Here is a 453,909-nt window from a genome sequence, read left to right as displayed (position 1 = left end):
AAGTCAAAATAAATTTTTCAAAATCTATAGAAAAATGTTTTATAATTAATTATTTTTCTCATGAAAATATATTACATGTAACCAAATGAGACCTGCCTTATCTTTTAAAAAGAAGTTTGTTAATATCAAATTGTATTTGAAAGGTTCTGATTTGATCATTTGAAATGTTGGAATTCACAATGTTTGTTGTCACAAAAAACACCGAATTTCCAAGGTCAATCCTTTAAATGGTTTTAGAATCTGGCAGAAAATGTCTTATAAATTGCAGCTTATTTTATACTTTTTTTTTTGAGAGAAGTAGCTGGATTTGGCATCAATATATGTTAGGGTTCCTTATAAATGACTAATATATCTTACCTGATCTCTAAAAAGAAGAAACTGACTAGTTTTTCCAATTTGGATACTGAGTGTCCCCCAAAGACTTGTGTGTTAAAGGCGTGGTCCCAGGGTGGTATCTTGGAAACTGGTGTGCACCTTTGGGAGGAGGAGCTTTGTGTGAAGTCCTTAGGTCATGGGTGGGGAGCATGACCACAAAGAGGGCTGCAGGGACCCAACCCTTTCCCCCTCTCTCATTTGCTTCCTGACCTTGAAGTGAGCTGTTTGTTCTTCCACATGCACCAGAGGCCCAAAGCAATGGCTCTGCCAAACCTTGGACTAGAGCCTCCAAAACTGTGAACTGAAATAAAAATTTTCCCTTTATACATTCATTTTGCAGGTATTTCTTTAACTCTAAAGTTAAAGCTATCACAATGGTGTATCAGAGTAAATGCAAATCTATATCTAATATTTTAATATCATAGCATCTATATCACATTTAATTTTTATGAATCAAGTCCCCCATTTTTAGATGAGTTTAGATATTTTACTTTGTTTTTGCTCAACCAGCATTTTAAGAAAATTTAAAATCATGTCCATAAGCTAGTTTAGTACTCCCTCTAGTGGCGGAACTTACTTTTGAAGTTAAATAATTTGAGAGTAACTGAAAGAGTAATATCCATTATAATTCAAATAAATTGTCAAGTTTTATGTTACTAGAAAATAAAGCTTAAACAGAGAACTGGAAGTATTTTTTTTATTGACAATGGAGAGGGTTTCTGTTACCATTACCTTTTGACTGTATCTGTTAAACAAAAATAGACATCAAAACAAATGTAATGTACGTGCAAACAGCAAATGAAAGTACAAAAAAGAAATTACTAATGACAGGTCTTGCGCTTAATAAGATCAAGCAGCAGAAAATCAGCAATTAGATAAATGGTATTATTAAATAGATTTTACTTTGAAATCTTCCATATAAACAAAGAATAAACAACAATAACACCACCAAATAAAGCCACAGGGAAGAGATTACTCCTCTATACTTTTTATACACTATATATGTAACCATTCTGCCTTTTGTTTATTTCCTCTGATAAAACTGACTTCAGGGAAGTCGCAACAAGGCCATGTTGGCTAAAAGCTTATAACATTAGTCATGAGTCTGGCAAATGCTCTGTTCCATTGACAAAAAGGAAGGGTATCTGGGTTCTGTTTTTCCAGTGGAAATGAGCCTCAGTCTCTGCTGTGGTTGACATTCACTGTCCAGTGTGGGCTGACGGTTCAAGGTATTTGAATGAACATGTGTTGATTAGGAAAGAGTGTTTTATTTTATTTTTTTTGTTGTTTTGTTTTTTCTTGGTCCACAGGTAACAAGAGAAGATTTTTTTAATATAAATTTGTTTAAATAATTGCTTTTGACTCTTGTAAACAGTTTGGCTTTGTTTTGTATTGAAAAGGAGATCAAGCCATCACAGTGCTATTTCTAGAGATAAGGACATCCCTGATTGCCTTTAAAGGTCATTTTTTTGGCTCCAGTTCCAGGTTAAATCATTCTTTTTTACATTCTCAGAGGCAGGTATTCAGCTTTAAGGATTAACAGACTTGAAGGAGAAACATGTTGAAGCATGAAACATGCTTCTAGGAAACATATTGATTTGACTGTTACAATTCAAAAACTGTAAAAATGGTGAAATGGTAAAATACAAACAGTACTTGGAATTGTCAAATGTTTGCACTCAAGACTCCATGAACCATATATTTTATTTTTTAAAAAATCATATTTATATCCATTTACATAAGACTTACACATTTAAAAAGAAATACACAGTAATACATAAATGCCTAGTATATTACAACATGAAAAACAAGTGGCTCCATTTCATAAAAGCATCTGTTGTACAGAATTTATGACGTGGATGATGCTTCTTATTCAAATGACTTAAGCATTTTATTACAATTGTAGTAAACTAATCAAATTTGATATCTGATAACCCCCGGAATCACATTTTATTTTTAATAAATCACTACTTGTCATTATTTCCTTCGAATTCGGTCTTCACAGAGGTTTCACTGCTCATCTTCTTAGATGGTAGTGCACTTTAGGTAGAGTAGACTGAAAACACGACATCTAAAATACGTAATGAACAGGGTTAGTTCACTGAAAGGTTCTGGCCTGCTGAATCCAGTTCCCTACTCTGATGCACATCCATGTATCCTGCCCACACCGGTCCTACCATGTAATGAAAAGAACATCATCTAAGACCTAAACCATAGTGGACATCAGTATCAAGTGATCTTGTCCACTTTGTGCAAGGAATTAAAATAGTAGGATTTGCTCAACTTTGGGGAAACTATGGAAGTAACATAAACAAAGAAAGTCACAGAAAATGTCAGCATGCCTTCTGAAATTTGACAGCATGCTAATTATGCACTGGGTTCTGTTGACCTATTCAATGGAAGAGATTTATATTTTCTAGTTCATATATTTTATTTTTTTAAAATATTTATTTCTTTAGTTTTAGGTAGACACAGTATCTTTATTTCACATTTATGTGGTGCTGAGAATCGAACCCAGTGCCTCACGCACGCTAGGTGAGCGCGCTACCACTTGAGCCACATCTCCAGCCCTAGTTCATATATTTTAGAGCTCTTAAAAAGATTATTTTGTTTAATTGTGATGAAAACATAATGATGATAGGTACAACATGATTTCAAGGCTCTGTGACAGTGGTATGGCATCAAAGTTTCTTTCTAGCCATAATATGCTTAAGAAATGCTCACAATTATTCTTACTGAAAGAAAAGAAACAATAAATAGTATGCTCTGAATTATAACAAAGATGCTGTTTCACCAAAATAAAATCGATTGTTCTGGATTTACTCATTGTAAATAAATACCATTATATCCCACCTAATGGAAGAAAGTAGGAAATATGAACCAGAATGCCATGCACAAAAAAAAGAAAGAACACATTGCAAGTAGTTAAAAAGTAATTCTACCCATCAGTCAAGAGCTGAGAAGCAAGCACTACTGAACATACTAAATAGTCATTTGTGAATTAATGAAATATTCAATTCCCGAGGAAATTATTACATGTAGAATCAATTATAAACAGTATTTTGGAAAGCCTTTTGTTCAGCCAAATTATTATATACTTTAGATCATGCCTAATTATATGCCAAATTATATGCCATAATTAAGATTTCAATGGTATGGTTGTACTTTCTGAAATTAAACTTCTAATCTGGATGCTTTTTGTTTTATTGGTTTCAAAATTGATTCAAATCAGGCAGCATATCAGCTCCATGTTGGGCCCAAGAGCCCAGCTGATTGTGGAGCTTTTGGGTCAGAGCAATGAATTAACACCACAAGGTGAGCTGCTAGTACCTAGTACTGCTTCCTGTCCCACCCCTGGGCACACATTTCATTCTAAATATTGCTTTCAAAAAGTTTTTTTTTCCAAAATATTAATTCATTGAAAATTCTAGAGTATTCCGATAAAGCTGTGTTTTAGGTCAAAATAATTTGTGAACATTTGACACTAGGAAAAATATGGTTTTTCTTATAAAACTATTTTTCAATAAAGTGCCATTTTATATGGATTTGGAAGTAGTTTTAACTGGTATTTATCTAAACACAAATACACTACATATTATGGTTATACAACAAGGTTTGTGGCTGTTTCTATCTTCCATTCTTATAAATCAATTTCATTTTGGTCCTATCTTCTAGGCTCCAAGTATTTAATAAAATTCAAACTTGTCTTCAACAAATATAAATCACACCACTGAAAAGCAACATATTGAGAGTTCAACGTTTTCAGTTTCTACTTTTGTTTTAACACTTCTAAGTCATTTTCCTCTCTCTGCCACTATAGTGACTCTTAAGAACTTGCTTAAATTCCCATCTGCCTACTTTGGCTGCCTTATTATAAAATAGTCACTTAAAATGTTTAAATTTTAAGTGCCAAAATCTTATTAATAAAATGCTATGGGAATCAGTACAAATCCTTCTGAAAAGTAGAAAACGTTACGGTTAACCACCAGTCGAGTGTAATAACTAAATGATAGGCCTCCAACAGACAGACCTTTCAACCATAGCAGACAGGTGGTGATAGGAAATACCAAACAAAGTTAAAAAGAAGATGCCTTTCCCCCCTCTATCAGTTCAAAGGGGTTATCTCCCCTCTGTACTGCTAGGCCATACCAAAAGGCACAGCGCCTATTTACTAGTCTATGTAGGTTCCATTTTTTCTTTTCTTTTTTTTTTTTTCTTTTGCTGGTTTGTCAGCCAAAGGGAAACTACTCACAGCAGGTCAGTGCTGCCTCCTTTGAGTGGCTTGTCAACATGAGTATGTGCGAACAGTGGAGTTGTCTAACCTCTGCAGTCTTGATGAAGCAACTGCAAATGGAGAAAAGGGCTTTAGAGGTTCTTGGATGATTGAGTACGAGATTTCAGATGAGAAAGATTTCTTTTCTCTGCCTAAAGGGATACTGAACATAGTAGCAGACCTTCTTTGTTTCAGATGTAAGCCACTCACGTTCCTCTTCTCTAGACCCAGTTGCTAATGGAAATGTATCCCAGTGTAACTTATGGAACTTTCCAGTGGTCATGTATTCCTCTTTAGAAGAAATCTTAACAAGACAGTTCCCCAGGGAGCTTCTGTTTTGGTTGCGGAAGTGGCTCAGAGAATTCAGCTTGGTGAATTGTGTTTTTCTCCAAGTATTGAGGAACTTCTACGCTAATTTTAATCATGCTAAATTCCTCATGAATTTTGCTAACATGTTCCACAATATTAATAACATATAAGAAAAGTGTAGATGATAATTTATGCTGAAACTAATTTTTAAGAACCATAACAGCTGTGACCTTGAAGAGAAATAATGATTCTCAGTGATTAATAAGGAGATAATATTTTTATAATATTTTTCTTTGATGTTTAACAAACAGAAATCATTTTGCGACTACAATTTCACTGTTGTCTCTCCAGAATGACTGTTTTCCTTTGTTGATTATATAGAAAAAAGTCTAATGTCCACCGAAGGAAATTCTATTGGGACATTACTGTTGGCTTTGTGTTTAATTCTCTTCTCATGACTGTGCTGGTTTATTTAAGGCCTCTGGCTTTGGTCAGAGGTAAAAATTCTGATGATCTGGATTCTAAAATGACAAAACTTGCAGTATTTAAACATGCAAGGTTTCAGTGGGGTTAATTGCCATTTACCATGTCCAAATCCAATCTCTACCTTAAACAAATTATTTGCTTTGGGAATGGAAGAGTAAAGAAACACAAGTCATGCAGATGTCTTTTATGCTTCCTAGAGTGAACATTAGCCAATGTCAATCTTTTTAGGATGCTATAAATTATTTTTAAAATATGAATAAAGTGCCATGAGTTCATGCATTAGCAGTTTACAAAAGTGTCTGGCTTTTGATGAAAGCAAAGTAAATTTCAAGCAGAGCAAACCAACTCAAGAAAAGAATTAATTCCACAAAGCTATGCGAGGTTAGAGAATTACACTTGCTTTTGCTAAACAAGCACTTAACTTTACAAGCCAAAATACAAAGCTACTGTACCATCCGTACCATCCGTGGCCATTTTCCTCGACTGCCCCGATGTTGTGGTCAGCCTAAATCCAGCTGGCAAGGTTTCTGAGGATCCAGGCATCATGCTGATTCCATGTACTTCACGAGGAGGAAACTGCCTTCTCCAGGTTGAGCCACGTCTAAAATTCTTGTCATCAGTCTGCGGGTACAGAGTCAGAAAGTGCTGTTATGAAAGCAAGCAACTAGTCCAGGTACATGAAGCTGTGTGCCTAGAAACATGTAACAAATTATTTGTACTCAGTCCATGGAGTATACAAATGGAACACTTATGCTTCATCTCCAGAGCTCAAAGGATTCCAAAATGAGGAGTTAGGAGATTTAAAGCAGGAATGTGTTTATAGGACTTTCCATGTGATTGGGAATTTAAGATTTGGCATCTTTAAAGTAAACATCTTGGGAAAAAAAATTATCCTGAGACAAGTTCTAAGTTGTTTAGGGCCTTACTAAATTGTTGAAGCTGGCTTTGAACTGTGATCCTCCTGCCTCAGCCTCCTGAGCTGCTGGGATTACAGGTACACCACCACTCCTGGTTTATATGGAATTCTTAATAGACTACCAATTTAACTAACAGACATTTAAAGTCAATGTGGGAGACTGAAAATAAATTAATACATATATTCATTGTTAAAAATACCTCATGTTGATACCCAAATTTTAGTTAAAAGATGTCTGCCATTCTTATTTTCAACTGTTGTGTTTTATATTGTCTTAGGTCTCCAAATGTTTGTAAATGAAGAAAAAAACAATTTCATGGTTGTGGCCTCTCAGACTTTGGAATTCCTAGAGAAGCTAGTGCCTTAAGTATAAATATCCCTCAGTTCTACCAAACCCTTTGTTGCATTGTAGGATTATGCAACTTGTATAATGTTTGTATTCAGGGCTTTAAAATTAGCCAATAAGTTGAGTTTTATTTGACTCCTTATATCTGGTCATTTAGCATACAGTATATATATGTTTACTACAGAATGTTAATGGGGACTATAAGCAACAATGTCATGGGAGAAAAAAACACTTTTCGTGAGATGGGATTAAAAGATGTCTTTATAATTAAAGCCCACAAAAGTATATCAGCACTTCTCAGACTGTTTCAGTTGAATATGAATGTGATCAGCAAAGTCCAAGAAATAAATCCACTATGATTTTAGGCAAGTTGTTTGGCTATCTTTGTTCTTTCAAAAATAAGTTGAACAAAAGAGACTATAGGGCTTAAATAATGAAATAATGTATTGTGCTTTTAAAAATAAATAAAAGAGGTTGACTACTTTTAAAGCAGATAGTCACATCCTATTTAACAGAACTTTCTGCTTATTCATGACCCTCAGGATGCAATATCATATCCCATGTAGGCTGCTGTCTCTACTAAGACAGTGTCCTAAGGCCAACCCACATTTTAGAAAGTAGCAAATAGGCTAGATCTTTAATAATTTGGTTATTCCTTTCTAATTTTAAATAAGAAAATTGTATTCTAAAGTGTAGGAGTTCATCAGACTACCTTTTTGAATCAGCAATTTAGAATAGGTACTAAAAACACTGCTAAAAATCTTTTAACACTAAAATCAATTAAGTATTAAATGAATTTTTAAAAATATTGATAAGGGGCTGGGATTATGGCTCAGTAGAGCACTCACCTAGCATGTGAGGGGCACTAGGTTCAATCCTAGGCACCACATAAAAATAAAATAAAGATATTGCCAACTACAACTAAAAAATCCCCAAATATAAAAATTATTAATAAATATCCTGATTGGACAAAAGAATGAATTTATTAAAAGTTAGATTATGTAATATAGATTATCTACCATAATCTCCTCCATAAAGAAGAGCATGGGTTTTATACTATCAAGATCATTTGCCTTGCCCATTTGAATATAGAACTTTTGCCCTATTTTAGGATTTGCTTAGTTCATTCACAAAAATCATTTTAAACAGCCTACTTTTATAGCCAAGAAACACCTGCAGTTTGCAACATAGAATTATGTATCTCTGTATTTTCTACTTCATAATAAGGTTTCCTTTTCACTTCTAGAAAACTTTTGCAAAAAACTCAGGACTACTAAAATTTTCTGTCAATCACAGGGTTTACTATACCTCCTACATTCATTCACTCAAGAGGTTTCTTATGTGTTTACTGTCTTCCATATAGCTTAAACATATATATATATATATATATATATATATATATATCTCATTTGTATATGAATTCTAGCATTGAACTTAGCTTTTACATCTTTTGATTGTTAAATGTTATTTCATTTATTTTTAAGGAAAATGCAACATTGATCTCTAAAATAAAGAAAAGATTAATTTATTGAACATAGAATGTTTATTGAAAATATTTATTGAATTTTTTCACTTTAATATCCTAATATTTTCTGAGAAGATATAATATTTAAGAAACAAGAATCTTCTTATTAAAAAGCTGAACTTATCAATGTTAATGTTTCAATTGCTTATAATTAAAAAAAATTGCTCAATATTTTAGTCATTCATGTTGAAAAAAAATTGCCATTTGAATCACTTTTCAGTGTTTCTAAGTGCTAAAGTGATATATTTATGAATGCATAATGTTCTTTCCAAAACTAAATCATATCATTTGATCTTTAAGAATAATCATGAGGAAAAATTTAGATTCTATCCACAAAACAAGTATTTTGTTAATTTCCAAGGACCATTCCTTAAAAGTAAGGAGGTTCTGTCATTTTTTCCTATGCTCTTGAAGATCCAGATCAGTTTTCGTTTTTGTTCTGGGGTCCTGGGCATTGAACTCAGGGCTTTGTGCCGCCAGGTAAGGTCCCTTTTGAATATTGGGTAAGAACTTACTTCATCCAGTCGTCGTTCAGTCCCCAGGGCCAAGAGGTTGTTGTATTCCCTTTCGAGAATCTGCCTTGCCTGTGGACAACAAGTTAGAGTTACCATCAATGAAATCACATTTTACTTAAAAAAAATTACACACGTTATATTTATCTGAGAATGAATTACAAACTGCAGTTTTGTTATGGGGGCTTGAGGATTTTATTTCTCCATGTCTTTAAGTCACTGCTAATTTTAGCTATAAATACTAGTGAGGGCCATTTTTTCTTTTGTCCATGGAAGAGTAGATAGATTGCCTCACATCTAATTCTGAGATCAACAATCTTTGATCCCATTTTCTTACTTTATTTCAATTGAGTATTTCAGATAAACTTTCAAATATTCAAAACAAAAGAAAAAGTGAAGTTGGACTATAAATTTTTATCAGAGTTATGCAGGTACTTCTCAAATTTGGCCAACAGTCATTTTGAGACAGTTTAGATATGAAAAAATCCCTAGGCCCTGTTCCTTCATAACTGATTTCTTAGAGAGCTATGATGTAGATTGGAGAGATTACTTTTAATTTGAATGAAACTCCACTGATTCAAATAATTATCTGGATTTGGTAATCACTGGCATACCCAATGTGAAGTGTCTGCATAATTCAGACAATTTAATAGAAAGAACTGCCTGTCAGAGAGGAAGAGACTGATGGTCATCTGTCAGGGATATTGTTTTGGGAATTTGGCATTCAGGGAAGAAATTAGTCTACAAAACCTTTAACACCCTTCTTGTTTAATTTTATGATTTAGTTTTGGCTAGAAATCTAGTAGCTTGAAATTAAAATTTTAGTGACACATTTCAAAGATTGAGCTAACTTTTATTAAGAATTATGAATATGTTAAATGAAATAAGCCAGGCACAGAAAGACAAGTATTGCATGATTTCAGACATATGTAGAATCTAAGAAAGTCCATCTCATAGCAGTTGAGTGTAGTCTGTGGCCACTAGAGGCTGGAGAAAGTATGGGGAGGGAATGGGAAGGTTAATTAATGGATACTAAGTTGCAACTACAAAGATGCAAAATGTTCTGGTGTGCTATTGTTAAGTTCAAAAAGCAAGAAGAAATGATTTAGAAACTTTTACCCTAAGAAATGATAAATGTTTGAGTAAATACATATGTTTAGCCTGATTTAAATATTATACAGTATAATATATATGGAAACATCACATTAGCCCATTAGTATGTATAATTTTTATGTTTTTATGTATCGGTTAAAAATAAGTTTAATTTAAAAAACAAGAATTGTGAACAGAGAGCCACATTTTTCCTCTAAAAGTTAAATTTGTCATTACATTAACCAAGACCAGCACAAAAGGGCTTGCCTGAGTGTTCTGTGTTGGAATCTGTAATAATAAAGCTAAGCTGCTGTAGTCAAAATTCTCATCCAGGGCAATAAGTGAGCCATGCACGCCACTTTCAAGAATATTATTGGCATATTCTCGAAGTCCAATTGCTTGTATCCAGCGAATAACTCGATCATTGCTCCATACTAGCACATCTGGGGAAAGAGATGCATCTTGTTAGCCTGTAGTACTTTCTTCAGTGAAAACAATCTCTGGTTGAAACAAACCACAGGTATCCGACCAAGTCCCATTTATGCTGATTGGCCCACTCCCTAAGGCACCTAGTCCAGAAACAAAGTTGTCATTTTCAAAATGTTTTCTATCACTGAAACAATACTTATTGAAACATGTCACAAAGTTTCTTATTTTCATACTACAGCCCTAGGAGTCCATCTGAAGTTCAACATTTTGACCACCAGAGGGAGACATTTCTTATTTGTGTCTTGATAACACAGAGAGAGTAAACAGCAAAGGATCTGTTCTTCATCAGAAATATTTATTAACTGCTACTTAAATATTGCATATACACTAAATGATTTTTATTCTCATATAGAGTAATTTATTTAAAAAAAAGAACAGTAAAATAATAACAGGGACTAAGTACACTGATACTTGAACCCTACTATTTTTAATTCATTATTTCCAATAACATACTAATTCAAATATCAAGTACTGGTCAAGTTGCAAGTTGTTTTGCTTTTGTGAAAAATTAGTGGCTTATTGAGGTACAAAACACTTATATTTCTATTTCCTAAAAATAAAACCTTCAGAGAAATGTCATATGTTCATTTTTTTAGATGAACACTTGGAAAAGTATATTTTATCATTTCTTTTCTATTTATTCTCATTATGAGTTGGCAGAATGTAACATGAAAACTAATAAAATAGTCAGAAGAACCATAAAGCTCCATAGAAAATAAAAAAAATTTAAGGGATATGGGTCAATGAAAAACATTGAAATATTTTTCCTTCTTGTAGAAAGGAAAAAAAATCCCTGTATTAAAGTAAGTGTTCCTGTTAATTTTTGTTTTCTGATTGAGATTTTTACTTTTTTCAGAAAATGCTTAAAAATATTTTGAGAAACATTTTTCAGCCTTGGCTGTTTACTTTCCCCTATTTCCATTTTCTATAATATCAAGGTAGAATTTGCAGGAAGAGGGAAAAGTATTTTATATTAATTTTTTTTTCAAAAGCATTATTAATTTGTCCTAATGCATTCATTTAGAACCAGCTTGAGTTTGCTTCTGTTTAACATTAAAGAAGTAAAGTAATTATAGTTGTTTTAAAGTTCATTTCTGGGGTCAGGGGAAGCACAGTGTCAAGGTCAACTGGAGAATATATCTTCTTATTTTCTGATTCTATTCTCCTGATCTTCCTCCTTTTCACCATTACCTGAACTGTTTGATTTTTAAAGTCGAATGCCAGACATCAAAAATTTTTTTTCTTCTAATTCTAATCCTCTTAAAAGTTCACCAATTATATTTCTCTTAAAAGTTCACCAATGTTTCAGGAGAAAAGTTGTAACAAATGTCAAACTTATCACCAAAGGTTCTTGGTTCCTCAAAACCTGGCAGTTTGGGCACCTCTGAATTTCAACCCCGTTTCTCCTTGTGATCTATGAGACTGGGAAGAATCAGTCCAGGATGTCAGGTTTACCATTTAGCTATGCATTTTCTCTTTTGTCCAAGATCTCTAGTCCTCGTTGTCTGAGTTGCTTTCCACTACCTTTAAAGCTCTTTATTGATTTATCTATCCTTTCTATTTGTTATTGGTTAAAAATTTGTTTTATTCAATGTACTTCATTATAGTCATAAATAGAAGTTTCTTAAATATGTTCTCTTTTTTTGTTCCTGTTCATCCATGATGCCGATAAAGCATTTGTATATGATCTGAAAACTACAGATGTATCTACCCCCATCTCTTTACTTAACTCCTGATTTGGCTTGGAATAATCTCATTTGAAAAGAAAGGTGTTAAGTCTTTCTTTGGGTTTAATCATGAAGAACAGGTGAGGGATGTCTGCTTCCCAGTCTTTTTACCACTACCTATTTCATCCAGAGCAGAATGAATTTTTGCAGGAAGTAGGATATTTATTGTCCCTTTCAGAGGTTTTTCTCTTTTTTTCCCCATGTCTTTAGCAAAGCAAAGGAGGTCAAATTTCTCATTGACCTTTAGTAAGTAGGGAATTTTATGTTATAAGTTTGCTGGGTCTCCAGTGATGAGTTCTGAAGTGCAGGTTTTCCTCTGAGTTTGCATTAGCTTTTTTGATTGAGGTGTGAAGCCTCAGAAAATGGGATGTGAGTTGGTTAGTATTATATTTTGGTTACATTATCAGCTGCTTTTGACAGCAACTGATTCTTGGAACTACTGGTTATCTTGCACTTGAACATTAAAAGCTGGGCAGGTAGGTATGGGTGGCAGCAACAGTTCTCTGTGTGATTTTACTAAATTCAACATTATTTTTAAAGATTAATGGAAATATTTTCATCAAAAACACACTAAAAATTGTCCAGTTTTCTTTGTCCTAGGTAGAGTTATGAGTTAGAAGTGTTTGTTCTTTTCTAGAATTGGGTTAATGTTTTGGTAGTCTAAGATACGTTAGGCTGCCATAATTTTTCTGCAAATATATGTCAACCAAAATTTCCATTGTAATACCTGTAATCAAGAGTGCTCAAATATATAAAATAATACATTTTGTGGGTAAAGACAAATAAAGCATTAATTCAACTCTTTCAGAAGAGCAACATACTCTTTTTTCATTTTGTAAATCAGAGCCCCTTTCTATAAACCTGTTTTCAGGCATAATTTGTGCCTTGACTTTAATGTTCTGTAGGAATCCTCTTGACCTAAACAATAAGTGTTGACTGTTTCCTAGCAACAAATTAAATGTTAGTACATTCTTGATACTTTTTTTTTTCACTTTAGAAAGCTGTTTATTAAGGTCAGGGTTAATTAACACTTCAGATATTAACCAAGACCTCTAGTTACAGTTGAGTGTTATTCCTGTAAATGCCACCAGATCAATTATAGGAAATAGAGGCTATTTATGATCTCACTCATTGCTAGTTAGCATATGGAGGTTATTTGTATATAATCATAGTGAATCATGGCAGTTTTTCTCAAGGCTACACTCTAACCAGCAATTGCCAAATACTAATATAACATTTGGTATAGAGCCCAATGGGTAATTCTTCTCTTTTAGATCTATCTATATGTGAAGCATTTCATGTGGTGAAACAAGGCATTATATAAAATCTAATTGAAAAAAAAATACTTCAGGAAGAAAACCAGAAAGTGGTCTCCCATTGGCAAAATCTATTTGTGAGCTGAAACACCCTTTGTTAGGTCAAATACACACTGCCTTCTGGGAGTCTGTCTTTGGTCCATTAGTTTCCAAATTTCAATTCAACTGAAGAACAATGTGCTGAAAAAGACCTACAATTTTTTCCTAGGTCTCCAAAATGAAACAAAATCAAACAACTCGATTCTGATAGTGGAAAAACACTTTCTTGCTCCTCAGTCATGAGCCAATGAAGTGTTAGGAGAAATCCACGTGTGTCTAGTTACTCTTCAATGAACCATATACAGAAAAATATTTTTAACCAGTAATTCCAACATACATTCAAGCACGGTCCACAAGAACTAATGTACCATCTAAGAACTATCAGGAAAAAAAGTAATTTCTGACACAAATGAAGATTATGGAGGTCTAAAATAGGTGACCTTAAATAAAGAATAAAACGGTGCTACATTTTAATATTGAGAAAGAGGGAGTAACATGTAAAATATGTTCTTATCGAAAGTAGTCCCCAAATGATGTTAAGATAAAAACAGAGAATCAGGCCTCACTGAATAGGTAATGTGACATAAAAACACCTACTGAATTTAATGAAATGCCTGCATGTATCAATTTTTAGGTAAGAGAAAATGCAAACAGAGATGAAAAATAAGTAATTTAATATTCAAAAATACCCTAAATAATTTTTGGTTGTATTTCTATTAATAAACCTTTTCCCCCTCCTTTAAGAAACTTCAGTGGATTGATAAATTTTACCCAAAAAAGGTCAATATACACTTATTCTTATGTCCAAAAATTAAGTTTTAATTAATTTTTGTCCTTCAACAACAATAAGGAACATTCAGTCGTCATTAACAAGTATAAAATTTAATGTATTCTTCTTTTTAATTTGGTTTTAGTTGTAGATGGACACCATATCTTTATTTTTATTTATTTATTTTTATGTGTTTGCTGAGGATGGGCCTCACACATGGGAGGCAAGTGCTTCTACCACTGAGCCACAACTCCAGCTCTATTCCTCTTTCCCCCTGCACATGAAGATGTTCAACATTTAGATTGTTGCTATATTTGAAATGGCTTTAGTGTGTTCCTTAGTTTCGTGTGTTGGAAGCTTGGATCAGAGGTAGGGCCTAGTTAGAGGCCCTGTGGTCCATTGAGGGCACTGCCCTCCTAAGGGATGAAGGTGATTCTTGGGATCCCTTGGTAGTTCTCTGGAGAGGATGGATTTTTGTAGAAACTTGATCCTGCAAGTACCCCACCCCCCGCCCAACTTTCTGGCTTCATGTCAGTGATGTGATTTCTTGTTACCACTATGCTCCCACCATTGTCATCCACCCTGAGGTGACATAGTCAAGGGGGCCTTGGCAAAGTCCGGAGCCATGGTATTTGGACTCTCAGTCTTCCAAAAAGGGACATATATGAACCTCTTTTTGTTTTAAAATTAATATGCCTCAGGTCAGGCATGCATGCTTGTAATCCCAGTGGCTGGGTAGAATCATGATTTCAAAGCTTACCTCAGCACCAGCACAGCACTAAGCAACTCAGTGAGATCCTGTCTCTTAATAAAATATAAAAAAGGGACAGGGATGTGGTTCAGTGGTTGAGGGCCCCTGAGTTCAATCCCTGGTATCCCCCCCAAAAAAATAAATAAAATTAATATGCCTTAGGTATTTTGTTATAGTAACACAAAACTAATACACTATTTAATTATTAAATATAATACTTCTCAATACATTTGCAATATTCGGTTCTTGGTATTTGAATTAACCAGTTTTGTATACAGAGTAGTTGCAGCAATTAACAATGTTCCTAAAATCATGCTCAGCTAAAATTATTGATGCACTAATTTAGTTTCTAGAGGAAAAACTTCTATATGTGTAATTATAATCCAAAAGAAAATTTTGGGGTTCTGAAAAATTAAATTATGTAAGTCAAAGTAGAATTGCAATAAAGAGTAAATATCCATGTTTCTCTGAATCATAACAACAGTGTTCCATTAAAAGTTTGACAAAAACATCTGCATGGAGATATTTTCAATATAAACAAAATTAACAGGTCCAGAGTGATAAATCTCCATTCAAAAAATCAATAATATGTCCCAAATGAAATATTCATTCTATAATGTGACAATTTCCTTTCCTGTGTTATAATTAGGAAAACAAATGACAATGACACTTCTAACCAAAAAGGTATGCTGTTTAATGACCATTGCAATGTATATACCAAAAAAAAAGAAAGAAAATATAAAACATCAGAGAAAAGGAATTTGATATGAAAGACAGACATATTACCCTTTATTTCATGTTGGCTTGCTTCTCGTCTTCTCTCTAGTTCTTTTCTGTCATAATTCAACCTTTTTAAGCACATAATTCCATACTGTAAACTTGTTCTGTTATTAAAAAAAAAATAACACATTAAATTTACTCAGCAGGTGGAGACTCTCCTTTGCTGAATACTAGGCAACACTATGCACAATTTCTTAGGGCATCTGGTTGATAAATTACATTTCCAATTCAGTACTCTAGTATTGGAAGGAAATAAGTTTATAATTATTCTAGGCACACAATGCTTACAAAGCATTTTCTTTCTAAAGAGGAAAAAAATTATTTGCAAAATAAGAAATACAGCTTCGAAAATAACCTGGGTCATGTTGTTCATCTATACGTCTTTGCCTTCCATTTAGCTCTCTCTACATTATGTGCTAACAAATTCATATTTTACTCATTTACAAAAAAAAATTAAAGTCACCTGAAGGAGATACAAGGAAAATTGTTAGAAATGGATACCCTGTTTTTAAGCTGAGGAGAAAATAAGCATAAGACATGAGTAATTTCAGTAATACAATAGAGAACAAAATAGGAAAAGGAACAGTCAACAACTCTGATAACCGAGTATTACAGGGGAGAAAGATTCAGCAGATATTGAGACTTTATGTGGAAAGGAAGAGCAGAAAATTGATCCTTAAAAGATCAGGTAGCAGGAAAATGGTTATTAAGGAAAATGTTCCAGCATCACTAAAATAGGCTTGCAGATGAATGTCAGAGGTGTTGTGACAGTGAGGCATTCCCTCCAGAATGTAAACCCAGGCCAGGATGTAGGAGGAACACTGTTATATAAGCAGAGTGGGGTGTTTCCAGCTTTGCATTTAGAGAAGAAAGGTCTCTTGGCAAAAAAAGGACATGGGGAAAATAGGTAATCCCAGGGGATAGGAAAACCAATTAACGGGGAACAGCCTTGAGTATGAAAAGAAAATCCTGACTTTAGTGATGTTCAGAGAGAAGAAACTAGAAGATTTTTGTGTTATTAGATATAAGATCCATGGCAGTGTGATAGGGAAAAAAAAAATCTCTAGGTTTATAAGCACAATCATTAGCTATTGATAAAATTTAAGTGTTAAAAATTACACACATTTATATATATATACCAGGTGACATGTAAATGTTAGATGCATTTCTAAGCTCTGCATTTTAAAAAAAAACAATGCTGAGTTAAATATTTCAGAATCAGAGAAAGGAAGGAGGGAAGAAAGGAAGGGAAGAAGGGAGGGAGGGAGGAAGGGAGGGAGGGACACCTGCACCTGGGCTGAAGTATGTTCTCCCCAAATTCATACAATGATGCTCTAATCCCCAATACTTGAGGATGTCAGTGTATTTGGAGATGAGGATATTAAAAAGGTAATTACATTAAATGGAACCACTAGGGTGGTTCCCAATCTAATGACTGGTGTTTTTATAAGAGGAAAAATGCCGACAGAGACAGCATTAGCAGGGACTCAAAGAAGAAAGATCACATGAAGACACAAAGAGAAGGTGCCTATCAAGTCTAGGAGAGAGGTCTCAGAAGAAACCAGACCTGTCAACACCTCCATCTCCAACTTATACCTTCTGGAACACAGAGTAGGAGGATATCAGGCTGCAACATAGCACTTATGGTCTAGTATAGTAAGGCCACTCTGCCAGCTACCTGGTAAACAAGGAGATTGCATTTCAATCATCTGGGTCCTCATAGATATCCAGCAACACAATCAAGTGTTTTGTTTTGTTTTGAAAATTGATGTACAAATATGCAAAAGCACTAAAAAACAAAAGGCATAAATATGCCCTTTATAGAAGAATTCTTTTTCAAGCATTTTCAAGTATGTCCCTAAATTATAACTTATAACTACATATATTTATAGGGTTGAAATAACAAATATTTACTTATTATTAATAAACAATTTTAATATATATATAATATATGTAATATATTATATATATATATATATTACATATATTATTTATATACATATAAATATATATATACACCTAGAAAACCTATAAACATGGAATTTCCTAAAGATTCAGCCCCCCCAAAATCAACTTAGGCTCTATGAAAATTAAATTTTCTGTTGGCATATTTCCACAAATTTTGGGTATATAATACAAACACAGCTCTACATTGCAATCTCTGTCCCCTGCTGCCTGGAAATATTTTTCCAAGTAGATGAACACAGATATTTTGAATAGCACATTTTTTTATGTGTCAAACATCTATTTTTGTTTTACTAACATACACATTATTTATTGTTTCACTTTAATATTCTTTGGCAAACACCTACCGATGGAAACTATCCACCATTTTTAAATGGACGCGAAGATCTTTCTTTGTTAGATGATCTAACATTCTTGCATCAACCAAGCATTCCATAAAATAACTTCTGTACTGAGGTAACCCCAGGCTGGGAAGCCATTCATTTCCAATCCATTCATGGTTCATGTCTCCATAAGCCAGGGTCTGTAGAAAAACCGGACACTAGAATTGTTTTATAGCAGTCAAGTTTCTTAACCAATAAAGTGAGATGGTAATTGGAGGATATTATCCATTATTATAACTGATATTTAATTACTCTGACATGAAAACACTGGAGAAATAATATTACGCCTATAAATATTCAATTTACTTTCATACAAAATGGAACTCCGACTACATTTATCAAATTATTTGCCTATAGAACACAATTGACTGCTCACTTTATATTATCAAAAGGAATTATACTTTGTCTAAATATGTAATTTGTTAATAAATAAATTCGAATTAGAGATATACTATGAGTTTTGAGCTTCAAGATTCCTTCTTTATATTAATGGGTCTATTTAACTTTGTTTATATCTGTCAGCCAGTACTCCAACATTTCCCTCTTTTCAATGCAACCATTGCCAGTGTAATAGTGAACCTGGATATGAAATTAAAGCTTCAACAAATAGAGAAAAAAGCAATGAGGTTAGGCAGACAGAGTGCTGAAGCATTAAATCAAAATTATTATTCCCTAGAAGAGCATGTGGGTAGCATTTCATAAAGACCATAATCGAAGGTCTTTCTAGAAATCAATCAATTTAAACTGTACTTAAAGAAGTAGGGCATGATTCAAAACTATGAAAGATAATCTAATTCTTTAATATAGTAATAAGAACTGAACTTGGTACAACTACTAAAATAAAAATCAAATCAACGATCACCACTAAACTCATTTTTAAAGGATATTTTTATCTCTCTCTTAATACAGAATTTCCTATAAAATTCTATTTATACATGTTTTTTTACTACATAAAAATCAAACCAGAAGTTCATACTTATAACTTATATACCTAGTGAAAATCTAGGAGCTTCCCTTTTTTAAAATTGATAAAACTCTTAATAAGATCAAAATTCAATGTAATTCTAAGTTATGACAATATGCTTAAATATAGGTCCTAATAATATTACTCAAACTTTTCTTATGTTCACGTTTGAATCATGCTGATCATAACATGTTTATTCTTTTAGTTATCCAACATCTAGAAATTCTGTAGAAAATGTGCAGCTTCCTTACAAACATGTTTATCGAAAGCATAGATGCTTGTTGCCTATGGTCACTGTAGTAAAAGGCAGTGTCTTCTTGACATGCAGTCTGCAGTGCTGACACCTGTCCCTCATGCACCTGTATGAGCCCCAGTCCTCATACACTCTACAGGATACCTTAAAGCTTATAGAACTCCAAATTAGCCTTTTAAATTTCCCCCCATAGATCCAACTTGGGTGATTCCTGTTAAAATACATCCAGGGGTGATTTCAGAGATACTGAAGTTACAGATCATTCTTTGGGGAAGAAATAAAATTACCCTGCCATAGAAACCAGTTATGAAATGATTATGATATTATTTGCAAAATATCCTATTTAAAAAGACACATGTAACATAGATTTAAGCATCCATATCAGCTTAATATTGAGATAAGTAAAAATTTCAAATATTTCAGATATGACTTACGGTAGTTTCCTAATTTTTATCCTCATAGCCTACTAAATGATACTTGGCTTAAAGCACATAAATTTCCTACCTGGGCCCAGCTTCCTTCCTCAGATTCTTTCTGTGTTAGCAGCAGGAAATGATTAATAAAGCAGGTAAATATAAGTTAATTTCAAATGAATACAGAAATTCAAATGAATACAGAAATATTTCCTAGCAAAAGCAACGTTTTTATATAAAATATTATCATTACATAAGCATATTTAGAGATTTTTACTACAATGTACAACTATTAATTTCCCAGATCAAGAGGGAATACAGAGCAACAATATAGCTCTGAATTAATTCTAATTTAATTTTAAATATATTGATACATAATGGATTTTCATGATATTGCAAACATTTGACCTGGTCATTCCAAATCTACTTAATTCTTCAGCATATAATTTTCCACATGTAATGTGCTATAATACAAACTTCTGATAATATATAATTACATATATATGATAGAGAAATATTACACAGAATACATTACTGAAGCAAAAAGAGTAACTATATTTTTAATACTTTGTGGTAATCAAATGGATTTCAACAACAGCCAACAAAATAAAACAAAAATCGAGTACAACAAAACTAAACCAAACAATGAAATTAGTATTTGAAATTTTATTTTATCCAACATAAACTTCTAGAAAATCAATGTTCCAAATAGAGATAAAACTGAAAGGACGTTGAATTAAAAAAGAAGTGGCTAAAGTTAAAATATATGATGTGCCCAACTTTGCTACTTCATATGAACAGTGACTATGTATAACATTGTGTTTTAAAAATTGATAAGTAGAGGTCCCAAGAAGTAATTAAAAACTGTGCTTTTGAATAACTGAGATGCTAAAGCGTAAGAAACTACATAATTATTTTTTTAAATGAGGATTCAATCTAAACTTTTCTATAACAAGCTTAATTTGGACTGGTAACATGCTGAGACCTGTTAATGTACCCAATGGCAAGTATTTATTGTTGGCATACTACAAACTTACGATATTTGCTACTTTATGGCAATCCAACACTGTTTCATTTAAATATGTCAAATCAGTGTTGTAAAATAAAATTGCAACAAAAATATTAGTTATCTTTGCATGTCATATAAAGGCAACCTAAAGTAAATTAGTTTTTAAATCCAAATAGCAATAAAATAACTTTTCCTTCAGCTTCAATAAAGCAGTAAAGACTAACCGTTTTTGCTGGAGCTGCAAGATTTTCCATTTCTTCATGGGTCACCCAAACGTTGCCTGAAGGCTAGGGAGGAGCCCAGAGAGAAGCAAGGAATCCAGGAGGCAAGAGAGTAAAGAGAAAGGCAGCACCTCTGTGAGTAACAGCATCTCAGCTGGCCACAGTGCCCCTGCCCTAGTAGCATGCAGGACAGACAGCCTGGGTGTTTGGCTCAGGGCTCCCTTTTTCTTCTACTAATGGGGATTAAATAGACAGAGGCTTGCAGTAAAGCTCATGGGATAGCTTTCAAAGACACTTCTGTGATTATTAATCAGAAAAAGGGAAGTATCAAATTTTGCATTTCAAAGGTATATAATTAAGAGCTCAATTTCTGTAATAATGAAGAACTGATTAGAGAAGAATCCAGTTTTATTGTTTTAAACATGATGGAACATGGTTTGTTGCATTATTATCAAAATTTCATTCACATAATCTTGATTCATCAGTGTCTTTGAATAGAGAAAAAAATGACTGTCAATATAAAGCTGAAAGGGCTTGTCTGGAAATCAGCATCAGCTTTTTCCAGATGATTTTTTTTTTTCTTTTGCAATTCAGGATTCATGTAATTTTTCTGTATGCTTATAAATGAAAAATAAATAAAGTGCTATTTTTATTTAATAAAAGATATTTCAGTCTCACTAAAATTAACTGTCAAATTGCAAAACATATACATTTCCTTATTCTTCAACAGTATCCTATACCATTATAGAAGGAAAAAAAATCCTATTCTACAATGCAAAAAAAAAAAAAAAACAACTATCATATTATGAAGTCCCCTTTGATTTCTAAATAAGTCAACATTTTATATTAGTTCTATTGTGATGGAGAAACCAAACTTGATAATAAAGTGAAATTTTAATAACCTTATGATAAAGAACAAACACCTGGGGAAAGGGTTAATTTCCCCCACTCCCTTGTCAGCTTCTCTACAGGGAGTTCAATTAATCCTTGGTCCTTATCTATTGGATTGTAAAAAGTTGTCTTTAGGAGTCTCATGACTCCCTCATGAAATGTAAACACCCCTGGGTCAGGCTTTAAAGGCCAGAGATTCAACAGGTTTCTGTGAAGAGTCATTTCTTCTTATATTTTGTAATTTTCTGAACCGCTGTTGGAATGTAGCTTCATCACTTAACTGCTAGTATAAATTGTCTTGTCGGTTACATGCTAATTAACTGCAGCCTAAACTATAAACTTGTAGGCTTAATTCTTATAAATAGAATTCTTAGGGAGATAAACTCAAGTCATCTTGAGTGACTGCTGCCTGTGGTAAAGGCTACTTGCAAGTATTTTACTGTCTTTGTTCTACACCTGTGAACTACTTGTTGCAAATTCCTTGTGCATGGTCTTTGGACACATAGGCCAAGAATTCAAACCCACCAATGTTGTAATGGTTAAGAAATGATGTCAAATTTCCTATAAATGTCCCATGTAATTGCAACTCTGGGCCTAGACCTTCAGAGCACTAGCTAGCTCAACTGGGTCCCCTCGAGTAAATATTCTCCAACCTGCCCAGTGGTGCTTGGTCTCTTGCTGACCACAATTTCCATAACATTATATACTGAATAATGAACAATTTCTAATTCAAAGTCCCTATAATAACATATAGAATCAGTACATTATTTATAGTACTGGTTATTGTAAACACTTCGCATCAAATTCTACCATTTATCAGAATCTACCATTTCACTGGGATATCTTTAAGAATACTTCAAGGTTGTCCAAATACTCATGAAATTTACTTTTTATGATTTGACTTGTAACTTGTTTCGGAATGGGTCCAATTTTAAAGAATTGGAAACAGTAAAGTTGATGCCCAACCTCATATAAGTCAGCACTATAGTTCACTGTGTCCTTTTCTACCACTTGCATAATACCATGGCTAACTTTGTTTGTATTATAAATAATTTAATTCAATATAATTTAAAATGTGACCATATATAAACTAAATTGTGAATTTTTTTATATAAATGAAATATCATATAAATGATGTGTGTGTGTGTCTGACAGGCTAAGATATATATAAGATAATATATATTTGGACAACAAAGGGAGTTGGATAATAGAGATTTATAATAAAAAGTAAATCATAATTCTAAATGTTAGATATCACATGTATAAAATTCTCATTCTCTTATTGCTTTAGAATTTGAAGGATAGCCCATTTTTCCCTATAAGCAAAATATGTGCACATTTAGAAAACACATTTTAGAATACAGGAGCCATTTATGTCATTTAAAATCCCTCCCTTCTAAGAGGATTTTGGAATGGTGTTCATTATAAACAGACAGCTGTATAGGCATATATTAAACATCAGATCATTTGGAAGATAATTGTATTTATTGACCTAGGAAGAGTGTACTGTACTAAGAAGACTTCAAACTCATCTGTTACAATCTCTGTACACTTGTTGATCACAGTGCTTTGTCAGAGTGGCTGTAGTTTTGTTCAAAAATGATGAATATTTGAGGGAAAAAAATCATTTAAGCCAGTCCTATTTATACTAGTTTCTGTAACTTCTACTTTACTTCTGTATCCAAACAATAAAAATTTCACTCCTTCCAAAAGAAACTTGTCTAGTATTATCTCATATTGTAATAGAAATTTGTATAGTCTCTCTCAGGTTATTTTAAAGTCTATGTTTGCCAGTTTACCACTGTATTCTGGAACGTGCTGGAAAGTATGTTTTATAATCTGTTATCTTTACTTGAAAAAATGAGTATATATCCAGGGCATTTTACTGAAATGTTGTTGGCAAATGTTGTTGTATGTCAGATGTTCCCATTTGATGTGGGGTTTTACCTGTAAAGAGCATTGTCTGCCTATAATCTAGTAAAGTAACCCACAAGATAGCTAGCTACACAACTCAATAGTTGAGGTTTTAATGAGCTTCTTTTACAAGCAAGTCCACATAAAGTAAGTGAAATATTCAGATTGTGTTCTTTCCACCTTCCTCTGGTTGTATTATGAAAGAGCAGTTTAGAGCCCAGAGTTTCAGAGAAGAATGTCTCTAACAGAATAGCTACAGCAAGGGGCTTTGAGCAACCAAAGACATAAGGTGCCATGGAATCAAAGGTAAAGAAAATACAAACAGTGGGCTGGAAAAGCATAAAGAAGAAACCTCACAGAAACTGCCTGTGGTCCTCTGAGAGCCCTGAGCATCATTTACTCACCGTGGCTGGCAGCCTGTGTTGCAAACCCTCAAATATCTGAACGGGGGAATGCAAAATAGTAGTCATTCTTATGGCTAATATCATCTGAGCCTAACAGATGATTTATAAAAATTCAATTCCTGTTATCAAATTATCATCAGGAGGCTTGAGTTCTAGAATGGGCCCTTTGTATTAACTACCCCGAGACCTTTCTAAACCTCTCTAAATTTCAGATTCTTCATCTCTTAAGTGAAACTAAAAGCACATATTTCATACAAAAAAACATGGAGAACTTTAAATTATAGTATAGTAGGACACAGGACTGGGACTCAGCAAGTGAAATCCCTGGTTGCTCAATTTAAGTAAGCACTCACTTTCAGTGTGATTCAAATGCAAGTTTGGCACAAGACCATTGGAACTTCCTTAAATCTTGTGCTAGCCTAGAGGTGCCTCATCTGCCTCTTTAGTACAGATAGAGTACTTAGAAAGTATTATCAAAGGAGAACTGAGGAGAAAAGTCCTAATTAATATGAAGAATCCAAGTACTTGCCCAATTAAATCATTCTGAAAAAGTTATGACAGAAGAATAAATATTAAAATGAACTTAAGGAACAACTCATGAAAATGAACCACAGGAAAACTCTCTTGCTGTCAGAGATACAGGATCAGTAAATATCAGCTAGATCTCAGAATCATCCTAAATCTTATGGTGTTCCAAGTAACATTTGTTATGACCTAGGTCATTTTTAAGTATTATTTTATACTGTAATTTGTAATTGAATTACAAATTAAAGTAACTTGAAATTTACATTTTATGCTTCAATGTCTAGATTTATATTTCTCCCCCTTTGGATTTTTGCTTCTCATTTTAAGAGCTTTTTTTTCTCATTTATTTAATTTATCTAACTATACCTCATTTTATACTCAGTATTGAGACTTATGAGGCTAGTAAAAATGAAAAGAAGATCAAAGCAGGCTGAAAGAATGCAGTAAGAAAGAAGGAAAACCAGTGCAGAGAAGGAAAGAAGGAGCTCACATTTGGGGTCAAAGGACACATGAGTGTCACCCTAACCGAGTCACTTCTCTATATCTGTTTTCCCCATCTGTAAAAGAGACAAATAAAAGTCCCATTCTCAAAGGGTGAGAACATGAAGCTTGGATGAGTTATTACAAGAAACTCAAAACAGTGGCTGACTTTTAGCCATTGTTATTGATTATTGAAGTTGGTTTTGCTGTAATTCCACTGATTTCTATTGCTGAGACTTTACTAAGCAACTTCCACTGAAGCAAATCCTTGGTTCAATAAATACTTTTTATTTCCCTTATACATTGTGGGACCTAATGCCTGCTTTATCCCTTATGTTTTTGTACAAAACTGTTGAAAAATATGGTTGTCAAAGATCATTCACCTTTGTTTCCAAAACTATTTATTTCCACTGCACTTGCTATTTCCTTTTTGGATTATGTGATTTAAATAAATATTACATTAAAAAAGTATTTTTGCTCACATATAAACAGGAAGTCAAATTATTTGAAAAGACCAGATAAAGGCAAATCTGAAAACACAAAATCAATGAGATACAATTTTATCAAAGTTTGAGGAGGAAAGTATAACTGTCCAGAAGGATTTGCACTCACATATCTCTTTGAGTTATCTAGAAGTTATCACTTAAAAATAAAGAAATAATAACATCATAAAAAGCTGAACTAGGAAAAGGGAAGACTTACTGAATGAGGTCATAGATAGTGTGAAACTCCAGGCATTGGAAACTGCTCTAAGTCCCAGAGGCATCCTCTAAATTTGCAAATGGCTGAGTATCTGAATACTTCTAACTTAAGATGAAAGACTGATTTTTTTTCTTTGTGACATCTCTTTTGATCTGAATTTTAATTAGCTGATTATTTCCATCCCTATTCAATTAGGTAAAAGGTCTTCCTCAGTAATAGTAGTTTAGGAAAAAGAAAAAGAAAGCTGGAAGATTAGGGCTGGCCCAAGGAAATAATAAAGGTGACCTTCAGACTTTCCTTGTGGGGTCCAGTTCATTTCATGTAGACAGGAAAGGAGGCAGAATCAGACTGAAGCTCTAGTCAGCTAATAACAAAACAAAACAGAAAGCCCTAACACACACACACACACACACACACACCTATCCTAGATAGACACTCCTGACTAAAACACGGGAACCTAAAGATACAAACATGTTTCCATGATTCGAACTAATATAAGTGTTCTTAGAGATATGACAACATTTCTTTTAAAACACAAATTGTATTTTCTACATATAAATCCTATCATAATTTTAGGTAATATCTAAGACGTCAATCTTTGTTTTATGAATTAGGTGTGTGTGTGTGTGTGTGTGTGTGTGTGTGTGTGTGTGTGTGTGGTACTAGGGTTTGAACCCAGGGCCTTGCACATGCTAGGTAAGCACTCTACATTGAGCAACATAACCAGCCTCTCTTTATTTTATTTTGAAACAGAGTTGCCCAGGTTGAGGAAGCTGGCCTCAAACTTGCCATCCTCCTACCTCAGCCTCCCAGGTATCTGAGAATTCAGGCATATGTCTTTATGCCTGGTTAAATTAGATATAACTAACTAATTAATTAATTAATTTTAGTTAGGTATATATGACAGCAGAATGCATTTTGATTCATTGTACACAATTGCAGCACAACTTTTCATTTCTGGTTGTACATGATTTAGCATCACACCATATGTGCAGTCATACATGTACCTAGGGGAATAATGTCCATTTCATTTCACCATCTTGATGTCCCCTTCCCATCTCTCCCTCCCCTTTGCCCCATCAAAATTCTTTTATTTTCCCCATGGCCTTCACCCCCATTATGGACCAGCATCCACTTATCAGAGAGAATTTGGCCTTTGGTTTTTTGGGATTGGCTTACTTCACTTAGTATGATATTCTCCAACTCCATTTACCTAAAAATGCCATAATTTTATTCTCTTTTAATGCTGAGTAATATTTCATTATGTATATATATATATATACATAATGAAATATTATATCACAGTTTCTTTATCCATTCATCTATTGAAGGGCTCCACAATTTAGTGCATTGTGCTGCTATAAGCATTGATGTGGATGTGTACCTGTAGTATGCTGTTTTTAAGTCCTTTGAGTATCAACCAAGGAGTGGGATAGCTGGGTCAAATGGTGGTTTCATTCAAAGTTTTCTAAGGAATCTCCTTACTGCTTTCCAGATTGGTTGCATCAATTTGCAGTCCCACCAGAAATGTATGCGTGTGCCTTTCTCCCACATCCTCATCAACAGACTACAATTTTATGTAAACCTTTTGTTTCATGAAGCAAAACTTATTTGTAATATATGGGAAATGAGTAAATTTTTCATGTAAATGGGGTAAAAGAATAATTTAGTATATAATTTTTAAAACTTGAGATACAACTTGTCTCATGTATCTTGCATCAATAGTTGGCAGATGGCACATATCCCCTGTAAATAAAGAACTTTTATAATTAATAAAAAGATAAATATTCCTATAATTCTAAGGAAAAACTGAAAAGGTTGGGAATAGACAATCCGTGTGTGTACTAGATCAAACAAAACATTTTAAAAATTCAACTTTTCTAGTATTTTTTAAAAACTTTATTTGTTTGTTTATTTATTTATTTAATGTGTTGCTGAGGATGGAACCCAGTGCCTTCCATGTGCTGGGCAAGTACACTCTACCATTGAGCAACAACCTCAGCCCTGTTAATAGTAATTTTAACTGAAGCTGACAAAAAGAGGGAAAATGGTAACACAAAGCAATTTGGAAATTAAATTTATAAGTGTTAAGAATATAAATGCTCTATATACAAATATTGCTATGCAAATAAACATAGGTCATGAAATAATATGTTACACGTACAGATTTTACACATAATGAAAATTATTATACAAGAAAAATATCAATAGTGTCTCCATAAAGATATACAGAAATTAAAAATTATATTGCAATTTAATATTTAATGAAATGAGGAATATAATCATATTCTGTTACTAAATGTCAAAAGAGAAGGATTCAATAATGTGCTATGTTAAATAACAAACATTTATACTATTATTGCTGGGGGATGAATCAAGAAGAGAGAACTTTAAAATGGTTTCCATAAATAAACAATGGTAACTCAGGAGAGGAGCCAAATCCAGACTCTGCAAGTTCAGCAGAGACTTTTCAGAGGCATTATATGATACCTCTGGATGGATGAATTGTGGGGTGTCTCGTGATTCTGGTGGGAAGAAAGTTCCAGGCTGAGCAATTGCAGAAAAAGCTATTGCAAAGGCTCATAAGTGGTACAGAAATTTAAGACACTGAAAGTAATTCTGCATTGTTGGAATCTGCATCTGAGGAAAAAAGCCTTTGAGGTGGACTGAGGTGAGATCCAGAAGAGTTTCATAAGCTCTCTCCACTTCTCCCGTTCTGTAAACAATTGAGTGTAGTCTTATCATTAATATTTTGTAGTTAAAACTGTCTCTGTTAAACATTTTTAGAAAAATAGTGCTTATTTGTTCCATTAAGGAATGAATCCTGTTGTTAAATAAAAATAATAAAAGTATATCTAATTTTTTAATCTAGAATTTGGGACTTTGCTGTAATTTATGCAGAATTTGAAGGCTTTTTTTTTAACACGTGATCTTCAGAAGAGAGTGTTGAAATAAACCAGTTGTGATGCTTTTCTCAGCTAAAATTAGTCAGGAAATTCATCAGATCTGAAATTGTTTACAACAATTTAATGGCCTTTTCAGTTTTCATTTTAGGTGTATTATGAATTTATGAGTATTGCTCAAGCAGTACTCTAGCTACAGTAAAGAGCTATTATCTTCATTTAAAAATAATATTATAGTTAAGAGTTTTTATGATGAAGTATATATATTTAGTTTATTTATAGAATATATGTATGTATATATCCATACACATATATGTTTGTGTGTGTATGTGTGTGTGTATATATATATATATATATATATATATATATATATATATATATATCCTACATGGTATTTAGAAAGACATTAAAATGGAATTATGCAAAATAGATGTAAGTCTTTTAAATTTGACCTTGAATTTATGTCATTAGAATCTAAAATATTGGAAAGAAAAATAGTATAAATATGATAGAGATGAAGCAAATTCTTTAAATTTGTTTAAGACTATATATAAAAAAGTTATCTTCAGGTTAATTTTGTGCCTGAGAACTGCAATAAAATATCACTTTTCTGACTTTTACCCTCTTCCAAATTTATCTTATTCTTCTATATGTTATTATGTTGTATAAGACCTGGTAGAATGAAACAGACATTACTTCCCTATGTTCATATATGAATACATGACCAGTGTAACTCCACATCCCGTAGAACCACAAGAAGGGGAACTTATATTTCATGTATGTATGTCAAAATATACTCTACTGTCATGTATACCTAAAACGAACAAATTAAAAAAAGAAAAAAAGGGATTGTAGAATCTTGTTAACATCAGAAACCATATCCTTTATCAACAAAATATGTAATTCAGGAATGAAATAAAGAAAGAAGGAAGTATTATTTTTGAGTTTCTCTTTGTGTTCAAAGTTCTCATCATTGATGCCTGCTTCTTTTGTTAATTTACCTAATGTTTAGGGACAAATTATAAAAAGGATTGGTGATTTATACATTACAAGTAAGCAGATTTTGAAGGGAAGCATTCTACTTGGTATTTACAAATCATCAATCCTCATATAGTTTCATCATAATGAAATTGCTTAAAAGTTAGTAGTTAGTATTGCATTTTCAGAAAGCACTAATGCTGATAGCTCCATCTCCTAAGATTCTGGATTATATTTTTTAAAAATAAAGGAATAATAAAGAAAAGAAAACCCTGTAGAACAGTACACTCAGGATCTTGATGCTCAGTAGCAAAATCTAAACTCTAGTCTAAATGCTAGCTCAGAAGTCTGTTCTGGTTGCAGCCTTCAAGTCTGATATGAATCACAGCTCCTCAATTGAAAACCTATTAAAAGTAGCAGCAAGGTTAATGAAGAGCAAGCTAAATCTCTGTAGAAATAATTCATGCTGACATTGAAATGTGTGCTGTCACATTTTGCTCTGTGGACTTAGACATGCTGCTATTTGCCCAGCACTGGGGAAGGGTAGAGCATAAATTGACTCACAGTTCGCGATGTTGGAGGAGCTGAAGGACTTGTTAGGGAAACCATCTCCTGGATTGCTAATCGGAGCTTTAAGCGATGCAGAGGATTGCTGATTCCAATTTCTCTCTGAATCTCAGTGTCTGATAAAGCAGACATGATGGCACCACTCTTCACGTTGGCTCGGCAAGCTGCCACATACCAGGCAGGCATTCCCAACCAGAGCTGTTGGATAAGATAAAACACAATCAGGTTGTAAAAATAACAATAATTAACCTTTTAGTGTCTTTTATATTCCAGGGATTATTCTAAGTACCTTACAGATATGAACTCATTTATTGCTCATACCCCATGAAATAAAGGCTATTATTCTCCCTGGAGGAGATAGGTGCACAGAGACATTAAGTGATTTGTTCAAAAACACCAGTGAGGTAGTAATGGAACCAGGATTTGAAATTGTGGTGTTTTCATATATAAAAGTGAAATCTGCATCAAATCCCCTCTTATGTATAAGGGCAAGAAGAAGAGCTATAAGTTGAATTTAGCAATGGGTTCAATCCATTTTTGTTTAATGTGACTTCAATTTATAATTTTCCTTTGAAATTCTGAGTTTGGAGAAATTTTGTTACAGAATGAGACAGTTTTACCATCTCGAGCCTTGTGATTCCAAACAAACCATGCAGGGTAGCTAAATCATCTTTCCACCTACCTATGAATACCTGACCCACAGAAGCCCTGAAGTAATGAATGCCATGTTTTGGTATAATTTGTTACTCAGTAGTTGATAACTATAAAATCTATGATATTAAAAAACTATGTAAGGCGGTGGTGGGGGGAGTTCAGAAACTAAAAGCCAAATCTCTGAAGCAGTATAGCTGGGGCTGTGACTGAAATAAGAAAAAGGATAGAGAGAATTTAAGCACAATGACTATATAGTTGATCCTGCAAATTTGTCCTGCAAACTTGACCTTACTGTGACAGATACATTACTGATGATGGGAGATAGGACTGATTTCTTACTTTATAAATTCAAACTAATTTTATAAACTTTGTAAATTTATAATTCTGTATTTTAATACAAAAAATGAACATCTAAATACACTTTCACTAGACCCTAATGATTCTGTACTCCTCTTCTAAGATCTCCACACTGGTTAATGTTGTCCAAATGCTTGTCTATGCATTGATACCAATGTTCTTTGTGATGGCACTTTAAAGAGTTTTTGATGTTAGTAAATGGTTTGCAAAGCTTCAGACTCCCTCCTATACAACATTCTTTAGAGACTCTGAACTCCAGGAAGTGGAAGGTGAACATTAAGAGCTCTCATTCATTGGAGCACCAGCTGATTCATCTTTCTTATTCCACTTTATAATTTGAGTCACATTAGGAATCACATTATGAGCAATTTCTGTATGCTCAGGATAGGTTTAATTAGCACCAACTGCACTGCCTGTCATTTCCTAGCACCTTAATGCCAGTAAATCTGTTTTTTTATTCTGAAGGATTTGCTCATCACTTGCCAAAATAGCAGCGAACTCTGTCAAACTGCAGCTCATTTTATTGAAGTGAAATCTGAACAAAGAACTCTTATCACTTTTCAGGTGTGATGTCTTAAGCATTCTGTCTTGTAATTGATTTTTAAAATACAGTAATTTTAAAGACATGTTTGGAAGAAGCAGTTCTGATGTCTAATATGCTAAAATTTCCCTGACATGGCAGAATAAAATAAAAGAAACAGACTTGTTTCAGTTGAGTCTAAGAAAAAATGCAAAGTATGATTTTATACCTATACTAATCTACTTTTTTAAACCAAAGTGAGTTTTGATTTTTTCATCATTGATTAATTATATATGGATATATGATGATGAGGTATGTGACTTTATAACCCCAAGCCATTTAAAACAATGTGTGTTATTGCCTTTATTAGGCAAGAAAACCATAGATTCTGCTTTCCCCCTCTATTAACATCTTCTAGTGTTGCTAGCAGCAGCCCACACTAGGGAACTAAATGGAAATGACAGTGACCACCACTCATACATAACATAAAGGGGCCCTCTGCGGTCTAATAAATATTCCCCTCCCTGTCAGTGTCTGTGTCTCCTGCTCTCCACCCCAGTCATACATTGTTTTTCCAGAACATTATATTCTGGGAAAATGCTGAATGTGGTTCTTATTTAATTAACTTGAACTAAACTTAATTAATTAACTTTGTTTATTAATAAGTTGAGTGAACATGAATTAAACTGATTTTTTCTTCATTTTCGACACAGTAGGGAACTAAGACATATGTCTTCTCCTTAATGCCAAGCGTCTAAACCTCGCTGATCCTTAGACCTGTAAGAACCACGTTCAAGAATTAAAAAGTGAAGGTTCAGCTCCCTTATGATTGGGTGGACTTCATATCTTAGATAACAGAAGATAGCTCTTCTCTGCTAATGTGGACTAGTAGATTGGAACAGGTACTTTCTTACAACAATTGAAAGATGGATCAATAATTATTTCTTCTGCTCTAGACCTTTCCTTTTACCCCACTGCATGCTTTGTTCTGCTATAATCACAGGAAAGTGTCAGAGTGAAATCCTAGTGCTCCCAGGTCCCCCAGATAAGGCAAATAATTCCTCTATGAGCAATTCTAGTCCATTGTTAAGCTAGGATCCAGAAATGACAAAATCATGGAATTTGCAGGGAAATGGATGGCACTAGAGCAGATTATGCTAAGTGAAGCTAGCCAATCCCTAAAAAAAACAAATGCCAAATATCATCTTTGATATAAGGAGAGCAACTAAGAACAGAATAGGGAGGAAAAGCATGAGAAGAAGATCACCATTAAACAGGGACGAGAGGGGGGAGGGAAAGAGAGAGAGAAAGGAAATTGCATGGTAAAGGAAGGAGACCCTCATTGTTATACAAAAATTACATATAAGAAGAAGTGAGGGGAAAGGGAAAAAAACAAGAGAGAGAAATGAATTACAGTAGATGGGGTAGAGAGAGAAGATGGGAGGGGACGGGAGGGGAGGAGAGGGGGGATAGTAGAGGATAGGAAGGGCAGCAGAATACAACAGACACTAGTATGGCAGTAGGTAAAAAAGTGGATGTGCAACCTATGTGAATCTGCAATATGTATACGGGGTAAAAATGGGAGTTCATAATCTGCTTGAATCAAATGTATGAAATATGATATGTCAAGAGCTTTGTAATGTTTTGAACAACTAATAATAATAAAAAATAATAAAAAAATTAAAAAAATAAAAAACCCAGAAACCTATCTTTACCTATCTCTAAAAACTATTAATGAGTAGTGATTGACTTAGGAACTTCTAGTTTGATTTTCTCACCTCTAGCCAAGCGACCACAGTGGGTCCATCCCACTGGGCAAAAGGCAATCCTTTCCTCCGAGCTTCTTCAAGAAGTTCATGCCTAAAGTACACAGCAAAGATCATTTGTCAGTAATATGGAAAAAAAGATGTTCGTGGTTATTTTTAATGTCACTATTTTGAAATAACCAATGATCCTTTATAACTTTTAATGAGATGGCACGGAATAAACAAAATTCTTCTTCCTTTGAGTAATATAAGCAGACCACACATTGATTTTATTAGGGATGACATGTTGATATCTAAAACTGATCTTCTCTAACATTTATTCACTAAATTTGAATGTTATGTGCTAATGAACTAAGAATCTGAATTATACTATCAGCAATGATCTTATCCCTTTAGTATGAGTCACATAATCATATTCAATCATATATTATGAGATCTAAATCTGTCTTATTTCATCTGCCCTTCTCTCTTCTCATTACCATTTCAATGGCAGAGAACATATTTGGTTACAGAAATAAAAAATGAATTTGGTCATTTTGGCCCCATTTTTCATGGGGTACTTGATTTCAGTCTAACCTCTGGGCTCATGAGTAACTTAGAAGTTAGTTCTTTGGATTGTAAGACTACATTTCAATTGTTTTTGAAGATTTGAACAATATTATTAATGAACTTGTTCTATTGACTATATAACAACAGCTTCCCCAACAGTTAGGCAATGTACATTTTGAATACAACATAGATCATTTAGAAAAATGGAATATGTATTTGGTCACAAGTGAAATATCCATAAAAAGGTAAACCAGGCAAAGAAGACAACCAAGAGCACAGAGGCTATGACACTCAGGAAAGTATGAAGCTTTTTAAGGAAAAAACAAAGGACTATAAAACGAAACCATTCTACTGTCTGTGGCCTCCAGTTTGCAACTTCTAAGGGTCTGCTCTGCTCTGAAGTCATCCAAGCCCAAGCGTGTGCTACTGCCACCTGTCCATCTTGTTGCTCACTCTCTGACCTCTTGGCCACTCATAGATAGCTGAAAACCATATCTCATTTCATAAGAACTCCAACCCAAGTTGATTTCCATTACTAAAAAGCAAAGTATAAAATTCAACAGTATATGTATTTTCATTTATACTCACTGCTGCTTTTAAAGAAAGTAAAATACTTCAATGAATATAAATGGTTGTTTTTGATATCAAGATAATGTAAAGAGCCCCAACAAATGCATCTGCAAGTCCACTGTCCCTACCACTGAGAATTTAGAGCTGATGTACACTTACTAAATCAACTTAAGATCATTCCTTATTGAGACAGCAGGAATGTGTTTCCATTGAAATTAAAAGTGCTGTATATCTGGCCAGGAAAATATTTAGAAATACATTCTCTGTATCTTTATATGCCATAATCCTAGACTCAAATGATGGTATGATACTTACTTTATTTTGAATGTATGTCTTTCATGCTTTGAAATATATCACAGATAGTATACATGAACTCTCAGATACAGTATTTATTTCCTACTATTTATTAATTTTTAGGATAAATTATATTCATATAATATATAGTAAAAATTACTTCCAACACCAGAACTTCATGTGTTTGTAATAGAGGCAGCCAACAAAACTGCATAGAAATGTAGCAAGGGGCAAAGCAAAACTTGCAGCTTTAGTGGCTGAAGAGAGACATAAATTAACTGGTGTTTCATATGAGTAAATGGCATCAGTAAGTTCTGTGTATAAGCTATCCAGCACTCTGGTACCCTGAATCTGAAGTACAGGCATCCCTTTAGTTGGTTTCTCTACCATCACCAGTTCCTTTGGGCATCCCAGTTACATTCCTTCTTTGAAAATCAGTTTTGAATAGTTTAGTTTCACTGTGGTAGATATATTTATAGAATTGGATTGAAGGATCAAAGTATAAACAAGCAGGTGCTCAACTCACTGTTGTGAGCTAAGACTTGAGCTCAGGTTGAAAAATAGAGCAGAAGACCCTGTTTTGGAGCCAGCAGTTAATTGACTCAAGATCTCCTGTTAGATCAACAAACATGAAACTGTTTAAAAACATACAGCATACAAATATTTGCTTAAACTCAGGGATGCACATTCTGATTATGGAATTTTGGTTGTTATTAATCGTTATCTTCTTTAACAATAATGCAAACAATTGGTGAAGGCTAACTTTGAAAGGCAAGTAGGACTGATATGCAGATAGCACTATGAGCAGGATAAGCAGTAATGGTGAAGGTGCAGAGAGAGAACTTAACATGGTCTATGTGCAAGAAAAATTTAGAATAGTCTTTCCACAGAGTCTGAGCATGTTGTTAGAGTTGTAACATTATACTCAATAGGTAACAGAATAGATCTAGTTATAATAGATACATGCTAATAAATGGGAAGAAACAAAGATACAGTTACAATGTTCTTATTAGTTTAGTGAGAAAGTAAGTAAGTAAACACACACTAATAATCAAGGAACATTTTCATACCGGAACTATGTAAGTTGTACAAAAATCATCTTTAAATGTTAAACCCCTTTAATTTTGAAACTTCTGACCAGTTCCCTAAAACAAAAACAAAAACAAACAAAAAACTACCATAAAAGCCAGAGTGAACCTATTAAAACTTAAATCTAATCATATAACGTCACTGCTCATAACTCTCCAATAACTCCTTGTCTCACTGAGTGGGTTCCACTCCACTCTCCATATCTCACCTGAATTAACTCTCTTCTTATAGTTCTCTGGAAACACAGAGGTCTCTTTCTGTCTCAGGAATTTTGCACTTGCTGTCAATTCCATTTGGAAGATTCTTTCTATCTACATGTGACTCACTTCTTCACCTATTTTAACTAGACTCAAGTGTCACTTCCTCTCTGTCTCCTTTCCTATATCCTCTGACCACCTAAAGGTATTTCTTGTTCCCTTCTATGTTTAATTTTTCTCCATGCATTTACTTTCTAACAGTATATCATTTACTCTTCAGTCTATGATCTGCCAATAGGATACAAGCTCAAGAAAGACAAATGCTTTTATATATTTTGTTCAGAGATGAGTTTGAAGTTTGGAACAGTCAGGCATAGAAGAAGAACTCAGAAAATAGTGCTAAATGTTGACCAATATACCAGGCCATATTTATATTTATGTGCATCCTGTTTTAATAAATTGTGTTCCATAATGTTTTATTTTTGCTTATGAATATTTTCATACTTCAGACATCTTTTGCTATTTTATCTTACAACATTCAAATTTTTATGTTTTAAGTAATGAAAGATTTTCTTCTGCCCTACCTCCCTTTGAAATGTTTATTTTTTTTCTTTCTCAGACTAGCCCTGATTATAGTTGATCCCAGGTGTCTGATGATCACTGATGGGGTTCTGGTTAAGAGGCAGCCCAAAAGTGATTACATATTATTTTAATTAATCTATTATTTTAATGAGATGATTGGGAAATTATTGAGCAATCTGGCTCTTGAGAAAGTTGTTTGGTTTAAATCACAACTCTCACAACACAATAGCTATAGTGATATAACTGAAAGAAATATGGTAAGGGAGCCCCAAGTCCAATGGATTCTGCCCTTTTGGCCCCAACTGTTAGATCTGACTCTAAGCAGAAGCCTTAATATGATACACCCCAGATCAGGAAGAAACAGACGAGCCCAAAAGTGGATGGCTGGGCTATATCCAGGACTGGGTATTACAGGAGAGTAACTCCAGACTTACTTGTCCTTAACCCAAGGGAAGTATCACTCATGTAAAGAAAGATGTGGACATGCTGGCTTTGGAGAGAAGTAATTTTAGAAAAATAAAGCAATGTGGGCAATGTTGTAAGAAATCACTGAGTCTAATATTTAATCTTCTACCAGATTATTAAGGATAATATTGACTGTATGGGGCTTAGTTGTTGCTATCAGAAAAATAGTGCTCTAAACTATTTAGGAAATATTAAATAAAAAGCTGATTTGTTGCAGACAAGGATTTTAGATATACTGGTATTCTTGGTTTGATCAGTCCATGTGTGAGAAGGTATTTAGTCTGGAATACATTTTCTTTATAGCTGATATTCAACCTTTTAAAGGCCAAGAGGCATTTTTTAGAGTGAGGCTATGATCAGTTCTCCTATTACATTTTTTAATATTTATTTTTGATTGTAGTTGGACACAATACCTTTATTTTATTTATTTATTTGTATGTGGTGCTGAGGATCAAACCCAGGGCCTCACACATGCTTGGCAAGCTCTCTACCACTGAGCCATAACCCAGCCCTCCTATTCCAAATTTGATTTAGAAAACTATCTTTCTATTTAGAACTGAAGAAACACTTTTTCTTTCCTAAGATAAATGTTCCAACATTTTTTCTCAAAGGATACTTATACATCATTGTAGTTGTGAGCTTGAATTTCAGCTTTAAAATTTAGACTAGATTTTTTTCCTTCTATGTTTTCTTTCTTTTATTAATTGTTTTTTAATTTATATATGACAGTGGAATGCATTATAATTCTTATTACACATATAGAGCACAAAAATTTTTCATATCTCTGGTTGTATACAAAGTATATTAATACCAATGTACTTTGGAAAATAATGTCTATCACATTCCACCATCATTTCTAACCCCATATTCCTTCCCTTCCCCTCCCACCCCTCTGCCCTATCTAGAGTTTGTTTATTCCTCCCATGCTCCCCCTCCCTACTCCACTATGAATCACCCTCCTTATATCAGAGAAAACATTTGGCATTTGTTTTTTGGGGATTGGCTAACTTCACTTAGCATGATCTCATCTAACTCCATCTATTTACCTGAAAATGTGTGAACCCTCACATATCAGATAGAGCACTAAAAAACTCAAAAGCTAAACACTAAAAAAGGAAATAACCCAATGAATGAATGGGCCAAGGACCTGAACAGACACTTCTCAGAAGATAATATATAATCAATCAACAAATATATGAAAAAAGTGTTCATCATCTCTAGCAATTAGAGAAATGCAAATCAAAACTACTCTAAGATTTCATCTCACTCCAGTCAGAATGGCAGCTATTATGCATACAAACAACAATTACTGTTGGCGAGGATGTAGAGGAAAAGTTACACTCATAAAATGCTGGTGGAGCTGCAAATTGGTGCAGCCAATATGGAAAGCAGTATGGAGATTTCTCAGAAAATTGGGAATGGAATCATCATTTGACTCAGCTATCCCTTTCCTTGGTCTATACCCAAAGGACTTAAAAACAGCATACTACAGGGACACAGCCACATCCATGTTTATAGCAGCACAATTCACAATAGCTAAGCTGCAGAACCCACCTAGATGCCCTTCAATAGATGAATGGATAAAAAAGTGGCATATATACACAATAGAATATTACTCAGTAATAAAAGAGAATAAAATCATGGCATTTGCAATAAATAGACTAGATTTTCAAGAACATCAGTAGCATTTCCTTTGAGAGAAAGTGACAGCACAAAATTATTATTACCTGTGTGAAAACTCAAGAGAGATGGACTTATTATAAGGGAGATTATTTTGAATATGTAAAACTTAGTCACTTTGTATTTTCAAGAAACATATTCTCTGTTTTCTCTGATAAGTGGACTAAGCCATAATGGGGGGGGATGTTATGGGATGAGTTGAGGAACTTTGGAGGGGGCAAAGGGTGGGGAGGGGCAAATGGTAGGAAAGATGGTGGAATGTGATGGACATTATTACTCTAGGTACATGTATGATTGCCCAAATGGTGTGACTCTATTTCATGTATTACCAGAGAAGTAAAAAATCCTGATATTGGGATTGAATCCAGGGTCTAGAACATGCTAGAAAGTGCTCACCACTGAGCTATACTCCTGATCTTATTTTATTTCATTTTTGAGACAGGGCCCTACTAAATTGCCCACATCTGCCTGGAACTTGCAATCCTCCTGCCTCAGCCTCCCAATTAACTGGGATTACAATTGTGCATCATCACACTGGGCTCAGATTTTATGTACCTCTTTAATTATTTCAGTTGTGACCTAATTAGTGTAGCAGGGGGAAACATAATTTGCAATTATGTTTCTGCAATACTAAACATTGAACAACATCTTCATACCCCCTTCTCTTGTGTCCCAATCTAACTTTGTCTTGACTTTTAAGATTCAAGAAACCTACTTCCATTTTATTTTTCTTTCCTTTGGTGTTGGGGTCAAACCCAGGGTCTCATGCATGCTAAGCATGCACTTTACCACTGAACTATACCCTCAGCCACAATCTGCTTCCTTTCTGAAGTCATTATAATCTTTCACCAAACCCGATAACAATTTCCTTTCATAGTTTTTCTGGTGCTGAGCAATCCTCTCTACTGTGTCTCAACATTTTATATTAATTTGATTGTTTATACATTGTTCTCCCCTATTCTGTGAATTTGGTAGCAGTGATGTTGTATGCCCTGTGACTAACCATGTTATCTGGACAGTCATTCCTTGATTTTTATAGACCACCTATTGGCCATATTTTGCCAATAAATAAAACTGAGAATCTGGTTTAAAATATGCATTCTGGTAAGGAAGAAAGATTTGTGTAAATACACATATAAATAAATAATAAAAAACAATAATAATCTAGGCCACTGAGATGTACTCTGTAGAACACAGTAAAGCAGTGAGGGACCAGGAGTACCATCTTGTCTGGGAAGGTCCCTTTGAAGAAGCAATATTTAAGTTGACATTTATATATATATGGGAAAGAGGCTAGCAGTGAGGGTCTTGTAGAAAAATGTCTCCAGCAGAAGAAAACCAGGTTTATTTTCAGTGAAAGGAATGGAAACAGATGTGTGAGCAACAGAAATCAGGCAGGCAAGGCCAATGTGGCTGGAGTGTCCTGGAGCATGGGAGAGTTGGGATTGAGCGAAAAGAAATGGAGAGACAAGCAAGAGTAATGCAAGATCGTGTTGGGCCTGGAGGCTGTACCGAGGAGCTTATCCCACTAGAAATTTCAGGCATGGCAACAGAATATGATTTATATATTAGAAAGATCTCTTTGGCTGCTTAATACAGAGAGACTTGAGACAAAGGTGGTAGTTATGGATTCAGTTAGGAGGCTGTTGCCATAGCCAAATAAAAGATGATGGTAATTTGCCCTTGGATTATGTCTGTAGACATGGTGAGAAGTGGTCAGGATAGAGATTCAGACACATGGTGTATATTCAGTAAATTGTAACTGAATGAACACATACTAAATTTGTTTCTCATTGTCTATATTATCCTTATTATTATATTGGTTATTTACTTACTTTTGTAAGGTTGAATTTTCTCATATTTGAAGATGATTATAAATTAATCTCAATGCAAGTATGAAAATTAAATAATTCTGAGAAAAACACCTAGCAGACAATACTTATGCAATGGATGCTAATTTTCTGGGCCCATCTTTTCTTATTTTTCCCAACACAACTCATTTTATGTGCCACCATCAGATTAATCTCTTAGAAAACATCTATTAACTTACCATGCAGCTCAAATTTCTGTAGTAAATTTTTACTGACTAGAGAAAGAATGGTTTCATGATCATTCCTGGTGGGCCTCTAAACTACATTTCCAGATGTGCTATTGGATCTCTTTCTCCAGCCATGCGGATACTCAGTATGCTTTAAACTTCACCTCTGCTGTTCTACTGCCATCTTCTTCATTTGGAATGAATTTTCCTCTGTTCTTCCCTCTAAACATTCCCTGTCCCTCAAGTGCCACTGCTCTTACCATGTGTAACACTGGTAGGCAGATTACTGCATGTTACAAGGCCGGTCTCTACACTATAATCACCTGAACACACAAGCCATCTCACTGGCTTTTATACCCCCGTTGTACAACATACTGATTTAGGAACTTAACCTAAATTGTTTGAAAGGCAAAATCAACAACAACTTATCAACAGACTGAACAAACTCCTAAATAAAATTTAACTGGAATAAGGTGATATGCATTGTGAAGTACTCCTTCCTCCTAAATTATATGAAGAATTTGCAGGGCAGAGTTGCTTGAATATTTTCTCCTGAAAGGGAAGATTATTTTTTATTTATGTGCTTTTTTTCCCCTTATGCTCAAATCCTATTTTTTTTCTTTTTGAGAAAAAGTCATCTGACACCATCATTCTTTACTTAGTTACCCAGTGAATGAAAGAACCAACATTATCATAATTTTTAAGAGAACACTAATTTATATATTAGATAATCCTTTTCAGAAATAGCTATTCTTCTAGCAATTTTATCAGAATGGTAGAACTTGAATTTGTTAGTGTTTATATTTGTACCTATGAGATTTGTAATTCATTAGTTATGCAAAAAAGTTACTGACCATGAGGACAGTAATGTGCTTTCCCCCATATTCTTTCCAGTGTAGCTGATTCCTTGCTGTCAGTGAAAAAAAAAAAAAAAGACTTTATTCTCAGACCACTTAGTCCAGGATGCTATTTTGGGACTGCCAATTTGTGATATGACTGTCTAAATACCATACAGCATTGCTTCCTGTCACTCAAGGTGACCATTTCAGTTGCCTTTCATTCAATGCCTGTCAATTTCCCCTTCATAATTTTTACTGCATTCCTTTACCTCCTATTTTTGCTGCCACCAAAGTTCCTTTTCAGCCTTTAATTGGTCTTTCTCCAGGCTTCTTACATTGGCATAAAAAAGAATCTTTCTGGGAGATAGATTTTGTAGCAGAGTAGACGAGAGAGCAGTTCTCCAAATCACATTGCTAGAGCTAGATTCCTGTGACTCTCCTTAGCTGCACATCCAGAGACATGCCACTTTACCTTGCTGTGCCTTCCCTTTCCTTATGTAAACTGTAGCTGATAATGGTACCTACCACAGGGGACTGAAATTTCCATCAGAAAATATGTGTAATGGCAACAGTGACTTGCATAAAAAAGAAACAGTCAGTAAATGTGACCTTTTACTACCAATAATCATAGTGCCATCCTCTTAGAAGTAATACATGGTTCTACAAATACCTGCAGTATTGTCCTTAACTTACTGTCTTGGCTAAATTGTAATTTTCCTTCCTAATCATCTCATCTTATTTCTAACCAGAATTGAAAACTCACTTTCATAAATAGTTTATACTTTACTAATTCCTTTGCAAACACCACTTCCCAGGGGAAATTCTTTCTCCTCTTTTTTAACTATCAAAATCTTATTGTTTGCTTAAGTTGACTTGCTTTTCATATGAAATAGCTAGTGGTCATCTTTGTTCACAGTATTTTTTTTTTTCTCCTTTGGAGTCTGAAATGAAGTAGTAACAACAGCATTCATAGGGACCTTAGGCTATCACCACGTGCGCAGGCCTCAGCTCCTACCCGAGGCAGCAAAGCCCAGAGATGACAGTTTGCTCTTCCAATGTGCCATGCACTTTCCTTTGTGTGCTCTAGCTAAGAATATCCTTGGAATGATTTCTATGTTATAATCTACAAAACTCAAAATGTTGACCATCACCTAGGATTATTGTTTGTAGGGTGATTTCTAAGTATTTTATCTTTTTGTTAACCTCTAATTGCTTATCGAATCTTTAGAAAAAAACAATGACTTTGCACAACTGTTACCTAGGTTGGCTGCAGATGGAGATAAAAATGCCATTTCTAGCATTCAGAAAGACATTTGGTAAACTGATAAGAGTACTGCCAAAGCTTTTGTTCAAACTCTCATAATTTGTGGATAATGGCAATGGGCTTCCAGGTCCTTAGGGGTCTCTTTTTTGGTACCTCTCCCTACAATGTTGTTTTCTAATCTCTAGTCACAAATCTTTTTTAAGACTTTCCTACTTTCAGGGCTCACCATTGTACTCAAACGAAGCAATCAATATCTTCTAAAAAGACCCTGAGTGATCAGGCTTCTTGTACCCCTAGCTTCCTCTGCTCAATCACTAGTAAAATACTAGCCACTCTCCAAATACCTCACTCTATATGACCCTTCCATGACTTTCTATCAGGCCTTTTTCTTCTTTCAGGAAAATTCTTCTTCACATCACAGTGGTAACAATCCAAACTCATTTTTCAGAGACTTTATCCTTCCTGTTAAGATTCCAGGATCTCTCCCAGGATGCACTAATTCTCCTATACAACATTATACCTTTTATGTACTCTGGTTATTGTACTTATATTTTTTATTTAAAATTTATAATTTTATGTAAGTATATTAAGTAAATTGTATTATAATTTACTGCAGTACGTGTTACAGCAGAGATTTATCTAATTTGTTTTTGTTCATCGAAACCACTTATTACTCTTTAAGATGTAACACAGTGGTTTGAAAGAGCAAAGGTTCTAGATGTCTACAAATTCGGCACTATATCTCACACCTAATTTGCATATTAGCAAATACACACTTGTTATTTACTATGTTCCAAGCACTATCCTAGAATTAGCTCATCCAGTCTTCACAACAATTCATTAAGATACGCACCTACACATGTTTGTTGATGAGGACATTAAAGAATAGCAGCTCCTGGGAGTCAGAGAGCCATTGAATGGCAGAGTCCAAATTTGAACCCAAGCAACCTGGCTATGGAATTGGCTCTCTTATCTCCCATGCTATCCCTTAGCTAATTCACCTCTCTGGAACTTTTAATAACAAAAAAGTAGCACTTTCCTCATTGTAAGCATAAAATCAAAAGATAGGACCCCATCTTCCTTTCCCTAAGGTTCACATTTTTTAGAAGTGGCAGATATTTATGTGACTAACCGGTTCATGGATAAGGTCTGTGCCTCCTTACTGTCATACATTTCAATCCTCAACACTTTTAGAGAACAAAGGAACTGTGGCTTTTCCTTTTACTCTTTTGTAAAAGGAAAAGGTTCTGTATCTTGGACACAGGAAGGTTATCCTAGTTTATATAATTGAAATGAAAAGTTAAACTTGTTGTTATTTGTCTCAGTGAAATTGATTTTCTGTACTGAATTATAAAGTCATTCTCTGGTTGAAAATGTATCTTTAGAAAACCCTATTGATTTACTGTGGTACATAACAAATACTTAAATTATTGAAAAAACTAGAAGAAATAAATATATGGAGTTTTAAAATAAGATATAAGTCAAATGATTTGACAATTTAATCCACTTCTTAATGTTAGACCAGAGAATAAATTTTCCTTGCACAACATCAGCAGGAAATATACACAGAATTTACACTATTATTAATTGTAAATGTACACTATTATTAATATATCTTGTTCCATAAAAATTCAACATTCAAAGGGTAAATAGGATATAATCTCTTCAAATTTTAATCAAAGAATGAGCTTATTGTAACTCCATAATTCAGGAATTTGCACTAATTGACCAATTCTATGAAAATCAAAAGTGATTTAAGAAACTAGTTGAAATTCTGGTCAGCAAATGTGAACAAAATATGGAACCATCTACACTTTTTTGAAACATGCAAGCCAAAAATACATATCTTGTTAACATAATTATTCTAAACAGAAATATGTCACAAATCCCAATCAGCTGCTTCAGAAGATTGATTACCTAAATATACATATTTAGCTCTATAAAATTAACAGTTTCAAGTTCAACACTAACAAGGCTGACTTGATTTTGGAATCATAGCATAGTGTGATTTGTGTGTGTGCAAATGAAATACATGTGTATCCTGTTGCTACATATTACACATTCAGTAAAAATGCATAAAAATCAATGACGCATTTAAGTAGTGTTTTATGTAGACTCCAATAACACACACTAGGCTGTTTAGATATGAAATAAATTGATTACATTAAACCCCAAATTTATTCATATTTAAAACTATTTTTTTTGTCCAGCTGCTCTGAAATATAGGGCATAGTCTCAGGAAAGAAATTTAATTTATTTGTGAATTTGAGTTGGGATTTACATAATTTCCTTCCTCAATTTATTTTGAGTTTAATCATTTTAGAAACCATTAAAAAGGTGTAAACACATACATGAAAATGTGATTAAGCAATGCAATTACTCATGCTGTTACTGAAAACAAGAGGGGCTCATATTACTTTTCACTAAATAATCTCACTTCTGATAGACCCTCTATTCTACTTACTAGCCCCCTCCTGATAGGAATCAGGGACTTGTTGGAGAACATTGTAAATATTTCAAGTTATGTTGGTACCATTTAGATTATATTTTTTAGTGCCTTATCTGATTTTGAGATCCCTTTCATTCAATTTGGAGACTTACAGTTTTCATACTGCTGAGGTTCTACATATTCTATACTCTTCTGGGAGCAGGATGATGATAATGTTAGTATGCAGAATATCAGTCATCAAAGGGTGTATAGCCAATGAGTGGGACAGGGGGACTTACCCTCTGTCCTCTGATTCATAATTTAGTGCTCTCTGCCCCCAAATCTCCCATGTCATTGTCACTTTGTAATATCTTTACTATTATATCATCCCAAGCTCTCTTTTAGTGATTGCACTAGGGAAAAAATTTGGAGTTTTAAAATGTGTAAGTTCCAAGAGCATATTATGCAAGAAAACAAGAAATTCAATTTTAGAAGGAAGACAGTTATGTCAAATTTTTAAAGTCCATTAATGAATTGTTTATATTTTTGTTTGCCAGTATTTCATTCCATAAGAGACAGGGAAGTTAAATTTTATTTCTTGAAGTAATTTTCTTCATAAAACTTTGGTGTCATTAGGAAAAAGAAGACACAATTTATATGATGACATGAAAACAATGCTTTAAAATTCTAATGTCAAAAATATTTCTTATTTTAAAAAGAGCTTACAAACTTCATTTCGCCAGCATGATTGGCTAGCATTCCAACCATGCCTTGTCTTGCAGTTTTAAGAATACCTTTCTTAATAGCATACTTTATGTTAACTTTAGTTAATACTGCATTGTTAAAAATTATATTGGAGAATTAATAGAGTATTAATAGATATTAACAGACATAGATAAGTTCTCTTGGAGTATTAATAATTAATAAAATTAGAGTAGAAAAACAATATAAAATTAATATTTAACAAAGTTATATTACAAAGTACATGACCTGATATTAATATATAAAATATCCTTAAAGACAACTAGTAATACTCTTTGCAGCTTCCTATATACTTGCATCTCACTAGAACCATTTTATTTTGTAAAAAAACAAAACAAAACTTGCTTTAAATTTAAAAGTAATATCTCACCCTCAGTACAATATCTTAATGAATTCAACCCTGTAACCAATGCAGAAGTGTATACCATTGTAAATATGTTGAAAATATTATGCACATTCTTTTTACTTTGAAATACAGCTTGTTTGAAGACTCAATAAAATGCTGTCAATTTATTTCCAAGATCATGATTTAAATGTAAAACCATTATCTGAGTAATGTAGTATGTTAAGCTTTAAAATGTAGTCAGTAGAATAAGAGATAATGGAAAGAACACACATTCAATCAATTAAGGATTATTTTGGATTCTCTAGATACTAAGGTTCTGCTGAGAAGACTCAACATTTGATCCTTTCTGGCTAAATGTAGTGCCATTAGTTGACAAGTAAGTTTGCCTCTTGAAAAGAATGCACGTGGAGAGCTACAGCCCTAAAAAAGGCTCTAGCAGGTTCAGACTTGCAGCACAATTGGTAATAAACGCCATGGCCTGAAGGATTACTTGAGCTTACTGAGTGCCACATTATGACTTGAGAACTACAGAAAATGAGGTCCACAAGGTCTTTTGACAGTGACCTAACAGAACTGAAGAAATAGAAGTACCTGAAAGATCAACATAATTAATTTGAACGTGAACATTTCTCTGAACCAATGATTCCTTTTACTGTGTGGAAATGAATACACTTCACAGTTTTCATTTTAGATCAGAGGCAGTGCAGCTTGTTTTATAACCAAAAAAAAAAAAAAAAGAAAGAAAGAAAAAAAGAAAGAAATACTAAAGAGAAAAGAAAAAAGAAGATGTTGCTGAAAAATAAAACACGTTTAGTAGCCATTGTGATTCAACTTACCCAGATGTGCTTTTCATGAGATGGAGAAGGATGGATGAAAAAGAAAAGCACACAAATGTTAATGGATACATTTCAATCAAAGAAAGCCATGGAATAAAACAAGAGCATCATTTCAGGGGTGAGAAGTGCAGATATGAGATGACATGGTGAATTTTTTAATGTCACCATGACACACACATACTCACTGTGTTCAAAAGCTTGGTCGGGCTGAGGGCAGTTCTAATAGTAGACCAAAAACTCTGTCTTGAGTATGAGCCACTCTGAAACATGCATGACCACATTTTCCAGCCTCTAGTACACCCCAGGAAGAAATCATGGTACCTTAGCATAGAATATGGTTCTCCTCAGGCCACATCTGAATTACTTTAAAAATAGAGGCAGCAACCTACTAAATGGCATTCAGAATTTCAAATAGCCCTATAAGCCCACTGCCAAAGCTTGGGAGAGGGGCGCAGCAGAACTCTGCAGAGGCAGAAATTGGAAGGTCAAAATATCTGGATTCCAATTTGTCTAATTTGACACCTTGGTCAAAATTCTTACCAGGTTCTGATCTTTAATTTCCTCAATATTATCTGGAGCAAGAAGAAAATTGTAAAGTCCACCCTAGGTCCAAAATGTTTTATTCTAATAAGTACTATAATAACGATGGTTATTTTTGTGTAATATACATGTACCAGTAACCAGGACATAAGAAAATGCAAAGAATTTTATTATTCTCCTTTTGCTTCATTACTTCCTTTTTTATTTGAACTGGAAAAATAGAAGTTAGGTTTATGCCATTTGTGTTGCTTTCAATAGAAATACTTGATGGGGTATTTATAAAAGTTTCTTTGAAGAAAAAAATGAACTAGATCAATTCCTCAATATTACTAGAAAATCATCAGAAAATGACACTGCTTCAAATGAAGCTTTTGAAGTACCTATTTACTCCCTGGATGTAGTAGAGGCATTGAAAAAATGTGAAAGTTAACTAGTAGAACAAAAAGCCATGGAAATATTGTTTTTAAATTTCTAAGCAAGCACAATAGACTAAATCTTAGAAAAATAAAACTGTTCTACTATTCATAAAATATATTCAATATAATAAAATATGAAACAAAAATTCCTATTTCAAAAATTAGACAAGTTAGAGCATTTCCTTTTTTATTGCACAATTATTATAAAGAAAAGGTTGATGTGCAATGTTAACACCCTGCACGTGCCTCATCTAAAGGCATTCATTCAGAGAAACCATGTATTTTTTATTAAAGGGGCATTTTGGAAATATGCAAATTTTTTGGCCTTAGCTCCACAACAGCTGTGGCAAGCTCTTTGAATTTTCACATAAACAAAAACATAAATGTTCATAAAAGTGAAACCACAATATATTAAGAAATTGATCATCATACATGCAACAGAAATAAAATTAAGACCAAAAAGAAATTGTTTTTAAATGTTTAAAATGGTTTTCTTGTCACAAAGCTTTGAATTCTATGATATTCTCTAGGAAAAAACAGTAACATCTGAGCTTTCTAGAAAAGTTGCCAAAAATATTTGGAACTAGTTATTATATTACCCTGAGAAAATAATCTTCCTTAACCTACCAGCTATTTAGAAATCACTTTCCAATAAAACAAAGTGATTAAATTTGCATATAGTAAAATAATAATATTATTCAGACCTTCATTCATTTTTTATTAAAATAGAAAACTTATGCCAATTAAAACACCTAATAATATGAAATGTAAGAGAAATGTGAAAATAAACAGAAAACACAAATTTAAAGGTATTGCTTGAAGTTCTAATATTTTTTGTCTCACCAATGAGTATACATTGTTTGATTTCTCATAGTTCTTATAAACTTTCAACAAATTTAAGAGCTACTGTGAACAGTTATGTTCAGTCTAGAATATTAAATATTTCAGCCCATGACTTGCAAAATGTGTTCTGCAAAGGATAAAAATATATAGTCATAAATGACTCATACTTTATGATAATATAAATGTTATATAGTAGATAATATATATTTGCAGAGGTTTATTTGCTCCTCTGGAAAAGTGTTCAATTTTTCTTCTTTTAAAAATTAATATATCCTTTCTTACAAACTTGTATTTACATGAAGATATAACCTCATCATTCTTTTTCTCTTCATTCCAAAGTATTAAGTTGATGATAATAGTAGGAGAGATTTGTTGTGAATAAATATTCTGCAGTTAACTATCACTGTAATAGGTGAGCAAGTTTTAACCGATACAGAAAAGAGCAGGTTATGACACCATCAAATGGATAAGATCACATGCAATTATGGACATAATGTTTTCCTTGAGAACATCAGCATATATGCTGTCTTTTTTATAATAGGGCCTTAATTTTTTCAGTTTGTCTCAATTTAATATGCCAGATTGTCTATCAAATGAATGAACTTTCTGTTTGTAAACTTGTCCGATTTAGGATTTAAAACTTCAGATGAGAAACAATTCACTACATGAGTTTTATATATGGAAGATAATTGTCTCTTGTTTCTTAAAGTTCAAGTTGGTGACTTAGAAACATTTTTAAATCAAATATTAACATCAATTAGTGAAGTGAATGGGTAGTGTCTGGGGAAAAAAGTGAAATGAAAGAATTTCTTTTAATAGGTTGAGGTCACAATGTTTAGAAGGTCTCATTGGGAAAAAGACAAAGATGACAGCAGGATTCAAACATATAAGAGCAAGGAGGAAGTCAACATAAAATGACTTAGAAGATGGCAAGAGATGATCTGAAGTAAGAACAGGGTTGCTCTGCTTTCTGATGATTCCTGTATCTCTTGCTCTTGGATTATAAGCTCATGAGCAGACAGATGTATGTGTGAGGACCATACTCAACTACCATGAGTTGCACAGAGTAAAAAAAGAGAACTATTAGGGTGACTGGGAAGTGTAGAACACCCAAATGAAGCTGGTTCAAGATTTCTGCTATAATTTTCTGCAGCTGCACAGGCATTTCCAAATGTATAAACGGAGAAAGAAAATTTCTTGCTGGTTGGGATATGATATGTAGATGTAACCAATGAAAAAGAAGTAAAGAAAGTTAAGAACTTTTTGAGTAAATGGAAATGGAGGGCCTGGAATCTAAGCTAAAAAAGGAGGAAGGGGAATACAGAGAGGGGACAATGCACTGGGGGGAAAAATGGAAGTTAGAACAAAAAGATGATTGCAATACAGAAAAATGAAGACAGAAAAGAGTGTGATTGGGAAAAAATTACATGTTTGAATTAGTAAATTTAGAGGAACAATTTAGGATGAGGACAAGATTCAGAAGATGACTCTGGGGATTGTATGATTTGGTGCAGAGAATGACACTGGAAGTGATGAAGCTATAAAACTAAAAAGTTAGGCTGGGAATGGTGAGCTATTTGAATATAAAATCATCTGAGGTTGATGGCTGGCATTGCTTCTTGGACAAGGACAGATGATGGGACATAATATGGAAATATGTAGCCAAACAGATTATTAGTGGTCCTTGTAAATGAAAGAAAACAGTTCAGAAGTTTTAAGTATGCCTTATCATCACTATACTTCAAATAATTTTTCCTGAATATTGACTTCAAGTAACTAAAATATTTATACTTCTTAAAAGGGTTAATCATTCTTTATTCCTCCAAAAGTTTTGTTATTCATTTTTCAGCAAACTTAATGAATTCAAGCCCTAAATGAATATTTTGATGAATTGTAGAATTTACAATTGACATTTATATTGTATGTTTGTGCATTTGTGAATAAGATAAATATACATGACACATGTACATTTAAGTGAAAAATTCTTCAATATATAAATGTTTTCCATAAAATCACTGAAAGAGGATATACACAATTTCTGCCCTTCATAGAATTCTAGAGATATGGAAGAGATCTTGCTTCATGAATGGCCAATTTTAAACAACTATTGGAAGAACCCACATCTTCCAAGACCTTATGAACAACACTATATGGAGCCAATATAAGACCTATATTTGTAGGAACAAATGTGGAACATTCTTCCAAATTAAAAAAGTCTGTATTATATTTAAATATATCTTATTTAGTACTTTTAAATAAAGGAAACAACTTATATTTTCCATTAGTTACAACCTTGTAAGTTTTAGTGAAATGAAAGTTTAAATTGATTCAAGCACACAACTTCTAATTCTCACATGGCTTGTTTTCTAGTGAGTGTTACCATTATTATATAAAATTTTGGAATCCTATGTATGGCTAAATACATCAGAAAAAGGCAATTTGATAACACAGCTACATCTCGTGTTTTTAAACTATCCTCCCACTCTTAGGAAAGGTATGTGTTTTGAATACAGTTGCTGCTCAGTTTGAAAGACAGGGTGGAGGTACATAAGAAACTAATTATTACCTAGGAAAAAATATGCTAATCCTTTCAGACTATAAAGAAAAAGAGGGATTCTTTATTCACACCATATATATATATATATATATATATATATATATATATATATATATATATACCATTAAAATATATAGGTGATTCAAGGTCCTGTTAAGATTGGACTACCTGCCCTTTAGATCAAGGCTCTATCTCAGATACTAAACAATCCAGAGGAAGAGTGGCTCTGAAGATGTTTATTCATGTATGCCACAGTGTCTGGAAAGTGGCACTTTCTCATGTGTGAAAGAAAATAGCAGTTTCAGCCTCGAGGCTTGTGGAAAAAAATAATAAAAAGAGGTAATATATGTAAAATTCGTAAAAGAGTGCCTTGCTTTGCTCATTGCAATGTCTTGATGTGACTATTATATAGTTATTACACATAAAACAGATATTATTATCTCAACTTTGATAAAGACAAGGAGGAAAATGAAACAGAATAAATGTACACAAGGAGATAGGTGTATGAAATTTCATAAGCAAGAAAAGATATTACATATATTAAGACCATGAAGTGCAAAGTTGAAAATGGAAAGAGAGAAAGCTGGTGAGATAAGCAGGAACCAGATAATGTAGGGATTTGTGGGCTATATAAAGGCATTTGAAATTTATCCTGGGGCTGCTAGGGAATCATTGAGAGGTTTTAGACAGGTTCAAAAATATGATTTAGATAAATCTCCTTAGCTGAAGTATGAAAAATGGATTACAGGAAGGCAAGTTGGAAGTAGGGAGACTGTTATAGTCGTGGACCTGAATTTGAAAAAAGAAAATCAATATGTTTTAGAGATTTTTAAAGAGATGTAATGGCCTAGGCTTGTGATGCTACAGGGATTGTGTGGAGGGAGAATAAGGACAAGGAAGAACAGTAGTAAAGAAGCAGCCTAGGTTTCAAGTTTGCTCAGGAAGGTAGAAATAACTGCTCTCATTCCTGTTTCATTTTCTGAGTTTTCCTCTTTTTCCTAGAGTTGTCTCTATATCTGGCTTCTATTTATGCATTCAGATATTCAGAAACTGAGTTTTGACTACTCGTAATATGTGGGGGTCAGTATGATAAAAAAATTCAAAATTCTGAATTCTCTTGTGTAAATTGTATGAAGAATCAACAGCATCTTAGGGCAGGGACAATTTTAAGAGAATATAGTTCATTCTCTTACCTGAAAGTTGATTTCCTCATAATAATCCTGCCATCATAAATGTACACAGCAGGTTTTTATTAGATACATCCATGGGGATAAATTTTCTTTCCATGTGACCAATTGTACTAGGAGTCTGTGATCCCTAATAGTTATCATTTGGAGTCAGCTCAAATTTATCTGTCATAACCTCTGACTTTTGACCCATAGTTTTAACAGAAGGCCATGAAAACATATGTGATGGATGGTTCTTTCTCTGAGCAGCATCTGGATCTTTGTTCTCCACACTCTACAGGTTTAATCATTCCTATTAGTCCTTGAGGACATGGTTTTGTGTGATTCACTATTATGGTTGTGTTTTTCTGAATACATGTTGGTTTTATTTATTTATTTTGTACCAGGGATTGGACTCAGGGGCACTTGACCACTAAGCCACATCCCCAGCCCTTTTTTTTTGTATTTTATTTAGAGACAGGGTCTTACTGAGTTGCTTAGCACCTCACGTTTTGCTGAGGCTGGTTTTGAACTCGTGATCCTGCTATCTCAGCCTCCCAAGCCACTGGGATTACAGGTAAGCCCACTGCGCTCGGCTACCTGTTGGTTTTAATACATACACTTCAAATATATTTCCCCAAAGGTAACACAATATCCATCTATGATATGGTCAGGGCACAGAATTTTGATCTTATCATTACTTTTGTGGCTATTGAAAGAATTAAACTTCTTTTTCAAACATTGTTCATTTGTCTGTTTTGCAGATAAATTTTTATTAGGAGCTACACTGAAATCATACATAAATTACAGGTATATAAATTATAGGTATATGTAAAATATATGAATATATATGCACACATGCATATATATGCATATACACATATTCTCCTATGCATAAGTAATAATAACTGTATTGAAGTTGGCAGTAGGATCATCTTTAATAAAGTCACCTTGTTAAATTTGGCTACCCCTATAAAGGTCTTTCAAAAAATGTTTTATCTAAAAACTTAAATATGTGTTCTAGCTCATACTTTGACAAAATCTGATGCTCTTGTTTAAAGCGCTTCTAAAAGTGCATCTTCTGTTCCACTCAGCCATCATCAATTCATTTATTCAACCCTTTGATTACAAAGGTCATTTGCCTTTAAAATGGAGAAGAGCTTTTAAATAAAAACAATGGGTGGCTTTTATGGTATGGGGATTTTCTGATTTTCTTAAAAGACTAGTGATTTTGAGAAATGATCCTGGACCCTGAAATACTTTAATGCAATAATTTGTTTCCATGTCTCTCTCTAAAAAATTTTTGTAAAGGGGGTCTGTACATTTGAAATATCAGTACATTATAATACAGTTCATGGGACATAACAGACATTGAGTGTAGGAATGAAAAATTATTGATGGTCAAATCAATCCTGAATTCTTTTAACCTATGATTTACTGCAGTCAAATAAATGATGTGAATTTATTTAGAAAACTATTTTTCTAGTATTTGTAATCATTGTGAGATTAATTTCCATTTTAAAATTCTTATTTTATTCTTTCTAAGTGAAAAATGTTTTTTTTTTTTTCTGGGAAGAAATTATGCAGAAACAAAGGGCTCTGTAAAGTCTGAGCATTCTTCTCTTAACTGAAAACAGCCCTTTTTCTTCCATTTTTTCCTTCATCTGAATAGATCAAATATAATCAAGAAGATAAAAAAGACAGCACTTTGGTTTTCCTTTTATTTTTTCCTCACAAATTTCAGCACATTGTGGCCATTCGCCTCTGGTCTTATTTTTATGCAGGTTCAGGGAATTCATACAATTGTCCATGGTTGGAGCTCAGCAGGGCTATGTGGGATTAGGTGGCATAGAAGTGACAGCTTGATCTCAATGTGTGCCCAAAAAGCACAGGTCTGGAGTTCCAGGGAGGAAATTCAGACGCATTTTCCCATGGAATAATGAGAACATTAGATTCAGGTTCTAAAATATTCTAAAATATTCTACTTCTTTATTGGATCCTTTGTGTTGGTTGCCCAGAACTGTTCCCCAAATAGCTGTATCTGCACTACATGAATCCTTGGTTATAAAAAAATTGTTTCAACTATAAATATCAGTTCAATACTAAGCAGATCATGTGATTTAACTTGGGAGCTCAGCTTTGGAACGGCGTGAAAGAGGAATATATGTTATCAACCACATTGCAGAAATATTTCATGATTTTTTCCTGTTAAAACTTGGAGTTCTCTTGTTTTTATCATCTCTAATTTGTGAGAGACTTTAATAATCTCCCACTGGATCCTCCTTTGGCTTTATGCAGTTCATTTCTAAAGGGGGCCTACCAAATAGATTTGTGTGAGGGAAATGCAGATATTTACCTTCCACTTCTCACTACTTAAATGGGAAAGTATATTCAGAGCTTTTAATGTATCTTACAAATTAACTTTTGGACTACAACTCATTTATAAGTTAATTTGGCATACAGTTACTTAATAAATATTTATTAAATCAAAGAATGTTGTGGAGTTTTTATAATACCTTGAGAATGAATATTTTCAGTGACATTTATTTTGCTTAGAGATATGCACATTCTGAACCTTCCTAATGCCAAAGATTAAAAGTGCAGAATCTCAAAACACATTAAAGATTATGCACTGAAGGAGACCCTTAGGACTGAGATGGGAATAAATTAACTAAATCTATACAGCTTCACTTTTATGTCTTTGAAGTTCTAACATAAAGATTCATTGGTAGTGATTAGCTGTGACTGCCATGCTCTGAGGATCAAAATATTTCTCTGGAGAGGATACTGCTGATAGCTGAGCTGGGATGTTAATTTCATTTTAATGATGTTGAAAAATTGATTTGAATATGAAATCCATGTTCATTTAGCAGTGTTATCCATGGAGAATGTAGAAAATTCTAGTGCATAATAATATGTTATCAATACTGTAACTGAAGATTAAAAATGATAGATTAATCAGGATGTAAAAATTAATGGTATTTTTTCATTTAAGTATCAATATACAGAAGATTTCAGCATCCATATATTTTACTAAGTAATTATATGTTGTTAAAAGGTAGAAGAAAAACAGCATATAAAAAATTCAGCTAAGAATTTCATAATTTATACTTCTGGAGATAAGTAACTATTCATTGAATATTCTGTCAGTTTTAATTTGTTTACTGCCCATTAGGAATTATCTTGAGAGCTAGAAAGATATATTATTATTGAAACAGACATCCTCATCTTTAATCCTAACTTAATATATAGATAAAAATAAGTTTCTTGGAATCAAAGTTGAATCTCAAAATGTGAGTCCTTTAGGATAATAAATGTTAAATAGTTCGGTCTAACAACTCCCCAGATTGAAAGTATGGAGTAGAAAGTTGAAACATAAAAATTTTAATAGACATATATTTATGACATTTCAGAATCCCAAAAATGAAGTCTCTCATTCCCCCCCCCTGCAAAAAAAATCATAAAAATTCCAGGGAGAAAAAAAGAAGACATATTATATATTAAAGAATGACAACTGACATTAAATATAACTGGAAGAAAGAAAAGAATTAACTTCAAAATTCTGAGGGAAAATTATTTTAGAAAAATTGTTCTACTCTTTTGGCAATTATCAATGAATTTTAGGTATAAAATATATCTTCAGGTTTCTAACAACTCAGGGAATTTGCCACTCGGCCTATCATCACATTTCTAAAGAGAGTAACATGAGAAACTGTCAGCTAGATATATTTTAAGTAAGAGGAGAGTAAGAAATCTGATAAGACATTAATAAAAAATAATTAACACTGATACTTCAAAAACTTCAGGCAAAATGTTTAATTTTCATTTATTCCAATAGCTCTTGCTTCCACAATAACATTTATCAAATCATAACATTGGAAATTTTATCTTTAAGGTGAGGTAGGTTTATATCTGTAGATCTTGGAAGGCTATGACTGCCAGCTTTTTCTGTGTCAGGTAAATTTATTTCAATTCAATATTCTATTTTAGGAAGTTTCACTACCTCCTTTTTATTTTTTTCGATCTAGCATAAATCTAAACCATATTCTGATAGAACTGTTGGTAATCAGGCTGCCATTTTAACCTCTAATTGTCTGGCTTCTTTGTTTATCAACAAATAAATTTTGAAACTGTTTTCCTTTTTTTAAGACCCTAAATTTTGATCTATCTTTTTACCTTAAAGTAATTATAATTTTTTTTCCAATTAATAAGGAATTCATAATTTTGAATTCATAATTTAAAAAATTTATAAATAACAGGTTTGCAGACTGCTGTATTTTTTAAATTGAGGTTTCTTTGGAAATACACTAAAAATTTTCAGAAAGAAAAAATGTTTTGAACTTAGACAAAGAAGAAAGTTTCTAGTTATTGGGCCCTAAACTACTGAAATCTAGACTCTCAACTATGGGGAAGCTAAACCTCATTCAGAAATTGAGATTTTTGTAAGTCTATCACAGGTAGATTTTTGGTCTTGCACTAACTTCTATTATTCTGTGGAGTTGCTTTTCATAGTTTCATGATTGGTTGGCTTTAACTAGCTATCCTGAGCAAGTCATTTAAGATTTTATATTGAAAGATAAGCTGGAGAGCTAAGAAAGAGAAATAAGTTCTTTCAAATCAGGATGGCAAAGAGGTAAAATTCTTAGGTCTAGTTGCTGTTAGTATCATCTTGAAATAGGGAAGATGTTTATTTTTGTTTAGTAGGAAAAGGTGCCTGGAGTCCACTGAAATGAAACCGAAGATGATGGATGGATAAGATCTTATAGTCAAGACATCTCCAGGGGGAGCTCATATTGAGAAAGCTAGGTAGAATCCCAATATTAGCATGCAGACAAAATATTGAGAATAATTGTCTCACCCCTAAAGATTAAGAGCACTAAACCCAGGAGACTACAGAAAAAAAAAAGTCAAATTTGAAAAAGAAAGACTAAGTATATTAATGTGAAATATTCAAAGAATTTCTAGGCATGTCTCTGTTTGACAGTTATTGTAGGTATTAACTGTACTCTATATTACCTTCTTGGAGAAATGTATGGAATTGAAGATTTAAAGTAAAGTAAAGACATAGTAAAGGCACACCGAACAGTGCACTCATTAGGACAGACTTCAGGCTGAGGTCAGACACTCTGGTAGAAGAACAGCACCCACATGACAACATGCAGGAAGGGAAAAGGAGACAAGGTATGTTACAGCATACCCAATATTGTTGATTTGCTATTTCTTATCATGGAACAATATCTGGAAATATAAGCAAAATTAATGCCTGAACCAGGAAGGAAAGTAAGAGTAGAATGAAACTACTAATGTGTGTTTTGTAAGCTGTTCTAACCCAGGTGTGTTAAATTTGCCACATGGTAAATGTAACCTCAAATGAGACCTTTCTTTGAGATTGCCAACATTATAAATTTCTATATTTTGTAGGAATTTAGAATGTCTCAAATGCTGCTCTCAGAAAGTATCTTCCTCATGTTTTTAAAATTTATTTAAAAAAAATATTCCACAAATAACTTCTCTAGAGATTTATTTAAAGACACAGATGGTCAATTCTATATACCTGATATCCTAGTAAACTTGAAAGTAAGTTTCTCTCTAGCTCTGCTTATTGACACAGAGACTAATGAATATGCTATGCCATTTCATATGGTGTACCTAGGTTTAAATTGAGTACTATGGACTGGAAACATCTGCAGGGCCAACGGACAGAATGCAAAAACAACTGATAGGAAACACATAATCACAACTGTCCATGTATAACATATAGTGCTCCATTTATTGTTTTTGTTTATTTTTTCGATAAAATATTCTCAAAACCTTTTTCCATCTTAAGACCTGCATGTATGAAATTTGAACATAGAAAACAATCCAATCCCTTTAAGCTAAATGAAAGAAGATACGTGGTTGCTTAAAAAAAGGAAAATTGGAAAGGTTTAAATGAAACTTGAGACAGGAGAACTTGAGAACAAGCTGCTAATATAATAATAATTAAAAATATAAAAATTTGATAGAAATAAATTTGAAACCAGGTAATTCAAAAGTAATTTTTCTTGTCATTATATGAAGACTCAACACTTTCTGATAACCCAGAAACAAAAACACCGAGTCAGAAAAGTCCTGAGTAAGGTTAGCACTTATTCATTTCTATCTCTGAACACTAGTTGCATATTTATGCCCATAGGGTTTCTTGTTATGGAAAAGCCAATAAAAAGGGAAATACTTTCGCATTTTCTTTAGTTAACTCTACCCTGCCTTGTTGGAACCATTAACTCAAATGCTCTTATTCTATAGGAAAACAATTATACTAAGAAATGTTAGCCATCATTGTCTTATAGAATGTTATTAATATTCTTCTTAATGTTAAAGACAATTGCATTTGGTCAAAACATGGAAAAATAAAACACAAAGTCAAGTGTGCTAAATTCTCCAACTAAGTATAGAACCAAAATCAAGATCTAACTTAGAGTTAAGAAATAATTCTATGAAATTACTATCAAATCAATCCAAGAGTATGTGAAGTTAATAATAACTAACCTTAAATATTTTAAGTAATTATAAATTATGTAAGTTACTTTTAATATATAAATAATATATAACTGGAATGTTTAACTTTAGTATCTGTTGAAAGGGCTATTTAACTTGGTCCCCAAAACAAGTAATAAATTATGCAGTACACATTCTCACTATAAATCTTATATAAAAATGGGAAAGCTAATCAGATTGCTATTGATTGTAAACACTTCTTTGTGGGAGCAATGAGAATTAATTTAAGGGAATACACCATGGCCACTAGCCAGAGTGGGTTTTAATTTTTCACATTCCTTTAGACTTGAAGTAAGCTAACTAAAAATTTTAAAAAATTCTATCAAATAATATTTTATAGAACCATGTCTTCTCCATACATAATCATAAATTAAATACATAATTTCTTGATAGTACTTAATGATATTAAGATAAAATTATGATAATATTTAGTTCTATTTTTGAGTGATCAGTAACTAAAGAAATATTTGCCATTGATTATGACTGAGCATCTACTTGTTATCAAGAAATAATGTTCCCAAGAACATATTTTTCTTGATAGTATTTCTATTGAATCTATCTAATTCTAGGGATTAGCAAACTTATAAACAATTAGTGAACTGTTTTGCAAATTGCAAGCATGTTTCCCATTATTAGTAAACATTTGCAAAGAAGATTAAAAAGTAAAAAAATGTTAATTGATTAGTCTGTGTACTATAATCATAGAAACTTATCTTGAAAAATCATGATTAGAACAATGAGTATTCTTTCATAGGAAAGAAGGAAAACATGAAAATCATACATAATTTAATGAATATTTGAAAGAGAAGTGAAAAGGAGTAACTGGCTAAAAGATTCTGAAATAAAGATAAATTATTTTGCTTTTAAAGAACATGTTCTAAGGGTGCTATTTTGTCACTGAAAATGTTACTACATATCTTAAAATATGTTATTTATGGACTTACTTCTTTCCCACAGCTGCTGAGACTCAAAATTTGCCAATTTTGCAAGTCAATTAAATGTTCCATATTATATGTGAATGAAAAGATTCACTATCAGTTTCCTGACAGATGCAAAACAATCTGCTGTGATTCTAAAATAAGTTTATATTTAATAAGTCAGAGAAATGGTTCTTCTTTCAAATACTGTGTTATAAAGAGTAGATACTTTTAATTGCCATGAGAAGAAACACAGAGTTAGGCAGTATCCCCTCGTTTTTTCATACCAATTCAATACTAAACTTAACATCAAATAGAATATTACTTTATTTTTAAGGCTATATGTATTTTAAATGTCCCTTAATTTTGTTCACTTAAAAGAAACGGTTTATTCTGTTAAAATCTAATACATATTTAAACTGAACCTCATTATAATCAGGAAACATATGCATTGAGTTGTTTTAGGAAATACTAGGAAAATATTGACCTGTTTAGTGATTTTGATTCTAATCATCTTTTCTTAATTCCCTACAAAAAATGATAAAGAATAAGTAAAAGTTAGAAATAAGGGGGGAAAAACAAACTCCAAACCTACTTTTTCTTCAGTCTTCTATCCTTTTCGGCTTGAGTTCCAAGTTTGCCTAAGCCCAAAGATTCCTGAGCAGCAGCTTCAGTTTCCATAAAGCCACCTGTGAAGAAGGAAGTGTTTCGATTAGGTTACAGACATTGTTTCCATTCTGAAATTAAATTTTTAAAACTTAATTTTAGTAACTGTTTACTGTCACTTTTTAAAAAAATCCCTTGTATTTTCAACCCAACAACATCAAATGATATGATTACATACATAAACATATGCCAAAAGAAGAAAAAGAAGTACCTTTTGGTGTTCCATTTAGTTATACAATAATACATAAAGAGTATAAAAAAATGTGGCCTGTAAACTGTCACACATTGAATATATAGGCACCAAACTTCAAGGTCAATTTTTCTGCATTTCTTAAGGAAAATAAGAGTGAATATTTATGTAGCATGTGAAATTATTTTCCACACATTTAAATATTTGTGATATATATATATATATACCATTTATCTTATATTATATATTATATATATATTTTATAGTATATATATAGTAAGATAAATGGTAGCCCACTGAAAAGAAACTTAGGTGTATGTTTTAAATTCTGCATTGAGAGAATGGAAAAACATTTGCTGATTTCTAAAAGTTCTTCATGTACTGCTCCTTGAACTTACTTCCATTTAGTTGGCCAGCTCTTTAGTTTCACTATAATTCTCAGTTCAAGAACTTTATATGTTCTGGGGAGGATTATTTTTTAAACTTTATAATACCTGGAAAAAAATGGAAGTCTTTCTTCAAAAGACTCTAATCAGAATGATGTCTATCAAGCATGTAAGAAATTATTTGAATTAGTGTCAGTATTTGTTGGCTTCAGAATAATATAATATGTAGATACAGCCTAAAAATGAAAAGTTAAAAAGTTTTATGGGTATCAAGACACAGAACTACACATTATTACAGTGCAATTATTTCATTCCAAACCTCTACACATATAATTGATTCATAGATTATATATTGTAATTATAAAATGAGATCTTAATATTGTTCTCTGCTTTCTCTTTGGTATTTAGTATACTGTGAGAAAAAAAATTCAAGCTAAATAAAAAGTGGTATTTTTAAGTGAATTAAAATATTTATATATTTTTAAAGTAGAAAAAATTTAGATTATAGTTAAGCTCAACATTAGAAAGGTTTAAGCTAATACTAATTCTTACAAAAAGTAACCCCAGAATTTTACAAGTATATCAGTAAATAAGAACTATGGAAGGCAACATTCACTTGCCTCTCCTTCTAGTAAACATTTTCTTATTTAACATTAGTAGGATTTGACCAAGGTGTAGTTTCTCTTTATCAAAATAAAAGAGCAAAATTATTTGTTACTATTTTTCATAATTCATTTTAACAATTTAATTATAACATTGAATATTGTTAATTCTGGAATATTGATATAAACAAGTTAATCTTATACCATTACATAACTGCATAATTATAAGAATGTCCCTTTAATTGAAACACATTCATTGCTGTCCATATAAATCAAGAATATGACCATGTGCAGTGGCCCATGTCTGTAATCCCAGAGACTTAGGAGGCTGAGGCAGGAGAATTGCAAGTTTGAAGCCAGCCTTAGCAACTGAGTGAGACCCTCAGCAGCAACTGAGCAAGACCTTGTCTCAAAATAAAATATAAAAAGAACTGTGGATGTTGCTTAGTGTCATAGTGCTCCTGGGTTGAATCCCTAGTACAGGGAGGGAAAAAAGAAAGAGAGAAAATCAGGAGTAAGGAATTTGAGGATCAAAACTTATTCTATTCATTATGCACATGTGTAATTAATATTGAATAAATATTTATTGTAAAAAAATCTTCATTGTTGCTATCATTAGGAAAGCCATCCACTGGCTGACTAAAATATTCTTAGGGGACATTTTTAAGTGTGAGATTTTTCCATTAGGCACAGTGAGTGAATATTCCATTTTATATCATATAAATATTCCATTTTATATAATATATATATATATATGCTTGCCTTACTGCATATCCATAAGTTATCATTCATAATCTGTAAGTGACAATCATAATGTTTTCTGCTAATGGAAATAGAAGTGAATTATTCACTTAAAAGCTATAAAATTCTTGATCAGTCTGTATGGTTTCACTGGAGATTGATGAAACAGATCTATTCAATAAATGATGAAACATTTTCAATGACCAGGTGGTTTGATGAATCAGGCTTTTATTTGAGCAATAAAAGAACATTTAAATTGAGGTTTAAATTTTTTCAAGAAGCCAACATTTTAATGGAAAAAAAAACTATATTTTAAAACAAAGAAAGCTCTGGAAGAAACAAAATGCTTGGGAGTATTTTATGAGTCAAAACCAGATATTAGAATTTATTTATCATAAATAAAACTATAAGAATAAAAAGCATGAAAAGCTTAGAAATTCTGAGGACTCTGAAATGTAAGTCATAATTTTTAAAGGATTTAATAGATGTTTGGCATTATGTTGTTTGAAAATGCAAAGTACAAATGGGCTCAAATTTATGGTAGGTAAAATAATATTAAGTATCACAAGCAAGATAGGACCCTTAAGCAGGATCAAAAGTCCCAGTCAGCTCCAGCCAGTGCACTTTTTCACTCCCAATTAATACATTTCTGGGTGAGAAGAACAGTTTTTCTTAGAACTGACCCAACTTCCCTATGAGTCCCAAGTTCGTCTTTTCACATTTCTGCCCAGCTGACTGTGAGGATAACCTCAGTGAATCAAGCTTTAAACCTCTTTTAGTTGATTATCTCAATCTGTCGAGAATCTGGGTCATTCTCTTCAGGAATCAGTGGGCCCACAAGACAGTGTGGACTTCAAGAAAAAGTATTCATTGAGTGAGGTGCAGTGGCGCACACCTTTAATTCCAGAGGCTCAGGAGACTGAGACCAGGAAGGTAGAGCATTCAAAGTCAGCCTTGGCAACTTAGTGAGGCCTTAAGCAACTTGTAAGACCCTGTCTCAAAATTCTAGAAGTTCTAGCAGACTTCTCTGTCTTTGTATGAAAAAGGTAGCTCTAAAAAGAATGAAATCACAACTATAATCTACCCTTGACCTTTCTTTCATTACCCTCTTTTCAGTATTCATCAGTCACTCAGTTTGCATTTAAACACACTTGAATTTATATATTGCTACTTAATGGTCTATTAGTCTTTGAACTGTCTGAAGGATGCATCTAGGCACAGGATCTGGTTCATAAAGGGTATGTAAAAAGTACAATCACAACTGAAACTAAGTACTGCTTCCTACAAAAGAATTAATGCAGAGCATGAGTTATTTCTAATGAATACTTTATGAAATTTATAATGTATCTGTTGGTTCCACAGCATCAAAGAACAATCTAAAATGTTGGATAAAGGCTATCACAGCTACCCAAATTTATGTGAAGAAAAATACTTGCTTGCTAAATGTTTGTGTAATGTTGGTCCTGTTTTTGACACTATGAAATTATTTTCTTCATTATGCTTTATTATAATAGGTCATTGGATTCAGGCAATCATAATATGATCTGGCAGATGACCACAAAGGAAAGGGAATTGCAATTTAACACGCAAAACAAAACAAAAACTCCTAAACCATATAAAACTCCTAAACTATATTGCTTCTCAAATGCATTTAAAGAAAATTTGCCAAAAACCTGCCTTTTTAAAAACTGAATATATATGCATTTTTATATTTGTAGTTGGGGATTCTGCTTTTTCAAAGTTAATACTTTTTTTCTGTTCTTGTTTTTTTCATAGCTTTACTGTATTTGGTTCTATTTGATCAATCCTTTGCTCTCAAAAATCTCTTATGTTCTGTTTTTCAGTGCCTGCCAGTGGTCTCTTCTTTATCCTGACCATTCACGGCTGACATAAGTTGGTCATGTGTGTTGTGTTTTTCTTCTTCTTCTTTTTTTAATTGTCACTATTATTAGGGTTGAAGACCTGAGAGAACCAGGTGTTTCCCAGGTAGCTGATGAATGTGTCAGGGTTATATGGAACAGATGGATCCCCCAGAAACAGTAAATATTTTAATATCTCAGTATTTTTCCATACCTTATCATAATTTTGCTAAGCTAGCAAGCTTCCTCTGAGCTGTACTTGCTTATTCTAACTCCTAATTCTCACTTCTGCATGGATGCTTGACCCTGGAACTTAGCTGATTTTATCTGTTTGCCTTTCCTGTCTCTCCTCAGCATTTACAGTTGGTGACTTGAACCTTAGTCCCAATCATTTCCTCTGCTTGATAATTTGGCTTCATTCTCAGAGCCCACTTTCTCTTAGAGAAGATTCAAGCTCCTTTCTGTCACATTTCCCTTGTAGTTTGTTCTTCCAGGCAGCTCTAATAGCCCTTTCTCATGGGTACTTTCTATTGAAACTCTGGGTTTTCACATTTATAATTCTGTAGGAAAACTGAACTTCCATGTTTCTACTAGAATAAAACATACCAGAGAGAAAAAAATTAAAATATGAACTCCCTACAAGCATTTTGTCTGTATTTTTTTAACTGGGAAATTTATAATTTATTCTGTGTGATGTCTTTTTTGTTTGTTTGTTTGTTTTATTTTATCTCTTGCCTTGAATTCTTATTTATTTTCCCATGAAAGAGTATATAATACCCTCAGGAAGTTATAAATTTTCTGAAATATTAATCATCTTTAAAAGTTCTCTAAGTTCCACATGTGTTCCACAGTGCTGAGTTTAATGAGCTATTTCTAGATGGTACCAGTGGCAAGAGCATACTGACTAGAGCCCTTAACCAGGAAGCAGAGCTGACATCCACTATTCTACTAATCAGCTTTGCCTTCTAAAATCATTTCAGTGTCCATGAGATATAGGATGTGGTCCATTTCTTGGTCTTTAGATATCTTTGAGTTCTAAAAGTACATATAGACTACAAAAATGAAAAGTTGATGGAGAAATGCTTTAAATGTTAGAGCTTTAGAGATTGTACATTGCAAGGGTTTACCTAGATCTTAAAGATCATCTAGTCCTCCAACTACCTTTCAAATGCTTGAGCATCTTCCCAAACCATTATTCCTGGTATTTTTCTAGCTTTTGCTTGACAATCTCAGATGACAACTCATTACCTCTTAAACTAATAGATTTTGTATATAATTATGACACCCCAACATTCCTTCCTACATTGAAATGAAATTTATCTTTCTATAACTATTTTTTTAGAGAGAGAGAGAGAGAGAGAGAGAGAGAGAGAGAGAGAGAGAGAGAGAGAATTTTAATATTTATTTTTTTAGTTTACAGCGGACACAACATCTTTGTTTGTATTTGGTCCTGAGGATTGAGCCTGGGCCACAGGCATGCCAGGCGAGCGTGCTACCACTTGAGCCACATCCCCAGCCCCATCTTTCTATAACTTTAACACATTCTTTCTAGTTATGTGCCATCACTCAACAACAACAACAACAACAACAGAAACAACAACAACAACCAAAAAAATAGTCAGTAGCTCTTCCACCTAAGAGCTCTTCAAAGTTTTTATATAACAGGTCAGCAAGGATAATAAATACAACTAAATACTCATATAATTCCTCACTTGATTGTAATCCTAATAGTCTCCTACAGCCTTCCTCCAAGGCTACATATGCTTCTAAAAGTTCAGAAATCATAATGGAAAACATTCTTTGGCTATTAACTTACCATAGGAGAGTCAACTGGAAAAAATCATCTTTCATTTCAATACTTAAATCTATCAATATCACCCAAATTTACTGATAATCATATTGATTTTAAAGTCACAAGAAGCTTCTATATTTTCCTTATTTAAAACTGATCCCAAGAACTATATTTTTGAGAGGGATAGTTGGGATCCTCCTTATCTCAAGAAAGTCTTTAGAGATAACACTAATTTTCTCCTTTGGGATTCCTATTTTTATCAGTAATCTATTAATCAGATTCTTGCACTGTGTCCAAGTGATTAGGGAACATGTTGATCCAGGATAAAGTGAGTCTATCTACTGGAAATTTGAAGGCAGTGCCACCCCCTCCATCAGCACTGTGGATAGGATTATTCAACCTGCTATGTATCCCTCTTGACTGTTCCATTAGTCAGGGCCCCTTATGACATCTTGTCTGCAGGGATGTACTGAGTCACAGTGTGCCCGCTGCCTTTCCTTTTCTGTTATTGAATAACTTTGTCAAAGAAACAAGAGAGCTTACTCTGACATGGCTATTTTTAACATAGCTTAATTTATTTGTTTCAAAATAGGTTAAGGCCTTCAGACAAAATTAAAAGTCCATCTAGTTGGTATTTCGATCACTTATGCATCATCACAGATCAGAGGATTCAAATGCACTGTTCCTGGTTGTCCTGACAGGATAATAATGTAGTTGAAAATTTTTGGATCAGAAATATACTGAAATTTTTGTTTTGTTTTAAATATAGAGATTGTGTATGTTTAAACAGTATCCTTCTCACTAACCCGAAACTCCTTGTCAACAGCCATCTTTAGCTTATGCTCCTAAAGTCTGTGATTCGTACTTCACATGTAACCGTAGCTCAACACATGCTCACTCACTCAAAATGAGAAAAAAACAAATGAGTTTGGATTACCTATGGTTATTTTTTTTTTAACCCTCATAATCAGCTCACCTCTCTTGGGCTTTAATACCCTCCTGTTATCACCTCTTTTCCAGGTGAATTCTTTCTTTACAAGTAAGGGGACAGAGATAAAAATTAGGGTTTTTGGATAGTTCTGCTTATTTGTATATTATAATTATATTAAGTGAACCTTTCTTTCATACAATAAACCATAATTTCCATTTTGGTCTGGGAAGTTTTTCCAGTTGTCAGTTAATTTTGGCTGGTGACCTTTCTGATACTGATTTTATGTATTTATACCATTTGCACAAATCTATCATTTGTTGTGTTCCTCTTGACACTTTTGTAACAATATGTTTTAAAATCTGTTTCAGGCAAGGACTTCCATTTTAAACATACTGTTTTGTTCATATTATCATAAAATATGATTGTGTCACTGTCCTTTTGAGTTGCCTTGATGTACCCAGCCTTTGTTGTTCTGAGCTCAACCTTCCGTGTTATTTCAGCCTGAACTTATTTTTAGAGTTTTTGTAGTAATGTGTGTGGAATTCAGCCTGTAGCAGGTTGTAAAGTGATTGACAGATTATGGAGTAAAAATAGTACCTGTGGATGTTAAGGATAGGGGAAAGACACATCAATAGCTGGAGAAAGTGTTAGGATCAAATGACAATTTAAAAATATAGATTAGATACGAGCACATTTGAACATTAATGGAAATATCAAAGGTGCATTGCATCTGGATGCATAAATCAGTGGAAGGTGAAAGCTATAACCATTGGTCATTCTAAGTTTTAACAGCATGTAAGTACAACCTGAATGTATGCTCCAGGAGGTAAGCAGAAGTATGTATCATACCTGCTATCTTTATGCCTTTCAATGAGATTATCAAACCTGTTTATACATCTTCCATCCTATAATTTTTGATATAAAAACATAGTAAATAAAAATAAAGTGGGGCAGGAGGACTAAAACCAAATTCACAAGTAAGCTAGAAGGAACACTTAACTGCCAAATTCAGTTAGAATTAAGATAGACTGGCTCATCTATATCCTTTCTCCCCCTTGTATAACACACACACACAAACACACACACACACACACACACACACAAATGGTTTTGAATGTATAAAAAAAAAGAACAAAGACCCACTGACTCATTTTAGTCTCTAGCATTCCCTGTTATGTTATTCTCGGATAAATACTTTTGATAATGATATAAGCAAGAACACTCTGATAACAATAGAATGAAATTTACAAAAGACACATTACTACAAGACTTTTTCTATGTTGCTTTTGTGATTTGAATGAACCAACCATTGGGACAGGATGCTATCAGAATTTTTTGGAGCAAATTATTTTGTTTGGATTCTGTTAGCTTTATGTAATTGCTTTTCAATGTGTTGCTTCCTTTAGTTTTGGGGATTTCCATATCTGTACTGCCTCTGCTAATAACACATTTGTAAAAATAGACAATGTGCATAATACATTTGATTCTCAATAATTAGATGTTATCCCTATAGTCATTTTGACTGTTACAATACACCAGAAATTGATGTTGTTGCACTTGCTTTTCAAATTATTATATAAGGCAAATAACATCCTCTCTCCAAAATATTTTCCCAGGTTAATTACTAAAAACTTCTTTGTTGTTTGTCATCTCTGATGGAAAAAAGGAAACACTTCTATAGCTTTATTTATGCACCACCATATTTCATTCAAATTAATGTATCATAATTATTCTCAAGTAAATTTATAATTCTCTGCTCTTAGTAAATAAACTTTTAAGAGTCATAGCACTGACAGGCCTGGTGGTATATGACTGCAATCCTGGTGGCTTGGGAAGCTGAGGCAGCAGGATTACAAGTTCAAAACCAGCTTCAGCAATGTATCAACTACCTAAACAACTTAGTGAGACCTTGTCTCAAAATTTAAAAAATAAATAAAAATAAAAAGGGCCGGGATGTGGGTCAGTGGCTGAGCACCCCTGGGTTCAATCCCTAGTTTAAAAAAATATATGGTTCAAAATTCCAAAACTGTTTTTTTGAAATCATCATCTTACTACCATATCAATTCCCATGCTATTCTTTCTTATCTGCTATTGATATATTTACTGGTAGGGGAAGGTATATTGGCAGTGCTCCTGTGTCTTTGAATTTTCTACATCCAGACATTAAAGTCACAATCACTGGAGATGATTCCGTAGTTCCTTCTAATTCATGAATCATCAGCACCAGGTTTTATTCCTTAGACTTGAAAGGTTTTGATGGTCCTTCTATTTCAACCTACATGTACCTTTGAGAACAAAAGTAGAACTAAAATCCATATCCCTTGCCCAAAGTAACAGTGGGGCCTATGAACTGTTTTCTTCTGGTACAGATATGGCTTCCTTGAGCTTGCTTATACCTACTAGGTGTGATGATTCAACCTCTTTTTGGCTTCTATAATACTTCATAGGTATAATTTTGACCCTGACATCCTTGTCAATTTATTTTCTCCTTCTTCTGTTCTATGGAGTAAAACTTTGAAATTCTCAGAACTTAGAATTCTTCCTAAGACTATGATGTGATTCTAAACAGTTACTGCTAGTTCTCAACAATGGGGCAAGGAAGGGTTGTTGATAAGGATGTAATTGGGGTTGATTTCATTCCATCTGTTCTGATCTACAGACACAATAGTGTGGTGCATGCCTTTGTTCCCAGCAATTCAGGACTCTAAGGAAGGAGGATAGCAAGTTCAAAGCTAGCCTCAGCAACTTAGAAGACCCTGTCTCAAAATAAAACATAAAAAGGAGTGTGGATATGCCTCAGTGGTTGAGTGCCACTGAGTTCAATCCCTGGTACAAAACAAACAAACAAACAAAAATGGCACACAGTATCTGAAAATAGAAAATAAAGACTAGATTGATAGACATCCCTGTGTTTCCTAGATTCTAAATTATATCTTGGATATCCTAATTTGTATTTAGTAATTCCTCATCAAATTTAAATATAAAATGACAATAGAAGAATCAAAGCCAGGTCACTTGAACACATTTTAAAGGAAAAAATAAATTATAGAACGTAAGCTAAATATATGTTGAAATATGATTGCTAGATTTGTGAAATAAATATTGCTATATTTGTGAATTATATTGCAATATATTGCAAATGACAAATAATTTGGTAAAGACTATAATCAGTTTTAAATTAGATAAAACAAATATTAATGTCTGGCATAAATATTTTATTTAAAAATAACTAGATTCTCCTTTCTTTAACATTTTTTACAGCCCAGGTTGTAAAAAGAGAAATCCTGAGCTCACACAGCTAGCAGCACATCAGTTTCCAAAGCTTCTGATGTTTTCTGCATCTCCACACTGTAGAAGTCAGGAAAGGCATTTTTTAATTGTATTAGTTTTAAATCTGCAAGCATGAATATCAAACTCAGAAGCTCTTTAGGTACTAGAGAGGACATTAAGCTTAATATTTGTTGCATTGCTTGTAAATAATCATTTAATAAGCTCAAGGTAGTACTTAGAGATTTGTATCACTCTGTTCAACATTTATCATTGGAAGCAGAAGGTCAATCCTTTCTCAATAATTTAACTCTAAAAATAAACAAATAGGAAGAATTCCCTCCAAAAGAGCCAATTATACACAGCATTTTGTCAGAAATATCATACATTAATTTTCAGAGTGTAATTCATGTACAGTATGTATGTTGTATCTGTGTGTCTATCTTTTCATAATTATACCTACGTAACTAGGGTGATTTCAAATGTACTAATCTGTATTTTTATTTAATTAATCACTGAAAATAAATCATTCTAGTGCAGTCACTACTGTGGTATTCCTTTCTTCCTTTCCTCATCCATATGCCATAGAGTATATTATGGGAAGCCATGATACCTTTAGACAAATTTTGTTCTTTACATTTTATAACCTAAATATTAAAATCCTTATTCTGACTTAAAATTATTTAAAAAGAAAACTTTCAAAAACCTTTAAATTCACATAACTAAGTTTTTATGTGCATCTATGTTCTAAGTGGCAGTATACTCAATGGTTTGAAGCTGATTTTGAAACCTTGGCATCAGAATGGACATCTCAGTTTTACAAATTATGAAGAAATTATTTACTCATCAATAAAATAGGGATGACAGTGATAACACTTGCCTCATGGGGATACTGTGCCTGTCACAAGAATTAGCAGTAAGTATAATCTAGCTATGTTTATTAACCATGGTTTAAATGCACTGGAAGCTTTGCAATATTCTTTCACTGTAATTTTTATTAAGTATTCTTCAGTTAAATTGGATTCACAAATCTGATTAAATAAGAAACTTGTCAGTTAAGCAAGAGAAGACATGAAAAGAGAAAAAGAAAAGGAAGGAGATAGACAATTTGTAGTGACAAAACAAGTGGCATTGGAAACTCAAACACATTTATACTTACGGAGCTGCCCAAGTCGTGCTTTTTCTTTTTTACCAAACAAACGTCCTATTGAAGACTTGATTCCTTTCTTCTTGGGAGCTTTGTGAAGAGAATCTTGGCTGCTATTGGCACTGCCAAGCCCAAGGCTTTCTGGCTCAAGAGAGGCAGCTAAACTACTGCAAAACACAAAAGAGGACAAACTGCTTGTTTTGATGCAATATCCATAAAGCACACAAGACTTGTTTCTTTTATAAATGTACAAAAGGAGGAACAAGAAGACTTTGAATGTTATTTTCTCCCTTTCTTCCTACGCTGTTTCTTAAGATATTGAAATGTAGTTTCCTCAGCCTCCAGGCTCTGTATCTTCAAATTTTCAATAGAAAAATTCCCTTTTGTCCCAAATGGCTTTTTCTTCTTTATTCTTAGTACAATATGTAACTAATCAATGAACACAGGCTGGTATAATAACTGCTTGTTGTATGTCTTTTCTATTATTCAGGTTGGTTTAGTGAATTGAGCACCTGTTACCTACTTCTTTTTCAGAATTTGTTTTTCTAATGTTAAACATACTGACCAATGGTAATCACCTAATTATGCAATCAAATATGCTATTCCATCCTGTGATTTTACTGGAATTTCTTCTATCCATCACTTTCTCTCTTTAGTTTGGAACCTAATTTATTTACTTTAAATTCATCTGATTGGGTTCTAGAAGCAACAAATCTTACACCTTAGTGATTCCTGTATATTTTTTCTTAATTATAGTTCTCAAGCCTCAGCATTTTAGGTAAATGACAGGCTGATATGACTATGAAGTAGTTAGTCTTAAGTTCAAGTTCTGTTTCTAGTTTGACATTGTCACAATAGAAAGAGTTCAATAGATATTGCATAGGTTTTTACAGTTGTTAGTTTGAAAATACCATGATGCATTCTTTAACTATTTATTCATCCAATTTAATTTCAGCTCATATTCTCCACACTCCAAAGCAACTCCTTTTCATGTGTTAAAATATAATTATGTCTTTTGTTGGACAGGAAAAGAAATATATATTTTGAAGCTCTCACCCCCCCACATTAACTGAAAATAAGAAAAAACAAATGCCTATAAGATAGAAAGCTCTGATTATAAAAGTATTTGTCATGAAACATATTATTTAGAAGATATTCTTACTTAAATTATTGACCATTAAGTCATTACACTTATGTCCAGAGGTCCTGCAATTGATAAGACAGTAAAAACACATACAATTAAGAAATAAAAGGCATGCTCAGATTTTTATATAGCATTAATTATTATAAAGATCCATTTGCAATGTTTTAGGCATATGGATACAACAGTATGAAGAGTTGGTTTGACAAAGGAGATATTTTCATATCTAGACAACTTTGCCTTTAACACTTGTGGTTTTTATCCCAAGAACTATTTGTCTGAGGAGCATGGTTGACTATAGATGCACAGGGTGCATATACCTGCTTGCTGAAAGTAAGTGAGGCACAGTAATGGACTTTTCAGACCTTATCTTGCAATCCAATTTATCATATTATCCTAGAATCCCTTTGGTATTTTTCCTCAGTCCTTTCACTAGTCTAATCTATTTTAATAGGAAATGGATAGCTAAAAATCAAAGCTATTCTCACATATTGACTATAACCAGATTGCAAAGTTGTTAATTTTAAAGTCAAAAATTGATCTCAGAAAGAGAATTGGTTATTTCACAAGATATATTGTGGAGAAGGAGCACAACAATACCCTGATGCAGAATTATGACTCAAATCTATTTTTTTTTCTGTAAAAATTTTCTAGCAATCTATTTGCCAGTACTGATGGAAAAGGGACATTTTTGGAAGAGCATTTGATGGGCAGTATACTCAGACTGTCTTACCTCCGGGCATCATTGTGGTAGGAAGAAGGGAGGGTGTGAGTCATCCGGATGGCTCTGGGTGTAGGGGGAGGAGAAGTCTCACATTTAATTGTTGCCTTATCCTCCCGACCATCTTCTTCCACAACTGCAATCTAGAAGCAAAAACAGTACATTAATATGAATAATTTCTAAATTTCAACTGAAATGGATACATATGAAGAACCATTCAGGCACAGCTTTGAGAAATTCTAACAGAAATACTTGGAGCATGTTTTACATGTATCAATCTATACTCTTAAAGAGGATAATTTTCATACTTATTTGAAAGTAAAGACACTATAATTAAAAACTCATAGAATTTCCAGAATTTCAAAAAAAAAAAAAAGAAAGAAAAAAATCATGGACCCATTACACCAAAGCATTTTATAAAAAGTAATACATACCATAGATTAATATATGATAACCACAGAAAAGTTATTCTGGAATCTATTTTATCATGTCAGAGTATATGCTCTTTACAAAAAAAAGGTATTGAGCACATATCCGAGCAAATTTACAAAAGTAAAAAAGCATTATGCATAGTCAGATTATCATAACAAAGACACTTTTAAGTGGGGATTTTTGAAAGGAGCAGACAAGTTGGCAAAATATAATTTTATCAGATAAAGTGTTTTACATTAGCCAACTTAATAAAATGCCTTCTTAGAGTTTTTTTAAAAAAATGGTTAGCAATTTAGAAGAAAAACTTTTTCAAGAGATACTAATAAAAGGTAAGAAAATAATTCTTACAAATTGTTTCATTTCACTACTAGTGAAAGGAAAATTGGAAGATATAGAAAGCAAAAGCAGCCAGGATGAGAGGGATTTCTTTAAAGAACAATAAAGTTCAGAATTCAGAACAATTCAGGATGTCATCAGTTTTATCAGAGATATATTGCAATAAAAAAGAAATTTCCAACAATCCAGTCAATTTTAAAGAAATATTATTTTACATGCTTTACTTTTAATGGCACTAATGTAATATACATATCCATATAGAGATCAAGAATATAAAAAATACAGCTAAAATATAGACAGTTCTAAAAGCTCTGATGAAAAATGTTTCTCAGTATGACTCAGTTTTAGGCTAAAACAAAAATTTTAAAGCTGCATTCTGGGAAAATACTTTGTTTCTACATGAAGCTGTTATGCTATTATGCATAAACTTATTTATACATGATAAAGACCCTAGGCACTGGAGGAACATAATGAAGTTGTTCATCAGGTCTGTCATTATCAAGAGGCCAGATTGCTCTTTTTACTTTAGGTGGGCATCTTACTGTGAGTCCCTATCTCGATGCAACTAGCATAAGGCCACCAGAAGAATCTGCTATCAACACAATGCCATTTCTATGGAAGATCCTTTCTAAATCCACATCCCATCTAAACACTTTAAGCATGTTTCATTACTCTTCCTAATATGTATTGGTGTTATCATAGTTATGTGATGTAACGATTCTTGTCTACAATTGTTGTTGTTGTTAAGCACAATTACTTGTGCTTTCAGACTTCTGTTCCTGAAACACTTTTTTATAAAATACCCTCCCTTTTCATTGCCAAACTATACCCTTCCTAAAGTCAGCTCTTAAAAACATCAGGCACAAACTGTTCCACTAAATAACACTTAGAGCTCACACTATACAAAAGGTGGAAGTAAAAGACTTCAGAATCAGTCAATAAGATGGAAGTGATAATACTCACCTTAATGCATTGTTTTGAAGTTTAGATGAAGCCCTTGTGTAACTCCTTGCCCTGATACTCAACCATTTTTAGTTTCTAGTTCTCTCCATGACCTTTCTTTCCAGTCACGACTTTACTCTTTTAATTCCATGAGACTGCATTGCTATTCAAGACCTTCTATCTGATCTTTATTTATTTCTTACACCCACTCAATTCCTTTACATCACCTTTTCAGATTTCTTTCTATAGTCACAAAGTTCATTTGTAAAGTGGTGGAGGAAGTCAAGGAGTAATAAAGACTCTCTCCAGGGTAAATCTGATGATTGAGAACCATCTGGGGGTGTCTTCTTCTGGAGGAAGATAGATAATAACTCAGGAAAAGAACAGTAAATTTCGTTCATCTAAGCTATGTAAGGACAACATGGGTTCCTTTGATTTGATGATGATGACCAAGTTCTCTGGTTTCAGGAGTTTCGGCATATACTGAGTACTCTGTCATGAAGATACTGAGTAATGATTCATGCACTGGAAAGCAAGTTTGGGTATTTGAAACTTCTCCATCTGATATCTAGTGACTAAAAGCTATGCTGACCTAAATTATCTAATAGGAAGCCCTGTTATGAGTTAGAATTGGCATCTATTTTGCTTCCTATATCCTGTACTTATTCTCCTGATTTCATTCTGAGCAGGAAAGCCTTGTTTTTATTCACCTCCTGTTTTTCTGTATCCTTGATGCTCTGCATCTGGAGAGACTGCTCCTTCCAGTGCTTACTAATTCCTAGAGATAGCAAACCACATCCTGGAAGAGAGCCTTTCCTATGCAAGTATGCAAAGGCTCAACTCAGATCCCTCTACTGTCTCCTAAAGCTGGTTCCCAAGCTCCAGGAGCAGTATTCTTCTGCCCTAATTACCCAGCTCCAGGCAGAGACCAGAAGTCCCTAGACCCAGAGCCAGCCTAAGCTACTTAAACATCAGCCCTAAACCTGCTTGCCCTGCCTTTCCTTCCCTTTCCGGAAGATAGCTCAAAAAGGCCCCTTCCCAAGCTTTCTCCTCACTCCTGCCAATCCCAGTGCTTTCTGAGGACATGGAATGCCCACTTCTCTTGGGTAATGTAACAAACTAATATGTTTTCTTTGGCAGTTGCCTCCTCATCTGTTTGCCTCAATTTTCATAATAATGAAATAAACACTTTAAAACAATGAGCATTTATTTAGTATTGATATTAAAATATCTAACTGTATCATCAGCAGTTTAAGCATTCAGTGGAAAATCAGGAGACCAAGTCCTCATAAATCTAATCATTGTTCCTAAAGCATAAACGATCTTATTTTTGATACCTCACTTCCTATGATCATATTTACACAATACAATAATAACTCTTAAATACTTTCAATATTTTTATGTTAACAAAATCTTTGGGGGATATATTATTTTAAAGCTTTTATAAAAAAGTAATATTCAATGAGCAACCACGTAAAAGTTACAGTACCTTTCTCCGGTGTTTCCTTAGATCACTTGGCTGCGATTGGCAGTAATAAAAGCAACATAAAATAGAACTAATTAATGACTACCATTGACCATGTTACAAGTTTACATAATATCTAGTATCTATAATTTATCTATCATTTCTTTTCTTTACTCCATGCTATCCTAAATAGGTGTTTTTTAAATTATTATAGAAATATTCGTCCTCCTTGATGGTTACTTGAGAGAAGAAACCTCTCATGGATAGGGGAAGGTCTCCATGACACAGCCATGTTTACCTGTGTTGTGTGCATTGCATATTAGACACACACAGTGGAGAACATAAAGCACAGAGGAAGACAATCTAGCAGTCAGAAACAAAATATGACACTATACCAATCCAAGAAAATATGGACCAGAATGAAGATCTAATACACATATATAGAATTTATAAACTCCCTATTGCTCTATCCATGAAGAACTTTGGGTGTCTTTTGCACAAGTATTCTGCTCTGAAGGATCTTAAATTTCCTGGAATCCTAACAAACTTCCCCACACCATACATGCTAAAGGCTCTGGCCTCAGCATAACATGCCACAGGGTATACTGCTTTCTTGTCAATGCTCTTGTACAGAATTTAAAAAGAAAAAGTTCCTTTTTTATAATTCCAGGTGAGCTTTACTTACTATTTTTTGTTAATTTTTTATACGTAAGTAAAAACATCTTTATTAAACTATTCCATTTTGCTTTCTATTTTTGTTGCTAGTAGAATACATGTTAACTTTATCGTATTGAGTAGTCTAGATATTGCTAGCATGTTATTCTTGTCTATGGATTTGTGTGAGGTAAGAGGTAAAGGTAAATACAAGTACACTTTATTATCAGGATTAAGAAGCAATGTTGGCAAGGTATCATGCCATGCAGTAATTAACGTGGTGTTTTTTTTCAGTCTCTTGTTTTCCGTCCATAAAATTTCTAGTCTTCCTCTTAATATTCAAACATGAATTATATCCAATGAAATTATTTTTCTATTAATATTTTCTAAAGAAAACCTAACTGTCCTTCATTATAAGAATATAAATTTGGTGACAGGGTTTCATTGGGTATCAAAGACTTCTAAGAATTCCTTTCTTGCTTTCTTGACTAAGAAAAACTCAAGAAAATTTCTTGATTCCTTTAACCTTCAGGAAATGCCATAAATATTTTTTTTAAATTCTAATTGTAGTGTAATAATGGTCACTTACTGGTTTTTATTTATGATTATCTACTCAAGAAAATGCATGAAAGCACTGGCATATTTTTCATATGCCCCAAAATCCAAACAATTTTAATTGCACTATTTATTATTATAAAAATAGAATTATTAAGGGCTACAATGTTTATATTTTAAAAAATACTTAAAGGGCAAAATAAATATGTTGTAAAAATATAGGGAAATATTAGTACAGAAACCATCAAAGTATAACAGCCTCAAATGCTGACTAAATTGGGTTCTGTTGCCCCAAATTCTTATAGTAGCTTTGGTAATAAGTCAGTCATTAATATTATGTAGTACATATTACATTTGCAGAAACCAAGGCAGAGATGATAACATTTTAGTTAATAAGAGAGATGTTTCCTGGTTTTCCAAAATAAGCTGACTATAATGTGGCTTATAGGTGTACCAATTAGGATACATTAGTATATGAACTCCAAGTTTGTACTGTATAGAGGTCAGTTCTGATTAGTTGGTCATTATTGGATTATTGTCAATTCTGATAATGAGCACAAAATGGAAGACTCACCTGTAAAATTGAGGACAAAGATACCTAAAATAATATATATATAACTAATATCTATGTTTGTATATATAATATGTAAAAAACATTTTTAAAAGATGAAGTAAAATTTTCTGAATAGTAAATATTTACTTGTAAGAGTGTTCTCCCTAGGGTGAGAAAAAAGGTATAATAAACACACACCCATATACACACATATATGTAGATTTATATAAATTAATTCTAATAATTAAAAATAATTTTCATAATTTATTAACTAGATCACACACTGCTTCAAAATATTTAAGATGGAATTTAGACAATGAATTAAATTTCTTTATTCAAATATATATGTGCACATATATAGAAATATATAATTGAACACATAGATATGGGCTTTGTGGACTTTTATAGTACTTTGCAGCCTTCTGATCACAAACACTACATATCCTCTATATCTTTCTGTAATATCACTGATTTTTCTCTATTTACTGTATTTATGCTTTTACTTCCATAGATTGTTCAAAATATTTTAATCTTTCATTGCTGTCATTTCAAATATTTCTAGGTAATTACAGAATTTTTAAAAAAGCAAAAAAAAAAAAAAAGAAAAGAAACAAGGATAACTAGGCATGGTGGCACACACCTGTAATCCTAGCGGCTCAGGAGGCTGAGGCAGGAGGATCACAAGTTCAAAGCAAGACTAAGCTACTTAGTGAGGCTGTAAGCAACTTAGCAAGCCTCTGTCTTAAAATAAAACATAAAAATGGGCTGGGGATGTGGTTTGGTGGTTAAGCACCCCTGGGTTCAATCCCTGTATGGAAAAACCAAGACCAACCAACCAAACAACAACAACAACAAAAAAAAACCCCAACAATTATGCTTTTGAGTTAGACATATTTGAGGAAAGCTCCAATTCCACTCATGAGCGGTGCTGAATATGGTCAATTTTACTCATCTTCTCAAGCTTCAGCTACCTCTGCTCTCTGTTGAGACCATGCTCCATGATGGTAGTGCTCTCATGAGAACTGAATGACTAAACATCTTGTTATTCCATAGTCATTCCAACCATAGTTTACAGAGGCCTTACTATAATACTTTTATCATGTGGCACTTTGATTTTTTCCTCAATTTTTTTTTCACGGATTTCCTAGTTTAGGCTTCCACATTTTATCTCTGAATATAAAAATAAATTAAAAAAAACTAAAGAATAACCGACATCATCTGATAAAGATGAGAACTTGGTGCTATTGATTTTTATGGCTCTGAAGCCATTATAATTGTATTGAAGCCATTGTAATATATGTGTTTTGCTATTTTCTATTTTTAAAAGCCCACCCAGTCTAAATTTATTGCATCAATATGACATCAGTAAAAATTCACTTATTGATTTAAATCATTCACTTTTCTCATGTGATATTCAGATCCCTGACTGTCCACGGGCTTACAGATTGACTTTAAGAAAATTGCAGCATCTGTTTGGATACTGTCTCCACCATTTGTAATGGAATTAGTAATTATGCCTACCACATAGGGTTGTTGTGGGAAAAAAGAAATAAACCATAAAATTCATAGAAAGTCCTTAGATGAGAGCAAACACCTAAGGTGTTTTAGCTAATGCATCATTAATCTTAACAGGGACGAAATTTCTGTATATATCATCATACCAGTGTCATGACTCCCATCCTGTCCATTTCTCTGGCTGGGCTTCTAGGGGTGAGCTTTGGCGTTGAGTGTCCACTCGGGGGAGATGAACTGGCCAGTGATGAAGCTGTAACAGAGGCAGTGATAGAGGTACCTGGGTGGACCCTAGCCAAATTCAGGCCCTCCAGGCTCACACTGGCCACTCTATTCTCAATTTCTTCAGCACGTAACTCTGTAGATTCCTTTTCTTCCTGAATCAGCCTAAAAGATACAGTTTAATTTTGATCTATTATATACTGCTAACATGGCAACCAGAATTCACATAAAAATCAATTAAAAAGTACTTCAAATATTTTATATCGAATCTAGTACTTACATCTCATTTTTCTGCTATAGGCAGTACAAACTTAGTAAATGCTAGAAGCATCTTGACCTCAGTTTAGAAAACCATTTCTTTCAAAGGATATCTAATTCGTAGCCACTTTCAGTTTGACCATTTTCTACTACCACTTGTTAAAACTCTTTTGAAACTTTACAACCTGGTAATATCTACCACTTATTCTAATATTATATCTGATCTCAAGTAACAATTAAAAACACATAGAAATCCAGATATCAGCAGCATTTCATTGAGCTTCCACCCAATGAAAAATTTAATTAATAGCATCTTTAATAAATGTTAATTTATAATTATCATATAGCTGAATAAAACCCAGAGTCTTCTTAAGACATTAATACTTATTTAGTTAAGTATCTTTTAAATAAATAACATGCAATTTAATAACAGTTAATCAAATAGCATAGTACAACATCATTAGTACATAAAACATACTCCAAAGGAAAATCTTCCCCTCTCCCCCCAAAAAAGACATTTTGTACTTCTAGTGTACTTGTTATTTAAAAATGACTCCTGCAGAAATTTCTTTTGATAAGGAGCAACATGTTTCTGCTGTAGAAATAAATTTTAATCATTTATTCTGGAAATTCTGTTAATTGTAAAGGTGAGCCAAGCCTAAAGGATGTTGAGTAAGAGGTAGATGAAAACTTAATCCAATAGGAAATCATTTGTAGCTAGGCGGTCAGTTTGTTTAAAAAGTAAATGACAATCTGTTAATATTTGGAGTCCTGATATAAATATGAAAAGTAAAGAAAACAATAACAGCAAATTAGATTCCCCTTAGAGTGTTCCTCAGGAACCATGTAGAAGAATGAAAGGATAAATCCTACAAAAGTAAGACAGGCAGAAGAGTAGCCAAAGGGATGGGAGGGGAAGGAGGGGGCATGCAGGTAGAAATGAGGGTGTAATGAAATGAACATCATTACTCTAAGAACAGGTATGAAGACACGAATGGTGTGAATCTACTTTGTATACAACCAGAGGCATTAAAAATTGTGTTTTATATGTGTAATATGAATTATAATGCATTCTGATGTCATATATAACAAGTTAGAATAAAAAATTTTAAAAAAAGAAAAAGAAAAGGAGTGTAGTGGTAAGTGGTTGTGAACTACCTGGATTCCTTCTTTTAAGGGAATCAATGAGCGGTGAACAAGTCTGAAAAGATGCTTTTTTTTTAATGACTAAATTGGTTTTTGAAAGAAGAAAGACTATAAACAGAGATAAATTCTGGTTGGAGTTAGCAGCTTACCAGTATATATCAAGGAGACTATTTCTGTTGAAAGTTGTTATGTAATAAAATTTCATGTGTTTTTCAATACTCTTTCAAATAAGCAACTATATGAACCTATGCTCTTAGTTAATATAGACTAAGATTGTTGCAGAGATTTACCATCCCAATTTCAGAGAGGTAACAGTCTCTGGAAAATAAATAGATTGTTAGTGAGGGTGTTTATATATATATAGAAAAGGTGGGGCAGAAGGCCTGGCAGTCAGTATAGGTAATGAATGATGGGGGTTGCAAAGATGAGTGCTGGTTATCACAAAAAAAAAAAAAAATACAAGGGTAGCTACCACCTCTGAGGATCTCACTCCCCAACACAAACTATTACCTCTTGTGTTTCTCCTTCTTTCCCTGAGGCACATACATGGAGAAAAAAGAGAAGGTGTGGGGATTCCAGGGTCAATAAAAGAGCAATACACAACTATTCCCCTGGACATCCAGCTTTGGGCTCCACTTCTCTTCAGAAGTCTGTCCTTGTCCTTTTCTTAAATAAGAAATTACTTTCTGCTCTTGCCTTTGCATTTCTACTGTTCAACACCGGGGGAACAAGGATTGATTCCAATTTCCAAGACCGGTATCAATGCCTCTGATTTGAGATCCATTTCTGCAGTATTAAGGTCTTCTATCCTCATGAAACAAATGATCAGTACTAATTGAACTCACCTGATTTCTTTGTTAATTGCATCCAATTGTTCCTGAAGCATCATAGCTAGAGTCTGGGCATCAGAATGACCACTTGGAGAGAGAAGATCCATTGAGCTAAAAATTGTTTCTCTGTCATCATCATCAATATCAGACATTTCAGTGTCACTTTCAAATGGATGGCTGCTTAGTACTCCTATTTGCTGCGTTCTGTTCCATTCATGATCCCCAAGTGATTTAACCTAAATGGTTTACAAACAGTGGAGAATATTTATCATTTGTCTCATTTTTTAAAGTACTAATATGAAAAATACCAACAAAAGCATGCCAGCTTTTAGAGCTGACCTGGGAAAAGCATAACCAACTATTCACCTTCCAATTTATTGGTTCTATAAAATAGTGTTGTGATTACATAATCACAACAATAAAAACTAACTTCTTAAAAAAATACTCTGGGGCCTATCCCTTATGTACTTAATCTTGTCTTCCTTTGTTTATGTATTTATTTTGACATTTGAAATAATGACAGGTATTCATTTTCAGCATAAATATCAATATTTTCATAGGAATAGAGATAGTGAACTTCCATGTTATCGATAATCCAGTCACCTAACCCTTACCTTTCATAGTAACAATTACTGTAAAGTATCTTCATTTCCAACACTTTGCCTATTTCTAAATACAGCGATCACTATTTTCTTGTACTCAAGAGTTAGCATTTCTGATACTCATTGCTCTGAGGCCACTGATATTATATAACAAATTATATAAGAATTGTCTCTTTGGAACTCGCATAGGTGCTAACAAAACATTAATAGAATATTGCATAAGGGCTAATTTCATCTCCACTACTCTGGTCACTTGAACACCTTGATTTTTTAAACCCAAGGCATGCTAATTTATATGGCTTATATTTTTGTAAATTAATATAATGAAGCCTACCCTTGAAAGAGAGTTTTGAGTAACCAGTACGCAGATGGTTTTCAAACTGTGATCTGAAGGTATGAGGGGGTTGCAAATAAGGGATATGCCCTGGAGTATTTTTTTTAAGAAGTTAGTTTTTATTGTTGTGATCATGCAACAGGAGCTTTATGGAGGACCACATGATATTTCCCAGAGTATTAAGAATTGAGGACCTGAATCAGCATTTACTTTACAGATTGTTTTAGTTTCAAAGAGTACGAATTGTCACATACTAGTAAGAAAAGAACTGATATGAACTTAATTTTGTCTTGATTTGTTTATGTATTTATTCATACATTCAATAGATATCGGATACCTACTGTGATGGATTAATTTCTACATGGTATATTGGTGGCAGTTAAAAACCAAAAGGTATTAAGGAACTGTGTACAAATAAGGACAAATGAATAGTATTTTGAATACATGAAAGTAGGGGAATAAACTCAACTTCAGGTACCAAGGAACAGTATTATCTTCTATAAAGCTCAACTCTATTACTTACACAAAAAGCATAGCTTAAAATTTTTGAGTTATTGGGGATGTGGTTATCACTCAATGGTAGAGCATTTGCCTGGCATATGTGAGTCACTGGGTTTGATCCTCAGCACCACATAAAAATAAATAGATAAAATAAAGGTATTGTGTTCACCTACAACTGAAAAAAAATTTAAATTAAGTTATTGACAGAATAAAAGGCCCATAGGACAGTTTTTCATTAACACTTTGGGTGTACATTTCTTTGTACATTTTCCACCAATGATTTTTAATATAGTAATTTTCATTAAAATGTTTGATTAATTTGAATTAAAAATATGAACACTACTGCTTACTTGTTTAAAACTTAAGTTCATTTGTTTGGGAGTATAGTGTAAAGATATATAGTGCATGGTTTTTGAAACTGGGCAAGTATAGGCTCAAGCTTTAACTCTAGTAATATTTGTGTAAAGTTGAACATTTAATCTTTCAGAGCTTCCACATTTTTATGTCTGAAATTGTATAAAGTATTACTCACTTCCTAATGTCCTACAGGTAAGAACATGAGACTTGCTTAGCTCAATTCCTGATACCTAGCAGAGGCTTTATGTTAGTTATAAATTTAAAAATATTTCATACTTTGTGCCTGAAATGAATAAAATTAGGTTCAATTGTTTTAGTGTTAAAATGATATCCAATATGGAATCATGTTTTTAAATTAAAATGATAAAAAATTTGAAGTACGGTGATTAACCTTTGGCTCATCTCTTCTCACACCCACGCGGCCTCTCCTTGCTCTTCTTATTACTTTAGTTGTTCTGTAATCAGACTGGCTGTCCACTAGGGATCCTACTGAATACCGCAACTCAGCTGAGGTGTCTAGATGAGTTCTGGAGAAATGGAAAAAAAAAATATGCCATATATCCAATCTTAAAAATTAAACATACCAGCAAATAACTGCTGCTTAATTGGCAATAAAGCATTAAACCCTGAAGGATATAAACCCCAGAAGAAGCTGATGAACTGTCATGCTTTTAGGCATGTCAGACACCTTTAGAGGTTTATATTAGAAGTTCCAGTCTCAGGACCATCCCTGAAGGTCAAGGCCATTTTTTCTCCTTTAAGAATATACTTTCAACTTGTTGTTTATTATCATTTTCAAATGTGATAGTACAACGAAACATGTTAACATTCATAATCAAGATCCATTGCACTAAAAGGAACAATTCTATGTAGTTTCTGCTCTTTAGTGGATATCTCAGTATTTCTCATTCATTACCACACTTGTTTTAAATGTTTCTCAGCAACATATCTCAAAACTTTTGGGGCCCCAGAACCTTCTCAATTTTAAGAATTTCAGAGACATTCACTCATACATTCTCTATTTTTCAATTTAGAGAAACAATGAAATACTTAAAACAAGATTGATACAAGGTTAATCATTTGTTAAAAATAAAATAGGGAGTACCACTAGGACAGTTTGTTATCATTCATAAAATATTATTACAAAAGAAGTAAGAAAATGCTTTTAGTAAGCACAGTTGATAGTACAATTTGCTTAGAGATGAAACAGTTGGAAGATTCCAATTGGAAAATATCATCACACTGGTTTTCAATAAACATGGTAATAAAGTACACTGTAATCAATATGCTGAACTGGTTCTTACAGCACATTATTCACATAGATTTACAGCAAATTCAGTTTATTGCCATAATAATGATGATGATTATTACAGCATCTTCATTTGTTCTATAAAATGAAATAACAGATCCATCATCAGTAGGAAATAGACTTAACGCTGTGCATTCCGTGGAAATTGGGGCTCCCACTGACTGACTACACATCCTCTTAGTTCTGTTTTTGAATAAAAACAAGCATTTCTGAATATCTGGCAAGATTTGAAAAGGTTTGTTGAAGTCTGGATCTTTACAACAGTGGGAGATGCTAGCCTAGCTTAAGAGAGACCTTGTTTTGCCAAATGGGAAACTATAGCAAATGAACTAAGGAATCATCCCTCAAATAGTTACTATTTCTATAGCAATCAAATTGAAAATTAAGTAAACTTGATTTATAGTGGATATGTCATATCCAAACATTAATCAACCCAGTAATACTAGAAATGCACAACTACAACTTTCAGTGTATTGGAGAGAGGCTCTAAGTTTATGAAAACCGAGAAAGATTTTTCTTTTGTTTGTTTTTGATCTCCATTTTTTTTTTTTTGGCCTGGGAGGGTGTGCCCAGTACTTTATAAACATCTAGTAAGATAGTAATGAATGCAACTATAATAAAGTCCTAAACTTTCTAGCTCAGAACGATGTAGGTCTCTTTCATCTGGGGCTGCTTATGTTAACGGCCCTCTGGGATTCAGAGTGGAGCTTCTAACATTGTAATTCATCATGCTAGCAGGAGTTTTCCCTCTCAATGCCAAATAAACATGGAATGAAACAGAACTAGCACAATAATACCCTACTTAAAAATCATCAAACTCCTTTTAAAAACATTTTATTGGTTCTTCTTAGATACACATGACAGTAGAGTCTATTCTGATGTATTTATATAAACATGGAGTATATCTTATTCTAATTAGGATCCCAGTCTTGTGAATGTACATGATATTGACATTCACTGTGGTGTATCCATATATGTACATAGGAAATTGATGTCAGATTTATTCTACGTCTTTTCTATTTCTATCCCCCCTCCCTTTCCTTCCTTCCCTTTTTAATAATCCATATAATATCTTCATTATCTGGGCCCTTCCTACTTTGCAGCATCACTTTTAGCTACTGTCTGTTTACCTTCCATCCTGTTGAACTGATTTTAATTCAGCTCCTTCCATAACTCACTCTTCATTTCATTGAACATGCTTTTTTTTTTTTTTTTTTCCCCTCCTGGAAACAGTCTCCTAACGCATTTATATGGATAGCATTCTGCAAATCTCAGCATACAAGTACTATTTCCTTACATTGTACAACTCCAGTCCATAAATTAGTATTTCTGGGTTTTCTATCTGGAACATGTGTTCTCCATCACCACTGTATCTCCAACACATCTAAAAAGTACTCTCCTGTAATTCTTGCATATAATCTCATTATATAACTCCATAAATAAACCAGATATGAATTTTCTTAGAGAATGCCTCTTACCTATCCCTCTGCTTTCTAAAGCATCCTCTATTGTCCTTTCTAATTACCCATATCCTACCCTTTATTTAGATTTGAGCCAAACCATGCCTCCTCTTGTCATTCCGAGACAAACATTATTTTCTTAGATGTGATACTAGTAGAAACTACTACCGTTATTCACCAGTAGCTCCTCTCTTCTCAACCTCCCTTCTATAAGATCAAACACTAGTATACTGAGTACTATGTATCTTCTATTTTACATATAAATTTAATTACATTCCTTCAAAAGCAAGGATATTCAATAAAAATACTGGTTAATAAACATTCAGTTATGCTATAACTTCTTTTAGTTTAACTATCTTAATCATTCCTACAATAACTCTATAATTGTGATATGATTTATTATTTATAGCCCCATTTGCTCACTTGTGTCATTTTATTGAACAGCCTGTAAGATAATTATGAAAATATCAATCATGTATATTTATGTAATATATGTGTGTGTATAATATATATATTCAGTTAGAATCTTATTAAGAAAAAAATGGGTTTTCCAAAATCAAACAGCTAATAATTGTCTGTCTGAAATTTAGGAATGTGGGTCATTTTACTCTGATTCTAGTGTTTTTTCCACTACCATCTGCTGCATCAGAGAATATTTGTTCTGCATGGGTCCCTTGACCCTTAATTGTAGGTAAATGTCACCTTGTTAGCCACAAAAACTCACTGCAGTGACAAAGTCCTAGAATTCAACTCTAGATTTCTACAAGTCTGTTTCAGACATAAGTCCAAAAAGACAAGAAAATGCCAATTTGATGCTATTAGAATATAACTAATTTGTTGGTTAGATAATACTTAGTCTTTGATATTTTATCAGCTCTTTTCCTTCTTCATCATCATTATCACCACCCATACCATATGAATACATATAATTTAATTAATAATTCCAGTTTGAATGAAAATCAAAAAGTAAGAAAAATTATCAGAATTTTTAAAAATAAGCATGATTTTCTAAATTAATGACTTACATGTTTGAAAGTTCTTTGAATGTCATTGTGCCTGCAGAACTCTTTTTTTCATACTAAACTGAAGAGATACTCAAATATTACACATATTTTTTGTTTCTACTTTCATTGAGAAGAATATAAAATTCTTTAGGGTTATTTTTCACTTGGATTTTTATCTGATTACTGAAACATGCTTTACTAGATATTCATTCATTTATTCATTAAACAGTATTTATTGAGAGCATGCTACATGCCAGGACATGTTTTAGGTGCTGAGATTACAATAGTTATTGAAAACAGATACACATTTCTGCTTTTGAGGAGTTGACATTCTTTAGATGGACACACTACTAATGAAAATGTTCTCTTAGAAGTCTGTGGTTGTCAAATTTGCAAACAATTGGTATTATTCTGCATTGTCTAGCAAAATAGAGGATTAAATGTGTGGAGCAGAGTTTCTTACCAACTTAAATAAAAGGCCTTAAGCATAAGAGAAATCAGTGTGTAAGTTATTAACATGTACATCTATCAACCTGTGTCACTATTCAGCCAAGGGTTTTGCTTCTTTCTTTACAATGAAGTTGTGATTGAAAATAACCGAGTATGGATAAGTTCATTTTACATATGTAATTTTTTTCTTGCCTTTTAATTTTTAACTACTCTAACAAAATAGAAGCTAAGTGGCCATGGTCACTGATATTTGTTCCCTCACATTAAGCCTTGAACATACTTCTGCATGTTTCCACATTGAACACATGTAGAAAAAGGGACTGGTGCCTTCTCTTAGAATGTAATGTAATCTCTGTATGTAGTAATCCTAGTGGCTCAGGAGGCTGAAGCAGGAGGATCATGAGTTCAAACCAGCCTCAGTAATGGTGAAGTGCTAAGCAACTAAGAGATACTCTGTCTCTAAATAAAATACAAAACAAAGGGCTTGGGATTTGGCTCAGTGCTTGAGTACCCCTGAGTTCAATCCCCAGTACCAAAAAAAAAAAAAAGAAAAGGAAAAAATTGTTTAATATATATTTCTATTTATACAATTGAATTCAGAATACAAAAGGAATTAATGCTCATTCTATTGAATATGCACAGAAAAAAATTCTAAATTAGAAAGCTATTTTTGAATGTAGAAATTAAGTCAGCAAAGAGTCAAAGGACAGCAATGACTATTGAGCAGGAGGAAATATCTATTTTAGTTTAGAGTTATAAAACCATAGATTGATAATGATTTTTAGTGAACTATAGATATGCTTTTAATCTAATATTTACCTTGATATTGTGGGTTCAATTAGAGAGCCAGTTCTCATTTTCAGCTGGTCAAGTTCAGCTCTCAGCTTTTCAATTTCTTCTGCTAGTCTTTCCTAAAAATTAAAAAGTGTTACTCAGATGATAATTATATGCCAATATTACCAACACTCAATTATGATAAGCCAAATTGATATTTTTAAAGGGAAAATGACAAATATATTTTGATTAAAGATTATTAAACATGATAGTAAATTATGCCTGAATTTCCTCTTGGAATGAAAATACAAATAATAGAAATTAATAAAAAGTTACCTACATTACCTGGCATTCAATATTCCTTCATCTCTGCAAATTTACAAAAATATTAAAATCATGACCAGCTATGGAAATATCACTTCAAATACCTAGTAGAAAAAAATTGTTTCAAAATTAAAAAAAATATATCGTTTATGTAGTAAGCAAAGATTTTTGCTATTCTCTGAGGACTGATGGACATGTGGGTAATGGAAAAGACTGAATTAAAAGAACTAGCAAAAACCAATCATCACTTCAATAGAAAAGTTAACACAATTTTTGGTTTATTTTGTACAATTATTTGTACTTCTGATAGTGTTCATTGGTTAAAATTATATATTTCAGTATGAAAATTTATGATAGAAGTTGTCATATTTCTTAGTTAAAGCCTGCAAAAACAACTTTTGTATTAATGATTTTAGCTTTTAAACTATTATAAATGTTGAAATGCATCCTTCAGATTTTCTAAGGCTGTTTTCTCTGTTTCAGTGGCCAGGGTCTGCATTTTATTTGATTCATCCTTTTTTTCTCAACACTCTGAATCAAAATGTGGCCTTTGCCATGTTTCTCTTATCTGCCCTTGTAATTCAAAATCACTATCTTACTTCAAATTCTTCTGATTTTTCTCTTGAATTATCTTGCCGGCTTCAGTATTTTCCCTACATATTTTTCGGCTGGTCATATCATTTTTAAACATATGTACAGTAAAATAATTGCTTGGCTTACAAATAGCCAATAGTTTCTTACTGAATTCATTAACTCATTTGTTCATTGTTTTTCAGAAAAAATTGCATTGAATTCTTAAGATACAGAAGTACAATGACTGACTTCTTGCCCTCCTTTAATTTACCACACTAAATTTTTGTGTTTTTTTTTCCCCCAAAACAAACACTAAACAAATGGGATGTGTATGGGCATAGGATGTTCTTAGGAAGAAAATGGAGTCATAGAATGGCTTTCTTATAAAATATTTGAGCAAAGACCTAAAGAAGGGTATGATAGTACTGAAAATATGGGAAAATCTTAGGAAAGGCATTGCAGATGGAAAGAGAAGCAGGTGCAATTGCCCCTAACTGCAAGAATATTTCATGAATTGGAGGACAAGTGTCCAGAGGGATGGGTTTGAGAGGTTAAGGAGAAAGATAAATATGGGGTGCATATAGGAAACTACCATTGTGGGATTCAGAAAATGTATTTCTGAAAGCATTATAAACAATACGATGGTCTTTGGATTTTACTTTGATTGAGATAGGGAGCTGTTTTTTTATTTACTTTGAGATAAGGAGAATTTTTGAGAGAAGTGACATGATTATTCTTGTAGCTCTGCAAAGGACTGCTGAAAGGGAGTAGGAGATATGAAAAAAGAAAATTATTGGCAATTTTCAGCTGGGCACAGTAGTACATGCCTGTAATCCCAGTGGCTCAAGAGGCTGAGGCAGGAGAATCATAAATTCAAAGCCAGCCTCAGCAAAAGTGAGACACTAAGCAACTCAGTGAGACCCTGTCTCTAAACATAAAATAGGACTGGGGATATGGCTCACTGGTTGAGTGTTCCTGAGTTCAATCCCTGGTATCCCACCCCACCAAAAAAAAAGAAAAAAATATTGGCAGTATTCAAAAAATATTGATTAGAATGTAATGGCTTGTACAAGAATGGGTTTGGGGAGAGAATGGATAGATTTGACTAGATTTTGATGGCAGAACTAAAAATTTGCCTATTATTGAACATGGAGTGAAACATAAAAACAGGGTTTAAGAATTTAACTCCAAGTTTTCTAACTTCATTTACTAAAAGCAGTTGTAGTTGTGATTAACTGAGAAGGCCATGGTGCTAGTGGGTGTGTTAGGTGGTGTTGGTGTTTGGCTTGTGTGTATAGGGGGGGATGTGGTAAGAAGACTCAGATGTTAAGTTGAGAGATGTAGGTGTCCAAGTGTACATATTGAGTTAGCACTATAATATACAAACTTTCTCAGGGGAGATGACCAATAGATAATCTAAATTAGAAAATGTTCAATTTGTAGGTGGTGTTTCAATCCATGAGACCAGGTGTACTTAAGGGGCTGACAGGGATAATCTACAAGGATAGCTCAAGGGACTTCGAATTTTGAAGATAAGGATAACGAAGAAGAAATTAAGAAAAAAAAAGAGGTTGTGCATACAAGGGATATTCCTGATAATGGACTGTAATTATAGTTGGTGGGGTGGAAATCTGAGCAATTATAGATATGGTCAGATTAGTGAATATGCTCAGCTATGGGGTATGATAGTACAGAAATGAGATATGACCTGGGAATACCTTCTCTGAAGACTGGCATAAGCAAAAATGCAAGCTCAAAATCATTAATAATGTCGGTTGCTTGGGCAGATTGTGGAAGCTGTAATGCTTGGGTTGGTGGTGGGGAATGGGTTCTGGGGATCTTGCCAGGAGCACACAGAGCTTTGAATAACATTGCACAGCATAACAAGATCAAGTCCAAAATTTACAATCTGGTCAAACCTAGTTCTCTAAACACATACCACTCACAGCAAAGGTCTGATGATTCATCTAATCAACCATCATTGTTTTTTCTGTGATGTTGCATAAGCTTTATCCTGTACCTTGAATGCCCTACTCTTGCTAGTTGTCAAGATCCCATATGTATTTGAAATCTTACTGTAATATCTCCTCTATATAGCCAATATCAACCATTCAGAAGGAATTAGATGCTATCTTCATGTGCCATATTATATTGCTCTAATATACCTATCAATCAGGAGACAGTCAACATCCTGACTATGGGACCAAATGATTATTTTTAAATTAGCATGTATGGTGTCCTGTAGAACTGGTCTGTATTTTCTTTGTTCTTCCATGTTTTCCAATTCTTCTGCATTGCAATACTGTTTCTAGAACTTTGATCCTTCCCTCCTTTCCTTCCTTCCTTCCTCCCTCCCTCTCTCCTCCTTCTTCTATTTATTTCTCTGCCTCTGTTCTTTCCTTTCTTTCATTTCCTTACTTCCCCTCATGTCTCTATCCATTCCTTTTATCTCTCTTTCAGTACAAAATTATAGATCTCTTCTTCAAGTAGCAACTTTAATTAACTAAGACTAATAAAGTATGAAAAGACTCGTTACCAACTACAGCTTTTAAGATTTCACAATCTGGTCCTTAATTTATGCTCATTATCCTACAACAGAAAGAATTGATTCCAAACTACTGTGCCCATTTTTATTTAAGGTCTCATACTCCTCACTTTTCCTCCCAAGCACCTATAGACCACATTGCATGCATGGTGTTGGAAAGGTTTGCAGCACAGTCCTACCATTGCTTAATTCTTTAGTGGAGTCCCCCCTCCCTGAGAAATCCTCCACAGCAGCCTTGTATGGATGTTTCCTACCCAGAGCTCTCTTCATCCACTTCGTTCATTTGGCACTTGGTATGTGCTACCCTGAATCCTCAATGGTTTATAAAGGGTTGTTCTCTCTTCAATTCAAATTTCACCTACTTTGGAACCAGGATCATGTTGGCAAATACATAACTTAGTACAATTATTATATATAACTGGTATTTATATTTCTGCATAAACAATATCTCAAAAGTAGATACAACTTAGTTCATACATTTTTATTTCATTTGAGGCAGTCATAAACTAGGACACTTTTGTAATGTTAGAAGCAAGATAGTTATTTTCTTTAAGGAAAGCGGAGTGACTATAAGCTAACATGATGGGAGCTTCCAGAGTACTGATTTTTAGTGTATTTGGATAGTAAAACTCATTTGATCTCTATATATACCTGTGCACTTCTCTACAGCTATAATATAAACATTAAAATTGTTTTCAAAAGATTACATCCTAAAATTATTTATTTTCAAATTTATTATACAACAAAACATTCATCAGTGTAAAATAGAAAAATAAGGAAAAAAATGTATCCATAATACCTTATCATGTAAAGATTCTTCAAGATTCTTTCTGAAAGTTTCGGATTCTTGAATTAAAACATTCTATAAAAAAAAGAGAAATTAGCAATAAATTAAGCAGAAAATATTCAAATATGTAGGTTAATGTTCTAACACTCAAAGATCTCCTTATATTCCTTCCTTGGTGAATCTATTCTTGTTTTCTATGGAAGATTAATGGAATCTTTAAATTTGATATCTTAGCATTGTTTAGAAATATATTATTTATGTAGAAAATGTTATTTTGCAACATTTGTATGGATAAATGAAACAAGTATTACCTTTTAAGCTATTTATTTTGCCTTTTGTCATACTACATGTAATCCCAGCTAGAAATTAGATATAATTAGTTAATTCTTCAAATGAGAAATAGTGAGTAACATGCTAAATATTAGCCAGGGATATTTTAAAGAATTCAGATAAACTAATTTTCAGTTTTGAAAGAAAGAAGAAGTCAAATTTTTAAAAGTTTACTTTTTAGACTTCTATCCCAGCACATTTCATATTTCTAATAATAGTTATATTATTAGAGAAATAAAAATAAAGTTATAGCAATTTAATAACTGATGTTACACGTAGTGAAGAAATGAAAATAAATTGCATAGATAATTAAAAGAATCTTTGTCACAAAAATACTATGTTAAAAGCCTTGTACTTTTAGTACAACAAAACATGATTTAAAATAATGCATTGTTGCTGGGTATGGCGGTGCATGCCTGTAATCCCAGCTACTTGGAGGTTGAGGCAGGAGGATTCCAAATTCAAGGCCAGCCTTAGCAACTTGATGAGAACCTGTCTCAAAATAGAAAAATAAAAAATGCTTGAGAATGTAGCTCAGGGGTAAATTACCTCTGGGTTTATTCCTCAGGACTACAAAATAAAAATAAAATAATAATAATAATAATAATGCAGTCTCTTCAAAGTATTGAGTAAAATTCAACAAGAATGTGCTAATTCCATATCAGCCATGTATTTGGAGTTGTTTGGGAAGGAGCACGCCTTACAGTTTTCTAGTGGGTAAATTAATGTTTCATTGAAACATTTTTCCTAACTTTTTTTATGTGTCAAGAAAAATGTCAAGATAAAGTAGTGTTTGCATTCAAACTTAGTTTCCATAATGATTTATGCACCTGGGTTTTAGCCCCTACCTTTGTTTATGCTCTGGAATTGGCAATCATCTCACATAACTCTTGCTGGTCTGGTAACTGCCAGTTATCAATGGGACACATAGTTGTGAATCAAATAGCAGACTACACAGACAGATGAACCTTTTTTGAAACAATACATTTGAAAACATTGAGTTCTTAAACCCTCCAATGATATTGAAAAAAGTTCTGTTTGCAATACAGACTCTTGTACTGCAATTTTTATACTGGTAGTAGGTATCAGTCATTTGAGATACATGAGTTGTTGAAAGTCAGATCTCCATCTCCCAAGTGTTGAGTTTTGTCTTATCATTCTTTTTTTCACATACAAGGAAAAGATAAATAAAATATTTCATCACGAGAGCACAGCACATGTTAATACATTTGCCTCTTACAAACATGCTAATGTGAAAAACTTTTATGGCATGCAGCATTTTTTAATCACTTAAAAATTCATCATCATTGTTTACGGAAATGATTAATTCTCCTCTGAGAATATTTCAGTCATTCTTTAAATTAAGGAAAGCAAATGAATCATTTTGCTAATATGATGATTGCAGCAGCATATCAAGCAAACATAATCACAACATCGTTGCTAAATGTTCGTGAGATTCTACTCGTCTGTGCTTTTACCTTCTCTTCCAGAGCAGCCATTCTTTCTTTTAAGTGTAGCTGTAGGCGTTCATTCGATTCAGTCAGAAGTCTGTCCACTGTATCAGATAATCTTTTGTTATGCTCCTCATTCATTTTCTCTCTTTGCCTAGCCTTACATTCAAGAAAAAGAAAAAAATAAGTTAATTTGATATGAAAATCATTTAAGAACTGCTCAAGCTTGATTTTATAGCTTTGCTAGCTTTAAACTGTATTTAATTTTGTCTATGTTGATTAAATTGGTAGAAACATTTTTTCCTTTAAATTTCACAGAGCACATCTGAAAGATTCTAAATATAACCTGTAATCAAGAAAATTTTTCTTCTTAAATGTGGCCTATAAATCTATAAACAGATAGTGGGGAGTTGCTCATCGATGCACATACTCTTTGAAGTTCTTGATTCTTCTCTTCAAGTTGACCTTCTAGATGTCTCATACGTTCTTCAATATTTCCATGTCTCTCTTCAGCCTATTAAGAAATATGAAGAATGCACGTGAAATGTAAGATGTGGTTAATTCTTTCTTCTATCTAGATAAATTGAAATAAAATGTAAAGCAAGCTACTACCAACTGCAAACAGTTTTCAAAAAATAAACTTTCTTTAAACAGGCAGCTGAACAGCATTGCTTGAAATGTGTCAGCTACAAAGGCCTGTTACATCCAAGCATCAGCAAAACATTGGATTTATTTATGAGCAATGAAATCAGCCAAATGTAACATGCAGACTGTGCATGGTTTGAACACAAACCTGCCATTGTCCAATCTTAAGCTCCTGAAGCACTGAACTGCACAGATGGTCGATTATCAATAAATAAAAGTAACATAATTTTTATAAATGAAAAGAAAAAACTTAGATGGATTCTATTTAGCAATAGAAAGTAAAGTCCAGTAGGACTACCTTCCTACGTATGGAGATCATTTCTTGTAGTTTAGCTTCCATAACATATTGATAATCATCAGATGAGGTAGAAGAGGTTGGATCAGACTAACAAGTCAAGGAAAAGGAGAGGGACAAAATTGAAAAATCAGAACTAAAGACACTGACACTGAACAGAACATAGCACAGAATGCTTAAAATAAAAGTGTGACAGCAAATTTAATACTTTAATAGAATTTTATATGGAAAGAACTATACTGATATCTGGTGAACATAATGCAGTTGATGATTATAAATGAAAAACAATGATATGCTCAAATAAAAAGCTGTGAACCTAAGGTTTGGAAGGTTAGTGATGGCTGCCAACGAGAGACTACTACAAAATGAATTAAAGCAACTCTGAAAAAGTGATGTCATATTTGGAATTATGGGAAACCAAACACTAGAATATGTCTCTGATAGATTGTTAAAGTGCTGTATTTTGGTTTGTTTGCTTATCACATTACTTAAAATAATGATAACAATGTATCTAAATGTTGTGGAGTATGCAAGGCAGTAATTCAGGTGTAATACATTTGGAACAAAATTTACTATAAACACTATTCTCTGGACATCAGGGACAAACCTAAACCATGGGGAAAATTATATTGTGAGTGTTCCCCAATTGAAGCAGGAATTAGTTACCTCAGGAGGCCAACTTACAAGATAACTTCTGGTCTCCCAATGCACATTGTAGTCATCCATCTAAAACCTAACTGCCTATTCTCAGTTAAAGCTCTAAGTTGAAATTTTAAAATTTCAAATTATTAAAAAGTCAAAATTTCAAGAACTCAAAATTATTAAAAGTCCTCAAATTATCAAGGTGTCAATATTGCTGTGAGGACAAGAATATTTATTTGTGAACTTTCCAAAATGACACCAAGGACCACTACAAAATTTTCTACATAGACTTGTTTCTATGGAAACAAAATAGTGCCCTAAAGTGAACAGGCAGCACAGAGTCTTTGTGAGCTAAAGTTTGCCCAGTGCTAAGGTTAGTTACATGCCTTGAGGTGACTTGTCAGGTTACCAGAGTGCAGGGTGTTAACACATGTGACATTGCTGATAGCTGAATTGTATTAGTATGTTAAGCACAAATTACATAGAAAATCACATCAACATTTAAGTCACAATTGCAAGTAAAGTAATAATAACATCAACACAACCCTCTCTTAGGGCTATAAATTTTCACTCCAGATTATATTATCTTACTTTATATAAGTCCATTCTAAAATAACAAAATTTACTCTATGCCAATATAAGACTATATGTATGTCATGCAGCAAATAAAATAGTAACCAATTCATATATCAAGTTCATATACATTTATTTATACTATTTTATGCAAAAAATTCCAATTTAAACTATGTAATAAGTCTTTAATATTTCAAATTTGGTATGTTTATATAAATTATAACTCAGTCTTCATATTTTGTAAGATTTTCCTTCTGATATTTTTATCTCATAAATGTGGAATGTCATGCACAAATAATAAATAAACAATTTCTTTTCTCACATCTTCCACAAATTTCTGAGCAAAAACAACACAGAAAGCTACAATGGTCCCCAAATGGAAAACAATAGTTTTATAAATATCATTTAAGCTTAGAGTTCTATTAAGAATACAGTTAATGAGTTCAGATTTTGTTGAAATTATATAATATAGATTTATTAAGTTGTATGTAATCTTGCAAAAGTATGTTTTAACATGCAGTTAGAGGTATTGAAATTAATCAGATGACATGAATATTTCAACTTTCAAAACTATCTATTCAAAAATACAAGATTCTAAAACGTCCTGAAAGTCCTTAGAACTTCTACCTGTTCCTGTCTTGACTTTGAACATATAACACACACTGTGAAAATTCACTTCAGACATGGATTCCTGCCATGTCTAAATTACAATGTTATAGCTGATACTTTTTATTGTTACTAAAAATGAACTCAAGATGAATTATGTCCTTGCTGAGGAAATATGCATTTGAATTAAGGAAGTAGGTTTAAAATCATAGGGTGTGGAACCTGAAATCTTTAATTTCAGGTTCATTGTGAATAAACTTGCCAAAACTCAAGTTTGGTTTTATGCATAGCAGTTAATCAGGAATTCTGATTGGCAGGTAATAAAAGTAGAAAAAAAAGACACCAGTCAAATAAAATGTCTGACGGATTGCTAAAAGTCTTCAAAATATTAGCAGAGGGGAGCCTGCATCTAAGCTAGGCAAAAATATTTTTATTTTAGTAAGTAGTCAAAAGAGTAAGAAATTTTAAAAGAGACTATGATGAACAATAATACTGAGAGGCTAAAAATAAACTGCAGTTGAAAAAAATTAATAAAGCAGGTTATAGGGATAGTCCCTAAAGCTATTGAGAACAGAGGACAAGAAAATACAAGACTTTGAAGCTACAAACTTTGGGAAAACACATGAAAAAGTGATCTTCCAATGTTATAAAAATGTTATCATGTGAAATGTGTTCAGGAGAAAATTTCAGCACTGAAGGAGTTCACATACCAAAATAAGTCATTAATATAACAATTGAGTATCTGAAATATGTTGTTGATTTAGAACCAGTCAGAAGAGAAGGTAGTAAAAAGGAGAATAGGGAATTGTAGCATTAGAAGATTTTTTAAATTGTTGATGTACCTTTATTTTTTATTATTTATTTATATGTAGTTATCAAACCCAGTGCCTCACACATGCTAGGCAAGTGCTCTGTCACTGAGGTATAACCCCAGTCCTAGCTTTATAAGATTTTTAAGAAGGTTAAAATTTTTCTGAAAGATAAGAAAAGGAAAAGAATGCAGAGAAAGTGGACATTGGGCAATATTTTCGGTAGGAGTAAGCTAAGGAAATTATTTGGAGTGCACAAGATAGTATATCAAAATAAAAGTCTAACAGAATAAAAAGAGAACAAAAAAGGATGAGACATCCAATATATTATATATATATTCATTCTAAAGAATTCTTAGAAACATTTTTGCCCTGTAACTCAAATATTATATTTTAAATTATAGTCTATTATCAGTCTTTAATAATCAGAGGCAATTTAAATTGTTTCCTTGGGGAAGATTATTGACTTTCTAGTATTTTAGTCAGGATAATATCAATGTAGTACTATTATACACTAAATTTTAAAAAGTTATTTTTCTTATGTAATCACTCACTTATCCCCCTCCCCCCTCTAAATAATGATATTTAAGAACTCTTTATGAGGTGGGCACAGAGGTGCACACTTGTAATCCAAGTGGCTTGGGAGGCTGAGGCAAGAAGTTCAAAGCCATCCTCAGCAATTTAGCAAGGCCCTAAGTAACTCAGCAAGTCCCTGTCTCTAAATAAAACTTAAAAAGCGCTTGGGGTGTGGTTCCAAGGTAAAGCACCCTGGGGTTTAATTCTTAGTACCCCCCCCCAAAAAAAACCTCTTTAAGAAAGTTACTTATGTTCCTCAAATAAAAAGCCAACTTTACATATCTTAATCCATGCTACAGAAATTTAAAACAAGCATTTGCAAGAAAAACATAAAAATAGTAATATGTTTGGATAGCTTTATGTGATTTTGGAAAGCTTTATATAATTTAGGAAATATTTTCAAATTAAATGATAAGTTTGCCTTCTAACTACCCAGTGAACTTCCTTATTTTAACAAACAGGAAGATTAGCTGACTGTTCATCTTTAACTATTTACTTTCTCAAGAGAGTAGGTTTTGTGTGCCTTCTTTTCCATTTCTGTACCAATTGCTTCGGAAAACCCATAATGTCAGAATTTAAACTTAAAGTTCACATAACTATATTACCCATTTATTGCTATGGCCTGAAAAAAATAACAAACAGCAATGATTGTGTGAAAATATAAAATGTCTGTACAATTTTGAATGGCTAACAAAAGTCCAACATGCTATTAATAACAATAATCAGGATTTTTTTTTCTAGTGAAATGTATGTACAGTTTGAAGTAATCCCATTTCCATTTGACTCTTAGGGGTCAGATTACTCTTTTTTATTATAAAGTTTTCAAAATTCTAAACTATAAAGATGTTGTAGAATCTATTGGCCAAAATATGGCAGAAAACATTGAAATCTTCAGAGTATTATTAATTTTAATTTTCAGAAGAAATTACAAGTATAAAAATCACTTTTTTTGCTATCTAATGTTTTTTCCCTGCAAAATTCTATAACTATATCTTTTTGCTAACTAATGTTTTTTCCCCTGCAGACTTCTATAACTATAACTTCCAATTTCTAGCAAGTTTTATCATTCTATAGTGTGAAAAAAATCAACATTGTATTTTATTTTGTAAACTTCTAATGACAACTTATGTGAAGCCTATTGTTACGACTCATGTATATATATTTGAAACATTTAACATCACTGAGTGTTTATCTCCATTATACTATGTGTAAATATTACCATGGAAAATTAACTATAACAATAAAGTGAAATATTGTCTGTTTTATTAATGTTTAAGTTGGCAAAAGAGTTATTATTACATTTGTACCCATGGTCACTGATGTCAGCATAAGTAAGATACATGCAATAAGAAAAAAAATCATTAAATAAGAGATTAACACCATAAATATCAATAAAATTGACTCTTCTAGGGCCTAAAGAAAATCTTTATATATTCCATTTTGAGCGACAATTGTTGCTACACTTATATCCAGGTGGACCTACTAATTGTTTTAGTGCGGTACCTTTGTTAGGGCTGCAATTCTCTGAGCCAGTTCAGCCTCTACTTCAGGTAAGGTTTCAGCTTTTCTCATAGTCTGCTGCAACTTTTGCTCAGCCAGCTCGAGACGCTCTTGTAGCTGTCTGTTTTTTTCTTCCATCTGAAATAAGAATGGTAAAAGAGGCACTTAAAGGGTCAGAGTTAATATAGCAAATGTAGTCATTATGGGCTTTACACTTCATCCATTAATCTATACTTAAAATCAGCCACTAACACACTTACATGTGCTAAGTGATGATTATCATCATGCTTTCATGTATTACTTATCCATTTTCCTTAATAAAATTCTGCATATTAAAACAATAGAAAATCTCTTACCCTTGGCAGCAAAAAGAAAAGAAATTGCTAATGAGTATAAGCTGGAACAAATGGCATAAAACTCAGTATTAAGACATCAGATGTATCATGATAACAAATAAGGAAAATCACCCCATTAGTCTGGAGTTGGGACAGGGAATGTAGTTTGAGAACTGAGTCCTGGCTCTAGAGATGAGACTGACAAGCTTTCTATAAAGGGCTTGACAGTAAATATTTTGGCTTTGTGTATCAAATCATCTCTGTTCCAACTCCTCAAGTCTGCTGTTGTAACACAAAAGCAGTCATAAACGTGATTAAATTATTATACAGGGCTGTGTTCCAAAAAAGCTTTATTTACAATTGCAGGCAGCCAAAAAGATTTGGCCCATGGACCATAGTTTGTCTACTCTTGCTCTGGATCCCAATAGACTTCATTATTGTTCTGGCATTACCAGATGTATAACATTGGGAAACTTTAATGTCTTTGCTCCTTCGTGTATTCAGTGTAAAAACCATTCCTACTTCAGAAACGGTTAGAATAAAGTCATACAAACATGTAAATGGTTTAGCACAATTTCTGATTAACATACAGATTAAAAGTCAATAATGTTAATTATTTTTATCATTATAAAGACAATTTTATTTTTCTAACAAGTGAACGATATACTGGAAATCACATTTTGCTTTTCATTAGCTTTATTCTAGATGTAAGAGCATGTTTGGCCAATCATCTGCCAAGATTCACTCTATTTTACTTACTCTGTGTTTTGTGAGAATGATGAGAACACACACATGGACCAGAACAAAACCAAGACAGAGATACTGAACCTGCCGTAGGATGGCTTCTTTATTTGCCAGCTCATTTTCCAGTTTATCATTCATGTCATGTATGGAGGTAGATTCTCTCTGAGCACTGAGGTAACGCTTCTCAAGAGTGGTGATTCTTTCTTCCATGTCTTCCTTCTGTGCCATAGCCTGTAATTAAAATTAAAAAATCAAGTCAGATTCACAGATAGCTTAATGTGTTGTTTTTATGTACATAAAATTATAAGGCATAAAAGGTATGGTTTTATTGAAGTAAAGACATTCTTTTTTATGGAAGTAATACAAGATTTTATGTGAATTTCCCCCATTTATTTATGTGAACTCATCTTATATCCTCTGTTAACCAGAATGACCAAAACATTAATTAGGTAGGTGGAAGTTACAGTGAGGCTGCGTTTTTTACAATAGCTGCCATCACTGAATAAAGTGTTATTTTTTGTTGATTGTGGAAGAAGTTCATAATGGGAAAACACAAGTTTTGAAGCCAGGCTGATCCTATTTCTTGGAGCTAGAGTGGGAGGGTGGTAAGGAAGCTTTGGGCCAGTCACTTTATCTCACTAAGCCTTAGGGTCCTCATCTGGGAAAAGTGAGGGTAATAAGAACTTTTCCACAGGTAGTTCATGGGAAATTAGAGAAATCAAATATAATGCATTAGTAATCGCTTTCAAAGGTGGTTGGTCCTTCTGAAGTCCTTATTAAACCAGGGCTGTGGGACTTGAGAAGTAAATCTTTCAGACATATTTTAGTTACCCTTCACAGTAATCTGAGTGCCCTGTGTGTGTTTGTGTGTATGTGTGTGTGTGTGTGTGTGTGTGTGTGTGTGTGTGTGTGTGTGTGTAAGTGCAGAAAGGCAGCCTGAGGTTGGACTCTGCTCAGCTCAGTGGTCTTCTCAACACTGTCACCTCCTACTGTCTTGCACCTGGCATTTCACACATTTATATGGCCTACTTGGCTTTGAAAACATTTGTGTTTGCAATCTCAACTCAAAGAGGGATGACAAGATTTTTTTTTTTTCATGGAACTCTTTGAGCTGAAAAAGAGTAATTCTGTTTTAGAAGAATTTCCTGTGAAAGGAGACCATTGTATCCATTAGAAGAAATTCCTAATAAAAGAAAACCTGGCATTAGAGGATTGATGTCTCTCCTCTAATTGGGCTCTCTGTCACCTACATTCAGAGACTATTCATTCTAAGGACTTATTTTTAAATGGGTGACAAAAAAGGGGGAGCTAGAGGCATCGGGCTCTTTCTGAGGTGACACTAGATTAGGTAAGGACAAATTGGATATGTAAGTGCTAAAATGAAAGGGAAATACCTAGACCTCTGGAACCAGGAGAATGAAGAAATATCAGAATGAGAAACAGTTCAAGAAATAGACCTGGTGAATTCAAAGAAAGAAATCCTAGTGATTCCTCAAAGGTGGTATAGAAGAGAGGTTAAACTTCATCTACTTTATACATTCCCTGACTTTGGGTTGTGGGAAGGAATTAAAAGGAGACAGGTATCCACAGACTATTGATTTATGTAAAGTTGTATCACCTGAGCTGGAGTGAATCTACCGCTTCACAGATCATCTCTTTCAGAAACAGTAGTTAATGTTTTAGTGTATATTCTAACCCCATCCATGCATTCTGACATTTACTTATTATATAAACCTATAAGTGTCAGTGCTCTTAGCAAAGATGTTTTTGGGTGCCTATTATGCTTACTAGTTGTGTACAAAGTAAGAAGAGAGCAGTGAACAAAGCAAAACAAAACTCCCAGTTCTCAAGCATCTTTATGTATAGTCATGGAAGGAGTCAGATGATGTACAAGCAAATCTGTAAAATGTATATTGTGCCAGGAAGAGGAAGTGTTGTGGGATAAATAAATGAAAAAAGAGGGAGAGTATGTGTGTGTAAATAGCAAGGTAAGAGAATACTTCCTTGAGAAGACAACATTTGAGCAAATGGCAGGGTGATAAGAAGATGCAACTTAATAGGTCCTGCTTGCAGAGGAGGTCACCTTTAATGAGTAGGCTAGAATGACAGAAGGGATGAACTACAAAAGGTCAGGAGAGAGGTAACAGAGACTATACATGTCTTTTAGGCCATTTAAGGGTTTTGATATCACTATAAGTGAAAAAGGTAACCATTGAAGAGTTTTAAGCAGAAAAGTAGCATGAGCTAATGCATCAGCAGGCTACTTTGGTTATGGGGTATAGACTAAGGTGAGCCAAAGTCTGAAGCAGAAAGACCAGAAAAGAGACTATTATAAAAATACATGGGAAAAAGTATTTGTGTGGAACAAAGAAGAGCCATGACAGTTGTGAGAAGAGGTCATATAATGGATATATTGGGATTATAGAGGTATTAGCATTTATCACTAATGCAAACAATACTGTCTGCATCAAATAGGGATACCAGGGACAGCTCCGAGACTTTGGAAAGAGCAACAACAACGATGGGCATGTAAGACTGCAGGTGAGTCAGGTGTGTCGGGGAAATAGCAAGAAAACAGTTTTGAAGATGTCAATTTTGTGACACCACTTAGAATTCTATACAACCACCTGAAAATCGGGAAAGCAAGACCAGCTGGAGATACAAAGTGGGAGTCAGAAGGCCATGGAGGGTTTGGGAGTCATGAGACTAATGTGAATTTACTAGGGTGGATTGAGAAGGGAAGGCATTCTGAGGTTGGGTAGGGAAAGGACCCAGTGAAGGATTCTTGAGATGAGGGCAGGGAGTAAATATGGAGGAAATTCAGGAGAAAGCAGTGTTTTTTTTAGTTCAGTGAAGACATGATCTAGAGAAGGAAGAGTGGTAAGGTGATAAAGTGATTCAAAGTACTGAGAACTGACCTCTTCACTCAGTAACACAGAGATCAATAGAAACTTTTATAAAGACATTTTTTTATGGACCGTGGAGTCATAAGTATGGTGAAATGGGTGCAAGAGAGAATGGGGGAAAGAGAATTAAGTACAGAGAATAGAGTCACTACATTAACAACTGGTTAAGCACCTACAAACAATATAAAAAGATAAAAACACATGGTTTAAAAGAGTATGAAAAAATAGAAGAGGGTAAAAGTCACAAAAGTTTTTCACAGAGAGAGAAATAATTTTCTTTTCAATTGAGAGAAAATAATTGATTCTAAACTTCAACGTTAGCAGGTAAGATGATTTGGCAGTGTTACAAATAAAACATCTCCTTGTATCTTTTGTAGTAACTTTAAAGTTCTTTCTTTTTTGTCAATGATAAAGCAATGTTAATTCCAGCAAGAACTGAATATATAGAAAAAGAAAGGTTATGTTATACATATGTATAACATTCACACATTTACTTCACATTCATAGACACAGAACCAAAATAAGAGGGAATGATTTAAAGTAACGTCTTTGAGTATTCTTAAATGCTAAGATTATAGAAAGTCGTGATTCATTCCCACACACAGTTATTTAAAATTAAAAGCCTGGATTTTTAAAAATTCATTAAAGCTTCAGAAAGTCTTTATTGTATCTGAGACTTGACATCCAAAATTTCCTCCCATACATATTTAAAGTGTTGTTGATGAAGTAAACTATTTTTGCTTTGCTGAACAAGTACATAACTAATATAATGTGACCCAAATTATGGTCTTTTGAGAAGTAAAGATTTCACACCATTAGAGGAAATTGTGGAAATAGCTTCCCAGAGGCAGCGTTCAGGAAGCAAAGACCAAGAGTGTTATGAATCACTTACCTCCCGAATGTCCCTTTGATATTTAGTGTTCATTTCTTCTGTTTTAATGAGATCTTTTCTTGCTGTTTCTGCTTCCTGTTCCACCTCTCCCACTCGGGAAGAAAGGGCTGCTAAACGTTCTTTCATTTGGGCCATTTCATAGTTTTGCTTTTCAAGCAATTCTTGTAGTTCAACTATTTGACTGGTTTCATCTGTTGAGTCTATAGAGCCATTGGACAAACGCTGCAGAAATAGAACAAGATAGGGCACTTAGGATGTTCTTTATCCTCAAATTAAAAAAAAATGCAAATAAATAGTGAAATTGATATAGATTTCATACTGACAAGAAGTTTTGGAGAAAAAGCAAGTTTCTGAGAAAATAGTTAATTGATATTAAAATATGAAGGCAAATCAGTAAATTTCAAAAAGGTGAACAGAAGCATTTGACTACATATGTATACATATATATCTGTGTGTATATACTTGTGTTTGTATACATATATAAAGTAGCACAAATCACATGTAATAAATAACTGGCTTTTATAGTAACAATAATTATATACTTTATTATTAATATATATTTTATTGAGATAATAATATATTATTTTTAATAGGTAGGGACACAGAAACTGTAATATTTTAAATTTTTATTCAAAATCCTTTGTGAATTTCCAAATCTTATTTTGAATGACACACAGAAAAAGAACATAGATGATATTCTTTTTGGAAATGGTGATTCTGACCACAGGGGGAAAAATGTATAGCAGTCTTGATTTATGTATTGTTAGTTACAAACATTATGTGTGCACACGATCCACAAGAGGGAAGTTAAAAGGGTTAAAAGCTTTGAGACTGACATTTCTACTTTTAGAAAGGCTCTCCAGAAACCAGTAGACCCCTGTCTTCACAAGTGTACAGCACAGGCTAGTATCCAAAACATACAGGAAATCAAACTCACGGCAAACAAGCAAATAAGCCTATTACAAAACTGGCAAAGGACCTGAAAAGACATTACTCAAAAGAAGACATACGAATGGCCAGAAGGTAAATGAAAAGAATGTTCAACTTCACAAATTCAATAGATGAGACAAACGGGAATGAAGGGAAGGGAGTAGGGATAGGAAAAGGAAAGAAAGTGGAATGAATCTGATATAACTTCCCTTTGTGCATACATGAATATACTACAGTGAATCCTACTATCCTGCATATCCACAAGAATGGGGTCCTAATTAGAATAAGATAACTTCCACACTTGTATAATTTTTATCAAAATGGATTCTACTGTCATGTGTAACTAAAAAGAACCAATAAAAAATTTTAAAGAAATCAAAGAAATGCAAAATGAGACTTAATGAGATAGCATCTCATTCGTTATCATCAAAAAGTCAAAAGATAATGTTGGCAAGAATGTGAACCAAATGGAACTCTTGTGTGTTGTTGGTAGCAATGTGAATAAGCACAAAAATTTTAGATATCAGTAAGGAAGTGCCTTGAAAAACAACAACGTAAAAATTGAGATAACATGTGATTCAGCAATCTTATACCTTTTATGTAACCAAAGAATCAAAATCAATGTCACGGAGATATCTGCACTAGCATATTCACTGCAACAACAGTGGCCATCCTTGGGAACCAACCTATGGGTTCATTGATGGATGAATAAAGGAAAGTTGGTTTCTACACTAATAGAAACTAGTTAGCCTTATAAAAGAAGAAAATTGTCATTTTTTACAACATGAATCAATCTAGAGGACATTTTGCTAAGTGAACTAAGTCGGGCACAGAGAAAAGTCCTGCATGATCTTACTAAGATGTAGACTCTAATATAGTCATATCTATGGAAGTAGAGAGTAGAATTATGTAACAAGGGCAGGAGATAGGTGTAGGATGAGAAAAGGGGAGGTTGCTCATCAGAGGGTACAAAGTTTCAGTTAGAAGGAGTGGGGTTCAGTGATCTTATTACACAGCATTTTGACTACAGTTAAAAATGTAGCACATATTTCAAAATTGCTAATAGGGTAGATATTAAATATTCTCAACACAACAAAACAGTAAGTACTATGTTGAACCATATGATAATTATCTTGAAAGTAGATACAATGATCACTTGTCAATTAAAAATGTAAAAGATGAACCTTCCATAGAACAGCTGTGTGGGAGCAGGTTTGTGGTGAGAGTAGTACAACAATTGGGAATTAATTACTTCTGTGAAGAAAACAACAACCAAGTGGATATAGGAAACTATGGAGAAAGGGCAAAGAGAGTACAGTCAATCTGCTATAATGTTTGTTTAGCAACATGAATTTGTTCCAATATTATGGAAATTATCAGGAAACAATTTGAATGTAATATAAATATTGAATTCTACTGTTTGCAATTTTGTTCCTGAGAAGCATTGGCTAAACACAGAAAACAGCAACTAGCTGAAATAAGCCAAGTAGGAACATATCAAATGCACACATGCATCTCCCCCAAGTATTTAACACCAATTGACCTCAGTTCCCTGGGGGTGGTGTAATTTACCATCCTCATCTGTGTTACAACTTTCTGCTGACCTTAGATAGTTTGTTCACCACTTCGAAATAAACAAAAGTCTTTAATTATTTTGACACTCACTTTTTCAAAGAAAGTTCAGGTCCTTTTCAAGGTAAAAAGCCATATCTATCTTAATACTTATATGATTCTTAATCACTTAATAGGTGTAAAACTGTCTACCATTTTTATTGGTACACTATACTTATACATAATAGTGGAATCCATTCTGTCATATTCATACATGCACACAACATAATTTGATCAACCCCATTCCCCAATGCCTCCCTTTGACTTATCTCTTCCCTTCCTCAACCCACTTACTCTAATTTACTCATCTCCTTTCCATTTTTTCTCTTTTTATGTGTTAAAAGGTTTATGTTTCGTGCTATAAACCCCATTTCTTCCATTAGCCATGTATGAGAGTTTAAAATTTTTAAATCTATGAATAAAATAGCATAAAATTATCACATACAGTATGATAGTTTGAAATCATATGTGGAATACATGAGTTTATAGAAATAGCAAATAGGATGTTTGTTGCCATAACCATAATGGGGTGGGGGGTAATTTTGCATAGCTCATGAATTTTAGTAATGAAAATTTTTAGGAATTGACTATAGCAGAAAAGAGGAAGAACAGAAAGTATCATAAGAATAGTTGGAAAGATGCAATGCAGAGAAATGGAAAGCAGACAAATAGCTGGAAATGCTAAATCCAATAACTTAATGCAATGAGAAAGCACAGAGGAACAGCTAGGAAAATCTAAATTAAAAGGGCAGAGAAAGATTAAACAGACTTACTTGCATTTTTTTTCAATTACCCAGAAGAATATCTCTACTCCTCTAGAGCTGGAAGTTATATAAAATCTTAAACTTGCCTAGTTACTTGTAGACTGTGTACAGAAGTTGATGATATTTGAAATTATAACAAACCCTGCAAAACCATACCTCAGGTATTATGATTTTGGCAGCTGGGTCTAGCCTTATTCCCAAACCCAGTTTTCAGTTGCTGCATGACCCTTCTCAATGTACAGGAAGTAGTATATTGCAAGGGTACATGGTTCCTCTCTTTTTAGGTCCATACCCAGCTCTGATCCTTTAGCAAGCAACATTCCCAGCAAGGAGGCAGATGAAGCCTGTGGACTGCAGTATGGAAACCCTGTTCCTCCACATTTGCAATATCACCTGCCCCTTTTATTAAAGTTCAGTACCCGTATTAGAACCATTCCAATGAGTAGTATCTTCAAATCTTGGTTTGTAGATCCAACTTATAGCTTAAGAGAAAAATTAGTAATCAACAGGGAGTCCCCTATGAACAACATTTTAATGCTGTACTAAATAAATTGAAAAAAAACAGGAGATCTCTGTTTTATTATTTTTATCATTATTTAATATATAATGGGTCAGTAATTCAAAAAAATAAGAAAGAATAAACTACTTTTATTTGCAATAACATGTACGAACCTGAAAAATAAACTGAGAGAAAATGAAGCAAGACACAGAAGAGCACACACTATGTGACTCCAGTATATGAAATTCTAGAATAAACAATTCTAATCTTTCCTGGCAAGAGCCTGGAACTGGGGTATGGGAGGTGGAAGTGACTGTAAAAGGGCACAAGAACACTTTTAATGGTGATGGAAATGTTCTCTGTCTTGACTGAAGTGGCATTTATGTATATGTGTGTGTGTATGTGTGTGTGTGTGTGTGTGTGTATCAAAATTCATGGGATTGAGTACTTTAATTGTATGTAAATTATACATTAATACATTCTTTTTAAAAAATAAAAAAATCACAAAAAACTGTTATAAAAGTTATTTTTTATAATTAAAAAATTACAGTTAGAATTGTAGAGTCCTTTAGAACTTTGGAAAAACTGAGACTTATGGAATTACATATAAAGTTGATGTGAATTAAACTGCAGAGCTTTGAGTCCCAACTCAGTTCATCTACCCTTTACTATATTGCCTGTAATCAGAATAAATAAACAGGTTAAAACCATACATGCTGTATAGTAGACATAAGTACCAAGAATTCATATACACATACCAAACATTCATATCTATCTACAATGAGTACATATACATATACATGTATATGATGTGTGTTTATATATGACAATATTTATTTCATGAAACGGAATGATTTCAGTTTTCTAATTAGAAAAAAAAATTGTTATTGCAATTTTGTGCACCTGTGGTACATTAAAATCTTGTATAATATTGTATATATATTTAATAGGTTTAAGGTGAGAGGAATTTAACTAAATATAAACAGTAATCAGGCAACTAAAATAAAACACTTCTCAAACCTTAACCTCTTTAATTCCTTCAAAGAGCAGAGGTATGCTGCATGATCTTCATGGTATTTTGAAATTTGGGACAATTCAGGGAAATATTTTTGATTTCTCAATTTGTTTCTTAAGCTGGGAAAGCACTACATTCCCATCCCTAAACAATGTGTGTTTGGGTCAGCTTTTTCGCCACTGTGACTAAAAGACCTGACCAGAATAATATTAGAGGAGGAAAAGTGTATTTGGAGGCTCACTGTTTCAGAGGTCTCAAACCATAGACAGTAGGCTCCATTCCTTGGAGCTCATGGTGAGACTGAACATCATGGTGGAAGAGTGTAGTACACAGAGGCAACTCACATGGGATCAGAGAGCAGAGGGACTCTACTTGCCAGATATCAAAGATATATATCCTAAAGGCAAGCCTCAAAGACCCACCTTCAGCCACACCCTACCAGCCTTTAGCTCCCACCCATCTAATCCTGTCATAGGATTAATACACTGATTGGATTAAGGCTCTCAGAGCCTGGTCATATCTCCTCTAAAGCTTCCTGCATTGTCTCACACAAGAGGTTTTGGGGGACACCATATCCAAACAACAACATTTTACCCTTGCCCCCAAAAGCTCATGACTATCTCACATTGCAAAATACATTTAGTAAATTTCCAAGAGTCTCCATAGTCTCAACAGTTCAAGTATTTCCCAAAAGTTCAAGTCCAAAGTCTTCTCTCAGACTCAGGGCATGCTTGCATCATGAGTTCCTGTAAAATTCAAAAGCGATTTACAAGTATCCAATACATAAAAGTACACAGTAAACATTCCCATTCACAAAAATAGCAGCACTGAAAGAAGGGATAGGACCAAAGCAAGATTGAAATCCAGCTGGGCAAACAAGTCCTACAGCTCCATGTCCAGCATCTGGGGCAGATGGCGGGCATGATGACATTCTGTTCAATAGGCTTGTGTAGCTCCATCCTTGTGGCCTTATTCGTTGCACCCCAACTGGTCTTTCTGTTGGCTAGTCTCTGCTTGATTCCTGCAGCTTTCCTAGGACAATGTCCATGTTACTGGCATTTCTTAAGCTCAGGGGTCTCCACTGCAGCTTGGGTTTCCTCCTGACATCTCCATACTTTGCCCTCTTAGGGGCTGCCCCCAGGGACACCAACCCTGCTGAACTTTGCCTGGCTTTCTTTTGAAATGTTGGTGGAATCTTTCATGATCCCCTAACTCCAGCATCCTGCATTCCTGCAGAAGCAGCATCACATGGTTGACTTTGAGGTCTCCTTCCATTTTGAGTAATACAAAAGCCCCCTGGGACCCTGGCTGCAGCAGCCTCTGAGTGTCTGGGTGACTGAGCATGTTGAAAAAACTTCCTAATCCTCCTTGTGCAAGGATTCCCCACTAGTCTTTTCTCTAGAGGAATTTCACTTTTACTTCCTTGAGGCTGAGATGGGTGTGGTCTTGCCAGCTCCTGAGATGCCCTGAAGCCATATTTCTTATTGTCTCTGAGCAGAATCTTTAGCTTTATCTTTACTGGCAGTAATGTCTTTAACAACTGCAATTTCCTTAGTCCCAGTTTTCTCTCACCTTTCAAGTCCAGGTTTTTCAAATCTTTCTGTTCTGCTTTCTGCTATTGAATATTACAATAAACTTGGCTAAAAGCTCCCAGCAATATCCCTGTCACCACCCGAATGCTATGCTGTCTAGAAATTTCTTCCACCAGATTAAGAAGTCCTTTGCTTTTAAAATCAGCATTACAGAAAGTCCCAGGACAGGGGAAAAAATGCAGACAAATTCTCAGCCAGAACATAATAGAAATAGCCTCTAGTCTAATTACCATTAGTGTCCTCCTTTTCCTCTGAACCTCTTGAGCTCTGTCCTCACTGTCCACAGTCCTATTGGCATTCTGGTCTTCTGAGCTCCCACCAGAATCAGACATTAAGTTCCACTTACAACAATCTATAACATTTCCAGCTTGCACTGTTACACATCTCAGAATTGCTCTTACCCATTCCAAAAAGCTCCAAATGCTTGTGAACCACATGGTGAGTTTAGTCACAGCAATGGCTCTACTCCTGGTACCAATTTCTGTTTTAGTCAGCTTTTTTTTTTTTTTTTTTTTTTTTTTTGGCCCTGTGACTAAAAAATCAGACCAGAACAACAGTAGAGGAGGAAAAGTTTATTTAGGGGTTCATGAGTTCTCAATTCATAGACAGCAGTCTCCATTCCTTGGGGCTTGAGGTGAGGCAAGATTTCATGGTGGATGAGTGTGGTGGAGGGAAGCAGCTCACATGAAGATCAGAAGCAGTGACAGAGTTTTACTGGCCAGATATCCAATATATATATATATATATATATATATATATACCCCAAAGGCATGCTCCCAATGACCCACCTCCAGCCACACCCCACCTGCCTTCAGTTTCTATTCACTCTCATCATAGAATTAATTCACTTCATTAAGACTCTCATAACTCCATCATTTCTCCTCTAATCCTTTTTTTTCATGTATCACACATGAGCTTCTTGGGGACAACTCACATCCAAACCATAAAAATGTGTGATCTTTCATCTATTCAAATAACTTAAAACATATTTTCCAGAGAACTTATTGTATGTTTTCATAATTTCAGGATAGAAATGTCATTAAAATTGTGATTCTTATTTTAGAAAAATATTTTTTTGCTTTTGCTTCAAATTATTGCTATCTTGACACACCTTTGAAATAAATTATTGTTCTTTTACTGATATGATAAATAACTGAATTAAAAAGCTAAGTACTTATTTTAAACAGCTTTATTGAGATACAACTCACCAACAATAAAATCCACCCTTTAGAAGTATAAAAGTCAGAAGAGTTTAGCATACTCTCAGAATTATGCAATAATCAACATAATATTTTCATCACCCCAAGGAGAAACCTCCTACCCATTAGCAATCACTTACAACTGCACCCCAAGCCCTAGGCAACTATGAAACTGCTTTCTTTCTCTATAGATTTACCCATCTGTGGGAAGCAAAGTTGGAGGGGTCATTAAAGGTGACTAATAGTGTCTTTCTAGAGCTGTCTTCCAATGTTACCTTATCAGAAAGGCCTTTCGCCCTACCATATTAAGTATTCATGTGTTCATTGTGACCTATCAATGCATATATTCCTACAATTTGTTCCCAAATATATTTTACCTTTTTCCTCCCAACACAATTGGTGATAATGCCATCTTTCCAATTGCTCAGGCACAAAACCTAGTCATTCACAAATCCTTTCTTTTTATCATCGTCTATTCAATATATTGTTAGTTTTTTTTTCACAGTATATCTGAATCTGATTCTCAGGACCTCTATTCCTGCCACCTTTGTCTGGGCCATCTACTTGGACTTACTGTAAGCCTCCTGACAGGTCCTTTGCTTCTAACCCTGTCTAATGTTAATTCTTAAAGAAGCTCCAGATTGCCCCAAGGTGATTCTATTGTAGTGAAATCAAGTCCTTACTCAGAACTCTGCAATGGTTTTTCATTCTACTCTGTGAAAAAGCAAAATTCTTAAAAGTAACAATGATCACTACCACCATTCCCTTGAGTCACCTATTCATTTTCCTTCCCCAATGCCTTTATCACTAAGATCTCTTTCCTGTTATTCTTTCATTTGCTCTCATTTTGGCCACATTGGTAACCACACTCACTGTTCATCATACAAGTCAATCTCTCTTCTATATAAGGTCTTCACTTTAGTTCTTTCTTCTTACTGGATGTTCTTTAGTAATCCTCATAGTGAATGTCCAAATTGTTTGAATGAGGCCAGTTCTGACCTCCTAGGACCTGTCCCCCACCTTTGATCCTTGTATTTCTTACTGTCTTTTTTTTTTCAAAATGATTTACCATATTCTAACATACAAATTATTTATATATATACAAATATATGTATATGAATGTATACATAAAATATCACATATCAGGAATTTATTTTTATTAGAGCTGAGGATTTTTAGGCCTTAGCTAAAGCTTAAACTTATTATGGTGCATCTCAAACACATTTTATTCTGTGTTTTATTAATTTTGATTAATGTATGACCTATGACCACAGTGGCTGGCATGAAATTTACCAACCCTATATAGTAATAACTTAGTTGAACTTCTGTTTATAATGCCTAATTTTAATCAATGCTGTATCCTGTGAGGGTGTGGTTTAGCAAGGCATGATGAAGTACATGTAATAGTGTACTTGATGCTATCTCCTTTTGATCTGTTTGATATAAAGGGCTTCCTTACTGAGGATACTTGCATGTGTAATTCTACACATTGGGATTATTGTTTTCTCACAGTTAAGTGTTTTGGGATGTATTGTGTTAGAACTGTTTAAGGTATATATATGTAAGTCTGTATTTGTTGGGTTTTAGGTGAGCAGGCTTTTTATAAAGGATGTTAATTTATGTATTATGTTTATATTAGAATAGGCATTAGTGTTTGAGAGGTTTTAGTTTACATCTAAATATTTCAGGAAGTTTTAATGATAGGCAAGTAGAAGGTATATTAATTGAGATATAATATTGTTGGTGTAGTTTATTTTATGGGTCAGATAATAGGCTTAAATAATGTATATATACAATTTAGGTTTATTTAGTTATAATAAATTTATTTTAGGCAGCATTTGATTTGAGTGATTTGTAGATACTGAGATAAGAGTTAATGAAATTTCTATTATGAAATAGAAAGTATCTTTGTTAAATTTGTATATATATATATATATATATATATATATACACATATATATGCATATAAAACAGAAGGTGTTAAATTACTTCTAACCTCCTCCATCTTGCCAAATCAGAAGCTCTAGGAAGGAAAGGACCTCTCTCTATATATTCCTTCCTTGATGTATTACAAGTGCTTAGGAGTCATATGATGGTTTCTCTTGTGACTAGAACAGCAGGTTATATAGGCACTTAAAATGTATTCGTTGAATGAGTGAAAAATGAAAGTTTCTATGAATAAATGAGATGAATTTTAGGAAAAATATAAGCATCCAAAATGAAATTAAATATAGAAACACATACTTAGCTATTCTCACATAAAATTTATGAAAAAGGCAAATATAAAAGAAAAGATAATACCCCCACTTGTTTTAAAAACCCTATGTGGGTAAAATATCTTCATAAAAATATTGGGTAAATTTTAGAAAACTATTATTCCAAATTCACATTAAAATAAATAATATGGTAGAAATAGATAGTCTATATTTAAGATCAAATAGAGGGAGGCTAGGCTTGTGATTCAGTTGGTAGAGTGCTTGCCTAGCATGTGTGAGGCACTAGGTTCAATTCTCAATACCACATATAAGTAAATCAACAACTAAAAAAATTAAAAAAAAAAAGATCAAATAGAGGGAATAAAAGCCCCATAAATAAAACAATGTAACAACATACTGGCTTCTCATGAGATAAGACTGGGAATTTAAATATGTTCTTTTCACATTTTATCAGGTAAACAATAAAAATATGAAATGCCTTTTTTTGTATTTGATAATCCTTTACAAAACAATCTTTTCTTTAAAATGTTTTCATCTCACTTCCAGCTTTAGCGTGTACCATATCTTTGAAAAACAGTGGTATAGTGAAATTAGTTAAGTGACCATTTTCATTTTGAATTTTATGTTGCTTTAGTTTTTATTGCTTGTTTTAAACATACGTTAGTGGCTGCACACTACTCTTTTACTTTGCCAAAGGATAAGAGTGTATTAAGCATTGATGAATAATTTTCAAATTTCAAATGCTGAACATGCAGAACATGAATATGCAGAGAATTTAAATTACCAAATTAATATAACTTAATACTTAATTTCTTCTCTGGAATAGTCTTCTTTTTAAAAAAATATATTTTCTTACTTACTTTCTTTCTTTCTCTTTCTTTCTTTCTTTCTCTTCTCTCTTTCTTTCCCTTCCTTTCTTTCTTTATTCCTTTCTTCCTTTCTCTCTATATATGTGGTGCTGAGAATCAAACTCACTGCCTCACACATGCTAGGCAAGCTTTCTACCACTGAGCTACAACCCCAGCTCTAGAACAAGGACTTCTTGACAAGGTATTCCAGAAGACTTAGGAGTTACATTAATTCTATGTTTTAGAGTTAGATGAATACTACCTATGCAGAAATAATATTTAGTTAACTTTAATTTTGGATAGCTGATTTTATTTGATAGCTGATAATTTACTCTTTTTTATAAACATATTTCTAACTTGATTTGTATGTTTTTAACATCTCCTTTTCCAAGTTTTTCTCATCTAAACCATAAGCCCTTGATTCTGTCTTATTGATCATTATTCTCTTATGTTTTACTTTTCCTGGTTTATTGATCTTTCCAGAGAAAATAGCAATAGATGGGACCAGAATAGAAGTTTAGAATTTATTTTAATATGCATTAAATTAATATATTAAAGGCACATATACCTAAAATATATCAGTGCTTAATGAATAAACACTAAACAGTTCCATTCTATTTTTAAAAAACTACAATATTTTATAGTTCAAGAGAAAAAATGAATTATCTGATCAAAGAAGTTGAATTAAGATTTGCAATGATTAACATAAGCAATCTAGAACTGATAGTTATTTGCTGGACTGGGGAAAAATCTATAGATTTGAGGAAAGACTTTTAAAACTATTTTATTCTGTGGAAAAAGAAAGGATATTCTAAAGAAATGTTGAATTAAAAAATAAATAACAAAAATTCAGATGGGAAACATATTCATAAGTATAAAAATATTAAGAAAAATAATAAAAATTTAGAATCATAAAGTTAGTATAAGTCAGCAATGTATTAGATAAAATAAAAGTATATAATAACTGAATGACTGAATCCATCAGTGATTTCCCAGACTGAGAATAAAGTCTAAGAGGAAACATTATGAATAACAACTTGACTAGGCTTGGAACTAAGGAGAGACTTTAAAAGACTAACCAGTGGGATACCCTAGCAATTTTTTCTGCTTTTTCTTACAGATCATTGTGCTCTTTATAATATTTTACTCTCAAATTCAGATTTTCAGATTTGTCTTCAAGTCCTCAAGGAAGATCATATATTCCATCAGAACAATGCAAATAATACAAATAGCTAACATTTATTGATTATCTACCCAAGAACAGAGAGCTGGCTAATAGTCTGTTTCTAAGGCAGTGTTCATTCATAACAATTACCACACTGTGATAATCCTTATTAAGTTCTGACAATGCCCTAGGCAGTATTACAAGTGCATGATGTATCCTTGGTTGTTAAATCCCATTAATAACCTGTTGGATACAGTAAAGGAAATCAGAGCAAAGAATATAAATGTTTTACTTGAGGTAAGACTAATTGAAAATCATGAGATTAAGATCTGAACCTAAGCATTCTGATTCTAGTATCATGCTCCCAGAAGTCTTTTCTACTCTATTTTCTGCTTTGGTTTTTTTTTTTCTTTTTATATTTCTCTTCTGTTCATTCATTGTGTCATTTATCCATTAATTTAATCATCCATCAAAATTTTACAATCTAAGCCTGTGTTGTGGTCCATGCCTGTAATCCCAGCATTGAGGAAGCTGAAACAGAAGGATGGAGAATTTAAAGCCAGCCTCAGCAATAGCAAGGTGCTAAACAATTCATGGAGACCCTGTCTCTAAATAAAATATAAAATAGGACTGGGGATGTGGCTCAGTGGTGGAGTGTCCCTGAATTCAATTCCTGGTATAAAAAAACAAACAAACAAAAACAAACATAACAATTTTACAATCTGGTTAGCTACTAGAATATGCCAGATATTAAGTTGGGTATTCGAAATGTGAAGACTCCTGTCTGCAAGTAACATAATATGGGAGGAAAAAATAAATCAACAAAGCCAAGCAAACAAGCTATTTCTAGGAATCAGAAAGCATTTAAACACTAGGAAAGTCCAGGGATTCAGGGTCATGACCTTAGGATACTTTAGGTCTGCTGGACTGTTTTTATTTGTCTTCATTATGCTTTTTTTTATACTCAAATATCAGAACTGACTAATCAAATCTGGTCCTGCAAATAACCACATTTTGTCTTTGATTCAAGATTTTCCATCACAGAATTCTCAATTGTTTTAAGTTCTGCATTGATTCCTTCAGTCTCTTATATATCATATAGATCACCTAATCATACTTCCTGCAAACCTAGGGCCTGGGTGATACTAAGAGAGGGGAGGAGGAGATTATTTGGCATAATTATCAGGAAACTTCAAGGCAATGGGAAAAAAAAAGAATGTTCCCATTTCAATTATGAAGTTTATAGTTACTCTCTGATAGACTAAAGCCATTGACTAGATCACAGGTAGATCTGAGAGTTCACAAGGAAAACATACCAAGAAAGAGGTAGAGGTTATAAACTGGGACCTGCGCCTGACATTCCAGTTTGGGGTGGTCCCAGCCTGTTGTGTGGTGGGATCTAGAAGACCTTTTTGGCTAATCATCCAATGGAGTTTGGAAATGTTAAGTTTGAACTTGAACTTTAGAGTGTATAACTTGGAGGATGGGAATATTATTCCTGAAGAATACTGTGGCAGGAGTTGTCCTGACTGCTGCTGGAACTTTAGAACCAGGCCATAGACTGGCATGAGATGGTTTCATTTGGCCTGTATGTCAATGAGTGAGTTATTGCATTGGTGCATGGACAGCATTTAATTTGGAAGGAACACCTGCTTTCAAGAGCAGCACTTTGAGGATGTAAGATTTAAGAAAATGATTGCTCACTTGGCTTCTTAATCAGATTTCCCAGTTCTCTTTTTGTGAATTATTTAGAAGAAGGACTGGATTCTTTGACCTGTTTAAGTTTTCAATATTTTTGGATAAGTGGCCCCATCTCAGGATGAGTGGCCCCAATAGAGTACTACCAGTTTATAGTTCATTCGGATTAGTTGGGCTCTTGTACTTTAGCTAGTCTCAAGAAAGTTCAACCTATCTGTATTCTAATCAGGTCATAAAAATTATATATGTAAAGTATTAGTCATAGATATAATAATAAATATGAATCATGCACTGAAGAGTTTTATCATTTTTCTACTTTAAATTTTTTTTTCTTTTGGAGAAATTTACATACATATGGTGAAAATGTAAAAATTAAATTTCTTATCTTTAGAAAAAGAAAAATAGTTTACTACCAGAATATCTGTCAATGAAATCAGCTACTTTTCAGAGATGTGTGAATCTTATTCTGAAAATAACTTAACAAACTTGCAGTGGAAGAGAAATTCTACATCTCATAAAACTTGTCTACCAGCTACTATGATAAGCAATACAATTCATGATAAAACTCGAGTAACATCATCATTAAAGTCTACATTGTTTAAAGCTTTATTAAGCTTGATTATATGAAGCTGGCTTTGTAAAGTCAACATGCCATTCTGATCCATTCAACTCAACATTGCTTTAAAATATTATCCAATGTAAAAGAAATAAAGAAGTGAAAACAGGCAAAAAAAAATAGAAAGGAGAATAAAACCATTTTTTAATTTTCCTAACTATTAGAAAAGCAAAAAGCCCAGCAACCTCTTAGAACTAATAGGTAAGAATGTTTGGTGAATGCCATGTCAAGTTTTAAAAATCTGTAGCATATTTATATGCCAATATTAATTTATTAGGAAAATAGCAGAAAAAGATAATAGCAACTATAACAACAAACTATAATGCCAAGTAATAAATCTAAAAATCTGAAAGACCCCAAAAGGAAGATCTAATCACTTTTATTGAAAAATATAAAGCATGACATAAATGGAGCCATAAGCTTTATGCCTGAATATTAAAACAGTATGTCACAGAGGTGATTTTTCTCTACGAATTACTCCCCTAATTTAAGGAATTCCAATCAAAATATCAACAGGGTTTAAAAATAAAATTTGAAAAGCTCTAAGAATTACAATTAAGCTCTAAGAATCATGATTTATAAAGTTTTGCTAGTTGAAACAATGCAATATACCATTTATCCATTAAATGCATTTATTAAGTGCTTATCATGTTTCAGGAACTATTCTGAAGACCCGAGCCACATCAGGAATAAAACAAATATATTAACTCTTACTGAGCTTATTGTTAAACTCTGTGGAAGATAGTAAATTACAGATACTATAAATAAATCATAAACTAATTTTTTTTAGAGTGCGTTATGACATTTAACAAAAACTTAAATCAAAGTGAGAACGTTAGCCATGCAGATATCTGGAAGAAGGCACAAGCACATCCAAAGTCAACAGGATGTCAGTGTGGCTGAGTGGAGCTGGTGATGAAGTCAGAAAACACAGAACACCAGAGCATGTACAGCTTTGTGGAAGTGTGAAGCATGTGTTGAGTTTTTGAACAGCTGATTGACATGTTCAGATGTATGTCTTAAAACATCACTCTGATTCACACCATGTTGACAATAGATCTCAGAGGAGCCATGAGAGATGCAGAGGGACCTGATAAGAGGGATTACAATAATGGAGGTGACAGATGATAGAGGTTCAGATTATAGAAGTTAGAGGAAAATGGTCAGATTCTGAATATATTCTGAAAGTAAAGCAAGTAGAATTTCTTTATATTTTGATGTGGGCTGTGAGAGATAGTTAGAATATTTGGAAAGGTAAAGTTTCCAAAACCTGAAATGAAGGAGATGGAGCAGGTTTTGGGGGGATATAAACAAGTTTTTGACACTTTAAATATGCAGTGTCTTTTAGATGTACAAGTAGAGTATGTTCAACATGTGGGGCAGTAGACTTCTGGAGTCTAACTGGTTATTGGGTAAAGATTCATAATCGTTTATCAGATGAATTGTATTTAATTGTGTGAAACTGAATGAAATTTCTGAGACAGTGTAAATAGAGAAGATGAAGAGGATTGAGGCCTGGGACACTCCAACATTAAGAAGTCAGGGAAGAAGAGGAGACAGACAAAGCTACTGGTAGGTAAGATAAAAAAACAGTGTAGTTTCCTAGAATGCAAGTAAATAAGGTGTATCAGGGAGGAAAGAGTGATCAGCCATGTCAAATGCTGTGGAGACATCAGCTACAACATACATCTGAACATGTCAATCAGCTGTTCAAAAACCCAACACATGCTTCACATTTACACGAAGCTGTACACGCTCTGGTGTTCTGTTTTTTCTGACTTCATCACTAGCTCCACCCCAACCACGCTAACATTCTCTTGACTTTGGACATGCTCATGCCTTCTTCCAGATATCTGCATAGCTAACATCATCACTTTCATTAAGTTTTTGTTTAAACGTCATAACATAATCTAAAAAAAATTAATATATAATTTATTTATAATGTCTGTTATTTTAATGTGTTCCATACAGTTAAACAATAAGCTCCATAAGAGTTCATATATTTGTTTTATTCCTGACGAGGCTCAGGTTGACAACTGACTATTTAGTGATGACTATAACTGGCCATTTAGTTTCTATGAAGTGGTAGGGCAAAGACCATGTCAGAATTACTTTACAAAAGAATGGAAAGAAAGCCACTGGAGACAGTGGGTAGACAAGCTTTTTTGACAGAGCATTGCTGCAAAGATAACAGAAAACACAACAAATGCTGGTAGGGGACATGGGACTAAGTAAGACCTTTTTATAAAAATCAAGTCAGAAGAATTTTGTAAATTATATTGGATAGGTAAAGAGGAAAATTTGACGACAAAGGAAAGAAATGTAAGAATTGCTGGAAAAACACATTTGGACAAATGGTAGCACAAGATATCCAAGTAGTATAGCAAATTTTTCTTTGTCCAACATTCACTTTTGAAAATAACTTTAAATCTCATCATCAAATAAGCACTTTTAGCCTCTTAGACACAGGAACAAGTTTAAGACTTTGTTTTAAGCAAATACTCTTCTATTTTGAAATCCATGAAATCAACAAGTTTATATGCTGTCTTTTTAAACCCATAGGTAAATTTTAATAACTATGCACTTATTCATCTCAGATCTCTCTGTTCACAGTTATATAATTTTAAGCCAGTTATGTTTGCTCTATAAGCATTATAAGAATCAAATATAATAACATATATAAAAGTACTTTTAGAAAGCTATAGGAGTCTTTATTAAAGTCATTTATCTTGTTCTTATTTGCTTTTGCTCCTTTGTTAATGAAGTTTCCAGACAGGTTGGAAGAATAATTTGCCAGTCTTCAAAGGGCCGGAGCCAGGCAGGGATACCCTGCAGAATCTTTATTCTGCCATGAGCTGCTATCCTGCAAAGTAAGGCCATCTCTGGCAATTCTGCATACTAAGTTCTCCTCTTGAAGCTTAACAACATTAAAAATTAAATTACATAAGGATGAGTCACAGGATGGCCTAAGCTTGGCTCTTCTTGATGTTTTTGTGAAGCCATCATAAGGCCTCCAGGGCTAATTCAGTCTATGTATCTAGGACTGTACCTTCTCTTTCCAAGATGACAAATTCATAAACCCATTCTCCTGTTGGTTTCATTGTTGAAATTTTAATTGAAGAATCAAAGAGAAATATACGTTTTTGTGTGTTTGTGTGTTATTAGGAATTAAAATTAAATATAAGGGATCTGTGAACAGAAAAGTAGTGCTACCCAGATGTAAAAAAATCCAGATGGTAACTACCTCTATAAGAGAGAAACAATAATGCATAAAATGAGCTACAGCTGACAAGGCTCAGTTTTGGTGGCAGTAACTGACATGAAGTAAGGAATATATATAATAATGGCTAACATACATATAAAATATGAAAAAGTTTCATTATAGAAGTTGAGAGTAGAAAGGTAGTTGATACAGACTGGGATCAGAAGGAGAGAGGGGAGAGGAGAGATTGGTCAATTAGCACAATGTTTATAGTTAGAGGGAATAAGTTCTGGTGTTTCATTGCACAGTAAGGTGATTGTAGTAAGCAAAGTATGATATATCTCAGTATAGGGACACGAGAATTTTGAATGTCGTCACTATTAAAAATGGTAAATGTTTAAGGTGTTAGGTATGCTAATCATCCTGGTTTGAGCATTACACGATGTATATATGTATTGAAACATCACACTGTACCCCTAAACATATGTGATTGATTGTCATTTGACAATCAAACATTTCTTAAAAAGAGAAGATTCAGCTTGGTTCACTCGGAGTATTTAAGTTCAAAGTAGGAATGATAAAGTCAAGTGGCCTGAAAAGTGAGAAGAGGCCAGACAGCTTGGGAAGCCCTCATGCAACATTCCAAGCCTATATTACATGCATAATTTAGTCACTGGAACATCAACAGCCTTCTCCACCATTAGTTTTGTGAAGAACCAAAATAGTCCCTCAGTAACTAATATATAAGAACTACAAAAAAATGCACTACATATACCCAAGTGTAATGATTTTATGAAAGTTCTGTTTCAGTTTTACATATATACATAAACACAAATGTATACATACATATTGACACATTGAATAAATGAGTCATGCATGGTAAAGAACTGAAATTAAATTGTATTTCTTATGGTGGGTAGCAGACAGGTGAGTCCCTAGTGATCTTAAAGCTGAGGGCAAAAGAACAAAGAGGTTCACATGGGTTAATCTAAATATCTAACAATTATAAGTCAAACTAACAATCAATCAAATATAAATATATTCTATTATCTTTCTTGACAACACACATTTGACTGTTAGACCAGATTTTAATAAATACTTCTCAACTATGAAATTCCACACAAAACTTTGTCACCCAAATATGGCTCCTGCACTGTAACCTTCTGCTACTCTCTTCCTAGCCTCAGTTCCTTCCAGAGTACTCATAAATTTTGCCCCTCTATAGGGTCAATGCTTCAGCCAGTGCTTTCAAATCTTCTGTAACTCCAGCAATTGGAACTGCTTGGAACACTTTAGATCTAGCAGGTGATGCACTGGGAAGCATGCAGACCACTGAAGTGGCTCTTTGGAAGAAGCCCACAAGGACCTTGGAGGTAATCTAAGATCTGTTTGATCAGGGATTCTGGGCTTCCAGGTACCTGGCACACAGTGAGGAAGGGGTAGAGGGTAGTTCATAGTTGTGAAGTTTCCCTTGGTCCCATGCACTCCTCATTCTGTACAGAAGGACACAGATGGCCAGAACAAGGCTCACTAAATCATGGCTGTAAGTCATGGGCTCCTCTTGTCCAGGTTTAAGAGCCACACTCACAATGGTCAAGTATTTTAAATGTCACTTCCTTAGAGGGTCTATTCAGAGTAAAAACTACTTAGAAGTTGTGAGGGAAAGTAATAAAATAATTTATTTATTAAGATATATTCTTTAACAGAATAAAACAATCAACTCTAGAAATCAAAAGAATATGTATAATTATGAAAGAATACATTTCCTGAAGTGAAGGAGTGTGAGAGTATGATATCATCTGGAGGTGAGATAATTTGTTCCAGACAAGCCATTTCCTCTCTGTTTCCTTATCTGAAAAATTAAGGGAAAACATTTACCTACAGATATGCAAAAACAAAAGATAAATATACAAAAATGTAGAGCTAATGATTTTTTAAAGAAATAATATATAATTAATATATAATTCCTTGCCTAAAATACTTCCATGTCTTTCCATTGTGCACTGAATAAAATTGGACTCCTTACCAGAAGTGACAAGAATTTAAATGATCTGGTATTTTCTAACTGTTGTTAGAAAATACCAGATGTTCTCTACCTTGACTACTAGATTCCAGTCACCCTGACATTCTTCTTTCCCAGAGAACAACAAAGTACATTTCCAGCCTTAGTTCACCTTCATCAGTGTTTTCTTTGCTTCAAAAACTCTTGAAGCTGGGGCTGAGGCTGTAGCTCAGAGGTAGAGCGCTTGGCTAGCTCATGCTAGGTGCTGGGTTTCATCCTCAGCACCACATAAAAATAAAATAAAAATAAATTTAAAAAAAAAACTCCTGAAGCTTTTTCATATGGCTGATTCCTTATGCTTTTATTTTAACCTCTAATATCTTGTAATATTTCTTCTAAACTCTATTATCGTTTTTGATATCACATTTCTCATATTTTGTAATAACCCTTCAGGCATCTTTATGTGTCAAGGTAGATTCTTACCAAATTTATTACAGGTGCTATGTCTTCTGAATCTCTACCATTGTCTAATATTCTATTAATCCATATCACTTAGCAAATATTTGCAGCTGTGGTATAAAATTGGAAGTACAGAATTGTGAGGGTGAGCATTATTATCTCTTTTACAAGAGCAGTATGTTTATTTTGAAAATTTTCAAATTAACTCCCTCCAGAAAACAACAGAAAAAAGATTATTGAGCCCAGTTCTAAACAAGGTAAAATTCCGTGCTTTGAAAATTTTCATTATTTTATTACTATTTATATTCTTCTAAAACAAAGAAGTTTAAGGTCATGCAAAAATCATTTAAACTTCTGCAGTTTCAGTTAAGCTTATTATTTTTTTGTTTTTGTTTTAAAAGTATTAATAATGATAGGTCTTTTCATGAGTAATAAGAGCTATTTCAGAGGGTGTTTTTATGAGACTATTTTTGTCAACTATTTTGTCAACAGAGTTCTCAAGCCACTGATAAAAAACAATCTCTTGTTGGCTAACAACTTACCCTGACTATGTAATTTAAGTAATTTTATTGCCTCAAAAAAGGGTAATCCTTGTGACTAAGATTGGTCACATTCTGAAAGTTCCATAAATCTAACAATAGTTTTGCATTTCCCTCCTGAACACCAGCTTTGCAATTTGCACATTAACACTAGAGTTATCCTATACTGATAAGCTTTATTATATAGATACTCACCTAAATAATAACCTATTTTCCTCTGTTTAACTGCACCTTTAAAATGTTCTCAATAAAATATTAGGTGATAACCTTTAAATTATAATGTCAGGTTAAGAAATGTGATATAAAATGAATCATCCTGAGAAATTAATCACAGGAATAATATGAATTGAAATGTAGTTATCTTTAAAGTTAAAGTAAATATTTCACAGTATTTTGTGTATAATTTTAGATTAAACTGAGGGATATGAGCATGGTATTAATAAGAGTATACCATTATTTCCAAACACCTGGAAATCATACTGCAATCAGAGAACATAGAAAAATGAGTATCAATCATCACAATGTTTAAAAACCTTAGTTATACCCACACAAAGAATGAGTGTGTGAGCAGTGGTCCAGAACTTCTCTTCTTTGTTGGTTGAAATGCCTTCATCAAGAATTGGAATGCAAAAATATTACAGACAAATGGTTTAGGTCACCAATGACTCAGCATCTTTCATGTGTACAGTTGTATCTTTGAAGTCCAAAAGAGATGAAAACAAAGTATACAGAAATGTTGGTCCTGGTTCTGTAAACAGAACTATAAAACTAATCTGATAGAAATAATCTTGCATTCTGTAATGTTTGGATACATTAGGGGCTGTACCTTGAAAAACAGCATAGCCATGTGTAACTGCAAGATGATGATATGTTCTGAGTCATGCATCATGAGAAAATATTTTCAACACTATAGAGTGTACTCACACCCCAGTAGATGATATAGCTTACTGCACCCATGTATGGCATGTAGCATCCTATATTCTATCTTTTGTAGGCTGCAACACAACAACATCTGAAAAATTTAAATGAGATTTCCTTTCTCCCTATCTGTAGAAGTCTTACAAGAATGCTTAGGGATCAAGTAGTTTATTAGTGGATAGACAAGATCTCAAGTTCTTTACACTTGAGAAAGATTCTTTTTCAATTATGAACTGGAGTTTCACAAAGTGTTTTAGAAAACAATATGTTGTAAATGTCTATGAGAAAAGCTAGAACCTGAAGCCCATATCATATCCAAAACAATGGGATTCTCTAATTATCTGAGGAGAGCAACAACAGTCAATTATTGATGACATAATTTAAGCAAAACAGCAATGGAAATGCTCATGATGGTTTTCCTAAATTTTGTTCTAAGTGCAAATGTTTTGTCTGTCTTGCCAATATGTTGACTGAACTAATATTAGTTTATGTAACTGAAGAAAAGAAAGATACTTTTTTTTTCTAACCTCAGACATAGCTTATAAAATCTGACTCTACAGCTGCAGTTAATATTTAACACTTAGCTTGGACTTCTATAAAACTCATGGATAAAGGCCGAAAGAGTGAAGTCTTCAATGAGAATCTGTTTATATCTCAGCCACCATAATTGAAGCCCATCTGTGGAAATTAGTCTAGTTTACTCAGTTTCCCTTGTACTTGTACTTGAAAGAGGAAACACAAGAAGCTCTTCCATTTGTTTCAAAAGCACAAATGAGGAAATGTACAATTTAGTTTTTGATAAGAAACCAAATGCCACTTGCTTTGTTTTCCAGTCACTTTTTTCTTAATCTCTAGGTTTTAGAATCTCTCGATGGTCACAGTTATACCAATTTAGCTACCTGACTCATGTGGTCTTAATGATTAAGGGAACTTGACAGCCAGAGTAATAGCTTGTCACAGGCAAATACTTTTTGGAGAGTCTTGTGAGTTCCAAACATCTGATATGCAAATTTATGAGGAATTTCATCTAATTCCAGACCTACCAGTGATTTACCTCCTTCTTCTTACATTGGAAACAAATTTAGCACAGAAAAGGTCTTTTGCTAGTAGCCTTGTTTTGTTCTTCCAGAACAAAACAAGAAAAATACCAAGTCAAATAAGAGGTTACCAAAAAGTTTTTGCAGTGATAAACAATAGATTATTCACCAATTATACATAATAGCACTTAAAATACTTGATAATTCAACCACTGCTATTGCATTTTAAATAGTTCTGAATATATATAATATATATATATTATATATATAATTTTCATATATATGTGTGTGTGTGTATAAATACACACACACACACACACACACTTTAGACTGTATACTTTATAGCAGTGTACCACAGTGCATGTCTATAATCCAGGCTATCTGAGAAGCTGAGGCAAGAAGATTGCAAGTTCAAGGCTAGTCTGAGAAACTTAGCAGGACCCTGCCTCAAAATAAAGAAGAAAAAGCACTGGAGATATAGCTCTGTGGTACAGTGCCCCTGATTCAATCCCATTATTGCAAAACATAAAAATAAAATAAAATAATTGTATATTTTATATATTTATTATATATAAATTCAATTGTATACTTGAATTATTTTGAAAAGAATCAAATTAAGAGTAAGTAAAGAAAAATTTAAATATGTATATTCATAAGTACAGACAATACTTACACATATGTATTATTTTTAAAATAATCAAACTAATAATAAGTGAGGTGAGAAATCCCCATAAACCTTTGAACAAAAAAAAATCAAAATTAAAGAATGTTCTTGACATGGTTTTTATACCCCAAATCCCTGTCAAATTATATATAGCGAGTAAAAATTATCATGGAGGAGTATGTCTCATGTGTCAGACCTTTTCATGGACTTTCTGGCCGGGTTCCATCCCCTCAAGATGCTCTGACTCTGTGGATCCCTCACTTGATGCCATTTTTCTTTGTATATGAACATTTTGCTCCCGCAAGGCAACAATCTGCAAAATAAAAACATTATTCCTTTAAAACTTAAACAGACTAAAAAAAATTGAATTGTTTGTGGTTAATAACTAATGGATACTAATAAATGGTCAAAAACTAAACATTAAGTTTTACTCATATTATTTCAAAAATATTTTAAAAATTTAGACCAATGTTTTAAAGAATGAGAATTCATAAAACCTCTCCTAAGAAAAGGTTAAAGCTTTGTGAAATTTATGTAAGAAACACTCTCTAATCAAAAAATTTACCTAGTTGGAAGCGTATCTAAAGGAAGATGTTGATCTGACCCATGTGTAGTTGATTCTGAAATTACTTTTGAAATCAATTTGTGAGGTGTCATAAAAAGTCTTATTGTCTTTACTTTCAAAGTACGTAAGAAACATAAATGAAAAGATTGAAGGTTGAAGTTTAATTATGGTTATAATTGTTTACCCTGCAGTGGTAGCACATTTGCAATTTAAAAACAAGCAAATACAGAAGCTGGATTTAAATAATTTTGTAACACTATCATGAGCTTTTAGAATTAAATTTGTCTCAACTATATTTTAGTGTCCATTAACTTAGCATTTCTCATCTAAGTTTTCTTATTCTGCAAAATATTTCAGAAGCAATTAATTTTTGCAATTTCCAGCTCAATTTTATAGACATGATTATTTCAACTAAGAAATAGGTTCTCAAGTAGTTGTAGTATACAGGAGATTAGCAATATACACAGTGAAGTACAGTATTCTGACCCTTTTAAGACTGTATTTTAAAATAGATTTTTATGTAGACACATAATTTAAAAATATTTTTCTTTATGTTAATGTCATAATTTATTTTACAACAAATGTTATTATTTTATCAACTCAAAAAATAGTATTTGATCTAGGATAGATCAATTTGTGGTATTTAAAATACAATAAATGATATTGATATAATCCACAATAGGTATCAAAACATATAAAATTGATATAATATTTGAAATGATGAGACCAAGGTATCACACACATAAATAATTACTAAATAATGTTAAGGACATCAAGAGGTTGGGTATTTGTGGTGTTGCTGTCAGTCAATACTTTAGTATGTGAATCTGCCAAAATGTGCCTCTGAGGTCAAGTGAACTTATACATGACTCCTGGCATCTGAACACATGGCCTGTCATTTCATCAGGGCAGATCATCACATAATCAAGAATATCTATGTGAATGTTCTCTCTCTTGTATCACTGCAATCACTAAATAATTGGTTCCTTCACTCTCATTCTTGCAAATCTACAACCTGTTATCCACAAAGCCACCAAATGCATCCTTATCTGGAAGTTAAGTTGTACTACCTTTCAGCTTCCTAAAAATTTAAAATGTTTTCCCAACTTATTTAGCTTATATTTAAACTAATTACAAGTTCTATCCTATCCTATATGATCCCTTTGATTTGGGAACACTAGCTTCTTTTTATTCCTGAAACATACCTGGAACTATCTTCCCTGGAACTGAGGAACTCCTTTGTCTTTTTACCTGAGCCATTTTTTCTGTCAGAGCTGACAATATCCAAGTGTTCAAAACTCAGCTGAAATGACTCCCGTCAGAGACAATGCTCCTCGTCAGATAACACTTCTCACAATGCATTCCTATTCATTTTATATGAGTCTGTAGCATTTATTAAAATGAAATATTTTATTCCTTTATTTATTTCACTTTGCTTGTTTATACAGCTTGCAGAAGTCCTAATAATATCACATGGGTAACTCATTTTCAAAGGTATAATTTACTGAAAATAAAATTTTCATATGAAACAGCCACCTTATTATATGCAGGCTATTCAATAAAATATGTTGACTGAATTAATGAATGGCAATAAAAATAATGAATGTAAATCTGATTAATTCATTGAGTAACAACAGAAAAAGATGTTGAGTGCATGAGAAACTTCAGACATTCCTTTTATATTGGGTAACATGGAAATGGGTTACATCAAAGGAAAAACAAGAGAAATGAAAAAGCTTCTGATAAAAGCATTTCATGTGACTTTAACATATTGCCTGTTGTACAAAATATGTTACTGTTGATACAGTGAAATGTTTTGATGAATTTTTTAAAAATGTAACTATTATGTGCCAACATTCTACAAGATAACATCCATGGCTTAATAGATATGTTAAGACAAAAGTATCAGTACATTAAAAAATTCTATGCATTTTCTTCTAGTATTTAATCTACTTAGAAATGAAGCAAGACCATTTTATAAAACATTCATACATGAAATTTAACTTGCAGTTAACTGATGAATTTCCATTTGTCTAATATGGAAATTAGATAAATTCTAACTAATTTGATAAATTCTAACTATGTTCTAGATCCTAAAAGGAAAACAGAAAAGGCAAGCCATCTATAAAATTTTGCTGAATTATTGAAAAGATGAATTAATACCCCTATTTAAAAAACATGAAAACACTAAATTCATTGAGAAAATACCATGCACAAGCATGATTATATCACTGTTAAAAAATTATAAACTTAATTAAATTTTTCCCAAGTGTGTGTGTGTGTGTGTGTGTGTGTATCAGTTAATTCCAAGAAAGACATAGTTTTCAGACACTAACATGCAAACTTTTTAAAATAAGTCAAGTTAAAAAAAAGAATCTTTTCAAACAAGAGAACAAGGTACTCAATTCTATGTTCTCTATCACTCTAATATGATTCTATCCTGCTCCGTTTTCTCCAATAACAAATTATTCTGAGTAGTTATGAAAGCAAAGCTTCAGCATTTAATTGTTACTAGCATTTAATTTTTACTCTGGGGGAAGTGAGGGATTCTCTCCTAGTAATTTAACTTTGGGGGTTGAGCCATATCTTCAACATGTTCTAAGAGTGAGATGGTCACCCGTCACCCCCAAATCACTGGTGTTAGTGGTAGTACAGGCCTCTTGAGAAAATTCTTCCAGGAGAAGTGGACACAGGAGAAGGCTGAAAAGTCAACTGGGAACCGCAAACAGAATAAAAAGTGGATAATGGTCTCAACACAGCTCTCACTGATGGGGAAAGCTATCGGAGGGAGGGCCCATGCAACCTGACTAGAATACTGAAGTAGGTCTGCATCCTTACTGCTAAACAACATGGTCTCCTTCAATAGGATGACATGCAAGTGAGAGGAACCACTTCTACAGAAGCCCCATTACACATTTTTTCCATAATTATCAAAAAGCACTCAAAATCCACTATGTACAAGCACTAAACTACCTTTATCTGAGAAAGAGGTACTATTTATATTTTTAAAGATGATTAAACTAACATAAAGTTAGATAAATGAAGAGAATTGCTACAGTTTGAATGTGTGTATCATCTCAAATATGTTGACACTCAAGATGCAATGTGATAGTATTAAGAAGTGAGGACTTCAGGAGGAGATTAAGTCATGAGAACTCTGACTTCCTAAATAGGATTAATATCCTTTATAAAATGGGTTGAGGGAAATAGCTAGACTCATTTGCCTTTTCTATCCCTTTTTACTATGTGAGGACATAACTTTCAAGGTTCCATCTTGAAAATAGACTGGACCATCACCAGATACTGAACTTGCTATACCTTTACTCTTGGGCTTCCTGAAATCCAGTATTGTGAGAAGCGAGTTTCTACAGTTTATACATTACCCAGTCTCAGACATTTTGTTATATCAGCACAAATGGACTGACAAGAACTAAGTAGGAATGAAATAAAAGTTAACTCCATAGATTTGAACTTTCTGCATTATAACAGTGACTCACAAGGTTCTGCATTTGCATTTATGTTGTATTAAGTCAAGGGAAGCTAATAAGAACTGGAGAAGAACTGGAGAAGAAAACCCATACAACCTGACTAGAATACTGAAGTAGGTCTGCATCCTCACTATCCTTTTCAAAAACAGATATCTTCTCACCCTGGAACTCTTTGTAATCAAAGATTGGACCCTTCCCTAGATAGATTTACATATAAGCAAAGTTTTGTGTGCATTTTTTGGGGTGTGAATACACTCCTGGCTTATGGAACTCTGTTCAAGAGAAAACTTCTAAAATTACTTTAACTGATGAGCCAGCATTAGTCAAGTGTCTTTAATCCAACATCCCTTCACATTTTTGCTTAGTAACAATAGCTTATATATTGGAGAAATTTCCTTTCCTATTTTAATCTCAGCAAGATTTTCAATCAAGGAGTCAATGGCTCATGAAAAATAGGTGGGCACATGATCCAAGCTAGGACAAGTGGAGTTCTTCAAATGCTTCTGGATGAATTAGGATTGGGGAAAGGGGATTCTCCCTATCTAGTACGGAAGATTAGCTGATAGAATATGACTGAGATGCTGTTTACATCAGTTACTATATATGGATAAAATAGGTGTAAAAGAGATGGATCCCTGAATAATTATTTTGGCTCCTATTCTAGCCATTCTTAATTCCCCTCTACCTATGGCATTAATAATATGAAACCAGAATACCTATAGTATACCAATATTAATTTATAATGTCTTTTCTTTCACTTGCAATAAACAGTGTCCTTGCAAATGCATTAGAGAACATTTAAAGCAACAAATAATATGAAATATGTAAATGGAGATGTAAATGCAGAATATCTTAAGAATTCACCTGGAGATAATAGCAGAAAGCAGAAGACATTTTGGGTGGATAGAAGAGCACAGGATTATTGTATTCCTAGTACTTTGTATTCATAGTATTCTAGGTTACCAAGGGAAAACAAATCTATATATGTATATAGATATCTGAGAGATGATGGAGGACTGATGGACTAGCAAAGCTAAAGTGTTCAAACTTAAACTCGGTATCTCTGTGCTTCTTTCTTTCTGGCTTTTTGCTTTGTCCTGATCCTTATTTGTCTTTTTTTGGCTTATCAAGCTTCTGACACCTGACCCATTACTTCTGGGCAGTCCAAAAATCCGTGTATTTGCGAGATAGTTTTCCAAGTTTCCTTCTTGTCATTGTCTCTATCAGGTTGTTTTTGGCTGTTATCAATTTCTAACTCCATATAATAGACTACAGGTGGTCTTGGTGACTAGTCTTTCCATCTGGAAAATTTCTGAACCCTCATTTATTTTTCTCCTAGATTATATTTGTGACACTTCTAGCTCTTATGCCAGAATCTCCTATCTCTTTGCCTTTGAATTATTGTTTTCTTTGACATCTGGATAGATCAGTTCCTTTCTCACACAGCTGTTGAACACTGATGACTTACTAGGCATTAGAGAAACAATGAGAAGAAAAGGGAAGAAATTCTTGTCCTAATGGAAATTTCATTCTTGTTGTAGAAGAAAAAAAATATAAACAAAAATAAGTAGATTACATTTTAAAGGATAATAATTAAAACAAGGGAAAGACACTGGGAAATATAATTTAATTAGGAATGAAGTGATTTCTGAGTATGGATTTGAAAACAGAAGGGAGCAACCAATGAGGATACCAGGAAGAGGAAATTTCCAGGCAGAGGGTTCAAAACATGTAAATTACAGTTGAAAATAAATGTTTAAAATCCATTAAAAAAGTTTCAATGAGTTCCTCAAATGATGTAAAATGATCTCCCTAAAATAGCTGAGGTATTGGTGAAAGTTGATACCTTGGAAACTATATGATCTCTCTCTCTCTCTCTCTCTCTCTCTCTCTCTCTCTCTCTCTCTCTCTCTCTCTCTCTCTCTGTACAGGGGATTGAACCCAGAGGTGTATTACCATTAAGATATATCTCCAATCCTTATTTATTTATTTTTTATTTTGTGATAGGGTCTCACTAAGTTGCTGAGGGTATCACTAATTTTTTGAGGCTGGCCTCAAATTTGTGACCCTCCTGCCTCACGCCTCCTGAATCATTGGGTTACAGGCCCATACCAGCACAACCAACTTTTATATCTCAAATTTTAGAATTTCTCAAAGATTTAAGATGTATGGATTAATTTATCTAATGAATTTGATTACTGTTCTGGGCTCAGACACTGTTGGGGAAAATGTAGAGAAGGTGCTTCTCTCATGAAAATCACATTCTACTAAAAGAAGAAAATAGTAAGACTATAATGAAATAATAATAATTTATCAAGTTCTTAAAATATGCTAGAAGAAGCAGGCATACATTGTATAAATTTGCTTATTTAAATAAACTTTTCATCTATATTATCCTTTTAAATCTAAGTTTAAGATATTTTGAAAACAAACCCTGAGATAAATAATTGAGTACAAGTATTTTATTTGGGAAATCATTCCAGGAAGCATGAAGCATGATGTTTCTTAAATATTCTTGAAAAGCCAAGGATAAGTATTGGCCCTTTTAGTTTTGCTGGTTGTGTGATCCTGTCCAAGTTACTTAACCTACAACTCATTCACTATTTCTATAAGGTAGAGCTGGGTAAAAAGACCTACCTTACAGTGCATTTGTGCTGTGAAGTACTTAGTCAAATACAATGTGCATTAAATATATCTTCATACTCATTCTCCATGCTCTAATGTACTGAAAGGCTTTCATTCAGTCAGTCACACATTTACCACTTTGGCTATGAGTTTTTATGCACACTTGGGTTGCCCTTTCGCCTTGTTGAACACTTATTCATTTTAGGTCTTTAGAATGGATTCTAGGACCACACCCTCTCAGAGAAGTAAGAATTTAATTCTTTATGAATTCTTCATGACATAAAATTATAACTATACCCCAATTGTATGTTAGTATTTTCACTACCCATTTTGATACTGAGTGTTTTGAGATCAGGAATACCTATTATTTGCCCATTCTTAGGCCACAAGCTGACAAATAGAAGGTATTCTAGATATATTTATGAATTGTCAAATGGTTGCAGACTTCATGAGTAAAAAAGATCTATGGGGAGTTGGAAAACTTGGATGGAAACTGTGCAGAATTTGTACATGGAGAAAATTAGTTATCCATATAGGAAGCTAAATGAATATGAAAGCTTTCCAAATGCCCATCAGGTTAATTAGATGTGGATACTGCTTCAACTAGCTATTGAAGAACTCACTGGAGAATTAAAAAGTACTGATAGAGCCTTGTAGGCTATTCATAGCTATACTGTGAGGAGACCGAGTAGAAGACAAACTATGGAGGCAGAAAGCAACTATAGAGAGGAGTGGCAGAATTTAATAGAAGGGAAGTTCAATGAAAGTCATCAAGAGATTATGTAAATGTAAAGTAAGAGGCAATTTCATGTCGTCTCAAAGTATTGTCAAGATACTTTCAAGTGTATTGCAGCTTAACAGGGCTCAGATGCATCAAAATACATTATGTTTATGTGATTTAGACTCAAATGGATTTGCATTAGATAGAAAAATGGAATTCCAAGAGTATCTAAGAAGCAAATTCTTCTAATAGCATTCTTAAAGTGGGACAAGAAAAGCAGTGCAAACTAATTTACTTTTCATTTTTCTTTTTTTATTATTCAGAATCTAATGTATAGGACATTTTCTGTGAAGTTTGATAAAGAAGGAAGATAAGAATTATGAGTTTAGAAGCTAAATTCCTAATTAAGAGCTACTGGCTATAATGATAGCTGTCACATGTTGGAAATCTATCCCCTGTGTGGTGTGAGGTGATTTATATGCAGCATCTTATTTACTATTTCCAATAATGTTGTATTTTGAGTATTTTTATTTTTATTTTACATATGAGGAAATTATCATAGAGTAGATAAATAATGTACTTGAGGTCATATATTAAAAGGTACAACGAAGAAAATTTTCTAATTTAAATAGAATTCTTTTAAATCTTATGCTTTTTAACCATTATGCTATAATGCCTTTTGATAATTAATGAAATGATTCACTGAATACACCACACAAGTATTTATCTAGGTCAGGACTACAGATATGTGGTCTGAGAGCTTGGGAATTTACCTACCCTACCTTGGCAAACAATTTGAAGCTATCTTCAAAAACTGTTAGAAGATGTTCTCAATTATTTCTAGTAATAAAAATATTACTGTCTACATTACTTATTATTATTTTTCTTGTAATTTTTGTGTGGCATAGGTATTTCAACTTATCTGGAAACTTTCCAAACCACTTTTGAAAATAAATCACATCCACAAAAACTCCCAAGTGCTAATTGGACAGGGACCCTCATTCTCATATTTTAAAATTCATATTTGCCTTCACCTATTTTACAACAATTTCCAAGCAGTATCCACATCTAATTAACAAAGATTCTTTTCATCTATTTTTACACCAGATTCAATTAACAATTCCAAGAGTGAGACTTACAGAAATCTCACCACACCAACATATAATTTGCTTCTACATAGATATTCTAATTCTAGCTGAATTCCATGCTTAGTTTACATTCAGATTGCAATACTCAAAAACAAACTAAAAAAAGAAACTAGCAGAATAGTAGAGCTTTACAATTCACACTGAAGCTAACTCTCCAACCACAATGGCCCAGATTTGTGTTGTTATGTGTTATTTAGGAAACAATAAATATTGGGACACTTATTCAGACGAATTAAGGATGCTGAACCAGTAGTTATTTCACTTTCTAGTTCTGCTTTTGTAAATAAGATTTATAGACATCATATTAAAGCCCATGTGCAAAGCAACTTCGTGTATCTGAGCAGTTTGCTCAGACTGCATATAACACTTATTTTAAGTGTTTTTCAGAAAACAAGGACAGACTGAAAAATTCTGAAATGGCATTGTTCTAGTAAATGACTAAATTCCTTTGGGATAAAAATTAGAGGTTTGACTAGTGAAAATTTGTCTTCTGTCAGTTAAAACTAAAAAGACAGAGAATTACAGATAATTAATCAATGATTTAATAAATGGATCCATTGATCCTAATTATTGATCAGATAGTTTGGAGGTGGAGAAAACAAGCCTCATTGTATGGTTGTTTGGTCAAGAATTATTCATTGAATGAATGAGAACATTCTATAGTCCTTTATTTTCAACTTCCTTACCCTCTAGTTTTGGTTGACCAGTCTTCCCAAGTCTTATACACATGAATTGCCTAAGTGGTAAAATTTAAAAGTATGTTATTAAAAGGTTTTGGATGACTCTCTGATGGATATGCAGTACATGGAAAATACATGAATTTTGTTTTTGTCAAATTTTTATTGGAACTGGTTTTGCTTATATAAAACCACAAGGATAATTTGACCATGGAATTCAAGATTTTTTAATAATGAAAAAAAATTAAATATTAAATATCTTAAAAAAAAAAGAACTAAAATGCATATCTGTAAAATTCTGTGGTTTTAATAGTAATAAAATTTCAAACTATGGTTCGGTTAAATTTGTTTATTTAAGTGCATGCCCATGAGATCCACTTTCAACAATAGTAATTTCAATAATAGCTGAATTTTTAACATAATTATTGATAAATGTTTCAAATGAAAATTGTGGCTCTCTACCATACTGTCTCCATTGTGTTCATCTTTCTAATCACTAATTCAGTCATTATTAAATCATATTTTCTGATACTCACTCATTATTTTCACTTATTTCCACCATTGAAATAGTTTCCTAATATTTAAAATGAGAATAAAATCAAACATTGGCATTTTCATTAGAGGCAACCAAAAGGCTACAGATGATACAAAACAATTTGAGTTGGCCAGAAGAATTACTGGACGTCACTAAGGTCCAGGACAGCCACCATAGTGAGTCAGTTGCTAAGAGTGGTTTAAGATAGAAAAATAATAATATAAATTGAGAACACTGTTAATGTAAGAAGTTCAAAAATTAATTTAGAGAAAGAAAAATAAAGTCCTAAATAGTTTTCTAAAAGTGGCATTAGTAGGAAAACACAGGCTTGGCAATTTATATTCATCACTGAAAGAAAGCTAGCCTCCATTCAAAATATAAATAAGTAAGTGAAGAAGTATGGAGGGATGGGCAGTGTTTATTAAGGTGAACAAATTTTACTGAGAAGGAAAACACCAGGGTAAAACAACTGCGTTAATTCAGTGCTGAGTGCTGAGAATGTTGGCACTAACACAGGTGAAAGTTTTAAATTTTATGAAGAAATATGCTACAATCTCTATCACCCTAGAGGATGACATTGTTGGTAGCTCCCCACTGTCCTGGAGAAGGCAGCAGAATCCTACTGAAAAAGTGAACTTGATGTCTCACAACAGAAAGAGCCAACAGAGCTTATTAAAGCGGTGGATTATTATAAAGTACTTCTTTGTACAAAATGGTATCTTCCTTTAGCCACACTCCCCACCATCATTTCTGTTTCTCTTCATACTCTCTAAAAATCAAAATACAAAGTATGCTGATTTGGCTTGGTCTTCAGCTGAAGGCAGAAAGGACAACTGATTACAATAATTAACTCTCCTCCCACCTCAATAAAAAAGAAAAGCAACAATGGGGAGACCAAATGGTGCTGAGAAGAGTCAAAAGCAAATGAAATAATCCAGTGAGTCCATTTGTGATTAATTCACACAGCAGGACGTATGTTCTGTGAATACAAGTCCCTTTTCTCAAAAGTCTCATTAAGTGTTCATTTTTTTTAATGAAATGTCTTAATACATGAGGAAAATTTCCCATTTTATTTATTTTATGTATGCTTGGCAATATTGGAATATTTTGAGCAAATACTGGTTATTAAATTTAAAATGTAAATCTACAGAATTCTAATCATATATTTATCTTTTGTTTATTCAAGTGTGAACCATTGGCTGTCAGGAATTTTTGGATGTTTTAGAATAAGCATTCTGTTTAATAGCCCAAACACTGTATAGTTCCATCAACTCAAAAAATTTGAGTCTTTAAAATGTCACATTAAAGTCAATCTGTCTGACGATGGACTTATTGATTTTCATATTCCCCTTTCAGCATCATGAGATTTGATCTTCTCAGCCAGGCATGCTTAAAACTATAAGTACATACTTGACTCTCTTTTCTTTTTGTTTTGTTTTGTTTTTCCCAGTCAGGGAGGAAGTGACAAAATTATAGGCTGTGTCCTGGAACTATTCTTTTTAGCTCTCTATTGTGGAAAGGGAAAGAGTCTTAAGGGAAAGAAAAGCATTTCAAAATGCTTGAAAAGTACTTAAGAAAATGTAGAAGGCAGAAACAATATCCATTAGTCATCCTTGCATATAAAATAGCCAGCCAGGGAAATAAAAAGGATTTATCCATTTAGTTCCTTCCTTGGAAATAACAAAGGAAGCATACTAAACCCATTATTCTAAACAATTCTCATTAAAGTAATCCATTTTCTTGGGTTCTAATGGTAATTATTATGTGCTGTATTCATCTGTATTCATTGAAATTTCATTTTTATGTCACTTTTAAGTGGGTTCATATTACAAAATGTCAGTAGGGAAAGGGGCACAACTTACATGCTCTTTATACACTTATTTTTATGAATAAAGAAAAGGAAGTTTACGATGAATGATAAACCTCTTCCTTTCCCCAGCATATTGCCACCTATTCAGTCCTACTGTGAGCAGAACACTCTGCCTGTCTAGCTTTCAGTCTAATCATCTTTGAAAGAGGTTAGACAATGTCATGTCTACAAAGATAAAAATGACATTATAAACATCATTAACACCAATCATTTTTACTGAAAGATTCTTTGGGCCAAGCAGAGTTTTAAGTTCTTTACATGTAATTACTCATTTAAACCTCTTATGAGATAATTTCTATTATTATCAGAGAAAAAGGATAAGGAAATTGTCCATAGTGAAGAGTATACAATGGCAGAATCATTTAGAGAGAAACTTAATTGCCCTAGGTGGGGATTAAACCCCCCGCCCCTCCCGTTGGAGTATGTTTGCTTCTTTCTTTATTAATTTTCACTTTTTTATTTTTTGCTCAAGCAAGAATACATTTTATAGCATCAAATTAAATTTATATAGAGAGTGAGTAGTTAGACTTGCCACTTTCTCTGAGCCTGCCCAAATTAATTTCTAACTACTTCTAACTAAATGCTTTAATAGAATATTTGATAATTTTTTGCTCCTTCTCATTTCTATTATTTTAGGTTTGCAAGCTATAAATGGTTTTACATTTTTTTGAATGGTCCAAAAAACTGAAAGGCGGGTTGGGGCTGTAGATTAATGGAAGAGTGTGTGCGAGCCCAGCATGTGTGAGGCCCTGGGTTTGATCCTCAGTACCACACAAAAATAAATTAAATAGAATAAAGGTGTGATGAAAAAAAATTCTTTTAAAAAACTGAAAGGAATATAATATTATCTGATAAATTATAAAGAATTTGACTTTTAGTGTTCACAAATAATTTTTTATTAGGATGTAGCCAAACTCATTTGTTTATATATTGCCTATGATTGCTTTTACTCCACAGTGGAGCTATAGCCTAAAATGTTTACCAGTGAGTTCTTTACAGAAATAAATTTGCCTGGTCTAGTAGCTCTTATCCATTTTTTTTAAAGCAAAAAAACCCCAACAAATTATAAAAGCTTGTCAATCATATGGAAACACACACACACACACACACAAAAAAAAAAAAAAAAACAACTCTGAATGGCTTAAGCAAAATTTAGCAAAAAGAACAAAACAAGAGTAATCATTATACCTGACCTCAAAACATACTATAAAACTATAGTAACCAATAATCATGGTACTGACATAAACCCCAAAAAATATCAATAGAAGAGAATAGGTAATCCAAAAAATGAATTCACACATCTATAGACAACTGATTTGAGACAAATCTAAAAATAAACATTGGAGAAAGCTCAATATTTTCAATAAATGGCACTAGGGAAACTGGTAATCCATATAATGAAGAATGAACTAGACCCCTATCTCTCACCATATGTAGAGTAATTAAGTCAAACTAAATCAAAGACCTAAATTTTAGATCTGAAACTACTAAACCTCTAAAAGAAAACCTAGGGTAAAGACTTCAAGACATTGGTATAGATAGCATTTTTGATTTTTGTTTTTTAAATGATCTCCAAAACATATGCAACAAAAGCAAAAATAGACAAATAGAATTAATATATACTCAGGCACATTGGTGAATGCCTGTAATCCCAGTGGCTTGGGAGGCTGAGAAAGGATAAAGAGTTCAAAGCCAGCCTGAGCAACTTAGCAAGGCACTAAGTAACTCAGTGAGAGCCTGTCTCTAAATAAAATACAAAATAGGGCTGGGGATGTGACTCAGTGGTTGAATGTCCCTGAGTTCAATTCCTGGTACAAAAAAAAAAAAAAGAGAGAGAGAGAGAGAGAGAAAAGAAAAAGAAAAGACAAATAGAATTATAACACTCTAAGAAGCTTTTTTAACACAAAGTGGGGAAAAACTTAAGAGACATTGATAGAATGAGAGAAAATGTCTATGAACTTTACATCGGACAAGGGGTAAATATCAATAACATATTGAGAATTTAAACAACTAGCAAAAAAAAAAAATACCCATACCCAAATAATACAATTAAAAATGGACCAAAGATCTGAATATACATTTATCAAAAGAAGACATACAAATGGTCAATAGATATATGTAAAGTTACTAAATACCACTAATTATTGGGAAATGCACATTAAAATCACAATGAAATAGCACCTCTCTCCATTTAGAATGGCTGTTATCAAAAGACAAAGAATAACTAATGATATGGAGAAAGAGGAACTCTTATGCACTATTGGTGGGAATATAAATTAGTACAACCATTATGGAAAACAGTATGGAATTTTCTCAAAAACAAACAAAAAAAAACTACCATATGATCCAGCAAATTACACTACTGCTTAAATACCCAAGGGAAATAAAGTGAATAGTCAAAAAGACACCTGCCCTGGAGCTGGGGTTGTGGCTCAGTGTAGAGTGCTCACTTAACACATGTGAGGACCTGGGTTTGATCCAAAGCACCACATATAAATAAATAAATTAAAGGTATTGTAAACACACATACACACAAAGACACCTGTCCTTTCAAGTTTATAGCTTCATTACTCATAATTGTCCCATATGGCGCCAACTTAAATTCCATCAATATATTAACACATATAGAAAATATGGTATACATAGATGATAGGATACTATTCAGCCATAAAAAGCATAAAATTTTGTCACCTGCCATAACATGGGTGGGCCTGGAAAGCATTCATTTAGTGATATATGCTGTATATTGAAAGATGAACGAGAAATGTTCTCACTCATAAAAATCTAAAAAACTTGATCTCAAAGAAGTTGAGAATAGAACAGTGCTTACCAGAGACAAGAAAGTCGAATGGGGTGGGAGGAAAAAGAAAAGAACGTAAATAGGTACAGTGCCATAGTTGGATAGGAGAAATACATGCTGGTGTTCTGTGGCATACCAGGGTGGATGTAATTGATAATAATGCATCATATATCTCAAAGTAGTTAGAATAAAGGTTTAGAATGTACTCAGCATAAAGAAATGATGAAAGTGTAACATGCTGGATATGCTATTATCCTCAGTTGATCATTACCCAACGTATGCATGAATCAAAACATCACAATATCTCATAAATATCTATAAATACTATGTATCAATCAATAAAATAAAATATTTTGTTTATCTTTTCAAGAAACCAACTCTCATAGTTCCTTTATGTTATTCTTTTCATCTCTATTTCATTTTATTCTGCTTGGATTTTGATTGCTTCTTTCCTTCTACTGACTTTGAGTTCGGGTTTTACTTTTATAAGAATGTGAGATGCATCATTGGGATGTTTATTAGAGATTTTTCTATATTTTTTATGTAGGCAATCATTGTATAAAACTCCCTCTTAGTACCACTTTTGTTGTCTACCACAGATCTTGGTATGTTGTATTTCCATTTTTATTTGAATCAAGAAGTCTTCTAATATCCCTTCTGGCTTCTTTAATGACTTACTGTTCATTCAAAAGTTTGTTGTTCAGTTTTCATTTGTTTGTATAATTTCTACAATTTATCTTGCTCTTGGTTTCTAGTTTCTTCGTATTGTGATCAGAGAAGACGTAGGATATTTAAATATTTTTTCTGAATTTTTAAATACCTGTTTTGTGGCTGAAAGTGTTACATAAGCTGATAAAAAGAATGTGTATTCTGCTTCTGCTGGATGGAATGTTCTGTATAATACAAATTTAATCTATAGCCAGAGTTAACCCTGATGATTCTTTGTTGATTTTTGTTTGGGTGATCAACTTCTTGGTAAAAGTGGAATATGAAAGTGCCCCACTATCATGGTATTAGGGCCTATCATTCCCTTTTGGTCTGGTATTGTTTGTTTTATAAAATTGTGGCTTTGACATTCAGTGCACATAGATTTATAATTGCAGTACTGTCTTGATGAATTGAATATTTTATAGTGACTTTTGTCTTTACTTACTGTTTTTGTCTTATAGTATATTTTGTCCAATACAAGTATTACTAGTCCTGCTTGCTTTGGGGTTCCATTTGCCTGAAATATTAATTTACATCCTCATACCTTCAGTCTGTGTGTACAATGTAGGCAGCATATTTTGGGGGTATTATCTTTTAATCCATTTAGTAATTAATTCTTTTAATTAGATAGTTAGGACTATTAGCATTCATAGTTATTATTGAAATGTACTGAATTTTTTCTGTCATTTTATTGAAGTTGTCTTGAACATTCTTTGTTCATTTCTTCCTCTCCTATTCATCTTTGTGGTTTGTTGGTTTACTGATAAATGATATTTGTTTTTTTTCCTATTTCTCACTTGTGTATCTAGTTTTCTAGTGGGATTTGGATTTATTCTTTCATGTGTTTGGTGGTAATTAGCTTTCTTTCACTTAAGGGTGTAGGATTCCCATAAGCATCTTTTGTGAGGCGGGTAGTGTTCATGAATTCCCTTAATCTATTATTTTCAAAAAATATCTCTATTTCTCTTCCAAATTTTGAAAGCTAGCCTTGCTGCATATAGGAATCTTAATTGTTAGTTATATTTTCAGGAGCTGAAATATATAATTCCATGTCCTAATAGTCTTTATAGACTTTATAGACTATTTCTTAACAAACTTTATGGACTATTTCTAACATAGAAATCTTATGTTAGTCCAATGGGTTTATCACAAATATGACTTATTATTTCACTATTTTAATTTTAATACTCTTTCATTTGTTCTTTTGATGGCTTGATTTTAATATTTTGTGTAGAGGTTCTTTTCTATTCATGTTTATTTGGTGTTAGAAGAGGCTCCTGTAACTGTATGCCTACGTCACTCCCAAGCTGTGCGAAATTTTCTGCTATTATTTCATTGAATAGGTTTTCTATCTCCTTAAACTTTATTTCTTCTCCATTGGGTATGCCAGTTATGCAGACATTTGATCTTTCAATTGTGCCCCAAAGATCTTGAATGCTGTCTTTATTCTTTCTTATTTTTTTTCTTTATATCTGTCTGGATGTAATATTGCAAAGGACCTGTCAGGTATTCTTTCCTAGTCTGTTGTTAAGGCTTCAACTGAACTCTTAAATCTAACTTTTAGAATTTTTCATTTCTAAGATTTATTTGGTTCTTTTTCAAAGTCTCTTTTTGCTGAATTTCTCATTTGTATTTCTTCAGTGTTTTTTTAAAATTTCATTTAAATATTATCTGAGTTACCTTGGATTTTATTGAGTTTTTAAAAAATAACTCTTTTGGATTATTGTATGGACGTTTCATCTACTCAATATCATTGGAATCTGTCACTAGAGACTTAAGAACTTTTGGAAGTGTCATGTTATTTTTTCATGTTTCTTGAGGTTTTGTGTTGAAATCTGTGCATCTGTTGGAATGGATGTCTTTTCTGCTTTTATGTGATGACCTTAGCAACTGGATTTTTCCTGATGTGTCTTGGGGTATTGGTTTGGTGTGCAAAGTTGAGTTTATTTCTAGATGTAAAAATGTGTTATTATTTCCCTGCATTTTCCTTGTGTTAAGTGGGTTTGAGCACAGTGTTCATATATCTTAATGATTATGCTAAAATTAAATAATTAAAAAACCACATTGTCTAAAAAAATAAAAATATTATCAACTTTTGACTTTCTGGTTTAAGCAATTGATGATAGTTCTTGAATTGATTATTGTACTAAGAGTAGCAAAATGGTGGCTTTCTAATTCCATCTTTCCTGCAATATTGACTATCTTTAATTTTTTTGTAGAGAAGAATTTTCCTACACTTACTCGCATACTGCTTAACTAGACATTGTACAAGGGAAGCTTAATTCTTTCCATCAAGTTGTAATATTTAGAATAGAAAGTTGATGACTTAGCAAATACCAATGTTAAATGTGTTGGAGAGGAAGAGGCTGATAAACACAAGGAGGGAAGTTTTTTTTCTCTCTCTCTTTTTCTCTCATTAGTTCTATTGTGAATTTGTCATTCTATATCAATATATATATATATATATATATATATATATATATATATATATACTTCATTAATTTCAAAAACATAGTGTTTAACCTGTCTTGTTTATCATGAACAGTAAGTGACTATACTAAAATTTCTAGTGCACTATAAATGTACTGCAATTTTTATCTTTAAAAACTCTTTTCTTTTTCTCTGTCTCTATTTTTCTTTCTATCCTGACTTAATAAAACTTCCACAACATGTGTTCTGATTCTACTACGGTTTTTTACTTTCCTCTTTATTTCCCAATGCAGTGCTTTCTGAATGAAAAATTGTATGCTGGCTTTAACAATATGTTATTAACTAACAAAAGAGAGATTATTGACAGTAACTAAGTATTAAAAATATTTAATCAAGAATGAAAGATTAAAAAGATTTGTAACTATGTAGTTAAAGGATTTGACCTTGTCCAAAATGAAGTTAAGTCTTGGTACAGTACTTAAGAAGCAACAAGTATCAAACCTGATAGAAGTATCTTTGTTTAAGTAGAAGGCTGTCCATGATGAGTCTTAAGTAAGGGAAAATGGGATGGTCATACTTGATAGCCTTAAGTTGGGGCAGCTTATGCAATAAAGAACAATAATACAATTTGGGGTCTTTTGTTTCTCAAACTAGAGACTGAGACAAACAACATGGGTAATAAATAAATTAATCATATTATATAATGATACAACAATAAAGTTCTGGACACCAAAGTTTGAATGAGGTTTCCTAGTTTGTAATACTCTGTCAACCATGGATTCTATAATAACACATCCTTAGTATAATGGAAACTATGTTTGGAACACTGCTAGACTCTGACCTTTGTTTTTCTTCCCTTGGCTGATTTTAATCCATATCTTCTACCTAATAAACCATCTCTGTGAGTATAATTTTCAATGAGTACTATATATCTTTCTAGTGAATTATTGAAACTACAATTGGATCTTGGAATGACCTACACTTGCACTGATATCAGAAGTGGGGGGGGGTCTTGTGGAGTACTATGTTTTTGGACTTTATACTTTAAATAAGCTCTGGTCGTGGCATAGGATAAATACAGTCTCTGATATAGTATTATTTGACTTAATAATATATTGTTTTTATGATGGTGGGGAAATGCTACATATTCAATTAAAATCACACTTAAAAATTTGGATTCTGATCTTTTCTCAGGCTAAGAATATGTTGTATGAGATTCTGTCAAAATGATGAATAGGGGCAGGGAGTAGCAACTCTCAGATGGCCACATGATAATAATGGTAAACAACTAATACTCCATAGTATAAAAGTATTTTTGATTTATGAAATTTCTAACTTTTATTGGAAATTGAGGAGCATCTGAAGTAGCTAATCAAATTGTGAGATATTTTTCTACCAAATTTTTAAAAATAAAGTCATTAGTAGTTAAATTATTAACTAAAAATGAAAGCAGTTAATACACCTCTTTTTTTCATCTACTTCCTTTTAAACTCTAACAGTTCAACTATTTATAATTTCTGAATTTTTCAGTATTTCAGAACCACTGTACTTTTCCACCAAATAAAAAAATGGAAACAAGGAATTCTGCATGAATCCTCTAATCGTATTTTGTATAACTTGGGATCTCATGTTTTCTAATATAAAACACAGGGGCCATTACAACAATATTATTTATTTCAGGATCTAGGTCAGAGGTCTAATTACTGTAGTCTGCACAAAGGGAGAAGATTTGGATGAAAATTATACAATCTAGTATTCTAATTTTCCCAAACAAATGCAAATATATGGCTGCTTTAATGAATTTTTCTATGAAGTTAAACATTTAATTTTATTCCAATTCTTGGCACTTTTTAGAAGTAGGCTAATTGAACTAATTGGTTTAATTCATGCCTTATTAATTTAGTTAAGACCAGTTTTATCTCTCTTTCAATATAATGAAGTTATGAGCCTTGAAATAATCCATGGAAACATAATAGGAAGATGTCATAATAATTTCACATAATGGGAGATGAACTGTTGATTTAGAAACATACACAATTTTTTATATTTAAAGAAATTTTGTGATTAAGAGAAAGGCCAGAAAGCACAGTGTCTACTGTTAAACACTCATTTGCAGAGTCAGACCTCTTGAAGTTGATTCCTGTTTTGAAATGATACCACTCAGAACAATTCACTTAGCTTCTGTCTCAGGTTCTTAATTTTCAAAATGCTAATAATAATTTTTCTTTTCTTCTACGTTAAGTATGATGGTTATCCAAAAAATATATGTGTTTAGGGAAGTGTATAGTGCTTAGCATCATCCCAAGTAATCACCCTCCAAAATTGTGATTGACATTCTTTTTAAGAAACACATAAATAGTGAATTGAAAGACCATTGCAATGTAGTGCTATGGTATCATCCTACAAACAAAAAAGTTATTTTAAAATCTAATAATAGGAGATTTAGTCCTAAGTAGAATGTAAAATACTGTTGTTTTGTTCACTGTAAAGTTTAAACTATCAACAGAAATGTGTTTTTAATCTGATCAAATAATAATTAATGCTGGCCTTCTGAGAACAATTGTTTTAAAAATAAATTTAGTATATCAAGTTTCACAAAGTTTTTCCATGTATATTATCTCATTCATTATGTCATAACTCTGAATCATAGGCAGGCCCCGAATTTATTATAATTCCATTTCTCAGATTAAAAAATTGAGGGGTAGATAAGTTATATAAATTGCTAGGTGTTATGGAAATAGTAAATAATTGATCTTGGACTAAAAATTGAACTTTCTGACTTTAGATTTCATTCAAATAGTTTAAAAGATCAGTAATTTACTCAAAAAATTAGCTTTAAAATTAGTAAGAAAACTCTCACACAGAGAGGAGTAAAATGGGTCAATGATGTCTATGATTAAAGTATTAATGTTAAATATGATCTTGCTGCTAATAGAAAAAAAGTTCAAAATCTCATGCAAAGATAAAACAACCACATCCACTACTACAAGGACAACAAATTCTATACTGTCATCAAAGAAAATATTCTAACCAAAACAGGAAAGAGTGTCTGAAAAGATTTGTACATAGACTTTCAATGTCCCATACACAACAGGCAGCAATTTTAACCTATTTTAGACAATTGCTTCATACAAATCTTAGAAATAGCCCAAACAGTGGAAGTGGCAACAGCAATTTTCTTAGCTCTGTTTTCTTTGTTGTGTTTTAACATATGTTGTCATAAGACTCTTTGATTCCATTTTATTTGGAAAAGAGTCTTTGTATTGAAGCATATAATTATCAACAGCAAAGAGACATTTTCTATTGATGCTAATAACTTGGGTAATTTACATTTTCTACAGTTATCTTTATAATAAGAAATCGTATGCCTTTTTGAATAAATACTGGTTTGACAAGGCTGAAACTTTTGGGTTTACCAACAAAAGAAAAAAAGAACATCGTTAAATCATCATTTAAATCTACTGTGAAATATAACCAATCAACAACTCTATACTTTTATAACTCAAAATTCCAACAGGAAGAATCCGTTCCCAATAATTTTTCAGCAGGCTGAAAACCTAGTCTCAGAGTGTTTTACATTGTCTTCAAGGGATGAAAGTTGAGCTGCAAGGATATCATTGCCGAATGCAACACTGCTTGTCATTAAACAAATACTCTTTCCTGGTAAGTTTAGCCATGGTGATTCACTTTGATTGTTAATAAAACAAAACACCTTTATTTTACTTTTTTAGAATATTAATTCAAAGTTGGCAGGAACTTACCAATATGATTATTACTGATGAAAACAAGCTAATCAGATGAATGAGGTTTATGTGCTTTGCATAAACATGTGGGAAGCTGGAAAGCTATTATAAGGTTAATCATTTTTACAAAGCAATGGTAGACATGCAAAATTAAGTCTGTTTTTACCTCACTGAAGTGAGAGAGAGAATTATAAGAACCAAAACTGAATTGTTTGCAAAGGGGTCTACCAAAAGAAATGATTTTCATTTTTAGAATTTTGAAAAAAACTTAATAACTTTTGCAGTGGTCTCTTTTTTGTTCATCTGAAGCTTTTCTGTATGGACATGGCCATTTTAATTGAAAGTGAAAATTAATAGTCATTTCACTAATTCTGCACATCAATGGCCTTAGACTTTCAAATGAATATTGATATTTGCTCCCGTTATGTAAATTCCTTAATAAGTACAATCTCTAATTTTCCAATTGTTTTTCTGATCATTTTCAGCTTTTTAAGTTTCTTGAAAACTAAATATAGCTGAATTGTACATGGATTTCAGAAGTTTCCTAAGTTTTTACCCTTGTAAAGTTTTAGGGAAACATATTATTTCTGAATTTTTTTCTGAGTGATCAAAGTCATAACAGAAAAGGTTACTTTCATGCTTATATCTCCTCCTTTTGAATTGGTATTACTAAAATAACTTTATAGATTTAAATAAGGACATATGACATATACATGTTGTTTCAGTTGGTAAGGTTTGTAATAAATTGACTTTTATCTATTTTGCTGTGGTAACCTTATGAGAACTCCCTGAGTCTACCATGACACACTAAAATTTTTTTGCTTAGTCTTATTGACTCAATGTCATGTTCAACATGATCTTGTTCTTAGTCTCTTTAAGCTCTTAAACAGGTAGTTTCTACCTCCCTTAGTAGCTGTTTCCTTGGGAAAAAAAAAATCTTTCTGATAAAATCCCTCTGTCTTCCTTTCTCTCCAAATCAAAATCTATTCATCACTACACTATCAGTGGTTTCCCTTCATTCATTTTGCAAAGGAAATATTTCTATTACTTGTGATTGATCATGCTTACCCTCCACTGTTTGTCTACCAATAATCCATTCTCCTTTGTTCTTCCTTTCTTTCCATTGACTATAAACATTTTCATTTCTCTACCATTCTAAGAAGGCTATCTCTCAATACTGCTCCAACTCATTCAACTTTCACCCTCCCATCCTTCTCAAAATAATATTACTTATCATCTTGTCTCACTTCCTAAACTTCTAATTGACTCATAAATTCTGTTCATCACAGTTACTATCCTTTCTTTATAGTTTATTGAAATAATCGTTGTAAACATTTCCAGTGACCTTCTTATTGTAAGTCTAATCAATCCATATAGGACAAAATCCTTCATGCTTTCATTAAACACTTGACACAGCTGACCACCTCCGACCTAAACATTTAAATCTCTCTCTCTCTCTCTCTCTCTCTCTCTCTCTCTCTCTTATTCTAACTTTCATGGGGTATCCCTCTCTCTCTCTCTCTCTTATTCTAACTTTCATGGGGTATCCCTCCCTCCCTCTCTCTCTCTCTCTCTCTCTCTCTCTCTCTCTCTCTCTCTCTCTCTCTCCCCCCCCCACCCTGCCCTTCTGTTCAGTGACTTGATTTCTGGATTCTCATATCTCTCTCTCTCTGTGCTTCTTTTCAGCCTCTTATTATTTTTTTTTTTTAGGGTAGCTTCCATCTATGCTTAGATTTGTTCACTTTTTCCACTTTTCCTTCATTCCCATGCATTAAATGTACTGGTTCTTTATCCAATTTAAACATTGTTGCAATGATAACATGAAATAATATATGGATGCGATGGCCATGATCCATATGTCCCTAAAGCCCCAGAAGTAAATCCAGTTCTTCTACCCCTCTCACTGTCCCACATTCTGCTGCATGTTAATTGTATTTCATTTTTATGCAATTTCTTTCGTTTTTCCTTAGAAAACAAACTTCAGGGATAGGCTGATTGTAGATAAGGTAAAATTAAATGTTAATTTCCTTAAGATAATTCTACGTGAAAGTTGCTCAATGCAGTGATTAGACTAAGCATACATAGAGTAAAAGCAATGGAAAAAAAAAAAGGATAGTTCAGGCTACAACTAAACATGCCAGTTCTTTTTATATACAATGCAATCATGTGGAAAAAGCTTTTAAAATAAACACGTCAGTGTATTCACTGCAAATTAGTCTGTCAATTAAATTTTTATAGGAGCTTCTGAATAATCCATTTTGTCTGACTTAATTAAATTATTAAAGAAGTATATGGGCTTCAACTAAAGGAGAACAGATTGTTAGGGTATTATCTATTCCTCTCTTTGCACGGGCATTTTAGCGCACTTTTTGTCGTTTTTCCAATTTTAGGCAATAACAAAGATGCTTTGCAAGAAATAAAGAATTTATAGTATTTATTGTATCTAAATAATTTGGATTCACTTTTTTAGAATGATAAACTAGAAAATGTCTCCATTGATAACCCAATCTATCTATGTGGGGGCATTCACATCATAAATGTACAGCAAATTTTCATTACATATATATTTTTATTTATAATATTTTGACTCCTACTTTTTTATCTGTCATTCTTAAAAGAACATACAAAATGCTGTATAGTTTGTTAATTTCTGTTATTGCGTCTTGATTGTTTTGAGAAATCATAATGATTCTTTTAAATCTAAACTTTAATTACAATATCTTGACCATCATATGCTTTTTTTTCTTTAATCTTTAACTTTTCAAAATACCCCTTTTCTGTTAAAATTGAAAATCAGATGGTCCCTTTTCTCCACAGAAACTTCTGTTGGCTTATTACTAATTGGTCATTATGTAAAATTGTGGATGTGTAACCGACGTGATTCTGCAATCTGCATTTGGGGTAAAATTGGGAGTTCATAACCCACTTCAATCTAATGTATGAAATATGATATGTCAAGAGCTTTGTAATGTTGTGAACAACCAATAAAAAAAATTTTAAAAAAAGTAAAAAAAAAAAAAAAGAAACTTCTGTTGGCTCACTACTATCTACAAGATAAAGTCTAAGCTCCAGTCCGCCCCAGCTCAAATCTTCCTGTCTCTACAACCTCAATCCCATCTCAGCCCACTTCCCTTCTCTTACACTAAGTCCATCCCATAAGTTCTTTTCTGCTACTGCTTAAATTCTGGGTAAAATCCTTGATTTCATTAGGAAGACTTTTGTAACACCATCTATATCTTTCTCATTTCCAGACATACAACAGATCACTTCCTTTTGTAGTTCTACTAAATTTTGTACCTACTTCCATTTTCAGGTTAGTCATATTTTGTTATAGTTGTGTTTATTGCAGTAAAATGTACATATCATAAAATTTACTAGACACCTTTAAGCTTGCCATTCAAAGGCATTAAGTACATGCACATTGATATACAACTATTGCCATCATCCAAATTGGAATATAATACACATTAGACACTAACTCTCCTTTACAATTAAAACACGTCTATTTCCCATACGACACTAGAGAGCAGAACTAATTCTTTGTTTTATTTTTACCCAGTGCTTAATGCAATATCTGACAAACAAAAGATGTCTAATAAATGTGAACTGAAGTGTTGTAATCAAAATAGCACATCAGATCATGGTGCTAGCTAACCATATCAGATCATACCGACTTCCCTGCTCTACTTCACCTCAACCCTTATTTTAACCAAAAAAAAAAAAAAACAGAGAAACAAGAAACAAACAAACAAGAAACAATGACATACTTTCAAGGGATTTCACATTACCAAAAGAAAATAAAGCAAATAAAAACAAAACAAAAAACAAAAAAACAAGAACAACAACCAAAAAAATATAGATAGAAGGTTAGATAAATATTTCTAGCACTTTCTATTTTCACAAAGTATGAAATCCAAAATTTTAGCATGGCATTCAGAGTTCTTTCAACCTTTTAGCCTCCTCTTTCACTGCTTTACACCCCTGACTCTTATCAACACATCATCTTCTATTTTTGAAAAGGGGAGTTTCCGGTTTTCCTAATCATTCTGTCTTCTCAGCTGACAGCTTTCTCAGTTCTGAAGATGTCATAGTCTTCCTTCTAGGGAATGTTTACACAAATTAGTGTTCTTACCCTTTGCCTCATAATAAATGCTCTCCTCCTCTCCTTTGCACTTTGTACCTATATTTTGAATGTGTTTTTATTATATCTTAGTTATGTGGTTTTATGTCTGGTTCTTTTAATACAGGGTAAGTTAAAGAAAATATGTAAAATATATAATAATAAAGATTTATTTTATTTTTCCACTGTCTTTTTAGAAACTCCCCAAATTCTCTGAACATTGTAGGTGCTCAATCACACACGGAAAGAAAAAAATAAAATACCTTGTCCATTTTGTACAAATGATCAACATATTAATTGAGCATGTCTGAGTTTATTCCAACTATCCACTTAGGAGATAGCTATGGAACAAATGAATATATTGGTCAAAATGAACTATACACAGGGCAGTTTGACAAATATACTTTGATTACAAGGCTCAAATCACTGTACTGAATGAAATAAATATAAATGAAAAAGATGTAGTCCATTTTTTAGGAAACCAATGACCTAGGTTTAGTCAAGAATAAAATTAACTGTAATAATTTGTTAAAGACCCATATTATGTGTTTAAGTAATAAAATTTAACAAGTTCAACTATGGAGCAAAACTAGTTGATGAGGAACCATAAAAGACTGCATTAAATGCCAATGTCTAAATGTAAGCTTGTTCCCAACAAAGGAAAAAAACAAGAATGTTAAGAAGAGAGACCCTATAGAATGGTACAAAATCTTTTCCACCTGCATCTTATTTAAAGCATTAATCTCCAGGATGTATAAAGAACTAAAAAATTAAAACCAAGAAAATAAATAACCCAATCAATAAATGGGCAAAGGAACTGAACAGGCATTTCACAGAAGAAATATGACTGGTCAACAAATATATAAAAAAAAGGCTCAACATCTCTTGCAGTTAGAGAAATGCAAATTAAAACTACACTGAGATTTCATCTAATTCTAGTCAGAATGTCAATTATCAAGAATACAAGTAACAATAAATGTTGATGAGGATATTGGGAGAAAGGTACACTCATACATTGTTGGTGGGACTGAAAATTGGTATTACCACTTTGGAAAGCAGTATGGAGATCCCTCAGAAAACTTGGAATGGAACCACCACTTGACCTACTCCTTGGTATTTACCCCAAAATTTAAAATCAGCATACTATAATGACGCAGCCACATCAATGTTTATAGCAACTCACTTCGCAAAGCTAAACTGTAGAATCAGCTTAGGTGTCCTTCAAAAGATGAATGGATAAAGAAAATATGGTATATATACACAATGGAATATTACTTAGCCATAAAGAAGAATGGAATTATAGCATTTACTGGTAAATATATGAAACTGGAGACTACCATGCTAAGAGAAATACGTGAATCCTCAAAAACCAAAGGCCAAATGTTCTCTCTGATGTATGGATGCTAACTCACAACAAGAGGGTGGGGGCAGTAGGGAAGAATAGAAGTACTTTAGATTAGACAAAGGGAAATGAAGGGATGGGAGGTGGGATGGGAATAGGAAGGAGAGTAGCTGCATTAGCCATTACTTTCCTATGTTCATATACAAATACATGACCACTGTAATTCCTCATCATGTACAACCAGAAGAATGAGAAATTGTATTCCATGTATGTATAATATATCAAAATGCATTCTACTGTTATGTATAACTAAAAAGAACAAATACAGAAAAATATTTTAAAAAATAAAAATTAGAAAATGACCTTACAAGAGGAAGTATGATTTTGACTAATGGATTGGTGTTGTGGAGACATTCCAGGGGACAGATTTACATGGGTGACATTTTGAGCCTGGAAAATTGACTGCATTCAAAACCAATGCATGGTCTCATTTAATAAGACCTTAGAAGGACTGTCAAGACAGGAAGAGTAATGAGAGTTAAAACTGCATTTGTAGGTTAGGGTCATTGGAGAGATTTTTGATGGCATATTACAAGTATATGGAATATGTCCTATCATTAACATACATTAATATCACATATATCACTGTTATTAATAGAGAGTATATTGCATGTAACTCTATTTTATAGGTCAGAATTATTATGCTTTGGATGTGAGGTAGCCCCTAAAATCTCATGTGAGACAATGCAAGAAGGTTTAGAGAAGAAATAATTGTGTTATGAGAACTTTAACTATGAGTGAATTAATCTACTGATGGGATTAAGTCAGTAGTAACTGAAGGTGGTTAGGGTGTGGTTGGAGGAGTTGGGCATTGAGGGCATGGCTTTGGGGTATATATTTTGTATCTGGTGAATGGAGTCTCTCTCTCTGTGCTACTGATCATCTTGTGAACTGCTTCCCTCCACCACACTCTTCTGCCATGAGATTCTGCCTTACCTTGAGCCCTGAGAAATAGAGCCGGCTGTCTATGGATTGAGAACTATGAAAGTGCAATCCCCCAAATAAAATTTTCCTCCTCTAAAATTGTTCTTTGTCAGGTCTTTTAGTCACAGCTGTGAAAAAGCTGACTAAAACAAGAATATATTACAAAAAACTAATTGAGGTTCAAGTTTGACCTTTCAGAATTATATAGTAGAAAGGGATAGTAGACAAGGACAAAAACCTACTGCAAGAGCCCAGGTGAGAATTAAAAGAGATCTGAACAATCACAGTCTTAATACATATGGGAAAAGATGAGAGTATATGGATGTGAGGAACAATGGAACAACTCCTTTGTATGTATAGATTAGAAGTGCCTCATATTACCAGATCATGAAATAGAACAGAACAGTAGAACATTAAGAGAAATAACTCCTTTTGTTTCATCTGTTAAGTAATTATACCTCCTAACTGCCAGAATTATTGTGCTAACATATACATATATAGCAGAAAGCCTAGAGATTTAGTCAGTAAACATTATTATTAAATGTTCAATAAAATTACCTAGTAATAATGTTATTAATGAAAATAACTGACTTTAAAATGTCTTTGTTATTTTATTTTTTAAGAATAATGAAAAGTCATAAAGTAAAATCCAAACACTACAGAAATATAATGGTATAAATACTTTCAAACAGCAAAGACAATAGTAAAAGTTTGGTACTTATAGAAAAAACATTTTTCTCTTCCTACAGAATAGAAATATACACTACTATTATTTCTGTTTGTAAAACAAAACTGGGATCATTCTAAACAACTTTATCCTTTTTATGTATAAGAATATTTTGGAGCTCTTCCCAGAACAACACAGAAATATTTCTTGTTCTGTTTAATAAGGCTACTTACTTTATTACATTAGTGTAACCATATAGAATCTACGGAAACATCGGGAAAACTAGGTGGAGGTTCAGGCCCAATTAAAGCAGATGATAACTTTGTGTAAATTAGAAAACATGTTCCCATAGGTGTTTACAATTTCTTTGGTGCATGTACTGATTAGCCAACTCTGAGCTGAATTTTGATCCCTGCCTTTGTTTCCTGTTGGACACTTGTGACAGAGAATAATATATGGAACCTGTCAAGTGGTCTTTGAAATCTCTTCTGGAACTTAGATGGCAGCATGAATCTCAAGCTGTAGAGTTTGGTTTCTTTTCAACAGAAATCATAGTTGAGGCCTTGGATGGGTAAGAATAAATGAGAAAGATAGAAGCTCTTGAAGGAGAAGATTATATATAAAAAAAAATTATTGAAGAGCGATAATTCCAAATCCATCTGTGAGAATGGAACAAGGGATCCAGAGACAGCAAAAAAATAATGCATAAACAATAAAATAATCTCTATTCAAGTCACATGATAAACTCTAGTCTGTCAGCTTTTCAGGCTACATATTCACATGTATGTATGAATATATCAAGGTATCACTCACAATCTGAGCCTCTGCTCTCTGTTTTCTGTTTTCTAAATTTGGGAACTGAATTCATTCAGAAAACTGTTTGGATAAATTCCCTGCTGTCTGAACTGTCACTCACCACCAGAAACTGAAGAAGCAGACAGATTCTGACAACATAAGGTACTCACTCTCCAAACTTACTTACTATATGAGCTCAAGACACAAGTGAATTTTAAGACGCACTTGTATATACATTTAAATTTCATTTTAAAATCTGGAGCATCGAGTAAAATTTCCTCCAGCCCATTGTTTATTCAGCCATATGCAGGAATTTAGTGGTTAATTATTGTATCTACATTACATATTTTTGTTGGGCTCTTAATAATGTGCTCTTGAACAGATTTAATTTTATTGCCATGAAAAATGTTTTCTTAAATATTTTCAATTGCTTCTTTTAACAAGAAAACTTCACCAAGTTTACCCTTTCTAAAGCTGATAATAGTGTGATTTTTCCTAAACTTATTTTGTCAAGTTTCTAAATTTATCTTGTTTTCAGTATATTAAGTTTTACTTATAGAGATTTATTGTACTACTTGCTATTAGTACAAGAATGAAGGACTCAATTTTTAGTGTCACAATGTTTTAGCATTTCATTTTAAAATATTAATTTTACTATAAAGTAAAAGTTGACTTTTTTACTTTCTTAAAAAATACTAATTATTTCTAAGAATGTTTTCATTAGAAAATATTTTTTGCTGGGTCTGTGACTTCTTAACTAGGGTTTCTGTTTAAGACACATGGATATTATAAACAACAATGAAAAGAAAACATAGTTAAATTAATAATAAGTACAACAAATGTTTTTCTCTTACTTTTATAAATTGTTTAAAATAAAAAGTATTCAAAAAGGTTTCAGTAGATATAAAAAGAATGTTAATTAAAATTTGTTTTATCTATGTATAAGCAATCAAACATGGTACTGCCTATAAGAGACTAAGAAAATAATTTAGGGCTAAAACTAAATTACAGAAACAGTTAAAGTCTCTCTTATACCTTTGTTCTCAATTGTTCTCCCATTTTAGGTATAATTGAATTAACTATTCCATTGATATTTTTGGAGCAAAATTTTAAAGCCTCACTTGAACATATGGGATATTTTTATTTCTTTAGCTAAGTGGTCTCACTACACTTTTGTTCATAATAAATACAAATTCCATCATTGCCATATTCAGTGATACTTTAATATTAGTAGTCATCAAAACTTTTGTTTACCATTATCAATCAAATATTTCGAGGGATGCACTCAATATTAGTGTACATATTTATCGTACATGAAGATCAATTAACATTGATAAAATACAAAATGAATATATATGTAACACTGTCTACTTTAAACCCCCAGAGTATGTATACTCTCATTTGTAGATAATTTATCTGTTTCATATCATAAAAGGACTGAGTACCTCATCTTGTTACCCAGTATCTCAGAGGTTGTTCTCTTCTATAATGACTAAGAGGTACCTTATTTCTTCTTCTTCTACTTCTTCTTCTTCGTTTTTTTTTTTTTTTTTTTTTTTGGTCCTATCCCAAACCATTCTGTCTGCTAAGCTGAATCTGTTCACCAAAACTTTTTTTTTCTCTTTTACAAACTATTATATCACAATTTATACTTTTAACATGAAATCCTTTAATTTTCCTGGAGCTTATTCTTCCTAGAATTAAAATTCATAATTTTTCAAAGTTTAAATTATTATTCCTGGGGTAAACGTAAGCATATATAAACTTGTCTAGTTGACCTGGTTTATAGTAAATAATGTGGGATTTTGTACTGGACATGATTTTTTGTGTTGTTTGAAATGTATATTTGTGTACACCATGTGTATGTAAATGTTATCTTGTTAGGAATATCTTTTTATAAGACTTATCATTGCTGATGCTAACTTCTTATACCCTTAATTACTAAAAGCAGAAATATTTGATGAATAATTTTAGTTATGTCTACTACTAGAAAAACCAATATTACCTTACTAGAATTTACTTATGGGGGCAAAAGTAGCCTTATAAGTAAGTGTTAAAGAGATGAGTTTATTTTAGTTGCTGAAAATATTTGTTTCATGGGGTATGTGTTGTATGTGTGTGTTATGCAAGCTCATTTATGCATAACATAAAATTAAAAAAAGCAAAACCTTCTAAAATGAAAGCAATCCTTTAAATCTTGAAGAGATAATTTAAAATGTTTTCTTAACAGTTTGGAATTATAGCAAAATATGTGGATCAATAAAGCCACTAGACATGGGTACATGGTTTTTGAAGATATGAATAGGCAGGAACTGAGGGAGAAATAAGTGTGTGTATGTGGGTGTGTGTATCTAAAGAGTTAACTTCATTTATAATATTTTCTAAATTTAACAGATATTTGACATATTTTCGAATATGGGGGCCATATTTTGCTTCTTGAAAGGACTGGTATTCTGAATGTAGTTTTCCTAAGTCTCTATCTTACTACTCTTGATAATTATCCTTTGGTCTTCTAGTGACAGAGCTAAATAACCAGAAATCAGAAAGCAAAATTTTGGAAACTAGTTTGAAAAGGCCTTGTTCAATGGCATATGCAGAATGTCATTTATTTATTTTTTGTGACAGTTTTAATAAAAGTGACGTGAAACACAAGGGACATAATGTTAGCGATATTGCACCTCAAAAGAGGAGAAAGTGCAGTATGTTACCTCCTGATTAGCAGCAGCTAGTTCTTCTTCCAGTGCAGAGACTCTTTCTAAAGAAACCCTCAGTCGCTCCCTTACCTAGAAGAAAAATCAAAATATGTGCAGTAATGTACATCCCATGCATATTAAACTGTGCTGAACCCATCATTAACATCATCAGAGACAATTTGGCAAATAATAAAGTATTTATAGCCCTAAGTGCCCAGAATAATAAGCTTGGCAGGAATACTATGAATACATTGTCACCTCGTAGAATCCCTGTATCAAGGGAGTTTCTTGTAAGCAAATCCTTTTGATGGTTCACTGATAGAACTTCCGATGGGTTGGAGATTGACTGGTCTTGTTCTCAATTCTGATTCATAGTAAAGTATATTATGAATTCATCTGAAAAATAGTCACTGATTAAGCATAAAAAATAGGCAAATTTTTTCTGTTTCTTTAAGTAAATTTTCATTTGATGTTTATATTGTAACATTAAAAATGATTTGTCTAAAAGCAAAGTGTTCTAAGAACCTGAAACATGTTTATTGCTCCTATGTTTTGTATTAGTTTGAAGTCTATATAATTTTTGAGGGATTACAAAGTGCTTTAAAATTCCCAACTATCTTCCAGATTTCAAAGGCTGAACCATATATTTTGTAGAACCAAAAACTGCATCTTTCAGTTTGAAAGTAATTATGATTAACAAATATTTCACACATAAATGAAACTCCAAGAAGTTTCTTTGACTCTGGCTTTTCTCTAACTTCTAAAATTGTTTTATTGGTTGCATGTTTAAACATATAGATGTTCTCTACATTGTATTTATCACAAGTAAAATATTTAGAGAAAAACTGCTGAATCAAAATGAATGACTACAGTGGTTAGTTTTCCTTCAAAAACATCAAATTTACAATATTAAGATGCAGTTGATCATGAATTTTAATTACTTAGGAATTAAAATTTTTCCATGTGCATTTACAGTCTTTATGTAGTGAATATTTATTTTAATATTATAATCATATTCCTTTATACTTTAATTTTGATAATGTATGAATTAAATGGTATTTTTATTGTTTTAATAATATTTAACTGGAAATATAGCTAAGTATATAAAATATATAAAAACCAGATACAAACAAATTTTAAAGTTGGAGTTGTAATATTATTTTTCAGTTAAAAATCAAAGGCCAGTAATGTCCTATTAACCTAGAATCTATAATTAGGAATAAAAATTCTCAATCAGACATTTTAATACTGAATTATGATTACATGTACTTTCAGGTGATTGGGGGCACTCGACTCCTTAAATACATCTTAATTAAGCAAGAAAAATATCTGAGTGGGGTTTTAACATTAATTATATTTTTTATGCTCCAATTATTTGAAAAGTAATAATACATGCATAAATGAACATTTAATATCAAAAACAGTTTCATGGGATCTTTCTAGCTGTGCCAGCTTAAATGCTAGCTTTCTGTGTTATAGCCAAATATCCAGTTGCTTATGAAAATGCATAGAATTAACACTGATTAATAAGTAAACAATAAATGCTTGGAAATTTTTGATAATTTAATTTGGAGAATTTTTTTTAAATGACAAATTTTGGGAGAGATAAAATAGAAGCAATTATCATAAAGCCATGAAAATGAGAAGGATAACCACTATGTGCAATGCAGATATCATAGAAATATTAATAGACATGCCTGATATTTAATGGAGATGATTATGAAGTTTTATATCTACTTCCTAAAATATCAACTAAATAAGGGTGTTCTAAGATGGTCTAGGAATTCTGGCTGATGAGAACAGCAATGCAAAGTCACTAAATACATGATAATGCTCTCTGTATGCAACACTGATCAGCTCATACATGGAGTGCTGTAAGGGTTAAGGTGCCAACTTTGGAAGACAGAGATGCACTGGAATGTTTCCAACAGAGTCAATCAAGCCACATAAAGAATAACTGAATCCAGGCTGTATTGTAGGTGAAAACAGCTTCCTGACTTTTGCTAAACTGATAATCTTAGAAACTATTCTAATCTGTATTCTATTTACCACAAGTGGAGCATTTTATAGTCTTATTTTATTGAAACTTGAGGGAATAAAAATTATTGAGCTTATCCAACAATATGAAAATGGAATATCATCCCTCAATAAATTTAGAGATGTTTTTATAAACTATATGACCCAGAAAGTAATTAATCTAAACTGTCTTCCTAAGCAAATAAAAAATGATCTATGTATATATATTGAATTAATAATATGAATTTAAAAATTGAAACTGTAAATATCAATAAAGTATGATATAAATACTTTACTCACATTTATATGAGGATGAATTATTCTCTGTACTTTTAATTTCTGGACAAGACTCAGGCAAATGAAACACGTTAGTTTCATCTTGATCTTACCTCTGCTAAACTTGGGAAGGAGAAAGTGGAGGGATCCAAAGAACTAATCTTTCCAGGGCACAAATAATTTTAACATTTTACTTTATCTCCATGGCTTGAACTGAATTGATAGGAAAAAATAGTCTCTCTGACAAGACTTTTAGCTTCTACTCTACTCTGAGCATGGCACTAACAGAACACTGTAGTTTTGTTTGTTTTCAAATAGTTTTTTTTTTCTTGTGAAGCTATCTAGACATGATTGACATAATATAAAATTATAGTTTAAACATTTTTCTAAATGTAAGGACACAGTTGATAAAGCCCTATTTTAACTTTTTCGGACTTTTTAAAATGATTGAACCACTTCAATTAATCTAACGTCTGTATACTCTTTCCCCTAAGATAAAATGATTGGTTATTTGTTGAACTATTGTAGTAGTAACTCTCAACTCCATATTATTTATTTACCTATAGAATTTTTCATTTTTCTTTTCATCTGTTATATTGACTTTCTTCAAAATAGTATGAAAAATACTCAGGAAAGCATTTTTTCCAAAAGCTGTTTCAAGGTCATAGAAATTTTACCCCTGAAGATTAATATAAAACAAGTCCCTGAACATGACAAATGTGTTTCAGGATGAAGAGAGATCTTGATGGAAGAAACACAAATTCCAAATTGAAATTATGGTATGGCATAATGGGTGTCATTTGGGGGATTATCAATCCTATAACACAGCATTTTTGTGAGGAAATCTCCTTATACTACAAGTCAAATTATTTTGACTTGTGATATTAGATCCTGGAAGTATAATAGGAAGGCATGTGTAATTACTATGTTTTGACCATGTATGTCTAATACATCTGGTATTTAATAGTCAATGGTTTCTGAGTAACACAGGGATATTTCTGAAAAACACAGGGATATTTCTCATTTCCTCCAATACTGGTAAACTTAATAGAGGATGATGTCAAGATTACTGCTGATCTCAGTTGATTGTGAAAATTCTACCCTACAACTCAGTGGTTGTATTAATAAGTAAACATCAATAATGAAGACTGCCAATCAGGGTCACTGTCCATAGTTATACTCAATCTTATATAGTTTATTTGGTTATTTGTATTCTAAACTTTCTGTGATAAAGTTGGTAGTTTCTTATCCCCAACACAGGTTAATTATATATTTTATGGCTTTTATCTGTGTTTTAGCATAATAACCACAATGCTTAGATTAGAATATTGAAATTGCTTCTTTATGTCTGTAGCTTTGTCCCTCCCCATCTCCACAAAAATCTGTGAGCTACTCTTAGTTGGGGAAACTGTCTACAAAGGGACTTAAGCACACATTAATTCCTCCATGACTAAATTAAATGCTATTTAAACACAAACATCTGGATCAATAGTGATGGCAATGTCTATTTAGTTTGAAAGTTTTAGCAAACGCTGAAATTTACTCATATTAATACTAATGTTTATTTTTTGAGGACTTTTCATAAGCTATGCACTGGCTAAAAGCTAGATCATATCCAAGCTTTGTGGTAACTCGAAGATAGTTACTGATGTTACTCTCATTCCAAAGAAGAAGAAAAATGATGCTCAAAGAATTGGATCACCTGTCCATGTTAATCCACTCCAGATCTCAGGCTCATAACCTTCTTTTTTTGGGCTATTGAACATTCCATTAATTGATAATCTATTCAGTTGCCCCTAAACTCACCAGTGACCAGTGTGCTTCTGTTTCAGTTTATAATAGTATTATAACTCTTAGAGCCATATTAAAGAATTCTTCATTTAATTATGCTAAACTATTTTCTTCTTTAATGAACTCACATCATCAGGGTATTTGTCTCAAATACTGTTTATTTCTTTCAGTTCTAGCAAATATCTTTCTTTATAAAAGCATCCCTCAAGTGATGTCAGAGTGCTCTTAGGGAACATCCCAAATCACACCTTTTCTAGTACCTTGGTCTGTCCCTTAAAACGTTAAGCCGGGTGTAGTGGTACATGCCTGTAATCCCAGTGGTTTGGGAGGCTAAGGCAGGAAGAACCCAAGTTCAAGATCAGCCTCAGCAACTTAGTGAGGTGTTAAGGACTTAGCAAGACCCTGTCTCAAAATAAACCATAAAAAAGGGCTGAGGATGTAGCTCAGTGGTTAAGCACCCCTGGTTTGAATCCCTGGTACCAGAGAGAGAGAGAAGAATGAAACTGTTAAATTTTCTCAGAATCAATCCATGTTCTTCTTAGAGCTATAAGAAGAGTTATATCGTGTGTTATATATATAATATACATACGATGTGTTATATATATATATATATATATATATATATATATATATAGTGTGTTAATATATAGAGTTATATTGTGTGTTGGCCATGCTGTCTACTGTAACTTTCTCTACTTATAAACAAAGAACAAAACAAAACAATAACAAAAACCTCATTCTTTAGTTCTCAAATAAAAAGTCACTTCCTCTTGAAACATTCTCTACTTTCTTGTCTGTGAAGTACAATTTGTCACTGCCTTTTTGTGATTTTATATTATATTGTGCACATCTATTTTTGGTATTGCTTGTTATTGATATGAATATTGATATGAGTCTCCAGTCCTAGGAACTATTCATTCATGAGAAGAATGCCTTTTTTATCTTTATGTGCCAAATAACTGCTAAGGAGTCTGGCACAAAGTAAATATTAAGTCTTACAAATTTTTAACAATGCCTTTTTGTGATAAAAGAGGGAATATAATAGGAAACTAAACATTAAACATATTAAATGATTATTTGATAGTATGTTTAACATAGATCTTTATATAATATCCATTCATGTTTTATTCAAAGTTATTAAAAAATCAGTTTCTTCTCATGGCTAAAATGAAAGATGAGATACGATTTCTTCTTAATTATCTAGAAGACAGAATTATAGTTATCCTTATGCACATACTCCACATAATTCCCTTCTCCAAGAACATCTGAAAGAGTGATGATAAAAATATATAGGTATATAAATATTAAATAGAACAAAAATGTCTGCATGCTCAAAAATTAGATATAACTGGGCAATAATCCCTAGTTTGAATTTTAATCCTCAGAACTTGTCATATATTTTATAATAAAGTGCCCCAATTCCCACTGTACTAAATCCCAAAGGCTTATTAATTTTTAAAGTTCATTCTTTGAAATTTCACAAAATTGAAATCATAAACCTTACTAATCTCCAAAGGATATTATCATCATATTGGCTTATATATGCCAGTAGAATTTATTTGAGTAACAACTAAGAGAAGCTTAGAGCTACTTTTAAAAAGACCTAAAAGCAAGTTTTTCTTCTAATACCTTATGCTGTTACATGCAGAGACTCTTAAAAATGTATATTTGAAACTAAGATATTAGAGACCTAACAAAATGGAATGCTTCTAATATGAATGTCTAAAAGTTAAAGTATACCCAATTTTCACTACGAAATAGGTGTAATTTTCGGGTAGTGGTCTCTTATTTTGGCATCTATAGACATGCATTTCAGAGAGAGAAAGAGAGTGGGTTTGGAAAAGAGAGAGAAAGAGAGGCTGAATGTCATTACACAGTATTAAATTTCAAATGGCCATCTGGACTAGGGCCATAATGTACCATAATAGAGGTATAATTTGAATAAGCCACAGATTCAGTGGTATAAAGAAAGAACATGGTCATGAATATTACAAAGATATACACAATAACACATTTCCATTTTTAAAAATTTTTTTCCATGTAACTCAGATGAGTTCCTCTGAACTGACTGGCTGGAGGAGTCACATGAGTCATTGGGTAAAGACAAAGACCTTCATGCTAATAACAAAAGCATGGGTCAGCTTGAAATCTTTTGTCCATACTATACCTTTTCATCCAAGGCCTTGTGGTGCTCAAATAAAGATTTCAGTGCCTTGAGAACCTCAACTTCGCTGGACACTCCCGAGGGTGACTGAGCTTGCCGTTTTACCACAGTCATTCTTAATGACCTTTCATGCCGTGACACAAGGCACTCCAAATGCTCCAGTAGCAGCTATGGGATTGAACAGAAAATGAGATCGTCTTTTGGATACAATTAATCTGTACTCATAACTAATTTCTTCTTTCAACTATTACAGGCCTACGTAGTACACAGTGATAACCTCAGATAGTACAAGGGGTAAAAGCCTAGTAACACAATGCTGTCTAAACCAGGGTTTATAAAATATGTGAAAGCCAAGTTACATTTCAATCATTTTACAAGTTGCTGAATCTAAAAATATAATGCAAATGTCTAGCAGATTTAATAATTTCAGTATGGGTTCCATAGAAATAGAACACTTGATAAAATATGCATGAGCTAATGATAATGATTAAAGAACATTTATTCCTTGGATAAATGTAGGATGCATGATAATGTTTTAAAAGAACAGTATCCCAAATCAAAATGTATTTCATTTACATTTGACCATTTAAATTTTTTTGAGTTGAAGAAAATGAGTTCAGTCATTAGGATGATGGTTTAAATTATGGCGATAATTACATAATTTTATTCACAATCAATTTTTATATTACATTATATGAAATATATGCAACCAACTATATTTTAGTAACTGAGGTGCCCAGTAGTCATTTGGTAAAAGGAAGCTATGGACATGACCCTGTCTGTGTTGGAATCCACATCCATAGCAGCCTGCCAGGCCATGACAAATGTGAGGGGAGAATGCGGTAAACCCTTTCCAGATTGTTCCAGGCTCTGTGTTCTGTGTGTGCCAGAAAAGGATTGTTTTTAAATGTGAATGGGTGTTGCACATTTGTTTGCGTTTTAAAAGGGAGTTCTGCTGCTAAAAGCAAAGATGCATGAGGAAAAAAAAAACAGAAGTTATTGGTTCTTATCAGTTATTACAGTTCTATCAGTGAAGAGCCACAAGCACCTGGTAGCATTTGTGGGAGAGATCTCTGAAAGAAGAGTTAAAAGTGTATGCTACAATAGTGTCTCTACAAAATAAGAAAAAAAGTGAAAATTGGACAAACAAAAAGGGAAATGCAGATATAGGATGTAAGGAAGGAAAGAAAGTAATTATCTTTTTCTCAGACATTAACATCAATGAAATATTTTGGTTTTGACAATACCACTTTCTATTCAATGTTACATATTACTAACCCATTTCTTGATGCTTAATAAGTTAAATTATCTGCTTTCATTGTCCCTAATTATGGTTGGAAAGTGTTGGAAATTTTTGCCTGTTACTGACATAAAGAAATACAAATGTCTGAGATCTTAAACATAGATCAGTCATATTTAAGGGTCTAAATAATAGTATAGATTAACCAGCTCTAATTCAAAATTCCTGTAGACTCTCATCTGGTAGTAAATATACATATTCCAAAACTGAAAAACTCTAAAATCTGAAAAACTTCTTGATCTAAGCATAGCAACAAGGGATACTCAACATGTATTAGTTTATCTGTAGGAAGATAGCATAATCTTTAAGATAATACTCTCTAGGAAAATAACCACAAGGAGATATAATAATGAAGCTACACAGAACATCTACTAGTGATCCCAAATCCTTTTGGTAATCCTCTTTACAACATTTGACAAGTTCCTTACATTGCAACATCTACTTTTCCAACAGAGTACCAAAAATTCCCTACAATTTTCAGCCTTTTGTGCCATGCAGTTTTTACTAATAACACATCCTTGCAAAATGTGTCTTATGACGGAATATACTAGGTGAAGACATCTAGTTTGCTCAATGGAAGTGGCAAAGGAATTATGGTTTTTTAACTGAAAAGGAGACCTAAGCCCCTTACCAGTTTGCAGTGAACTTCTGGAATTTGGTACTGAAAGCTCAGACTACAGACTTTTGTTTTATTTGTTTGGTTTGGTTGTGTTTTTGCTAAGTATTCTAACCATCCATTAAATAATAACTGTCTGCTTAGAATAACTAGAGTGAATTCTGTTACCTACAACTAAGAACATGTTGCCTCTCCAGTCATCAGGTTCCACCAGCTGATACTCATTTTTTTTGTAATAATATCTGTCAAGTCCTGAGCCAATTCTCATTATTCCTTAAATGTGTTAGCTCTCTTTACATTGCCGTTGTTCCCAGTGTTATTCTAGGTATAATTCTTGATAATATTTATCATTCATTTAGATGATTCTTCCAACATATTGTCTTCTAAATTTCTAGACTTCATGCACTTTAATGGTCTCAATTTCTACCTTATATCACTCACACCCAGAGTTCCATTATAAATCCTGCTGTTATCAGTAAGTGCAATTCTGTGATTTCTGCTTCCATAATCTAACCCACAGTTCACTACATTTTAGCTCACCCATGTAAGTGCTCAAACTCTAAAAATACTTTCACTCTCAACCCTTTTATCATAGGAATTTGTTATTGCCTCTGACCACACTCACACCCTCACCACCTCTTTACTTAGCCTAAAATGAACAGTTCCATCTTTAATCTAACCACTCACCACTGCCTCCACAGCTCCCATGTTGGCCTAAGACCCATTGTTTTCCAGTGAATTATTGTAATAGTAGCTTCTTAACTGGTTCCCCCGCTTTTATCTAACAGGTTATTCTCAAAACACTGTTTTAAGTTAAAATATAAGTTAGGTCATTTATACCTCTGCTCCAATTCTCAGCATTTTCTCATTAGGCTAAAGTAAAATCCAGAGTCCTCACACATCCCAAGGAATGTAAATTGTCTGCTTTCATCCATTCTTCATGATTCTTCCAGTGTAGTTGCACTGGTTTCCTTGCAGTATTTTCTTTGCTTGTTGAGTTTTGTTTGTGATATCCATGTATCTGCATTAGGCCCCCCTGTATTTGGCTTCTCTTCCTAAAATATTTGCTTTCAGAGACCATTTTACTCCATGATCCCTTCCATATCTTTACTCAAATGTCATTTTGGGGCAAGGCCTTCTCCGATGACTTCTTCTGCAGCTTTCCTTTTCATTTTTGTACCTGTCCCTATGTAATGTACTATTCATCTCATGCTGATCTTGTTTACTGTTTAAATCCCCCAAGTTAATATAAGGCCCCTAATGAAGTTTTTCTGTATTTTGTTCAATTCTCTAAGCACAGTGTATAGAAATGCTTACACGTGCTTACTGAGTAAATCAATATACCCTAGAAAATCAAGTGTTTGCATATTTACAGGACACAAATCTTTAGAGAAATGGGAATCTGGGATATGTGGCTTGGATAGATGCAACAGAATGGTTAGATTAGGTTAATATCAGAAGAAGGAATGATGTTTTCCATAATATATGGAGGAGAAATAGTTAAATGATCACCTGTACCCTCTTGCTGTAGGGTGCTTGTGAAAGTCAGGTTTTTGGTGGACTGAGTCATGGCTGTACTAAACTATCTTAAAGAGCATGGAGAATATGAAGACAATGAGGTAACGAGAATGCTTTGAACTATACTGTAGAATTTGAAGAAAGAAAATGACAAGATAAAGTTTTTAAATTCTAGAGCAAGGCTCAGTCAGAGAATCCAAGAGTTGTTATGCTGCTTGTAGTAGCTTCTTATCGAGGTCCAAGACATAACAGAAAGAAAATACAGAGCTTGATCCAAGAAAGATCACTGAATTACAATATATGATGAATGCATAGATTTATCGGGTGTCTTATTTAAAATCTTATCAGAACTCTAAACCCTCCCATATACACGTATGAAAGGAGAGATATTTGGAAGATTCACATTTGCTTGAGTTACTCATATATTGGATCCCAGTGATTCTCTGCTCTGATGAGGCTGATCCTTTTTGTCTTCTTGACTATACAATGACTTCACTTAAAGCAGGTACCTTACAAAAGAAGTTTTGGGTCCTTCTCTTCCACCTCAAAATCCCTCCTTGCCTGAAAACTTTCAACTAGAATATGTCGGAGTATATAACACAATCTAGCCTAAGAAGAGAAAGCTTTCCAGTCAAAAGAATTGTGTGAATTTGCTAATTTGTATTCTCAGAAGTCTGGCAATGTATGCAGAAATTGATGCTAATAGTGTTGAACAGGAAGAGAAGAGCAGAAATGTATCTGGCTTTTTGCCTCCGTTGCTAGCTCTAGGTGGCAGCCTGGCATATGTACTACTGCATCTTCAGCAGTACCCATGGCTGCCATCCATGCCGCATGGGCTCTTTCTTTGCTCATCTGCACCACTCCCTGGCTACACACACCACTGTCATAGCCACCATCATGGAGAAGCTAGCCAAGGCCAATAAAAATCAAGGTGACCCAAGAAAATGGCTTCTCCTCTGAAGAAGATACAGAAAGAGCAAAGATGAAGAAATGTCAAAAGATGACGACGGCCGTGAAGAGGCTATGAGTCCTCAGAGTAAGGGCAAGGAGGCATAACTCAGACAAAAAGGTGGCAGTTTCTACAACAAAAACTGGTTGCTATTGCCATATTTGCTAAGAAAGCAGTTTTCACCTCAGGAAAAAAAGGCAGCCGCTGCATGAGCCAGAAAGACAGTTATCCCAGCTAAAGCAGTTGGAACACCTGGCAAGAGGCAGCCACATTAGGTCAAGTATTGGCAGCAATTGCTGGAAAGATGGGAGCTGACACCTCAGCCAAGTGGGGAAAGAATGGCAAGAATGTCAAGAAGGAAGACAGTGAGGAGGAGGGTAATGGCAACCGCGAGGAAGAAAATCATCATAGAGCGTGGATGAGGGTAGGTTTGGCCAGCTGTGATGAAAGCAGTAGCTGCTGCCCTTCCTCAGGGGACAAAGGCAATGAGCAGGACATCCAAGAAGATGAAGGAGATGGCCACAATGGGAGGAAGAGGATGCTGAAGAAGGAACTATGGAGACCAGAGCAGCCAAATGAAAGAAGCTCCTACAAAAGCTATTCCTGTGAAAGGTAAAAGCATGGAGGAAGATGAGGAGGGAGAGGAAGGAGAGGAGGAGACGCAAGATGGGTAGGAGGAGGGAAAGAGGAGAAAGAAAAGTATAAAGAGGAGGAAAAAGAACTTGTCAAAGAAGCATCTGTAAAATGAAAAAAGGAAATGATCAAGCAGCAATTGGATCCCAGAGCCAAGAAACAGAATGTAGAAGCCACAGAACCAGCTCCATTTTCCAGTCTCTTTGTGGGAAACTTGAATTCTAACACATCTTCTGAATTGAAAACGTCTATCAGTGATCTTTTGCTAAAATGGCTCTTCCTGTTGTGCGTGTCAGAACTGGTGTGAGTAGGAATGTTGGCTGGGTGAATTTTGAAACTGCTGAAGGTCTGGAAAAAAGCCTTGGAACGCACTGGTTGAAAAAATCTTTGGCAATAAAATTAAACTAAAGAAACAAAAAGGAAAAACAGTAGGAAAGAGATGTGAGAATGCTTTTGACAAAAAATCTCCCTTACAGCCAAGCAGGTTGAATTAAGGGAGGTGTTTGAAGATGCGGTGGAGATCAGATTAGTCAGCAAGAATGGAAAGAGTAAAGGAATTGCTTATGTTGAAGGTTAAGACAGAGGCCGACACAGAGAAAACCTTTGAGGTAAAGCAGGGAGCAGAGATTGACAGTCAATCCATTTCCTTGTACTATACTGGAGAAAAAGTCAAAGTCAAGACTACAGAGGCAGGAAGAATAGCACTTGGAGTGGCAAATCAAAAATGCTGTTTTTAAGCAACCTCTCCAACAGTGGAAGCAGAGGAAACTCTTCAGGAAGTATTTAACATGCCAACTTTTATCAAAATGCCCTAGAACCAAAATGGCAAATCTAAAGGGTATGTATTTACAAAATTTGCTTCATTTGAAGGTACTAAAGAAGATTTAAGTTACTTTCATACAAGATTTAAGTTACTTTCATACAAGGTCACACAACAATCAGGCTGGAGTTGTTGCAAGGATCCTGGGGAACAGCAAATGCGGGAAGCTATCCTCCAAAACTAGTTTGTCAAAGGTCTATCTGAGGATACCACCAAGGAGACATTAAAGGGACCATTTGACAGTTCTGTTCATTCAAGAATAGTCACCAACTAGGAAGTTGGATCCTCTAAAGGATTTTGTTCTGTAGACTTCAATCATGAGAAGATGCCAAAGCTGCTGAGGAGGCCATGGAAGATGGTGAAATTGAGGGAAAGGACGCCATCTTGGACTGGGCCAACCCCAAGAGGGAAGGTGGTTTTCAGGGTTCACATAAGGAGCTCTGGAAGCTGAGCTGGTAGCAGAGGATGATGAGACAGATTTGGTTGCAGAGGCCAGGGAGACTTTGGGGGGCAGGGATACTTCTGAGGAGGCAAGAGAAAGAAGAAGAGGATAAAGAGGAGACCATAAACCACAAGTAAAGAAGAAGCCTCCATAGTTTTCTCCAGTCCCACTTTTTTTCCCTCTTCCATCGGAAGGAAAGGACTCTGGTATTTTCCCTCTGCCTACAGAAGGCAGAACCTTCTGAGGACATTTCAGGACAGTATTCAGATTTAAGGTCTACTTGGAAATCCAAATAAATAGCATTTCTAGGGTGATCTCCCTGTTGGTTTTGACTAGATAGTCATGTGAATTTTTTGAGATGAGTGATAGAGCTATTTCTTATATGTAAATTACGAATTTATGTTGTTTCATTTCACATATAAAACCATGTAGTTTTCCTACAGAAGTTTTTTTTTCCCTTTTTTTTTTTTGCATTGGGTGTTTTAAAGAAAGCAGAATGCTTTGTCATGACTTTTGCTTCAATGATATTAGGACAAATTACAATTTCTAAACTCTGGTATTAGAAAATAAAAGGTTGTTCTGTTAAATAAATCAAATAATCTGGATTTAACCTGAATGGCAGGCATCATGGAGAGGTTGTAACTGTTTGCTCTACTGGTTGTGTAAACTCAGTAATGGCCTAGAATAAGTGAATAAATACTAGAAATTCTTTGGGAATAAGGTAGAGGAAGGAAACTGATGATCTATGGAGCTAATCATTGGTGAGTATAGCTTACCCCCTACGTCGTTCCTTTGAGATGACAAAAGCATCATTTTCTTTTCTCAGCCATTGTGAAATATATTGTAGGAAGAGAATGCAGAACCCATTAAATACCAGTAATACTATTACAGCAGCTACTGAGGTATTAGCACTATCTGTCATGATTTGTAAAAATTATCCTAGAGTTTTTGACTCTTTGCATTAAGAAGTGGGGGCTAGTCCCCCTGATTGAATCTGGGTGGATCTTTGACTGTTTTGACAAATAGTATGGAATGTTACATTTTTGTCATTTTGTGACTTCTGAGCCTAGACCTTAAAAGGCCAGGAAGCTTCCACATGAATTGAAATTCAATGAAAACAGGACTTCACATATCAGTCATGTAGCTGGACACAGTAACTAGGATTATGGATCTTCTTGTTTTTTTCTTAAAGAAAAAGTTGATATCTTATTTTTTTTTTTTTAGTCTAAGAAGATAGTTCTATTATTGGGTAAATAATGACTATTTAAATTTTAAATAAGGAAAAAGGAAATTACAAAAATAGATTATAGTAGATATTTTTCCACTTGTGGCTGATCAAAATGTTTTGAACCTATCCTTTATATTTGATAGTTCCCCATATTCTGATTCCCACCTTCCGCCTCCAGAATCTCAGAAATAATTCTGCCTATGTTTACCACAAGGTGGCAGGCATGAGTCAGTCAACTATGAAACACCTCCATTGGCTAGGTCTGAGATGGGACCAGAGGGGGAAACATGCTGGTCAGTAGGATCCATTTTGCTGATGTGTCTGAAACTAAGGGTATAAGGAAAACTTATAAGGCTAAGAAATATAGAAAATGCTTGGAAGCTTACTTTAGAGATTACTTATATGTCTTAATTAATGTCTTTTTAAAGATTAAAACAGCTGAGCTATATTCTGTTTTGTGCAATTAGGAGCTTTCCACTACAAAACAATGAAAAAAATAAATACATTATTATTAATATAAACATATTTCATAATGGCTGAACAATTTAAATTATTCTGAATAGTCCTCTATACTTAGTAAAATATTCTCCATAAAACATGCCTAATACTTTTGAGTCAAATTAATGGTAAACATAAATTAGCTGGACTGAAAATTGTAGTCTCAAATGGGTATTATCTGTCATACATCTACAGTCTCTAAGGTTACAAATGAAGGTATATATGTTCTTTTGCTTTTTTGAGCAGCACAAGGGTGGTTGGAAAAAATAAGTACTTTATAAAAGGAAGCAAAAAGGGAGATGGGAAGAATGTGGTTGATTCATTTTCTCAGAGAGATTGCTATGTTGTGAAAGCACCTGCTATGTTTAATATAAGAAATTTGGGGAAAACATTAATCTTGACATTAAGAAACCAAAATTTCATCTAATGGCCTCAAAGGTCTGTGTTTGAAGCGAACCTGACTAATGTGTACAATGGTGAAACTGAATTTATAAAATTCAAACTAATTTGCTAAGGATGTTCAGGGCAATGCCTGATTAACTTGTTTGGCATGTATCTTACCCCTGACAAAATATACTCCATGGTTAAAAAAATGGCAGACCACAATTGAAACTCCTGTTGATTTCAGGACTACCAGTGGTTATTTGCTTTATGGGTTCTGCATTTGTCTTATTAAAAAACACAATAATCATAGATAGAGGAATTCAGCACCAACAGGTCCACCCAAATGGGAAGACGATGGTGGAAATCATGACCCAAGAAATGAAGACAAATGACTTGAAAGAAATGGTCAGTAAATTGTTTCTATACAACACTGGCCAAAACATGGAAAAGTCTTGCCAACCCAGTTGTTTTCTTCATAAGGTCCTTTTTAGGGAAGTAAACATGTTTAAGTAGCCCAAGTTTGAACTCATGGAACTTCTGGTATTTCTGGAAAACTACTGGGTATGATCCAAGTGATAAAGTTGAGCAAGTTGATAAAATTTAGATTTTTAATATTGGAAAATAAAAATTAAGTTTTGAAAAATGAAGGTGAATAAACTTAAAACATAAGAGGAGGAACTTGTCTAAGATATCACTAACAATGTAATAAATGTACACCTTCACTGAGAGCTACGGTTTTAGTTTAATTTTTAAAAACTATTGCAGAATGTGCTGATGACACTTTCTTTGGTACTCTGAAGACTGAAAGGACTCTGTAAATGACAATCAATCCTATGTCAGAATTCCTTTTAAACCTGTAGTCTACCTATGTATATACAGCCTCCCCCTATAGAAACACAGCACCATCAGAAATTTTTTGGACTAAGTTCTTCCAGAAAAACAAAATATCCTAGGTAATTTATATCCATTAGTTTAACTATGATCCAACTATGATCCTATAAAAATTTCTAAAACTATAAACTTCATTAGATCTAAATTCAACATAAACTTGTATGTAATTATTTTCAAGTAAAAATAACATTCTAGTAGAAATATACCTGACTAGTTTGGCTACTATGTTATACACAGGTACACTCCTGTAGTAACTATATCCTCTTTCAACTGCTAGGAGCTTTCTTGTTTGATTGGGTTGGAATTTCTTCACTTTAAGGAAATATGTTAGATAACTATTAACTTTTGTAGGCAAAGGTTTGTCAAGAATAGGACACTTTTAGAAAACCTTCCATGATAAACAAAAGTTAAAAGAATTTGCAACTAGAAAGCTTGTACTGCAGAACATTCTCAACAACATATTCCATGAAGATGAAATGAAAAGAAAAGTGAAAACTAGCAAAGGAAGGAACTACACTAAAGGAATAGTCTATCAAAGTCTCCTTTTAATTTAAATTAAAAATTAGAAATAAACCCAAATGACCAGATATACAAATCATATTTCAATAATAACCTTGAATGTTAATGACCTAACCTCATCATTCAAAAGACACAGACTGGCAGATTGGATTAAAAAGCAAGACCCAACAATATGCTTTCTCCAAGAGACTCATCTCATAGGCAAAGACATCCACAGAGTGAAGGTGAGAGGACTGGAAAAAACATATCATCCGCATGCATTGGAAAAACAAGCAGAGGATTCTATCTTCATATCAAATAAAGTGGACTTTAAGCCAAAGTTAATCAGAAGGGGAAAAGAAGGACATTTCATACTGCTTATGGGAATTATTATACATCAAGAAGACATAACAATTGTAAATCTTTATGCCCCCAAAGAATGGAGCATCTACGTACATCAAACAAACCCTTTTCAATTTCAAGGATCAAATATGCCACAGCACAACAATACTGGGTAACTTTAAGATGGCTCTGTAGCTACTGGATAGATCCTTCAAACGAAAACTAAATGAAGAAGCTCTAGAAGTAAAAAGTACAATTGATAATCTAAACTTAACAGGCATATATAGAATATTTCATCCATCAATGACTGAATACACTTTCTTCTCAGCAGCACAGATCCTTCTCTGATACAGACCATGTTATATAAGCTATCACACAGGTTGGCATACAATTATGATATTACTTTAATATATTTTTAGCATCTGTAGGATTATTTTGATAGCTCCCTTTCCAATGATATTAATTTTTGTATTCTTGATTTTCTCTTGATTAGATTTGTTTATTTTTAATCAATTTTTAGCTGTATTATTTCTTCTGTATTTCATATACTTTTGTTCCTACTCTTTTTTTCTTCCAATAAATAATTTGAGAATAATTTGGTTGCTATTCTAGCTTCTTTCTGATACATGTACTTTAAGTTATAAAAGTTCATCTGAGTACTGTTTCATCCCATAGATTCTGATATTTTAAGATTTTATTATGACTTAGTTCAAAGCGCTTTTTATTTACTCTTCTTGTGCTTTCTTTCTTGATCTCTGAGATATTTATAAGTGTGCCATTTAATTTTGAAATAGTTGACATGTGGGGATGGGGTTTTATATATCTTTAGGTAATTGATTTGTAATGTAATAAAACATGCAGGAAACACAGTCTGCATGGATTCAAGTTTTTTAAAAAATTAATGGAAATGCTTTTTATATTGATTGTATTGGTTACATACATGTCAGAACTGATCAAATTGCATATTTTACATATGTGCATTTTATTTTACTGCAATTTTACCTCAATAAAGCTATGGATAAAAGAAGAACAGGACATTTTTCTTTAATAATAGCAAGCGACGGAATCTATCTGAACATTAAGATAAATCCTTCTACTCAAAGCAAAAGTAAGGGCATGATAAGGAACATTTCCAATGCAATTAAGTCTTTCTCTTTTAGTTTATGACCCATGAGATTAAATTACCATCTGTTATTTTTAAATGACATTAAGATTGGCTCTCAAAATCATAGCTTATTTTATTTCCAAAGTCATATAATGGTTACATTCTAAAATGTTATCAATAATAGAAACTTTATTATGAATTCTTGGGAGTGTCTCCTGTAAGCCATGTGGTCCTTGGCATATAAGGACCACTTTAGTTTAGTACTTTAGTTTCCCCATGAGTTAGGTGGGGATAATGAGATTGCTGGAAGGATAGAGTTAGTTAAATGTATAGAGCATTTAGAAAAAAGAATGAGCACTTAATAATACTAGTGACTATATTTCCATTATGGTTACTTTATATATTAAATACATGTCATTCATTCTCCACTGGAATTTCTATTTTGAAAGAAGATACACTTCATTCAACTGTCCTTAAAAGGGAGGGCACTTTCTGATCTATTGATTTGGATGACACTCAAAATCAATACAATTGTCCCTATTTACTCAGGAATCCCCTCTGTGGAATTTCTGTGTTATTCATCTCAATTCATGAGCATACGCTAACTCCTCTATCTGAAGTGAGCCATAAGTTTGTCAGAACTCAGGAAACTAGAACACTGAATCTACTTTTAAACTGCTTATTTACAGTAAGGAAAACACAGCACATAGAGGGAGAAACAACTATATGAATATATTTAAAAAGAAGAAATAAAACTTAGTAATACATGATAGGGATTTTGAGAAAAGGGGAAAGATACACCTGATGTTTTGTCCTGTGTGTTCTTCCTTTTTGTGGAGGTGGAGGAGGGTCAGAGGTGGTTATGCAACCTAAGGAGTTGTTATATAATCAGTGCTTTGCACAGGCAAGGTTTCATAAATCTCTTTCCTTCACATAATTAAAATCAAGAATCCTTCACATCATTGCTATAAGGAAGGTAGAAAACATTTTTTAGACTTATTCATATTTTCAATGTAACTATTATTCATGCCTAAAATCAATTACTTTAATTTCTGTTGTCCTAAAAGAACTATATTTTTCTTCCTCTGACTCCTGACTGGACATTTTAAGGCTAGCTCAGCTTGCTGCATTTGTCACCCAGGGCTCCTTCCATGGGCTACCAACAAAGACACAGGCTTCAGAGGATTTAACATGATGAAAATGGTGTATGCAAAAACCAAAACTCTAAATTCTCTGAAATTAGTCACAATTAAGAAGAAATGTCACCCTTCACACTATAGCAGTGTCTTGGGCAATTTTTCCTGTAAGCTGTAGTAAATCTTTGAGTTCCTCCATGAATTTAGCTTGAGTGATCATGGCTAGAGGTGCAGGTTCTGGATGGAGATTGCCTTACCTTTCAAATCCTTTCTCTGCTCTTTACTAACTATGTGACTCCTGGGAACTTATCTGACCTTTTCTGAGTTCACTTGCTTTATCTGTAAAAGGGAGAAATTATAACATCTCCTTAGGGGTATAGAAAGGAGTAAAGGAAGGGAGAAAGAAAGGATATATCAAGGAGAAATGCAAAGAAAGTTAATAAAATTATCTGTTGCATTTTATATGTGTGGATTTCTTGGAAATTTATCTGAAGGTATACATTTCCATCCATTCTCAATTTCCTGCTCCTACTCTTTAGATTCAGTTGTACTGTATTACATCCAAATAAAAACATAAAATAATGAAATGGAGCAAAATAAACATCATGGCTAAAACAAACTAAATTTGTATGGAAATACAGTGCTAAGATAAAAGTCAAAGGTGGGAAAATATAGAGAGGGAAATAGAAACAAGAAAAAAATCATCTGATACCTGAGAATATCATCTAAACTTCCCTTGTAATGCCCTATTTCAGACAATCCATGTTACTGGCTCATCAAAGTCTCAGTGAAAACTAATTCATATGTACATTGTACATGTGTGAATTCTCTTTACCATATAATAAAGCCCTGGTAAATAAAGACATAAATTGAGTTTGACCATATAACCATTAATCATGCAATTCTATCTCTCATTAGAGGCACAGGCTCACAGTTTGTAGATCTCTATTTTTATATTAGTCTCTCTAAGATCAAGCATAAAATGAATAGGCCATTAACTGTGCTTTATTTTTCTCAGAATTAATCTATTAAAGATATGAAACTTAAAATATTTTCACCTGCTTAAGATTTTAAATTGAAAAATTTATATTCACACAAAAAGTGGTTTCTCCTCTCTTTTAGTAGAGAAACCGCGTACATGTATGAGTAATGCAGCAATTTGTGTATTTCATGAAATTTAGTGACTCTTATGAACTAGAAAATATAGCATCTTTGATCAAATTCTGAACTTTAATGTTATACAACATGTCATAACATTGATGACACATGGGTTTCAAAAGTAGAATGTAGCCACTTCTATGAAATCAGATTTCATGAAATCAAAATGCATATCAGAACTAGAACCCTCCTTCGAGATCTCAGATACAGAGGGTAGACCTCTTTTAATTGCCAGAGGTCTATTCTAATGGCTTTCATTTTTAACACGTTTTCTTTTTAAATAAATAATTTGCTGGAATGAAGTGAGGATCAAATCCAGGCCACTCTGTCATATCAACCCATCATTTAAACTTTGATTCCTCTCCCAAACCTCTCTTCCTTTGCCCATTTCCAGCCTCTGGGCTATTACTCTGCTCTCAATCTTTTGAAAGTTTGAAACCCAGTATTGAAATGCATCCCTTCTTTTAAAAGTTCAATAAAGTAAAGACCAGAAGGAATAAGAATATTTTCTAAGGCAACATAGTGATTTAGTAGCCAAGACTATAATTTAGATTTCCTGTCTTTTTATTTTGAGTTTTGTAGGACAACCTCTTCCTTTTATAAAGTAACTGACTGTAAGTAGGTATCTGCTAAAGTATTCCTGAAGTTTTTAAATGATTTTTATATAAATCCTGCATATATGACATTGAACTATATATGGAATTAATTCCAAGAAGAAGCTGTTTTATTCTTACTCTTGTGTTATTTCTTTCAGCTTTAAGTTCAGAGATCTCTTCCTCTTTTTCTAGAAGTTGCTCTCGACAGGCATTCAATTCTTTTGTCAGTGCAGCAAATTCCTGGAAGGGAAATAAAAAAAAAATATTTGAAAGGGTATTCAAGTTATCAAAAGATAAAGAGAAAAACTTAAGCAGAAAGAGAAAAATGTAAAATAAAAGCTTTGAGTGAAAAGTATGCAGAAAATTGATTCGGTTGATATAGATTGCTATTATGAAAGTATATTGATTTTTTTGTTCAACTGGTACTAATCCATGATACTTATTATGTGCATTTTATTATAATATACTGCTTATATGGATGTATAAAGTGTATTTCAAAAGTATCACATACATCATATTAATATAACTTAGCATTAATATAATATTTATTGCTAGAATGACTTAAGCTTGGCTAATTTTTTGAGTAGCCATCCAAACCTTGCACTTTGGTTCCCAGATAGCAATATTCAGGGTATAGTAGATCATCAAACTAACAACACAGACCCCTGATGAATGTGCTAAAAATTAAGAATTTTGTTTGGTAACAGGGTGAGGAAAGAGGAAATCTACCTGTCTTACAAAATAATAAATGTATCAAAGATTTGATAAGATTGTCTTGTGAATCTTTGTATTACTGTCTTTCTAAATGGCAATCTCTGCATGTTTAGTAAGCTTGACTAGTTCATGTTATACCACCAGCATCTAGGACACAGTGGAAACTCAATTAAGGTCATTTTTCAATAAGTGAAAATGGTTTATATTGTAATAAAAGATTGAAGAAGTCTGGAGTAATCCTATCTTCATGGGCTTACTAAAGAAATCTCTTGTCTTCTTTCCCAAAATGCAAGAACAAAACATATGATTAGGAATTCACTATTTGCTGGTGAATTTAAACATTGAAAAGACTGCTTAGAAATACCAGAAAACCTAATTCAACCATTCTGCCACTCTAAATTATAAAAATATTACATAATTTTTTTAAAAAATGGCAAACACATCCTTATTATGATTAAGCCCTTTAGAGTGATTCTCAGTAGTAAAACTGATGCTTGGCAAATATTTAAATATTTGGGGAAACTTAGGTCCAAGCTGAAATGGCATTTTCAGAAGATAAAAAAGAAAAAAAAATATGGGGGAGACAGTCTTGGTTAACCTCCATAATTTGCCTCCATAAAGGCAATTTTAGTAAAAAGTAAATGAATATGATGATTATGCTAAGCTGGGAAAGGTTTGGGGTTTACATTCTTGTTTTCTTCAAACCACTTATTTTCCTCTGTTTCTTTGAATGGCATCAACCCAGTGGGTACTTCAAAGAACTAAGGGTAGACTCCAGGGCTTAGAATTCAGATGAAAGAGTTTGTTGTTACATTCTGACCAGCCTTACAGATGAATGTTTTCTCCTGTGATTGCTCCCTGCATAAATGTTGTTGATAACCCTGAGCATATTATTTAAGTGGAGAAAGGAAATGAGCAACAAGTAGAAAACAGGAAATCCTTCTCTAAAAAATGAAACTTTCTTTATACATTACATAATCGGGTTGGAGAAAAGAAGTGACATATAAAGTTTCTCTACTGTATGTTGTTAACATATAGGCATTTAAGCATAATCCTATAGTCAAACAACATAATATTCACTAAGGTACAATGTAAATCGAATCTGTATATTTAAGACCATACCAGTAAATAAATAAACAAACATATACCAATATATTTTTCTAGGGGTTAGCTTATTGTCTACAGAACAACAATAACAACAAAGAACAAATAAATATTTCAGAATTTTCTTATGAGATCTCCAGTGAAATTATGAATGATTTCTGTTTTTCACCTTTCCCTTATATGTTCCCATTATCAAAACTTTGAAAAAAGAAGAAATAGGCTTTTTTTTTGCTTACAGAATAAGAGAAAAATAAATTCATAAGTGCATGGAAATGATCATGCAGCTGAAAAAGAGGACAGAAATTAATCAAAAGCAAGTGTTATGATAGTAGAGAATTTGACATTTTTTTCTCATCATGTCAGATTCTAAGAAGGTCTTTTAATGCCTAGATAGATAGGTAGATAGATAGAGCTTTCATTTCTTAATTTCCTAGCAGATTTCAGGGACTACTTTTACATTCATTACCTTATCTTGCTCTACAGATTCCTAGTAAGGGAGTCTCTTTCCCATGAGACTAATGGTGGAGAAAGATGAATTACTAAAATGTGCATCCAAGTTCACAATGATATAAAGCCATACAGAGTGAGTTATCTCTGAGCATAATTTTCCATATTGCAAGTTCACTGTTTCTCTACTGTATCACTTTGAACCTAGTTGTTCATTGGGTTTACATGACTCATATTTGGAGTGCATTTAGCAGTCTCCATTTTATAGTCTGAAGTATTAAATAATCATTACCACAATTATATTTCATGATCTCCCTTGATTACTCCACTGAGAGTGTGGGGAGCTAGGAGACCCAACGCAGGGCAACCAGTGTTAGAAAAGCATGTATTACACATCTGGAGCTATTATAGATGCAGATATCAGATATGCAGACATAGTGGAATTAACCATTGAATATTTTTATAGATTTCTTTTGAAATTTTTCTTTTCCATGCCTGCTTCTCCATTTTTACTATCAGCATGAAGTAGTATCATCTTGTTAAAAAAAATACTAACACCAATATATATATATATATATATATATATATATATATATATAATTAACATTGAGTCATTACAATATACCAGGAATTCTACTAAGAATTTGTATCTTGTTAATTTATTATATTATTAATCCTAATAACATTTTCTTACAAACTCTAAAATCTCACTGCGGTGTAGATAAGGCATTTGCCCAGTAACGTAGTCAATGCTGGAGCTGAGCTTTGAACTCAATTTTTCCTTTATTGGATAATTAAAATCAGGTATGGTCTCCCTCATGATCTCAGGGTTTTCCCTTCTAAATTGTTCTTCCTTCATTCTTTGTAAAAGTTATCTTGCTCAAGTTCACAAAACATTCAGAGTTTCCTACTATTAAACACATCAAGTTAAACAGACTTTAATTTTTAAAATTCAAACTATCCAAAACAAGTTCTTTAAAAATTAACTATTACAGAATAATAACAACCACCTTAATTTTAAACAGGTGGCATTTTGTTGTATTATCCTCTGTGCTAAATATTTAACATGTATTACTTCAGTTTTTATTTTTATTTTTTCAGATGAAGATATCAAAGATTAGTAGGGATGAATAACTTGTTTAAGATCCAAAGCTAAAAATGACCCACCCTGATCCTAAACTTCTTTTACTTCTGCAACACTGCCTCCAACTGGCTGGAAATGGAAAATCTCTTAGAAAATGTATCCTTGCCCTAACCTTCCATTCATACAACAGGTATTGGGATTTGTCACACATCATACCCTAAGCTAGGTGCTGAAGGTATAAAGATAAATTAGAGATAGTTGCTTCACTTGACTTCAATGGGCTTTCAGAACTCAATTTAATACCCTTCATGGGTTACCTTTCTAAACAAGAACTCCACACCCACCACCAAAATGCCACACAAAGGTTAATACTGTTCAACTATTAATACTATTACCAATGCCTCTTTAAAGCCCTTTATTAGAAAGTCCATTTTTTTGCAATGGATTTCACTTCCCTGTGTTCTCTCTTTCTATTTTATCATATATTTTTTTTCTGTTCCTCTCACATACTAGCCTAATTCATTTTTTTAAAGCAAGAACCCGTATTTGTTAATGCTTTATCATATCTCACTGCATTGGGTTTACAATAATGGAGTTACATGTTTATTTAATCTAAGTAAACAATATGACCCTTTAAGGCAAAGTGATTTTATTTATAACTCTTAGCAAATTTCCTAGAACATTGAATACAAATTCAGTAAATTCTTATTGTGACAACAGATGTATGGCTTGCTTTCCCTAAACTCTTCAAATTTAGTGTCAAATAATCTAGAAGGTGATATTAATTAGTCTTCTTACTCTTATGAAGTGAGAAGACTATAATTTGCTTAATATAGAACAGTTATGATGGCTTTTTTACTCTGTAGCTATTGCTATGTCCTCATCTGAAATACATTCTACTATATTCTACACAGCAATGGTATTATTCTTTCCCATGTTTTATTACATTTTTGTAAAGTGATACAATGTCTACCTGAAAAGTGCCAAATTCAACAAGTATTCAGAAAATCCTTTTTGATCCTGATAATTTCTACAAATAGGAATGCAATATGTCACCAATCTAGGAATAGTCCAGCTTTAGTACTGATACTCATTATCATAAAACCATAATGTTTAGATATAAATATTAGTGCTGATTGTAAACATAATAGAATGAATTAGAATATGCATATTTGAAAGATAAATGAGTAGAAAGCAACAATGAAAAAATTCTATTCATAGTGCTTTGGGTCTATTCCTCCCTATAGTTTGTGCATTCAGATTTACCATTTGTTCATTGGATATATAACATTGATCTTCTTGATTTGGAAAGTGAAAATACATCTTTAACCAATATGTTATTTTCTTAGCGTAGTGTTTCTCAAACTATGTTCTTAGAACAGTATTTTAACAAGACTCGCAGCAAGCAGCATTCATAACCAAATAACTTTGAGAAATGATATATGTTTTACATTTGTTCTTACAAATTTACAGACAGGCATGAGAGAACAGAAAAAATAGGCTACATATTTTATACATATTTTGTATAAAAATGGAAATATTTCAACAATACAATTTGAGCAAAAAAAATGCATAAAATAACCCCCATAAAACACAGACTATTATCAATGAGGAATGGATGTTATAAGAAATGTCATTCATATTTCACCATGGCTAAATTTAAAGAAACTCATAGGAAAAGCTGAGTTTGCTTTGAATAACAGAATCAGGAGGAGTCAAATCAAACACCAGCCAAAAACCTTTCCAACAACTTTTCAGACCAGTCATTTTGTTCCCCAACCATAGTTTGCCAAATTCTTACTTGTCCCAAGGAACAAAATTACTTTCTCTACTCTGTACTTTTTTTCCTTGGAATTTTAAAGAGTAGTTAGGATCTAGAACACACAGTGCCATAAAATACCCTCAGACCCAAGGGAGTGGTACTCTGTTTTTTCTTAGCATGCACTTGTGCAGCACACACACATGCCTGGGGGCACTCCCTGTGTTCTAAGTGTTGGGACACTGAAAATAAAAAGTTAAGGTCACTGCTCTCAAAATGCCCATACACATCTGGTATTTGTTACTTGAATTTCTTTTTTCTTGGAATAGATCTTTTTTCAACAGATGAAATTTTTCTCAATACCAATTCAACTCATGATAAAAGAGTATAAAAAGAGGAAAAGAAAATAACCATTTTTCCAGTTAGTATTTTAAAAAAGCTGAAAGTGTCATTTCTTAAACATCAACTCAGTTGTTTAATTTCTGTACACTCTTACTTTTTTTTTTTTTTTTTTTGGTGGCAGGGTTGGAGCAGGTACCAGGGATTGAATTCAGGGGCACTCAACCACTGAGCCATATCCCCAGTCCCACTGAGCCATATCCCCAGTCCTATTTTGTGTTTTATTTAGAGACAAGGTCTCACTGAGTTGCTTAGTGTCTCTTACTGCTGAGGCTGGCTTTGAACTCATGATCCTTCTGTTTATGCCTTCCAAGAGGCTGAGATTACAGGCGTGTGCCTGCACCCAGCTTCCTACTTTTAATTTACAAGTCTCTTACATTGTATAAAATCTAAAGTTCTTCCTGTTCAGCAAGTTCAGTAAATTATCAGTGTTACTTTCTTCAGTAAGTTATCAGCCTTACCTTCTTTTCTCTGTGTTCTCCAGTCTTGCTTTTAGACTACTGTTTTTTGAGCACTTTTTTGAAGTTGGGATCATTGTTTTGAACTTTACATGTCATACCATTTATTCTTCATTTCAGCTTTATTATTCCAAGAATGGAGGTGAGAGAACATGGGTAAAAGAGATCGGATTAAGTAACTCCAGCAAGGCCCTTTCTGCGACATTGGCAGTATCTGTTTTGGCACCAGCATCCCCCAAGGCTTTCAGATCTCAGAGCAAGGAAACCTGTCTTTGTATCTTAACAGTGGCCTCACTGGTGTTGGCTTCTGAGCTAAGGATGACTTTGTGTAATCCATAGTCTGAGTGTCTGAACTGCTAATATCTCAAAGGATAGCCTGTAGGTCAACAGGTTGTCTCAAAGACAAAGAAACTTCTTTTGCTTCGATCCCTGCATATGTTTTTATCCACAAGGAAAATACATTGGCAAAGAAGAGATTCACTCAGTATCTGCCCTTACTTACATTCTATAAGAGTAGGCTGGAGCCAGGCTCCGTGGTGCACACCTGTAATTCTGCAGCTTAGGAGACTGAGGGAGGAGGATCACCAGTTCAAAGCCAGCCTCAGCAAAAGCGAGACACTAAGCAACTCAGTGAGATCCTGTCTCTAAATAAAATACGAATAGGGCTGGGGATGTGGTTCAGTGGTTGAGTGCCCCTGAAGTCAATCACCCATGCCAAAAAGAAAAGAAAAAAAAAAGTAGCCTTGACAGGACAAGAAAGAGTGTTCACAATCAGAGCTTCCCGTGGCCAGCCTTCCTCTGCTTTTGGACTCTTGCCTCTTCGCACCTGGCTAGTCATCATGGCCCGTCAGCTTTGCCAACAGGTGCAGAGCATTCTATTTTCATCCATGCTCATCTTTCAATGCTCATCATTTTCTAATATTTAATATTGAACCTACAAAGACTAAAAGAGAATGCTAACTTCCCTGACTCACTTCATATGGTGTATTTTCTTAAGTCTGATTTGGGAAAAAAAAGGCTATATTTTCTCATTTGTTTCATGTTCGAAAGGCCTTGACTTACTAGATGAGTCCTCACCTCAGGAAAGCAGATCAGCAGAAGCTGCGCAAGAAGGAAACTTAACCTTTCAATGGCAAGTCAGTGACACCAGCAGTCCCCAGAGAAATCTCTGGCAATACAGTCACCGCGATGACAATTTTAACCCTCTTTACCTTTCCATTAAACGTACATTTTCTAATTTTGTGGGTCACTTAATTAATGAACCCAGAGTGGCCTTATTTCTGCAGCCATATATCTGAATAAGTACTGGCTAAAGAATCCTGAGTACAAACTAGTCTGAAAAAAAAAAAAAATAGTGAGTTGGAATTCAGCTTCACGAAACACTGCCAACACCCTCACCAGCCACAAAGCAGTATCTTTTAGGTTTATTCTCCAACCATTTGTGCAAATCAAAAATAGCTCTCAGGAGAGCATATGGCATGGAAGCAGGCTGAGTTGACATCTAGCATTTAAATTAGACAAATTAACTACTTCAAAATGCTTTTTATAATGACTTCCTTGGGCTATGCCCCTCATGTACTATATTTTGGTGTTTCCTCTTTTGAAAATTGAAAGTTTTTCCAGCAATTCTATTTGTAAGAATCAATGAAAAGAATTGGCTTTTAAATCTATATTTCTTTGAATATAGCTGCACATAAATTTACATGTATAAAGGTAGACATTTCACCAGCAGTTTGGGAGGCTGAGATGAGGCAGGAGGATTGTGAGTTCAAAGCCAGCCTCAGCAATGTCAAGGTGCTAATAAACTCAGTGAGACCCTGTCTCTAAATAAAATACAAGGGCTGGGGATGTGGCTCAAGCGGTAGCGCGCTCGCCTGGTATGCGTGCGACCCGGGTTCGATCCTCAGCACCACATACCAACAAAGATGTTGTGTCCGCCGAGAACTGAAAAATAAATATTAAAAAAAATCTCTCTCTCTCTCTCTCTCTCTCTCTCTCTCTCTCTCTCTCTCTCTCTCTCCTCTCTCACTCTCTCTTTAAAAAAAAATAAAATAAATAAATAAAATACAAAATAGGGCTGGGTATGTGGCTCAGTGGTTGAATGCCTCTAAATTCAATCCTCAGTACCAAAAAAAAAAAAAAAAAAAAAGAAAGAAAAAGAAAAAAAAAGTAGGTAGACATTTATTTTTTCAAATCACAGAATATATATTCTGGAACAGATTAATTATATAAGCATTATATTAATGGAATGAAAACAAAGCAATAAAAAAGATTTAATATTCTATTTTCCTTAAATTTTAGACCTATACATATCCATGAATTACCCATTATAAATTCACAAGTCTTTAGAAATTTAGTTCAGAAATTGTTCAGTATGAAAACAAAATTGGTTTTATTTCATAGAAATGAATACTCCATTATTATACTATTTCTTACATATAAAAACGTTTTTTTCATTGTTATGCAACCGAGTATGGTGTTAATGACCTCTGTTTTTATAATTGCCTTCTAGACTCACATAAGCCCAGGGAAAACTGTCATCCAAAATTACTATGTGAAGCAGCCATGTCTCATGGTCAGCCCTGGGCAAGACAGCTTGAAGGTAGACTCACTTGTACAGCTAATACAACTTGACAAGCACAACTGGACTCAGAATTTTCACAGAACTTGTCCAGTAAGGCTGCCCAAGTTGCAATGAAAGTGAGATCTAAACTCCATACAAATTATATTTTATGCCCCCTTGATTTTTAATTTATATATACTCTAATTAGAAAACGTTTTGTCTTTTCCCTAAAACTGCATAACGGATTATATCACTGTAACTCAGTGACCTGGTGAATGCAAGTCTGTTTAAACTCTAACAACGCCACAAACCCCACTTTTTATGGTTGATGTGTACATAGTGTCGATGGCAACTTCTGTTTTCAAAATATTCTGATTAAGGTAAGTAGAATCTTGCAAAAAGTGAATTTTGTTGAAATCAAACACTGGTGCTGTCAGGCAGCCTCCTACTGTCTAACCATCTAACTGTGTTCCTGCCATCCATCGTTTACTGCCCTCCTACTGAAATGTGCTGTCTTCTATTTTACCCACACTCTCTGCTTTGTGAACTCCAATCTGTCAATATGTGTACAGAGTTGCTCTGGGAATCTGTTGCTCCTTAACAGTAGCCCTCTAGACATGATTCCGCTGGGTGATGAATCCTAGAGGGCACGCAGTGTCACTATAGATTGGTTGGAAACATATTTAGAGGCATAGTAAGGATTTTTGATACCCCCACATCAGCTACCCTGCCCGTGCTCTGTCTTTTGGGGGACCAAGGCACTTTTGCCTTCATGAGCTAGTTTTTTTTATGAAAATATTATATATTAGATTTTTTTCTTTTAATTTTAAAAGAAGTTTTAACATTTACTTTGGACTCCCAAAATATTGTGATCCCCTAGGCAGTGCAATGACTGTGACTAATAGGTAAATTGACTTTATACTCTGCTCCCACTCATGGAGGTCATGATGTGGAATGATCGAAACAGTACACATTTCAGGGTGAAACAGAACCAGGTTCATATTTTGGCCAATACTAGTGAACTTTTTAGGCCTCAGTTATATAGCTGGGTAATACAAGTCAAAGTTCTTTCTTATTGGATTAGTGTGAGTGAAAATGAAATTACTACTACAAACATGACTAGTATTGGTTCTGGTGTCCAGGAAATGATATATACTCAGTTATTTAGAATTCATACGTACTTATTACACATACAATTTTGTTTTCTTCTAGGGCCCAGTTTTCCACATTAGGAAAATCTAATATTTCACAAGATGCTTCAGGTTATAGAATATCTCATGTATGGACTGGGATTGTGGCTTAGCGATAGAGTGCTCGCCTAGCATGTGCAAGGACCTGGGTTCGATCCTCAGCACCACATAAAAATAAATAAATAAAACAAAGGTATTCTGTGCAACCACAACTAAAATAAATAAATAAGTATTTAAAAAAAGAATATCTCATGTGCTTGTTTTGTTTGTTTTTAATTTAATGGTTACTGAAATATACTCGAGAGTTACATAACTGAGGTCCATTTACATAAGTCTCATTTTAACTCATTTTCCTTTTTTTTTTTTCTGAAGGCCCTAATATTGATAGAGACAGCCGGATTATATTCAAGAGTAAAAATAAAGAGAGAGAGTTCCTCTGTACTATTACTGGAATAGCCAATAGAAATGATGGATATTAATGTGATACAATAAAAATATTCAGCATATTTTCATAAGAGAGAAAATGTCTGATTTACCCTTTAGTTCCTTTGTACTCAGTAAATTCTTGCTGATAAAAGAATTAGGTTATTACCACGTAAAACAACTCAAACAACACCTATAATATCAATGTATATAGGAATAGTAATGATGAAGAAATTCTCTGGATGTCATAAAACTGTTGTTAAAAGCAAACCCCATTGGTCAAGTGTATCTGACTTCATGCCCTATTGTTCTCTCCACACCTCTCTGCTAGAACCTATTACAACTTTCCCCAGAGTTCACACAATCCTCAAATGTTGTCTCATGTCTGAAATAAAACGACAACGCAAAACATATTTCTGTTTTCAGTGAACCTATATTGGTTGCTCTGAGATGCTGTAGGACCCAGCTGTCTATGAGTCTAGCCAAGGAACATGAGGTTACAGCCTGGATTCTTTTATAAATTCCTTAACCCAGGAAGTAGGATGTGAAATGAAGACCTTCCTTGGGCTCTGGCTATAAATTTGAGTAGCTTCCTTATTCCCATATCCTCTTCCTCTGCAAATTATTATAAGAGCAAGAAAGAGTCCAACATAATGGCTTAGAACTAAGACTGTAAGGAAACTCCAAGTTTCCTTTCCTTTTGACCTGCTCCACCTCCCCCTTCACTTTTCCCCAAATAGATCAAATATATGAGATAAGACAGAGGAAGATTATCAAAGAGAAATTATAGATGAACCAAGCCTTCTAGTTCTGTAGTCAAATTAATGATCTTGTCCTTGTTCTTGACTCATCTTTGTGGAAGGAAAGGAAAAAAATCTTTTATCCCTAGCAAGGTCTAAAAGATTTTTTTTTTGCTCATTAGATGCTTGAATCATTTGGAAATTTATTATAACTCAACATTTTAAGCCCATTAGCAAAATCACCTGGGCCAGTAAGCATTGTAGCTAAAGCATGTCAGGGATGAATCATTGCCAACCAAAAACCCAGTTGGCAGGAAAAGCCAATTTTCAACAGCTCTGACAGTGTAAAGCAGGAGGCATGTTTGACAAGATGCTGCATATTAATTTAAAAGGCTTTAGCATCTGGTTAGGTAATACCTGCTGTGGCAAGCACTCCCAGGCACACAAAAGAGGATTCAAGCTGAATATTTAAATCTCCCCCAAAAAAGCTCTAACTCTAAACAAAACAAAACAATAAAATCATGTCTCTCTAACAATCAATAGAGATATAATTATATAACCCAAAATATTTGGGTTAGGACATTGTTGACTATTCACTGAGCTAAAGTGTTGTAGTGGGTACCATAGAAATTGTAAAGCATATTGTCCTGCCTTGGAGAATTTTATTGTGTGCAGCATTTAGCAGAGGAACATGGCTCAGAGAATAACACTTTGCACCCTAATGTCTTACACTAATATATAGCTAAAATAGAATTTGTCAGAGAGATAGGCGGGGTGATGGCATCAAGTAACACAGGAGAACAAAACACAGGACAGTAGTGTGTCTAAGCACTCTTCCAAAAGGGTGTCCTGGCTCAAGGATTGTCTGGGAATGGAGTGGAGAAAAATGTATGCATATCCCGAGATTGTTATGACCCACTAATGTGTCCTGGTGCCATTCAATATTCAAATAATGTAACATGTTCTGATTCCATGGATGTCAAGCAGTATTGTTAGAACAAATGAATTTTCTGTATCTTTTAAAAGGGACTTATCCTTGTCAGCCCATTTTTGGATACAAGTCTGCCTTGACAATTAATTCTGTTTCTCACACTAAGTTACAAAATTGACATTTTGATCATTCTTTTATTGATTCCACAAAATATTATTGGATGCCTACTATGTGGAAAAACTTGTAATTACTTTCAGAAATTATAATGCATGCAAGGGTGAAATAGTCTTGGTGAGTAAAGGTAACTGAACAGCAATTACAGCACACTGGGATAAGTACTGTGATGAGACTTCCTCTAAGGTGCTCAGCATTCGCAGGCACCAGTCAACTGAGCCTTGTATTGGGCCTGTGTATGGAGGGAACATAAAGATGAAATATGGACCATGACAAAGCATTAGCAGGGTAAAATATCCATTAAATGCAAATTCTTACAGATGAAGGGACCAGAACAAACAGCTTCCTGAGGTCTAAAACAACTCAAGCATAAAACTGCAAAACTATTAGAAAAACGACAACAACCACCAAAAAACAAAACAAGTGATAAAAAACTATAGTAACATGATCTTGGATTCAGCAAGATCATAATATCTTGGTTTTTTTTTTTTTTTTTTTTTTTTTTTTTTTTTAGACATGATGCCAATAGCTGAAGCAACACAAGAAATATAGATAGGCTGCTCATCATCTGCTATGGGTTGAGTTGTGTCCCCTACTCTCCAAATCATATGACAAAGCCCCGACCTTCAACATGATGGTGTATTTGGAGATGGAGATTTTAGAAGATCATTAAGCATCAGGGAAGTCATGAGGTGGGCCCTTGCGATGATATTAGTTTTCTTATAAGAAGAGACACCGTAGTTCTCTGCCATGTGAGGACACAGTGACAACGCAGCCTCGTACAGCACCTGCAAGCCAGGAAAAGTTTCACCAGAACCCTGCAATGGGGGGCATCCTGATCTCAGGCTTCCTGCCTTTAGAACTGTAAGGAAATAAGTCTTTGTTTTCAAGCATCCTGTTATGAAAACTCAAACTAATTCACCACCAAAATTTAAAACTTACACTTCAAATGAAGCCATCAAGAAAATGAAAGACCACTCTTAGGATAAGGAAATTTTTATGATTTATGTATTTCTAAAGATACACAAATAAACAATAAGCACATGAAAAAAATGGTCTATACCATTAAGGATTAGAGAAATACAAAGAAAAATCACAGCGAGATACCACTTCATCCTCACTGGGCTGGTTAAAATGAACGATTAACAGTAAGTGTTGGCAAGGACGTGAAGACTCTTATACCAACAGTGAGAACATGAAATGGTGAGGCTGCTTTGAAAAACAGCCTGGCAGTTTCTCAAACGGTAAAACAGAATTATCATATGATCCAGTAATTCTACTTCTAGGTATATACCCAAGAAAATTGAAAACATATGTCCACATAAAAACTTGTCCATGAATACTCATAGCTACATTATGCATTATAGTTAAAAAAGGAGAATAATCCAAATGTTCAAAATTGAAGAATGAATTTTAAAAATTTAAAAAATGTGGCATGTCATCTTTTTTTTGTAAATTGCTCTTTGTAATAAAAATATTGAAAATGTGATATACCCATTAAATGCACTTTAGGTATACAATATCTAATAATTAACTAAAGGGCACTATGTTATATAACATATTTTTGGGATGTACCATCTTGTATAGTTATAATTTCATACCTATTGGACAAAATTCCCTATGCATATCTTTACCCCATTCTATTGCTTACTTCTATTCCCTTGACTATTTTAGATGCCAGATAGAAGAAAAGCTGTGCAATATTTGCTCTTCTTAACTGACTGATTTCACTTAGCATAATGTCTTTCAGGTCAATCAGTATTGTCTCAATGGTAGGATTTCCTTCTCTTTTTAAGGATAAATAATATTCCCTTGAATGTATACTTCACATTTTTTTTTATCCATTAATCTGTCTATGGACATTAGGTGGTTTCTGTATCTGCATAAAATGAATAAGGCTAAACTGAACATGAGAGTACATATATTTCAAAATCCTGATTTCAATTCTGGATACATAACCAGATGAGGGATTGCTGAATCATATGATAGCTCTATTTTTAATTTTCTTGGAACCTTTCATACTGTTTTCTGTGGTGGCTGTACCATTTTATATTCCCACCAACAGTAGCTACAAGTGTTTCCTTTTCTTGACAACTTTGTCAACATTTGCTCTCTATTACTTTTTGATAAGAGCCATACTAACAAGTGAGAGGTGACATAAGGAAATGTTTGGAGACTTTTGATATGTTTATCACTTAGCTTTTGGTGATGGTAACATGAATGTCTACATACAGTCAAATTCACCAAAATATATATATTAATTATGTGCAGTTCATTATTTGCCAATTATAACTCAGTAAAGCTGAAAATATTTTCAATTAATATGGAATATTAGCAATAAAAAGAAACTACTGATGCATATTATATCATAATGAAACTGAAAATATTATGCTAAGCTAAAGAAATGTCACAGAGAACAATTAATATGTTTTCATTAATATTAAATGTCTGTTATAGATAAATGTACAGAAACAGAAGGTATAATTAGATGTTGCCTAGTGCTATGAGGAAAGAGGATGCTGGATGAGGTGATAATTAATGAATGCCAGATATTTTAATGGAGTAATGAAAATTTATCAATAAAACTGTTTTCTAAAAAAAAAAACAGTTCAGTATGGATGCACTAGAGTATGACCCATGCTAATTAATTATTTTGGTCTCTGGTGTGGAGCTTTGGGATGCATGGAAAGGAATTAAGCAGGTGAGTGACATTGTTAACTTTATCCTGTTTCTTATGAATTTAGAAACCATTCAGACACTGAAATCATAAAATTTCTTGAATTCTCAGGCTAAGGGTCAGACACTGAACCTTGCTAAATTTTTCAGGGTAATATTATCCTGTCATACTCTCTTTCAAAACCAGTCAGTCTGCTTGTGGACATCTAATTTTTTCAACTTCAATTACATTCTTATTTTGACGCCCTCTCCCTCAGTAATCTATGTTACAAACAAATAATGCTTTACATAAGAAATATGCCCTTATCCCTCTGGTCCTTTTCCTTACTCCTGGGAAACTTCCCTGATATGTGTCTTGCTGGTCAGTAGAAGCAGACAGAGTCTCAGAAGGCTTGCTTTTTTTGGGAGGCAGATACAATTTCACAAAGAAAATACATGGAAAATTCTGAATATTTCTAATTTTTCCTAAGAAGTATGCAAAATGACTCAAGCAAAGTTAGGGACAACTCTTGACTTCCCTATTTACTCATTTATGAAACAAGTCCAATAAATACTCAATTGCTACCCATACACATACATAAACTTGAATGTAGAGAGCAAAATATATATTTAGTTATGCAATAATTTTATATTTTTTATACTGTCTTCCTACACATGTGTGTTGACACTACCCTCCCTTGTCTGAGAAAAGAAATAATCATGATGCTTTTTCCATGAGGCAATCTCATGATATCCAGAACTTAAGAACAAACCATTTCAAAAGCCAAACTGGGACCAAAGAAATAGCCTATCAGTCATCTTGCTTAGAAAATTTGTTTTTAGATCTTCTTCAAAAAATAAAGTATAGCTGATAATCCAGAAAAGACTATAACTGAAAATTCTAACTGCCAAATCACGGCTTGTTTATGTGAATAAATTAAATGAAATTGATTGAGTGCTCTCCACAGTATGCAAAGAAATGGACACTGGAAATTCATTTTATTTGACTGATGATCCACCATACTCTTTACTCATTTTTTTATTTACTTAAGCTACAGTTCCTTGGAGAATGAAAAACAGTTATGAGTCAAAGTATATTTTCAGATGTTCTTCCCTCCCACTTTTTATATTTTGGTATTAAAAGACGTTTTTGATGATATGCTTCAAGAGAAAGAACATATTCCATGAGTAAGAAAGTTAATCAGAAAAAATTAAGATGGTTATGATTTCAAGGGAAGAAAATATTTTAACACTTTCTTCTAATTGGGATTTTAAATTTTCTTTTAAATAACTCTAAGTTTTAACATTAATACTAATAGCCAGTGTTATTTTGTTAGGACTGAATTGTTCTAAAATATAATTATTGTCTTTAATTTAATTGTGTTTTTAAAAACCCAGTTATCAACACTTTGCAAATAGACAAAAATCAAATTAGTATTTGAAAATCTTTGCTTTCAATGTATTAGTGGAGGTTTGCCTTTTAATTAAGTAAGTTTGCTAATTTTGCCCTATTGTTTTCCATAGAAAATTCTCAGAATTACTGAGGTGGTAAAGTAAATGGTAGATACATAGAGAATGATGATTGGTTGAATAATCCTGATAGCAGTTGAAATTATGAAATATTTAGAATAGAGTAATACATAAAATATGAAATAGGCTTTTTAAATGAATGAAATTGTTTTAGGTGAGCTATATCTTATTGAAATTATTCATTGCACTCTTGATTTAATTTTTGTTAACAATCATACTGAGTCTTCAGTTCTCACTAAAAGACTAAAAGCTTTTATTTTACTATAATTTAAAAATCTTTGTATCTAGATGGCAAACTCTGTACCAACTGGAACTTACTTGCCTCTGTTCCATTACCAGCTCCTCCCACAAGATCTGCCATGAAGACTATCTTTGTCAAATCCGGATGTTATTCTGTTCATGTTTAGTAATTAAAGTTTAATTCAGATTAGCAAGCATTATTACTTAAGAATGAACAGAATTAAAATCTTATTTCTGATAAAGCCATTTAGGAATGAATTTGAAGCAAGGCATACCTATTTTATTCTTTTAAAGTGTTATTCTATAAATATTTTACACTTAAACTTTATGCTGTGTATTATAATTTTGTTTAACATTTTGAAAATGCAGTTTTCCATTTATTGTTTTTTATGATTCTAGCACAAGACAACTTAATTTTCATGATATAAAACATGGGATTGCAAGTTCATATTTCATTTTCTTAATCTGTGAGAATTCTGTAAAATGCAATTAAAGACTTCCTTTCTATTTTTATTTCATTTTTTTTCCTGTTAGGAACTATGAATCAAGGACTACCCTAAATAGCTAATAACAATTTAAGCCCTAATCTTTCTTAAAGGCAGCATCGTGGTGAGAGTATTTCCTTCTTCATCATACTTAAGCTTATATCATTGTATTTCTTGTTGTGTTTTTGCTCTTGGTAGATTTTTTTCCAAAAATGCCCTGCCTCAGTGTGAAGCATATCAGTGTTTTAAATTTATGCAGATGTTTTAGTTCTATTCCCTTCCCTCCTACATTGAAGGCCTTTCCCTCCCCTGTGTCCAGCATACCCTATGACATGAAATCCCCATGTTTCTAGTTTCTGAGATTAGCAAATATCTTCAGGTTGCTCCAACTTTCAGAATGCACTGTTTTGTTGTTGTTGTTGTTTAACTGTTTTCTTTTTGTGAGAATATTGTTATGCATTTAAAACAATCTATATTGCAATTATCTAGATTTATGTAGTGAGATCTTTTAAACTTTTATATTTTCCAAACTGGCAAAAGTCGAACTTGAAAATGATGAAATATTTATGAATGTTGAATTCCTATAGAGAATTAACATGAAATATTTTTCAAACCATTGGGGAATTATCACTGGGAATTGGGTATTTGTTTTTCCTCTGACAATTTTCCTGTTGGTGAGACATCAAGTTCAAAGTAATATAAAATATTAGTGAGTTTATAAAGAAAAACATAGGAAATCTAAGTTTATATCACAGATACATGAGCGGTATATAAAATAATTCAGTTGACTAAAAAGAATTACATTTCAGCAGTGAAAGCGCTTTCTGTTAAGAAATTTGGTCTGAAGAAAAAAAAAAAAAAACATAGGACTAGGAAATGAGGAGGAAATAAGAGCTACTTTCAATTACCTGAAAGTTTTTCTAGAAACCTGAAAAACTTGATTCATAGTCAGACAGAAAATATGTTTGCAAAACAATAACTTTATTTAATCCATAGCCCTTTTTATTTAGCTATCATTTGCAAGTGGTTATCATGTGTCAAAATATGTGATAAGAAGACAAAGATGAATAAAGTGAGTTCTTGGTTCTGAAGCCCTGATTAGAGTTTAAGGAAGAGATAGGCCTATTTCAGAAATACTGTGATAAATATACTACATCGTGATAAAAATTGAAATGTATTCTGCAACAGTGGAAACAGAATATCCCTGTGTTGTATTTTATCTAGGTTTATATAGTGCTTCACCCTCAGAGGCAGGGCAATCTGGAAGAAATATACCAAGAGCTAAAGGACATCTGTGTATCTTAAAATTTATATAGATGCCTCATACAGCATGGCTGATAGAATTGTAGAACTTTGAAAAACAGTGTGGCATCTCTTCAAAATGTAAAATACAGAGTGACCATGTAGTCCAGCAATTCTCTTCGTTATATACTCAAGAGAAATAAAAATACGTTCATAAAAACAAAACTCCTATAGGGGGAATGTTCATAGCAGCATTATTCATAATAGCCAATAAATGGAAAACAACTCAGATGTCAATCAATTGATGATTCATGGATAAGTAAAACTAGTACATCCATACAATAGAATATGATCTGTTAATAAGAAGAAATGAAATTTTGATATGTATTACTATATGGATGAATCTTTTAAAAAGCTAAGTCAAAGAAGCAAGTCACAAAAGATCACATGTTGTGTGATTCCAAGTACATGAAATGTCTAGAATGGACAAACCCAGACCGAAAGAAACCAAATTAGTGGTTGCAAAGGACTAGAAGATGGAGGTTTGCACATTATTTGGGAGAAAGAAATGATGAAAATATTCTAAAATTAGATAATGAAGGTTGCACAATTCTATGAACATACTAAAAAATGCTGCAGTTTACATTTGAAATAAAGGTAATTTTATGTTGTATAAATTGTCTTCATACAATTTATCAAAATCTATAAAAGAAAAACTACATAAAATATTTAAAATGGAAATGGAAGTCTAATATTTTCAATTTCATAGAATATATATTTAAGTTCAATTAAATTCCTGTTGAACTCTTGGGAACTTATGCCATTATAAATGTAATCATTTCAAATCATTTTATAGAATAACCTCTTCCATCATTCCCCCATTTTTTGGTTTGGTGAACGTACAAAAGTAAAAATTACTTCTTGCCTGTATGCAGAAATTTGATGTCTCCCTGGGGGTGGAAATCACTTATAAAGTGCCCTGCTGTTTCATTCATGGTGCTATATTCTTAAAGGACACTGAAAAAAATGTGGTATTGTCTGGGTGAAGGTCATTTCCTTAGTAATAACCACAATATTCTAGTAATTTTAGAGCTTCATTTTACTGCCCTACAAAAAAAATATGAAAACCCTAAAATGTCACCAAAGTAAAAGACAAAAGCGCTTGAGATAAATATAATAGACAAATTTTTAAAAAATCAGCCCACACTGTTTTAAGCCCAGTACTATGTAGATGTTTTAGACTTAGATGTCCTTTAACAAGAGTGATGCTTATTTTTTCTAATGAGCCCAATTACTTTTAAGTATATAGAGAGTTATATAGCTAAAGGTGTATTTCAAAAAGCAGTGAGGTAAATAATTTCAAAAAATAAAAAGTGCTTGTTTTCAAGTGCCGACTCCAAAGTGAGACTTCCATAAATGAGGATTCAATGTTATCTAGTCAATAAATGTACTTTTACTTTAAAAAGTTACTTGATTATATTTTAAATCATCTCCTATATATCATTCTTTTCTATAATGTATGTTTTTATTTTGGTTATAATTTAGTTTTGTTGATTTTTGTTCCATGACATACATTATATGTAGTTCTTTCTAAATATTACACATTCAATATTTTTTTAAAAAATAAAATTTCTATATTTATCTTTTATAGTGTGAATCTTGATTGTCCCCCCAAACCCCATGTGATGTAGTCTCAGTCCTTAGCCCATGGTGCTGTGGATTATGGCAGAGCTTTTAAAAGGTGGGGCCTAGTGAAAGTTAGGTCTCTGGTGGCTTACCCTTAAAGGGGATGTTGGCACTGAGGCCTTTTCCTTTTACTCACTTTCATTTTCTAGCCTCCATACTTCTCCTATGTCCTGCCTTGCCCCAGGCCCAGAAACCACAAGAACAATCCGAATCTCTGAAACTCTAAGCCAAAATAAAACTTTCCTCCTTATAAGTTGATGATCATAGGTTTTTTTGGTCACAGGGACAGAAAGCTAATATTACCTTAAGCTGATCCTACTAATATTTCTTCCAATATTTTTCCTCCAGTGCTAAGACATGAGAAAGAACCTCTGCTAAATAATTCAGATACTCAGTACTTACCTGAAATTTATCACCTCACTTGTGAAAGAAAAATATTTATTTTTAAAGCCTTGGTCTCTATTAATTTCATGGCTTGGTCTAAATGACTATGTGTGAGAAAAAGAATGAATCATAAGACAGACCAAAAGGGAATTAAAAAAAAAAAAGAGAAAGAAAAACAGATATTTCAAATTTTGTGCCAAAAATGTTTAACACAAATTACAAAATATTAAAGTAACTTAAAACACAAGGTGAAGGATGGGGAAGAGTAGGAAAACAATGGGTTCTGGACTGCTACCATTTTCCAGCAACAAGGGGCTTTGAACTTTCACAACTGTTGCCCCTGACTGCTCAGTTGACATGTTCTGCTATGATTCAAGACTAACTGAATCCTATAAAACTCAGACCCCTATTGTAACCTGTCACCATTTTCTCTCTTGAAAATGTGCCCCTCTGCTGCTCAAGGGATCATCTTAGATCCCTTGAGGACTGTCCCCATTTCATTTACTTTTGCTTTCACAAAGCAATATGAGACCATAAAATGTGAATTTTTATATGTCATTATTAATGTCAAAATATGAAAGCCTGATGCAAAAAAAAAAATTGACACCTTTAAGGAACACTAGATGTATAATAAAGAAGCTACAGTTGAAAAGTTTTTGGACTAAATGACTTGGTAATTTCAGTAAAAATAAACTACCTATCTGCAATCTTACTTACAAAATCATAATATATGATTTCTTGCACATTTCAGGGCTTTCTGAAAGAATATTCCTATTGGGTTAGAAATTAGTTTTTAAATGCAGTACAACTCATAGAATCAATAATAATATATAATTTTCATTGCATTTCAAGCACTATTCTAGGCATTTTATTTGCATTAACTTCTGAATATTCACAGTTAATATATACTATTGCATTCTGATTATCTCATTTTATAAATGGAGTAAAGGATGCACAGAGAATATGTTTATAACTTTCCCAATGGCTAAATATGTATTAATGTTTTTTTATAAGGCAGAGTTAATACTTGAATCTAATCATCTAGTTCTAAAATTTCAGTTAAGCACTAACACTGTACTTCCCATCTCACAATTATATCATGAACATTGTCACATAAGATAATATACAAAGCAAAGAACTTTCAGAATGTAAACTCATAGAAATGATAAGTAATGACAGTGTTCCTAGAAATGATATTACCTATGTATTTTTCAGGTTAAAATTGCCTTATGAAAATACTCTATTTGCTGAAAATGTATGAATATTTTTTTAAACTGCAGATTCCTTTTGGTAGTTCTTTTTCAATAAATTCATACAAATATTTTTAAACTTGAATGCTGAGTTTTTAAATTAACCTTTGATTTCACTCTCTATGGAGTAGGTATGACATTCTTACTCTACATAACTCATGCTAGTGATGGTAGGAAATTAGTGATACAAATTTAACTCAGAAGAGTAGTACTCAATTCACTCTTGGATGAGAGTAATCATTATACTCATGATACATAACATTTACTAAGTCCACATTGGTAAATTACTTTTACAAAATTGTCAATTCTAATTTGTCAAGGAGAAATATCATGCATTAATTAGTCCCTTTGCCTATCAAATGGATATCTTTTATAAAACCTGGTGTGATCTCTGTCTTTAGGGAAGAAAAATATGTGGATCACCTTAGCTTAGTGTATTTAGCTTTGGAGTACCTGGAACCTGAACCACTACTGGGATGATTTAGAATGTCCATGCGGTGAGACTCTCATTGGTCTACTTACATAGGAAGAAAGGTAACCTTTCTGAAGGCGAAGTAGCAAAATGGCTGAAATCTGCAGCATTGGAAGCAATTGCTTACATCTGAATCTTAGTTCCTTCTTTTAATAGTGGGATTGTTATTGGGAAATTTACTTCATGTTTTTGTATCTCACCTTATTCATCTGTAAATTATTCACGTAAATTACTTAGGCAAGTATCAGTACTTGCTAATGTTAACCATTTATTATTATTACTATTATTGTAGGAATAAAGTCAAAGCTCATATTATTAAGAACACAAAGATCTTGTCATAGGTGATTCTAGGGGTCACCTGGATGCCAAACCCCTCCAATCCATAGGTACTAATATTGTTACATTAGCATTAAATCCATGGTTGGTATCTCCCAAGTTGTCAGGTCCATTTTCAAGGTTTTAACAAAATCAATTTCTGTTATGGCAAGAAGAAACAGTGGTTTGGGGGTCCAATGCCATAATAATAACAGTTATCGAATGACCCACTTGGTTATTGAAGAAGCTATATAGATCTGAACTAAAAGAATAATTGATTTGCAGCCATAGGAGGCAAATTGTCAAAAAATATATAATAATCATGTAATTTGAAATGTCTGTGATGGCAACGAGTCCCATAATCTAATTTTATGATTAATATTTGCATTTCCATTTAATTTCATATTCAGTATCACATTTATCACTGATTTTAAAAACATGTAACATAGTAACTTAGTGAATCCATTAGTCATTTCTGAGAATTCCTTTATTTAAGCTAGAGAAAGCAAAGTTCTCTTATAGAATATTAGTATGCAGAACAAATCAGGAAGTTCTGATGGTTCATCTTTCATTGATTTTTTTCCATTATTTTATTATTCCACATTTTTATATTTGCATTTAAAGAACAGAATCAGACAAATGTGAAACATTTATCATATAAGGAGCATGACCATAATGAAGCTGGAATTGATGAAAAGAATAGATATATAGAATTGAGTATAGCACAATGGTTTTATGATGGTAAAGGTCAGCCACATAAATAAGTTCCTGTTCTATTTTGATGAATTAGACAATCTAGGGCACCAACATCTAACTTTTCATGGTCAGATATATTGTTTACCATATTGTCAGTATATTTTTAATTTCATAATACTGAGATTTTTAAAAAGCAATTAATGGAAGTAATAGGCATTATTAATTACTTAGTGCATAAGAAGTCTTTAAAAATTGCTTCTCTAGTTGCATAGTATTTAAAATTTAATGACACACACACGCACACACACACACACACACACCATGTATATGTAGAGAAAGATAAAAATTATCAATGGATGCAATTTCACTATATACCTTTAATTTTAAAAGTATTTGGAAGTAGCAGGAAGGTTCAAGATACTTTCCCCATGATCAATGACATTATTTTTAGCTTTCTGCTTATTTGGATAATTATTAGTTTTGATTTTGGACTGGCAGGAAAAGTATAGTATAGAAGGCAACATTTTTCTTCTTTTCTCTTAAATAGTTACTTTATTTCATTACCACACTATCCTGAAAAAATAGAATATCCTGCTCCAAACTTATCTTTGATAAAAATTTTCATTTAAAATAATTCAAGTACTTTTGAGTACTTCCTAAATATACTTCTGTGTGAAATAAAATTTCTATCAAGTACAATCCAATTTAAAAGTCCTTGCAGTATGTAAACTCAGTATGAACAGAAAAAATACTGTATTTATAAGTTGAAATTGTTTATGAATCATTAACAATTCAAAACATTTATAAGTGGCTGTTGACAAGAATGTCCTCCTAACTCTTGTTATATGGCCATCTTCTGATGTTTTGTTCATATTTCAAGATCCATTTTTATTTTACCATTTATAAATAAGTGTTATATGTTATATCACTTGTTCTCACTTATTATAATCTTTCTTTCTTATGCATATCCAACTTCCCCGATATAACATCATGTCCATTATAAAATTTAGTATTTATCTTATCAAAAATAAACATTTTTGATTTGAGCAGTGTTGGGCACATGGTGGATGTTTAATAAATTCATGTTGAATTAAACTAATTAAGTAAATTATAAATACACAACGGAAACTTACTATGTCTGCTAAACCATAAATAGGTCCCCTCATGGAATTTTAGGGGCTACAAGGTCAACCTTTGGAAGGTTCCAAATTAGTTTTTTATTAAATATTTCCTGGGCAGAATGCTTTGTAGAATATTTCCAGAAATACAATCCACTAAAAAAATTTCCAATCTGAACATTAGAAACGTAGCATAAGCCAAAACCTCCCTGGATCATTGGGCTCACAGGACTGTCAAATAGAGAGAAATGCATCTATGCTATGAGCTCCATTGTGTTCCATTGTCATCTCGATCACTATCATTTTGCCATCACTAACATTTTTAAATGAGGGACATATTTATTTTAAATTGGATACTTATGCTTAAGGAAAATGCAAAAGTTAGAGCACTAAGGCAATCGAGATTTGCTGAGGTTTGTATATTTAGGTCCTCAAGACATTTTGGGTGTCTGATTCACATTCAGCAGGTACAAGTAAATGCTGTTAAACCACTTTGAGAAGCAGCAAAAGTGTAACAGTGGTCCATTTTATGCTCTTCTGCCACTGGGACTTATTTTTTAAAAGGACATGTTTCTTTCTCTTTTGTCTCCCTCCTTCTCCCAATTGTTCCCCTTCCTCAATCTCAAGGGAAACAGAATTACCTGTCTTCCCCATCCTAGGCAGAGTTATCTGTCCTTGAGCACACACCTGCCACAGGAACCAAGTAATTTCAGACTTGGGAATGGCACCAGAAGATCTCAGAAATGACTGTCTCCCAAATTATCAAGTGGATTACAACTCTGAGGACTCCTGGAGTGTAGCCTTTGAATCACCTCATTAAACCCGCCCTGTTCCCTCAATGGGAAGGATCACAGCCTCTGGGACAAGAATCTCCTGTGCCTCTCCTTTGCCAACAAACCAATAAAAGCTCTTTTTCCTTCTTCTCAAAACCTTGTTCTTGTGATTGGATTGGCATCTCACACAAAGACGGAGCTTTTAGTAACAAAAACAACAACTGAAATTTTTTCATGCTTCTAAGATTTCTGAATATTCAGATTCTTCTCTTAAGGAGACCCTCTCTACCTTTTTCTCAGTCTTGTCTTTCTATTTGGTTTTTATTTTATAGTGCTGTTCTCCATACAGATTTTCACTGATGTATGTCCCATAGATTCTCCTCATGCTTAACATTCTCTGTTGACTTCCTTTTCTTTGAAACTCTACTAAGTATCTTTCAATTGAAGCAACTGCTTAATTTGTTAACTGAAGGCATTATCAGCCATTATCTCTTCAAGGCCTCCTACTTGATTTCTGGCCTTATTTCTGCCATTTCCCACTTGAGCCTATGCTGCTTTTCCTTGCTCCTCTAGGAAAACAGACTCTCCCAGAAGTACTTAGCCTTGGTTTTCTTTCAGCCTGGAATGCTCTCTCCTCTTCAATGTCATCTTCTTAGAGGGCTTCTCTTTTCATCTACTCTAAAGTAGTTTCTGCACCCTTTTGCAGTTACTATTTCTCTACATCCTCTCATGCTTTAGGAAAATTTTCTTCTGATGTTTTTTTCTCGATTCAGCATTACTTCTTTGTTTCATCCTAACTATTAAAATAATTGCTGATCTGGGTTTCCTACCTTCAATCTTATACTTGATTCATTTTATATCTAGAATATCACTCATCTCGAAGTCTTATTTGGCCATTTGATTTTCTTATTCCCTCATAAACATTTCATAAATCTCCCAAGCACAGAGGATAAAGTAAAAAAGGTTTTGTTCTTGTGATGCACTGAATGTGTCCCTCCCAGGATTTATGTGTTGAAACTATACCCCCCTCCCAATTTTGTGAGATTTAGAGGTTTGGCCTTTGGGAAGTCCATAGGGTTAGATTGGGCTATGAGGGTGAGGCCCTCATGGTGGAATTAATGCCCTAATAAAAAGGGGAGACAAAGGATCTCCCTCACTCTCTGCCTTGTGAAGAAACAACAGACTGCAAACTGTTACCAGACACAGGGTCTGCCAATGCCTTGATCTTTGACTTCCCAGTCTCTGAACCTAGGAGGTACACTGGAAAGATGGGAGCAAGAGGATGAGACATGTAGAAGAGAAATATTGAAATGAATTCACAAATTGTGAGACATGTTGCTATAAGGGAAATGAGAGAAATTCAGTTGGGGGTAATTCGAGGTAGAGATGGCATCAGAATGGTTCTGTTTTTTAAAATATATACATATTATTAACACCGTGAAAACAATGGCATTGTAAACATGGATGGAAAAGACACAATTGAAATGAGGGATATTAATCAAGAAGAGATGGGGGAGAATTTCTGAAACTCTGTCTTTGAGTAGCTGAGAAGGAAGCAAAGAAAGGAGTTGACCTTGGCCAATAGCTAGGCCAGTTCTTCCATGGTCATAAGTGAAAACATAGACAGAACCTAGAGAAGTAAGATGTAGGTAGGTGGGGAGATGTGACTTGAAGCTTTTGGGTTCTCAAAAAAAAAAAAGCAGAGTCAACAACTGAGAATCAAAATGGAAAAGGTGGGTGTTGGAAATCTGACAAAAAGTGAAACTGAAAAGTGTTGTTTAGCTGTCTGTTCTAAAAAGGTGTTTCCTCAATTATCCCCTAAAAGAAATTGAAGGGATATATCTCCTCATACATCTTTAAATCAATATCTAAAACTTGTTATACAATTTAACTGAACACAAAGTATGCAATTTTTGATCTATTATGAATTTTGCATGCTAAAATGAAACAACACTCTTTTAAATACATCAAGTTGAATTGTAACATCTTTACAATTTTATACTTACCATTATTCACTAAAAGCAAAAATATAAATTCCTTCAGATAGAGAATTTGCATTTTTTCCACCTAAATTTATTTCCATTTTACTTCTTATACCACGGAATACATTTTTAAACTTAAAGTCACTTATTGGTCACTGAACATATTTCTCTGCAATAAATATATATATAAGTAATTTGATTTTAAAGTGGGTAATATCGTGAGTTCCACTTAAAAAATTTATCTGATTTCTCAAAAAATTATTATTGAAATTGATAAAAATAGTATATTTATTAAAAACTTTGATGTTTAATTATAAAACAGTAAATTTTATTGGCAATGCATAATATAATGAAGAAGATAAATAAAAATGTTGCAACTTGCTTAAAGAATACTTCACATATGACCATGCTGTGTTTTGCTTTACAGTTTGGAGATCCGGTAGTCTTTTTAGCAGAGAAATTTACCATGCAATAATTTGGGATGAATGAAAGTTATGCATCTCAACCATACTCCCTCTCTCTCTCTTTTCCTCCCATCCTCCCTCCACCCTTTTCTACCTTTCTTCCCATACTCCCTCATCATTCTTTTTCTTCCCTTCCTTTCCTCCTTTCTTCCTTTCCTTCCTCTCTTTCTTTTTCTTTTTCTATACAGAAAGACATGTACTTTTAAATTAAATAGGAGAAAGGGAACCAGCTTTATTCTCCAGTAAGTAAATCAGTTTTAGAAAAAGGAGTTCATGGGAGTTTTAAATTATTCAAAAGCAATGTATGATCTTTGATTGAATTAGGGACTGAATTTAAAAAAAAAAAAGTTTTACCTTTTCCAAAATTTTGGGAAAGAACTTGTGAAAATTTAATATGGAATAAATGTTATATAACACTTTTATCATGTGAATTTCTTGAGTATGCTAATAATAATATAGAATGCTAGAAGAAATTCTTCACAGATATAAGACACAGGTTATAGTTAGTTTTCAGGGTAGTGCATCAATGTTATCTGCAACTTACTTTCAAATGCTAAAGAAAAATATGTCAAAGGAAGAAATAGATGAAATAAATGTGGCAAAACAATCACAGGATTGTTTTTGTGAGTGAAGGAAATTGATAACATAAAGACTTTATACTTTATCAGCTTTAATACATGCCCATGATCAGAATCCTATGTTTCTAGCCTCCAATCCTCTGGGACAAACTGGGACAATTCAAGAGAAATTCTGAGTACATGAATGCTATGGGAAATTGGTGGTGCTATGTTTGCATGAGTAAGAGCAGAGGATATTTTAATGTGATGAAAAGGGGGCTTGCTTTGAAGAATAAACCTACATAGGGGGAACACAGCAGACTTAGTAGGCTTTATGATGGCTTTAGCCCTACTGAAGCTTCATCTTCCTGGAGAAGGTGGTTACATCTTCATAAAGTCAACTCTCAGTAATAAAAATATTGGTTGTAATTAAAATTTAAAAATCATAAAGGTAAAAATATATGTCTGAACCCTTGCTTCACTCCTCATGCATTTGAGCTATTTGGCAACAGTTTCACTTCCCTAAAGACAACCAAATGCCTTATTCACCCAGGACAGTTGTGGCTACAGAAATAATCCTCTTATGAATTGTTATTTGTGATAAATAAAAATGAGAACAGAAGCGAGTGCACCAAGATCACGTTTTCAGGTCATTGCGTGATTATTTTTGGCTCAACAATATTGAAAATTTTGGATTAAAAAAATGAGATGTGTTTGAATTCCTAAATAAGACTAGTGACTGCATTTCTTTTTTTTTTAAAGCTATGCATACATTAATCTTCTTTGTATTAATTTTCTCTTTATTAGGACCTGGGTTTCCTTATGTACTCTTGGCATATGATTTATGTAAAAGAATAAGCATGAAAGGTAAAAAGAATTTCCTTTAATTTCCTGTGTTATGTCTGCATCTGAAATTTCCATACCACATAGGGCTTTCTTGATGCTCTGTAAAACAAACTAAAGTTCTAGTTCTAAAGAGTTTCCATCACCTTCCATGGGTAGTGTTCAGTTTCCTTTTACATAGATTTTTCCCCCAGTTTCCATTACATTGTTTTGAAAAACAAAAAGATAAAGAAAAGGGCACACTATCCCAACTTAAGATAAAAACAAAAACCCTATGGCTGCTGTTCTGACAAATTTAGAGTTGGAATGGCTCAAGAGAGCTGGCTGTGGTATGTGTCAACAGAGTGTTTTTCTTAAATTTAGTTTGAAATAATTTTAGATTTATGAAAGAGTTGCAAAGATAGTACAGAGAGTTTTATATACATTTCATCCAGTTTCACCCACTGTTAGCATCTTACATAATCGCAGGACATGTATCAAAGAAAATCACAATGGTGAAAAATCTCTTAACTAAAGTACAAACTACCTTCAGATTTCTAAGTTCTAATATTCTTATTCTGTCCCAGGATCCAATCAAAGATACCACATTGTATTTCATCATGTCTTCTTTGATTCATCTAATCTAAGAAAATTTCTCACTCTTTATTTCTATTTATAAAGATCTTGACATCTCCCAAGAGTACTGGTCCCATATTTTGCAGACTGTCTCTCAATTTGCTTTTTTTTTTTTCTGGTATTTTCTTAGGATTACATTTGACATTATAAATTTTGTGGAAGAATACCACAGAGATGTGGCCTTTGTGTTGCCTCCTCTTGGGGAGAACTCTTGTAGAGATTTAAAAATGTATGTTTCCTTTTGGGCAAGCACGGCCAAGCAATGCACTGTGTATCACAGGAGGGATGAAAACCAATTTTGTTATGATAGCCTGTCTCTGTTGGCATTTTTGGCCTGCTGGCTTTAGGCTATTAGTATAAACTAGCATGTAGGGTGCTACAAGAGTGTCAGTATTTCTGTCGTAGTAATCTTTGCGGACTCTGACTCCCCTGCAGGTAACTCTGTGAGTATTTTCTATCAGGACCTGCCTCTGCACTGTGCTCCTGTTAGACCTCTTTCGAAGGGTGCACTATTCCACATCTGCTTCCCATCTTCCATCATCAACTGCTATAAAAACTACAGTGGGTTCCCAACTTTTTTTTTTTCATTTTGTTAAGAAAATTGCTGTTATTTTCAAAAAGGGCTATAAACTCTCATTCTCTTTTTCTCTTTTAATGTATATCATAGCAGAGAAGCATAGTCAAAAGCAATGTCTTAAGGGAGCTGACACTCTTCCCTAAATGAACTCTTACCTTGGATGTTCAGCTAACAATAATTTTGTTGTTGAGGACAAGGAAAAGGAAAAGAAGAGAAGTCACCATTTACGATGGAATAGGATAGCTTTGTACTTTCCACCAGATCCCATTTAAATCTGTGAAGCCTGTAAGGTAAGTATCATTTTCTCTTTTTCATGGATGGAGAAAGTGAAGTTCAATGTGACCGAAAAAAAAAAAAAATCATCTTCCAGTTAGTAAGGGGGAAAACCAAAGGTCATAGTCTTTTTTCCTCTTTTCCTTCCTTGGAACTGTAATTCACATACATTCTTTAAGTCTGAACGTAAAAGATAGACATCTTATTATCACCAAACCTAATCCTGATTGTGATACCATCCCTCTGGAGGATAGATGTTCCAATAATTGTCCTGAGATTATTTGTGATGGTTGATTCTGTACCTTCTGAAAGGCAGAAAACAATGTGAACAATACCATCCATAGCACATGAGAATTCTATAAAGTTCTTGGTCTATGCTATTCAACTGAACAATATTGAATAGATTGGACCTGTTAGGGGCTGAGAAGGTTTTTGTCTCCCTCAAAGAGCTTTGTGCTGCACCTTTAATGCCAGTCCTATTCCAATTTGAATGAGAAGCCATAGATCACAGAATCCTAAAGTATAAGCAAAAAATAGGTTTTCCTCTGCTTTTGATAACTCCCTGAGGTACACTAAACAATGACTAAGTATCCCTTGTAGAAATGTGGCAAAATGAAAAACTGAACACAAAGATTCTTAACTTTAACAATATTTGTCCACAAAGGTTTTGAATTGACAAAACAAATTTTTTATGCATAAGGATTTAGAGTTTCCTATTAAAAATGAAAGTTCAGCTGATGAGGTAACTCTGATAGATGCATGAGCAGCTTCGCTCCTCCTAGAAACTTCTTTTTCTTTTCTTTTTTTTAATGTAATAATTTAATTTTGGGACTCTGATGATTCTCTATGCTTAAGCACCTGTTTGATTTTAAATCTAAAATACTATACTTTTAACTATCTGCATTGCTATTTCCCTTCCTGTCCAGGAACCCTTCAGCCAAAGGACATGATCTTCCTGCATTGACTAATTTAGCCAACTCAATTATGACTAGTCCTTCAAAGTAGGGAACCACGTATTGTGTCATTAGTGCCACACACACATATTCCACATCTTTTTTCCTCTGGGCACATAACCAACATGCATTTCTCTTCCTCTTTTGAGTGCAGCCATATTGAAATCCTGATGCTTCCTTTTGGTAGTTAATGAAACACAGACAAGTAATTCATGTCCCTGAATCTAAGTTTTCTCCACTGTCAAGAAAAACATACTTCAGAGTGTTGTTGTAAGGGTTAAGTAAGTATATAAGGCACTTAGACAAGATACTTTTAGGAATTTTGAATATTATATTCCTTTCCTCATGATTGCAAACAAAATCAACCTTTACCTTCTTTCTACACACATGGCACATTTCTAACAGGCAGCTTTAGTGAACACGTATTTACATTGTGTACACTAAACACAGTCATCTGTATAACAGATGATCCTTGCAAATTGCTTTTTCCTACCACAGTGAGAAAAAGGCTATAAAGGTTTGCATTTCCAGTTTTAGCACAGTTCAAGGACATAGTATAATGCAGTAAATGCATATTAAACGGTAGACAATGAATGAATGATCATGAACTACACGTGGAAATTTGTTCTTTTTGTTCAAAAGACAGATTATTTGCTCCCTCGTCTATGATATCTTTCTTGTTTACCCTAGGTGCCTTCAGTATTTTCTTATTTTTAATTGCATTGAGCCTTCTATGTATATACAAGTCATCCATTTATAATCTCTATCATTTATCTCTATTTTATAAAATAAAGAGATTATTAAAAAGATAATATTGTGAGATTTAGAGTACACTATCCAAAACTCTTAAACTAAGACAGCAAAAACAGTAACAGAGCATCGGTTACAATTAACTGAGGCACTACTTGACTATCTACTAAGCAGAATATATATAATTATTTCATTTAGTCTTCCAAGAGTCCTATGAAATGGATATTGCAATTGCCACTTAAGCACAAGAAAACTGAGGATTACAAAGGTTAAGTGGTTTCCTCAATTTTACAAAGCTAGCACAAATCAGAACTAGAATTCTAGTTTCTCTGGACCACACCCTGATCTCATTTACACTGCAATATGTATGCTGTCTATCCTGTGGGTACCTGACCACAATATCCCCAGTCTCCATGAATAGAAAGGACACCAGGAGCATAAATTTTGTTGAAATAAATAACTTCCATGATTTTTTTTATAAATTTTAGTTTACATGTATCTTTTATCTAAAATACTAGCCCCGTCAGTTTGGAGAACTTCTGGAACAAAGAGCATACATTCCATGCACAATACCTGTGAGTGCATAACATCTATCATTTTAACAAGTTAACACTGTGCTGCATTGGTACATAATAGAAATAGAAGTCATATTTTGAAAAACTATAACAAATTATTTCTAAAAAATACAAATTACTGCCATCAAATTTTGCTTCACTTTGATACCGTAGCATGTTAAAAAGCATTTATCTCAGAGACACAGAGTTTTGATATGAAAAAGGCATTCATTCATTTGTGCTAATTTATGTTTCCCTCTCCATCTGCTATGTGAAACTTGTCTTTGAACCACAAGTCTTCTGAATTTGATCTGTTAATTTGACCCTGATTTCTTAACTGCAGCTTCTGTTTGTATATAGACTTGACTCTTCTGCTTCTGAACTCTACTCCTCATAATCAGATTAATTCAGATAAAGCTGCCTCAGAGAAGAGGTCAAAATCATTGCCAATAATAGCAGTTGCCCTACTTCAAGCTGTTCTCAACATAGCAGCCAGAGATCCCGTCCACACCAAAAGCAGATTAGCCCAGCTGCTGCCCCTTTGGCTCACAATACTCCCTGGCTCTAGTGGCTTATGACCTCACTGACAGTAAAAGCCAAAGAGACGTTACTGTCTGCAATGTTATACCCTGTTTGCACTCCCCTCTTTTGGTTCCATCACTCATTTTTGTCCTAGTCCATTCTCCTGTAGTTGCTTTATTCTCTGCTCATGCCAAGAGTATTTCTGCCTCTGCTTTTGTACCTGCTCTTTCCTTGCTTTTCCCCATAGTGGCTCTCTAGTCTCAGTCAAGTCTTTACTCAAATGCTCCCTCACATAGAGGCATTCTCTGACCTCTTTATTTCAGTGTCCAACCCGCCTCTTGGTTTATTTTTAACTATCAGGACATTTCTCACTAACATATTGTATATTAGCTTAAACTGTTTTGTTTATTTTGTATTTTCCTTAAACACCATACAAACTCCTCAATATAGGCAAATTTCTCTATCTTGAACATTGCTGTATTTCTAGAAGACAGAAATTACCTGTCACTGGCACCTAGTAGGTGCTCAAAACACATTTATCCAATGATTAAATACATAAATGAATACAGATACATTATTATCAACTCTTATAAATATTTGATTCATGAATAATTATTAATAAATAATGCTCATAAGCTTAAAATGCTAAAATTGTTCAGCCATATTTTACTATGTTTTAGTATTTTGGTTAGAAATTTATCTTTAATATTTTGATTTTTTAAATGAAGAAATTTAAAGTATGCTAAATGTCATGTTCTTTTCAAGGTGTCTGCTAGCTTTAGAGTATATGTAGTATCACCAATGCTGCTGTTGCAAATTTGCTACTAAGACAGATTAAAGAACAAAAGATTAAAGACTAAAATCCAAGAACGCATAGAGCTAGACACCCTAGTGTGGTTTTGAAGAGAAATATACCTGAGCCCTGGAATGGAGCCTAGATATATTAGTATGTTAGTCCATTGTTATAAATAAAATACATGACAAGAACAACTCAGAGGAGGAAAGTTTATTTGGGGCTCAAAATGTCAGAGGTTTTAGTCCATGGTTGACCGACCCCATTACTCCAGGCCTAAGTTGAGGTCAAACATCATGGTACAAGTGTTAGGTAGGAGTTCAAGGATGCCACATTAGTGGAGGCTGGGTATAAGAAAGATGCTGCTATAGGCCAAGAGAGGAAGATAAATCATGTCCCTGTTCATGATAAATCCCATTACCATGACAACTACCATGCTGAGGAATTGTCACCATGACAACTACCAGCATAGGTTCTGTATTTAAAATGCCAATGGGGGTAACATGGGCAATACTCTAATTAGGTTTTCTAAAATAACCAGTGGGAGAAAACTGGACAATATTCTAATTAGGTATCCTAAGGTAACCAATGGGAGTAAAAGGGGTAAGATTTTCAATTTGGTCCCTATAGGAAAGAGAACACCTCGTAGCTTAGCGTATAAGATACTAACTTTCAGACAATGGGGCCTTGAGCCTCTCTTTTACACTCCACTCTACCTTACAGAGTGCTACTCTCACCTCCACTTTCAATAAATCTGTACATTCCCTTTTACTTGTGTGTAGCTTGCTCAATATTTTGTTCAGGATAGCAAGGCCTTGAACTCACCTGGACACCCTCATGATAAGGTCTCAGTCCATGGAACAAGGGTGTGGCAAAGGAAAGCTGTTCAGCTTATGGTAGCCAGAAAACAGAGAGAGAAAAAGGGGCCATAGACAGAGTCCTCAGTGACCTTCATCCTCCAGCCATGTCCCACCTGCTTAAAGTTACCATCTAATGGTCCATTTCAAATTACAAATTATTAATCCATTGTTATGGTTTAGCTATTAGGTTTTCCTTAAAAGCTCACGTGTAAGATAATGCAAGACAAGTTTAGAGGTGCAAAGATTGGGTTATTTGAGTTTTAACCTAATCAGTGCATCAATCCCTAATAGGAATTAACTGGGTGATAGGGTAAGGTTGGAGGAACTGGGTCCCTTGGGGCATGACTTTAGGGTTTACATCTTGTCCTTGTTGAGTGAAGTTCACCCCCTCTCTTTCTGCTTCCTGGTGCTATGTTTTGAGCTGCTTTCCTCTGCCATGTTCTTCCTTTCTGATGTCCTGCGTCACTCAGACCCTGAGGAATATACTAGGTCATCTATGGATTGAGACTTATAAAACCATGATTGCCCAAATAAACTTTTCCTTCTCTAAAGTTGTTCTTGTCAGGTCTTTTGGTCACAGCAACAAAAAAGGTGACTAAAACATCCACCAAATTGATTAATTCACTGATATTGATAAATTATCACTGATAAATTCATTAATTCACCTCTGAATATTGCTACATTGCTTAACACATGAACTCTTTGGGGGACATTTTTAGATACAAACCAAAGGGAAATTACATAATAAGAACAAATTCTCTCAGGAAAAAAAAAAGTATATACATTTTTGTAACACTTCCTTATTTTCCAGTGGAATAACATATTTTCGTGGAAATCATGACTTAACCTGATATATAATGTTAAGAAAATAGATTAAATGAACTTCTCTCATTATTTGAAGATTACATTATAGCCAATGCAAGCATTCCTCCATGGCTAATTTCAATATTGACCCAGAAAGAACCAAGTAACTGTAATTATCTGCCCCACAATTACTTTACAAGAAAATTTACCAGCAGTAGCTGCTTACATAAAAAGGATATGGAACTACTAAGTTGCTATTTTAGGGTAAGTAAGCTTTTTCTATAAAATAATGACAATAGCAATTGATAATACATTAGGAAAGAAAATATAATACATTAGGAAAGAAATAAGTTCATGGGGTTTATAGTTTAGTTGAAAAAAAATTATCAGAAAAGTAGAAAATATTAATCAAATGTTAATGTACATCAGTGCTATATTCATGCTAATAAAGCATCAATGACCATTTCTTTCATTTTATCCTCACAAGGAATATGAAATCAAGTTAATCTAAATTTGTTTTGCATTATTTATCTAAATGACATCTAAGACTAGTAAAATTGCCACTATCTAAATAACCTAACACAACTCGCACTGCTCTACTTCTCCCTGTTCTTGTAGTGTCTCATCTAGAGGAGAGTGTAGGCTTCATCAAAAGCTCTTTGTGTGGAAAATTGTGAGAAGATAAAGAGGGAGATTTCACTTCAAGACCAGGCAAGAAGTGTTTTAACCCCTTGAAACCCTGTGTGTAGAGCCTCATCTCTAAACATTCTCACTTCCCATTACCAAGAATTCTGATTAATCCTTTTCTCTTTCTCTCTCTCTCCCACTACTATAGCTCTGGTCCAGACCAATTCTTCTAAGGAAAACTATGCTATTATAGACTTCTAACAATTTTCCTGCATTTTAGAATCTTGACCATCTAAATATTCCTTTATAGTTTTAAGAAACAACTCTGGAACCAATATCTGCTCATCATACTGTGACAAAAAAGGGAAAAAATAATGAGACAAATTCCCATTGTCTACATGAACAAGACCAAGTGGTTGGTTGAGTATGATACACATTCATCTGTAAACCTGACTTTGGCCAAATTCTCCAGTGCCTCAGTTGGCCCTAACTAGATACATGAGATACTCATTTTTCTCTTTTGTTAATAAAAATAATAAATGAATACATATACAAAAAGATGGAAAAGGGTTAGGTATTTATGGAATTTTTAGAGCCTTATAGATAAAATATGAATTGAAATTATCATCTTTACACAGCACTTTCCTGGGTCTCTGATGACTGGGTAGATTGTTGATTTTTCCTTCCTTATTCATGTTACATTTTTAGTTGACCTGAAATCCTAAATACTCATGCAAATGCCTGTTCATAAACAACAACAAAAAAGTGTTTTATGCAGAATCTGCAATGTATGAAAAACTGGGACAGACTACTAAGTAATGCATAGTCCCCAAACTCATTAAAAACAAAATTTTGAGGGTTGTTGAAGCTTGTGAAAAATACACAGAGAAAGCAGTTAGAGCAAAATAACATATTCAAAGTTAAGATGATTAAAGTATTGCAGCTTGGAGGGAGGTTATTATTTGTTGTGAGAAACTTTTATGTGCAGTTCATAAAAGTAATTTAATTATAAACAAATTATTTAAAAGTTAGGTATTTTCCAAGTATTTAAAACTCTTTATCAAGGTAGTAACCCCCCTCTCTCATAAATTCTTGAAATTTCATCAGTGGACTATGGAAATAAAAAGAGAGAAAGATTCAAAACACCTCAAAAGAAGAGGCTGACCTGACCATTAAGAGGGTAATAGTGGAGAAACTGCTATGTAAAAAAGGGAAATTTGGGCAAAAATGGGAATCTACCATTCTGTTTCCTTCAACCACGTGCTTTCTCCACAATGGTTTTTAGTTGGTGTCTACTGAACTTTGGCTCCGTATGCTAGTGGTTCTGATCTATACCCAGCTCTACAGTGTTGTCCTGAGGTTGGTACTCATTTTCTGGCAATTGGCAACAGGTTTGCCCATAACATTTGGAGAGCTCACAACAGGAGTACAAATGGAAGTTCAATGTTGTCTCTCTAATCTCCCCCAACTCCACCACTAACTTTGTTCCATACGATGAGCGGCCTCAGATACATGTGCACAAGTACACAGCTTGGCCCACATGTAGAAGTCCCTCCATAAACAGCCTTCTTTGGATATGTGGTCTCAGGTATGTTTATGTTCAAAGTGAAGTCTGTACACCAAGGAGCTGGCCCATTCAGGCCTCAGAAGCAGTATTAGATCATTGATTGATTTAGGGATGGATTTTTTTTTCTGGTTACTGGTACACACAGATCCTCTAGAGGCAGTATGGGAGGCCTAATAGAACAAATCTGAAATCAAGTTAAACTAAATTTGTTTTTCAACCTATTCTTGACTTCTGGAATATCTGTTCTGGTGGGCAGAAATTAAATCAAAGGAGGACCAGGGCTGAGCTCACTAAGCACAGAGTCCAGGACATGGCGCCTTGGGGTTCTCAGGTTTGCAGTATAGAGTAAGGGCAGAGTACCAAAAGCCACTCTGCATGTATTATCATCATAGAAGTATTTCCAAGCTTGGGGGAAGGAAGAAGGTAGAGGAAGTCAGACATCCTCTGCAGCTTTATATCAGGCTTATAAAATAATCTGTGCACTCACTTTTCAATAAAGACAGTATATACACTGTTACAACTTTTATTCTTTCCTTATGCATAACTTTGTTTTAGGAAACTTTATTTTTCCTTGTCTTCCTGAAAATTTTCTAAATTTTCTTTAAAACCCCAGGTGAAATGCCTACTCTGAATTGAACTTTCTTCAGTCCACTATCAGCCAAACTAACACATTCACACTTGGCATATCATTCTTAGTATTGTCACATAGCATTACATTTAGTGACGTGTAGTTTATTAGAAAATAACTTCACCAAGCACATGATATATACTATAGATGCAACTTTTATCTGATGGATTGAATTAAGCTTCTGTCATTTACATTGGGGTATTCATTCCTTATGTTTATCTCTGTCTTGAAATTAATTTTTATCAAGGTCTTTTGTGAAAAATGTCACAGTATATTGTAGTATATTCTTACTTGAGGTTTTTAAGTTCCTATAAAGTAATTGTTGATATCCAATACTCCATCCAAATTCTGCAGACACTATCGTGACCCCAAAACTTGAAATCACTATTTACTCCTCGCTTTCATTTCATTCCATTTATTAGGAGACTCGGTTGACTCTACTTTTCAAAATATATCAATAGATCCACCTCTCACCTCCTTTCCATCCAGCACCCTATCTTTCATCTGGATTATTGCAGTAAACCTGTAACTGATGTCTGCTTCTACTCTCAGCGTAGTAGCTAGAGAGAATCTCTTAAAACATAAAATCATATGTCACTTTTATGTTCAGATCCCCAAATCTAATCAGCTTTGAATGGAGGACAATCTAGGATACATGTCCAGCCTCACACCAATTATAGAAGGTCTAGGGCCTAGCAAAGAGAACATCTGGCATTGAATTTGAAATGCTAGTATATGACAAGTGTTTCTACGTTCCTGTGTTAGGAACTTTAAAAAACAAAATAATTCCAAAGAGCATCTACAATTTCATCTGATGTAAATAAGTCCTATGCCCTCAAATATGGATTTTAGTAGTCACATCATACTAAACTTGATGGCATAGAATTAGCTTAATATTCATCTGTGATGTTTCTCCATCTCTAAAGTTTCATAATAAAAATCTATGTCTCTTTTGTATTTTCTGCAAGGATCAAATGAGAAAATGGTTTATGGCAGGACTCTTTAAAACTTAAAGAATTACAAGTGATAAAAAAAATATGCATATCTTATAGACCTTTCAAAGAATAGAGACAAGACCACATCACTGGGAACCGAGCCAAAGCAGAGCCTTCTGTCCATTAATTCTTGGTAAAATGTTTAGATCATACAAAGTTGTGTTGTGCTCTCATTACTGATTTCAGGGTAACTATTACAGAAGAATTAGAACATGGTGAGGAAAAAAAAAAGGTTTTGCACTCAAATCTTTCTTGGAACAAGGAAAGCTCTTCATATTCTGTTACTGATCAGTTCTTCTTGCATCCTCCTCTTTTCTACCTTTCTGTCTGAGTCTAAGAATATACATGAGGGTCAAGTATCAAATACAGCCCAAATGAATGAACATCCTTTTTTTTTTTTTTTTCAAGGAGCTTAAGGCCCTGGCCTTTGATGCCCACCCCTTCACCCATATCCTTTTGCTTTAGGAAATACCTTTTGCCTTGCTTTCTGAACCAGCTCACTTCATCTAATCAGCATTTCAATTTAGCTCTTAATTCCTGATGTTCTCTGTGGACTTGACGTTGTGTAAATAAATATCTTGTTCCCAAGACTCAGTTTCATCTCTATCTGTCTCAAGCTCAAACCTATTGATCACCTCTCCTTACTCCTACAATTAAGATTTAGGCTTGAAGACATAGGCTAGATCAGAGTTCTGGGAACTTAGACCATAAAAAAATGAAAATTCAGCACCATATTAAAAATATTATCACTTTTCTCCTAATTACAAAGACTCAACATCATTTCTGTGAGATCTTTATCTAATTTTCTTAATCAAAAGTGAAATCCAAGTTCAGACCACTATATCCTATGTGTTAGATGTTAATGAAGATGGGAATTTAGAAGAGGAGAAATACGTATGCCATGGATAAAAGCAACCCAACCACCCCAGTAACTCAATTGCTTATGACTTATATCTTAGTTTCTTTATTTGGCAGATTCTAAAAGTGATCTTCATTCACATTTCAAATGCCAATTGTAGTATAAAATCTTCAAAAATTTGAATATTTTTTAAATCACTCTTCTATATATTTCCTTAATAATAGATAAAAAGTAAACAATAAGGCAGATGCATAGAAATGTGTTGTGTGTGTATATATATGTTATGATAGCGTGTGTGTATAGGCTTCAATCACACTTCCCCCAAACTACATACTTCTCAAGAGCTCAAGATAATTGTAAACTTATCAAATTTGTCTACATACCAGTTTTTCCAATTATCACATATAAATTTGAACTTACTTTTTACATTTGATTTGAGACCTGTGTAACTTTTAATCTTGCAGCACAACAGCAAAATCATTGACAATTGAATTTTTAAACAAATATATATATAATATTATATGTATGATATTATATCTAACATTTATTATTCACTTATTAAATGTCAGACTGATCAAAATTACTTACGTATTTTACTTATTTAATTCCATAGAAAACACCAAGAGGTAAATTTCATATGATTATACCAATTTTAGCAAAAAAAACCCAAACAAACAAAAAATGAGGTATAGTTTGTCATTAATATATGTGGCAGAACCAGAATTTAAACACAAAAGATAACTCTAGAGTCCCCACTCAACTATATTTTGTTAATCTTATAATATACTAATCCTGTATAGTCATCATAAAAGAAAAAAAACATTAAAAGAAATTGCTATTTTAAACAAAGCATTCATGACTAGAAAGAATAAAAAAGAAGGCCAAGTCTGAAAATGTCCACCCACACAAAACTCAAGTTCAGCCAGGGAAGCTGATGTGCCTATTAAAATACTCTAATTAGCTGTCTTATTTTTCCTTATTATTTATCTTCATGTCTTCCTTAATATTAAAATGACAGTAGAAGAGATGTGCTGTTGTTATATCCATAGCAATAATTTACTAAGTAAAGGAAAAACCATGTTCACTAAGATTTTAATTGCAAGATATATGGAAAGATTTTTTTGAAGTTATTTGATGTACACAATTAAAAATTCTTACAATTTTTTGAGCAGAACAATAAAAGTCAAAAACTCCCTGGAATTCAAAGAGGATTCTGAAAAAGTGCTGAGCAAAACTTGAGATCATTTTTTTGACTCTCTCTGAACACTTTTTAACAATATATAAAGATAAACCGTTTGCATTTGAAAAAACATTTTTTAAAAAGTGAAATTTCATCACTGCTGTTAGGCATTTTGCTGGTGCAAGCTCTAATTGGTAATTCTAGTTAAAGTTATATTTTAACCAAGCAATCCATTCTCTAGGAAAAAATGAAAAGAAAATAATCATAAATGAAAATTAAAAAGAACAAATAAAAAAAGAAATGGACAAAAAGAGCAAGATACAGATATAATACACATAATTGAATTTATTAAAATACAATTTGTAATCATGCAAGTTTGGATAATGTAGAAAAATATTACTGAATAATAGAAAATTGTAGAAAGTATTGTACCAGATTGTATATACCATTTGATTTAAAATACACTCAAAGCTGCATCAAGCTCTTTCGTACTATAGGATCTGTAAAGGCAAACACTGTTGTTCACTTACATATTTCTAGCTCCAAGTTCAAAATTGAGAACATATTCAATGATCAATGTTAAAAGGAAAGTTAACAATTGAATAAATACATGTACTGGGATGACTGATAAAAAAAAAATCCTTTAAGAACTCAACAGTTTCAAGTACTAAACCTATTGTTCGACTGGGTAGAACAAAATTCTGTTGGTAGCAGTCTATGTTCAAAAGTAGAGTCATTTGTTTTTCATCATAATTTGAACTTCATGAGTTGATTATTCCTGGAATTTTACATTCAATATTTTCCAATCACCCACTTTGGACAACTACTGTAAGCATATAGCACTAAATAAATTAGAGGGTTTTTTTACAATAGATAGAATACCTCAGACCTTATTGAGATGCACTTGGTGATTTTTTTTCTCCCTGCTTCTAATTCTTTTTTCTGCAATGTCCATCAATGTCAACATGTTAGGCAACAATGTGTCTACTACTTAGTAGATGCTGCTTTATTATCCCTCATTTAAAATCACTTAATGGCTCCTCAAGGTCTTCATGACAAAATCAAATCACCTCAAACTCTCATAAAAGACACTTGATGGATTGACCCCTCTACCTCTCCCACCCCTTCTCTCACTGCTCTTTCCTATATACCCTCAGCCAAAATAATTTCTTAAATTCTCTGAATGCTTTTTCCTTAGATGCAACTTCTGATCTTCCTTTAAAATTCACCCAAATCATCACCTTCTCTAGGAAACTTTGTCTTTTCCCTTTTGTTTGGGTCTGAGTTCCTTCCTTCAATCATGCTTTGTTGGCTTTTGATGTCAAAGCAGCTTTCCTTGACCAATTCTCTGAAAGATACACCTGCCCAAGGTTAAGTTCTGTGTTATATTCATCTTTTTTCGGGTGCCCTGAGAAGGCTTGGACCAAAGTAGAGGCTCAGTACATAACTATGGAACAAATAACTTGCCTATTATTTGCATCATGTTTTCAGGTAAACTAATGTAGATAAAGAGGTGGAGCTTTTGAACTCATTTTATTGATGTACTCTGTTGGATTAGTTAGAAATTTCAGTACTCAGGTTAGAAACCAAGAAGGCTTAAAGTGTAAAAGAAAATTTTTTAATTATTTAGGGCAGGCTTGCCAAAGAGGCCAATGAAGCATAAAAGCACATTTAACATGGACCTAGCTTTCCCAGGCACCTTGCAAATTAGAAATGCACCACTTTGTGCTCATTGGCAGCTCACAGACACACCTCTCTTTCTAACATAGCACTCTACTGTTATGAACTTGGATCACCTGCTTTTCTCTTCATAATTAGCATATGGTGTGATCTTGTGTCTGAGAAAAGCATTTATCATAGTCTAAATACTGCTAGGACTCCTTTCCAACTTTCTATAATCATTTAGCCACTAATGGGAAGACCTCTAATGCTTTTGTTCCCCTGAAATTAGAAAATGCATTTGATAGCATATGCAACCTTACTTTTAGTTTCTTCAAAGTTGAAACTAGGAATAAAAATAGACTGCAAGAAAGAAAATGTCAATGACCTGGTTTGCTTTTCGTCTGGATGTGCGAATGGTGTTTTGGATACTTGGGTAGAATAAATAGATCCATTGTATAGTTATTGACATGATAGTGTTTACTAGTGAAAAAATAAGGGCCTAAACTCAAAACAATTATAATCTAGAAAGAAAAATTTTAAAACATGACTATACTATATTTTAAAAAATTAAGTGAATTCATTAATTTTATGAAATTAATCAAAGGGCAAAAATAGTTTTCCGAATTTGATAAAAGGCTGATAAGCATGAGAGCAACAAATATTCTGTTATTAAAGATATGTCTCCTTATTTATAAATGGAATCTAGAATTTCTTGAGAGCATCACAAATGTCACATATTAGATCATAGATGTCACAAATATAATTTGAAAGGCAATGTGGGCAGAGAAGGTCTACATTCCTCTCAGAATGCTTTTTGGAAAGCAACTTGATAACATTTATTTAAATTTTAAATAGTTACTCTTTGACTTATTAATTTGCCCCTAAGAATTTATGTTAACTCATACTTCTAAAATTAACTTAAAGTATATAAATACAGATCTATTACATAAATTTTTTGTGTCACAAAAAAACCTCAGCTGTAACCTAATGCCCATTGATCTTTGTATAAAAGTATAATTATAAGACATTCATGCACTAGAATATTATGCTGTCATAAAAATAAATAGGTATATTACATTTGTTAGTTTTCACTGAATTTCTCTTTATAATTTTAGCTTACACACCTACCGTTACTGTCATTTAAAGCACCTTCCTTTTATTCTAGGAGAAAACTAATTTAAGTGATATGCAATATTCAGAATAAAGCCCATAACCTTTATATCTTATAAGAATGCAGTTCCCATTCTTGACTGTAAAACAATGACAAACACCTGTAACTTTACTTTTGGGGTATTTTGAATGACTCCTTTTAGAAGTCATTTCTAAGTGAAGATTTTCATATAAAATTAGGATATTTTAGAGGTATATTTCCCCTTATAATTTATTCACATGTAAGTAAACTTATTAAGACTGCAATTTTAGTACCATGATAAACTGAATATCTATTTAATCTTAAAGTAAATACACAAAAAAATCTTGCATGGTTTATCCTTATTCCTCTATTTGATCCATTCTGTTTTCCTTGATAACATATTGGTAGAAATCAATCATTTCTTATTAGATTACACTTTGCCATTTAAGTTGCTAGTTATTCTTTCATTATACACAGTGACTTGTAAATTCTTAATAATGTTCTTCCTATCCGTGTTTTGGCATTCCCTCTGTTTTTTTTCCTTATATTACTTTTAATCTTTAGGATCATATATATGAAAGCAAAAAAAATATTCAGTGAGAAAGTATAACATGTTTCTGATATTGGCATTGCCATGAATTTATACATTTATTTGCTTTTAATATTTTTACATCAAAAGGAACCTATATAAAAGGAAGCTATATAAAATCCTCCTAATTAAAAATGACCTGCCAATTAAAATAAGCTTTGATTGTAACGGATAGTATGTGGCTCTTGAAAAATAATATATAATACTAACTCAAGAGCAGTGCAATCTATAGTAAGTTTATTTCCCTCTTTCCTACCAGCTAGTTGTACAGAATTGTTGGCAAAGAGTAAATCCAAGGAATTTTAAATGCAGGATGAAAATCATTTTGTTGCTCAGAAATCTTAAATATTAACCAACATGGATATAAACATACTCTGATGAATGCAAATAATACATAAATCCAAATGTATATTATGTGTATTGAAAAATATGCTGTTTACATAATTAAATTAATGAAAATGTAAATGTCAAACACTTCTAAATATTTTGCCATAGTTATTTCAGCATCATCATCCATTCTTCTTATTTCTGACTTATGTTTGGATTTTTCTGTTCTTTACCATCTATCAGTACTCTGAGAATCAGTCCAGGTCATAGAGAATGATCTCTTGTTTCTCTCATCAGCTCAGATGCTTATTCTAACTCCTTAGTGCATGCCACCTGGATATTTTTAACTCATCCAGACTCCTTGTCCTCAAAACTTATACTCCCCATATCTTTTCTCTTTGAATGTTGTTCTATATACACATGCATGTTTTTACAGTTGACTTTTTCCAATTAGAAATCTGGGAGTCATGCTTAACTCCTTTTTCTCATTACTGCATCTGATAGAGAAAACTTACAAATTCTTTTTTTTTTAAGAGAGAGAGAATTTTAATATTTATGTTTTAGTATTTGGCGGACACAACATCTTTGTTGGTATGTGGTGCTGATGATCGAACCCGGGCCGCACGCATGCCAGAGGAGCGCGCTACCGCTGAAGCCACATCCCCAGCCCCAAAACTTACAAATTCTGCTCCAAATATATATATCTGGGAGATCTCATTACTTCTCTTCTTTCCTACAATCCATATAATCTCTTAGCAAGTCTCTTACTCTAGGTACTTAGAAAGACCTTAAATTTCCAACATGCCAAATATTTTGCTCCTAAAAATAAAAATTGTCCCTAGAATATTATATTTGCTATGAGTGTTGTGAAAATTGAGAAAACCATGCTTTCTAGATTTGTAATTATTGTGTACATTTTTTTTAATTTTGGGAAACAAAGGAGTAGAAAAATGTATTGAATTTGTTTTCAGATTAGTTTTAGAATTTCAGAGCACAAATAATTTTTCTGCTTGGCCAACTTATGTAACTATCAAGAGAGACTTTGTATTTATTTGTAAAAGAAGGATAATATTTCCTGAGAGATTTATGATTGAGATTAAATTGTATATAATATATAATTTTCTTTGTTCCATTTGTCAACTTTACTGTTCATGTCCCTTTCAGATACCAGGCATTTATGATATAATTTGATGCATAAAATATAATTTGGTTTTGTTGGTTTTATGGGTTGAACTGTGTACTCCCCAGTTGAATCCTAAACCCCAGTGACTATACATGTGAATTAATTTGAAAACAGGGTCTATGTGGATAATTTAATTGATATTTGGTTGGGTCCTAACCTAATATGATTATGTCTTTATAAGTGGGGAATTTGAACAGAGATACACAAGGAAAGACATACAGAGGAAAGGCAATATGAAGGGAAATTGCTATTGATAAACCAAGAAATCCATGAGGCACCCAGAAGGTAGGGGAGAAGAATGAACCAGGTTCTTCTTCATGGCTCTCAGAAGGAATCAGCTCTGCCAGGATATTGATTTCAAACTTGGTGCATCCAGTACTCCAAGCATCCATCCAGTGAGACAATAAATTTCAGTTCTAGCCATGCATTTTGGGAGTGCTTTGTTACAGCAATCTCAGAAAGCTAGTATAGTTGTTTTGTTGTATTTTATATAAATGTATCCATTCTTATATTAACTGTTCATAGGCTTAATTAAGGAAAGATATGAACCTGAAATATTTTGATAACTTATTAAAGTACCAGAGAAAGCTAAATAATTAATAAAAGATATTAATGATGCCAGAAGTGAAATCCTATCAAACCCAGAGGAAAACATGCTAATGAATTCTTCTCATATTCACAGGGCCAAAGGGAAGGCTTCATGATCAAAAGAGAAGCGACATGAAATAGTTTATGCATCATTTTTTTCTTAACCCCATGTTCAAAAGGTATCATCTGGAATTCTATGTAGCTTTTCTAATTGTTCTGCATTGTTCAGAATCTTAGTTGAGAGACAAGAATCCACTTAACCTAGTGCATGCTCTGTCACAGCATATTAAATGGCATATCGAATCACCAGGAAGACTGAAAAACTGTAGATTAAGCACTTAGGAACCAATTCTAAATCTGCACCACAGGACAAGGAGCCAGGAGAATTGCTGTGTCTTACCTAATTAGGAGTCATCAACCTGCCCCAGTTCTCCATGACCCTGGCCATGATGAGGAAAACCCGAGAGCACTGGCAGCTCCAGAACCACAGCATGCCTGTGACAGCCTGCAGAGTGGAATCTGTGCCACAAGCCCTGTCTCTCAACACCCCAGATGGCTGATGAGATGTTGAGACCTTGGGTTGTGATACCACAGAAGCTCCACACACCCCTGATGCATTGTTTGCCAAGTACAGCAGAAGCTACAGAAAGGGAGCTCTCTAAGAAGGCATGGCATTGACTGAACCTAAGTAGCACTGAGACCCCTGGATGCAAAAAATCCTCCTGACAATGTACTTTCAGCCTTCCACATCCTGCCACTTATGAAGATTGTTAAAAGGAGGGTGGGATGGTGTTGAACACTAACCTACCACGTGCTCCAGATAGCTTAATAATGTTGGTTTGTTATGACAGTATCTTAGGTTCTAGTTTAGGAGTCCTTACTCTTCATTTCCAGATTATCAGTCTTCCTGCTTCTTGAAAACCTTTCATTTGGGATCCTTTACTCTCAGACTACACTGCCGGTTACCTTTCCTTTTATAGATGCCTATAAATTTACTTCTTTGAAGATTTTAACACCTGGATCAATACCACTTTAACTTTTCCAGTTAAAATTCTGGATGATTTTTGACTTCTCTTTTGAAGTGATTTGATCCTCAAACATATCTCAGCCATCTACTTTCAAGGTTGTATCTATATTCTGCAGATAATAACTACATCTTAATTCTCAAAATTTCAATTCTAAACATATCATTCTCTAAAACCTCCATATTTATAACTGCTTCCTCAAATAGACAAATTGCAGCAGTTCCCCAAATTTAGAAGGATTCACATCCACACAAACCATATTTACATTCTCATGTCCTTAAATTCCCTAGCTATCCTTCCTAGATGTCATGGCCCATTCTGATGATCATTCATATGCATATTTCTTCACCTAAGAATCTCCTCTTCTTTAGCGTTTCCTAAACCACTTTTCCTATCTTACAATTTACCATTATCTATCTATCTATCTATCGATGGATCTATCTATTATCTAATTACCTTTTTTCCTAATACAGTGTCTGACTATAGTTTCATGGGATTAGCCTCTTTTGTTCATAGCAATTGCCTCAGAATGTGGAATAATGCCTGTGTACAGTAAGAGCTCAATAAATATTTGTTGAGTAAATTAATAATCTATTATCTTTTAATTTTTTTAGTTTAGCTAAATATCACCTATCATATAAAAGTTGCTAAAATAATTTATTGAATAATCAGTCTCATGGAACAGGTAATCCTAAGATAAAGCCAACCCTTAGCACTTTATTTGGTTAAAGGTCAATGGAAGAGTCAACTTTATAAAATCGAATATATATAAGAAATACAATAATTCTACTTTTTTGTTATATACCATGCATATTCTCTATTAACTTTTCCTCATAAAACTGCCCACATTTTAATGAAAATTGCCTCAATTAAAGTAACAATAAAATTTTAAAGGATTAAAAATATCTGAGATAACTAATTGAATAAAATCTTGAATTGGTCAATTACAATAACTATAGGTTATATTAATGTTGTACTGAGATTCCAATTATCTTCAAATTCATTCTACTCTCTTCAATCTGTCTTTAAGGAAAAAAATTTAATAGCTTGAAAATATTTAAAGATTCATTTAATGATGCCATTATGCAGTCATAATGTAGTCCCCAAATTATTAATTACATCAGCTAAATCAACCATGACAATCTATTAATAGGAAGTGAAGAAGAAAATTAAATTAGTAAAAACTATTTAAGTGATTAGCTAATTATAGAGAGACCCACATTACATGAGCATGCACTAGGAGATTCTCATAAGCCTGAAACCTGGATTGTTTACAGTGACTTTGCTCTCATTGTTACAATAAACGTCTAGACATCTGTGATAGATCAAATGCCATGAAACTGCATACTTAAAAGAAGTATTTCAAGTCCTTATGCAACTAACATACTGCTGAAACATGAACAATCTCTGACTGTAGAAACATTTCACACAAAATGCTATCTAGAGATTATCATAATGAGATTGGTGATGGATTATTTTTACAATGGAATTTTCTGAGTATGTGTTTCTCACTCCACAGGGTATATAATAAACAGAGCAAAATACAATTGCTTTTTCCTGTCCTTTTCTCTCTTTCTTTTTTTTCCCTTTCTTAAATAATTATTGGTCACCTACTACGTGCCAGGTATTTTGACAGATTTGTCAGGATAAGAAATAATGAGACAGATAAGGTGAGTGAGATCCAAAGAATCAGAAGTGGTCAGTCAAGAGTAGCTGAATAGAGGGGTCCAGACATGGCTACTAGCTATTCCAGAACATTAACATGTATCTCCTGTGGTGGGAAAAACATGGTATGTTTAAAAGCCAGTATATAATTGATGATAGTAAGTGTGTCAAGGCAAGATAGACAGTAGGCAGAAAGAGGTCATACCACACTGTGCTTGGTAGCCCAGAGAGGAGGTTGGATATCTTGCAAGTGCAATAGGAAGACCATATTCTGTTTTCTGTGGGGTAGCTGAGACGATGGACAGTCATACAATCTAAGTATTGTAAAATATGTTAGAAATTTCTTTCTTTCTGTTCATACGTTGCCCTTCTTTGTATACAATGCAAGACAATCACATAAATCTAAAAATCATGGTACTGTTTTTAAAAAGGGAGATGCTAAATATTCACAGAAATACTAGACAATCCACAAAGATTAGAGGAATAGAACTTAATGTGCTCCTAAAACTTGAGGAATTTAAGGAGTCAGATGAAATAAAGTGTGGTCTAATGATCACTAACAAAAGATCAAAATTAGTTTGAATCTACTGAATACCCAAGATTAAGCTCCTGGTAAATATGGCTTAATATAGCACCTGCGGTGAGTGGCAATTTGACACAAAATTTTCATCTATTTCAGTGGTTGGGGTTTATGCTGATCTTTAGTAAATTCTAATTATTTTTTCATTTTACATATATTCTTTATATATTCATTTTATATGTAAAATGAATAAAGAATAGGCATTTTAAAATAATAAATGTATATTATTACTATCATGTTAATTGCAGCACAAATTTGAAGACTAAAAATGTATCCAAATGGAAAGATTTTGAAATGTTACTAGGTCATTGTTAAAATTATTGCATATTTTGATGCAAAATCAGTTTTCTTATAAAGAAATTAAATTGCATCCAGACTGCTCAATTCTGAATTATAGAGTTTACACTATGTATGGTTATGTACAGAAAGTACCAAGGATTCATTTTGCAGCTATTCTTTTTCTTTCTTTTCTTTTCTTTTCTTTTTTTTTTTTTTTCAGAGGGAAGAGAATGTTGGTACCTACGAGCAGTTCACTCAGCCATAGCAGGACTGGGAGGGAGTTCAGACCTGATCCATTCCGCATGTGTAGTGAGTAGGCCTAGAAGGGAATTTTCAGTGACACTTCATCCTTCTGGTGATATGCAGGGACCTTCTTCTGAGACCTCAAAACACATCTGCTGGGAGACAACCACTCTCCACAAATGCTCCTGCCTTATTCATTTTGCAGCTATTCTTATTCTAGTCAAATAAAACCAAAGTATATACTTATCTAGGGGAATTAACAAAGTTGAATAAAAATATTTAAAATAGTCTTTTTACATATATTTATTTCATGGTTTTTGAAAATATAAAATCTATAGATTTGAAAAAAGAAAACAATATAAAAATGGAAAATTGGATTGGAAATATTCATTATTTGACATTTTGTTAAAACCAGCTATTTAATTGCTTCAGAGTAATTTTTTCTGGGCTATTTTTCTCTTGATTCTGCAGCCTATATCTTACCAAGGAATGAATAAGCATCCTTATGTATATAGAAATTCCTGCTTTCTTTAGAAATATATTCAGACTATGAATTATATATTGTATGCATATAAGGAAAATTGGATCTAGCTATGTATCTTATATGTTCAGAAAGATATATCAAAAATATTAAATCTCTCTGAAGATTAGCTCTCTGAAACATTGTTTTTCACCATTTGACCCAGCTATCCCACTCCTTGGTTTATACCCAAAGGACTTAAAATCAGCATATTATAGTGATGCAACCATGTCAATGTTTATAGCAGCTCAATTCACAATAACTAAACTGTGGAACCAAGGTAGGTGCTCTTTAATAGAGGAATAGATAAAGAAAATGAGATATTTGTGTGTATGTATATATATATATATATATATATATATATATGGAATATTACCCAGTCTTAAAGAAGAATTAAATTATGATATTTGCTGGTAAATGGATGGAGCTGAGGAATATCATGCTAAGCAAAATAAGCCACTCCCAAAAAACCAAAGGCTGAATGTGTTTTCTCTGATATGTAGATGCTAATTCACAATAAGGGGTGGGCATTAGGGAAGAATATAGTTATTTTAGATTAGGTAGAGGGGAGTAAAAGGAGGGGAGGAGATATGAGGATAGGAGGATAGTAGAATGAAACAGATATTATTACATCCATGCATATATAACTGCATGGATGATGTGATTCTACAACATGTACAATCAAAAAAAAGAGAAGTTACACCCCATTTATGTAATATCAAAGTGCATAAATGCATTCTACTATTATGTATAACTATCTAAAGCAAATAAAAAATTTTAAAAATGAATTAAATATAAAAACTTGAATTAATCATTATTATATCTCTTTAAGTGTATGATAATTATAGGAGTCTTTCCTTCCTTCTTTCCTTCCTTCTATTTCTTTCACTACTGATTGAACCCAAGGACTCACAAATGCCTGCCAAGTGCTCTACTACAAGTCTACATTCCCTGCCCCTGCTCCACTGCTTCTGTTTTAAACAGGGCCTCACTAAATTGCCTAGGCTGGCCTCAAACTTGCAATCTTCCTTTCTCAGTCTCCTGAATAACTTGGAGTTGCAGGTGTGCACCACTGTGCCTGGGAAGCATGTAGTAGTATTTCTGAGTGAGAAATCATATACTCTTTCTGCCTCCAGGCCCCACTAGTTCAATACTAAAATCCATCCTACATATCATTGCAAGATTTATCTTCATAAAAGTTACAATGCTAATAGTAGGGTTCTCAGAGTCATTTCACTCAATTTTAATGTCATTGTTCCCTTCCATCCAGTTATTTTCCTCTGAAGCCTCTTTCCATGATAAATAACTATATTAATTACTTTGATTCATCACAGAATGCTTTTCTACCTGCTTGCTTTGATGAAACTGAGATTATTCGAATGTACCACTTATCAGTGGCCCTCACACATGGAGATAGTATTCTGGATTGCTCAAGGTAACTGTGGCTTCTATACCAGAGGGGTCCTTATGTCTCAATGGGGATTTTTCTTATCAGTGGGCTGGAGCACGCTGCTCCACACCCTTGCTTTAGGACTCAGGTGGTTCTTTCATCTTTATCTCTCTTGCTTCAAATGGCTGAGAGGATCAATACTCATCTGTCAGAGATTACATGAGATTTTTCAGTCCAGACCAGAAATTGGTATGTGTTATGTTTGCCAATATTTCATTGATCACACATCTGTCATATGGTGACTTCTAAAAGAAAGTGAGGGTGGGACATAAACTATGGCCATGTACCCTGCAGAAAAATGAGTTTTGCTACATAACTAACCATTCACTCACAGTGCCCTGTCCTTCATGGACAAGAGGCATAAAAATGCGTTATCATTTTTCTGATTGATGAATAGTTCTATAGTGCATAGGAAACTTACAGGAACCATACATTCTTAGAACCAACTTCTATATCCTTAACCCATGAGGAGTTTTAGTCTGCATTTGTTGACCATTCCAAAAACCTATCTTCCAGCTTATATATTTCAGCATCAATGCTCTTTACCCTCTATCTGTTTTCCTGCCCACATCCATGGAGACATAGGCAATTTACTGTACACATTATTGACAATTGAACATTTGAATTATTTTTAACTCATTAAAACTGCATCTGTTTTTCTATTCTGCATACATTTTGATAATGCTGCTTATTTTCCAAGATTGAGAGTGATGTCTGTAATCTATGTTGCCAAAGAACCTGGATTTTACCTCTATAATGTGAAGGATGCTGAAAAAAATATTTCTCAGTAAATTAAGCATAATCTATCACTGGACTCTTTTATTCTGTACATCATGCTGAGCTCAAGTTAACCCACAAATAGCTGCTAAGTAACCATGGCATCTTTGTTCTGCTATCTGTACACCCAGTCCTATTGAAAAAAAATGTAACTAATTAGTTTTCCTCTAACTTCTAAAAATATGGAAAATGAGTAATTCCCAAAATAATATTAAACTTTGCCAGACTTTTTAGAATTTCAAATTATATCATTACCTAAATGTTCTCTCCCCATTATCTACCTAAAGAAAAAGTACATTTAGTTTTTATTACAACTCATTCTACCCATTGGGTCAAGCCTTCTGCTGCTCTCAGCAAGATGGTGGGGGTGTGGCTACCTTTCTCAAGTTTCAGAGGAAGGACTATAGATCTCAGAGTTCAGGTAGGAAACTGTGATGACTACAGGGTCACCACAGAGAACTTTGGCTGAGTCAGTGCCTAATGGAACCACAGGTATAGTGTCACCCCTGAATGGTGTAGCCATCAAAAATACAATTCCAGTATAGGATATCTATGTAGGGCTGAATTTAACAAAAATATAGAGGTAGAATTGTCAAGGAAAGTTGAGGAAATGAAATTTCCTTCCCATCATTGTCCAAAAAGCAGGATTTCTGTCCCCATGACGCTGGAGAGCAGATAATCTAACAAAAGAGAATTATTTTCATACCTTACAGTTTTCAACTTGCTAGGAACCTGTCATAATTTTTTTTTCTTTCCCATTTTTTCCCTTTTGGATTAGAAGTGTCTGCCTTTGCCTGTTCCGTCATTGTGTTTTGGAAGCACATAACCTGTTTGATTTCACGGGTTCATAGCTGGAAAACATTGAGCCTCAGAATGACTCATATCTTGAGTTTCACTCAGATCCTAGTTGAATGATATTTTGATGAGACTTTAGGCATTTCAGTTGATTCTGGAGTGAGTTAAATATTTTGAACTATTGAAATGAATAATTGTGTTTTGCTTTGAAAAAAGGATATGAATTTTGAAAGACCAAGGGTGGACTACAATGGTTTGAATGTTTGTAACCTTTTCAAATTTATATGTTGAAATCCTAACTCCAAGATGAGTGTATTAGGAAGTAAAGATTTTGGGGGGTGATTAGTTATTCAGAGTATGGCCTTCATGAATGATATTAGTGCCCTTGTAAAAGAGACCTGAGAAGGACTCTTCACTCCCCTGGATAGAGTCTGTGACTTGATTCTACCCATAAATTATGGTACAAAGATATTTTAAAATATATAATTAAATTCCCAAATCAGTTGATTTGAAGTCAATCAAGAGAAATAGGATTCCACCTTCCAGAATAGAATTAGCTAAATCATAAGCTTTCTGCTGAATATATCTATACATACTTCATATATTCTAGAGAGTGCATTTGTTTTAAACTAGGCTGATTCATAAGCAGGAAAAAATAAAAAAAATAACTTCTAGATAAAACATAACTTCTGAAATAAAAAAATTTCTTGACAATGAGAGGGAATCTGTATTTCATTCATATTTCTGAGCATGTACATGTTTTCAGCCGAAAGCAACAGTGCTTTGTAATTGTGACCACAAAATTTAATTTAAGTTCATCAATGTATACATAAGTAAATAAGTAAACAGAAAAATAACAACAGTAACAGAATCCATCTATGAAAAGTGTCAGAAGCATTTCCATAGCAACATCAGAATATTTATCACTATAATCAGCAGTAGGAAAAAATGTGCTAAAGTCAAACCTTGTTTTTCCCAGAATCATAGGACTGCAGTGCTCACCCACACAACAGAAGCAGCAGCATGAACAATGGAAAATTACATTTTATGTATAAAACATTCATTGAGCACTGTACAATTATACATAAATCACTAAGTATAAAAATATATTTCACGAAAACAGATATGAAAAGAGATAATTATAATATTTTCCAGTGTCAGTAAAATGTATCATATTCTAATTTGGGATTATTTTTCTAGGATTAAAACATTGTAGCTAGAGTCCCTATTTTAGAATAAGAAATGCAAGTCCAAACTAAATGTATCTTATTAATGGGACTGCTGTCTTCTCAGCACTAATGAGAATTCATCTGGATCTAAAAAAGATGCAGTCTATCAGAGTCAATGAGGAAGAAGAAAAGCTCAAACTGACAACTCAAATAGGGATTGTCATTAAGTGACCACATGAAACAAACAAGCAAGCAAAAAACTACTAAAATAAACAGTTTCTATTTTAAAGATTTAAGCTACAAAATGTAAAAATGAAATTTTCAAAGACTTATTTAGCCATTCAGAAAGATATCTGAGACTTTGCTAATATTTCATTTACCTTTCCAGTATCAAGTGATGAAATAGTATCTTATTTTCTTGAAAGTACATTTTCCTACTTTAAAACTAATATAATTTATCAATTCTTAAATTTTACATTGAATAATTGTAGCATCATGAGCAGTCTACTCAGAAAACAAAAGTGGATGGAAAGTGAAAGAAAAGTACAATCAGAGAAATATAACCCGATCTAGTATTCCCACAGAAAGATATAACCTTCCAGGGAGAATTTTAGCTTTATATTCATATTCATTCCAAATAGGTGGGAGATTGAGATATATATCAATATGTAAGAGGGAAAGAGGGGAAGGCAATGAATACAATGGCAAGCAAGATGATTTCCTGTCTGTTGGTCAATCTTTCTAAACATCTGTGACTCTAGTAGAGTGTTAGCCTACTATAGCTTCCTCGGTCAAATAAAATTAACTACTTTTTTTTCATGTTCAATATGCTAAAAATGATTTTTATACATTGAAATGGTTAGAAACAATAAAAAGAATAATATTTCATAACTTGTCAATGCACATCAAATTTGAATGTATGCAATTTTGAATCTCAGTGGCTCTAAATCCAGTTTCATTGGAGTACAGTCAGGGCCACCCATTTCTTCATGCAGTTTTGAAGAAAATGTGGTTGTTTTTGAGCCTCAAGAACAGAGCTGAGTGGTTGTTAACCCAGACTCTCTGAGTTCCCAAAGCCCAAATATTAATTATCTGGCTTTTTACAGAAAAATTTGCAAACTACTGTGGAGTTAAGCCAATTTGGGATGAGATATTCAGAATATAAGCAAATGCAACTTTAGTACCCAGAAGATTTTGTGAGTCAAGATACGAAGAAAAGTAAAAGGAAAGCAGAATTCTGTCTCATCAGAAGTTGAAAATAATTTAAATAGCTTATGAGCCTAAAAACCAAGTGATTAACAGCCTGGGTGAGGTTTATAGGCCTCTATGAATAACCCAGGAGTAGAGAACCAGTGGCCTGTGAGAGCTGGAAGCCCAATTTAAAAAATAAAAAAAAATTAGAGTTTGTGATTTTTAAAAAGGGCCCCAGTATGTCAACTGTAAAGGACAGAAAATTCACTCAGAATGTCAGCAGCTCTTCATCTGCTCAGCTGCAATCTCCGATTGATAAGCCAGCTCAGTCAGCTGAAAAGGGTACAATCTCCTTTGTGGTAAACACTAAGACAGTAAGCACTGAAGAAGTCAGGGAGAAGCGAAAACTGATAAAAGGAAAGACGAAAAAAGATTCACACCCCAGTAATATATGTGTTTAAGAAGAAATCTCTGCATATTTGGAGTATTATGTACTTGCAATGTTTTATACATTGTGCTTTTATTAGAGATAGAAGAGAGCACTGTGATTCTAATCTAGCATATATAAAATTGAGCAATTGGCTTAACATTGTGATTTTTAGTAAAAATCTTACCATACTTTTGTGCAGTACTGAAATATTTAATATATCAGATGAATATATGTTTAAGGATAAATTGGAGAATTTAGAATATCTGTTGAGTAGTTAGTTAAAATATGTCTGGGATTCATCTGGCATTATAGTCCAGATGAATATGATCATGTCAATGTCATTAAAAACCATGGGATAGTGGAAGAGGGAGATATAACTGTGAATAAATAAATAAATAAATAAATAAATAAATAAATAAATAAATAAAAGCAATGGAGTAGAAATATGAAGATAGCATAGAGCATACTATGAAATCATAGAAAAATGAAATAAACCCTATATCTGAAGATAAGAGGGGACTTTCTGGGTGAATTAAAGCTTGAGTGACATTTTGAGCACAAAAGAATTCCCTAGGATCTGAATGGATCACTTTTAGGTAAACTGCACATGAACAACAACAAAAAAAGAAACTAATGAGGAAGAGGATGAAAAATAATTAGCAACCAACAAGTGATGTGAATGATTAAGATACTGGCATGAAAGAATACAGTAAGATGCAAGATGGAAAGAAAGATAAGGTGTATATTCCTAAGAAATGTGTAGGAAATGTGATTGAGAAAAGATTTTCTCCTAAGGGAAATGTCAAATATCACTTAAGAATTTTCTATTAAGAGTATGTTTCTCAGGTATCTGGTTTTAGGCCAAATTCAGCTGACATTCCAACTTTGTGTCATAGCATTGGTGTATAATGGCAAGAAGGGGCACTTAACCTTCTGAGAAGAGCGGAGTTCAGTTTCATATCCAGTGTCACCTATACCATGGCAAAAGAAAAGGATGTAAAAAAGTACAATTCTAAATTTGATGAGTCTATGGCTATACCACACTGAACACACCTAGTCTTGTCTAATTTTGATGAGAAGTACATGGATTGAAACTTTACAAATTTTGTGGTTGATATGAATAGTATCACAGGATTTTAATACAATGTGAATTTTATAAAAATACTATTTCTCAAAGGATCTTTTAAGAAATTAGGGTCAATTAAACTTGTACAGTGTATTTTTAAATGACATATATGCTCAATATCCTTATCTATTCTTTAGGCCCAGGTTGATTTACAAAATGCACAACTGATAAAAACCTCAAAATTTAAGGCAAAGAAGTGCTGATAGATTTATGAATTGAAGACTTTCTATATTAATTTCCCACTGCTTAAAAAAACTTTTAAAATTTGTGAAGTTTTGAAGAAGAAATGAAATCGGTACAAAACTCCTCTGAATTAAAAATAGTTCCATAGTGACATATGAATGAATAATAAATTAGAACTTATCTAAGGGACAGCGAATATACTCTAATTACAATGGTTCTTGAATTTGTATTTCCTTAGGTCATTTTCCTGTCCTATTAACTGGACAGTTAATATTGTATTTATCTTTCAATCATCACTTCTTTGCTGGACTTTTCATCAAGTAAAAGAAGGAATACAATGAATGTCAATGTTCTGAAATATTACCAATACATTTTCCCTTCTCAGAAATCAAAATTCTTCCTTTTTATATTATATCCTCTTTTTGAAGATATGAGGGGACCCTGAGGACACATAATTCATTGCTAAACTTTGAGTTTCAGACTTAACTTGAAAGTTCATTACAAAGCAGATTTTCATAACACACAGAAAAAGCTTTTCTAGAAACATCCAAAGCAAACCAAAGCTGAGAAAACAGGCCGTGATGTCTGCAGAAAGAGCAGGTAAAGCAATGGGTACATGGGAACGCTTCCAGGAGCAGAGGAAGAAAACAAGAGGATGATTGAAAGGAAGGTAGAAGATGATATATATACAAGCATGCTCCTTGTTCAGTGTTGAAATCCTTGAGGAAAAGATGGAATAGATTGAAAGATTCAGATGGATTGGAGAAAAATTATACTTTTAAGGAAGTTTCCTGATTCCCCCAGGAGAGTACTGGCAAACCCCAAAGGCATCAGAAAACTTTCCCTTTTATTAGGTACTGTAGCCACCGTCACTCAAGAAAGTAATGGTAGAAGTTGTCTGGATGAGTACACAGGACAAAGCCCCAGGAGGTCTGTCACATTCCAGTGTACTTGAGGTTTTCAGGGCAAGAGCCACAAAAGAATGTACAGAAGTTCTGAGAGTGCTGCTGGGTTTCAAGAGGACTAGGTTCAAAATAAAGTGGTTGTAGAGCGTAGGATGTCCTGATTAATGGCTACAGCCAGGTCTATGTTCAGCAGCACTGCATGCCAGAACAATATTCAAAAGACCAGATGGGACCAGCCATAACTCAGTGGATACCAGGTCATGATACCCAAGGTCCTGAAATGTAAATTTTCCCTGTAGCAGTTGCCATGAGATCAGGTGAAGCACCTGAAATAAAGAATATCTAACTCAATACCATAAAAATATGTTTTCCTCTCCTTTCAGGTACAATCTTGACAAGGAAGGAAAGGAAAAGTTCATGCGTTTAGACAGATTTGCCCCTTTTCCTTCCTCTGAAAAATAAAAATAAAAACCATACTTTAGAACTAGAGAGTTTGTTTTAAAATAAAATACATCAAATATGTTCCATATGAGGAAAATAAGGTTCAGGAGGAAGAAGAGACCCACTGCAAAAAAAAAAAAAAAAAAAAAAAGAGGAAATTTATAGGACTTTTATTTTTTATATATTTAAAAATTATGTGAAAATCCAATTCTTTTATATAAATTGTAATTTGAAAATTTCTTCATTTATAACATCTTTGTTGTAGCTGAGAAAAAAGCTAGATTTTCTAAATTAAATCAAAATAAAATATAAGGTGACATCTCAGGGAAAAGCATTAGCAAAACTGTGCTTTTAGCCACTTCATTAAATCAAGCAGATCATAAGTGACTAGCAAAACCATATTTTCACCTTTGTTCTTCAAATTCATTTTCACACATCATCAAATCTGAGTCTTCAATGAAAATACAAGTATGATAAATATAGTCAGCATCTCAGTATGCAAAGGATACACTATGAAAATTAATTATAACAGCACTGGAAATTCACAATCACAAAATGTCGACAGCTACTATTTACTAACATCAGATTAACAGAATATTAACATGAAAGAAGATACAGGTATCATCTACCCTGCATGATAAACACAGTTATCCTCACTGGTTCAGCATAAATTACAAATGTTACACTACCATGTTCTTTGATACTTAATATTACAGATTGCCTATGCTTTTCAAGAACCTTAGACTTGTATTATTATCCTAAAAATACTTTAATTATATTTTCCAAATCACTCAACTGCCATACTAAAATGTATCAACAACTTTATTTTAGATACCAGCTTAAAAAAAAAAACTCATTTTCTCCGACAATTCCTTATCACAGAAAATTAAAAAATGAAAATGAACCCTCAATCTAAAGTTCTGAAATTTTAAATTTTATATGGAAAAAAATAAAATCATTTAAATTGTAGTAAGGGATTACCAAAAAGTATGAATGATAAATTGGCAACTTCAGATCACCCAATTAATAATAGATACATATATACATTCAATTAATAAGAAATTACCATATACATACATGCATACACACAGAGACTCATGTCCTGCATAACAATGCTTCAGGCAATGTCAGAATGCTTATATAATGGTGGTCCCATAAATATCTGTCACCTAGTGATGTTTTAACTGCCTTGGTGTGTGTGTGATTATACTCTATGATGTACGAATGATGATAGAATCATCTAATATCCATTTTTCATCATATGTTCCATCAATTTATAGACACATGACTACTGTGTGTGTGTATGCACTTGTATGTGTATTGAGTTTGGGGGGAGATATAAAAACTTTATTTTAGAAAATTTCCTCTGAGGAATTGTGAAGAGCGGGTAGATGAAGAAATATTTTTTTAGATCAACAGAGAGAGAAAGTGAGGCTGTCCTCCATATATGTCATGAACATGACTGTTAAACATTTTTAACAGCCAAAAGTTTTCTGCCGTTTTGTAACAAGTTTATGCCTTTACATCAGTAAATAATAATTCATGAAGCACACACTATTGGTAGAGCACAATAAAGCCCTGACTCCTGAATGGGAATCAGGAGAAAGAATTTCAAAAGGAATGAAAAATAAAGCATTTAAATATGCATGTATCTTATAGGAGAAATGAAAAATGTAAACTCAGTTTTAGTCTAACCACACAACAGACAATAAATCCTTGATGTGATAATAGGTTTTTGAAAGTCTCTGTTGAGACAATTCTCTAGTACATGAGTATTTAGATATTTGGCTGACTAATGCCATTATATTGTACCACCTCTTAGTTCCTCTCTCCCTGACTCATAAGAAAAAAGAGAAAGGAAGTGAACGAGGTCAGAGAAGGAGGAGAATAATAGAGTGGTATTACTGAAACTGGAGACATCCATATGTACTGTTCTTTCTCACTCCTGTGCCTCTGCCCCTGTGGAGCCTGGTTTGGTTTCTGTCTTGCCCTCTATGTCACTGTGCTCTGGACTATCTACTCAGCTGACCCAGAACCCTGAGCCACCTCCCTACTACTCCTGGTAAACTATGGTATCTTGAAAGGCTATTTCTTCCTTTGTCAATACACCTCTGCTAGAATGCAGACCACAAAACATTTTAAGAATCTTTTCTTCATGTTACACTGAGACTGAGTTCTTTGGTTTGACAGTCTTTCCAAGATCTGGCACTGTGCCTGGCCAGTGCTTCCATGAGAACAAGAGGTGAGCTTGAAGGAGAGGAGACTTGGCTGGTGGTAAGGAATCTCAAGGTGTGACATGTCTTATGCCATCTTTCCTAGATCTGCTCTTTCCCCACAATCTTGTAGGGTTAACAGTTTTATTTTAGCTGGGTGTGGTGGTGAACACCACCAGGAATCCCAGTGGCTCAGGAGGCTGATGCAGGACGATCAAGAGTTCAAAGTCAGCCTCAGAAAAATGAAAGTACTAAGCAACACAGTGAGACCCTAGCTCTAAATTAAATACAAAATGGGGCTGGGGATGTGGCTCAGTGTTTGAGTGCCCCTGAGTTCAATCCCCTATACATCCCACCCCAAAGTTTTATTTTGCTCAGCAAATTGTAAATGGGGCCATTTCTTAATTGTGGATTCACATCACTCATGCTTCAATCAGAGGATAAGCAGGAGTCTCACCGTCTGCATAGCAAGAAACGCAGTTCAGTGGTTAGGGGTACAAATCTTAGATTTTATTAGAGCAAGGGTTATCATCTCTGCTAACTGCTAGTGTTGTAAAATGATTCTATCCCAATGAGCCTTTTTCTTTACTTGTAAAGTAAGCATAACATTTATGTCAAAAGTTGGTTGTGAATATCAAAAAGATAAGGAATGATAAATGCATAACACAATCACTTGGACATTCACCATAAGCAGTGTTATTATCATGACCATAAGAAGATAGACATAGAGAATGATTTCAACTTTAATTTGAGCAGTCCCAGTAAAACTCTTTGAGATATTATTTAAATAAAACTTGAAAGGAGGTGAGTATGTAGATATGAAGAAACAACAAATGCAAAGGCCCTGTAGTATAAAGTATTGTCATTTCTTTATAACAGGATGAAGGCCATTGTGGGTGAACTAGGGAAAGGATAGTATGAGATGAGGTCAAAAAATGAATTGTATCCATAGGCAATTTAAAAATCTTGGCTTTCTCTTGGAGTGGGACATTGAGCCTTGGAGAAATTGTGTACAAAAATAACAAAAATTGATAGTTTTAGCAATATCTGGCTGTTGTGCTGGCAATGACAGAGAAACCAAGGTAGAAGTGGAGGTTGGGTTGTACAACTTGAAGACAATTATAATAATCCAGATGACAGGAGATTGCTCACACTAGGGTAGAGCAATATAGGTGGTGAGATGTGGCTAGATTTCTGGATTGCTTGTGTTGTGGGAAAGAGAGAAATCAAGGATGATCTCAAGATGTGCATTTTACTTCATCAGAAGAATTGAAAGGTCATCAATGAAGATAGGGAAATCTCTCAGGGGAGCCATTTAGAGGGGAAGGTCGAGAGTTCTATTTTGAGACATATCAAAGATGAGACCAGAAATACAAGGATAAGTGGGCATCTGGGTACATGTGTCTGAGGTCATGGGAGAAATCTTTTGGGGAGGAAATATCAATTGAGAGCCAGGGGGCCTGAAAATTATTGTTAAAGCCATGAGATTGAGTGACATCAAGTGAATAAAGGGTGGCTTTGGCATTAGGAAGTCTGGGGAAGAAAAGCCAGCAAAGGATATTGAGGAGAAGCTACCAGGGAGGTAGGAGAAAAATGTGATGTGGTTTCCACCATGGACATCAACATCTTCTCAAGGGAACTCCTTAGAAATGCAACCCTAGTTCCACTCATGTCCTAATGAATCAGGACCTAGAGGTGGAGCCCAGTAATTGGTGTTTTAATAGCACTTTCAGGTGATTCTTATACAATTCTGACAATTAAGACCTACTGATAGGGCTGGGGATGTGGCTCAAGCAGTAGCGTGCTCGCCTGGCATGCATGTGGCCTGGTTCAATCCTCAGCACCACATACAAACAAAGATGTTGTGTCCTCCAAAAACTAAAAAATAAATATTAAATTTCTCTCTCTCTTTTCTTCTCTCTCTCTCTTAAAAAAAAACTACTGATATATAAGGAAAGTTGGATTGGGGGTAAACAGTAGAACTTGCATCCATAATCTTAAATGTTAGTAAACTATCATTGCATCTCTATGAGTAAGAAGTCTGCTAGATACCTATTAAGTAGTTACTCAGGCTACATACTCCAAGCTGCTACCACACTTTCATCAAAGAATTTACATAATTTCCTGTTCCTTATTTTCCCATTTCCCATCTCTATTAGGCATGTTTGCTTAGAATAAGTTTTATTCCCCAAAGTTGATTTCACTGACTTTCATTCCTTTTCATTAATCTGATTAAAGGTACTCAAATTTAACTCAGGTTTTTAAGCATCCAGGAATGATTGGCATTCCAAACAAGGCGCTTGTTTATCCAAATTGATTCCAGCAATTTAGGGGGAGAAGTGAGAAAGAGAGAAAGGAAAAAAGAGACAGGGGGTGAGGGGGGAAAGAGAGAGAGAGAGAGAGAGAGAGAGAGAGGGAGAGAGAGAGAGAGAGAAACACCAGTAGGCACTTCTCATGTTATTTGACTATTTCAGTAGATTCTGCACTTCTCACCACTCCGGCCCCCGACCTCCTTCCTTCCTTACCAAAAATAAATAGGCCAAATAAAAAGATAGGTAACACAGGAATAAAAATATAAACCAGGAAATGAACACATGACAAACTTTTGAAGTCTTTAACATTTAGGAAAGCTAAAATTATTTATGATAGCATTCAGTAAATAAGAGAAAGTACTTTTCAAAAAAATCAGGTTGACAAATAATTTGAGTAAAGTGATTTATTTAACTTCTCAGAACTTCTGCATGCCTGACGATAGAAATGTGTACAGCTAGAAAGCCTTCCAAGCATGAGGACTGAGACTGATTGGTTTACCTTATGTGAAAATGTCTTTTCAAACTTACAAGTAAGCAAAGATTAAGTAGATAGCAAAATCGAAGAAAACATGTGTTTTTGATTAAAGAAAGGAATTTTAGAGATATGGAGTGTTGATCAATTATTTAAACAAATTTAGCTCCTAAACTAGGACTTTAAGATATTTTAAGGACAGATTTCATATGTGTATATTTTTTATGTGTTATTATTGACCAAAATAGGAAATATGCCAAACAAACATTCACGTACTCAGAATATTATCCATATTCAAATATTTTTACCTTAGAATTCAACGTTATTTGGAATCATGTGAATGAAAGTAAGAGAAAAGTATAGAGATAAAATGATGTGCACCGTGTACCTTTCCTTAAGACTTAAGAAATATGTTTGTATTGCCATATTTACACTTAGATCTGTTAGGACCTCAAACATATCAGAAAACCTTTCAAGCTTATACCCACCCATATCACTTTTCTTTTTCCTCAATGATGCCCCCACTCTCTTGAAGTTGAAGTGTATTATTCATATGCAGATTCAGGAACATTCTATGTTTAAAAATTTGCATGAATAACTTGTGTTTTTCACTTAACATTAAGCTTTTGAAATTTATCAGTGTTGATGCATGTTGCAAAATCGTCTTCTATTATGAGAACAGACCAGCTTATTTATATTCTTGCACAGAATGTTAGGCTGTTTCCACTCTCTTATTCTTCTATTACAAACCGTTCACTGGCAGGCATTTTCTCTTTTTAATGAGCACTATTCAAATGAATTCAGCTGTAGGAAATTGTCCATGGCACATTCAAACCTGACAATTCTGTGCATGAGCTCCTCCTCAACAGCTGTCCACACAAGTGCAAGACAATTTTATGTAAAATTAATATTTCTGTGAGAAGTTCCCATGAGAGGAGTTGTCTTGTAGGGTGGGAAACTGGATGCCAAAGGAAAGTCATAAGCTTCATGTAGGACAAAGAAGTGTAGGACAAAGCATATCAGTTTTGATAGCTTCCCACATGATATCTAGGATACTTACAATAACTTGGGAAAGCTTTATTTTCTTTTGTGGATAAAATTTTCATAAATTGTTCTCCTTTTTACACTTACCAGATAGAGTGTGTTTTTAAAGCAATCAGTAAGTAAAACTGCTAATATTTTATTGAATACTGAGTGTATTGTGATCAGACTGATGGAATTAAGATAACCCCGCTCAAGGAGTTGAGATGTTCCTGGCCATCTTATATGGATAGTTGTGAAACCACTATCTATATAAGATGTATTAAGTAAGTAGACAACTGATGGTGAAAACCAGGTTTCTAACTGTGGGAAGGTAATTAAGGACAAGCAAAGGTTGAAGACTAGAATGATCTATGTGTTACTGGGTTAGGGTTAAAGACATCCATGGCTTAAGACACATACAGATGTGTACTGTGGTGAGTTGATTCATGACCTTCAAAAAGATGTGTCTGTTCTAATGCTTGTAACCTAGAAATATTATCACATATGGTTAAAAAAAAAAAAACATGGTGGGGTAAGAATCCTGAGTGGAGCTTTTTCTGGTTTTCTTGGTGGGCCCTACCTATAATCATATAGATCTCTATTAGACAGAGGCAGAGGGAGTACTAGGACAAGAGGATGAGAAAATGTGACCACAGAAGCAGAGATTAAAATGATGTGGTCAGAAGCCAAAGGACACCTGGAGGTCTGGAGTAAGGATGAGGAAAAGATTGTATTCTTCCCTTGAGCCTAGTAAGGAACATGACTCTGTCAATACCTCAGTTTAGGACTTCGGGTTTCCAGACTGTGAGGGAATATATTTTAGTTGTTTTATACCATGGAGGTAATGGCAATTTGTTAGAGCAGACACAGGAGACTAACACCTAAAGCTCGCTATATAGATATTTATACATATAGGGATTGAAGTTCCAGTTGCCAGTATAACACACTTCATGTACCAAAGTTTCAGAAATCCTGTATATAAGTATCTAATGAATTAATTATGGCTGTGCGTATCTGAGCATATAGAAATATGTGAGATTTATGATGTATTGACTTCCTTTTATACTTTACATTTGGGCTAGAGTATTATGTTGACTTTCGAAAATCATAAATCAAGATGGATTTTGTTTTGTATGAACTAGTATTAGAAAGAAAAAGAGGATTGCATTGGAAAGCACTGGATTTAGTATGTCAGTACCTGTGAGTACCATTGAGTCTGGGAAGTGTGAGGACCACTGGTTTCCGGAGCTTCTACATCTCTGATTGTGTTCTTCTCTAGAGTAAAAAGAGTTAGCAAGCTGTGAAGTCTCAGTTCCTAACCATGTCCTAAGTCTGGCAGTGAGGAGTGTGGCAGATGCTGGGGGTGGGTTTGCTGGAAGAGAAAGGGAAATAATATTTTCCAGCACCTAGATTTTGGTGTTGGCAGGGAAATTATTTGTCCATGACAAACTGCATTTATCTTTTATGAAAAAATGTGCTCACATTATGGAATTATACTCATGTTAAGTAGAAACCTAAGTTATGTAAGTTTCATCTGTATCCCTATTTTATTACCAAAACATCACATTGATCAATTATTACCTCTAAGATTCACTAAAAGAAAATTCTATACTCTCACTTTAGGGTAATTGTTAACTTATTGACTGACTTTTAAATAGATTCGTGCTACATTTAATTGAAGAAGCAACAGAGAATTGGAGAGAAAAACATTAGAACTGGGAATTTGAACTCAATTTCATCTTGATTTGCTGTGAGATTCTTTAATTATCTATGAAAATTTCATGTGACTAATATTTTAATCAATACAAGAGAATAATAACTAACCTTTAAATTTACAACTACTACCTAGAAAAAATGGAAAAAACAAGTAAATGAACAAGAATTCTAACATTTTTCTAGCAAAGGGCTATTGTTACTTTAAAAATGCAAAAGAATATTTGAATATTTATATTTCTTTAAATGATGACAACATTAATTCATGACTCATGTAGCTGCAGTTAGAATTTACAAGGGTAGCATTAAACTGATATTCATTAAATACAGGCCATGTGCCAATCTTCTACCAAGTTTTATGTGTATTTTATCTCACTTGATTTTCCAAACAGTGGTATGATATCATTACTATTATATATTCTAATTTTTAAATCAAAACCTGGAAAAATAAAATACTTTTTCCAAAACCTATATAACTAAAATATAGCATTACAAGAGAGAGAAACTCAAACTGATTCCAAGACTATTTTCTGAACTTCTGAGTACATTCTCCATTCAACAGAAGAGACTAATATCAGCAACATGAATATGTTAGGGAAAGTTAGAGCATCTCAGAACAAAAAGATTTGCTTATTTTTGGGGGGGGGAATACAGCATAAGTAAGCTTTTTCCTATTTTATTTACTACTTCAAAACTGGACATTACGAAGTCTGTCTAAATTTCTGGATTTTCATAGATAAGATTCTGATTCTTTGGTTTGTCTAAAGCTGGAAAATAAATAAATGATGATATATTAATGCAATTCAATTGTTCCTCCTTAACTTAAAATTTTAATAATTTAATTTTAACAAAGTTGGCATGTAAAACTCTATGAACTATTTAAAATTTGACATATTTCCCAAATTCAGTGTAATGCCAGATGATGAAGAAATTCCCTTCCCCCAAAATGAGAGAAACAAAATAAATGTGTTGAATAAATGATAAATAGATTTTATTTATCCCTTTATAAAAAATGTTTGTTTTGTTCAAAATAGATACTATGGTTTTAGTCAAGTAAACTGCAGGTGCTTGTCATGAAGCTAATATAAATTTGAAAATTAAATATTTTTATATTTCAAAGTTTTAGTTGGTAAGTTTTATTAGCAAAAATATAAGGAAGCTTAATTTCCTGCAAGAGAAATAAACAGTAAAAATTGATGTCTTTGAGCTGTAGTTTGCCTCTACATAGTAGAAATCATATCTTCCCATCTTCCCAACCCAAATGTATCGAATTAGAAACACCTTCCTCTCTGGGAAAAGCATTGTGACATATATTTATTCTTTCTTTCATTTATATATAACTTTAGCTTTGCCTCTATCTTCTAGAGCCTCTGTCCTTTTTTGAAATTGAGTAAGAATTATAAGCTTTTTTGGAAAGATATAAGTCACTATCATTCTCCACTGGTAACACAGTGTGAATTGACTAGTGGAGAATTAATGCATACCCTAAGCAAAATTATTCTAAAAACATTTAATGTTGCACATTAGTTTCACTTAAGAAATTGCAGAACTTTTAGTTTTTATGAAAATATGACACAGATATCCACTGGGGCCTTCTTCCTTTTGAGAGAGAGAGAGTTAACTGAATCCTCACATCATGTCCTGTGGGAATCCTAAATGCATTGTCTTTGATTTATTTTTATTGATTTTATTTTTTTAAATACACAACAGCAGGATGTATTATAATTCTTATTACACATATAGAGCACAATTTTTCATATCTTTGTTTAAAGTATGTTCACACCAATTCATGTCTTTATACTTGTTTTTTTTGCATTATAATTCTTATTACACATATATACCACAATTTTTCATATTTGTTTGTATATAAAGTAGGTTGACACCCAATTTGTGTCTTCATACATGTACTTTGGATAATGATGTCCATTACATTCCACCATCCTTGCTAATCCCCTGCCTCCTCCCTTTCCCTCTCTCTCCTCTTCCCAATCTAGAATTCATCTATTCCTCCCATGCTCCCCCTCCCTACCCCATTATGAGTCAGCCTCCTTATATCAGAGAAAATATTCGGCATTTTTTTTTTTGGTTGGGGGGGGATTGGCTAACTTCACTTAGCATTGTCTTTGAATATAAAAGTTTTTATTCTCACAACAACCTGGTTGCTCCTATTTTCTTATCTTGTTGGATTGTCTTGTATTTATATTGCCTTTTTTCTTACATATTCCCAAAACATCAGTCACATGATCTGTGTTTGTGTTTTTAAGGGATAATAAATAATAGCAGAATTAATAATAACAATCTGAATAAGCCTATTCTTATTACTTCTGTCTAGCTAACCATTTTACTATTGGGGCCTCTGTTTTTCTCTTTCCACACACAGGTACTCCAATGAGCTTATTATGTAAAGCTAATTACTCATCTAGATCTCTCACAGCTTGCCTAAGCCGTCTTCAGATTATTTCATCTTATAAAAATCTAAGCTTATTAAGTTATATTCCAGAGTAGAGATGCTTTTCTTCCTGAAAAAAAAAATGTTTCATCCTGGTGCAAAGAAAAATTTAGTCTAAAAAAATGTATTTTTAACTTCAAGTAAACATAGACTAATTAGCAGTAAGTCCTGGAAATACAGAGTAAATGAACAAATCACTGTCCTTTCAAAATTCACAGACTTGCCAGGAAGATAGACAAGTGAAAAAGGAAATAGGGTGTGGAGAAATGCTACTACACAGCTGCCTGGGGTACTTAAGGGGCAGAGTAAATTCAGGGATTAGAGCGTTTGGGACTCCAGGAAGGAGTCACATGGAAAGAAATACCCCATCTAAGTCTGTTAAGAATGGAAAAAAATTTGCTAGGCACTTGGGAGGTCTAGGCATTCTAGGCACAGGGAGAGCATTAGTAAAAGAATGAAGGTAACTGATTTGGGAAAACAGTAAGGAGTTATCTCTGACAGGGTGTATTCAGAGTGATGTGATCCAATTAAACAGAAGGTGGGGGATTAAAGTGATAAATTTTAAATGTCTACATAAAGCAGACAGTTGAAGTAATAGCAGAGGATTTGTAGCAGGTTTTTGGTTAGGAATTTGGATTTGCTGGATTCTGAGGTTTCTGGCTGAGGTATCCTGCACAGCAGTATTTGAATATCAAATGGCGATTTTTAATTTGGCATTTGAGTTGTGCTGATAATGATGTGAATATTGGAGTTAGTTCTTTGGAACTAATACTTAGAAATAAAGTTAATGTCATTAACATATAAGAGAGTAAAAGCAAATGTAACAATAAAAATACCAAGAAAACACATGCAAGGGAGAACAGTTAACTATAAAGATTGAACCTCAGGAAAAATCAGCATTCCATGGTTAAGGAGAGAAAGAATTTGAGACAGGGAAATATTTCAGGAGAAACTTGGACAAATCAGGTGATCCAGCTGTCTTGATACACTAATGGAAGAGCTCAAGTAGGGGGTTATCAATAATGTTAAGTGAGATCAGATAAGAAACAGAATGAAAAATATTCATTGGATTTGGCAAGTCAAAGGAGATAAAATATAGTGAAAGGATTTCAGTGTCATAACTTTGATGAATAGAGATTACAGTGAGTGTGAAATGTTCATAGGATTAGAAATACATAGCCCAAATTTGATGGCTCAAATTATCAATCTCAGTTTTCAAAAATGTGTAAAAAAAAAATGTGATGTCGAATACATAAAGGCCAGACAAGCCTTAGTATATAGTAGATGTCCAATAAAAGTAAAATACCCTTCAACAGATAAATGGATAAAGAAAATGTGGTGTATATATACAAGGAAATATTACTCAGCCATAAAGAAGAATGAAATTATGGAATTTGCTGGTAAATGGATGGAACTGGAGATTATCATGCTAAGCAAAATAAGCCAATCCCAAAATGCCAAAGGCTAAATGTTCTCTCTGATATGTGCACAATAAGGAGGGTGGATAGAAGTTCATTGGATTAGACAAAGATGAATGAAAGGAGAGGGGATGGGAATAGAAAAGACAGTAAAATGAACTATACCCAACTTTCCTTTGTATATGAATACATGATCAGTGAAACTCCACATCATGTACAAACACAAGAATGGGATCCTAATTAGAATCAGTCATGCTCCATGCATGTATAATATGTCAAAATATACTCTACTGTCATGTATATCTAAAAAGAACAAATTAAAAAAAAACAGTAATCTGAACAAAAATAAAAGTTGCAGTGTAAATGGATGAAGGGATGGATAATGAATGAAAATCTGGTGTTATCCATATCCAAAATATAATAGCAACAATGATATGCCTTTTCTTGGATGATAGAGTACTAAATTTACTTAGCTTCATTATTTACAGTACTATGATATTAGAAGGAAGATGTCCTATGATAAGAAAATAATATGGTTTTGAAAGGTTATATTTTTATCCTACTTATTTATGTCCTATTAACTTTACAACTGAGAATAGTTCTGCAATTCTTATTTTACAATAAGCTTTTTAAATGTATAAATGTATATCTTTTCAAATAAGTGTTTTCATGTATCTTTTTGTCACATTCTTAATTACAGTCTTCATTTTATCACTCCCAAAACATTTCTCAAAAAAAGAAATATAAAAAACAAGATAAACTCTTATAACCTTAATTTTATGGATAATAATAACTGAATGATTTTAATTCCTCCCTCATTCAATATATGGTTATGCTTATGCCTATAAGAATATTCTGAACACAAAAATTCTAAGAAATTGTTTCAGTGCTTCAAATATCTATTTGTAATTATTATAATAATGTAAAATATTATATAATAAAATGGTTTTGAACTTTACAAACAACTGAAGTGGTAAAATTATTGAATAAGCTTAACTGGTACTTCAAAATTTTATTATTGAAGAATTAATAGAATTTTATGTATAAGTACAGGACTCCATAGAGAGAAGAGAACAAGTGAAGAAAACCTGATCAAGTAAATACTTCACATAATGCATTGAATCCCTTTTAAATGTAAACAACACTGTGCAAAAAATTAAGTCTTACTTTTTTATTGTTTTTTCCTGATGTGACTACTCATAGTTTTAAGGCTGACAGGCACTTACCTTGTGAACACATAGGTAATTGAGTTAAAAGTATTATAGCAAGAGCGAAGAATGACATGTTTTATTAAAAAACTTCACAAGAAAATGTTTTTACTTCCATTTGAAAAAAATGAAATTCTAATCAGTTTTATAATCTCTAAGGTATATATACTTTGTAAATACTATGCAATGAACAATGTATTTTAGTAAGGGGGCTTGATGTGCCAAACATAGTTCAATAGAAAATTCAAGAGACATAGAACCTTCCAATATCTAAGTTTTCAATCATGATGTTTATGTTATCCAGGCAAAATAAAGGTGAACCAATTGAAGTATTCTGAGCAAGAAAGCAATCCAGGATTTCTCCAATGCTTCCAGGGATATATTAGTAGTTTAAAGTGTAGCTAAAATATTTTCCAAAGATGGGCACAAAAAATAATCTAGTGCCTTCATGCTCTTCAAATTGTTACCTTGTCCTATTTGCATCAATGAATAGACGACATTCCATTTCTCTAATTCTTTCAATCCTGTGAATTCTTTGACCCATAGCAGAATTGATAGTCAGCAGCTGAGCATAGCTCTTAAATAATATAGCAACTTCCACTTCCTGCTTCATATAGCCCTGAGCCTAGACCTCATGTCAGAAGTTCAGGAACTGCTAACTTCAGCTAGAGAGAAAGGCTGCAGGGAGAACTGAGCTGGTAGAAATGGGAGTAGATACCAGCCTATTTGACACATTCCATGACCCATGCTCAAATTGCTTTCCTTCAGCAACTACAATGAGAGACTCCAAGTAAGAAGTGTACAGCCAAATCTCAGATCAGGAAAAAAGTGATAAATTGTTTTAAGCCTCTGTGTTTCAGAGTTTGTTGAGCAACAACAGATAATTGAGGTATAGAATGTGCACTTTCTTGGTGATGATGAGGTAGATGGTAAGAAACAGAATGGTATACCTAACTGGAAACCAAATGAAGAGTGGTTTTCATGGCATTGTAAGAAAATAAAATTTAATTGGTTGAAGTAATATTTGGTTCAAAATTGGTTTGAAACAATTTACCTGTCAGATATCACAACATAAGTCAGAAGAGTCTAACACTAGGGTTAGGAGACCAGGTAGAAGAGTTAATGCTTCAGTAAGTGAAGAACAAATGATGGGCCTGAACAAAAATGGCAGTAATGGGAAACCAGAACTAGTTAAAATAGGACTTAACTGGTTAAGTTAAGGGAGATATAATTTAGGGTATTTCAAATAATCAATAATGACAGAAACTCAAATTTTCTTAACAAAGTGGGATGTACTTTCAAAGGAGTGGGGTTTCTATTAGAACTCAAAAAATTGGGATGTGTCTAGTTCTTAAAGACAACTGAGGCCAGGAACCCAAATGTCACCAAAACTTTTTCCAGTTTCTATTTCTGCTCTTCCCTAAATCTTTAATTTTTTCTCCCTATGTAATGTGATCTTTCAATTTTTGATTATTGATGGAAGGAAACATAGCGTTGAAATTGGCCAAGATGGGCCGGGGTTGTAGCTCAGTGGTTGAGCGCTTGCCTCGCATGTGTGAGGCATTGGATTTGATCTGCAGCACCATATAAAATAAATAAATAAATAAAATAAAGATATTTAAAAAAATAAATTGGCCAAGATGTATATTTATTATTATAAGAGCTAGTACAAAGCCTGTTTTCTCTTTCCCAGCTCCAGAAACAAAATGTGTTCAAGAAATCTTCTGACCAGATATTTGAGAAAAAAAAAAATTGATTCCATAGTGCTCATGGCCTCAGAGTGACACAGGGCAGCTGTAGGTATGATGAATAGTCTCATAGCAATTAGAGAAATGCAAATCAAAACTAAGATTTCATCTCACTCCAGTCAGAATGGCAATTATCAAGAATACAAGCAATAATAAGCATTTTCGAGGATTTGGGGAAAAATGTACACCCATACATTGGGACTGCAAACTGGTGCAACTACTTTTCACGGCAGTATGGAGATTTTTCAGAAAACTTGGAATCATACCACCATTTGACCCAGATATCCATTTCCTCAGTCTATACCCAAAGGACTTAAAATCAGCATACTACAGTGACACAGCCACATCATTGTTTATAGTAGCTCAATACACAATAGCTAAACAATGGAACCAACCTAGATGCCCTTCAACAGATTAATGGATAAAGAAAATGTGGTATATATACATAATAGAATATTACTCAGCCAAAAGAAGAAAGAAATATGGCATTTGCCAGTAAATGGATGGAACTAGAGAATATCATGCTAAATGAATAAGCCAATCCCCAAAAACCAAAGGCTGAATATTTTGTCTGATACGTGGATGCTGATCTATAGTTGGGGAGCAGGGAGGGAAGAATGAAGGAACTTTGGATTGTGCAGAGGGGAGTGAGGAGACAGAAGGAGATATGGAGATGGGAAGGATGGTAGAATGAGACAGACATTATTACCCTATATACATGTATGTTTACACTACTGGTGTGACTCTGCACTAGACACAGAGGAGTGAGAAATTGCGCTCCATTTATGTACACGTGTCAACATGCATTCTATTATCATGTATAACTAATTAGAAGAAAAATTTTTAAAAAAGAATGAGTATGTTCAAAGGAAAGAGACATAATCCATGATCCTGAATCAAAGGAAAGTTTTTAGTTTTGGGATTTGTATAAGTGTTTTCTGAATCAAAAAGCTGTACATTTATTTTAGCACAAGATCTAAAGACTGCTCAGAGGGCTGAGGCTGTGTAGCTCAGTGGTAAAGTGTTTGCTTCGCATGTGTGAGGAACTGGGTTTGATCCTCAGCACCATATAAAAATAAATAGATACTGTGTGTTCATCTACAACTAAATAAATTTTTTAAAAATAAAAGATTGCTCAGAAATGTCAGGGTTTTTCTTGTTCACTACCATGTGAGTTTATTTCAAACTTTCAGTGATAGGGTGGGGTTAATATAATAATTATTGCTCTTCTCTTTCTTTAAAGTTAGCAGTTCATTGGGGAATGGGATATCAGAGTGTGGTTTATGGGAAAAAAATCTAAAAAGTGTATTAAATCTAGAGCAACATGTTCCAAAGTGTGGTCACATGAATTCTGGCAATGCTAAAATCTGCCCATGAGGGATTCACAATATAGATTAGAGGATTAAAGCCCTGAAAAATAGTTGTACATACAGACCTTTAAAACTAGGATTTTCTATGCAGTTGACAATTATTTAACTTTTTTTTTTCTCATTTTCCATTACTACATGTTGTGGGTAATGCATAGAGTATAATATTTAGATATCTATTTCTATGATTTAAATTGAAAAGTATTTGCTACTGTCCTAATTTAAAACATATAGCATGTAATATAGATTATTATAAGGTATACACTGCAAATAAAATCATTACCACACATACTATTACAAGTCAATATGTCTTATTTTAATATGATGAGAAATTAATGGGTAACATTGCCATTCATCATTTTCTGAGTTTCCCCAGTAGGCATTATACTTCATTAATCTGAAACTTTTTCTGTATATTTAAATATGGCTCTAATAAAACAAGTAGCAACCAAATTCAGCCAATCCTGAAGTTTCTTGCCCTTCAGGATAATTCATTGTTTGACAGTTGAGACTCCCTGGGTTCAACCCTAATTAATAAGAATTGGTTGCCATGAAACCAGAAAAAGGTTATATTTAAAAGAGGTCTCTGACTCTCAAACCTCTGGTCTGTGACAACCATAATATGTGGGAATTTCTGGACTGAATATTTCTAGAACACTTGCCAACTATTTCCTAATTGTTGAAATAATTCACCCTTTCTGGTTATCACTACTTATTCATCTTAATGAAAAGTTACTAATTATGCCAACTCTTTGATGTGCTTATAGTCAGATTATATTCATTATCTGAATGTATGGTGGTCATTTCACCAAAATTAACTGAATGAAGAAAGAAGAGTTTAAAACTATTAAATAAATAGTTTGAGCTATTAAACAAATGACACTTCCTATCATAATAATAGCTTGGGTTTATTGAGGTCCTAATATTTTAAACTATCTCCCTGACAAACTTGATTACTTTTGCTTTTCAGTTTCCCAACAGAATATTTCTTATGTTTTTCATGCATATCAAAAGATGTGGAATTCTGAACTGCTTTCCAAAACCTAACCATAAAAGGTATTGTTTGGACTTAAAAGTTCATCCTATATTTTAAGGTTATTTGCTGAGATTATATAGGTGGAAATTGGAGTTTGACATCAAAAGTATCTAGTAGGATGTAAGAAATAAAGTGAAAGCTTATCAATGACAATCGATAGGTTTAAGAGAAATTCCACAAACAGCATAAAACTTGGACTTCGCATTACTAAAATTCCTGATAGATCTAGCAGAAGTTAAAATGTACATCAGGTATGTTGCATACTTTATTTCTTGCATTTATTTGCATTTTACATTTGTTGTCAAGAATGTGGCAGACTATTTTCTGGTTTCAATAAAAGCTCATTTTAAATTTCAATATGTTTGTTTTCAATATAAATTAAGCTTGTAATTTTTGAAACTGATTAAAACATTTTAAAATATTTATATAAGTGACCCAAGTTCTTTTGAATATCCCTGCTCTTCTTTTCCTCAATGAGAATATCAGGAAAAAAAGAGGAATTAAAGAAGAAGTGGTTTATCAGGTCTCTTTGATTACAAAATTTACACAAAATTACACATGTACACATGTGTTCACACCTTAGTAAAATTTTCACAAATAGAGATTATCTAACCAATTCAATTTAAATACAAGCAAACACCCATGAAATCTTAGGTACTGTGATTGATAAACACCCATCCCATTCACATTTAGATTTGAATTGTTGGAAAAACTGACTCAATACAACACTAAGTTGTGACTACAGAGATTTCTACAAACTTATGGGATACTGCAATTTTAGAGAAAAGAAATATGATAATGTTGATCTATAAAATCCTATTCTATCACTTTACCAAGTAAAAGAAGTGATTACAACACAATTGAGTTCTAAACTGAATTAAATTTCTCTCCCTTATCTCTAGTATACATCACTTAAAGTAATTATTGTATTAATATTTCTCTGTCCAATGGATTGAACTCCATGAGTAAAAAGATCAGATCTGCTTTCCTTTTTATTATATCCCCAGATTATCATAGTTTCTACCACAGTACAGACTCTCCATATCTCTAAATCCTCTCCGGTACAGGCATACAACATTAAACTCATTTAGTTAAGTTTCCTGAATTTTTTTTTTATCAGATAGAAGAAGGAACTTTAAAACTGGTCAACCTTAATTGTTAGAGTTAATGGTTTCTTATTCAAAGGTATCACTGCAAAGTCTATCAACTGATCCGAAAAGGAGCATTATTTCAGCAATTTTCACCATTTATCATGAAAGCTTGTCTTTGCACTGGTGAATAGGTATAATAATTTCTTTTCTTTGTGATTTAAGCTAATTCATGAAAATATGCTAAGTATAGGCTATTACTCAGACTTAAATACTTTCAGAAATAACTGAGACTTTTCAAATTAAATGACATTTAGCTCTCTAAATGTTGCTTATTCTAAACGTTCTTACAAACTCTCTGACCATACCCTAGTTCTTTAATATCAACCGAGACTCAGGAAAGATACTTAAAGGAATGCCATGGCCTAGATTGTATGAATGCTTCTATGAAGTATTTATAAAAATAATTGTATTACACCTTGATGAGATTTTACTGATGTGCTATGTTTTGTAAGATTCAAATGAATTATTAGAAAAAAAGATCAACAATCTCTTTGAAGAACTAATGGATTTCTAGTTACAAGTGTTGTGCTTGGGAATTGGTGGCCCAGGGTATAATTTCAAAATTATAATAGTTTCCTGTAAGTTTCACCTATTTATTCCATGTATTATGGTTTGATGTTCAATGTACTTTCTTTTAATTCATCATAGATCAAACATTTCAGTGATACTCTTCAACAATAAAAACTTCAAATATTTTATGTGTATTTGTAAAATCACAATATAATGTATGTCTTATTTAAGTTTCTTATTATCCAACAGATGACATAAAATTTCTCTGCTTTTGTGCTTGAAAATCTGAAAGGTAGAAATATGGAATTGTGCCTTAGTCAAATTTCACAGTAGCCACTGCTAATGGCTTAACTTCCTTAAGGCAAATAATTTTTAAATTAATGTCCATAACTGAATTTTATTAAACTATGAGTATATAGAAGTATAATATCACAATACTTAATTTTTAAAAATAAAAAATGATTTTTTATTTGGGTGAAGAGACATTTACTTAGATATCTGATACACATATATTTATCTAGACTTCAATTTTCAAGAATATAATAAAAATATTGCACATTTTATAGATATTTATTTTAGTCAACTTTTTCACTGCTGTGACCAAAAGACCTGACAAGAGCAAATTTAGATGAGGAAAAATTTTATTTGTGTCTCATGGTTTCAGAGATCTCAGTCAATAGATAGATGGCCAACTCCATTGTTTCATGCCTGAGATGTGTTAGAACATTTGGCAGAAGAGTGTGGTAGAGGAAAGCAGGTCAGGACATGGTCACCAAGAAGCAGAGAGATTTCTTCTCTCACAAAAGACAAAATATATACCCCAAAGGCATGTCCCAATGACCATCTCCTCCACCCACACCCTACCTGCCTATAATTACCATCCTGTTAATTCCTATCAGAGAATTAATGTACTGATTAGGTCGAAACTTTCATAATCTAATCATTTCACCTCTAAACTTCTCGCATTGTCTTATCCTTAAGCTTTTGGGAGACACCTAATATCTAAATTATACCAATATTGTTGACGTATCATGAAAATAAAAAAAAAGATTTAATTCAAAATCCACACTGTATTCTTGAAAACATCAGAAAAGAATGTTATGTTTAAAGTGTGTGTATATATAAACATATATACACCCCTCCCACATATATATATATGCACACACCCACACACTACTCTCTCTATATATATATAGAGAGAGAGAGATAGATAGATAGATAGATAGATAGATTAGATATATAGATATATAGAGAGATATACACTGTAGAATGAAGAAAATGTTTTAGAAGTTGACTTGCTTTTTTAAACAAAAATAACAACAACAAAATGTATATTTTTGGTAAACTAAACACTTTTGAAATCAGGGCCATAGGGTGGTACAACTATGCAAGGTTTATTCTAGAAACAATCTTGAGTTGGAAACATACCATTATATTAGGAAGACTAATGTTTAAAAAGGTTTTGAACAATTATCTTGCTATTCTAAAGATATTCCATTTATAGTCATATCACCCTAAAATATGGAATTATGTCAGTCTTAATCAAATAAAACTTTCTGAGTTATCAGGTTATAGCTAATTTCTCAAAGGAAATATATATATAACTCTCTGTGCTCTGTATTAAATTTTATTTTATAGTGCCTAATTCTTCTGGAGACTAAACCGAAGTACATACTGTAGGCTCTCTCTTTACTTCACTGATTATTTCCTTTGCTGAGAAGAAGATTTTCAGTTTGAATTCATCCCATTTATTGATTCTTGATTTTATTTCTTGTGCTATAGGAGTCTTGTTAAGGAAGTTGGGGCCTAATCCTACATGATGGAGATTTGGGCCTACTTTTTCTTCTATTAGGCACAGGGTCTCTGGTCTAATCCCTAGGTCCTTGATCCAGTTTAAGTTTTGTGCATGGTGAGAGATAGGGGCTTAAATTCATTTTGCTGCATATGGATTTCCAGTTTTCCTAGCACCATTTGTTGAAGAGGCTATCTTTTCTCAAATGTATGTTTTTGGCACCTTTGTCTAGTATAAAATAACTGTATTTATATGGGTTTATCTCTGTGTCCTCTGTCCTGTATCATCGGCCTACAAGTCTATTTTGGTGCCAATGCCAAGCCATTTTTGTTACTATTGCTCTGTAGTATAATTTAAGTACTGGTATTGTGATGCCATCTGCTTCACTCTTCTTGCTAAGGATTGCTTTGTCCATTCTGGGTCTCTAATTTTTCCAGATGAATTTCATGATTGCTTTTTCTATTTCTATGAGGAATGTCATTAGATTTTGATTGGGATGGCATTAAATATATATACTGATTTTTATAGTATGGTAATATTTCGCAATATTAATTCTTCCTATCCAAGAACAAGGGAGATCTTTCCATCTTTTAAGATCTTCCTCAATTTCTTTCTTTAGCATTCTGTAGTTTTCATTGTAGAGGGCTTCTATAATGGGTGTGTGTGTGGGGGGGGGACATGGGAGGAATGGAGAAACTTTGGATAGGGCAAAGGAGAGGGAGCATGGAGGTAGGAAAGGTAGTAGAATGAGATGGACATCATTATCCTAAGTACATGTATAAAGACATGAATGGTGTGACTTCACATTGTGTATAACCAGAGAAATGAAGAATTGTTCTCTATATTGTAGTATGAATTGAAATACATTCTACTTCATGTATAACAAATTAGAATAAATAAATAATTAAAAAAATAGAAAAGAAATTGAAGTACATAGAGAATCATATTCATGGATCTGTAAAATTTCTCTATTATTTTCAAGTTGTGGAGATTGGGCCTTAAACTCTTACTTAGAACAAATGGAGGATTGAAGGGTAGTTACTATGTCTTTATCCTAAGGCAATTACATTTGCATATAAATTATAATCTGATATAGGATTATTAAGAATAGTTTGAAAAATCAGAGGAGTAAAATACAAATAAATTATTGATAATTGCATCACTCAGAGTATCTATAGTTCTACAGAGTCTATAGGCTGAACTTGGTGTATTGGAAAATTGGTGTAATGGAAACAGGGATCCATCCCACTGTGATCATAGGGGCTGCAGAACAATGAACAGCAAAGAAGTCTGGACAGCAGAAGATGATAACAGAAGCTCAAAAGATTTGTTTGGGAGAAATCCTAAGACATCTCTGGGTGCTAGTAAAATACTTGAAGATGTATGTGTTCCTGTGCTAATTGTTTGAGGTCTGCAATGGAAGTGTGGGAAGAGCTAGTACAGAATTGATTGTCACTTATACTCTGATTGGAGTGACCTGGGGAACCACACACTATCATACATTTATGAATGTATGTGTATTTCCATTATGAATCACATAATGGTGATAGTTTCGCTTCCAGAGGACTGTGTCATATATTATGAAGCCCAAAATATAGTACCTCCTGTACTAGAGAAAACATAAAACTTGTTTTCATGTTCTTGAGTTACAATGTAGGACTATTTGGCTAGCTTAATCTCGTTTCTTAAATTCATCTCAAAGTTAATAGTGCTGAAAATTAAGAAATCTTTGAACCTTTTGGAAATGACATACTTTGTGCAATAGTTGAAACAATTTTGCAACACATAGATGCCATCGTTCATTTTTCTGAAGGAGTTAACAATTGCTTCAGGGTATTCTCACTGACAAAAAAATATGGGTAACAATGGCTAACATTCCAAAAATAAGAACATTAAAGAGCCTTGTTTCTCTTTGTTAAACAGTGATGTATGTGTGTGGTAGCAGTGTGCACTCATGTGTGTTTGTGTGTATGTGTGCACGTGTGTACATATTTTAGGTGGTAGGGATACTAGTGACAAGAAAAAGTGATCCAAGATAGTAATTCCAAAGAGTTGTTGTGTGCTATGGTTCTTTCAAAGGAACCATGTTTCATTTTATTTTATTCCATTGGAAGAAAAGTGCCTTTTATTCCAAAACTGTATTGACACTTTCATCCTGCATAATCAAAATTATGACTTCAACCTAAGGGGATTCTCAAAACATAAAAATGTTTGTACAATGAGAGGACTCATTTTCTTAGATATCAGCCATTTTATACTTATGAATGAGCTCAACGGCTAGTATATCAAGAACTTGGTAAAAACATCTTAATATTTCAGTGGAGTGCTGCAAACCTCTTTAAATTTATACAGTAATGATGTTTATTAAATAATTCCACATGACATTCTTTTTTTTTTTTTACTCAATGCTTTTAGGATGACATTTAATTATTTTGCTGTATTCTGGCTCACTTCCCACCCCACTCAACCCCCAGAATGGTGTTGATATATATCTGCTCAAATAAATTAACATTCTATCAAAATAGATTCTTTTAGCTTGAGTAAAAAGTTCAAATGCTAATTCATAAGCTGACCCTGTGACCACCTTCATCAAAAATATAATAGATGTCATTCCACTTTGCACTAAATTGAAGATCTCTAAGCCTTATTTGTTGTTCTTATTTTTAAAATGACATTTATTGACCTATACTTGTGATTCTGAGTAATGCAGGTAACAGACTATATAATGCAAGAGATATAAATATGATACAGAGAGTGGAGGTAGTGGGGTAATAATGTTTAAAATATTATCAAAATTATGGGAGTCTGTTTTTTAAACAGCAATCCATGTATGTACGTGTGTGTGTATGTATGTGTAAGAAAGACAGATCAAAAGAGAAGAAGAGGTGATTGTGACTGAGATTGGATGCAATGTATATTCATACAATATTAGTTCCAAGTATTTACATGACTTTCCCATTTAATTTTTCTTGTAAAAATCTTAGCAAAGAGACATCTTCTTTCTTTCTTTCTTTCTTTCTTTTTTTTTTTTTTTTTTTTTTAGTAACTGGAAGATGCATCAGAGTGACTGACTTAAATAAAAACTGGATTAACTTACATAATAAATACTCAGTAAAAGCCCACTATGTGTCAGGCAGAGAACTGTTCTTTCTCACAGAAGACTTTAAACTTGTAGCTCTAAATACTTTAATTGAGCTAAAATGTGTGCAGAAATGTGCTTTTGCTATTTTTCAACATGACATAACTTTAGATTTATAAGTATGAAGCAGCAAAGAATAGAAGAAAGAGGTCATGTTTGGAATCATAGAGACCTAAGTCCAAACCTCAGCTCTAGTACAGGTGCCTCAAATTCTGGAAGGAGTTCTTGCTGAACACATGCTATTTGAATGCAATGGTTTTCTTAATTCACTAAGTTTAAAAATATAATAACATTAAAAATTGTTACTATTATTTACTTAAAACAACAGCATCTATTTCTATTGTGGCTCACATTCTGAGTCACATAGATACAGAATGGGCACTTGCACAAGATGGCAACGAACTAAGGGCATGAATAGGTTATACTTTATCTTCCACTTCTCCCACATGATAATGTAGCTAATTGAGTCTTATTAGTTGAGGATCCCATGTCAATTAGGATATAACAAATAATTAAAAGAATAGTTCATGGTGCTATGACATGATAGGCAGCTATAACAAAATAAGAATTTGACACAGTACATGCTTCAAAAAACTTGCAGTTTCTCAAGATAAAGCAAATAGAAATAATATACCTATGTAATAATGTAGGGATTGAGATGTGCATATGGTGATATTGGAATATGAAGAAAAATGCTTAACTAAACTTGTTGGTATGTTAGAATACTTCCCTGTCCAAAGGGCTTGTTCAGTCAGCATTCCACTCTCTGCCCTCTCTTTGAATTAACTAATGTTGACCACTAGTTCTTAATGGGATACCACTTGCTCAGAAATTTTCCCTGAACCTCATTTCTTTCTTTTTTTAAATTAATTTATTTGTTTTAATTAGGTAAATATGACAGCAGAAATGCATTTTAATTCATTGTACACAATTGCAGCAAAACTTTTTGTTTCAGTGGTTGTACACGATATAGCTTCACACCATATGAACAATCATGCATGTAACTAGGGTAATGACATTCATCTCATTCTACCATCTTTCCTACCCCCATGCACCTCCTCACCCTCCCTCCCCTTTGCCCAATCACAATTTCTCCATTTTTTCCTATGCCTCCCTACTCCCCATTATGGATCAGCATCCACTTATCAGAGAGAACATTCATCCTTTGTTTTTGGGGGGATTGGCTTATTTCACTTAGCATGATATCCCCCAACTCCATCCACTTACCTGCAAATACCGTAATTTTATTCTCTTTTAAATCTGAGTAATAACCCATCGTGTATATATACCACAGTTTCTCTATCCATTCATATTGAGGGGCATCTAGGTTGCTTTTACAGTTTAGCTATTGTGAATTGAGCTGCTGTGAACATTGATGTTACTATAGTATGATGATTTTGTGTCCTTTGGGTATAGATGGAGGAGTGAGATAACTGGGTCAAATGGTGGTTTCATTCCAAGTTTTCTAAGGAATCTCCATACTGCTTTTCTGATTGGTTGTACAAATTTGCAGACCCACCAGCAATGTATGAGTGTGCCTTTTCCACCACATCCTTGCCAACATTTATTGTTGTCTATTTTCTTGATAACTGCCATTCTTGCTGTGTTGGGGACTAGAAGGAAATTCTCCTTCAAAGATTAGCCTGACAGCCCCCTGGGAGACATCCTACCTGGGAGCCATCCTGCAGCTACCTATCTCCCTGGAACATCCTGCGGTTATCAGGATCATCAGACATCTTGCAGCTGGCAGTTTTACCACCCACATCCAGCAATTGCTGATTGGAGACCTTCCTCATCCCCAGCATATGAATACCCACCCACATCCAGCAATTGCTGATTGGAGGCCTTCCCCATCCCCAGCATATGAATACCCACCCACATCCAGCAATTGCTGATTAGAAAGCTTCCCCATCCCCAGCATATAAATACCCCTGTGTGAACAATAAAAGTTTGCAGCTTGATCAGAACTTTTGTCTTGCTGTCACCTTTTGTGTCTCTTGTCCCTTCATTCCTCCCCATCTAGGTTCGCTGCCCATGTTGATGTGTCCTGCCAGACGGGACATTACTGGCTTGAGATGAAATCACCTCACAAAATCAATGAGGTGAAGAGAGAGCCTACACTTGGGGAGCAATTTTTTGCTGCACACATACTATATAGAGCACAAATATGTAAAGAACTCAAATGTAAAGAACTCAAAAAATTTAACACCAAAAAAATAAACAACCCAGTCAATAAATGGGCTAAGGAGCTGAACAGACATTTCTTGGAAGAAGATATACATTTGATCAATAAATATATGAAAAAATGTTCAACATATCTAGTAATTAGACAAATGCAAATCAAAACTACTTTAAGTTTCATTCCTTTCTTTTATAGCTTTTACTAATTCTTTTATTTATATTTCTTTGATTGATGAATATTTGATTCTGTATTATCAAGAAACTTTAAGACACTATTTCTAGGGTTTCTCACTAAATAGTTAGCAGCTACTCAAGAAATTTTAGATTAATGAATGAAGAGGTAATATCTGAAGAAATGTGAAAGATTAAGCAGAGTTATCCTAGTGAAGATGGAAGAGATTCAGCAAAGACACAGAAATAAGACACAGGCTTTGGTGTATAAGGGAACTAGCTAAACAGTAAGTGCCAGGAAGAGGGTAGCAAGAAGAGATGCCACAAATGTCCTTAGGAGCCAGCCTTTAGGGTCTTTTAAACTACATTAGAAAGGGTGAATAGTCTTCTCTTACCAACATTAGGAGCCATTGGGATTTTAATTTGTGAGGTGTAAAAGCAACAGTTTTTCTTTGCCAATACAACAATCTTAGTGATTTCTAAAAGATGGATTTCAGACACACTAGATTGTATGCAGAAATAAAGGGAAAGGAAATTTGGAAAAGCGACATTAAAAAGCCATTTCAAATGTCAAAATCCAAAGATAAACTACTGGTAGTATTTTGGTGCAGATACTTGATAATTAGGAGATGGGCAATCTGAACATTCTAAGATTAGCAAAATTAACCAATACCCTGTGCCATGTAAATAGCCACAAAAATTGTACATTATATTAGAACATGAAATTCTCAGATGACTAATGATTCTATCAATGTATAATTAAACAAAAACTTTAGTAAAGCTTTGATAGGAGGCTCCTATCAAATGGTTTGAGGATGTTCACAGGAGAGATATGGCTTAGGGTATGTGGAGGCATGGCTGAAGATATTCTAGCAACTCTAATGTACACTAAATGTTGGACTTCACTTGATACATAAATTATATATATATTCTCCAGAGTGTTGCCTGAGGAAGTTTCTTAAATCATTTTTCTTAATTATAACATAGGGTTATGATGAAATTAGTAACAGATGCAATCGACCAACTTCTGTTTCCCACTTAAAAGCCACCAATTTCCCTGTGTTCTTTTTGAAATGCATTATGAAACATTATGAAATATCACTCATTTGGTGCATGGGCTGGTTAATGTCATATCAAAATTTATGTACTGGTTATTTATGTACTTCATCAATGGAGAGTGTGTTTATTGAGCAATGGAGCAATACTAATCATTTTTACAGATGGTATATAGTTTCACCTGGCATTAACTGTTTGAGGTGAATATTAGAAGATTACAAGTGGAAATCAAGGAAAGCACAGTATGGGGAGAACATTATGGGTGTATCACAAAGTTCAGATGCAGGTGAAAAACTGGGTCTCAGAAGTAAAGAAAAAATCTTCAGTGTCACCAGATTCACTTAAAAGTTGCACTCCTTGCTGTTAGGTTTCTTGATTATTTTCCCTTTTGTATCTCTACAGTTAAATGTTCTTTCTTTTTTCATGGTCCCTGGAAAAAAATGGACTTTATACAGGTCCCAGGTGTTATGTGCAATAATATATAGTTCTCTCTTTTATTGTTTCTTCTAAAATTCCCTAGGAAGATCTCACTGACAACCTTCAGTGAGGTGGTCAGCACTTGAATTATTTGATGGGAATTGGGGTAGGTAGTGTAGAGGGATATCTAAATGGATTTTGTTGAAAGGAAAAGATTGTATTTCACCACACCAAAAAAATCCAGATGCTTATTCTATTCTTTAACAACTGGAATATACCAATATTCAGACACTTGGATGCTTCTATTTGAGGTTTATAATCTGTGATAAATGATAAAAAGCATAAGGGAAGGGCCAATTCATTCCACCAAAGTGAAGACAGTAATATTGGGGGCATCCAGTGACAGCTTTTCATGTTTAGAGGATATCCCAGAAAGAATGGTAGGGATAACAATGCAGCATCTTCAAGGACTGTTGTGGAATGCTTTTGGCAGTGGGTTTGCCACTGGGCCAACAGTTGTTTTCTGAATTTGTTTCAAACCTTCCTATCAGTTCTTCTAAAAAAAGTTGTTTCCTGCTCAAATGTTGATGTCTGTTGTTTTTACTGCATAGCTTGTTATCTCTATGTACTTATGTATCTGGTGTGTCCATTTTAGAAAAACATACCAAAGGAATTCTCACTAGACTTTCTTTCAACTTTAACAAATACTCTGTTCACATTTTTTGCTAGTGAAATAAAACAGAGATATGATCAAAGAAAAAATAAGAAGCTAATATTGACAGGACTTTTTATTTTAAGGTTTTGTTATCTTATATAAAAAGGATAAGTCTGCCTGTTTTTCAGATGGATTTTTATGGCAGATTGTTGCTAAGCATTTTGGAAAAATAAATGTAACCTAGAGGACACAAAGAAAAAATTATAAAAATCCAATGAAATATTAAAAAGTTGAATAAATCTGAAACTGCTGTTATTAAAAAATGACATGCTAATTGCAAAGCTTTTTTAATCATAAAACTATAATTTAAGCAAAAATAATTAAGCCAACAAATAAAATGAAAATAATTCAGAGAATGTTAGTTCATTGTTTTTATTGCCAAGCAATAATTCACTTTTATTATGATAATTTCAAGGAAAATTCTATTGGGTAAAACACTAAAAAGTCATGTTTTTAGGAATAAGATTCACCGAGAAATATTTCAGGAGCATGTAGCTCTCTTGTTAGAGAGTTCATGTTGACCCTATAATAACCACTTTTTTCAGATAGTTCCATTAGGAAAATATAAATATATTCCTTTAGGATATTAGGTAAAGGGAGATATTCTCACAAGTCACTACCAATAGCAGTGGGAAATGAACCTTGTCTACACAGAGAAGTCATGACCATTATATTTAATCCTTTTTTTAAAATTTAGGAGTGAACCTCTTCATCTTACCTTTTTCTTCATACCTGCCTGTATGCATTCACTTTCCTTTTAAGTAATCCTTGCCAAAAACTCAGTCATCATTGCCTTTCCTTCTTTCTTTGATGGGAACAAACAAAAATGACTTCTAAAGATTTCTGTATGAATGATAAAAACATTCATTTTTATAGTATCAAAAACAATTATTTTGATTGGTATTATAATCTGATTAACATAGAAAGTAGAAAAAATCATTAATCTCCATTGAATACTCATTAAATTAACCATTCAAATGGCACTTCAAAGGCAGTATATTTAAAATTAGAAAACTTAGAGAGCTATAAACTTAATTTATTTCTTTTATGGCAGTAATACTAGGGATGGAACTCAAGGCTTTGCACATGGTAGGCTGGTACTTTATCATTGAACACCACTGAGTTCGGAATAATGCCTCAGAACTATAGACTTTAAAGTTAAGGGATCTAAGCTCATTTCTTTACTAACAAGGAAGTGATGCCCTTGCTCCAAATCACATTGATTTTCTTAGAAACAAAACTAATTTAGAATCCAGAATCCTCTCTTCTAAGTCATCTTTCCACAAATACGTAAGTGAATAAAGTAGTATTTTTATATAGTGCACATACTCAAAAATGAGCATGTACTCACTTTTGGAAGTATTTATAATAGCTTAAAGAAAAATATTTTAATGAGTAATACATGTGTTCCCTCTCATACATGTACTCCAATTTTAAAATGGTAGCCTAACTCCTCAACACAGTAGTAAACTCCGAGGAATCCTAAATGGATGTTATTTAATATAATTGAGACACTGTTGTCCTTGTATAAGAATGAAGAAATCCAATTCCTAGAAACAACTTTCCTATCATAAAAATTGTAAGTTATGTTCCCCCAAATTTACGGGTGTAGCAACACATGTTTCCTTTACCTGTCAACTATTCATCTCCCTTTGTAAAAACTGCTTGCCAAGGGCAGAGCAGAATTTGACGTCCTTAAACCTGCCACATACATGTTCACAGGGAAATCATATATCTCTAGGAAAGATTAGGATTTAAAGTCAACCCATAAGGCAGAAATCAATTTATTTAAAATCAATCTGAACAATTCCTCCAGGAATCACACTAGGGCCCAAATATTAGGTCCCAGTAATTCTACTTCAGGCAGTATTCCTTCTGAATTAGAACACATAGTCTACTGATTTTTTTTATAAGTAGTTTAAAAGTGGAAGTCAACTCATAATGTTAATACTTGGCAACAGGTAATGAGGGTATTTGAACTTGACTACCTACTATTTAATACCCAGGTTGAATGTTTGAGAGAACAAACCACATTTATCAGCTACATTTTCAATTTTTCAACCCTACATTACTCAGTTATCCCAGATTATTTCAAAATCCAGCAAAGCAAACATTAACTCTTTTCCCATTTCTTTTTTCTCCAATGAATATCCACCCATGTCTATCTTTTATTCTTAAATATGTGACTTTCTATTGGTGACATAATATATTAGTTCCAGAAGCAAAAATAACCTATCAAAGTATAAGATTGTTTTGACTAAGCTCAGTAAAAATAGGATAAAGGACATTACTTTTTAACTTCAGCACCACTTTAAATATTAATATAGAATTTCTCATGTGAGCTACACTGTTATGTTGGTGTGGAAAAAGAATTTGTAGTATATGTGAATATTTTTCTTCTATTACCCTGACTTTATGTATTTATTAAGTTAAATAGAAATTGTTTCCTTCTTTCTTCTCCAGTCTCAATTCCCACTTCAGTGCTCAGAGTATAAGCCTCAAATCCTAATAAAAATTTTCAAAAATGCATAGGCTCCATTTACTCCTCTGAAAAATTCATACTAAAAATTTCCTGTTTCACTTTTTGCTAACTTAAATTTAGAGAACAACTGTTGTGTTACCAAATCATGAAATGTGTTTGGGCGGGGTGATGGAAGTTGGTTTATGAGCAATAAGAACTGCTGCTATTTTTTGACAAGTGTGATATACATGACTTATTAAAAATCATCTATTGTATGCCTTTTATGCTATCTTGCTTTCAAAACCAGAAGCATTCTTTAATATTCATCAATTAAACATTTAAATTTGAGAAAAAATTTCAATTTCATTAAAAAAGGTTTATAACTATTAATGCAACTTATAGGTCTAATTTAATAGCAGTATAGTAACTATAATGTGGATTATAAAAATAATTCCTCATCTATCAAGAGTTATATATATATCCCATTATAAAAAGCTAGTTGGAAACCCACTGAAGACAAATTGCCTTGCTTGTTTATAGTCTTCTAAATTGTGACTGCTTTGCAAACTTAGATTCAAAAAAGTTCTTTTCTATGAATAAGTCTAAATTGCATCTCCTAGTAAATTTTTTCTTTTAGAATATTCCTTCCATTCAACATGGAGAATTAATATTTTTTGATATATTAACTGAGAATCTTTTTTTTTTTTTCTATTTCACTATGCTACGATGACACAGCTAGCTGTGACACTAGCATTTGCAAACCTAATTAGAGCTTGCAATCTGAGATTCTAGGATTGAAAATTCTTTGGGTAAAGAACCGTAGAACGTTTTTTCAAATTACTGTGGATTTGGAGCTTCATGTGATGAGTTACTGCTTTTAACATTTCTGAACTATTCTGAGCACTGAATTGGGAATTGGGACTAGAGAAGGCAAAAGGGAAAATCTCTATTAAAAGTTAGAAAATACATTAAGGCAGAATAGTAGAAGAAAAATCTTCATATATACTACCAATTTTTTTCTCCCCACCACCCTGTTTTACTTTGCTACAAGCAACAAAGCAGCAGCTCACATGAGGGAGTCTATTATATTGTTCATGGACTTGAAGCACAGTGTGGACTGAAATCCCAGCTCTCCACTTAACCAGCTGTGTGACCTTAAGCAAGTTACTCAATTGAAAGTAGGGTAATTACATTACTTACCACACTGGATTGCCATAAAGGTCAACTAACTAATATATGTGACTACACTGCTTAGAACAGAACACACAGTGATCACCACACACACACGTATTTGCAAAATAAAACAATTGCACTGCCTATATTTTGTAATCTTGTAAGATTTTATTCATTTAGAAATTTATTCGTTCTTTCAGTCCAACTGTTTTTCACATCTTTTCTAGGCCTCAAATAATTCTATTAAAGGTTTCAGGAAATGATATTTATTGATAAATTACAGGTGTTAAGAACTTAATAGCAGAAAAATCCATTGTGATCCATCCACATCTTTCACAGATCATAGTAGCATTCCAGATAAAATGTTATTTAATTCGTTATCTGAATAAAAGTAGTAAGTCCAATTATACATTATGCAATCTTGATATCTAGGATAGCTAAAGAAAGGAGCTGTTTTAGGATATCCTTCAGAGTATGTCAGACATGAAGTTCTATCTGATGGCCTCGGAGCACCGTATGACAGTCACACTGGTCTTGCTTTGTTGGGATCCATAAAACAATCTTTCACCCTACAGGTCTATATTTTTTTGTTCCTTCTGTCTAGAGCACTTCCTCCCTACTCCAGATACATAATCTGTTTACCTCTTATTTTAAATAGCAACCTCTCCCCTTTGTGCTTCCTTCTGGGTCCTTTGTTTCCTCCATATCAATCATCATCATATGACCTAATAAATATTTATATCCTTATTTATTATTTTCTTTTTCCAAGAGAGTGTAAGTTCCATTGTAACAGTCATGTTTTCTGTTTCTTCAGTGAAAGAACAGTGTTTACACATAGCACATCTCCAAATGTTTAATAAACAAAAGAATAAATGTAACTATATTAACTATTTATATGTGGGATATTTGCTTTCTTAAATTCAAACTAAATAGATCATGCAACAATCCAGAGTCATGCTTACTGAGAACTAAAAGTTTGGATGTAGTAATGAACCCTTCTGGTACTCAACTCTTGATTTCTAACTACCCTTCCCATCAAAAGAGACCAAGATTCTTTAAAGAACTGGTCAATTTCAGAAAGGAAGGTGATCCTGAGATATCATTTTGTTAAATTTGGTTTGGTGCCTGAAAATAAACACACAATTCAGAGACTAAGAGAGGCATGCCAAAAGACACAAAGGGGATTGGGCCAGTGGCTCAGTGGTGTTTGTCTAGCATGTGCAAGGCCCTGAGTTCGATCCTCAGCACCATATATAAATAAATAAATAAAGGTATATTAAAAAAAAAGACACAAGGGCAAGTTTAAAGGTCTGCTACTACTGACAAAAGTTGGGCTAACTTGAGCATTAAAATAAATGATGACAATTTATTTTAATGCAAAGAAGAGAGGAAAATGCATGTATTCATGGACAGGAGAGTGGGGAAAGGGGGGAGAGAGACTTTTGTTTTGCCACATTAGAAGTTTCTGTCACATAAGTTTTTTAACTGTTGATAGTTCAGAGTATTCTTATTTTAGGTGGAACTGTAGCTTATACACAGCAAAAGAAAGCCTTTTTTTTTTTACAGTAATCTTCAAGATTATAAATGTAAGGCATGATAAAATGCAATTACTCTTTTGCAACCTCCAGGGAAAAATAATTGAGTCAAGGATCATCAATAGATACCAAAAATAATTGAGGCATTGTTCTAACTATTTAGAATAAGAAGCCCAAAAGACAAAAATACAAATGCAATATGTACACATTGATTGGATCCTTGATCAAAAGGCAAAAAAAATAAAGTCATAAAATATATTTTTGGAACAATTGAAAAAGTTTAAATATAAACTATATATTAGATGATACTTGGAAAATAATTTAATTTTCTTAAATATGATGTGATTGTAGTTACAGAAGAGAATGTTTTTACTCTTAGTTTCCACTTAAGTAATATATAATCTGCCTTGAAATAGTCCAGGAAAAGGAAAAGATAACATAAACAAATAGTGCAAATTACTAATGATTGTTGAATCAAGGAGTGTTGATTTTGAGTCTTCATTAAACCATTCTTCTAAGTTTAAAGAATGTTTTCATGGTTTTCAAAACAGAATGCTAAATTAGCTGGGGTAAAACTTGAATAATCTGCTGTTAGCAAAATAATTAGCAATATAATATTTGCATAGGAGTTAGAAAATGGTGACTATAATTAATTAGCAATAATTGTGTTAAGCAATGTCTTATTTGAGGTTTCTAACTTTAGCACTATTGACATTTTAGATAATTCTTTATTGTGAGAGATAGCATCATAGATCATTTAGCAGTACACCTGGCTTCTGTCTACTAGATGTCAGAAGTATTTTCCCCTTAAAACAAAAATGGCTACAAACATCCAATGTTCCTGATTGGAGTAAAATCCTCTCTGATTAAAAAAACATTGCATTCTGTGTTTACATTTTTTTGGTTAATTGTCATTCTAAATTTCTGTTTTTCAGAGGTTTAGGGAATAAAAATTATTTCTATTAAAATCCAATTTTCCTCATATAAGACAAATAGAAATATATGTATCCTGATATTTCTGGATAAAAATGACTCAAAGGATCAATAATAAAATATTTTTTAATTAAAAAAATATCATTCTAATATTTTTTAAAATAAAATCTCATCTTTTTTCAACATTATTGTTGTTAATATGGATTAAATTAATTTTGTATTTTCTTGGTAGCTTAAGGTTTTCAGTGTCTAGTAAGAGGTATCAAATTTGTAATTTGGTATCTCTGTGGACACAGGAAAAAGATATGCTCATTTTGAGCAAGAAAAGTACTGCCCAAACTGCACAAATCTCCACTATTATTAATACATACGACAACTTAGAGGAATCTCAAAAAGTTTTAGGTTGAGCGAAAATAGATTATCTTAAGGGGTTGAATTCTGTATGATTCCCTTTATAAGATATTCTTGAAAAGATAAAATAGAATTGTAGAGTTGGAGAAAAGCTCAAATTTTCAGGGGACAGAGAATGAGATGACAAAGCAACACAAGAGGGATTGTGGGGGCGAGGGCTGAGGAACTGTTGTGTAACTAGATCATTATGGTGATTCCATGAATACACAAAGTGAAATTCACAGGACTATACACACACACACCACCACCCCAACCAACAACAAAAAAACACTTGTATGTTAACTTACAAAACAGAATAAAAGAAAATAAGGGTTATCTAAGAATGAGAATTATAACCATGTAAAAAAGGACAATGCCTAAAATTGTTTTCTAGAAAAGTTTGTTTTATGACAAATAACAAAGGTGATTTTTTGGCAAGTCTTATATGTGTAAGGGAAGATCAATAATAATTCATAATTAAAATCTAAAAATACTTATAAGAGTATAATTTGCACAGTTGCACAGTTAGGTAACTTATATAATTATATGACGTATATTTTTACAATTGTAAATACTTAAATTATGTATATAATTGCATACATAATGGGATCGAATATAGCTTGATTGGTATCATAAGATAATAATAAGTTGATTTAATTAGTTAACTAATTAAACTAACAACATGTTTAGTCAAATGACATGCCCTAAATGTCAAATACAACTATCTTCAGATTTTCAGATTGTATCATGGATTGGCAGGGAGAAGCAGTTCATGAGTTTTTGCTGTAAGTTCCCAATCTATGAGGCAAAGGCCACAAAACTCAGAGGAGAAGAAGCCACAAAAGCTGTAGCATGTCCTGTCCCATCTTTCCTTATCTATAGATTCTCCAAAGAGTGGGAACACAGCTGCCATTCATATTCTCAGCAGTGGTGAGAACACAATTCCTTTCTAATAACAACAGAGAAGTGTTTATTATCATTCTGGAATGATCTGTGCGTGTCTGTTTAAAGCGTGTTGACAGACACCCATTCTTCTGCTCATACTGCATTTAACATTAGCAAGAATCCATCTTTAAAGGGCAAATGGAAGAGCCATTACCTACGCTCCCAGCCTACATGCATTTCTAGGATCTTTCTAGGAAATTTGAATCACCACACCAGTGTCAGGGTTTGATCAGGTGATTGGGACAATGGTCTTAACTAACACAACCGTGAGATCTCCCTCTACCTCCCCAACTAAGAAGGGAAAACCCTTCTCCCTGTTCACAAATACAGAGAAAGAGCAGCAGTGTGTCACTCACTGATGCCAGAAATTTCAAAACTGTTAATTAAAATGTTCCTGTGCAACAGCAATTAATTATAATACTCTATATTAAAGCATTTTTGAAGTATTTATTGATGTCAAAGAAATTTTAAATGACCCTAAGGTCTTAGGCTGGTTAATATTTCTCACATGTAGACAGCTTAATGTCTTCACTGAAAGGAAACAACAAATCCAATCTATTAACTGTTAGAGCCTGGAAATATTCTCAGCAGGAAGTTATTTCAGTGACAATTGTGACACTGGCTTTTGCCCTCTTATTAGTTTTACTTAATATGCCATTTCAGTGATCACCATTTGGCTTGCAACTAGACAGATGGTACTCAATTGCACATTTAATGTTATATTTTCTAATACCTCAATATAAAAACAGTTGTCATTGGTCACATATCTATTTTCTGCAGACCCCCAGGAAAAATAACCTTCACGTTTCCTTTTTTAACATCTACTTTGTGCAGCCAAAAGGTTGCATGCCATGCCCAACCATCTGTTTATGTATTACTTGTTAATATAGTTTTGTTATAATCAGGGAATAAATGGGGGATTCTAGATAACATAAGGTTATACTTCATAGCAAAGATAATCAATTTTTAAAGAACTAGATAATACTTACGACTTAAACTCTATGAACCATTATTGAACCCCTTCTTGATGTTTCTAAAGACCTATCAGCGTTTTCAAATTACTAATATTAAAAAAAACGTTTACAAAAATCTCATTAAATAGAAAACGATCAGAATTAGAAAAGAAAATCCTTATTTCTATGCCATTGCATTTGTCTTCCCAGGAAAAAAGAACTGAATCATTCTGTTAAGTCTTAAAGAATGCACTAGATTGCACAATCCAGCTTCCTCTTTAGTAATAAAGTCCCCAGAATACTCTTTATGAATAAATGTGTTCAAATGTATTTCTACCTAAGTCACCAAGGTATCCGTATAAATGGTTTTTGTTTGTTTGTTTGTCTGTTTTCTTCTTGGAAAAATCTCCACTTCCCTGACTGAGTTTGCATTCAGTGAAACACATCTCCATTTACAGAAATGAAGTCCTAATTTAATAGATCCTATGATGCTTCATGCTGTTCTTACAGACATCAAATCTAATTTTTTGCTATGGTTTACCTTTGTGTTGCCAGAGGTTGTAGCTGAAAGTATTTTGATATTTCCCCCTTTCTTTCTTGTAACTGCATTAAAATTAATTTGAATGCTAAATAAATTGATGTTTCTCTTTGTTGTAAAAACTGGCAGAATACTGTAATGAAGCAAAATGATATATATATTCAAATTATGTAGGATATGGAAGAGCAATAATTTCTAAAAGATGTCCAATAATTTAAATATGCAGTATTCGTGAGGCTACTGATTTTTAAATCACCTAGGACTGTTAATGTAAATTATTAATGTAAACAGTTCATAAACGTGAAGATAAAAGTAATTCAGATATCTGGAAACTACAGAAGTGAATTTCATCATGTAACAAAACACACAGTATTTCTCATGCCCCTCCTCTCACCAAGTAGGTCACTTATAAGTAGACACTTATAAATTCATTACCACTGCTGACAGCCAAGCAGTGCATGAATAGGCCTGAGAAATAACTTTATCCAAAGTGTTTCAAGAGCAATTTATAGTCCCACTTAAGCTTATAAGTATTATAATATTTTCAGGCATATTGACCATGTGATCATCCCCTTATTGACCAGGTATTTATGAAACATTTGTTTTGTGATCAGTAACATGATAGTAAGAAATAAAAGTGAATAAACACATACATGGTCCCTTCTCTCTGGAGGTTTCCATTAATGTGTGTGTGTGTGTGTGTGTGTGTGTGTGTGTGTGTGTGTGATGAACACAGTTCAGTTGCATCTGAAATACATCATAAATTTAAGGGAACAGAAGCAAGAGGGAAATTTACTGCTCTCTCATGTGAAAGACTAGTGGACCGAGGTATTTTGTGTTTATGGGTGAAAGCTACAAATTGACCAATATCCATGCTGTTTTTTGGTTTCTGCAATTTTGAGCATGAGCATATGTTTCTACTTTATATTCAGGATGGCTGCTTGGGTTCCAGCAGTCAGTTTTGCATTCCAGCTAGCAAGAAGGAAAGTGTGTGTGAGTGTGGCAGGGGGTGGAGGGTGTTCCGCACCATTTAAAGTATTTCCTTTTACTTTAATGCAACTTTTCCCCTTAGGTTGGTAGGTGAACACTTAGTGACATAATTGTACCACGTTGTAAGGAAGACTGATTTAGCCTATGAAATATGCATAGTTGAGTGCTGAGAGTTCTTCAAAAAAGAAGGAAAGAATGGATACATCTGGAGGCAAGCAGAAGCATCTGCCATAACTCTTAAGAAAATGACTTTGGATCAGAGGTTGATGGGTGAGGAAGATAACCAGGCAGTGGGAGAAGAGTTAAAGAAGAACTGTCCAGGCAGAAGCACAGGCCTCATGGCTGCACCAGCCTCTTTGAGCTAAATGTGGAAGGCTTGTACCCAGTTGCCTGAAAGAGAAATTAACTTCCCTTTTGGTTAAAGCTTTTGTGGTTTTAATATACAGAATTAAACCTAATCTTACCCAATAGACTACCATTTGCTAACCCCTGGGATAAGGATTATTTCTTCCATTTTACTATTTTTCTTGAGTTTGGTACATGATTAATGTTTATGTTTTGTTTTATTTATTAATAATAAGTTTACTCTTGCCAGGAGTTTATGATAGCTTCAAATAGTACTACAGATACCCAAGTAAACACATTTCTCCTATCAAGACTATGTAAATGTCATTCAAATATATGCATATTTAAAAATCTGCTTTCATTACTTACTATTGCTGAAATAAACCAAAGATTTTGAAAATTCATAGATTGTTATGTCTTGTATTTTAGTAAATTTGCATATGTATCTAAATATAAGTCATTTAACTACTATAATTTCATTTAATAAAAATTCTCTAAAAATATTTGCTGACAATTTTTTTTTGGCATGTGGATTGGTACTTCATTCAAAAGAATTTAAAATATTATTTTTAGACCAGTCATTTGTTTCTCACAAACACAGACTTGGTAGAAATAGCTTCTATCTATCTATCTATCTATCTATCTATCTATCTATCTATCTCTATATATATACCAAGTATGTGTGTATATATATATACATACATACACACATATATATATTAGTTGTAGTTGGACACAATAACTTTATTTTATTTATTTATTTATTTATAGTGATTTTGAAGATTGAACCCAGAACCTCACTCTTGCTAGGCGAGCGCTCTACAGCTGAGCCACAACCCCAATCCCGGAAGAAATAGTTTTATACTAGAGGTGAAGACCCTAGAATATCACAAATACTTCAAATGTTGTTTTAAAAATTGGTTCTCAAGATAATAAAATGCATTACTGACCAGGCTATTCTGATCTGTATATTTACTTATTTATTATTAATTCAAATTCTTTCAATCCAAAATGGTATTTTTCCCCAGGAAGATAAACATTGATTAATTTTGTCTTTCATAAAAAATTAAATATTCCAAATGACCAACTTACTAAAATCAACATTCTTTTGCTGAAAAGAAATGGTTAAGTTATAGTAAAATGTTCCACTTTTTAAATGCTTACTGGATGTTGCTTCTTTTATTTTTCTTCCAAATTTTCTCTTTGGACTGTCTATCCCCTTCTATTCTACACATGGATTAGCAAGTAGACATGACCTTCAATAACATGAGGTTTTTTCCTACTAAGAAGCAGCCAATGGTAAATGCCAGAGAGCAAGCATATATCCACTTAACCACCATAAAATGAGATTAGATCAAATGAATGATCCATCAAAAAAACCCAAATATAAGATACATGCTAACAAGAAATTTATAACTGTATTGTGTAAATTTTTTAAAAAATCACTTTTTGGAAGAAAAGCCCAATAATTGGTTTAATGTGAGAGATATGCGCTAAAATAAGAGTTTTGTGAGAGGAAAGCATTGTGGTCAAGTGGGGGTCAAAAATAAATTGGATGACAAGAGAATAAGGTGATTTCTAGGAAGGCTATATTGTGGGTAATGAAATATATACGGAGAGAATAGGCTACTTAAATCTATTTAGAGATGACAAAGTTGTGTTTCAACCTGGTCAGGACTGTGGGTCAGCTCAGGACTGTGGGAATGGCTCAATTGGGTGATTTAGTGTTGGGGCCTCAGGAGTTGAGCCAGAGATCTGAAGGTTTGCCAGAGGTTGTACTTCTAAGGTGCTTCATTCACAAGTTGTTCCTGGCCATTGTCTGAGAGCCTTAATACCTCTGTATGGGCATTTCCTTAGGGTTGCTTGAGTGTGTCCATACAGCATGAAAGCTGGCTTGTGAGAATTCCAAGAAAGCAAGGTAGAAACTGCAATGTCTTCATGATATCATCTCAGAAGATCTCTTGTGCCCTATAATATTATTCATACAGAGTCAGCTCTAATTTAGTAAAAGAGGGGGCTATGCAAAGGCAGAAAGTTCATGTGGTGAGGATTACTGGGGGTTATCCTAGAATTTAGACATCAAATCAGGTATTGTTTTATGTAATATTTATTTTTTTATTATTATATTATCATTATCACCACAATGATCATGATGATGATGATCAGCATTGTTTATTATAAAAAGGCTAATATGAGGTTGATAGTTTATATCATTTCCTATCTTTATAATATGCTGTGAGATGGGTTTTATTCTTTTCCTTTTATTGTGAGAGTACTGAAGTTCAGAGAAAACAACATGCCCAAAGTCACACAATTAGTAAGTAGCAGGATAGATGTCAATCTGATTCCAAATATCATGCTCCTTCAACCAGACCATGATGCTTTTCAGAAAATATTGTCAGCTCAGGAGTGATCTAGCTAGATTATAAGTGCATATATGGTAGCATCTTAAATGGAGCACAAAGTACAGGAGATAGAGACGTTAATCAACACCATCCATTTAGGCACTTGAAAGAAGTTTTTGGTATAATAGGCAAATACATTTGAAAATAATGTTTACAGCATTAAAATAAGATTGCCAATATACTTGCTATTGAAATTAAATTCAAAATAATCTTGAGATAAGTTGTTTCTATTTAACCAATTATAAACAAATGCTCTCTTTGCGACTGTTTTAATATCACAATTTTCTTGTGCATTTCTTGTGATTTTAAACTTTTATAAACATGAAAGTGTTTATAGGCTTTAGTATTAAAATTTAGGTCTTATTTTTAAACTTAGCTGAAAACATAAAGATAGTGATCAAAAATACTAGGAGGGGTATTCTTGATATTTGAGAAGTATGTACTCCACAAGTAGCAACCACTTGATACATCTCTTCAATCAGCACTAGCTGTGTTCCTCCTAAGGTCCATTTGTTAAAGGGTTGGGTCCCAGCTCCTAGCCCTGTTGGGAGGTGGTGGAGCCTTTAAGAGGTGGGGCCTAGGAAGAGCTCCTAGATCAATGGGGTCATGTCTTTGAAGGGGAAACTGAGATGCAGTCCCCTACCTGTCTCTGCTCCTGGCCACCAAAGAACTCCCACCATGATGTACTTCTTTACCACCAGCCCCAAAGAAGTGGGGGCAATCAACTATAGACTGAAACCTCTAAAATTGTGAGTCAAAATAAAATTTCCCCATTTTAACTTTATTTTCTCAGGAATTTTGTCATAGAGTATTTCTGAGACAATACTTGTCATTTTAATCAACTGCTATATGAATTCAGAATTTAAAAAGGAACTAGTTACATTTATGATGGTATATAATCTAAAAGTTTTGTTTACTTTATAGTTTCTAGGTGATAGATAAATTATTAATTAATAGTAGATGAATATCATTCTTGATATGATAATATTTTAAGTTTGAATTTGGAAATTCCTTGACAAACTGATGCTCTAAATAAAATATAAGCTAAAGATCATCATTAATGAGGGCTTGTTCTCAATGTAGTTAGCTTATTTTGGTTTGAAAAAGTAGTGTGGAACATTCCCAAATCATAAATCATCTAGTTAAAGATTGGCTCATAATTACTGAAGGGCTGCATCACGGCAAATCAAAGCCCATCTTTCTGAGCATAATAATAATAACTGGAGAAAGACTTTGTAGATATTTAGCTTCTATCTACCAGTTATCTTTCATGTAGAAGGAAGCTTAAAGAGCTAAAAAATACTCCATCTCCTGTCCACTGTTTTCCAACCTGTGATTTTTCTGCATGATCATCACCTGTCAGTTTAAAAATGAAAATTCTGTGGTCCTTACATATCTTCTGAATCATGTCTGGAGGTGGCAGTTGGTAGCCAGCATTTCTGGATAATTACGTATTCTAAAGTTTAAAAATTCCTGTAACAACTCTTAAGACTTTTCTACTCTGATCAGGAGAGAAAGGGAAACTGCCACATAGGATATAAAATCTGAAAATTAAATTGTAATTTCCTAAATCTCAATATACTGTTAATAGGAAATATATTCTCAAAACAAAGTATTATATTCAAATATTTAAAACTTCAAAAATAAAATTAATTTAAAAAATAGTGCTGTTATATTTATCTATCTTGAGTTGTGCATGTTGAATCCAGTGGCTTCCTAAACATTCTCTACTTCACCTTCATGGCAATCTCATAGGGTTGGCATTACTGTCTACATTCCCATTTTAGAAGAGAAAAGTGAAATCAGAGAAATTGTCATCTGTCCAGAAGGTGCCCAGAGAATGATTAACAATGAAACATGTCTAACTTCAGATGCTATACTCTATCATTAAAGATTTATGAAGATGTAGTATTCAATTCTGATATCTTTAGGAAAAATGTGAGATATTGAAAGAAAATTAAAGCTAATTCAAATTGTATTGTAGTGTTTATATCAGGTTGAAATGGAATATCCATCCATGTTTTGTATAGAGTTTGAATGAAATGCATAGATAGATCCTGATTATCATTCAGTGAGTATTAAATTTAAATAAATATATTTATTTCAAATAAGAGTATTTAAAATTTTAAAATTCTTTAAAAGTACATTATTTATTTCAGCAGTAACTTCTCATGACCAAGTAAATAATGAAAACATCCACCATCAATACATAAACACACGTGACAATGAGCTCAATCACCTATCTTCTGTTGGATAACTCATATTTTGTAAACATGTGTCAAGTTCAGGCAATACATTCTCAATATAAAGTTCGATAGAAAATATATTTTGTGATCTTTGAGATACTCACATGCATTCATTACATATTTGGACATTTACTGATTAGCCACAATTTGTTTACTTTAACAAATGTGTTTTGGCTCAATCTATAGAAACTCAAAGAAAAATGAGGAAACAGATATGCATACTTCAGTGATATTTGTGGTAATTATTGTGGAAGAAGTCATCACAACATTTTATGATGTCTTAGTAAGAGTGAGAATGAACCTAATCTGGTGGAGTGTGGTGCATTCCTGAAAGACACATTGTAATGAACTTTAAAGAATAAGTATGATTGGGGGAAAAGAAGTAGGAAATGGAGAAAGACGGGTAAAGGAAGAAAGTTCTGGAAGCAATAAGGAATTTAGAGATGAAATGGACAATTTCCTTTGTTTTAAAGAAGTCTAAAATTTAGTTGAACACAATCTATAGTATATACCATTATAGGAAGAAGAAAGTGTTGAGACAGACATGGGGTGAGTCAAACAGAAGGCAACCAGAGGATTTACCTATTTGACTAAATGAGGTCCAGGTTGGGCCAACCAGCCTTCCTCTCCTTTGAATGTAAGTCTTAAGAGGAGGGGCATACATGGGCTTAACCCACCTGGCGATACTTGGTTTAACCCACTGTGAAAACCCAGCCTTTCAGAGTGTTCTAGTAAGAGATCCCAGAAGCTACTGATTCCTTCTAGTCTTCACCCTCTTCTCTCTGAAGACTTCTCTGCCCATTTGTTTTAAATTGCACACTATTCCTTTTCCACTTCCTATGCTCCATGTTTCTCATCAGCACTTCTGCCACCTAACACACTCTATATTAGCTCATATTTTATTTATCTATTTCATTCTATTGTAACACAATTCCCATGTTTTGCGTACTCATTGCATTTTATCCAGCACATAGAACACAACTTGGCACCTAGTAGACTGCAGGAGCCAATAAAATCCTGACTTATTTGGGGTACCTTCTGTGTTTCCTTATCAAATCCACTACAGGGTTCTCTTTCCTAGCCTACTCATGAGTTTCTATTGCTTGAAATTACTAACGTTCACTAAAGAGCATTTAAATACATAAAATCCTTTCAAACATATTTTCTCATCAGTTCCGAGCAATGTCTTTACTATTCTTATTACTCTGAAAATAAAGAAATGAATCTTAATGTAATTTAATAATTTTTACATATTCATATGTTTCATATTACAGATATGAGGATCAAATCTATGTCTCCAGATCCAACTTCATCTTGAAAACCCTCAATATGGAGATTTCATGGAGACTCCTTCTTCAATGATTGCCCACTGTGGTGTTTTATCCTGCCAGTACTCATGGGTTATTCTCTATATCCAGTTGAAAACTTTCCTGGTTTTATTCAGATTCATGTTTACTTCCATGTTTCTTACTAGACATTGTGAACACTTAGAGGGCATTCCGATCAAAAGAATCTTTCTTCTGAGTGAGAAAAAAATGCGTGGGTCTCTCTTACACATTCTTTTCCCTAGACTATCCAATGTACATGATTTTTTTCTATCCTCTCTTCTTAAGACCTATAGTTAATTTAATGAATTATGTTGGCAGCATTCTATATTAAGTGCCTATATTTTTGAGACTGTGTTATAATATCTGGATATAATTAGTAAGATCAGATTAATATAATATGAACAATATGGATGATTTTCTAGGCTATGATTTTATTAGACCTTTCTCCATAAAGGCACAAACTGCCCTACATTTTGATAATTTATAATAAATGACAAGTTCCCTTCTCATCATTAGCTGTGTTTGATATACTCAGATTTCCCTAAATATATCCTTTTTTACTGTCATTTAAACTTTACTACTAGATACAGGAAAAAAAATGAAAATTACCTAAGAGCTCCAAGTATATTTAACTTTAATTCAATTATAATTTTTTATGAGGTTAAATCTCTTCAAGTTTGTATTATCAATGAATACCTTTTAATCTTATATATACTTTTGGATGGATTTTATGTGCCAGGCATGATGGAATGTTCTGGGAAATCCTCGTGAAATAAAAGATACTTTCTTGAAGTTTGTCTATAATAGGGACAGCAGCATTAAGCAAAGTGTAATCTTTCCAGTGAGTTTCTCTGTTTTACTTTCCTTTTTGAAAAGTCAAATAAAATTTCAAACAAAAGTATTGTTTCCTATGTTCATTACCTAAAAACTAACTCGTATTCAGTCTCTTCAATACTAATTGCATTAGTACATTGAAATCCTTGCCTCCATTGATATTTTTGTAGTGTCTGCCAATATTTATTTCCATTCTAACTTCCATTTTGGAATAATAAGTGAAATCTATTAAGACTGCTACAAATCTGTGCTTTCAGTCCTGGATTGATTCTCATTCTGCTTGACCTCTATTTCCCCAATGTGGAGAGTATCCCCACGTTCCCACTCCTCTAAAGTGTGTAATGCATTTATCCCACACATTCTTGGTGAAATGATCAATTTGAGGTCATTTGATGTGGATTACTTTGTCTTCCTTCTTTGCATTTACTTTTTTTTCTTTCCTAAGAGGATGAGGCATTCCTTTTTCAAAGCTATTACTTAAGTTCTTTCTTTAACTTCACCTTTTTGGATATTTCCAGCTTTCTTGCTTTTTATAAGTAAACATGTTCAGGACAAAAAAATCCACATATTATTTTTATAATGCAAATAACCTAGCAAAGTGTTAAAAGAAATGCAGGGGGGTGTAGTTATTAAACAAAACAGTCATTTTTCTTTCTAAAATATCATGCTAGTCTGGGAACCTGCTATTTGCACAACTTCTTAGTTAAAGCAGAATTATTTTTTTCCTCATGATCATGACCAACCAAAGATTATATTGGATGAACATGTACATGACCTGACTTAGGCACAGGAAAGGACCTAACTAAAATATTGGGGTCTAGGGTCCATATAATGTTTGGGAATTGCAAGAAGATAAAGAAAACTAAAAATCTAGGGAAAGTCTGCTATGTAGAAAATTTGCCTAGGATGGTCTATTAGATCCATGTCCCTTGACCAGTCAGAAATTATGGAGTTATATATGTCTAAAAATTAATTTTCTATGTATATTTGTGTGGTGGTTATTTTGAAATTCCTTAATACTTATTTTCTAAAACATAGTGTTCCTCCTCGAAGTCTTTCCAAATTGATGAATTTGAAGTTATTGATTCTTTTAGCAAAATGCTACTACACTTGCATGGTTCTGTATTAAAATATTTATTTTAACCTGTTATGTGTTATAACTGTTCCCTTAAAATATCTAAAGCAAGCTCTTCATAAGTGCATCCTGGATGAAAGAAATGTATGTGTATATAAATATTTGAACTACATTATATTAACACATGTGATTCTTTAAAAATTTAATATTTTAACACTAAACACAATATTATTAAAATAAAACAGTATATGTATATAGTGATAAAGTATTAATCTTCAAAGAGTACATTTATAATATTTCAATGGAAGCTTATACCACTTTGTATTTTTTCCACTTCTTTGAAACACAAATCGAAATACACTTGTGGTTTCCTATAAACCTACTATAACTTCAAAGATACATCATTTTAGAAACAACAAATTAATGATGCGCTCAATATAATAAACAAAAATGCACAATGAAAGGGATCAGTGAATATATTATGTATGTAATGAGACATAATAGTTCAGAACTGTCACTTCTGCATTATATTTTGTAGACAAAAAGAAAAAAATACAAGGTTGTTTTCTATGAGTCTTTTGTTTTCTTTAACAACATAAACTCTAAAATACTTAAGATGCAAGAATTAGGTTATTCTCATTGCTTCCTAAAGTTATTGCCCAACTTTTCTACTTAACTCTAGCAATTTTATTTAGTAATTTAATTATATTACCAAATAAAATGTTATTTTAAAAATGCAAATAATAACATTGACTATGTGGACTCTCAGTAACACAAACTTATTTACTGTTTTTATATTCTATTTTTTAAATTTTGTAGATATTCTAAACTGTATTCTAAAATTAGTTAATTTCACAAACTGATAATTTTAAATTTCTATTTGTATGTGTTTAAAAACTAAGTTATAATGAAAATAAAATGGGAAAGGAATGAATTACAAAAATACAACTAAAATCTTTAAAAAATATAAATTTTTTATATATTTCTCAAAAATACACTTTGTATTAATGTTCTGAAATACAATATTTTATAGGCACAAAGGTATTTTACATAGAATTGCCCTTGAAAAGTTAATGCGATCGTTTTTAATAAGCTCCTTTAACTTATGTATGAAGCATTTAAAGTGGTTTTTATACTCAACATCAAAGTTTTCTAAATACAAGATAGGAAAAAGAAGATTGTTTATGAAATAAATTATGCTAATATTTATAAAGCATATTTATGAACAGGCTAATTTTGACTGAGTGCCATCTTTATTGAAAATAAATATTTTATACAAGATTACATAAATATTCTATTGAATGTTCTACTCATGATAACCTCATATCTTAAGTTCTGTTATTATTTTCCAATAGTTTAGGAAAGTGAAAACAGATAAACAATTTCACTTGTCAATAGCTACATTCTACTATATGGCAGAACCTAGTTTTGAACTACGTGTTTACTTCAAGAGAATACTCTTTATGAAATTTTATGCATTTTTTTCTTGATAATCTTTATTATTCATAAAAAATTTTGAAAACATAAAAGAAAAAAAAAACAATATAATAGGGTCACAGTGGGAAAGTTAACTGTAAACTAAAATAAAAATGGGGTGGAAGATTTAAAGACAAAGCTTTCTTGTATCTGTGTCTAAAGAACAAAATAATGTGCTAATGTGATTTTGTATAATTTTCCTTATGCGACTCTAAGATTTCTTGAGTACAGAAACCAAGTGTTTTACCTAACATTGTTAAATCTGTATAATAGGGACACTTAACAAGGTGTGCCAAATGATTGATGAATTAATAGAAGAGAACTAATTTTAGGCAGTCTCCAATTTACAGGTGAATTCATTAATTCATTCAAACAGCACAGACATCTTCGATGACAGACATTACACATCAATAAACAAACATGAATTGTGAAGTAAAATAAATTATATACCCTCTAGAAGTTCACAGTCTAGTTGTGAAGACACAGACCCAAAAAGTTAAATGTCTTATGATAAACAATGCAATACCATGCAGTAAGTATGCTATAAGAAGAGGAAGATTTAACTTAGTAACATTCAGGGATGATATTCCAGGAGGAAAAAGCTTCCAAAATGTATTTACAAGACAAAGCAAATACAAATTCAAGAGCATCTAACTTTGGTTAGCTTCAAGGGTAGTACTCAAGGATGTTTGAAAAGGAAAATAACTTCTAAAATGTGATGGGAAATTTAATCAAGCATATGTACTCAAAATGATAATAATTCTGGGTAAGTCAATGTGTTCAAGGTTTTCATTCCTTGACCCTACCCCAATCTCCTTATTCTTGCCAAGGTCATTTCTTCTACTACCATAGTTTTCCTACCCTGTAAGCAGATGTCTACCACATTTACACCTACAGATCCCTCTCCTGAGAGCCAAACCTGTTTCCAGCTGTCTACTCAATCTGTCAAAAAAAGAACTCAGCAAATGGTTTTCCAAACCTGCTCCTTTTCCATGTTCTTCTCATCCTTACTCACTAGGAACTTTGGAATTTATAATTTTATTGTGTCCTTTTTTGTCTCCTATATTCAGCAAATTCATAAATTCTTTTAACTTTCCCCTTGTGCTTAACTTCTCTTAGCTCCCATCTTTGCCGCCTCGTCTATGGTATATGGACCACAGCTCTGAGTTCTGCTGCTATTGTGGTGGTTGCTTGTTTACTGAGCTCTTTCTAATCATCTGGCATTGTGCTAAGTGAATTAAATGCTTCATCTCAAGGGCCTGGAGAGTTATTTTCCCAATTCCAATTTCCCTCCTTTCCAGGTATTACCTGAAACATGAAGCTATTTTAGCTAGGTATAAGTAAAATACAACTGTGAACTCTACCCTGGTAATCTTATAACCATTTGCTTCTATGAGGAAGTTATCCTAAGTCGGGATAGAATTAATACTCACATGATGCATAATAAGAAGTTCTTCTCTTCAATTTTTACTTTAATACAACCCCTATGTACTCATTATGTCGGTAGCCAGGCAATCTGCTTTTGTGTTAATGATTTAAAAATGAAAAGAAGGGCACAGTTCCTGTCCTCATGAAATACACAGCCTTGTAGACTTCCATTAAGCAAAAACTTATGCAAATAGAAGAGTTATGATTGATTATCTATATGGAATCCCATGGGATATTTATTGATTTCTGTAGTTGGTCTCACTGATATATAGAACATGCTTAAATTAAAGTTAGCATAGATATTTTTTCTCAATTTCCCTTTATGTCTTTCATAGCAATTCCAGGACATAAGTTTATTAGAAATATACATATTTCCAACTAGGAGAAAATTGTGTCAGTTAAGATTAAATGAGAAGATGCAATGAAATAAAAGTCTTAAATTTAATAATGCAATGTGGCTTTATCATAATGTTTCAAAGTCAGGGGATCAAGTTTTTATAAATTTCTTCCATAATACATGAATGGGATTAGAAATAATTTATCTTAAAAGACTTGTGCTACTACATTTAATCAATACTTTAGGCATCTGCTTATAAGGAAAGATCATAGATTTATGTTTTAAAACACTAGATTCAAACAGAAACTATATTACTTGATGTCTGAATTATTAATAACTCTTTGGGCATCTTTTGTGAACATTTCTTTTGTCTGTACAATGTGGAAATCATAACATTTCATCTGCATTATTTGGAAAGCTACTAAACTATTCTTTCTGCTAGAGCCCCATTGCTACCCATGGGAGGATCCAGCATTCCAAATAAACAGTAAATCAAGCCTGCCATTCTTCACTGAAAATCCTTAGATCTCAAATCCCAAATCCTGAGGATGACAGTCACTCTGTGCTCCTATTTAAAATGATTCTGTACACTTTACTTACAGTCAATTCCAGTCTCCAGGTTATGTTCCAGTTATACAAAACTCTGCTTGTACCACATACTAGTGAGCAGCTTTGTCTCCTTCCTGAAACATTTCTAGCATTCATAATCATCAATGCATACCATTAGGTGACAAGCATATCCTCAATTCTCTCATATAACTTGGACCTCTGCCTATATATTATGTAACCCTGAAGCCAAGGGGCTGTCTTTCTTATGATCTCTATAGGGCTAAGACAACTTTGTCTTTATTCCTAATTTTTTTCCTTGAGTCCACATGTGCCAATATTTGGTAGATATTTTCAAATGCATTTTAAAATTTTCAACAATATAAAGCTATAGTGTGCTCCAAATAATAGTTTTAAAATAATACTGGGAACTAAGGCATAATGAAAATGATCAAATATACAAATTTGGTTCTTTGCTGAAAAGCCATAATTACTATAACTATGTTTGATGACAAAGATAACTTGTGCTGCTCTATACTAATTACCAATAATATCATCTGAGTGAAAATTCTTTATGCATTTGAGAGTTGCTTTCCTGTTACAAATGTGAAAATATATACTAATCAAAGTTTTAAATTTTCTCAATAAAATAAGAAAAAAAAACCCAATGAATGAAGAATGACAAAGAGGTATAAAGAAAAAACAACATTTTCAAAAAGTTTTTGGCTAGATCCTATACAAATGTATTTAAATATGATAAAATTTTTTCTTTGATCACTCATATAACTGATATTTTGAATATGTCAACATTGTGTGGTATACAAAGGCCTAGTATTAAGCAAAATTTCCTTTATATATTCCCTATTAATACATAGTTAAGCCTCACTAACTACCTACGACTTTAGAAAAAAATGATGTTGCATATTGTGATAATTTTCATATTTTAATCATTTATATTTTAAAAAATAGACCCTAGTATATTTGCCATATCCTTGTGGTGGAGACATATTGACAAAATGGTTTTGAGGATTATAATAAAGCATGATAACTGTATCCATAGTGTTCTAAGCAGGAAAGGGGGATGAAAACTACTTAATATAGCACGAAGGAATGAAGCAGAGTTTTGTGGAAGACCTAGCTTTGAGATGAGTCTTTAAGACAATATTTTTCCAATGGGAAGGTTTAATGAAGAAACAGTCAATCACAAGAAACATATAAACAATTTCCTGGGAAAGAAGTAGAACAACATGCTCTGTGTGTTCCAAATCATAAAGGAAATTGTATGCCAACTCAGGGAGATGAACTTTATCCTTTAAGGATTATTATTATTATTTTTTATTTGAACCATGGAAATGACAGATCACTATGTTTTCATACTTTGTGATAAAGTGTCTTTCTCTAATTTTTCAGTGGATATTAGGGGGCAAGGGAGTTAGCCATGTCTACACACAGGCCTGACACATATGTCATCAATGCTAGAGTTTAATGACAAAGAAAGGTACCCTAAAGATAAATATTTCTTCTGTGGGCTACATTAGATCATTGCCCTGGCCAGAAGTTAATTATTTGGATTAGAATAAATGGTTTGAAATTTTTGCTTTGTTTATTGACAGTAATATAGTGCTTGTTATTGTTTTACACAAAAGTTTACACAGAGTTACATTAAATAAAACAAGTAAATTCATAATAGGGAATAACCACTGGATGAATGTATTTAATTTCTAGGAAATGAGGGCTCATCAATACCTCTGGGAGGGCTCACAGTTTAAGTCATGATAAGTGAATCTACAAGTTTAGTAGAGCAGATAAACATATTTATTTGCAAACATAGAACTGTGAAGGAATAATTGTGAAAACACATTGGGATATCATTATTATGGACATAAAATTAAGAAAAAATTCACTGTGTTCTAATTTATTTACATATGTATATACATGCATATATAAATATATAAACATGCATTTAATTTTGCTTTCACATAGGTTTCCTATTTGTACATAATATAGTGTTATTATAAATTGACTGTAATAATACATACAAATATTGTAAGGTATTTCTCCTATAGGCATTGAGTCTTAATTTTTTTTCAATTAAAGCATTTTCTAGGCAACTGTACTCAATAACTTAACTTTGGGTGATAATTAATTCATTAAACAACAAGTACAATCTGGGTTTTGGCACTATTCAGGGTCCATGCACCTCTGAATAAAAAAAATGCAGGCAGTATATTCATAGTAATAGGGAAGTAAGAAATCGTACATAAAAAAATTAAATTTAAATCAAGTGATAGATATTCTGTACAAAAATTATTTGCATGTATATGTGTAAATGTCTAAATGTATCTGGCAAAATTAAAATGCAATGTAAAACAAAATCATGTACTGAAGATATCCTTAGATTCTCATTTTTACCTTTGAACTAGTTAGGTCAAACATTCTAAATCTTGCTCTTAAAATCTAATAGCATACAATTTCAACACAAATGACAGGGATTTTGGATGCTTAATGAGAAAGTGGAGCTAAAATTCAGTATTATTCATGCTGTGCTATCTTAAATGTTTTTGCATATGTTATCTCCTATGCTGGAATAATGTTAAGAAAGTAGGCATTAAAATACCAACTCCTTGAAGAAGGATCATTTCAGAAGCACATTCATGCCATTCCATAATGAGAACCACTTGTGAAAATTTAAACATTTATACAAGACACATTTTTTTTGACAAATGGTCTGTTACTTTTACAGCATCTCATTGCTTTTTGCAGTATTTTAACCAAAGAAAGTATACTTCCTTGAAAAAGGTTAATGTACATAAGAAAAATAATTGTTTAATTTTTTTCCTTTGAACATAAAGGCAATGAATCAACTACGATAAACTCTTATGTTTTAAAAACTGTTTTCAAAGAAAATCAACTGCCAGGAAAGGTGTCAGCAAGATCTTCAAAGAATTGTAAAAAGCCTGTGTCATGACTAAGCATATGGAATTACTGACCCTTAAACTTTAAGACGTTCAAGTAGAATACCTAATGTCAAAAGCTGCTCAAGTGTCAGCTACAGGATATTGTAAGCAATGTTCATATCTCAGTATAAAGAGAAGGAAAAAAGTAATAATTCTGTGAACAGCCCCAGGGCACTTGCATTTTAAATCACTGCCACAATAAGCAGATCACCACTGGGAAGAAAACATATTCTGGAACAAGACAGACTTGCACTATCAGTAGGCATCAGGGTAAAACAGGAGAGGCGACAGGATTAAAAATAGAAGTATAGAAAGTGAAGAGAAAGAGAGAGAGAGAATAAATATATCTACTGCTTACAGTTTACAAAGGCAAGAGACTTTTAAAAATGTGATGTGCATTTATTCAAGGTTTCCTTTAAAAATACGCTGACTACTTTTACTCTATTAATTCTCTTGGTCTTTGTATTTTTTTCCCCAGAACATTATGACTATACAGCCAAGATTGTTAAACAAAAGTCTGTTTGGATTTCCATAATGTAAAATATACAGAGAAGAGGTTCATTTTCTCTTTCATGTAATGATGATATGACTGAATTACAATGTAAACCTTAGCACTGAAAGATGCAATTTAAAGATAAAATGAGGTAGGATCTGATTGAGGTTAGTCTTAACCATTTTCTAGATTGATGGCTGATTTATTCACAGGCAATTGAATTACATTTAGTAGGTAACAGCTTTGTAACTCACATTCACATTTGTATTATAAATCATTTTGACTTTTTGATAACACAGACAATCTTCCATCTTAATGAGCTTCTACTTTACCTTGAATTGATAAGCATACTAAACATGGTACTTAAGACTACTGTATTTTTTATTGTTTGTACACTGCACACATAACAAAATTAAATAACATGAACTATTTGAAGCTATGTATATGAAATATAACACATTTTACTTAGCCCAGGGGACTTGGTTTGCAAAATTCCATAAAGATGTCTTTTAATTCTACTCTCTCTGTGATGAATAAGGAAAGTAACTGTGCAATGCACACATTACAGCCATAAATAATATCAGGAGAAACAAGACATCTCAAAAACTTTTCAAGGATATAAAGATTTAAAATCCCTGTGAAAATTTAAGGGTCTACTATTATTTTCTCTGAATTCACAGAGAAACCAATGACAGCCCATTTCAATACTTTAAAACAGATTAAGCTGACATGCACATTGTCCATTCCATAATCCTCTTCAATACTTTCACACTTTTCAGTTTTCCCTTCTTTATATTTCCCACTATTAAAAGTTTGACTACATATTAACTTCCTAAGTTGTGAAGCCATTTAAAGCACACTTACTTGAAAAGTATAAAACCGGGTCCCATTAGGAGGATGCACTTTAGGGGAGCCAGAAACGGTGTTCATATCCGAGAAAATCATTTCTGATCACAGAGACAATATAATCCACAAGGAGCTACAGATGCAGAGCAGAGAGCTTAGCGTACAGATAAATCCGTGCATGCATTGAGGGAGACTACAGGGTAAAATGAAATCTGCCCCATCCTTCTTAGATACACAGTGATAGCATTTTGAATCTTTCTTCTACGTTTGAAATCTAAGCTGAAAGGGCATCAGCCACCGGCCTTTTGTGCAGCTAGTTCTTTAGAACAGACAATGTTTTAAAAATTTTTAAAACACAGAAGGAAAAATGCAAGAACCAACGATAAATGGAGCTTGTGCAGAATCTGGCAGTGCTGTGGACCTGCCCATCTGTTCTCAGTGATAATCACCTCCCTCCACCACAGTCTAGCGGAGTGATTATGCTAAATATCCTGGTTAACCAATAACATACAGTTTCATTTCAGGGAAGCATGCACAGTGTAATTCAGAGGACCTCTTCTGACTAACCTGAAGCATGTTTCACATACTGCTTAAAGCTGCATTCAGTTACAAGTTACTGTTTTTTCACTCTTATTTCTGTATGTTTTCCAATTTCTTCATAACCCTTAGTATTTTCAATAAGATGATAATATTTTTTACACATTTTTTTAAAAAGAATTATTTTATAATTTGCAAGTATACCAGAGCTGGCTAGGATACTGAGGGGCAATGTATAAAATTCAGTAAGTCTCTATAATATCAGAACTAATAACAAATACAAAGCAAAAACTGAACACCAAAAGAACATAATATATCAGTGTTACCCTTATTTTCTCATTTTCCTATCTTAGCTCAAAAAAATAAGCTTGACAATAATAATGCCTTAAAAAAGTAGCATAAATTTATTTTAAATAATTTATTTCATATACAAACTTACACAGAGAACAATTAATATCTCTGAAGATTTCTAACTGAAGTTCCAAAAATATTGACTGCAAAAAAAGTTATTTGCAAAATATGTTCATGTTTTCTATGCCTTTAACAAATTATTCAGTCTGTATAAAAGATCATATTCAGATGACTTGACAACTTCTAGAGGTAAAAATAAATGTTCCATTTACACATGGTTCAAAGGCGGAGACTTCAGGAAGACATAAAACAGAATGATCCAAAAGTGTTTCTTTGTGACTGTATCTAAGTTGACATAGTTCTATACAACCAAGAACCAGGAATCAAAGGCTTTGAACTGGATTCTACATAAGGAAGGTGAAAGTTCTTAAAACAAATTATCATTAATTTATACTTAGATTCTCTAATTATGCTTTCAATTTATAAAATCAGTGGGTAGAAAGCAAACATTTTTTCTCAGTTTCTTAGATGGGGTTTCTATAATCATATAGGTTATGTATATAGGTAATTATTTAACAAGTAAACTTCTACATAAACCAGAAAATATTTTTAAATTAAATTTTAATAAGAGGAAAAAAGTTTTAATTAGAGGATTACAGATTTATAGAAAAGCTGCTAAGAGAGGATAAAGAGTTCTACTGTACCCTTCAATCAGATTCCCCAATTGTTACAATCTGACATAATCATGATATATTATCAAAGTAGAGAAACTGAAATTTGTACATCATTAACCGACTCTAGACATTTATTTTTGTTGTCACATATCTCTGGTTTCTCTGGCTGTTAAAGGAACTTAGCTCTCCTCATCACCCTGATAAGTCTTGAGAAGTCATGGCCATGTATCCTGTGGTCTTATGTTTTAATCAAACATATTTGTCTGATGTTGTCCTGACTTTTTGATGAGGGAACTGGGTACTGTGGAAGAACACCATGAGAACCATCCTTCTTGTCCCATCACATCAGTGGTACGTAATATTCATAGTATTAATAGTGATCTTAACCTTCATCCTTTGGCTAAGTAGTGTTTGCCAGCTTTGTAACAGTTGTTATTTTTCCTTTTCCATACTTTCTTTTTGGAATTAGTCACTAATCATGTTAACTCTTAACAGTATGGGAAAAGGGATGAAATTAAGCTCTACAATTAAAGGAGAGAAAAAAAATATCTATATCTATATCTATATATCTATATCTATATATATACACACACATACATATATATATATATATAATTCTGTAAAGAAGATTTGTCACTTCTTCAATCATTTTTAATCATTCATTTATATCAGTATAGATGCATATATATTATTTCACCCTTTGGGTGATGCTTTAATATTACGTATTCGGTAATATTGACCCTGCTTTGGCCATTGGCAGCTCCTTTACCTCAGTTTGCTCCCCTCCCATGTCCCTTGGATATACTATAATCCATTTGTTTTTGGAGCACTTGCATGGCTTTTAAAAATGACTGTCTCTTACATAAAGCATGTCTGATTTCCTAAAACTGTTAATCTCCTTAACCATAACTATACCACTGCAGGTAAACCTAAAAAATTGTGTTTTATTTTCACAATTATTTAGGCAATAACAATATTCCATTTTTCAAATTTATGTTTTCCCTCATTTCTTAACCCATAAGAGATTCACACAAATGAATTTACAAATTTTTATATGACTATATATGATTAATAGCAGTGGATATTAGGGATATATGTGAAAATGTGGGTTCACCCCACTGCTAGGCCCATGTTAAAATTGCATTCCCTTTTGTAGGTTAAAAGCATCTAACTCATGCTCTTCAAAGAACTGTGAGTAGAAACAGAGTCTCCAACACAAACTTGCAGCTTTGGGGAGCTTAGGATTTAGGGGGGAAACGTTTGCCAAGTAGATTAATACTATGCATATATAACCTCCATGTAATTTTATGCTTATCTGTAAATTGGTTCTGACATCATTTAGACAATTAAATTCACCATCTTCCTTGTTATTATTGAAAAGCCAATGAATCAAATATTCTGGCATGATCTCACATATTTTTGAATAATCTCATACATTTTGAATTTGCATCAGCAATAATTTTAATTTATCTGGTAATTACACTTGGTTTTGCCTCATATATCTTTTGCAGGATGGGTAGGAAATAGGTATAAGTTACCCAGGAGGCAGTAGGGAGAAATTATGTGCCTTTTCATAATTTTCTCTTATTACATTATACTATTTCCCAATATTACTTGAGTTAAAATTTTTCATTACTAAGATTGTAATTTGTTAATGCAAAAATGTTACATATACATGTAAATGATAAAGTTAAAAATGTTTAATTTTTCATAACTATAAGTTTATAAGTGTTAAAAAATGTCAGTTTTGGAAAGATTTGCATTTATAAATATTATTAACATACAATATAAAATAAAATAAATATAACAAAATGCTGATAAATATTAAACATGAAAAGTACAATATTATTGGAATTGAATGTCTTGTGAAATGATTGAATATTTTTTCAAAATAGCTTATATATAAATTTTAACATACTATTAGAATGAGACAAAATTCTAATTTTTATTTTTATAGATTTATTTGTTGAGAAATGCAGTTCACAGAAATAAGTGCATGGTACAGGAAAAACATATGCTATCATGATATTTTAAATGATAGTGTTACTAAATTCTTTTAATTCTGCATATACACGAAAGTCAAAAGATATTTTACAATCAATCATTATTCTGATACTTCGATTAAATCATCAATTCTTTCTTTTCATTTCCCTTTTGATACCAGGGACTGAAATCGGGGCCACTTTACTACTGAGCCATTTCCCTAGTCTTTTATTTTTTCTTTTGAGACATGATCTTGCTAAGTTATTTAGAGCCTCACTAAGTTTCTGAGGCTTTCTTCAAACTTGCAAACCTCCTATCTCAGCATCCCAAGTTGCTGGGGTTACAAGTATATGCCACTGTATGCAACTAAATCATCAATTTTATTGAAAGCTAACGATAAAAACTTACCTGGCTTGAAAAATGATGTTTAACCTCTCTATTCAAGATATTAACTTTCTCTACATCCAAACCTATATTTTCAGTGGTTCTTCAGTTTGGCCCTTGAAGTTTTGTATCTCTGGGATAATGCAATATAGCAAGATTCATCAAAAATGTGCTATCCTTAAAGGGTAGAATGATTTTAATGCATGCCTCCTTAACCAAAAACTGTTTGCAGAATTATACATTTCAGGACTAATAGAAGAAAATAATTTTCTTAAAATATTTATATTCTTGTATTCTTTAAAGAGTCTTTGCACTTTAATTTAAAATAATTTTCAAACATCTATACTTGTAATCAAACACATATCAGGGATCTGATAAATGTAGACTGAACAAAAGTACTGTTTATACAATATGGTAGAAATAATTGAAATAAACATTATTTCTCTCTCATATGACCAATAACTTCAAGTTAGCTCGACTTTTGATTTTATTAGAGATTCAAAACTTCAACCATATTTTCAGAACACAAACAAGAAAATTAAGTGTGCACAGTGAATTCAGTGTGCCATGCTGAGCCTCAGTCTCCTCCTTTGTGGAAGAGGATAATAATGCGTCATTTAAAATCTTTCCTTACAATTAAAGAAGTGAAAAATGCAGCACTAATCAGCAAAACCACTCCTATTTCTTTTCCTCCCCTTTCTGTAAGTGGAAAATACAGAGAATAAAACCTCGAAGACCTATAAATTGCTAATGCCACTTGAAAGAATAGATTTCAGGAACTTCCAAAGTTCATGAGAATAAAAACACAAATAAATTGAGCATTTTAAAACCATGCTGTCAGATCATTAAAAATATTTTTTTTACTCATAAACTGTATGTTTAGAATTATATCAAATATCAGATATAATTTAGTATTTAAAGAGAAAAGTTTCACTTAAGAATATTTGGATATAGAATCTAGCCATAGCATACACCAGAACAAATCTTTAGAGAAAATGAAGTTATTCACATTGAAATATGCTTTTTATGTATGAACTAAATTTTACTCATTCATAAAGAAAAATTGATGGTTTTGATTTTTAAATTTAGAAACTGATTCCTAGAGTATTTTATTAATTTTAAAAAATGCATATATACTAATGTAAATGGTACATTTATCCCTATAGTACTATGGTTATTGATCTTATCATTTATAATTAAACTGGAACATATTTAAAGGGAGAAAGGAAATCCATGAATCATTATGCCAGAACAACAGACATAAACAACCAGGACTTGGGTCATTACTATTCATGGTAAACAGAAAGGTATGTCTACCCTTGAGGGGCTTTTAATCTACTTTGAAAGAAGAACACATACTTTAAACATTTTGACTCCACGAGGATTATACAGATTAAATCAGAGTTAAAGCAATTAAGTACATGAGGAAATTCACCAGAGCTGATTGATTAGAGCTGACTTCGAGAAAGTAAGTCATCTGAAAACCTAAGAGAGAGAACAAACATAGCACCTATGTGTCAGACATGCATGTGTCATTTAATTTAATCCATATACCATCTTTGTCCCATAAATATATTAATTTTGTATGAGAAAACTGAGATTCCAGGAAGAGAATACCTTTTCAAGGACAGAGTGACTATTCTAACTTTAAACAAAAGGAGGAGGGACCCATTCCATAACACCTATCCCTTCCTTTTCCTTTTCTCCCAACATCCACTATTTATTTATTTATTCAACTGTGCATTAATCAAGTAATAATTAACAAATGCCTTTAATTTACCTGGTACCATTTCCAGGCCCTAGGAACACAATTACAAAATACACACTACTGATCTTTAAAGAGCTTTAAATTTGGTGGGAAAACCTCAAACTAATAGTTAACTAGCAAGACAACTGCAACACAGTTGAGGAAATGTTAAGGATTGACTTAGCTTCAAGGATTCCAAATGAGTTCATCTAGAAAGAACTTTACTGGAATGCTATGTTGAAGAGGGCCTGGTAAAAGAGGGTTGATTTTTTTTTTTCAAACAGAATTATCAATGTTCATAACGTATACAATAGTGTGAAATGACCAGAGAACCTGGCTCAAAGCACCTCAAGACAAAAGAAGTAACTGTGCTCAATTTGCATATATAAACATTTTCTCAGGTGAAATTAGTAAAGACACTTAACCAAATTAGTAAAGACACTTAACCATCCACCAGTATGTTTCCTTAAAACCAAGTAAAATTAGAACATTCTTATGTGGGGAAAAAAAAAAAAAGATATAAAAGGTAGAGGCATATTTTCATACTTTGGACTAGTATATTTTGACACCTTTATTTAGGTTGACAAATAGCTGTCAAAGATTATTTTAGGTTGTCAAGAAACTTCATTCAGAGTTTGATTGCTTTCAATGTATCATAGAATATATTAAGTGTTAACTTGAAAGTAAAAAATGTATAGTAAAATACTTCATACAAAATAATATTTAATTGGCTCACGTTAAAAATAACTGGTTTTCAGATGTCTACTATATGAAGGGAAAATAATGTGTTTAATTGCTGTAGACAGAGTGCAGAGTGCCACCAAAAAAAAAAAAAAAAGCTACCTCAAGATATACCAAGAGTAGTAAATGAAGAATATAAATGCTAGAAAGTTTAATTCCAGCTATCTTATACGCCTGAATTTTTACAGAAAATGATTGAAAGTGAAAACTTGGAAAGAATCACTGAATTATGCTTTTTTAAAAATGGATGACATAAAGAATCTAAAGCCAGACACTTGTTTTTAATAGATTCAGAGACCACTCACAGAAGCCATTCTCTTGCCTTGAGGAATAATTACTCTTAAGCCTCCTGTAAGATATGTTATCAGCTGGGATTTATAGAAAATCAGAAAATACAGCCTGTAATTTTATATTCTGTCAATATAAAGATTTAGCTCAAACATTTTTATATCCCTTTAAAATAATTTTGGATTAAGAAGTGTTATGAGATATATTGTGTTTCAAGACAAACAATTTGATTATAGCCTTTCTTTCATTCATTTACGGGTGTTGGGTAAAAAGTTCAAAAATTTGCTAGTGTGATAAGAGTTAAAGGAATACACTGAAAGGGCTGCTCATTTTCTCTCAGTTTCTGATAAATGCCCAGGGGGAAAAGAACATACTAGAGGAAAAATAAGGAGGAGGAAGGGAAAAGAGAAGGAGAAAAGTGTGAAGGGGGACAGGGGGAGAAGAGATTAGTATAACTTGTACCATCTCACTATAATACAACAAATAATTTTGTCAGCAAGCATTCAGTCATAAGTCATTCCAGATGGGGTGCAATTTGCAGCCCAGATGGACAATACGTCCTAGTGAATCCATATGGATGGCATATGAAAGCTAGCTAAATATATGTTGTTAGCTAAATTCTCATTCTCTTTCTCTTTCTCCTCATATTTATCTCTAGATATATCTGAACCTTTATCTTTGCATCACAAAGTCTAAAAAATGCAGTGAGGATGACGTTGTACAGATAGCTAAAGCCCTGAATTTACTTTTACATCCTACTCCGGGTCTTCTATTGCCTGACAATCTCATTGGCTGTGCATGTGGCTGTAGGTTCATTCATTCACCCTACATTTATCTAGTGAATCATTACAGAAGAGCTGTGACATTCAAGACAACAGCCACAGTTAAATAGAAATAATCGATCAGTGAGGGCATTTTGTACCACAAAAATGAGAAACTGCATCCAACAGATCTCATCCATTTCAGCAGTGAAACCTTGGATTAGAGGATCCCAACTAAAAGCAACTACTAATAACTCACAGACTTCCTTCCTAGAAAAGAAAATTTTTTTTAACCTAACTAACCATTTATTGCAGGTGTTCCACAATGCTAAGTGAAGTCCGCCAATCCCCAAAAAACAAATGCTGAATGTTTTCTCTGATAAAAAGAGGGTGACTCATAGTGGGGTAGGGAGGGAGAGCATGGGAGGATTAGATGAATTCTAGATAGGGAAGAGGGGTGGAGGGAAAGGGAGGGGGCAGAGGATTAGCAAGGATGGTGGAATGTGAGGGGGGCAGAGGATTAGCAAGGATGGTGGAATGTGATGGTCATCATTATACAAAGTACATGTATGAAAACTTGAGTTGGGTGTCAACATACCTTATATACAAACAGAGATATGAAAAATTGTGGTATTCATGTGTATTAAGAATTGTAATGCAAAAAAGTACATATATAATGGCATAGATAGACGTGAACATACTTTATATACAGAGATACGAAAAATTGTGCTCTATAGGCGTATTAAGGATTGTAATGTATTCCACTGTTATCACGTATTTAAAAATGATAATAAAATCAATTTAAAAAATGAAAAAATCAAGATATTCTTTAGAAAGTATTGAGATCATTCAAGATTTCTATCAAAATTTTTAAAAATCAACAGCATATTGAAATCAAAACATATTCTTTGATTTATAGTGGGACAAACATATTCAATATGGCATTTATTCATGTCTTGATGTCGATGTCATTTTTATACATTCTCATAAAGTTAATCTATGTGCACATGCAAGATGTGTAGACGTGCACATATATGAATATGTGCATGTGTGTATTCACACACGTACTGTTATTAGAAATTAAATTAGAAATTTTTAAATGGCATCTTTCCATACCTTATTCATTCTTATTTTTACTTTGTTTTCTCTTTCCTTGAACTACATATTTAAAAATGTTTTCATGTATATCATATTCATAGGCCAGGAAGATCTTAGTATTTAAATTATAAATATTAACTTGTATAAATCTTTAGCATTCAGATTTTTTTTTTTTTGTTTTGGTGTGGTTTTTCCTTTTTCTTTTTTCATTTTTTACTTTTTGGCCTTTTAATGGACCAAATGTTAGTTGATTAGAAGATCTCTTGAAAATTAAAACTTCATAATTTTATTATATTCTAAATTTATATCATGTTTTGAAACACACGATGTCAGACAGGTTTTATACAAATCATATTAAGTCTCCAGCACAAAATTAATCTCATCATGGATACCTGAAGTCCACAAAGTTCAAGTTTTCATAAGAATACCTGAAAGAATTTTTGAATTATGTTTTTTATAAGTATAAAAAGAGCTACTTGAGAAATTTTGGCTTACTTTTTAGTATGAGAACCATGTATAGACAGTTATATATTAAAATTAAATTTGTAAATTCCCTACGTGCTCTGTTATACAGTACAGTTTTAATGTTAAGTTTCAACTAGGCATCTTGTTACTAATTGGTAAAATTATTAGAAATTTGTGAATTAACAAAATACTTCTCTGGATAATCTTGTACTTGTTATTTCATTCACTGTCCAGTTTCTATATATAATCTATCATGCTCTGTGATCAAATTTTTGTAACAGGATACAAAAAAATTCTGTCTCTTATAGAATTTGGAATTTTTAATATCAGAAACAAAAATTACTAGCTCAAGTTGGAATTGCAATATGCTGCTTTAGTGTGCAAAAATTTTGGATTCTGTGACTTCTTCTGTATCACTACCAAGGACCAGTATAGTACATGACATAGAGTAGGTATCTAATAAATATTTGAGAAATATTTGGAACATATTTTATCTGAAAGGCCCTTCTTTTCTTCTGACTCTTTTGCTTTTTCTCTTTTTGTGAGCTGCATTTTAATATTATTTTATTTGATTCACCAAATAATCCTGAGAATGAAAAAGTAGATTCTTATAGTTAGTAAGTGGTATAGCTAACATTTAACCTTTGGGTTGAATGCACTACTTTGTGTATAATTGGCAAGATTGTAGTGAATGAATGGAGAAGAGAATAACCAAACATAGATATTCTAACCAACAATCCATAAAATTTTATTAAATACTGCCTAGTAGTTTAAATGGTTTTTCAGACACTTTAATGGATTATTTTCAGATAAAGGAACATATCCCATTGCACACCTGCATGTATCCAATCATCCAAGGGTACAGGCAGTCATGTTCATCTCCCTGTATACATTCACAGCATTGGGAGAAATATCATTTGAGGTAAAATAAAATTTCAAACAAAATGAGGTAGATGTTCTAATGCTTTTAACTTTATGCTATTTTGTTAATACCATCTCAAAGAAATATTGATGTTAATAAGATTAGAAAAAGTGAAGAATCAGTAACTAATTCTACGCAAGGGCCTTTCAGATACATTATCATGGCTAGGATGAAATCACAAAAAGCAGATTTAAAAAAAAAGAAATTTAGATAGATCGACATTACAGACATTACAATCAGAATCCTATGTCTAAAATTGTAAAAAAGATTAAAAGAGATTGCAACCAGGATAATATTCAGCAAAAACAGGGAGTAAACTAATGCACTCTTCAGGCCACCTTATTCATTACTCTTCAAAACCTTTATGGACACAGTTGCTATGGCAGCAACTATATAATTTCCTCCTTAATTTTACTTTCTTCAAGAATTTTCTTTGGAAGACAAAGCCAACCACTATCTTGTTTTATTTTGTATTAAGAGCAATAACAATGCTTCTGTAGTTATCATTTATTGAATAATATTATATTCCAAACATTGTTTTACCTTGCATACCATTCTCAAATGGAGGAAATTTAAATTCCTCAGTTATATATAAGGAAGCTGTCTTAAAAAGAAATCATGCAATTTGTTTAAGATCACATAGCTAATAAATGGAAAAATCACATCATTTGAAATCCAGTCTAATTACAAAGCCACAGTGTAAATCAAAATTATATCTTTGTACTTCCTTATCTGACATCAGCTTTAACTCAGTGAAGAATATGAAAAAAAGAATAATGAATACCTTATTGATTAACTGATTTCATACATAAAAATATTTTTAGTCGACTATCTGATTAACAACTTATTTTAATCATATGGAATTATTCACATTTTCCTAATGGATCAGATGTGGGTTGTGAAAGATAGAAAAGAAAAAAGGATAAGTGCAAGATCTTTGGCCTGAGCAGATACTCAAAACTTTGGCCCTAAATAGTGAAAGGATAAAATAAATTGCCACCAAATGAGAGGGGGAAGGCTGCAACAGAAGCAAGTTTGAAAAAAAAAATTTAGTGTTAAATTTTGCAAATGTGTTGAGTTTGAGGTTTCTGTTAGTCATCTAAATAGAGATGTCACATAGGTAGGTGGATATAAAAATATGGAGACCATAATTGCATACAGATTGAAAACCAAAAGACTGGAATGAGGTCAGCAAGGAAGTGGTGTAAACAAGGAAGATGTCCAAACCAGAGACCTGGGAGACCAACAAAGAAGTAATGCATAGGAGCAATTGATGACATTGGAGGAATACCAGGACAGTCTTGTGATTAACATGAATCAAGAATGTACGGGGCTGGGGTTGTGGCTCAGTGGTACAACGCTTGTCTAGCATGTGTGAGGCACTGGGTTCAATTCTCAGCACTGAATATAAATAAATAAAAGAAAGTTCATTGACAACTAAAAGAGAAATTTTTTTAAAAAAAAAGAATGTAGGAGTGATTATCTGCATCAAATACTGCTGAAGTCAATTAAGTTGTGGACTGAGAATTGGCCATTAGTTTAAATATGTACAGGTTGGCTTCAATAGAGACTTGATGGGGACAAAAACGAAGAGTATATAAAAAGTCCCTGAAGGAGAGAAATTGGAAGCTGGGTTTATACAACACTTCTTTGGGATACTTTTTCAAAGGAAAGCAAAGAAAAACCAAGGAAATGGAAGAGTGGCTAGTAAGGAAAGAAGGGAGAGGAAAAAAAAAAAGAATATGCTGATGTGCTGAAAGAAAGTCTCCAGAAGAGAACAAAAGATTGATGACGTCGGATGAAAAGGGTACATTTCTACAGTAATGTCCTTAAGTAAATAAGAGAAGATATAATCTAAAAAAAATGAGAGATGGGCTTAGAGAGGAGGCAGCTACCATCTTTGATAAAGGGGGAAGGCAGACCAGATGGGTTCAACCTGCTGGTAATTGTGGCAGTAGGAGTTTATACATGTTTAAGGGAACTAGAGAAAGCAAGAACATCTTCTGAGCAAGTTGGAGAAGGAGTTTTGAATGTTTTGAGAAATGAATAACTCAATCTTTAGCTTGAGAATACTGCCTTGTCGATATAAAAATCTGCTAGCTAATATTTCCTCTTTGAGAAGTATATCTTTCTACCTAAAAAAAAAAACTTTCTTTTTTTTTTTTTATGTTGGTGCTCTCTTCTAAGTTCTGGCAGTCATGAGACCATTTTTGTGTTTTCGGAGAAACTGAATGAGTATATTCTCAAGACCTATAACTAGATAAAGAAGAAAAAGGTTGAACGTCACACAGAAGTGGAATAACCATAGCACAACTTCATATTATACACATTGACACTGAATTAAAAATTATTATTAAAATTATTAAAAATATCCCAGATCAGAACCTCTTAACTGAAATACAGACACCTAAAAGATTATGATCAAGTCATAATTGTGAAGCTTGCTGATTAGAGGGCATAAAGACACAGTTAAGAATTTATTACGTTATGATAAATTATAGGCATAGACTAATTTCTTCAGTTTATCTTCCTTGTGCTTGACATTCACCACATATAAATAAATGAAAGAAACATAAATATTAACATTTCATAACAAATGCAGAAATTCTTATTACAAATGCCTTCCTTTAATATCAAAAGGGCACATAATCAGTGACATGATTACAATGTGTGGAGAGCATTATCTACACTGGCAGTCATACTCACACAGAATAAATATTAATCCTATTGAACTGATTAGGTGCAAAGATTGGACATGTCTTTGAATTCTGATTATACTATTCTTATTATTAAATAACCAATCCAGTATAGCAGTTAAAAGTATGGGCTTTAGTATTAAACTCATTTAAGACCATATTATTACTTTCTAGTGAATAAAACTTGGATCCAGCTTCTCTGAGCCTCAGTTTTCTTTTTGTAAAAGTGGGGATTAATGCACATTTTAGCTAACCAGGACATTGTGAAAATGTGAGATAATGTATATAAAGCACTTAATGTCATTGTCACCCTCTCAGTCATTCAGAATTTAAATACTCACCTTTTAAGTGTCCCTAATGGCACCACCCCTGAGTTGGATACTATTCTAGGCATTTAGGAAACATGGGGACACATGGTAAAGAAGAACTTTCCATGTAGGGTTTCTACTGTAGTAAGAAGTATAGAAACAGACAAACAGTAAATTAAATTATGTTTTAGAAAGTGACTTATGCAGTGAAGAAAAGCAGAACAGCGTGGGGGGGAGGACTGGAAGTAGAGCAAGGGAAAAGAGGCTGGTGAACTGTGATTTTAAATCCTACGTGAAGTCTGTCTCAGTGTTTTAGACATGGCTGTTCCTTGTCCCTAGTTCTCTAACCTGCCCACCCAAGGACACCTCCAATGTATAAATGTCTAACCAATGTCAGCGAAAGTCCCTAACTGAAGTCAGTGTAAAAAGGCATATGGTGACTCCCCATTCCTTAATCTGCTTTTTCTTCATGATACTTTCCCTCTCTGTGTATCTGTGTGTGTGTGTGTGTGTGTGTGTGTGTGTGTGTTTGTGTAATAAATGCGTGTATATATTCATGTATTTATAAATATTTTGTATTACATATTATATATATATATTCATTCTATGAGGGAACAGATATTTTCTGTTTTATCAGCTGTTGTATTTTCATTGCTTAGCCCAATGTCTGAAACAGAGCTGTTAATAAATCATTATTAAATACATGAACACAGGTAATCTTTAGTTTCAGCTAATGATTCTCAAATTTAAAGGGTAAAGCAAAGAACACTGAAATGCAATGATCAACATAGTATTTATAAATCATTGGGAAGAATTTTCATGCATAAATATTCTAATTTTGATACCCATGGCATTTCTTATCTGGGTGACAATGACCTGCTAAAAACAACTTCTTGAAATTGAGATTTTTTAATGAATAAACTTAACGATTATTAATTGAGTGACTGACGATCATGTTCTAGGCTTTATACTAAGCACTGAGGATACAACAACTCAAATGGCAGACATGATTATTTTTAAAAGATATTTTTCATAATTAGAATACTGAATCTATATTGTTATAAAAATGAAGACACAAAGATTGCTTATGAAAGACACCATACTGCTCCTTTTGGATGAAGTCACTGTTCAATGATGGTCTTAGGAACTTTCTTTGGTTGTATATATGCTACATACTATATACTTCTCTGGACTCAGAGTGAGGCAAAATGTCACTCCTCTCTGACAAATGGCCAGGAGCATCTGAATTAGTAAAAGCACCTTTCACTCTTCAGAACTCTGCTGCTATGTACAAAGGCAGTTAAGTGGTTAGTGGAAAAGATATATAAAGAGTGGTTAACCATGCATATTAGACCTGTAGCTTTCCAAACCTAAATTGTCATCGGGGTCAGCAAAAGCAGTCCACTCAAACGCCACAAGATGTAATCATCAATTTTTTCCTCTCACCCTTTAAATTTCTACCTGGAAATGGGTTGCTTTTTAAAATGTACCTACTGAACAGTGAATGGAACTAGTAAATATTTTTACTTGGTTTGAATCTATTGCAAGACATTAAATCTGTTCCTACTTGGGAATGTCAAACAATATATTTTTTTTTTCCAGAACAAGAAATTTGAATAAGATCTTCAGTATTTTTCTAACTAAAATGCTAAATATGTTTTCCTGGAAACATTCAACTGCTTCTAGGGAGATAAAAAATGTGAACACATTAAAAAATACCTGTTTTAGTAATCAGCTATTAAGATTTAATATTCATAACACTAAATGTCATTTTCCCTAAGGCCGCAAGCAAAACAAACCTATTCATTTTAAAATAAAATGGCTTCTAGTAGAGATAAGTTGATTAGCTAAATAGAAAAAAATATACTTCTTTCTTGAAAGAGCATAATACATAAATGTATCAAAATAAATGTATATCAAAATAAATGTATCAAAGGTAAAAATATCTCACAATTCGATCTACAATTTACATTTTTAGGAAAAAAAGTAGATGTGTGGAAGCTTCAAACAATAAAGAAGATTCATATGGTTCAAAAAAAAAATTCCCCCTCTGGATCCAAAAAGGATGACAGAATGGATTAGCTTATAGAGTGTTCACAATCCATAAGTTTTAATTGACCAATTTTTGTACTTTGGTAATTAAACTATAACTAAAATCCAGAACCAAAAATATAAACAAGTATCTAACGTTTAGAGTGATATATGTTCTTAATTAGGAAATGGTTCATAAACTTTGTAAACTGTGATGTCTACTATTGATTTTAAACTGTTTTCTGTCTGTTTCTGCCAGAATTATGTCATGCTATCCCCAAATTAGCAGGGAACATCTGCATTAATGACACCTTGGTGAAGAAAGACAACAGGAATGCATGCATACAAAGCAGATCAGCAGAGAACAGAATCTGGTAGGTGGAGCTAAGACAATATAAGATTGTCAAAAATGGAGCCTGCAATGTGAATCTGAAATAAAGGATTTCAAGGAAACAGCAGGGAAATGCGAAAATCACCCTGATACTTTCTAGAAACTAAGGGCACTGATATACCTATGGCAAAATCAATACACAGTTTAAAAATTAAAGGAATAAAAGGACACTCAGGAAGCCATTTATTCATTTGGCAAATATTTGAATTTGTAAAGCTATTAGAATCGGTGAGGACTAAACTGTGGTCAAAATAGAATTTAAAAAAATCCAGTCTTCATAAAGCTTATCTTCCAGTAAAATAAATATACATGTTGTACAGCATGTTAGAAGGGGTGAGGAAGAATATCAGGGAGAAAGAGTAAGATAATTGAAAAAAAAAATTTTCAAAAGTTAATTAGGAATGTCATTAATGATAAATTACTATTTGGATAAACTTGAGGTGAGAAATGGAGCCAACCAGGTATAAAAGGGACAGTGTAATAGGCAGAAAAAAATAAATGCAAAAGGGCTAAGGTGATAGCATAGTTGAGTGTGACTGAAGAGTGTGATGTGGTTCATCCAAACTGAGTACATGAGCAAATAAGTAGCAGGTGATGAGATCGGAGAGATCAAGAAGCCAAATTACATTGACCCTTACAGAGCATTAATTCTACATTGGGTCTGAGTAGATGAATGAGTAGATTGGGGAAAGCATTGGAAGTTTTTTTGTCATTGTTGTTATTGATGTTGTTTTGCTTTGCTTTGCTCTGATATAAATTTCTATTAAATATATATTTATTTTAACTGATATATAAGAGCATATAAATAATGACACATAAATTATACATATTTATGGGGTACCATATGATGTGTTAATACAGGTATACATTGTATCATGTTCAAATAATGGTAAACATATTAATCTTCTCTAATATTTGTCATATCTTTATTGTGAAAACATTCAAAATTCTTCTTGATTTTTGAAATATGTCGTCCATTATCATTATCTACAGTCACAGAAGCACACTAGAAACCCTTACTACTATCTAACTATAATTTTAAAAACATTGCTTGACCTTTTCTATTTAAATTGTCATGATGGAGGGCTGATCAACATTGTAAAAGGATCATTCTTGCTTTGGGGTTGAGAACATAAGACAAAGAGGAGTGGCTACAGTAGAAAAGGAGAACAAGTGTGGGAACAGACTGCAGATAAAGGTGAATGATGACAGGTAGCAGCAGTAGTGTGAAGAGGGTGAGGCATACCTGGACTCAAAGTAGTCTGAACACAGATTTGGATCTGAGGGAAATAGAAACTGAAAAACAAAATTAATTTTTTTTTTTTGCAAATAAAATAGTTTAGAGTGAAGATCCAGAATTCAATTTTCAACATATTGTTTGAGATATTTATTAAATATTCCTTTGCAAGTGTCAAGCAGGTATTTGGACACTCTCAAATCAATGGAGAGTCCTAGCTAGAGATATATATGGTGGAATCCCCAGTTTATAGACTATGGAAATTAGTGAAAAGGAAAGAAGAAAGAGCCAATGACTGAGCCTTACAACATCCCAATATTAAAAATTCCAGAGAAATGAGAAAACATCCAAAAAAAGAAGAAGAAGAAGAAGGAAGAAGCTAAAAGGAGAGGCTAGTGAGCATAATACTATGATTGGGTGTTTTCACCCATGAGGGAGCTCACTTTAAATTCACTGAAACCCATCTCTCCCCTATCTGGGCAAGGTACGTGGACTGAAAAAAAGGAGGTGATGTTTTCCAGGCCAACCAAATCAGCCAGATCAGTGAAGTGACAAATTGCCACATGGTGATTTTCCTATTCTGAATCTAAGGGAAGGTCAGAGTGGGAACATTATAATAAACAATATGTGCTTGCAGCTTGATATAAGGCTCAAAACCAGTACTCAGAATTATCCAGCAGTGCTCAAGGCCAGTGCTAAAGAGCAGAGGGTAGCTTTTTAGAGAACAAAGCTGATGTACATCCCATGCATATTAGTTTACAATTTTTTTTCTTAATCTGAATACATTTAAATGAAATTATATGTGGAACCCAAGATATAAGACATATAGGTGGAATTTCTTTGTTTGATACCAAAGTATAAGAACCAGAAAACTGCCAATTCAGAGTCCCTGACAAAGCTCTCTCTGAGTCATTTGACATAATCCAGAGCCTGTGCAAACCCTATAAACATGGATTTGAAAACACTTGCATCAATTTAAAAAGAAAACCATTCCGAGATGAAAATAACTGGCATTAAGTACTCAGGGAAGGTCTCTGTAGTTGTCAGGGGAAAAAAGACCTAAAGGAACAGAGTGTCATTTCAAAGTTTTACTTTTTCTTCCCACATAATGATACTCAATCACAAAACCTCTAGTACTATAGATATTAGCATAAGAGAATTAATCGGGGAAAAAATTTTAAATAAATTTTTATATAAAGAGAGGAAAAAAAGGTATGGTCTAGGAAAGAATGGAAGTATACAGTGAGGTTTAGCCATTTCAGGAAGATATTAACTATAAGGTAAGGAGAAAATGCACTTAAAATTTGTTTTGTTGTTGTCGTTGTTAATGAGTGAAAAACAAGATAATAACTGTGCCTTTTCAGATCTCTCATGAGGGAAAAGCTGTTGCAACAAAGAACATACATGATAATGAACCTACAATTGCACCCCAAAATTTATCTATTTTAATCAAAAGAGAGATTAGCCTTCCAACAACACTAAGTGAAAGTGTGAATTGAATACAGTCTTGTGGGGACCCTCAGGAGGAATACTGCAGTGCATTTAAAGATGTGAAAGTTTCAGGAGGCATTCAAAACAGTGAAAATGAAGATGTTCAAAATGTATGGAATAAATTTAAAACAGTGGACAAAAAGGAATAAGTGACATTAAAAATGTTTGTTAAAATGATGAATATCTTAGGCAAATTTAAATGACATCAAATAATGTGTCATTAACTTTACCAACCTATTAAATAGAATTGGGACATTAATTTTTCTCTTTAAAGCTGAATAATGTATCACTAGCTTATAAACATAAGAAGTTAAATGATATCACTAAGATGTCAAAGAGACTTACATCTATAGTTTAAGCTCTAACCACATTCTGATTTCAGATCACATCTATAGTTTATCCATAATTATATCCTACAGGTGTGTGGGTATAGTTCCTAAAACTAGATATTTGAAAGATGAATAAATACTGTAGTGATCTCTATAAATCTGTGGACCTTTTCTTGTACAAATTCAATGCAAAAAAATTACATGGAATGGAATTAACTTTTTTTCCCTCCTAGAATAATTATGGAAATTCTGTACAGGGAAGAGTTTATTTTTGTTTGTTTGTTTGTTTTGCATATTGTCATAACCACAGTGTTTAGACAGTGTCTCACATAAAGTAGCAACTCAGGACTAAAAAGAAAGTAGCAGTTCAGTGAACATTTATTGAATGAATGAAACAGCATACACAGGCCAAAGCATCAGCATTATCCCTGACTGGTCAGGCAAATGTCCACTTTAAACAAGCTATTTTGTGTGGTCGAATTACAGGTTCTCAAAGGAAAGAGGCCTTCAAACATATATTTCCATTTTAGAAAAAAAGTATTAGTTATCTCACAATTATAGATAGCACTCTGTAGTTTTTGGTTAAAATAGAAACAATATGTGGTGATCAAAACAAACTGAAGGAGTTAAATAATTACTTTTTGCAATGTCATCTAGCCAATAATCAGCAAGTATAATGAGGGAAGGAGGTAAATCTTAAAGTACTGTCAGGCAGTGTTAGGTTTTCCTCTCACATTAAAAGTAGGCCACAACAGGTTAAAAGGAAAAAAAAAAAAAGAGTCCAAAAGAAAAGAATCAAGGGTAGGTGTAATTCAGTTTTATAGTGGCCCCAAATGCACATAAATATTTAACTTTTTAATTCCTTTTTAAATATTAACTTTGAATTCTTAAAAGAAACTTCGTGTGTGTGTGTGTGTGTGTGTGTGTGTGTGTGTGTGTGTAAGATGAGAAAGAGAAAGGAAAAAAAATCTCTCATCCTGTTTATCATAGTAACAATCAATTCTTCTGTGATTTTTATATTGTACTTACCATTTAATATGAAATATATATATATTCACACAATAATAATTTTTACTTTTATATTGAAACATTAAGCCATAGTAAAATAATATCTCCCTCTCCTATTATCCCAGATTGTTTTGTTTTTAATTTGAGCAGAAGGCTTATCACTATAGTGCTTACATTAGAATTACTTTTATATTCCTCTCCCTCAATTCACTGTTAGTGATCTTAAATAGAGTGGGTAATGGCTTATTAACCTCTAGCACTAAGATATTGATGACTGAATCCTAAAACATGGCAGTCAAATACATATTTCAGTCTCTACAACTACAAATTGAGATCAGAAGCCTCAGGAGAAGGATCCTTACTCATAACTACACTTTTTTATGCCGAGAAGGAGTTAGAATAATATATGTGGAATAGTTTATTGTAATTTTATATCATTATGAAGAATCACAGACAGAAGCATATGCAGAGTATGATATAGTAATGCACATTAGTAAAAAGAACTTACACAAGCATACCTAACAATCACATTTTGACTTAGCTAAATCAGGACCCTAGGGAAATTTTAAAATGGAAATTATTATGTGTTAACTAAAGATATCAAGTTTTTGAGTTGGAAGTCTATTTTGAGTAGAGTAGTGCTAACCACATCATTTTCCACCTAAGATGTAATGAAAATAAGACTGCGATAGTGGGGTTAAAAAAAAAAAAGAGCAAGTTTTACTTAGTAGACTTTTATCTCCTATAAACAAGATGGCTGCATTTCGGGCACTACTAAATAGCTGCCCCAAAATATCACTATTTTCTTGAACATTATACTAATATTTCTTTATAGTGAAGCACCTGTCATATGTTCTGTATTGATTGGTTGTTGCAATTCACCCGTCATTCCCCTGCCAAGGGAAAATTTTCCATGTGACATGGTGAATAGGAAGACATAGTTGCAATAGAAGAGGCGGTGATTGGAAAGTGAATCTTCATTTCTGCAAGCACTTAATGTCAAATACACTCTTCTTACATTATTTGGCAACCATACATACTTCTAAATATACAGACCAGGTGCTTGCTTTACATTATTCAATGTCAAATTGCAAATCCAGAAAAATATAAGATGGATTCATGCTTGATCTGTACACCCTATTCTTTAATTATAATCTTCTTAGGTTCTGTGGCAGGCCAATCCTACATTCTGTACATTACTTCAGCATTTTATACACATTATTATCATTTCATAATTTTCCCCCTCTATTCTATTTTTGCTCCCCCAGACTATTTAATGTGCTATGCCTTAGGTAACTGTAAAAATAAAAATAAATAAAGAGAAAAATGATAATAGGTCACATGATATTGTTGCTGATAAAATATCTTAAAGATAATCCCTTCTGACCATAGACTGCAAGCAGATTTTAGACACTGACATCAGTTTTGGTCTTTTTAAATAATTTCTACTTTTAAATTACATGCTATATAAATGAAAACATTTCCCACCTGTAATCTCAGCGGCTCGGGAGGCTGAGGCAGGAAAATCATGAGTTCAAAGCCAGCCTCAGCAACAAGAGGCACTAAACAACTCAGTGAGACCCTGTCTCTAAACAAAATACAAAATAGGGCTGAGGATGTGGCTCAGTGGTTGAGTGCCCCTGAGTTCAACCCCTGGTACCCACCCTGAAAAAAAAATGTCCCAATGTTAGATGTGGTATCAATTGAAAAAAGTGAAGGAGGTTACGCCTTATTTTTATAAACTGCAGAATGGCTGTGTCATTACAGACACATATTATAATGTGAATAACTGGGTAAATTTCATGTAGAATGACTTTAACTTAGCTAGTAGTAGCATAATATTAATGATGTTATTATGTTGCCCATATAAATTAACTGGTTTGCTTTACTGACACTAGATTTTACCACACACTTAACCACTATCTTCTAAAGAGCTGTCCTGAGCCATAGGAGAAAAATATGATTGTTTAGATAAAAATTTATGGCAGTATGTGAAACATAACTACAATCACTAGAATAAAGTTGTGATTTATTTTGAATGGACTATATATCACATATACACAATAGATCTACATGAACATACATTAATATATACGTATCTATATGGCTATATGGAAGTATGCTAAGCATAAACAGAAGGTTTCTAGAATATTAGAAATGTATTTCTATAGCTCATAAGAACAGTATCTAACCTATAGAGAGAACTATATTTCAAAGCTCAGTACCAAATCTCTAAAATTGTGCACGTACTTGAACTGGGGTTCTAGTCAGGACATAAATCTATCAATCTCATTAACTGATGTGTCAGGATTGCCCTTCATATGTCCAATTGGCATGAACATGTCCTAAATACTTGCAAAGAGCAGTCAATAAGGAATTCACAGACTATATTTTTTGTCCTGAAATAAGAAAATCAAATCAGAAAAATCATGCTTGATTTCAGATACAGACCTTGTACCCATTAGTAAAACTCTTTGGATGGCAACCCAGGAAAGCAAGAAAACTCAGTGGGATTGGAAAGAAATGAAAGTTAAATGTCAAAACTAAAGACTGGTGTCATGGTATCAACCAATTCTGATACAGTGGTAGCATCATAAATATCCAGTAATTGTATTGATATCTAGTGTTCTGATAGTCTCTGATCTCTTGTAGGCATTTTATAGAAAAAAATACATACATATATATATATATATATATATTCTTGAAACACTTATATTTACACATTTTACTTGAGGATAACCAGCATCAGAGGTAGAGGTAATACTTATTGATTTCATTTTTGTGTTATTTCTACTATTTTCCAGTATTTCCTATACACTATTATCATTTCCTGATTTTTCCCTATGGGCATGCGCTACGTGCTATGCCTCTGATAAGAGAAAAATTATACATAAGCCTCAGAAAGAGGAAGAACAATTATCAATAGCAATCATTGTCAGATTCTTAAAAATAAAATCCAAGCACAGCATCTAAGTACTTGAACAGAACAGAATTTATAAAACTAGTGTCTGTTACTCCTTTTGTAAATTTAATTCATAGGTTTTCTAGTTATCAGCCTTACCTTTTGCACCATTTGCAAATTTATTTCACACATCCTTCTGAATTACCCAAACATTAAACAAGATCAAGAACTCATCCTGGCATTAAAGGAGAGCAGGACATTTAAGTTACCAGAAGATTTTTTTTTCTCTGTGAATTGAAAAGTAAACTGTTTTTAAATTGTTGCATATCAAAGGACTATGTTCCACTAGTGTAGCATATTTGGACTTAGAATATCTCAAATATTAAAGCCATATTATATTATCTGAGGTACCACCCCAAATATAACTCAATGAAATATTTGATCCAATATTATTTTTACACTCCTATTAAATTTAAAAATTGGCATAATAATCGTGAAACCTAAAGCATGCCTATAACCAAATGAACATAATGTTGAGATATAAATAGAATTTCTCTCTTGAGCAGCTTGAGTCACCTGCAGTCTATCTGGTAGGATGGGCGAAGTACTGCAACAATAATGAAATTAATAAAGCTGGAATGGATGGTGTGCCGAACATTATGTTCTTGGCAGGAATTAGATGATGTTATCATAAAGGACACCTGCTTCTGGGAATGCAGTTAGAGCCCACAGCACATAATTTCCCTTGGAAACAAAAGTTACATTTAAGATGATATGTTTTATTTTGGGGATTGTTGAGGTGGGAAGTTGGGAAGGGCAGTATTTTTGAAGAATACAGTATAGTATGCCAAATGATTCTCGTCCTCTAAACATTTCTAAATACAGGAGCTGGGGTTGTGGCTCAGAGGTAGAATGCTCACCTAGCATATGCTAGACCCTGGGTTCGATCTTCAGCACCACATGAAAATAAATAAAATAAAGGTGTTGTGTCCAACTACAACTAAAAATAAATATTTTTTAAAAAAATACAATCCATTACCTCGAGTCAGAGAAATATATGCAAATTAGGAATTGGTCTAATTTTATCTATCAAAAAAAATTTAATCCAGCTAGGCATGGTGGTGCATGTCTGTAATCCCAGAGGCTCAGGAGGCTGAGTCAGGAGGATTGCAGGTTCACAGCCAGCCTCAGCAACTTAAGGCAGATCTAAGTAATTTAGTGAGATCCTGTCTCAAAATAAAAAATAAAAAGGGTTAAGGATATGGCCCAATGGTTGTGCCCTTGCACTTAATCCCTGTAACAAAAAAGAATTATTTCATAAGCCATTTTTTTTCTGTCTTAGATCTTATTTGATGTGTTTGAAAGTAGGTAATGGCAAATCAGTGATTAGGGAAGGGTTATCAAAATCTATGACAATTTTAATAAATAAGAGTCACTTGAATCGCATTGTTGCTCTCCTAGTATTAACATTCCCTTATAATTCTTTTCCCTGACAGTACTACGAGGAGGATGCAATCTGGTCCCAGCATCACACAGGGGATGTACCTATGGCATAGTTGTCAACACCACAACCTAAAGGAAAATATACACCTTAATATGTCTTAATTGATATACCAATTTTGAGAAAAATTAAAGTTCAATTAATTGGAACAAATTTCTTTTATATATTCTAATATAATATGTATTAATGCTAAGATCAGGATCAGTTATCTAAAAGCACTCATATGTGATGCTGAGTTTGTTCTTGGAGTTTGAATTGTTTTCGTAGGTTGCCCTCTTCTGGCCACATATGATGCTACAGATAACAAAGGAAAAATGTTCCCTGATATCTTTTTCTTCTTTTTTCTCCATCTAAAAATGCTTTGAAGGTTTATTAAGAAATATCATCTTAATATTCACTTGATAGCACATCAAAATTAAATTTCCATGGGTATTCTTCAGAGTTAATTATAAGCAAAATCTTGATTTCTAAAAATTCTGTATAGGCTATAATAAAATTATTCAATAAATACAAGAAATAAGTAAATTTTCTTTTAATGACTATTAGGTTTAACCCTTGTAAATTCGTCAATCCATTAAGTTAATATAATTATTTAATGTTACAAAGTGAAATTATAATTATATATAATATACCATTTAGGAGAGCAATTTATTTTAGCATATAACATGAATACCCAAAGAATTTCTTCTTGGTTGTCTAACATACTTGGTCAACTGAACACATAAGTTACTAAAGCTGTTTTAAGAAATAATACCAATATAATCAGGCACTTGATCTATTAAAAAATTAGTTTATCATGAGGTACCTATTTTAAGATTTCTAGTTCCAGTTTCCTCATTTGTAAAATGAGGAGTTTAAGTCAGATGATTTTGATAAATATCCATTTTAGATGGCTTCTACTTTCAGTTAGTAAGAACTTAACTACAAATTAAACTTTCTTCATCTGATTTCTAAAATGCAAGCTAAAATATCTATTGAGTCTATCCTCCCCACACAATCTAGACCTCCATCCCTACCCCCAACTGTCAGGCTTCTGAAGCAGTTCTTTTCAGAGCTAAGGGGTCCAATGGTACATAATATTTACAATCTCCTGTCATTTCCAATCCTGGTGTGGCAACGAGCCACCCAGAGCCAGCAGAATGGAAGGGAATCAAAACAGAACAAAGGCAGAGAGATGCTGAGCAGGATCCCCTGGGCAAACTAAATTAGTTGACCTTTCTCCACTTCCAGAAGAGAAATAGGCCAAGAATAAAAGGTAAAACAAATTCTGTGGTCACCAACACAATAAGAAATGGACATAAATTAGGTCTTACAAGTCTTATCAATGTTTACATAGCATAGATCTGTCTGGGGTTTCACATATATACGTTATAAGAATTTACTGATTTTATAATATAATCAATTACTTTAATAGAATTTAGATTTCTTTGAATGAGCTTCAATAGTATGATTTAACTAGATAGCAAACTTAAAATCTAGAAGTCATTTAAAATGACTATTTTGAGATGAAAAGCCATTAATCTTAAAAATAACTGATTAATCACCATTGCCTTTATTGAGCAAATCTGTAATTAGACTTTTAACAGCTGGAAACGCTTAGGTGTTTTTGGCGGGGATGGGTAGGGACTGCTGGATCTCCCCTCCTCTGAATGTCATGTGTCTCATCTACTCTCTTCTATACTCCTCCCTTATCCTCAGCATTCTGAATAATTTAAACAGAAAATTACTAAATTCCTCAAAGAACCATTAAAAAACAGGAAAAAAAAATCTGAGAAACCTGACTTGGAAAATACAAAAGAAGACTTCTTTGAAAACAAGAGTAAATAAGATGACATCAAACATTAAGCTTTAAATTTAGTACCCATCAAAGGAGGACACTTGTTACAGAAAACCGAAATCCACGAGATCCCAGCATCCACTGAATGTCAGATGTGCCCAGGAGGACCTGAGTCCTTGCCGCCCATAGGAAATCAATTTTACTGCTGCTGGGAGCCACCAGGGAGAATTCCTGTGGCAGGCCGAATTACAGTTCCCCCAAAGAGGTTCACATCCTAATCCCTGGAACCTGTAAATCTGTTGCTTTATATGGCAAAAGAGGTTTTCCAAGGTGATTAGGTTAAGGATCTTGGGCTGGGAAGATTATCCTGGATTATTCAGTGGCCCCAATGCAATAACAGAAGTCCTCATAAGAGGAAGGCAGGTAGGGAAAGGTTAGAGAGTGATTTGAAGATGCTACACTTCTGGTTTGGAGGGGGAGCAGGGAACAGGAGAGGCTCTCCCAGCAGGGCGAGGCAGGCAAACCAATGTTCCCTGAGAGCCTACCAGAAGCCTGACACCTTGATTCAGCCCAGTGAGACAATTTCAGACTTTTGACCTTTATAAAAGTGAGATGACAAGACGGTGGTGTTTCAATGTTCCAAATTTAGAGTGATTGTTACAGTTGCAGGAAGAAGCTATTATAATGGCCGAATGCACATGTTACTTTGATCACTAGTTCTCAGTTCCCATTCTGTGCGGATGCATTAGATTTTCCAGGGAACACAGCCCCTCGTTAAGCACACAAAAGCCTGGAAAAGCCAGGGTTTTCGTGACTTGGTTGAGGCTTATAGATCTGATTCTGAGAAGTTTGGGATGAATAATTCTCCAAGTATAGGGAGAGGTTTCAGGTGTTAGGGAGGCAAAGGAAGACAAGTATCTGCTATTATCACACTTTAATATTAGTATTATTCTTCGGATTGTGTCATCATCAGCCTGTGAAAGCCTGCTATTGTAGTCTTGATGACTTCCCAATCATTATCTTCATTCTTTCCCAGATGTCTCTCTTCAACAGTTCAAAGCAAAATTGTGCAAGTTCAAAAGCTAAGACTCCTGATTTAACTATGGAGATAAAAGCCAATTCTTCAGTCTCTAACTATCTCAGGCATATTATGAAGTAGAAAAATAGAGCTTTTCTATAAAATTTCTATACAGTTTTCTATACAAGTACACAATGCTTTCTTTAAAAACAAATCATATTGCTGGGTTCAGTCTTGTTCTTACGTAAATATTTCTATGAAATTGCTGTACAATTTTTACACCAATTCCCAAGTAGGTAATAATTTTAATGTTACTGGCAATATTGTACTAAAATATATTTTCAGTTATTATACTGAACATAAAATTAGATTAAAGAACCGAATTTTTCATACAATGAACAACAAATTCATGAGAATAAATGTTCAACATATCTAGCAATTAGAAAAGTTCAAATCTAAACTACACTAAGATTTCATCTCACTTCAGTCATAACAGCAATTATCAAGAATACAAGCAACAAAAAACTGTTGGTGAGGATGTGGGGAAAAAGGTATGCTCATACATTGTTGGTGGTACTGCAAATTGGTGAGACCACTATGGAAAGCAGTATGGAGGTTTCTCAGAAAACATGGAATGGAACCCCCATATGACCCAGCTATCCCACTCCTCTGTTTATACTCAAAGAACTTAAGTATCAGCCTACCACAGGGACACAGCCACGTCATGTTTATAGCAGCACAATTCACAATAACTAAAACTATGGACCCAACCTAGATGCCCATCAACAGATGAATGGATAAAGAAAATGTATATATATATACAATGGAATATTACTCAGCCTTAAAAAAGAATGAAATTATGGCATTTGCAGGTAAATGGATGGAGGTAGAGAATATCATGCTAAGTGAAATAAGCCAATCCCCAAAAAACAAAGGCCAAATGTTTTCTCTGATATGTGATGTTGATCCATTATGGCTGGGAATGAGGGGACCTAGGGGAAAATGGAGGAACTTTGTACTGTGCAGCAGGAGGGGAAGGGAGAGATGGTGAGATGAGATGAGCATTATTACCCTTTGTACATGTATGACTGCAGGACTTGTGTGGCTCTGTGTCATGTAGAGCCAGAGAAATGAGAAGTTGTGCTCCATATTTGTACAATGTGTCAAAATACATTCTACTGCCTTGTAAAAATAATTAGAATAAACAAATAAATTAATTACGTAAGAATTGAATTTTTCAGTGTAATCTGATTGAAAGAAATATGTTAGCTGAAGAGCCTGGATCTAAATTCTGGATCCTACATTAGCAATGAAATTCTCATGGAATAAATAGTCTCATGAGGATGATTCTGAGTTCAGTTCCTTTTGGCGAATCCTCTGCTTACCTAACCCAAGTGTCTGATGTTATGTTCAAACAAAAGGAAAGACTATTTACAAGGCTGTGTAAGTTATAAAATAAATATATAAAAAATTACTTACTAAAAAAGGCAAAATTCAAAAGAGAAGGGTTTCCTTCTATTACAGTGGTTTTCTGGTAATATACACAGAATGTCCATTTATTGTAAAGCCTTAAATTTTAAGTTATTGTCTGAAACAAGTTGCAACATATTTTCCACAAGGTCTACTACTCAGGGTTCATGTTTCTGTAAACACTTTCTTGATAACACTACTTTACAATGGCTATCGAACATTTTCCCAGGGTAGAACTGTGTCCAAGAGCAAGACTTTTATTCCCAATGAGCACTGTTTCCTGCTGTGGCTCTGATCTATTCTAGTAAGAATCTCCAAACACTTTAAAATGAATGTGATCATGTAAAAAATGAAAGTTTGTAGTGTGACTACGTGTCATGACAAAATACTTTAAGTGACTATTAAGTTACTTTAACTATTATTAAGTTAAATGTTTAACTTAATAATATTAGTTAAATGTTTAACTTAATAATATTAGCAATGTTTGGTCAAATACAGCATAAATATGTTTGAGAATACATCATTTGTGTTCATTCTCAGGAATATACATAATGTTCACATATTCCATATGTGTCTATTGTAATAAACCATTAAAATAGTATAAATAGTAGTATTCTAAAATAGACTTCCTATCAAAACACAACTCTGGGAAATAGTCATTATAAAAAATTCACAGGTGAGAAATTGGTTTGAGTTTTGTAATTTCAAGTACTTTGCAGAACAAGAAATTTCTCAATGTAGAAGAAAAGTAATTAATTTTTGTATAAACTATAGGGTTTTTTATTACTAATCACAAGTATCGCCCAGAATCATTATACAAATATCTGGCAAAGTTAATTTTGTTATCCTATCAGATGAAATTATTCAATTTCTTTTAGATATCATCCTTTCATTAATTAAAAATATTTTATATATTCCATTATATATGTATAAACCCCACAAAATTATCACCTCCGATCTAAAAATTTCCTAAGTGTAAAGTGGCCTAAAATTGTTAAAATGCAAAAGTAGTAAGAGATCAAGTCAATTCAAACATACAATAATAATTTGATGAAAGGGTAAACACAATTTTGAGCTAAATTCTTTGCTACTTCATTCTTGTTCTTTTTGCCTTTCCAATTTCCTTGCTTTATTATTAAATTTCTTTGATGATGGAGATTACATAACATCATTAAATTCTCACCTGCACAGGGAGTTAGAAAGGAAATCTACAAGCCACGTACTTAATCTCTTTTAATCTCTAAACTGAAGAAAAGCAAACCAGGATGTGTGTGTGAGGGGCCCCGTTTTTACTTGCAAGGGCAATCTCTGTGTCCTGGTGGCTTACATGTTGATAGATACCCTCTGGTGCTGCACCCTTCTGTTCCTAGCCAGGACCCAGGTGACCTGATAGGTCTCTCTCCTGTGTAGTTCTGGGTGTGCTGATTTTCAGTAGCATAGGAGGTCAAACTGAAACTGCAGCTTAGCTTCTGTCTGACTAGGAAATATAAGGATGGTTGCACTGAGTGAATCACTCTATAATAATGACTTGATTTATCACATTTAATATTCATGCTCACCCTTCAAGGTACTTATTACATTAATGGAAAAAATAAGACTTGCAGAGTTTATAAAATTTTCATCATGGTCACATATCAAGTAATGTGGTGTCTGTGGTCAGGTTTCTTTTGTCTGACCCCATAACTGGACTGTTGCTATTTTTATTACAATATCCTTCCTTCTTAACAGAGCTACAGGGAAAGAAGATAGTTCCAGTCTCACAACTCTTATCACGGCTGGCTTTTCTCTTTCTTATGCAATAGATAAAAGAAAAGCCTCCATGATGGATTAGGGGTGATTAAACAGAAAAAAAAAAAACAACTTTACTTTCCCTAAGGGAATATTTAATAAACCAGGCTTTGGAGTCATGTGCAAGCTATTGCATTGAATACTAAAGATTTAGTGATAAATTTCTCATTGTCTCCAGTTTTTACCCTGTAGGGAAGCAAACAGGCAAACAACACAAGTACAATGTGCAATGTGATCCAACATATTATGGATATCATCTGGCAGAGGAACTAAGCTATGATCCAAGTTATATTAGCCACGTCAGCAAAAGAGTAAAGGAAAGGTGATTTTTAAATTGCTTCTTGAAAGCTAATGAGAAGTTTGCCAGGCAGAGAAGAATGTGGTCAATAGAAAAGTAGGATATTCCTCACAGAAAAGACTTTGATAAACAATGGAAGGAAATCTTAATAGGGATCATGATACTATGTAAATGAAACTTTTATCTAATTAAACAATGAGAACAAATAGAAAGTAGATGGGATACAAGAGTATGCAATTAGCCATAATTCCTCATTAGGATAGCATCTAATATAATTTTTTTTGTTGTTATTTTGTGTGGGGGGTGTTGTGGATTTGGGGAAACAGGTTGCATATATATTTATTAGGAGCTCAAGAAAAATGTGTTCCAAATGAAAAAAAAAATAGGAATTTAAGACTGAATAATACTTTGATAAAATATTTAGAGGTAGAAATATATTTAAAGGCAGGTTTAGAATACAGATAAAAAACGTTACATTTAGTTTATCTGGTAATGAGGTATTTTTGTGCCTTTGAAATACCAAATATGGGTCCAGATAAAAGTTGAAACCTCTTTCACTTTTATAAATAGCTATAACCTTTGCCACTCTGAGTTTTGTTCTTACAGGCTGCTCTGGGTAATTGGCTGGTTGGAAGGTTGGTATCTTTATCTAACTTGCAACACAAATGCCATAGTTAAGGGTATTAAATTGTGAATAAGGCAAGAAGTCTTCTCCACTCTTTCTTTGAATGTTTTTGATGTAAGTGACTAATCCCACTTTTTATAAAACATGAATGATTTTTCAGGGAGCTTATTTAGTGGAATGAAAAACTGTTTAATCTTTTCCGTTTTGTATTCTTTAGAGCAAAGGGCATATCTGTAGCCTTTGTGTGAAGTGATGAAGTGGCCTCATCCAGTTTTAGCTTTGGAAAAGACTGTCCTACAATTCTGATATTTTCATGGCTTGCACATTAATTCACCATGGTGAAAATCAGTTCCTTCCCCCAGAGCAAAGCTTTTGCATTGACTTCTAGCAATGAAAAGTGAAAAACTTTTCTAGGAAGAAATAATGCTGCACATTATAACACAATTTTCAGTGGCATTACTTGAATTATCACAATTAGTCTTGAAAATCTCATGATAAAGTATAATAATTTTTATTTCAAACATTAAACTTAATTTAAAAATGTATATGCCATTTCCTCTTTTGATAATTCCCAATATTATTTCTAATACTATGAATAATATGCCCTTTAAATTTTGTTTTATATATTTTGCCAAATGACAATACATAAGAGCTTTAATCTCCAACTCATCTTCATTGTTATTAGGAGGTACTGTGAGATATTTGTTCATGACATCTTGCTGGTACCCTCAGAATTTAATACAACATTTGAATTTTGTTGCTGCATGTTTGGTTCATATTATATGATTCCAGACAAAGGGAGAAACATTGGAAATGGGTTTTATTCAAATGAAAAAATTTATTGAAAGTGCCCCCTTTGTTCTAGAATCTCTACTGTTCATCGTCAAATGTGAGTCAGAGAGGGAACAATTTAGGTGAGAATGTTTTCTGGAACTTTGGCTTTGAAAACTCTTTCTTTAGAGGATGTAGACTTATTGACTCCTTGCTTTCATTTAAAAACAAAAAGAAAAAAGAAAAAAAAAACCTGTCACTCACTGATACACAAATTATTCTTTTAAAGGAATGTATACATACATTCACTGTTCCAGTTTAATATTATCGTGTAAAAATGTAATGACAGAATATAATGGATTTGTTAGAATCATGGATTCTTTGGGTCAAGAATTTTGAAGGGTTACAGTGAGGACAGCTTGTCTTTGTCAATGATTTCTGCAACCTCAGCCAGAAAGCCATGAAATAACCTCACAGCTGGCAGCTGAACTCATCTGGACATGTCTGGATTCATATGCCCTGTGTTTGGTGCTGGCCATCAGCTGGGACTCCAGCAGTGCTGTCAGCTGGGACAGCCATGCCTGACTTATTCATGTAACTTCTTTGAACATGTTAGTTTGAACTCCCTCAGTGAAAAGAGCCAAGTGAAAGCTACATTGCTTTTTATGACCTCGCCATGGAAGTCATACAGCATCATTTCTGCCAAAGTCACAAGCCCTTCAGGATTCAAGGAGAAGAAAAATAGACTTCTCTTATTGGTAATACTACCATAGTCACATTTTAAGAACATGTGGAGCTGGGCGCAATGGCACATGCCTATAATTCCAGCTGCTCAGGAGGCTGAGACAGGAGGATCACGAGTTCAAAGGCAGCCTCAGCAACAGCAAGGCGCTAAGCAACTCAATAAGATCCTGTCTCTAAATAAAATACAAAAAATAGGGCTGGGGATGTGGCTCAGTGGTTGAGTACCCCTGAGTTCAATTCCTGGTACAAAAAAAAAATAAAAATAACGTGGAATAGAAGCTACTATTATGGTTATTTTTAGAAAACACAATCTGCCACTCTCACACACACACATCTTAAATGTTTGATTTCAGGATAAAAGTGTCCTGTATTCATATTTATTTATGTAAAATAATTCTACCATTAGCCGCAGCTACTCAAATTTCTTTGTTGTTTCCTCTTCCTGTTTCTGATGGAAGTGATGCTTATTATTAAATGTGAAAAAGAAATTGTAAATATATTACAAAATAATACTGTAATTGGTTAGCTTTTATAGCTTCAGACCCCATCCATAGTTCTATTTTCTCCTGTAGATATTAATCTCTACATTGCCCCCAGTTAATAGTCCTCAAACACAAATCTGATGGTATTAAATATCACTCTTTGACAATAAAAAAATCAGTAAAGAAGACACCTCTTATAAGTTAATATAATACAGGTATAAAATCCTTAGAATAAGGTTTAACAAGACCTCTCAGACTTAAGCGTTCTCTCCCTCTAAACCTTCCCTATCAGAAGACTTACATCTTAAGGACACATTATATAATTCAATTCCTCTGTGCCTTCACCCATGCTATTTCCGTTTTCTGGATTGCTCTTCCCTTTCCTAGACTTTACTTCCCTTTACCTGACAGAACATGGATTCTTCCCTATCTAGCCCAAGGCATAGCCATCTCTATAAACACAGCTGCAATCTTGCATCTTCTTGATGCATGTGGAGCCACTTTATCTAAATGTGCCTTGTAAGACTTTCTGTAAGGGAACTTGGGCATTTGCTTACAAGCTGTTATTTTTAGTTAGACTGTGGGCCATCAAGTACTAGAAATAAAGTATTAAATGATAACATTTGTTCATCAATTTACACTGAGTACTTATTACACACCAAGAAAAATGTTTAACAAAGGTAGCTGAAACAAAATTGGTTCCAGTTGGCGCTGAGCTTAAAGGTTAATGGGGAAAAGGGAGAACTGTAGACCGTGATTCTCTGTCCTACACAAGTCCCGGGCCATGTGCTATGGCTTCCCTTCCAGAAAAAAAAAAAAAAAAAAAAAGGCACAGGCAGATACAAACTATCCAGCTTCTAGGACATGCAAAGAAAAAGGACACACTTCTCTTCAAATGATACAAATAAAGATTCTAAGGGAAATATAAAAATATAATGTTTGCTCTGTGAGCCATTCTCTTGATTACTTCTCAAAGAAGAAAAGCTACACCCTCCTTTCTCTCCAAATGATTTTTCCTAATTCTTGGTTCAGATGCCTTCTTTGAAGTTCATGCCATTCATATGTATCAGTCTTTATTGTCATCTAATTCTCCCAACCTACACCTTTCCTCCCTGGCCCATTATCTTCATTTATTACCGACATTTAATTTCTGAATAAGGTTCTTTTTTCCATCTTTCTTCCTATTGTCACTCATTATGCCTTGAAATGTTACAAAATAATACTGTAACTGGTTAGCTATTATAGCTTCAGACCCTATCCATAGTTCCTCAGGAAATTCATTCAAGAGCTTGCTTTTCTAACTTCTGTCTCCTCAGAAGAGACAAATAGTTGCTAAGCATAGATCTTGGAGCAACGTTTGTTTAACTGATTTCATCCACATGAGGTATATGCAGCAGAATGATAATAATTTCATAAATTCAGGGGCTCCATACAGGTATTTCTTATAGCTTCATAATTATATGGCAAAATAAAACAGTAATTTCTATTTTGTTTTTGACTTATTTTTGTTCCTGTTTTAAATATCCCTCTCAATTTAATATATTTTCGAATCTCTGCATATTTCTTCTTTATAGTGTCCTGTCAATACTCTCTTCCTTCCTTTGAGGGAAATACTTGTTACTATGGGAATTGAAAAATATGAAAATCAACAACCTGTTCATCACAGAGTATCTACCTCATGGAGAAACAAAATAAAAGCCGAAAGGCAATAACAACTACCAGATGAGTGGTGTGGGAGTATGTTTAACTAGCATCCATCCCCCCACCCAACTTTTTTTTCTCTGAAAACATGTTCCTCTGGATCAAATTTCCAAATACCATCTGCAAGAAAAACAACATTCAGAACATCCCTGACAAAAGAAAATAGAAACTACAATAGAACATTCACTCCCAAACCTTGAAATATCCCCAATATATCAAAATAACACCCACGGCCTAAAAAAAAAATAAAATACAACCACCTACATTCCTTCCCACCTCCTGCATGACTCAAACACACACATTTCCTCTAACTACACTAACAATATAGTCTCCCAGTCAACAATTTTAGTTTGTCTAAACTCAGCAATAATATAATGTAATATATTATGCAGACACAACAGGTTCTACCAATTCAGAAACTTTGGGGGGCAGGGGGTTAAATAAAGAAAGTTGAAATAAGTGTGTTTTATACAAAGGTTATGAATGTTTTCTTAATTGATTAACAAGAGCATCTTTTACATATTATATGCTAAATAAATACCTGCTGAATAGAACTGAAGACAGTTTATACTGATAATACTAAATTATATATACAAGAGGCCAAAATTGTTGACCATCTGGACAACATTTTGCCCAATAGTGAGCCATCCTGGAAAACAACTTCTTTCAAAAAGTTAGACACAGTATCTTAATGAAATTACTGTTTGCTTTTGAAGGAATTAGATGAGGCCAAGTTTTCTTCTATCGATTGCAATTAACAATTATCACTGGTACCTGGTAGTGCTGAGTTTACACTCATCTATGTAGAAAAAATATTGTCCTTTTAAAAATATTTAAGTCTAGGGGAAACTTTGCTTTTTGAAGCCCATTAAACATGAATGTGATTACACAAAAATATATATTTACAAATATGGGTGTAAGCCTAAATTTAATGTCTATGTATTACATGAACTATCCTAAGTTTTTGAAGTATTCATATTATAAAACTGCTTCTTATTCAGTTAAAATATTTCTTGAGCTGATATTATTTTCCCTCACATATCTTGGCTTGAGATCTTCTAGCATAGAAAGCAGAATATATGTGACATAAGTCTTTTCAGAGGACCAGTATTCTAACAGTTGATGGTAATGGTAATGACTGGAAGCAGAATAAGCACTTACTTCCAGAGAAGCAAACAACAGCAAAGCACCATCTTATCCTGTGTATATGATCAAATTTGCCAAGTTAATTATAATCAAGCTTCTAAATTCTTAAATATTTAGTTTTGACTGCCTATTCTTTTTCTTGCACAGATTCTTGCTCCAGCAAAAATCTTTAGTCATATGATTTCAACTATCTTCTTGCTATAGGAATATTTATTTCTGATTTCCATCTGAATCTCTACTTTCAATTATTTGTACTAGGTAACTAGGTATTCAAATATCCAGTGCTCCAGCTCCCTTTCCTATTCACAATGTAGCAAAAGTTTTTCCAGAATGAAATTACTTGAAAAAAAATAAAAATAAAAGAGAGAAATTGGATCTCCCTTTGTTTCCAAGTCTTGTCTCAATTCTTGAACTCAAGTGATCTTTCTGCTTCAGCCTCAGAAGTAGCTTAGGCCACAGGTATGCATCACTGCACTTGGCTTCAGAATTACTAGCAGGTGAGTTTCTCCTTCTGTGTTTTTGTTTTTACCAGGACATTACTTGTAATACCCCCAAGGAAAATATGATATGACAAATAATAAATTTGTGCCATTTTGGAGCCCTTAATCTATCAAGTACACGGTTAAGCATTTCATTGAATGTTTTCTTTTAATCTCCTGAATGGCACAATGAGGTAGCAATATTATATCCAGATTTCTGAAAATGAGGAAAAATAAATATTTAAAATAAATTAAATGACTTATCATGTAAGGCTAGTTTTTAGGGAAGGGGATTTATGGCAAAAATTAAACAGATTTTCATTCTGATCCATTTCACTGAAAATATTTAGTTAATTCTTTTATATTAACTAAGTTACCTAGTACAAATAATTTAACTAGACTTTTCCCTCTTCTGCACTTATTTCACAGGCTCTACATTTCTTCGATTGTCATCTCACTGTGTGTCCCACTTCCATTTCCATGGTCACAACCCTGGCTATGATAGGTTACCAAAGTGAACACAATCCTTTGCAAATCTGCCTACCACCACCAAATGAATGATAGTTCTGTGTTTGATTTTGGGTTGGCTTGAAATTTGCTAAAGAATATTCCAGAAGTGAGTTTGTATGAGTTCTGAATACAAACCTTCAGAGAGTTTCATACTTCTGTTCGCAATCTTGAGGCATCTGGCTCAGCCTTCTGGAAGCTGGGAGACCACACGAGAAGAATCCCAACTGAGCCACATTAGAAAAGCCAGCTCCCTTAAACCACTGTCATATGAAGGAGCAGGACTGCCATGTAGAGCTTACCCTAAATTGCCATGTCATAGAATAAATGGCTAAATAGCTGATTAGAGTTTTGAACCCCTATTTGTGGAACTGAGGCAGGAAGATGAATCTCCCATAGGCAGCTAGGATGAGGACCATGAAGAAGAAAAGCAGGGGACAGGAACATTATGATAACTAAAAATAAGACAGTGGGTCTGAAAGGTAGCCTGTGACTCATACTCCCTGCCAGCATTAACCACAATGCCTTCTTCTGAGTTTGAATACCTGCTTCTGTTCCTCAGAGCTGCAACCACAAACACAGCCCTTCTTCAGTTACCCTTGCCCTTACCCCTAGCAACAACTGACCACAAACAGACCTCAACATGAAATGCTTCCTGTTTCTAAGAGATGTGTCAAAAATCACCAAGAAAGACCCATCCTCTTAATTATACAAATAAGGAATAGCAATTATGAACTTCTGATTGGATTATTAAACTCAGGGCTTGAAGAGCTTGATTGGCACATGCTGGCATCCATCATTCCACCAATTACCTGCGTTGGCCATCAGATATGCCTTCAAAACCCCTAGACAACAGACACCTGTGGGCACCCCTCTCCTGGAGCCCCTCTTCTTTGGGAGCTCTGCTTTCTTTCTGTTACTCTAATAAACCCTGTTGCTTTGCTCTCACCCTTGTGTCTGTGGAATTCCTTCCTCAAATTTGTGAGACAAAGGGCTCAATTGCCTAACTCCATGCTACAGAATGTCCTCTTAGACATGAAAATGTAGCTTATTTACTTATAATTCTGTTCTAGCCAAACTGACCTTCTTATTATTCTCCTGCTTTTATGCTAGTATGTTTCACACTTTTGTATTATTCTCTCATAGTGAGATGTATTGGTTAAATTCAATGAAATATTTTATACTATGATAGAACACTATTGCAGGTACACCAGGCTTGCCATATCGAATATTGGAGATGATTTTAATATATATTATATGTTATCTAATAAATATTATATGTATGTTATCTGACAAATCTCATAGCAAGACTTGTACAAACTTACATAATCAAAAGTTGAAGAGGTACAACAAAGGTGTACAAAAATAGATTAGCTCCAGTTTTAGAATAATTGAATTATATGAGACTTTATTTTGTTTCTCAGATTTCAGGTTTTATGTCTGTTCAGTACTTACCCTTCTACTTCTGATAATGCATTTCTGGGGGATCTCATGATCATGTTAATAAAAACTGCACATATATTCAGCTTCTACCATGTTCCAGACACTATGATATTAAGACATACTTTATTCTTACAATATACATATCCTAATTGCTTAAAATATTACTATAAATATACTATATATTATCATTCAATATTTTATTCAGTTTGGTTTAAAGAGCAAAGGGATTATAGTTTAAAAATTATTCAAAATAACTTATTGTTATAAATCATCTCTCTTTCCTGAAGTTCTATGAATTTCTATGAATTAAAGTTCTATGAATTTCTCCATATGATGAGTTCTGGAAATCATTCAAAGTCCATGAGTCTATGCTTCCTAGTTCTGCACACTCTGGCATATTTGTATTATATGATAAATTATGAATAAAAATAGCTAGATGCATGAAATGTATTTTAATTATCCTCCATAATAAGAATAGAGAGATAAATATTGCTATAATATTAACAATCCTGGTGAGTATAATTGTCTGAGCTAAGGCTCTTGGAAACCAAGATAAGGACATGCAAGTTGAGTGTTGAGGCAGTGAGATGGTTTCTTATCAGGTTGAGTAACTGGATTTGGAGTCAGCTAAAATAGGTACTAAAAGCAAGATTCAATTATTATAACTGATCTCTTATAGCTCACTGCTGTTACTATATACAAAAACACAAACGAACATTTACAAATTGCAAAGATTACTCGACACTAGAGAAATAAGGAACAAAGGACAGACTCAGAATTCATAGAGTCCAAGTGTGATTTGCATAATTTTATGTTGCCTCAGCAACCATTTTGAATTTGTCAGATGTCCTCCTACCAGAAGCTTTTGACACAGTTTCTAGTTCTATACCTTCTCGAGTTCCTCAGTGTGGTCAATCCAGGTGTGTGCCTCGTATAACCACCTCCTGGTGACCATCCTCCTTTGGAACAGATACACTCAGCCTATTTGTCTGGCTCCACTGACCCTCACATTCCATGTGGACTGTGCAGATACACTACTGTGACCACCTCTCAGTCACAGTATGACCTCTTAGAAATCCTGCCTGCTTTCTTGAATCCACCAATTAAAACTCCCCTCAGAAACCTGTTTGGATAACATGGTGGATTCAATAAAGGCACAAACTTACAGTTCTCTCTCTTTCTCTCTCCTTGTGCTTTTTGACATCTGTGTGTGGTCTGTGGATATCCACATATCCCCAAGTCCTATACGTTAGAAAATCCTTATTTTCATCTTGAGATTTTTATAATCATTGATGGGGTACTCTTCATTTTAGAAATCCTATATTAAAACACAACAAACTGGAAGATCAGTGCTCAACTTCAAAAGAAAACAACTGCACAAAGATTTGATAACTCAGTCATTTAGAACAGACTGGAAATAACCTGACTCAACAAAATTCCATGTTTGAAACAATAAATAATCTACAAAAAACCCAAAGATTTATTATTCAATTTAAATATTCAATAATAGTATAAGTTTATATTTGAAAGTAGTAAAGTGAGTTGACACTCCAAAATAGAATTCCAGTGATTAGTGAAAATATAATTCAACAATATAATTACACAGATTGACAAAATCTGTTTTTGTTGTATTCAGGAAGAGGACTAGTTTCCAGCTCTGGGTTCCCTATTGAACAGCTATAACAACAAACTTTATTACAATCTTTGAAAGCAAACTAAGATGAAACAATGTCAAACATAAAGTTTATAAAGAAGCCAATAACACTTTAACCTGCAAAAAATGTCAAGTTTTTTTTTTCAAATTAAGTTCTGTAAAAAATCAGATGCATTAAATATGTGCTATTAAAATAAGAATGATACATCATAGAAAGTTTCTTGAAAAGTTATTATTATTTTCTGTAGACAGTAGTGTGCTGTTCCTCATTGTTCATTAAGAAAAAAAAAAGAATTCTGTTTTGTTAAATAATCCATTCTCCACCATAGCTCAATGAAGAACTGCTATAAAAATTCACTTCTGAAAATTGATAAAAAATCATTCAGGCAAACAGAACTGGTATTTACACGGGTTATATGTAAATTGGTGATCACACTAAGTATATTCCCTCAACTATGGATTTTTTATTTTTAAGGTAAACCATTTTTAATTATGTCCTATCAATATTCCTTATAATAGCATTTACTACTTTATGCTTTTATCTCTAAGAGAACTAATATTTACATAAAAGTAATCATTAGCAATGTCAATTTTGCAAAGGATTTTTATTGGTTCATAAAATACAAAAATTTTGAGTTTTTTTCTTTTTTTTAGAAAAGAGTATAATTCTTTCTCCAGTAACAGATTAATAAAGTATAAATTTCAAATATTTTAGAAGGAATTATTACAATTCTTAGATTTATATGTTTTCCATTTCATATAATATGGTTAAGAACATGCCCCACAAGGTGGTGCTCTTTATTTAAAAAATGCAACAGGAAACACTTTTGTTTCATATTTGCATAGTGTTCAAAGGCATAATACAGCCTTCGGTATATTGTAAATCACCAAATGAGCAGTGAAAAAGCATTTATTAGTTAAAATTTGCTTGCATTGGATTTTATTTTTTAAAATGCTGGTGTTTAAATACATTTGGGTAGCAATTACAGCTATTGAAAATATAGATGGCTTTAAAATATTTATGGTTAAATTCTGAATAGAAAAATTCATTACAGACATAAGCAAAAACATGGAGGGAGAGATAGTCAGAAGATCAATGTGGCCAGAACAGAAATTGTTTTCTGGAAATAGAGGGAAGCCAGAAAATAACATGGAAACACTATATTGGAAACACTTTAATATTACACTTAGGGCAATGAAGTCATATATCAAGCACATTTTATTATCTTCTATACAGCTATTGTTGAGGGAAAATAGGTAAAAATAGGAGAGAGATAAAAAAGGGAAGGAATAAAAATTGCATCAGGACAGCAATTTTGCCTTCCATATATTTCAGAGATCCTATTTTCTGACTATGAGGTAAGAGACTTGAAGGTGCAACTTCAGTGTGCTTAGTTCCCTCAAAGCTCTCAGAGTGCTACATCTGACCCCATTGATACCCACCCAGTGTTCAAAATTTTATATTATTTGTATATATCAACTCTCGGCCCAAGTCAAGTAGTTTTTCTGGTAACCAATCACAGTAAGGATTATATGTGTCAGTACTAGAAAAAAATAAATTAGCTGAGGATTTCTATTTCTACCTAGGATATAAAAAGTGTCATGGGAATATTGTTCCCATTCTAACAACAAAAAGCCAGGCAATCTTAAACACACACACACACACACACACACACACACACACACAAATAAATAAAATAAAACAACAGCAACAAAACACAAAACATTATTTTTCCTTAACAATCAGAGAACTCAGGACTCAATGCAGGCCAAAAAGCCAAATTTCAAGGGTTGACAAGTTGAGGAAAGAGAGGACCCATTAACTGAGGCAGCTGTCAAGTGGGTAAGGCAAAGGCTACTAACTTTTAACAAACCTTAACGACTTAGCATGGGCTGTCATGTTCAGAATTCCTGAAAAGTTCCATGCCCAAGGGAAGTCTGCACTTGCTTGACCACCGGTTCTTTTATGTGATGGGTTCAGCTGCTGCCTGGGGATAGATATGAAAAAAGAAAATACATCTGTCTCCAAGGGAAAGCAGAGGACCCTTCTAGAATCCAACATTTGGTCCTGCTTTGATAAGAAGAGCCATCTGTCTGCCAGGAAAAAAAGAGAAAGAAGGAGAATGAGGAGAGGTAGGAGATGGAGGAGGAAAATGAGGAGGGGTAGAAGGTGGAGGAGGAGGAAGAGGAGGAAGAGGAGGAAGAGGAGGAGGAGAAAGAGGAGGAAGAGGAGGAGGAGAAAGAGGAGGAGGAGGAGGAGGAAGAGGAGGAGGAGAAAGAGGAGGAGGAGGAGAAAGAGGAGGAGGAGGAGGAAGAGGAGGAGGAGGATAAAGAGGAGGAAGAGGAGGAGGAGAAAGAGGAGGAGGAGGAGGAAGAGGAAGAGGAGGAGGAGGAGGAAGAGGAGGAGGAGGAGGAGGAAGAGGAGGAGGAGGAGGAGGAGGAAAACTTCCATAAGTCTCTGAAAAGAGTGTCTGATAAGTGTCTGATAAGCAAAGGACAAGTGAACTTTCTCATCCCTTACACCCAGGCCAAGATCAGGTGCTACTGACATTTAGAAGCACCCGGCTCTTAACCAGCACTTGACAGTAGGAAAACCCATCTGCCATTGGGAGAGGAATAGGCACCTGCTCAAACCCAGAAATATTTTGTGATAAAATGAAGGGGTCAATTGATGTGTAAGAAAGGCAAGAAACTAGCTTGTGAAAATTAATTCAAGGCAAAGATCATTTTCTAGTCTTTGCCAGAAGGAAAGGACTTGAGTATGAAATGAAGGGGCAGGGAAATGAAGGCCAAATTCTGCAGTTCGTTGCACAAAGCCAGCTTAAACTCTGGTTGAAAGAGAAGGAGTAAGACCCAAACTCCTTTACCCTTGTTCCTGCAATCCACCTTGCAAAAAGTTGCAAGAACAACAATATATCATTAGAAAAGGCACAAGAATGCAAAGAAAACCCTCACCACTCCCTAATGTTGCATAGGCATGCAGAGTTCTCCGTAAGCTGAAGGAAGAACGGGACCCCTTAGACAAATCATCTGATATTCCAATATGCATTCGAAATACAGCATACAGGCAGTACACAAATGGAGAAATTTTAAGTCTGTATTGTATTGAAAGTTATCTACAGTTATACTAAATCACAAATCTACCTCCATTAAAATCTACAGACTCAATATCCAAATTAATGACCTGATCAATACACGTTTATAAACTTTATGAATTTTATCTAAATCTCTTCTGGGTACATGGTTTGATGTTGTATTTCACACAGTTCTTGGCATGCAGTTACTACTTCCACAGTTACACAGCAATAAGAAAAGAAGGATGAAAGAGTTACAGCATAAATAATAAAATAAGTAACTATTATTGGTATGTTGAAGGAGTCAGTAAAAAAAGAGTGAAATGCATGTATAAACAAAGGGATTATTTTGGCATAAAATAAAAATTAAGTGAAAAAATCAATAGAAACGTTAGAAATAAAAAAGGTAGAATATCATAGATAAAAATTATCTTGATGGGTTTAAAAACAAATTAGATACAGTAGAAGAATTAGCAAAGTTGAAGATCAGTGAAGTTATTCACATCTGAAACAAAGAAAGAAAGAAAAAAAGAAGGAAGGAAGGAAGAAAGAAGGAAGGAAGGAAGAAAGGAAGGAAGGAAGGAAGGAAGAATGGGAAAACGAGTATAGGAGTGTAGAACATTCAAAGTTGTAAGGCATATCACACAGTTCTATACATGTATACATTTAAAAAAATAATGAAAAACAAGCTATCTATTCAAAAAGTGCAAAAAAAAATTAAAGAAAGAGAAATGAGGAAAAACAAATAGCAAATCATAGTAAAACTCCACTAAACAATCAAGATACAGAAAAAAATCTGGAGGCAAAAGGTATCATCAGGAGGCAAAAGACAAATATACGGAGGAACAATAACTAGAAATTAAAGGTGACTTCCTGTTAGAAACCATGCAAGCTAGAAAACCAGAGCAACAATTTTAATGAAAATTAAAATGTAATCTCTTAAGATTCTATCCATTGGAAAATACCTTTATCTAGGATTATATTGAAAGTAAAATACCTCATGACCCAAGTGTTTTAGTACAGAAGTAAGGATAGTTGAATTGAAATCAACTGAAACAATTTACTAGAAAAGAAAAATAACACAGTTTTCTCAAGAGAAAGGCAGAAAAGTAACTTAAAATTTAAATCAATTCATAAAAACAGCCACTAGCAAACTACAGATAGGAAAGAAGCTCTTCTACTCGAAAGAAAAGCATTACTAAAAAATCACAAAACAACAACTATTTTAGTCAGCTTTTCATTGTTGTAACCAAAACACCAAATAAGAACAACTTAGAGGAGAAAAAAGTTTATCTTGAACCCACAGTTTCAAAAGTTGCCCTCTAGAGACTAGCTCCATTGCTACAGCATATCATAGTGGAAGGACTTGGTGGAGGAGAGATGCTCATTTCACAGTGGGTTTAGGGAACAGAGAGAGCATGGGAAGCAGGAAGGGGCCACAAGAAACATGTACCCAGGCGTGGCCATGTCCTAATGACCCATCTCTTCCAACATGTCCCACCTGCCTATAGTTACCAGTCAACAATCCATTCAAACTAGACATGATCAGGTTACAACTGTCATAATCTAATCACTTCTCCTCTGAACATCTGTGCATTAACAGGAGCCTTGGAAAAAAACCTCATATCCTAAAGGTAACAAGAAGAAAATCCCATCACTAGCATCATTTACACAGAAGTTCTACTAGAAGTGAAAAGAAGTTTTTATGGTACGCTTGCAAGATAGGAGGCCAGTATAGAAAAGTCAAGTGTATCTATGTACCACCAATGAAAAACTGGAAATTATAATATTGAAGCAATTCTGAGAAAAATTTTAAAGTACTTAAATCAGAGGATGTTCCATGTTCACAGATCAGAAGATGAATACTATTATCAGTTCTCCCAAAATTGATGTACAGATTCAACTAAGCCTCAGAATGTAATTTTTCTGTCTCCTTTTGTGGGTTTTTTTAATTGAGAAACTTAAAAGCTGATCTTAAAATTTATTCAGAATGTGAAGGACTGAGAATAGATGAAACAATTTGAAAATAAGAACAAAAGTGTAGAGCCTTCAAAGATTTGAATAAAACTTTGGTAATCAAAATTCTGGTAATTGTAAAAAAAGATAGACTTATATATGTAAGATGGACCAGTGCATATGTGGTCATTTGATTTTCACAAAGGAGAAATTTAAGGGAAGAAAGGTAGTCTATAAAGAAATGGAACTGAACAACTGAAGCAGAAAAGAACGTCCTACACAAATTAACCATTCATGCCTGGATCACATGCCTAAATGTCAGAACCAAATATATAGCAATTCTAGAAGCACAGGTAGGGTAAAATCTTTTTCACATTACTTAGGCAAAAATTAATAGAACTCCAAAACAAAAATCATAAAGAAAAAAAGATAAATTGGACATCAACAAAATTCGAATTATCCTTGAAAGACAGAGTTAGAACAAGTAAGAAGACAAGCAATTGATTTTGAAAAATATTTACAATACACATTCTGATAATGAACTTGTTTCCTTCTTTTCTCTGAAAACTGAAAAAGACAAAAAGAGTTTTAATATTCATTCAGATGGCCAGTAATCACATAACCATATGCTTATATCGTTACTTATCAAGAAATAAAGACTATGCTCTAAATAGATATTAGGACATTTTCACTAGAACAGTTAAAATCAAAAGGAGTGACAATACCAAATGTTGATGAGGCTATGGAACAGTTTAGAATTCTCACACATTGATGATGCAAATGGTATGTCCCTTTGGCAAACAGTGTGTTAGTTCCTTATAAAATCAAATATGCATTTATAAGACAACCCAAAAATCTTGATTTTAGGTGTCTACTCAAAAGACACAAAAATCATATTTGAATAGTCAGAGGATATTTGCTCTTAATAGCTAAACACTGGAAATGGCCCTAATGTCTCTCAATTAGAAAGACCATGAAATATTAATTTAATAGAACACTATTCACCAACAATAAGGCAACTATTTTACAATACTGACACACACAAAAATGTAGAAGAACCTCAAAAGCATTATGCTAACTGAAAGAAGTTATTCTGTGGGAGTCTATGGATGTGAGATTTAGAAGTGTCAAAACTATAATTAAAGAAAGCAGATCAGCAGTTTCTATGGCATGAGTGGCAGGGAGGGGTTCAACTGCCAAGGGGTCCAGGAAAATTTTTAGAGCCAATTAAAAGTTCATGGACACTATCAAGTTTGCTTGTTTGTAGCTCTAGGAGACTAACCAGCAGGAACTGAATAGGGTGATTACTGTTCCTGAGAACAGAGTGGATACCACGATAGAGGAATGGGAGGGGTTAATTACTATGGGAAGGTTATAAACCAAAATATTCAGAATATGGGCCTGATAGCTTATTTGGCTGACTTTACTAGTAAAACATGGTGTATTTTGTAGCATAAAGAGATTTCTGCTCTTAGGGTTAAGTTCAAATCTATGGTTCTAGAAATAAGAGAGCTAAAATCCCAATAATATACTCTATAAAAATAACTCTTTTATCAGAATTAGTTCTTTCATGTTGTGAAGGGATCTTAATAGGTTAATTGGTAGAGATATGTCATATGTAGAGGGATAGAGTTAGGGTAAAGGTTTTTTTTCATAATAAATATATGAGTTTATCATATTAGAAGCATGGATAGGTTGCTCAAATTCATAGGAATGATATGGTGAAAATAAACGTCTTGCTGATGAAATTAGTTGTAAATATTGCAGGTGTTAGTGGATTATAAAGTGGTCCTAGGGAAAGATTATGGCTAGGGTGATATATTGATGTGGTGGTGATTGAATGATTACAGATATCTTTTAAAAAACTAATCTCACAACATACTTTTAAAAATGTGAATTTTACTCTCCACATATTGCACTTAGATAAAATTTTAAATAAGTACATTGGATGGGTTGCACACACTTTGTTATTACTCTTTAACATGGTTTCTTTCTAAGAGGTTTTCAAAAATAATTTTGATTATTTTTCTTTTTCATTTCCGTGTGTCTTTCAAATACAACTCCTGATGCACAAGAAGCAAATCTATATAAGTATGAACATAAGTCCTATAAGACATAGGAGATAGTGAAATTTCTTGAGTAGGAGAATGAAGTTAAATGTACACTTGAGGGAGGTTAAACTAGATCTAGTATTCAAAAATGGCTTCCGGAGTTAAGAGGACAGGGGTACGTGTCTGGAAAGCTCTGTAATATTTCTCAAACAATCAATATTCATTTCTGTGTATGATTGTAAGTGAAAGATTAAAGATCAAAGAGATTTGGGGTCTGGAGTCAGAGACTTTAGACTTAGTGGTATGTGGTGAAATTTCTGATAATTCCTGACAACTGTAAAAATGTAAACATGTACAGAAATTCATTTAGACAAGAAAATAACATGGAAAAGTAATTTTCCTTGATATGGTAAGGAGAAAGAGGAACCTTTAAGGCAGAGAGAGCAGTATCACATGCTGCAGGGAGGGCAGGAGAAATGAATAATGAAATTAGGTCATTGGTTTCAATTATTACAGATCTAAATATAATGTTTAAGATACTCTTTTCAATGGCAAGGCAGGGTGGAAATTATTTTGTGTAAAACAAAGGAGAGAATCATAGCTGAAAAATTCTTGCAAGAGGCACAGCATACTATTATGAGAAATCAGCCAATCACAAAGGCAATATAGTTCCATAAATGTGTTTCATCCAGGGACATGTGGAAGTTGAGAAGAAGGACTTAATGGGAAGGAAGAGGTTGCTGGAGGAAAAGGGATACTGAAGGTTAATAGGTCCCTGAGGAGGTGGGAGACAAAGGAGAGCAATGTCATGGGTAGAAACCAAGAGAGAAGGAGAAAAAATGAGATATTTATTCTTGCTGCAGCAAGTAATTTTGAAAGAAAACCATTTTCTTTCTTAAATTTTGAGTAAGTAGTTGAAGGTTATTGTATCAGTGCTATACTACATGATTAGAACTTGAAAGTGCTATTTTATTCCTATCTTTTCTAGTTACTCTTTCCTTTATCCCTCTACTTGATTCTTCCTCTCCAGGCCAGTTTTTCAGGTGATGGTTCACAATTATGTTACTTTAATGATGTTATGACTGAAGGCTACAAATGGCTCAGAGTCTTAATTATAGTCATGAAAGGATTATCACAAATCCTCACATAACAGAAAAATGCAGGTTTAATTTTACAGATAAGAAAACTGATGTTCTGTGAATATAAGTAGCTTGTCTAAAACCAAAGTATTAATCAGTAATAAAATTGGGATTAAACCCTATGGTCATTTCTTATACTTTATTCTTATCTGACTTAACCACAGTATTTAATAAATATTCTCTGTTTTTTTTTTCCCTTTGCTCTAATGAAACTAGAGTCTATTATTGCCTTTGGAGAATAGAAATCCCTTGTAATTAATTCCAAAGAGAAATTTCAGCTTTGTATCAGTCAAAGCAAACCATTGATCTTAGCTCCATTTCCACCCACATTATGACACAGGGAGGTGATTTGTCCTTTCCCAGCCCTGATTTTTTTATTTGTAAATAAAGGTAAACAGTTGCAGAGTCTGCAAGGTATTTTCTGGTTTTTCATTTCTATCAATCTAAAAATGGAATAGGTGGGAAGGAGGAGGCCTATTTTGTGAAGGAACCAAATTTAGGATTGGCTATAGGTTCAGATTCTCCTTTACTCTTTTAGATTTTAAATATGGACACTTCAAAAAAAGTCATACCATATGAGCTGGCTATGAAATTAAAAACAGAATGTTACTGAGGCTTATTGCTCATGAGCTAACAAAAGCAACGTGAACTGGATTTGTGGAATTACAAAAATGTTATTGGCAATTAGATTCAGAATTCCACCTTTATCCCATCTCAAATGGTAAACAATAGCATAAAGACACAAAAAAAGCCAGAGAGTTAAAATTTTCCCAAGATGTTAAGGACTAAGTCTTGAACTCAATCATTAAGTTCACAAATCTCTCTCTTATATAAAAATAAATCAGTTGTATCCAGGACTGTGAGGCAACAGGACTTCATTCCCCAGTTCCCTCTCTTTCCTTCTGATATAACAGTTCTAAATTTTCCTGAAAGCCCCTTACCTTGTTATGGTGGAGATAGGAGGTATCCCCAAAGCCCATGTCTTGGTCATACAAAAATGTTCAGAGGTAAAATAATTAGACTATGAGAGCTGTAATCAGTGGATTAATTCACTAATATGAATTAACTGGATGGTAATTATAGGTAGGGTGTGGTTGAAGAAGTAGGTCACTGTGGGGTGGGGTGTGCCTTTGTGTTTCATATTTTGTCCTTGGTAAATGTAGCTCCCTCTCTGCTTCCATGTCTCGAGCTATTCTTGTCCACTTTGCTTTTCTGCCATGATATCCTGCCTTACCTTGGGGCTCAGAGCTATGGAGTCAGTTGGTCATAGACAGTACCTCTGAAACCATGAGCCCAAATAAACTTTTCCTCATCTTCATTGTTCTTATCAGGTCTTTTTTTTTTCCATAGTGACCAAAAAGCTAACTAAAGCCTTTATGGCATATTTTTTTCTCAAAATTCTTTAAATATTTGCTTGGTCTAGGACTTTTCTCTTTCTGCATTCTCTCCCTGAAGGTCTCACTATTTTTATGCTTTTAAATACTATGTACACAATAGTGTCAATGAAATTTAAATCTCAGTCCACATAAATATGTCATACACTTCAAGCTAATTAACATTTCCCTTCTCATTCCCACTCCAAGTCTCTTTCCTTGGAGTCATCATTTTGGTAAATGTCATGAACATCTATCCATCTAATAGCTCAGCCCAAAACTAAGGGGCATTTTTATTTTCCCCCAATATACAACTCCAACCCATCAGCAAATCATCATTTCTAACTTGATTATATCTCAACCTGGTTCACTTCTATGTTGACATCATTCTGAATCAAATTTCCACCATATTTCCAAGATTTCTTCAGTAGCTCAGTTCCTTTCTAATTCCTCTTGCTTTAATTCTTGTCCTATTCTACTTAATTCTTAAGGGAAACCACTGTAATATTTTTTCAAAGATATATCTTATCATGTTATATCCTCACATATAAGCCTACCATGGTTTTCCAATCCACTTGAAATAAAGCACAAATTCCCATAAGATCCAACATGATCTAGTTGTTGCCTCTCACTCTGCTGAGGGCCATTACCAAGTAGGAATGACGCATCGAAATTTCCTTGCCAAGCGTACCCAATGCTGCTTAGAGGACATTCAATGGGACAATGCATGCATGCTTTAATAAGGTGACCTTGCTCAAGGACCAAGGCGGATCCGGGTTTAGAGCTGATCAGGTTTGAGGAAGTAACCGGCTCCTTGAGTTTAAGGCGTTGCCAGTTTAAAACAATGGGTTTTAGGGAAGTTGGAGATTGAAGATTATTGCTGGGATTAGGGTGTTCCTGCTGCTTGTTCCCGTTGAGTTCTCGTGATATTAAAAGGGGATTTGGAGATAGCTCATGGAGTAGGTGAATTGTGCGGGCAGACGGCAGAACGCGATTGCCCCTGGACCTGTGTGGAGGCGGTGTGAGAGCGGGAATAAAGAATTGCTGTTTGAACCTACAAAGGTGTGTGGTAGCTCGTGATTCTGGTGCCAAGCCGAGACCTTGGCATCACTCAAATCACTGTTTTGTTTTGTTTGGGAACTGGAGATTAAACCCAGGAATTCTGTACCACTGAGCCACATCCTCACCCCCCTGTATGCTTTATACTGAAACAGTGTCTAAGTTGCTTAGATCCTCACAAAGTTGCCAAGTCTGCCCTTGAATATGCAACCTTTCTGCCTCAGTTGCCTGAATTGCTGGGATTATTGATATTTGCCACCATGCTTGGGCACTTCAATCACATTTAATGTCACTCTGCCTATAGTTCACAAAATCCAAGTCATATTTAGGTCCTGTGCTTGTTGCTTTAGTATCCTAGGGATGATGTAATAAATTACCACAAAGGTGGTAGCTTCTGGATATAAACTATAACATATTTATTCTCTTACAGTTCTGGATATAAGGAGTCTGAAATCAAGGTGTCAGGAGGTTGGATTACCCCTGAAGATCCAAAAGAGAATGGATTCCATGTCTCTCTTTCAGTTTCTGGGGGTTTGCAATCCTTGATCTTCCTTGATTTATCAATGTATCACTGCAATCTCTGTCTCCATTTTCACCTGGCAAACTGCTCTATGTGTCTTGATGTCCTTTCCTCTTCTAATAAGGACACAAGTCATTGAATTTGCAGCCTATCCCTAAATCAAGGATGATTATGTCTCAAGGTCCTTAACAAACCAAATCTACAAATATCCTATTATAAAGTAATATTCTGAGGTTCTGATTGTACATGAAATTGGGGAGCATTGTTTAACTTACTATATGACTTGTCATGATTATTCTATATTTATTCCTCAGGTGATTCATCTTTCAAAAGTCACTTCCTTAGAGAGATCTTACTTGGTTTTGCCTTCCATTCTAAATTATGTCTTTCTATTCTTTCCTTTACAATTCCAGCCAAACAAGTATAATTTCAGTGAAATATTCTGAATATCTATCTATCTATCCATAAACTACATACTAAATATAAGTGTAAGGGTAAACATGTAAGTATTGAAACATGCATGTGTGTGCATGTGCTTAAGTGTAGGTATAAATGCATTTGCATGTACTCCTTGTCTTCAGTTAAGGACATTAGAACATTTCTTAACATAACTTTGTGCTGGCAAACACTCAAAGGAAACTAATAAGGAATAATTGGAGAATATCAGAATCTCCTGAAAAGTGATGAGCACTAAAGAGGAAGAAAATAAGATGGGGAGAATCATCTGTAAATCTAAAACAGCATCTTTACAAGATATAAGAAGATAAAGGAAAGATACACAATGGGAACACTTTGAATTATGAGATCCAGGAAAAAAATCACTTATTCTCTAAAAAAATAAGATACAAACTCTTTCAGTCTATAAATATTAGTGTAAGGATTATAGAGTACTCTGAGAGAATCAACAAAACAGGAGTACCTTTTAGGGCTTCCCCCCACCTGCAAAAAAAAATATATGTGATTGCCAAAGGCAATAGCATCATAAAAAAAGGAAAATGAAGGAAATCATCTTTCTGATCTCTTCCTGTAAAATTCAACCTTGATAAGAGATAAGAAAGTTAGATATGGATCTATGAATATCTGACTGATGGGATTTAGATTGATATGTGAATAATATCTTCATATACTTTAGGAAAACTTGCATTTTATGCTCATATTTTAAAATCCACTTGAATTCTTGGCACATCTCCAACATTAATACAAGTGAAATTTCCTTCCGAGTATCTACAGCTATTTTTCTTACTATAATATCTTGAAAATGGAATTCCTTCACCTTCAAGTAAATATTTAAAATTATTTTAAGAGCAATAAAATATGTGGGCTTGAGTTAATACCTTGAATATTTTAGAATTAAATTTACCAAGTACTAGAACATAGAAATCTTCATATGTTCCTTATGGCATCCAGCAATATTTGGTTTAGATAAGCAATTGAAGACTACCATATAATTCAACCAGAAAAGCAGGTTAGTGCCTCCAAACAAATGATTTCATAATCGAAAACATTTTAAATGGTATAAAGGAAGGAGTGGATGGAGGGAAGGAGGAAGAGAATATTTCCCTGTGACCCAAGACATCAGCTGTACTTTTAGTTTCATACTAGCCACTTCCTCTAAAAACAATACTGAGTAAAGGCTTTTTATACTGTAAACTATTTTTAGGGTAAGAAATATTAATCACAGTATTAACAAACGTGAAATAAAACATCATTACAAGTAACAAGTTGAAGACACATCAATTTTTAAAAGCACACTAATAGAATACCCAAAGCAACTATCGTTAGTGATGTAATCATTCTATTTGTCTATAGAACTGAAGCTTCTCAGAGTAGCAAAACAAAAAGAATACAGAATTATTGTTTAAATCATCATCCTAGTGAGTCTTTCTGTTAATTAGTATATAGGCCTTGCATTTCTGGAGCAAACTCAACTAGGTCCTCATGGCATATCCCTATTTATTGCTTCATTAAATTTACTAAAATTTTATTTAGGACTTTTATAATCATATCCATGGGAAATTAACTTTTATTTTCCTTAGCAATTGTCTTATCAGCCTTTGTTTCAAATATGGCTTTCTGTGCTATACAGACATTTAGGGTGAGGAACACGTTCATTCTGTCTATAATCACCTGCTTTTGACTGGGAGCAAGACCTGTGTCTTGCTTCTACCTAAATAAAATGTGGAAAAGGTAGTGGGAGGTAACTTGGGAAGATATGTACACACACAGAAAGAGATGGATAGAAAGAAATATGTAATAACAACCATGTGAGCTCAGGAAAGAATTCCAACCTGTAGATAAAAAAGCACCAAGCCTGTGCGTACCTTGATTGCAGTTAAACACTCTGCAAAGGTGTAGCTAAGCTAGCCTTGGACTCCTGACCCATAGAAACTGAAATAACTGTGTTGCTTTAAGGCTTAAGGTAGTAGAAATTTGTTAAGCAGCAATAGAAAACTAATGCACCTCATGAAACAACCTGGAAGTGCCTATTTTAATTGTCTTTTAGAGCTTTTAATTGTTGGTATAATTCCTTCCTTAACAAATTGTAGAATTCGCTGAAGAAACCATCTGGCCCAGGAGTTTTCTTTGAAAAGGTTTTTAATTGAAGATTCTATTTCTTTGATGTAAAGTATTATTTATGTTATTCTTTATTCATTTGTAGGTTTTAAAAATCTATTTATGTAAACTACTATTTGCATATTTCTTTATTTCCTGATGTTAACTCAGTCAAAGCTGTTTTTCTAGGAAATTGTCCATTTAATTTATAATCTTCAATTTAAAATTCATCATAAATTGTATTCAAAATATCTTTCATTGTCTGTAGGCTGTATACTGTTCAATTCTGTTATCATGGCACCCCATCTCCATGCTGAGGATCTAACCTAAGTCCTTGCACTGAGTCTATATTCCAACTCCTCTCCCTGCTTATGTTTATTTTCACTGTCACACTGGTTTATTTAATGAATTACCAGAGAGTTGGCAATGTCACTAATTTTTCAAAAGATTAACTTGTGGCTTTATTTATAGCAAAAATTACTATAAATGTATGGAACATTTATAGTAATTTTTGCCACTAATCTCATTGTTTTCCTATTCATGTATACTTTAAGTTTTATTTGCTCTTTTCTTCCCCTAAGTTCTTCAGATGAATACTTACAACAGTGATTTTTATTATTTATTTTTTTCTAGTGATTAGATTTTAATGCTATAAATTTCTAAATGGGGTTTAATTACCTTCTATATGTCAAAATGAAATATTTTAATATCACTGAATTCACAAAGGTTTTATTTATATCATTTTGAATTATGCTCTTACAAATGAGTTAATTATAAGTATCTGTGTTATTTCTAAAAATTTTAGTGCTTTTTAGTTATAAGTTAAAATAGTTTTGTCTTTTAGTACTAAATTTGCTAAGCTCCACTATTGAAAGAAAATATTGTCTGCATTATTTCAATCCTTTAAAATAAATTAAGCCTTCTTATATGGTTCACATTTGGTCATTTTTTGGAAATAAGCACAGATGTCCACACAGATATATGACTGAGGTAGTTTACTTATCGTATTGCTCAAGTTATCATTATCTTTACAGATTTCATCATATTGTTCAATTGGGTAACTGAGAAGAATATATTAAAATGTTCCACCATGGCTGAGGTTTTTCTTTGTTGTATTTTTGTTAAATTTTTTTATACTTAAATGATTACTGTCAGACGCAATTTGTATTCCTAGTATACGAATTTTTATAATGCAATATCTCTCTTGTTATATGTTATGGTTTGGATGTGAGGTGTTCCCCCAAAGCTCACATGAGACAATGCAAGAAGGTTTGGTTGAGAAATGATTGGGCTAAAACCTTAGCGTCATCAAGTGAGTTAATCCCTAGTGGGATTAACTGAAGTGGTAGGGTGTGGCTGGAGAAGGTGGGGATTGGGGCTTGGCTTTGGGTATATAATTGTATCTGGAGAGTAGAGTCTGCTTTCTGGTCACCACATGTGAACCGCTTCCCTCAGTCACACTCTCCAACCATGACCTGGGCCTCACCTTCAGCCCTGAGGAATGGAGCCAGCCTTCTATGGATTAAGACATCTGAAACCATGAGCCCTCAAAGGGACTCATCCTCCTCTATAACTGTGCTGGTCAGGTCCTTTAGTCACGGCAGCGAAAAAGGGGGAACAAAACATTATATTTCATAATCTTTTCTTAAAGTCTGTGATTTCTGATATTGACATATTACACAGACTTTTTGTTAATATATCATGATACATCTTTTCTATCATGTAATTTCAATCTTTATTCTCAAATTTTATATCTTTTGTGAAAATATACTTTCTTTTCAAGAAATTATTCTCACAGATTCATCTTGGATTGACCATTTTGCTACTTGTATTTAATATAATTACTTAGATGCATGTGTTGAAAAGTTAGGAAAATGACGTTGATTGAAATATCAACTTTTATTTAAATTAATGGCCTTTTGTATAATTCTGATCTAGTGAAATAAACCTAGTATTTCTGGATAGACATATCAAGATGATTTTTTTAAAAAAAATTAAAAAGTTGTTAATAGAAGAAAATATTAATGGATGTGAATTACCCATTATAATATGGGATGAAAAGAAAGTAAAACAGAGTAAATACAAATTTACACAAAACTTCTCTTCATGCTCTAGTTAAAGTGTAAAATTCCCTGTGAGTAAAATGTAAGAAAATTTTGATAATTTATGTACAAGATTTAATAACTTTCAGAGGACCTTGGTGAACTCTGTAAGTAAAATGTTGATTTTAAATGAAATCTTCTACTCTTCCTATAACACTTCAGATTTTGTAAATGCACTTCAAATGTCTAAAATATCACTTTGAAAAATGATTTAATAGCTTATCATAAAATTTTTATGAATATTCCTCTTATGTGGTATATTTCAGTCAATGTATATTTTAATTTTAAGTAAGAATTCTGCAGAATCTCAATTTCAATTTATTATGAGGATACAATCAGATTTCTTTTTAAAGTGCCTGTAGTGGCTATGATTAATGTTAAGTTTATTTTATAAAAGAATATGCATGCAATTTCAAGCATTTACATTTTGCTAATGTATGTTCTTTGACTGTAGGCATGTGAAAAAGATTATCTCCTTATAGAAGAGTAATTAGAACAGGCTCTTTTCCTTCCATGTAAGTATCCTTAATCCAAAGACCAAGGTTTCCAAGATAGGGCTGTTGGTGTCTAACAGCCCCTAGTAACCTAGGGACTGAAAAGGAGAGAATCCCAAGACACACCAGTCTTCTTTTCTTACTTGGTCAAACTTTATTGATTCCTAATGGCAGGGGCACATTTTCATAATATTAGCTCCTTTTTCCTCTTGCAAAAGGAAATAGAATAGCATCTTACCAAGATCCTGGAGAAGCAGCAGCAGCAGCCCAGATATGTACATGCCATCCTGAAGACTGGCCTCTAACCTTCTTTCTTAGAAGACCCTCTGACCACAGTTATGACTCCATTTAGGACTAGCAAGCCAAGCATCTTCCAGTTGCCTAATTATTTTGAGGGTGAAGAGGTGTTTAGCTGTTAGGATGACTGTCACAAAGAGGGTGTCTGGGACTATCTCAGAAAAGCCACCCATAAATAATTTCAAGAAAGATACTTAAAAACCAGTTTTAATTTTATATTCTTAATAACTTTAGCAATTAAATTTAAACTGATGTACTGTAAGCAAGTTGTAGCAGCAAGCTTTGTTAGTTGATAAGCTCTATAGAATTGATGTACTTCTAAAGAAGTTAAGCCCTTGATTTACTTCCATCCAGAAGAAAGAGTAGTGTAAATTTCTCTGAAAGACCTGGTTTGGTGTTTACCCCTGAAGAAAAGTCTTTGAATAAATAATCCTCCACCAATATGATCATTATTTCCCTGGTACACAAAACTAATCAGTCACTTATATAACACCTTCTATACTTATATTTTTAAAAGAAATAATTGCTAGCAAAATGGAGTTTTCAAGGTCTATAGCACTGCAATGATATGTTACTTTTTTCTACAAGTTCCTAGATTAGTAGAAAGTACACAGAGAGCATTACAAAAATGTTTTCTCAATAAACTTATCCTTACTTTATATTTTTCACATTTTTAACAAGTAATTAAATGTGTAAAGCTTAATTCATACATCTCTTTTTAATTTCAGATAAACATCTCAAATTATAAGCATCTTTGATAAAAAATAAAAATAGCTCCATTTTATTGTGATAGATAAGAATGGTCTAATTAGACATCAGTCTCTGTTGAGTCAAGTACTCAAAAAACTAAAAAATCTGTTCTAGTTTCTGTAGAAAGACATATATAAATATAAATACATATATATTTATAGATACATATAAATATATGCACATATATATTTATAGATGTTTATAAATTGTTTTATGTGTATTTATACATGTTGAAATGAATATATATATAAGCATATATAAAATCAGTATATAGTAAAAACCAGTATAAATAAAAAAGAAAGGAAGAGAGGAATCAAAAAGAAAACAAGGGAGAAACAACAAAATATAAATGTTTAGAATTTCTGTTGTTGAATTGAAAACTCTGATAACTATTTTGAGGGAAAAGATAGTTGAATTAAAATAATTCATATTGGATTTTAAATTAGACAAACAATAGACTAAAATATATATTATATACATATTTTTAAACATTTTATTAACAAAAATTGAGTATTTTTCTAAAAATACAGGTTTTCAAATATATTTTGCTTGTCCTATTGTATTTAATTCATATATTGGTTTTCCTTCAATTCTTTTTCTTTAAATATATTTTCAATAAATTAATTAGAAATTAACCATTAAGTAAAAAAACATCAAAAAAAGCTTATGTCTAACAAATAATTGTCTCATTACATTGAAATTTTTCAAATAATTGAGGATACAGAAGAAATCATTTCTCAAATGTTTCCTTTTACATTAACTATCAGTTATAGAACATGCTAAGAGATCTCAAAAATGCTTCTCATTTTCAGCAGTTATCCTAAACACAGTTTATTGACATAGGCAATTTGCTATCTTCTCTCTGGCTTACCATTTGCCTCCTTCCTCCCATCTGACTCATATCCCAGTTTCTGCCCTTTACAGTCTCACATCTTGGTTCTCATTACCTTATCAAGTAGTCATCTTGGAAATGGTTTTATTATCTTTTTATTTCATCAGTATGATCCATGTAAAACTCTTGTGACTTTGACATACCACATTCTAGGGGTAAAGATAACCCTTACTATTACCATTCTTCATTGGCCTGCCTTAGGATAGCTCCAACCAGGCATCCATCTTCCAAATTAACAGCTGTGGTTCAGTAGTCATACATGTCCATGTTATGGTTTGGAAATGAAATGTCCCCTAAAAGCTCTTTCAGGAATATTCAGAGGTGAAATAATTAGATTATGAGAGCTGTAACCTAATCAGTCCATCCTAGTTTGAAGAGACTGAATCATAGGAACTGTAAGCAGGTAGAGCATGGCTAGAGAGGGTAGGTCTTTGTGGACCAGCCCTGGAAGGGTGCATATTCCCTGTGACTCCTTCCCCAACCCTCTCTTCTCTTGGAACTGCTTCCTTTTTTTTGCCAGAAGCTTCCCTCTGGTGGATATGTCAACTATTAATTAGATACACAAGTCTAAATTGTAGTCTAGATCAATCCAAGAGTGTGATCTAGTCTAGAGGGATACATTTTTTTTTCAGTTACTATTCTCTAAGTGGTACTTAAGTTTTTAAATAAGTTAGGATCATTAAGGGAGGGAATACAGGTAGAAAAGAATTCCATGGCCCACATAAATGACCCATCCAACATGCTAACCTCTCAATTCCTTGCTGTCATCAGTTCCCACAAGCTTTTCTCCTACAGTGCTTCATCACCACATCAAGGACCACACCCTGGATCTTATTAACAACTAGGAATATTCAGGTTCTGAAGTGCTTAAATCAAGTAGCTATGTGATGACACAACACTTTGTAATTTTTGCTCCTTAATCGTCTCTCCACTTCATATCCTATATTGGTTCTCGTGTCCTCTCACTTCTGTCATAACTAAGCTCTTTGAAATACTTGTCTGTAGCCACTGAATTAAGTTCTTTGTCTTACATTTAAATTTCCACGCCACTGGAAACTTGATTTCACCCTAATTATGCCACTAAAATTGTTTTAACCTTGATCACCACTTAATGTCTTACTATATATCCTGGACACTCTATTTTTTTCTTAAATTCATGACATCACAAAACTGCTTGTAGGTCTTTTAATCCTCTCTTAACCTTGCATTTATGATTCTTTACCTTTCTGGTATTATTTCCATGTATCATCTGTATTTAGTCCCTTTCTGGGTATATTTTTTCCCTGACATTTCTCTTTTCCTTATCTCAAATGTTTTTCTTCCTCAGAGCTTTATTCTGAACTCTTCTATTTCTGATTGCATTTTTTTTTGTGGGGGGGATGATTTCACATACTCCAGTAGCTTCAGTAAGTTTTTCTACATGTCCAAATCATTGGTTTAAAATTTAATCTCACCTTTAAATTTCAAAATCATTCATTTATTCCCAACTTGGTCATCTCAATTTAATGTATCTATAAAGGATTTCATTTCCCCTTCAAAAATCCTCAAAGTCATGAGTTTCTTGACACTATGAATGGTCCTTTCATTCATTCAGTTGCCAGAGCAGAAATTTCAAATCTTAGAATTGACTTCCCCATAGGTCTCATTTTCCTCCCTCCAGATGACCATTATTCTCGTGTGTTTACTCTATCCTCATGGTCTCATCAATCAGCTCCTCTCCCCAGTCTCATTGTCACTATATTGGCTCATATGAACCATTTTTGTTTTATTTTTTTAACTGAAGTTTCTCCTAAAATATTGCTCTTGACTAGTTCTGTTTCTTCAACTGTTCTCAAAATTTTTATTAACACATAATAATTGTACAGTGTGTTATTTCAACACTTGCATATAATCTATACCAATTAAATCAAGGAAGTTTCTACTTTACCATCCTTCTGTGTTTGCAGTCTTCAAGCTCTTATCTTCTAAATAGTCATAAAAGTTAAAACAAGTTATAATGAACTATCGTATCATGTGCTACAGAGTATTAGAACTTATTACTTCTATATAACTGTTTTGGTACATATTATCCAACCTCTCACTAGATCCCCTCTGCCAACCCTTTCCAACCTCTAATAATCAATACTATAAATTCTGGGGATGGTGTTATGGCTCAGTGGTGGAGTGTTTGCCTATCAGGTGTGAGGCACTCTATTTGAGCCTCAGCACCACACAAAAAATAAATAAGTAAAATAGATTTATTTAAAAAAGAATTCATGAAAGAACAGGCATAAAGCCATATTTAAAAATATTATGAATTTTGATCAACTTTTAAAAACATATGAGAGAGAAAATAAGAAATTTTTATTTTAGAATCTGACTTAACAAACAAAAATATCAACATTATAATTTTTGTCATTATCCTTCTGGGGACTGAAAAAACTTTTTCATTTATCTCTGTGCTTTAGATTTTTCTATAATCCACTCCTGAACTAAGGAAAAGAAAATATTTCTAAAGGAAATATCTGATGCTCCTATTTAAAGATTTAATGGTTCCTCACAGTCCTTAGTATAGAATACAAATTCCTTCCATGAATTTGCTCATATTCTTGCCTCTAACTAACTTTCTAACCTTTATCTCACCACTGTCTCCCATTCTCCACTCACTTTATATTTTTATTTTTTACCTATGCTATGCAAATGCAGTTTCCTTTGCATAAACTACCATGTTCTGCCCCTTCATTAGGCAAAATTCCACTCATCTGCAAATTTTCAAGATAAACATTTCATTCTGTTGGCTTACCTGAATTCTCCAGCTCCTTTGTGTTTTTTTTTTTCATCAATTGGATTATATGATCTTCCTACTCACTTTCATTTTACCTGGTTCCTATATGACTCTATAATTATTTTTTTTTACCAAACTGTCTATCTAATTATATTGTAAGATTTTGAAGAAAATAACTATGCATCTCTAAATCAAATGTCTAGCATATAATGTCTACTCAGTTATACACTAAATTTGTAATAAACAAATCAAAAGACAAAAGGAAATAATAAGAAAGATAAGATTCAAGTTAAATTAATTAACTTGAATTATATCACAGTTCAGATTCCTATCATTTTATCTATCTTTTGAATTCGGTAGAACATTAGTGGCTTTTGACTAATCAAAATCAGTTTGAGAGATTTTTTAAGTTTTAATCCCATTTAAACTCAGTCTAAATAGCATCCTCAGGAAGCTAAATTTATTTTTTCAAAAAATTTATAATGTGTTTACCTGAATTGCTAAGAACCATCAAGAAGCTATAAAACGAGAACAGAAAGTACAAAAATACAGAATGTGCAATTCTTTCTCCTCAGTGGGGGAAAAATTAATAGAGCTAAAGAATGTTCAGGACAGTGTGCATATCAAGCCTAAGAATGAATCAGATGGCAATTCACATATAATCCCACTCTAGAAATAAAAAAGAATCTTCAACATTTGGAAAAAGAAATAGAGAAATTTAGAAAACTAATCTCTGTAGGCAGCGAATTTATAGATTTTTTTTCTAAGATCACAAAAATTGGAAACAAGCAAAAAATATTAAAAAGGGGGGATTGAATAATCTCAATAGAATTCTTTCTGTTAATTTCTAGGTGGGGCCATAAGATAAACTCAGCCTAAAAACCTCAATATCATCTTGTGAAAGAATGAAACGTTTCCACATTTGACCAATTTTGGTATGTACTATTTTTTGGAATGTATTTCATATATTCTGAAGTTTCACCCATATCACTCTTGATTAGATTTTGTCCACATTGACCTCTAAAAGATATCAGAAAGGATAATACAGTAAATAGCACATTAATGATGAGAATATTTTTTAACCCAAATCTCAAAATGAAATACCCTTCATCATGTATGTTAGTCTGCTGAAATATGCATCACCAGACTTATCATTTTTTGGCCAATCTGATCTTCAATCTTTAGATCTCATAGCTTACAGTCTAGGAGGAATTTGGGTACCAGGCCATGTCTGGCCAACATCTCTAAACCACCAGCTCATGGGCTCAACAGGGATTATTAACATCTCACACTCTGGTTCCACACTGAACTTCACACCTGGTTCCTGCATTGCAGATGTACAATAGGATTCATAGATTGTACCCTAGTTCTTGAATTTCCAAAATTCTCCTGGCCATCAGAAGCTGAGATGCTTACATCTTATCCTGGATTGCCTAGTGTTGGCTGACAATTGGCTTACCTGGGACATGCTGATTCCTAACACTTCCCAAGTTTTTCACATATTAATACTGTTAATATTTTAAAAAACTGTAAAATGTGACAAAGTAGTCAACAATCATTGCTCAGTATCCATCAGAGATTGGTTCTCTCATGGATACCCAAATCTGTGCATGCTCAAGTTCCTTACATAAAATAGCATACTATCTGCATAAAACCTACACACAAGTTCTCATACTTTTACACTGTATTGTTTAGAAAATGACTACGCAGAACAAGTCTGTACATTTTAGGTACAAATAGAATTCCTTTTTCAAATATTTTAATTTGCATTGGGTTGAATCCACAAATACAGAATCTGGGATAGGAAGAGTCAAGTATATTTGAAAAATAGTATTTAACTTAATTATTATATTTTACCCTTAGATTTTAATTATCTAGTTTATTTCCTTTATCTTCCTATATAGATGCTATGCTATGTTTTTATACTGTAGGTTAATCTGTGTCAATTTTTTTATTAATAGGAAATCTATGAAGATGCAGAATATTTTATATAATTTTCAAAGATAGATTTAAGTTAATATTTAACAGATAAAATGCTGAATGAATGTTCTCTCTCATGAATGCATAGCTATATAGTAATTTCTTTACCAAAATAAAGGATTTTTGGTGATGAAAGAGTTTATTTTATGTGATGAAAAACAATTTTGTTGGGTGTGATGGCACACACCTGTAATCCCAGTGGCTCAATAGGCTAATGCAGGAGGATCACAAGTTCAAAGTCAGTCTCAGCAATTTGTCAAGGCCCTAACAAACTCAACAAGACTCTGTCTCTAAACAAAATATAAAAAAAAGTGCTGTGGATGTGAGTCAGTGGTAAAGCCTCTGGTACCAAAATTAAATAAATAAGTAAAAATTAAAAAGGAATAATCTGCAAGTTATATTTGTTGCAGCACTTAATTTCCAGTTACTAAATTTAAAAAACAAGTCTCTTCAAATCTTGTTCATAAGAAAGCCATTGCTTTTACACTTTTTGAATTGCCCCTAGAAATCATTAATGAGCAGTTCTGTCTTTCATTATCATTATTAGCATTGAAACTGAGATTTCTTGAATTTTTGGAAAATTTACTTAACACTTATTGTCAAAATATTAATACAAAATATGCCTGGAGTTCCTCAAATTTATCCTTATTAAATATGCAAATTTTCCATAACACTTGCGAATATGACACAACATTTTATGCATGCCTTACAATTTGAAATAATAAATACTTATGTGTACCCAGATCAAAATTTTCAGTTCTTAAAACATGCCATTTTATTTCAAGATCTTTCTGAGTTCTCTATTATTCTGGTAAAGAAATTACTATATAGCTATGCATTCTTGGGAGAGAAAATTCATTAGCATTTTATATAGTCTGTTAAACGAATAAAAAAATAAAAGAACCTTAAATTTCTTACCAATGCAACTTTTATGATAGAATGCTTTTAGTTATGCATTGAAGTTATACAAAATACATAACTTTAGAAATAGACAATAGTATTTGATCTATTAATGACATTTAAAAGAGAAAAATATAAAATTTGAAATGAATTTAGATTAATTTATTTGGCTTTCAGTTTTCTGACTTGTAATTAAATTTAAAAGCTTTATTTAAAAATCATTCTATGTATTTATTTATTGGTACTAGGGATTGAACTCAGGGGCACTTGACCACTGAGCCTCCTCACCAGCCACATTCTGTATTTTATTTAGAGACTGGGTCTCACTGAGTTGCTTATTACCTAACTTTTGCTAAAACTGGCTCTAAACTCCTAATCTTCCTGCCTCAGCCACTTGAGCAGCTAAGATTACAGGTGTGTGCCACTGAACCCATCTACAACTCATTCTTATATTACTTAAATAATCCTGGCAAATTTGATCATTTCACCTTCATACTTAAAAAATTTTATAAAAACTTTAAAGAGGGCTAAAGAAAATGACTTTATTACATTGACTTTATTACTTTATTAAAATCTGGGGTGTGAGAATCTCAACCCAATCAATGAATTAATCTCTGATGGGATTAACTGAGTGGTAACTGAAGTGGTAGGGTTTGGCTGGATGTGAGAACTCAGTGCATGGCTTTGGGATATATACATTTTGTATCTGAAGAGCGGAGTCTCTCTGTGTTTCCTGATCACCACGATGTGAGCTGTTTCCCTCCACCACCCTCTTCTGCCATGATATCCTGCCTCACCTCAAGCCCTGAGGAATGGAGCCACCCTTCTATGGACTAAGACTTCTGAAACTGTGAGCCCTCAAATAAACTTTTCCTTCTTAGAGTTGTTCTGGTCAGATCCTTTAGTCACAGCACCGAAAAAGCTGATTAAAACACAAAGGGTTTCTTTCAACAGCCAGACCCCAGGCCCACTCAATTTTCCATGTTTGCAAATATGCTCTCTTAAAGGATATGATAAACTAATCTAGCATGTAAATAATGAATAATATTTTTTTCACTATTTGTAGAAGAGATGGGTTTAGTTTAACTTTGTTCCAGAACAAGTCCTTCTCAAACTTATCTCTAATGTAGAATTCTTTAAGGAATCGTTGAACAGATGAGGGAAGTATTTAATAGGATGGATTTAATTTTCATATAAAAGGAGAATGGTGCATACAGGCACAGAGCAAGGCAACAGGTTGAAATTACATCACATCAGCAGTACCTACAATACTTAAATACAAGCTGGTCTTATAAATATATATCCTGGGTTGACTTATATGTCATCTTTATTTATGCTGCAAGATAATATAAGTAGTTGTCTGCAGCCAATACATTTTTCCTACATAAGTTAAGATGAAGAAAATCAAAACAAAGGAAAGAATTACAATTTGTTGTTTAGCTCTTTCTTAGGAGCAACTTGATTAAGATTAAGTAACTCCATTACATGTGTTATGCTTTAGATATGAGGTGTCGGCTAAAAGTTCACGTGTGAGGTAATATGAGAGTATTCAGAAGTGAAATGATTGGATTATGGGAGTTACGACCTGTTGGGGATTGATTGGACAGTAACTGTGTGCATATAGGGTATGACTGGAATAAGTAGGTCACTGAGGGCATGACATGGGGGTTTATATATTTTCTTAGTGAGTAGAGCTTGCTCTCTGCTTCCTGGTTGCCATATTCTGAGCTGTTTTCCTCTGTCAGGCCCTCTGCCATGTGTTCTGCTTCACATTGGGTCCAGAGCTATGGAGTTGGCCAACCATGTACTGAACCTCTGAATACATAAGCCAAAATAATCTTTTCCTCCTCTAAATTGTTATTCTTATTTTTTTTTTTTTTTGGTCACAGCTATGAAAAACTAACTAAAACAACAGGAGAGTGAAACAGAAGAGGAAAGAATTTCAATTAAATGTTATCTTTTCTATATTTCACTGGTGTTTTAATGAAATTATGTACTTTACTGACATCCCTAGGTGAAGCATATCTAAAAACTGGCAACATTGAGTTTTATGTGTCCCTCATTAAATTTCTCCATGGTAAGTGAATGGCAAACAGTGATAAGAATTTGTGCACTGACTATTTGTTAAAATAAATCAAATCTGTCATGTAACTTTATACACTTTGAATTCATATTTGTATCTCTCCTGATATTATGGGAATGTCATTTTGATCAATGTTTTCTCAAATAAGAAATCACAGTAAGGACCAAGATGTTCTAATACTAAGACATCAAGCTCCTCTTATTGCTTAGAAGTAATGTTTAAAAATTAGAGAAAAATTTAAAATAAACTATCTCTAATTTTTTTTAAAAAGATTTCTGGGTTAAATAGGAAAGAAACAATAATATCAAGAATCAATGGTATTTGTAGCATAAACATAATTTTTATCAGTAAATAGAAAATATAGTGCAACAAAATTCTACCCTCATATTTGGAATGGTAAACTTTCTAGTTAGAGTAATCCATTAGCAGAACATAAATTATTAATATATTCTAATGAAGTTTTTGTTCATATTTCAATGCCTATAAATGAATAAATGGAGATGGATTTCATGAGTAATTACAACATTTTAAAACACCAGACCACACTTCAAAACAAATTCAGGTTTTTGAGTTAATTACTACAATAGCTATATTTCAAAAAAGTACTTATATATGGCATATGATAAACAGTCATCTGATGATCTGGCATATACACAATTCAATTTGTCAACACTTAAATTTAATGAAGAATCTAACTTACCGGTGGATCAGCCCCCTTAGAACCAGTCAGCCCTCCTGTTAGGGATTCGATATCCTGTAAAGGGGAGAGGTGTGATTGTAAAATGGCTACTCAATAGCATGGAGCATTCCCCAGTCCCACAGCATAATACTATCTTCAATTGTAATGTTAGGGCAGTTCAGCGACTCTTCTTCTTTTTACAATCTGACATTCAATTAGTACTACACAAATAGGTTGTATCTAAAGATATATATAATTTTTTCATCTCTGTAGAGTCTGTAGTATATACATATATACTTGTGTTTGTGTGTGTGTATATATATATATATGCATATACATACAGAGGTTATTAGTGAATATATACACACACACATATATATATATATATATATATGGAAATATGCAAATAAAATGGGACAAGACAGGAAAATAGATGTTACATCTTTAAAAATCCAAGTGAGAGCAGAATATGAAAAAAATTACCTTGAATTATCATAACATAAATCTTATGGAAAATGCCTAACCTACAAAATTTTTAAATTATCTATGATCTACTCTATTACTATATAGAGAGAGGATACAAGGAGATAAAGATTAGCTGTTCTGTTATAGAGATCAATTTCTAATCTCGAATCAGTAACCACAGAAGGTCATGCCTGAGTAATGACTACAGTTGTCAAGGTGATCATAAGTAGGGAAATAGGTAATATTGTGATAAGCTGTGGAGGCTGTGCCCTGTTTATAGGGACAACCACAACTAAATCTTATCAGTTATATGGCTTTGGTGTTAGGCATGCCAATAATTAGATTTTTCAGAAGAAACTAGAATTTGATGTTTTAAAATAAAATCTAGCTAGTTTTTAAAAATGTTTCCATGGTGGATTACAGTTACACATAAAATTAGGGTTCATTTTCACATAATCATTCAAGCATGGACTATAATTTGATCCATTACAGTCCACAGTACCACCTATCTCCCACATTTTTAGTGTTTGTAATTGATTTAGACCTCTCATCAATCACAATGAAAAAATTAGCACATCATACACATATAAAAAACAAAACAAAACAAATCCACCCTTGTGTGTTCAAAGGCTGCTGGATAGGAGTTTAGAACTACACTGGAGAATTACACTTTTTACTAAAAACGCTCTTTCTTGTGACCTGATCATTTCTTACCTGTTTGCATATGGTTTAAATAGGAGGGACAAGTAAACCAGGTAAATAACATTTCATTAAGAAAGTAAAAAGAGAAAGATAAATGAATCAAGATTGAAATAAAAGAAAATTAGATGTCTATGATTAGAGAAACAACCAATACTTTGAAATCATTTAAGTGAATTAATAACATAGGTATCTTTCTTGAAATTACTTGTGGGGGCTTTTCTGAGGGAGTCCCAGACACCTTCCTTGTGACAGTGATCCTAACAGCTAAACACCTCTTCACCCTCAATATAATTAGGCTACTGGCAGAAGCTTGGCTTGCTAGTCCTAAGAGGAGTCATGACTGTGCTCAGCTGGTCTTCTAAGAGAGGAGGTTAGAGGCCAATCTTCAGAGTGGCATGTATAGATACGGGCTGCTGCTATTGCTTCTCCAGGATCTTGGAAAGGTGATATTCTATTTCCTTTGGCAAGAGGAGAAGGGAGCTGGTATTATGAACATGTGCCCCTGCCATTAGGAGTCAATAAAGTTTGACCAAGTAAGAAAAGAAGACTGCTCTGTCTTGGGATTCTCTCCTACTCTTCACTCAGAACTTCACCATATCATTTTCTCCTGGCATACAAGGAATGGGAAATCTTTATTTGTGATGTTGGGGACTGAACACTGGGACTGAGCTAGGCAAGTGCTCTACCACTGAGCTACATCCCCAGATGCAGAATGGGAAATCTTTACAATATATAAGGGGCTGAGATAGGATGTTACTGAAACACTAAAGGCAGGAGGGGAGGAAGTGTGGTGTATGTTTCCATGTGAAGATGCTGACTTTGAGAGGAACTCAATAGATGATAAATTTCTTTGTGCATATTATATTGAGTGTCACAAATGATAAGGCAACCACAAGGACGATTCACCAAGATAATTATTAAGTTGTCTTTTTAATAACAGACACCACACCCACACACTCACATATAGTGTGTATGGGTATACAGACATAGATACACTTCCCACTTATCCAGAAAGCTTTTGAGGAACTACCCCTTTTCCTCCCCCATCCTAGCTTTAAAAGAGGCTTGTAGCTGGGTAGGGTGGTGCATGCCTATAATCCCAGTGGCTCAGGAGGCTGAGGCAGGAGGATCAGGAGTACAAAGCCAGCCTCTGCAACTCAGGGAGGCCCTACACAACTTAACAAGACCCTGTCTTTAAATAAAATACAAAACAGGGCTGAAGATGTGGCTCAGTGATTACGTGCACTAGGGTTCAATTCCTGATATCAAAGCAACAACAAAAAGAGTTGTAAAAATGACTTCAACTATTCAACTGTTAAAGGAGTCTGCCATAAAATAAAGATGATATAGAATCTGGTAGTCTGTTCTAGAGTATTTTATTTGAGGAATGTTTGAAACTAGATGTTCTCTTTGCCTTTAACTCAGTTTAAGACAGCTTTCTGGCTCTCAAAAGCCAAAATGTCCCCATTAATATCTCTCTATTGTTAGGTCAATTTGTAAAGGACCTTTCCTCATCTTCCTGTTGAAATTACTTATTCCAGTGTTACACACACCAAAAGGAATCAAATCACTTAAATTATCTGATCTTAAATGTTATTATTTATCTTAATGTTCTTATTAAGTAATGTATGTCCTATGTAATAAAAGAATGAGATATATTTATAAATTAGCCAATAAAATGAATAACCTAATTGAATTCAAAGACAAAATGTAACTTCAAATTTGTTTTAGAATTCCATGATGTGGTTTGACATTAGGTATCAAATGGCTAAAAGGTAAGATTAATACAAATTAGAATACCCAGTTTATCATACTTGATAAATATTCCTGTTGTGACAATGACAAAATCAAAAATCTATTCATAGGAAAAATTATTACCAACCATATTTAAAATGAAGTGAAATGATGTTAAATACATTTTGAGATAATATATGTCTGTCTTCACAGGCATAGGAAGGCATATATATTATATTAGCAATTGGAATTCTAATGCAACTATGAGAAAATGTAGAAATCAATTCAGGTAACAAACATTTTTAAGAATTTAGTTCATAAAATTTGTAATTATTTTTTACAAAAATCGTGAACAGTCCTTGTTATAATAGATAAGTGTGCCCATTTTCCGATTTTTAAGAATTTTAAACTTTTCATGTTAATCATGATCTTGAAAAAAAGAATTTTAATGAGTGAAAAAAGGTATTGATATGTGTTGTTTTTAAAAGTGTTGAATTTAACATAAACCATGACTTTATGATTCTAAAGAGTCCATAAATGTGCATTTTTATCCCCTTAACTCATTCAATTATAAAACAATTTTTGAGCTTATGTTCTATTTTTGTAAAGCAAGTAAGAGTGTCCTACTTGGAAAGAAGCCCAAGTCAAACATGGCTTATCATTTGATGCAAAAAGAATTTTATTCAGGTGTGAATAATGAACAAATGTGCATGAATGCATAACAAGATAATGGGTAAAATAAACAAAACTTTTGAGGAACTATGAAACTATACATTGCTATAACCCTTAAATGATAACTAAAAATAAGTCAATCTTTTTGAATGTTATGGAATATTTTATCTGTAAAAGTAAAATCTTTGACAATGCCACAGTGTTACTTAAATGTATTTTTCTATGCCCAACAACAGATAGGATATCAAATAGTAAAAGCATTGGCTTTCTAGAAAGTTTTAAAAATTACTATTGTAGTGTTATTTGATTAAAGCAAAAACAAACTTTTATTTATACGGTATACTGTGTATAGTTCATCATTTGCATCTAATAGCTAATAAAATAACTACTACTTACTGAATATTTATTATGTGCCAGTTGTAAATGCTTTGTACTCATTAATGATAACTTCTTAATAAGCAAGTTATTTCTTTTCTACTTAGGAGGATAGATAATATAACCAATAGCATGGCATGTAGCTTTTAAGAAGTTGGATTACAAAACATGTTCATAAGACACCATACCCATAAGACACCATGCTTTCCAATATCGGTACTAGAGGAGCAGCTTCACCTTATACCTGGTGGCTTTTGATATGTCCACATTGACTTTGTAAGCAAGTGTCCTGAGGGCCACCCTGTACATTGCAAGGGAGATTATTCTTAGGCGGAGCTTCTAAATAGGTGTTTTTCCTCAGCCTCCTGGGCACTAAAGAGGCCTGGGGCTGCCCACTTCACACCTTCCCATACCAGTTCCATCTACAGTAAATAAGCCTACTTAGATGCAGTATGGAATTGGCTACCCCTTAACAGAGAAGCCTACCTCTCTTGTTTCCTGTTATCTGGTTCATCCAGTTTATTGTTGTCCTGTGGGTTTGGAATCCAAGGCCAGAATTTGAGTGAGATAGGTAGGTGCTTATGGTGCAAAATTTAAGGAGGCATACATCCTGAGTTATTTTGCATGATCATAAGAGTGAGAGCCTCCTTAAATTTACCTCCCTAAACACCACATTTGTCTCATCCTAGTCTGTACCCTTCTAGGGTCATGGGAGCTGAAACCATGGTGGACTTCCTTTTGCCATTTGGATTCATGTCTCCTTACCACTTGGATCTACAGAAGGGTGGCAAGCTAACCTAGTGACTACCTCATGTCATTGCTCAGGGCTCTATGCCAGTAATGCATATTCTCCATGAAAGGGGTTGCTAACTTCTACACACACGAACAAAACAAAACAGGATCTATTAATTATACAATCAATTTGATTTCGATATAAATTTATTAATGAAACTTCCATTTCCCTTCCCAAGTTATGAAATACCTAAGTGAAGCTATTAGGAAGTCTCCTTGACACAGTTGTAAAGTTGGTTTCTTTAACTGGAAATCTCTTTTCTGGGATGGAATTCTGGCCCATGAATCAGAAGCATAGGGCTTAGGAAGGCTGAATTGCAAAAGTGGGACAATCAGCAACAGAGCTCTAAGTAGAATGGGATTGGAGAGCAGTCTGAGGCATGGTATCATCTCCACACAGGTTAAGATTAAACTCCAAATATGGAGTTTAATCTTAATCTATGCACTCCTCCTTATGGTCCCCTGATCTAAGAATTAACATATTTTTATTTGACATATAGTTCTAATGATGAAGCTATAGGAATCAATCTTGAGATTTTCTTTTAGTGTAAGTCAGTCATTTGGTTCAAATATTGTAAATTCTTCTTCCTCTGTGTAGAGGTGGGGAAAATCAGAATATTAGGATTTGAAGTCTTTCTCAGGGATGTTACTTTTAATCCCTAAAGACTATAATCAACTATTAATGGTAAAGGAAAAGATGATAAAAATTGTTTAGGTATCAAATACAATAAAAATGAAGAAAATGAATCATATTCAATTGAATTTACATCACCTATGCCTCAAGACCCTGCTTATCTAATAGTGAAATTTAAGGTTAATAGCTAAGTTACTAAAAAATCACTCTATATAACATGAAAATATCTAAAACATTGCAATAATTGGTAACAATTGTAAGTAATTTAAACTGCTTATTTATACATTATAATAGGCTAGATTGTTTCCCCAAAACTCATGTTTAAGTTCCAACCCCCAGTACCTCTGTACATAATCTTTGGAGACAAGGCCTTTTAATGAGGTAATTAAACTGACTGATTGATTTCCTTATAAGAAGAGGAGAAGATAGACACCAGCAATGTGGGCATACAGCAAAGGAAAGAGATCTCAGAAGAAACAAATTTGCCAAAATCTTGATCTTGGGATTCTAGTTTCTGTAACTGTTAGAAAATGCATCTCTGTTTATTAAGCCACTCAGTCTGTATTATTTTGTTATTGCATCTCTAGTAAACTAATGCGTGCGTATTTGCAATTTGGAGATAATTTAGGGATTCTTTGGGGAAAGTTATCATATTTTAATAAAAAATATATTATAGTTAATCAAGTAATCTATCCAAAACTACATTAATGTCAGTGGAATTAATATAAAGTAGTAAAATAACCATTTTTTTATTGAATTGTTATATTGAGAATTTGATTCAGTCTTTAAAATATTCAATAAAGGGCTGGGGATGTGGCTCAAACGGTAGTGTGTTCGCCTGGCATGCACCGGGCACTGGGTTCAATCACCAGCACCACATTAAAAAAAATAATAATAAAGATGTTGTGTCCACCAAAAACTAAAAAATAAATATTAAAAAATTCTCTCTCTCTCTTTAAAAAATTCAATGAAGTACTTTATGTTTGTAGAGTTTATAAAATTTGTCTTATTCACAATATCAAAATTAAGCATTTATTTTATCCCTGTATTGAAAAATTCTTCAAAATTTCCCTCATCTACTATTTCTTTTTAGTGTATCTGTTATTGCCAACGCATTATCATGATTCATCTTATTGTTTAAACCTATTCACTGGTGTTTTTCATCTTCCTATTAAGGTATGCTTGACAGGTTTGACCTCTATAATCTTCTTGAAATACTCTTTTTCCCTTGGTTTCTATTTACTTTCTTCCTGTATAAGTTTTCATTTTGTACCATGGTTCTACATACTACATATGCTGATGAATTCTGAGTTTCTATCTTCAACTTCAACTTACCCTCTGAAATCCATACTGCTTACCCCAATCTCCACTTGGATACATTTTAGTCATCTAAAACTTCATTATGTTAATGTGAAGTCAAATGTTTTTTTGACCTTATCTTCTCCAAACTAGTTTCCATCCCAGTGATCTCCATCTTATTAAATGGCATTATCTGTCACTCAATTGTTTAGGTCCAAATTCTTCAGCTTATACCACTATGACTCTTTTAAAGATATAGCTTCAATATGACTCTATGTCCACTCTTACTATCCTAGTCCCTTAGTCTATGTCAACAAGATCTTTCCCTTAAACTAAAAAAATTACTCCTGGTTGTTTATGAATCTATTCTTTTCTCCTCCTCCATCATATAGTCTCCACAATAGCAGTCAGATCTACTAAAATGTAAATTATATCTGTTTACTCTCTTGTCCAAAACTGTTGAATGGCTTTCTATCAATCTTAAAAAATGCAACTCAGACCTCTTACTTTGTCCTGACATAGCCTGTATGATCTTACTTTCAGCCATTTCTCCGATCCAATCTTTTACAATTCTCCTTCTCGTGTGCCTTTCCAGTCATATCATTATTATTCAAAAATCAATGTAAATATGTCTCCTATCTCAGAGCCTTTGCATATGCTTTTGAATACTGCTTATGGCACACATTCCCTAGACATCTTTCTGGTTTGTAAGCTCACTCAACTTTATTTGGATCACAGTTTAAATATCAAAACATGAGCACAAGCTTCTTTAACTGTCTAAATCAGCAAAGTTTTCACCTGGAAAATTTGCAAACTCAAAGACTTCATAGAAGTGTGTTTAATAAAGGGATAATTTATAGAGGCATGAATAATTTAATGGCTATATTGGAATGGTGAAGCACAGAGCTTGGCAAAAAGGTAACCATCCCTTCACCTAACACTGTAAGGTACAAGAACAATGTTGCTAAGGACCAGCAAGAGTCCTCTGCCTCTAGCAAAAGCTTGCCACACAATAGGTTCAATAAAGACCTGTTGAATGAGTGAATAAAAGAATGAAAGCATGTAATTCCCATTTAGTACATAAAAATGCTGAGGCTAAGGGTATACATGATGAAGTTATTTCTTGTTTTTATATAAATGCATCACTTTGAAAGCATAGCTAAAGGGATTAGTGTTTGTAGAACAAATCTTTATAAAATGCCTAAACGAACATAATAATGAATTACTTGCTTGAGATCATATATCTGGTGAATACTGAAAGGAACTTTGAAGCCCCAAGCCTCATAACCCTCAGCCTTTCCATTCCATCTTGCATCCACTAATGAGACAACTTTCTAAAGGAAAAAGTTCTAAACTCGGCACAATCTCATCTTCAAGCAATACATTTCTATATATCCCAGCGTTTCTATCTCATAGGAAGGGGAAAAAATATAAAGTGATTTAATACACAATACATTAAATGTATCTTCTGATGAAATACATTCAATACCTCAGATTAAAGTCCTGATTCTCTAATTACCATACAATGAATAAATCAATGCTTTAAAAATGTCCCTAATGTGTATTCTAGTATAATTAAGTGGTTCACATGTATTAAATTAAAAATCAATAATATTCATTTTTAAGAAACATCTCATAGTCTGTAGATTCACAGCACGGGGAATGAGTAACAGAAGACAAAATTTCTTTTTAAAAAATCATTCAATTTGTCACATAATGCTTAATGGAAACAATCTTTCTACAGAACATCAGCTCCTCAAGGCAAGCATCCAAATAATAAAGCTGGGTTTGTTAATGAGGCGTCTTCCTCCTCTACCAGGCTGAAGCTGTTAGTGTTTCCTTGGCAACTTTACAGGGTAAATTTCCTGGGAGGCAGAGAAGAGAAACACACACACCAATTTTATAAATCTTTCCTATAGAAGCCAAAAGGAACTCAAATTAATCATCTTTAAAAATTAAAAAAAGAAATTCCATTTTTCCTTTACTTTGAAAATATTAATTTTCTGAATTTTCCTTTTGCCCATACAATTAATTCCTTTCAACAAAGGGTGAGCACATATTGTGAAGGAGGCACTATTATGTTCATGAGAAGCTACCATGATAAATAAATCAAGGCCCAAAACTTTCATAGTGTTCAGAGTCAATTCTGGAATCAGAATTACAGACAATTTCATCAATATATTGTATAATAAGCATGAGGCATCCACTGAATCTGCTATGTAGAATCCAAAGATTATGACTGACTTCAAGAGTTTTTCAGTCTAAGAGTTTGTCAATTGGCAGAACAATATGGGAACACTGTGAAAAGATTCTGAGAAATAAAGTGTTTAAATGATAATAAGAGGAATTATAGAAGTAAATTTTATAGAATGAAAGCAAGTTTGAGAATTTGACACTCCCAAGATTTAATTTTATTTTTGAATGCATATAGGGCATGTTTGCCTAGGCACTTGGTTGGGTAACATAAAAATTAGTCTTTATTGAGCATTTACTCTAACAAATCCCATGTTAAAAACTCTATTAAATAGTGTCCGAGCTCCCTTAACTGTTAGTATTACTACCTTTTTGAAGGTGGTGAAACTTTGCAGGTTTTTATGACTTGACAAAAAGTCACACAATGTTCAATCCATAACTGACATCTCAGGGATTTAGAATAACTATGCTCACTTTAAAAATTTGAAGGTTGAAGAAAAATAAGGGGGAAAACTTCTTGCCATGTCACGGACTTGGGAGAAAATGAACATATTTGCTCAGTGTTTGAAGAATGAATCAAATTGAAAGCAGAACATTGCTATGGAAAGATTGACAGTCTCTGATGGAAAAAAGTATATGCTTGATTGGATATCATATTCTCTGGATATGGGTTAATCATATCATTTAGCAAAAAAAAGTGAAATTCCAAATATGTTGGCTCTATATTTCTAATTTTAAAGTATTTTCTACAAATTCCAATTTATGTAGGAAATATATGTATCAAAGACACAATTTGTGTCAGCAGTGCATAAAATAGGGTTTTCCCAAAAGAAAAAAAGTACCAGAGATTTCGGTTCTACCTTTTCCAAGGAGTGCCTTCTCTGAAGCACTTTCCCTTCTGAGACGTTTTTGGTGTAGCTTCTTATTTATTCCTTTCCATAGGTTGATGAAGAGAATCTTTTATGAACTCCTCACTTGTCTCAATGAGCTCCTTTCCCAACTTTTACAGATGGATGAATTCTTCTCATCTCAAACTTAGCATGTCCAGATAACACATTGTCTCTCTTCTGACATTTCTCTGCAAAATTCTCCTATTCAATTTCTTATCTCAGTGGATATTTCCAATAACTAGTTATCCCGTTTGGTTTCTGGAGATCGATAGTCTTCCCTCACCATATATCCATATATACCAATCTAGTTGGTTGTTCCTTCTCAATATCTGCTCAACTCAATCTAATTCATCCTCTCCACAATTTCACTTCCTCAGTATATATATGATCACATGATGGATGTGAGTTTGCACCATGTTCAGCCAGAGGAAGGAGAAGTTGTGTTCCATTTGTGTATAGTGTATCAAAAGGAATTCTACTGTTATGTATAACTAATGAGAACAAATTTTTTAAAAAAGTTCAAAGCCTCATTTCATTTTTCCCTCAGCCCTGGCTTTCTATAAAACAATGCCTTTATTGAATTTCTTTTGTTTTTCTCATTGTTATATAATCTCATCTCCAGAGCAGTCATTTCTAAAGGGTGGCCTGGGGACCTTAACACCTGCATCACCTGAAAAATTTCTACAAATGCGATTTCTCTGGGCCTGGTCCAGGGCTGCTGAATCAGAAACTGTGTTTAACAAGCCCTTCAAGAGTTCAAACAAAGGTTTGAGAACCACTGCTCCAGAGCAAAGTGTCTTAAATTCAAATATAGTCAGGTTACTCCTGTGGTCAAAACTCTTAAGTAACCTTGCCATTCTTAGGAAGAAGAGCCATTAAATATCTTCGCACATGGGACTCTTCATAATACTGTCCTGGGCTACTTTTCTCACTTCACTTTTCACCACTTTCCAGGAAGAAACCTGCACTCTTATCACAACAAAGCTTGCACTTCCTTGTGAAGTGATCTCTTGCTTCCATGGTTCTGCTCCTCAGATTCTTCCCTCTAGAATACATTCCTGCCCTCTGAGTAAATGTCATTCATCCTTAGAGACCCAGCCCAGACATCACCTCCTCTCAGGGGTTTGAGTCCCTCAGGTAAAGAAAGTGGTCCTACTAAAGCTTCCACAGCACCTTTCACTTAACCATATCATACTTATGAATGCATCATTTTATTATTGTCATTTTATTCATCTGACTTTGCCATTCATTTGAGTTCTAGATCACCTCTGCACTGTGCTGCTCATCTTGTACACTAAGCAATTGTCAAAAATCCCAATGAATAAATGTTAAAGGAATTTGATAAATTTATGTTCAATGTACCCTTCAAAGAGCTTCTCCTGAAAGGGAAGGATGAGCTAATTGTCTGACATCAGTTCTTGGGAAGATTTTTGAATTGTGCATTATCCCATGTTAACAGGCTTGCTTTCTGGTTGTATGTTGGTTTGGTTAGTGTGAATCGATAAGAAAATGATTATCTTTGATCTTACTGAAAAAAAATTGGACTTCTGGACAATAAAACTAATGTAAAGATATTTTTAGTAGTACAGCTGAAATTAGTGTCCCACAGGGCCCCGTAAGTGCCCTACAATTCTACTTCAAGTTTGCAAAATACCACACTTGTGTAAGAACACAGAGCTTAGTGACCAAAAAATCAGTTGCAAGTTGGTCTTCATTACTTACTAGCTGCATCAACTTGAGCAAATTAGTTGATATCCCTTGTATTAAATAACCCCTTCTATGTCCTAGTACCTAATTTAAGAAGTCTTGAATGACTAATTATAATATTAATAATAATTAATATTAATTTGATAATTCATGGAAGGTACCTTTTTGGTAGCTTATGGAAACATTTAATAGTAGCTATTATTATCCATGGAATAATACACAGACCCAGGATAGATTACACATGTAAAGTAATAACAGGGCATAGACACAGATTAAATGTTGAAACAGATATGCTTCTGTTTAATAGGGCATAATAGGGCATAGACACAGATTATATAAAAAATGTTGAAACAGATATACAAGAAAAACAAATATAGATTAATCATTGATATAAATCTCCTTTAGATTTCTACAGTGTATTTTTCCTGAAAGGAAATACATTCCAAGATTGATTTTACTAATCCAGCTATCTTTATAATGTTATACATTTCTATGGCTTTGCTTTTTATAAATTTTTTGCCAATGCCATTTTCAAATATATGACTTTTATTCTTTCTGTAAAATATTGGGCATTGTTTTGCTATAAAAATAAGATATGATTGTTGAGTGAATTACAATCCATGAAAAATGTGTTCCTCTTTCACTGTGTTATTTAACATCATATATTTATACCATGTGGACAGTTTGAAGCATGTTAGAAATATACGATAGCAACTGAGATCCTTAAAACTTACAGGGGATACCAATGTTACCATTCCAGATACACATATTTTGTGGGAGATTTATCTGTCAATCTTTGCTGGTTGAGAATCAGAGGTTCAAGACCTATGATCTTAATTTATAATTAAACCTTCAATTACATGATGTTTGGGTCTTTCACTGATATAAAATATAAATAACTACAATAATACCCTAAAATTTAATTTTTAAAAAATCAGGCTTTATTTTCAACTCTGTATATAATAGTCTAAAATACTGGGTTTAAAAACAAAACCGGGAGTGGAGATAAGCAAGCCTATCTGAGGTGATTTTTGTAAAAGGAAAGAATAAAATGCTTCTATCTTTTCCAATTATTAATAAGTTCAATTCCACTGGGTGAGACCTTAAAACAATTTATCTTTTTAATTAATGAATAACCACAAGGCAGAATATTTTGTGAAGTGAAAGCAAAAACAGGGTAATTTCTAAAATATGTACGTATATAAGTATTAAATTGCTATTTCTAATAATACTAATAATAGATATTTATAAATATTTACCTAATTGTATTTCTCCCTTACTAGATTTAAGTATCAGGCCAATTAACATAAGTAGTTTTAAGGTACCCATGAGAACCTGGGAAGAAGCAGATGATATGATTTAAAATTTACTAAGTTTACACATCTAGAAAAGTTTGGCATGGAATATTTTATCTCATACTTTAATTTTTGCAGATAATAGCTATAGAGAAATTGGATAGAGTCAGAAGGAGAGATGGGAGCTTTGAGCAGTATACAGAATCAAACATGTAAAATTTTCAGAAGGAGATCAAATTTGAACCGAAAGGATGCGCAGAAAAATTATTTTTCCATTACTATTTTCTTGGGGGGAAATTCACCAAGTTCTAGATCATAAGAAGTACATTTCGAATTCATCTCCCATTCCTTAGTTTAGTTTTTGAAGTGATGAGTAATAATCATAATGGCAAAAAGAAACAGGGATAGGACATCTAGTTTCTTCTGGGCACCTCCAATTTAATTACTGCGACAGGATTCTGTTAGGAATGAATGTTTTCAATATCAATATCACATTTTTTGAAATACTATTAGATGAACAGAAATTAAACTGAAATCAGAGCATAAAATGCAGTGATATTATCCTATTATACTAATTGAGAAAATAATATAATGGAGGAATTTTAGGATATAGCATGATGCTGGAGATTTAGCATCAATGAGAAAATTTTCTCTAGACAGGATGTGCTCTACCGAGAATCTTCCTTTCTACTATTCACCCAAAAACTTATTACCCCAATAAACAAACATAACTAAGCTTCAAATTTTATGAGTCTTTAAGTTACTGAGACTAATTTAGAATACTTTATATCCAGATTTTCACTTTTCTCAATATTTATGAAACATATTTTTAATTATTTACTCCTTTTCCCATATATTACTAATGTAATGATATTCAACTGGGCTATACAAGTAGATAAGAATTCTAAAGGGCACAGTATGCTAACTTTTGGGGATGATCAGCAGTGAAATATTTGAATATTTCTCTTGCTTGAAATAAACCAGACAGAAAATGCAGAGTCTTTACTTTGGACATACAATCTTAACTGAAATAGAAGTATAAGAACTATCTATATTTTGCATGGCTCCATGTATAAAGCAAAGACATGGTTCCTCTAGATCTGATATGACTGCTTTCAATTAATACAGTACCACTTAGAGCAAGGACTCTCTGCGGCCACATTTTAATAGTAGATAAGTCTTCCTTCCTTTGCCTCCAGCATGCCCCCAATTGGATTGTGAATCCTGAATGCATGCTACAGTAGCTATATATAACCCAAATTCAAATAGAATCTTTCTCAATCATCTGTGGCCTAAAGACTAAGAATAATGCTCTGCTGAAAAGTATTCACACATCCTTAAGCAAGGAGCAACATCAGGCCATGTAAAACTATTGTTAAGCAGGTTCTGCCAGAAGTGATTAGTAGCACTCCTAATGGGAGTTTTATTTGCTTCTTTAGTAGGAAACTACTTCATGTATAATATGATACTTTTGCTTTCAGGATATCTGGTCTCAAATGGGACACTACAATCCAATTCTGTCTCCCACAACCCAACATCGAGACACGCACACACACATAATTTCCTGAGGATGGATTTTGACTACACAAGAGAGAGCATATCCTAAAAAGTAGTTGGCTCAAGAGAACAAAGAGAACTGTCAGGAAGCCTACAGGGGACTGAGAGAATCACAGAAAATGAGGACTATTTAATTTCCATTTTTTTGAGGTTATTGTGAATGAGGTAGTTTTCCTCATCTTCTCAGAGGATTTGTCACTGATATATAGAAATGCCTTTGATTTAGGGTATCTTGCTACTTTGCAGAATTCATTTACTAGTTCTAGAAGTTTTCTGGTGGAGTTTTTTGTTTGTTTCTTTGTGTGTGTGTGTGTGTGTGTGTGTGTGTGTGTTTTGTTTTGTTTTGTTTTTGTTTTTGTTTTTGTTTTTGTTTTTGTTTTTGTTTTTGTTTTACAATCTGTGAGGTAAACAGAGAGCCTACATCCTGGGAGCAAATTTTTACTACTCACACATCACATAGAGCAATAATCTCTAGGTTATATAAAGAACTCAAAAAGCTAAGCACCAAAAAATACAAATAATCCAATCAACAAATGGGCTAAGGACCTAAACAGACACTTCTCAGAAGAGGATATGCAATCAATCAACAAATATATGAAAAAGATGCTCATCATCTCTAGCAATCAGAGAAATGCAAATCAAAACTACTCTAACATATCATCTGACTCCAGTCAGAATGTCAGCTATTATGAAGACAAACAATAATAAGTGTTGGCAAGGATGTGGGGAAAAAGGTACACTCATCCACTGCTGGTGGGACTGCAAATTGGTGCAGCCAATATGGAAAGTAGTATGAAGATTCCTTGGAAATCTGGAAATGGAACCACCATTTGACCCAGCTATCTCTCTCCTTGGACTATACCCAAAGGACTTAAAAACAGCATACTACAGGGACACAGCCACATCAATGTTTATAGCAGCCCAATTCACAATAGCTAAACTGTGGAACCAATGTAGGTGCCCTTCAATAGATGAATGGATAAAAAAATGTAACATATATACATAATATGATATTACTCAGCAAAAAGCCAATAAAATCATGGCTTTTGCAGGTAAATGGATGGCATTAGAGAAGATAATGCTAAGTAAAATTAGCCAATCCCCCCAAAAAAACAAATGCCAAATATTTTCTCTGATATAAGGAGGCTGATATAGTGGGGTAGAGAGGGGAAGCATGGGAGGGTTAGATGAATTCTAGATAGGGAAGAGGGTTGGGAGAAAAAGGGAGGGGGCAGGGCATTAGCAAGGATGGTGGAATGTGACCGACATCATTATCCAAAGTACATGTATGAAGACTCAAATTGATGTCAACATACTTTATATAAAAACAGAGATATGAAAAATTGTAGTATATATGTGTAAAAAATGAAATGCAAAAAAACCCAAAGTACATGTATAAAGACATGAATTGGTGTGAACATACTTTATATAAAAAGATATGAAAAATTGTGCTCTATATGTGTAATAACAATTGTAATGCATTCCACTGTCATGCATTTAGAAAAATAAAATCAATAAAAGAAATGGAAAAAAAGATTCTTAATTTAATCATACCTAGAGCATTCCTTTCACCACATATATTAACAGTCATATTACAATCATTTGAGAGATCCATTATTTAACCCAGAAAATGAAAAATGTGGGCCAGAGTAGTTTTCCCCTGAATCACAGGAACTGTAACAACACCTCAGATTCTAAACAAAATGAAAATTTTTGGACCAGCTCAGTCAAGAGTGACCTCTCCATCTACCGAATTTCCATTGTATTTATTTCATGCACATATTACCTCGTGTTATCACTGTTTGCTTTCTATATATATTCTAACTCCCTTAGCAGAAACTTGCACACACCTCTCTGTGTTCTACAGACTCTCAATAAATACAGTGATCAAAAAAAAAAAAAAAAGAAAAAGAAAAATCCCAAACCATGAAAAGATGTTTGGAATAGGCTTTTTCCTGTATGGTAGATGCAAGACCTTCTTAAGGATCTTACCAAGAAAGTATTTCCTTTCAGTACCTGTAATTCTCTCATCATATATCTTTTGCTGTTCTGAGGCCTCAAAACCTTAGGAACAATTACAGTATAATACATAATTGGAATTACTCACCAACACTAAATGAATCATTTCAGCAGATTGTACTTGATGTCAAACACCTCTACTGAAAACTCATTGGCAGGAAGTACATTGTTACTCATTCTGTTATTATTCAGAATTCTCAGGTCAAAAGTCCTGCACATAAAATAAGACTAATTTGACAAGAATCTATTGATGGCTAATAGCTAAAAGTAAGCTTCAATCAGCTATAGAAAGAAGATGATGACTACTTCAAACCAGGGTAACACAGAGGGAGCATTTTATAAAGAAGAAATTATTTAGGGGGGCAGAAGGGAGAGGAAAGGAGAGAGAGAGGGGGAGAGGGAGAGAAAAACAAGAAGGAGGAGCAGGAGGAAGAGGAGGAGGAGGAAGAGGAAGAGGAGAAGGAGGAAGAGGAAGAGAAGGAGGAGGAGGAAGAGAAGGAGGAGGAGGAGTAAGAGAAGGAGGAGGAGGAGGAGGAGGAGGAGGAAGAGAAGAAGGAGGAGGAGGAGGAAGAGGAGGAGGAGAAAAAGTAAGAGGAGAAGGAGGAGGAGGAAGAGGAGGAGGAGGAGGAGGAGGAGGAGAAGGAGGAGAAGGAGGAGAAGGAGGAGAAAGGGAAACTTTTTATAATTTAAATTAGAATATCAAAACTGTACTAGGAATATTAAAAAATAGTTCCCATTTATCCTAATCCCTTGGTTTTCATTTAAATTCTCTTCTGTAACTCCCTCCCCAGAGACTGGACCTAGTGAAAATACAGCAAAAGGGATGGGATTTCTCTTCTGAGTTTAGGTTACAAAAGACTGTCCTCTAGCAGTTTCTCTCTCTCTCTCTCTCTCTCCCTCTCTCTCCCTCTCCTCCCCTCTTCCTTGCCCCACCTTCTCTGACACTCTTGGAGGAAGTTGCCACATGCTGAGTTTCCTTATGGGGAGATTTATGTGGTAAGAAACTAATGTCTCATGCCTTACAAATCTCAGGTTAAATGAATTTAGAAGCTATTCCATCCCACCCCATGCCTTTGCAATTCTGAGGACTTCAGCCCTCTCTGGTACTTTGATTACAGCCTTGATAGACCTTAAGTCTGAGGATCCAGCTGAGCTATGCCAAAATTCTCCCCACAGATATTATGAAATAATAAATGCTATTGTTTTAAGATAGTAAATTTTGAGATGATTGTTGGTACAGGAATAGTTACTAATATTAAAGTCAATATTCATACATTTCTAATCAATTGTTCAATTTTATACATTTACCACATAAGTGCTCACTATAAAATAAAAATATTGCAAAGGATAAATCATTATCTATCAATGAATAAATAAAGGAAATAATGCTCTATCATTTTTAATTGCACAACTGCAATTATATTTCTAAAGGAAAACCAGTGTTGGGGAAAAAACACTGAGTAATTGATTGATTGATTCCTTGTATTGTTGTTAATAATTATCAGTACAAATCACAAAAGGCAGTATGTACAAGTTACAATATATCTTCTTCTAGACAGAGTTCCATTTTCTTGGCCAATTCTAAACATTAAATTTCTAAGAAAAAATAGGTTTTGTTTTAATAATTGCTAGGCTGAATTCTGATACCCAAAGCCAGCAAGGATATGGAATTCTATTTTGAAAAAGCAACTTATTTTTAATTATGTATGAATAGCTTGGTCAAATTGACAAGAATGTTTAAAGAGTCCTGCAATTTTTAGCTACTAAATACATAGTCACAGCAGATGACTCATATTTTTTTTAAAAAACCCGAGATACTTTATATCAGAAATTAAAAACACTCCTTAGTCAATGTCTGAACACATAATGAAAATATCTATCCTATTCATTCTACCTAGTTCTTTAGAATAAATAGAGCAGTTTAAATCTCCTTTTCAGGTAGCACTGGAAGAATTCCTCTCATTACAAACAAAAGACCCAGCCTCACTTTGCTTAGAAAACCATCAATCAAAACATGAAAATCTATTTTTCCTTAGAAACTTATCCTTATGCTCAAATTATTCTGCTCAAATGATCACCACTACAAACCAATTAGCTTCTTCTAAATAGTTTTGCATTTTCTATTTCCCAATTCTAATTTCCTTAGGCAATTCTGTGACCTCATTTTGTAATTCCCAGTACTATATTAGATAATTGTCTGTACAAGAAGGGTCCCCAAAAATGAAAGCCTAATTTATGCAGAACTTTGCTACCAGGAAATCAGTAAAGAAGTTAAATTCATATTAATACACTATGGTTGTGTGTCAGGTATTTTAATGCTTGTATTAATATAGGGGGCTTAGTTAGGAATGTGAACTTTGGAGCCAGGATGCATAGGTTTGAATCTTGACTCTTTTGCAGTCCAGATGTATAATCTTGGGTCAGTTCTGTGCTCTGATTTCTCACATATTAAACTTAAGCAATAGCTAGGCAAGTGGTGCATCCTCCCAGCTACTCGGGAGACTGAATCAGAAGGATCACAATTTCAAGGCCAACCTTGGGAACTTAGCAAGACCTGTTTTAAAAAATAAAAATAAAAAGGGCCAGGAATATAGCTCAGTAGTGAGCACCATTGAATTCAATCCCCAGGATGAATGGATGCTAGATAAATGAGTAAATAAATAAACAAGCTTACATAATAATAGTACTAGTCTCAGATGGTTATTGGGAGACTAAATGTGTACACATAGCAAATGCAGATAAAAGTTACCTGGTAGTAATATGAGGAGCACTATTTGCAGCAGTAGAAACCATGCAATATTGTTTGATTTGTTTTATTTAAATTTTGATTTGCATACTAGAAAGAAGAAAAATCTGGGTCTGTCAATTTCTCTGATGGATCTGTGACTGCAGGCTCCTCACTGTCATCAACCAATTATGAAGGATGTGGTAGTACATTTTCATCAGAAGACATTGTGACTGAGTGAATGCTAAGGAAAAAGAGTGAAATATTGCATATTTGCATATTTAAATCTTACATACTTGAGTTACAAACCTGCTTTTGGCTTACAAACCCATAAAACAACTTGGCCTTGCTTTATGAAGCAGGGACATGAGGCAAGATGAACAGATCATAATATTTTTATAGGGTTAGTGAGGACCTAAATAAGTCTTCCTGTCATTATATAATGACCTCAGAAAAACTTTTTGCTTATAAAATATTATTGTGTTTTAATTCATTCTGAGAACTTTTTAAAAAAATATTTCTTAGTTGTAGATGAACACAATACCTTTATTTATTTATCTTTCTGTGGTGCTGAGGATAGAACCCAGAGCCTCACACATGCTATGTGAATGCTCTACCACTGAGCCACAACCCCAGCCCCAGAGAACATTTTTGATCAAACGGTTTGTTCAGCTACAACATGAATTCTTTCATCAGCAAAGGAATTAAATATTATTTTGGACATGTATTTGAAGACAGGCAATAAAGACGTTAACCTATTAAAATGGGATCCAATTAGCCCTGTCTTATGTGATCCCCTGCTATGTTTTTCTTCAGTAGGTAAAAAGATATTTTTTTGTCCTTAAGTTTCATACACTTTAAAGGAAATAGTGTTCTACCTTTTGACCTTGACTTTTCTTCTATTGAGAAACAAGATTTTTTTCTCACATGAAAATATAAGATTTTATTTCTAAATTTGGGTTTATGATGTACCCAGAATCTTTTTGTTGTTGAAATAGATCATAATTAAACAATGCTTAATGGAGAAATGGTGGGCTTACTAAAAAATTTGGATTCTCTGCAAATTTATTTAATAATAATGTTTTGATTGTATAATGAATTTAACACCAAATAAGACATCTTCCTCTCTTTAAATTGTGAGTTCTAATAAGAAAATATACATTCTTCATGTGATATAATTCTTAGTAAATCATTCTTAAGGCTTTAAAGCTATTATAACATTATTAAATGTTATACAGTATAGGTTATAGAGAATTATGGTACATTATTTTAAAATTGCTTCACTAAATAAAATTACTTATTCCATTTAATGGAATAAGTAATTTTATTTAGTACACTCTCAGCTCAGACTGCAGTGGTATATCCAGTTAGTTTGGGGAAGTAAAGGAAAGGAAGAGCCAAAGAAATTAAATGGATTATATTTATAATTATGAAAGAGATGTATTGGCCACTTCTGCTGAAAATCCAAATGATTGGATTTAGATTTGCATTATCAGAAAAGAACAATTTTCAATTTTTAGTAATAATCTAAGCCCAGCAACTATAAAGGAGCATGAGTTCTAGGTAAATTGAAGAATCAATCAGTAGAAGAACTTTCCCAAAATGTTCAAATCCTCTCTGTTCAGTATCTTTTTCTACATCAAGTTTTTTTTTTATTCACTGCTCTTTCCAGACATCTGGATTAATCAATGTCTGCATTAGAAAGGCACTCAATAAATACAACTAAATGTCTGCATGGATATACTCTATCAGTTCAGATCAGACTAGAATCGATCAATCAAGGAAAAGGCTTACATTAATTTTTAAAAACAATTCGATATGGTGTTTTGACACTGAACACAGGAATACTATAATGAAAGTGATTAGAACAATTCTGCTCAGATACATCTATTGATCTATAAATAAATCATATATCTTACTCAGTCTCAATAAAGAATAAAAGCATGGCATTTTCAGGTAAATGGATGGAGTTGGAGAATGTCATGCTAAGCAAAATAAGCCAATCTCAAAAAACCAAAGGCCAAATGTTTTCTGATATTTGGATGCTGAATCCATAACCATAACGGGTGACGGGCTAGGAAAGAATGGAGGGATTTTGGATTTGGTAGAGGGAAGTGAAGGGAGGACAGGGGGTGTAGAGGTGGGAAAGATGGTGGAATGAGATTTACATTATTACCCTATGTACATGTATGATTGCATGACCAGTATGACTCTGCATGGTGTACAGCCAGAGAAATGAGAAGTTGTGCTCCATTTGTGTATGACAAGTTGAAAAACATTCTGTTGTCATGTATAACTAATTAGAACAAATTTGAAAAATTACAAAAATGATATAGTAAGCAGTGTTTGGCTTTGGGGCCAAGAATATACTAAAATATGGAAGTGAAAAACAAAGAAAGAAGTCATATAAAATATATTTACATGAATTTACTATGGATATCACTATTACAAAAGTAAAACATGAAGATGGCAAAAATACAGAGTCTAAGACTTACTTTGACAATTTCTGATTGACTAAACCATCAATTGAAAGACTTTATTCTAAAAAAGATTTACATAGAATGATTTTGATAGGCTCAGAGGAAGGAATATGAAGAATTAGAACCCGGAGGAAATAAATAGTTTACTCATGGTTTGAAACAAATCCTTTCATGAAAATTAATTTGTATAAATTTTGGCCATTTCTTATATCTACAGAATAATGGATATTAGATGTACATTTTAAAGGTGTTATTAATTTCAATATACTTAGTTAGGACCTTCTCTTATCTCTCTCTCTTTCTCTTTCTTACTCCCGCCCTCCACTGCACACACACAATAGAAAGAAAAAGTTCATTTCTTTTTCTTTTGAAGTGCTGGTTTTGAGTAGCCTGAATGTGACTTATCCATTGCATTTTACATGACAATTATGACTACATTGTAGTAAAATGTATTTCAACACAAGATCATAGATAGATAGACAGACAGATAGACAGAGAAATATAGTGAAAGGATGCTAAGATACTTGCTATGCACAAGAATCTTTGAAAGCAGTCTTGCTTCTCCTAATTCATTAAAGCCTTTAGATCATCTGATCAGCTATACCACCATCAACAGATGCATGGAATCCAGGCCCAAAAAATCTTATTTTAAGGCCACAGGAAAACTTGTGAAGAGAACATTATAGCATTCAAAAAATTGTAAGAAACTACTAAAGAATGATAAAAGGGCATAAACCTTTTTTAATACACAGATGATCTACCTATGTCCTCAAACACTACTAAAAGATTGAAGAAAAAATCACTCAAACAGTGTCTTAAAACTTATTTCAATGGCAATATAAAAGTTTAATAGGATTGGCTGGGGATGTAAAGCTTAGTCATTGAGCAATTGCCTCATATGCTTAAGATCCTAGCTTTGATTCCAGAAACACACAAAAAAATATAGATAATAAAAAAATAAAATTATGAAGAACAAGACTGAGTGAAGACATTGATATGTATTTTGGAATTTTTCCTGTCCTTCTGATCATTTGGCTTCAGGCCACTTGAGGGATGCCTTTTCACCCAAGCTCCTAAGATGTTGATGCTCCTCAGACTTCAATCTTTAATCCATCTGTCTTCCTACTTTTTAATCTCCTGGGATGGTTTCACCCCATTCATAGGATCATAATCACCTGCACTAATGTATGACAATGATTCCCAAATCTCTATCAAGTACTTGGCTTATTGTCACTGAGACATTTCAAATACATTGTATTCAAATTGAAAATTCTCATCTATTTTTCTCAACTGTACTTCATATCTCGATTAATAATATGACCATTAGGCACATAAATCAGACTTTAGGAAACTCCTGAATCATTTCCTTCTCTATCACATCTAATATATCACCCAGGCCTGCTAATTTTACCTCTTAAATGTGTTTCAAATTTCTCTGCACCTAAAAGTAATACTGGAAGCTGATATAAATGCACATGCCATTCAAAAGTTTCTGACTCAGAGGGATTGTGGCTGAAAATCTGTTTCTAACAGAGGGTTTTTTTTATTATTTATGATGGACAAGATCTGGGCATCCCTACAGTCTGTATGGAGGGAATGGACAGTCAGTAAGAAGAAAATGGGGAAATAATGAAGTTGTTAAATACATAGACATCCCCTTTGTAATGAAAATGATCCTATAACTTTTGGTAATTCATTGTGCTTTAGATGGAGAGAAAGGTGAAATATGAAGTTACAGATCCCATTATTTTCATTCTAGCTAGTCCTTTTCTCAGTTCTTTCTTATATGAGTCAAAAAAGTCTTATTTTGCTTCTTTTTATTGTTTTACTTTTTGCACTGCATTTGAGAAGAATAATGCTTTATCCTTTATCAATTTTACAAATTCTGATAGATAATAAGATGATTACTGAATTTATAGTTAAGAACTGTTTTCCAAAGCTCAGCCATTCAGAATAAACATTAGAAGGTTTGAAATTTCTGCAAACAAAAATAAAATAAAAAACACTTTTAAAAGATAACACTTATTTGAGCATACTAAGTGCCAATCATTGCTCTAAGACTGTAAAAATTTAATACTTATAACTGCACATTTATTTGTACAGTTTATATCATTTAATATTCACAACAACACTGTTTTTATATATTTTGTATATATTAGCATTAGTATTATTTTATATGTAAGGAAACTGACCCATAACATACTGACCCATATGACATATGCTATTATATTGCTGCTACTAGCACTGTGGACTCACTGATCCCTTAGTAAGATAAGGGCTGGATGATAGAAAAGAAAACAAAAAGGATGCTTTGCCTTTGGTAATTCTGATCTTGCCACACAGAGTTGTAAGTTTCTTTTTTGGCACCAAGGATTAAATCAATAGGTGCCTAACAACTGAGCTACACCCCCAACCATTTTTAAAATTTATTTAAATTTTGAAACAGGGTCTTGCCAAGTTGCTGAAAGCCTGACTAAGTTGCTGAGGCTGGCTTTGAACTTGCTATCCTCCTGCCTCAGCCTGCCAACCCACTGGAATTATAGACAGTACCATCAAATCTGGCAACGTATGATGTTTTGAGGTTAATCTCTGAGGCTAGGCTCTAGGGCTAGTTCAACCATTTATAAAGCAAAGATTACCCTACCTCAGTGGAAGAATAACAAAAAGGATGATGGTGGATATATAAATGAAAATTTTCCCAAATTACACTTGCTACTCAATATTCTCCTACCTGCACATCTTAGCTTTCATACAAAAAAATAAATTTGAAATTCCTGTCCTTGTACTTTTTAAAGATGTTTTCTTCTACCAAATATAAAATCTGTCATAGCAGATAGGAAATTAAATGGTAAATTGTAAGAAAAAAAAACCCAAAACCTGAAAACTCTCTACCTTTTGTAGGTATTTTGATTGTTGGTGTTGTTTTGTAAAGTTCAAAGTGTTTGGTTCTGGAATATGTAATTCAAGTCAATTTTATAACATTATGTAAAAAATTACTAGTTCTACTCTGGAAATTGTTCACTACACCTGAATTTACATATTAACTACTTATATAGAATGATATAAAAATGATAAACAAAAATTACCATTGAAATATTCCCAAGAAGAAGCCAATATAGGCAATGGAGAGCAAAGAAAGAAAAACCCTGGGATGTATGTGAACCGATCCATTGGATTAAAAAATTGAATGAAAAGAAAAATGTTGTGTGGAAAGAGACTTTAACACAAATTCTCAGTGTTTGAACTTCTCATATTTTACAAACTTGAAAAATCAATAAAATGTTGCTGACAACCTGCTCTACCTTCGGGTTAAAAGGTTTGGAAGATAGACTATGGAGAAGCGGTTCAAGTTTACAAGAATTTCAAACAAGTAAAGATGTACAAACTTTTGACTGATAACTTGGGCTCTGGGGTGAACCTGCATCCTCCTGCATGTACAGGTAGGGGATATATCACTCAGCTGATGTTTGGGGCATTTCCGTCTCTGTGAAGTAAGGGCCATCCATGGTGCAGGGTCAATGGGTAGATAAAATAAAAAACAAGGGAGGTGCTTGGTACATTGTCTAACATTTAGTCACCATCCAGCAAATGTCACCTATTACTAAGAGTGATTGCTGTAGCTGCTGCTATTACCACAGTTGTAGGTATAAACCTGGTGGTGCCCTCATGTCAGGGCTGGGGTCAAACTGATTCAAGCATTTGGAGGGAGTTAGGAGGACAACATGTCGAATGTGTCATGTGATGCTAGAACTCTTTTAGAACACTCATCATACCATTTTCTGTTCCTTCAGGCACTAAAATTTGGACCATACAGCTTGGGTTCAAATCCTCCCTCTGAAACTTTCTAAATGCATGATCTTAATTAAATTTAACCTCTTTCTCCATGAGTAAAAAGAGAGTAAAAATAAAAGCTGTCTAAATAAGTCATGGTGAAATTTAAATGACACATTTAACAAAGAATTTAGATACTGTATGAAGCACAGTGATTGGAAATATCAATCAAGCACTAATATTCTACCATTTTCTCCTTTAATGTGTTGTACAAGTAGGAATATGATCTCCCTTAAAACTGAACAGAGGTTGGGTATGGTGGGACACACTGTAATTCCAGCAGCTCAGGAGACTGAGGCAGGAGAATCCAGAGTTCAAAGCCAGCTTCAACAAGGACGAGGTGTTAGACAAGTCAGTGAGATCCTGTCTCAAGTTAAAATATACAATAGGGCTGGGGATGTGGCTCAGTAGTTGAGTAACCCTGAGTTCAATCCCTGGTACCCTCCCTACACACACATACACAAAAAACTGGACAAAGGTTTTATTACTTATGCTTTGTTTTTATCAGTCACACAATTGTTCTTTTGATAAACTCTGATCTGATCATTGTAATTAATCCCACAAGAAGAAATCGTACATGTTGTGGGAAGTTTAAAAAAAAAAAAAAGCAAAAAGGGGAAATCAGGAGGAAGGTTTGATTTATAAGAGTTAGATGAATGAGGAAAGAGAGAAACAGGAGCAGACTGGTTACTGGAGAAAGTGAGAAAGACACATGGAGTGCACGCTGCATTTCCTCACTAGCTGGATACCGGCATCAGGAAGAAAAATGGGGCAGCTGGCAAACACCCAGAACAAAACTTCTCCTGAGACCCACCCTGCCACCAGGGGCACTGTAGCTACTCTTGTCTAGAGCCATATTCTAGCTCAGACTTTGCAAGCTCAGGTGGATCATGCATGCGTGTACACACACACACACACACACACACACACACACACACACCCTTTCAATAAACAAACACCTGGAAGCTTTTCCTGGCCTCACTGTGTCTTTTCTTGTTTCACTTTCTTTCCCAGGTACTCAGTCTCTTGATTGTCATTGACAGCCAGCTTATAATATTGTCCCTATTAGTGGCCCTCACTACATTGCCCATTCTACTCCAATCTGGTTTTCAGCCTGATTACTGCAGTGAAACAAATCTGTTGACATCACCAAATCACCTAAATCTATTTTACTAGATGTCAGTTGCATTTCCTGGAGTTATCACACCTTCTTTTACAAAACCTCGGGGTTTAGGATCATATTAAGAATTCTGGGTTTATTCTAAGTGTCATAAGAAGCCACTGAAAGGTTTTAGTGAAGGGATATCTCCAGTAACATATTCTGAGTTTTTCACTTACTTTGCTGGATTCTCCTCCTTAAACAAACTCTAAACGCCTGTTGTTACATAGCATTTAGAACTGAAACCTTGTGTTCCCCCAATTAATAGGATGAAGCCCTGAACCCCAATAGCAAGGACTGGGATGTGGGACCTTTGGCAGGCAATTAGATTTATATGAGGTCATGAGGGTGGTGCCCTGATGAGGGGATCAATGTCCACCTAAGACCAAGGCTGCTTTTCTGGACCGTGTGAGAACACAACCAGGATGTGGGCTCCTTTTGCCAAGAACAAATCTGTCAGCACTTTGACCTTAAACTTCCTGGACTCCAGAACTGTTAGAAATAAGTGTCTGCTGTTTAAGCCACCTAGCTGGTGGGAATTTGCTATGGCAGCAGGAGCAGGCTAAGATATCATACTCCCCAGGATCCACTCCATAGACCTCAGCTACTCTCTTTACTTTTTCCTAGGGGTTTTCATCCAGTTATATGACTTTGAGAACTACATACTGTCAGGTAGTTTTGAATTTATACGTCTAAAAATTCCCTTCTGGGAATGGGAAACTACTGGGGAATAAATTAGAACAAATTATGCTATTTTGCATATATGAATGGCATAATGAATCCCACTATTATGTATAATAATAATGCACAAATAAAAAACACTACAAAAGAAAAATTCTCTGAGCTCCAGGTTTTTATTACAGTATGCTTGTCTGACACTTCATTACACATCTCACAGAGAGTTCAAGTTTTATGGGTCAAAAATTGTCTGTTTCTTAGAGCCCCCAATTGGGTTTTTCTGATCGTCTTGCAAACCTTAAAAAAAAAAAAAAGCCAACTTCAACCAAGATGGAAAAGCAAAAAAGTTGCTAGTCATCTTTGAATTTTCACCCTTTCTCAGTCTCACAACCTATTCTTCTGTAAACCTTCCCCAAATCAAACAAAAATACAACAGTTTCTTCAAAGGAATTCCTAAAAAAAAAAAAAATACTCCTTGCATTATTCCAATTGTGCTCTTGTCCTCTCCTTTCACTTGTTTCTGCATATTTATCTGTTAGATATGGATCATTGTTCTCCATTACTCAATACTTTTAAAATAAAACCCAAATTTCTCATTCCTATAAATCCCAGCATAATCCTGTGTTTTTCCCACAACTCCACATTCTTTTCATGGTATTCCTGTGGCCTCACAGGGTTCACTGGCCATCCCTGAAAACCACTTTGCATCAAATTCTGTTAAACATAGTACATCCTCTCCTCGGAATGCTCTTTATCCTTCTCTTCATATAGCAACTCATTCTTAAACCTTCAAATATCAGTTTAAGAATCATCTATTTGTAGATGCCCTGTTCACTTCATCTTCCTGGGTTCTCCTTTTTCTTTTCCCACAACTATTTGCTCCTTCACAGAATTAAGACCAATTATTTTATAGCTCTTTGTTACTTGTTTGTTGTTTATTTTTATTACTATACTATAAAATATACAAGGGTAGGATAATGTCTGTCGTGTTCACTAATGCATGTTTAATATCTCATGCAATTCCTGGACCTTGTAGCTCTCAATATGCTGAATGAATGAACTAAAAGATGAACGATCCATTCAACATGCTTTCAAATAATTAAGTAGAGTAGATTTAAACCTAACAAAGTTTAACTCTGTTATTATTTGGTAAACTTTCAATAATAAACATAATTGTTAGGCAGAAATATTGTAGGTTAATCCAGAATTTCTTGAGCCTACCACCTGCTCTATGTCCATAATGCTGCTTTGGCAAAATGGGGAGGATGTAAAAATAATGTATTCATGGCTTTTATAAAGTTACAATACTTTTGAGGAACTAAGTTATAAGCATATAAAACAACATAAAAAGGGGATATATATTTCTTGATAGAAAAATAGCTGTGAAATATTCACCAAAACTTAATGATAGTAAATAAGTCTTTTTGGTGGGAGTAAGGTTGAACACCCATGGCCCTCTAAAATATGAGCAGCAGTGAGAGTGTATGAAAGAGATGACAATAGCAGATCCCACCATCAATGCCTATATGTTTGCAATAAAAGACTCAGACAACTTGGAAATTAGCAATAATCACAAATGATCACAATTCTCACTTTTCTCTATAAGTTGTCTTTTTAAAAAAGTCAAAGTAAACAATACTTTGGGATATAAAATGAAAAATAATATATTTACTCAAAACCTATCTAGTGTCTAACCTCTACCTAGTGTCAGGTTGGTAAAAATGGATAAAGTATAGCACCTAGTTAAAGAGTATCCATGATTCATTTGGGTGGAGAGGAAAGGGAGACAAAGAACTTCAAACAGACATAACACTACAAGTGGAATGTGAAAGACATAAACACAATGCCATGGAAGCCCTACTATTGAGAAATCAACTAATTTTGCCTGGTGGAATGTGAATTAAATTTTATGCTATTTGATCCAGACATTGAGGACAAATAGGTTTTGGGTCACTAATAAAAAGGATAAACATAGTTCAGATAGAAGAACTTTCTTTCTGGTCTGTGCTTGAAATCTTAGGCCTGAAAGGATGTGGAATGATAAGCAGACCCAGTGGGGGATAGGAAACATCTCAGTGTAATAATAATAGGTACTTGTGGCATAAGAAACTTTGTCCACACAGACCAAAGCTCCCTACTAAAAGGTAAACTGCAAGACCCAAACCAAACAAGGTGATTCAATTGGTTATTTTATCATGACACAAACCAAACCATCAGCCAATTGACTTTTCTCCACATTGCTAACCATTTTTGTTAATTGAAAGCATAGTTTCTGTTTTGGAGAAACTGTAGTCTGTTAGTGCTCTTTGAGTCATAGATCAATGGGTATTCTCAACTGTACTGTCCAATCCTGCTAGCCACAGATGGATACTAAGCATTTGAAATGTGGCTACTGCCACAGGTTGAAATTATATTTTCAGTATAGTAGTCTATATAAAATGAATGTCTATATTTAAATGAATGTCATCTAGTTTTTCTTAAAATTTTTAAATTCTCTATGTAGATATGGGTAGCTTGTATATTTTTAATGGACATAGCTGATCTAAAAAGTTTTCAGAACAAACTAATACTCTTTCCTAGAAATGGAACAACACCAACTCAAAATTAGAGATTATCTAACACTGATCCAATAAAATACTGTCTAAAATATGATGTGGCTTAAATAAAATGACATGAGTTTATCATTATAAAGCACCTAAGTATCATCATGGGCATGTGGAAAAGCGCTGAGTATGATTTTAAAATGTGAGTTTATGTAGGGAAGCTACATTTATTAATATTAATTAAACTTGAAAATTCTCTACAGAACTGTGCTGTTCTAGTAGAGAATTAATAAAAATTATTATCTTATGTGAAGTTATCAATTGTATCATTCTGTCTTTTCCACAACCATAGAAAGTTATCATAACAAAAATACTTTTATTTTTTAATCCATGTTTAATGGTCTTCTTTGAATCTATAGATTTCTAATTGTACTTGTGTATGTTTAAGACAATTTCAAAATAAAATTAGCTGGAAATGTGTAACAATTATCTTTATGGTAATTACCTTTATTTTTAATTTTTTAAGTATTAACATACAGAGGATGATGACAATATAATTTAAAATGAAACTGGAAATGATTTAAAATGTTGAAAATGTATTTGGAAAGCAACAAACTAGGGATTTGGGGGCTCATCCAACAATTTCTGTAAAATTAAGAAAAATGAAGTTAGAATTTATTTGTAAATCAATGAACCACATAAGAAGTTTTCTTAAGTTATTTTGACAAAATCGTTATTTGTTAAAAAAAAAAATTACAACTAAGATTTATTTAGCTGAGTTAATACGAAGAAGCAACAACGGCACTCGGGAACATTAAGCTAATTATACAGTTACACTAATTTCTGTGGAGTCCCTTAAAATGAAATTGATTGTTGCTATCTACTGTTTTTAGGGAATCTCTGTTAATACAAGAGACTCAGTTTACAGCTTTCTTCAAATGATTTGAAATAACACAGCTGTTAAAATGCATGAGATTACACTATAATAGCATTCTTTACCAAATACAAATCAGACCACAAATACTAATAAACATAATCACTGGGCCTTTAATGGGACATTTCTGCTAATTTTGAAAGCTTTACAATTATCTGTGATTCAATGAATCCAAAATCTCTGTAAAATTAAACTTTTGGGGAAGACAAAATGGTGCTGTTTAAGGAAGGCGCTGTGGAAAGTCTAACTGAAATTCTACTTTTCAAGGCAAAATAATTTTACAGATAAATTTCTTCTTTATTTTTTGCCTCTAAAATGAAATCCTGCTTCTTTTGTATGTTGCATGGGGGTTATAATTTCCCTTTTATTTTATTTTAGTGTTTTATGCTCATGATCAATCAGGGCTATCAAAGTGTCCACGTCTCAGAACCTCTCCCTTCTCATTGATCAGGTGCCTCCATACCACAGGCTGTCTTTCTGCTTCCGTTCTGCAAGTCTCTTCTGGTTTTAGCGTTCCTGTCCTTGCTATTTGTCACCTCTCCCTACAAGGTTTTATTTCTCAGTCCTCCCATAACTGGCTTTTTTTGTTCATGCCTATCTCAGTTCAAAGACATTGTTGTAGAATCCTCTTTGTAAATGCTCATCATTTCTCCGAAGGCAGTAATTATTTCTTTCACGTGTGTAATACATCAAGTTTGAATTTATCTTCCTAATTTGCATGCTTAATTGTTTATTATTAGACTTTTCTCTGTGGAACATGAGAGTTCCACTGCAAGAAATAAATTACATTAACAAATTGTTAGTATACATGTAACACACATATGCATACACACATACAAAGATATTTGTAAGTATAACATGTTTAATAAAATAAATGTTATATCATTCTTACTGTTTGCTACACAGTTTTGTTTCTAGCAGAAATATATTATAAGAGATTTAATGTGGCAAATTTTTTAATGGTTACAGATTGTTCCACCATTTGAGTACATTAGGTATTTTTAAACCAAATCCCCTATTAGTGGGCATTTAGGTCATTCAATTTTTACTAAACAATAGTTTGAGTCATATCTTTGTACATAGGTAGTTGATCACTTGCCAAAGTAAAATTGTCAAGCAAGTAAAATTATGCATTTTAAATTATGGCTTACAGTCCCACAATGTACTCCAAAAATATTTACCAGTTTCTATTTATATCAACATTTTATAATACTTTTAGTAGTATTTTGAAATACTGGTATTTGAAATACTGACTATTGAAATCATCTGTAATGCAGTTCAATAGGGGAGAATATTTAATTTGTTTTTAATGAGTTCATTATGGACGGAACCCATTTGCTTATTGGAAAGTTTGTTTTTTCTATATTCACATATTATGACAATTTGATTTTTATAGTAAATAAGTCTCTGTTATAAATATTATTTCCAGTTTTGCATGTGTATTGTTGTTGTACATTTTTAGCTATTTTATAGTAAAAATATGTTTTTCCATCAAGGTTTTTAAGTTTCGTACCAAGTTTGAAAAGGCCCATTTGCTCTGAAGACTATGAAAATTACACAAATACAATCATACAAACACTTATAAAATGTACATGTGAGACATACTATACATGTACATGATATACAATTGTAAGTTTAATAATTTTATAGCTTTATTTTTATATTTAAATATTTAATCAACATATTTTAAATTTTAATCAATACAAAAATTACGATAGTGTATAAATAGTGCATGCAAGAAAAATACATGCATCCACTTGAATTTTCTTTAAGCTCTATGAAAGTTTTACTGCTTTCAAATTGAAATGTTCTACCAAGATATAATTTATTTTTATGGGAGCTATAGATAAAAAAAAGTATTTCCTCAAATAAATGTTGGGTATTACATACACATGCATACACACAAATACATATGCTAATCTTCCCTTTCCCAAAGAACTGAAGTGCCTACTTTCTCATGCATTATAAATTTTCACATTTATTTAGCTTTCCTTTATATATTTAGCTCTTTCTAGAGTTTCTAGTAGTCAGTTTACTGCAGTTGTTATTATGTTGTTGTCATAACACTTTTATACCTGGTGGGTACTTCTACCCTTACAATTTAGAATTTTCACAAATCTACATATTTTATTCTGAAAGAATATAAAAATCCTCTTATATTTATTGCTTATTGGTAATTAATATTATCCTGGCTCCATTATAAGGCACATGAGTGTATCACCTCTGTGTTGGATGTTCTCTTTTGGAATAAAATATATTAAATTTGTTTTACTTTATTCATTAATTTATTTTTTCATTAGGGTGAACATTTTCAATTCTACTTCAGCAAGGCTATATGGTATCTTATCGGTGTCCTCTTGAAAAGTTTTAACTCAAACAAAGGGAAAATAAGTACTGAAACATTTCCTATACTTCTTAGCCAATGAAAAATCAAATTACTTAAATGGTTTTTAAGCTACATGAAGGAATAATAATAACAATTCAATATTTTGCAAAATATGAGGGGCCATTTTAAAAAATTATTCTTATAAATTTTATAGTTACAAAAAGTATCATATTTTAGACTTTTGTTACTATCAACAACTTTCATCAATTTTATGTACAAATATGCTTAGTATAAGAAATTTGCCACCAATTTCAAAGAAGGCATTAATTCAATAGATAGTACATCAATGAAAAAAAAGAGCAAAATCTGAGTATCACATAGTGTTATTCTTACCATCATAATTTATATTTCACAAAAATCAACAAATAATATCAGAAAATCACTGGAAGTTTTAATGTGTTTAGTCTTATATCAATGTGCCATTATAGTAGTTTGATATAAAATGTTTATATTTTCTACTTATAGCTCTCAAAGAGAATCTTGATAATAAAGTTGTTTCTGTATAGAACAAAAATACTAAAACCCCTTAACTGCAAGAGTCATTTCAACTGACTTTAATCTTAGCTTATGAGGTTGTATGTGAAAGCAGGGCCTCCTAGACTTCTAAATAGACCAGAAACGTAAGAGTAGGGGTTTAGTGATAAGTCTCAGTTAGAGGCACTGTCTGTCTGTAGATGAATTTCAAATCCACTTGATGTTTTCAGTTATGACTAATGAACAGCCCACTCTTAGACATGTTCTAAAGATTTAAATATCCTGACGTAATAAGTAGCTTATTAAGTGACTCAGGTCCTGCATTCTGGTGTAACAATACCAAAAGTGGATTTTTTAGAAAAATATTGGGACATCATTGTTCTTTTTTTTTTTTTGACATTAAATGAAAAAAAAATCAATGTACCAATTTTGCAGTTTCTAACTCAGATCATGGTATTTTTAACTGCATCTCCAAGTGAAAAGATAGTGGGATTAGTAAAGTTTGCTTTCTTTTAGCATCAGTTCAATGTTTTAAAGGCAAGAGCTGAAGCCCACTTCTCAAAGTCTGAAATGTCAGGATTAAATTTTTTTTTGCATTTTTTGCTTTTCTTTGTAATAGAATGTTTACTAAGCCAATTTTTTTTTTCTGTGTGATGTATGGCCATACCTGGTTTTTTTTAAATGATTTTTATGGCACACTTTAATATTTTAGTACAAATTAATTGAAGACATGATAAATAATAACAGCTTCCTTTACAGATGACTAGGTTTAGAATTTTAAGTGTATTAATTCACTTAAATTGACAGCAAATGCATTAGGCTTATTCTATTTTTATTTTGAATTGATGGACGAGAAAACAGACATCCCAGGAAATTAAGAGACCTGCCCAAAGCCATATAGCTAGGAGTAACAGAGCTAGGGAACAAATCCAAGTTGACTTCTTCTACTGTCTAAACTGGCTAAAGATGCTCTGCTGCATTCGGGCTGCAGCAAAATAACGGGGGGGGGGAGGGGGAAGGGGGTGACGAGCAACTTGTGTACATTGATACAGCAGGAGTGGGAGCCGTTTATTGTAGGACAGGAAGGGTACATATACATTACACACAGCTTATCTTAATTAACATAAACTAGATACAGCAGTCAACCAATAAGGAATCTCCACACTTAATGGCTCGCTGGCATTACTTCACAAACCACTCCTTCTGCAAAATGCCAGGCGCCATCTTGACTTGTTTGCAGACTCTAACAATGCTCCTTATTTTGATAAAAAGTGTTTAATACTCTCTATTGATAGATCTCAAACAGAACCTTAACAATAATATTGCTTCTGTGTGGAATTAAAATGCTATAACACCTTTCATGTAAATAATACTCTTCTACACTTCTATAATCTGAAGTTATGATGGGTTCACAATGAACATAATAGACATAGCATTCCTTGACTCTGCAACACCAGCTCCCACCGTTACAGTAATCCAATTTCAATCATTCTAACACATTCTGGAATGTCAATTGTGTCTTATAGGCCTACCAGTGTATTTGCCCTATAGCATATTGCCCATGTCATCACCATGATATTTCCTGCTGTCTAATTTCACTCTAGTGTTAGTCTGATTTATTTATCCATCAAAACTTATTGATGTGTCTGTGACTGCCAGCCACTGGGAAAATATCAGACAATGAAACAAGGTCTCTGGTTTTATAAAGTGTATATTGTACAGAAGGTTAAAGACTGATGATTCGCCTATAATGAGGGCTACTAATTAAAAGTGACAGAAGGAAGATTTCATTTTATACAAGATGGTTGGGGTAGGACTCTAAAACAGTGATATTTTGAAAAAAGACCTAAATAAAGTGAAGGTTATCCACACACATCTCTAGAAGATGATTCTAGAAAGTGTTCTGAATATTACCCAGGAAACCAGTGTGATTGAAGGAAGAAAAAAAAGGAGAAAAAATAGCATCTGGTTGGAAAGATAGAAGAGGTGAGATGAAATGGAAAATAGGAATATAAGTATATATAGATGGTTGTGTTTGCACACACATGCATACATACACACACACACACACACACACACACACACACACACATACTTTCCTTCATACATTTCCATGTATTAAAGGGAGAGCTATGAAGATTAAGTCATAGTTTAGATATTTTTGTGAGAAAAAAAATTAAAACCAGAATGCTATCAAATTTTTGACCCAAACAACTAAAAGTTTGGAATCTATTAAAAAGATATTAATAGCAGTTTAGTGAGCAACATTTCAGAAGTTGAGAGAAATCAGTTGTTCAAGTTATAGATATGTTAAGTTGGAAATCTCTATTCAATTCCAAAATGGAAGTATTGAGCAACCACTTGCTGGTGTGAATTCTTGCAGCAGAATTAAAAATTTGTGAGTTGTCATTGTTCATGACACTGTTCTGGACTGGATGAGCTTACCATCAGAGTGACACAAAGAAAGAGAAGGAACCATGGAACATGCTGACATTTTGGGGTTGAGAAGATGATTACTTTAAATAAAGAAAAATGTTAGAATACAGAATATGAAGAAGTTGAGAGCTTAAATATATTTTAGATTGTATTTTATTCTATTTCTATTCTACTATGTTTTACAACAACACCTTACTTAAAAAAATTTTAGAGCAGTTTTTGTGGAGATATTGAACTTCTGTTCCAACTAAAGGGTGATCCTTTGACTTTCCAAAAACCAACAGGAATATAAAGTAATTTTAAAAAATTAAAATAAAGACTATGTCAATTTATGTTGTGGAATTTAGCTAATTTCCCACGTCAACATTTTCTACTTCCTAGTAGTAATAGTGCATTTGTTTTAGAGTTTTCTATTTATGGTCAATGACTGGTTAATTGGAAATGCTGTTTCCAAATACATGAACCATTCTCTTCATATTCATCTGGCAGGTGAGAAAATATCAAATTGTAAAATAAATGAATGTGTTTCTTGGCCCTAATCTCACATGATGGCACAAGAACCTGGACCATATATTCAGGTAACTTTTTTTTTTTTTTTAGTTGTAGATGGACACAATACCTTTCTTTTTAAATTTATTTTTATGTGGTGCTGAGGATGGAATCCAGTACCTCCCCCATGCTAGGTAAGCACTCTACCACTGAGCTACAACCCCAGCCCTCAGATAACTTCTTAATATAGAAAGGCTATAGAAATAACACAATTTTTGCAAAGGGTTCTAGTCCTGGGAACACACGTTTGATATGACCATCAACAATTATTTTTCATTCAACTCAGTTTTCCCTTATTATTCTTAAAATAATTTAATCATATAAATAACTGACTCTGCTACATGTTAATACCTACCTAGTAATAGCTCAATCTGGTATATGTATTTAAATTTTTGCTTTTTTTCCTGAGTTTTATAGAAAGGACATTTGTTACTTATTTGATGCATAGGGATAATACATAAGATTACAGTTTTTCCATGATATCATGCTCAAGTCTTTGGTGAAAAAAGATATTGATATGAACAGATTATGATATCTAATTAGGTCAAATTTTAAGTGACTTCTTTTAGGTTTTTCATTTTTTTTACCCATAGCATTAATGAAAGAAATGCAATATGTGCCCTCAGTTTTCATGAAAATAAGCTTTAATTCTATAATGAAAAATGAGAAACACATTATGATATAGAATAATGCTTTGGAAGTTACACATACAAAACTTGAGCAAAAAACATCTAAATTATATAAAACACATTATAATTACTGATAAAGTATATAATTCATATGAACTTTAGAGATGGTAATGACATATTACTTGACTTCATTAAAATACTTTAACTATTCAAAAATAAATATACTTTTTAATATTTAAAAATGCATACTAAATAGTGTTTTATTATTTAAAAATAGCAAATGATAATTTCAAATAGTTTTGTTTACTATTTAAAAATAAATACATTTAAGATATTATTTTTAATACAATTATAGTTCATTATGTATGACTGACCTTGATATATAGATAAATTTTAAGACCTTGACATATAGATAAATTTTAAAACCTTGATATATAGATAAATTTTAAGTTCTGATTCACAGATCAATAGAAAAACTAAAAATTTAATTGGAACTATACTATATTCCATCATTATTTTTTCTTTAATAAATCTTTGATAGATTTACAGAGTAAATAAAGTGATACCATGTATCACTGATATAGAACCAAACATTTTTGGTTTTAATATTAATTATCATAGCATTATTCATAACAATGTGTTGTTCATTTTTACTTGAGTTTATATTTATCCATATAATCTAAAGTAGTGTTTTTATAAATATTAAAATGCAATCTAAATATATTTATAAAATAAAGTTTGTTCTAGATTCTGAATAAAATCTATGATATTAATTTACTGATTTCTTTTTTTAATATTTATTTATTTATGTATCTTTAGTTTTAGGTGGATACATTAGTTTGTTTTTATGTGGGGCCAAGGATTGAACCCAGTGCCTCATGCATGCTAGGGGAGCGCTCTACCACTGAGCCACGAATCCAGCCCCTAATTTACTGGTTTCATCCACTGAATTGTCTTATTCACTATATGAACACAGATCTAGCACACTGGGCTTCATTGAAATCTTAAAACAGTCCATAAAATTCCCATTACATATATTTTTAATATCAAATATAATTTGTATAGATTGTTCAAGATTCTACTTCTAACCTAAAAGTTCTCCAACTAGAGGCTAAACTAACTTTTAGTTGGAAATCACCGACAAACACACACACACACACACACACACACACACACACACACACACAGGTGGGGGGAGAGAGGGAAAGAGAGGGATAGAGAGGGAGGGAGTTTTTCTTCTGTGGAAGACACAAAACAGAAACAAAAGCTACATTTAAGAAATACAAGTTAGAAGGGATGCTAAAATATAGTTGTTTGGAATTAATGATTGTAAGGTCCTATATCTGCTAAATAATAAAGTCATATTATAAGAAAATTTCCCCAAGTGGGAGGTTTTTCGTTGCATTTTCATATATTCCATTTTTAAAAAGTGTTTCTATTTGTAAATGTGTTCTAGGAATGTTTTCCTGGATCAGACAGCAAATGCACTGAGTTGTGGATGTCTTGGATAAGTGACAATTTGCGGCAAGTAACCAGAAAAATAATGAATTTCCCATAAGGAAAGAGTAAAGTTTGTCTTGAATGGAAGAGGTTATCGAACTGAGACAGGAGAGCACACTACCACAGGCCTTGTTGGAATAAACCTTCATCTGAAGTGATGATGTGGTAAGAATCCAAAGGATAATGGAACAAGGGGAGTCTCAGTTTGTGGAATCAACAAATGTTTTATGTGGTAGGCAGGGTAACAAGTAAGTTAAGATCTGTGGGAACTATATATTCTTTGTTATAACTATTCTACTCCACTTGTATAGCATGAAAACAATGAATTATTATTGTTGAATTCCAGTACAACTTTATCAACACTGAAATCTGTACTTATATAATTTTCACGTCGCCTAAAATAGTATTTGATCTTTTCAATCATTTAAAATGTAAAACATTTTCTTTTCTTATCTTTTGGGTTTTTTTAATTATTTATTTTTTAAAAAATTTTAATTTATTTTTTAAAAAATAAATGACAGCAGAATGCATTACAATTCTTATTGCACATATACAGCACAATTTTTCATATCTCTGGTTATATAAAAGGGTCAGATTTTGCCCACAAATTATGATTTTTATAGCCTAAATCATCATCGAAATGCAGAAAATCCAATATTGGTGGACAGTGACAGTACATGTATGTTAATAAACCTGATTTTAATTTAATTTTAGGATGCTTGTAAGCAAAGAGGGAAAACTTGGTGAGTAGGCTTATTTTCATATGTTATTTGTTTGTATTCCTGTCTTCCCCCAGATATAGAATTAGAGCTCAAGTCAGCTAGTACTTTACCCAAAATAATTAGAATTGAATGCTTAAGATAGCCATTCAAAATTTCTTAACTGAATACCTACATAATCCAAGCACTGTTTTGTTTACTAGAAATACAATAATGAATGAAGGAGACAAATGATCTAATCTTTGAAGTATATAATCCAGAGTAGATAATGGGTCAATTCCATAGGAGCAGAGGCCTAGGGGTGGATTCTTCTGCAAGCAATTCAGTGGGGAAGGGATCTCAGGAAGAGGGGTATGGGGGAAACAGGATGAGGTAGAATAGAAAAAAAGCTAAGCAAAAATATGTTCACAGTTTGAGACTGGCTGTGAAAAAAAAAACATTAAAGTTGGACTTATATAACAATAAGCTGCATTTTGAGGCATGATGCCTAGAATTTTGTACTCCTGCTGTCTTGGGGGTTCCCAGCCTCACTGGAGATGTGGCTCTTTTTTTGGGGGGGGGTGTTGAGGGTAATTCTCCTAAGACAGGGAGACAGGCACAGCTTTGGGTATCAATAGGAAAATCAGTGCCTGAAACTCACATGGTCCACTACAAGTAGAAGACAAATAGTAATCACAAATACTTTTAAAATGTAGTCATCTGATATTTCCATGGCTGTATAGCTAGATGAAGGAAGGGAATGAAATGTGTATTGAGACCAAATGCTCTTTTAGATAGGATGGTGAAGGAAGGCCTCTGAGATAACATAAGATTTGCAAAGAAACTTGAAGGAACTGAGTCCCAGTCGTGCACATATCTGTGGGAACAAAGTCATTAAATCAAGACAGAATCAGCCCTGGAATGCTGCAGGAGGAGTGAGAAGGTGGGTGTGGCGAAGTGTTAAAGATGTGTAAACTGCTAGGAAGTGAGGCTGGAGATGAAAGAGGTGGTGACAGATTATATAGGGTGTCAGATACTGTTGTAGAGTGCTCAGCTCTTACACTAAGAAAACAAAAGCACTAAGTTCCACAGGATCTCGTCATCATAATTTTAGAACCAGAAGGGCTCTCAAAAGCCATCTGGTCTAGCTTCAAAATTTTAGAGCATTTTTACAGTGGAAAATCTCACTGAAATGAAAAGGCAAGAATAGAGTTCTAAAATGTATGGAAATTGACTTCCCATTCAATACTTTTGAAGAAAATTATGCCATAAATGTTTGAACAGTTTCAACATATTATATTTCATTTGTTTAAGCTCTGAATCTTAATGTCATCCCATCAATGGTAAAGCTACAAGAGGATGAGAACCAAGCTGGCTGAGGTGTAGAGGATGCCTGCTCTCTGTTGACATCGGTTGGCATTTATTCTAGCTTTAATCTTGGCACTTTGGGGAAGAGAAACAGTAACAATCGAGCTGCATTTTCCTTACATGCAGTGGTCAACTACTGCCAAGATGACTAAGATTGCATAAATTGTCAGCTCTATCTTACTAAGTCCAATGAGAAGTATTTTATGTTTAAGTTGAAAAATGGAGAGGAGCAGACTGTCCTTGAAGGATAATCAGTGAGTCATTATGATGCAGTTTGAAAATAATACTGTACATGAATGCTCAGTAATGACATTGATATTCTATGATTCCATTAGTTTGAAAGAAATAATCCATTTTATGTTAGTATTTGACTTTATAGAAATATTCATTAGTGGTTTCAGCTGTCTGTTGTTGTTGAATGCATATTAATTCTATCCAATGCATCTATTGATTGAAAAAAATTGTTTATGTTCTCCAATGAAAAGCTACACGGCCACACCTTGTCTATTCTCTTGAAAGATAATTTTCAGTTTTCATCTTTACATTAAATAGCCTATATCCTACCATAATGTCATTTCTCCCCTCTAAAAGCTCTGATCATCATTTGGCTTCCTGATTCTTTCCCGGTAAGAACTTCTCTGTGCGGTGATTACCCCTTATCGTGAGGTCCCTGAAACACAAATCTAAATTTTATTTCCTGTGTCACACTTCTTCCTTTTATTATTGAGCTAGATATATTTTAGCCAAAATGATACAACTGAAGGAGAGTTGGAGCATTTTTAACTGAATATTTTTTATCTACCTAGTCTAATTAATTTTGTATTCAAAACAGAATCCAGTCATACAATCTTTTAGATTATAAACTAAAAGTCTGGTTCATGCCTTATATTACACACACATACACAAGACACAAATTATATACTAACAGATATACATGCAGACACAGATAGATATACAGACACACACACAGTACAATTCACTGCAAAATAGTATTATGTTCACACATCATTAAAATAGGAGGTTTCTGATACATGTTAGGGCATACTAAGCTTAATTTATTAAATAGTCTTTTTAAATATAAAAGAACATTGGGTGTTAAGGGGCATTTATTTCATTTGCTAAAAATGTAAGATTTGTTTGCCAATAAATTGTATCTATTCTAAATGTATTTAGAATTAGTATAATTTTAAAAACTTAACGCAATTTAAACAAAGTTTTTTGGTTTTTTTTTTTTTTGGGTATTCCCTACTTTAAGAGGTTAAGAATGACTCTTGTGAAAAAAATAAATCTTTTGATATACTTGGTGAGAAAACATGGCCCACATATGCCCAAGTTTCAAAATTTGAAATAGAATCAAATTTTTAATTGTTACTATCTTTTCTACAGAAACACTTGCTCTCAACAGGTTTCTTTAATTAGGAAATGAAATGGTTTGGGAAAAAGCTTTTACCAAATATAAAATGCTTTGGGTAAAAATTGCTTGAAATCACAGCAATAAATGCATAAGTTGAGTCTCCCTTATTTGAATTGCATAGGATCTTAAGATTTTTGGATCTTGGATATTTTTTTTTTGTATTTTGGAATATTTGCTATACATAATGAAATATGTTGGGGATGAGACCCAAATCTAAACACAAAAGTCACTTGTGTTTCACATACATTTTGTACACATAACCCTGGTGTGATTTTGAATAATGTTTGAAATGACTTTGTTCACGAAACAAAATGTGGAATTTTCCACTTGTAGTATCACACTGGTACTCAACAAGTTTCAAATTTTGGAGCATTTCAGATTTTGAATTTTCAGATCAAGAATGCTCAACCTGTACTAATTTCATTCTGATATAGCTGAGAGTTACATACATATGAGTGAACTTAAAATGGGTAGAATAGTAAATGCTAGCAGGTATTTTGTATGTATGTTTACCCTGCATGGAGTTCACTGTCTCTTTCTGTTCAGGAGACCTCTACTTTGGAATACTACTCATTTCCATGATCTATACACTAGGACCATCGGTGAAGGTACTGTCCCTGCAGGTCAACCCTGATACTCAAATTAGTCTGCTCCAGCTCTCAGAATTGAGTAGGTGAGTTTTGAACAGAGTGCCATAAAGGTAGAAAAGATTTAGAGGTTGCTCATCTTGTGTGTAAACTCCCCCTTGATAGTCATCTAGTTCCTGTTCACATTCCTTGATATTTCTTGGCTCCATTTTTCTGACACCTAACAATGAGATTTGCTTTTGGAGACTTAGGTCTTGTATATATCTAATAAATAATTCTCTTTCTGTATCTGTTTTTCCTTTTCCTTCCTCTTCACTTTCTCTTCCCTTTCTCCTTTCTCTTCCCTTTCTTCCTTCTCTTCTTTCTTCTCCTTTTCCTTCTTCTTCTGGCATTACTCAGCCAGAATCAACTTCCGTTATCTTATAAGTAAAGATACCTGACAATGAAGCCTCATAAAAATTATAAAATATGGGGCTGGGGCTGTAGCTCAGTGGCACAGTGCTTGCCCAGCACACGTAAAGCACTGGGTTCAACCCTCAGCACCACATAGAAATAAACAAATAAAATAAAGGCATTCTGTCCATTTATAACTACAAAAAAATTTTAAATTTATAAATTTATAAAATTTTATAAATTTTATTTATTATAAAATTTATAATAAAGTATTACATTCACAGAGAATAATGAAATGTTTCCAGTACCAAGTAAATCACAATATCACAATTGGCACATAAGATATGCCATAAATAACATGAAGTAGATAAACAAACTACCCTAGCAAGACCAAAAAAAAAAAAGACAAGACAGTTTTTATTGCCTAGTTTCAACTATCAAAATCACATAAATACTTCAACAAAGGGAAAAAGTTTAGAGACTTTAGTGGAATAAACAAAGAGGGACAGAGGAAGCCAAGTCAGGAGTGTTTTGTGTTCTTCCAAGATGTTTTCCTAAAAAATTTTCCCTAGTCAGTTTTGTTTGATGATGATTCTGCTGTCTGGGGCCTTATATTTTCTTTTGCAGCTGTTCTAAATTCTACTGCTTTCCTCATTTGTTTATAACTTTTAACTGGGCAGGATTTGGGATTACTACATCATCTGTAACTGGTAGGGATATTGGTCAGAATTCATATTACATTAGCACTTGTTGACTTCATTCCAATCACCAATCATCTTGCGCGCGCACACACACACACACACACACACACACACACACACAAATACAACCCTACCTTGTGGCAGTCTGATCTCTAAGGCTGCCACTGGTAATTAGGGAGCCTGAGAACAATTAGGAAATGATTTCAAAAGAACTGGAGGGCTCACAAAGCATATTCCCTCCTCATCCCTGCTGTATTTCCCAAGGTGCTAATCCAACATGGACAGTGTCTACAGTTTTACGATTAGGAAAATGTTATTTTACTACAAGGCTTTTCTAAAAAGCAACTTCATCCCTCCCTTTATAATCTTGTATGGCAGCACTGATACAATTCTACCCACACATTTTTAGTTACATAAACACCATGTACTTCAGGATAATACAACTGAACTATAGAAGCTATATTATTCTTCCATGGCATGCTATTTGAAATTTTTATAACAGAATTTATGTCTATTTAAAATCGGATGTCTATACAATTACAGAAGATATTTGACATAATAGTCAAATAAAGCATCTCATGAAGTGTTTGACACACCCAAAAAGAAATGCACAAAATAATATAGCTATGAAGATTAAAAATCAATACCAGAAGGAAAAAAACTATTTTGATGATAAGCACCCACTCAATCTCTGTCCACATAGAACTAACAACCTAGTAACAAAGGTTGCTATGAATAGCTTCGTGATCAAAATAAAGAACACATAATTTTTCTTGCCTTTCAGGATCTCAACTCCTCACACCCAGAAACAATGGGGACAACACTGCTGGAATGTGTCTAAAGGCCTGGCTGCTGCTCGACTCAAACTCATCAGATCACCCAAATTGAAGAGAACAAGAATTAGTTCTTAAAATGAAATCTCCCAAGTTTCATATGAAAAGTGATTCATTCTTGGGAGGCTAAAAGTATTTAGATCTGAGATCAGACTACCTGAGCTAATGATTTGGTTTCATCCTTTACTTAACTCTTGATCTTGGAGATGACAAGTTTTCTCTCTGCTCTTCATCTAGAAACCAATAAGGTCATCACATCAGCCACATAGAGGCTTAGTGAGGATTTCAATGGGATACAATATGGTATTTGACATAAACACTGAATAAATACTACCCTTTATTGCTATTTAAAACAATGAGCATTAAACCAAAATATATCTACAGTAATAGGTGTGGCCACTAATTTAGAACTCTGGATTCTAAGTTTTTTCTAGTATTCAGAAGGAAAAACATATCACTGTTTGAAGGAAAACTTTTTGTATGGTGTTTATCTCTAAAAAACTTTTTTTTTTCTCATAAAATTTCATTAGAGGATACACTATACAAAATAGGTGAAACCCACAAGTTTCTACATTGTGACTACTATTGTCCTCCAAGTCCCAAGTCCCACTTTCTTTTTTTTTTTTTTTTAAGAGAGAGTGAGAGGCAGTGAGAGAGAGGGAGAGAGAGAGAGAGAATTTTTTAATATTTATTTTTTAGTTCTCAGCGGACACAACATCTTTGTTGGTATGTGGTGCTGAGGATCGAACCCGGGCTGCAAGCATGCCAGGCGAGCGTGCTACCACTTGAGCCACATCCCCAGCCCAAGTCCCACTTTCCACTGCACCAAGAATAATCTGAAGAAGATCATGCAATCTCAAATTTTGCCATAATATTAGAAGACAGCATACAATAATCTAGATTAAGAATTTGATGTCAAATACATCACCTTGTCTCAGCTATAGATTTTTCTCTAAATAAGATTCACTGTTGGTCAAACCACTTATTCAGAGAATTATTTTAATGTGCATATCACCGTATCTTCAAATCTAAACAGGTCAGATGTGATACTTTTCTAATAGATCATTAAAATAAAAGGTAGTTACACCTCTGTAGTTTACTTCTAAAAATCAAAAAATAACTCTTCATTAGTCAAGAAGTCTTGGGCAATCATCATAGAACCCATGAGAGACAAACACACACACACACACACATACACAAAAAAAAACACCTATCTCAAGTTTATATCAAGCTCAGCTTTTCTGACAAAATTTCCTAAGGAACAGTTTCTGTATTTTTCTTCCTTTTGCCTTCCCAAATGTAAATCAGGGAACTACCCTAGCAGGCAAAGCTCCATTTCCTACCAAAGAAGTTGCTTATGTATTATCAAAATTCAGGTCTTATTGTTCATTTTTCAAATCAGCTCATTTCAACCTAGGTAAGGAAGCTGCCTGTTATGAAAAATACCTGGTTGTGTGTCTTGCCCCACTGCAGTTTATTTTTAAAATTTCTCTCCTGAAGGGTCATAAAGGTGTGTTATACAAAGCATAAAGGATGCTAATTACCTCTTCAACTTGGCGGTGGGGGTTCCAAAATACATGAATTACACATCAACTGGCAAATGACATGAAATGACAGAACTTACCCTGAGGGTGTAAACTTTTATGATCAGGGTCTAACTTCAATTAAAAACTTAAAGACACAAGTGTATTTGTTTAGGCACACAGGCAAACATGTTCTGAAATCCGGTGTGAGGAACAGGATGTGACTTTGTTGTTTCATATTTCACTCTCCACTAATTCCCAGGTAACCCCTTTAGAATCTATATTGAACATTTCAAAACACCAACTAGTTCTCTACACTCTTTCTGCCTGTATTTGAATATAAAGCATAAAGCTGAAGGGACTGAGTAAACAGAAAATGCAGAGCCAAGACAGTATAAGCTGTCTCATAGCTTATGGTAAACATTAAATGACATATAACACATATGCAATTAGTTCCAACCCAGAAAGTTAAAAGGACATTAATAAATAGAATTATAAGTAAAAAAAGAAAAAAAAAGAAAGAAAGAAAATGAATAATAAAATAAAAATTTGAAAATAACATAGTAGAGAGTTAATAAATAGAATCTAAATAAATAGAAATTAATAAGAAATTTTTAATTTTATTAAAATAGTGACAAGTGTATTGCTGCGGAAAGTTATCCATAAGAAGACATTCCTGGGAATCAATGAAATAGTTTTAACTATCTTTGTAGTACCCTGCTCTGTCATTGTTATTTTAAGTCTAACACACTCCCCAGGTGTCCAAGAAAATAATTAGTCTATTCTTTCCTGAAAACTCACGTCATCACTTTATAAACCACAATTTGTCATACACATTCAAATGCTTCCAGTTGAGCTCATTAAATTCTTGCAAACACATCTATTGTAATGTAAATGATGAAATATGAAGACATTCCAGAATTCCTGTCTATAAAGCAAGCACATTGAGAAAATTCTGTACATAACAATGGGATAATTTCCTCCAGTTAAGGTGCTTTGTATCTGAAAGCATGCAGGGTGAAATTAAAAGACATTTCTTCTTCAAGATTGCAAATGAAATAAATGGTAAATGATATTTTCTGTTAACACCATCTAAATTATCAACTAAAATGTTTGGGTCTGAAGCATATTTGGAGATATTTTGGACCATTATTAATTTGTTGTTTTAAATAATAGAGCCATTACAAACACAAAAAAAGTATAATGGAAAATACCAGGTTTCATGACAGTTTTCTCAATCATCATTTGACTTGGCTAGAATTATTTATCTCTAAAGTTGCATATCATTGTAGTACCCTGCTCTGTCTTTAAATAATAAAAGACTTGTAGGATATCTTCTTTAAATGGTGGTATTTGAAGCTGGTAATGGTGGCACATACCAGTAATTACAACTACTCAAGAGTGAAGGCAGGAGAGAATGCAAGTTCACTTCCACTCTGAGAAATTTAGGGAAACCCTGTCTTAAAAAGTGAGGGTGTGTTGCCTTCCTGGTCACTAGAAAGCTCCCTAAGTATAAGCATTGGCAAAATGTTATTAAATTGTCTACATAATTTAATCCAGCTTTTTCTTAGGTCATGCTAGATTGAGTAAACAAAAATGAAATAACAACTTAGGAAAACCTAACAACATAATAAACAAGTAGGCCTAACTGATGCATACATTAAATTGTAGACCCTGGAAATTTTATATCTTAATTAAAGTCTTTTTGCCCAATGCACTTAGAAAATCCACACACTTTATCATATGAGAATATACACCAAAAGCTAAATAATCAGGGCTATTAGAGACCACTATTTCTGATCACAATACAATAAAGATGAGAATAATAAAATATCACATCACATGAGAATTAAAAACATTTAATCAATTATTTTTTAAAACTAAGGAATATTTAAAATATTATTTATGGGAACCTATTGGAAAGAAATCTAAGAGTTCTCGAAAAAATAACTGAGTTTAGTACTCACAATAATGAAGATCTTAAATAATTAAACCCCCAACTCATAGATAAATCACAATATACACCTATAAAAAGTAAAATAAGATATTTTTAAAATGATAAAAACATAAATTGATGAATAAGAAACACAAATATTGTACAGCTGATAAATCAAATTAAATCAAGTGAAAATAGCAAACAGATAATCCTTTGAGCGTTTTAATCAAGGAAATTGGGGGAAGAGGAAAAAATGTGGCAGCACAAATTGAAAAAGAAAAAATGATATTAGGTAAGTTATAAATACTATCACAGAACTAAAAAGAACACACTAATTCCCAGGGATCACCCTCTGCAATCTAATCTTGTTTTCCTTTCAGTTTCTTAGGAAACTATTTCACATCTTTTCTTCTATTCTCAAACCTTCAAATCAGTCTCCATATTCACTCTCAAGGATGTCCTTGCTCCCTACTTCATTTAGAAAATTGGAGCAACCAGAAGAGAATGTTTAGACTCCCCAATCATGTGTGCCCACCTGCTACCTTAAATGTCACACATTAAAAACATGAAAAATGATGCATTCTCTTTCTAAAGCCATTTCCACTGCTTTCTCTTTCAACCTACCAAGACATTAAAAAGTCTCACCCCTCTTGCCTGGGGCAGTGGCACATGCCTCTAATCCCAGCAACTCCAGAGGCTGAGTAGAGAATGGTGGGTTCTGCCAGCCTCAGCCATTTTACAAGGCCCCCAACAGCTCAATGAGATTCTGTCTCAAAATAAATTATAAAAATATGGGTCAGGGATATGGCTCATGTGATCAAGTGCCCCTGGGTTCATTCTTGGTTAAAAAAAAAAAAAAAGTCTCACCCCTCTCACATGTTCCAAATGATGGCTCTCTGATGGATGATTCCTATCAGCATTTGATAAAATAAACCTTTCTCTTGAATTCACTATGCTCATCAGCCACCACCTGTATATCTCTCCCCATTATTAGAAAAATTCCTTGAAGCTTCTTTATTTTTGAAATTTTTACTTCTACTCACTGCATTTTCTCTTAAACTCACTGAAACCTACCTTTTACCCACCTTGCTACATTGAAAATTTGCAGGAAAGTTATAAAATGCCAGATATTGTACAAGTATTGGCAATAGTCAAAGTTGGATTCAAATCAGACTTTGCTTCTTCAGAAGCTTCTAATGTAAAAAAGTCAACGATTTCTCTAGGATCACAATATTTCAGATTTAAAAAGAGAGACCACTAATAATAACCAATGCCAAATAGAGAACAACCCACAGATGGCCCAGGCATTGTTATTTCCCCAGAAAGGATTATGTAGACATTCTCATGATGTATAATGCAGTGACTGCATGGGGGCAAAGTGAATGTCCTACATCACTTTTTGAGGTTTAGCTGTAGCCAATAGAATATATGTAAATGAACTTTCAGGATCCCACAGAATCACAGAGAACCACTGCATAATTTGTCAGTTGCTTTGTCTTGCCTGGTGCTTCAAGAGCAGCAGGTCTTTGATAGGAGCTACTGTCTTAATTGGATTTTAGAATGAAGAACCTAGTTGGAACTGAGCCAAGCCAAAATAGCTAGCCAGTATGGTATGAAAATGAGAAACAATTTTTTGTTGCTGCAAATCACTAAGATTTGCCTTTAGATATTATGGCAGTATTATCTAGCAAAAGGCAAGAGATACAGTCCAATGTAATGGTGGCTGACACAGTAATAGGTCAAAGAATTCTGGGTTTGTTCTATCCATTTTATATCAAGTTAAAATGATGTTATATTTCTCTTGTTGCAACCTCTTTTTAAAATCAGAAATAAAATATCAATTTTATTTATCAGTTTGATTTAACATTTTGTTAGCTTTTTAAACTCTTTTCTATTCTGTACCTCTTGACAGTTTTGAAAATTAATGTACCAAAGACCATTTTTCACTGACCATTAAAAGAAGAAATCTTAGAACTAAAATACATATTATCCAATATCACTGCAATATAATTCCACAATTATCAAGGACTTGTTTCTATATTGTTTCTTTGGTAATCTCTATCTTTTCTATTCAAAGAAAAGTCCACTGAAACTATCTGGGAGGTTGTTGGAAAAGCAATATTTCAGATTTAAAAAGAGAGACCCACTACTAACAACCAATGCCAAATAGAAAACACTCTACTGCACTCTATACCTGCTGAATCAGAATCTGCATTTTATCAAGGTCTCCAAATGATTCATATGCGTATTTGAGTTTGAGAGATGATGGTTCATAAGATAACAAGTTCTTTTGACTATGCATTCTATTTCACAGATCTGGGCTACTAGGGCCCAGAGTCCTTTTTTTTTTTTTTTTTTTTAAATAAGGCTTTCAGGTAATTCTTTCATAAGGATTTATTGAATACACTTTAAGAAAGATCAATTGATGGTGTCCTAATCTCCAATTCTGCCATCTAATACCAGTTGTTGGGTCTGTGGAAAGTTCCTAAACTTCTTTTTCTCCATCCTCCATAGGGATATGACCTATTTGATTGGGTTACCAGGCTGTATAAGACAGTGTACAAAATATCTCACTGATAATTGGAAAGGAGACTTAAAAAATGCAAAATATGAAACAAATTAGGAGCCAAATAAGCATTTGTTGATTGATTGACATGATGGATGTATGAATGAACACTATTCAAAAGTAATACACCAGGAAGACTTGGCAAAGGAGATCACCTAAAGATATAAAAAAGGTTGATAAAGGTTGACATGTTCTGTGCTGGTTTGGAATGTGGCCTTCACTGATGGTTGGTTGTTTGGTGTTTATATTTTATATTCGGGAATTTCTCCCTCATTGTCTACCTGCCCCCTAACAAATCCAAGAACAATGAGGATAAGAATAGATTAAGAGTGTCTTTTCCCATAAAGTCAATTAAAGGACCATGGTTTCTTTCACTTATTATAAATAAGAAATTTTAATGGAACAAAATAATATAATATACACACAAAATATTCATATACTGAGCCCCCATTTTCCACTTTGAATCATTTATACTTCCAGTTTTTGTTATTTTCCACTATAATTTTTAACAATGAAAGGCAAAAAAAATAAGTACTACATTCTTTCCAACTGTTCTCCGCCTCTCATCTCAGTTTCTATTACCTAAATTTTAATGCAAAATGCATTTTTTAATAATTATGTACTTATATTTCCCTTGCATTCCCTCTACATTAACTTTAAAATTTAAAAAGAGAAACTTTAAAGTGCTATATAATCACATTTTGTTTTGTGGAATCAAGAAAAATGATTGAACAAATACAGAAAAAAAATCCTTGCTATTAAACATGTTTCTCAATAGAACATTTTGGTTTAACAGCAACCCAAAAGAAAAATCCTAAAGTGACAACATGGTGAAAACAAAACAGATATCATAAAATTCTCACTTATTTAACAAAAATAAGCAATTTGATAGATGTCGTAAACAAGTGGACTAATGGACAGACAATAAACAGGAAGGAAAAAAGAAGAAAGGGCATTTTGGTGATTCTTAACTGCATCTATCTCTAATCAATCTGAAAAGATGATTATGCCACCACATAATACTGGTTTACATAAATGTGAACATGAAAAGACACATTTATTACAGAATGTCAGAATTATTTTAGAAAAGAATAAATTAACTCAATTTTATTTGAGAGCAATTTTATTTACTTAAATGTGATTACAATAATATAATTGGAAATGGAAAGAAAATAAGACCTTTTCTCAGAATTGATTGTTTTCCAGATAGTATATTTGTATGTACACACACACACACACACACACACACACACACACACTTTTTTTAAAAGAATGACTATATTAGCGTTTCCATTACTCAACTACAATAAGTTGATTCATTGAATAACTTGCTCTTATAGAAAGAACACTATCCATGGACACAGAGAAAAATGTCTTATGTCACAAAACATTCAAGAACACCTGTACTTAGATTTAAAACAAGGGTATTTTTTAAATGCATAAAGAGATACTTAATGATAAGTTGTCAAGTCCTAGTGACATAATTGGTATACCATAGACAATTATCTTTCTGTACGCTACACTGTACTTTTCAGTGAATTCCTGATATTGAGAATGACTGCAGATATGCAGGACACAGTTTGTTATTGGATGTCGTTATGGGTTAAATGTCATGTCCCCCTAAAGCTCCTGTGTGAGACAATGCAAGAAGGTTTGGAGAAAGTTATCACCTCACCATAAACCAATCAATGAATGAAACCCTAATGGGATTAACTGAGTGGTAACTGGAGGCAGGTGGAGTGTGGCTGAAGGAAGTGGTTCATTGGGGATGGGGCTCTGGGGTATATATTTTGTATCTAGAGTCTCTTTCTGCTTTTGGATTACCATGTGAGCTGTTTCCTTCTGCCACACTTTCGCCATGAGGTTCAGCCTCACCTCAAGTCTCAAGGAATGGAGCCACCTTCTATGGACTAAGACCTTTGAAACCATGAGCCCCCAAATCAACTTTTCCTCCTCTACAATGATGCTGGTCAGAACTTTTAGTCACAACAGCAAAAAAGGATGACTAAAACAGAGATACTGTAGAAACTGATCCCAAGTGTGCTAGCAGAATGGCCCCCAAAGATATCCACGCCCTAATCCCTGGAACTTGGGGTATGTTACATACATGACAAATAGGACTTTGCAGATGTGATTAAAGTTATAAGCCTTAAAGTAGGACATTAGAGTATCCTGGACTGTGAGTCGAATCACATGAGCTCTTAAAAGTAGTAACACCCCTTCAGCTGGGGTCAGAGAGCAGCAGTAGAAGGAAAAGTTCGAGACACTGGAAGGAAGAAAGAACATCCATGGTTTGAAGACAGATGGGGTAACACCAGGAAGAATGTGGGCTAAAGAACTGAGAGATTGCCCTCTGAGAGCCAGAAAGGAAACAGGAACTTCCGGTCTAAAACTCCAGGAACTACATTCCAGTAACAACCTGAAAGAGCTTGAAAGCAGATTCATCACCAGAGCTGTCAGCACAGAATGTATCTCGGCTGATACCTCGACTCTGGCACTGTGAGACTACAAACAGAGGATCACATTAGCTCATGTTCTACCTACTTCTGGCTCACAAAAATTGTGAGGTAATAAATGCACATTGTTTCAAGTGACTGTATTTGTGGTGATTTCTTATGATAGCAATAGAAAACTAAAACAACATGTTTCTTCTCTTCTTTGCAGAGGAAAACTGTTTTATGTATTCTGCCACTGTTGGAACATACCTATTCTCCATAAAAAGTTCAACCTGGAAAAATTAAATGAATATTAAGAACGAATCCAAGTAAGATTCTTATTTCTGTCTTCACAAAACAAACCTTTGGATCAGAATGTATTCTGTATCCTTAAATGAAAAGCCTCTAACCTTTATGAGTCTGCCATATGCTCGATAACATATTAGGAGATTTACAAACAACATTTTGTGTAAATGTCACAATGTTTCAAATAAACTTTACTACATTAAATTTGAGTTTATCTAACCACTAGAAACAGTAGTTCTCAAGAAAATTAGTTTGGAGAGCCCAAAAAGGTAGGTGTATGTGACTCCTTTTCATGACAAAACCCAGAAATTTCTGAGTCTTCACAAGTGAAACTTTCAGACACCTAAATGATACTACTGATCAAGAAGAAGGCCAACAGCATTTGCTAAAATCATGCCATCTCTGTGGCTGCCACCTTGGTGGTGCTGCCCTGATTGCAGGTGCCAGAGTCCCCATGCACTAACATCACTGCCACCTCTAAGCACACAAGGCTCTGTTGGAATTGAGCCTCTGCCTTCAGAAACCCTGCTTGGGTTGTTTTGTTGGAGGAAGCTGGATCCTGACAAATGCTTGCTTTCTTCACCCCACTTTTTTCTTTTCTTGTCTGAACCCAGCAATTAAAGGAAGGCTACCTCTGTTGGAAAAGATTAAGAGAGGGACTGTAACTTTCCAGTGTCTTTCCATTTCTTCATATTATAACATGAAATACTTAGTTAAATCTGAAGATTCAGTCCTGTTTGTGATTTGTCTTGACCCTGCCCAAATGAAGACTTAAGGCACAGAAAGAAATTCAATAGGTTAACAGAACCTAAAGTTTTAACTTTAAATATCATAGCAATAATTTTTTCTTTGTGCCTCAAGGTCTAGAGTAGGTTTCAGAGCTTTAACTTTCATGAAAGGACCTTATTTTGTTTATGTTTTTAGAAATATTTTCAGTAAATTAAAGCAATTTTCAGTAAATTAAAAAAATAAAAACTTAAGCTTGAAATAGTACCTAGGAAAGATCAGTTAATCCCTTCCCATGCCAGTCTCCTCACCTGTAAAAAGGGATTGGTAATAAAAAGGGATTGATGGGGTGGTAGTTCAGACTAAACTTATTATGTATGTAAAGTCCTTCGAATTATGGCTGTAGCTCAACAGGCTCCCAATACTAACTCTTATTCCTAGTTCTTATTTTAGTCACGATACTGAGAGTTCATGGTATAGATGTATAGGGGGCGGGTCTAGAACATTGTAGTAAAGAAAATATGGTGAAAAGATAAATGTCAATAAACTCTATATATTGAAGAGATAAACTCTATATCTTGAAAAGATAAATGTCAATAAACTCTATATCTTGAAGAGCTTACACTGCATCTGGCCAGAGGATGGAATAAGCAGAAATACACGAAAAATGAGCAATAGTGATACACAGAAATAATATCAACATTAAAATGTATGAAACAATAAATGATATGTAAATACTTGATGAAACTTAATTCCAAACCTGAATGCAAATGTAGACAACATATCATATAGTAAAAATGGTACTAAAAGTTCCTAACAATAGATAACAGCATATTAACAAAAATGGGGAAGTTCAATGTGGGCACAGAGCACATATACCCAAGTGTTTCACTTTTCTTCTTTACAGGTTGGACAAAAAAATGGACTTATTTTATTGATTTCACTAAATAAGAGGATTTTGGTAATGCTTTTGTTTTAAAACAGGATTCACTAGTTTGGTTACAAATAATGTGTATTTCTTATATATCCTATAGAAGAGAAAAACCAAAACAAAACAAGTGACAAATGAACAAAAAAAGCCCAGTCTGGTAGCCAAGTCAAAAATGTAAAGCAACCTCAAGGAGAAAAAAAAAGAGAAAAGAAAAATTAATTATATTAATTATTGCAAACATAATTTATGATAATAATATGATAAATAAAAAGCATCATATAAGATTACATATTGTATTATCTGAATTTTGAGAAAAGCATTATGGCCCTACTGGAAGAGAAGATGAAGACCTACTTAAACAGAAATTTAAGTAATTGTAGATGCATCTCTTTGAAGATCTGCTGCAAAGTGCAAAAATTACTATAAGAACACAACTAAAAACTCAGGTCCATTGCAAAAAGTTGATATGTACTCAAACCTGCAAAGTATATGTCATACACTGTGTTGAAAGTTAACTCAAAGCAGATCAGGAAAAAAAAAAACTTAGTTCTTCCTGATCTTGTGTTTTAGATAAATCTCTTACAAAGAAGATTTTATAAATTAAGATACCAATCCATTGTGATCTCCATATTTTAGGTTATATATTCTGTGTTTAAGTTTATAATGATGAAGTACATTAAGATGCTGGTTCTGTCTTTAATAAAGACTCAGTTAAATAATTTCCCCAGAAAAAAGAAAAGAATTGTCCCCAAGTGTTTAATACTTCTTCCTGACTATCTTTGATTCTAAAATCTTAAATGCTTTAAGTGAAATGAATATGAGCTTTCAGTTATTCATATGAATAAATTCTAGGGACCTGCTGTAAAACTCTGTGCACATAATTAATACTGTGTACACTTAAAATTTTATAACCCTCATAGAGCATTTTTATTACAATAACATAAGTAAAACTTGAATTTACATCTTGACTCTGAAACAAACTAGAAATATATAAAAAGGAAATAGACTCCTTCGAAGTTTTTGTCTTGCTGTGCAGAAAATGCAGTTAAAGGGATTGAACTGAACTCTTACAAAATAAAATAAATTATTTGAAAATCACAATTAATGTATTGATCAACCGATGCTCTCTTTCATTCTACTACAGAGATCTTGGCTCTTACTCATTATCTGTCTTACTTCTGTCACTGACATACTTCTATCACTTGTCAGTGTAAATATTGGTTTAATCATCAGTCACCTCAAATAAGCTAAGTATCCTTGAAGAAAGAGGCATTTTTCCTTTGTCTTCTTCATTTAAGCGAGCCAGGACAGTGCCACCAGGACAACCTCAGTGTTCATCTTTTGTGTTCCCTTGAACTGCATACACATGTATAAAATGTATTTTATCAAAGTATTCACATTGGGGGGTATCTTCTGAAGACCTGTAAGATATTGAAGGCAGGAATGTAGTATCTTGAAGACAGAAAACAGTCTCTGTAAGTCCCAGATGAAACCCGTCTTAAGAGACCACTGTTTTCTATTTCTGCCTGCACCCAAATCTGAAGGCTGTGGTGAAAATGATTGGTACTTTCTCCCTCTTGTGGGGCTCACAGTCTGTCTCTTTTCCCGGCGAAATATCTTCAAGCATCTAACAATTGCTAACTGAAGATAAAATCATACTCAGCTCTTGTGACTAGTTTAGGGAGATATGAAAGCATAAGAAAATCTCTACACTGGGTGAAATTACATTATATTTGGAAGACAAAAAGGTACATAAATTGACACTGAGGAAAGCAAGAGTAAGAAGTTAAGACTTGTATTTTAAGTGATAAGGCTAAGAGTACAAAATATGAAAGGTGAGAGAAGGAGATTAGAATTCAGGCTTTTAAGACATGATAGGTACAATAATTTATTTTCCAGATTAGTGTATTATTGTTTTTCTAATACAATATTTAAATAATACAAGGTGATTGCTAAAAATATGAAATGAAATTTTCCAGAGAAGATAATATCATTGATGACAAACACTGAGTGATTCTCATTTTCCATCAAGTTTGTGAAAACTGATCTAGGTGAATGGAAGCCATGAAAAAAATATTATTTTGTTAAAGTTTAATTAAGAAATAATTAAGATCTTATAATATTCACCTGAATTAAGTGTACAGTGTCATGATCTTATTATATTTGGAGTTTTGTAATCATAAGACTACAACTTTGGAACATTTCCATCATCCCCAAATAATTCCCTTGTGTCCATTTTAGTTACTTCACACATGCCCATCTCCAGCCACACCCAACCATTCATCTACTTTTTGTCTTAATGCTCTGTCTTTTCTGGATATTTCATGAACATAAATCATACAATATGAGATCTTTTGTGGCTGTTTTTTTTTCACTTAGCATGATGCTTTCAGTTTTATTTCTTTGTATACCAATCATTTGCTACTTGTTATTTCTCAATAGCATTTACTTGCACAGATACACAATATTTTGTTTTTCCTTTTACCAGTTGAGGTATTTTTGTGCTGTTTCCATTTATTGTCTGTTATAAATAATGCTGCTATGAACATTTGTGAACAGGCTGTATGTGGACATATGCTTTTGTTTCTCTTGATTAGGTCTCTAGAAGTGGAGATTTATGCTTGTTTTCTTTTTTTAAATTTTTTTAAATTTTTTTATTGGTTATTCAAAACATTACAAAGATTGCAGAATCACATCGGTTACACATCCACATTTTTACATAATGCCATAATAGTAACTGTTGTATTCTGCTACCTTTCCTATCCTCTACTATCCCCCCTCCCCTCCCCTCCCATCTTCTCTCTCTACCCCATCTACGGTAATTCATTTCTCTCCTTATTTTTTTTCCATTCCCGTTTTCTTTTTTAAAGAAACTGCCAAATTATTATTGACCATGGTTATATCATATCATATGCCAATTAGTAATGTACTGAAGTCCTAGATTCTCTACAACATCACTAACACTTGGTATTTCCTTTTGATTATAAATATTCTAGTGGATGTGCTATGCAATCTCATTGTGGTTCCAATTTGAAATTTCTAATAAACATAGGTGTTGAGAATATTTTATGACCTTATTGATATCCAGTTACTATCACTGGAAAAATGTATATCCAAATTGTTTACCCATTTTTAATTAGATTGTCTTCTTTTTATTGACTTGTGGGAATTCTTTATCAATTATGAATATACAAGTTCTCATTCAGATTTATGATGAGAAAATATTTTCTAGTTTTACTTATATTTTTATGCTCTTAATGTCTTTTAAAGTATGTATATTTTTTAATTTGATGAAGCCTATCTTGCCAGTTTTTTTTATTGACTATGCTTTTAGTGCCACATCTAAGAAATGTTTGTGTAAAAGGTCTCAAAGATTTTTCTCCTATTTTTCTTCTATAGTATATATAATATCATTCCTATATTTAGGTTATTTATTAATCATTTTTAAGATTATTTTGTTTATTCTAGGTCCTTTTCATACACATTTATAAATCAACATATTCTTTCCTAAAAAAAAAAAAAGCCTGCTGAAGTTTTGATGAAATTGTGTAACATTATAGACAATTTGGGCATATCGAGGGCTAGATGCTCAGTGGTAGAATGTTTGCCTAGAGTTTGCAAGTTCCCTTAGGCTTGATCCCCAGCACTGAAATCAATCAATCAATCAATCTAGTTCACCAAAACATGAACATACATTTTCTCTCCATCTTTCTAGATCTTTTAAAATTTCTCTTAATAATGTCCTCTAGCTATTACTGTGCAAATCTTACACATATTTCATTATATTTATTCTTAAACAGTTTATTATTTTTAATGCTATTATGGATTGAACTGTTTTCTTAAGTTTATTTTTTTGAGTGTTCTTTTGTACTTTATAGAAATATAATCGATTTTTTTTGTATTCATCTATTATTCTTGACCACACACAACTCATTTATTAGTTATAGTGAGTTTTCTTTGTGAACTTGCAAGAATTTTGAGAAAGGGAGTATTATAATCAGATTTGCATTTTAAATAGATAATTCTGCAGCTATGAGGAGCGTGCATCTGAGGGAGAAAACACTACAAGAAAGGAGATAACTTTTCTACAGTGTCAGAACAAGTTACTGACATCGAGAATTCAAGATGGAATATATAATAATACAATGAGTCTATCAGAAAATAATATAAGAAAGAGAATATTTATTTTTTCATAGAAATGGGTATGTTTATTCTAAGAAAATTATTTTAAGTGTCTTCAGTTAATTACATTTATTGTACTTATTGAAGCTCCCGAACTTCTGCTTCCAGCAGTGGCAGACTGAATTGTGACTAAGCTCTACTGATGAGGACAAGTAGAAGAGTTGGGCACTTTAAAAATAATAATAATAATTCTCTTGTGAACTAAGCAAACACATAGTGGAGGTTGAGAGTTTGGGATGTAGGGAAAAGGATAAACTCAGGCATTTAGCACTGGTCTTTCCTTTCAGAGAAGCTGGCTCTGCACATTGGCAGCTTCCTGGGGCTAAAAAAGTAGAAATAGGGATTAGGTTCTGACAAGATGCAGTGGGCTTAATTAATCCTCTTCATTTGGAATTGAACTCCTAAGGAGTGTACCATAGAGGTCACAATAGCCGGAGGGTGGGTCTTCCCAGAAATTATTTGGATTGAAAGTAATTGAGGATTAATACTTTCCCAGGCATATGACCTAAACAAATAACTTTCCCTATGGAAGAAAATAATAATGTCCTAGAACTAAAGTGACTTCTATTAACAAATGTGCAAATAAATGACTGCCACAAAGTCAAAAATAACCATGCACAAGAAATGAGAAGACAGTAAGAATAAACAATACACAAGTATATTATACAGAGTATAAGAGCTCCAGGTATTGAAGTTATTTGGAAGAATTAAAATAGCTCTGTTTACAGGGCTCAAGGTGATAAAAGACAAAATTACAAAGCAAAAAACAAATGGAAATTGTAAAATTTAAAAGGATAACGATCACAACAAAGAACCAGATGTGTTCAATAACAGATTTGGTACAGTAGAGGAAATTAGTGAACCAAAAGGTAAATCTGAAAATAAAACTCTAAATTAATCATGTAGAGAAAAAATGGATAGAAAATACAGAAGAAAGGGGAAGATGAAAAGAAGACAAAATGGAAGAACTAGAGTATATATTTTTGCATTCCAGCATGAGATGAAAGACAGAATGTGACAGCAGCAATATTTAAAGAAATGACTAAATATTTTCCCAAACTAATAAAAGACATGGAGTCAGAATGTCAATAATTCCTATGATCGCTAAGGAGAAGAAATAAGCAGTTTAGATACATCAAATTTACTTCTAAAAATAATCTTTAAAGCAGCCCAAAAGAAAAACAAAATGACAGTTTACCCTTAAAGAGGCAACAATTAAATTGACAACTTCCTTCTAACACTAAAAGTCAGAATAAAATGATGTGCTGAATGTCAAAAGAAAAAATACTGTTCACTTAAATTCAAAATCCAGTGCAAACATCCTTTAGGAATAAAAGTGAAATAAAGATATTTTCTGAAAAATCTTAAGCGAAGAAAATTATTTATCTACAGACCTCTGCTAAAGAAAATATTGGCAGTTGTTTCTCAGTTGCAAGAAATAATGGCATGCTGGAAGACTTGAGATCCAAAAAGAATGATTAGTAATGTAGATGATAAATGTGTGAATGAATCTAAAGGAATACATCCTGCAAAAAAACCAAAGTATTCACATATTCCATATAGGAAAATACATATTAAGAATTATATTCCGTGCCTGGCATGGTGGTAGTGGTGTATGCCTATAATCCCAGCAGCTTGGAAGGCTGAGGCAGGAGGATCATAAGTTCAAAGCCAACCTCAGCAAAAGTGAGGTGCTAAGTAACTCAGTTAGACCCTATCTCTATATAAAATACAAATTAGGACTGGGTGTATGGCTCAGTGGTCAAGTGCCCCTGAGTTCAATCTCCAGTACCCCCTCCAAAAAAAACAAAAGAATTATACTTTGTGAAATGCACATTGCAATTTTTAGGTTCACTATTGAAATAGCAGGAGTGTAAACCTCTCAGAGGAATGCAGGGAAAAGTAGAACAATGAAAACATATTTAATCAACTCAAAGAAAGCATAAACAAGTAATAAAAGGAATACAGGACAGGAAAATAGAAAAAAACGTTAGAAATATAAGTTAAGTCCCAGTAAACAAGATTGTCAGACCACATAGGACTACAATCCAGAAATTATTTGCTATTTGTATAGAATATATTTAAGAACACAGACTTGTTGAAAGTATATGCATAAAAATAATATGCAATGTAAACACTAATAAAAAACAAATTTGCCATAATATGATCACTACAGGTATGTAAATGTAAGGGAATATACCTGTCCATGAAGGCAAAGGACACTTCAGAATGATAGAAGATTCAATTGACCATGAAATTATAAAAATGATGCACCTGAATGAACAAAGAACAGCCCCAAAACATATGCCAAAAATATATCTTAAAAATTTGCAAGATCTAGAAAATATACAATCATAGTGGGAGACACTAAAACTTGTGATTATACAAACAATCTCATTTAAAACAGCAAAAGAAGTTATACTTTTAGAAAATAAATTAAATTTACTGAAGAAGGCTACTAAAAGTTGTGATTTTTAGAAGTCACATTTTCTTTTCTGTACAAAGATACTGATTAGTTCACTTTAGCCCAAGCAGCATAATCTGCTACTGAATATTTGTCCAGATTCAATGTAGTTCAGAGGGCTGTATTCTCTTGGTAGAATGAATTCAAACAATTGACTAACAAAATTTTTTAAATGATGTTTTTAATTTTTCTTGTTTTCTACAGGTAAAATTAACAAACATCAAATAATCATGCTATTTGGAACTGATTTTATCTCCTTTCTGTTAGAAATAGATGATTAGGTAAATATTCATCATGAAAAACTTGAAAATAAATTTATTATTTTTAAAAACCAGCTCAATTAAATGATTATAAATTACCAACATATAAGTGTATCTTATAAAGTTTTACAAGAATAGATAGAAATTTTGATCCACAATATTACACATCTCAATCAAGTAGATTACCTAAAAGTGGACATAAAAAGAAAGCATTACAGGTAAGAATAATCCAGGAAAATTAGCTTACTTGTGTTACAAGGTAGGATCAAATTCTAATCACATACATCTCTGAACAATTCTTCATTAACATGAAGGTTAACATAGGCTTAGAGGGTAAAGGAACTCTTCAAGCAGAAATCTCCTCTTGGCAAATACCATAGGAATATTAATAATGGTCATTCTTTATACCTGCCTTTGAAGGTATAACAGGTTTTACCCGAGGCCACTTGTCTTCCACAGGAGAGAGAAGAAGGAACCACATCCAGAGCAAGAAGACTGACCTTCTAACCACAGCACATATTCCAAGTTCCAAGGTTAAGGATCTCACCTTTTCAGAAGGCAAAAATGATTTTAAATTTTCATTATTGGAGAAATTTGTCTTAATTCAAGGCCCAAGGAAGAAATTATCAATCATTCAAAATCTTACTCAATAAATTCTATCATATTTGGAAGATATTCGTAGATCTTTAAAGCCTAAGTTAAAGGATAGTTTAAAAAATCAAGCTCTAGGTACCTTTGGTCTATTAATCTTCACTTAAATTAACTAACTTAATTTTTATGACAATTGACTAACTGAACAACAAATATTAAGGGTCCACTAAGGGCCACGCAGCAAAAGCTAGTAGAGGGTCACTCTTTTGTAAACAACCTGTGACTAAATTGCAGAGATCGATGCAAAAATTTACACTATAATTAGTTATGGAATGAGTTTACAAAGTTATGTTTACAAAGAAGATAACCACAATCATAATTCAAACCCTATTTTTTTCACAAACTGGGACACTGTGATAGATCATAGTTGCTATACAGCCTTAAGTCATAAAACCCTCAAGAGAATCATTCAGGAATAATAGTGTGAATTTTAATGTCCCTGTTATTTAATTTAGAATTTCTTCAAAGATTAAGGGAAAGAGAGAGAGAGAGAGAGAAAGAGAGAGAATCTTATGTTTGCTAACATTAAGATCATATTAGACTATAAATTTTAGCAGAAAAATTAAATTCAGGATAGAAATTCATCTTGACAATATTAATGGCTATTGTTGTCTTTTCCCCTGAGATAATGAAAAAGAGCAATCAAAAAACAAACAAAAAAGGAGATCTAGCGAGAGAGAGAAGTTGAAGGAGGAAAAGGAGAGAGAAAAAAAGGAGGAGGAACAGAAAATGAAGAAAAAGAGAGAAAGAAAGAAAGAAAATTAGCAATTAAAGCATAAATTACTTCAAAGAGAAAACCTAATAAAAACATTCTGTCTTTATTTTTGCCCTTCCACAAAATGAACATCAGATAGATCTAGGAAATAGTGGCAACAGAAATATAAGCCATGTAACTACCAATATCATTTTTTTAAAATGAAAACTGGCTTAATTTAGGAAATAAATTTCATAGTCAAAGTGCATAAAAAATGTAAAAAGAAATGGAATTTGAATCCAAAAATGTTGGGCTAATATCCTGTATTAAAAGTCATTTACATTTGGATCCCCATTGTTCAGACTAAAATATTCAAAATTCCAGTACCATCTCTTGATATAAACACCCCCTTTATTCTAAAACAGTATTGAGATACAATGTTAATGCCAGTCTCATAGATGGAAGGACTTCAGTGTTGAAGACACCTTGGCCATGAAGCTCCATAAATTGTATTTGTTTTCTTGTTTCACCAAGATTTTTAATATATGCTAATTTTTTCTTTGATTGAATGACTTACCAATTACTAAACACAGAGTCAATATCAGGAGAATGTGTTCAACAATCAAAAGAGTGATCTTTGTTTTTATCTATTTAGTGGTTCTTTTTTTTTTTTTTTTGGAACATCAATGAAATGCAGATACTGCTATAGGTAGACAATGTAGCTGTCAAACTGAAATGAAACACTGGGCTTCACATAATATAGGAACCACTGCGGGGGAAAAAAGTAAAATAAGTAAGTCAGAGAAATAAATTATATAGTTTAATATGGTTGCAAATCCTACAAATTAAAAAAAATCAGAAGAGGGATTGGGTGTGATAGGGAAGGAATTGCTACAATTTTATAATTTTAAATAGGGTGATATACATGGTCCCCACTGAGAGGATGATGTCTGAGTAAAGACCTGAGGGAGTTAAGAGAGAAAGCTTATATAGAGGACAACTTTTTCAAGCACAGAAATAGCCAGTGCAAAGTCCCTAAGGCAGTACAATGTCTGACATGTTGATTGGTGATGTAGAATGAATGAGGTGGAAAATTGTAGATGATTTCAGATAGGAAAAGGGGAAGGTGCAAATGTCAAAGTTATAGTCCCAGCTTCATCTAAAGACCTGAGCTTTGAGATTGAAGTGGGAAAATATTTCAGGGACTTAAGCAGATATGAAACAAAATTTGACTTAATTTTTATTGCCCTGAATTAGAATGATAGTGTAGAAGGACAAAAGCAAAACAGTTGAGAAAATCCCTTATGATTCAGGTAAAGAGATGGTGACCAGTTTTATATACTCTTGGAAGATCAAACTGAGAGACTTTGCTTCTAGATTGAATACAGAATATGAAAAATGTAAGACACTGAGGTCCTGCCTAAGCCAATGAGGTTCACACTGCTAGTAATTGAGATGTAGACAACTAAAATCATGAACTTGGTTGTGAACAAACATGTTAAATTTCTACATTTAATAATAAGAAGAATCTGAAAGTTAGGGGAAATGTCTGCATTAGAGATAAAAATTCTGGAGTCATCCACATTAAATGATATTTAAGTCCAGATGAGAGAGAAGATCATCAGCAATGTTAGCAGAGGCAGAAAGAGGAAGACCATGGGAACTGTACCTGGAAATAAATGATCCTTGATACGACAAGAAGATGAAAAGTTACCATCAATGAATATGGAGGCGTGAGCAGAAAGGCAGAAGAAAAGACTGGCAAGGGAGCTCTCCCTCAGCCAATTGAAGGAAGTATGTCAAGAAAGAGAGACTCACTGTGTTTAATACTGCTGATAAATTAAGCAGAAATGAAGACTGAAAATTGTCCTTTGCTCGTAGCAACACAGAGATTGGTGACCATATTCACAAGAGCAGTTTAGATGAAGTGAATGGAGTGAATGCCTGGCTAGAATAGATTCAAGAGTAACTGGGAACAGAGAAATGATAAAAAGAAAGTGTAGGCAATTTTTAAACAATCTATTGCTATAAGGTAAAAGATAAAATGGGATAGTTAGTAGCTTGGTAGAGTGGGAGTGTTAATAGATTTTTTTAAAAATATGAGATAAATATAGGAACATATTTTAATGCATCTGGTTATAATCTAGTAGAGATGGAAACATTCATGATGCAAAAAGAATAATTCAAAGGTTTTGTCCTAGAAAAGCAAGAGGCAATGGGACCCAGAACTCAGGGAGAAAGCTGGTCTTTTCCCATAACATAGTTCATCACAGTGGAGAATAAGAGATAATAAAATCACCAAAAAAAAAACTTGTCTGTTTTAAAAATAATTTACAAATAAATTTGATATTCAGTAGAATTTGGGCAGTACCTTCTTGCCTCTACATATTTCTAGGAGCCCTAATTTGAATGAAATCTTAAGATAAAATAAAACAGAGATATTAGCCACACTATGTTATAAGAATAGAGTCTGACACAAAGCAGACCCAGAAATGATTGTTTAATAAATAGTAATTGCTTATTAAATGTTTATAACTAAATTAACAAAGTTAAAAGTATATCTTTATAATAACTTAAAATTTGCAAAATCATGCAACAGATTAGAGGGAACTAGAATTTCATGTTTTATCCAATCAGTAAATGGGCAAAGGAACTGAACAGACATTTCACAGAAGAACAAATACAATCGATCAACATCTCAGGCAATTAAGAGAAATGCAAATCAATGCTACACAGATAGATTCTATCTCACTCCAGTCAGAATAGCAATCATCAAGAATACAAGCAACAATAATATTGTAAAGGATATGGGGAAAAATTACACTCATACATTGCTTGATGTGACTGCAAACACTCTGGAAAGCAGTATGGAGATTCTTAAAAACCTAGGAATGGAACCACCATTTGACACAGTCACCCCATTCCTAAGGTTATATCCATAGGACTTAAAATCTGTATACTACAGTTACACAGACGCATCTATGTTTATAGCAGCTCAAGTCACAATAGCTAAACTATGGAACCAACCAAGGTACCCTTCAACAGATGAATGGATAAAGAAACTGTGGTATATATGCACAATGGAATATTACTCAGCTTTAAAGAAGAATGAGATCATGACATTTGCCTGTAAATGGATAGAACTGGAGAATATTATGCTAAGCGAAATAAGCCAATTCCAAAGACCAAAGGTGAATGCTTTCTCTGATATGCAGAGACTAATTCACAATAAGTTGGGGGGTAGAGAGAATAGAGGGGAATGAAAGGATGGGAGGGGGCATAGGGGTAGAAATGATAGTAGAATGTATCAGACATTATGACCCTATGTGCATATACAATTACATGACCTGTGTAAGTTTACATTACGTACAACCAGACAAATGAAAAGTTATACTCTGTTTATATATGATGTGTCAAAATGCATTCTACTGTCATGTATAACTAATTAGAACATATAAAAAATACTAAAAAATAAAGAATTCCATGTTTTATACAAAAGTAATTATCTCAGAAATTCAATGATTTTGCAGTGTCTTACAAGTTAGTAAAGTTAAAACTGAAATCTAGGTACTATATATTCTAGTTAATACTTTTTCATGTAACTCATACTCTCTTGCTTATGTAATTAATTGGCTACAAAGTATGCTCAGTAAAAAAAAGACAAATTCATGGTGGCATACATATCAGAATTTGAGACCCTTGTATAATACATGCAGTACATTTATGCTAACTCTGATAAGCATTTCACATCTCCTTTGTAATAAATTTGTTTGTTTTATTAGAATTCATAAGTAGTCTTGAGAAATGCTGTCAATAGCTCAAGTCTCCTAAAGGGTTCCAGATAAATTTTTTGGGGGGTGGGATTATGGGGTATTGACCAAAGATACTCAACCATTGACAAACCTCAGCAACCTTTTTTTTTTTTTCCTTAATTTTGTCTTTAAGACAAGGTCTCACTAAGTTGCTTTTGGCCTTAATAAAAAAAAAAAAAGCATGCCTTATTAGAATCATCATAAACACCACCTACTAACTATGTGGTGTTGAACAAGTTACTTTTTATCTCTGTGACTTGTTTTTATCATCTGTGCCATGGAAATAATAGAAACAACCTCATTGGATTGCTTTGATTAAATTGAGATGATGCCTCTAACCAATTTCCTAAGTGATCTAGAATCAGTTCTGATTCCCTCGGGAAAAGAAATGAGTCCCAAATCAAATTTCAGACAGATACCTTATCTTTTCTACTATGCTTATGAAATCAATCATTTGTCCTTTTATTTTGGAATTTAAGTCTATCCTAATGATTTCAGAGTTCTAGTTCGATTACAAGATAGTGAAATCTACCACGCCCTGAGTTCCTAGCTCACCTGAACTCATCTTTCCACTCCTGGCCTGATACACATACACTCAATTCAGGCTTGCTTCAAGTTCTGATGTCTGCATTTAAAGATGGGGACATGATGGTCACTCTTTACTCTGATAACCCCCACTCACAACTGTTTCTGACTCCTCCAGACTCAGTTTCAGAGAAAGGGAAGCTGGGGGAGAAAACTACAATGGTATGTGGCTGACGCACCCGTCACCCTTGGTCTTGGCTTTCTGGATGGCAGAGGTTTAACCAATGACCTTCCTCCTGGGTGTATTGGTAACTTACACAGAGAACGTATCTATAGGTTGTTCCCAGGTTCACTTGACTTATTCTCATTCTCGTCTCCGGAATTAGTCCTCGACTCTGCTAATCCTGATTTCCCATTTGGGAAACTAGGCATCAGACAATCTACTTGCTTCTGAGTTTAAGATGGCCTTAAGAAAGTCTCCTTTTTGATCTTTAAAAATTGCTAATATTTATTTTGACATTGGAGGACTTGAAGCTTGACTGCCATGGACTCTTCAGTCTGCTCTAGAGGCAGGAGAATCTTCAGTCACTGCTACTGCTATTAGACTTCAGACTCTGTATCCTTCAGCCTCCGGAGGAAACATCAAACTCTGAATGGTTGCCCTGAAGCCACTTTCACATGACTTAGTAGAATGGAAATCAACCCATGCCCTGTACATGGTGTGGCTCTTCAAGAGCTTTCCAAATTAATTCTGTCCCCACTGTAGCTTCTCCATCTCAGTCTTAAGATGGTGTTTGATCTAATGCTAGATTTACTAGTTGGACTATGTTTAAGTATAGCCTGCAAATGAGGCTGTGCACCTCACTGATTTAGTTTTACCTCAAACACAGAGAAATGCTCCCATTTTAACATCTAGATGAATACATAAACATTGGTTGGCATAGTGAGAGTGTTCAGAAATGTTAGCTATTACAATTAGTCTTAGCTTTATTATTCAACATTTAAGGATTAGCTAGATGAGGAGTTTCCCACAGGAAAGAATTCAGAGTAAAAAGTTGGAATGGTTTAAGAACCACAACAGTGGGGTGTCATGAGAGTTAAAAAGGTAGGGATTTCTTTTTCTTTTTCTTTTTCTTTTTTTTTTTTTTTTTAGTAGAAAGGAGTAGTCTTTGTGTCAAATTAAACCTACTGCAATTATCCATTGGTCATTGGTGATGGTAAACATTTGGAAAAGAATATGAGAGACTTCCCAATCTGGAAGTGGAGAATTTGGGAAAACCATTTAGAAGAAGGTAAATAAGCTTTATTTTTAATAAAAAAGATAAATTGAAAAACTTCCAAAATCTGATAAAGATTGAGGAGAGCATGGGCTTTTGGCACTCTCAATTTGTGCTAATGCTCATTATTACCAAATAAAATTGTACAGTTAAGGTTGGCTAGAAATAATGATGATTAAAAATATGGTAATAACAACTATAACAATGGTTACATTTAGCATTTATCCAGCATATGCTATCCATATTATCTGTGAGACACTGAACTGATCATTTGATATGTTCTAACTCATTTATTTCTCATAATGATCCTATGAGGCAGTTTCTATCATTATTTGAATCAAATATTTAATCAAGGTTATTGAGCTGCAAGTAGCAAGCCAGAGAGAGACTGGTCATTCTTCTTGGTTCAGTTTGGGAGCTCAGGCCTAGCCTCAAACATAGCATAGTTTGAATGTCAGTTCCCCTGTGTCCTTCAGCAAGTTTCTGTCTACATAGCTTTACTTCCTTACACAGAATATTTGCTGATCTTTTCCAATATTAAAAAATACCTCTCTAACACCACTTCCCACATGAAGCCTTCTGCAGTTAATCACATATCACTTTCATAGCTCAGATACTTTCAGTACTTCTATAATCTTCCAATCCACCTACATTTTTTAAGTAATTCTATTTTCTATTCTTTCTTGGAGTCACACTATGCTACTTTTCCCCATTCCTTTCTAATCAGGTGTAAACCATTCAGTCATACACAGGAGACCCTCAATATATACTAAACAAAGTGACAGAAAGAATTGTTGAAATTTTATATATGAAGATTTTTGCAATAGGAAACACAGGCCTCTTATCTCTCCTATAAATATTTCTAACAAGTATATTAATAACTGACAAATATTTGCTATTTTCCAAAGTGTCTAAGTCATTTATTTTTTCAATATTCATGTAAATTATCATAATGCTTTATAATATATAGATGTAGGAATAAGTTAATCTTTTGATATTCTGGATAAAATAAATGCAAGCATTTTAATGTTTAATGCTTTATAAATTAACTAACTTTTACTTGTATCATTTTTTTGAATCATCATAAACCGCCCTGTGAGACATTAGTATTAAGCCCTTTTTGTAGCATGGATATCAGAAGACTCAGGTAGGTGACATGTGATAAAGGAACAATACAAACGAAACCTTTCTATTTCTAGTTTTATATGTGTTTCTATATCGCAATGCATATATTTAGTTCCATTTTTACCTGAAAACACCTCACTATGGGCCTGGTACTCTTGAGGTGCAGAGGGTTATGGATGACTGAGATATGATCCTGTTCTCCAGGAATTTAGAGTTTAGGCTGGGAATAGGCACATAAGCAGACAATTTAATTAAATGTGATGAATGATAGGGGTAGGTAAGACAGGAAATGTAATTGGGGCTCAGAAAAATAATTCCTGGGGAAGATAAAATCTTAGCTAGGATGAGAAACTAGCCAAACAACAGCACTGGGGAAGAACATCATAGACACAGAGATGAATATTCATGAAGGGAGAAGATTGGCACAGTCTGGAGTCTATAGGGTACTACAAACAGTACTATTCAGCACACAAAGTGACATATTTGCTAAATGGGAGTGTTAAGAGATGGAGTAAAGAAGTTCAAGGCTAGGCCAGCATTGTAGTGGTGGCTCACACCTGTCATTTGAGCAGCTCCAGAGGCTGAGGCAGGAGGCTCTGGAGTTCAAAGCCAGCATCAGCAAAAGTGAGATGCTAAGCAACTCAGTGAGATCCTATCTCTAAATAAAATAAAAAATAAGCCTGGGGTGTGGTTCAGTGGGCGAGTACCCCCTCATTCAATCCCTGGTACCAAAAATAAATACATAAATAATTAAAAAAGAAAAAAGGAGTTCAAGGCCAGGTGCTGAGGAATAGCAAAGAATTGAGGGATGTGAGAATTATTTAAGAGGTAAAGGAATCTCAGGTAAATGGGTAGGGAATTAGGGCAGGGACAGTGGAAAGTGGAAGGCACAGGATGACAGAATTGGGGGCACATTGAACACGTGAGGGTCTGTGAACCATTAAAATGGATCTGCACATTTAAAAGATAAATAATTGAGTGTGTAGCTTAGAAACATTGGGCCTGGAGATGTGGAATGACCAGTGTTCTTAAACACAGAGACATCCAAACACATAAGGAAACATTGAACACTGTGGCTGCAAAACAACTTACATGCTGAGGATTGTTAAAATTATTGGTGTCTTTCTTCATAAAGGTATAACAGGATGGGAGGTGACTTAAAGCAGAGCTCCAAATCACTAACAACAACAAACATTTCACGGGCTATTTAAAATGCCTATGTCAAAATTTTGTCTCTGCTTTCATTTATGTTTGCTAAAATTTTTTTTAATGACACTGTACTAGATTTAAATTTTATGTTTCTGCCTCAAACCCCACATATATAGTAGTAATTTTTCCTTCAGTTAAGTGTAAATGCCACCAAACAGTTCAGGTGCATTGCTTGCAAAATATTATACAGCATTCAAAGGTATCAATGAATGAGGAATATTTCTTGATTACTTGCAGAAAATATACCCATCATGGTACAGATTAGGTTACTAAATATTTTGGTGTTTTAAAAAGTGATAGGGTCATCACTGTCTTTAAGGACCTGTGGGTTTCTAGGAATATTTATAGTAGTAGAATACAAATCAATGTTGAAAATTATGTGACAAAGTATATGTAAACTATATTGAATCATAGCCATCTAATTATCAAAGCTATAATCTCAAATGTACAATTCTCATATACTTGGAGAACTATATTTTATTTGTAAGTATATAGCAAACTTCATTAATGGCAAAACCAGATCTGTGCTAACATGAGACTATTTCTAGTGTTTATTTTTCCCATGAAGTAGAAATATTCAAAGGATTCTCTTCAGAAATAAGTTATATAAATATGTTTTCCCATAATCCTTCTGGGGAAAATTTCATAATATACATTTATATACATGCAGAAATGAGGAAAATTCTGAACTCCCAAACACAACTTACAAGTAGTTTAAATAACAAAGTGTGTGTTAATATAAAAAAATAAAAAATTACATTATAGATGGCATTATAATCTAGATATTTAATTCAACTGAGTTGCTAGGATAGTTTTCATTTTTGTACTTTTGAGTAAACATTGATTCACACAATGTAGTTCTTTGTGAAAATATTTTTCAGTTTTTTTTCCTTTTTTTTCTCCAAAGCATCTTGTCTTAATACTTCATTTTTACAACAAACTTATGAAGTTGTCACATTTTTTTATGAAAGGGGCAAAAATTTAAAAACTCAAATTATTCTTAGAATCATTTTAACAGGGTTAGGACTTAAGTCCAAAAATTAGGTTTATGGGGCTGGAGTTGTAGCTCAGTGATAGAGCACTTGCCTTGTATGTGTGAGGCACTGTGTTCTATTCCCAGCACCACATATAAATAAGCAAATAAAATAAAGGTCCATCAACAACTAAAAAAAATTTTTTTTTAAATTTAGGCTAAAGTAAAATATAGAAAGACAAAGGCAGGAAGGTTATATGCTGAATCTTACAAATGAGATTGAATTATTGACTTCCAAGAGAGTGTGGGGGAAATGGGAATACTCTACAGAATTTATGCAATTTAACTAAAATGTTAGTTGATTGCTACCCCAGTACATATTGAAGTTATATTGAACTTGTGCCAAATATACAATTGTAGGTTTCTTTAATGAAACACTGTATCCAAAAGACAAATGACTACCATTTTAGGCTTGACACAGAAGATGAGGAATAATGTGGATGGGTAACACTTTAACATAGCAATAACCAATTCAAAATTCCTAGAGTTAGGAGCATGATGCTGATAGTTCTAGAAATCCCCTTATAAAGAACAATTGCAAAGACTGAAATTTGTACCTTGAAAATTTCATTCTTGGAGAAGGTTGGATAATTGCCTTTTGAAACAAATTAACACATTTTGTGTGATTAAATAAACCAGTCTTTTCAACAGGTGAGAGTTATTTGAAACATTACTTCATCTCAACACAAACAAAAAAATGAACCAAAAATGTTAAGGACTGAAAAAGGAGTTATTCACATGGGTTTTAGTTATTCCCAATATGGTGAGACAGAGGGGTTTTGGTATCCTTTCTATTCTGAGAGTCATAAATATCTCAATATAACACTGAAAGTTACTAATATAGCAGGGTTTAAAATTTAATCAACTTTAATTGTACAGTTTTTAATATTTCTGAAAAGACATGTGCTAGTATCATAATTTCATGGAGAAGAGTCAACTCTTTAATGTTCACTATATTGTCTTTTAAGAAGAAGGCAAATAAAACATGTAATTGGAAGAAAATTGTAGTAGTGGTGACTATTAAAAATCTGAATGACATCCTATTTTTCCTCATACCTAAAAGAAGCAAAATTATGCAATTCTTCAGTAAGTAAATCGACCCTTATCATTAACTCTGCACATAAATAAGTTTTCAACCACCAAAATTTCTTAGTTTTTTTCTATAAAATAAAAATACTGACAGAAACATATTTAAAAATAACAATGTAACAATATTAAATTTGTGTAAATAATGAATTTTGTCTTTTCTCAATTTTCAAAATCTTTTTTAAAATAAGAAAAAAGTAGTTAAAGTTTTGTTGTTGTTGTTGTTGTTGTTTGTTTTGGTTGGAGTAGAAATCAAGCCCAGGCCTTGTGCATGTTAGACCAGCACTCTACCTTTGGGCTGCAGCCTCAACCCTCCAGTTGAAGATTTTTTTGACAGAAAAAGGCAATATATCAATAATTCTAATACAGCAGGTACTAGGCATTTTAAAAGAAAGATAAAACAATAATTCAACAGTAGACTTGGAAACTACTACCAAGAAACACCACATTACTAAAAATTAAAAATAGATGTATCCAAAAATCACAATTGTGTTTAAAATGCAAGAAAGATAAAACTGTCTTCACAATCAGGCAATTTAAAACTAATCAACAAGTGGTTTTGTACTTCTACCACAACAAACAGATAAGATTGTCAAGAAAGAGACCAGATGGGAACTCAAGCTTCACACATCCCCTCCTCATCAATATACCATGATTTTATTTGATGCAAGGTTTCATATAAATTAATTCTTTATTCTTAAATATTTCCTACCAAAAAAAGCATTTTATATATAATAAGTGGAAAAGTAAGAATAGGAATAAAGCAAATCTTTTAGAAACCCTATCTCATTTTCAATTACAACAGGAAGGACAAATGGCACTAGAAGCATACCTGTGGCAGGGCTGAATTTAGCTGTCTCTGGAGCGAGTCTCTGTCATAGATGACATCCTGAAGCCTTTGCTGAGCAAGTGAGAGGCTTTCCTGGGTCTCTCGAAGGGTGTCCAGCAGACGATCTCTTTCATCTAGCATATTCACCATCAGCTGCTCAAAATGGGAGTCTGAGTCCGAGCCACTGCTTTGGGACCCCCTTTGGCTCATTGGGGTGTCCTCGTTAATCGTGGGCATCACTTCACACATCATTGCTTAAAAAAAAGTAAAGGGGAATCTTAGTAAAGAAGTGATTCCAATAATACCTCCTGGTTATCATCACACTATATTCTTGGCAGCTCACTATCTTTCCTTCCCCCTACTCATTGCCCCAAGTCAAAACCAAGCTAAATTTGTGCCCTCAGTGAAATAGGATCCATTCACTTCCTCCAATCTACATGCTCTTTTGGTGTGTGTGTGTGTGTGTGTGTGTGTGTGTGTGTGTGTGTTTGGTGCTGGGGATTGAACCCAGGGCCTTGTACATGCAAGGCAAGCTCTCTACCAACTGAGCTATATCCCTAGCCCCTGCTTTCTCTTTTCACAATGTCCCACCAACAAAATACATCTTGGTTTCCCCTCTTTCTCTGTTTTCATTTTCCTGATTTATCCCACCCTAATTCAATTTACAGAAACATGTTATTTCAATTATATGTCATCACCTTTCATTTCTTGCAAGTTTACAAATCTTTTACAGTGAGTACCTCTATGTTATTTGTTATTATATTGTCAACAGAAAGCACAGTGTCTGGCACTTAATGAATAGAAAGTAATGATTTTTGAATGACTTAGGTAATTGAGTGAATCAATATTCACCTTTCATTTAGAAAATCCAAAATATTTGAGTATTAATTTTATATAATGAGCAGCTTTTTCCTCATCTTTTCAACAGATGTTCTCACATCAACTACTTTAAATCTTTTTGACCTTACAACTTTCATTTTATTATTTTTATGTGCTTTCCTCCTGAATTCTGACAGAAGTCTGTGCTGAGCTAATAGGTGACATTGACTGTATTACACATAAACTTTATGAAATAGGCTGAGTGCATAAATCTGTTTTGATTATTATACTACTAATTACACTTAATATTCCTTTGTTTCCTGTTAGTTGCATTGTCTGGTTTCCACCCAAGCAATACAAACGAACACTTTCAAATATTCCACAAAACAGATGCGGTAAATTACATTAGCTAATATAGTAACATCACATCTCGGCTGCTAATCACAAGCTCCCAGTCATGAAATAAATTAACTGTTCGAAATAATTTTAAATCATCTATTAATTTGATTTAAAATAGAACACACAGAAATGGAAATGCAAAATTGTATTTTGTTGCATCTTAAAAAACAAAAGTCTTCACATTTTGTCTTTCATCCTCTATCATCTGTTTAAAAAAAAAGTCCAACTCATCTCAATTTCAGTTTTTGTACAAAGGCCAGAAGCTATTAATTAGAGGGCTTGGTTTTGCAGAAGGCTGATGTGGAGAAAGGCTGGTTTGGCTGTTGATCCTGGAGCATTCTTTGGTTTTATAATGCAAGGTTAATTTATTTTTCTGACTACATATTCATATCCTGGGGGAAAACATTTCTGGTGATATTCTCAAATAAAATATCAATATTTACAATTCAGTAGTTAATTACTTTTATATAATTCTTCATATGAATTGGGTTATTGATTAGAAGAGTTTGGTTATTTGTGAATGACTTAGGGACCACTGAGAACCAAGATAATATTTTTAAAAAGGAAATTATTTTTGTGACTGATAACTTAGGTAAAATATTAAGAAATTGGGAAATTTTTGGATAATTCAAAATGCCTTAAAATTTTGCTCATTACTCAAAACACTGAGCTAAAATATAGATTTTACATATAGAACAAATTTACACTTACCCGATCACTCACTCACTCATATGTTTATTCCTTTAGTTAGCAACTTAATACAAAAAACACAAATCAATTTGCATTTCCATCAATTTGATTTTCATTCAAAAACTATAATAAAGATGGAAAAATTTGTAACTGCTATAAACATTCTTTACATAATTGAAAAGGAATTGGAAAACAAAAATCAATAAAATTCTAACACGTGTGCTTATTTAAAACAATTAGTTCACATGCCATGTATGAAATCAACACACTGAACAGTTGTTTGATGTTTAAAGTTGAAACAAAGTATGGGAAAAGAAATGATAGTACTGTGACAATTTGTGCCAAAACACTAATAGAGTTTAAATTTTAACCTTAGCATTCTTAAGTCATTATTTTATGTCAAATCCTTCTTAAAAGTAAACTATTAGCTCCTCTCCACTTTGGATTACTAGGAAAAACTTTAAATTTCAAGGGAAAACATAACTGTAGTGATTGCTCCAAGAACAATTTTCACCTGAATGTAATTTCCTAATTCTATACAACCTCTTGTGGTACCATGGGATATTAGACATTCATAGATTTTAGGTTCTCAGATCAGCATAAAAGGTAGTCTTTGATTTAGTCAGTCAAAAGATGTTATTATGAGAAGCTGCTGGGGGACTTAGAAAGTCTATGAAATCTACATGCAAAAGAATTTGATTTCATTCTACTCCTGAAACATGTAAACCAGACCAAGTCACTTAATCTCTCAAAACTTCAGTTTTCTCTTCCATAAAGTGGGAATAATGATCGAAGCTTTTTAAAAAAAAATCCTATTTTTTGTATCCAATAGGTTACCTCACTGGGACAACCCAGGAAAATATATAAAGGGCTATTACACATCCAAATACTTATTTTCATTAAAAAAATGACCAACATTCATCTTTGCAGAAATAATATTATACCTTTGTGACTCTTTTTGCTTCTAGGCCTAAAGGTTTAATTCTAGTGGATACTTTTGAACTCTTCAAATTCAATTAATAAAAATCAAAGTGTGCAAAAGTTATTTAGAAAATAAATGAATACATGTTTCTTTTTCTTTAGTCGACCTAAATGTAAAGATCCATTTTTTTTTTAATCAAGAAGCAAAGGAAAAGAAGTCTACAAAAAATAAAGCCATTCTTATGAGCTAACTCAGTTATTGCATTAGAATTAGATTCTGTCTAATAACAATTGCAAAATATTTAAATAATCATTGAAATATAATATACCATTTCTTAAATGTACATTTTCAGTATTAAAAGCTATTAAAATCTGTACAAAATCTTTTCAAGAACGGATGACATGTGAAACAACTTGCATAGTCCAAAAGATTATGGTCATTCAATGGCTTCTGTATTTCACTCAGATATTCCACTTTTAACTTTTACAGTCATTTTCACTATTAAAAAAGTGCAAATACAGTTTATTTTCTGAAAACCCAGAAAGGGCATACATACAATATACTTGAATATTTGTTTTTTCATCACTTTCTCTCTCCCTAAAGTCAACTTGATATATCAATTATATTAACCTCATCTAGATATTTATGACTTGATCATTAAATTACTGAACATTTCAAGACCTACTTAGAAACATTTAATTTTGTTGTGAAAGGAAAAAATAATAATAAGCCTAGTTGGTTTAATTATCCCCGTGCTTAAATTTAGCTCGAATAATTTTATGCCAGGAAAACCAACTCCTATATTCTTAGCGCATAACCTTGACTGTCTTCTAAATCTCTGGTTTCAAAATAAAAGTTTAGAATATCTGCTGGAGTTATTACTCAAGGGATTTCAAAATTTGATGTGTTCCTTAGCAATATATGTCACCCAAGCAGTACCTAGTCAGATGCAAGAGTGTTCCAAAGGTTTTTTTTTTCCGCCCTGTGAATGAATAACTTTACTTAATTCATATCTCTAGGATTTAGATCCTACTACAGGCAAAGATAACATTATTCTCTATAGTGAGTTTCCTCTGCCAAAAAAAAAAAAAAAAATTTAGTCTTAAGAACCATCCCTGCTCCACCTCAGTTAACCCACAAGAGTAATTCAGTAAGAGAAATGCTAGCCATTGTCTGATTACATTACATGAATATTCCTCCTTCTATTTAACTCTTTGAAATCCCCCATCCTCCCGGAGAAAGATCATTATCATCTCTAATGGAAACATTTTCACTTTCTTTGCCCCCGTGCCTTCACAGTGGCCAAAGAGCCAGCTCACCCCACACTGCTGGACAGTTATATTTCAGCCACACCCCCCACCGCCCTGAAGAAGTTGACTTCATAATTTCCACACTAAAATTGTTCATCCTGCCCATCAGTGAGCGAGAATAAGCTGGGCAGGAGGCAGAGAAATCGGAGATGGAGAGCACGGATAGAAAGCCAAAGCTACCTAACAGTAATCAGTAATCCACAAGGAGGAATTTGCATCTCATCTTCCCTGGGGGCGGGGTGGGGCTGGGGGGGACATGGTAAAAAAAAATAATAATAATAAATAAATAAATCAAGCGAAGGGAAACCGTGTAACTCAAATACAGTTTCTGTACCTAATGTCTGTAATTTCGGGTCCTGCTTCTTCAATGGATCAATGACAACCGCAGTCTCCGGCTTGACGAGAGGGGAGGCTCACACCCAGCACTCCTGGACCATTTCCCTAGCAACCAGAGGAGAAAGGCAGCTTAGACACACGCGTGCCACCCAGCACTCTCCCGGAACGTGCCCCGACTCGGTGGCGTGGCAGCCACTCGGCATCTTCCCGCGGCTCCGTCAGCAGCCAAAAGGAGAAGCGTCCATCGGAAAAATGGCATATTACAAATTTTGCTTTGGGAAGCAGAGCTCGGTTCAGACCATTGTCAAAGGGAGGAGAGGGGGAGGCGCTTCTTAAAGCAGCAGCGGCCCCTTTGCTAGAGCAGCCGCAGCTTCCCCGCGTGCAGCTGGAGCCCTGGGGCGGGGAGCCCAGAACTGGGAGACGGAGGTTGACTTTTTTTTTTTTTGGAAACTTAACCAAGCGGGCGCTGCTTCCCCCTCCATTCCGGGCCACCTGGGATTTGAGGAACTGTCCCTCCAAACATAAACTTTGGAGGGGGGAAAGGCGTCAGGAGTCTCTGCAAGGGAAGTTCTCCACCCAGTCCCTCACCTGGAGCCCCTCCAGAGTTAATGGCTAACGCTGGGAGTTTGACAGTTAAAGGGAAGCGAGTCCCCCCCAGGGATGCGAGAAGCAGGACAGGTCTCCTTCTGGCGTCCAGCCTTAGGGTGTCTTATTTCACTTAAAGGAGGCGCTTCTTCTCTGAAAAGGGAAGCGATCGGCCCTCCCACACCCATTTTCTCCTTCCAGCCCTTCAGCCAGCCTCTCGGCTTGCACCCGTTGGCTGACAGAACCAACCTGCTGGGAGCCGGTGAGGATGCTACAGCATCTTCTCTCCTCACTCGCCTCGTGCGGTAGCTGCTGCTACGCCTCCTTCTCTGTCTCCTCCCCTCCTCCTCCTTGGCAGCCTCCACCTCCTCTTCCTCTGGAACAAGGGCTTCCCCTGGAAGCTGCTGCAGTGGTTTCCACCGGCCCTTAAATAAATTCTGAAGTAATCACGTCTTTGCTCTCCTCCTCACGCACACGCGCTCGCGGATACACTCGTCTCCCCCAAAGCAGCTCCCCGGGCTGCTGAGGCTCCCGCTGGTTCCGGTGCCCCTGGCGATCGCGAGGGCCAGAGATGGGCAGAAGTGGGAAGAGGGTACGCTTTCCCCCGCCTGGGCTTCTCCCACACAATGGTCTCTGTAGGAAAGCTTGGGAGGCGTCAGCACCTGCTGTTGGGGATGGAAATTGACTTGGGCACCTTCTGGCTCTGGCCTTCAGTGCTTGGCTTTAAGTACCTCCCCCACCCCCAGCACCCCGACTAGGGCACGGTAGTCCTCGTTGTAGGGACCTGAGTCAATCTAGGGTGTGGCGGCATCTGCCACTTCTCATTACCTCTCAGGCTTTTCTCCATTCATTGCTTTGGCGATGAAAATAGAGACTAGTCTCTCTATCACGCTCCAGTTACCCCTGTACCTCTACAACCTTTTACCTACTCCTCCCATCCCTGAGCCGCTGCTTGTTCATTCATATAGACCTTCAGGGATAAGGAGGTAGCAGGAGACAAAACCAGTACCTACTCCAAGAGAAAGGAAACCGTTTCAGCGAGGGAGACTCACAAGTCCTGGGGTTGGTGAAAGTAAAGAGGACATGGATGAGGAAATTGGGAAAAGGATTAACACCGAGTATAATGTAGTGTTAGTGCAAGAAACTCAAAAGGTGTCATTTACTTTTGTGTAAAGCAAAGAGTCCTAAGTTAACAAAGGAATAGTACTCACTGACTCAAGCACAGTATTCAAGAAACAGTGTCTTTCTTTCTGGGGGTAGTACTTAATCCAGTTGGTGATTCTACAGTGGAATGTGAGGTCAAACTCAGGAATTTACCCTCTTCTCTTCTAGATTGTTATTCAAATTTTGAATCACAACATAAGAATTAAGTACAAAAATATTAGGATTATTAGATGTCAGTGGAACACTGTTTCTCAAATATAGTGTGCATATGGGTCCCCCATAGATCATGTGAACTTGTAGATTCTGATTCACTAGATTGTGTTGGACCCAAAGATTTTGCATTTCTAGCAAGTACCAGATAGTGCCCCATTTTAGCAAAGGGTTTAGACCACCCAAACAAACCACTGCTTCATGTAACTTAAACACTCTTAACCACAGGAAACTCATTCCACAAAGCAACCCAGTCTCTTTTCAGACAGACCTAATGTTATTATTATACTCTTATCATATTAATTATATATCAGGACTCTTACAACTTTCTATGGAATCCCACATAAGATTTAAAATATCCTACATACATCAGAGACTTTTATATTTTTGAAGACAGCTATCATGTTTTTCTGTACAAGAATTCCTTCCTTACTAAACCTTGATTTTTATTTCTTTGGCAATTAAATTTTGTCAAATACAGACTTGGTCAGATGTTTTTAACCTTTCTAAGAGTTTTGATTTGCTCGACTTCCATTTGCTTATTAAATGAAAGTTTTAATTGAAGGCATAATCCCATATTCAGTTGACACAAAATAGATCAAATTCTTCTACCCAGAGCTGATATCACAGAAAGAAAATTTTAATAATGGAAGGCAGGAATTTTCCACAGAATAAAAAACAGGAAGAATATTTTGGTAAGAAGATAATGGTCACTCTAAGTTTAAAAACTGTAAATTCTCATCTCTTAAACCATTGTAAAGAGTGTAAACAACATTTCCTATCGAGATTAAGAAAGGCACTTTAAGGAAGCAATTTTGCAGAATTCATTAGGTGAACCAATTCACATGAGAAAAGAACAGATATCACTTATACTAATTCTTCTAGTTTTATGACCCTCAAATTTAGCATAAAAGAGAATATACAGAATGACTTACTATGACACATTCTGCTCAGCTCATCCCCAGAGTTACTGATTCATTAGATCTATGGTGTGGTCCAAAGATTTGCATTTCTAGTAAATTCCCATGAGATGCTAATTTTGCTAGGCCAACATGCTATTTTGACAACTGCTTAGATAAATCTGGGGAAACTTGGGAACAAAAGAAACACCCAGCAAGAAAGAGCTGCAAAATAGTTTTTGGTCAAGGTGAAAAGTCTTTTCTACAAATATGAACACAATTTTTATGCAAAGGTTATAATTCACTCTGACTGGTTTTGATGACCAGTGATTAAGATGAAACATGCTTATCTCCTAAATATTCAACTAGAGTTATTCAAGAGTAGTAGAAGCCACATTTTTCACTGTTAATCTTACTGTCTAACATCAATAAAAGATTTTTTCTATAGACGCATATAACATTACAGTGGCCATACCTACTAATGCTTCTTCTGCACATTTTATTACCCGATGATTTTTTGTCTGTATATTACTTTAAATCTAGTATGTCATACAATTAGTTCCATTTGTATTACAGTGGCCAATTCATCCAACTCTACACATTTTGACCATCACATGATATATTGACAGTTTAGAAATAATACATAAATAAAGCATCTGTTTTTATTTAAATTAAGTATGGATTTATAAGTGAAGACATAATTTAGTAAGATCACACACTTAATTACCCAAATGAAGTAGCTAATTAAGACTAAGTCATGAAAATAACAAGAGTTTTGTCAATATCAATAATTAATCTTTTAAGTACAAGGATAATTTTGATTCAAATAGAATGCAAGTAATAACTAGTTGAAATAGACAAGTTGCTCTCAATATCACCCTGTTTCACTCTGTTACCCTGGAAAGTTAAGGGTTGAATGTTTTCTTTCATATGGGGAAGTTAGATCAAAATAAGGAACAAAGGGGTGGGGCATAATCCCATGAAAACAGAAGGAAGATCAATAGAACAGAGGGAAGGAATTGAGAGGGAAGAAAGAGAGACTGGAAAAGAGAAGGATGGTGAAATGAAATTGACCAAAGTGTGCAATGTATGTATATAAATACACCACAGCAAAATTTACCTTTATTTATGATCTATAAAATGCCAATTAAAATAAAGCCATACATAAACAGAAGAAAGATCAGTAGAGTAGAGAAAGTAGATCAAAGAGAGGGAGAAGGGGAGGGAAAGGAGAAGTACTGGGGATTGATTTGGAGTAAAATTATATTCCGTGCTTGTATGATTATATCATAATAAACCCCAATACTATGTGTAACTATAATGCACTTATTAAAAAGAAAAAATAATTTGCTTATATTGAAAACAGTTTATATTAACATTTTAAAAACACTTCCATGACAGTTTCCAGATTTATGTTTAATTAAGTTTAAATTTAAATTTTAAGGCAGTTTTTTTATGTAGACAATGGAAGTAACCTCCACTTTACTAACAGTCTTGTGGGAAGGTGAATTTTATTTTAGTTTCATTTAAAAAGAAAAGTCATACAATATTATCACAATGTATTACTTAGGGTAGGCAACAAAAGAATTCTAAATACTAAATAGGTCAAACCCAACTGAAGTTTCTTATTCACTTTCTCTGTGTTCCACCATGAAAATTGATCAGTGGACTACTTTCTTCTGCACAGTAATTGCTGTTCTGTACCCTGTATGAAGATACTTGGGGGAGAATAAGCTAGGAGGAAGCACATCTACTTCTAAGAAATCTTGATCCTGAAGTGACACACATTTTTTTTTTCACCCATTCCACAAGTGAGAATAATTCACATGGCAACATCTAATTAGAAGAGAAGAGGGGAAAGTAGGCAATAGTCTAAAGGACAAAAGAAAAATTAAAAGTTTTTGGTAAAACTTTGTTTCTCCCACATACAGTTTGTGCAATGGCAGCTGGAATAAAAGGTATATTAGAAAAACATGTGTAAACATTCTGTGATGCATAAATTTAAAAACAAAATCAGTGGGATGCACTGGTGCACGCCTGTATTCCCAGCAGGTCTAGAGGCTGGATTGCAAGCTCAAGGCCAGTCTCAGCAACTTACCAAGGCCTTAAGCAACTTAGTGAGACTCTGTCTCAAAATAAAAAATAAAGAGGGTTGGGGATGTGGCTCAGTGCTAAATTGCCCCTGGGTCAAATCCCCAGAACCACTCCACCACCAAAAATAAAAAACAAAAACAAAAACAAAAACAAAACAAAACCCATGAGATTAATGCAATGAATTGGAACCAAAGGTAAAAATCAATACCAAATCATATTCATCACAAATTGTGTTTTTAACTATGGAGGCCTAACATATTTCTTGTTATGTTAATGCTCTACATTATTCTTTTCATCTGTCCAAAAATGCAAACGATAGCATATTAAAGTTATACTAAGCACTTGGTTGCCAACTCTTGTGCCTCTACACAAATTTATAAATATCAATTCTCAAAAGATAAATTGGTGTGAAAAGGGTACATTAATCAATCTTTACACATTTTCATGGGATTACTATATAGTCTAGAAATTTAACAAATATTTACTGACATTTCAAGTTGAAACTAAGGTTATCTCAGTGTTCTTGAAGGGCATTAACTGCTATTTTTTTTTTTTGAAGTTAAAGTATGGCAAAAGAAGACAAGTTTCAGAGAGTTTTATTTTATATCATTCATTGCTATCTGACACCAAGTCTAAGAGCAACATGAGGGCAGTGGAAACAAAGAAAAATAATGATGTCTTCTAAAATATTTTCCCCTTTTGAAAGGAAAATAATATTTCATAAGAAAAACGGCTTTGTGTTTCTCCTTCAGTCACTATGCAGTTTGATAGTAAAGAAGAGATATATGCTAAATATATTCAACAGGAATTTTTTAACTACAAAGAATTCTAATATAAAACCTTATATAAAAGAGTTTTTATTTTTTATTTTATTATTATTATTATTATTTTTTTTTTTTTACTGTGTTCCAATCCAGAGGTCCTTACTTTGTTACTAAAGAGTCAAAGAAGTTTATGCTGAGAGCCCTAGTGCTACTTCAGTCTTATAGATGAGTGAAATAAAACTTGTTAGTATTGCTTTCTGGGTTTTCCACATCAAGTCCCTAAAGAAGCTACTTCCCAAGGTACCGCTTGACTTCTGTTACTCATATTTAACTTGTATCAAATACAAACCATCTAGACATGACTCAAACTTATGTATGATTGCTTAGCCACTTTTGATCATTGAAATTATTAATGCCGGTTGAACATTTTACTTAATTAGCAACAGACTGTGTGAAGTTGAGATCACTGACTATTACTGTGTTCTTTGGATTAAAAGTCATTGGAAAAATTTCACAAACATGAAAATCACTTTTTCCTTGGTGTTCATCACTCACAAGCACTTGCAAGCATTCATAGATACTAAATACAACAAGGAAAAGAACTAATAGGATAATCCTCATTTCAGGTACAATTTGAAGATTCATAGTTCAATAAAAATTGAAGATGCAGCTGTTTTTTCAATACCAAATTGCTAAGGCTAAGTTTAGGATGTCCTAGATGGTTAAAGCCATGATGAACAATCTTGTCAAAAGTGACAGTTACATATAATACACTTGGCAATTGACATTGTCTTCTGATGAATCATAAATGGAGTAGACATATTTTATATATCATGAAAATGGAGGAATGAGATGTGGAAGCAAGTCAAGAACAGTTTGAAAAACAGCAGGCATTCTGGTATCTATTACTGAATTATATATATATATATATTATATTAATTAAGTTATAAATATATATATATATAAACAAGTTTTAGTATGTATATATATATATATATAAACAAGTTTTAATATATATATACTAAAACTTGTTATTTATTTATTTGGTACAGGGAATTGAATCCAATACTGCTTTACTGCTCAGCTACAACGCCCCCACCCTGACCTTTTTATTTTTGATTGTGAGACAGGCTCTCACTACATTGTTGGGGCTGACCTCAAACATGTGATCCTCTGACCTCAGTCTCCTGAGTTGTTAGGATTATAGGCATGAACCCTTGCATTCAGCTACAATTTAGTAGTTTTAAACAACAGTGATTTCATTATTTATTATAGTTGTTTATAGTTATTTATTATAGTTGTTTTAAGTTGTTATTAAGTTGTTTTGAAATTTGGGGAAGGATATCCTGAGACCTGGATTGAGATATCTCATGCACTTGTATTGAGACAGTGGTTAGATTTGGAAGACTAGAGATGAGAGACAGCTAAAGAAGTTGGCACTGTACAGTGATCTCTCTTTCTCTGTGTGTATGTGGTCTTTGGCTTCTCCATAAATCGGATAGTTTTTGCTTTGTCATAGTTTGGCAGCCTAAGGGCAGCCTAAGGGCAGCCAGGCATGGCAGGAGAATTCTTCAAGAGCAAGTAGTGAACAAAGTAGAAACTGATTCACTTTTTATGATCTATCTTCAAAAGTCATATAGTGTCACTTTTGCCATACACTAATATTGGATAATAGTCATGAATCACATGGTTTCAGGAACATGGATCCCTACCTCTCAATGAGAGCATCATCAAATCACATTAAAAGAGCATTGTCACAACTGTTTTTAGAAAATTCCATCAGACTTAATAGGCTACCTTTATGAAATATGCATTTGCTATTAAAAATATTCAGTTATATTAGATGAACTAGTTTGTCGTTTGTAAAACAATAGACTAAGTTTATAAAAAATTTCAATAATGGATAAGTAGTTAGTAGGCCAAATGTTTGTTAGGCATAGGCAAAATTCATAGGAATTGCTAAAGATAAATAGTGAGCAAAATGCGTTAACATAGATAGGTATGGAAACTCTAGATACACTTAATGTTTATGAGACACCTGGGTAGTGCATATTCATAATATACAAATACACCTAAGGACAAATTCACAAAGTATTTGTGATATACCATTAATATTGGTTTTCTCAATGATTTTTTTGTTCAAATTAATATTCATGAGATCTTTATTTGGTCACTGATTAGTGAAACTATAGGTGATCAAAAATGCCTCTGCCTAAGTAATACACACACATTCTACAACTGTTTGTAAGATTAAGTGGAGTATTACATCTATAAGCCAGGTATATTTGTCCCTGTATCTCTCCAAAAGAGTGTGTGCCATTGACCCAAGTTATTTCCCACCTTTTGACCCCTCAGTCAAATCTCCATTCTTGCCTTTGTAGCCACACCATTGGTGTGGAAAGCTAATGTGAGAAACAGAGAATAGGAAATATGAACACTGAATACCCCAGGACTAGGTTAGGTGCTTCCACACTGTTGGAATCCTATCCTACATGTGATAATATATCCTATCTTTTTCCTTGCTTTCATGTGTTTTTAATAGACTTGATAAAAGTGATATTTGATCAATAAAATTGGTTCTTTGAGCCTTTCTACTCTTTGGCCACTGAGATGTTCTTGCTGGTTATATATTCAGAGGCTTTCACTGTCTCAAGGTAATTCCCCCATGACAAGAAGGCAAAGCTTGGGTTCTTATGATCCCAAAGGCCTTCTCAGTGTTATCTCCCTAGATTGGCCTAAAAATGGGGGAAAAAACCCACTAACAACAACAACACAGCAATACTAACCAACTGGATCTTCCTGGGAATCCCTGAAATTCCATTCAGCCAAAGAACCCTAAGTCATCTCATTTAGGTAATTTGTGGCAGCCAAATATCACCAAATGACACCAAACTGCCACTGGGTTTAGGATAGTTTTGGGTAAAGGAACCAAAACTTAGGACTCCTGGCAAACTGGCACTAAAATCTCAATATGGCCCTTTGATTAGTATGGAAAATATATAAACCTGCATTTCATGGAATTAAGTTTATCCTAGTGATCACTCTACCTCAGGCAGGTAACTATCTGCTACTTCATATCAATTCCTTTTCCTCTACCCTGTCAACCAACTTTTCATGGGTATTTGGTATTGAGACTTATTTTACAGTATTATGACCTCATAAGTAAGTTTTTGATTCATAACCCTTGATTTCCATGCACCATGTGGGAACCAGCAATGGAGGGAGTCAGGAGTCATACATTATAATGAGATATATAATAGTGATGATACGAAGCATAGAACAGAACCATCTAATCTATTGGTGGTAAATCAGAGATGGCAATGATAAGATTTACCAATAAAGTCTGTGGATAAATGTCATGAAATGGTAACAAGGACCGATAACCAGAGGCAGATGAGCTATGGCTTGCAAAGGGAATAGGAGATATTACCAATTTGCCTATAGCATAAAGGTGAGGGAAGTCTAGGCTGGAAGTAGACTGAAAATTGAAGCAGGACTCATACATGAAAGAACTGAAAACATTTTTAAAGTGTTTTAAAACTTTTCCTGAGGGCAATAGGGAGCCCCAGTAGAATTTCAATTCAAGAACATGTAGAGTATATTTTGGAAGAAGCAGGATCAAAGTTGGGAGACAAGAAAGCTGAACTATACGAATATCAAACCATCCTTCCACAGGATATAAAACAGAAGTGGGTATATTTGGGTTGAAACAAAATGAGTTCAGTGTTGATCATGTTGAGCTTTATTATCTCACTGTGAGCCATACAATTAGAAATATTCAAAGGGAGTTAAAAATGCCAATCTATCAAAGAGAAATCTGGAATGAAGATAAATGCTTGGAAATCATTAGTGGCATTTGAAACAATGGAAGTGAACAAAATTGACAAGGGAGGGAGTGTAGAATTAGATAAGACGAGAGCAGAATGACAGAATCTCAATGAGGACTAATATCTAGGAAATGACTCTAACAAGAAATAGAGACAAGGAAGAGAAGCAGGGAGACAGAGCAGGTATTACAAGAAAGGAGTAGGAGTAGTGACCAGTGCTGGACATTCCTGAGCTACAAAGTCAGATAAAAATTGGAAAACGTCCTTTCACTATAACAACAATATATTATATGGAGCAGGGGAAGTTTCAGTGAAATTATGGCTACAGAAGACAAATCATAATGAGATTATTGAAAATACCTAATTGGAAATAGTGACTGTCCATAAACTTGGCTGCTAGTGGTGGTGAAGAGATGGAGGCAAGCAAGCTGAAAGAAGATAACAGCTTTTATCTTAGAAATCAATAGAGCTCTAAGTGTTTTTTAGGTAGGATTTAGGACATTTCAGAATTTCCTAAAATTTTATATAAAACTTTGCATATATATGTATTTCTGTGTTTGTGTATTTATATTTCTTTGAGATGCATAGTTAGCGTTATTGTATAAGATTTTTAAGACAATCAAAGAACAAAAACTAATAACCAGATATATATATAAATATATATAATATATATATATAATATATATATGAGGCACCTATTAGTATTATACATTGTATATTTGATGTTAAATATTTGTGTAGACCCGAATTTCAACCTGATAACGATGTCTTATTGTGACAAGCTTTATTTGGGACAAGAAAACAAATCATGTAACCTTAAGGTAGACTTTCATACATTTTATTGCTACTTCCTGTTACTCTAATGTGCATCCTTGAAGAAGATTATAAACCTTTGCCTGTTGCATATTTGTTGCACTGTCTTCTGGGGCAGATGTGTTTCACTCTTCATTGACATAGAACTGGTCATAATTCTTGTCTTTGTTCACAGAATATGATCAGAAGTGACTATGTTATATTCTATCAGAGATATCTTCACAGTTTGCCAAGCTCTTTTCTCTGTGCCATAGATCCAGAATTATTAATAATCCTGAAGCCTGGATATATAAATATATACTCTTCATAACTAACTAGTATATCCAGACATTGTCATCTTTGGAAATTAATACAATTTTGAGATGTTTGCCTCTTTCTTATTCTATGTAATCAGTGGGAGGGGGAAGGTTTACACCAGGCATTTTAATGGAAAAATTATATAATGATTAATTAATTAGTAATAATTAATTTAAACTATGTGAAAAGAAAAATTGAAGCCACACTCTTTGGTGCTCTCATGAGGAAATAAAATAAAATAACAAAATGGACTTAAAGATGAAAGAGTAAAAATGTAATCTGAAATTTTGTACAAAGCAAACCGACAATGTTTCCAAATGAAGGAGAAAATAATTTGGTTTTAAATTATTTTTATGAGTTACAATAGGAAGAAAATATATAAGCAGATGACTTGAACAAATGTACAGAACTTATTGGGTCTCTGAGGAAATGGAGAAAGGGATAAATGCTGGGAAAGTTTGTTCGAGAAGAGAGACATCCTAGGTACTGCAGACTACAATAATGAATATGAGGTTACTAACTTGCTCAAATAGATGAAAAAAGTTAATGAAGTTAATGTCAAAGGACTTCTGGAGTAAAGAAGAAAACACATTAGTTCCCGTGGAAATATAAAACAGGGTAAGGAAGACCCAAGAATTAGACATTCAAGATGCTTGATAGTTAAGAATTGGGCATACGGGGCTTAAATGGGGTGGGAGTGACATAGTTGTTGTTGCTGTTGCCTGGTCTTACTATTCCTTGTTTATGTACTTTGTTAGGAATATAATATACCTTATTAGAATTTATCCCGTATACTTTATTAAGACTCTATGATATATGAAACAAGGTTAAAAATGCTGAGGGCACGTGGCAATTATACACAATGGTATATTACTCAGCACTAAAAAAGAACAAAATCATGGCATTTGCAGGTAAATGGATGGCGTTGGAGAAGATAATGCTAAGTGAAGTTAGCCAATCCCTAAAAAACAAATGCCAAATGTTTTCCCTGATATAAGGGAGGTGACTCATAGTGGGGTAGGGAGGGAGAGCATGGGAAGATTAGATTAATTCTAGATAGACAAGAGGGGTGGGAGGGAAAGGGAGAGGGAAGGGGATTAGCAAGGATGGTGGAATGTGATGGTCATCATTATACAAAATACATGTATGAAGATTTGAATTTGGGGCCAACATACCTTATATACAGAGATATGAAAAATTGTGGTATATATGTGTATTAACAATTGTAATGCCAAAAATAAAGAGTACATGTGTAATGGCAGAAGTTGGTATGAACATACTTTATATACAGAGATATGAAAAATTGTGCTCTGTATGTGTAATAAGGATTGTAATGCATTCCACTGCTGTCGTGTATTTTTTTAAAAAAATGCTGAGGGCATGGGAATGTATAAAAGACTCAGCAAAAGAATCCAGTCCCCATGCAGCCCGTTCTTATCTTCATTCTTTTCAAAATATGTGCTATAGACCTTCTTTTCATCAGGAAATCTGACAGCATTAGGTATCATGAGAGATTGCCTACAAATATCAGTTATGGTACCATGCTTTCAAAATCACAAAGAGGAGACAGAGAGGGAGAGATTTGCAATCCTAGCCGTTTGTCAAAAATATTCTACTTTTGAAACTTACTTCACTACCACCTCTGTTCCTATTAACTCTTTACTAAATTGTTCTTTATGGTCTCATTGCATTTTTAATTAAATAAATTTTATTGTGTATATTTAAGGTGTACCACATGTTATACCTATGTAAATACACAATATATGCCCCAATGATTACTATAGAGGAACAATCACACAACACTAATCATTTCCCCCCTGTGGCAAGAGCAGCAATCATCTACCTCTTTTGTAAAAATCCTGAATACATGATACTATTGTTAATTACAGTTCTCTTGCTGTACATTAGATCATTCTACTTTTTCATACTACATATTTGCTACTCTATAGTTTGACCTCTGTCATGTATGGTATTTATGGAAATCAGGATGCTTCTCTATTTTAATAGTGGACAAGAAAACTATTTGGAAGAATTATTTTAAATTTTAAAAAAACACAAACTTTATTAGTGACATTTAAGCTTCTTCAAAAATGTAAAGGCTGTCCATTTTAAAGATTACTTTGACCAAATAAACTTAATCATTCTAATTAAATAACTCAAAAAAGAGACAAAGTGATAAGTGATGGGAAACAAAGTCTTTATTGTTTTCTAAAAGTATAGATGCATCAATTTATCAACTATTTTAAGTGTCACAAGAATTCACTATATGAATTTTCTGAGCAAATGGAATCTCATAATCTCTTCCCTCAAAACTCCATTTGTTAAAAAAATTATATAATAAACCTTATTAAAACACCTTAAAATGCTGAGGCAGAAGGAACACAAATTTAAGGCCACCTTGGGCAACTTAGGAAGATCCTGTCTCAAAATAAATTTTAAAAACTAAAGGACCAAGGGAGCAGTTCAGTCATAGAGCATTTGCCTAGCATGCAGAAAGCTGTGGCTTCAATCATGGGGGGAAAAACAAAACAAAAAGATCAAAATGACCTGCAATTAAAACAAACCTCTTTAACTGGAAACTTTTGTTCTGGTTTCTAATTTTCATAAAGTTATTAAGAGCTAAAATAAAAATTGTGAATTTTTTTAAAGCTTAGTAAACTTTTCAGATTAATTGAGTATATCTGCAAAGCAGATTCCGCATTAGTTACTAGAGTTGCTAGAGTTCATATATTTTTTATTTAGTCACAATTAAGTATAGTTCATTCAATTTGAGATAAATTGAATTTGTAATTGGCAAAATTAGATATCAGTTTATGCCTTAGTTAGATAATTGCAATTCTATGTACAAAGAACTTCCTGAACACCTATTATCCCCCCTCTTAATGCAATTTACTGATCTTCTAATGTCTCTCAGTAT

General features: G+C 33.4%; 1 protein-coding gene and 1 pseudogene across 35 annotated transcripts; one reads left to right on the top strand and one right to left on the bottom strand.

Moving 5' to 3' along the window:
- Positions 1-1,058: 1,058 nt before the first annotated feature.
- Positions 1,059-441,308, bottom strand: Ppfia2 (PPFI scaffold protein A2). Of its 35 annotated transcripts, XM_078053063.1 has the most exons (35): positions 441,174-441,308; positions 440,338-440,444; positions 435,867-436,117; positions 361,663-361,716; positions 181,546-181,647; positions 167,297-167,461; positions 161,062-161,136; positions 129,332-129,448; positions 106,162-106,383; positions 102,448-102,594; positions 101,288-101,422; positions 96,582-96,668; positions 96,069-96,152; positions 95,666-95,797; positions 93,870-93,932; positions 89,674-89,765; positions 85,023-85,158; positions 82,853-83,073; positions 80,531-80,768; positions 77,132-77,161; positions 73,945-74,075; positions 72,083-72,237; positions 61,085-61,178; positions 47,514-47,522; positions 33,587-33,668; positions 30,275-30,475; positions 20,917-20,979; positions 19,775-19,804; positions 18,018-18,211; positions 15,712-15,809; positions 10,102-10,277; positions 8,746-8,814; positions 5,896-6,064; positions 4,628-4,719; positions 1,059-2,446 (listed from the first exon to the last, which is right to left on the bottom strand). In XM_078053063.1, exons 3-34 carry the CDS (start codon positions 436,113-436,115, stop codon positions 4,661-4,663), a joined length of 3,879 nt encoding a protein of 1,292 aa, XP_077909189.1. In that variant the 5' UTR covers positions 436,116-436,117; positions 440,338-440,444; positions 441,174-441,308; the 3' UTR covers positions 1,059-2,446; positions 4,628-4,660. The 35 variants fall into 35 exon arrangements, with proteins under 35 accessions (XP_077909189.1, XP_077909194.1, XP_077909190.1 ...); XM_078053068.1 differs by lacking the exon at positions 441,174-441,308 and having other exon boundaries at positions 18,018-18,193; positions 440,338-440,612; XM_078053064.1 differs by lacking the exon at positions 441,174-441,308 and having other exon boundaries at positions 5,905-6,064; positions 440,338-440,611.
- LOC106145295 (nucleolin pseudogene) lies at positions 171,553-173,745 on the top strand (annotated as a pseudogene).
- Positions 441,309-453,909: the final 12,601 nt, after the last annotated feature.

This window comes from Ictidomys tridecemlineatus, chromosome 6, assembly GCF_052094955.1.
Source record: "Ictidomys tridecemlineatus isolate mIctTri1 chromosome 6, mIctTri1.hap1, whole genome shotgun sequence".
NCBI classification, from domain to species: Eukaryota; Metazoa; Chordata; class Mammalia; order Rodentia; family Sciuridae; genus Ictidomys; species Ictidomys tridecemlineatus.
This window is presented reverse-complemented; position numbering and strand designations above follow the sequence as displayed.

Excerpts from the sequence above, each read along its gene's own strand:
- Ppfia2 (XM_078053063.1), bottom strand. The coding sequence starts at position 436,115 with ATGATGTGTGAAGTGATGCCCACGATTAACGAGGACACCCCAATGAGC. Across the intron at positions 167,462-181,545 it reads CTGAAAGAAATAACACAAGA|CTGCTACTGGAGCATTTGGA; the intron begins GTAAGAATAAAA and ends TCAATCCCATAG. Across the intron at positions 89,766-93,869 it reads AAGAATCTTTACATGATAAG|GAAAGACTAGCAGAAGAAAT; the intron begins GTATTATGGATA and ends TTTAATTTTTAG.